Source organism: Ostrinia nubilalis, chromosome 20 (genome assembly GCF_963855985.1).
Source record: "Ostrinia nubilalis chromosome 20, ilOstNubi1.1, whole genome shotgun sequence".
Lineage (NCBI taxonomy): Eukaryota > Metazoa > Arthropoda > Insecta > Lepidoptera > Crambidae > Ostrinia > Ostrinia nubilalis.
In genome coordinates this window covers 1,566,113-2,067,860 of record NC_087107.1, presented here as the reverse complement: position 1 = coordinate 2,067,860, position 501,748 = coordinate 1,566,113, and the positions used below count along the sequence as shown (strand labels likewise).

Genomic DNA, 501,748 nt, shown 5'->3' with positions numbered 1-501,748 from the left:
TTAGTAAACTTAAAGCTTAGTTACAACAGGATATTGCAAAATTCCCACGGGAAAGGGAGTTAGCGGAAAAAAACATTTGTATGAAAAAATCTAAACCGCGTAAGATAGATGAAGGGGGTAAAACGGGATCCACGCGTAAGAAGTCGCGGGCGGCCGCTAGTTACTAATAATTTTATACAGGTAGGTACATTAACGTTATGATCAAGCTTTTAGTTCTTACATGTAGACCAAAGGAAATGTGATCCGGAGTTAATATTGATTAATAGTGTAGAAGTTCTAAATCTTAGAGCAACATCTTGTTACAGTTAATATCGCTTCCAGTTATCAAGATGCACGGGTATCTAGCTGGAGGCTGGAATACTAGACTAAACCTGAGTAAGCTTGCTTTCAGCTACCTAAATAAGGCATGAAACTGGTACGGTTTTCGCTGAAATCAAATGAAATTATTTAAAAAAAATTGTTATCATCACCGCCAATCATTTATTTACGCCCGTATTCACAAACATTACTATGAGGTCTCACAGTGCGCGTGCACGCTCAGGGTGACACACGAACCAATCACAGAGCTCTATTCAACGCTATGCGTTCGATTTGCTGCTTCACTTAAGCAAGCATCGTTTATGAGTACGGGCGTTAAGTAGTCTCTTCTGTACGAAGACGCTCTCTAACTAACCTGAGGCGAAATGAGGATTTAGTTTACACTGGTCTGGTTTTTACCAGGGATGTTATGGATATCCGTAACCGTAACCGAAACTTTCGGATATCCGAAATAAAACAAATATCCGTAATCGTAACCGAAACCAGTATAATATTTAATCCTATATCCGTATCCGTATCCATAACCGAAACTACATATCCATAACATGCCTAGTTTTTACTAGCTGGTAGGAAATAATGAGTCTTTGAACGCTCTAATACAGCTCACAAAATATCTACCTCACCGTTAAAAATTTCCCCAAACGATTTAAACTTTGTTTTGATGAATAAAGTTAATAATCGATTCTTGAAATTTCTCAGACAGACCGGAAATCATTTTCAGCATGTCTTTATAATTGGCGGAAATTTAAGAAGTTGGGAAAACCACATTTAAAGATGTGTTGCTTTGTGTTCGACCGAAGAGGCATAGTTACGTATCGTTAAAAAGGACTACTTAATCCCCTGAAGTCTCTTGGTCTGACTAAGCCTAAGGTTGGAGCCGCGAAAGAAAGATGTTTATCTAGGCCACAGGAATATCTAAATATACAGGGTGGAAACGTTAAGTGATCTCACTCGATTATTTCGAAACTATACAAGATATCGAAAAACTGATTACTGATTCTGAAAGTGCTTTACGAGCTCTTTCAAACGATATCAGTAATAGGTTACAGAATTAACTGGATCTATCCGAAAATTCAATGTTTTCAGCCTCCATACTAAATGTATGCCATTATGCCAGCCACACAATATTAGAAGTGTTAATTTTTTTTATTTTAAATAATAAACACTTAAAATTAATTCGTGAATAGCATTCTTATTTAAAATTATTCACGGAAAACATTGGTTTTAGGCTTTACTTGCTATAATATTATCAAGACATGAGTGCTATGATTGTGGCAGTATTAAATGTATGGAAGCTGAAAACATTGAATTTGCGAATAGATCCAGTTTATTTTATAACTTTTTATTGGTACCATTGGATAGAGCTCGTGAAGCAATTTCAGGATCAGTTACCAGTTTTTGGATATCTTGTATAGTTTTTAATATTATGAGGTTTTACTAAATGTATGGAGGCTGAAAACATTGAATTTTCAGATAGATCCAATTTATTATGTAACCTATTATTGGTACCGTTGGATAGAGCTCAAGAAGTTCTTTTAGGATCAGTAAGCAGTTTTTGGATATCTTGTATAGTTTAGAAATAATCGAGTGAGATCACTTATCGTTTCCACCCTGTATATAGCTCAAAGGTGACTGACTGACTGACATAGTGATCTATCAACGCACAGGCCAAACCACTGGACGGATCGGGCTGAAATTTGGCATGCAGGTAGATGTTATAACGTAGGCATCCGCTAAGAAAGGATTTTACGAAACTTCATCCCTAAAGGGGTAAAATGGGATCCACACGTACGAAGTCGCGGGCGGCCGCTAGTTAATAATAAATAGGAAGGCTAAGAAAATAACTCGCAATTCCATCCCAAAGAATTTAGTGGACACCGTCAGGTTTTTGTGGGTAGGCCTTACTCATCTGGCAGGGAAACCCCCCATACTTAACCCATTTGTCCCCGCGGATAAGTGTGTATGCAATTTAATGCATTTCCTGACGAAAAAAGGTAACAAAATAGGCCGTTTTTAAGATTGTCATGTTTATTGTCATGGAGTTACTGATTCTTCCTTGCATATGATAAGACACGTAATTTCCCACCAGTAGTCAAACATTGGTTTACCGCTTCAATCAATCAGTACCGCTGTATTCCGTGCATGCATATCTACTAAATTCAGACACATATTAATTGAGACACTGTGGGTGGATTCGACGAATGAAAACACTGTGAGTCGAATAGAATTTTAAGTAACGCTCATAAGTAACCTTTTATTTATTAGGTACTAGCTAAACCCGCGACATAATACGCGTAGAAATCAAATCGTAATTTTTCCCATGTTTTCTCACCGTTTAAACCTTCCTTGTCTACAATCATTATTTAAAAACCATATCAGCCAAATCGGTCCAGTCATTCTCTAGTTTTAGCGAGACTAATGAACAGCAATTCATTTTTATATAGATAATAATAAAATTCTTTATTTTTGCATCACAAACACTACAATGAGCACAAGTTATCTGGATACAACTCTGGCAAATTATTACGCTAATTACTGTAAAAGGTCTTTTCGCTCTATTAATACTTGTTTATTTTATTCCAAAGTAGCTGAGCTACCTACCTATTCAAGAGTAACAAAATTGTTGTAAGGATACCTTCTCGGAATAATCAATTGACCGAGACTAATTTAAAAGCGTCCGCATTTCGATTGCTCTTAGTTGGTTGGTTGCGATTTACTTCGAAAAATTGAGAAGATCTGTCGAACTACACGATCCCATGAGTGTACAAGTCGGAAGACCTCCTACTAGGTGGACCGACGATCTGGTGAAGGTCGCGGGAGGTGCCTGGATGCGGGCGGCGCGGGACCAGTCTTCGTGGAAAACCTTAGGGGAGGCCTTTGTCCAGCAGTGGACGTCTTTCGGCTGAAACGAACAAGTGTACTAAGTAAGCCCATAAGAAAGAAGCGGTTGGAACGATTGACAGCCAAATCGCGCGACGGGTGAAGTCTTGCATTAGTCCAGTAGAATTAGCTTTTAAATCGGAAATAATTCCTACAAAAGATTTTATTGCTCTAATGGCTTCATTGGTTGCCCATTAAGACTCTCCTAGGTTTTCGACTTAGACGGAGTTGTGCTTAAGTGGTGGGGGCCCCCGAAAGGGGCGCTTTTTAGGTTTTCCGGTTATACCGCGTAAAGGACTTACCCTATCGAAAAGTGGTCTTCCTGACGGTTGAAGGGCATTTAATTCTGCATTAAATAAGACCAAATTTATATGTTTTGGACAAACCGTTCTCGTGCAAATGTTCGGCAAAGTAGAAAATATGTGTATAATTAATGACCCTCTCCACGTCCAATAGCTCGTCACCCGTGGGGTCCCAAGCCTTGTAAAGGGTCGCCTTAACCAGCGTATCCCTGTCAAGGCTCACGAGTTGGATTCGCTTATCCTTGTCGTCCCAGCCGTTCCTTAACTGCGGTTGCTGCACCTCTTCCTGGCACTCTCCTGAACGACTCTGTGTTACCTAATGTGGCTGCCCCTCTTCCTCGTACCCTCCTGTACGATTGCATTGCTTAGCCATATGCCTGGTCCAAGGTTCGACGCCACAAAATCAACTTCGTACGCGTGAAAATAGTTTAAATACTATTTTCCGTGCTTGCAACATTTTTCTTTACTGCTTCGCCTATAGTAGTTGTAGAGTGATTGTATATATCCTAAGCCTTCCTCAATTTATGAGCTATTCAACACAAAAATAATTATTTAAATCAAACTAGTAGTTCTTGAGATTAGCGCGTTCAAACAAACAAACAAAAAACCTCTTCAGCGTTTTAATATAAACTTGTTGTTGTTGATTTTTGGCGTGGAACCTTAGACCAGGCGTACGGCTAGGCAACGTAGTCGTGCAGGAGGATACAAGGAAGAGGGGCAGCCACAGTAGGTAACACAGAGTCGTTCAGGTGAGTGCCAGGAAGAGGTGCAGCAACCGCAGTTAAGGAACGGCTGGGACGAACAAGGATAGGCGCATCCAGTTCGTAAGCCTTGATAGGGTTACACTGGTTGAGGCGCTCCTTTTCAAGACTTGGAAGCCTGCGGGTAACGAGCCATTGGACGTGGAGAGGGTCATTAATTATACACATATTTTCTACTTTGCCGAACATTTGCACGAGAACGGTTTGTTCAAAACATATGAATTTGGTCTTATTTAATGCAGGATTAAATGCCCTTCAACCGTCAGGAAGACCACTTTTCGATAGGGTAAGTCCTTTACGCGGTATAACCGGAAAACCGAAAAAACGCCCCTTTCGAGGGCCCCCACCACTTAAGCACAACTCTGTCGAAGTCGAAAACCTAGGAGAGTCTTTATGGGCAACTAATGAAGCCATTAAAGCACTAAAATCTTTAGTAGGAATTATTTCCGATTTAATTCATTTTTGTGTTTAATTCTACTGGCCTACATTAGGATTTAGTAAAAATAATTTATTAATCAATTAAAAAAATAAAATACAGGATGCCAATGGAGAAAAAATGCAAATCAACCTCTCTTCAATGGCATAAGTCTTGTTTTAGTTAAAAATTATAAAACTAACCTTATTTTTTATTATTGGTGGTCTGGATTAGCTGGCTGTAGGTAGGGTAGGTCTGACGGCCAATGGGGTAACAAGGTAGGTTCTGGAACGGAGGTGTACGTACCTACCGGCAAGCGCTGCGTAGGACGTCCACCCACAAGGTAGACGGATGACCTTTTATGATTGCAAGAAGGCGCTGGATGTGGGCCGCTTCCAACTGGCCAATCTGGAAATCATAGGAGGACGTGTTTCTAAACTAATTTTATATTCAACGTATCGTATTGTTTAAGGGTGGATCTGAAACTGTCAATGTGCCAGTTATACCAGGAGTTATTCTTGAATAAGAAATAAATATTTTTGATTATGATATTTTTTTTTTAATAAAAGTTTGGTCAAATCGGGCCTAAATCACAAAACATAGATGGAGGTTTAAATTCTACAAAGCAGGAAACACTACAGAAAACTATTCAGCAAATTGTAAGTAAGTACCAGATGATTCAGCCGGATTTCACCCAAATCCTAAAACTTTAGGCTGTATGAATGATCGAGTAGGTGTTTCATACACTAATCTTTTTAAGTACCATAGTAAAGTGCAGCTTTAGTGATACTGATAAACAAAAACTGCGCAAAGTGCGGTCTTTTTCATATCGCTTAAATTAGGATGAAATTATCGCCTCATTGCCGTGTAATGGCCACGGGCTATCCACTATTATCAGCTGTAAGAGCATTCGATAATTAAAACGATTACCGCAACATGAAAAACCTATTAAAGTTTTTGAGTGTTTCGCCTTTGCGGTGATTGGCTGGGTGATGTGAGCGGAGGCGTGCGAGCGCTGTGATTGGCCGGCGCGGTGCGTAAGTACGCGAGTTTTGGCGCGCTTTCCAGCAGTTTGGCAAAATTTCCCGCGCTGCGAATACGTAGCGAGCAGTACACGGTAAAAGTTGCGGAAAGTTATGCGGAGTTGTTAGTAGCTGCGTATTTTATCCCCGACCAGTTTTAAGGTAAGTGAATTTTATTTATTTGATATAATTTTGAAATGAATACGTACTAAATTATAATTAGGGTATCCTGAAAAAAAAAAGATAAATTCGAACATTCGAAACAGTTCGAGTATTCAGCAATAATTTCAGATGACAACATAATGCAGCTACCTAATTGAAATTTCAATTAAAATTTTAAAACAAGAAAACTTAAGTTTTCTAGGACACGTAATAAGTTTTGATACTTTAATTTATCATCAAATTAACACCAATAATATAATTTCACTTATAAATATTTCAGTGCGTAAAATCAGTAGCACTCAATTTCATTCTACGTCACATTAGCTACATAAAAATGGTATCGATATTCATTCAATTTGCCGCGAATATGAATAAGATATTGATAATCGATATTCATACGGGAGTGTTTTATCTAATTTTTTCCGGGGGAAATTGTCTAATGGCGCTTTGTAAGGAAATATCGCATGCTACTATTGCCGGCAATCTAATTGTAATCCTGTAATCATGGTGCCTCTTCGATTCTCGATCTAAAAATGTTTATGCAAATATCGCAAATATAAGCATAAGGATAACCGAAAGAATATGACCCAAATTCGATTTTAATAGAAAAAACAATTTTGCGGTTTTAATTTTTTTCGATCCTTTTTTTCCTACTAATAGACTACGGAGTGTACAATAGTTACACTGAAAAGTACATTCTCATATAACATTAATTAGTATAAAAGAAATTAAATCAAAAGGAAAACTAGACTTTCAATTTTCTATGAATAAACTGGCTTCTGAAAACGCTTAAAATTACCAATTTTTATAACATATTGTGACAAACATACAATTTCTAAGTGAAACTAACAATATCATAATTAAAAATTTTAAACTTTCGTGTTACATTTCAACTAATATAGAGAAACACGGGTCTCAAGCCGTGAGCATATAAAAAATATCGCGTTGAGACGAGACCCGTGTTTCTCTTTAATAACTTAAGATTTTTAAGCTAATTACTTAATTAAAAAACGGTGTGTTAAAAATCTCTACCAGTAGTAACTTGCAAAAGTACAGTTATACATGTAAATTATCAAAATGTTAGTGGCATCCCCGCGGTTGCTTGCCCATGTCCAATTTTTAAGCGCGTTATTAACTATTCATTGTTAGGGTTTCGTAATCTCTCGTAGTGTTTAGGCTTGGACTAGGAGTCCACAACCTTTTTCTTGATATATTTTGAAAGATTTGAAAAATCTTCATTTCATACTTCCAAATATTGTTTAAGATATAAATACCTAACATCGTCTTCTCGACTAGCTGTGAACCAGAAGATTACTCTAAATTGTAAGCACAACGCAGGCCGGACCGTGAGTTTAGAGGGCCCTGGCTACTACTGCTTAGAGGCCCACCTAATTATCCAAAGTATAGAAAAAAATGGGATAGTAAAATATTTGACTTACCTAACTGAGGGCCCTTGAATCCACGGGGCCCTCAGCTGAAGCCCAAAAAACCATATGGGGCACAACGCTCACGTGTGTTTACCCCATATTTTCCAAAAAGCTCAGAATTTTACATTTATAACAAAACACCTTATTACTACACAAAACCAGGAAAAATAAAATAGCCAATAAAGCGACATCTTCCAGACAATGAGGACAATAAAATTACAATTTTGGAAGAAGACGCCTTTTAAGAAAAACATACAAAGAATCCTGGTCAAAATAAAAGAAATCAAGGAAAAACTTATTTTTAAGGGACAATGATTCTGAGTGTTATTTTTATTTGTATTGTTAGATAACACAATATTTAACTGTTCTCACACCATCTATACCTACTACTAATATTATAAATGCGAAAGTAACTCTGTCTGTCTTGCTTTCACGCCTAAACCACTGAACTGATTTTGATGTAATTTGGCTGAAAAGAGATAGTTTGAGTCCCGGGAAAGGACATAGGATAGTTTTTATCCCGGTGTTTGAAATAGGGACGCGCGCGATAAAGTTTTTCTGTGACAGACAACATTTCACGCGGGCGAAACCGCGGGCGGAAAGCTAGTAGTAAATAACTTTCTCGCGAAGTCTGAAAGTTTCTCGGAAATAATCCAATAACAACTATTCCCTTCCTTATTCATGTCAATCAATATGCAAAAAGCTGGGTTATTCGTTCAATGTTCACATTACAACGATATTGATATTGTGGCTTGTTGGCTGACATGGCTATGGGAATCAGGAATGTTATAAATGCCATCCATCTATCCATTGCAAGAAGTGTCACAAGGGCTGTTATTTTGTTTTTTTTTATTACATTTAACATAAAAACGGTTCGCATAAGTTGTTTTGTAGCGAAAAGCACGTAAGTGCAGATAAAATGCAACGAGTTTGTATTTCTTTAACCAACTACTAATTATTTTTTTTTATGCATAACAAGGCAGGTATTTGACCACAATCGCACCTGATGTTAAGTGGGATGCAGTCTAGGATGGTACATATCTGCCCTGTAAGTGCTTAATGAGCAAAATACCAAATTGCTTCTTCTTCTTCTTAGTCGGGCACTCTTGTCAGAGTGGTCGTGGTTGCGCTGACGAGGTACACGGTGGGGTGTTCGATGTCATCTCCGAGGGTAGCTCTCCTGGCGATGTCCTTCTGTTTCTGACGGTTACACTGGACCAGTCCACCATGGGGACTCAGTAGCCTATTTGTGATGGTGTCAATTTTTTCCGGAGAACGAACCTTAACTTCGAACTCCTCCTATGTCCTTCTGATTAATTTCGTTGCGAGTCCAATGACAGTTTAGCTTTCCCCTGGGACAAACTTGCCCTTCACTGGTTGGGTTTTTGTTGGCGGTCAAGCTATAGACAGGAGTTGCAGCGGTGGGAACGAGAGGTGGGAATAGTCCCGTTTTTGGTGTCTATCCAGCGAGTTGGCGTGCTCTCTTGCCTTCCACCTGGCCCTGAACCACCAGTCTCTCCATCGAGTTCTCATTTCTAGAGACGTGACCAAAGAACTTCAGTATTCGTAGTTGCACATTTGACGATAGTCTGTCTTTCACACGAAGCTCTTTGTGGATGGATACATTCTGACATTAGTTACTTTGCTTTCTTATTATGAACTTGCATGGAATACAATTTATACAATAACATAATATTGTCGATCTAAATAAATGGTTTACCTTTTAATGGGTGACTCATTAGAAACAAAAACGCTTTTATCCTAATCTAAATAAAGGTTTATTCCTCACACTATAGTCCATTTCGTTTCATTCCTTTACATTATAATTGCATCTTAGGTAGATACTGAAATCGTTCTCAGTTTTCAAGATGCTTACAGGGTTGTTTGTATCTTATTTTAAAATTCCTAGGAAAAAGTATCATAAATTGACTTAGCGATCAATATTTATGTGAAACAAAACCACAGCTTTGCTATAACTTTCAGAAAGGGCTGAATGACAGGTCCTTTCATCTAAAAATAATAGTCTTTTGTTCCGGTGACATTAATACAAAGTTCTGTAGAAATGATGAAGTTCCCAACTGCTTAAAATGTTTACTTTTGATTATGATTTGAAGTTAACACTTACATAGACGTGTACTTATTGAACAACTCAAAACCCGAGTTAATCTCAGTCATTTAATGAGTCCTATGATTGGTACCTACAAATAATTAAAATTTAACCAAATACTTAAAGCTTCAAACTAAGCCTGATTTGAATCGACTTTTAAGCGTAGATCCATAAAACGCACCTTTTACTCCTCCACGGTATAGAGCAGTGCAATCTTGACTCTCAAAGATGCCGGGATCGATTCCTATGGGATTCAGTACAATACCTGAGTAAATCACTTTATGAATATGTTTCCAGTTTGGTTTTGATATTGTATTTGATTTGAATAAACGTGATTTTCCGAAAAATATGGAAGAAATTTGGAGGACACTGTGACGATTTGATAGAGTCACCAGTTTTCAGTGACAGTTAACAAAGACGTTTTAAAAAGAGAAATATTTTGCAAAAGGTTGCTCATTTCTGCACCGCTTACACTCATTTGCTGTGTAATGTTAACAGGGTAGTTGACACCGAAGGATAATAAACATAATCTTGTTAAAATTATGTCACCTACCTTTGAAACAACGGTACAAATAGTAATAACTAGCAGCCGCCCGCGACTTCGTACGCGTGGATCTCGTTTTATCTCCTTAGGGGTTGAATTTTGCAAAATACCGTCTTAGTGAGCACATACGTTCTAAAAGGAACCCCCATGCAACATTTTAGACTCTTTTTGTTTCTGAGATTTCGTTTTTATAAGTAGACTAGCTTTCCGCCCGCGGCTTCGCCCGCGTGGAATTTTGTCTGTCACAGAAAAACTTTATCGCGCGCGTCCCTGTTTCAAAAACCGGGATAAAAACTATCCTATGTTCTTTCCCGGGACTCAAACTATCTCTATGCCAAATTTCATCAAAATCGGTTGCGAGGTTTAAGCGGGAAAGCGTAACAGACAGACAGACAGACAGACAGACAGACAGACAGAGTTACTTTCGCATTTATAATATTAGTTGGGATTACATTAATTTAAAACAGTTTATTTTCGCATTTATTGCCTAAAATTGTGACAGACAGGTAAAAATCCCTGTCACAAAAAGCAAACCGTCATCACAGACAGAATAATATAACAAATGGATGGATTGATTTGACGTCATGACAAACGATAATGAAGAAGTACTTAGCGTAATACAAGCATATCAGATTACACATTGTCATTGCAAATTCGCCTGTATTACAGCTACATAAGAACCAACAGTGTAAAGCTCAACGTGCTGTCGTAAGCACTTTTCATTGCAAACGGAGTTCCCTCAGACGTGTGGATTAAGAGTGACAGGTACGACGTTGCGGCAAAAACAAAAAGTACGAATTAAATCTAAAATAAACTGTATTATGGACTACGCACATCAGTTACACTGAGTGGTATTTTATTCAGTGGGTAACATCATAGGTGGACCGACGATCTTGTGAAGGTCGCGGGATGTTCTGGATGCAGGTAGCGCAAGACCGGTCTTTGTGGAAAAGCTTGGGGAAGGCCTTTGTCCAGCAGTGGACGTCATTTGGCTAAAACAAAAGTTTGGTTTCGCAATAAACATGGTAATTCGTACGAGTGGAAGGCCTTTGCCCAGCAGTGGACATCGTTTGGCTGAAACAAAAGTATGGTTTCGCAATAAACATGGTAATTCGTACGAGTAATTAGATATTTTAATCACACAAACCTACCTAATGTGAAACAAGATTCACTTTTTAAAATAAACCGACTGGATCCAGTGCTTCTCATACCAACCCCTTTGCATGAATGTAGATTATACGATGATAGGGTACTACGATGTATTAAGTCACTTTTTTTTAAGGTTCTGAGATATTCACAAATTGCTAGTAATCAATTAAGAAAAGCTTATGTTTGGTCTACTGGAATAGCTCAGATTTATTTAAGACTCGACTGAAAATTTATACTATTTATTCTAATATATATATATACATCTGAAGAGTTTGTTTGTTTACTTGAACGCGCTAATCTCCGGAACTACTGGTCCGATTTGAAAAATTCTTTCAGTGTTAGATAGCACATTTATCGAGGAAGGCTATACTATACAACATCACGCTACGATCAATAGGAGCAGAACAACAATGAAAAATGTTACGAAAACGGGGTTTCACGCGTACGAAGTCGCGGGCACAGCTAGTAATACATAAAACATATTAAAATAATTAATAATTGAGCCCACAACTGGACTTACGCCTCGTGCAATGCGATGCACTCCTGACCTAGTTAAGTGGTCGCTGCCGATTCCGACTGTTCTACTACCCACAAGGTTAGGAATGCCGTTGCAGGCCTGTGGGTAACCTGATTCAATGGATATCGAGCTGGGGATACATTACACACGAGGAATTGTTTGTTAAGTCATAATTATTACTTAGTTAACATTTAAATTTCAAATGATATGGATATTTTGTAGAGGCAATATTTTTCTTATAAATGATTTTAGCTCTGTTAATTCCAGAAGTTAGTCCTATATCCCTTTGTAGGTACTATGACCAAAAACATCAGCTATGGTAAAACTTTATTTAAGTTTGATACACTTTCCTTATTCGCACAAAAGAATTCGGTGCTCTCTCAATATTTCGTAAGAACACTATGATCAATTTTTGCATCCAAGTAAGTACGTACCTACATACCTACGTTGAAAAATATGAACGAACGGGCTCTACCACAGAACACTTTTTTGTCCCAGTCTTTTTCATGCGTGATGACTAGTATATTTTCAATCGTAAATCGTCACCATTATAAGGAAATCTATTTTTGATACATTAGAAATCTATTTTTAAGGTTATTCATGTTTTTTTCTAATATGAGCTTTTGTTATGCCTTGCAAAAGGTGCTATTGGATTACTCCGGTTGCAAGACAGACTGTGTGCTATTTTTTGGGATGCGTTGGATTACGTTCTTTCTTCTTTCTTAAATTCTTTTAGTTGATTTACAATATAGGTGATGAATTTTTGAAAGCTTTTGACAGTTTCTTCTCTTTTAATCAAATCTGTAAGATGTAAGGTTCTACGTTGAGCATGGAGGAAGTAATTTCGTGATTTTGTCGTTGTATTACAAATCGGGGACATGCTTCCACGTTTGAGAAGTTTGGTCATCGCAAGGACCATTATTCTCATATGCGACTATGTGAAAGCGGTGCAAATATCGTCGTCGTCGTCGAACAACGACGAATCGAAAATCGGTTGATAAAAAAGAACACGTCTGTAAACTGCGTTAGAATTATCACATCCGTCGGTGTTTGATTCTGTAGCTTCGATATGTTTATGAATTTCGAAAAATAATAGTCATATAATGGAGCTACTTTCGAGTAGTTTAATGCTCAAAAATAGGTTATACGGATGAAGACATGCGACGCTGTTTGACGACGTCGACGATATTATGATTTGTGATAAGTATGATTGGTTTACCTAATGGTTTAACGTAGGCGCACACCGTTGATTTTTCGTCGGCCGATAGTTTAGTCGGGCAGTTGATTAGTATGGGCATGTATGTGTGCGCACACTACGCCGATTCGATTTGGCCGATTCTTCATACAATTTAAAATCGGGCACAACTATCGGCCAACTAAAAATCAACGGTGTGCGCCTACTCTTCAAAAGACGCTAGTTGCAAAGTTGCAATACATAACTGGTACTCAGCTAATCTGCACTTTATTACCAAGGAACTAGAGCAATTTGTTAAATGCTGGTTCTTACAAGGAACTAATCTATTCCGTGACAATACTAAGTTGTCGAAACGTGTTCTCGCTCTCCAGGGGGCGGTAGTGTGTTAAGTTTAACAATACGTGCGCATCCTAGTATTTCCGAGACAATACTAGACTAAAGTGTCTTTAGAACGTGGTTACTAACTAGCGTGCTAACTAACTAACAGACTCGTATGTTTTGTTTTCAAATATGATTAGGTACAGCATTATATGAATAGGTACAGCATAATATGAGTGTTCGAAATTGTCCAAAATAAAGTTTTTCTTGAGTCTTAAGACTTTCATAAAAACTAAATTGTAACTTTGGTCCAGAACCCCATTGAAAGTATAACTAACTTGTAGATTGTTTGTTGCCATGGTGTTACCCCATCGTTAAAACTTGAAGTTGTAACCAAAGACTTTTCAGTGAAGTAACTGGTAAAGTTGTTTACAATAAAAATTTCATCACAATTTGAAAAAATAACTTTTTATGACATAAATAAATGAATTATATAGGTACTAGCTTTCCGCCCGCGGCTTCGCCCGCGTGGAATTTTGTCTGTCACAGAAAAACTTTATCGCGCGCGTCCCTGTTTCAAAAACCGGGATAAAAACTATCCTATGTTCTTTCCCGGGACTCAAACTATCTCTATGCCAAATTTCATCAAAATCGGTTGCGAGGTTTAAGCGGGAAAGCGTAACAGACAGACAGACAGAGTTACTTTCGCATTTATAATATTAGTTGGGATTATCCGTTCTTTTAACCTATAAGAGTGTTGGTTTTATGGACCTAGCGCTTAATTCAGTCAGTGTCTGAGGTATGAGAGCGGCCATGATGATTTTGTGACGGTCAAACTTCAGCGATACTTCATATTTGTAAGCCCTGTCACGTCACAATATAAGGGCGCAAAGACGCGGACCATCTGTAAGAAACCTGCGACCGCTGAGAGAATGCATTCCAGACTGCTCGATACGACCAATAAATAATCCGCGGAATTTTTTGTATAATCGAAAGGGGGCGCGTCTCAAATAAGTTTGGGAACCAATGTTCTAGATAAAATTGTCCATTCAGTTAACAATACAAATAAGTTCTTATCTCTCTCACAACACTTGTCGAAGCGTACTCAGTTTGGTCTCCAGGGGCGGTAGTGTGTTCGCTTTCAACAATACTAAAGCATCCTAGTTTATTTCTGAGATAATGACACCTGCATTTAAAAGTGTAGATCTTTAGAATATGTAGTTTCTTACCTAACTAAGGAGCGTTTGCTCCCAAATGCATTGATTGTTTTGCCACAAAGTCGGTTTGTCACGGTTTAGTAAGTTTCACACGTTGCAAGTTGATGAATCGCTTTATCAAATTATTCATTCGAACAAAACACGTAGAGCATTTTTAATTTACATAAACTTTTATTAATAGTAACTTTTATAAATGAAATACCATTTTACTGTTCGGATGAGTCCATAAAATCAATTGAAATATTTATATCAATTAAATAAACGAAACATTAATTTATTTTATTACTCACATCAAAAAACAATTTTGTTTATTATGAAATACTTACTAGTGCCTGTGTAAATTCATGTTACTAATAAAATAATTATGTACTTTATATGTATCTATGTATTTTAATCTTGTCTTTTTTATATGCTTATGGATTTCATGACTTTTTTATTACTTAATAGGTAACATAACAATGAGAAAATATGAAACCTAAAGTGCAGAATATTCTCGCGATACAAAGTAGCTATAAATCTATTAAAAGTCATACACTTAACAAGTAAATATTTTCCCAGCTCGAAGGAAGAACTAACCAACGATGACGTCACAGACTCGCTATAAATCTAAATTATATTGTGACGTCACGTATGAACATTAGAAAAGAAAGAACGAAGTTTGCTCCTGATACACTTTTAAAGAAAATAGAAAAGTAACAGAACCTAACGTCCGTATCTACAAACCATGCTTACTTAAGTGAAGCGGCAAATCGAACGCACAGCGTTAATAGAGTTCTGTGATTGGTTCGTGTGTCACCCTGTGTGTCCACGTGCACTGTGACACCTCATAGTAATGTTTGTGAATACGGGCGTAAGACTCACTAGGTTCTGATGAACTTTTAGATAAATATTATTGTGACATTTACCAGTGACTATCTACCACATGGGCGACGGTAATCACTTACCATCAGGTGATCCATCTGCTCGTTTGCCTCCTGTCACATAAAAAACAAAAAAAAAACATATCAGAGGCACATGTGATACCAAGTCAATTCACTTATTTATCTGACAGATAAGTTTCTAATAGACTGTCAGAGACTCTACCAGTCTACCAGCAAGTGGTGAAAAGGGACCTAACTTTCTTCTTCTTTATTACTCGTAAATTATTACGAAATAAATCTAGGTTATTTAGGAAGGTGTACTAATGAATGGTAAAGTTATTTTCCCCAAAGCACAAAGATTATATTGAGTTAGGAAGATGATATTGATTAGCCTGTTTACCTAGAATCTGAACGAACCGAACTGGTTACATAATCAGTAATATTAATTATGGTTAAATAATACTGGTATAATCTATATTAAGTAACTAGCCGCCGCTCGCGACTTCGTTCGCGTTGATCCCGTTTTACCCCCTTAGGAGTTGAATTTTGCAAAATCCCGTCTTTGTGAGCACCTACGTTCTAAAAGGAACCCCCATGCAAAATTTGAGACTTTTAGCACTTGTAGCTTCTGAGATTGATGAGTGAGTGAGTCAATCAGTCAGTCAATCAGTGAGCTTCCGCTTTTATAGATATACATTATTTGTTTTTCTGAATTAAATAAAAATAAATCTGGGTCCTAAAGTAGATCATACATTTTTCGTGATGTTAGAAAACATATTGGAAGTATAAGATCCTTTTTCGAGTGGTTAGAGTTGGACCTTCTCGACCTAGGTCTATTCCGGTCTAGACTTATTGTATTCCCCGGTGGGAAAATGAAGAACTTTCTAAGATTCTAGGGATTGAATCGTTTTGATTGTGCGGAAAGGAAGGTGAGGGATCTAGATCTGGGTCTGATTGAGTCATATCAGATGGCTATAGTGGCTTATGAAATCTGGCAGTAGGGATGTGATTTGTTGTCACGACTCACACAATTGAAGAAGGTACGCAAACGCAAACTGATTGAAATGAAATTGTTCCTTTACTTATAGGCGCAAAGACTCGTGAAAGACGGTGTAGTAAAAAAATAGTATATATATCACGCTTTCTCTCGCACTCACACTGGTTATATGTGACGTCACACAGAGGCAGGCATAGCGTTGTTTGTAATACGTAATAATTAATAAAATATAGGCGAGTGTGCATCTCTGTTTAAAAAAAATACATAAATGGCCCGCCCTGCCACGAGTCTGCGTCGAGTTTATTTTTTCAAAATCACAGCTTTTCTTAATATGATAAAGAATATTTCTACAACGACACAGACAGTAACCTGCTGAAAAAAAATATATAAGGCTTAAATGTATCGAACTATTACTATGCAATTTTTTGAAATGCAACCTTGCTGCATCATGATTCAATATTGCAAATTTCCTGAAAGCAAACGGTTACATTTCCATTTAAAACAATAGTTTCAATTTGTTTTGTACCATGTCCGTTTATGTTTACATTTGCAAAACATACATATTTATTACCAAACATGAATAAATCGCTGGACTGTTAAAAATGTTTTATTTGTGAATATCAATTAGATTTCTGTCTGAAAGTGTTATCGATGAGTGAACCTAGATTTAATTATACCTATACAATAAATTAAGTAACTAACTTCATAAGTGCAGCGACGTCCACTCACAAGGTGGACTGACGAAAGGAAGCAGGAAGGCGCTGGATGCAGGCCGCTATCAACCGGTCAATATGGAATTGGTGGAGGCCATATTCAGCAGTGGACATCCTATGACTGAAATGATGATGAACTAACTACAAAAACAGCTTTGCCTTCGGACCCTCTTAAGTTTTCTGCTCAAAACATTAAAGTAGAGATGACCATTATTGACCATATCAACTTTACTGTGGAATCTTATGCCTTTTACTTCATACGATTTTGCATCAAAATCGTATAACCTAACACGTAGTTGTACGAATAAACAGTCCCAGCAATTGTCACAATAATACACAGCCCACTGGGTCGCCTCCGCCAACTTTCCCAGACAAAAAATGCCTCTCGTTTTTTATTTATTTTTTGTAAAACAGTCTCAAATCAGAAGGGCACTACATAATGGCCGGCAGTCCTTTGCGGATCGGATAGTTCGATAGATCCCTTCTCGAATATAGGGAAACACTTTTTCCCAATAGAGGTCGGAATGATATTTTTATTTTCCTTTTGTTCGGTAAATGTATTTGCTGGGACGATTTCTTACCATTTAAAACTTCTTATTTATTTCGTCGGAACAGATGTTTTTGGGGCTAAAATAAATCAAATAGTAGTTTAAAAGGGAATTTAAACGGAAAAAATGAAATGTCTATTTATTTATTTAGGTTTAACCCTTGTTTCATAACGTGTCCTGTAAAGTGTTATTGTTTCAACTATCATCAACTCAAAAACATTAATTAAAATAAATTGCGGTGAAATACATGCCTTTTTCTTTATGGCATAAAAATCCCTTTATATTACCTATCTAATACATCACTAGTTTGGTGACATAAATGTAGATAATCAGATTTAGTTTTAAGAGATTTAAAGCTTTTACATACTTAGTTTAATGTTTTGTAATTGTGGCCGTACCTACTTTGGACTTAGACCATTGCAATGTGTCTCAATGTGCAGTCAAGTCTTAGATGTAAGGCTAGTTTTAGATTAAGTCACGCGCCGCGGCTCGAGTTAGGAACTCTATTAGCCTTGCTTGCAATTTTGTCTGCACAGTGGTGCTGGCTTCATTGCGGTCTAAAATTAAGGCAATTGGTTCAAATACCTTGTAAACCAGCATTTCCCTTATAGGAGAGAGAGAGAAAGAGGGCGATAGGAGTACATTTCAAATTCCTTAATGGAGTAAAATCTGAAAGACTAGAGATATGGCGTCAAAAAAATTACATCTTAGAAAACTTCAACTACAATAAAATTTTAAAGTTAACTTTTTTTATAATGAACTAAATAAAATGTTTGATTGTTTTTCTCTTCTTTTTTGGTTTTTTTTCTTGTACCTACAACATCTAAAGACTATACCTATCATACTAGTACTTTTCGAGGGACTACGAAAGCCTGCTACGGTTTTCGTAGCAAGAGTGCATTTATAACTTGCTACAAGCAAATATGAGCAGCAAGCCTACAAACGTCAAGGCTAGAAACAATTTTATATAGGATATTTGTATCTCGTTTGTTGCATGTTTATTTTTTATCCACGAGGAAGCTCATGGCCTATATCTCACCTGATGGTAAGTTTTTCAGATAATTAAACAGTAAGTTTGTTCAAATGGATATTATGGTATGGGAGAGCCGTAAAATCATTTATGTATAGAGTCGACAGTTCTGAAGATTACTAATTTTAAAAGGGTTTTGTTAAGATAAGTAAAATTTTATAAAAAAAAATAAAACCAACTCCAAAAAACCTACACTAAAACGTAGAAAAATAATTACTAATTACCTACTTATTTATTAGGACGAATTATTAATATTTATGTAGGTATACCATGATTGATACTTCTGGAGTCGGTGCCAAGATTATGAAACATGTAAAGTTTGCCTGCACCGACTCCAAAAGTATCAAACATGGTATACCTACATAAATATTAATAATTCGTCCTAATAAATAAGTAGGTAATTAGTAATTATTTTTCTACGTTTTAGTGTAGGTTTTTTGGAGTCGGTTTTATTTTTTTTTATAAAATTTTACTTATTTCTTGCTTTTTAGTTAACTAATTATTACCTTGATGTTACCACTGAAGGTAGGCAGTACACTGAGACCAAAAAAAATTGGTTCATAATCGGCGGAGATATTGCGTATAAAAAAGTTCATCCCCAATTTTCCACCCTTGGGGGTGAAATATTTTCTTCAAATTCGCATGAAACCACCCTTTTGATAATACCTATTCAACAAAAAAATAATCGTTCAAATTGGTTTATAATCGGCGGAGATATTGCGTATAAAAAAGTTCATCCCCAATTTTCCACCCTTGGGGGTTGTTTTTTTTTATTATTAAATTTAAATGGGACCACCCTTGAGGTATTACCTATACGCCGAAAAAAGATTTGTTCAAATCGGTTCATAATTGGCGGAGTTATCGCGTAACAAACATAGAAAAAAAAAAAAAAAAAAAAAAAACATACGGGTCGAATTGAGAACCTCCTCCTTTTTTGAAGTCGGTTGAAAATAAGAATCTGATGACTACTCTATCGTGTCGCACTCGCTTTAAGCTCGTAAATCGCCAGTGTAATACAACCCTAAGAGACTTGGCGTTAATTGCATTACACCCTGTATAACAAGCCACCTACTCAACGCTGCCTCAAAGACTGACATAAGTGCCGGATTGAGCTTTCAGATCTTCCTTATTCGATTCAAATAACATGGAATATACTCTTACGTTAATAACTTTTACTTATCTCACTCGTCTTTCCAGGAAATTGATTAAGATCCGCAATGTTTTCGAGAAATGTATCAGTACTCAAGTCTTGTTTTAGGTAGGTATTAATTACATTATACTAAAATTCGGATGATATAATTATAGAGAGTATTCGCAATGTGCAAAGATTACACACAAAACCACACACTCAGAATTCACTCATCAATTTGTTTATTAATTACCTACCTCATAGAAGTCTCATTAGCATTTACCGGTTCTGGTACACTTGCACGAAAGAAATTAGCGCGAAAAGCCATTTGCGCGCATGGACACTAGCGACAAAAGACACTAGCGCGAATGGACTATAGCGCGAAAAGACATTAGCGCGAAAGACACTATGGCTTATCGCGCTAGTGTCTTCGCGCTAATGTCTTTCACGCTAGTGTCTTTCGCGCAAGTGTCCCGATACGGCATTTATACCTTGTCAAATACAGACTGAGTTCTTTAAAAACAAAATCAGAAATACCACTTAACAAAACTCTGGACTGAAATCGGTCAATAGAGCTTTTTCTCGTTTATGCAGCTTCCACATTCATTGAGCTTTGTTTTTGATTTTGTTATTGACAATGAAAAATGTGCTTACCCACGATTTCGTAATGGATGCACGTCATCAAACATATGAACTTTTGTCTCTCTCTCTCTATTAGAATAAAAAGAGCTACCATAGTGACCATAGCTTTGTATTCATTCAACGATAAGAGATAATAAAAGTAAAAGTTTTCACCACGCTTTGTTACACAAAAACGAAAAATTATGGCGCCCAACAAACTACTAGTTCTAGTAACTAGTACAGTATACATAGTTGCATCCGTTTAAAAACTCCAAACTGCGACCCATTGTGATACATCGGTGCAACTAGTTGAATGCACTTGTGGGGAACCGCTGGAATGGTGTGACAACTTTGTGCAATTTCGGTCACAATGAAAATATTTATTTTGTATTTGAAATTTAAGTTTTGATAATAACTACGCGTAATTTAGACGTCTTTTTTATACAATGGCTACATGAAACCTAAGTAATGAACTCTAGTGGTAGAGTTAGATAAAATGATTACCCAAAATGGGTATTTATTATTCTCGTCATTTTTTTTAAAAGGATTTAATAAATCAAAAATACGTAAGTCCTTTGGTAAAACTAAACAAAATACAAAATACATTGTAGGAGTTCGAACTAAAATTGATGGAGTACTTTTTATTTGCTTTGAAGTAATAGATGAGTAAGTATTAAATCGAAATAAGATTTTTATCCACCAAAATTTTGCTAGGCAGGCTCTGCCAATCACATTTATGTAAAAAAAAAAGTATATTACATGGATAGTACCTATCCATGTAATATACTTAATAGAGCATCTTGTAATACAATTAACAGCTGATATAGCATTCAGACTAACGTGTACTAATCCATTTGGGAATCAAGAATCAAGATCAATAAGCCTACGTCTAGCGGGGTAGTCCAATTAGCTAAAACTGGTTTATGTAGGGTAGGAATAGAAATGATTAGTGTAATTTGTGATGCCTTGCTCCAGTGGTCAGAGATTTGGACTCAATAGTCTTAGGTTTGATGGACAGGTGGGGTATAATATAATGTAGTAGGTGCATAGTGTAATTTCTATGTGTTATTTATATAATCAAGGGGATTTGAGCGATGTCAAATCTGCAGACTAACTATATCAGTCGAAATCTTTATGATCAGGTCATTTACTAGTTTCTACTGAAGGAAAAAGATCTTCTCTATTCTCTAATTTACCAGAGGCATTCCCCACGCTGGAAAGAATGCTGTTAGCATAGATTGTACTTTATCCTGTTAGGTAGGTACTCGTATTTACGTTTCCAGTTAGACAGTCTTAGCTTTGATTTGCATATTAAAATTTTAATAGCTTCCTTGTCACACGAGTAGAGTAAGTACACCCAAAGAAGCTCCTTTAACACCTTTGCTGCGGCAGTAACTTTCTAATACTTTCCATTCCTACGGTACAAGGTCAGTAAACCTGGTATTAAAACTTACATTGTGGCGGCACAAGGCTTAAAGACCTTGTAATATTTAAGATATATTAATTTTATTTTTGGCTTCATGTTAATAGATATTGTGTTTTTTTTCTTTGAATATTAATAATAATGCATTTATTGACATACACCTGAAGGCGTTCGTGAATAACTTGTTTAGTATAAAAATTATAGCTATATTCAAAATACAAGGCTTATGCACCCTGTGCCGCACTGAATTAGGGAAGTCTGGTGGGTATTCTAGGGATGTGAAATACAAATATCGATAGTTTAAATTAAGTTTTAACAAAAATTTAAAAAAGTAACAAACAAAGATGTTTTAATAATTTAGTCTAAATATTTTACAAATAAGACATACGTTCATAAATACTTAAATAAGCTATATTTAAAGAAAACATATTATTTAATAACATTTAGTTACAACTTCAAATGTTTGTCACGAAAAACATTATTTAAATTAGCAATAAATCGTGTAGCAAATTAAATTATAATCAATTTGCAGTTTTGATTTTGTTTGTTTCTCTTGACGCCATGTCGACATGTGCGTTTCTTACGAATGCGAGGCAACACTGGCTGCACGAAGCTAGCGTGGGGTGCGGTACCAGGTGCGCAGGGTACAAGGTGCTTCGACCTGGTTTCGCATTGTGAAGATATTTTATTACTTCCGTGCGGTACCAGGTCTAAAAACCTGGTATTAAGGTAGGTACATCATTGGATTCTATTTTATGAATACATCATAGATATATATTCATCACTTTCCTACACCGGACCCAATTGAAGTTATGCCTTTCGCACGACAAGGAAGACTATAATTTTCTTAGCCGCACGGTAAGCGAGACGTACACAAGGTCTATAGACCTGGTTTCGCACTCAACGTGTTAAAAAGCCAACATTTTGTATCCGAATACTACTCAAGCCCGCGGCGTCTCTCGTCACAAGAACCGATCCTCTGCAGTGGCTGAGTGGAGATAAGCCGGCAATCCTCAAACCTTAAGTGCCTGGATTGCAAACGAGAGCCCTCATATTGCTATTGCCATGATATATAATGCCAGATTGAAGTTTTCTTTGACAAAAAATAAATAACTTTTTTGTGACATCACTTACCTACTTACTTTTTGTCTATATAAAAGCGAAGGGTCACTGACTGACTTACTCACTCACTTATCACGAAATCTCAGAAACTACAAGTGCTAGGAGTCCCTTGCATGGGGGTTCCTTTTAGAACGTAGGTAGGCGCACTAAGAATGGATTTTACGAAACTAAGGGGGTAAAACGGGATCCAAGCGTACGAAGTCGCGGGTGGTCGCTAGTAATTGTACATTGTAATCTAGTTTTATTAAAGAGTTATGTACACAAACACATAATGAAATTATTTATATTTTTACACAACATTAATATTATTGAGCCTTCATTATCATTAATGTTAATTTCATGGAAAATCCACAAGTCCAAAGAGTAATTAAAATTCATACCCCATTAATAAAAGTTACACCCTTGTTGAAGTCTGGTTTAAATTGTCATTTATTACGAAATGCCATTTTAATCCAGTGTTCAATTTTATTATTGGATGGAGTAAAAATGTATCATTCCAACAATGATCTCGCCCAAGGATTCCATAATGACCGGCTTGCGCTGCCCGCATCCGGGTGCTTCCTGCGACTGCAGGTAAAAGTTTATGTTCGTTCGCGAACTTAACTTTGCGAATGGAATTGCGAATTGCTTGCAGACATTCGATTCTCGCTGCCAAATCAAGTAGGTACTTAGTAGAACAGTATTCAGATTTAGGTATCAGGAAGGCGCTACATACAGGCCGCTACCAACCGGGCGATGTGGAAGTCATTGGGGGAGGCCTGTCTTCAGCAGTGGACGTCCAGTGGCTGAAAAGGTGATGATGATGATCCAGAATTAGCACGTGCAGCGGACATAGCTTGTTTAATACACGAAGAGTACGTATATTGAAATTCTGCCAAGGCCATCAATACTGCAGTAAATATTGAATGTCATGGCTCGGTACGTTCCCCTGAGAGCTTGTTAATAGATGCTGCGACGCTGTCATATCCGTGCATTAGTGGTTAACAGTTGACAGGCTTGCTTCTACAGCCTATACATACTAACCTGATGTATTACATGTGCCATTATACTAATCTATCTATATAAATAAAAATGAATTGATGTTCGTTAGTCTGATTAAAACTCGAGAACGGCTGGGCCGATTGAGCTGAGTTTGTGTTTGTGTGGTTTGAAGTTATTATAGGTCAATAGTTAAATAATCGGTAGTATAAAATAACATTAAGTTTTATGCGAATGCGCCAACTTCACACCGGCTGGAAAAGTGAGGAATATAAAGTTTTACGACGATATAAAACATATTTTTTATGGAATCGTTTCGCATCAAAAATTATTGTTTACGTCGACACTTCTTGTTTAACGGTCATTCTCCGGATCTGGATTATTTTGTTGATTACCCCGACCTTTTTTATTTTTGAATTTAGAGTAAGTTTAGGTAAAACATTTCAAAATATACATTATTACGAGCATATTTTTTATATTGGCCCATCTGTAGCAAGCAGGAATAAAAAGTTATGCGACATCAAAATTTTCATGGTCGGGGTAATCAAAGTTGGGAGTCAGAGTAATCAAAAATAAAACAAAATATTTTATTTTCTAAGTTTTTTTTTATTTATGGTAAAATAAATGTTATTATAACTAGCCATTTATTATTTTGATGTATAAACGACAATATTGTAAAGTTTCAACAAAATCTGTTAAGTAGTTGTTGCGTAAAACAGTAAAAAACATACATGTACAATTGTACATTATACAGGGTGTTTCTTGTAAGGTGTCAAGCCGAAGGCAGGTGATAGGTGAGGAATAGACCTATCGATTTCACCCCCATGTATGTTCTACGATTTTTCGTAGTTTAGAAGTTATCGTTAATTTTGTGATTTTTTCAAATTTCATGACCTAGTGGCTTAATTTTTTTTTATCTTTTTTTTGGGTTGACTTTTCTCAGATTTCTTTTTTTTGACAGATTCCCTATTAGTTGCAGATATTTGAAAAAAATAATCACCTTCCTATCTTTGATGCAAGATACAAAATTTTTGCTAGAAACATAAACAATATGCTTTTAGCAGAACATTCTAAAATTTTCAATTGAAAAATATGAGAAAAAAAAAAGAATTTCCATAGGTCCAAAATAATTTTAAAAACTGCGCAGTTTTCTAAACTTTCATAATAACACAAAAAAAACATGTACTTAATAGGCCATTATTTTCTGTAATCGCTCCACTAAAGTGGTAAGTCGGAGATTCCGTTACATGTTTTTGACTATCTTAGGACTAACTAATGTTTGCAATCCCCTAAGTTTACGTTATGTAGAACACATTTAGAGACAATAACTGAAAGGATTTTTTTTATCCACAACGTGGAAGCTCTTGCTCTTCATGTGGTATACAAAAGGGAATATGAAAATTTTGATGATAAACCATATTAGAATGCAAGAAGCTTTTGTAAATTTACGAATAATTTATTGTTTTGCGTCGTTGTCGAATGTGCATTCAGGTCAGCGACGGACATTTTGAACATTTACTTTAAATTAAATCATTACACCCTTTTTTGCTCTCTCTCTCTCTCTCTCTCTCACACAGACACACACACACACGCACACACACACACACACACACACACACACACACACACACACACACACACACACACACACACACACACACACACACACACTCACACACACACACTCATACACAAACTCTTTCTCTTTCCTTTCACACTCTAATAGGTAGGTATATCAAATTTAATCGTAAAGTAACAATCACCACTGTGGGCTAATGGTAAGACTACCTATTTAGGACAGCCAATTCCTCTGTGGTTTAGGATTCCGGGTGAAGCTCGCTGATCATCCAGCAGTTTCCAACTTTCCATCAGGTCAGATGAAGGGCAAGAGCTTCCTCGTTGTGGATAAAAAATGTTCTGTTCAGTTATTGTCTCTAAACGTGTTCTACGTAACGTACACTTAGTGGATTGCAAACATTAGTTAGTCCTAAGAAAGTCAAAAACATGTAACGGAATCTCTGACTTACTACTTTAGTAGAGCGATTACAGAAAATAATGACCTGTTAAGTACATGTTTTTTTGTGTTGTTATGAAAGTTCAGAAAACTGCGCAGTTTTAAAAATTATTTTGGACCTATGGAAATTCTTTTTTTTTCTCATACATTTCAGTTGAAAATTTTAGAATGTTCTGCTAAAAGCATATTTTTTATGTTTCTAGCAAAAATTTTGTATCTTGCATCAAAGATAGGAAGGTGATTATTTTTTTCAAATATCTGCAACTAATAGGGAATCTGTCAAAAAAAAGAAATCTGAGAAGAGTCAACCCAAAAAAAAGATAAAAAAAAAATTAAGCCACTAGGTCATGAAATTTGAAAAAATCACAAAATTAACGATAACTTCTAAACTACGAAAAATCGTAGAACATACATGGGGGTGAAATCGATAGGTCTAGTCCTCACCTATCACCTGCCTTCGGCTTGACACCTTACAAGAAACACCCTGTATATTAGTGAGTCAATGTCCTATGTCTCCTATATGGGACAGAAGGCGTCCACAACGCGGCTGAAGAAGATCTGCAGCTGGTGCGAGATAACCTTAGTGACCTTCCACGTTTCACGCCCGCCCATAGAGCAGAACTGGTATTGACGTTGGACCCGAATATTTTGATCTTGCTTGGGTCAATTTCCGTGACTGCCGTACGGCTCGAAGTTGTGCGAAGGTAGCTCTGGCCTTGGCAATGCGCGAAGTGATGTCCTCTTCGGTACCTCCAGGCTCTGAAACGATGCTCCCGAGGTAAGTGAAATTGTGGACTCGTTGGACATCCTCTGCACCAACGGTGTGCAATTCCTCACTCCAGATCGCATCTCTTGGGTCTTCCGGTACTGATACCCTTGCTTTACCCTTTTTTCGGCACAATAATTAGAAGCCCCTTATGCCAGTCGTCTGGGACTTCCTCTTCCATCCAGATGTTTTCGAAGACAGGTATTAGGACGTAAACGATGGAGTTTACATCGGCTTACAGCATTTCAGCGGTGATAAGGTCGAGTCCAGGGGTCTTGCCAATTTTGAGGGATAATATGTATTAATAGGAAATAGGATTTAATTTTAGTAAAGGGTAATTTTGCTTATTAAACGTTATTTAGTTAATCATTCATTAGTAAAATTACAGTATTATTGATTACTCGGTGACAAAAGTCGGGGTAATCAAGGTCGGGGTAGTCAAAAAATTAAGGTTTATCCTGAGCCCTGCCTAATCTGTAAGTTGAATCCCATATGTTTTAATACACAAAAATGCGGTTACATGGACCATTATTCCTGTACATTCTCAAGAACTTTCCATGTAAAGAAACCTAAAAAAACAGGATAGAGTAAATCAATCGTGCACTGAACCAAGGTCGGGGTAATCATATTCTTATCTCGATAACTCCGAAATCCTGCGACGAGTTGCATTACCGATCACCTCGGCACGCAGGCCACCACTAAAGGTTCACGGGGGAGGATAGAGCTCGTTTCTAAATTGCGTAGCTAGGGACGTAGGCGCACATTAGCGACGTGTCGGGGTAATCACGGTTAACGCCAGGACACAACTTCAAATAGTTATTTTACAAAACCTTTTAGTGATATAGTTATATCGTATTTAATTTATCAATGTTTATTTAATCAGTAATCGATTACATAAGCATTGAAAGCGGTAATAATATCGGATTAATTTATACGAGCAAATTTGTTCTGAAATCGGGAGCGCGGACACGTCGTGGTAATCAATTTTTGACGTCTTACGATTTTTTTTAAATTACTTAATTAACTATTATTAACTATCTCTGTGGTTTAACAACAAGAACCAAAGTTATACTATTAGATAAAAATATTTGTTACTAAAATATTATGATATTCGGGTACTTTTTGGCCCCGGACACGTGATTTTCTTGGCCGGTGGAATGACCCTTAAATTAATGATATGTAAAACTTACAGTGACGCCGATCCACGGTATTATTATAATTAACTACTAGCGGCTGCCCGCGACTTCGTACGCGTGGATCCCGTTTTACCCCCTTCATCTATCTTACGCGGTTTAGATATTTTCATACAAATGTTTTTTCGCGCTAACTCCCGTTCCCGTGGGAATTTTGCAATATCCTGTTGTAACTAAGCTTTAAGTTTACTAAGGTACCTACATGCCAAATTTCAAGCGTCTAACTTAAGCGGTTTAGATTTTTCATACAAAAGGATTTTCCCGCGAATTCCCGTTCCCGTGGGAATTTCGGGAATTCCTTGTTGTAACTAAGCTTTAAGTTTATTATTATTATATTACCTACATGTCAAATTTCCAGCGTCTAACTTAAGCGGTTTAGATTTTTCATACAAAAGGATTTTCCCGCATATTCCCGTTCCCGTGGGAATTTTTAAGAATACTTTAACCTGCCCAGGAGTATGAAGAATAATTGTACCAAGTTTCGTTAAAATCCGTCCAGTAGTTTTTGTTTCTATAAGGAACATACAGACGGACAGACAGACAGACAGACAGACAAAAATTTTACTGATTGCATTTTTGGCATCAGTATCGATCACTAATCACCCCCTGATAGTTATTTTGAAAATATATTTCATGTACAGAATTGACCTCTCTACAGATTTATTATAAGTATAGATATAGATGTATGTAGTAAGTAGGTACCTACTACTCGTACCAATGTAGGTAGGTACACTTTCCTCATAGAAGAAGGACCCGTATTATACATAATATGTGTACTATTGTCTGTTTATTAATTTATGTTAACTTTTAGCGGCTAGAATCATGAAAATGTACTTGAATATATTAAAAATCCAATCGGTCAACTTTAATCTCTCTGCCTTTACAATCTATAAAGTTAAGAGACTTGAACCACAACTATAGAGTTTAACTGCTCACTCGAATAGAGATCACTACACGGTTTTGGTCCGCAGATCTGCCTGGAATGCAGACCGCACACGGAAGGTGGTTTTCTTGGGTGCCTGAACACTTGATTTAGCTTGAGAGGTCTGTTAAAAGTGCATTTTGCATCAGTCGTTTTGCCCAGAGCTGAAAGTTGAAGGGCTGTACGTACAAGGAGCTGTACAGGTATCATTTAAATCAATATGGTTTATAGAGTTTATTCCATAACCAATTTAACGTAATAATTATCTTCTTTACATAGTATAAAACAAAGATGCTTCCGTTGTCCGTAAGATCTTTTAAACTACGCAACGGATTTAATATTAACTTTTCAGCAATAGATAGTCTAATGAAATAAATGATGATAAAAACAAATGAATGACACAAAGTGGGAGCTTTTTTAAGCCCCGTTAGATATAAAGAGGCATAATGAAATAAACCGATAAACCTCTGTTTTAAAAGTTCCAATATGTTTTATCCCGTAAAAGGCCCTGAATAATTCATGTAACATTTAAAAAACGATTCCCAATTTCCTGTTATCCCAACCAAGAAAATGGCGGCGCATCTTTTGAAAGCTTCAAATACATTATAACGGACAAAATCATTTTGTATTATTTGTACCTAATTAAAAGCAAAAGCTTATTAAATAAATAAATAAATAAATAAATAAATAAAAGCTTTTTAAGCTCTACCTTCTGGTTTGAGTTTGGATTTCAAATAAGTATGCAAGAGTGACATTGGTTATTTGTGTTGGTAATAATGGCTCACATTTTTGTTCCGAGACAGTGAGATTGATGCAAAAAGTTATTCTACCTTAATATTACCATTTTTTTAAATAGATAAATACTGTATTACCTGATTTCATTATAAAATTCGGCACTGCAATAATATCGTCAGACAATAATAAGTTTATTTAAGACCGTCTAAGACAAGAACGTCCTTCCAAAAGGACGGAACAGCTGTAGTACGCTTAACTCTAATGGCGCAGCCCTTTCTCCACAAATGAGTGCGGTAATGGCGGACGTCCAATTTGCGCAAGATTCGTAATTTTTGCGACAATTTTCACCCACCGCCTATAAATAGGACAAAATTAAGTTACAACACTTCGCACAGGGTGAACAGGGTAATTGTACCAGAATTATTAAATGTCATTAAGAAATTATGCAAAATGTTAGCAAGTTAGGGTTTTAATAGTTTGAAACCTGTGCTCAGACTGCGATTAGCTTCATTTACGAGTTAAAATTGGGTTTCAGTGTGAGTAAAAGTTACTATTGAAACGTTTTCGGCTAATTAGAAGTTTCACAAGTTTCTACAACTAACAAAATATTTAATATTAACTTGCTACATGTCGGTGGCAACTTACGAGTAATTTTACTCGTGAATAATTTGGAGTTACGAAAAATGAATTTTAATGACTTGATGATGCGTTTCATATGTAAATAGATGTTTTCTGAGACACAATTTAAGGTGATCTTTCAAGGTGAAACTTTTATGAATTTTTTCATCGTGTTGCAGCATTGTGAGGGTTAAGCTGGAAATGAAAAAGCAAAGAAACCTGAAAAAGAGTCCAGATTAAAACTATGTAACTCTACCATATGATTACAAAATCTTCAGCCTCACTTAAAAAAAACCTAAGCAAAAGTTCAAGAGGAAATTTATGAGTGAGGTATAATAAATTATCGCCTAAAATCTCATTGTATAACATACACCCACCTCATTAAAACAGTAATCATTAAGAAACAAATCTAGTGTACTCCAATCTTGTGTACATAGGATAGCGAGTCCTAAATAAAGAACTAGTTTAAATAGATGAAAAATGTTGAGCGCACCTGGCGCGGTATCGATTGACTGAAGAAAGCTAATCCACGACTTGGCCGCAGCGAGTGTTGACAGAATACTTCAGCGACCCAATGTTTCCCGCCCCTGAAAGCGTTTTACCTGTACCAACAGTTGGTGAGCCATGCATTTGGCGCGAACTAGCGCCGATTGGAAACGATTTTGCTCCGCTTGACTGAAACTGAAATCGACAGCAAGTGATAGCGACTGGGTTTCAGCATAATAAAAAAGGGAAAGTAAAGGGCATTTCTACGGGGACGACCGATCGACCTACTGGGGCGAAAAAAGTACCTTTAAAATTGAAGTACGGACTTGAAAAAAATCACACGTATTTATAGGACTCTTGACTTGATGGAGAGCATATTTAGAAGACCGCCAGGTTTTACATCTCGCCTTGAAAAAATCCGAAAGTTCAAAAACGGGCGAAATTTGGCCTAAAATGGAGTGTCCGGTTTCCAGAATTTACTCGTTTTTGCTTCATAACTTTTGAAATAATAACTTCCCCATTATGAAACCCACATTCACAGAACAAGGGATAGTTAATAAAGCTATATAAATTAGTTTCTTTATTGCAAGTCCTTGGGTTTTAATACAGTAACACATTTAAATTTTGTCCGACGTGTGTGCCTCAATTCCGTGATTTTTACTTTTGTGCTCCTATATCACTAACAACGCACAATACGAACACCCACGCCTGATTCCCATAAACTAGCAGTTGCACTCGAGTGGTCGAGCAGTATAAAAGAGGGATCAATCGCTTTGAGGAGCATTTTTCAGAGGTTTGAAATCACTCAGAATTTTTGGTCACTGGTCATTTCTCAAACCGGTGTGCGATATTAATAATGTTCATGAAGTATTAACGAGATTACTGCTGAATTAATTAAGTATTTAACTGATATCTGCCATTACGTTTGGTAGAAATCGTTGTAATTTATAATATTTTCGAGTAATTTGATGAAATGTGATTTTTCCTCAATTCCGTGGATCTCAATTCCGCGGAATATGGGGCATCGAATTGAGAAAACACGTACACCGAATTGATATTAAATGAAAATAGATACTTTTATTGTGCTATATATTGTTTGTGTAACTTAAAATAATAATGAAATCAATAGAGCATAATAATAGGGTGAACTACCAATCATTGGACCGTACCAGTCATTGGATAGAAGACAATAAAACTAATTTTTTGAGGTTTTATTAAAAAAATACACTGCTATTGCTATCTTATTAAAATAATTCTTCCAGGTTCTTCCCTAATTAGGGAGCAAGTCTTGCGGTACTCTTTTTTTAAGTCTCCGGACACTCGGAGTTAAGTTGCTCTAATTATGAGGACATGTCACAGGATATGCATCCCAATTTCCACTGATAAATAATGGACAGAAATATTGCTGAATGTCCTCCAGAAGACAGATTGCAATAGAATAAGGGAAAAAAAAAAAAAAAAAAAAAAAAGGTTCTTCCCTCGACCTTCACCAGATCGTCGGTCTACCTAGTGGGGGCCTGCTCACTGGTCCGTGGTTTCCACTCGACAACTTTTCAGTCCCAACAGACATTATCTGTACGAGCTATGTGCCCCGCCCACTGTTACTTGATTTATGCAATTTTACGGGCTATGCCGGTCACTTTGGTTCTCTTGCCGATATTCACATTTCTGATTCTTATTAGGCTCATAGTAAGCGACCAAGTTTCACATCCATACACCATCACTGGCAACAAACACTGGTAGAAGACTTTTGTCTTAAGACGCTGCGGTATTTCAGACGTAATAGCGAAGCTTCCCGATCGATGCTTAGCTGAGTTGAATTCAGCGATAGACCTCTTTCTCAAAGTTGGACCTAACTATCTGGACTCTTGTCCCAGGTATACACAATTGTCAACAACTTCGAGTATAGTCTCCAACCTTCAGAGGAGTGGGTGCAACACGGACATTTGACATGTTTTTTGTCTTTTCCATGTTCATTTTGAGACCCACTTGTTGAAAGGCTCTACGAAGGCCATGACTCCGATATCATCCCCGATATCGCGACTCCTTGGTCTTCTGTATAATCTGCCGTAGCGTACCTGTGTGTGTACCATAATACTAAAGCCTTTTCGGAAACAAGCTTGTTCGGAAGACTGGAAGTCGTCGAGTCTGCGAGCAAGATGATTCGTAAGGACTCTCGAAAACAGCTTGTAAACACGCCTCATAAGTGAGATGAGTCTATAATGCTATCACCACACTTCTGTGCCATGCCGGAGGCGTTTTTTCTTCGAGAATGACGGAATTGAACTGCTTGTGTAGAGCCTTTAGTACCGGCAAAGCTCAGCTATAATGCCGTAACACCTGGTGCCTTGTTGTGTTTTAGCTATTTGAGTGCCATTTTAATCGTGTACTAACTGACGTCCGATATAATATCTTCGGTATAGTGTCAGGTCAATCTAGCTTTTGGGTTTTGCAATATTTGTTTTATGTTTAAGGTTAAGAATAAATAAACAAAGAGACCCTGTGTTATGTTTTTATTTGTTTTATTTAAATAAAATTAAAATAATATATAAAAATTAAGAATTTATTATAGTTTCTTATTAAAAAATTAAACATATTGATTAGGATTTTTGTTTTATTCCATTGGTATTTCAGACACATAAACCTAAAATGAACCATCTAACTAATAGACCAGCAATCAGATATCAAAACGTTTTAAGTATTTATTATATTAATTATTGAAATACATTAGGTATTTCTTCATAATGTCATCAATTCCAAGTTTGCGGAGCGATTTTCATATTTGGAGATTCATTTCTCAATTCTGTGATTCATTTTCTCAATTCGGTGCTCTCTCAATTCGATGCTTAACATTTCTCATAAACCACTTCACAATATTTAGTGACAATGCTATTTTTACATTCAGAATGGAATAACATTTATTTTTTTGTATTGAAACTACTTAAAAAACTAAATATAAATTTTAGCACCGAATTGAGAAAAAATACACCGTACAGTAGAAATGCCCTAAAACATTTAGGGGATTCTGGTATTACTAAAGCTACTGAAGCTGTCAGGGTTGTCCCAAATGCAACTTGCTCTATGGTTGTACTTTCGAAATCTAAGGTCAATAAATTATTTAGAGAGTCGATTTTTGAGCCAAATCGTAAGGAAGAAAACGGAAAACAGATCGTAAAGTGAACTCAGGGGAAAAATAATTTAAAATTATAAACAAACATAAAAACGTAACAAAACCGCCTTTCGCTAAATTAAAAAGAAAACAAGTTCTCAACTAAGTAGATTTTATGTAGTTTAAGCCTATAAAATCTAAGCTCTTCAAAGGAAGAATGAATGAACTTCACGAAAGCATTGCGTGGATTTGCTCTCAAGAACCCCTTCCGCGAAATTCAATTTTTAACCACATTCTTAGAAACAAAAAATATTCCATTGAATCGCATAACTGCCAATCTTACCTATTTAATTCAGTTTGCAAAAGGGGGCGCTGTTGAGGCGAATGACCGCGAATACAGTTACCTGGCATTCTTGGAAAAGGATGTTTTATGGAGATTGCATTTTTTTGATTTAACCAATGTGAAGGCTTTTTGGAAACATCATAAAAGTATTTAGTTAAGCTCCTCAGGGATTTTTATTTTTCATTTTAATTGCAGGCAGCGTTGATTAATTAAAAATTTTTAAATTAATCAACGCTCGTAGCCTTACTTACTGTTTATTCTAGTTGCAAACGTCATTTCGTCTATTTTTACACTTCCAATTGTGACGTCATAATTGTCTCTATCGTAACTTAGTTGACTCGCATCACTTCATAACTCACAGCTGACAATCGGAAAATCTTAATCACCTGAAGTTAAGTTCCAAGTTGAGACAAATGTGCTGGAGACGTGACACCCGCAAATTATCTAGTAATGTTGTAGCCGAAGTTTTTCAGGAATGATTTATTTTTGTAAGAGACACTGAAGGAAATATGAGACTATTCCCACCTCTCTTTCCCACCACTGCAACTCCTGTGTATCCAGGATCTACAGCTTGACGGCCAATAAAAACCCAACCAGTGAAGGTCAAGTTTTTTCCGGGGTAAAGTTAAACTGTAAGAAAGAAATAGTAAAACTGAGGAAGACGTCCATAAAAAAGATGTAGAAGGTACCTACGTCTCTACTTAAAATTGTTATTTAAAAGTGTTTGAAAGAAAACGAAACTCTACCACATATAATCTTTGAGTAATTTGATAGTGTAGGACCACCTACCAACCTACCTGGAGTTTTCCACTCACAGGGAGTGAATATGTAAGAGTATGTGCATTGTTATTGTTAACAATCATCTCTTCATTTGTTGAGCATTATGTTTGGTAGCCCGCAGAATCGCTAAAATCAAGTGGCAGTGGGCGGGGCACATAGCTCGTAGAGCTGATGGCCGCTGGGACAGAAAAGTTCTCGTTTGGCGACCACTAGCCGAAAAACGTAGTTTGGGCAGGCCTCCCACTAGGTGAACCAACCAACAATCTGGTGAAGGTCGTGGGAGGTGCCTAGATGCGAACGGAGCAGGACCGGTCTTTGTGGAAAACCTTGGGGGAGGCCTTTGTCCAGCAGTGGACGTCTTTCAGCTGAAACGAACGATGTTTGTTGAAAAATTGCACACTACCAATTAAATAAGTCACAGCTTGATGTGAAATGGCGTTATACACAAGGATATTGACGACTGTCAACATTTAATATCTTAGGTAGGTATCAATTCCAATCACAAACAAAGTCTTCCCGTGAATATACATAATTAAATGTAAAGTATAGCGCCAGTTACTTGGCGCTCTATCACGTTCTCAGCAGGGAACAATTTGGTTTGCGGCAAATCACCCCACAAGGTGAGATTATAGCAAGTAGACCCGTAGGCTAGTAATCGGGGGATTAAAATAAGTACGTGTTAATAAATGGATGCTTCTTCTATCGTGTGGGTTATAGCAATTAAGATCTGTGGTGGAATTGTGTAAAGCAATCGTAAACATTTGACAGTTCATAACGTACGATAAAGTCAGTTAAACAAAGCGTTTGACAGAATAATCGTACGTTATGAACTGTCAAATGATAACGATTGCTCTACACAATTCCACCTTTGGAATCGTGGTGTCAAAATGAAAGGACGGACTGAACGTGTCCTCCGAAACTCTAAATCTAAACAATCAGGTTTATTCAAAACTTGTAAACTCTTCTTTAAAGACACAAACAGACAAAATGATTCGTAATTGTCCCACGTGGAAATCGAATTCATTATATTCTTGCTCTCTTACTGAGGTGTTATCTATGAGAAATATAGGTAGGTACACGAGTCCATGAACTAGGTGCCTAATGTAGATTTACTTCATTACCTACTAAATAATCGGCAAGACCTGGAGTGAGATCAAGCGCGAAGCTCAAGACCGAACGCGATGGAGGACTGTTGTGGACGCCTTCTGCCCCATCTAGGGAACATAGGACCTTAAGTCAAGTTAGTCAAGTCTACTAAATAAAAAAATATAGGTAGTTAATGTAGATTTACTACATTACCTAGTTTACAATGGACATGCCGGGGCTTTGTCCTGCTTCTACAGATTGCATAAGTTGAGAACTACAAATTATGCATTGAAAAACAGTTTTACAACTTTGTTGATGATTGCTTTCCGGGATTGGGCCATTGACTTTTTAGTTTGTGGGACACGTGATTGACAATGCCATAGAGGATTGTTAATTCAAAAAGTATTTTGTACGACATAGGTAATTAGATTAATTATCGGCACATGTTGGATGGAAGCATTGCTCTATAAACTAGAATTAACTTAAAATGCTTAGGCAAACTTAATTTTGCAGTTGACATTTCTTAATACTCGCTAACAGGTGTGATATTATAACATAGCTTTCTAGCTATATATACAATATTTTCCATTTTTTTCCTCATTTCTGTCCAAAGTTAAGATTCCAGGTTAATACTAAGAATTGATTTATTGACTGACACCTTTACGCGTTCTAAAAAGAGGGTTTTGCTTGACAGACAGAGGGACAATGAAATGATCCTATAAGGGTTCCTTTCTCCGTTTGAGGTGGAATCCTTAGAACCTCTTTTGTATAAAATAATTTGTCAAAATGGGGTAAAACTTTTCCTTTAACAATTTTAACCCCCAAACGGACAATGTGAAAAAGGGAGCATAATATAATGTTCACGTGGGTAATATTTGATGACGTAACAGATACAATAAATCCAAAAAACGTGTTGATACATCGCACGGCTTGGAATGTGGGTAGATTGAATTTAGATTGAGGGTAATTGGACGCTGGGGTCACGAACCCGCCCGAATTAGAGACTCGTCGCATTATTGTCCTTTTATTTGTAGTCCACGAGCTTATTATTTTTTCAACGGCACGTAGGCTTCTCGTATTCGTTTTAAGAGACTATTGCACTCGAAAGATTGTTCCCATTTCAACTATTTAAGAGAATGACCTTGTTGTAGTAACTGAGGTCTCTACCACCGCGCATTAACGATGTCACTTTAAATATGTATACTAGTTTGTTTGTTTAGACTTCATCATCATCATCATCTCAGCCATTAGGACGTGCACTGCTGAACATAGGCCTCCCCCAATGCTTTCCATGTTGCCCGGTTGGTAGCGGCCGGCAAATAGCGCCTAGACTTAGCGTGTTAGAAAAGCAAGCTTTTAGTAGAAACTTTTTACTGCATTATTTGTCCTTCGTCGCACTTATGAAATGAAAATGACGCTCTATCACATTAAATACATAAAGTTACTGCAGTATTATCTTGGTTATAGATTATTCCTGAGATCTCTTGAAACATTTTGAATCATTTCATCGCAATGGCCGGTCGATTGCGTTTACTTTTGACTCTAAAAAAAAAAAGACAAAAAAGCTCTTTCTGACTCTCTCACTCAACACGTAACTCCGACTTGCGTAAAAGAGATGGATAGAGTCGATATGTCAACAGTGCTTTAAGGTTGACTGGCGAGCTGTACATTATTGATGACGTAGTGCTTTATATGAATGTAATGGATTGAATACTTCATAATCAGCATGCATTCTCTTGTCCATTATTGGACATTTGTGATTTCTTTTCAATCAGCGCTACTTATTCTGAGGTGAATTCTTTTGTAAATGAAAATGCTTGTGAAAAACGATAAATGGACATCAGCTAGTGGTGTATTATTAAAACTGATAATCTGTCCCAAAACGTAGGCGTAAATCTATATCTGTAAAAGTGAAAAGTCACTGATTGACTGACTGACTGACTCACTCACTCATCACGAAATCCCAGAAACTACAAGTGCTAAGAGTCTCAAATTTTGCATGGGGGTTCCTTTTAGAACGTAGGTGCTCACTAAGAACGGATTTTACTCCACCCTTAAAGGGGTAAAATGGGGTCCACGCGTACGAAGTCGCGAGCGGCCGCTAGTATAGCATACTAGCTTTCTGCCCGCGGCTTCGCCCGCGTGGAATTTTTCGGTTTTTTATATAACCTATGACACTTAGCAATAATGTGGCTTTCTATTGGTGAAATAATTTTTAAAATCGGTTCAGTAGATCCCGAGATTACCCCTTACAATTTAACAAATATATAAACACACAAACTTTACCTCTTTATAATATTAGTAGGTACTATAGATAGATAATCCATTTTCAAGCTAACAATTAAATAAATATTTCCTGAAGACCAATTTCACAATCGTTATTTTGGGATGAAAATGTTTCATTTATAGATTTGTAATCACTCAAAGTCCTAATGACTTTTTGAAAATGTGGACAGGTCAATATACGAATTCGTTTGAATTAATTATACCAGGATTTACATAATTATGACCCTTTCGTCAATGTGTTTCTGGTTATTGGTTCAATTCCGTGCGTCATGATCGTGGAAAGGAAAATTATATAGTTTATATTTTCAGATAAATTGGTTACATCATCATCATATCAGTCATAGGACGTCACTGCTGAACATAGGCCTCCCCCATGATTTCCATAATGATCATAATAACGGCCTGCATCCAGCGCCTTCCACCTTTGAGGTCGTCGATCCACCTTGTGGGCCTCCACTCTAGAACCTTGCTGCCTCATCGGCCGTCAGTTCTGCGTGCCTACTATGTGCCCTGCTATATTTGTCACACTATCATTAAATATCATTTTAGTTAAGTAGTTTATTTGTTAATATTTAGTTGTATAATATATAGAATACTGTCGCATCTAAACTGACTTCATAGAGACAAGAACTTGGCACCCGTTGCTTTTAGAGACATTATCGCCACTACGCTACAGGCCTATCTGTCCCTTGACCACGACCCGTGAACATGTAACTTGTAGAAAGTCGTAAAGCTCAACTTAAAGGCACTTTAAGCAAATTACCCGGATTTGTGAGTTCTGAAGTTTTTCTCCGGTCTAGTAAAGTTAAAGTTCTTGTCAGTTTTGGGACTTCATTTTTGTTTTTGTAATTTGTGATACTAGCCGACGACATACCTAGAGTCTGTCAGTAGAAACTAGCAATTTTGTAAGTACAGTAACTACCTAACTAGAACAGAAATGAAGGCAAACAGAGATTCAACTGTGTTATGCTACTCTTTTATATTGCGAACAAATAGAGACTGGAATTAAAAAATAAAAAAAAAAACAATAAAAATAATAATAAAAAAAAACATTTACTGGGATTCACATACATTACTATGAGGTCTCACAGTGCGCGTGGACGCACAGGGTGACACACGAATCAATCACAGAGCTTTATTCAACGCTGTACGTTCGATTTTCTTCACTTAGGCAAGCATTGTTTGTGATTAACGGGCGTTTGTCTTCTTCGAGCCGATCCAGGCCTTCTCAAGGCGAGAGTGAATAGGCACTTACAGGGCAGGCATGTCCCATCCTAGACTGAATCTCACATAACATCATCAGTGAAATAGCTACCTTGTTCTGCATATAAAACGTGCTGATAGTAAAGGTAGTAATCTTACCTACTTCATTGCTGAAACTTGGCTGAAACAACTTTACCTTTGAAATACCTGCCTTGTCTAGCATAAAAAAAAAACTACGATAGATATTTGCTTTAATTCTAATGCGTCTAATCAAAATACGTCTTCAATTGAAATAACATAAATTTCAAACAAAGTGAATTGATAATTTTAAGATCTTCCTTCCGACACGATGTTAATGAGCCCCACTTAAAGCTAAGAGCAAAGTTTATTGCGTAAATTAATTAGAGGGGTTTCCCGGGTTTTTTGAAAACGTAAGAATTATATTTCGAAATGTACATTTAAAAATATCACGGGTATTTTCATGACGTCCCCAATGACGTCAACAAAAGTTATATACCTATAAATTAAAATTATAAAAAAGTAGGTTACTCCAATTAGAAATGAACGGTAGCTGAAAGAATAAGTATAATGACACAACAATGGTTTTAAAAAGATTGTTTCCACACTGCTACAAGTGAAATAGTCCTTGTGATATTAAGGCTGAGTGCACTACCTAACTTTAACCCTACCTATAACGATAACGGGTGTTTTTGTATGGAGTTTGACAGATTTTTGACGTGTGTTATAATTATACTGAGCTAAAGTAAAAAAGTACTTAGGACTAGCTAACAGAAGCTATGGGTAGCAGACAACGACAACGGATTTGTAACTTACATACAATAACACGATAGAAGAAGAAAAGTTCCGTTTTATTTCAGTAACAGTTGCAGAATTTCCTATACTTTCTTCTAAAACACAAGAGTACCGAAATTATATCCTACAAGTATCTACAAGGTAATGCTACCAATCAAATGAAGTGATAGCGCTATTATACAGGGTGGTTGGTGCGCCTCGTAAATTTAATTGAGACGTAACATTCTAATTCTCTGAGTTAAATGGTCGAAAAAGGCTTCAAACTTTAGCTTCTACAAGATTGCTTACTTCTATTGTCTCAGACTGAACATTTCTTACAAGATATTTTTAAATTGAGCTAGAATTGCTAGTAATACAAGTAAAGGTGAACAATTACAGCCAATAAAACATTCGGCGGTGTTATACAGGGTGGTCGTAAATCTGATATTTGTCGAGTTCGCGGCGGAATATCGTAAAGTCCACCATAAACTCGCGCGCACTTACCAGCTGTACCTATTTTGTTTTATCGCCGCTATTGGGTGGCACAAGCGGTAAGATACAAGCTACGTAGCTAGAGTACCTAAGCGTTAGTTTAGAGTTACGTTTAAATCACTTTGAAGTGTCTAGATTTATTACGAAGACTAATAAAATATTCTGATGAGATAAAGTATATTTTCCACCACTTTATGCATTTAGAATCTTAAATTATGTGTTACAGTAAAAATATAATTTGGAGTTTTAAATGGCATTTCAGACTACCCTAAAGCTAAGCTAAAAATGCCCAGACGAATACCAATTGATTTTAGGTAGATAACCCGTAATGTTCAGCAGTGGACGTCCTATGGCTGAGATGATGACCATGAGATAACCCTGTATGGTTAAAGTTGACAGCACATCAGACATTATCTTTATTACAGAAACATATACCTTATTTGACATAAATTATGCAGCTTAAAATCTTACAACCACTCTTGTAGCGGAGTTTTGGGCTGAAACTGTGTAGGTTTGTTGTGGATTCGACAAGAAGAAAATCTTACATCTACCATTATGCCACAGTGATAGTTTAGTTAGGTATACCTAGGTTAATAGGTTGAAGAACTGCCAGTTGTACATATTTATTTATTAAATTTATGAATAGAACATAAATTATGCAGCTTAAAATCTTACAACCACTCTTGTAGCGGAGTTTTGGGCTGAAACTGTGTAGGTTTGTTGTGGATTCGACAAGAAGAAAATCTTACATCTACCATTATGCCACAGTGATAGTTTAGTTAGGTATACCTAGGTTAATAGGTTGAAGAACTGCCAGTTGTACATATTTATTTATTAAATTTATGAATAGAACATAAATTATGCAGCTTAAAATCTTACAACCACTCTTGTAGCGGAGTTTTGGGCTGAAACTGTGTAGGTTTGTTGTGGATTCGACAAGAAGAAAATCTTACATCTACCATTATGCCACAGTGATAGTTTAGTTAGGTATACCTAGGTTAATAGGTTGAAGAACTGCCAGTTGTACATATTTATTTATTAAATTAATTTGCCGCTGTCTCCTCTCGCTTGAGGCCAGCCAAAGGTGTGTCGGTGATTCTTATTTGATTTTATAACGCTTAAAGGGCATTGTTATTCGCCGAGGCCTCGTCATGGATAAAGTTATTTGTTTTGATGCAAATGGCCGGCAGTACACTCAGACTTGTAAAATAAAACGGAATTTTATTATATTACGTCTCATACTTTAGTAGGTACTTCGAACTTTAGAATACAATTTTCCTGATTAAATCATTGTTGAGCATGATTTATCATGAAAACAGGCTACTTCCAAGTAAGTTTGCTCTTTTTTCATGTCACTTAAAAGTTATTCATCATCATCATCATTTAGTCTCCATTATAGGAGAATAATGCCCGTTTTCACCATCAATCCCTAATTTTTAAGTGACCACTATGTAAACAAAATTCCTGTTATTTGTTACTATAGGGGTCACTTAAAAATTAGGGATTGAAGGTGAAAACGGGCATAACCCCCTCTAATTTACCAGAGTCAAATGGAGGATTTTCCATACTCTCCCCAGAGAAGTTATTCATAAAACTCTATAAAAGGTGTAAACGATATATTTTAATGTATATTAGGCACTATTGTTAAGCTCGGTTAAGTAACTAGGTACTTATTTCCGTACAGAGACAGATACATCATGAAAAGGTAGACTCATAAAATATTCAACCCCTAAAATCCAACAGTTTTTCTTCCCCAATTTAAAATATTATATTAAATACATCGTAATATTGCCTGATGCACAAAACGTTAATCTCATTTGAGGCTGCAAGGCAAAGAAGTAACTCAAAGTGCTGCAACGTTGGCTGAGCCTCAATTAATTTGTGCAGGTAAAATGCTAAACAATAACCATACAACATTGTAAATAATAGGTAGGTACTTGTATAAACCCCTTACTTTTATTAAACACGCGTTGAACACTATTTTGAGTATGGAAATGTCATCTTAAACTTATGTTCGACATGAGTGAAACTTTTTTCATTTAAGATTTTGCATTTTAGAGATGCCTTTTAAACTACGTAGGTACTTATTATTTTTCATGAACACGTCGTCCACTGTCTCAGGTGAAAATTGAACCCAAGACCTTTCGTTTTCCGAGCGAAAGCTTTGATTGTTGAGCTTTGGGGACGTTGGGTGAACTTTGATGTTATAAAAAATTAGTAATTTCAAAATTGTATATCACTTTTAAACAATTTGAACGTGATCAAAGTGGACATGAGTTTTCGTCATCTCATTGTTTAAAAAACCCTTTGATTTTTTTTAAAATATAGGCAAGCATGTAGGTTGTAGGTTTTTGAAATGTAGAATTGTAGACGTTTATGTTTCGGACAAATCATATTGTTTTATACAAATTAAATTATGTTAGAAAAAACACACAGTCAAACTTAACTCCGAATATTTTCGTAATCACAATAATTTGAACAATACTTCTTCAACAATGTTTAGCTTAAGACCGTTGATTATTTAACTAAATGTGAATTAAAATGAATTATTGTCAATCATAGGATCAATCATACTGATGAAAGTAAAGTTTAGAGTGCGTCTACAAAGTTTAACTCTCACAAAGGCTATTTCAGCTAAAACTTAAACAACAGCTTTTCATAACAGAAACAGAAGCTTTTTGAGGGCAAAGGCCGAAGCTTTTCATCGAGACTTATGACCTATTTTGTTGTTTCAGGTAAGAAAAGCTGGACTAGACTGACCTTAGTACAGAGGACAGCTCATCTAGGTAAACATTTTAACGTAGTTCTGATAGATGCTATTTTGGAACTAAATGAACTCTCGTGTGCTGTCAACCATACCTCATTTCGCGATTTTGAAGAAGGTAAAGAGTTGTATTGCGCTAGTTCCACAAAGCTAAAAAGGTAGCGTTACGTTACGTTTTCTTTTGCACGCGGGAGGTGCCGGGATGCGGGCGGGGCAGGACCCGTCGTTGTGACAAATCTTTGGGGGAATTCTTTGTCCAGCAGTGGACGTTATTTGACTGAAACGTACGAACGTTTTCTTTTCATCACAAAATGACAATGGATCATTAGTGTCTAAATACCTAAGGCCAACTTTATTTTTGAAAAGGATTTTAAAATCAAAAAATATTTCTTTCTAGATTTATTTAATTTGTTAAGTACTGAAAATAATCAGCTTTGCACGCACATCAAATATTCTGTGCTGTACAATTTTACTACCAAAAGGTCTTATTAAAGAAGTAACTATGTACGATTTTGTGCTTTAAATGTCATTCCAATTAAGCTGGCCAGACGGTTACCATGCGTTTATATGTAGTTGTATACGACACACTACCCTGTAGTTAATATAGACCCTGTGACATGACGGGGGTCGTATTGTCATTCAAATACGCTAAGCCTGAAAGATAGCGTAATGCATTTCGTCTACGACACGAAAAAACGATCATTATAAGCAAAGCTTGAAATATGTAGATACGATTATGACCACATATAAAAAGTGTAATCCTAATGTAAGGCAAAATCAAAAATCTCGTCATTTTTTTATGATATTATCCTAGTGTAGGTACTAGGTTAATATTGGAAAGAAATTAAAGAAAATCAATTCATAAAATGGAGCGACTGACGACCTCATAAAGGTAGCAGGAAGGCGCTGGATGCAGCCACCAAGGTACCAACCGACCATTGTAGAAATCATTGGGGGAGGCCTATATTGCGTCCTGTGGCAGAAATAATGATGATGATGAATTCATAAAAAGTTGGGGGACTTAAATAACTTAATTTTGATTGGAAAGGACTTTACCATGTATAACATCATCATGCTTCTATAAAGCTTTCAAATTAATATTAGCATGAATTGCAATGAGAGTAGGTAAGCCACAATTGTATAGAGTTATTTATTATATATCCCAAATCGCTCAATCTATAACACCGAATACTTGACCCACGAGAAAAACATTGGAAGCAAATATGAATAACAATAAGCACGCAGTATCGTGTAAACTTCCCTACATAACTACGCCATCACCCCCAAAAAACGTTTGCAATAAAATGGACCTGTAAAATCGGGAACCAGCTCTAATCCAGGAGAACCGCGGGTAAAATCTAAAACAAACACTGTCGGTTTCTGTACGAATTCTATTCCGATTTCGGAGTACAACGCGCTCTGGCAGCTGCAAAAAGGCCTTTAGAGTTTACAAAAACGCAAATAGATTCAGTTTGTAAGCGAGAAAACATGGATGTAGGACTTTTTATCCAACCATTGGTAGAAGCAAAAGCTCTTAGTGTACGTACTAGCTTTCGCCCGCGGCTTCGATCGCGTTAAACTTTTCACTCCCGTTTCATCTCCTTAGGGGGTGAATTTTTGATAATTTATTTCCTATAGGAATTATTATATTAGCTATAGCGGATACAGTCAGTTTCATTTTAGTGCCATGTTTTTTTTGCATTGTTTTCTTGGTAACTAACTAAAAAAAATATCTCTTTCTTCAAAACTTGGGCACGTATTATCCAAGTGACGTTGACCACATGAATGTCATTTACGCCTTTTTATGAGTTTACTCAGTCTAGCCGTACAAAGATGGTATTTTCTCAAAGGGAATTAGCCAAATGTTGACAATCTTTCAGAAGCCACTTAGTGACTGTATGGTGGTCCCATAATGTGTTGTTTTTGCTTAATTAATGTTTTCAGAGCACCCTTCTTGTTGGTCTGTGTCCTCACTGAAGATGTAGCGTTAAATGCGAGTAAATGTTGATAATAGGAATGCAGATGGATGTGGTCTCGTAATTATGTTTGCAACTTTTCTCTTTAGCCGTTTTTCTACCACGAAAACTAGTAAATAATTACGTTCATCTTTACCCCGCCTGGTAAGCGTGAAGGAGTGTAGACCAAATCCTTCAGTTGCCTTTGGTAAATTGTAGAGGGTCGTCTTCCTGCAGTAGAGACTTGATGACTAGTATAAAATCTTTTTTTCCATTTAATTGATTTTATTAGAATAAAGTTTTTTATTACCACCGGTACAGCCCTTTATGATTTTTAATATTAAAAACAGGAAGAACGTGAAAAATTAATTATGATACAATGTTTCATACAAACACAAGGAAAAAAAACAACCGCGTGGAAAGTGGATAGCGTAGAGATTGAATTGTGCATGGAACACTAATGCTATAAAGTTCTAATTTCTTACTGTTTGCTTTTTACTATTTGTTGTGTCCGACGAGTGTGTTAAGTTAGAAAATCTCGTTGTTACGTAGCGCAATGAAAGATAATGAGAAACGGGAATTATTATGCAAAATATCCACCACCTTTTATACATTATTTTGAAAATATTTCGTGTGCTACTATTGTCATCATCATCATCATCATCATGTCAGCCATAGGACGTCCACTGCTGAACATAGGCCTCCCCTAATGCTTTCCACGTTGATCGATTGGTAGCGGCCTGCGTCCAGCGCTTCCCTGCTACCTTTACGATGTCGTCGGTCCACCTTGTAGGTGGACGTCCTACGCTGCGCCTTCCGGTACGCGGCCTCCATTCCAGAACCTTGCTGCCCCATCGGCCGTCAGTTCTGCGCACTATGTGCCCTGCCCATACTATTGTATAGTCACTAAAAATTTTCAGTGTCTTCGTAGTTCAGTGGTCAGAACTTGAGAATATAGTCAAATCAAATTGTTTTATATGTGCAAATCTGGTAATATGAAAAAAAGGTTTTATGTTTACTGAGTCAGTCAATCTTTTCCAGTTTTTTTATGCAGAACAAAGCAGGTATTAGACCGCAATCGCACCTGATGTTATGTGAGATGCAGTCTAGTATGGTACATAAAATATCTGCCCTGTAAGTGCCTATTCACTCTCGCCTTGAAAAGGACCGGAAAGTTAAAATCACCATAGTCAAAACATAAATTACTACTTGTAATTTTCTTCATCAAAAATCTCATCCATCTCATCTAAAACTCCCGCCATTTCTATTCAAATCTAGTAGTTTACAAGTTGAACGAGCACAATGCGCAGCTCCCGACAAAGTGCCGGATGGATATATCTAATGAGACCTAAATACGCACGAGCGTAGGGAAAGGGCTGATTTGCATAAGTATAACAATCCACGTTTGTTTTGCATGAAAGGGTGTATGATGAGCAACGTCGCAATAACTCTTTTGCCCCCAGTTTTTGTTTAAACCTTAAATCGTTAGTCTCCAAACCTTTTCACCAATCGTTTTAGCTACTGATTGATCTAGATGTAAAACTCATAAAGCTCATTTTATTTTTGCAATTAGGCTTTTAAAAAGCACCTTTACACGTCCCAATATTAACCCTACCACTGCTTCGGGACAATAAATGGGCCAGTGCTGAGAAGAAGCAGCGTAAAAAATTCATTCACTACACTATTGTCAGCCACTATTAACTGTCAACACATAACTGAAACCTCTGAAAGGATTGCGTTCAAATTTACATACCCAGATAGCTAATGTGACGCAGGCATCACAAAGGGTATAGAACGGGGGTCCAAAGTTCATCAAGAGTGAAAATGCAGGCAAAAGTTGGTAGGTACCTACATAAAATAAAACAAAAAGAACATTTTAGTATAGTCGATGGCATCAAACTGTCATTAAAATATCACCCTTGCAATTCACAAGATGCTACCTGTGTGCTTACCATGAATTTTAGGTGTGCTCGCTAGCGACTGTATAAAAAAATTACATTAAAAAATGTATGACAGATTGTACCCTTAACGGCTGCTTTCAAGAACTAAAATCTTCATAGATTTTTGATGCACTCTCTAGCGAGCACACCTAACCTAACGTAAACTCATAGTTAGCACACTGTACCTTAATTTAAGGGCAGCCCACACTACCAAAAACACGTCCACCCCATTGCTTATCGGCCCCCGCTAATCTGTCTCAGCTTCCTCTAAGAATTCTCAACTATTCTTAACTTCAGCCATTTAGATAACTTCTTCGATTGTTTGAGTGTTTAATTGCCACCGAAATTTGTGATTTAGATTCCCTACGAGCTGGTTTTTTGGTCAACTTTCACTATTAAGGTTGTCTAACCATGCCTTAATTACCTGATTAGAATCGGAGGGTGCTTGCGAAATGAACTTTTCTTAAAACTATTTCAACTCTCAGGCTAAATTCGCAGTAAATTCATAGCTAACTAAAGCAGATCATTTTTTAGCTCATGTATAACCAGGCTCAAGTATAACCAGATTTTTTTAAGTAGGAGGTGTTATAGCTTTTTTCTCTATAATAATTTTAATCAATTCTGGGATTCGAAGATGCAAATCACAGAATTTGAAAAATTTATAAAACTTAGTATGCCTCGATTTAGGCCTAAAGACACAGAAAAACAATTCTGCAAGTTAAAATCGCCACAAACCTGGCCCTCCCATCCAATACTCGCACACCCATACAGGTACTTACATGTCGCCAACAATCGATTTCCAAAAATAATGTCCGCTCACTTCACTGATAATTAAATTACCTATGACTGTCGGCCCGAGGACCTCCGAAAATTGGATGAAATCTTACGAAAATGGCGGACAAACTTTGTAAGCTTGCGCTAAAAACCTCATTATACTCGTGTTTACTTAGCAAACTTCCCACAGGTATTTATGCACACAATAATTTATACTTCAATTGATATTCATGCCCACAACTTTTGGAATTATGAAAATATTGACGGAAAACAACTTATGGATAATATTTTGTTTCTTTTCAAAGGGTAATGTGGCATGTTTTTGTGTGTTTACGAATAAACTTGGGGTTTGTATTCGCGTTACTTTTTAACTTCGATGAAATGCTGCTTGTTCAAACAGCGCCCACTCAAAGTGGGGTAAATGAGGGGTACTTTGGGGTAAGAACTAAAGTTGAAACAAAAGAATACAGAAAGTTAATTAGTTGTGAAGTACTGAAAAAGGTGTTTTGTATGGAGAATTTAAAAAACGTTTTCATGAATGGAAGGTTTCAAAAATTTGTACAATAAAATTAAGAAAAGAGTCAGCTGTACATAATTACGAAAATAACATTCAGGAAGAAGTGTTTTAAAGGTTTCAAGAAGTTCTAAAGTGGATAATCTTGGCTGATAATGACTGTTGCAAACACTTTTCTAACTTTATTTTGTCAGAATGTCTGGAAAAGATAATCTGTCTTCAACTTTTGTATTTCTTAAATTAACCTTTGTAATGTGAAGTTACGAGTCTATCTACACAAGATCTAAAGCTACTCACGTGCCACGTCGATAAACGATCCAGTAACAAGCAGGCACCGTTTAACTCCTTTTAAATCTAACCTTATTACTCTAACTTGGAATCTTAACCGGCACTGGGTCCGGGCGACACTTAACATCATTAGAGTGAAATTGCAGCCGGGAATAAGGTAAAAAACACTCTGCAGTGATGAGGTTTAGTTAATAGTTAATAGCTATCGGAGTTTTGTTTTTAACTGGCCGTTGTGGAGATTGCCTTTCTTCGATAATGACCGCGTGTCCTCTAAATGTGAAGGACTTGTGAGATATTAGGATCTAAATAGAACGAAAAGTGATAATTTACTCTAAGATTATGAAAGAAAAGCAGAATATACTCCTTTTTTGATAATATTTAGTGTGTTATATCTCTAGAAGATTCAGATCCTTTATTTCAAATTCAAATTCTTTATTAGTGTGTAGTTAGGTAGGCTTTTTTCAGGACAATTACGACCCTAATACTTACTTACCTATTCATGCTTACAATTTTTAACACATTTGTAAAGACATAACTCATTGAAACTCATTTTAATTTTGCAAGTAGGCTTTTAAAAAGCACTTTTACACGTCCCATTATTCACTGTACCACTACTACGGGTCAATAAATGGGCCAGTGCTGAGAAGAAGCAGCGCAAGAAACTGGTCACTATACTACAAAAGCTCATGTTTTGGTCTACACTTTAGTTTGTTTTATTACTTGAATCTACTGCAATTGCATTTTATTTTCTAACAATCACTTGACATTACTAATTAATATCTGGACTCATTAGCGCCCTAAGAATAGCCTTTATCCGCATTTTGTAAGAATTTCTTTCAATAAACAAGAGAGACGTGAGCAATTCTTTAGAACTGTAACAATAGTTTACAGAGTAAATAGCAGAATAATATAGAAAGTTATTCTTTAGAAATAACGTTTATTTCACAGTTGCACTCGCAGTCCTCATTAACGAAAACTATTATAGTTGTAATTATTCACATTAATGTATGATACTCGTACTATAAAATTCAGAGGTTTTCTCGGAAGAAATAAAATAGGTAGATAGCTGTTTTCAAATTCAAATAACAAATGCCGGAAGTTTCTTTTTTTTATTTAGTTATTAGACGTTTATATTCGCATTATTTTAATAGGGTAACTTTTAAAACACGTTTTTATGAATCATGAAAATTTATTGTAGGTACTCGTACTTATCTCATTTGCTACTCGGAAATAATCCATTAATAGGCGAACAAATAAATAATAGTCGAGGCACCCCACACGTGTACAAAACACTTCAAACAGAGACAAATATTTGCTTTAGCTTTCGGCTCGTTTGTATCGAGATTAACTCGAGCGAGAAGCAAACGTTTTATAAGAAAAGGTGTGCTTTAATACACATTAAATCAACAACCTTTGTTTAGGAACAATTAAAAAACTTGTTGTAAAGACTTCTTCAACCGTTATAGGGATGTTCCTAAAGTTCATAAGAAGAGACCCGTGACGTCAATGCGCGCTTAAAAGTGTAGCACTTTGTGACGTAACGTAACGTAAAGAACTACTTGTTTGATTGACAAACAGAAATATACGTGTCAATGAAAAAATCTTCTTCTATCGCGTGAACATCAAAACATCAGGTTTTCTTTACCCTACGTCAGATTTTTTTGAGCCATTTAGTGTCTGCCCACCGAAGCTCGTCTGTCATATATTTTTTAGACGGAGGGTTACTAAAATCTGCATTGCCCTATTTAAACTGAAAACAATCTAATTATTTTATTAAAATTCATCTGATTAAACCATGACCTTTTTGCACTTGCGGGTGACTGTTTTTACCACTAGGTTAAGAAAGTCTTAAAGTGGAGCGTGAGCTTAATGAAAGGTCATAAATCAAAAATCCTACATAAATTAATTTGTGCTTAAGATTTTTCCAGCCTGTCCGTTATACCGTATGTTAAGAAAGCAATCGAATAACTCCTGCACAAGCAACTACTCAATCTGATTACGCACAAGATTGGATGCCGCTGGTCTCACATCTAGCCCAGGCAGGGCTGGTCAACTTTCAATTTAGAGGGGCCCTTTTAAATTTTCGACTGGTCAAACGTAGCTTTGTGTGAACTTCTATAGGCTTTAATGTCTTGGAATATAAATAACAAAACACAATAAATTATCTAGAAATTGAAACGATTTCAGTAAAGGTGCTTGGAAATAAGGACAGTTTGTAAAATGTATATTTTTTTTTCATTTCGTATCAATTACTTACCACGTAGGTAGGCTATATTATAATTAGTAGTTAATTATCTTGTGTTTTTACACCATAATGTTTTAGCTAAAACACAGTAGGTATTGTATTATCTTGTGCTTAAAATGTGTTTACTTGTGCTTAATAATTTTCACCATTATCCTTGTTAGACGGTGGTCTAACATAAAGCAAGATGTTGATGTAGTTCAAACTGAACTTGAAATCTATCAGCCGCCCGTAAGCTTTGCAGCCCTGAGCTTCAGCGTGGAGCTTTTAAAGCGCGCGGGATTAACAAGCAATGTGACATGACAACTGTCACAAGGCAGTCGTTTGGACGAGCTAAATGATTGGGAGGAACTTTTGTAATGTTTTCTATTGACTTTGTCTTACTCTTCCAGTTTCTTACTCATAATTTCATTCATTTATTAGACTTTCTATTAGTGTTTTCAGACCTGAAAAACTTCCAAAAAGTGAAAGAAGAAAAGTCCTCGTAGAGAACATGTTATTTTCAAGTGGCATTAAATTATTGCTTTAATAAATAATAAAATAAATAAATAATAAATAAAAATTCTTTATTTCAGACAATTTTTAAAAGTCCATATTAAACGGGTTCGAAAATAAACATACACACAAACAATTATAAATTCAAAAACTTGTACCCAGTGCAGAGACGGACCATCATGGGGGTGGATAAGGCCCCGTGATCAGTCTCTGCACAAGACACTTCCATAGCGGCGATGTGTATCTGTCCGCTAGGGTCCTCAGAATGCTGTTGTGACTGGCTCGCACCCTGGTAATAAGGGATACAGATTTCTTACGTATTATGGCGCTAAACCCGTCTGTATGATAATCCGCAAACATCCCTGATGCGCTACAAAAACGAGGCAGTCTCAACAGCATCCTGAATATATTATTATATTGGACGCGCAGGGCCTCAAGCGATCTTTTGGTATACCTGACCCACAGGTTTCCCGTGTACATGCTCTGGCAGTATGCTTTAAAAAGTGTAACCTTTACTTGGTCTGCACAACGGGAGAACCTGCAGATAAATTAGTTTTAATTTAAAATAGCAGAATTTTAGCAAGCTTAAGAAAATCAAAAGAAGTATGTAAGTACTACAAATGGAGTCACTCTTTCTGAAACTGTGTCCAATGTGGTAAACGCAACCAAGACTTTTAACCTACCAAAAGCTGACTCAAGCATCTAGCTTAACTATTAAAGTGCTAGATTCCGATTTTCACTTCACTTCAGGCTGAAAGCCTAGCCACCAGCGCTATCCTCACAGGTATTTCAATTCCCAACAGCGTTTAAACTTGCGATATGCCTAAATAAACGTGTACCACCGGATTCCGACATTGAAAAATGGCTACACGAATGAGTTTAAAAATTGAATGGAATATGGAAGTGCAGATACGATCTTTCACATGTGGGGCGAGCGAAAAATGCCATTTACCGCGTTATTGATTAGGGCCCACAGGTGTTGATTTGCAAAGGTCGCGTTATCAGACGGATTTCGTTTTGTTATTATTCATATTCGGTTAGAATTATTATCTATATATATCGCCGGCAGTCCATTTGGAGGTTTCATTTACTTTTATTTGCCAGTTTTCGAATACCTAACAAAATTTCTATTTGCTAAATTTTGTTTACATCAATATTATTAGAAAAAAGATTTTATTGTTTGTTTGTATTGAATAGGCTTCGATTTCTACGGAATTAAGCTCTACCCAACTGGGCATCTGGAGTAGACAAAGTTCGTAACTTCGTAAGTCACTTTTTTGTGTTTACATTATTCAAAAACTTAACACCGACTATTATTTAAGGATTTTATCAGCAATTCATCTAATGAAAAAGTATGTGATTAGTCGTAATAATGCATTGTGTAAAGAAAGAAATAATGACTCTACAAGTCTATTAGGTCATGTTATTGCATAAATAAAAAGCTTTGTTTAAGGTCGAAGTACAGTGGTGGACATGAAACTGATAATTTTATTCTCACTATTTTTTACTTTGGTGTATTTTAGTTTACTTCATCTTTTAAATTAAAATAATAGTTGACTAAATAAGGTACAAAACTTTAGACGGAGAGACGACATTCGATTTCATAATTGCTCTTTAAGATACTTATTATACACAACACATAAATATTAATGTGAAAAAGAATTGTGTTGTCTGCAGTTTGCTTTTGTGTTATATTTTTCCCTATCCGACTGTACTTTCGCATTAACCCAGTCGATTGTATGTTTTATTCACTAAATGGAATATATGAATGAATTATTACATGCCTGTTTTATTTCGAATATATTTGGGTGGTTTTAGAGCGTTATGTTGTGTTATAAAACATATTTTCCACGCTTTGTGCAATCAAACGGAAAACATTGGTTCGTTTAGAAAATGGATGCAATAGTTTTTAGTTTTTCTCGCTTTTGTATTTTATCGGTGCTTGGAATAACTATTCTTTGGCTTTGTTTTAGAGAAGAAATAACTATGGATACGATCCAGACCACATCTGGTTACAGTAAGATAAAACTACTTAATCATACGAACTGCAAAAGAATACAAAATTACTTACTTTTCCAGCGTCTTACGTTGTTTTTATTGTGAGTAAATAGTTATTATTCATTGAGTGGGTGTGATTAATTTCTTTCACCTTTTTTAGATCTTTGTGTCTTTTCAAGCTTCAACCACACCAATGCGTGCAGATCGCCATCGCCGGCGCGATCATATGCCAATGACAGGTCGCGGGACCCATGACAGTTCACGCGACCTGTCATTGGCCTATGACCGCGCTGGCGTGGTTGAAGCATCACAGTTTGATATTGAGGCAGATTCTGACACTTTTTGACCACTCTGGGTGTCAATAGCTCTTGACACCCAGAGTGGCCAAAAAGGTGACAACACAATCTTATTTCAATTGTAACAAAGACTTGTCACAAATTATTTGACGCTGACTGTACATAATTTCAGACAATAATAACCGTCACCGCTGGATGGTAAGCCTTCCTCAATAAGATTATAATGTACGATTCAGTTTTTATTTTATCCAGCTGTGCTATTTTATTGTGGTCGTCAGTGCTTCGAACAGGAAAGTCTTACATTTCACTTTAATAATATATGGGTCGTTCTTAACCGCATGTAAAATCAGTAGGCCTAAGATGCGCGCCGTGATAACTTTTGTCGACGTCAAAATGTATGGACAAAATCGATAAAATGGCGTGATAAACGCATGTCGTGGCGTGCATCTTAAGCCTACAGGATTTAAACTTGCAACTTCGGTGGAATGTCCAGGTGGGTATTAGGTCTTTCCTCACTAAGCAAGCATATAGAGCTTTATATCAAGTAATACACACCAAGAAAAATCTCTAATCCTAACATACTCAAATCCTACGAACATTCCAAACTGCTCTCTTAAACTCGCGTTGCTCCATCTTAGTTTAACTGCACTCGGCACACAACCTGTCCTGGAATTTTCCATTTTTATTCCAAACTACCAACTAGTTAATGCTGGAGTTGCTGATCCGAGCTGGAACAGCTGTTAGGGTTGCCGCATTAAAAATAGATTGAATAAAGAATCTTATTTCTGCGAGAAACATTTAAGTTTTGATTAAAACATATTCTTCGGGTGAATAAGTTATTTCAATTTGAAATATTTTATTATCTTGGATTTAAATAACATATTTACAGCAAAACCTCAGTCTCATTAAGAAAATATAGTAGAGTAAGAGCTGGTGAACGCCATTCTATAAAAGCTGAAAGTTTGTCAGCGTAAGCTCTCAATTTATGATAGAAGGTCTGGCGTTCACTAGCTCTTAGTCTATAGAGATACCTATGTATTGTTTTATTATTTATTAAAGAATGCTCTTGTATTGCAAACAAGATGTTATGTACGAATTTCAAATTGTGTGACGGATAGCATTTAATTTTGAAGTCAAAACAGAATGATTCCAGAACGGTGATGAGCGTAAATAAGTAAATTTTGGTACGAAGAGACAGAACCGGATGATGAATATGGCTGTTAATTTGGAATAACTTATTAGTAACCGAGTTAAATTTTGAATTTTCTTCATCAATAAAAGCCAAAAAATGTAAATGATTCAATGGTTAGGTTTCAAGGGGAGCCGAGAAGACGGAGTGAAGATTGGTTAACAATTTTGATATTTGGTGTCAAAAGATTAATTTTTTTAATAACGTCACGTTTTCAATAATGTTAAATGCTTATCACAATCTTGTTGGATAAAAAGTTCACATTTTGCATTTACATCCAAACCACACTTGAAAATTATCAATTAAAAAGACAGGATCTTCTAAAACTGTATTGAGGTCACCAAGTTCCATCGTCTAGGTACCAAACGTTAAGTAATGACTGTAATTTAGTTATGGTGGGATGAATAGCCAGGGCTGAAAATGGCGGGGCCGAGAGGGTCACCTTGTTGGCACCCAACAGCGGACGAAAGTAGGTTTTCTCTGTACATGAGTTTTGTCGGAGCACTATAGCACTGCCACAAAAAACTGTACAGAGAAGGCACCACCTTTTGAATTTGGGTCAACAATATGCCCCTATCGACCGGATTGAAGGCGTTTTTTACGTCAAATATTAATACAATATCTGTTGGCCGAAAATTTAAAAAGGAACGGATTTTTTTAATTGGTGGTCCAAATAACTATTCTTATTTGTCGGCTTTAATATTTAAATTAAAGCAAAGCACTTAATAATTTTAACAATAAGTATTCGATTTAACTGTTAGTAGACAACCCTATCTCCACATCTTGAAGAAATTGTAAAGTGAAGTTAACAAGGAGTACATAAATAGTTGTGCGATGCGATTGCGATATGATTGGCGCAGCGATCCGACGCGATGCGGCGTGCTGGACCGGAAGCGATGCAACTTAAGGATTCAGCGCGCACGAGGAGCGTGCAACCTTTGGAAAAAGGTTTTGAGTTCATATATTATTGGCTTGATTTCTCAGAAGTAATTACATAACATATTTATTGCTCCCCTAGATAGAAACTAATTTGCCGTGTGATATTACTAATATTCTGTTACTTAGAAAAAACTAAATTAGGTGATTTCGTCAATGCAAATTATGTCCCATTAGTTTTTATTAACAATTTTTACGAAAATACGAATATATCAGATTGAAAATAAATTTTGAAAAAGAGGTGAAAATTAAAACCTATTTTTATAAATTAATTGCAAACCGTTTGAAATATAATGAATGTGTTTAATCAAGCAGACGCGTAAATATAATGATGATAACAGTTTGAAGAAGCCTCCAAGAGTTACATCTTTTGTTAAAATACATATCAAAATCAAATTCTTTTCTACGTGTGAATGAGATTTTCTTGGAAAATCGACGAATAATTTGCGATTCTTCTTTCTTTAAAATTATTTAATATTTTTTTACTTCGCTGGCGATGAACGAAGAAAATTATACTGAAAATGTGTTCATTGTGTTTTTACTAACGAAATTTTAAATACATTGTTATCAATTCATGATTTTGAAAATACTACGAGCCCTTAATTTAGTTGATAATATAATAATTCAAGTACTAGTGCTGTATAACCACCTAAGTACCAACATTTGGTTAAAACTGTAAAACAACTTTTGCATAAATGCATTTTTATAAATAAAATGGAATTAAATACATACTTGCACTAGAAAACACGTGTAGATGACACGAGACTAGTAAATAAACCCAAGTAAGGATCTAATGTCTTAAGTGCAATAAAGTCCGAGCGCCACTTAAGTTGAAACTTGCCGGTTAACATCAGTTGCTCTGAGCACTGGTACTTCTCACTAAATTGACTATTGGCTGCTTTGTGGTAACGTCGGCAGCACATTTTGAGGCACACCTTTGATGTTGTTTACCTATAAGTCTTTAGGCTGGTTTTAGTGTCACGCAGACTGTCCTGTTCTGTCTGTGTTCCTCCGGACCGCATTATGTACTCTAAAACGCTCCCTAGAAGTTCATACAGATTGGCCATGCGGAGCGGGTCCGCACCGGACGGTCCGCGTGACACTAAAACCAGCCTTGGAAGTGAGATGATGATGTTAATTTGCTTTATGTTCGGTGGTTTACCACTAGATCAATTTCGTTATTTTTTGTGTAGACGTGTACGAGTAGGTACCTACACTGATTTGACCTAGAAACCTTTAGAAGGCGAAGCCATTCACATGAAAGCTTATTTAATAAATGAAGAGGTCAATTCTCCAATTTTAATGACAAAATAAATTATTTGTGCCTATGCTATTCTAAGAAGTAAATATTTTTGCTTGCGAGACATGAGATATGGACTTTTTGTGACGGCATTGCAGACTACAAGCAGGAGCTTGTAGTTACAAGCAGGAGCTAGTAGTTACATAGACTATAAATTGCCACAAATAGGTCCCCAGCGAGATTTAAATTCGCTGCAGTACAGCAGGTTGCGTTATAGGCGAGCACGTGAATTTGGAAGCCAGGCGATGATCACAAGAAAACGGAAAACTGATTCACAAATTCTCAGGTGTATTTTACTTTTTATGTTGACTGACTGTACTTTGCTGGCAACACCAACACACTCAATGAAAGCACAAAATACCTGAGTCTCAAGGTTATGTAGTGTTTATAAATGCATGTCCATTTTTCGTCAGTGGGGTCATACGATATTAAATTCAATGGTTATGGGAAGGTATTATGAAAAAGTTTAATTAGTTTTGTTCATCTACCGTGCCTAGGTAGGTACCTACTCTACATAATACGGAAATGTTTAAAAAATGTAAAGAGCTTCGACTAAAGTTTAAAATAGGAAAATATAATACTTAATTAACTTTTAAAAAAAATAAAACCGACTTCAAATGCGTGAACACAAAAAAAAACTAAAAATTGAAAATATTGGGTATAAAAAAGTTCATCCCCAATTTTCCACCCTTGGGGGTGAAATATTTTCTTCAAATTCGCATGAAACCACCCTTTTGATAATACCTATTCAACAAAAAAATAATCGTTCAAATTGATTTATAATCGGCGGAGATATTGCGTATAAAAAAGTTCATCCCCAATTTTCCACCCTTGGGGGTTGGTTTTTCTATTATTAAATTTAAATGGGACCACCCTTGAGGTATTACCTATACGCAGTGTACGCGCCAGCATTAAAACCTCATGCAATTCAAACTCATGTCACACTATTCTATCACTCATTCTGACAGTCCTTTTCCTATCCTCTCCCTCCCACCTTCAGTCTCGCTCTCGCATCGCAACGCGCCGCTTCGCCTACCTATCTGGGCGTTAATACTAAATAAGTATCCAAAATAAACCAATTCAAATAAACCCAAATCGCGCGCTAAACTCATCTCAATAAAAATTCAAGTGTTTGTGAAAGTGAAAGAAGAACCAAGCTTGGACCGTCCTGTGGAGTCTGCTCAATCGAAGGTATTCCATCCCGTTCCTATCCCAATCTCCTACAACTCCTTTCTGGTCCTACCGAGCCGCATGGTTCATTTCCTATCCTTTACACTTACAGAAAATCACAACTACACATTTTCACGCATCCGTCATTTTGACAACTCTCTAGAAAATTCTAGAAAATTCGCTCGTTTGACACATTCTTTCTGGAAAGTTCGATTCGTTTGACATTTGACACATTCTAGAAATTACTAATCGCTCAAACGTCAACTCGTTGTTTGTAAACACGTGTATTTTTTAAATTCAATCTTTTAAAATTTTATTTCAATTCAATTTCAAATTCGCTTACATACGCTACGCATTTTATTTTCCTACTGGATTATAAATAAATACGCACAACTCAACTCATTTTTAACGCTAGCTCTCGTGCGTGTGTTTGCTCACCTACCAATACAATGGAGGGAGTAAAACGCAAAATTAATTTGCTTGAAGCTAAAAAAGAAGCGCTTTTTCAGAGGGTTCAGGAACTATACGACCTCAGCCTAAAGGTCTCCGACCCTCAGATTGAACAAATTTTCATGTCTCGCATGCATTCGATTGAAAAAACAAGATCGGATTTTCTTGATACTATTGACGAACTTAATTTGTGTTATATGGGCATTTCTACGGGGACGACCGATCGACCTACTGGGGCGAAAAAAGTACCTTTAAAATTGAAGTACGGACTTGAAAAAAATCACACGTATTTATAGGACTCTTGACTTGATGGAGAGCATATTTAGAAGACCGCCAGGTTTTACATCTCGCCTTGAAAAAATCCGAAAGTTCAAAAACGGGCGAAATTTGGCCTAAAATGGAGTGTCCGGTTTCCAGAATTTACTCGTTTTTGCTTCATAACTTTTGAAATAATAACTTCCCCATTATGAAACCCACATTCACAGAACAAGGGATAGTTAATAAAGCTATATAAATTAGTTTCTTTATTGCAAGTCCTTGGGTTTTAATACAGTAACACATTTAAATTTTGTCCGACGTGTGTGCCTCAATTCCGTGATTTTTACTTTTGTGCTCCTATATCACTAACAACGCACAATACGAACACCCACGCCTGATTCCCATAAACTAGCAGTTGCACTCGAGTGGTCGAGCAGTATAAAAGAGGGATCAATCGCTTTGAGGAGCATTTTTCAGAGGTTTGAAATCACTCAGAATTTTTGGTCACTGGTCATTTCTCAAACCGGTGTGCGATATTAATAATGTTCATGAAGTATTAACGAGATTACTGCTGAATTAATTAAGTATTTAACTGATATCTGCCATTACGTTTGGTAGAAATCGTTGTAATTTATAATATTTTCGAGTAATTTGATGAAATGTGATTTTTCCTCAATTCCGTGGATCTCAATTCCGCGGAATATGGGGCATCGAATTGAGAAAACACGTACACCGAATTGATATTAAATGAAAATAGATACTTTTATTGTGCTATATATTGTTTGTGTAACTTAAAATAATAATGAAATCAATAGAGCATAATAATAGGGTGAACTACCAATCATTGGACCGTACCAGTCATTGGATAGAAGACAATAAAACTAATTTTTTGAGGTTTTATTAAAAAAATACACTGCTATTGCTATCTTATTAAAATAATTCTTCCAGGTTCTTCCCTAATTAGGGAGCAAGTCTTGCGGTACTCTTTTTTTAAGTCTCCGGACACTCGGAGTTAAGTTGCTCTAATTATGAGGACATGTCACAGGATATGCATCCCAATTTCCACTGATAAATAATGGACAGAAATATTGCTGAATGTCCTCCAGAAGACAGATTGCAATAGAATAAGGGAAAAAAAAAAAAAAAAAAAAAAAGGTTCTTCCCTCGACCTTCACCAGATCGTCGGTCTACCTAGTGGGGGCCTGCTCACTGGTCCGTGGTTTCCACTCGACAACTTTTCAGTCCCAACAGACATTATCTGTACGAGCTATGTGCCCCGCCCACTGTTACTTGATTTATGCAATTTTACGGGCTATGCCGGTCACTTTGGTTCTCTTGCCGATATTCACATTTCTGATTCTTATTAGGCTCATAGTAAGCGACCAAGTTTCACATCCATACACCATCACTGGCAACAAACACTGGTAGAAGACTTTTGTCTTAAGACGCTGCGGTATTTCAGACGTAATAGCGAAGCTTCCCGATCGATGCTTAGCTGAGTTGAATTCAGCGATAGACCTCTTTCTCAAAGTTGGACCTAACTATCTGGACTCTTGTCCCAGGTATACACAATTGTCAACAACTTCGAGTATAGTCTCCAACCTTCAGAGGAGTGGGTGCAACACGGACATTTGACATGTTTTTTGTCTTTTCCATGTTCATTTTGAGACCCACTTGTTGAAAGGCTCTACGAAGGCCATGACTCCGATATCATCCCCGATATCGCGACTCCTTGGTCTTCTGTATAATCTGCCGTAGCGTACCTGTGTGTGTACCATAATACTAAAGCCTTTTCGGAAACAAGCTTGTTCGGAAGACTGGAAGTCGTCGAGTCTGCGAGCAAGATGATTCGTAAGGACTCTCGAAAACAGCTTGTAAACACGCCTCATAAGTGAGATGAGTCTATAATGCTATCACCACACTTCTGTGCCATGCCGGAGGCGTTTTTTCTTCGAGAATGACGGAATTGAACTGCTTGTGTAGAGCCTTTAGTACCGGCAAAGCTCAGCTATAATGCCGTAACACCTGGTGCCTTGTTGTGTTTTAGCTATTTGAGTGCCATTTTAATCGTGTACTAACTGACGTCCGATATAATATCTTCGGTATAGTGTCAGGTCAATCTAGCTTTTGGGTTTTGCAATATTTGTTTTATGTTTAAGGTTAAGAATAAATAAACAAAGAGACCCTGTGTTATGTTTTTATTTGTTTTATTTAAATAAAATTAAAATAATATATAAAAATTAAGAATTTATTATAGTTTCTTATTAAAAAATTAAACATATTGATTAGGATTTTTGTTTTATTCCATTGGTATTTCAGACACATAAACCTAAAATGAACCATCTAACTAATAGACCAGCAATCAGATATCAAAACGTTTTAAGTATTTATTATATTAATTATTGAAATACATTAGGTATTTCTTCATAATGTCATCAATTCCAAGTTTGCGGAGCGATTTTCATATTTGGAGATTCATTTCTCAATTCTGTGATTCATTTTCTCAATTCGGTGCTCTCTCAATTCGATGCTTAACATTTCTCATAAACCACTTCACAATATTTAGTGACAATGCTATTTTTACATTCAGAATGGAATAACATTTATTTTTTTGTATTGAAACTACTTAAAAAACTAAATATAAATTTTAGCACCGAATTGAGAAAAAATACACCGTACAGTAGAAATGCCCATATGAAAAATGATGAGGAACTCAAACCTACATTTGCCGCACTCAACTCGTTTGACGATTTGTACTGTAACATCCTTTCGGTGCAAAGCTCCATCGCACAACTAAAGGCCAACACAGAGCGTCGCAAACAGGATTTCGTAAAAAAATTACCGCCTTTAGAACTAGTCTCTTTCGACGGAGCCCCTTCCAAGTGGCCCGTTTTCTACCAAAATTTTAAAACGCTTATTCATGAGAACACTGGTTTGTCTCCAGGTGAAAAGGCTCAATACCTTATAGGAAAACTTTCCGGAAAAGCACTTACAATTTGCTCGGGTATTCCACCTACTGGTGAGAACTATTACATAATTTGGAACAACCTATTAGAAAAATACCAAGACATAAGAGTACAAGCCTCTATGTATTTGGAACAATTAATAAACTTCAAATCGCAATCTTTAGATGAATTTTTGGAACAGTATTGCTCAGCTGAAGCTGCCTTACGACGTTTACAGATTGATGACCTTTCCGATTTCATTTTGACTCATATTGCTCTCAGTAAATTAGACAAAGACACTCTAAATTTATTTGAACAATCCATTAAGCACGTAAAAATGCCTACGTTTAATGATCTCAAGACTTTTATAAAAGAACAGAATAAAATCCATACTTTACGCTTATGTTTTACGCAGAATAAGCCGTACGTTAATAATAAAACGAATTTCGCATCGCAGTCTAAAAACTCGAAACCGACACAGTCGTTTGTTTCTAATACAGCTTTTGGAGTAAAACCCAATCAACATTACTTCCAATCTCAACCGAATTCGCAAGGCTCATACACTCCATCCGCTGTACGCAAGAATTGTCAACTTTGTAAGACGGAACCTGAACATGCCCTGTTCAAATGCAGTTATTTTCGCTCGAAAAATGCGCCAACTCGCTACTCTTTAGTGAAAAAATGTAACTTTTGCCTCAATTGTTTGGGCTTTCATAATGTTAAATATTGCAGATCTCAAAATCGTTGCTCAGTTTGCCAACGTAAACATCACACTCTTATTCATATAGATAACTTTAACGTGAATAGACCTATGACGTCACAACAGCTGACTTGCAGCGCGACGCTTTCGCCGACCGACGCATCCATGTCCGCGCACGGTCCGGTCACGCCGCCGTTGCAATCGATGCCAACCAACAATGTGTCTCTCTCTGCAGTCACACCGTCGATCGCTGATGAATCTAGTACCACGGTCTTATTACCCACCGCGTCAGTGTATACTTATGACAATAATAAGACGTGTCAAAAATTACGCGTGTTTCTAGACACAGGTTCGATGAGCAACTTTATCACAAATAAATGTTGTGCGCGACTGAACTTAAAAGTCAATCCGCTACCTACCACTATTAAGGGCATAGGTCAGTCTGAAAGTGTGTCGCTAGGATATGTATCTTTCACAATTGCCTCACGCTTTGATCCCAGGTGTAAATACACAATTAACGCACGCGTCATTGATACAATAACCGATTATTTACCTAATGTAAGGGTTGACAAAACCCAGTTATCGCATTTACAAGGTCTTCCTATGGCTGATGACAGCTTCGATATCCCTGCTGAAATCGATTGTTTGTTAGGCAATGAGATATTCCCGCTTCTTTTAGGTAGTAATAAAATAACTTCACCGCAATCCTCTGTCATCGCCATCGAAACCACGCTCGGATATCTCGCTATGGGACGCGCTCAGTGCTACTCAGCTCATTCACGCAATGATAATAAAGCATTCTTTTGCAATGTAGACTCGCACTCATTAGAAGCACTCACGCAACGCTTTTGGGAGCTTGAAAGTGTACCTACTAAGAGACACATCAGCCCTGACGACGAAATATGTGAAAACATTTTCCAGTCAACTCATTCTCGCGACGACTCTGGGACGTATACCGTTTCTTTGCCATTTAAACTCGACCCATCAGAACTCGGCGATTCTTACTTTACTGCTAGGCGTCGCTTCTATAACTTAGAGAAAAAGTTAGACTCAACTCCGGGCTTACGCACTAACTATAATGAAAATATTCAAGACTGTATCGATCGCGGTTTTCTGTCAAAAGTCGAAAACGCATCGAATTCAGAGGAAAATACTCCAAATTATTATATACCTCATCATGCAGTATACCGACCAGATAAACTCACTTCAAAAACTCGAGTCGTTTTAGATGCAAGTTGTAAAACAACCTCTGGAAAGTCGTTAAATGATGTTCTTTACACTGGCCCAAACTTACAAAGTAATATTTTTGATCTTTTAATTAACTTACGCATTTTCTCAGTCGCTTTATCTGCTGATATTGAAAAGATGTATTTCTGTGTAAAGCTTGATCAAAATCACCACCCGTTTCAACGCATATTATTTCGATTTGATCCTGAATCACCGATTGATACTTATCAATACAATAGGGTTTCTTTTGGCGTTTCTAGCTCGCCTTACCTCGCTATGCGTGTCGTTCGCCAACTCGCTGAGGACGAGCGCGCGAATTATCCTATCGCCGCGTCTGAAGCTCAATCCTGTATGTATATGGACGATTATGTCTCATCGATGGACGGGTTAGAAAAAGCTGAACAATCTTACCATCAAATGGTTAAGATGTTCATGGCCGGGGGGTTTAAAATGGTTAAGTGGATCTCGAACAACCCTGAGCTTATAAATAAGATTCCCGATTCGCATAAAAATCCACAGCTCGTCGATTTTGACACTGACTCAGAAATTACGACAAAAATCATAGGCATGCAGTGGAAACCTAATGATGACGTTTTTCTTTACAAAATTAACTCTACTAACTCTGACCAATGCACAAAACGCACGATTCTTTCCGCAACCGCTAGATTATTCGACCCTTTGGGTTTGCTAGGCCCTGTGACAGCGTTTCTCAAACTTTTAATTCAAGAATGCTGGCAGCGCGAACTTGAATGGGATCAGCCAGTTCCAGACTCAATAAAAAATAAATGGAATCGGTTTGATAGTGAGATTAACTATTTATCGCAATTAAAAATACCTCGTCACATAGGAATCACCGCGGGTTGTCACGTCACTATCATGGGCTTCGCGGACGCCAGCGAAGTATGCTACGGAGCTGTAGTTTATGTGCGCGTGAGCTCTGATGCAGATTCACCCGGTGAAGTCTTTCTTATCGCATCCAAATCGCGCGTCGCGCCTTTAAAGAAAATATCTCTTGCGCGGCTTGAACTGTGCGCAGCGCTGCTCTTGACAAATCTTTTATTATCGGTTCGCGATAGTATAGAGAATCGTTATCCTGTCCTGTAACTCAATTTACGCATTTTCAGACTCGACTGTCACTCTCACGTGGATACATTCTCCCGCGTACAAATTTCACACATTTGTTGCGAATAGAATTACTGAAATTAATTCGAAACTCAACGCCAAAATTTGGTATCATGTTAATGGAAATGAAAATCCTGCAGATGTAATATCGCGACCTGTAACTCCTAAAGCATTATTAAATCAATTAAATTGGTTTCACTCTCCTCAATGGACAGCTCAGCCAATCTCGCAATGGCCTATCGAGCCATTTCAAGTTTCATCTAACAGTGTTCGACTGGAAGAGAAAACTATCGCTCTTGTTTCAGAGACAAACTCTCAATCGAACTCTCACTTTTTCGATCGATTAATTGATCGCATTTCCACGTACCCAAAATTATTACGCGCTACTGTGTACGTGTTACGCTTCGCTAAAATACTACGTTCAAACGGAGTGGTTACATCCTCTGATTTAGAACTCGCTGAACTCTATTTAGTACGCCATGTACAGGCACTATTTTTTACTCAAGATATGCACGCAATTAAAAATAATAAACCCTTTAACAAATCGCTTCTCAAACTTAACCCTTTCATTGACTCTGATAATATACTTCGTGTCGGAGGTCGACTCACTCACTCTCAACTCAACTATGGACAAAAGCATCCAATCATTCTATCGCCTAAACATCGCTTCACTCAACTTTTAGTTGATTACTTTCATGTATGTAATTTACATACTGGTCCTTCACTTCTACTCAGTCTGCTTAGACAGAAATTTTGGATACTTTCCGCACGTAACTTAGTACGTCAAAGAGTGCATCAATGCAATATCTGTTTTCGTTTAAACCCTAAATCTACAAACCCTCTTATGGGCGACTTGCCATCATTTCGCGTTTCAGAAGCTAAAGCCTTTGTTTATACATCAGTCGATTATGCAGGTCCCTTCTTTATTACTCACATTCGCCGCAGAGGTGTTAAAAGCCAGAAGGCTTATATTTGTTTATTTTGCTGTCTTACAACTAAGGCTCTACACATAGAGTTAGTTTCAGACTTAAGCTCTGATCTATTTCTCGCCGCTTTTCGTCGATTCATTTGTAGAAGAGGCCCCGTTTCCATGATATATAGCGACGGAGGTACTAACTTCATTGGCGCTAAACGCAAGCTTGACGAAATTTACGCTCTTTTGGAATCTGACTCTCACAAAAATTATTTAAGTTCACATTTGGCTGAACAACGCATTAAGTTTCTTCATAGTCCACCATATGGTCCGCACTTTAACGGCATCACAGAGATAAATGTTCGTTATGTAAAAACGCATCTTTATAAAGTTATTGGTCTTCAAGTGTTAACATACGAAGAGTTCAACACTGTACTTGTACAAATAGAAGGCTTACTGAATAGTAGACCATTGTGTGTTCTTAGCTCTGACCCATCTGATATATCCGCTCTCACTCCCAATCACTTTCTCAATATAACTCCACTGAAATTCTTACCAGTAGAGAATGTCTCTGATATTTCTGACAATCGGTTAACGCGTTATCAGTTAGTCAATAAATTAGTGCAAAGCTTTTGGCGTCGCTGGAGTCAGGAGTATTTAACTTCTCTACAACGCCGTGAAAAGTGGAATACGGTGACCAAACCGATAGATGTGGGCTCTGTTGTTGTTATAAAAGATGACAATGCGCATCCTCTTTGTTGGCCATTGGGTGTGGTTGTGGAAGTATATCCCGGAAAGGACAAAATCATTCGCACCTTAAAGATTCGCACTGCAACCGGTATTTATGTTCGGCCTGTAGTTAGAGTTTGTCCTCTTCCTTTACAGTAACTCAAATAATGCTTTTAACTTTAATTTTTCTTTAACTTCAATTTAACTCAACTTTAACTTTAATTTAACTCAACTTTAACGCTCATTTAACTCAAATTTAACTCGTTTAGTTCTCTCTAACGCATGCTTTTTTGCGTTTTTAACTTTATTTTTTTTTACAAACGCTACTCAATCTAGAGGAAGACCTCTAGGCCGGGGGAGTTGTACGCGCCAGCATTAAAACCTCATGCAATTCAAACTCATGTCACACTATTCTATCACTCATTCTGACAGTCCTTTTCCTATCCTCTCCCTCCCACCTTCAGTCTCGCTCTCGCATCGCAACGCGCCGCTTCGCCTACCTATCTGGGCGTTAATACTAAATAAGTATCCAAAATAAACCAATTCAAATAAACCCAAATCGCGCGCTAAACTCATCTCAATAAAAATTCAAGTGTTTGTGAAAGTGAAAGAAGAACCAAGCTTGGACCGTCCTGTGGAGTCTGCTCAATCGAAGGTATTCCATCCCGTTCCTATCCCAATCTCCTACACGCAGAAAAAAGATTTGTTAAAATCGGTTCATAATTGGCGGAGTTATCGCGTAACAAACATAGGAAAAAAAAAAAACATACGGGTCGAATTGAGAACCTCCTCCTTTTTTGAAGTCGGTTGAAAAATTACAGATTTTGCGTCTTTACATAGTTTAACTGAAAAAGTATCTTATTTAATTTTTTGCGATTCAAAGTACCTAGTTACTACTTATTGCAAGTTACATTATTGTTATCATTTCAATAATTTTCTCAAAGTTATAAGTTTGTTTATCACTAATCTGTAGCGTATTTAGAAGCACCTTGAAAACTTCTGTCCAGAGAGTCGTGGTGTATTTCAGAACCATCTTGAGTTTCAGTCTAAAGTCGTTTGAATTACAATCTGCAAGATTTTAATGATGCCTATAATATCTTTGGTTACGCAAATTTCATTGATTAGTTTTAAACGATACGAATTGAGACTTGAAACGATACGAACGAACGGTAACTGGAGGACGTCTCATCATTTCAGCCATAGGACGTCCACTGCTGAACAAAGGCCTCCCCTAATGTTTTCCATGTTGATCGATTGTTAGCGGTCTGCGTCTAGCGCTTCCCTGCTACTTTTATGATGTCGTCGGTCCACCATGTGGGTGGACGTACCACGCTGCGTTTTTCGATGAAATCTCCCTAAATCTCCCTAATGAAAAACACAATTGGACGTATTGACAATGCGTATGCTACGATTGACGATGTTAAGTCATTCAAACAGCCTTGAAGAGTCAATGAAAGCGTTATAAAGTAACACTGAAAATAAAATCCAATAAACAACTATAAAATCGAAGTGCACCTCTACCGCTTGCTGTTTAACGTCTGAACAAATAAAGACCACAATTAGGTTTGGTCATGAAATAATATGTGAGTGCAGTAAATGCATTAATGGCGTTGTTAGGTTTTGGTTCTTATCTGAGCTTTAACAGACAATCATGTAGGTAGGATATGAAAATAAATCTGCTACACCGATTAAGTTAAAGAATTTATTGGTCAATGTCTCGTAAGATACTTATTTATATTTCTATCAAACATAAATGAGAGACAGACCAGGAGGGTAATAGGCATGTACTGGATTTTAGGAATACCCATCTAAATATATAAAAGGAGAAACTGACTGACTGACTGACATATCAACGAACAGCCTAAACGGCTAAACGTAGGCTCTTGAAATTTGGAAGGGACGTAGCTTAGGTACCGTAGAGGTGCACTAAGAAAGAAATTCCCGAAATTCCCACGGGAACGGGAGTTAGCGGAAAAATCCTTTTGTATGAAAAATGTAAACCGCTTAAGTTAGACGCTTGAAATTTGGCATGCAGGTACCTTAGTAAACTTAAAGCTTAGTTACAACAGGATATTGCAAAATTCCCACGGGAACGGGAGTTGGCGGGAAAAAATATTTGTATGAAAAAATCTAAACCGCGTAAGATAGATGAAGGGGGTGTAAAACGGGATCCACACGTACGAAGTCGCAGGCAGCCGCTAGTACATTATAACGCTGAAAACATAATATAGATTCAAGTCATACATAGATTAGGGATGTTTCCTATAAAAAGAAAGAGTTTGAATTAGTCCGTGAAAGGCGCCAAACTTCAAAAGGAGAGGCCCGTGACGTTAAGGAGTGCTTAAAAGTGTAGCACTTTGTGACGTCACGCGGAACTTCAACGCATCATAACTTCGTTATTACTTGTCTGATTGACAATTGAAAAAATGTGTCTAATATTTTTTTATATTAAAATTGACAGACCAGTTTTTTTAGGAAACTAGCTAACTAATCGAACTTATTAAAAGCCTCAATCTGTGCTTTAGATTGAAAAGAGTTTTGGGCTACGTTTCGTATATCCTTAAATCCTTACTAATATTATAAATGCGAAAGTAACTCTGTCTGTCTGTGTCGCTTTCACACCTAAACCACTGAACTGATTTTGATGAAATTGGCATAGAGATAGTTTGAGTCCCGGGAAAGGACATAGGATAGTTTTTATCCCGGTTTTTGAAACAGGGACGTGCGCGATAACGTTTTTCTGTGACAGATAAAATTTCACGCGGGCGAAGCCGCGGTCGAAAAACTAGTAGTTAATATGTGTGTGTGTAGTGCCCCTTAGATGATGGAACACGATCCGAAAGCTACATTCGGCCAGCCAAAAGTTAATCCTCACAATGGCCGGGCTAATGCAGCGTAATGTATTGCTATCTAAAATCAACAGTTTTATCGCGTATCGACACTCACAGAAATATTGAGCTATTTTCGTGTATTATTTTAGTTCTTTTTATAATGACACCAGCAATAAAGTGATTAATTATAAGTACAGCTTTCTAGACCCATTTATGCAAATGTCATCATTTTATTGACTGGGTTGAGGATGAGATTTCAAAGATAACCGCGATCACCGCGAAACTAGTCACGATAATAAACTATTTTGTTATGGACCACTGGTTCTCAATGTCTTTAAAATATTCTTTAAATTGTTCAGTAATTAGGTAGTTAGTTTTAGTGGCGATAATAGGTACTGCCCATAAAGAGGCTACTATCAGTTTGTACAGATTTCCTCAATTTTCGTTTTACCTTAATTTTTAAAGTGTTGTACGAAGGTCCTAGTCACTATCCTTAAATAATCCTTCAAGCTCCGCGAACCTAGACACAATAGATATCGCACACCTAGATCTAAACTGAGACAACTCAAAAATTGCCAATTTTGACTTATGCTTGTATTCAAATACTCGGTTATCATACGCATCTTTCCAACATAACAGGTTTAATAAAGCCTTGATCCATTTGCCGCTAGATGGCGATAACTTACTTTTGTTGAATCAACGCTTGTCAACCCCTTCCACCTAAACAAGCGTTTTGTCAGTTGACCTTCGCTAGTATCAGAGAGTGGACGTATTAAAATAAACGAAAACGCGGATATTTAGATTTGTTACAGTTAAGCAGAAAATATATAATGAGTTAATTTGAGTAGTCACAGTATTGATGAATTGTTCTGCAATAGTCAACCAGAACATTTTGACTTGTTCCAGTTTTGTTTGATAAAGTAACTTATATTTTGTTACTATTTCGAGTTGAGTTTGTTTTGATGAATCAACTTGTGAATTTCTAGTTGGCGTAGTTTTGTTGGAACAAATTTCATTTCAATGTTATTCTATACAGAACGTGTAATTTTGCATGTTTCACCTAAAATCAGGTACAGTATGATAATCCCTGTTTCTAAATAAAGTTAGTTTTATTCAATCTGTTCAATTGTTGTGTTTGAGAAGAGTGTTTTGAGTTAACTTACTTTTGTTGGATAAGTTAAATTTACAGTGGATGTTATTTTTATTTTCCGAAAAAATTATGCTGGGTCGTTTTCTTGTAAATATTTTAAGAAAACAGTGTAAAGATAATTAAAAAGGCAATGTACAGACGACGGCACTTCAAGTTAAACACTGTAGTAACTTATGTAGTTGTAATACAAGTGTATAGTCTGATATGCTGTTGTCTGTACAAGGGATAAAACCTTCTTTATAATGTAGAAACGTAAAATAATGTTGAAAAAAGGTCTATAATAAGTAAATAAATAATAAATAAATATATTGATCGGCTGATGCTAAGAAAAAGTGGCCAAAGAAACTCAAACACCTATCATGTCCACCATGTCATGAAATCTTCATTTATATCTCTTAAGCTGATCCAGATCAAACAATTCCTGTTTTCTCTGAACTGTTTTCTCAAACAATTCCTAAATTGATGATTTAGGATATCGAAACATTCAAAGAAAACCACTTTAATAGTGCAGGAAGAGGACTCAGCCACATTTTGGAATTTTGAAGTACAGAGGACCAAAGAACGTGGAAAAGATGACATTTGAAAAGTTTTATGACACTAAAATCTTGCAAAAAAGGTGGGGAACTAATTTGGTTTTAGACGAAAATCGGAATCAAGTTAAATGGCACGATATAAAAATTTTAAGAGTGTAAAAGGAGAACTCAAATCTCAAAATGTCCGAACAAAACTGATTCAAGTCTAAATGTAGTTTATTATTTATACATAGTCATTATCCTAAAATGTAACAACTAAAAAAACTGCGATTAAAGGTAAAAAGGATAGATTTTTTGACCCAATTTATATACAGGGTCATTTCACAGTCTATCAATAATCCAAAATAAAACTGAGTTTCATAACTTCCCTAACAAAAAATGTAGTAATACGTTTTTTTCGCCTCCTGAAAAATGCCCTTTTTTGAGTTGTCTCAGTTTAGATCTAGCTGTGCGATATAATCAATCTCAATCGGTTAAGGGTATAGTTCATTGTATTTCATGAATGTCTACGAAAGACTAAGTTAAGTACACCATTGCCTCAATATTTATGTCGATATTATCGCGAAAAACGGATCTCATCTCTACCAGGCAAGTTATGTATCTTACGTGGGTGTGTAATGTATGATATAACTACATATCATATAATACTTAGAGGATATAACATCAAATTATATAAAATCATTTAATATAATAATTATTTACTATAATAAACGAATAATATAATTTTAAAACGAATAATTTTAAGACAAATAACTAACAACTGATATAAAATGGTTTGATATAATGAATATTTTCTATAAAACTTACAATGTATACTATTTAAAACAAATAACATTCAAATCATATAAAAATTAAATGTCGAACAATCAAATGAGATAAAATTATTTTCCTATAAAACTTAAATCATATAATAATAATAATTTTATATAAAGTTCAATTGTTATAATAAGCATTGCATGCAGCAAGCAAGCAAGCAAACAAGCAAGCTAGCACACGAGCAAGCAAGCAAGCAAGCGAACAAGTAAGCAAGCTAGCAAGCAAGCTAGCATGCAGGCAAGCAAGCAGGCAAGCAAGCTAGCAAGCAAGCTAGCAAGCAAGCAAGCAAGTAGGGAAGCAAACAGGCAAGCAAGCAAGCAAGGAAGCAAGCAGGCAAGCAAGCAAGCAAGCAGGCAAGCAAGCAAGCAGGCATGCAGCATGCAAATTTGACTAAAAACTTGAGACTTCTGTCACGGCTCCGGCACTGCGGGGCTCTGGCGGTCCCTCGCGTGCTAATCGTCGCAGATGGCTTTCGCTCGACACCGCGTCTTCGGCTTGCTGGCCGGCTTCGCCGGCCAGCCTCAGCCGCAGCGCCTCGCTTCCAGCCACCTGCTCCTCAGCCCGCGGGCCGCCTCGCCCCTCCGTGCCTACGCGCTTCTAAATTACACTCTAGGGGTAGGGCAGACAAGACTACGTGGAGTCGGTTTTACGGCGATTCGTTTTTGTCACTAAAGTCATTTATAAGTCAAGCTAAAGAAGAACATACTAAAAGTTATATCTATCAGAAATCATATCAATTAAAGAGTACTTATACCAAATAGTCGTTATAACAAATAATATTTATTTTATGTAATGGTTATATGAAATATTATTTATATTAAACAAAATTACATCAAATGAGTCTTAGATTAAGTAAGGTTTATATCAAATGTCTTTATGCGTTTTGATTGGTATCTGAAATGACATTATTAGAAATGATTTATTATATGAAGTAAACATTATATGTTAAAAAATTATATCAAGTGTTATTATAACATACGTTTATTATACAATATGAACGTTATTGAAATGAATTTATATCATATAAACTTATATAAACTGTCACGCACCCATCTTACGCTTTATGTTATTTGTGATGTTTATGAATATTATTTACTTGAATTCTTTCATGTTAAGATACAAATTAGAACAAGTTTTGAAGTGGCAAGAAATTGAATAATTACCGCGCCTCAGTAAAAGCAGGCTTGTGATTAAGAGCTCTGTAATTTGGAAACATAATTATACCTTATAATATGTATATGACGTCACAGCTAAAAGCCTAACAGGAATGTGGGTTACAAATATGAAAGCTTCTTTAGTAGAAATTCAGATATGGATTCAGAATGAAAACCAAATTCAATATGATGTTAGACATCTTGATGTAAGGTTTTACTTTAGTGTGATACACAACATGTTTCACAATCATTCAATACAACTTAAAGCCTTCAGTGATGAATTTCCCAAGACATTTTTGTGATATTTAACATAGTATACTTATACCTAGGTATGTGCTATTGAAATAAATGAAGCCCATTATGGCGTGACTTTACTTGTAGCAGTTTTATCAATGAGCTCAGAAGAAAATAACAACTCTACTATTAAAAAAATTGTGGTTTAAGTAATACCATACGTCATGTCTTAAAAGCTTTTGATTAGGAAGTTAGACTTTTATTTAGGAAACAATATATTTACGTCGGTTTTTTATAAATGCGGCCTACCCTGCAAAATGCATTGTCTGTCCAAAAAATAAAAGCTTATAAAAATGTGAGCTGACCATCACTCTATAATATATTCATTTCTATTGGGGTGGACTATACACGTAACTTTTTATTTCTTCTATTATTTCACAAAAAACTTGTCTCTATTGTCCTAATAATGAAAAACCTATCAATAAATCAGATATTTGTCGACAAAGCGAAATCATTAAGTCAAACAGGGCAAATTATCGGGGGCAGACAGGCCGAGAGCTTTCAAGTTTTGTTGTAAGCCGATTGGAGCCATTTGCCCATCGCTTGGATGACACGTGATGCTGAAAGGGTTTGAAGGGTTTATTAAAGTTTAATATTAAGGACTACTTAAAAAGTTTTTTTTTATGCTTTATGAAGTCGCGAAGTGCAGGTAGGCTATTTAATACACAGGTCCAGGGATCAAATTACATATTATACTCGTAGTCATTAATTGACTCTTTTATCATATTAAAGACTCTAACGTTAGTCTTTAAAGCAAAGGTTGTCATCTTATCTCATATAAAAAGGCATTTATATCATTTAGCATTATAAGCATCTCGTAGCATAAAAATACTAACCCTTTATAATGGAATCACCTTATCACCTTACAATCTTTTAATCATTTAGCATAAACTTCACAATCATCATTCAAGAAGCAACGATAGGCATCTTTTTCCCCAGCATCCACTAAACATTCTTGTTGCTTATTTTATATTATTTTTCTGGTGGGAAAGATGTACGAGCTATCGTACAAACGTATTCACTTTTCATATAGCTAATAAGTTATTGCTAAGTAAGCGTTTGCGCGGTTGACCCAAATTAGCGTCGACGCATTGAATACTTTATAGCAATAAATCAGTGTATTTTTAACAGTCACTCAAACTGGTCGTTTTCATTCCACCTCTCTCCCGACCCTTCAGCATCACTCACATCCTCATAGCATAGCATCCTTACCCTAGCATTCTTTAATGTAGGAGTTACGCCCCACATCATCCTTTACTTTTTATTTCTCTAACTGGAATTAATTTAATTTTAGATTGACATAATTATATGAATAATTCGCTATTTTAATTTTATTTTTAAGTTTTTGCTGGGCTTCACATGTACAAAATTATGTTCTATCAACCCTTACCCAAGTGACATGCAATAAATAATTTTAATTTGAATTTGAATTACCTATCTATTGGTTAATATTTTATTCAAGTTAAATGTTGCATTATTGGGTTCTTAACAGACCATTTTGCTCACATTTAGCCTTGCTATCATACAAAGAACAGTAGTTTACTTTCAATCATTCTGGGAGTGGGTAGTCAATGCGAAAAAACGCTCAACGGTTGGAATGTGCAGGTGTCAAAATGTCCATACGGACCGGCTGTCAGTGTGGCAAAAAGTATGAATGTCAAAAAGTCCCAGTGTCAAAATGTACATTATTACCATGGTTACAATGGTTTAGTGACAAATGGTACACATCACAAAATACAAGTACAACAAAAGGTGTAGATAAAATGATCAACTGATATATTGTGCTCATGATTTAATTAATAAAATTAAATGTCAAAATGTTCAATGTTCTTGTAGTCCAGCCAATAAAGATTTTTTGGACATTTTTACCTTGATGCATTTAAACACGTGTTCATCATCATCATCATCATCATCATTTCAGCCACAGGACGTCCACTGCTGAACATAGGCCTCCCCCAATGACTTCCACATCGCACGGTTGGTAGCGGCCTGCATCCAGCGCCTTCCCGCTACCTTTATCAGGTCATCGGTCCACCTTGTGGGTGGACGTCCTACGCTGCGTTCACGTTAGCTATTATACAATAAGACGCTTGTTCGAATAAACCCGAAGACATTTTAACTTCAGATCATTTTAACCATTGCTCATTTCGACGTTCATACTTTTTGCCACACTAACAGCCGGTCCGTATGGACATTTTGACACCTGCACATTCCAACCGTTGAGCGTTTTTTCGTATTGACTACCTACCCACTCCCAGAATGCTTTCAATGGAATTCCGCAAGATGTTTATTTTGTCTATGATAAGTTACTTTATAGAGCTCTATTAAATACATAAGTCTATAAAACTACTTTTAAACAGAGTTTGATAGTCCATTCAAACATAATTTAGTTTATACGTGCATAATAACAGCTATTATCTCGAAGGTCCAGACTTTCATTAGCATTTTTCATAAACCCAGATGTGCATTCTGTAGCGGTACTTTGACGCAGGAAATATTGGCTCAGAGTAGAGAGAAAAACTAATGGTTTTGCCTGCCACGGGAACCCTGGACTTGATGCATTTTTGTACCAATGTACATAAAATAGCTACACAATTAATTAATTAATCGTACCTAATTAAATAGTCTTTGTAACGTAACAAAGCACACTGAAAATTACTTAGGTATTTTCTATTTATTTTACATTTATTAAAAACAAAAAGCCTGAATTAATTTAGTCTCTATTTCTTAAAGCTAGGTCAGGTACTTTTGAAGATGTTGAAGACTGCTAACCGATCCTTTTTCTTTGTGGTCCAGTGTAGCGTCGTAGTACCGTAGCACTCCCGCCTTTTATAAGCTGCTTGTCAGTATTAATCTGATCTATTCTGACTGACTAAGCTGACTGAGTTTCTTTGCGCTGCTTCTTCTCAGCACTGGCCCATTTATTGTCCCGAATCAGTGGTAGGGTTAATACAGGGACGTGTAAAAGTGCTTTTGAAAAGCCTATTTGCAAAAATAAATGAGTTTTATGAGTTTTTTTTTATGCATGTGTCATTTGTACTTGTAACTGGTCACATTATTGCATGTGGCCAGTTACAAGTATTTTGTATTTTGAATTTTATTGATAACTAGCGGCCGCCCGCGACGCGTGGACCCCGTTTTACCCCCTTAGGGGTGAAGTTTCGAGTTTTTTTACGGGTTTCCCGGAAATTATTCTCGCCGTAAAAACCATCATTGGACTTCAATGAACATTAAAAAAAAAGAATTGGTAAAATTGATCCAGGCGTTGTTGAGTTATGCCTTTACATTTTGCGATTCATTTTTATATTTGTAGATAATTTTTAACATGATTAATTTGATGGACATACTTACGTATTGATAGGACCGATATACCTAAGTACCCGATAAAATTAGTCACTTACAAAAATATTACATTTGCTATTCATAGATCGGGCGAATATTAGCATAATATCACAAAAATAAATGAATATTCAGTGTCGCTAACAGCGTCAGAATACATGTGAGCTTATGTACTACTGTACACAGATTTATTGTTTTTCCAGTTTGATTGGGCGGCTATTTGTTTTGTAAAAACTCGGTTCATTGCCGAAATGTTTTCGGAATCCTGGACTTTGTTGGATGAAAATTTATAATAGGAATTGGTTTTATAATTAAAGATTAGCTGTGACTATCTGTTGTTTGGAAAACACAAAGAAATATAGTTGTATTGGGAATAGTTTTATTTTGAGGTACTTAAGCCGTCTGGTCAGCGTGGGGAGCCAAAGGGGTCGGATTCCTGCAGTGGACATTATATCAACTGATAATGATGAAACTATTTAAAAGTAGATACTTATCTACCTTACCTTTCTAGTCCTGCGCCCTGGACATTAAGGCTGAGTTGCACCACCTAACTTTAACGGTAACTATGACGATAACCGGTGCATTTTGTATGGAATTTGACAGAGGTTTGACGTTTGTCAAAGTCAAAGTAAGATGGTGCAACCCAGCCTAAGTCGCGGGTTTGACAAATTAGTGGCTCTAAATTAACGTGAAACGTGGCCGATGGGGCAGCAAAGTTCTGGAGTGGAGGCTACGTACCTGAAAACGCAGCGTGGATCGTCCACCCACAAGGAGGACCGACGACCTGATAAAGGTAGCAAGAAGGCGCTGGATGCAGGCCGCTACCAACCGTGCGATGTGGAAGTCATTGGGTGACGTCCTGTTTTTTGGTGGATGTCCTGTGGCTGAAATGATGATGATGATGATGATGATTTTTTTTATGCAAGACACGGCAGGTATTCGACCGCAATCGGACCTGATGTTAAGTGAGATGCAGTCTAGGATGGTACATATCTACCCTGTAAGTGCCTATTCACTCTCGCCTTGAAAAGGCCCGGATTATAGTGTTCAGGAAAGACAGCAGCAGGCAGCGAGTTCCTTGATGAAATTAACGAGTTTCTAAATAACCTTTAATCATTTACCTACTCCTTTTCATTACACGTGTCGTGGGCAAAAAGAAAATTTGAACAAGACTTAGCTGTCTTGTAGCCACACGCTCCATTTGCAAGATAATGCACAAAAGAAACTTTTCCAACAAATTCTCCAAACACTCGGCACCTCTCAAAAGAGCGTGATGCGAGTTTTTACAATGTTCAAAATTAATGAACACAACTTTGGCAATAATGATATTGGGAGTGTTTTGTGAGTAATGAAACAGACTTTCAGGCCCCTCGCCCACGGTGACTTTTTGTAAATCCTGGTCTGTGAGCACGTAGAATTTTGTCCAATGACCCCAAGCTACCCATCCTTATCGCTCGCACGTAATTATATTGCTGTCGCGACTGTGCGACGGGCGGCCGCAGTGAGTGTGCGAGCGCGACAGCAACTTAATTACGCGCGAGCGATGTATGGGTAGCTTGGGGTCATTGGACAAAATTCTACATGCTCACGGACCAGGCTTTAGTGATACTGTCGCTCGTTAACGAAACACGCATCATCACTCAGCACCGCTAATAACGTGCCTTAGTCGCATTTACAACGCGCTACAGAAGTGATGCCAACGCGCTTCTAACGCGGTACAGCGCGACTCGACTCGCGAATCGATGCAAACGCGCGACCGATTTTGCTGACGACATCATCGGGGAGAGAATGATGGGAGGGGGGGCACGACAACTGTAGCAATCGTAGGTATTTTGTGCCGTTGAATTATGTTTTTATTGCGACAGAAGCGCGACAGTATCGCCAGTATCGCGTTTGCATCACGACTGAATCATGTTTAAGTATATGGGCGAGGGCACACAGCTAGCGACAGCGTTGCTTCTGTATCGATGCGAACGCGCGACAGAATCGTTACTGCATCGCTACAAAAAGTCGCCGTGGGCAAAGGGCCTTACTTAAGAGCAGAAAAGAGTAAACGGTTTCAAGGATGAACGTGGTCTCGTTACAGAAAACTAACTTGTAGTTCCCTCAATAGACTCAAGGAGACACCGTCAGGTTCTAGTGCGTAAACCCTGGCCTTCTAAGATCCTCAAATAGGAACATCATTATCATCAACAGCCCTTTACAGTCCACTGCTGGACTATGAGCCTCCTGGCCAGGTTTTGCCATAATCCCCACGCTTGGCAGGCGGGTTGGAGATCACAGTTTAAAAGATTGATGTTTTTCAGAGAGCGCTGCTGCCCGTGCAAACAGGAACGTATTTGTACTTCATTGGAAATGAACATTGTAGAGAGTAGGTACGTTATACAGTTTTCGTTACAAAAAACTGTGGTTTATTGTCAAGACTCACAAGTGACTGTTAGACATTATTTGGTTTATTATCGGAATACATTGTGTAGGTAAAATATTTCAAAAATGATGTTCTTGTGTTACGTACGAGTATTCATACTTAATAACATAATATCATACTTTCCGGCTTCGCACTGGTGTAGAATTTACACAATGAATAAGTATATCATATCAATTTTCTCTCAAAAAGTCCTATTACGTAATAAATACTTCCAGAAATGTCTATTATGCTTAAAATAGGCAATAAAAGAAGCAACATAATAACATTCCTAATGTTAATAGAAATATTGTAGTAAATGTATAAATGGGTCTTCTATAATGTTATTCCGACTGGGAAAATTGCTACATTTTAACAATAGAAACCGTTCCCGAAATGTGTTTCCAATCTAAATCTAAAAATATTGCGTAATAGTACCAAATAAATAGACGTTATATCATGTGTATAGCTATATCCTTCATTTCGTATCAACTTAGTGCCATCCACTGCTGGACAAAGGCCGCCCCTAAGGATTTTCACAATGACCGGTCCTGTGATGCCCGCATCTAGGTGTCTCTAGTAAATTAGAGAGGGTCATACGTGTTCCTGTACTGAAACGGATGATGGTGATGTTGTAAATGTTTTTTTGCGTTGTTAGTAATTTAAACTTTAAAATTCAAGGCAAAGCGCGGAAACGTGACGACAGAAGGGATAAGCTGAGCCGTACATAATAAAAGAGCCAGGTAATTTGGAATTAAGTTTTCATTAAGATTACAAACTGCGAAGGCAAGTGTAAAATAATTTTTAGGAAGCTTAGGAAATCTTGAAGAATATTGGCTTGATTAATGAATTTTCAAGTGTGCCGAAAATTAATTTCAATATTGATCAAAATGAATTAGGTAGATTTGTGACTTCTGCTGTCAGTGTTACTCATGCTATGGTCGAGAAGCAATTTTCCACCGAAGCATGTTGAATATTATGTTTAGGTATATAACAATGTTTATATTGTAAATCGTACTACAATGTAGTTGTTAGTGGTCAGAAAGTTACTCGTACTAGCCTAACATAAAATGTTTTGTGTCGTAAAAATAAAAGACAATAGAAATAATCGTGTAATCATTCAACGTAACACCTGAAGGGCGCGCGTTTTATGCTCGTTAGTGTAGCCTTTTGTTCTTTTATTGCCTTTGTTTACTCAATGTAGAAAAAAATTAGAAAAACCGTTTTTCCGTGAAAAGGAATTAACAGTTTCCTTTACTAAATATATCATATTAAATACCTGCCAACTCCAAACTAAATTGTCTAATCCAGCACATAAAAAAATGAAGTGTTTTTGTAAAAATAATCTGTTATCCCAATTGATGTTAAAGAACGTGAACCACATGCAGATAATTTGACAGACGGTAACTTTAATTTTCGTTCGTAGATATTGAAAATTTCATTAATTTTAACAATTTCAATTTAAACAAATAAAAAGAACTATTGAGGACCAATTACCTCATTTTAAAGATATTTTTGGAGATGAAAAAATTCAAATTATCCTTTGTTTTGATATTGAAGTGTGAGGCGTAAATAACGAACGCTGTCAATATCGTTAGACTCATGAATGATTTTTAAAATATATTGTTTACACAATTGATCCATTGTTATTTGCTTTCGCGGAATCGTCATGTGGAAAGATACAAGTCGTTATTTTGCCCCGACCAGTTTAATCGGAGTTTTAAATTACACAAGAAAAAGTACTGAGAATGACAGTGTTATTTGCCGAGGCCTTTGATTTTCTAGAGGTACGAGTGTAGGTACTTACTGGAGATGTATCTTGCGGTTAATATATTGTAAATTCTCTCTTTGAAATATTATTTTAATTCTTCAAATATTTTTTTTAATTTATTAATCAACTAAAAAGACAGTTACATTGGGACAATTACATTTAGGCACAGAACAGACGGTGAAACGCAACTGCAACGAAACTGCAACTTTGTGATGATTCTGATGAATGAAACTGAAACTGAAAGTTTCAAACTGGTCGCGTCAAGTGTCTCAACGGACGCTATGGCAGAAACTTAGATGCAACTCAAAAGTAACTAGCAGTTGCAGTTTCGTTGCAGTTGCGTTTCACCGTCTGTTCTGGGCCCTAGATAGCTTTAAAAACCAATAGGATTTGATATAAAACTAACGAGTTCACAGTATTACATTCATATACAATTACATAATACTAATAAATTATTTTAATATTGTTACCTTAGCTTAAGGAAATAGTCCTTAAGCTTATATTTAATATTTTTCAGTGATTTCTTTCACAAACTCGGATGGCATGCTATTTATAATCCGGGGCAGTAGGTAGGGTTGGTCGACCCGAGTTTTAAAAGACTCATTAAAAATGCTCTTTTAATAAGGTGCATTGTATTTGTGTATGGATCAGTAATATCTTACAGTACTTAAAGAGGCCAGAGGCGTTGCCTTGAAATTTAATTTTAATTTAAGTTGTTACACACAAGTTCACACATGGTATTTCTCGCTGAGGGTTAGTTAATATGAAATGGAATGAACCCACCAAATCTACTGAGTTACCGAGTATAGACATAAGTTACCATCCAACGGGCAACTTTTGCGGCAGTTTATCAATTAACCCTCGCCATATGAATTCGTATAAACCAAATGTGCTCGCCGAGAGTCGACACACTCAAAGTAAATGTAGTAGGTTCATTTGAAGACTTACGGTTCAGCCAAACCAACGCGATCACACGCGATCAGCCTGCGTGCAGCGATAGCGACCATTGCTGCACGCCGGCTGATCGCATGTGATCGCGTTGGTTTGACCGAACCTTTATTGAGGAATGCACGATAAAGTTTAGAAAAGTGCGCATGAGAGAGACATTTTTCAGTTTCTCAGTTAAGTTTTATTATTTTACTGTAAGCTTTTGTTTGCTTGGAGTGCTATGATTTTTTTGGTCAAATTTTGCAACTTAATTTTCAGTATGTTTCCGCTAGTTAGGTAGCTCAAATAGGCTAGAATTTGACTTTCATGCGTAAACCTGGATAACAATGCCATATTATTTTTAGTTTAAGAAATAGTCTAACCCTTGGTGTGCCCTTGGTTCAATTTCATAGTGGAGTACATTGTTGGTAACGTAATCACATAGATGGTTTTAATCCGAAATCGATCATAGTTTCGTTTGACTTAATTTACTTAAGGTCCTATGTCACCTAGATGGGGCAAAGGGCGTCCACAACAGCCCTCCATCGCGTTTGATCTCGCTCCAAGTCTTGCCCATTTTCTTCGCCTCGTCTGCTACTCGTTTAGTGTGGGTTTACTGATTACATCCCACTTGTGGGGACAACATATTCAGCACACGGTCTCTCGTAATGAAAAACGTAGGAATGTCCCCTAATATAATAACAATAACTATGTTAGTTTAATTTATGTGGCAGTCACAAAATAGTGTACAAACTTAGTCCCGGGGTCACGGCTTTTTTGGTGTTGGACGAGGCTCTTGAGCTCTGATATTAGATTAAAACATGTGAATGTTTATTGTAAGTATCTAGTCAAATGAAGATGTTATGCTGTTCTGTTTAAATTAAATTCTTGAAGTGTTGTATCATCATGAGATCATTTAGTTTCTAATGCAGGAGCACGACCATCTCTTTAAAATGTAAAGTTTAAAATGGAAGTTAATTTAACAATATAGTATAAAATCTTCACAGATATTCCTACATACCTACGAGTAGTCATAAATTAAGGTACGTACAAAGTCTAAATGCTTGACCTACTTTTAAAACAATATCTTTTGTTTACATACAAAAGAACCTTTCACAGAAAATAAAAAATAACACGTATGAAATGCCTTATAAAATCACTTTTTAACTTTCCCGTAAAATTTTCAGAAAAGAAACACGAGGGAATCCTCCAGAATGTAAAGAAACCAACAAATGTTATTCCATTGTCTAACATAATAGAACTGCTATCGCTCTCAAGGGTTTCTTAAGATAATTCCGAATGTTCAAATATCACACAAAGATAAAAATAACAATGTGAAGAAATGCTTTTATAACAACATTGTGGGGAATCACTACGTGGGTGAGTAAATCAATCGTATGGTGTGGAAATAATATTAAATACTTAATATTTTTATGTATAATAATTGTTTGTATTTGTACAATATTAAGGACAAAATCGTCAAATTCCAACTCTACACGACTATGTTTTTAAGTAATGATAGTTTTGTTTACCACTAAATATTTGTGTTTAGAACTTCTGATACTACAATAATATCGTCTTCTATTACCTATACATTACTTAGGTAATATTCTGAAAACAAACATAAAATTACTTCAGATATATTCGCTCAAAAGTTCTAAACTTCCATCAACTTATTTTTAAAATCCACTCAAATTTTCTAGAGAAAAAACATACGGGTCGAATTGAGAACCTCCTCCTTTTTTTTTTTGAAGTCGGTTGATAAATTGAAGATTTGGCTTTTAATTTTACCACACGTAAGTTCATATTCGCTGAAAATACACGAGCTATCACAGCAAATTCGATACAACTCGATGGCCCGACGTGCATCGGAATGCAATATATCGGCGCCCGCCCTAGTCGCCGCCCGCCCTAATGGATGCCGCTAAAACGCTCGCGCCCGCTTCTGGACATAACAGCCTAATTGGGGGTTATTAGTGCCGCTGTCACAGGTTATTACGTGGTGGTCGGGATGATCAGAATTGCTTTATCCTCGGTAAGAAGCTGGTTACGTAATTAAAACGCATTTCAGTTGATCACGTGGGTCCAGCAGAACAAAACTGGACCATCCCCACCTCTTCTCATGTGAATGTCAATCGAACATCAGGCCTCCTCAACGCTTCTGACCAGAGTTGCCAAATCCTCCATACATCTGGTAATTAGAGAGCCGTTCTCCTACAGTAGAAACTAACTAACCCGATGATAATTATGATGATACATACGTATATTTTACGTAAATCTACTGTAAACGTCCATGATTGTGAGCATGACTCTTTTTCATTTAATGAACAATTTTATTATAATCTTGACAGAGCCCTTGATAGAAGGATTTATGTCCTCTTTGTATGGAAGGTTTTTGTCCTCATGAAGTTTCTCAATTTGTAAGTTACTTATTACGTTGATAATAGCATTTTGAGAAATGACGATTCTCATAACCGGCGGAGATCAGCAAAAACCAGTTGAAACTAAAATTAATCGGCGGTCAATCGGAGGGTGTTCCACAATCGGCAGTTGTTAAAAGTTTTATCTATGTTTGATTAGTTTCGGCTGGATTACCATGACTTATGGGGTCGTTGGGTAGTCGTGTGCGACGAAATTAAAATATTTAGTTTTAAAACCAAATGATTATTGGTATAAAAGTAGATAAGTGGTGTCTCAAAATTTTATATTAGTCCTGATTTCATCTTCCTTAAATTGGAATGATTGGATTATTATTTATTTTCCTACCATTTAGATTCAGCTCACTTTTAATTAATAAAGATTCATGTGTGAAACTGAATGAAAATTTCTGAATGTGTTGTCAACCCCACCACCTTGTCGTCTTTATTCGTACATTAGTATGTACTATTAGTGTAGCACACACCATATACTTGTAGCTCCTAAATGCGTAGGCACACACTGCAAATACGTGAATCGCCGTAACTGCGTGGGCGAATATGAAGCAGGTGACAGCCTTTCATTTGGGCCCATTACATGCATTCTGAAAACCCGCGGTCGCACCGAAAACGGTCCGTAACCGCGTAATTACAACGCAACCCACTCGTTTGCGGACTGTTTGACAGCTTGGCAGCATTAGGATTTGACAGATGGATATTACACATTTTGATTAAGCCTGACTATCGATTTTTCGTCGGCCGGTAGTTTTGTCGGGTATTTGATCAGTATGGGCATGTATGGAAGTGCGCACATTACACCGATTTGATTTGGCCGATTCTTCATACAAATTAAAATCGGGCCCAACTATCGGTCAACTAATAATCACGTAGCCTACTTATTTATATTTTCTGCGAACTTCGTAGACCTTAACATACTGTAGGATAAAATAATAAACTTATTAAAGTTGGATGCGAATTACGATGAATAGCACGTACTAGTTTTCCGGAACTACTGTTTTTCTCTAATTATGTTATAATAAGATCGATAACCACACAGTCTTATTAGACTTCCCGATATTATTTCCTAAGGGAAACAATACTTACTTTGAAGCCTATCTTACTTGTTACTAAATTAGCCGATGGGGGATTCAAATCCGAAAGTATGGTATTTAATTAACAGTTTTACACGATTCAGGAAAACCTTGGGGGAGGCCTTTGTCCAGCAGTGGACAAACGAACGAACACGCTTCAGTAACTTAAATCTTTTTGCATTAACTCTACTACTGCTTAGGGATATTCAAGCTAAAAAAAAAAACAGCACAAACAGCAAGCTCTACTCTACATTTTGTATATAATTGTAGTAGAATCCGATTATAAGGACGCTCAAGGGACCGATGATATGACGTCGTAATAAAAAAGTCATTTTTTACGTTATTTCTCAACAAATCAACTAACCAAATAAAAAATATGCGTCGCTAAAAGAGGTCGGTCGTTATAAGCGACGTCGTACTAAACGGATTCTACTGTATTGTATTTTTTCACGTTGCTATTGCTATTGCGTCGATACACAAAAAGTTCTAAAGGTAAAACCTCGCGTCATAATTTTGACACAACCGCCAGTCGATTGTCAGAGCATCACAAAACTTCCGAGTTGAATGCCTAAGGCTTGCCATTAGCAAAGCCTCCACATCCTCCAGACTTCTTGTGACGAGCTCATTAGCAAATGCGCCGTCTCTTTCTCACCTAATAAAAGCTAGTATTTCCATCCTTCGCACACAACACCCGTGACGAAAGATAATAAGTGTCATAAGAAGTTTTAACTCTTTAATAAGCGTACGTATATTTTTGAGGAGAGTTCTACTACCACTGACAAAACTGACAAATGAAATAAATATAAAATTGAAGCAGCACATTATTAGGCGGTCTTACCACCAGGAAGCGATCTCTACTAGACAACCCGGGGACTGGCTAGTTAAACAAATAGAAGATTCATTGCTCACTCTAAGGCCCAGAACAGACGGTGAAACGCAACTGCAACGAAACTGCAACTTTCTGATGATTCTTATTTTTTTTTTTTTTTTTTTTTTATGTGATAGGCAAACGAGCAGACGGATCACCTGATGGTAAGTGATTACCGTCGCCCATAGACACCCGCAGACCCAGGGGCGTTACAGGTGCGTTGCCGGCCTTTAAGATAAAGATCTTATGAATGAAACTGAAACTGAAAGTTTCAAACTGTTCGCGTCATGTGTGGTCTCTCAACGGACGCTATGGCAGAAACTAGATGCAACTCAAAAGTAACTAGCAGTTGCAGTTTCATTGCAGTTGCGTTTCACCGTCTGTTCTGGGCCTAAGCGTTTTATGAGAAATTATGTTTACTTATGAATGATGCAGTCACATAGGAAATGTTACTAGCTATTAGGTAATCATCAAGCCACATCTACAATAAGTGTTGATGTAAATATTTATTATTAGTATAGGATGATGAAACAAACAGCTTCGTATCTTCAGTTCTTCCGACTAGTGTGAGCATTGTATTCGACTAAGGTGGAATCTTTTACTAATTTAGATTATACATAGTCAAAAAAGTATTAAAATCATCCGACGAAATTTGAAAATTGGGAAATCAGAAAAAGGATAAAACGTCAAGTCGTATTTACTCGTAAGTCTATAATTAGTGACCATTTAAATAAACAACATGCTATTAATCTGTCAGCATTCCATTTAGCTGTTAAATATAAGCACGATGGTAATTTTAGGTTTTCTATTCCCTTCCACAACCATTATTTACGACCTTGTTTTGAACAAAATTAAATTATAAGTTAAGTGTAGTATGGTATTGTGACAAATTAAAGTGAAATACTTATGAATTAACATTAGAAGTAACTGACTTCAAGCCACAGTGTTAAAACGGTGATTGTTCATTTATGAACATAGTTTAGAAAAACAAGTAGTTTTTAACCCTTCCTATTTCTGCAAGTAGAGCCATTGCTAAAGCAAAACTTTTCTTCTATTTCAGATCCCATCAAAATGGTCACACCAAGGACATGTTTCCTGTTCATCACCATCCAGCTGGTCTACGTGATCTCCGCACAAGAGATGGAGAAACGCGTGCCTCAAGGCTTCGTGGGCATGCGCGGCAAGAAGTATGACGAGCCCACAGAACAGTTCTACAAACGAAAACCACAGTTCTTCGTCGGAGTCAAAGGAAAAAAGAGCATATTCGACCTCCTTGAAGAACCAGAAGAGAAGAGAGCACCCATGGGCTTCGTCGGAATGAGAGGCAAGAAAGAACTCTACCTCCCCGAAACGTACTACGGAAATTACGACTATGTCCCCAAAAGAGGAGCCGGCTCTCTGATAGGGCAAATCGACTTCGCTTCGAACGAGGACGTGAAAAGCTTCAGTGGTGGAGATGAGTTCCCGATTCTGAACGAGATTTTAAACGAATATTTACAGAAAGTCGAACGCTCGAACTCCCTCGAATCGGCTACTGACGTCCCGGACATTAACGCGGAATTCTCCAACGAAAGGATTTCAAACGAAGTGGACAAGCGCGCTGCGAATATTCACCAGTTTTTCGGAGTCCGTGGAAAGAAGTCTATTCAGAATAAGCGTCCGTACGATTTGAGCTTCAGGGGTAAATTCATCGGCGTCCGCGGCAAAAAGGACCTGAAGAACAGTGGCCCCCAGGAGATCAGGTTTTTGCTCAGCCCCAACGGACCGTGGCCGAAGAGAAAGGCCCAAATGGGTTTCGTCGGCATGCGCGGCAAGAAATGGACTGACGGTAAGGAATTTGCTTTAATTACGTTGTTTTAGAGATATATTTAAGTTAATATTCGTATATAACTTAACCAGATTCTCTAGAAAAAGGAGATATAGTTTCAGCTGTAACATTGATTTTATAATTTATCAAACTGATGTCATTAAAGTAGACCCTTTGACAAACTTTTGCAAAAGAATCGCCGAAATTTGCGTAACAAAATCAAAACAAACTTTTTGGTCGTTTTTTGGGGAGCAGTTTGTTTCGACTATCTATTAGATATCGGCTCAAAAACAGGTGTTTTTTATACGCATTAACTTTTCGTTCCTGTGCAAACATTTACTCAAGTAAACTTTATCTTTTAAAGGATGTTTTGGGAGGGTAGTCAACTTCGTAACGTTTGAAAAGTTTGGGGTTCACTGAGTATCTCGTATCGGAAATTCGGGCATATTTTTTGCGTTTTTACGTCAGTTTTTTTTAACATCAAGAGTTTAGTAACTAAAGCTAAAAATGTCCGGACCTAGTTTTCAACCGACTTCAAAAAAGGAGGAGGTTCTCAATTCGACCCGTTTTTTTTTTTTCTATGTTTGTTACGCGATAACTCCGCCAATTATGAACCGATTTGAACAAATCTTTTTTCGGCGTATAGGTAATACCTCAAGGGTGGTCCCATTTAAATTTAATAATAGAAAAAACAACCCCCATGGGTGGAAAATTGGGGATGAACTTTTTTATACGCAATATCTCCGCCGATTATAATAAATCAATTTGAACGATTATTTTTTTGTTGAATAGGTATTATCAAAAGGGTGGTTTCATGCGAATTTGAAGAAAATATTTCACCCCCAAGGGTGGAAAATTGGGGATGAACTTTTTTATACGCAATATTTTTAATTTTTAGTTTTTTTTTGTGTTCACGCATTTGAAGTCGGTTTTATTTTTTTTAAAAGTTATGTTTAGACAGTTTTGATGTTTTGATCTGCTAATGAAGTTAAGTCATTAATTAATTAATAGACTTATTTTTTATGGTTAGGTACCTAACTAAATATTTTTTTGGATGTTTTAACGTAAACGACCACCCACTTACACGCCACAAGCAAAAGTATGTTAATATGCCTAATTCCTTTAGGTACGAAATTATTCCTTTTGCAATTAATCGACATGTTTTCCATGGAATAAAAGTATACCTAGCCTACCTACCTATTCGTAGGCATAGTTCACCGTTTTAGAATCAAGTACTAAATCGATTCCTCTTTTCTTTCAGAATCGAGCCTCGAGATGGAAATTCCAAACTAAGTGTCTTCGGCCACGCACCTTCAAGACTTCATTGTATAACATATCCTATGTAAGCAGCCCTCGCCGTTCTAAGAAAGGCTTATTCTAGCGTTCGGGAGAAGAAACATTCTAGTCAGTGTCCATGTTGTGATGACGTCACGGAGCGTTTTTCGTCAAACCTTTTCTAGATTTTTCAGTTTTTCTTTTCTTTTAAGTAGATGTTATGTTTAATTTAAATTAAGGTTGCTTTATGTTTATTTGTTTTTTTTTCGGTTTGATCTTTTGCTTTTAGTCAAATTACAAAATTACTTAAGTAGATATTTTTAAATATTCAGTTACGAGTAATTTATGTTGATTGTATGAGAGGTTATGAAAAACGCTAAGTGGTAGAGTCGATTAGTTAAAAATATAATCGAATAGTTAATCCATGTAAAGTAATTTATTTTCTATTGAATGATATAAAATTGTTTTAAATATAGACTATTTTATAGATTTTTCTAAATACAATCTCTAATTGGTGTTAATAAAGTTTTTCTCATTGTTGAAGGCTAGCATATAATTATGTAAATGTTAATGATCAGTAGATAGTTCGGAGCAAAATATTTCAATTGTAAGTAAACTTATTTTTAAATTTTGATCAATATAATAAGTCGCAAATCAACAAACTTTAACTATACCTAAACGTAATATCGATGTCTTACTTTTAATTTTAGAATAAATAAATAATATCTTATTGTATTTAACTTGGAAATCTTTGCATTTTGTTAAGGCTGGCAAAATGTAACAGTGTAACATAAAGTGGAAATAATAATAAACGCAGTTGCCAATATTAACTTGTTTTACTTAAGAATGTTGTAGTTAACAAATACACTGAATTATACACTTTGAAAAGTAACATTACCCATTCCCATAAGCCACGGTAGCCGAGCGGGAAAGGGGACGGACTACCCGATTCGAAATCCGAGGAACGCGGGTTCGAAACCCGCCGACGCTCTACTATTGTGGTGAGTCAACTCGTAATACAAACATACTTAGCTTAGTTAGTACCTAACTAAATAAAGTACAAAAATGTCTCCGAATTTTTTGCACGACTATTTCATTAATCGCACTCAGAAGGTACGAACCTTTATGGAAACTACACATCGAAGCTACCGAAGCTTACTACGAAGCTTTATAGGTACTACGAACTACTTCTACGAAATCTAAAGCTAGTAAAGCTAGTACAGAATTTTGTCATGAATTGAAGTCTTTCAAATAAAAAAGTCATTGATATAGTCATATAGTACCTACTATGTAGTATGTTGACTAGCATCTTGGTTAAATTCGTCGTGATAACAAATACAATTAATTGTGGCACAGAATATACTAATAAATATAATGTGTTTAAACTTTTGACAATTAACTAAACTAACTTGCCTGACAAGAACTCCGAACATCGTATACGCTTTCGGAGTCTTCCAGTGACTTGGCTAACTTTTAACTTGGTCCACAGGCCAAGTCACGTCACGAATTTTTAAATGTTTTTTATCTTTCGGCAACTGGGCCCATCTTAAAGCAGTTTTTTTGTTTTAGTGTTTAATTTTTTAATAAAAACATTGAAGGTGGGCCCAGTTGCCGGAAGAAAAAAATACAATCCGGCGACTTGGCACGTGGACTAGGCTGAAAGTGGGTCGTCACTGGAAGACCACTTTCGAAGAGTAGGTATCTAGAAACCAAAGCATGTCGATAGTGGAAATATCAATTACTGTAAGGGACAAAACACGACTTTTCAGGAGAGCCAAAAAACGATTTTTTTTTTCTTTATACCTCAATATCTTTTTATGTGATGTTACGATTTAAATAGTTTCTATGGCAAAGTTTCTTAGAATTTTCTGTTCTTTCATAATATAAACGCCAAATTTTCGAAAAATGGGTAGTTTAAAAGATAGCATGTCCCTTACATTAAAAAAACGAGCTTGACTGTACCTTACAATGTTGAAATTTCACAGTATGGAATGTCATGTATGTTGTAAGGTACATTTAAGAATAAACACGACAGTAATATTATTGTAACTTGACAATTTTAACATTGAAACCTGATGTAAGTAGAGGTTGCATTCGAGTATTCATTAACAAAACGAAGAGAAGAGATAGAAACAAGACAACTTAGTGTTCACAAATGCAGTTGGAGGCATCAAATACACATCACCAACAAAACATTTAGTCACTGATGATGCCTACGTCTGCATTTGTGAACAAGTTGTCTTGTTTCTATCTTTTTCTGTTCATTTTTACGCAGTTAGGTTTTTTTTTTCAATCATCGTTCGTTTTAGCCGAATGACGTCCACTGCTGGACAAAGGTCTTCCCCCAAGGATTTCCACAACAACCGGTCCTGCGCCGCCCGCATCCAGGCACCTCCTACAACCTTCACCAGATCGTCGGTCGACCTAGTGGGGGTCTGCAGCACATTACGTCTTCCAGCTCGTGGTCGCCACTCAAGAATTTTTCTGCCCCAGCGGCCATCAGCTTTGCAAGCTACGAGCTCCATCCACAGCCACTTGATTTTAGCGATTCTGCGGACTATGTCAGTCACTTTGGTTCTCCTGCGGATCACGTCATTTCTGGTTCAATCACTACGAGCATAGCACGCTCCATCGCCTTTGACCTTGAGTCTTCTTATGAGGCCCACAGTAAGCGACCACGTCTCAGATCCATAAGTTATCAAAGACTTTTGTCTTGAGACAGTGCGATATTTCAGACGTGAGAATATCACGAAGCTTCCTGAACGTTGCCAGCCGAGTTGGATTCGACGATTGACCTCTTCCTCGAAGTTAGACCTACCTAAGGCTGGTTTTAGTGTCACGCAGACCGTCAGTGCGGATCGCTCCGCACAGCCAATCTGTATGAACTGATAGGGAGCGAGCGATTCCTGCGGACCGCATTACTCTAAAACGCTTCCTCGAAGTTTACAAATCGGCTGTGTGAAGCGGATCCGCACTGGACGGTCCGCGTGACACGTTATAGTGTAGCCTAACTGGACTGTTTGTACTAGGTATATATAAGTGTCAACAACTGCCGAGTGTAGAGTATCCAACCTTTAGAGGAGTGGGTGCAACACGGACATTTGACATGATTTTGTCTTGTCCATGTTTCATTTTAAGACCCCCTTGTTGAGAGGCTCGACTCAGGCCATTGTGCATTGTGCCTAGATCTTCCACGGTCTCAGCCATGGCTATGATATCGTTTGCGAATCGAAGGTGGGTTATTTACTCACCGTTGATATTTATGCCGAATCCGTTCCAGTCCAGAAACAGTTTCGGAGTTTTCAGTTCCCCCTGTCTGCTGCTGCAACTGGTTTCGAGTCTTGATCCTGGAGACGGAACGACATTGTGGCGTTTTCGTACAAGCCTTTCAACATGTCGATGTATCGATATAGGTAGTCAATTTGACACCGTTGGAGAAACTGTAGTAGGTACTGCCCAGGTCTCGATCGAAGCTTTCTCATAGTCCACAAACGCCAGGCAAAGTGACTGACTATACTCCTCGGTCTTCTGTATAATCTGCCGTGGCGTATGTATGTGGTGTACTAAAGCGATTGAGAGATTGAGAGGCTGGAAGTCATCGAGCTTACGAGCGAGACGATTCGTAATGACTCTCGAAAACAGCTTGTAGACATGGCTCGGAAGTGAGATGGGTCTATAATTCTTCAACAAGGTTTTGTCGCCTTTTTTGAAGAAGAGTGTCACCACACTTCTGTGCCATACCGTAGGCGTTTTTCCTTCGAGGATGACGGAATTGAACAGCTTCTGAAGAGCCTTCAGCCCCTCGGTCAAAAACCCAACTGCGTAAAAATGAACAGAAAAAAGATAGAAACAAGACAACTTAGTGTTCATAAGTGTAGTAGGAGTGGGAGGCATTAAATGCATATCACCACCAAAAAAAGTAATTGATATCCTATATGCATATTAACGTAAGGGCCTAATTATAATAAATCAAAAAGTTTTAAATGAAGTAAGGTTCAATGAGTTCAAAAGTTAAAACCAACAGTTTAGGGTAAGGGCTGAATTGTATTATTAAAAGGAATTTACGTCCTTTAAATCATTTGTTTCCCCAAAAGTCGTATTCAGACGACTAAAAATGTTTAAGGTAAGGGACATTTTTTTAAAGATATCAACATTTCAAGTATACCAATCGATAGAGCCGAAAATTCTGAATGCGTTGGTATATATAACTCATTTTGGCCAAAATGTCCCTTACATTAATTGATACTTCCACTATCGATGTATACATCAAAACATTATTTTTACTACAAAACTTTTCCACAGTCGACCTTGGTAATAGGCCTGTTTCGTAAGTATGTAGGTACTCGTAGTAGCATGTCATTACAGTTGAAAGGGCGGCTCGAGGGACCAACTGCTTGCATTATTAAAGGAACGGCTTACACGGCTATGGAATACCTTCAATGATGGAGTTGTTTTTAACAGGCGTAATAGAACGCGTTTTATAACATTACGTTTCTTACAAACGAGTAAGAATTACGAAATTATAGCAACATTCATAACTAAGCTAAATATTACACATTTTTTTCTAAATTGACGCCCGTATTCACAAACATTACTATGAGGTCTCACAGTGCACATGGACGCATAGGGTCACACACGAACCAATCACAGAGCTCTATTCAACGCTATGCGTTCGATTTGCTGCAAACATCGTTTGTGAATACGGGTGTGACATTTCCAGCTTGAGCGTGCTCGTCTATTACCTAAGTATAAACTTGGTATTAAAATTTCATACTTCTGTAGAAAATAAGTATGCTCAAGCAAAAAAATGTTAGGGCATAAAGTTACGAGTTTTTCGAGAATAGATCTGGGTTCGAGTTCCAAGTGGAATTCCGACAAAGGCGAAGCCAGTGTGCTCCGAATACGCATTATTGAGACCAATAAAAAGAACAACATAGTCATTAACGTTGCTTTGTCTACAAACACAGACTTGACAAGGAAAGAACGGCGATTATCTAAAAGTACTATTGAACTGCTACATACCTTTCGTTTCTCGGGAAATACCGCAGTGTCTCAAGACAAAAGTATTCGAGCAGTGTGTGTTGCCAGTGTTGATATATGGATCCGAAACGTGGTCGCTTACTATGGGCCTCATAAGAAGGCTCAAGGTCACCCAAAGGGCGATGGAGCGGGCTATGCTCGGAGTTTCCCTGCGTGATCGAATCAGAAATGAGGAGATCCGTAGGAGAACCAAAGTAACCGACATAGCTCGCAGAATTGCTAAAATCAAGTGGCAGTGGGCGGGGCACATAGCTCGTAGAGACGATGGCCGTTGGGGCAGGAAAGTTCTCGAGTGGCGACCACGGGCTGGAAGACGTAGCGTGGGCAGGCCTCCTACTAGGTGGACCGACGATCTGGTAAAGGAGCTACCTATACCTACATAATAGGTTTAAGTAAGTCAGTGCCTGAGGTCATGAGAGGTGACACGGGAGGGGTGACATTGACATATTACGACGTGACAGGTCGTACAAATCTGACGTCTCCTGACGTTTGACCGTCACAAAATCACTCCCCTTGCCGCTCCCATACCTCAAGCACTGATTGAGTTAAGCGTGGTTAAGCGCTGGACCTATTGGAATGTCTATTTTATTACAAAAAATGAAACCAGTCGTGTAAATTTCATATTTTTTATTAAAACTTTTTCCTTATAAATCCATCGATTGCTAACATAATAATAGAATAGATAGAACGTACATAGAAGCCATGTCTTGAAGTGATATACATAAATACATTACATACATGTTTATAGTGACAGCTAACAACCTTCGTCCGCGCCCACGCACACACGCGAAGTGACAGGCCGCCATTTTGAATATTGGGGTTCCGTTATTCGTGTCAATTTATAAAATGTATCTACAACGCCTTTATAATAATTGCTAATAATATTGCAACAAGCTATGTTAACGATACAATTATACACCAATAATAATTATTATTGTGATTTTCGTAGCATGATCTCTGTCGAGTAAATATTAAGCATGGATATTTCGTAGATTATTTTAACAGTTTATTGATACATTATGGCTATCATAGTTTTATTAATATAGTATGTAATAGGGAGTCATTCTACGAAAACAACAGTTTATAAAGGTGGCCCATCACACTCGTGCAAATTATTCATACAATCAACCATACAAAATTCGCAAAAAATAATCAAAGTACATGATTATATCGTTTGAAAGTATATGGTATAGCAAAAGAAAAATAGTATACTAATGCTCAGTAAGCGACCCAAGTATCTTGGTATAATATATCTCAGTTATAACACTATACAAAATTATATTGTTCATTCACCTTCACTTCTAGGCATTCCGAATAATTTCAACATGAAAGTTGAAGTACACAAATTACGAACTGTATTTTGTTCTCAATAATTTGCAATGCCCAATGACGAAAAAGGCAAATTAAAATAAATATTTACATAAAAGTTCAAGTAACAAAGCTGATTTATTTTATTGAGGACTACATAGTACAAGATATGGTTTATTTATGTATAATGATAATGGCATCGATTTTTCACTATCTCTGAAACTTTGCAACTTGATTTTTTTGGTGAACATTTTTTATATCTACCGCCGTTAAAGCGAAAAAAAAAGGAATTTAATCATTTTCATTTAGTCAAAGAGAGAGTGAATATTCCGATATTCTACCTAATAATGTAAAAGATTAAGCCTGTGCAAGTACATTCTGAAACAAGTAATAAAAACAAGCTATACATGTAAAAATGAACGATCAGTCATATCATATCAAATAAATTGTCCACTTTACTGTCTGTTTTTGTAAAATTAACAATAAATTCATTACTCGTTCCAGCTAAAGATTATGCAAAAGCTAATAACTGCCGTTTGGGACAATTCCTGAGATAGTTGCGTAGGGTAGGAGAAAAATTTATACCACATAGGAATGTTAGTCATGTTTGGTCAGTAAGTAAACCTATGAGCTGTCAGACAGACAAATATTCTGTAAATATTATGACGTCATGAGACATCATTGATTTAAACACTTCAAAAAAGACTTCTCATGTACTTTTTTAATTAATCTTTTTTGGCCACGCCCTCACAATATCTCAGGTAAGTCAAACGGAGCCTACGACAGATAAAAATATTTAACAAAGACTTATTAGGCTATGAAATAGCTTGATACAATTGTTTATCTACCTACGCGTATCGCAGATCAATTACAAATATTCACCTATTTCCTATTGGCAAAATATGTGAATAAGGCCTCAGTTCTATAGTTTTCGAACAAGTTCTAATATAAATTTAACTGAAAACGACTTTATTTAGCAAGGTTTTTAGTTGTGTATTGCATAAACACAATAATAGTATTTTACATAAGTATTAGAGTAAACTTTTGTTTGAAATATAAAGTCGTACATATAAGAGGACCTTTGATGGATAAATATACTTTTTTGTTCACATTATATCATTCAGTAATACCACTTTTTGAAACGCAGAGTAACTGAGTGATGTATTTTATTGGAAGCAGCAGAACAGTAAATATATTAAGGTTATTTATGTATTATATTTTACCAAAAAAGTTTATTTGACCACGATATTGAATGAGCATCACAACGCATAATAATAAGAACCTAAAACTAGCAAAAAAATATTAGTGGAAAACAAAAATTAAATGACAAAAAAACTGCATGAATTAATGGAAATATAAGAATAAATTGTTATTAATAATTATTATTTTGTAACGCTAACTACTTATCATACAATTGTCGTATAAAGTGATTGTTAAATAACTTATTGATATTATTATTTATTGGATTCCATTTTAGGATATCTTGGCTTGCTTAACACAGCTTGGCCTTTTCAAACTATCTGTTATTTTAACTATTTCATAGATTTTTAGGAAGTTTATCATCATTATTTGTTTGTTTTATTTTTTGTACTAATATGACATTCATATTATCATCTGTAAAGTTTGAATCGTTCTATTGATTTTCATAAAATAGAAGATAGTTTCAAAAAGCTCTTATATTTTTATATTGGTGATACATTAACTTTCATCACAAGTAGTGCGTTTGTGAGAGCGACCAAGTAATCATTACAATATTTATTTACGCTCATGGCATCTGTTTTATTTCACAAGTTGATTGAGTTTAGAAAAAAATAATTAAGGAATTGTAAAAAAATTAGGAGGGGAGTTTGATCTGTATATTTTGAACAAGCATTCTGAGAATGATATGTTTTGAAAACGTAAATCAATATTGCAAATATTGCTTTTTAAGGTAGATCAGCCGACCAAATCAAGCTGTTCAAATTGACGTAAATCTAAAGACTATTTCCAAACAACATTATGTAACAAATCATTCAGAGCTCTCATTTATAAGGCATCTCGCAAACAAGTTTATACACGGTTATGGAAATATATTTGCGATGGAAACATCTTATTAAACAAACTTTTAAAACTCGACAAACTGATTTGGTAACCGTTTATAAACTTCAGCATACATTGTACACGTTCTTTTGCTTTCGAATTGTCTTCGTTGCTACATCATAGTCCAAGCGAATCAGTACTCAAGCTGAGCCGTAAGGTGCATTTTCCAACGCACGAAAAAATCGGACGCAATTCATTACATATTCTATCCCGCTCTCACACGCCTTCCTCTCCCTCCCACAGTACGACGAGGAAAGCAATTGATTTCTACCGGCATGGATTAAAAAACATCACAATAAATAGAAACTTATAATTTACACGAATTTAATACAAACCGCTGCTACACGGTATATTATACACAACCTATCGTGATAACATCAAACGCGAATTAATGATACTTTTAATGAAACGACTCATTAATGTTATATCCCCTGATCCTAATGATACACTCCCGGCTAACGCGATGTTAACTGTATGAAAATATTATTTATTTGTAAATGACTTGGAAGCGATGACGTTCGGTAATTCGCCTATACGCAAGGTAAGAAGCTACATCTCAATCTTAGTTGAATCAAGGAGTTGCAATATAAATGCATTATTAATTATAATAATTATTATAATTTAGTTCTTCCAACATTTCCCGTTCAATATCATACGCATTGACATTGCTAAAACTGCATTTCTTTAAAAGCCTTCAGTTAATGTAACAAGTGGGAAATTATTTCCCATTGAATTTTTTAATGAAATCCGTTCATTTTAGCTCAGTCAATGCTTCATCTATTTAATAAGAGCGTCATTCACCAACAACGCGTACATATTGGCTGTTTTCAAACCTTCTGGCATAAAATACCATACCTTTCTCTTTATTTTATCATTTCTTTGATTTAAATATTTTATTGAATCGTTCCTTCACTTCGTTAGCACCTTCATAAACTCTTCATCCAACATTCTTTTATCCTTTTCTAATAATTTCAATAGAGCGACGTTTGTTCTAAAAAGAGTCACTATTGCCCCAGATTATTTTGTACTAATTTTAACCCATTAAATCCGAGCGTGTGCAACCGTCGCCATTTTTTTCGCACTACCTACTCATTGATCCTATTCAAACCGTATAAATATCTATAACTATAACTGGCAATCCGCTAACCCAACTAACATTAACTATAAAGTCACTTTTTATTGAAAGTAAAACACTTGTGCAGCACCAAAATAAAATAAAAATTAGTACACAGATTACGATAATCGTCTGGTCAGGTAGCTGTAGTCTTGTCAGTCGTTGACCTAAACTTTGGTCTGTACTAAGAATAAATTCGTCTGTAATTGGTCTAAAATAAAAAATTCCAGCCTAAGGACTAAGTGCCATCCCTATTATTTAACTTGGGCCTACTCACGATCTGTATCTCGGCGCAGTAATGACTCCATAGAGCGTCTCGTAGTACAGGGAAAAGTTGAGGGCACCAGACCACGTGGTAGATCACCAATGAGATGGACGGACCAGATCAAGGCCGCAACTAAGTGCTCGGTTAGCGAAAGTACCCGGAAAGCTGCAGTCCGCGGGGAATGGCGCCGTATTACGAGGAACATCACTCTGAATAGTGATTCAAAATGATGACCACGACCACTCTGACAAGAGTGTACCGACTGAGAAAGAAGTACTCACGATCACTGGTTCATTCTTTGCATTTCATTTACGTATTAATATTTAATTTAACTCATTTTTTATTTTATTACGCTTTAGACTGTCCAGCTTCAAAAATGGTGAAACTTTTCTATCGTTCACCATTTTGTGCTAATAGGCTCTTCCAGTAAAGTTTTAAATAAAACTGCTACCTGACCAGTCAATACTACGCCTTCAAACTCCGTAGAAAGTAAAAACCCAAAAATGAAGTTTATGACCAGTATCTTAACTACGCCATGACCATGTATTTTTTTATTGAAATTCAACGCTATTGTTTTTAAATATCTTCATCGAACCAGCCAGTGTCTGAACAAAATCTGACCGCAATTCAAAAATAGAACAAGCTAGACTTTTTTTAAATATCAAACCAGCCAGTGCTTCTGAACAAAACTGACCGCAACTCAAAAATGGAACAAGCCAGACTTATTTTTAAATATCAAGCCAGCCAGTGTCTGAACAAAACCTGTCCGCAACTCAAAAATGGAACAAGCCAGACTTTTTTAATGAGGGCTATCGTTTTTATACTTAACAGTTGGCACCCCTGGCGATTGACAGGACCTAACTCTACAGTGGCGCCATCTTTATGAGTGCAAATGCGATAGTCCTCCTACCACTTTAGCACTCACCAGTTGGTGCCACTGTCTTCGCTACTAGCAAGTGACAGGACCTTACTCTACAGTGGCGCAAACTGGTGAGCGCTAAAACGATAGCCCTCATTAACAAACCAGCCGCAAATCTAACCTTTCACAAACCAGCCAATATCTACGCCTTGGGCCGACATGATCCTTGCTAGTGCCACCGCTGGCCGTTAGATGGCGTTCTGAAGCGTGAGCGGGTGCGCCGCGTTGTGCCCGTTGTGCGCGGCATAGTCCTCGGCCTTGGTTAGGGCTTCGCCCCGAAGTTCGGACTGGATGAAGGCGGCCGAGACGCGCGCCGGGTGGTTGCCGTTGCTTGCCTCCGGGACGGGCTTAACCGACTGCTCTTGGCTCGTGTCCTCAGTCTGGAATGGAGTTTGAGTTGTTGATAATGAGTGAAGAAGACTTGATGCTAATGAGAATTGAAACTTCCTCTCCAAATAATCTACTGAATATTAATCTGTCAGATTTAAAAGTCTACTGAAATTGCCAGGGCCACAGAAACTTCAAAGTCAATGTTATAGATGACCCACGCTGAACTGTCCCACCAAACTCAATGACAGGGGGGCGCTACCATCGTTCAACTATATGGTTTTCAACATGGCAAAAATCGGAACCAGCGATCTTGTATTGACGGTGGCGCCCCACTGTCAATGTCATGCATAGGACAGTTCAGTATTTTGGAACTATAGTCAGGTCAACGTTGTGAGGATGAGTTTTTTCATCAAATCGGAGATGAACGGAACGGGCAGGTTATTATCAAAAAAGGGAAGCGGAGCGGAGATGTGCAGACTTCTCTTTCTGAGAGGTCTTTCAGTTTCTTTTAGCATTCGTCCCGTGCGTCCCGCTCAATGCGATGCATTTTGTATGTAAACGTTACAGATATTAGCTCTGCTCAACAGTGTCCACTGAAGCTGAAAAGAGACGCGTATGGTCTAAATAAGGAAATTTTCTGAGTTGTTTACAACACATCTCGCATTCTTTCACATCGTCTCCGATTTGGTGCAAAACGAGCCTAAGAGTAGGCGCACACCGTTGATTTTTCGTCGGCCGATAGTTTAGTCGAGCAGTTGATCAGTATGGGCATGTATGGGAGTGCGCACACTACGCCGATTCGATTTGGCCGATTCTTCATACAATTAAAAATCGGGCACAACTATCGGCCAACTAAAAATCAACGGTGTGCGTCTACTCTAAGACTAAATAGAAAAGAGAGAAAATTCTGGTGCCTTCCCAACCCGTGTCTAGTATGGGTAGTGTTCCTGCAGGGCTACTTCGAAACGCTGTTTACGTAGTTTCAAGTCTATCTGTCACCGTCGCTGTTACTGGCATCTCGCTGTGCGTGAGAGGGATGGCAACATTCTAAGCTTCAGTACTCACGTCGTGTGGTCGGGACAGCCCCAGCGGGTCGGCGTGCGCGTTGCCGTTGTTGCGCGCCGGCTCCGCCGCCTGCGGAGCCTCCGCGGACTGAAGGGATTACAATAGGTTAGCTTGTTTGCTAAACAAAAGTTTGGTATACCGGTGCAGAGCATATTATGGCTATGAGGGGTTGAATTCGACGAGTTGATCCTGCGCACTTGCAATAATGAATGAGGGTTTTCGCGAATGAAAGATCCGCTAGATGGCGGGACGTGGATGTGGGGTCTGAATGCTGCGTGATTGGTGGATTTTGACATATCTGTCAATGTCATGTCAAAAATAACCAATCATGCAGCATTTGGACCTCGCGTCTACGTATTGCCATCTGGCGGATTTTTCATTCGCGAAACCCCTCATTGATAACGCACCACATACGCGTTTTTGTAGGCGGTGCAAGTGGTGCGTTATACAATTAATTTATAGCAAGTGCGACTATTCGTATGGCATGCGGTCAGGCATGCGACACCCTCGGTTGTCATTTTCTTTTTTTTTCTATTCCGTGTCTGTTTTGCATTACATGTGCTTTAGAAGATTTCAAAGAAGTTCTTCAGGACAAGAGACGGTTAACGCTTAACCCATTTAAATATAAAAAAAAGTTTTGTTCAATAATACCACTGTTTAAATGCGCTTTTTGTTAGATATTATTTTAAGCTGGTCCACTTGCAACTTTTATTGTGAACAGTTTTGTCAAGTAAGAAACAAAAGTCTTAAATTGCTGAGCAGGTACTTTTATATCGTGATCGATTATAGCCCGCAGAATTGCTAAAATCAAGTGGCAGTGGGCGGCGCACATAGCTCGTAGAGACGATGACCGTTGGGGGCAGAAAAGTTCTTGAGTAGCGAGCACTAGGTGGACCGACGATCTGGTGAAGGTCGCGGGAAGAACCTGGATGCGGGCAGCACTTGACCGGTCATTATGAAAATCTTTAGGGGAGGCCTTTGTCCAGCAGTGGACGTCATTTGGCTGAAACGAACGAACGAAGAAACACTCCTATTTCGTGAAAGCAATTCAATGATCATCCAATCGTACCTGACTAGTAGGCAGGCCGAGCAGATCGCCGGTGGCGACCGCATTCCCATTGTCAAGCGGCGCGGGCGCGGGCGCGGCCTTGCTCTCCTGTTGCTTCTTCTCTTCTTCTTGTTGCTGGAAGACAGAAGATCGTTAGCACATGGGGACGTTAAAGCAAGGGTAGGATCATTTATTAAGTATGTCTGTCACAGAAAAACTTTATCGCGCGCGTCCCTGTTTCAAAAACCGGGATAAAAACTATCCTATGTTCTTTCCCGGGACTCAAACTATCTCTATGCCAAATTTCATCAAAATCGGTTGCGAGGTTTAAGCGGGAAAGCGTAACAGACAGACAGACAGACAGACAGACAGAGTTACTTTCGCATTTATAATATTAGTTGGGATCATCTTTATACGTAACCACAGAATAAGTAATAGTACAGGTACAGAAGGATTACTCCGCAAGACGATTTAAATAAATGCGAGTCTTGCTACGACGCGATACAGTGGAATTCAGCTCGCACAGCACTACGTACCTACAATTTTATTCACCTACAAGTTTTGTCTCTTTCTATCGCGTGCCTCTGAACTCTTCTTACGTTGTTAGGGTTGCTGTCTAGTGAAAAATTAATTAATCTACTTATATGTAATGACAATGAGGTACGTATGTAGGTAAGTACGCATTCATTATGGAAAACCTTGGGAGAGGCCTTTGTCCAGCAGTGGACGTCATTTGGCTGAAACGAACGAACGCATTCTGAGCACTGAGCAGTAGTCATGGTAGGTTAGGTTCCTATACTATCCTAAGAATTATTGATTACCTACATGACCAACATACCTTTCAGCATCTTTGGGAAGCGAAAAAAAAGATAAATCCGGTGTAGATTTCTTTTCGAATTTAAACACCCGAACCCCGCACAATATTTATTTCTTTTTATGTCCATTTTTAAATAATACTTCGATCATAGAATTAGGTACATACTACAACGCACGCCAGCGTCCTGACGGGCGCGCGCGTGACACTCGACTGATATAATACCCGCCGGCGGGGCGCTTCGCTGTAGGTAATTATCGGATGTACCGCGCGGAGTGAGCCAGGCCTGACGTAACCTACATACTTGCATAGTTGGCTGAACTAGTCGAAGTAAGATAGTGTAGACACGCACTTCACTTCTTTCGAGCAAATTCGCCTCGCTCGACTTCTGAAAGTTGATGTCGTTGATTTCGCGACCGAGTTAAAGGGCCCGAAGCGTTCCAAAATTTGAACACGAAGTGCCTGCTTATACTCCTCTCTCTCTCTCTCTCTCTGAAGCTATCTCACTCTCCCGCTTGTTATTTTTTTATATACACAACGAGGAAGCTCTTCGCCTGTATCTCACCTGATGGTAAGTGACGATCAGGCCGAAGGTGGAAGCGAGCTTCACCCGGAATCCTCAACCACGGAGGAACTGCCTATCTTATTCTACCTCTAACTGCCGAAACACAACAATGCTGTTAACATTGTTGTTATGGCGACAGACTTAGGTAAGATGGTGGTAGCTAGCCAGGCGGACTTGAAACAAGCCCTACCACCAACCAAACCGAACAGAAAAATCTGCCCCCACTGGGAATCGAACCCGGGACCTCTGCGTCTGAAGCAGGTGGTCTTACCACTAGACCACAGAGGCGGTAAGATATTTATACCTCAGCTACCTGTTACACTTCTCGCAAAGTTGGTCCAAGCTAATAAAAGTAAGAGAGTGTATACACGCACTTCACTTCGAGCAAACTCGGGAAATGCTTTGTGCATACTGGTCGATGGGGACGGCCATTGGGTTATGTGGGACTCCCTCCGCTTACTCACTAAGGGCTATATTTCACCGGGACACCATGGCGGCGCAACTATTGATGTGCCGTTCCCGAGAACGCTCTCCTCACTGAGAATATTCTCGGGAGCGCTCCCGGGAGCGTTCTCCTAAGTGAGAAAGGTTGAGAATCATGTTTATCAAATGGAAATAAACAAACTTTCTTAAGTAAAATAGTTTTAAATGAAGTCGACAGATAAGTGTATATTAAACAATACACTCTATTTGCAGAGAAAGGCTATATTCTCAGTGTTCCCGAGAATATTCTCGGGAACTTTCTCGGCAATATTCTCGGCAACTGTTCCTTTATTATATTTTATTTATTTCGTCGTGAAATGTCGTTTTAATGATATGTTAGATGACAGAAATTTCTTTTTACATGCAACTAAATAATATAACTGTAAATTTTTTCGTTTTTAACACGCTTTTATTAGGTCGTCGTGTATGTAACTAACTATGTAATGGAATCTTAGAATCTGATTACATGCATTTCTAAGTCTTGTATCATCATGAAACTTTATGCAGATTAGATGACAATACAATATTGTGGTACCAGCTGGTCTGATGATGGGACTGGAAGGTGGCCAAAGGAACTCCTAAACGAAACGGTGGAATCACATCGAATTTGGGTTCATTGGATTTGTCTTTTCGATATCTTTAAGTACTAGATAATGTCCAGGCTCCTAATGATGGAGTCAGGAGGTGGCCATAGGAACTCCTAAACGAGACGGCGGAAACTCATCGAGTTTGGGTTCGTTGGATTTGTCTTTTCGAGCACTTTAATGCTAGATGATGTCCAGGGTCCTGATGATTCCTGTTAGTAATTAAAAGCGTGTTTTTAGTTTTTTAAACTATTCTTTACATTTGACATTAAGGGCATATTTCACAATCGCTTAGTAAGGGCCTGTTTCGCCACTTCTGGATAAGTTGTGGATAGCCTGTCTGACAGATCATTTGACACATTTTTATATAAAATACGTGCTAGCTAGATTGAACTTAGTCTGTACGAGATTAGAATGGTTCTTAAACAGTTGAAAAACAACAAGGCACTGTAATCACAGCTGAGCTTCTAAAATCAGGTGGAACGCCGGTACTAAAGGCTTTTCAGAAGCTGTTCGATTCCGTCATCCTCAAGGGAATTACGCCTACGGCATGGCAAAGAAGTATGGTGATACTCCTCGTTAAAAAAGGCGACAAAACCTTGTTGAAGAATTATAGACCCATTTCGCTTCTGAGCCATATTTATAAGCTGTTTTTGATAGTCATTACGAATTGTCACGCTAGCTGGCTTGACAACTTTCAGCCCCCCGAACAAGCCGGTTTCTGAAAAGGCTTTAGTACCATAGACCATAAAAATATACGCCACGGCAGATTATACGGAAGATCAAGGAGTATAATCAGCCACTTTGCGTTTGTGAACTATGAGAAAGCCTTCGATTCGATTGAGACATGGGCACTATGGGCAGTGCTGCAGTCTCTCCAACTGTGCCAAATTGACTATCGATACATTGAAGTGTTGAAAGGCTTGTACAAACACGCCATAGTAACAGTCCGAAACCTATCCAGTTGCAGCGAGGAGTGAGACAGGGATACGTCATCACTACCGCCCTAGAAGATGTTTTCAAGCTTCTGGGCTGGAGCGGATTTAGCAGGAAGATCTAGGCACAATGCTCGATGGCCTCAATAGAGTCTCTCAACAAGTGGGTCGCAAAATGACCATGGACAAGATTTAAAAATCATGTCTAAAAACCGTGTTGCACCCACTCCTCTAAAAGTTGGAGACTACACTCGAAGTTGTTGACAACAATGTATACCTGGGACAAACAGTCCAGTTAGGTAGGTCCAACTTCGAAAAAAAAAGCAATCATCGAATCCAGCTCGGTTGGACAGCCTTCGGGAAGCTTCACGATATTTTCACGCGGCGTCTCCGTCGCGTCGCCGCTCCACTTTAAATCCGCTTTGAATCCGCTTGAAATCCGCCAGAGTGGCAAGGGCCTTAAAACTCAGAGGCACACTCATGTTCAAATACCGTAGCCGAGTCCTAAAGCCGCGGTACGCGTTCGCCACGAAAAGAGTGAGCAAGACAGCAATATTTCACTCACACGTTTCATGCCTTGTTTATAACGACTAGTCTTAACGCCCAGTTAATAAAACATCGAAGCATTACAAATAATACCACATATAAACAACAAAATTAAAATTAAAACTAAATGTATTCTGTCGAGAACACTGAGAATATTCCCGGGAGCGTTCTCGGTTCTCGAGAATATTCTCACTGGGAATATTGCCGGGAACGAGAACTTTCTCAGCGGCACATCTCTAGGCGCAACCAGTCGCCGCTACCAACAAAATGTATGCAGCTTTGCGCAACCAAACGGACACCAGGTGAGTAACTCTCTATAGAGCTGTATACATTTTGTTGGTAGCGGCGACTGGTTGCGCCGCCATGGTGTCCCGGTGAAATACGCCCTAAGGGCGGGGCCTACCCACTAAAACCCGACGGTGTCCACCGGAGTCGCGTATTATTGTCCTAGTTCGGACATTCGTCCACAGCTCCGCCTCAAGCTAGCTCGTTAGCGAGGCCACAAAATATAACAGAAGACAAACTCCATACTAAACGCGCTCGAGGCACGCACACATAGACACCGCTCTAGCAAGACTGTCTTGGACGAATGCAAGCGCGACGTGGCGCGACAGACGTTCGCCACACGTTCGCTGTGGTTCGCTTGAGTCACGCGCCGGTCAACCGCCTGTGATATTATTTTGTTTTGCGAAATTGACGAAAATGAGTGAACAGAAAAAGTCGTATTATAATTGTTCGGTATTTGGTTGCTTAAATGAGTTTAAGCAACCAAATACCGAACAATTATAATGATGAGTCATTAAATACCGAATTTTCATTTTTTAAATTAGCAGTTGATTCGGGGAGGTAAGTAAGTTATTTATTTGAATTTCAATTGAAATTGAAAGCCAACTCAATTATTAGGAATATCGAATTGTTTTAGAGAGGTTTTAGGAATTATTGGATAACTAGCTTTTGCCCGCGGCTTCACCCGCGTGAAATTTAGTTTGTCACAGATCGTCATAAATTATAGCCTATATGTTATTCAGGGTTATAAACAATAATACTGTAAAGTTACATCAAAATCCGTTCAGTAGTTTTTGCGTGAAAGAGCAACAAACATCCAGACATCCAAACTTTCGCATTTATAATATTAGTTGGATAATAGTGTCAACCACTCAACTAAATACTACTTCCTTCTCGTGTATTTGTTTGCAAACTATTACTATAATAACGTACTAAATATAAATAAGACGTATACGTGGATATCTGTTATTGTCTTTCTTGCATAGTATTAAGAGTAACATTTTTCTATCATAACGAAATAAACGCAACACATGACAAGACAACCCTAGCGCGACGGCCGAGCGTGCGAGCGAGAGAGGTATACAAAGCGAGGTACATACATGAGTTTACCTTCTGTTATATTTTGTGGCGAGGCTCTCCGGCTTCGAGGGAACCCCCATTACGGTCTGCTCTATGCCGCTGCTCAGTCAGCTGAGATATACTGAGTTGTGCGCTAGACCTAGTACTCTCTGAACCTATCTCACTCTCGCCACTTGTTGTATGCGCATAATTATATTGCTGTCACGCTCGCACACTCACTGCGGGCGCCCGTCGCACAGTCGCGACAGCAATATAATTACGCGCGAGCGATAAGGATGGGTAGCTTGGGGTCATTGGACAAAATTCTACGTGCTCGGCGACCAGACTTTAGCCTCTATTATTTTCTGCCTGCTACGACGAGCAATTTTCGTTCCTTTTTAATACCTGAGTCCTCTCTCGGCCTTATCCGTTCACAGCGGCTCGGCTTCTGTTCACTTTTTGCTGCCCAGTCCGCTGTGCTACTGGCCTTCTTGAGTAAGCCTTTGGTTATTTTCTCAACCTGAACTTTCTTTCCCTTTCTCCCTCTGAAGCTATCTCACTCTCCCACTTGTTATAGTTACCTTCTTGAGCCTGGTGCGCGCCATGATGGCCTCGACGCGCTGCTTCTCCTCGGCTTGTCTTCTCCCGCCGCAGCCTCTCTCCTGAAGCTATCTCACTCTCCCCACTTGTATAGTCTGGTCTGTGAGCACGTAGAATTTTGTCCAATGACCCCAAGCTACCCATCCTTATCGCACACTCACTGCGGGTACGCGTCGCACAGTCGCGACAGCAATATAATTAAGCGCGAGCGACAAGGATGGGCAGCTTGGGGTCATTGGACGAAATTCTGCGTGCTCACAGACCGGGCTTTAGTGTAGTTACCTTCTTGAGCCTGGTGCGCGCCATGATGGTCTCAACGCTTGCCTCCTCCCGCCGAAGTCTCTCTCTCTCTCTCTCTCTCTCTCTGAAGCTATCTCACTCTCCCACTTGTTGTATAAAACCTGGTCCGTGAGCACGTAGAATCCCGTCCAATGACCCCAAGCTACCCATCCTTATCGCTCGCGCGTAATTATATTGCTGTCGCGACTGTGCGACGGGCGCCCGCAGTGAGTGTGCGAGCGCGACAGCAACATAATTACGCGCGAGCGATAAGGATGGGTAGCTTGGGGTCATTGGACAAAATTCTACGTGCTCACAGACCGGGCTTTAATATAGTTACCTTTTTGAGCCTGGTGCGCGCCATGATGCTCCTTCTCCTCGGCTTGCCTCCTCCCGCCGCAGCCTCTCTCTGAAGCTATCTCACTCCCCACTTGTTGTATAGTTACCTTCTTGAGCCTTTAAGCGATTCCGTGCTTTTAAGCGATTTTGTGAAAAACATTATTGGCAGGTAGTTGCTAATTGCTCATAAAAAGGCCCTCTTAAAGGTTTTAAACCTTTGTTTGTCACCTGTCATCCGCTTTGCAATGGAGGGAAGTCGAACCTTAATTTCGAACTCCTCCTATGTTCTTCTGATTAATTTCGTTGCGGGTCCAATGACACTTTAACTTTTCCCCGGGACAAACTTGACCTTCATTGGTTGGGTTTTTGTGGCGGTCAAGCTGTAGATCCTGGCTACACAGGAGTTGCAGTGGTGGGAACGAGAGGTGGGAATAGTCCCGTTACCTTCTTGAGCCTGGTGCGCGCCATGATGGCCTCGACGCTTGCCTCCTCCCGCCGCAGCCTCTCTCTCTCTCTCTGAAGCTATCTCACTCTCCCGCTTGTTGTATAAAGCCTGGTCCGTGAGCACGTAGAATCCCGTCCAATGACCCCAAGCTACCCATCCTTATCGCTCGCGCGTAATTATATTGCTGTCGCGACTGTGCGACGGGCGCCCGCAGTGAGTGTGCGAGCGCGACAGCAATATAATTACGCGCGAGCGACAAGGATGGGCAGCTTGGGGTCATTGGACAAAATTCTACGTGCTCACAGACCGGGCTTTAGTGTAGTTACCTTCTTGAGCCTGGTGCGGGTGAGCGCCATGATGGCTTCTCCTCGGCTTGCCTCCTCCCGCCGCAGCCTCTCCTGAAGCTATCTCACTCTCCCCACTTGTTGTATGTCTGGTCGCCGAGCACGTAGAATTTTGTCCAATGACCCCAAGCTACCCATCCTTATCGCACACTCACTGCGGGTACGCGTCGCACAGTCGCGACAGCAATATAATTATGCACGAGCGATAAGGATGGGCAGCTCCTTCTCCTCGCGCTCGGCCTCCTCCCGCCGCAGCCTCTCCCTCTGAAGCTATCTCACTATCCCACAGCGACGGACGTCAGCTGTACCAGTTCTTTCCCATCGTGGCGGTGAGGCTCTCACTCGGCTGGGTTGAACCTGATTACGTGGTTTCCCAATTGTTACCTGAGCACGGTTGCTTCAGGCAGCGCCTACACAGGATGACGCTGTGCGAGTCTGCACTATGCCCATGCGGCGAGGAAGTCGAGGAGAGCCGCGATCACGCACTTTGGGAATGAAACCTCTATGACGAAGCTCGACAGAAGATGCTGGATGCGATACGGAGAGCCGAGCAAGGACCTGGACCTCTAGCATGAACAATTTTCGTCTTCGAATCGTTTGCGTATTCGACAAAATTCGATACACAACCTTCGAATTATACGATAATGTGACAATTTTGATTGTCAAAATAAGTTTCGTGCAACTATTTCTCATATTAAGTTCACTTTACGACACGTTCACAAGGGCGCTGTTGTAGTTTTCGTACTAAATTTCGATGGCGATTCGAATACGCAAACGATTCGAACTCGAAAGTTTTTCGTGCTAGCCGTACTGTTTATCACCAGGACCTCACGAGTAGTCGCAGTAACTGGATCGCGCTGCGCGAGTTCGCTATAGATCTACAGTTACCTTCTTGAGCCTGGTGCGCGCCATGATGGCCTCGACGCGCTGCTTGCGCGCGAGGCGCTCCTTCTCCTCGCGCTCGGCCTCCTCCCGCCGAAGTCTCTGTCTCTCTCTCTCTCTCTGAAGCTATCTCACTCTCCCACTTGTTATAGTTACCTTCTTGAGCCTGGTGCGCGCCATGATGGCCTCGACGCGCTGCTTGCGCGCGAGGCGCTCCTTCTCCTCGCGCTCGGCCTCCTCCCGCCGCAGTCTCTCTCTCTCTCTCTCTCTCTGAAGCTATCTCACTCCCTCACTTGTTATAGTTACCTTCTTGAGCCTGGTGCGCGCCATGATGGCCTCGACGCGCTGCTTCTCCTCGGCTTGTCTTCTCCCGCCGCAGCCTCTCTCCTGAAGCTATCTCACTCTCCCACTTGTTATAGTTACCTTCTTGAGCCTGGTGCGCGCCATGATGGCCTCGACGCGCTGCTTGCGCGCGAGGCGCTCCTTCTCCTCGCGCTCGGCCTCCTCCCGCCGAAGTCTCTCTCTCTCTCTCTCTCTGAAGCTATCTCACTCTCCCACTTGTTATAGTTACCTTCTTGAGCCTGGTGCGCGCCATGATGGCCTCGACGCGCTGCTTGCGCGCGAGGCGCTCCTTCTCCTCGCGCTCGGCCTCCTCCCGCCGAAGTCTCTCTCTCTCTCTCTCTCTCTGAAGCTATCTCACTCTCCCACTTGTTATAGTTACCTTCTTGAGCCTGGTGCGCGCCATGATGGCCTCGACGCGCTGCTTGCGCGCGAGGCGCTCCTTCTCCTCGCGCTCGGCCTCCTCCCGCCGCAGTCTCTCTCTCTCTCTGAAGCTATCTCACTCTCCCACTTGTTATAGTTACCTTCTTGAGCCTGGTGCGCGCCATGATGGCCTCGACGCGCTGCTTGCGCGCGAGGCGCTCCTTCTCCTCGCGCTCGGCCTCCTCCCGCCGAAGTCTCTCTCTCTCTCTCTCTCTCCCTCTGAAGCTATCTCACTCTCCCACTTGTTATAGTTACCTTCTTGAGCCTGGTGCGCGCCATGATGGCCTCGACGCGCTGCTTGCGCGCGAGGCGCTCCTTCTCCTCGCGCTCGGCCTCCTCCCGCCGAAGTCTCTGTCTCTCTCTCTCCCTCTGAACCTATCTCACTCTCCCACTTGTTATAGTTACCTTCTTGAGCCTGGTGCGCGCCATGATGGCCTCGACGCGCTGCTTCTCCTCGGCTTGTCTTCTCCCGCCGCAGCCTCTCTTGAAGCTATCTCACTCTCCCCACTTGTATAGTCAGGTCTGTGTGTTATCGCTCACTCACTGCGGCCGCCCGTCGCACAGTCGCGACAGCAACATAATTACGCGCGAGCGATAAGGATGGGTAGCTTGGGGTCATTGGACGAAATTCTGCGTGCTCACAGACCGGGCTTTAGTGTTACCTTCTTGAGCCTGGTGCGCGCCATGATGGCCTCGACGCGCTGCTTGCGCGCGAGGCGCTCCTTCTCCTCGCGCTCGGCCTCCTCCCGCCGAAGCCTCTCTCTCTCTCTCTCTCTGAAGCTATCTCACTCTCCCGCTTGTTATTTTTTTTTATATACACAACGAGGAAGCTCTTCGCCTGTATCTCACCTGATGGTAAGTGATGATGAAGGTGGAAGCGAGCTTCACCCGGAATCCTCAACCACGGAGGAACTGGCTATCTTAACATTGTTGTTATGGCGACAGACTTAGGTAAGATGGTGGTAGCTACCAAACCGAACAGAAAAATCTGCCCCCACTGGGAATCGAACCCGGGACCTCTGCGTCTGTACCAGTAGACCACAGAGGCTGTTATAGTTACCTTCTTGAGCCTGGTAGGCGCCATGATGCCTTTCTTATTTTCTACCTGATACGAGCAATTTTCGTTCTTTTTTGTACCTGAGTCTTCCCTCTCCACAGCGGCATGGCTTCTCTTTTCTGTGTTGCCCAGTCCGCTGTGCTACTGACCTGCTTGAGGCTGCTGTGGCGCGTAAGCCTTTGGTTTTTTTCTCAACCTGAGTTTTCTTTCCCTTTCTCCCTCTGAAGCTATCTCACTCCCCCGCTTGTTGTGTAGTTACCTTCTTGAGTCTGGTGCGCGCCATGATGCTCCTTCTGCTCGGCTTGCCTCCTCCCGCCGAAGTCTCTCTCTCTCTCTCTCTGAAGCTATCTCACTCTCCCACTTGTTACAGTTACCTTCTTGAGCCTGGTGCGCGCCATGATGGTCTCGACGCTTGCCTCCTCCCGCCGCAGCTTGGAGTCATTGATGGGTAGCTTGGGGTCATTGGACAAAATTCTACGTGCTCACAGACCGGGCTTTAGTGTAGTTACCTTCTTGAGCCTGGTGCGCGCCATGATGGCTTCAACGCGCTGTTTGCGCGCGAGGCGCTCCTTCTCCTCGCGCTCGGCCTCCTCCCGCCGAAGTCTCTGTCTCTCTCTCTCTCTCTGAAGCTATCTCACTCTCCCACTTGTTATAGTTACCTTCTTGAGCCTGGTGCGCGCCATGATGGCCTCGACGCGCTGCTTGCGCGCGAGGCGCTCCTTCTCCTCGCGCTCGGCCTCCTCCCGCCGAAGTCTCTCTCTCTCTCTCCCTCTGAAGCTATCTCACTCTCCCACTTGTTATATTATAGTTACCTTCTTAAGCCTGGTGCGCGCCATGATGGCCTCGACGCGCTGCTTGCGCGCGAGGCGCTCCTTCTCCTCGCGCTCGGCCTCCTCCCGCCGAAGTCTCTCTCTCTCTCTCTCTCTCCCTCTGAAGCTATCTCACTCTCCCACTTGTTATAGTTACCTTCTTGAGCCTGGTGCGCGCCATGATGGCCTCGACGCGCTGCTTGCGCGCGAGGCGCTCCTTCTCCTCGCGCTCGGCCTCCTCCCGCCGAAGTCTTTCGGCCTCTTCCGCCGCTTTCCTCTTCTCTTCGTCCTCTTTGAGTCGCGCTTTCCTTTCGGCTTCTTCTTTGACGCGCCTCTCGGACTCTTCGCGCTCTAGTTGCTGTTGTGCCTATAAACGAAATGATTTGTTTTATGCAACGATGACGTCAGAAGCTAGCAAAGTTCGGTTATCGATTGCAGTTCGTTTGATTTACGACTTCGAAGTTTGTTAGCAACCACAAACATCACTAAAAGTGCCAACGTTTTATGTCAGTGAAGAGTTCTTCGACATTAAAGGTTATGTAAGATGAAGGCCATCCAAAATCTGTAAAACTAAAAGTTACAGTTTATCTGAAAGATAAATTTCATTTAAATTATTAGGGATTTTAGTCACAAGACGCGATCTAAGTCTTAGTTCTTAAAAGACTAGAAATCTTATCGTATAGTAGTTCACTGCTGGACGTAATTCTCCCCTAAGGAACGTCGATGTACCGCTTCTCATGCAATCCCTGCCAGCTATTTTCCGTAGGAAATGTTAGCTTATAATATGTGAGAACCTACCTCAATAGCTTTCCTAAGCTTCTCCTCTTCCATGCGGCGCTGTAACGCGGCGAGTTCTCTTGCCTCTTCCTCCTCGCGTCGTTGTCTTTCTTCCTCTTGCCGCTGTCTTTCCGCTTCTTCTTCTGCTTCGCGCTGCAACCTGGATAGAAGAAGAAGAAAGTTAAAAATCAATCTTGAACCTAATGCTAAAAGTTGTCGACTGCTGCCTCTCAAGTTTGATCTGACGTTCTAACTAATCGGAGGGTGTGGTCAGATTAGTTTGACCTGATCAATTTTGAGCTTTACATCAAAGACATAAAGCTCACATACCGTTGTCTCTCCAGCTCGGCCTGGCACTCCAGTTCTTCCCTCGCGCAGCCAAAGCGTGGTCCGGATAAGTTGACACGGTCAATTTTTAGCCCTATACTAATGACATACAGTTGACTGCTTTTCCAGCTCGACCTGGCGTGGTCAAGATAAGTTGATCCGATCAATTTTGAACCTTGCACCAAAGCCATAACTCTCACATACCGTTGCCTTTATAACTCGGTCTGGCGTTCCAACTCCCATCTTCCGCGGCGTCAGCGCTCGGGCGTAGTCAGAACAGGTTGACCCGATCAAATTCAAACCTTATGTTTAAGACATAAAGCTCACATACCGCTGCCTCTCCAGCTCGGCCTGGCATTTTAACTCCTCTCACGCCGCCAGCGCTAAGTGATTAACTTTCAACCTTATGTTAAAAACATAAAGCTCACATACCATTGTTTCTCCAGCTCGGCCTGCCGCTCCAGCTCCGCTCTCGCGCGGTGCCAATGTAGTAATTAATTCTGAACCTTATGCTAATGACATAAAGCCCACATACCGCTGCCTCTTTAGTTCGGCTTGGCAACCTAACTCTTCTCGTACACGCCATCAGACCTAAGTAATTAACTTTCAACCTTATGCTGTATAGTTATAAAGCTCACAAACCGTTGCCTCTCGAGCTCGGCCTGGCGCTCCAGCTCCGCTCTCGCGCGGCGCCAACGTAGTAATTAATTCTGAACCTTATGCTAATGACATAAAGCCCACATACCGCTGCCTCTTTAGCTCGGCTTGGCAACCTAACTCTTCTCGTACACGCCATCAGACCTAAGTAATTAACTTTGAACCTTATGGTGTATATTATAAAGCCCACATACCGTTGCCTCTCGAGCTCGGCCTGACGCTCGAGCTCTTTTCTCGCGCGGCGCCGGCGCTAAGTGATTAACTTTGAACTTTATACCAGTCATAAAGCCTACATACCGCTGCCTCTTCAGCTGTATCTGACGCTCAGTCACGATAGGTTTTGACCTGCTTAATTGTAAACTTTATGCTATTGTCATAAAGCTCACATACCGTTGCCTCTCCAGCTCGGCCTGGCGCTCAGTCACGATAGGTTGACCTGTTTAATTTTGAACCTTATGCTATAGCTTTAAAGCTCGGCGAGAACGTGTTGTTCAACTTTAAACCTTATTCTGGAGACACAAAGCTCACATTCCGTTGCCTCTCCAGCTCGGCCTGACATTTTAACTCCTCTCACGTTGCCAGCGCTAAGTGATTAACTTTCAACCTTATGCTAAAGACATAAAGCCCACATACCGCTGCCTCTCGAGCTCGGCCTGGCGCTCCAACTCCCATCTTCCGCGGCGTCGGCGAGGGCGTGGTTAGAACAGGTTGACCTGTTTAATTTTGAACCTTATGCTGTATAGTTATAAAGCTCACATACCGTTGTCTTTCCAGCTCGGCCTGGCGCTCCAGCTCCTCTCTCGCGCGGCGCCGGCGCTCGGCGAGCGCGGCTTTGGCTTCCTCCTCTGTCGTGATACGTCGCGCGGTCATTGACGCTGAAACAAACAAATATCGTGCCATCTTTATCATCAGATCATGTCAAATGCAGAAGAACAGCCCTCCAAGAGAGAAAAGGAAGAAAGCGTCATCATAATCAACCGGGCTAGGATGCGCGCCGTGATAAAATCTTATCGATGAATTTAGACGACAAATGTATGGGCTTATCGCGTAAAATCGATAAACGCTTATCGCGGCGGGCATCCTAGGCCTGCAGGTCATTCAAGGCTCTACTGCAGGAAGACGACCCCCTTTAATTTAAGAGAAGAAAAAAAAAGGAACATCAAGCCTACAAACCCTACGTTGCCAAGCGAGGTAGGGAGGCCTGAAGTTCGCATTATTTCTCTCTTAGTCGCCTCTTACCTACTTACATGGGGGTGGTCCTATTATATTCTGCCTAAACCACACGGCTACTGTTGTAATAGGGTCACTATTGCGACAAATTAAGTATACTCAAGATGTGTTCTGTTTATTACAGAATTCGGATCATATTGATATAAAATATTCATTCCTAACGAGATCTTTTGGTAGAAAATTATAGAAACTAACACACCAAATCTATAATAAGTTCCACTCACCAGTCATTTCAGAATCATCAGTCTTCTCCTGTGCGTTTTCTTTCTTCTCTTCCACCTTCACCTCGGGCTTCGGCACTTCCGCGGGCTTCTGTGCTTCGGCTTGCTTCTGTGCTTCGGCTTGCTTCTGTGCTTCGGCTGGCTTCGGCGTTTCGATCGGCGCTTCCGCCGGGTTGTCTTCTGTTAACATTTGTTCGGGCTTCGTTTCTTGCTTATCTTCTATGGTTTCTTTGTTTTCGTTTACCTGGATAAAAAAACAGTTGAAATCACGCACAATTCAACTCCTTCGCAATTCAGTCGCAATAGAGTTGTCATAGGGAATTCAATTCCAATGTGGGATACTTTTGAGTTTAGTTTTTAACCAATTTGTGTATTTGTCCCAGTCGAGTTCAATCTTGCTATGGAAGGCAAGTTAATTCGTCTGCCTAATGGAGCAGACTCAAAGTGAGACATCTGATTTCGTCAACTCTCAACAGACAATAATTTGTAAGAAACGTAAGAACATAAATTCACTTTTTGGCTGATTTACAATAAAGTGTTCTTTTAGAGTAGTTTTGCCTTGGAATTATTGGTTATAATTTCGAATACTCGATCCAATTTCTATTTTTGTTTGATATTTTCTATGTATCTATGTAGAGACGATGGCTGTTGGGGCAGAAAAGTTCTCGAGTGGCGACCACGGGCTGGAAGACGTAGCGTGGGCAGGCCTCCCACTAGGTGGACCGATCTGGTAAACGTCGCGGGAAGAGCCTGGATGCGGGCAGCGCAGGACCGTTCATTATGGAAAGCCTTGGGGGAGGCCTTTGTCCAGCAGTGGACGTCATTTGGCTGAAACGAAGAGGATGTGACGTGACACTGGTGGGCATGTACCTTATCCGCTAGATGCGCGGGCGCGTCGTCGGTGACCTGCAGCGCCTGCAGTTTTTGTGTCACCTCCCGCGGGTCCACCGGCTTGTCTGAGCCCTCCACCTTCTGAAAAAAAAAAGGAAAAACTTCAAATGTTGCCCTTATGGAACCTTTACACGTCACTTGTGGAGTCCACTTCATCATCAAATTCTACGTCAAGAAACGGCACCAAGTAAGATCTCGGGCATTTTTCACTCAGCCAAAAGGAGATATTTGAGACTCGCGTACTGAAGGTTTTTTGAGTGATCTTTAATAGTCGTCCGGAGAGATGTTCTTCTGTCACTGAACCCTCGTTTGAGTACTAGACAAAACCAAAACGTCATCTGCGGTTTTCCATATACGGTTGAAAACACAATACATGCTCCTTACAACCCAGAAAAAGTTACCGGAGGAGCCGAAGAGAAAATCACAATGAAATCTCAGCGCCGATTTGTATCAACCTAATAAACATAGTTATTAGATTTCTGATACAACATTGAAGAGTATCTTCACTATAGGAATCAAAAGCGGTAAGTCTAATGTGTATAGGCACAGAATAATAATAAGTACTACGTACAGAAGTTTTTCTTCGCGAAGGTATTTAAAAAAATGTATGCTCAATGTCATTTACAATATGGTGTAATTTAGCCTGTCTCAAGAGTCAAGCACCATTTTGTTGACAAACGTCAGTGATCGGCACTGCGCCGAAGCTATAGGGCTGACTTCGGTAAAATGATGTGACGTGAGGTGCCAAACTGCGGAAAATGGCGGAGGAAATACATGATTTAGCATGAATTATCATGAATAATATTAACTACTTATTTACCTCTCAGTATCTTGAGGCAACTTAAAAAAGTACATTCTGTGTTTTTATTATTATTTAGGCAGTTAAATACTGCACAGTATTTAGTACACCATTTTCTTTATTTTCTACCATCATACACAAGAATACGCGTGCGTGAGTCAATGTTCGCTCGTATGTGAGGCCTTGTCGAATAGTATCCTGTAGGTGGGCCATCGTGCGTGTTTTGTTTTCGATGTAAACTCGCGGAGATGAACAGGCCTGGTATAGGCGTATGTACGGTACCTTGTTGGCGATTTCTTTGTCGACGCTGGGCTCCTTGGAGGCGGCGGGCGACGGCGACAGCGTCCGCCCCGGCGACGCCGACACAGACTTGCCGCGCGGCGTCTGACGGAAACAAACATCACAATAAACATCACAATTATCATCAGATCACTTAGGCTGTGGTCTCCTAACGCCAGCTATAAACGCCGTAAGCCGCGTGACGCCACAAACCTTACTATAAAACTCATTTATTTTTGCAAATATGCTTTTAAAAAGCACTTTTACACGTCCCAGTATTAAACTTACCACAGTGCTGAAAAGAAGCAGCGAAAGACACTCAGTCACTATTACAGAAATGTACTGTTGTGGTTTTTTTCAAACGTTGACGTCGACGTATGGCGTTAATAGGGACGTCGTATGCTGCGTATAGTTTAATAGTAAACCGTAGGGATTACTAATGCTTGGCCAAAAAACGTTTCAAAAATTATCACATCGCAAACAACGCTTCGCAAATTTTCATTTGGCAAATTCTCATTTGGCCAAACAACTTATTGCAAACTTTTAATTCGCAAATATCGTTTTTGGCATATTATTGTTTAGCAAATTATTGTTTGGCAAAAAATGATTTGCCAAATGTTTCATTTGGCAAAAATATTTCACGATAAACTATTTACAAAATAATTTGATTGGTTCATAGAATGGAATACAAATTAGCTTGTGGTTATCATTTTGTTTAGTGGGTAGATGACATAAAATTTGTTCTAAATTAATTTTCATATTTCATTCTTTTTATCGAAATTTTCAAATGATTCATTAACAATAGAGGTGATTCTAGCGCTCGGCGGCTGCTGCCGCGGCACGCTCACTTCGCTCGCCTTCGCGCGTTAAGGGTCACTGTTCTAACCTAACCTAACCTACTATTTTCTGCAATACCTACTTTCTGCAACCATACTATTTTCTGCAATCTCTTTGTTTTACATAAAATTCTTGTGAAAACCATGAAAATCTGCCTTATGCTTTGATTTGTGGGCGTGGGTAACGGTGGGTAAGTATGTGAAGTGTCAATTTGACCAAACAAATTATTTGGGATATAATATTTGGCCAAATAAAACATTTGGCAAATGTTTATATACATTTGCCAAGTAAAATTTTGCCAAATGATAATTTGACCAAATGAAATAGTTGCGAAAAGTACAGTTGCTAAAAGTTCATTTGGGAAATGAAACTTTGGCGATAAGTTGTTTGCGAAGTGAAATTTGGCGAAAAGTAATTTGGCCAAACGGAAGGATACCAAACCGTAGCATTTAGTCTCCACTGCAGGAACAGAACTCTCTAATTTACACAAGCATCCGTTATCATCATCAGGATATTTAGTCACCACTGCAGGAGCACGACCCTGACTTATTATCAGGAGATGATTTAGCCAATACTCCTCACGTTTGCCAGACGGGTTGGCGAAGTTGAGATCTTTCCCTTAGGCCGGCAATACACGGACCGCTTGAATCAGTTAGGGTCGACAGCTGCAAGCTGCGACTGCACCGTGAACTGCAGAGTTCTATGGACGCACATACACGAACCGCTCGAGCAGTTGCAACTGATTCGGGCGGTCGACAGCACGGTGAATTTTCATCGTGCGGTCAAGCAGTCGCCAGCCATACACTGACTGCTCGAGCTGTCGACAGCTCTCGCGCAGTTACCTCCGCCCACTTTCTCCATTCCAGGGCGCGCGCGCTTGTGACTTGTTGAGCAGTTAATACCAACTGCTCGAGCAGTTATCACTGGCAGCTTCAAGCTGTTGACTCTTGACTACAAGAGTGGTCCGTGTATGTTGATCACTGACTAACTGCTCGAGCTGTGCGTGTATATGTCGGGCCTTAGTCATCATTTAAGAGGGGGATGCTACTCTGCTGGATCCACACGGCACACAACTTTTTCAGGGCAGCAGGGCAGTCGAGTCGAAAAAAGGTACGAACGTGTGATCTAAATTACTTCATCTACTTTAAGTTATTCATTAATTACTCACTTTATCGTGTTCTTTGGATGGCTTTGGCTTTCTGTGTACTGGCGGCTTGCCTTCTCCTGGAGCCAGTGATAATGCTGTAAGCAAACAGATACTTGTTATTTACTACATAAATAGGTGCATAAAAATAAATATCAATTTTTAAACTGCGACTGCGATTGATTGCGCCGGGAGAACTACCATGGAAGTAAATAGTCGGCCTAGTCAACGTTTTGCTAACGTAAAAAAGGCGAGACCAAAGGCCGAGCGATAACGAAAGTCCCAAAAGTCATCGTCGATTAATTTTTAATATATCAAAAAATTACTAAATCTCAACGACAAATATAAAGGCGAGGCCGAAGGCCGAGCGATGGCTCTAATATCAAGAATTAAAAAATGTATCAAAAAGCACTAGATTTCAGTGACAAACGTTAATCGCCTGTGTAATTTTTGTGAGGCCGAAGGACGGAGCGGCCAGTGTTGCAAGTTCTAAAGCCTGGTCTGTGAGCACGTAGAATTTTGTCCAATGACCCCAAGCTACCCATCCTTATCGCTTGCGCGTAATTATATTGCTGTCGCGACTGTGCGACGGGCGCCCGCAGTGAGTGTGCGAGCGCGACAGCAACATAATTACGCGCGAGCGATAAGGATGGGTAGCTTGGGGTCATTGGTCAAGTTTCTGCGGGCTTTACCGACCTGCGTGGCTGGGCGCGTGCAGCGAGGCGGGCCGCGGACGGCGCGGCGTGGAAGCGGGCCGGCGCGGCGCGCTCAGCACGCTGCCGTCGCGCGACACGCTCGGCGTCGTCGCCGCGCTCGCACCGCAGGTGTCGCCTGCGGGACCTGTGCGAATCACCAGTTTTCAACCGACTTCAAAAAAGGAGGAGGTTCTCAATTCGACCCGTATGTTTTGTTTTTTTTTCTATGTTTGTTACGCGATAACTCCGCCAATTATGAACCGATTTGAACAAATCTTTTTTCGGCGTATAAGTAATACCTCAAGGGTGGTCCCATTTAAATTTAATAATAGAAAAAACAACCCCCAAGGGTGGAAAATTGGGGATGAACTTTTTTATACGCAATATCTCCGCCGATTATAAATCAATTTGAACGATTATTTTTTTGTTGAATAGGTATTATCAAAAGGGTGGTTTCTTGCGAATTTGAAGAAAATATTTCACCCTCAAGGGTGGAAAATTGGGGATGAACTTTTTTATACGCAATATTTTTAATTTTTAGTTTTTTTTTGTGTTCACGCATTTGAAGTCGGTTTTATTTTTAAAAAAAGTTAATTATTACCGTGACCAGATACGTCATTTAACTCGCTCACTTAACAATGGTCCATTTCATTTGGCGCCTTTTTCCTGTGATGCGGATTTCGGCACGCGTGCGGATTTAATCCGCTGCCCGCATTTTATTATTTCATACATGTTTTTCCTTACGCGAATCGCGGATTGGGTGTGCACACAAAATTATTTGTTCTGTGTGCAATCAGCAGCATGAATTTGGCATAAAATGGGTATTCCATGCCGAAATCCACAGTACAGGAAAACGGCACTTATGGAAAATTGTATTTTGATCACACAAAAATATGAAATAATAAGAAAATATATGTCTTGTGGCTGTAAATGATATGCAAAAGCATATCAAACTATGGCTTGGAAACTATAGGCTATTAAATTATTGCAACAATTTTTTTTAAATAACTTGAAAAAATTCTGCATGAAATATTATTCTCTACCTTGAAATTTTAAGGAATAAATCTTAACTTATAACGAATAAAAACATTTAAAAGCACAATTTTAGTAAACATTAATTATAAATTTTAGTAAACATTAATATTAGTTTACAATATTCAAAGCTAAGTTATTTAAATATTGCACATAGAGCTCAGCAAAGGGCAACATAAAGGAAGCTGCGTTTAATGAAAGTTATGTTATTTGTTAAATAAAAGAAAGTAAACATCATGAAAAAGTTTATGTGATTAAAATGAAAAGATTAACTTGATTTACTAAGTGTTTTTTACTTTTTATACAATCTTACAAAACTGAAACAAGAATTAAGAAAATTATAGAATCAAATACAGGTATATGTAGAATCAGAATGTAAAAGCTTTGGATACAGAAGGGGACAACATGTCGTTTGAAAACTACTCGTTGCGCCGTTATGCGTGACGATGGGCAATAGGGATGATGACTGGGTAATGAAATCGAAATTCTATTTAGTCCGTCAGACAGATAATACAAAATTTTGGACACATATTTTTGAATTTTTTTCATAGTCGAATAATTATAGCCTGACCAGGAACATAAAAACCCTGGCATAGAGGCGCGTCAATTGCATTTGATAGTGCAACACTGAGTACAGTCGTACCTGTGTTAAATTAATAGGCTAACTTTATGTATCAGGATTCAGGATTACGGGCTAATTTGATATTTTCATAAATTAACGAAAAAAGATTATATTATAGGTAACCAGGTTTAAATAAATTAAATGAAAAAATCCATCGAGCTAGTAGGATTTATTTTATTATTCATCAATAATCAAATTCAGAACTTGAATATTCAACTACAATGTCTGCTCATGAACGCTTCAAACTAGGTACTTTTTTCCAATTCCATAAAATTCAACACTTACAAAGTGACAAAAAACTTTAAAATAGGTAGTTGAAACAAACAACAGCTAATTTTCATAGTGGACTGTACTATAAGATAAACATGTCAGTCAATTTGACAACCTTTGTCGGAAACATTATTCAATGAAAATATTATCCGAACCCTTAGTATTTCTCTTCGACAAATACTGTAACACATTGTGAACCACTTTTCTTTCACGACTATAAAAAAATTTAGCAATTTAATTCACAAAATCAATTGCGCACATTTAAAATAAAGTTTGTTTACACTTTGACAGCAATAGACTGACATGCAAGGTGACATGTCAATGAAGTTTTCAGTTACTGTTGCCATTAAAAGAAATTAGTACCATTAGTTTTCCGCAACATGGCGAGGGTTTTTATGTTCCTGGTCAGGCTATACAGTATTATATTGAGTTGAAATGTCGCGTGACGTCACTTTTGAGTAAAAAATCTACTCAAGCGTGACGTACGCGCCATTTCAACTCGATGTAGCACTGTTATTATTTAATTATGAAAGAAAATAAAAAATATGAGTCTAATATTTTCTAATTATCTGTCTGACGGACAAATAATTGAAATTTTGTCATCTAGCCTATTACAACGTCACGTGGCATTATTTGGGACACAATTTGGACAATTATTTATCTCCCGGGTATCCAAGTCTTATAACATTCATCGTCCACAAATGAACAATAGTAAATCATGCGTGCACATCTGTACACTGGACTATTAACCCGTTCTTACCTCGCGGCGTGTTAACCCCGGTACCGGCGATGGACGCGGGGCGTGGCTTTCGCGGCGCGCTGCTGGCCCGCCGGACCACGCCGGCCGCCGACAGCGCGCTGCCCGGCCGCGAGCCCGGCGTCGTCTCGCCGGAGCGGCACTCTGCACACCGACGGGACTGTACAGTGCCCGAGCTACGACGCGTGGGGGACGCGACATGTATGTGTAACAAGCGATAGGATTGAAAGAGGGTGGTAGAGGGTAAGGAACGCCTTTTTGGACGAATAAACAAAAGACTCGCGCTTTCGCGCGCGCAAGAGCTAACAAAGACGCTCATTTGTTTTAATATCGCATTTTGCGTGGGGAGCGCGATGTGTAGCTTAACAAGCAAAAACAAAACACTCGCGATCACCGAGACGCTCACTTGTTCCAATGCCGCATTTTACTGATTGAAAAATAAAGGACGATCACACTACCACGACTTTCGAGTGATTTTGACAAAACACGATCGCCTGAATGGAAACGAGATACCGTTCATTAGTGTGAAACGTTTGTTTTTCTTTTTCTGCGTAAATCTCTTAGTTTCGGATGACGCCGGCCGCCGACAGCGCGCTGCCCGGCCGCGAGCCCGGCGTCGTCTCGCCGGAGCGGCACTCTGTACACCGACGGGACTGTACAGTGCCCGAGCTACGACGCGTGGGGGGCGCGACATGTATGTGTAACAAGCGATAGGATTGAAAGAGGGTGGTAGAGGGTAAGGAACGCCTTTTTGAACGAATAAACAAAACACTCGCGCTTTCGCGCGCGCAAGAGATAACAAAGACGCTCATTTGTTTTAATATCACATTATGCGTGGGGAGCGCGATGTGTAGCTTAACAAGCGAAAACAAAACACTCGCGATCACTGAGACGCTCACTTGTTTAAATGCTGCATTTCACAGATTGTTAGATAAAAGACGATCGCACTACTACAACTGAGTAATTTTGACAAAACACGATCGCCTGAATGGAAACGAGATACCGTTCATAAGACAGTGTGTCTTAAGTTAGGAAACGTTTTTCTTTCTTTTTCTGCGTAACTCTTACTCCCGTATTCACAAACATTACTATGAGGTCTCACAGTGCGCATGGAGGCACAGGGTGACACACAAACCAATCAAAGAGCTCTATGCTATTCGATTTGCTACTTCACTTAAGCAAGCATCGTTTGTGAATACGGGTGTTACGTTTCGGAGCACGCCGGCCGCCGACAGCGCGCTGCCCGGCCGCGAGCCCGGCGTCGTCTCGCCGGAGCGGCACTCTGCACACCGACGGGACTGTACAGTGCCCGAGCTACGACGCGTGTGGGACGCGACATGTATGTGTAACAAGCGATGGGATCGACAAAGGAAAGGTGTTGGGACATGGGACGGAAAAGTAAACAAAACACTCGCGATCACAGAGACGCTCATTTGTTTCATTGCCGCATTTTACTGATTGAAAAATCTGCACTCGGCACACCGACGGGTCTTTATTACAGTGCCCGAGCTACGACGCGTGTGGGGCGCGACATGTATGTGTAACAAGCGAAGGGAACGGCCAGAGGAGGGGTTAAGGTAATGAAAAGAATAAACAAAAGACTCGAGCTCTTGCGCGCGCAAGAGCTAACAAAGACGCTCATTTGTGGAGCTTGTGTTGGGACATGGACGAGAAGAGTAAACAAAACACTCGCGATCACGGAGATGCTCATTTGTTTCCATGGCGCATTTTACTGATTGTAAAATAAAAGACAATTGTACTGCCACAATTTTGAGTAATTTCGACAAAACACGATCGCGTGAATGGAATGTAAAACAACTACCGTTTATTAGTGTTACACAACTTTGAGCATATTGGGTCTGTCAGTAGTTTTTCCTTTTCCAGGTAAAGAACCATTGAGGCGTCTGACGTCACCGATCAAAATGTCGGTCATCGGTCGGTCGGTGGTTGGAAGGAAGGAGGAGGGATAGAAGGAATGTGTAAAAGGGAAAAGCTCATATGATTACAGCATAGTTTTACAAGATTAACATAATGATTAAGAAAGTGATGTAAATGTATCTTAGTAATAAAATAAAAGAATAAAAGTTACGTTCTCAAAATTTTACATAACTTTTTTTTTACTTAAAAGAGATAAAAAAGTAATTCCATTCAATTTAAAATAAAGAAAAAATATGTTAATGAATTCTTAGATTATTCAAATTATCCAATTCCAAGTAAATGTATGTTTATTTACAAACAAAATACAAACAAAAAAGTGATATAAACGTGTTGTCAAAACTTAATGTGAATGGTGGATAAAAAAGCATCAAAAATTAAAAAGCACACTGTAAAAGATAATATTTTTCCAAAAGTTTAGAATAATATTATCTTTTACTCATAAAACACTCACCTTTATTAGTAGTTTACTTGCAACCAGAAACCAAGGAAGCACCAGACCAATAGGACCCAAACATATTAAAAATACAATACCTTTTCAAACCACGTCCAAATGGTGATGGATGATGATGATGACCTTTTTATGATGATCAGTTTTTTATGAGAATATAGGCACCGAAAAAGACAAAAATATTCCAGGATGGTTGTCCCAATGAATATTATATTTTTTCGTTGAAAGCTCACACGCAAAGCTCTTGCAAAGCTTTTTAACCCCTACACCGGAATCAATTCCAAAGATTTTCCTCCAAGGTTTATCAAAGAATATGGGATGGATTTTGATGATGATAAATATGAATTAAAATTAGGTTAGTTACAACTGTGCGTATTAACACCAGAGGCTCGATAAGTGCTGTTGTTATTGACTGAACTTCACCAAATTTCGCCAAAAGCAAAGCGCCATTATAAACCTAGACAAGACCAAGACTCGTGTGCCATTGACGTCAGAAGTACGTGATGTACTTTTTAGAAAAGGGTTTACAAGGGATCTTTTATGGACTTATGTGTTTTCAAAAAAATGCCATTCAGATATCTAGGAGTACATAAAATAGGCGGGTCGGAAAAGGGAATTTATGACTGATAAGAGAAACAAAAGACAACCGTACGCAAAATCTTTTCAAGTGAAAAAAAATTTCGCACGTTAAGTACTTATAGAAAAATGGAGTATTATGATGCTCGACCGATGCCATGAGTTAAGAAATGAAGTCGTCGCAACCAAGCTCCCAGGACGCTCAAATGGGGCATAAAATGCTATAACATGAACGGCATGAGTTAACACACCAAAAAGGCGCAAGACCAGTGAACAGATCGAAGCATTAAGCCCCCAGATGGCTCAAACGGTGTGAGTTAACAAATCGCGAGTTTCAGAATCAAGCTGCCAGGTGGCTCAAACAGAGAATTTTAACCAAGCGCCAAATGCGGTCACTCGCGGCAAGCAGGCTGGTCAATGCAGACGCTCTTAAGCAGCATGAGTTAACCACTTGAAGCCGTCGCCACCAAGCTCCCAGCTCGAATGGGGCATCTTACAAGTCTTGGAGGCGCGTCATGGAGTATGCTCTACCTGGCGCGAGCTCAAAAAGAGTAGTTTAACCATTGAAAATCCGTCGGAGCTAAGCTCCCATTGAACGGAGCATCAGAACTAGAAGCAGTTAACACACCGAATCTTTTGCAATGAAGCACCCAGGCGGCTTAAATAGGCCATTAAAGATGCGATGAGTTAACAATTGAAGCCGTCGCAACCAAGCTCCCAGCCTGAATGGGGCGTCTTACGGGTCCTCAAAGAGAGCATTTTAGATTATCAATAAACAGATCGCAGCGTCGAAACAATGCTCCTAGGCGGCTTAAATAGGCTGTTACACCAGCAGCATGAGTGAACACTTGAAGCCGTCCAAACCAAGCTCCCATTCCAGCGGCACCAAGCTTCTCAAGGGTCGTCTTACGGGTCCTGCTGAGGTGCAGCGTGGGCTCGGCTCGCGGCAGGCGGTCGAGGCGCGTCATGGAGTAGGCTCTACCTGGCACGCGCGGCGCGGGCGCGGTCGGGACCAGGTCGGTGCGGCGCCGCGCCACCGACGACCACATCACCGGCGCCGGTTGGCGGTCGGGTTCGTCTGGAAGTTAAATGGTTAACCTATTATAGCATATGTAAAAACATCAATGCTTTTCGACCTTATGATAAGATGATAAGGTTCAAATGAGGGCTATCATAAAAAAAAACTCATTTATTTTTGCAAATAGGCTTTTAAAAAGAACTTTTACCCGTCCCATTATTAAACCTTCCACTGCTTCGGGACAATAAATGTACCAGTGCTGAGAAGCAGCGCAAGAAACTCAGTCACTACTGTCTTGTAATAAAAAATCATTGCTTTTGACCTTATGATGAGGGCTATCGTTTTTATACTTAACAGTTGGCACCACTGGCGATTGACATGACCTTTACTCTGTACTAGCGCCATCCTGATGAGTGCAAATGCGATAATCTTTCTACCGCTTTAGCGCTCACCAGTTCGCCACCACTGCCTTCGCCACTCTAGTAAGTGACAGTAACCTTTCTATACAGTGGCGCTAACTGGTAGCGCCAAATCGATATAGCTTTCATTATGATCGTTTGTATGGGAGCAGTTAGCTAGAGACCTTTGGCTTAATTTTTTAATTGTGTGTAATACCACAGAATAATAATAAGTACTACGTACAGAAGTTTTACTTCGCGAAGGTATTAAAAAAAATGTATGCTCAATGTCATTAACAATATAGTGTAATTTAGCTTGTCTCAAGAGTCAAGCAAGTTTGTCAGAAGTTTTGTTGACAAACGTCAGTGATCGGTACTGCGCCGAAGCTATAGGGCTGACTTCGGTAAAATGATGTGACGTGAGGTGCCAATCTGCAGAAAATGGCGGAGGAAATACATGATTTAGCATGAATTATCATGAATAATATTAACTACTTATTTACCTCTCAGTGTCTTGAGGCAACTTAAAAAAGTACATTCTGTGTTTTTATTATTATTTAGGCAGTTAAATACTGCACAGTATTTAGTACACCATTTTCTTTATTTTTTTCCATCATACACAAGAATACGCGTGCGTGAGTCAATGTTCGCTCGTATGTGAGGCCTTGTCGAATAGTACTCTTGTAGGGGGCAATCGTGCGTGTTTTGTTTTCGATGTAAACTCGCGGAGATGAACAGGCCTGGTAATACTGTATCTCATGTTGATAGCCCAATAAAATAAATAAATAAATCATCATTTCATCCACTGGACACCCACTGTTGATCAGTAGGCCTCCCGCAATGATTTACAGATTAGCCGGATGAATAGACTAGAGTAGAAAAGTTTGATCAGCATGCTTTTTAATAATCATTTATTTTTCGCATTATAAAACTGTTGCAATCAGAAATTATGAAAAGTAAAGAGTCCACATTTTTTTATTTGCAACTAATTGCTGACTTTTACTGTTGCAGAGACTAAGTAGTGCTCTAATAAATCTATTTTTATCCAATTTACATCAACAATTGCTTTTAAAAGATCGTTCAACCAAGCAGATTTCTAACTCTGTAATGACGTCACACCACATGTACAATGTTTGGCTATGCCCAAAATAGATTTCATACCATCAGTGTTTACAAAATCATAGAGTGTATGAACTCTGATATTTTATTTACACACCATGCATTTAAACAGTTGCAAATAATGATTTCTAAAATATTCTAGAAGCAAGAAACAAACAACGAATAGAAAATACGTAGTGTTTTTAACAAGTAAAACACGATTATTGGATAGAAAACGTTACAATTATTTTGCTAAATATTGATGACTACATAATGCACTTGAATTAATCAACCAAAAGAGTTATCTTTTGTTTAACAACTTAATTAAAGGCAAGGTCGCTGTTGCGAGATTAATCATCTTCATGGACCTTGATAATCAGATTGAGACTTTATTCCACGAGCATTAGATGCATTTTTGTTTAACTGTGTATCAAGTGTATGAGGTATGTATGGGATATGTGCAGTGCAATGGCTTACAAGACGAATTAATGTGATCTTTTCTAATCCCTTGCAAGGTCGGATGATCTACGCGTGTAAACATTTAGCACGATAACCGTATTTGCTAGTAACAGCACAGCACAGTATCATTTGGTGCCAATAGATGGCGCTGTACGTGTTTAAATCGCGCAAGTGCATTTTTGTAGTTTATATTTAGATGTTTTTTAGTATCAGGTTGTGTAAAATAAACGTTTAAAGGTTCATACATTACGTAAGTCATATAAATCGTACTTTTTTATAAAGCCAAGACAAAACGAAAATCAAATCTATCTCACACAGTCATGCAATACAAATGAGTGAGTACTTACAGAAACTTGCAAACATTCTGAATCCTTTGGCAGCGTTGAAAATGAAATAGTGTTAGTTGTAGTATAGAAGAGCACAGTACATGATAAAATTGTTATTTTATAGTCAAGTATGCAATATGAACAGAGATTCATGCTTGACAGAATTCGAAATATCTTTTACAACTATTGACAAACGATAAATTAATTTAAGTATATTAAATTCATAAAAAGGTACACAGATAAATGAAATGGTATGAATGACATCATTATTCATTTATTTCGCAAGTGTGTTAATGATAAATGACACCATGAGAAAGGGCATGTAAAAATGAACGATAAACAAATGACAACAAGGTGAATTATCTCACCGAAAAATTATATTCTAAGAGACATTTTCCAAGTGTTAAGCGAACCAGACACTACCAGTAATAATGTAATTTTGGTTGGAATGAAGGAATGGCGTTTATAGTGCGACAAGGTTATTTGTATGTGGTGAGATTTAGAATGTCATTGCCGAAGGTAGGACCCAGTAAACTTTGTCAAAGCTGATTACGTGACATTGGCGAAATCATGGTTCTCAAAACCAAGTCGTGGCCAAAATAAAAGAAGAAGAAGGTAGGAATGACAGTAATATTGATGTCAATATGTTCCTGACAGTGTCTGGTCCGCCTAAGAGAAAGAATGACATAATTACTAAAGTCCGGTCGCCGAGCAGATAGAATTTCGTCCAATGACCCCAAGCTACCTTAATCCTTATCGCTCGCGTGTAATTATATTGGCGTTCGCACACTCACTGCGACCACCCGTCGTACAGTCGCGACAGCAATAGAATTACGTGCGAATGATAAGGATGGGTAGCTTGGGGTCATTGGACGAAATTCTATCTGCTCGGCGACCGGACTTTAAGTGTAATAATGACATATTTACCTTTATTGTCGGTGTCTGACGTGTCTAGTTGAAGTGCAGAGGCGCGTCTCGTTAGTGGCGCAGACGCGAACATCACGTTTGTAGTTGATGCCGCCCTGGAAACAGATAGATGGGAGATTAAATAATCATTTTGACATCTACAGGGTGGAAACGATAAGTGATTTCACGCGATTATTTCTAAACTACACAAGATATCGAAAAACTGGTTACTCATCCTGAAAGTGCTTCACGAGCTCTATCCAACGGTACCAATAATAAGTTACAAAATAAATTGGATCTATCCGAAAATTCAATGTTTCCAGCTTCCATACATTTAGTACTGCCATAGTCATGGCACTCATGTCTTGATAATAATTATTATAGCAAGTAAAGCCTAAAAACAATGTTTTTCATGAATAATTTTAAATAAGAATGCATTTTAAGAGTTCAATTTAAGTGTTTATTATTTAATAAAAAAAATTTACACTTCTAATGTTTCTAATATGCACTTTTAATGGCTGGCATACATTTAGTATGGAGGCTGAAAACATTGAATTTTCGGATAGATCCAGTTAATTCTGAAACCTATTACTTATACAGTTGGAAAGAGCTCGTGAAGCACTTTCAGGATCAGTAACCAGTTTTTCGATATCTTGTATAGTTTAGAAATAATCGCGTGAGATCACTTATCGTTTCCACCCTGTATGGTGAGGCTAAAGCTAGTCTACGAGATGAGTGCCAAAGGGAACTGCCATAGGCTTCTCTGACAATCGACATAGGAAGACTTGAAAAGAGTTTGGTCGTTTGGATCTTTGCTAGATTTATAGTATGATCTTTCTAGATGTCAACCTGTTAGCCTAGGCGCAGATCACCGACTTAATTGGACGATAGTTGGGCCCGATTCTAATTTGTATGAAGAATCGGCCGATCCAATGTGCGCACTTTCATACATCTTCATACTGATTAACAGCACGACTCAACTATCGGCCAACTAAAAGTCGGTGAAATAGTAAGACACGGGTCTTAACGCGACGTTTATTAATGAGTTACTACTAGTTACTAGTGTCTTACTATTTTAGTTGAAATGGAACGCGAAAGTTTAAAATCTTATAAAAGTCGGTGGTCTGCGCTTAGGTTTAGGCTCTTATACATACATGTCAAAAACAAAGACTTGTTCACTTTTTATCAAAATAACTTCAGACGAAGTTATTTTTATAAAAAGTGAATTGGGTCCTTTTGGCATCTCGTAGGCTCGTAGTGTAGAATAGCGTAGTAGTTAGTTATTTTGCAATACCATTTGCTAAGCGTTACGTTTGCATAGATTGAATTTTCACAGTTGCTTAACAACGTTTCATAATATTATAACGATGATGTTATACGTGACCATAGACAAACTTTGGGCATAGACAACAGACAACCTGTACTTATTTTTTTGGCAGTAGTTAAAGTTAAAGCCCAAAGGCTGCCTATGCGCACGTGTAGTGCGTACTCAAGTAATTACGATTAACAGATTACAATCGAAAGCAAAAAATACAATAACGCAAAAAATACAGTTTATGTTGTTACATTAGTTAATTAAGGTTCAATACAATTATGTGCAAATAAAGTTCTGCTGTTTGTTAATTATTTCACATGCACATACATTCTTGACGATAAAAACCAATTATTCTAATTAAAAAAAACACGATATCTAAATAAGACTACACAAAAAACTAAATTACCTATATCAATAGTACACAAATATATTTTAGTTGTTGTTAATGTGAATAAATATGAATGAAATAAGTATATTTAATTAAAAATAATCTTAATTTTTAGATGCCTATAATCAGTTAATAGATGTGTATTGTGTGTCACAATAACTGTTTCAATTAAACAGTCCCCCATAAAACCATTAATATGGCATATTTTAACGATCTGTCAAAACAAACGTGAACTTAAGAAATTGGTTCTCTTAGTTTGAAATTATTTTAATAAATTGCATATAAATTAAGTCAAATCCGTTTAGAAAATTAAGGATTTACCACACTGTCTGCGATCTGCGGTCAGCTCAAAATAATCATACAATAAGCTGGCATTCACTTTGACCTGACCGCAGAATGCAACAGTGTGACAAGTCCTTTTCGCAACTTTCCATGTCGCAAGCCAAAAGTTTATCAACCCGAAAAAAACCGTCAAAAAAAATTTCGCCATCGTCAAATCCGTTGAAATAAGGCCATTGTTTCAGAGACAATGGGCCCGGCATATAGGAAGGAAGGTGACGTCACCGGTCGCTGGACCGAGGAAGTCGGTACGGGGAATATGGATAATGGCGTCATAAAAACTCGATGGGATTAGCCAAGGTATTTATGTCGAGTTTGGCATTGTTTGAGTCTGTCCAATAAAACAAATTAAGCGAATTTGATACCGTGGTATTGGGAGTAATGCAAAGTAAAGCTTGGTTTTTGTACAAAATAGGACTACATTCAAAATCATTCTGATTTTTCAAATTAGATTTTGAATTTTGATCAGCAGGCAATTTTTGCCTTCCAAGTTTAAGTCCTATGGCTGAAATGATGATGATGATGATGAAGTTTAAACTTTAAATCTTCGAATGTAGAGTTCAAATATACATTTACTAGACCAGTTGACTAGAAATTTTGGAATTGGTATTGGGGAACGAATAATAAACCCGATTTCATGTTTAAATGTCTTCTAGATAATGTCATGTATGTATCACTCACTATCTACGCGTGTAATTAGCAATTTATACCTATAATAAACATTAATTAGCTACAGACTGCTGTCTACATCCGATTGTCAGTCGCACACGCATGTCTCGAAATTATTTCATTCAAATCCGTTCATCCATTCACAAGTGATATCAATCATCGAAAAATGAGAACAAGTTGTGTACGTAATATGCGTAGAAAACTACTACTACATACTACAGTGTAACCCCATCAATCGTCAAAAAAATGAGATCTTGTTCTCATATACCTACGTAATGTGCATAGAAAACTACTACAACATACTAAAGTGTAACGTCTTTATAACGTCACTCGATTTAACGACAAACTTCTTATAACGTCAAAATTTCTCGACTTTGTTGGTTTACCTTGTTTTCTATCTGCTTTACCATGTCACTCCATTTAACTATCTCTATAACGCAAAAATGCTCAAGTTTCTTGAGTTTCCTAAATTTAACCCTGTATTTTCCCTATACAAATATTTGATTAATGCCTATTTTAAGTAATTTGATAAAAGATGCAATATTGAAGTTACGTTTCGTTCTGATTAATGATTGTTTGATGATAACATCATTAACAAACGATTAATGAGTCATCCGCCGAAGCCGGAAGACAAAATGAGCGCAGCGCATACAAATCGGATAACGGAATATAAGCAACGAGCAAGCAAAGTCAAGGCTCTTCTGTGTACAGTCGGCCATAAAAATTATATTATTCTTTAGTCTGATTTAAGAACGAATTAAGAATGTCACTAAATTTTTGCTTAGTCATGTAAGTAAGACGTATTTATCATCATTTTCCTCGGCGCCTCAATTTCAAAGTAAATAAATCACTGAACGTTATTATAACAATTTACATATCGGCAATCGCTCTCCAAAACATAAAGACATAAATAAATTAAACAATCAAGTAACAGAGATCATAAATTAATGAGGGCTATCGTTTTTATACTTAACAGTTGGCACCCCCGGCGATTGACAGGACCTTACTCTACAGTGGCGCCATCTTGATGAGTGCAAATGCGATAGTCCTCCTATCACTTTAGCGCTCACCAGTTGGTGCCACTGTCTTCGCGACTAGCAAGTGACAGGACCTTACTCTACAGTGGCGCTAACTGGTGAGCGCTAAAACGATAGCCCTCATTAAAAGACACTAGTTAAAAACACATGACGGCCACATATTTTTTATGTCTTGCAAAATACCACCATAAAATTAAATGCATTAGCAATTTAGCATTTATGTGTCTCTTGAGGCTTTTTTGCTACAGCGTTTCAGAGAAATTGGACACGTAATGTAATGGAAAAGTCGATTTTTGGGTGAAAATGTTACTAACCTACGTAAAGGTCCCTAGTTTAAATTTTCGCTTTAAGTTTTGAATACATTAATGTAGTAATAAATACCAAATATTGCTTTAATGCAGCTGACTGTACTAAAAGGATTGATAAGCTGAATGAACGATTGAATGAATCAAATTGGAATTAATGTGATAATCAAATAATTTTACAACTCCTTTTTATCTAAAACTCTTGTCGTTTTTCAGAAATAAAATTTTTACAATAACTAACAACAGATTCAAATGCTTTTATAGATATTTCAGATAATTTCGTGCTCCCAAAAATAAGTTTGTTTTGTCTATTGAAATATTGTTTATGATGACTATGACCAACATATTATAGGTCGGCCGATTGAACTACGCTCCGATATCGGACCGATATCTACCTACTCGTGATATTTTGTCACATTAATATTGACCACTATAGCTAAATGCCAAGGAGTGATATTCCATAACTGAATAATTTACGATGATAATAAAAAATCTGACGAACTTAACACGAAAAACTTTTTCTTCATTGATCAGTTCTTTTTAAACTTAGCTAAGCAATCAATATTTTGGCCAACCGACTTCAATTAATTCGATAGCTTTTTTCTGGCATTGACTTGATTTTGAACAACGATTTCGCCAATGTCACGTGTGCAGCTTTTTCAAAACCCATAGATCATAAGTATGACAGTTGATTATTGGCAATCAATTTACTTATTGTTAAATGCATTGGTTGAAATACCTTGCACTAAATCACTTGATTATTTATGTTTGTGTACCATGATAAATTGTTTTCAAATTAGCCATTTAATAGTCAATATCTTATCAATCGCCAATGAATAATTTGTGACTAATTAACGTTAAAATGTGTGCCAGCTCATTAGTGGCCAGTGTAGTGTCAGTGACGTCACTAACTGTTATGCTGACGCTACCGGCATAATAATACGTAGCCATATCGCGCGGCTAGCGGCCTAAATATTTTAGTCTGGTAACCGGAATGTCAAAGTTGAGCTAGATAGTACAAAAATAAACACTAAGATGCCACATTCATGTTCGCAACCTGAACGAAAGTGGCCTAATACACCGTTTTTGAAACTACATAATATATTTCCGGACATAAATTGTACTTTTTTATGTATCCAATGTTACATTTATATTTTTTATAAAACGTACTTTTTATCACAAAAATATGCTGAACGTTTAATGCCTATAAGATTTTATTCATGGATGTTTATAACATGTTATTTTCAGTTATATTTGCACTTAACTGGGTTTTTCTAAATTTAGCGTTGAGTCACTTTTATTCTAGGGTGCGATATTAAGCTTATAACGCATTAGTCCTATCCATATAACATGTCCTTTGAAACACCTAAGGTCAATAAGTCTGACATAGCCATACGTGCCGACCAAAGCACAGAATCATATTATTTCTTTTCGGACAATCAGGTGCGATACTATATCGATATGGCATTGATATATCGGGTTATTCCGTATTCGACCCACGACAACTCAACCCACTCATTATTTTTTCCTTACTCAACCCAATTTTGTTCCTTACTCTACCCACAACAAATTTTTAATTTAATGTTCCTTATTCACCCCAAAAACATTCCTAGCTCAACCCATTTTAAAACCACTTAAAAAATATAAGATTTTTATGTACGGTCAGAATAAATATATATTTTTTAGAAATTTAAGCTCAGTTAACTTTTGTGTTAAGATCGTTCTATTAAATAAAACTGCAGGAGTTATGATACAATAAGATATTTGAAAAACGTTTTTCACAAAAGGACACAAATCAAATAATGACTATTTAGAATCTACTATAAATCCACTATAAATCTCCTATAAATCGAACGACTGTGATTTTTTAATATCAGTTTTCCCCAGACACCATTCATGAATGTACAAATATATCAAATAATACAATGTATTTAATCTTTTTTTTCAAGCGGTATGAGATGACATAAGAAAAATAATAAAAGTATTCATGTGGACAGCTAATCCCGATTCCCGCGGTATAAGTTTTGAGCCTCTTAATTTGTTTATGTATTTACCTTGAAATGAAATAAAATCTTTGATATATTTTAGTTAATCAACATACTCATATCTATCATTTTTTCATGTAGGTGATGTTTTTTATATTTTTTATTTCATTATAAATAAATGAACATACTATTAAATTTCTGAAAAAACAGTAAACGTTGTTTTGCTATCCATACTTATTTTTGGTATATTTACTTTGGGTTGAGTAAGGAATGCATTTGGGTAGAATAACGAAATTATGTAATGGGTTGAGCTAGGAATACTAATTTGGGATGAGTGAAGAAATGGGTTGAGTTGTCATGGGTCGAATACGGAATAACCCGATATATCGTATCTAATCGTTGGAAAGTCACTTTTCGATTATCGCAGCGGTGGATTAATTTGGATAACGACGGTTTATTAGATCATAGCTTAATTTGTAATTAAAATGTGCAATGTGACATTATTATGGTGTTTCGGAAGTGAAATCAATTTTTGTGTCGAGGTTATGTGATTTTAATTAAGTGAATGGTGTGTTTGGTTCGGTATTTTATACATTGTCTACAGGCACTAAAATTGAAGAACTTATTGGTTAAAGTACTCTACACAAATTCACTAACTCTAAGAAAAAATCCTAAATACATAATTGACATTATTTTACACTTTGATAATGAAATCAGACTCAAAATCAATCAACAATTCGTTTACCTATACTGGAAAAGAGGTTTTAATAAGCATGCCAACATAAAAATACAAATATCACAGTTTTGGACGTTCACAAGTTCACAGACCATGCACATCATCATATTAGCATGCAAAACAATAGTCTACTATCACACTACGTCACATCCGAAAATAGACGCACACATTGAAGATTCTGCGCGTTGATAACAACCATTAACATACAGCTAATTGTCAAACTACATAATTAGTTCACTTGCTACAACTAACTCAATGCAAATTAGTTGGGATACCAAAAAAATAAAAATTGCTTACAGCGACTCAAAAAAGTTCATCTGATCTATGGGGTTGGTACTGGTGGAAGGGGAAACAAAATAAAAACAAATTAATAATCGGAAAATAAAAATAACTTAGTTACACTGTTACGGAAAGGGGAACGGGGTGTAACTAAAACCCAACACCTTCAAAAAAATCCTGAAAATAAAAGCAAAGCTAAAAATAAATGGAAAATCATCTACTTAAAGAGCGCTAGAACAAAATCATTTTAGTCAATCTCATAATAGCCTTGATTTTGACTAAAACAGTTTCGTTTTCAACAATTCTTCAGCGTGCTAAATCAAATTGAACCCTGAGTTGGTGGTATTAGAGTTCAACAATATAGGGCACACATTATTAGGTCAAATGGCCCTCTCTATGAATCATAATAGGTCTTGCCTACTGAATTGGCTCAGATGTACAATCGCCAGCAGAGCAGAATAAACATTTCTATGGCAAAATCACTCCTGTTACGGTCACTTAAGGTGCCTTATTGTAGGTTGATGTGTCTAGACAGCATCTTGAGTGTAGCTAATATGAGAATTCCTTTTAGCGTTTATATACTTCATTATGTCATTTATTTGGACCGTCAATTAATTGTAAATATTAAAATATAAATCAGGATTTCTGTGTATTTGTGGACTTTCTTCCCAGCAGATGGTAGCGTTAGTAAATACAAATGCCCTTGAACTCGCGATAACAACTTTAATTGACGGATAAACAAGTCTTGAGATCAATTAGCTCTCTGGTCTTTACCTTGTCATTGAAGTAAGATAGTAACATACTGAGATTATTCAATTAGAATATTTTTAACTAGCTGGCCCGGCGAACTTTGTTCCGCCTTAATGGCAATAAATAAGCAGACTTTTTTTTTAATTTCGAACGGGATAAAAAGTATCCTATGTCCTTCTCCTGGCTCTAAACTACCTCCCTGACAATTTTCAGCTAAATCGGTTCAGCCGTTCTTGAGTTATAAGTGGTGTAACTAACACGACTTTCTTTTATATATATAGATAGCGGCCGCCCGCGACTTCGTACGCGTGGACCTCGTTTTACTCCATTAGGGGTGGAGTTTCGTAAAATCCGCTCTTAGCATCTATAGCGCATACATTTTAAATTTCAACTCTCTTACTTTAAACACATAGGACTTTCATAATATAAACTTCCAACCCTCCTTTTATCTCCTTAGCCCCCGTAGTTGATTTCTAATGATACATTTTCAGTATATGTACCACCACCACCACCACCATTTCAGCCATAGGACGTCCACTGCTGAACATAGGCCTCCCCCAATGCTTTCCATGTTGATCGATTGGAAGCGGCCTGCGTCCAGCGCTTCCCTGCTACCTTTACGATGTCGTCGGTCCACCTTGTAGGTGGAAGTCCCACGCTACGTTTTCCGGTACGCGGCCTCCATTCCAGAACCATTCTGCCCCATCGGCCATCAGTTCTGCGTACTATGTGAACTGCCCATTGCCACTTCAGCTTGCTAATCCGTCGGGCTATGTCAGCGACTTTGGTTCGTTTACGGATCTCCTCATTTCTGATTCGATCTCGCAAAGAAACACCAAGCATAGCCCTCTCCATAGCACGCTGTGCAACTGAGCTTCTGTATAAGGCCTATAGTGAGAGGCCACGTTTCCGAGCCATAAGTGTTATCACTGGTAACACACATTGGTTATACACTCTAGTCTTCAGGCATTGAGGTATTTTGGACGAAAAGATGTTGCGTAGTTTCCCGAACGCTGCCCAGCCGAGTTAGATTCGACGATTGACCTCCTTCTCGAAATTGGACCTACCTAGCTGGATCGTTTGTCCGAGGTAGACATACCTATTACCTACTTGTCGACAATCTCGAGAATTGAGCTCCCAACTGAAACTGGGTAGGGCGCAACATGGACATTCGGCATAAGCTTCGTTTTGTCCATGTTCATCCTCAGGCCTACCTGTTGGGAAAATCGATTAAGGTCTTCGAGCATTGTGCCAAGATCTTCCAACGATTCTGCCATGACCACAATATCGTCGGCAAACCGATGTGTACACAGTACCACAGTGTACCGAACAGTATATGTACACCTCCACAATATCTAGAGATCATAGTGAGCATACACTTTAACTTTCAAGTCTCTTACTTTAAAAACCGAGGACTGCAATACAAACTTCTAACCCCCTTTTTAACTCCCATAAGGGTTGAATTTTGCAAAATTTCGTCTTAGTGACTACCTACGTTCTAAAAGGAGGTGTATTCCACTTTTGAGCCAAGTGGACTCTAGTTAAATTATTATTTTAGTGTCCTTTGATCATCTACAAACAAATCACATCTCCTCTGAATAGTCACATGTTGAATTGTTGTACTACATATTTTGTTTTGTAACATTTTTGATATTTTCTAAAAACCGCAATAAACAAATTGGACATGTATGTGACAATTCAGAGGTATGATTTATTTATAGGTGATCAAAGAACACTAAAAAAATAATTTAACTGGAGTCCACTTTGATCATCTTGGTGATCAAAGCCAGGTGGAATAGACCATTAAACCCTGAGAACTCTTTTGAGACTTGTAGTTTCTGAGACTTCGTAATGAGTGAGTGAGTCACTTAGTCATTCAATGACCTTTCTTTCTACTAAAATTATACGTACCTATAGTAATTATCATTAAAATCAAATAAGTAAGTACCTACCAACCTAAGTAATTAAAATAAAGACCCTACCAAAAAATTAACAAATTACATACAGAAAATAAAAACGAAGTAATTCTTATCCTATTTAACTACAATCGCCCACGCGCCCATCCCATTTGTCCGCCGCTGAACCGTACCCTAATATTCATCTCGGTAGATGGCGGCACATAGTAAGAATTTGCAAGGAAGTTTGTAAAAAGTCACTAATTAACACTTTGATTTGCTCGTTTAAACATTCAAATAGGTACATACAGTGAATGCTCCAGTTACATAAAATATCTTTATTTATTAAATTTTCAATATTATTTACGAACAGCGCTATTCATAGTACATGTAATATTTAGTTACTAATTTACTAATGATGTCGATAGATGGCGTTTGACAGCTTTGCCTTCATGAATATTTACGTACCTCAAAACCGTTCTTGTCAGGCGCAAGAAGATTTTAACCAATGACGATAGATGGCGCTTTTCCACGTCTTATGAAAATCCCAAATATTTTACGGGACCCTATTTTTTTTCAAAATAAAATTTAGCCTATGTTACTCGTGAGTTATGTAGCTTTCGAATGGTGAAAGAATTTTTAAAATCGGTCCAGTAGTTTTTGAGCCTATCCATTACAACTAAACAAACAAACAAACAAACAAACAAACAAAGTTTTCCTCTTTATAATATTAGTGTAGATTTATCTGCTGTGCACTGGCAGCATTACATTACCTACACCGAACAATGGTTTTTGAAAGGGTGGATACTTAATTCAACATTGATCAGTGTGGTCGGTCTAGCACGAAAGTGAATAAGGTTCAAGAGATTCAAAAAATATACTATGATTCTACCATCTGCTAAGAAAAATCGTCATAAAACTTGTACGGTTCGACAAAAGATAAATCTATTTAAAAAAAAAATCAAATCTAGCCACCTATTCAGCATTACATTTAAAAAAGAAAGAGAATCGTTCGCGAAATGACCACTGAACACCGATAAAGGCGCATACACACCTGCGCGCAGCCCAGAAGAATCCCGCCGAATCTAGCGGCTCGAGCAAGCGGGGGGTGGACGAGCCGAACGCGAATGCAGGCCGGGGCGCGGAGCGGGCGGCGCGCGCTCGCTCCAAACGCTCGGTTCGGTCGCGCTCTCTCTGTAAGAGCGCTTCGCGTCTGGATATGGATGCCTCCCATATTGCCCGTTTTCTTTCTTCCACCTGGAACAAGTTGGTGATGTCGGTTAAAATGCTGTGCAGTTTGTTATATAGCCCAATTTTTATCTTTTAATCTTAAGGACAAAACACACTTATCAACCCAGAAACGGATCGTAACCGTATCAACTCCAGGTCAGTATTCTTTGTATGAAACTCGGTACTGCAACGCACACTTATCTGCACCTCGCGGTTGACAGCGCGGTGAAACGCGATACGGTGTTGATCCCTTTCCGGGTGTATAGGTGTGTTTTGACCTTTAACGTACTTTTCAACTTCTACTGCCAGTGGGACAACTACTATCAACTGTAAATGGAACTACTGAGATTAATTCTATGGTCAAAATGTATCTGGTCTTAAAGATGACTATGATTACACCTAGTATTTGAAAACATACTCTTTATTATCTAGCTAACGTTAGCACGTATGACGCTGAAACTTCAGTTATTGACCAATACAGATAAATATAATAATATGGTTTGGATATGTTGAAGAAATTGGATGTTGATTTTTTCGCAGATGTTGACAGGTAAATAGCTAAAACAATAACGTATGATCGGTCTAAAAAACTTATTTCAGGGTAAGACGAGTTATTCAGACTGATACGAAGATAGAAATCATTAGAAAATATTTTTTGTAACATTATAATTACTCCTGGGAAGTCACAAGTCATATTACGACCTTCTATACAATTCGTCAAAATAATGTTTTTTTAGAAACCAAGTAAAATTATGACGTATCTGATGTATCTGATCTGATTATAGCAGACGCGTTGTTTTTTTTTGCTGATTTGCACGAACATTTTCTTGAATATAGGAAACATTTTAAGAAAACGTTTTACCTTGAGAGAAAAACTAAGTAAATTAAAAAAACTGCTGCACATTTCATTACAAGTTGGTTTCAAAACTATGGAGAATTTAGGTTTCCGCTTTGATAAAATAACCGGTTTCTGTACAAATTATTTCTAGAATTTTCAGACTGAAACCTATCACGGAAACGACTTCATTACTTACTTGAATACACAAACATCGTAAATTGCATACATTATCAAAATAATATTGTTATTCTATTAGTAGCAATTCCTGATATCGTACTTGAAGATAACGAGGTTTATCTACATACATACTTGTTACAACAATACACAGTTTTTCACTAAATATATTAGAATAGACAATAGCACTAGGAGTTACATAAGAACCTAAGATGATGTCGAAAGACACTTACTGCAAAAGTAACATGTTTACTCATTTTATTCACATAAAAACAACAAAACGATCACTCCACATCACCATTTCGTATCAACTGAGGGATTTCACGAAATGATTAACGTGTTATCATCGAACAAAGCGGCTGAAACACTGAATAATGCATGATTCAAGGTAATGTAACATGTGTTTTTTGACATCACCAAATTCGTTAAGCTAACCAGTGGTTTCAGGCGAATAGTCTTTACAATTATTGTAACAGACTGAGTAAATATTGCGTATCTACTGAAATGTAAAGTCGAATTTTGCAATGGGAGCTACGACACAACTATCAGCTGACTATACGAATTGCACTTAGAATCGTCATCATGATAAAAATAAATGTTAATTCTTTCGTTTGCGAAATCTTAGGTCATCACGAAGGACTACCACGAAATAACGAGGCGCCAGAAGTATTAGCCTCACAAAGAAATATCCATTATTAGCCTTTTGTCTCCCACCTCCTTTCAACATAATGGACCTTCGAGCCGAGTATTAAGTTACTTTGGCGGTTAAGTGGAGATAGAATAATAGCGCTCTATAATAAAATTGGTGCAATTCGTGAATCGAGACGATTAATTAATGAAAGTAACAGTGACCGCTCGTTTCGGAGTTATTGAAGAGTAAAATGACGATGATTCGTGTTCACCCTCGAGCCGAATATTGCTCGTATTCGGTCACATAAGACCTCGCCCTCGTCTCGTGTACTTGACGTAGACCCGCTTGTCGTGCGACGTCTATGCGAGGAAATACTTTATCTAGAAAGGGTGTGGACTGCAAAACAACTGAATGCAATGCATGTAAAAAGAAAAGTTGATGGCGCCGATAAACTAGACACATTTCAAGCGAACGACGTATTATTAAGTAAGTAAATAAACTAATTATAAGCTAATTACGAATATTATAAAGATGTTGTTCGTATGAAATGTGTGTATCGATCGTAATTTACGAATGCTGGATTGGAGAGTGCATTTACATCGGAGGTAATTCACCTCGTCCGTCTAGACCGCTGGAGGCCTGACGTCATGGTTATACTATTTGATTTACTTTTTGTAGTTAATTGTCACCTTGTGCTGCGTGTGCTGTGAACTGCTGTGCTGATATTACCGTTACAAAGTTTTAATTTGTCTTTTATCTGTTAAGTCAAATCTGATTTGGTTAAAACAAAATTACTCGAAGGCATTGAATCATATTTTTCATCTTAGTACCAGTTTACGATATTGTTTATGACTCTACATAAATCTCAATTTAAAATAGATTCACTTTCATGTTTTTTCGAGAATTTATACACCACTAAATTTTTATCACCGAAAAAATTTTAACAGGTTATGTAGAAACGTGTGGAATATTGAAAGCAAAAGAAAAAGAAATGGTTTTCATGAAGTTAATTTTTTTATTAAATTTTCGTTAGTCCGTATTTTACGCGTCACAGCTGGGTCACTCCGCTGCTCGCTAGAGTAGTCGTACGCGCTCGCACGTTGCATCGATCTGTCTGTCTCGCTCACGCCTCGACCACGCTTCCAGTGTTATTATTACATACTTAGCTAACTTAGACCATTTTTAATTCTAATAAGTGTTACATAATCGTACTTAAATAGTGCTAGCGACGCGTGTGTCAATAAATTACCAATTTTAGGAGGATATTTTGAGTCACTTTATTTTACTCTTTTTTTGCACAAATGGGATCAGTATCAATAACTCATTACCCAGAATTTTTTTTTCGGTGATTAAAATTTTGTGGTGTATAGTCGCACCTCTGCAATGGAAAACGCATTAGCCAAGAATATAAAATTCCTGCATTTGACAGATCCAAGCAATTTCAATATCTCTTGAAATCCAACGTGATTTCACTGCGAATTCCGATAGAGGTTTCCGCCAAACATTTGCAACATGCTTTCCACCAAACCAAACCATTGCTAGAGTAAATAGCATACGTCTTATATTCAACGCACTAAGGTTAGAAATTGTCTAAATGTTTCAGGTTAGATGTACACAGATAACTGTCAGTCTAGATTTGATACGGCCTAGTCCAGACATTCCAGCGGTAGATTAATGTTCGATGACACATTCCTTAACAGTATGGTTTCTAAAAATAACCATCAGACTTTGATCTTAAAAGACAATACAAAATATTTTGCAAACGATCTCTTACTTCATCTCTGAGAATAAATTCAACTATTTCAACGACAAAAGTTTGGACAGAATTTTAGAAATGAAAATATGTGTTTGCTCTATGAATAATTTGCAATGTATTAGCAACGCGTGAGGAAATGACATCAATGTAAACGGAATGCATGAAGATGAGACAGAAAATGAAACAACTACAACAATAGTGGAAAAAACACTAGCCGCTTGAAATGAAGCAGACGTCGGATTCACGCCAGACGGATTAATCGCGCGGTGATGTCAAACGTAGGAAATGGACATTTTTGCGACACTCCAACACGTTACTGCTGAGCTATGCCAAGTGTGTCAATGGCAAATTTCTCTGTCATAAAGCAACATTATTACTCGTATTTTTTGAACTCATCATTCATACTCGACTTTAGATGAATGAGCGGAGATAAAATCAACTATTTATAGAATTTGTTTCATCCAATTAGATATTTGTGTTTTATTGAGGAAGAGCGGTTTAAACATCGGTTTTCAACTTGTTTGTAACATTGAATACAATATTTTCAACGTTTGCTAATGCTTCTAGTATTATCTAGTATTCGTCTAGTACCCATAGTACAAGCTTTGCTTAGTTTGGGACTAGAGGCGCAGTGTAAAATGTCCAAAGATATTTATTTATTTATTTATTTATTCTTTTAGGATATTGTTAGTAAATTCGTAAACTAATGCGTATGTTTAGATGATATTTTAACATAATCTGTATCCTTTCAATGTCATAATTATCTCTCAACGGTCTCAGTTTAAATGAAAGACACGTAGAATATGCATTTGAAGTTAATTTCACGAGAAATTATACGACATAATCATTTTCGTTCTCTAAACAATTACAGTGCGTCTCGTAGGTTTAAAGTATGAATGAAAATAACAATCTTGTTTGAAATCTTATCTCAGCTAGATCTCTATAATTAATAATGGACTTTTGCAATTTATACCGGATTAATTGTCAGTTTTGGAACTATAAATAGCGGTTCAAAAAAAACTACTTACACTGGACTGTTCGTTATATGGACGAAATTTCATATCTCCCGACTATCAACACTCAGTACCCAAACTAAACTTGCACAAGTTCTCACAAATGCACAAAATACAAATCCGACAGCCGTCACTAAGCCAGACCGTACCAAACCACCGTTCACTATAGACAAAGCCAAACTCAATGGGGCACAGAGCGTTAAGCGGAAAGCAGCATGGTTCGGCATGCATAGTCCTGAAGGAAGTGGTCGCTGTTATTTTTGTCGCAGCTCCTTAACGCACGGCTTGGGTTAATTTTAAATATTTTTGATCCACTACAACGGAGTGTGGTGCGCTTTAAGTCATCAATGCACGTATAAACGCTCGGGATGTTTAATCTTTTGACGCGGGTAAAAGAGCACGAACGGAATTTTCGGGTTTGATTTAAGCTTGTGATATCGTAAGCTTTTAAGTCCGAAGCTTGTTATTGTATTGATTATGGCCAAAGTTTACACAGCAAAAATTTCAGATCGTGAAAGCTTTTTGTATTGACTAAGTGCAAAACTCTGTAAGTCGTTAAGAGTTTGAGATATTAAAGTATATCTGGTGAATTTTAATCTCATCAAGCAGGTAGAGCTAAAATAAATTTGAATCAAAATCAGGAATAGCATTTTCACCAGTATGACTAAAATGAGAGCAAATATACCTACTTATAAAACGAGACTTAGTAGGTACTTTTAGAAGTATTGTATTGCTACATTTAGGTGATCTTGAAAAGACTAACTTGCACTAAATGCAGTCTCTTTGTTTGGAACAAGTGCCTTGACCTAAAAACCTCATAAGCGATACACCGACGGCACCAAAAGCAGTGACCTAAGGCAAATGCCTTTAGAGGAGCAAGTTAAAATTAGTTCTGCCGCTAATTACAGTTTTCGTAAATAGGATCACTTTTAATAGCAATACTTTAGCAATTGAGTACATTTTAATGTAATGAATATGAAATCATGATCAAAGGAAGGAAAATTAGTTAAGGAAATTGAGAACGTTCTCGTATTGGTATTGATTATGCATGTTTGCATAATAAACAGTATTGAACATAGCTATCCAATTAAAACTGAAGTCAAAATATTTACGATTGGCACACAAGCCGGGCCGTTGCCGAAAGAAAAAATCAAGAATCATTAAAAACACATGTTATTGGAATAATTACAGCAATTTAGAAAATCATAAACTTAGAAGAGAACAAAAAACATCCTGCGCACGCACATTCCTCATTCCAACGAGTGACCTCATAATTGACAAAGACGTTATGTAACACTGACCGGGTCACCTGGCACAATGTGTACTACGCTCGGTTCAAATTGAACATTGATTGGCCTAAAAATAGAATATAAATACGGATCCGGGGCGGCAAATGGTGGATTACCGCAACTATTTAAATACTCCTACGGCCATCTCTGCTCTGAGTAAAGTGTCAAGTACGCGCAGACGCATAATCACGACGAAATTAAGCACTGACAAGACTGACGCAGTAGAAATCGGGAAGTAACTACTTTGAACTTTACACGGAGATCGTGAAAGAGACGTAAACATTTAAAACTCGATCGTTGACGCTACATCCAAGTGTTCAGTCAATATTACAATTTTAGCAATCAGACTAGCACTCTATTTCTTATTCTTGATTTTGACTCGCATACAGTCAGCGTCAAATAGTTCGCAACGCTCAAAGTAATCAAACAGTTCCCAACACGTCTCTATTACAATTGTAATAAGATTGTGTTGTCAACTTTGTGGCTCCCTTGGGTGTCACGAACTATTTGAAGATGACTGTACAACATGCTTCATTAGCAATACGCGTAAGTGGCTAAGCCAATAGATCGATCCCATTACAATTACTCCAAAAAACTAGACCCAACGACGCCTCAAGCCCACTCTAGCGATGACTAATAAGATCATTATAAAAACCTGCAAATGAATCAATAATACAAATACAGGTTTGACTCTTGAATGAACGCGTGATGTTGAAACGCACATTGGAAGCTACGAAACTGGTATAAGAAACACGAATAATGATTTCAATAATAACTTTAGCACTATTAAAACCAATAATGATCACGTAAATCCTCAGCAGTAAACACCAATTTTAAAGGAGGCTCGACAAGCATCTAATGGTGTTAGGTATTATGTGTAAACGATTCATCATACATCTGCTAATTTTGTTTTATGGCAAGAATTTCATGATCTAGATAAAATATTACATTCATAATCTTTACTTTTAGAAACCGACGATCTGGTGAAGGTCGCGGGAAGTAGGTGTATGGATGCGGGCTACGCAGGACCGGTCGTTATGGAAAGGCCTTTGTTCAGCAAGGGACGTCATTTGGCTGAAACGATACTTTTAGAAAAGTCAGCAAATACATTGCTCTGTTTCTTTGTTGAAATCGTATTGACGTTGACCGCAAAAGGCCTTGCCAAGGTTGTTCGGACTACGTAGGTATGCTAAAGAATTCTGCTCTATCTTTCGGCATTGAAATGCATTTGAGTAAATGAGTACTTTTATAAATGTAGGTACCGAATCCAAGCGATTACATTTAAGGAAATCAATTAATTTTCTAAATATAAATAATTGCATCTAGGAAATAATTTGGGCAAAAGTTAAAAATACTTGCGGCACTTTTTTGAGTCATGCATGATTATAATTGCTTTGTAACAGTACATATATTTGGAATTCCAGAAACATTTAAAATATCTAACGATAGCAAAGGATGATGGGCATATTGGGCGTTAAACCAACAGAAACAAAAAGTATACTAAATTAAAGCTTAATACTAGTACTTCATTTCATAGTATGACAACAATCCTGAAATACGCGGGGATACGGAGATAGAGGTCGTTGAATATGCAAAGTTTCCATAGTATTTCACATCACATTAGGGTAATAAAAATAGTATTAGGTCAATTACATTGCTTTTATCGATCATATTGAAGTATTAAATTAGTATTTAAGTATTGAATCATGTCTTACTATCGATTCTGTCGATTTAGTAAGTATGTATACCGAATAAATCATAATCGATTATTCGATTGCAATAATCGATTATATTGCTGAAAATAAGGAATTGAATTAACAATCAAATGATAGTAATGATGGTAATCAATAAAATCGATTAATCGAATTGTTAATCGTTAAATCGTTATTTGGCAATATCGATTAATAATCGATCCATGATCGATTATGCGACAACACTACAACTTAACTGGTAGAAATCCCATTGAAACATGACTGTGTTCATGTCATTTCTCTAAATGGTACCTAGGTATGGTCCTACGCTTATAATGCAGAACATGGTTTAAATATACCATTTGTTGGCCCCACTCCTGAACTGCTGGACATAATAGTGGAAAAATAACTTAATATATTTAAAATGTAAGTAGATAAGTAAGTATATTAATTAGTAATATTTTTTATTTGCGCAATAAAGCACCTATTACTATTACACATTATGTCAATTTCCAAGCAAACCCGGGAGTTTTTGGTAGTTATTTATATGAAAATATTTTTCTGATATTAAGTCCTAACAAATAATAGTAGTTAAATTTCTGTTGGTTTTACGCCCAGATTCCATAGAAAAGTGCCCATCATCCTTTTGGCGTAATCTAGCAAACGACATTACAATAGGCAATGCGTGGTAGTGACATCATCTCGACGAGGACGAGTTATGTAACACCTACGTCATACACATTGAATTCGCAGGGAAATGGCGTTTACGAGGCAATCACGAATACTTTTGTGTACGGGAAAACTATTGGAGATTTCAAGGAAACTTCGCAATTGAACTGAGAAACGAAGTTTTATTTTCGCTTTAAACAAGAATCTTTAAGACTGCTGGTAACGATAAAGTTTTAGCTGTGTTCGCTGCTAAATTTTTGTTGAACTTAAAAATGTTAACACGACGTAAATTGTTTTAAGACCTCGAGTATTTTACAAATTAGCAAAAGATCTTTATCGTGGAAGTTAAAACATCGTTGTAATATCGACTGAGTCAGAATAATCAGCCAGATTGCCAGATACAAATTGGTCGGTGATTGCCAGCTTCAGACCACGGACTCCCAATTAAAATTATTCAAATTGCAGCAACAATAGGAAGAAAATTTAAATCTGCTATTCCAATTTTGGTGAATCTTGGAAATTTTGCTGAATTGGGGGTAAAAAACGTAAACAAAGATTAAAGTGCTGGCAAAAACTTACTATACATAGATGCACATAACGTGCTAATTGACGTGCGTAATCGAGAAGTTCTAATTAATCTCGGACGATAGCGCAACATGCGATTTCAACACGCCTCTAGATGTGGAGAAAGGAGTTTAGGGAATGAAATTTTTAACAAGATTTTTCTACTACTAATTGCCGCGATTGATCGTAAAAAATATCTTTTCTAATAGAACAATCTGTTCCAGTATGACTAAGTATTTATCCGAAATGAACCAGTTAGCTCCAAATATTTGTAAAATCGTTTCTAGTCAAATCAAATCTTTAAATCTAATTATTCTAAATACACGAAATTGCATCCAAAGGATTGTGGAAGTCAGCAATATTGTTACACAAGATATTCAATTACGTCAAGTAACTAGAGCTAGCTATGTGCTTCCTACGAATTATCTCGTTGCACAAATAAATGCACCGATTGTTGCTTGGCCTATAGAAAATTACGAACTGTCAGAGTCGGAACTATTATTGAACCTTCGGCTTGTGACACCTGTCCACCACTCTGCCTTCTTCTCGAAGTCCTTTACAGTGCAGGCTACTCGCCTTTGGAACTCGTTGCCACAAGATGTCAGAGAGTCGGAAACGAGGACATCATTTAAAATGAGAGTACGTAAACACCTTTCCACATGATTGCGTAATATTGTTTATTTATTTATCACATATTATATGGTATTATATGTTAATTATATTTATTTATATTATATGTTTGTATGTATCTGTATATATGTATGTATATGTATGTATGTATGTAGGTATATGTAGGTATCTTAAATATTATATGAATTAAAAATTTAACTTCAATTTTAACTTCTACCCTTCTACCTCTACCTTCGCACACACAGCTTTCTGCATAACCCAGGGGTCGACTGGCTGAGAATGCTTAAATAGCATTAAGTCCACCTTTTGTACTATTTTATTGTGCAATAAAGTTTTATAATAATAATAATAACCTTCAACTCCCAACACCCAACAGGTAGCACCTTGAGTCGGTGTTTATCATAATACCGAAACGGAACGTGTTATTATTTCCCATTCACGTAGATTTGTTTTCGCAATGGACTCTGGGTAATTTCTAATTTTCACCGCCATAACGTCTATTATTTAACTTGGAAGGTGAAAGTCATGGAGCTAGGCGTTAGGTGTCGTTGCTACTAAGATAGCTAGTACTCGTACTTCAATTATAATCGAGTTAGTAGTGACTTACAATAACATCACAGGGAAATTACAAGATTAGCCCGTATTACACAAGTATACTAACAACTCTACGTTTAAGAACATGTACGTTGAATAAAATTATTTGGGTCACCTGCGGGTCCATTTTGCCTTTGTAGATTCTTGAATAACTCTGCAGCAAAGAAGCAAAATCGGATGAGTAAATCAACTACAGTGATTATTTTAATAATGAATTGTCCCTATATTATCAGGTCTATCCAACTTCTCAAGACAGCGTAAGTGAGGAAGAATGGAACCATGATATTGCATGTTTTTGATATGAATTTACTACTTATTTATGATAAAAGGTGGTACCATTTTTTTATCTTCAGTTATAGGATTGCAAACTGCAATGAATCACGGGGTATTAGTTTTTTGTAAGTGCATACAGAAGATCCAGTGAAACATTATCTTGCAATATAGTTCATAATAGCTTCTACATAAGATAGCATCGACTGTACATAAAGTTTGGTATCTATTATTAGCAGCCTCAGTCTGCCTCAAGAAGAGGCTGCTCGGCTTGAGGCCACGTTGCGGTTCGAAAATCTGGCTGTGTTGCCTTTTAAAAAAAAATGGTTCTTCTCAAGGTTGAGGTGAGGCAGCGTCTCCACTTCGCGAGACCGAGGCGAGGCTGCCTCTAGTGAATTCTACTTAAGATGTTACACATTATGGACCCTGTTAGGCACACAGTACAGCTGCATTTACCTGGACTTTCCTATCGTCATGCGCGCTGCTCCGTCTGGCGAAAGCGCGCATGTCTCCTGAACCTGATACCTTTGAGATACATTTGTCAAAAGCGTTCCACTAATTATGGATCCTGTTATGCACACAATAGAGTACATTACCTGGAATCTCCTATCGTCATCCTTAGCGAGCTGCTTCAACTAGCGGCAGCGCGTAAGTGTCCAGATACTCCCTAACAGCGCTTTGAGACACAAATGGGAAATGCTGAGATACTATTTTTTTAACCACAACGAGGAAGCTCTTGACCTGTGTCTCACCTGATGGTAAGTGATGATCAGGCCGAAGTTGGAAGCAAGCTTCGCCCAGAATCCTCAACCACAGAGGAACTGGCTATCATATCTCTTCTATTACATCGAATGTGCGACTAATTATAGACCCTGCTGGATCGTAATACAGTTGCATTTACCTGGACTCTCCTATCGTCATCCTTAGCGCGCTGCTCCGCCTGGCGACAGCGCGCAAGTCTCCTAATAGGGAGGAGTATTAGGAGACTTCAAGATAAATACTTGGCAAAGGCAGTGAAGTTGCCTGCTTCATGTTTTTGTTACATCGAATGTGCGACTAATTATAGACCCTGCTAGACCCACAATAAAGTAGCATTTACCTGGACTCTCCTATCGTCATCCTTAGCGCGCTGCTCCGCCTGGCGACAGCGCGCAAGTCTCCTAATAGGTAGGAGTATTAGGAGACTTCAAGATAAATACTTGGCAAAGGCAGTGAAGTTGCCTGCTTCATGTTTTTGTTACATCGAATGTGCAACTAATTAAAGACCCTGCTGGACCCACAATAAAGTACATTTACCTGGACTCTCCTATCGTCATGCGCAAGTGTCCTAAATGTCCTGATACTCCCTAGTCCCTACCAGCGCTTCGAGACAAAGGCTGCGAATTTGCCTATTTTTCATGTGTCGTATGTGCGAGTGCGACTAATTATGTGGGTGCACACAATAGAGTAAATTTACGTCATTTACCTGGACTCTCCTATCGTCATCCTTAGCGCGCTGCTCAGCCTGGCGGCGGCGGCGCTCCTCGTCGCGCTTCTCGCGCTGCGCCTGCGCGGCGGCCGCGTGCGCGCGCAGCTCGTCCAGCCGCTTGCGCTGCTCGGCCTCGTGCCGCTCGCGGGCTAGTCTCCTATACTCCCTACCAGAGCGCTTCGAGACAAAAAATTCGCTGCTCCGCCTGGTGACAGCGCGCGAGTCTCCTGATACTCCCTATCAGCTCTTTGAGACAAAAATTTGGTAAACGCTGAGAATTGGCCTACTTCATCTCTTTGTTACATCGAATGTGCGACAAATTTTTCACCCTTTTATGCACACAATATTGTACATTACCTGGACTGTCCGATCGTGGAGTAGCGCGCATGTCTCCAGTTACTACCTATGTGCACTTCAAGATAATCATTTAGCAAGTGCAGCTGAGACTGCCTGCAAATGTGCGACTAATAATAGACCCTGCTAGACCCACAATACAGCTGCATTTACCTGGACTCTCTTATCGTCATTCTTTGCGCGCTTCTTCGTCTGGCGGCGGCGCACAAGTGTCTTAATACTCCCTATCAGTATCAGCGCTTCGAGAGAAACATTTGGCAAAGGCCGAGAAGTTTCCTGCTTCATGTCTTTGTTACATCGATTATGCGACTAATTGTAGTAGACCCTACTGGATCGTAATACAGTAGCATTTACCTGTACTCTCCTATCGTCATCCTTAGCGCGCTGCTCGGCCTGGCGGCGGCGGCGCTCCTCGTCGCGCTTCTCGCGCTGCGCCTGCGCGGCGGCCGCGTGCGCGCGCAGCTCGTCCAGCCGCTTGCGCTGCTCGGCCTCGCGCCGCTCGCGGGCTAGTCTCGCTCGGTCTATGGCATCTGCTGTCGCTGGAAGGAGAGCGAGAGTTAGGAAAAGGCACGCAACTATGACATAATTATATTATCATTTTCAGAAGTAACGAAATTCCAAAGTACCACTCTCACTACCATACCACAGAATAACAATTGGTTTGATAGACCGTTTTCACCATCAATCCCTAATTTTTAAGTGACCCCTACACATAACAGCAATTTTGTTTATCTAGGGATCAATTAAAAATTAGGGATTGATGATGAAAATGGGCATAAGATACTTATGAAGGGTTAGGAATTATTAAGCGATTTGCAAGATCTTTAATCTGTTCTTTTGAGAACTAAAATGAGAGAGGATCACAGGATTTTGTGTGTATTGATAAAAAAAAATGTCAGATGTACTAAGGAAATTTTAAATGACAACTTCAACAGCATTTAAAGTGTATTTAATAAACGGTCGTGGCACCCAAACTAATTTGTTTCACAAATCTAACGCTATGGACCATTAATCGGTTCAACCAATGTAAGGCAAGTTTGCACTCTCCACGGTCAAAAAAAGTATCAGCATAACATCAATAGCTTTCTTCTAATAATAGGCGTTAGGTATTTCAGCCTTAATGTTTTATACCAAACAATACACTGCCGATTATTCATTGCTCAACTGATGAATGATCAACGTCACGGAAGAAACGCACTTGAAATTCTGCGTTGAAGTAAACGAACTATAAATTCAGAACAAGATGAATTAATATACCATATTGATATCTAAATTGACAGGCTGCACACGTGAACAAGACAAATAAACGAACGTTGAAAATATCGGAGTAACAAACACGAATGACAAAACCGAACTTGTTAATCCCAACAACGGTTGATAAATCTCTGACAAGTAAACCCTAACTAGAGAAACGTGGTTTCAAAATGTAGGATTACTCCCAGGTCAAAAAGCTAGATTAGGGAATCAAATGAAGTATTATTCAGTATTCAATTTAGAGACACATTACAGCTACAATAAAATTATGTAGTATAGTATTGATTTCCCAATTGATCTTGCCAATGAGAGGTCAAACGTAATTTGAAACAAGAAAAAATCGACTACCTCTAGCTGATAGAGGTCATAAATCAGATATCGTGACTTCACCCATAAAGGTACCAAAATGTGTCTCATAAACGAGCTTTCTCTGCACATTTGTGTTTCGTGAGCGCCTCTCCACGGTCCATTTCCAGAAAGACGAATCATTAGCCATGGGATCATTGCAGCCACACATGTGAGTGAAAGTTTTGGTTGTTACGATTCGATCCAAGCTCTGACAAATAGATTTAATTGTTCAGGCTCAGATAATGGTGGCTAATCGCTTGTGCACTGAATCAGTTGGGCAGTTCATCATTTTCCTCGACGATATGATTAAAATACTGATTATTGTAAGTGCATCACTCGAGAGAGCCGGATCTTTTGGCTATTTTTTGGTGTTTGCAATGCATTAGGCATTATTTCATATTCGGAAAAGATAAAATGTCTTTTTTCTATGGGACTATATGGAATCGGAATTCTAACGTAAAATTGACAGGAAAAATCAACTTAGAAAGATTGGGGAAAATTCATTCCAGAGCTTCTCAGTTTAAAATATTGAAAGGATACTATATTTTCGGTTGGATCAATATAAACAATTTGGCGCGTCTATAGGTACTTTAAATTTTGATATTTTGAAAATACTTTTAAAGGAAATTGAGTCTTATATGAGGTTACGGAACATAAACACAGTAATAAAGGCGCACCGCAACTACTTCACATGCCAAGCTTTGACCTAATTATTGTTTAACACGTATCATTACACGATGCAGGGTTGTCAGTTTAAATATTCATGTTGAACTAACTATTCATGTTTGGATATTTAAACGAGACCTGTTAAGTACTACAAAGTCTACAAACAGTGGAGTGTGATAAATAAAAAACTATATTAAATAATGTGATATTTTAGCCTATTTCTAGTGAATATTTTCCAAAGATTCATTATAACTAGGTGTCCTTACTCAAGGCGATTACCTACGTCTCCCCAAAAGAATTTATTGGGTCTGAAACTACAGAGCTTGTAGGTGATGTGACAACCCTACCCTCCACGTGGGTTCAACACAGACAGGGGTCCCGATCGATTAATCGATGAATGTCCACAATCGACTCAGATCAATAGACGCGTGTTTAGTAAATAGTCATCGTCATCGCGCAGGAATGTGGCCACTTGTCGGCAATCGACATAGTGGGTCCGGCCTACACTAGGTGTTGCATAATCGTAATATAACCGAGTAAACTCGACGGAGGATTTTATAGGATCGACAACCTTGAAAACAAATTGTTTCGCAATAGAATGGTGTTAAGTGTTAAGCAGCTGTTTGGAGATTAATGACAAGGTTGCGCCTCTGAGATGTTTAATTGCCATTCACCGGTCTTTTTTTCCATCGGACATCTTTTACATATGAGGTAGAGTGAAAGGAGACGTCGCTTTTGACACCAGATGGCAAGAGGTGTGTAATGCTCCAGCTATTAGTAAAAAGCATCAGATGGCAAGAGGTGTGTAATGCTTCAGCTATTAGTAAAAACTAAAAAATACAAACTTAACTTTGATTAAAGTGGGGATTAAGTTCCAATCAAAACAGAATTTTATCTACAGAAACATTTGACGGCGATTGTTAGTTAGCGGAGCTCTATCTTCTGCCTGACCACACTTCAATACTACCTATTTGGATACCACGTCTGTACCTATATCAGCCCTAGGCCCTAGACAAAATAACAATAGTGACAGTGATCATTCCGAAATCTCTTCGCTCTTGCGTTTTTAAGTCCTTGTTATTTCGTTTCGTGAAACGGTTTCGAAATTAAAACCGTCACAAAATGCTTTACTTTGTCTAGGCTCCCTGTCTTTACACAGGCATGCGGAACATCTCATAGGACACGCGTGGCCAAGCCTTTGTAACATCGATTGGCATGTAGTATGGCTGTGGCAAACGATGATTAGTTCCAATGGCCTGTTTGATTTATTACTAAGTCCATGGCGTTAAGTGCGACTAGTGGTAGTTGATTGGTGCTTAGGAAATCCATTTTATTTCGCGAACGTCTTTGTCCTTTATTGGTATTGCTTCAACGAGGATTGGGAAGGTTGGCTTTGAATTGCTTTATGGCTTGGGAGCTTGTTTACTTGCAGATCACAATGTTTCCATTGCGCAGAAGTTCAGGCTAATGAATTTTAACACTTGCTGGTTTAGGAAGTTTTCACATTAATCAATTCCCAACTACGGACCTTTACCATCATGGGGCTTTAAACCAAAATAAACAAAAGACAAAGTAGGTTTGCTAATTATCTTGATGAATCTGTAATCAGTGATCGTAAAAAAGATAGTAAAACTTCACAACTATGTTAAGCTCCTCATTTAGGAGTTGTAATTTTGACAGCTGATCACTGCGCTTGCGTTCGTGCGTTCTATGAAAGTTGTCTAATTGCTAGTCCGTTCATAATTAGATCCAAACATAGATTGTGTCAAATCATTCAGCTTATGCGCAGCGTCTTTGTCTATGTGTCTATGTACGACAGCTCATTAGGCGATACATGTTTGTTGCAAAATCGCCCTTGTTACATCGGCATAAGATGCCATAGTGTACAGCTCGACTTGCTCTCTGTACATGAGAAAAAGCGCGTTGATATTTATAACGCACGTTCAAGTGAAATCAAGGTCACTTGTCTTTTGTATCTCATCATCATACTATCATCACTCATAAGTTTTTAGCTAAGCTTTCATAAATATTTGAAGGTGAAACAGATACTGAAAATTGTTACAAATGTCTTAGTTTTCAAGATATATAGTACGTAATGCGTCTACGCCGACTTATCCTGAGATTTATCTGTTCATAGTAAGTATGCATCATACAAAGTAAAGATCATGAATGATTGACTGCAGAGTATGTCTACGTTATCAGAAAATGAAGCAATATTTTAGGAAGTTTGAATATAGTTTGTTTTAATGCAAATTATTACAGTGGCACATGTAGTGCAGAATCATTATTTTTTACGAAATGAGGTTCATTAACATGTTTACCATTAAAAACGAAGCAAACATAAACAAAAGTCGCTACTTTAGCAGCAAATTCTCGGATTACGTGTATCTTGATCTTAATATCGGATAAAAGAAACACGTCAGGTGAAAGTGCGTAATTTTTAAATCCATTTGTATCTTTAGTAGTGTAAAAAACGAAAACACGACGCTGCGCTCTATAAAAATCGATCCAACATCATACACAGCACTCGATGATAAGATAAGGCAAGTATAGCTTCAACATGTGTAGATACATCATATTTTCTATTGATAGACTATGCTATTGCGTCTAATTTTTAACCATCTGTATAAAAGTTACAGAGCTATTTCCAATGAAACTTCCAAAGATGCCAAATTCAGGTTTGTATTCTGAATTTATTACTCAAGATATAATTTGTTGAATTTCAATATTCAACACCAATTTATCACACGGCTAGAATATATGATTGAATAAAAATTTTTTTGTGCTAGCTAAAGACTATGAATAATGGTATCTTATGAAGCTAGAAAAGGTGATATTTTCCAGCAAAAATGTGTTACTGATACTGACACATGTGTTGTCTGGACTTTCAACATGTGTCTTACAACGACCGAATTTACACATAAACCAAACAAACATGTCTCGAAATCGAATGCCACTGAAAAAGCGCACGAACCCGTCGCATTATCAAGTGGTTGATCGACAAAATCAATAGCTTTATCAGATCCAGAAACTGGCGTGGCACGCAAATCTGCGCCCGCATTAAAACAAGCAGAATTATGTGAAATACAACACCCAATACAGATATAATCAGTATTCTTAACACATGAGAAGTAACAATCTACCCGATTAGTACTAGAAGTTAGGAGATATGTAACTGCAGCCAGCACTCGATAATTCATAAATACACATAGAAAATGTATTTAGGAAAAACCTCTTAGCTTTAGTCAAACTCAGACACTTTGACTTTCCTCAAATGGGACTCAGTAATACAGCAATTAGTGTGCATAGCAAGTCCCGCCATCTGCATCTGAAAACGTTGGAGACAGTAAATACGTAGCTAGATGATCTTCACGCCACCAAATATGAACGAATAATGAATGAATGAATTCTACAGGCTAAGATGATTTTGAAGCAAGAAGTTACTGTATCTTCCCCTACTATGCACAAGGTTAGTTTCACCACAATTCGATCTACTTTTCCCGAGAGCGGTGATAATGCAGAGTTTTTACAGTCAAGTCTAGATCTACAATGACTGGACTTTTTATAGTAATGTAGACAAAAACTGCTGGCAATAAGTCTAATGCGGTAGGCGGTAGACGAAGCAAAATGTTCCACAGCAATTGCGAAAGAGATCGGTTGAATTTCGACAAAAACTTGTTCCTGCAACATTGTTAGGATTTAAGAGAAATTTAACGGTCAGAAAGTTCCAATTTTTAAACGAACTGTGCTAAAAATTCATTAATTTTGAGTTTTGTCTTCGATCTAAGTACACTCCCATGTGATATTCTTTACAGCCAGTTTGTCTAGCACCAATAACTTTGAATTGGTACTGCCTACAATACCTTTTTGCGGGCTATCTAAAAATAGCAGGCCCGCAAAAAGTATCGTCGGCTAGTGTCGGTCTGGCCACGCTTCTGTGGTTAGTCTCGCGTATACCCACCTTCCAATAATGATGATTAGTACCCTGCAGTTATTCATGATGATTAACGAGTCTATCTCGATGAATTGCTGGATATTATGAATCCTTTCAGCTAATTCAGCAAACATCAACAGAACTGGCATCTAAATTAACAAATCGAATGCGAGCAATTACCGCTGCTGGTATGGTAATAAGTGCTAAGAATTTTACATTTAAATAAGATGCAATGACGACAATAATGTAAACTGCTAACGACCTTCATTAGGACTTGAGTCACCAAGGTCGTGGAGGAATATTTGTCTGTAAGAAACAAATGTGTATCGCTTCAAAACAGTAACTCTATCCTACAATTTTATATGAAGGGCAATTTCTTGAATCGATAGCGTATGACTGGTTTATTCTATGTGGGTGGCAATGGCATAGTACACACGTTACACGACTACTCGTCATGAGTTACCCAACCTGACTCATTACTATGACTGTCATACCTCTAGATAGATAGCAATCAGTGATGAAGCCCACACACTATCGCATCGACCTGTGTGTCCAACTATGATTTCCACAATACAGGTTGTTTTGAAATATTACCTATGATTTATTGGTTTAGGACTTGAGAGATAATGATGGCATCTTAAAGCGATATTATAGCTTCGATTTTTGGAATTTGGACAATACAAATATTGATGTTAAAGCACTCGGCCTAATAAAAGGATTAGCAAACTAAAGTGGCTGCAACTGCAAATAAAAATATGTATTAGCAAATTAAAGTGGCTACGAGCTAATCACATTTGGCGTAGAATCTACGAAATCGATGGGGTCGACGTGTTGTATACTTGTATACGACTTGAACTAAAACCGCGTCTTGGCAAACGTAGAGTGGTTAGCAAGATATACCTACAAAAGGCTACAAGCTGTTGGGAAATACAAGAAGTGACTTAATACACCGGAGGACTGATGCACGTGTGACGTAGGTACTGATGATAAAGGACAGTATAAAATAATAAAACCCGTAACCGATTCATGTAAGATCATGTAGAAATGGGATACAATAACCTAGGAATGAATTAATTACTTTCCTGACCTTTAATGCAACAATCTAAACAATACCTAAACAAGCGCTACAAAATAAAGATTCTGTTCTACCCCATAAAATAGAATCTTCGATGTAAATACTATCAACACCAACGTACACTATCGCAATCCAATCCAATACATCAGATAAGGGAGATGGATGGAATGCTATTACTATTGGGTCAGCGTTGTTTACATACGTCTAGAGAACGAGTTCTTATCACTCAGCAGTAGTTAGTTATAAACACTGTTATTTTTATCATCTTGAAAACTTTTTATGGATAAAGGCCCCAAAAGTTTGTCCTCTATTGACAGACATAAGCAAAAGCAATAAAAACATAACCTAAATGATAAAACAACAGCTGCAAATGACAAAAATACAATAGAATCGCATGTTTTGCGGAACGCTGGAACATTCCATTCATAAAATGACGTCGGCATTAAAACTACAGCCGTCACACAAATGACGAACCCAGGTAAACGTGCAAATGCAACTGTACAGACGATAGCACATCGGGCTATTTGCAAAATCGCCTCTATTACTTAGTACATAGTTCTCGAGTGGCGACCACGGGCTGGAAGACGTAGCGTGGGCAGGCCTCCTACTAGGTGGACCGACGATCTGGTGAAGGTCGCGGGAAGAGCCTGGATGCGGGCAGCGCAGGACCGTTCATTGTGGAAAACCTTGGGGGAGGCCTTTGTCCAGCAGTGGACGTCATTTAGCTGAAAACGAACTTAGTCCATAAGAGGCCATGCTTGACGTGCCGTCATCTGTGCCTACTTACTCACTGATTTAGTTACTGAACTACTCGTATAGTAAGTATTTGTAGCGTAAGACAAGGATCAATAAATAAATAAATAAATCTTTGGACAATTTCACACAGCGCCAGCTAGCCCCAAAGTAAGCAACTTAATGGTTGTGTTATGGGTGCTAGCTTAACGGATATATATACTACTTATATACTTTTTTTTTTAAATACATAAATATTATACATAGTCACACCCAGACCCGTCACAGAAATCAATTAGTACTTAGTTCGCCCATCTCAGCAGCCTTTGCCAAAGTGTAGGCTGACGTTTATTCAATGAGTTTGAACAGAAAGTGTTTAGAACATGGGTTGGTTTTCTTTCTCGATTCAAAATTCTATTCCAATAAGTGTGTGGGTTGGATACATTAACTCCACGTAAGCTGATCTTGCTGAGTTGAATGTCATACAGACTTAAATTAAAAGTAACAATTTACGTAGACGATATTATGAGAAACTATTTACGTATACGATCTAATAGCTAATATGTTTACGTTACTATTACTTCTAATGGTGAGAAAACACTTCGAATGAAAACAATAAAAACCATTAACCATGAAGCAGTAAGGTCTGCTAATGTCTTTATTTCATCAACTACTTTCAAAACTGGAAAAGTCCTGAAGAAAATTTATGAACCTAATGTCTTCCAACGAGACTCCAGAAAATAATCCAGCTTTAAATCTGCTCAAGTACAAACAAGCCTTCTGTCGCCAAGCGACACAGTTTTATTAATACATTGTCTTGTTTATTACCTCGATGGTCAATGTACCGTGACGAATATGACTCGGAAACAGGTTACCCATCCTTGCGAGGGTTGAGCGACATCTGCCAGATGCTGGATGACAATGTGGAACGTGCAAAAACTTCTTTTTATGCTGCGAAGACAGATGTGTCAAAAGTTGGTATTCCGTTTCCAGCTGGATTGTTTTAAATGGAATGTTTATTGATAATTCAAGAGCTATCGTCAGTTTATACAATTTTTGATCGTTCAAACTTTTCGAAACTCTCATGATGACGATAGAAAACGAATCACGTCGAGATAATGCTCCAAACGGACATATGACTTGCTAGTGTTAATAAGCAAAAAGTATATTTAGCTACATTGAATGAATCCGACTCTGTAATATCGCACCTTTAAAGTTAAACCGTTACTAAACGAATTTTTCGCAAAAATGAGTTATCAACGCCATCTTACTAAAGGACACGTAAACTACAAGATAAAATAGACCACTTCTTCAAAATTGCCTTCTAACGCCATCTAGCGTTAAAGCATAACGTTACTAAGCCAAACTTTGAACGGCTCGCTAAATACAATAACGGGTCTATGCAAGTAAGAACGTGTTTGTTGCGGAGTGATGACGAAAGTTTAAATTCATAGTGTGATTATTTGGATAGTAACGGCCGTACGTCACAAAAAAGGTAAGTTGTTTAGTTTTTTTAATGAGTAAAGTGTGACTATAAGTTTAAACACAGTTTTCGTTTAAAAAAATTACACAATTCATTATAAAATTTCTTTGGTAAACGGTAACAGTTGGTATAGTCACAGTTTGCCTTTATTTTTTTAGGTACTTATCTAAAAATATTTATCACTAAAGGGTGCCTATTTCGTTAATTACAGTTTTTCAATAAGCAATGAGTAAATTTTATGATAGGTATGCCTAGTTACAATAGTGAAACATTTTTTTTAGTCTATAATAAAATATAGATTAAAAGCATTTATTTGCTCCAGGTGATGTCGTATTTCCGGAACCCACGTTTGGCTCGCATTATGGAAGCTGTGGACGCTGAAAAAGATTCCTCATGTTTCGAAGAACCCAAGCAAACATCTATGGACGAACTTAATATAATTTTAACTATAATTTTACACAAGATGCAAATCCGATACGTCATTCCGATCCGCGGCTTGCGCCAGTTCTCGTTCGCGAAGGAAAACGGCGTGAGGCTTTTGTCAACTGCCTCAACATCACGATGCATTCCGCACTCGTTGGTAAGGAAATAATCCCTGAGACTGCACACTTCACGGTTGTGGAGGTTCTTGGCATTTAAAAAGCTTCGACCTCCCCACTTCCGTGGAATATACAGTCTCATTACAGATGAGCGCGGATGTAACATGCGATGTTGTGTGAGCTGCTGACGTACCTTCCTATCCAGGGCGTTAAGCTCAGTCAGTCAGAGTCCATCTTAGTATGCCGAAGGAGTATATTAGTAGAGGCATCACCCAACCGTTGAAAGCTCTTGCTTTGTTGCCGCCAGACAAAAGGCTATTAAGAACTTTTGTCAGTCGGCTACAAAAGCGTTCTTTCACCGATTTTTTTATGTCTTCTACCGATATACCTAACGATTCTGACATACCAAGATACTTATAGGTCTCAGTTTCGGACAGAGATTTAAGTGTCATTGTCTCAGAAAGTTGTAAATTCGGAGAACTCACAACTTTTCCCGGTCTAAATGTAAGACCGCACACTTGTCTACACCAAACTCCATCCTGATGGCGTTGCTAAATACCTGTGTGGTTTTTAGCAACTTCACCAGGTCTTGTCGTTTTGTTGCGAACAACTTGAGATCATCCATGTAGAGCAGGTGACTAATGACCTCACCCCCTCTTCGTAGCTGATAACTAAGCCCTGAATCCTTTAACAGAGTGCGAAGAGGATTCAGTGCTAGGCAGAACCACAAGGGACTCAAACTGTCACCCTGGAAATGCCTCGCTCAATCCTTATGAAGTTCAATGGATCAGGAGACCTCTCACCACCACCTGGCTGCCGAAGGACTATAGTCCACTGCCCCATGCATGAGCATGAGCGTAAAAAGGATCTCATTGCATCTACCTTATACAACTCTAAGATCCTCTCCCGCCATGATTGAGGCACCGAATCATAGGCCTTCTTATAGTCAATCCAGGCAGCAGAGAGAGCTTTCCTGCTCCGCCGAACTTGTTGGCTAATGGTTATGTCTATGAGGAGGAGCTCTTTAGTACCACGAGACTCAACCTTACATCCATTCTGAGCAGTGGCCACAAAATATTGTTCATTATTTTTTATTATTAAGTGATTTAAGGTAGGTATGTGAACAACCTTTCGAGGGTAGGGAAATAATGCTGAGATTGTTACTTGAGTTTAATACATTTTTTATGTATTTTTTTGTAATTGCTAGGTGTGTTTTTTTCTTATTCGTTATCAGTTATACTTCCTATGATTTAAAGGTACAAAATGTCTTAAAACTGATTAATAAATAACTAGGCTAAATGCTTGTATGGATATCTTTAATTTGTAATAAAATATTGTTGGTTTCGTATGTTTGTTATTTTTTTAATATTGTAACATAATCACAAATACCTACTCTATGATATAAAATTTAAATGTATAATAATATCACCATTATCATTGAAATTTAAATAGTTTTCAATATAGTAACATTATTTGGACTGCAATTTGAATAGTAATTTATTAAAAAATGAAAAAATAGTAAATGGTAAAGTGTTACTATAATTATATAAATCAAAATAAATAATACTATACATAAAATATTTTATTTTTGTAAATCACATAACATAGCGTTAGCACATATCTATCATATAACTCATTAAGAAGCCTTAAAATACTATTTCCTTTGACTGTATTGAAAAAAAACATTGACTTTTTTCTTATTTTGGCTCTCCTGCAAAATTTCATAATTTCGTTTAGTAACGGTTTAAATTTAAAGGTGCGATATGATGACAAACTTTAATGGAGGATACTAAATCTAGCATGGAAAAAGCGAGGGTGAAAGAGTCGTATAGGAAAGACTAATTTACATGGTGATCGTTAAAACCAATGACAACATAACATGTCATGTCAACAACGCATTAGGATTAAGTTTTATATCAATCGGTAGACTAAATCAAATAAAATCAATTCACGGTACAATGCCTTTGGCAATAAAACCATAATATATGAACAAGACTGTATATTAGGAAAGGCGACCTTGCCGGTCCGTGTACAACTTGTCAAGTCTGTGTAAAATGAACTTATTGCAATTTGCAATAAAGACGTTATATCTAACAGAGTTGTGAGCAATATTAGATTCTAACATGTTATTAATAAGGGTAGGGTTAAAGTGTGGGTGTCTGAATTCTGTATGAAGCCATATGCTGAGGCTTTTGATATTATAAGTTGACACCTACGAATTAACTTTTGAAGAAATGACATGTTTGCTTGTGGAGCTAAAATGACTCAGGATGCCATTAATAAAATGATCGCAGACTTGGCTCTACTTAATTATGTTTCATCAACGTTTTTGGAATTCATAAAATTTTTGAACGATAGTTTCTTACCCCGAGATAATTGATTTGAGTATCTTTTAATATTTTGACATAATTTGATTCTAGAATTGTTTCAGGTACAAGTGATCTTTATTGTGAGCTTGGAGAGCAAGGTAACGTGTTCCAAAAAGGGGTATAAGTGGATGCAAAGATTATTTCTGCTTAAGAGCAAATAGCATTCATAAACCTGGCTAAAAATACACTCTTGAACTATTCGGTAAAGATCGGAATGTAGGCGCGTCTGTCAACATAAGCGATTGAACTCCAAATCGGTGTTTTCCTCTCTGCGAGAATATTAATTACCTAGCTAAGTACGCAGCAGGTGTCCTGAACTCTGACATTATGGCACGTGGTTTGAGAATGATTTTGATAGATCGATGTGTTTTTCCCAATCATCGCCCCACTTCTTCCTCGTTGGGGTATTTTGAGATTTCGACTGAGTGATGCATCCATTATGAATCTGCTTTTTCTCTACATGTGATATGATATTATAGTAGATTAGCTACTAGACCATCATTTTTGTTGACCACTTCTTAGTGTCTCCCCATGCTAATAACCAGAAGACTAAGAAGGAATGGCTTATATTAGTCGAATTCTTTGAATAGCCATCTTCGATGGTCGTGGTCACGGTTATCTGGGTGATTCGATCGTGACGGAATTTTTAGGGTCTTCAGCAATTTAAGACTGTATTGTATGACCATGGAAATGCACATTTCTTCACAATCGGAAAATGGGAGACAGGTCGAGAAATTCATAGCTGTGCAGCATAATGAATTCAGGATAAGTCAAGGGCATAGGCATTTCAGATATTTGCCAAGCTGTATATTTTGGCTTTACATGAAAGTGGTGACGGAGGTGGTCCCAATCCGGCAGGGGACTTTGATCCGATTGAATCGATTGGGGTTATTACATACATTGTGTTGAATACTGAATAAGGGCGTCAGATGAGTTTGAAGGTAGCTTTCCTTTTATATCGCAGATAAGCAACAGATGTGTCGATAATATTTGTCGATGAGAAATGTAAAGATTTTTCGAGGAACACTCGAGGAACAATTCGCGTTCGCGGTCTTAGAATTTTTCGCATATTTTTAAACATTGTGGAATTTGTTTTGGAATCATAATATTGTATTTTATTTTATTGAGGGATTGTTTTTTTCGGACTTTTAATTAAGCATGAGCCTACGCATATTATTGTACAGAACTCTAAGTTCTTCTATCAATATTCCTGTGATCAGAACTAATAAAAAATATATAAAAAAAATAAAAAACTTTAAAAAGATACAATGTTTTATAACTAGCCACATGGTACCTACAAAAAATCCTTGACCGATTGTTGCTCACCCTATATGTAAATTAAAGAGTTTCCTTGGGCAACAAGCATTAATATTAGGTGTTTTTATCAAATTCATACCCAATAATGCATAACAAAGACGCTAAAAACTGCAGCATGCAAATTAACACCAATCATGCATTTCGACGTAAATTGCTTAATTTACATTAAAGACTAATAATTTAGGGTTTTATCAGTATTGTAAAATACCTACACGCTATTTTAAAATTTATTTAACTATCTGGGGTTTGAAAATTTCCCAGTACCAGTTGAAGCAGTTTTTTTAAAGTGAAAATCATTACCTAGGTATTATTATTTAGGCCATTAATTGAATTACGCTCCACACGCATTTATTTTAAATTCATCCGTATTATAGGGGTAGGTATCAGCTCAGATTGATCGGATAGTCCGTTTGCGACTAAGTTTCTGACTTTCACAATAACTGGAATTGGACGCACGAGTAACACGTGTTCATATTATTATGAAAGGCGCCGCAAGAATGGCGACTGAAAAATCGTTATCTTTTTAAACATTTATACCCATCTTACAACCTAGTATGATTCTAGAATAGGTTCAAGCCTGTGATTGATTAAAATTCAAAATTTTAACCAATCACTTATTCAATAATGCATAATTGATCCAGTTTTAGGCGTCAGTTTTAGGAGTCAGAACATTTTATAGAATGAAGAAAGTAAAAGAAACTGAAATGTACATTTCCACATATTTCAAAATTCAAATATACCAAGCAGATAAACTTGGTAAAAAAATAGAAAAACTAGCTGATACAGCAGCAAATCATTGATGCATTTTAAATGAGAGTGTAGGAGTGATAGCATTAATAATGAATTTTAATATCAAAGATATCCAAACTTCGGCAATGGCGCCCACACGTTATTCGTTGATGTATTGAGTGGATATGACTATTGCATCATAATAAACGCAATGTCATTAGACCAAGGTGTTAATTAATAACTTTGTAGAGCCACAGCATAAAATATTTTTTTATGCATAACAAGGCTGGTATCTGATCAAGTAGTTAATTGAAGTTTCCTAGCAGTGAAAAATTGCAAATTAATGGAATTATTTGATGACCACCAATTATTAATCTATATTATAAAAGAAAGTCGTGTTAGTTACTCCACTTATAACTCAAGAACGGCTGAACCGATTTAGCTGAAAATTGTCAGGGAGGTAGTTTAGAGCCAGGAGAAGGACATAGGATACTTTTTATCCCGTTCGAAATTAAAAAAAAAAGTCTGCTTATTTATTGCCATTAAGGCGGAACAAAGTCACTGAAAAAAACTTAAAATACACAAGCCTGGTAAATATTTTTTTTTTCATAACCAGTAGGTACAACAGAAAGTAACTGCTTGGTATCCAATGGAACATCAGGATTGCAGAGGCACTAACAACTAAATCAGAATTGCAACCTCGATCTCAAGTGTCTTGAGAAATATTGATGGTAAGTGATAGAAGCATCAGAATAAATAACAGACGAAGGTCACAGGTTATGGATATTATTTGATTGACAGGTCTTATTGGAATTCTTAAACTCATTTGGTATTATTCAAGCACCCTTATTATAAATGGCAATGAAAAAAAGCCTGTAAAAGAGGGTCTCTATCCAGTACATTAAAACAGTGAATGAGTTAAAGATAATTTTAAGGAATTAAAAAGTAGGTAATATTTGCAACACTCAAAATGCTTTTTTAGATCAAACTCTCTTGTATTCTACTGAAAGGTTATTTTAGAATAAAAGATAATTACTTAATGATTATAATACATTAGTAACTAGAGCTAATTTTATTAGTTAACACAACAAATAAATTGGTTAATTAAAAACAATTTTGTTGAATTTCTTTTTGATTTCTTAAAGTGTCCTCAGTTCGGCAATCCAAGAATTTGACGTTGCAATATGTACTTCATGAATACCAGAGTATTCTATTTCATTACTCGTAGCGAATATTGCAGACTTTACTCTTTTAAGCTAAAAATGACATCAGATGGCGGTGACTCAAACAGTTACGAAACATTTATCTCGAAAAACAAGCATTTCAGTAATTGCATTAGAACAGCTGAAAACATTAACAAAAAATAAATACTATGCATGTTGATACAATTGCAATATAAACCTTATTGCCAATTAATTCAATTATTATTCGTGAAAGTGTACGCACATTCAAATAAAATGCTGCTGTTATTTTTATTTCAATTTTTATCTGTATTGTCATAAAAGCAATCTATGACACTGCAAGTAGGTATAATAATGATTGTATTTGCTGTAATCATGATTATGATGTTTCTTTCTATTAGTATGCAATTAACTTATCAAATGGGGAATTAAATACTTATCGGTAGCCCATATTATCCATAATACTGGAGCTTACATAGGTTATAAATTATTTTCTAACGATTAAAAGTGAATATAAACTCCATGCATTGGCATGCCGTGCAGACATTGCTTGCAATGCATTTCCAATGGTTTTTATTGATAAATACTAAAGTTTATAATATTTTTAGGTATCTCATACTGTCTACACTGCAATAAAACATCTACCATGGACTCCCTATCGTCTGTTAAGACCTGTACTTACTGAACGCTTTTTTAATCCTATCTTTTTACTTTATATTGTATCTTAACAGTTTTAGGGCAGGGTAAATCCCAATTTTTTAGACAATTACTATTCATTAACTACATACCCCAAAAAGACTTATGACTTTAAAGTGTAATTCTGCATATATTGTGATATAACCATGATAAGATAGCCGACTAGAAAGTGTACTGCAAATTCTACATGTAAGAAATATGTTGTGTACATAAAATACGTCAGTGCATAGGTAATCACGGAACTTGTGACTCAAGCCGTACATTATACGAATAACTAATGATTTCATCTACTTTCTTCAGAGAGAATTAAGCGTGAAATTGCAGTAGAAAGCCAAAAAATAGTCAGATATAACGGTAACTAAGCACGAAACACCCAAATTCAGAGAGACCAGAATGACATTAGCAACATCATCGGCCGCGCATTCCTGTTGTCTGGCAACTATTTTGCTAATTTTAGAACATACCACGACGGGAAAAAGGCGTCCAAATAAAGATGAAAAACAAAACATTGGATTGTGACGAGCACATCGCACCACGGACATTCTCGAACCGAACAAAACCACTACGTGGGGCCACGACACGATTTAGGGTTAGACAAATTTCAATCACATTTTACACCAAAATGACACATTTTAACTGTAATTGCACATATACCTTTACTTTCAGCGGTTTCGGTAATATTTTTCACGTCATCAACCATCTTGCTGGATGACAGTCACTCACTATTCACTTTTTATTCGAACATATTTCGAAAACTCATACTCGGTTCACTATTTTCAGACAGCCAGCCAGCGATCTATACGATAACACTTCGTTCCGTTCACTGCCAATGAGTCCAATGACGTACCGCAGCCGAGCGATGAGATGGCGGTGGCAAATGTAGGCGAACCACCTTCCAAATAAGCAGCAAAAAAATGTGTTTCAGATTTTTAAACTTTAATTATTTCTACTAGTTTTTGAAAAATTTATAACAAAGCATCACAAAAACTGATAAGATGGAAAATTTCAATGAATGTAGGCATAATAACGTTGTTACCGGGTCGTCCACCGAGTTCAAATAAAAATAATTAGCTAGTTTGACATAACTTTCTTATCCATTGCGTGCTTTGTGCCAATAATAATACTTTATTACAAAGAAAACACGCAATACAAATGAAAGTCATAAAGAAACTTTTGACTTGTAGCGCCATCTAGTATTGAGTAGCAGAGTTTATGAACTGGAGTTGCCATTATCATAACACATTTTTATTTTTTTACAAAATGTTTGTTCAGTTACGGTATGTGAAAATACACGTAATTTCAGATTAAAAAATGTATTTGTTTAGGAAAAAATAAGTTTCAACGTTGTAAAAGTAAAATCACAAAAGTAATGAATAACTCACTCTACCAGCGCCATCTATTATAACTTCTACTGAGCATTATAAACAGGGATAAGACTGCCATCTACAGTAGGTTCTTTATTTACACTTTGGTTTCAAAGATATTTTATCAATAGATGTCACTGTTTCAGAGATACATTGAGAAAATTTAAATTTAAATTTTTAGTGGAACTTGAAGCTTTTACGTTACGTTTTTAAATCAAACTGTTAAAAAAATGACAATCTTAATTTTGGTAACTTTTTTACTATTTTTCTGGATTAAAATTCAAAGTTTCAAACTTTCGGGCGTTGAATTTTTAAAATCAATACTTAATATTATTAAACATAAACAATACCTTGATCTAACCTTGTAGGTACCTAATTTTATTACGTTCGTAGGTAATAATAAGTAGGTAGGTCTTTAATTCGAACGGATGCAGACTCTGTCGGGAAGAGAACCGGCGGTCCTAGCCAAGGCTCTACGATCCGGTCCAGATTTCTCTTCGCTTGCCATTTTCCGCCCATTCAAATAACTAGCTGATTTATGTATGAATTAGAAAGCCATATTAATGTAAAATAAGTAGACAAGTACACTTATGTATTTAGCATTTAGCTAGTTGTCTCGTAGTAATTTCAAAATCCTTGAGATTAAAATTAATTTTATTTATATTTTCACGTCTTATTTTCATATGAGTAAATAAAATATAGAATCGGTGAGGGACAGGAGACACATCACATCATACATAAGTAGGTTTCGATAGATCATCATACATAATGCAGATATAAGAAGAGAAGGTACAACAGTCAGCGTCAATAATTAGTTGATGACACCCATAGTAAGTAGCCAAAAACTTTGCAAGACGTCTTTGTTACATTGCATTGGAAGAAGGATGTGTTATCAATTTTTTGCTGGTCACTTTGGATGTCATGAACTACTTATTTGACGCTGACTGCCTAACTTATAAATTACATGGGAATCAGCAGCTCTATTAGTACCTAGAACCTGCCTAGCAGTCTATGTCATGGAAGGTGATGTCGATTAATGATTCCTTGATCTTTGCTCTACGATATTTATTAATTTATTACGTAATCACTGCTTCATTATGTTGTACAGATCATGCACTCCATTTATTACGTTGTCGTTTGAAAGGCTATGTTTTGAAATAATGTGCAATACCTAGTCATTTTCGATATTGGCAGTTTGACGTGCATGATAGAGTATCATACATCTTACAGGATCTTTATCTGCAAAACTAGCGGCCGCCCGCGACTTCGTACATTTGGATCCCGTTTTACCCTCTTAGAGGTGGATTTTCGTAAAATCCTTACTTAGCGGATGCCTACGTCATAACATCTACCTGCATGCCAAATTTCAGCCAGATCCGTCCAATGGCTTGGGCTGTGCGTTGATAGATCACTATGTCAGTCAGTCAGTCACCTTTATGTTATAAATATTTAGAAGATACTATTACTTGTAGACAAGGCAGTTAACTATAATATTAGGATCAGGCTTAAATTATGTGTTAGGGATAGGCATTGCTCATGGAAACAATAATCACCTATTGTTACGGTAAAATGAATTACCCAACTAATATCAAGGTTGTAAAATAATGTAATTGTAATAATAATTGTTATCATGCTACAATATTACTCACTCTTAATGACGTCCGTTACATGTCATTAAATAGTATTAAAAAAATAATAAAATCTACCATTCATACAAAGGTTGCTTAACTTCGTTAATCATCACCAAAGTGCTGTGGGTATTTTAGTTGACTGATAGCAACTAGTCGCTATCGTAGATAGAGATCACGAAGAAGCAATGCAAACTCTATGGTCGATGAGTAGAAAATAGACCCTTAAAAGTTTTTTCTTTCTTTTTTTAGTTTCCAAGCAAAACCTCGGACGGACAGACAGACGGACAGACAGACGTTCCTTGTCAGGACCAGGGCCGTCTTTAACCTACCAGGGGCCCTGGGCACTTAAGGATCAAGGGGGGCCTATGTCATCTGGAGAAAGGTCTTTTGAGTAGACAGGGGCCCCTTCGGTCGCGGGGCCCTAGGCACGTGCCCAAAGTGGTGGAAAAGAGGGGGCCTGGTCAGGACTACTAAACCTTAAAAATGGTCTCTCTTGTCTTTCTCCTTCTTTTTTTCTTGTGGTATGTACCTGTCTTATGTACCTTATGTATGTTAAGTGTGTCCTCTATCTATCTATCTACTTAGGCTTTCCTAATTGCATCGAACGTCACTGAGTTAACTAACTAATTTCATCGTTAAAGATGTCGTCAGAAAAAGTGAATGAATGGAAAGACTAGTCAATTATTGAAAGCCTGACTCATAGGGTTCCCTAGTGTTACATAGACTCTACATAAGGCGTTGGTTAAAATAAATATACAGGGTGACTACGAAGTTATGTACTTGATCAAATAAAATATCATTTGTTTAGCACTACGTCCGATTCGAACCCAATTCGTATCCTTCAAAATATGGATCTAAAAAACTATAAAATTAATGAAATCTTAAAAACTAGGTACTTTAATGGAGACGGATCGGATCGGATTCAGTGAGAAACCGCTTTAAGCTCTCACAGTATCTCCGAAGTCCTGTGTGGATTTTAATCAATCTAATTCTTCGATGTCATGAAGTATCCAAATTAGTTTGACTTATGCGTAAATTCTATAACTTTAACTGTACTGTACAACCTACGATTATAGAATATAGATAAAGATAGAGGTTCTAACAAATAGTAAGTAGACTGGTGAGCTTCTAATATTTGATAGAGATTTTTCCGTAGATCTGATTCAGTCATATTATTATACCTGTTTATCAGTTTACAAGTAGTATTACATGCATCAATACACCTATCAGATCCCCCGTCAATGGTTTTATAGTAACCCTGTATAGGGTATAATTAAGTAACCCGAAGGAAATGCCTGGTGGTGTGGTCACCGGCAATTATGTTTGTTGAAACTTTTCTTGGACGATTCCTGCACAGTATAATCGTGTTAGGAAACGAAATTCAAAACGCGACGCAAACTTTTTAATAGTGAATTTATTTGCCTAAATATTATACTAGTTGTCTGGGTTATATGGACTGGGTAATGCATTACACCTGCACCTTGCACCGTCCACTAGTATCGGAAAGTATAATTTAGAGTGGTTTATTTTTAATTTAATGGTCATTGAATATTAAACAAAAATGACACATTTTGTCCACAATAAAATTAACTTGTCTCAATGACAAATATTTGCAAATTCGCGTACATTATCTTGCAACATAACGTGCGAAGGCCCGACCGCCCGACGCTCTCCATGCGGCACAACACTAACCGATTGATTTCAATCACCCGCCCAATCAGAAGCAACGAGTATCAATTAATTACCACTTAAACTCGCCGGTTTACACCAACCCGTTCCGTCGCGCACGCTGCACATTTGACAGACTGGCCAGTTTGCGTCTGACTTTCGAACGCGAACGCCCGATGCGCGCAAAAAAAATACACCTGTCAAAAATTGGCGGCAAACTTTCCGCCACAGAGTAAAAATAGTTTCGGATTTTTTCTTCTGTGTTTTTTCAAGTGCGTTTTAGTTATAAAATCATGTTTCTATTTTCATTGAAGAAAGTTGTTTTGATAAAGTAAAAACAGTGAGTGTTTACTTTTTGGTGAAAGTGGAAGGATACATTTAATTGAACATGAAGTCAATGAGTTGTTTGTTTGCCGGATTTTTCATATTGTTGGCAGTTTTAATAGGTAAGTTTGTTGTTAAATATTTACTAATGTAACTAAGTTACGTATTTCTTGACTCTATTAAAGTTATTTGAAGAATTCATAAAGTATTGAAGCATCCATACAAATATGGATTCCTGTATTAGTTACTAGCATCCATATAAATAAAGAAAATTTGGTTCCTGGATTAGACGTTACTATAAATCCTTAAAATAGCATTTGATAAAATAAAATATAACACGTTACATCATCTTATGCAATTTATAAATACGTGAGTACTTAACTTACACTTAAATTGCTTAACATTAACCTAGAAAATTTTGCAAATCCGGAAACCGCTGCAGTCATAGACGACAGAGAATGCATCAAATGCCGCTTAAAAACCATGCAGACCGTTTACTGCTGGTTTGACGTTTTCTGCTGTTCATTTCAGCTAAAGGACGTCCACTGCTGGACAAAGGCCTACCCAAAGGATTTCCATAATGACCGGTCCTTCCAGGTTTTTCCCGGGTTCCCGGTAATGCACCAAATGCCGCATAAAAACCATGCAGGCCGTTTATTGCTGGTTTGGCATTTCCAGATATAATTAATTATTATGAAACTGGTTTATTTATTTAATACCTCATTAGTTCATAAAAGCACTAGAAAAAACGGAAAAATATTACAGACGTTGTTATGTACCTAAGTAACGATACACGCACTTTTTTCTGAAATTGATTAGGAACAATAAATATAACACAAAAATTATTTATATGAGCTATTGCTAACCTGTTAAACGCAAATTTAATTCACTATCTACTCCCTTTTCTTAGGTATAAGTAGATTTGCATTAAAAGCCAGTTTAAAAATTTTATCGTCATAAACTATGAATTTTCACCTTGTGCCACGTAGAAAAAATGTATCATACAATATTTTATGCTCATGGTTAAATTACCCCAGCATAAAAGTAATGAACCAAACTCAAATTAGCATATTAATTAATACAAGTAAAACCACCATTCATAAAAAGACAGCGCAATAAAGAATAACATTATTATGACACCATATTAATGACGTTATTCAATTATGACTGTACCAAGACAAGAGATGCCAACTATTCTTTATAACAAATACAATATACAGTATAACGAATGACCATCTCATTTACGAATTCTATACATTAGTGAATGAATAAAATGAATACCTTTCGCTGGTGAAAGTGGTTACACATTAGGTGTTCGGTAATTAGTAAAATCCGGCGCCTTGAGTTCCTTTTACAGATCTCAATGTATGGCCAATCATTTGAGGTCTAATTGCAGGTGTCTAATCGCCGTACTTGCAGTGGGTCCCAGGTTCGGTTCCTGGTTGTGTCATTTTAGAAAATGAGCTGAATGTGTTGTGGTAACTCATAAAACTTTTCCTTAGTATTTCGAGTTTCGTCTTGTCTGGCATGGAAAAAACTTAAACTTTGTATTCAATTCACGTAATTAGCAAAATTTTCAAAAACTAACGAATGAAATTCCGCAATTTACCTACGAGTATTAATTTTAATTTACAATGTTTGACTACATTTTCACTAAAAAGTAGCACGCAGTACTGAAAAAAAATAATTAATTTGCGGCACACACTTTGAAGTCATTCATTGGTAATAAATAAAAATATACATAATTAATGGTTTAAATAATAATCGTAGTTCTTTCATATTACCGTCGTGAATAATTGCAATAACTGCAGGTTCACTTATCATCGTATTTTAACATAAAATGAGCTTTATTTTTCCGATCTTACGAGTGAAAATTATGTAATGGAAATCAAAACAACTTACGTACTTGAACTTATGGCCGTACAAAGATTAATCGTAAAATCATACCAAAAGAGGAAAATTATGTCACCATACATTCTCACGGTGCTCTACAATAGGGCGTGGATAAGTCACGGTCAGCGAGAAAATTCAAGTTTGTGCCTTAACATGACGTTTTCAGTATCACCACAGGTATCATCACCCAATTGATAATTTTACTAAGAAGTAGTCAGACTAAAAGATTTATTAATTAGTTAATTCAAAAGTCTATACTTATCTTTATTGAATGAACATAATTATATTTTTCTATCAGTCGAATCAATTAACAATCTGTTTGATTGATTACAAGTTACTCATAATTATTATTATATTGTTTTTTTTTAAGCCCCGACGTAAAAACGACGGGGGTTTTTAAATCAGGAAAATAAAGGGATGGGGTTTTCTCTCCTCTACTTATAAGATCAACAATTAAGTATTACAGTACTTATTATTATTCTGTGGTATTACTATTTATTTCGAGCAGAATAAAGATAATACGAATGCGAAGTTGAACACTACACGGCTTTAGCTTTGCATTCAATATTAAATTAATTTCAACCTTGAGTCCCCACTTATATCCAAACAATCCATCTGGCCACTTACAATGAATTAAAAAAGAAAAAAGAAGAAAGAGTGCGTATTTTGTTTTCTTTTCATTCTAAATGGCACGCACGGGTCACGGCTCGGGCAGTGGGCAACGGTACAATTGCATTTGCACTTGGCACACATCAAGTAGTGCGTTGTTTTCATTGTAAGGGGGACGATTGGCTCTACACTCGTCATATCTATCCGGGCTCTATACGGATCGTTATCGTTATCTTTTCTGTTAAGTACGGATTTAACAGAAAAGGAAAAGTTTACCTTCGTATTGATATTTTTTCTGATTTCTGATTCGATTTAAGTATCATTAAAATCTAAACGTCTATAATTATGGTCAGCTAAAAAGCACATAACTTCATATTTTTTACTACGAACTTCATCTTGATGGTTTTACAAAATAGGAGCTTCCAGATGGATTTTTAAAATCATATCACCAAATATACAGTATGGGTACCCAAGTAGCAATTGGTATTAATGGCAAAATCTTACTTGTCTTAACCCTATCTAAATTTACACTTAAGCTAAAACCAAATTAACTTAGAATAGAGATTTTTTTCTTTAAGACTTTATATTCTTCATCGAGCGCTACTTAAGCAAATTAAGAATACCCAAAACCAAGTTAAGTATTCTTTAGATAATTTGGTCTTAAGTTATTCTTAGCTTAAGTTAAAAAAAACTTATTTTACTAAATTAAGATTTTTTGTATGGTCACTTAATACTAAATAGTATAGATAAAGTATTATTTAAGTGTTGCAAAGTAAATAAAGTATTCGTAGATTTACTTAAGACTTTTTAAAGACTATTGTCTTAGAAATAGTTTTCTGAAGATTAAGTTAATTACTTTTTGACTAGAATTAGTACATTTTGAGAAAAAATACTCTTAACGGGACGATTTCGATAAAACAGGATCACGCCTATTAATTCAAGGTAATGCACCTGCGTGCGCAGCTTATTGTAGTAATTTTTGATACAAAATGCGTGCGGTCGCCCGTAAACTAAATTATGCTATTACTAGCGGCCGCCCGCGACTTCGTACGCGTGGATCCCGTTTTAACCCCTTCATCTATCTTACGCAGTTTAGATTTTTTCATACAAATGTTTTTCCCGCTCACTCCCGTTACCGTGAGAATTTTGCAATATCCTGTTGTAACTAAGCTTTAAGTTTACTAAGATACCTGCATGCCAAATTTCAAGCGTCTACCTTAAGCGGTTTAGATTTTTCATACAAAAGGATTTTCCCCCTAATTCCCGTTCTCGTGGGAATTTTGCAATTACCTGTTGTAAGTAAGCTTTAAGTTTACTAAGATACCTGCAAGCCAAATTTCAAGCGTCTAACTTAAGCGGTTTAGATTTTTCATACAAAAGGATTTTCCCGCTAATTGCCGTTCCCGTGGGAATTTTGCAATATCCTGTTGTAACTAAGCTTTAAGTTTACTATGATACTTGCATGCCAAATTTCAAGCGTCTAACTTAAGCGGTTTAGATTTTTCATATTTTTCATTTACATAGGTAAAATATATTCCATGTACAGAATTGACCTATACAGATTTATAGATAAGTAAATTCAAAATATGATTTACTAAAATATTGTCTAAAATATTTTCGAAATTGTATGGTAAAGTTGGGTACAACATGATATTATACAATTCAAAACAAAACCATGAAACTTATCGCCCATAACAATGTCGTATGTGAAAAACAGCAACTTTACAGGAGAGCGTTTCAAAGTTCAAATTGCTCATATTTTTGTTCTTATTTTAAGCAGGGTTATGAAAGTTTAGAGTATTACTATGAAAGTTATTTATGTTTAGGACGATATTATGAGTACCCGGTATTTAATGTATAAATATGAGAAAAGTCACTTGTGACCTTTTTAACGGAGTAATACTAATGCTGATTTGTCATATCTACCAGAACCGACATTGTTGCTTGAACGAAATTGGTAATTACTTGTCGGAAATGCCACTTACGTCTTTGTTTAGTTATTTATTTATGATTATACGTATGTCGTATGTAAAAATTACTGTAAAAAAAACACAAAAATCTATATAAATTATGTCCCAAAAAGTAGTGTCAAGCCTAAGCCCAGAGGTAGAGCATCACTAGGGCTACCCAAATTACCGTGACTTTTGATAGTTTTCGAGTTATGTTTTTTTTTACAACATACAGGATTTTAGTTTTTTATTCGTGTTATGGATGTAAATACTTCTGAATTAGCTAGGCCTAGTAATTCATCTAATAATAATTAAAAAATCAGCCATGTAACTTGACCAAAAAAGTGCGTAAGCACAGAAATTTAAAACAATCATAAGTCGAAGACTATCAAAAATCGCGGAACATACATGGGGGTGATTTGGATAGCCCTAGTGATGTTCTACTTCTGGGCTTCGGAGCTATTGAGTTAAACATTATGTCACGTATAATGTTTCCAAAGATCACACTCTGACTGTTGCAGACTGCTCATGACTGACTTCATCAGAAGAACACTCACAAAAAGGAGACGGAACTATTTTGAATTCGTGAAACTTAAGTTTAAAGTTGCCCTGCCTGTTGGAACTGCGACAAGTAATGGTCGATATCTAGTCATCACCTAGATATACATTCGGGAAGAATTTATATAATTGACGCCCTTTGACTGACGTATCCCATCTTTTTTGCCATTCAGTAACTAATTCCTCTTCAACGACTTGTCGGGAATCAAATAATCGGCTTATTTTAGAACGATCGCGTTATTAAAGAACTTGGAGGTTATATTTTCCCTTGATGCGAAGTACATAGCCTTTTGTACTCCTAAGTCGACCGGCAGTACACCAGCCAGGACTAGCAGGGCTTCCGTGCTCACAGTTCTGTAAGCTTTGCAAAGAAAAATCAGTGCAAGGCGTTGACTTTGGAGTAGTTTCCGTCGAGCTGCTCCTATAGCTGCTCTGTCAGCCCAAACTGGTGCACCGTAGCAAATGGAGCTTAGATTCGTAGCCGCGTATATTATTCTGAGCATTTCAAATGATAGACCCCACGTCGAGGTTGATATGTGACTTAGAGCATAAAAGTTTCTTTGGTGGTGGAAGTGGTGACGGAACCGATGCTTTAACGGCGCTAGTAGCATTAGCTTCCATTACTGATAATATCTCGTCATCTTCATTGAATACATCACCAAGTAATTCGTGCATTTAAATCAATTCATCTTGAAAACTCGCCGGTATAGGAGACTCTTGACGAACAAAAATAACTATAAAAAACGATTAGTAATTTAAATAATGTAAGGCCCGAATTAAAAAAGTATAGTTTATAAAAAAAGAAGGCATAAAAAGACATTTGCAAATTCATGCGTGCGAACAAACATGGTTATTTTATTTTACAGTCAGTCAATCATCGTCATACAAGATTCTAGCGACATTTTAGTATTTTACAAAACAACTAACAAGGTACTGCCGAAATTTTAACCCATTTGTTGAACGTTATAATAATGTCGGATGTGGAGCTACCGACATTTAAATTATTTAAGAAACATTCAATAACGTCAAATATGGTACTACCGACATTTATCCCATTCAAAGAAAAGCTTAACAACGTCGTATGTGGTACTACTGACATAAAGTGTTACAAAAATAAGATTAACAATGTCGGATATGGTACATCCTACAATTTTAAGTTACGTGTTAGGAAATGCTAATGCAAGTTGGTATTACATTCAAAATTATTTATATTTAATATAACTGCCGTAAAAAACAAATGATAATACGACGTCCGTTCATCCCGCTAACATAGCCAGAAGTGGGAGATCGCACGCGCTCACCCGCCTCCGCGCACCGTTAAATACGTCGGGAACAACTATCCGGCATTGTTAACGGTCTATCTAGGCAATATCCGACATTTTTAATGTAGTTATCTCAAAAACTAAGCATACAATCATGATTTTTGTTTCACCTAATGATAGCTTTGATTAATTACGCACAAATTATGAAATAAAATGAAAATGGCAATTTTGCAGTTCCGACTATGTTAATAGTCATGGGCGAATTTAACTAACTAGGTGACAGTAGGCCTACCTTTAAAAAAATCTTAACATAATAACTACCGAAAAATGTTTCTATTAATTGTAATCCACACTTATTTACGCTTCTCAATCTTCTCATTTAATAAATTAGAAACACTGTGTGATTAAATTTAACAAAATCACAAATTGTTAAAATTCCATAAAAACAATTAAATAAAAATTTTTCACAATAAAATACGTCATGTGTTCATTAATACGGCAAAAATCATATGGCCGATATTCAATAAATTTCATTGCTTATCTCTGAGTGTCGCAATTACAAAGTTCAAAGAATACTTTACGAAATATGCGGGCGGTGCAATTTACCCGCCCTATATGTTATAACAAAACTAAAAACGTAAAAACCAATTAAAATCCTATTAGAACCATTTTCGACTTCCACACGGACAATCCGAGGGAGAAATCATGTAATTAATAAATTAGTTAGTAAATGAATTGTTCTTTAATGTATAGCAGGACCAATAATTTAGCAAGACTGAGACAGAATGAAAACTATATAGTTTTAACTAAATAAAACTAAAGATCTACTTGATACCATATGCACTTAAGTAATACTTCATCAAGTGAATTTTAAGTGTAAGTTAAATCTAATGTTTCTAAACTAATACTATGTAAAGTATAACTTGACTCAACTCTTTCTTCACTAAACTTACAAATTAAAAATCTTCTATACTCTTGCTAGATTAAGACAAATTAGAATTACCGCCATTATGAGCTATGTGTAACAAAAAATAAATCAGAAATTAACCAATAATATCATAACAAGAGGACATTTAAATTGAAGTACGTCTTTGTTACACTTTTTCTAGTTGCATAAATGTCTAAGAACGTTTGCATAAAATAAAATCTTATTTTATAACCTCAATGTTTTCTTTATACAATACAATTTCGTAATATTTTATTTATCTTATTAGGTCTTTTTCAAGGCCCTCCTGTTTTATAACATTATCCATTGATTTTACACGAGAAACCACAATGCGTTTTATATTTCCTATGCAAAAATGACATTCACGGTCTATTCTAGACATTTATAAATTAGTTATTAAAATAATTTAATCGCCATTTTCATTAACCTTTATCTAAAGTTGATTTAGTGTTAAAGATCACAATGTTTACTAAATTAAAGTTCCTCTTTAATAAAAAGTGTCTTACATGGTTCTTCATGAAGTTAAATAAACCTTAGCTGTAAAAATAATTATTACTCTTAAATAAGTATTCAAGATATCTTCAACTCTATTTCCTTGTCTACAGTCATACTACAAGTTATATTATAGTACTTGTTTAGAAATTCTTAAAACTACACTCTTAATTAGGGTTTAAGTCTGCCTTAAGCGTTGTCTTAACTCTGTCTCAGTGATTTCCAAAGGATTGTGCCCTTTTTTGCTTACCATTGTCTTGGGGCATAACTTCAAGATTTCTTGAGTGCGACTATTGTCTTGGCCAAGACAACGGCTGGAATTAGGCTACTAGTCTTCAAGATATCTTCAATGCCTTATGAAGATAATCTGTTGCTACTTGGGTAAATGCATATAGGGTATGGGAAAATGCATTTTTTACATAAACATTGGTGTTTTTCAGCCTCCAACTTAAGCAACACCTACATTCATATTTAATAATGCCAAAACTAATTTCAGGATATTTTCACCAACAACATCGTCAATCATCGGACTCATTTTACTGCTTGAATGCACAACGATTGCTGCCAAACGCGCGAAGGTGCTAATCATTTTCGCAAAACATTAATATGGATTATTTCTAGTTTATAGCAACACATTACTAACCCATTTAGAGGGACCTTTTATTTACTGTTACGTTATTTGCCAGCTGTTAAATGTCACACAATTTATTTTTTAAAAGTAACCAACTCAATTGAAAGAAGAAAGTGTGTAAAGTCTAAAATAACGAGCAGTAATCAAACTTCGTTAAAATAAATTGCAGTAACAAATACAATTGCTATTTGACTCAATCATCTATAATAGTATCGTTGTATAATATCAAGCTGTTCTCACTTTGTTTATAATGAGCATGAGTTATCTATAAATTCTATTGTATTCTTTTTGTCCGACTGACTGACGACCTTTTGGTTATATTGAGGTAACTGAGAGCCACAAAAGGCATCAAAAAGTATTACAAGCATTAGAGACGCCCAATCATGTGCTGTAACGAAAACTTTAACGATCTGTTAAAAATACATCTTTAATCGGCCTGTCACAGTAATTCTTTATCGCACGTCTTTAATTTTGGTACTCGTAATATTACCTAAATGAATGCCTTTGAAAATTAAATGCCCATTCTGTGTGATTCCTTGTATAACTAATGCACGTCATTAAGCTTTGCTAATTTTGTTAATTAATAAAATCTATTAACATCGACACTACATTTTAGGCTAAGTTGCACCTTTAACTTTAACAAACGTCAAACATCTGTCAAACTCTATACAAAAAACCCCAGTTATTTGTCATAGTTACGGTAAAAGTAAGTTGGTTCCAGCATTAGATTGTGAATTGAATAACGGTTGAGTTTGAGACAATTCTGCTCTTCTTCATAATTTTTTTATCGTATCTCATTGCATTTCTGCAGAAAATTCAGTGGTCATCCAAATTGTCTACACCGTGTAAAAATATAATACTTTCAAACCGCCAAACGTTTGATAGTGTCATCTCATACGTCATGCGAATTCGAACACTTTCTCCTACGAAAGTAGTGACAGTCGTCTTCGCTAATTTACATAGTTTAATATTCTTTTGTTATGTAGTTATGGAAATTGAAATGTATTGGATGGCCGCAGTTCTTGAGAGGATAGATCTCGAAAATATTATTCTATTATGCACAGGATGATACTTTCAAGTTATATAGAAAGTTTTTATATGACTTATGAGAGAAGAAATTTTAGATCATTGAATAACAGACATTTGTGTGACTCATAGATAAAACTTTCTGATCACTCAAATCAAAATATTATTTAAAAAATCATATCAATTACTGGCCCTGCGCTCCTATTTAGGCAGTGATTGTAGGTTACATAGTCAATTAAATAGGTACCTACATAGCTTAATAATTGGTATATCACGTACATGTAGTTTGAAAATATTGGGTACTTTAATTATTTGTATTTTGTGATTTATTTCAAATTAGTGCGCTATGTTTTCCACCTTAGTAGCGATCTACGGAATTGATTTACATTCAGTGGCATTCTTGACTCTAATTGCATTATTTTAGGGATTAAAATGCAATGAACAGATTCTAATCCACCTGCAAAGTGGAATAATTAATCTACTTAAGCGACTTCACCTTGAGTGTTAAAACTGAAGTAACTAACACGATATGTGGTAATAGGAAGTCGTTTATTGTCATACGATTATCATCTTTAGGGGAACATGATAAGGTATAATGCGCTATTTAGTTTGGAATGTAAAGTGTGATCTAGATGCCTTCATAATTTTAGACTCTCAATGCCATAATTTTAATATTCAATCCACTTTAGGAAATCATACTTGAAAACAAGTTATAATTTTTCACACCGAAAAGAATTCAAAATCGAGACATACTAAGAAGTTACTGAAATATCTTAAAGATAGAGTCTCTAGATAATAGAGTATTATTTTGCTATTAATTTGACTTCATGATCGCTTCATCTGTTTCTATTATTAGGATCGAAAAATAAATCTTTAATCATACAATGAGAGGAAGAAGATCTCTACCTTAGTTTTGATTCACACCTTCTTACATTATTTACCTTTGATTTTGCCAACACAATAGGTCATGTTAATCTTCCAATGAAACATTTAAGTTAATAAAGATGTTACATTCGCGTGAGTCTTTCCTAACATTTTTTATTAAGAAGTAACACGAATAACCTTGCGTGCAAATATTGTTGGAATTTTTGTTCGATATCTTTATATTCTTCTCAATTAAAAACTAAATACAAGTTTCATTTGTTGTGAGCGACTTTTTAAAAGTTAATAGATCTCGGCGGTGTGATTCGACTTTTCTTGTTGATGCCTATAGAAAAATAAATAAAATTAATATAGATTCATTAATGATTCAATTCGCAATATTTAAACAATTGAAATCAACAATTAAGACATTACAAGTTCAGTGGACACCCAATATCTTTAATAGTTAAACCAAAGAATAATAATAAGTAGGTACTGTGAAACCCTATTGCATCCAAAGGGATAAAAAAAAAGTGTTAAAAAGTAGAAACTTTCCACCAGAATTATGTAAAATTGCATGCCATCTTTGTGTATAAGTTTCTAAAACATTTGCAAATAGATAATTACAGTAACATGTCATATCTGCCAAGGGTGAACCGATGGAAATGCAGCGCCATTGTAGAAGGCTCCCACGCTTCTATCGCGACGATGGGTATTCACTTGTCAGGTTTTTGTGTTGCCTGCTTCTGATTTTACTTTTCCGACTTTGAAATTGTCTAATTAGGCAAAGTAGCAAGCAAATAAGATTGGATAGTTTCTACTACAATGGGTAAATGTAAATAAATGGTAGGTAATTATTAGTTTTTTGTATCTTTGAATAATGAGGGCTATCGTTTTTATACTTAACAGTTGGCACCCCTGGCGATTGACAGGACCTTACTCTACAGTGGCGCCATCTTGATGAGTGCAAATGCGATAGTCCTCCTACCACTTTAGCGCTCACCAGTTGGTGCCACTGTCCTCGCTACTAGCAAGTGACAGGACCTTACTCTACAGTGGCGCTAACTGGTGAGCTCTAAAACGATAGCCCTCATTGTATCTGGCGTAATGGAAAATGTTTGTGGGATTACTTAAAGGTGTGCGTATGTGTATGCTTATGTTACTTTTGAATTAATAAATGTATAGATGTAACGTAATTTATTGACACAAAACATAGGTTATTCCAAAGGCCACTGACTAAATTACATGTTTTAAAATCTCAACAAGATTCAGCCCAATATTCGTTTCTTTCATTGCAATAAATGTTTCTTTCTTTCTTTCTATTTCACACGACCAAAGTAAGGTCTAAAATATTAGTGGAACCAATCAGATGTGGCGGCCGACGAAATTGTTGACTAGCGCTGAAGCATAGCGGCGCGTCCCACTTGGTCCGAAGGCCGCAATATACTGTGTGGCACTTTTGATAGGAAAATTAATAGAATACTTATAGTACGAGAGGGGACCGTAACAAACCCTTCGTCACTTGATACTAAGATAAGCTCCATGGCAAACGTTCAGAAAAGTTGTGCTAAGCTTGGAACAATCTAAATATTATATACCTAACTCAAAGGTGACTGACTGACATAGTGATCTATCAACGCACAGCCCAAACCACTGGACGGATCGGGCTGAAATTTGGCATGCAGGTAGATGTTATGACGTAGGCATCCGCTAAGAAAGGATTTTACGAAACTCCACCCCTAAGGGGGTAAAACGGGATCCAAATGTACGAAGTCGCGGGCGGCCGCTAGTTAATTAATAAACTCCGATTCAAATATCAGCTTAGTATCAAGTGACGTAGGGTTTCTTGCGGTCCCCTCTCGTACTATTAATATAAAGGTACAAGTGAATTTTAAACCTCCGGTTGCTGTAAATAATAGTTATGCAATTCATCACTTCACACCGGTTCCGCCAGTTGTAATCGCGCATTGTAACAATTTTAACTCAAATTTTGTAAGTGAACTAGTGCAAGGTGACGCGAAACATACTCGTTCACACAGTATTTATTTTTACAAGATTTTTCGCATCCTTTTTAAAGCTGTGTGAGATGAATGTTTAGAATAGGTAACTAGGTACTCTAGCAAGCCGTTTATATTTGGCGTTAATGAGAAATATGGAATTGTAAAAAAATTATACTAAATAATCCTTACACTTTTCAACAGTTCATGTCCTTTGTAATCTAACAATACCTATAGGTAGTGTTATTAGAAAACTAACCTAAGGACACGTGAAGGGTTATAAATCAATTCAAAAACAAATATAGCCAACGGTAAATGACGTTAACAACGTATAAATATTATAATAAAATAGCATTAATTTATTTGCGTTTTACTTGAACACCGAAGGACACATTGCTAATAATTTTACGTTTACTATAAGATTTAACGTCTTTTGTTACCTTCTAAACAAATAAGTTAGGAAACCGCTACTGATTGCTTTGTGAGTTTGTATGTACTTGGTGTGGAAATCAATTGACACCAACGTACAATTCACACACATTATGCAATATTTCTAACGAATAAGTGACATTTCATTAGCAAGTGCTAAATGTGCAAAAAGTCAACAAGGCATATAAATATAGACTTTGAAATAACAGAGAAATATTGATTTAATAAACACCAACCATGTGCGAGTCAGGCTATACATGGTGTTTTGTTCTGTAATTATTGTCGGGCACAGTGAAAGATTATTAAGATGAGATGGGACGATACTTAACAACCATAATGTTATAAATTTTTCCATCTGTAAGAAACGGTAGATATCTTTTAGTTAGACAACTCGCCGCCGCTATATTAATAGGCGTACCTATCTTAGTTGATGTATAGTAGGTAACTTATGAGATACGCCGTGATGTAACGTTAACGGTCAATAGTGAATCCCTTACAAAACGAAACTATTAAAAGAGTAATCTGTGATTTTTATTGGCTGTTAAGCTTTGGGATGTATGAGTTGTTGTAACTGTGACGACATTTTGATACATAAGACTTATGCAATGTCACAGCCTAGAATACAGTAAATCTTAACGACTTACCAGTGGCTTTAAACTAATTCCATCATAGTTTTTGGATAGAAGCTTTATTTAAGTATCCTCCATCAATGTTGTATAGTATTTTAAACTATTATGTTGCATGACTCGTGCAACCGAGTTGAAACGTCGGGAGGGTCTTATTTACCGTTTTAAAAAGATCTTGTTTGCCTCCCATCCCATAAAAAATGCAGGCTAAGCATATACTAAGCAGGCATGACCTGGGAAGAATGTGGAAAAGCGCAAGATAAACGATCTTTTCATAGCTTTGACATAGTAGCTGTTTTTTATTTATGTCCAAAACTTTTTTTATGGGACAGGAGGCGAACGAGTAGACGGATCACCTGTACCTCTAGCATGAAGAACTTTCGTCTTCGAATCGTTTGCGTATTCGACAAAATTCGAATAAAACCTTAGAATTAAACGATGACGTGACAATTTTGACTCTCAAAATAAGTTACGTGCGACTATTTCTCATTGTAAGTTCACTTTACGACACGTTCACAAGCGTGATGTTGTAGTTTTCGTACTAAATCTTTTGATGGCGATTCGAATACGCAAACGATTGGAACTCGAAAGTTTTTCGCGCTAGCCGTACTGATGATAAATGATTATTGTCGTCCATAGACACACGCAGGTGGAGGACTTACGAGTGCGTTACCGGCCTTAATTAAATACGCCCTCTACTGCTAAAAAATATAAAAGGTGTGGTTTTGACCCAACACCCATTCCCCACAATTGGAAATGCCAGTGATGGTATCTTGTGGGTTCAACAAGCACTTTCGAAACCTAAACAAATAGACTGGACATTCTGTTGACATTGACATTTAACATTGATGGCTCGCAAATACGTGTTAACTTTCAATTATACACATTACAATACGGTCCATTTACTTACGTAATTTTTAAACTTATAAGATATTTATGGGAAATTTTTGGTAATATATTTCCCGAAGATTATGAGTTGGGCCTCTTCAAGGCGAGAGGGTATAGGCAGTTACTGCACCACCCTAGACTTCATCCAAATACCTAAAAATCTTTTTACCTTTTTGCTGGCTTACTCATTGCAATGTTCTAATCCGATCTACTTTAGTATTTTAATTAAATTATTAATACATAAAATATGCTCACATTTATCAATATTGTATTGATAAATGTGAGCATAAATTGACATAATTTTAGCCAAAATTATATCAAAACTACTTTTGGTAATTTACCAAAAAATTTGTAGACAGTTAATTAATGTAAGAGTCACAGCTTCACGCCCAAAACTTTCTATTCAAACACCATGTTTTCATAAATGACAGTAATACGTTTGTTTCGTGTTCCACGGCAGAATGTGATTGTATTATTATGGTAAAAGCCGATTATTGGAGCGGGCAAGTGAAACTGCGTGTGAAGGCTCATCGATATTGTCGTTCAGTTAAATACCGTGAACGATGACTATTTGTCGGCTTTTTATATTGTTTATTCGATTTTGTGGTCTTGGGCGATGATTGCTGAACGGAACAGTGATCTGCTACTGTCATAGCATTGGAGTCATTATTTTATTTATTTAAAATTTATTTGCACATTGTACAGGGAAGAAAAGACGAATTTTATTTATAAAACTAGTTTTTACAATAAATGTTTTTGACGCAATGCTTTCTAATATTCACAACTAAATTATTAAATCGTTACACATTGAAGTTATTCACGTATTTACAGTACTAAAAACTAATTTAGTTTTAACAAAAAATAATAAAATAAAAATCAGCAGCGTACTCATACAAAAGACATCAACGCGCTGCGATATCTTGCTTGTACTTATTAAATTCTGTTGTCGTCTACTTACATAAATAGTTATTGAGAATTAGTTCAAAACCTATTGTCTTATTCAAAAATAAATACTGCAGAGTAGTTAATGAACAGAGAAAGCTAAATTCTAATTCTCACACTTGAGAGTTTTACATACATATTGTTTGAATTCAGGTTTAAATGGTCTTCGCTTGTGATCGTGTTTGTTTATTCAATTATTGTCTTTCTTAAATCTAATTAGTTATTAAGTTTTTGCAAGAAAATTATAACAGGAACATTTTAAAACTAACTTTACCTTGTTCCAAATAAATGATGTACCTACGCAATTACTTCTTTGGTGGTAAAAACTGGTGCATTTAAAAATGTTTTGTTTAGCATTCATATCTTTCACAGCCTAGGCCTATTTCTCAACACGCAAGGCTTTCAACAAGATTAAGATTGCCCACATTTTTATCACGTACAATGTCGGATATGCTAATTCGTCCTACATTTTCGCCAAATTGGTTAATCCCATGAGAACAACACTGACCCTGAGAAGAAGTATACCGATGGCACATCAACCGTTACAGTTGCACTTTGAAATTGCTCTTATTTCGTTAGCAATCAGTATGAACTCTGTATCTACAGTCTATACTAACATTTGATGTGCTTCTTTTGATACTTTTTATACTACGTTTTACTGGAAATATTTATTTCAGATTTATTTTAATTATTTCAATACGAAAATTCGTTGTTTATGCAAAACTACCAATTTCTTCATAAAGTTTTGAATTTTCGATGTTAACATAATGTATTTTACATAATTAATACATTTGATTGGCTCATTTTGATTAATCAAAGTCTTTCAAAATCAACGAGCCACTGTCACATTCGCATCTCTCAATCAGCGTTGATTAAAATGTACTTTACTATGTCTGACACCATGACTCTCCCTATCTTCGTAATCTTCTATTAATACGGTATTTATGTCTTTAGTAACAGTTTTAAAGGGCAGAAGGTCATACTCATAGTGGGGACGTTGAAAGGTCGCTAATTTTCAAAAGAAAGATGTCATAATCACGTATCTATTAATTATGATGAATTTACCTACTTAGGTAGGTACGTCAGTACGTCGACAGCACATCAAATTAAAATATTATGTTTGTAGTAATAGTATAAATATTTTTGCCAATTTTAGATACCTTGTACAATGATTAGAAGTACAGAAATGATACAGCATTTTTGAGTTTAACACTTCACCGAATGAGTCAGTGCTATGACAATTAGTAAGATTCGACTAAACAACATTTGATATCTCAAAATAAAAGTAAAAGACTCTACAGATGACCAGTGAATCAACACAAAAGTTTTATAAAGGCTTATTAATAATAATGAGTTCCCCAATCAAGCGGTCACCGATCTCTTTACACTCAACTTTTAAAATAAAAAAAAAGATTATTTTTATTCTAAAGATTAAGGCCGCGATTAATTCGGTTTTAAGTAACGGACGCCGAATACATCTCAATACACTTTCACGTCTGGTTTGGCCGAGTGAAAGGCTCATAATGGGTCATGCTGGACTTTCTGCATGCGGCCAGCAAAAACGGACTGACGTTCTTTTTGTTGGGTGGTGGTTTTGATATTGACCTTTGTATTATGTAAGATAGAGTTGGAACAATATCATAATACTGTAAACAAGCTTTTAGGTAGCTAAAAAATACGGAGAGAGGTAGAGCAAAACCTACACTACAGAATCCTCGTTGCTAATTTGATACAAGTAGATTTTATGTTCGTACAAAATTAATTTCATCAGTCCCAACGTTTTCCTAGCTATTGTAAAAGTCCTGTATTTTTTTGTGTTTTTGTTAAATAAATTATTTTATTTTTTTGTTACAGGTATGCACAATTTAGATCATCAATCATCATTAAGGTATTGTAATTGTAACTTGTACGTAAGATAATTTAATTTAGATTTTTGGTTATTAGAGCGTTTTAATGATTTGAGAATGTAAAGAATCTTTCAAGTTACCTTGAATTTATTTATTGATTTACTGCTTCCACATATCCGCCATTAACATATTATTGCCATTTTCGCATAGACCACTGTCACTTTGAAAGTTGGTTCATACCAGTTTCGTGTAAGATAAGCCTTGATTGGTCTTCGTCCTTGTTTTGCATTTAAATGATCTACTTATATTTCGATCATTATGTCCAAATATGTAGCAAATTCAAGTCGCATGGCATTGAAAATAACTACATTCTTACTGTGTTTTTTATTTTAAATTTGTCGGGAAAAATCCAACTGTATCACTAGATATTTTATGATAAAATATACAGTAACATACTAAGTACCTACGCATAATAAAAAAGCTGTCGTAGGTACATACTATTATTATTATTTGTCATACTTTAATGTTTTTTCTCCTAATCCTATAGAATTAAATTATTTAAAAGATACAGATCTCTAACATAGACCCGGCTTATCTCATTCCAGTTTAGTTTTTACTTAATTTGTATTTTTTGCTCCACTTAATTTAACGACGTTATCAGAAATAACGAGGAAGCAATGTTCTTTCCGTGAAACGTCCATCAGTCATAAGTAAGCGGCACAAATAGATTAGAGCGAGCCTAAATGGGTGGGTAATGTCACTGATACAGATCGTGCGCACGCGCCGCGAAGAATTCCTTCATTTGTCACGCTTAGTGAGGCAGAGACATAGCAAGATCATTATTTAATTGTAGCTAGTTATTTGTAATTTGAGGTACATATTGCTTCCATAAAGGCAGTGTACTGTATACTTTTTAATGAAACAAATATTCTTATTCTTTTTTTTTTATCTTTATTGCGTCCCGGTTATATAAAAAGGCCGGGCAAAAAATCTGGACACCGCGGGCTAATATTTTGCACATAAAATACAAGTGTCATCTATTGGTAAAACTATGTAAACAAACACAAACATTACAGGTGGTGCCATCTAGTAATAGAACAAAGAACGAACTTTAAACTAACTCTTAACATAATCGCCCACCAAGGACGAGCTAAGCTTCGTCCTTAACTACATCGCCCACCATGACAATTAGTCCAGTCATTATAGTAAGTTCACCTCGGAATTCGAGATACCCAGCTGTAAGTCTGTAAATACGTGTATATTGACACCCTAAAAGTTGTCTCAAAACCTACATATGGTAGGGTGTAAGCAACTATTAAATTTCAAGGTCAACGGTCACAAAAATCGGTTTTTTGCGCTTTTTTTAGAAATATCTCATTTCCTGTGGGTTTTTTGCTATTTGTATTTAATATCAATATTCTAGAATACTAAATTCTCTACAAATTTTGTTTAAAAACTTTTTTTATACGGTGAACCGTTTTCGAGATATAGGGCGGAGAGCGCGCGGTCACTGCATCACTTCAGGTCTACTTAAGCGGTTTAGATTTTTCATACAAAAGGATTTTCCCGCTAATTCCTGTGGGAATTTCGGGAATTCCTTGTTGTAACTAAGCTTTGAGTTTACTAAGGTACCTACATGCCAAATTTCAAGCGTCTAACTTCCGTTAAGCGTTTAGATTTTTCATACAAAAGGATTTTCCCGCTAATTCCTGTTCCCGTGGGAATTCCTAAGTATACTATAACCTGCCCAGGTGTATGAAGAATAATTGTACCAAGTTTCGTTAAAATCCGTCGAGTAGTTTTTTTTTCTATAAGGATCATACAGACGGACAGAATTCTATACATGAAATATATTTTCAAAATAACTATCAGGGGGTGATTAGTGATCGATACTGATGCCAAAAATGCAATCAGTAAAATTTTTGTCTGTCTGTCTGTCCGTCTGTATGTTCCTTAACACTAGAGTACACGCGTGGCCTACTATAGTAGACCAGGGTAACATTTTACGCTATAACTTTTTAAAAACTTGCGTCAGAGAGCTGGCATTCCAGGAAAGCCTCGTTTACTAAATTTGTCAATAAGCCAGTAAAGCTTGGGTCGCTAGCGTCTGCGCATTTTTCTAAAATTGGTCGTCAAAACTGCGGGTATACTCAAAAACCCGAAATCACTCGACAAAAAAAATATGGAAGACTTGCAAAAAATGGATTTACCCCATGTACCCGGTAGTAGAAAGTCTTGAATACTATGAAAGATAAAAAACAAATCATATTTTTTCAGTAAATAATTTTTTTGCTAACATGGATATCAGAGTGCAATTTTGGTCCAAAAAATTTACAAATTTTAAATCCGTTTATAATGTTTGATCCCAAATAAAGTATTATAAAGAAACTTTGATTATAAAAGAACTATAATAAACACTTTTATTATTTACATAGTAATTCTATTCATAAATTGCTTACAAACTGATTTACAGTGATTTTAAATTGGCTTACCAGAGTAGGCCGCGCGTGTATTGGTGTAAAAAAAAGGGCGCGTGTACTGTAGTGTTAAAGAAACAAAAACTACTCGACGGATTTTAACGAAACTTGGTACAATTATTCTTCATACACCTGGGCAGGTTATAGTATACTTAGGAATTCCCACGGGAACAGGAATTAGCGGGAAAATCCTTTTGTATGAAAAATCTAAACGCTTAACGGAAGTTAGACGCTTGAAATTTGGCATGTAGGTACCTTAGTAAACTTAAAGCTTATTTACAACAAGTAATTACCGAAATTCCCACGGGAATTAGCGGGAAAATCCTTTTGTATGAAAACCTAAACCGCTTAAGTTGACCTGAAGTGATGCAGTGACCGCGCGCTCTCCGCCCTCTATCTCGAAAACGGTTCACCGTATAAAAAAATTTTTTAAACAAAATTTGTAGAGAATTTAGTATTCTACAATATTGATAATAAATACAAATAGCAAAAAACCCATAGGAAATGAGATATTTCCAAAAAAAGCGCAAAAAACCGATTTTTGTGACTTTTGACCTTAAAATTTAATAGTTGCTTACACCCTACCATATGTAGGTTTTGAGACAACTTTTAGGGTGTCAATATACAAGTATTTACAGACTTACAGCTGGGTATCTCTAATTCCGAGATTCTTACCTAATTTAAGCTTAAATGACTGGACTAAATCGCCCATTATGAACACTTAAAATACTAAAGAAAGAAGGCATAATATTTTTGAATTATAACCCAATAATTATTTTATATTACTTCAATCAGTCTGCCTTCTAACCTTACTACTATCCTTATATCTAGCCCTAAAATCAGTTCTATTTGTTGACTTTGTACAATTTCCAGATAAAATCCACCCAAACAATGTCTGTGCAACAGGGGTACCGCTTGGATTTTGCCTAACTCCCTCTAGCAAAACTTGACTAAACACATCTACTCCCAATAACAAATCGATACGATTTGGCGTGTGATAGCCAGGATCTGCCAATGGAAAATTCATACTTTCAGCCCATTGCACAGGTTCTATTTTATGAGATGGTAATAGAGAAGTTATTTAAAGTATTCGCCAAACTGATACAAAAAGTTTCATAACTTTTAAGATTGTACTGCCCTCTCCCTAAGTTCATATTTAGTTTTCTAGAAAAGATCGTTTCATGGCGATAAGACCACCTAAATTGTTCTGTCTCTTTTGTGTATTTTTTTATGTGCTGTAACAATAACGCGTATTATCTCTATGTCCATCTAAAATTTAAATGGCAACTTACTGGTTTCAACTGATTACAGAGAAAAGATAGAAGCTAAAAATGTAAAGCCGTCAATTCTTTTTAGATTGCTTGCTACAAGATCATGAGCTATAAGGCGGGGGCTAGCCTTGGCCGAAAACTTGTGTGAGAATTACCCACTGCAAAACAGATACTTACGCTCGTATTCACAAACGATACTTGCTTAAGTGAAGCAGCAAATCGAACGCACAGCGCTGAATAGAGCTCTGTGATTGGTTCGTGTGGCACCCTGTGCGTTCACGCGCACTGTGAGACCTCATAGTAATGTTTGTGAATACGGGCGTTAGATCGCAAACCACAGCCGAATAGATTAGCTTACAGATAAAGCATCAAATTCATAAGAAAGTAGCCTTGGTTTTCCATATTTGACTCTAGTTTGAGGTCTGGATCTATAGCTGGAAATACATCTATACCAAACAGGTAGAATGACCTTATAGGCGGGCGATTGGTATCTTTAAATAATAAACTGAATATGGAATTCAGGGCTAAACATAATCTTTACTTATTATTTTAGTATGCCAATTTTGGTCTTGCAGTGTTCTATTATTATCTACTGAACGAATAATAACGGTGAGCTAAATGAAAACCTTGAAACAACGCATTATCTTTAAGCATATACGCAAGGCCGTTAAACTTTCTGGAAAAGCATACTTTCCAAGAAAACGAACAGGTTACACCTCGTTCTTCATATCAAGGACGAGTATAACAGCCTACAGGTTACATTAACAGCTGACATAAGTTCACCGTTGTTATAATGTAACTTGAAAACTGGTCTATGCGTGCGGTAACTCTAAACGTAATGTTGCAATGAATATAGTCATCTAGGTCGTAAAGCTAAGAATTTCCAGTGTAAGATAGTCTAGGAGGCACTCAAGTTTCAAAATGAATGGCTGAAACAATGGTTCGAGGGACTTCATTACTGAATAACTATGAAATTAGTAGAATAATTAGCAAAATTTTAGATAGAAATGTAGGTAAAGATTACGTGTGCCAAAATATTTTCGTTTTTGGTTTAAGGTTTAAAAATGGCATCAGACTTGATGTGTGACTTAGTTAGGTAAATTCTTATGATACAATATAAGTATCAATGTACATACATTTCCTTACATTATATCCATAAATAGGTAAATTACTCACTACTTGTATGTATCAGGCGTTTAGCCTTAAAATTATTATTTACAGATAAACAGGAATTTGACTGAATTCAATAACCTAAACTATGGAAAAACTCATTTTATCCACCTTATCACAAATACCTTACCATGTTTTCAGTGAGACTGTGATCAACAGTAAGCCGTATGTAAAACATTATAATATTATAATGTCGTCACACCAGCTGGCCGTTGGCTCGCCAACTGTTGTTTCTTATCCACCACACCGTTAACACCACATGCAAGCTTAATGCAGTTAATTGTTACAAAATAATTACCAGATTTTTCCTCTCATGCAATTGTTGCAGCCCAACAATTCTACGTAGAGACACATTGTGTGGTTTGCATCTAAAAATATCTAACATAGTTACTGTCTTTTAGATTATATATCTTTTAAAATGACTTGTTTAAAGATGAGCTGCCGATTACGAATTGTGTAACGGTTGCAACTACAACTAGCAAGTTACAAACACACAATTACGAAAACGACTGTTTAACTTGACTAAATGTAAAACACTTTCTCCCATTGTGTTTTGTTTTTTGTATTCTTGAGTAAGATTGTTTTGAGACACTCGTTTTACACCCAAAAAATTTTAATGAACCTTACAAAGGCAACGAAATGAATGGTATTTGGTATATCTTTGCTTTGATACCAAATACATATTTTTTCTTTATTTCTTATTTTGTCTCATCAGACGTGGATGGATAGACAGTATGCTATCGTATGTAAAAACCAAATTAAGGTTCCAAACTGTCTAACAAGTCCAAGATAGAGTCGATAACACCAGATTGAATGATAGCCCGGTACTTACCCCGTTTAGATTTTCTTTTCTTATCCAAAAATGTGATCAACATTAAAATTGTGCATGCCTAACATTACTAAAAAATAAAGATTTACGTGTACATACGCTAGGTACAAAATAACTACCTATCGTCATTATATTTTTATTAAAATCCTCAGCTTTAATAACAGTATTCTGAAAATGGCGTGCTAATCCCTGGTTACAAGTATAATTGATTTAATTCATCCTCCGCCATTGTGATAACCATCTGACACTCGCTGTGACACGGCGCGCGCGCATAATGACAAATAATGACGGTTGACAACTATAGTTAATTCGACTGCATAAACCACGCGATTCATTCAACTACCCACATTATAGTTTAACTGTGGAGTAATAGTTTTGTAGCAATTCATTAAGTTTATGCGCTATTGCACTGCTAATGTTATAATAAAGTGTTAGTAATATGTCAGTAATAATAATTATGATGATTTAAGTAACATATGTTGCGGTTTAGTATCAATTTGAGCTTAGTATAAAATGAGTCATATACCTAGTCAGGTTTAAAACTATCATAATATCCAAAATATAGAACTTATTTATATATTATAACAACACTGAAAACTATGGCAATTCTACATTAGAAAGAGATTGATTCAAAATGCATTCTAATTATCTGTCTCGGTTTAAGTTAGAAGGAATAATTTAAAGCTAATTCATCTTAACCAACTGACATGAATGTTAAGTAAGCACACAGTCGCATAAACTTGAAGTAATATATCGATAGTTACTTTAGAACTCTGTAACGTCTTAATGAAAGAGGTAATAAAACATCTTCGTTAAGAACATTTCCTAGCACTTTCACTAAATATGCTATCAAATGATTGCTGTTTCACAAGTGTTACAGTCAAAACGGCTAATCAATTAAGTGCTTTATTAATAGCAATATAACGTTCAGTTAATAATTCTTCTGTTTACTGGTTTTCTCAGTTTCACCGTTAACAATAGCCAATATTCGCTAGAGAGCGAAATGCTTTTACCCGCTGCATGGGAATCGGCGATGCACTTATTGAAGAGAGTTTGAGAAAACAAATAATGTTTGAAAAGTCTCTAAGTAAGGTGTTGGGGTCTGTTTTTTGTAGATAATTAGCAGCACAATTCGATTGTATACGCTTAGTTTAAGTTGGTTAATTGTATCTTCGCATAAATGAAAATTAGAGCACTGCACGCAGGAATTAATGAATGCTACTGACAACGCCACTCTTGTAGCGGAGTTTTGGGCTGACACTGTATAGGTTTGTTGTCGACACGACAAGAAGAAGTGACTTGTCATTCTTGCTGGATACTATTAGAACGCAATATGTCCGATCTGAATCCGAGAAAATATGGTTCAGAGTTGTCTTAGAACTATTTGTATAGTAGTTTGCGTATAAGTACCTAGCTTCGATTTCTCTAGTTAGTTTTCTAGATCCTTATTTTGATGACTTCGGATTGGACGTATGGTGCGAAAGCTATCATAAGCCTCGAGAAGAACGAAAATGTTTTTATTTTAAGCTTTCAAGGATGACTCATGCACGTAAAAATGATATTTACAACAGCAATTTTTATTACCTTTTGCAATTATTAAGATGGTTACATTGACCGCATTGTCACGCAGTAGAGTCAAAAGTTTAACGATTTTGGCCTATTGTTAAGTAACGGCAGTTCAGATTTATGCCTGTACTTAAGCTGTTGCAATCAATGGGTGCTTTCGTGAAGAGGAATTTGTTGTTTTGATGTTTGTGTGCCAGCACTAGCGAGATATTTTAGGCAGGACTTCTTGGTGTAATATCTACGTGGAGCTAGCATTAAGAATGCTTTTCATTTTACATTTTAAATGCAGCTATATACAGCTTTATTAATTTTAACTTGCTACTTCCATGCTTTCCTAAGACAGAGACGGACCAAAGTGGTCAAAAGTTCAGTTTTTTTCTACTTTTGAAGTACGGAATCCTAAAACACTGTCTCCTACCAGAAATAGGTATAGAAGAGTATAGTTAAGTATCTATTTTTTAATATGTAATAGCATTTCAATAGTTTTAAATTCTTCTTTTTACAACTTCCAATATCATACCTAAAATACCTATGCGTTGCGTTGATTTCTGTTTTCCCAACAACAACACACCAATTCCTTAATTATCATAATTAGTATCAGACCTTTGCACCGTCACTTTCCCTGCTATTTCGTCATGTTGCGGCCAAAACGCGTTCCGAATTCCGGAGCCTTACCGTTCGCGTCCGTTTCACTTTCATTCAGATATTTAGCATAAATTATGAACCTGTCTCTATGTCGAATGTTTACGCATTCAAAAATTGCTGAGATCGTCCGGCAACGATAGAAAATAATGCGTCACGTAGGCATCCATTATATTATATTTTGCTTGATATGTACTTGAATATTACAAAGTGATTTGTAGTTAAGCTACGTAACATGTAGTTATTGTTAATATATCAAGTTGTCATCGATTGAAGAAGCATTAAATTGATGATTTGTAATCTTTTCAACGCCAATTTGATCATAAGATAAATGCACCTTTATTGACCTTGCCTCTTCACCGGCATACGATGTGTGAGAGAAAATTCTGTAGTAGGTTACCTTACTTTGACATCGATAGAAAGTAGCAAAATACTTAATTGAAATTGAGAAGAACATGTATAGTACCTAATGTTATTTGTCTACTTGCTTAGAAGCTTTTAGGGTACTTTTTCTTCCTGTATGGTGTGGGTATAACAACACAGACAATCTTAATGAACCATCATCGCAACATCGCATCTCGCATGGCTCGATCAGTCCTACATAGCTACAGCAGCTCTCATGGAATCATGTTAATTTTCAGACAATTTACATACACACAAAGTAATATGTTAACAATAAGCTATCAACCCATACCAATATCAATCTAAAAACACTTGGCTAAGCTATTACAAAGCAATCAGACGGTGAGCGAGCTTTTTGTGGACGTTCTCTCCACTTGGACTACTGACTCCGATGTCTGGGAAGTGGGACTGTGACCAGGAAGAGCTTTTGCTGTGAAAAAAGCTTTAGCTTTTAGATTGATCACGATTTTTTCAATTGCTGAAGAAATAAAGTGATTATTCGTACATTCATTCATCAACCGTACTGCTTTAAATGGCATTTCCTTAACAATAACTACTACTGGATATTTTTGTACTGGAAAAAGTTATTATTTCGTAAAATTACATTAATTGTTACATTCAATAAACATTTCCATAAAAGCGTTTAAAAAAAACGTAAAATATCTCAATCTCTACAGAAGAGTATTGGTTTCAGTAATGATTAACTGTCTGTAGCTGTACCCTCATAGACTGAAGATCTGATGAAAGTTATGGGACATCGATGTATTTCGTCATGAGTGAAGATGGCAGAGTATCAGTATCGTAAGCTATTTTTAGTAAAATCCGTTAATTATGATTTCGTCAAATCATTTTTGTTGAACCTTTTTTTAAATTTAGCGCCTTTTACATGCGGCTCACGCTTGACCGTATTTTTATTTTTTATTTTGTCTATGACAGCTCTGTCACCTTTCTACTCTCTGATCTACGATCCGTACATGTAATTGTTTGGTGTTAATAAATTCACATTTATTTCCTCGATAAAGACTTTAATTTATCAGGTTATGGGCCCAGTAAGCCCTAAAAGTGAAGCAGTGTAAAAACTTTTGTGGAAATACATAAAGCGAACATTACAAAGTGAATGTGAACACAATCTACAACACGGCGGGTATCTTTTGTTTTTTTCAAATTTTCGTCTTCAAACTGAGCAAAATCTCGAAAATGGCAGGAAATAATTCACTGGCATTAATTGAAAAGTTAACTGGCCGTGAAAACTATGCAACCTGGCGGTTTGCAGTCCAAACTTACCTGCAACATGAAGAGCTATGGGACTGCATCGAAAATTTTGACTCAGCGGCAGTTGTGGACAGAAAACGTGATACAAAAGCTAAAACAAAGATCATTCTTCTGGTTGACCCCATTAACTACGTGCACATTCAAGAAGCGAGTACTGCAAAAGAAGTGTGGGACAAACTGTCTTCTGTCTTCGATGACTCTGGGCTAACACGTCGAGTCGGCTTACTGCGTGATCTGTGTAACACCTCACTCAGTGCATGTCAAAGCGTAGAAGAGTACGTGAGCAAAATAATATCAACAGCTCATAAGCTCCGGAACATAGGCTTCAAGGTGGATGATGAGTGGCTCGGAACACTGCTGCTCTCCGGTCTTCCTGAGTCTTATCAGCCTATGATCATAGCTATCGAAAGCTCCGGCATGAAGATAACTTCCGATGCTATAAAAGCAAAGTTATTACAAGATGTAAGGCAATCTGAAAATAATACTGAAGCATTTGCGGTGAACAGAAATTTTAAGAAGTTTCACAAGAAAGAATCTAAGGGACCTAGATGTTACACATGTAACAAATATGGACACAAGAGTCCCGAGTGCAAATCCAAACCAAATAATGCACAGAAGTCTACGAAGTCTTCATATGCTGCTGTGTTCATGGCATCATCCAGAGACTATGGTGATGCATGGTATGTGGATTCCGGTGCGTCCGCTCACATGACAAAACACAAGAACTTGTTTCTGACTCAAACAGTTCCCGGTGTTCAGAATATAAGAGCTGCAGATAATAAGTTGTTAACTGTAACATGTGCAGGACAAGTAAGCTTAGATGTCTACAATCATAAAGGACAAGAAAACAAAGTACTGTTTACCAATGTACTGTATGTCCCAGATCTGGCAACCAATTTGTTGTCCGTGAGCCAGATATTCAAAAGTGGTGGCCAAGTGAAATTCAATAGTACTGGCTGCACTATTTTAAACAGCAAGAACCAAATTGTTGCCACAGCAAGTCTCATCAACAACATGTACCGGCTGAATATGCCAAAAGGCTATGCATGCATGTCAGATGTTGAAGAACAAGATAATTACTTATGGCATCAACGGATGGGGCACTTAAACTTCTACAGTTTAAAGAAGATGACATCCAACACTGAAGATGTAGTTCTCTCAGCAAAACCAGAGAAGTTGACATGTTTAACTTGCAAAGAAGGTAAACAGACACGACTACCTTTTAAACATGAGAGCTCCAAAGCTACAAAGGTTCTTGAGCTGGTCCACTCTGATATTTGCGGACCTATGGAAACACAATCACTTGGTGGTGCCAAATACTTCATCACTTTCCTTGATGACTATTCGAAGAAAATCTTCGTTTACTTTCTCCGAAACAAGTCTGATGCCATTGAAAAGTTCAAAGAGTTCAAGAATGAAGTTGAGAACCAGTTAGATGCTCGTATAAAAACTCTTCGCACAGACAACGGCTTGGAATATGTAAATGGAAATTTCTCAGAGTTTCTGAAAAGTGCTGGCATCATTCACCAGACAACCACACCCTACACACCGGAACAAAACGGAACTGCAGAACGAATGAACCGGACACTTGTCGAAAGGGCAAGATGTATGCTGCTTAACGCTAATTTGCCAAAAATGTACTGGGCTGATGCCATACATACTGCAGCCTACGTCATAAATCGTTCTCCAACTAAGTCCCTATCGTTCAAAACTCCAGAAGAGATGTGGTCCGGTCTGAAGCCAACAGTCAATCACATGAGGATTTTCGGCTGTGAAGCTATGGTGCACTTACCCAAAGAAAAACGAAAGAAATTTGATCCAAAGGCACACAAGATGATTTTCATCGGATATTGTGAACACACAAAAGGTTACAGATTCATAATACCTAATACTAGAAGAGTAATTAAAAGCAGGGATGCTGTATTTATAGAATCCAGTGTGAAAAGAGACTTTGTTCCTGTAGAGCTGTCAACAGCGACACCTGAAACAGAAAAATGTGATACAGATGATACAGATTCAGAAAACTCATATGATACAGTAACAGAGAACAGGTCTACTTCAGAAAGTGAGTACTTACCAGACACAAGTATCAGTTCCCCGGAGACCAGAAATATAACATTGAGACCTAGAAACAGAAACATACGAAAGGTACAAAATCTCGAAGATGAAGAGGAAAATACTTACCTGTCTAGACACGAAGAGACTCCAGTCGATTCTACAGCATACATTCCTGAAACATACAAAGAAGCTATTAGTTCAACAGAAAAAGAAAATTGGATAAAAGCTATAAATGAAGAGATAGACGCACACCAGAAAAATGAAACATGGACATTGGTAGAGAAGGAACCAAATGCAAAAGTTGTTGGATGCAAATGGGTGTTCAGACTAAAAGATGAACCAACTGGTCCACGTTTCAAGGCAAGGCTTTGTGCAAAAGGATTTTCACAAACCCCTGGGATTGATTTCAAAGAAACTTTTGCTCCTACCGTGAGGTACGACTCAATCCGTTTATTGTTGTCAGTGGCTGCGCACGACAATCTTGAAATCATCCAGCTTGATGTGAAGACTGCTTTCCTTTATGGTGAGCTAGAAGAAACCATATTCATGAGTCCACCTGAAGGTCTGTCCTGTGATAAAAAGATGGTATGTAAACTTAACAAGTCATTGTATGGTCTTAAACAGTCTCCACGTTGCTGGAATAAGAAATTTGACTCTGTTTTAAAGAAATTTGGTTTTACTCAATGCACAGCTGATCAATGTGTATATGTTGCTAAAGTCAATAATAATAAGTGTTATCTTTGCCTGTATGTAGACGATGGATTATTGTTCTGTAAAGATAGGAATACATTGAAAACAATAACAAATGATTTGCAGACCATATTTGAAATGAAAATATTAGATAAACCTAGTAACTTTGTAGGAATGCAAATTGAGAAATCAGACAAAGGCATATTTATACATCAGACTAAATATGTAGACCAACTGCTGCACAGATTTAATATGTATAATGCCAACCCCAACAGCGTACCAGTCGATCCGCACGTGAAGTTGCAGAAGGAAGACGGTGAGCCTGAAAAGAACATACCCTTCAGAGAAGCGGTGGGCTCCCTCATGCACCTGGCTATAGTGAGTCGACCAGACATAATGTATGCTGTCAGTCTGGTAAGTCGATTTCTTAATTGCTACAATGAGAGTCACTGGAATGCTGTCAAGAAAATCTTAAAGTATCTGAAGGATACGAAACAGCATGGCTTGTTCTACAGCCGATCACCAGAGTGTTCAGAAGTCACCGGTTATAGTGATGCCGATTATGCTAATGACGTCGACACAAGACGCTCAGTGACCGGTTATGTCTTTTTGAAAAACGGAGCGGCTGTGACATGGTCCAGTCAAAAGCAACAAACGGTAGCTCTTTCAACGACCGAAGCCGAGTTCATGGCGGCTTGTGCTGCCACTAAAGAAGCTCTGTGGTTGAGACAATTAATGTGTGATCTAGATGTTTATACGCAGGACTCTATATGTATTCACTTAGTCAACCAAAGTGCTATTAGCGTAATTAAAAATATTAACTTTCATAAACGCTGTAAGCACATTGACATTAGATACCACTTTATCAAAGAGAAATATCATTTAGGAATTATAACTTTGAAGTATGTAAATACTGATAATCAGTTTGCAGATATATTTACAAAAGCATTGTCAAAGGATAAGTTTCAATTCTTAAGGCTTAAACTTGGTATGCTCTCCTTTGAATCTCTTTTCCAAAAGTAAAATAATATAATTTGGTTATGTACTTGTTTGTAAAATGTTTTAATTTGTAATTGTGGAGGTACATAACACTAATGCATAAGTAACTAACATAGATTTTTGTTATCTTTGTTTTGTGAAAGGCTTAAATGTAGAGGGAGTGTTGAACCTTTTTTTAAATTTAGCGCCTTTTACATGCGGCTCACGCTTGACCGTATTTTTATTTTTTATTTTGTCTATGACAGCTCTGTCACCTTTCTACTCTCTGATCTACGATCCGTACATGTAATTGTTTGGTGTTAATAAATTCACATTTATTTCCTCGATAAAGACTTTAATTTATCAATTTTAAAAGTCACTGTTACTTTGTACATTTAAGCTGGAAAGAAGTATGTTTAAGGAAGTCAATAAATCAGCATTAACTGTGCACTTAAATAAGGCCATGAAGCCAAATAATGCTCTCTTTGTTTTAATTTTACGTAAGCAATGTCTGATTGAGGACATAATTACTTGTAAAGTGTAGTGACGTATGACTTATTGCTAAATAATTATGACCTTAAACTATGACGTTAATAAAATAATAATTACATAAACAAAATGAACAAAGAAAGAAATTGGGAAACGTCATTTTTCCTTTTTTGATTTTGCTTAATTAATAGATGTAATGAAAGTGAAATATCAAATTGGGGCCCACGAGTTACAAGATAGATAATAGAGTTAAAATAAAGTAAGCTTTACTATTAAAATCAATAATAGCTATTACATATAATACACTAGGGTAAAGTTAGTTGTTAAAGTTTGTATGTTTCCAAATGCAAGTAAAGCACCGTTCCAAACATTTAATTAGCGTTAAAAAGTGTTAGAAATCTGACTTATCCTCATCGCCAGTTACTCACGAAAATTGGTTACAATGACACTCTTGAGGCCTGCGTACAAAGATGTCAATTTTCTTACGTTTTCTGCATTTGTGTCATACGCATTATGATTCTCCACGCGTTCGTCTCCTCCGTTGTTCGTTGAAAGAGTAGAACACGGTATCATTTGCAATTAGGCCCTAGATTTTTGGTAGATTGTATAAACACAGGAATGTAGCCCATGTATTTGACGACTTGAACTTATAACTTATATTTAGCTAGAGAGAGTTGTGTGAAGATTGAAGTCCTTTTTGGGCAGCGTTCGAGAGTGGACGTGCACAACACGTGCGCTCCAGACGGTCCGACCCGAAAAGACCCTTGCAACTTGCAAAGCCCTACCGCGTATAATACAAACGGTCGTAAACCCAAAGTGCATTTTAAGCCGTGGAACGTAAACCAACAAACAAAGTGATCAAAAATAACATAAGTACAAATCAAATTAATTAACATAATTAGTACAGTGCTGCAATCGTGATAATCAAGCGAAAACTAACCAAAATTAAATAACATGTAAAAATTAAATATAAAACAATACAGTGTTACAATAGTGAGAATCCCACGAAAACAAATCAAAATTCAATAATATAATAGGTAACAGTGTTACAAGAGTGATAACCCAAATATATGAAGCTCGATTCCTATTCTTAAAACTAAAATCGCAAATATTCTGATATACTTTTATCAGAACTAGCATCCAGTGTTAAATTTAGTATTAAAAAAAAAACGCAGCATATGTACTTATCATAATATAATTACATATTTTTACTGTATATTCAATCACCTTCTTCCAAAAAAAAAAAAAAAATATTTAACTAAATTAAATAAATTAATACATGATATACGAGAAAAAATAATCCGCCAACACAGTGAGTGGGAAAAGCCTCCAGGTACCAGAGCAACACCTAAGTCAAAGGAGTACAAAATCAGCTAAATCGGCGAAACCTGGTGAGATCTTTCCTTATTTTTCTATATTGACATATCCAATATCTACTGTGTTTACTCAAAAACTTAAAAAAAAAACAATATTTAGGTAAAAATTGCTTATACCAAAATTAACGCGCATACGAGCGCACAACTTACTGTCAATATAAATCCCAGTCGCAAAAAACAAAAGCAGTGTGTTTAAATCCTAGCTAAATCTGAGGCGCATCTCTTATAATAAATAGTACCTAGGTAGATTAAGTATTTACTTTGCTAACTAAAGATAACAACTAGTAGCCCTTATTTACTTCTCATTTTACATACCACTTTAATATCAAGGAAACGGACCTTTGTGCCGTAAAACAATAAATAGTCGGGGAAAAAATCACTGTATCCCTACAGATGTAAAGTCTTCAAATACATTCAAACAAAAAAAAAAACCCCATTGCACCAACTTTCCAAAGGCATATCCAGGAAAGGTCAACCAAAGAAACATCTTGTCACCATAAAAAGTTTCCAAAAAGCAATAACTTAATTCTAATATTGGACTAACAACAGAAGATACACATTTAAAACAAATTTCTCACGAAACGCACACAAATTATCCCACAGAAACAAAAGTGAAACCTTGCGTAATATAAACAAAAGAAACCCAAGGGTCAGCAACATCTGCACACAGCTGTAATCCATTCAAAAGTATAATTACAAAAAAGAGGCGTCCTCACATAAAACTTTTGCCAAGGAAAAAAAAAAACACAAAAGACCGAAATACAATAACAATTTAGTCATAATTCACTAACCCTCTAGTTATAAGCCCCTTTCTACAGCTAAAAAACGAAGGCATACACTTTCAAATTACCTGGCGATGGAAAATATCTACTTTGAGAAAAAGCTTACCATATCAACGACGAACCTATGTATCCCAGACTTTATCAAAAAGCGACCAGACAAGATCTTGTACATTTTAACGAGAGATATAAACCTAGCGGTGAATCAGCAATCAAAGAGCAGACTAGGTACCTGGAAAATCATCAAAGAAATCTTGAGCCTAAAAGAATCAGGATTACTGCCATATTTAACACATGCGTAGACAAATACTATCAACAGAACATCAGCTCACCGGAATCGAAAAATTGAAAGAGTAACCTATTTGATAGCAAGAAAACTCAAAACTGGAACCAAAACCTTGCCATTGACTATTTAATGAAGAAATTCTATAGAAACCACAAAATATTCAAATCGATTGCAGAAACTACGTATTCCAATAAGAAACTGCAGATTGCAAGCAATTTAAGGTGAACCTACAGTGTACACATACAGCTCAACAAACTCTGCTCTACAACCTCATCGGAAAACGGATTTCAACCAGAAAATTTGAATCTAATAAGATCTTTTCAATGAGAATACATTCTTACACCAAGAGCATAAAAACCTAATCCAACGAGGCAGTTAGCACTGTCTTTTGCCTCGAGAGGACAATTCATGGATATCTTGAAGACATAGGAAAATAACTTAAGTGCTAAAAGAAATTAAAAATATCCACGGAAAAAAAAATATCCACGAAACAGCGAAGAAATAAAAACCTGATGGAAAGGATGGAAGAAACTCAATGTAACAATCACCCTGCATAAAGATCATTGAACTAAAAAGAAATCATACTAGATTACACCAAGGCGAACCGTTTAATGTTAGGAAAATATGAACGCGCTCCTAAAATGCCGTTTTTAGTGGCCCGCCGTCCGCTTACCGCATCAAGCACTCTCTTTTGTTTCTTGGATAGTTCCAAGAAACAAAAGAGAGAAGACTAAATTAACCCACCATAAAAAGAAATAAGAAAAGCAGCACAAGAAACATTAGATATTGAAAAATTATGTCAAAAGACAGCGAAAAAGACGACAAAAACCCAGAACCGCATAATTATATCGATGGAATAGTCAAAAGTGCAAACAAATCAAATAATCAAAGAGAGAAGATTTATTTAGCCCAAGATAAAAAAAAATAGATATAAGAAATATTTCACCGAGGGAAAACAGACAACAAAGAAGACGACAAAAACCCAAAACCACAGTTATCGCCGTAGTAATTAGTTTTAAAAAAAAAGAGTCAAGTTTTTAAGAGGTTGTGGATAAATGGAACTAAAAATTAAACATCTACTATCCAAGAAATAGAAAAGAGTAAACAAACTCAATTATGACACAAAGAAATAAGAAATGAAGCATAACAAATATCTGACCCGGAACATGTGAACAAAGAAGAAGACTTCAAAAACTCAGTACCTACCTAACACAGACCTCAGGAGAAAAATGAAGATATTCTAGCAGCAGTACAAGAACCAATACATCTTACCAAAGGCCAGACCGCCCGTCTCATCACAGCAACGCTCAGTCCTACCAACGATATCAAGAAAAGTAGCATAAAATTGGAAAAAAATGAAGCCAGTCTTGTAGCAGTAGAACTAAGAAAAACCAAGCCGCCTCACCAAAAGCCAGACCGCCCATCCCATTGCTTCAACGCTCAGTCCCACCAACGATATGAAGAAAAGAAGCATCAAATCGGAAGAACAATGAAGCTAGTCTTGTAGCAGTACAAGAACTAAGAATAACTAAGCCGTCTCACTAAAAGCCAGATTAAGCTAAAGGAAAGAAATACAAGAAATATTTGACCTGGAGGAATATATAGGCAGAAAATAAGACGATACAATTAGGAGAACAATGAAGCTAGTCCAACAGTAGTACGAGAACCAAGAATAAACAAGCCACCTCCCTCACCAAAGGCTAGACCGCCCATCTCATCGCACCACGCGTTTAGTCCTTCCAACGACATTAAGAAAAGAAGTAGAAGAAATATATAATCTGGAAGATACAGAGACGACAAAAACGTAGTACCGCAGATATCAAGAGAACAACGAGGCTAGTCTAGCAGCAGTACATGAACCAAGAACAACCAAAGCCATCTCATCAAAGGCCAGACCGCCCATCTCATCGCATCAACGCTCAGTCCTATCAACGATAACCCGTCTTTACCTATTTTCCTAGACCAGGCTCAGGATGCATATCTACTTGGTTGTGGTCGACCGGTTGCGGTTTAAAGACGCAGCGGCTAGTCGGCCGTCCTCTCCCATCCCAGAGCGTGTCCCTCCTTAAAATTGTGCCTCCTGGTATGCCGGTTTGACCGGAGCAGGCCTCGTCCTGGCTGGGTGAGCACTATCGTATCGTATCGTATCGTATCGAGAGAGTTGTGTGAAGATTGTAAATTGGGATCCAGTAGTGAACATTCTATAGTATCTGTAGATACTGACACTTTAGAATAGCGTTTCACACTTCATCACCAATTCAACGAGCACCCATCGTGACCTTAGAGTAGGCGCACACCGTTGATTTTTCGTCGGCCGATAGTTTAGTCGGGCAGTTGATCAGTACGGGCATGTATGGGAGTGCGCACACTACGCCGATTCGATTTGGCCGATTCTTCATACAAATTAAAATCGGGCTCAACTATCGGCCAACTAAAAATCAACGGTGTGCGCCTACTCTTAACGATCATCTAAAATCGTAAATGCATTCAAACGTCCTTCAAATGCTCCATAATGACAGTCATTCACACATGCCATAGTGACCCACAATCACAAATAGTCGTAGATCCATCGGCACCTGTAAGAACCGGAGCCGTGCGCGTGCGCCGGTGAAAGTGGTCAGAGACATCCTAAGAGTGGACACGCCATTGTGAATTGAAAGGTAATTCAATCAGCTGGGAACACGATTTTTTAGTTCTTTGGATAACTAGTTTTGGTAGAATTGAGTGGCTGTATTGTAAGGAAATGAATTGTAGAGTTGAGTGATTCTTTGGAAATGACTCGTTTTGACAAAATTGAGTGGTTATATTGTAAAGAAATGAATTCTAGAATTGAATTTAATATAAAGGATTGTTTTGACCATTTCTTAGAAAAATAATAAGTTATTATAAAAAAAATATAAGAAGGATAGTGGACACGATAAGATCCAAACGTAGTTTGTTTCTTTGTTTGATAAATTATCTCCGTGGAATGCGTTTTCCTCAAGTTTAACTAAAAACTTACTTACTCATAGCTCATCCAAGATTTTTTAAGTATAAGTTTTTTTTAAGTCGGTATTCGCATCTCTTTAGCAACAGGCACAATGCTAGTAAATCAAAACTATGCCAAGTCCACAAGACGTTGCTTACTTTGGTTTCATTTCTATAAAAAATACCGTGTCCACAAATATTTAGACTTCGAAGTTCACTGCCTGGTATTGGAAAACTATTTGCATAGTACGATAGAAGCACATCAGACTATATATTTTTCGAACAAAATCACCCGTATTACAACTGCATAAGATTTAACAATGTAGGGCTTGACGTGCTATCGTCTCTACAATGGTATTCAGTTTACTTCACGGAACTATAGGAAATAAATTGCGATGGAACATTAACCTCTTTCAAAAGCAAACACTTTTTGTGGAAACGAGTAAAAACTATCTTTTCTTATATCTATAAAAGCGAAAGGTCACTGATTGACTAATTCACTCACTCATCACGAAATCTCAGAAACTACAAGTGCTAGGAATCTCAAATTTTGCATGGGGGTTCCTTTTTAGAACGAAGGTGCTCACTAAGACGGGATTTTGCAAAATTCAACTCCTAAGGGGATAAAAAGGTAGCAGAAAAGCGCTGGACGCTGCCAACCGGGAAACATGGAAAGCATTGGGGGAGGCCTATGTTCAGCAGTGAATGTCCTATGGCTGAGATGATGATGATGATGATGAAGGGGATAAAACGGAAACCACCCTTACGAAATCGCGGCCGCTAGTGGTACAATAACTTCTTTCAAACCTATATTCTTTTTGTAAAAACGAGTAAAATAAACAATAAAAGACTTGACAAGCAATTAGGTATAGCGTTTGGTTCAATGTCCGTGTAAATCGTTTCGATTTGGGGTCGAATCAATTCGATAGATCAAATTGGTTGTGTCGGTTGTTTGTGTTAACAATGAAGACTGCATTGAAAAAAAAAGTGTTTTCCATTTATCAGAATCAATTACAGCCAAAAGTTTAGTAGGTAAGGATAGCTGTATTGCATTGGAATAATAACTTACTCCAGCGCTACTCAATTTAAGAGTGTATAATTTATATAAATGTCTAAATCGTAAAGTCTGATATTATTTGATTCACATCGGTTGTTACAACTACCATGATAGAAGAAGAGAAGTTTTGTAAATACCTATGCATTATCATATCCAAAAATACCAAAACTTTTCTCACCAATCGATGTATAAATACATTATTTATACGAACAAGTAAAATATGTATAAGCGCGACTAAGAATTGTATTTATTACCCAACTATTAATATCTTAATAGCCTATAAATACACCTCAATTTAGTAACATGTGACAAATAGCAACGATAAAAATAGATCTTGTATTAGTTCATTTACATTTTTTATTAAAATGCATTGAATTTAGTCAATGCCAATCGATTGTAATACAAGAAAACGAGTTACAATTTAAAGTAATTTACCTTATCTAAATATATTATAACTCAAAGGTGACTGACTGACTGACTGACTGTGACTGACTGACTGTGACTGACTGACTGTGACTGACTGACTGAAATAGTGATCTATCAACACACAGCCCAAACCACTGGACGGATCGGGCTGAAATTTGGCATGCAGGTAGATGTTATGACGTAGGCATCCGCTAAGAAAGGATTTTACGAAACTCCACCCCTAAGGGGGTAAAACGGGATCCACACGTACGAAGTCGCGGGCGGCCGCTAGTTATTTAAATTTATAAAATTCTGATGCACTTAAGAAAATTATAGTAAAGCGACTATGTAGAAAGGTATTCAATGTTATGTGTTTTAATGTTCAATGCAATTTGGTTTATAATGTACAATATGTCATAGGCAATTACCATTAGTTATTTAACGGTTTCTTCATTACAGTGTGAGAAAAAGGTAGGCAATGTATTCGTTAATTATTTTCCTTATAATAAAGCAAAAAGTTATTTACAAGTATAGAAATAGAGTTCTCACAATAAAGTTCCTAACACATAACTGTCTACAGTTAACACCAATGAAAAAACCTAATTAAAAGAAAATGCTTTAAAAGGAGTTATATTGGTTGACTAGCAGCCGCCCGCGACTTCGTTCGCCTGGATCCCGTTTTACCCCTTAGGGGTGGAGTTTCGTAAAATCCTTTCTTAGCTAATGCCTACGTCATAACATCTACCTGCATGCCAAATTTCAGCCCGATCCGTCCAGTGTTTGGGCTGTGCGTTGATAGATCACTATGTCAGTCAGTTATATTTAGAGTTATACCTTTGAGTTATATTTAGATTTCCAACTACCAATAAAATAATTTGTTATAATGAAAAATAGGCAACTTTTCACTAAAATTGGCACAAACGAAATGTCTCTATTATGCATCAACAAAGTAAAGACACTTATCAATTCCGAAACATCTGAAGCGATCGTGTTGGCTACGAATTTCTCTGCGTACGCGCACGCAACTGTCGGCACGAATGTTGGCTCAAATATTGGCTTTGTGGCACGCAAATATCTGACAGTTATGTTTTATTTGTTTGCCAACGTTACCATTACTAAGGCTGGGTTGCACCATCTTACTTTAACTTTGGCAAACGTCAAAAATTGTCAAATTCCATACAAAAAACACCGGTTATCGTTAAAGTTACGGTCAAAGTTAGTTGGTGCAACTCAGCCTTAGCATGCCAGTCAATTATCGCTTTGTTTTATTTGTTTCTTGACTAAATCCACTTTGGGTTACGTTACGTGTAAGTAAATGCTATGCGTGATTGGACACGATGCAAACACGTTTGTTGCAAACTTGAAAATAAATCTATTCACTTAGTTCTTTTACATAGAGTCAATGAAGTATGAAGATATGTATTTTGTGTTATTATTGATTTATTAGACATACAGATTTAGTAAAAAAGCATTAACGCTCTATCAAGTTCCTGTTCAAAAATGTTATGTATACCAAAACGGTTACTACTGCTTTTAATTTGAGTTCCAATTTAACTATTTAAAGTGAGAGTAAAACGATTCGAGAAACCAGCTTATTTAGCATTTGTGCAGCTGCTCTAGATCACTGTTATTACCACGGCCTAGCCTTTGGGCTAAATTGGAAGTCCTTATTTATTTTCAAGTGTCTGGGTGAGTTAAGACTTAATAAAACTAGAAAATATAAAGTTCTAACATTGAATAACAAAACTGGCTTTATATCTTAGCGTTTTTTCTTAATCTGAGTTTGTGTAGGTAGTTAAGTGTTAGTTATAAGTGTCAACTAAAGAAGTTTTTGCGTAAGATTCGTAATAACTATCTTCTTATATTTTTCCTAAAATAGGCAACTCTTGACCTACAGGGCGTGTCTCCTAGATCCATAAGGTATTCATGTAGGAGGCGTAAACACATATTGTGAGTTATTGGCAAATATCACCATCACATACTTTTTATATGTACTGCTAGTAGGTACAATTCCTTTTACTTGTACAAATAAACAACATTTTCAAGCCAACTGACGTGCACTATAAAGTTTCTCTTCATTCAAATAGTGCTCAAGTGTTTGAAGAAATCCAAAGCTAACTTCGAAGATTTGAGTACAATAGGAGACAGTAATAGAAAATCGTGACTGGCGATTTTATTAATAAGTGAAGAGTAGGAAGTGTAAGATGTATAGAGATACAAATCAGCAAGAATAATAAGATAGGTCTAGAAATATTGGTCACAATAAAATGATCTGCATACAGAAACTTAAATGAATATAAGTTAGATTAATGTACAATATTACTTTATAGGAAGCTTTTTAACTAACGCACACTTTTCTTATATCACATCCCATATCAAAGCAACTTGCTAATAAATTATACTACCTTCAGTCACTATTATCGAAGACATGCAGTTGATATGCTGGATTCCTGGCTAGAATTAAATTCTTAAATTTTCCTTTTTTTAGACTTTAGTCGTTACTACGCTTCCACGCAATCTATGCACATGTCGTGGCAGCTTTTAATTAAGGCTACACTATAAACATGTATTGTTTTTAATGTTTCTTTCCAGTAAATTGTGTATGTCGTGTTAGCTGTCCTTAAATAAATAAATAAATTACAAACTTTGGATAACTCAAAGTACATTTACCTAGATAGGGCCTTCCACATATAATCTACAAAATATTAAAGTAAGTAAAGCTGTATTGATTTCTATAGAACAAGATCACGCGCACCATTAGTTCCGCATGCGCGATGATCGATTTGGCCGTCAATCGAGTGCGAGTGCGCAACTTTGTTTTAATGATAGAGACGCAGGTTAAGTATCAAGGATGGAGTACCTTTCGTTTGGTGTTCGTTATGGACTAAGAGCCAGTGAACACCAGACCTTTAAGCTGGTTTTTAATAATTAGATGATGTTTCCTCATCAGCTAGATAGTTTTGACCGTTCGAACACCTTGCCAGACAAGACAAAGCCACGATGAACCAAACTTCATGGTGGTTCAACGCTCTTACCTTTCAGCTTTTATAAAAATAACGAAGGTCTGGCGTGCACTGGTTCTTTTTTTTATTACTCATCAGTTGTATTCATAAGTGCCACCAGTGCAGCAGTGGTCAAAATTGAATAAAATATTTTTAATTTTATCACCAGCGTACTAAATATTTAACTTGACCCAATTTATTCATGGACATATCTTCTATCTATCGTGGGGGTTACTAAAGTTACAACGATTATAACCCTGGAGTCAGTTTTGCCATCATAAACTTTTGTTATGACTCCATGAGATAGACTTAAGAGCCTAGGTTTTTTTCTAGGTCATTAAAAATCAAATTCCCAAAAATTTTCTTCATAATATAACGGAAAAGATTTTTTGTTTTTTACAATCACATCAAAAATGCAGCCATAAAATGTAACGGATACGGCGTTCTCAAATAACTGGTTGAATGTGGTGGCAATGAGTAAGGACGAATTGCGGTCGAAGCGATCATGAACTGGTAACTCGAAATCATTTTAGTAAACTTTATGTGTCGTTTATTTTAATGAAGTGAACGATCAGTGAGGGGTTTGGGTTAAATAACAGAATCTTTATCTAACGCAATCGAAAAAAGCTCATAAGAATGTAGTTTAGGCCTTATTTTAAGCTTCACAGTTTAGATGACCACAGCAAAAGTGCATTTTTAGTAAGTGCTTCATTAAGTTACACCGACCGCGACATCATAATATTTGAACTTTTCCATCCTTAAATTCAATCAAGATATAATAGAGGATATCACTTTTACTTGCTTATTATACAGGCTGGTCAAAACTTTGTTACTTGATACTTGACTGTAGCACAGATTATTGGACTTATGTGCCACTGTGGTGATAACATTGACTTTGCATTATTGAGTCTAGCTGTTTTCAGTGTGCAAGAGACGACTCTCCATTCAAACCCCTTACAGATCTGTCAAGAACTTAATGAAGTATAACATCTCTCTGCTTTTTTGCATCGCTGCGGCACACACCTACACCTTAGCGCAGGATTTTTCTTTTTATTCCTTGTAATGTACTATGTCTTTCCTGCTCCTCCTGTGTTTATTAATCTTACTTTTTTGCTTATTGTGTGTCAATGTGTTTTGCAAATAAACCATATATCTATCTATCTTTCTAACATCACAAAACTTATGCAAGAACTTATTAGTAGGATAGTTATTAGTTATACAGCGATACTCTATCATACTTATATTATTGTCGTGCTACAGTGAGAGGCAATTCTTAGTTATTGACGCCTCCCAATGCCAGACAAATATTCGAATCTTACAAAAGATATACTTGAAAATATAATTTGAAAAGCTTGACGCAACTTTTATTTTACTTATTATATTTCAAAGGTTACTGGATGATTTTGCAATTAAAGGCATAATACCATAGCTGGGCACCGTTAATCAAATAGTTAACTTCGTTAATCGTTAAACCGTTAATAAAAAAATTAACTTCGTTAAACGTTAAAACGTTACATTTCGCAAGATTTAACGCAAGTTAACGTTAATCGTTAATCCGTTAACACATGATAATAAAACGAAAAAAATAATAATTTCGAAAGCTTGTATCGCACATGGAATTTATTCTTCTTTTATGTTTGCGCTACAAGCTTTCGAAATTATTTGAACCTTCATCATCATCATCATTTCAGCCACATGACTTCCACATCGCACGGTTGGTAGCGGCCTGCATCCAGCGCTTCCTGCTACCTTTATCAGGTCGTCGGTCCACCTTGTGGGTGGACGTCCCACGCTGCGTTTTCCGGTACGTGGCCTCCACTCCAGAACCTTGCTGCCCCATCGGCCGTCAGTTCTGCGTACTATGTGCCCTGCCCACTGCCACTTCAGCTTGCTGATCCGTCGGGCTATGTCAGCGACTTTAGTTCGTTTACGGATCTCCTCATTTCTGATTCGATCTCGTAAAGAAACACCGAGCATAGCCCTCTCCATAGCACGCTGTGCAACTTTGAGCTTCTGTATAAGGCCTACTTATAGTGAGGGACCACGTTTCCGAGCCATTTAAGTACAATTATTTTTTTCGTTTTAGTAAAAGCTTGTTTTTAAAAAGTTTTAATTATTAGAATTTTATTTTACACTTTTTAGTAGTATCTCAATCTTAGAGCCTTGGTTCAATTACAATACAATTTAGCACCAAAGTGCTCGAAAAGATTCAAATTCAAATTCAAAATATCTAAGACAAATTCAGCAAACCCAAACTCTAAGTTACCACCGTTTCGTTTAGGAATTCCTATGGCCACCTCCTGACTCCATCATCAGGACCCTGGACATCATCTAGTACTAAAGTGCTCGAAAAGACAAATCCAACGAACCTAAATTCCATGCAATGCCGCCGTTTCATTTAGGAGTTCCTATGGCCACCTCATGACTCCATCATCAGATCAGCTCAATGGTACCATAACATTACATAAGTATACCTCAACTCAATCGGTTGAGGAAAACTGGTCTTAAATTCAGTTGCAAGAGTTGTCCCACACATACTAACAAGTTTCGTTAGTGATCTGGTTACAAAAACTGTTGTTTTGGGTTCTGGAAGTTCTGGAAGCCCGAACGTACTTGTCAGAACGCGTTTTTCTAGCGTTTTTCAGCGTGCCTGCTGTATCTTTTTGGTAAATAGTAGGTACTGGATTAACGATTAACGGACTTAGGATAATTTAACGGAAGTTAACGAGTCCGTTAACATTTTTTAAAGTTAACTTAAAAGTTAATCCGTTAATAGAAATGTTAACTTCGTTAATTAACGATTAACGGATTAACGAGTTAATGCCCAGCTATGCATAATACTATTGGTTTTTTAGTATTAACTGAAGGTCACAACTGTCTCGAAGAGTCCATTTTTTAGAAGCTAAAAATTGTTGACACAATTCCCTATATTAGAAAAAGAAATGATGAAACAGTCTTTACACGAAAGTCAACGCACTGAAGAGATATTTAAGCTTTTTAGGCCTTCACTAAATACCCATAATAAATCATTAGTATGGCATGAATGCTGTCAATACTCTATTCTATTTAAAAACTTGCCAAACATTAGAATAATTTCATAACTTTACCCGAAGGCCCACAGAGCTTTAAGTCTGCGTATTGTTTGAATGGTTTGGTGTTGAAATGTTAGCGTTGTACTGTTACATACAAGCAAGAAGATTCATATTGCGACTTATTGCAATAAAAAACGATTGCTTTGGATGTAGATAATTGTGTATTATTGGAGCTAAAAATATAAATATGGTTTCATTCTCGTCAGATCAGAGCTAGAAATGGATGACCTATGTATTGAGATGGAGATGACATAAATGGTTTAACAACACACTATTCGACTGTTTTCTTCCAAATCCTGACACAACCTTGCCAGTTTACCTTAAAGCTTGCTTGAAATCGAACTTTTATGTAGAAATGATTTATTAAATTCAGTACCTACTTTAGAGAACGAGGACTTTTAATTTGTTACTTTTCATAGAAATCTAATTAAGAATAGAAATAAGTAAATACTTTTACTTACTGGTAAAAATTATTCCCTTGAAAGTTAAGAAAAATTTTTTAAAGACAATTGCTAACCATAAACAAGGCGGTAAAAGCCCCGATCGATGACACTGGTCCTTGACCCCTGCGTAAGCGCTTACACAAGAGCCATTATAAAGCTATTATCACCGCGCACTGTTGCCCCACTGATCTAATGACCGACGCTCACCGAAGAGCATGTGAGAGATTACAAATTGTTTTATAGATAACATTCACGATTGATGCATTGCCTTGATCGATGGATTTGAGATTCGGGTTTGATTCGCAACTTGAGAACTTGGATTGGATACTGCTAGTAGAATGTAGAAGTTATCTTGAAACTACGAACCACATGAAAGAAAGAAAAGAAAGAAAGAAAATATTTTTATTTAGTCCAAACATCCTTACATACAACATAGTTACTTAGGTACTTATGTAGTTAAATTTGAACTAAAATGGCAGCCACTCAGCATGTGTTATGCTCTAGGTCAGGCATAACGTTGAGCATAACGCTGGTATTCTGTGTCAGCCATAAGTGGATAGACACCAATACGAGTATTTAAGTTTTAAACAAAAAATAACAAAATGCTCTTCAAGTGTGCATGCTCCACAAGATGGGCCTAACTACGGACGACAGATCTCGAGTATGTGGAGAACATGTGGAGTCCATGAAACACCTTACTGTGCGAATGCGACGCGCTAGCGAGAACTAGGAGTCTCCTGGGGTCGCTATATCCGGCACCAGAAGATTATAGGTCCCTCTCACCCAAGAACTTGATGTAGATTTTTGCAGATGAGAGGGAGTAAAAGTAAGGAGAAGCACAAAAGATCCCAATGGGTCGACGTGCACTGCGCTCATGGGCGGCCCTAAACAAGAGAGAAAGATAACTAACGAAACTATGTAACGAAGTAAATATGAATCGACACTGCTCAATATCGAATATATTAAAAATAGCATTACCTAAGCTTTTGCAACTAAACGAGCTGTCAACTCAACTCTGGTTTTCTATTTCGACAAAAATAATGTCTAAAAAATACTATGAGTTTGCATCATGGTGAATATTTATTTTTTAACCGACTTTAACAAAAGGAGGATCGAGTTTCTCAATCGGCTGTTAAAGAAGTTGTACTTAGTAACAATTCTGCAGTCAAAATAGAACTGTGAAAAAGTATTTTTTGTGGAATAGTGCATATTATTTTAATACGGTTAAAGGTATTATGTTTGTTTGTTTTTCACTTTTGTAACTGTGCCAGATTTTTACTTATAGCTGAAATGAAAATAGTACTCTGTATTTTATTAATTTCTGTGATAATATGATTGTGAAAGACACTAATATACGTTTCATAATGTGTAAATTCTAATAAATCTACTGAAACTTAAGCCTGTCTGTAATTTAATATCAAATCAGTTTTGTAAGAATCAGCCTGATCACCCATAAGCTAAAGGTCTGCCTTTAGGCCAATAGTTAGCACATAGTATATGCGTTTTTTGCGACCACACTTGACGTGCTAACAGTGGCATTGTATGCAGATTTTGTCTTATTATGACATATTTGTACGGAAAACAGCTGTTTTCATCTATTTGTAAAACATTACAAATATGAAAACATAAATAACTTGTGACATAACGAAAATAAATGAATATTTATACTCTTAAAAACATGTTTCGTCAATTTCCAATAATTTATTCAACTTCACTGTTGTTGCAAGTGTAAAAATCTAATGAAAGTTTCTAAAAATAAGAGGTTATTAATAAAAATGACTATTGCTTTGATAAAATTACTAAGCCATGATTAATTTGGACCACACTGTATATTTTTCTTGCAAAATTGCAACTATTTCAACTAAATACGTCAGCAGCGACGTTGCTCTTAGCTTGATGTGTTAAATCCCACCCAAATATTATAATAGTTCAATAACCTACGTATTTGCATCTTTTTCTCCAACAACTTATCATTCTCTTCAACCGAAGGTTTCACTTTCATCTAAACAAGAGCCCTTCGTCAACGTTTGCCATACTTATAAATATTAATGCTCATAATAAGCAGAACTGGTCACTCTCACTTTCCCTGGAAAGCTACGCTGTGTCAAGTGTCGAGTCAAGAATTATTATTATTATAATAAACAATCCATCTTACATGCACCGTTTTGGGCAGTGAAATGAAGTGAAAGTGATAAGGCTTGTTTTACGGAATCGCAAAGGGCAATGGATTCGTTGAAGTTGATGGGGAATTTTTGTGGGTAATTTTCACGGTAAAAACGACCTCGAAGGTCGTTTTTCATCAATCAGTGGCTGCCCATAAAGCCCAATTCTACTCATAGTACCAGATGTATGTTGTACTTCTTCTTCTTTTCGTGTCGACAACAAACCTACACAGTGTCAGCCCAAAACTCCGCCACAAGAGTGGCGTTGTCAGTAGCACTCAAATCCTCCTGAGTGCAGTTGCTTGGGCACTCAGGGCACGACATTAGGTGCTTCATCGACTGGGGAACAAATCCGCACCTGCACTCCATGTTTAAGCCATCCAAGAATCCCCACCTGACCAGATTGTCCTTACTACGGCCAACCTGCGTCCAAAGTCTATTAAAAGACTTCCATGTTGTACTAAAATGACGATAGGGCTCGTAAAGCATTCGTTCTTTTTAGCGAAATGACTTCCACTGCTGGACATAGGCCTCCCCCAAGGATATCCGCAACGACCGGTCCTGCGCTGACCGCATCCAGGTTCCGCGACCTTTGCCAGATCGTTGGTCCACCTAGTGGGAGACCTGCCACACTGAAGTAAACTTTAGGATGTGTGTAGTTTAGTATTAACCTGCACTAATACCTACTAGTTGCAGTGACGATAGGGCAAGCTTAATTGGGACTTTGTATCAGTATTGTCTGCAATAATACGAGTGAAACCCCCATCTAAAATCACTGATGACACCGATTGCGTCATCTCTCTAAATAGATATCATCCATAACTCACAACAAAACCATAAAGACTGATGATACCATAACAATAACTCTAACAGCCGTGGTCAGCTTTTACTCAATACCAGAATGACGTTACAACAATGATGATATTTCACGGTGATTTAACAGTGATCAAGTCAAGTGATCAGGTTGTTACGCACGTTAGACGATATGTAACTGCGGCGTAATGGATGACATAGAGTTGTTGGAGCACAATGGTTACATTTGAAGCTCGTTTATGATCAAGGAACTGAATGGAAAACTTGTATTTTAACTTGAGACACATTATTACAATAATATAATACGTACAGTAGATAAAATTCCATATTATTCCCAATTTCATTTCAAATTCATTATCTAAGGCTGAGTTGCACCAACTAACTTTAACCGTAATATGTATACAATAACCGGTGCTTTTTGTATGGAGTTTGACAGATTTTAGACGTTTGATAAAGTTATAATAAGATGGCGCAACTCAGCCTTAGAAAGCTATGAGTAAAGTGACTATTTTTAAGCATCACCGTCGCTGTGACTGTAATTCAATTAAATAAATAAATGATAATTTAGTCAAAGAAAGAAGGACAACCATAAACTATGAGAAGCAATGAATCTTGGACCTTTAATATGTATTTCTATGCCTTTATAATTATTTCCTAAAAGAAAAACTGAACTTAATATTGTCTATTACCATTTTAATGGAACAATTTCCACTTCCACTGTTGATTAGACTATTAAACATACTATCATACTTAGATCGTAAATGATACTGCGCATTTCACAGACATGCTCAAGTGGTGGCGGCACGCTCCATCAGTGCTATATATATTTTCACTTTTCCTTCTTTGGATGTGAAGCGTACGAGTGCACTGTGTTTTATACTGTAGTTGTTGTTTAATCGAGTTTATCAATCGTTACATTATAGAAACATACTTTCAGTGCGATATTTTTAATTATACCTAATCGCCTTTGATACCAATGAGTGCAAAATAGAATATCTATTAATAATATGAAAGAATGTCTCTCGCTCGCTATGATAATTTGATGATGATTAATCACCAGCAAATATGTTCTTATTAGATTGATTCAATTGGCTACTGCGCGATGGAAGAGCAAGCATAAAAATACTTTTGTGTTATGTGTAGATCGAATTGATTTGACGTTCCATGAGAAGTAAATAATCCTAACTTCACGTAGATAACCATTGAAAATTGTGTTATCCAAGAGAAAATCCTATTTTTAGTGCACACGTAATTAAATAACTTTTATGTTAGATACATTATATTTATCAGTAGGTCATAGGTCCTCTTTATAGCGCTATGCACATAATGCTACAAAGGTCCGATGTGAAAAGGCGATAATGGTAGAGAGTAGATATATTACTTAACGATTATCAAAAGCAGTCCTAAGCTCGTACACAACGTAATAGATAAGTCCTTTTCATGATTCATTTGTTACATAGAGCATTAGCAAATCTGATTGTGAAAGCAACTGGTTAGCTCTTAAAATTAATTTGGTCAATACAAAAATAGAAGTGCAATAGTCTGACACCTACGTTTCTTTCAGATAATAATATCTGAGGGACATTTCACTCATTGAAGTAATTTTGTGTTGTAATTAATTGAATTTCTATAAGTATTTCAAGAACTTAGAGGCTTGATTCTTTTTCTTAGTGTAGATTGAGTGTCATTTTATAGTGTGAAATTAGTCTGAAGTTTTTAAGTCTCCTCCTAAGTGTACTCCATCAAAGTTCATCATCATCATCGTCATTTCAGCTACAGAACTTCCACTGCTGAACACAGGCCTCCCCCAATGATTTATCCAGATTTGCCGATTAGCAGCGGTCAGCATTCAGCGCCTTGCTACACCTATATGATTTCAGTTGTGAATAATTTTTTGTCGCGATCTCAAATGAACTGTTCTTTGGCTACTCTTCAAATTCTCGTTTGCTGGATTTTCTGTACGATATACCTTAATGGTTTCATAGCATATGGGGACATAGGTAATGACCAAATGATTGTGCAAATGGCTAAACCATTTATGCTTGAAGACAGAGAAATCGCTAATGACTTAACTTATTCGACCGCAAAGCTTTTCAAGCTTTTTAGTCGGTATAAACAAGTTAGCGTTTTTTTTTTGGTAGAATCCACTCTAATTACCGTTTGCAATTGCGATTATTTTATATTAAAAGCTAAATTTACTAAATATGATTTTAAATAAGGTTGATTCTATTATTCTATTAGTCAATAAACTTCTTGATATCTCATATCATTATCACTAGACCAAAGCATCACTATGTTAAAAATAACTCATCTATGAAAACTACCGCACCTTACAACTTTCTTAATAAACAACAATGCGCGAGTCTTCACAGTTCTGCTGACCATGCCACTAGTGAGGCAGCCTTTCTCCCAAACATCCGCCTCGACGGGCATCGAACCGGACTACCATTTCACCCACAAGTCACCGGCGATGACACATACCGTTATGTCATTGGAACTGATGCAGGATGTGATATGTCATTGATGGAATGTTACACACCCTGTATGAGTTAAATCTTTTTAGATTTTGATAAATGGCAGTGAGCTAGACATAGAGATGTACCTAATTATTATGTATGACATTCATTTAGTTAGCCTTAAGTGTTAGCAAATCATTGAGTTATAAAGTACTACCTAGTACGTAGTAATATTACTTCAATGTAGCAAATCAGTCAAGCATTTTTTTGTCAACGATTAATATCTTTGGTCATAGTATTATAATTACGGTTAAATTAGAGTGATTCATCAAAATATAAGTATAAAAATCTTATTTACATAACATTCCTGTACGATTTAGATGCAGTTACTTAGTTATTATAACCAATTTCAATAAGTACTTAGAAGAGCATGTGTAAATAAATGTGTCCATGTAAATGCATGTAATAGCTCAGTTAACTAATATAACACAAGCATGTATTTCAGATCTTTATTCGTCCAAATCTTTGATATTAGTGTAGTTGTCAAGTTATACAGAATCGCGTAGAGTTGCTTGTTGCATGTTCGCAGATAAAATCATCAATTTAATTTAATAAATTAAATAAAAACCTTGTGTAGATCAGAGTTTCTAAAATACTTCGTGCGAATAATTACCTATTTCTTATCTCACCTTTGCATTATAATCAGTATCCAATATTGAGCAACACACAAAAACTGAATCATCCATACGAAATGAGTGCAATAACGGAAGGAACTGAATTAAACAGTGTTGCACTATCTTATAATTAACCGATTGATTAATCAAGTAATTGGGTAACTACTACATCAGCTTAATTGATTTAATACCTATATAGATCTATTAATTTTCGTTTGTGTACCTAGTTGTGAAATGATGAGTCACAAATATTGATTTATTATCAGGAAAGACTTTACAGAAGAATTTAAAAGTAAATAAAAATTAACAGCAAAAATAGCATTCACGTGTCTTCAAGTGTTTTATTGAAGCCTTATTCAACCTGGCAAAAATACTTGTGTCTAAAATTATTGAGGAAAGCCATTGTTCGACAAAGTTGAAAACCAATGAACACCAATAATTTACCACAATATAAAGCTTGATATCCACTGATAGACAACAGTTCCCAAAATCAAAACTTACGAGTACATCAAGGACCGCCAAAGTCTAGAAAGCTCTAGAAAGTAAAATTTTAGACGTTTATTTTTTCCTCTTTTTAGATCTTTTGGAATCTGGAATCAAATTCTGCTTGGCAAAAGCTAAATTCTTAGGAAACCATTCCTATGTAGTTATGTGCCCGTCAGATCTTTCATACACCTAGTCTAGTCTAGTGGAGGCTTACCTTTACTGCATTCAGGTTGTGGTCACCCCATGGGCCATTCCCCCAACTTTGTCGTTCGTCAGCTGATTATTGTTTATGTAACTGCCTTCCTGGCTCTTGCACGCCACTGTTTATGTGTTACTAAACGCAGATTACTGTCGCAACGTTACTACTGGAATTATTATTTAAATTACGTGCTAACGGAGAGTCGGAACATTAATTTTAATAACTAAATAATGGTTGAAACATTGTTGATGGGGTTGCTGCAAAAGGTTGGATTAAAGCGGTTGGTTTGTTGTTAAAGTTGCAACAGCTTCTGGATTAGTCTGTCAACAAACTTTTTTTAACATCTTAGGCATCAGGAAATGCAAATATCTAAATTTAATGTCAGTAGCTCTTTTCGCATTATTTTTTTACATAGTTTTTTAAACAGAGCATTTTTATGAAAGTAGATATACAGACTGTTACAACCTTAATAATAAAAGGCATGATATACATTCTAAAGGAGACAAGAAGTCTTACTCAAATATCGAAAATATGGGTAATATACAAAACACAGAATAAAAATTTAAGTAGGTTAGGTACCACTAATGAACTTGAGCGGTAAGAATATCAAAAAAGATTTCCACATTTATCCAAAGCCTTGGCTTAAGTAGTACTTAATGACGAGTAATACCTAAATGAAACAAACCTTCAGGTTTTATTTGCTCAGTTAGATGATCATTAGCACTAACTACTTCAGATGTGTCTTGAGACAGCCTTGGGCTTAGCACTTAACTGTCTGATGCTTATAAAGTTCGGTTAGTTATGGGTATAATAATAAGACCAAGGAAAGAGATTGTCTAGTTAGAAGATGATTACTCGAGTGTCATCATAACTGTAGTTTGCGACTGTGCAATTGATTATAATGCTAATCACAAAGGGTAATTTTATTGAAATTAAAATGGAACTGTCTTAATTCGTGGTGCTGAATTTCGTTATATTCTGTTTGTAAGTCGGCATAATATCTAGGGCATTTTTGTTATTTTCTTAACAAGATATTTGACTAATAAGATATTAGACACGTTTAGCAGAGTAAGCTTAATCTTTTACACTACTATTTAGCTGCCTGGAAAATTTCGTACAGCCTGTGTTCATTAGAAATAATGTAGAATTTTAATCGGTACAGTAGTTTCGGGGCCTATAAAATAGAAACAATCGAATTTATCCTCTCTATAATATTAGTGTAGAAGGACAATTTAAAAGATCAAAACAAAGCAACTAGTGATAACAAAGCCACAGTAAGGTAAACACAGCATTGACTGCGTAGGCCGATATAGTCAGACTATACTCTATAGTCGAGCTCAAGTGAAATCTGGGTCAAATCGCCTTATATCCTGGCTGGTCACGCCCGCTCGGCATCACAAGGAAAACCCCGCACTTATGCAAAACTTTATATTAATATGACCAAGAATGAACTGTTAATGAGTTGTTTCTCGTTTTATTATGCTATTTTACTGTGGGAAATAAACAAATGCCAAAGGATCAAGTCCCTTTTACTTTGTTTGTTTAGTTCTTCAAGGTGTTAGGGGTTTGAAGTACCAAGCCTAATTTCAGTAAAGCGGCCGCCCGCGACTTCGTACGCATGGATCCCGTTTAACCTCGTTAGGGATTGATTTGCAAAATCCCGTCTTAGTGAGTATCTACGATCTAAAAGGAACCCCCATGCATTTGAAACTCCTAGCACCTGTAGTTTCTAAGATTTCGTGATGAACGTGAGTCAGTCAATGAGTGACCTTTCGCTTTTATAGATAACTATAGGTAACTCGTAGTAGTAGATTTAATAACATCTTTAAATTAAATTAATGTTTTTTTTTTTCAGATCTCGCGCAGCCAACATGCGTGCTAGAATCAGACTTCGGGTTCAAAATCAACTGTGCCTTCAAAAAGTCTGGCCTCTTCAGGGTACGGAACCTTGGAGGACTCAAAGCACATGCCAGCTTAGGTAAGTTCTAAGTCGATACCTTTTTTATTTGCGGTTATTCCCAGTCGCCCCCACCGGCATCGGCCCGGTAACTGGGAATTCGTAAAAAATAATGTCCCAGTTGCCCCCAGTATCATGACTCGGTATTATTATAGTCCATAATGTGGTAAGTGCGTCTTAAGCTTCAGTATGATCTCATTCTTAAAAAGTTCACGTATTTTTGGAGCACTACAAAATAAAATGAGATCTCATTTAAATTACTTACAACTTTCTATTGCTCCTTATAACCAAAAATAATACCAGGAATAATTAATAATGCATATAACTAGTTGCTACTAACTATCGCTACTTTCTCTATAGATTTACATTCACCAAATTATAAATTGCATTGGAAAGTTCAGTATAGAGGTTACTTAGCAAAATAAGTAGTCAGTTTCGATAGTATCAGGGTCGGACTGGTCATCAATCATCAATCGTTGGAAAGGCGACTGCCGGTCACATTTGCTGGTCAAGTAGGGCCAAAGTCACGATGCATGTCGTGGTCACTAACGTGTTACTAATATGACATAGCGTGGTAACGATTGTCTTTAAAGATGGTGCTATTTTTTTAACACAACGGGAAAGTTTTTGAGGTTCATCTCATCTAATAGTTAAACCTATCATTATTATGTCCTTTAGTCTCTACAGCAGGAGCACAAAAGACAAAATGGAGGATTGACCTACACTCTTCTCAACTCTGCTCTGGTCTGACATTTTGGCGAGGCCTGAATTTGGAATATTTGTATCTTAGTCGCCTTTCATGAAATCCGCAGAAAAAATTGGTTCCTATTATACATTAGCAGAACCATACGGCTTGGGCAGTCGAAATCAGCTTCGTTTCAGCCGAATGACGTCCACTGATGGACAAAGGTCTCCCCCAAGGACTTCCACAATAACCATCCTGCGCTGCTGAAATCAGCTTAAATTGTTAAAAGCCAGTGCCTAAGTATGTCTTTAAAACCTTCTTGTATGTTACTTCCAGGGTTCAGCCTCGGTGATGAGCTGGGCTTCGAGCAGTCCCTCACAAATTTGGACCCCAGCAGACGGAGATCTGTCAGCGTCAGGAATGGAGCTCCACCAAATATCATCGACTCGTCACCGAGACCGGCGGCTAAGCAAGAGGTAGGAATCTGAAGTAACCCTTGGTCACCCCACAGACTGCATTTTGTCAGCCGATAGATTTGATCAGTAGCCTTATTCGCGTAACAATACTTCAACAACAACAAAATACTGAATTGCGATCCTATCGAGTGATTGACCCTTGTGAATACGGATTTAGAACTGTTTTTCAATGGGATGACTTCTAAATGTCAGCGAGATTTTGACTGTCAAAATACGTGAAGCAGGCCACAGGCTGTTATTGGAAATACGTACATTACAGCTCTCTTTCATCTGGTATCAGCCAATTCCGTCTATTTAGACCTAGTTAGCTGACCAAACTATCGGCCGATTAAATCCGTAGTCTTCGGGGACTCGTAGTTTATTTAGGGAATGCACTTCACCTCATTTTTGTAAATGCACATCGAAACTTATGACGAAATTACGACAGTCAATCCAAAAATTTGCATAAAATAAGATGCAGATTAGGTATAATGATAAATTACGCTCATTGTAGAGATCCTTTTCTGTTAAATACTAAGATTCGTTGTAAGTTACTATTTAACCCGTTTGTGTGCGAGGTCAGCAATCAATGGCTGTTATGTAGGTAGTTTACGATAGATTTTTATTTATCTGAATGTGGGTGCAGTGAGATCACTGATTGGTAGATAATATCAGTGGTAATTTTGACCACTTGTTCAGCGACTTGTGAAAGATACTGCGATTCGTTATAAGCTGTCAAATTTCATTACAGCTTAACTACGATATTGTGGTCTAACTGAAACTCAAGGACCACAAAACTATGTAAATCATAGTAATTTTCCCTAAATCTCGCAAATCTTCGATATTAAGTATAGCCCTAACTTGTTCAAAACTTGAAATGTCCGGACTGGAAATCGTATATTAAATATTTATTGCAAGTCACACACGCAATAAAAACCATTTTCTAATCTACCTACGAGGCTGTCTCAAAGTCGTAAACTGATTGAAAACGCAATTTTATTGCAATCCCTTATGCAGCAAAAACTTAATGATTTAAATTAATAAAATCACAGCAGATGAGTTTGTGTAAGAAATAAATTGCATATTAGTTCAGCCATATTTTGTTTCTTGTTTTACCATTAGAAAAACAAGATTCCATTCTGTATAAGGCTTGAAGCGAGAAACAGCAAACAGCATATTGAATTTTCTTTAATATTCAATAACCTAGACTAGGTGAGATGAAATACCGTTATTTCTAGAAAGGGATGTGTGCTACCGTTATTCGGTTAAGCGTTTAATCGGACCAACTGGAGATTGTCCAATTAAACTGCAAATTGTTTATAGAAACACAACCGGATCCGATTCGAGACCAAACATATTTGGTTCAGTGGAACGGATCCATAACGGCAAAAAAGTTCGAACAAGCTTTGTGAACTACTAACATTCATCGTGCATTGAAATAATGAAGGAAATTGCTAACGATATACCTATCCTGTTACAGAAACGCGGCAAGCAGAACAGAATAATGATGCGACCGATGGCGCCGGTAGCGGCGCGACCCAACCAAGCCGCGATGGATAAGCTCAGCTCTCTACACCAAAGGGTTTCCACCACCATGCAGCCCATCGTCGTCCAAAGCACAGCTGACACTTCAAACCACCCACGAGCTAGTCCAACTGTGACCATGGCCAAACCCATGCCCATGGGAGTACCACCTTTCAAGCCCCTCCCGCCAAAAGAAGAAACTCTGAAGGTGGTCCCAATATCATCGACGAAGACCACCTACACGCCGCTTCAGGTCCCGCAGGCCAAAGGCCCCGGCCTCGCGTACCAAAGTGAGAATTACCCTCAATCATCACACAACCACGTCTCAAAAATGGTTTCACAAATGACTGCAGTACAATACGCGCCACTAATCAGAATAACACCGAGCCCCGTCATAGTGAACACGCCCAAGCTCTACCAAATGCCCACTACAATTAACCCATTCATTCCCATGCCTATTGCCGCTCCGCCCACACAAGCTATATCGATCATACCCGCACCAACGTTCAAAGACCCCATACACGTTCCGTCACAGTTCGTTCCGCCTCAAAACTCTTTCCAAAAGCCCAATCCTGTTTCTAACTTTCTAGATCCAGTTCCTCAGCAAGTGCATCAGTTGGCGAACATGTATCCGGCTTACAACACAAAGAAGATTGACGATTATAATTCTATCACTGGTTACGGTGATGACACGACGTTGAAATTTAATAAAGATGATATAAATGCGAAGATAGTTGAGATAGCGAAAGCAGGGAATATTTCGATGGAAGCAGTGGAGGCAGCGATAGCACTAAGGCAGCAGCAGCTGTTGAACAAGTACGCGAACCTGCCGATGCCTACGACGACCACGACGACTACCACGACGACGACCACGACGGAGGAGCCGCTCATCTTCCAGCCGCAGCCGGAGCCAGAGATCCTCGTGGCTACTCCGCAGAAACCAAAGAGGTATTTTTAAAAGTTTCAATTATAGCATCAAGATTCAAGAATTACAACAAGCTAAATACTTGTAGATCTACGATGTGCAGTTTTGCAAAGGTTTTATTTACCTTAAAATGTATAGTTGTGCTGGTAATATTACTGCCGTCAAGCGCTAGTTTCCCTTGTCTTTGATAATTTAATACAACCATTAATTGCATAATCGTTCTATGTCACTAAATGAATAATAGGCACTTACAGGGCAGATATGTACCATCTTAGACTGCATCTCACTTAACACCAGGTGCGATTGCGGTCAAATACCTGCCTTGTCTAGCATAAAAAAAAAATATCTGATGACGACATGAGTATGGGACAAGTAATTTGGATGTAAGATTTTGTGTAAATCAGTTCTGTTGCTGATGATTTTAATTCATAAATAGGTTTAGATTTTTTGAAAAGGAAAAGGTTTAAAAACAAATCAGTATTTCTTGACAGACAATATAATGAAAATTTCACTACACTAATCCCAATTTACATTCTAGAAACCCAACAGTGGGCAAAGTGATGAACGCGCCAAGGGAATACTACCCGGTAGGGTATGAGAAGAATTTCGAAGACCATTTCCAGTCCAAGGTGGACCTGCCTGATACTGACTTCCACTGTGGGGACCAGAAGTACTTCCCCGGACTGTATGGAGACGAGACCTTGGGTTGTATGGTAAGTTAAAGAGTGTTTAAAATGTTAATTCATTTAGGTAATTGTTTGGTTTAGTACCTTTGCTTAAAAAGTATAGGCTATGATTATAGTTTAATTTATTTTTTGATTTTTTTAAAATACACTCAACATCAAATTAACCGCACCTTCCGCGACGCGAACTTTAAAGATTTTCTTCTGACACAATCATGGTACCCCAACAATATTGGTGTTATTTGAAAGCCCAATAAATATCCTTAAAGAAAAATACATTTTATTTCTAAATAAATGATTAACATATACCATAAATGTGACTTGAAAATAGACCTCACTTTGGGCTCACCTCTGGGATCAATTAGACCAATTTTTATGGTTATAAAACCAAATAAAGATCTCACGTGTCCTCTTTAACAGATGGATAGCGATTAATCCCAACTTAACAGTTTTATAGTAATAAAAAATGGCTATAGCGTAACTACCTATTTTTTGAAGAAGTGTCTCTGGATCCTTGTAAAGACACATTTTTGGGGTAAAAACCTTTCCTTTAATGAAATGAAGTTTAATTGAAAGATTACCTACTGAAACATTACCTACGTGGTTATCGTGGTGCTTTCAGCCGCAATGTTTCCAAAAAATTTAAATACCCTGTTTTGTGCATCTGTATTTATTTAAATTAGCTCTAATTATGCATTAATTATTTTCCAGGTGTTCCACGTCTGCGCACTAACCGACGACGGCCTAGTCATGAAGTCTTTCCTATGCCCTGAATCGACACTCTTCGACCAGACCATCCTAAAGTGCAACTGGTGGTTCTACGTGGACTGCAAGAATACCCGCAAGCTTTATGACACCAACATACCTGTGTCCAAGAGCTACCAGCTCATGAAGGCGTTGACTTTCTTCTCGTCGTACAAGAAGGAGATGGAAGATGGTGAGCTATTGTTCATTTGCTTCTGATAAAATTAGAGAGAACTGACGGCCGATGGGGCAACAAGGTTCTGGAATGGAGGCCGCGTACCGGAAAACGCAGCGTGGGACGTCCATCTACAAGGTGGACCGACGACATCGTAGCAGGGAAGCGCTGGATGCAGGCCGCTACCAATCGATCAACGTGGAAAGCATTAGGGGAGGCCTATGTTCAGCAGTGGACGTCCTATGGCTGAAATGATGATGATGATGATGATGATGGTACTGCAGAGAGACTTTAGGACTTTAGGCCCTGATGATGATGTAATGAAATCGTCTTTAAACTTTTTTGCCTTAGTAATAAAACGTCTTCTAAAATCATGATATTACCTAATAGAAAAAGTGTTAAAAACCTATCCTCACAAAAAGTCAGTGTAGACTAGTTTGTCATACATACATTATTCAAAACTTTATCACACACAAATACCAAGTAGGCAAAACTTAATAACATTGTTAAACAAATAAAATAAAATGATATCTCTCCTAGCCAATAACAACTGTCTACAGCATTTTTGCGCACGGGTTATGCATAGCTTATTTTTATTGCTTTATGACCTAGAAATAAGAATAACAACAAAAAATTGTTCTGAATTTGCTTTTATGTGTAAAAAATAGAAAAATTCATATCAATGAATGTATGAAACGTGAACATAGAGATAATTCAATTGGTTGCCAAATATATTTTTTTCTTTCTTTCTTTCATTCTTTCTAATTATTAAAACATACCAAACATCCATTTAAGATTAATTCTCACAAGAGAAAATTTAAAATAGAGTCCAAATATTTATTAAAAATGAAAAGTTATAATTTCCTGTCATGTTCCATAGAAGATTTTTCGCATTAAAATCTAACCCTATCATGCTTTCAGTATACTGGCCTTGGTAACGTCGTCTCTCAAATCTCACTATATTTTGATGAAAGCGTGCCCCTTGTTCTTGCGAATAAGCCCCCATAATTATTTATAAATATATCCCAATGAGAATGGGACGTGCATCTTTAGAGACATTCTACTATGAAGATGGAAAATTCAAATCGCTATAACTTCTTAAAAAGCAAATATTTTCGATTTGTAATCGCACTTTTTTTATATAAATTTGCTTATATAATCAGAATATAATAAGTAAAATCCATGCGCAAAAAAAAATTTTTTTTTTGTTGACCGGTGTAATTGAGCCAATGGGAACTCCATTGGCTCTGATGATGTTATTAATTAAAAATTTGTTTCTAACATTGCAGGTCAGCCAACCAACCCTGAAGACGTTGTAGGCATCAAGGAAGCTATCACTATTTTAGAAAACCAAGACAAACTGGCAGAGCAATATGCAGGATCAGATGGTGTTCAAGTAGTCACTCCTCTACCCACCATTGATGAAAGGAATAACCATAAAGCAGACTCTTCAGAAAATCATCCAGTTTATAGAGCAACAAGGAACTACAATGGTTCCAATAATACCAGAAATAATCCCACGAAACCCAAGTCAAGTCAAGAAGATACAAGCTCAGAATTTAAACTTATTACAGTCAACGCTGATATCAATTTCGCTAAAAATCAAAGCAGTTCCGGACAAAGACGAAAAACGACTTCATCCGACTCATCAGAGAGAAAACATCGAAGACGAATGGTGCTAAAGAATACACCTACTTCTACTACTCCTATCCCTAGTACATCCACCACTACCACTACCACCACCACCACCACAACTACTACAACTAGTAAACCAATAGAACCAAGCAAATCCACAATAGTTGAAATTATAAAGCAAGAGATACAGCCAATAGAAGCTTTCACTGCTGCTGAAGCAAGACCACACCAACTAACAGATGAACTTGAAACCCCATTTCAAGTTGATTCAGCATTCCTCAGAGAAGCCGTAAAGGCTCCACCAGTCAGAAGATTTTACAGATCAAGTGCTGAGAAAGAAAGCAAGGAAGTCGCTTACCTAAACAATGAAAAAGTCCAAATTGTGAGGCCAACGTCCACAGCCAGACTTGTCGGCGACTTCCAAACTCCAACAGCAGTCATAGCTAAGCTAGATGAAGCTATTCTAGGAAAACCTTACAGTAATAGATACAAAAAAGAACTCGTCACTATAGTGACTCCTCAAAATCACGAGAGCTATCAAATCCCCAAAGACCAAACATAGCCTAAAACTTCTTCTTAGTCAATAACTAAATTTAAGTGTCATAACCTCTTGTTAACTTATTTATTTCGTACGTAATAGGATACGTATGCGCTCAATGTTATTATTGTTAGACTAGCGGAATCAGTCAAGTGATATTACGGTGTATGTCTTAGTGTAGAAATAAAAATTGTTTCCTAATTTTGAGCAATTTCATTTATTACATCACACGAAATTTTACATAAATCACTATTGACCTCAGATAACGAAACTAGACGGTCACTTCTTGGACTTCATGAAACAGTGGAGGAATTTCTCGCAGAGTAGTGGACCGATGACGATGAAGCCGGCGGCTGTAATGGCAGTTGCAAAGCTCATGCAAATCATCTTCTAGAATATTCTTTGACTTGTCCCAAAGAATCTACTGCCGTATTTATTGGCAGTGGTCGTTAAAGGTTCCTTATCATTTTCCGCACGTACGTTGGACGCAGCAACCCTCGTCGTCCTCTTTGCCGGAGAGGTACTGCCTGCCCAAGCTCAGGCAGATGAACACAGCCGCCGCTCCCAATATCCCGATGAAAGATATGTAAACCATACGTTCATCATCAATTTACTGCTCCTGAAACAATAAAAATTATCACTGATAAACTACTTAATTAACTTTTAATTACTGAAATAAATTGGAATGAAATAAAAGTTAAGTTTACCCTAACCAGTAAATTGGGAAAACCAACGAAGTCTTGTGGGTTTGAGTTTAAGCTAGGTGTAAAATAAAAGCACTTTAATAGTTGTAATGATTCGATATTTATTAAATTTTAAACGACTGGTAAAGTGTTTATATTACCTACTTCTTGCTTTTCATCAAACATTTTAACCATTTTTCACAAATCAAAGGGCCTAAAGCAATGAAACCTACAGCGGCGACAGCGGTGGCACAAGTCATGCAAATCATTTTGAAATACAAAATGCGATGCAAATGGTGATATAAAAACTTTAGAATGCTTGATTTTTGGTGTAGCCAAGAAACTTGGGTTACAAAATAAAAATACGTCTCAAAAATGTGTTAGAACTTAAAAAAAAGATGTGAATTTGTAAATTCTTAATGATTTTAGTAAGGGATTCCACAGTCTGGACAAATAGGTACAGGAGGGCAGGAACACTTGCGCTGGAGCAGAGTTTGAGCACAAAATGGCACACAAATCACCAACGCGGCGGCGCTGAATAGACTCAGCAGTGATATACAAATCATAAGATACCAACTCCCACCTGCAACAACAGAAACTTCTGGTAAAATGAAAATATTTCAAAATTAACAAATTAGTAATTGGGATAACTTAACGTTTTAGGAATCATCCTTATCTCTATCGACACTTTAAATGAAAGAAAACGGACCCCGAATGTAAAGTTTGACAAAAATGAAACTCTCAATGCTAGTATCTAATAAATCTTGTATTAAAAGAATTCCAAAAACAAATCTTACAATTTGTCAACGCTTCTTTTTCTTTCCTTGATTAATACAGCATATCATTCTCTCACATAACACGGGTCCGCAAATGATCACACAAAATAAAGCTACTGCAGAGCAACAACTCATGCAAATCATTCTGGATACGTCATTTAGATTGTTTTGGAAAATGTATCACTCACAGTTAAATGTAACATTTCACATGAGTGTTCCGAGAATCTTACAGTTCAATAAGTAAGCCCGCAATCTGGACAAATCGGTGTAGATGGGCATAAACACTTAGACTTCAACAATCTAGAAGTGCAAATAGGCACGCAGATAAACAACGCTGCACCAGTGACTATGCCCAGTAGCAAATTGCAGAACATAGGCTCTGAAACAAAAACCGAAGTAGAATTGGAAAACAATAACTGATCGAATAATCATAATAAAGACATAATAACAGAAAGGGCTTATCTGCACACAGTTGAAAATGCCACTGACTCAATGTTTTGCACTAATAATTTCTTAACCAATATTAAAAATTTGTATTGAGGTTCGTATGTTGTGGAGAAAATCAACAATTTTACGTCTAAAGAATTCTTGATCTACAAGCAAGATGACATTTGGTACATACATTTACTTTCAACTCCTATTTGTCCAGATTTCGTGCTTCGCGCAATCTCTAATCTATACGCCGAAAGACAATCCCGAGATCAAGATTATCCTAGCGCAATTCCACAATAATTTTACAGTCATATTGTTTTTGCGAGAAATTAATTTGAGAAACGTATCCACACACACCAAAATTTTTATCTTTCTTCTAAATTTGAAATTATGTCATCGTTCATGTCAGTGAGTTGACAGATCTCTATGGAATAAAAAAGAGGTTTGGCTTCGTCATATCCTCGAAGTAAAAAGTTTACACACGAAAAAACTTTTATGAACAGAAAGTAGAAGCACGGTAGAAAAGAGTTTATACAGCCTCTAAAATTGTAGTTTAATTTTCAAGATGTGTTTTACACTATACTTTAATTCTTAGAAGGTTGAGCCTACGAATATTAAAAGTAAGGGGCTAAGTACAAACAGTATAGGTAGGCCTCACACTAAAGTAGACAATAACTGAAAGTGGCAAGAAGGTACCAACAGATCCTTAATTAGTGGCAAAAAGTACAGAAAGAAATTCTTAGAAGTGTCTTAATTTATTTTGATTATTACTAAATTAGTTCCTTACTCATCTTCAAATAGATCTACCTAGATGGGACATTGTTCTTATCAAAGTGAAAGAACCAAGAACTGAGAAATAAAACATTTATTAAAACCTCTTAGACATACACGACGACAACAATTTATTCAGTTGATTTTTTCGGACAGCATGGACTCTTGCAGGTTGATAAGGTGTTTTCTGGCTTGCTCGTATCGCAGCACTTTTTGAAAGGCCAGTACGTGTCTAGGAGTATGGGGGCACAGGAAACACATCCTGCTGCTATGAGGGCCGTCATGCATGTCATGCAGATTATCATAGCTGGGTTACTTCTTGAGGCACTTGACGAATTTGTGCATTTCAAATTGCCTGTAGCAGACGGGCACGCACGCCAAGATCGTAGCTGAGGCGATCAGGGCGTACAGTGAGAGGCAAATCATCTTTTACAAAGTTCGAGGGCGGTGAGCCACCTTGATATCGTGTCTTGACTGGTAATGACAGCAGCAGAGCTGCCTCTGGGTGTATCTGGAAACAACAAGTAGACGCTTAGACCTGAGGTGACCGATGAACTTGTCGAAAGTCAACCTATTTTCTATGTCCAAAAAAGATTTAGAAGATGCACTAATAAGGTAAACTAAACGGTGAGCTACTGCTCTGCGCTGAAAGGAGTTTAAATTATACTTGAAGTTTAGCGCTAAAAATTAATATCATGATTCTAACCTATTTTACACTGGGGAGAGTTATGTAGTCTGAGACACTGGAATTAGTACTAGGAAGTATGATTTTATAAGTAAATAATTACTAAGCTTTAATAATCCAAACCAGACTGGAATACTGACCTGTGTTACAGACTCTGTACAATGACAGCCACCAATCCTATGTGCTTTCCTTACGAGGCGTGCCCCGATACCTCACCAAGAAAGAAAGTTACACAGGGAGTATAAAGGCATGCATAATTTCGGTAATTTGTCCTCAGTTTCCTAAACTCATGTTTTTTTGCATAAAACACACAACTTGGCAAGATTTTACAAATGACACTGTCATTATTTGAATGAATTATTCTTTTTGAAATCTGAAAAAAATCTCGGCCAGCATCAAGTCAAGCTCACAATTTTCTAGAAAGGAAATATTTATATGGTGTCAATTTATGCTTATCGTTTTACAGTTCAAATTATAATATTAGATTAATTAATCAATAAAAAAATATTTGATAACATTCTTCTATGATCACAACCTGACACGAGAGTTTTTCTAATTTAGAACTATCAACGATGATCCCTGTCAATCTGACAAACCATCTGATCGTGATTTGTTTGTGTCGATCCTGAGCAAAATTTTTTATCCACCATTCTTTAAAAGTGAAAATCTATGTAGTCTTTTAGTTTTTAGTGGGCAATTTCGCATTGCCGTGTTAGTTGCAGTTGTATTTTAGGTAGTATAAAGTGCGTATAAATGAGACTTTTGGTTTTGGTGTTGCTGACGTTTTGGGGGGTGACAGTTTGGGGTTTTCCGGAGAGGAGGGCGGCGGAGAAGTTACAGCTGCCTCAATTGCAGCAGTTACAGTTGGAGAAGAAGGAGAATAAAGTGCGGGAGACGCCGCGAGACTGCAAAGGGAAGTGTGCAACGAGTATAGCGCAGAAAGCTGCTGCAGAAGCTAAGGCAGCTCAGGCTGCTCAGAACGCTGCTGGTGCCCAGGCAGCGCATATGGTTAGCAAGCTATTGTTTATGTCTTGTCTTGAACGGCAAAATTCAGCACAGTATTTTACTATTTACTTCTGTCAGTGTTGAATAATAGGTACAAGAGATTTTTATACTTTTATCAACAAAGAAAAGAGGATGAAATAAGTTCATCAAAATCATAAATACTATGCGTTATGTATAGTGTAAAAGGCTTCCTTGTACTGATAGCATGAAGGCTTGTTTTATAAACTCAAAAGAGATGTGGAAGTTATGATTTGTGATGGGTCCTTAATTCGTTCTTGCTGTAATCGTGCTCCTACTAAAATATAAAATCACAATTTACTATTTCATTGACAGTTAAGTTAAAGTTATTTAAATTCAACAGGTAAAAACTCAACTAGCCGAGAAAGCGCTTCAAGCAGCAAAAGCAGCTGAAGCAGCACTTGCTGGAAAACAAGCCGTGGTAGAACAACTTCAGCAAGAAGTGAAGGAGGCTGAAGCTGTGGTCGCTGAGAATACAGCGGCAGTGCATCAACAACAAAGCACTGTCAATGCGGCTGTAGCAGCTGCACAGCAAGCCACAGCACAGGTAAAAATAAAAGTTATTATTGTAATCATAGTAGATTTTCATTCTTGAGACTTTAGTATTCAGTTTTCTCATTTTGAGCTTAATAAATTCAATGCTCTGTCACTTTGTGAACCTTGATTTAATTGTAGTCTTATAAAAATACGCTTCAGAAACTATCTAACTTTAGTTTACGCTGTAGTAGTTTCAAACTTAAAGAACGTGTATTCTTTTATTCATGCTAACCGTCCTAAGGCCCGATTCGACCAAACTTTTATCCGAAAATAACTCCTGGTTTATCTGGCACATTGACAGTTCCAGTATGGGAAATATGTCAAAACTGACGATTTATTTTGAGATTAATATTTACTCTTGTTTGGTCGAATCCAGCTCGAAGCAATAAGATATTTTATTATCGTTTCATTCTCTTTAGTTCTTACGTATTGTCATAATAATAATTGTCTTGATACGAATATCTTGTTATAATGTGGTTACGAAGATAATTCATATAAAGACTTAGACTGTATTGTTCAAACTAACATTATTAAGTACGATAACAAAACATGATGAATGCACTCTGTCAGGAAATTAAGTACGCAGCAATTTTTATATTACAGTTTTAATCTGTCTATTGTGACCTAACTGAAAGCGGGCTTAACACCTACGTCCTTTTGATTATAAAAGACTACATTAATATAATTCAAATGGATTCCATTCATCGTGTTTGTCTTCAAGTAATTAATCTTCAACAATTTCTACCGGGCTGCACAGAAACAAGAAATCAAAGTTTTACGAAGTTTTGCAATGGCCATATCGATGCGGTTACTACCACAAGTTGTTTTGATTAGATGCACTTGTCAAAATTGTTGTCAATGGTAGTAATTGTTGAAGAGCCTCTTCTTCCATCGGGAACACTTCGTAAAGCTTTGTTTTTTCTTTGTTTCAAGGACTTCGATCCACAAGAATTGATGATTGAAGCAATCTAAGAAAAAAGGGAGAATGATTTGCATGACACTATACACGTTCATACTAGCCGCAGGACTGCTGTCCTGTGCTCCAGTTTGTATGAAGGCAATATCAGGAAAATTATCATGTTTCTGTTCTGGCAAAAGAAAATAAATAGTGTTAATTTATTTTTTTGAATGGTGGATAAATACAGTGTAACGTCAAAAATGTTGTGATTTAATAAAGTCATTAATTAATTGCCACTTTTGATGTTTATTTTTGCTTCCAAAAGTAAGATACTTAGGTGTACACATACTTGCAATAAGTAACGATGTGATTGATATTGTTATTCCAGCATAAACTGATGATGCAAGCGACCCAGCTGGCGGCACAGTTGGAGAAATCTGCACATTGCGTTCTGGAGAAGACGAAGTTTGGTCTGCAGGAGAAGTGTCACAACTTATCGGAGGCTAGAGCTCGGCTGGCGCATCTACAGCACAAGCTACAATGCGCCTGCGCCGAATGTTCTGCCACGAAGCAAGCTGCGCATTGTGCCTGCGAAGCCGCCAGGGCAGCCTGCGGTAATGCCCGGCGAAAGAAACACATCTCTGACCAAAAAGAACTCGCTCCCAAAGAATCTAAGAATGGACGATGATGATCTAGACTAACATAAGTGATTGAGATCACAACTACGTTTCTGTGTCAAGTTCTCTGGTAAGATTTGCGATTTATTTTATGTACAACCAACAAACCCATATCCCAGGACGATTTAGATGTCACGTGTAACAGAATGAGTGGATAGGACGTCAGGAATTTTAGATTAACTTGATTTACTTAGTTTTGTAATTACATGTGTTAAGATGTGTCATTTAAGCTTTTTGATAGAACTTTGATAAGCTTCTGATAATATAGTTTGAATCATGTATGACGAATGTTTTATTTGTTTACATCCGCTTAAAACCAAATGAAATAGTATGCACTATATTTCTTACACAATTTATTAAATTAACTTAAATAAACATTCAGTCAATCGTCATTTACAAATTTCAACAATATTGCACAATTTCATACCTAGAATAATTGATAATCGATAGAGAAAGTTGTATGAACTGGTCGGCTGCTTTGTACGTATTGAAAGTGTAAATTCGGAAAAATTACAAGTTTAAACAACAATTTTATTAGACGCAGATCAACAAGTCTGCTTTCTAAAATAATTTACTATTTATCTACTATACTAAACGCGTCGTTAAGGTTCTGTGGGCTGAAGGCCATGTTACTGTGCTTATAATTAACGTATGGTGAGATGGTGGCTGATGCAGCTACTTCAGAGTCCAGAAAACTTTGTGGCGGGGCAAAATCATCTTCCCCATTGAACATAGGGGCACTAGGCTGAAATTTTGGCACGTATCTAGGCGGGGGCTCTGCGTACTGCCCTCCAACTAGTATCTCATCGTCAGGCTCTGGCTTATTCTCTTGTCTAAGCCTAGGCGCTTTCCAATGCTTATTTACTTGTTTGTTTGTATCTGTGAAATATTGGGGCTTCTTTCTCTTGTTGTGCAAGTACTGGGGCTCTTTGAAGTTCTGGCTATAAGTAAACGCGTCTGAATATGAATTCAAGTTAAAATCTTCCTCTTGATTTTGTGGGCTGTCGAACATTTCGTCAGGTTTGACAAACAGTGGTCGTTTCTTCGAGTAGGCGTAAGAGTTGTCTTGGTTTGGTTCACGGCCATAGTTCTGCCAGGATTGATATTCTTGACCAAAGTCTTGATTTTCGAAATGATTGGGGTTTTCGTAAGCTTGTGCGGTGGGGTAGACGTCGCTCACCGTGGTTTTCAAGGGAGCTCCATAGGAGTCGACAGGTGGCTCGGCATAATTTTGATGAGGCTGTGGATGAGGTTCATAATCCGCTGGCGGTTCTGCGAAACCTGCTGGTTCAGGCGTATAGTAATGTGATGGAACCTTCTTGGGTGGACCATAGATTGGTTTGTTAGTTGGACGCTTTGGTGGGCCATATCTAGGCTTTGAAGTCCTCTTTTTGTGACTCGGTGGTCCGTATTTGGTACTGATTTGCTTTCTGTACTTCTTCGCAGGTTTCCGTAACTTTGGCGGGGGTCCATATTTAGGTCTGGGAGGTCCATACTTTGGTTTGGGTTTCGGTGGGCCGTACCTTTGTCGGGACACTCTTCGGTAGATCACTTTTGGTTTGTGGGTGTACACTGGTTCTACTGGGAAATTGTCAATGAGTATCGCTGCGTCTCTTTTGAGGAGTCTCTTTGATTTGCCTATTGAAAGCTCTCTTTTTTGTCTGTCGTCCTCTGCTTTTGCGCATGTTGCCGTGACTGTTATCTGGAAAGAAAGAAAAAAATGTGGTTAGTGGAATTTATTATTCAGTTAGCTATCTATTTGAAAACTGTAATTATAATTACATAGGTTTGTTTTGGGAAAAAATGCATCATGTTTTTTTGTTGAATGCTTCAGTAACCTTAATTGGTGATTATGTGGCTCTACAAATGTTATTATTAAGAATTTAATCTTGTAATCTAGAATTCAAATACATACATTTATTTATTTAATGATATTGAAGAATTGGCTAGAAAGTTTTTTTGATTAACATTTACAAAGAATTCACAAACATTAAAAATAAAAAGTGCGACGCCAATTAGACGTTCGTCTCTGCTACAATTTATAACATTTTGGTTTACAATTTGTCATTTCACTTATTTTGTGTTTATCTTCTAGAGTTTTATTAATAAACCGCGTTACAAGTTGAGTGTGCGTGCGCAGTTAATTGCAGATGAAAGTAGTGTGCGCTTCAGCCGAGATGGATGGCTTGGCTTGGCTTGAGATTTCTTCGGATCAGATATTTGTCTGGGACATGGTTTGGTTTGGTATTTGCTGTGAAAACTACCCATTTACGCGTCTTTGTCAAAGAATACGGCAATGTTATGATTTCCATCGTTATCATGAACAACTAACACAACTCTGGAGATTTAAAATCCGGTGTGAATGACAGTATTTTCATTGAAATCATTGTTGGTTTGTATCTCTGTCGAATTGAAATAACTATCAGTTACTTAGCACAGCTAACCTGTAACTGTTGGTGTGTTATATCAGTTGTAGTTGTTGTTTTAGTTTTTCCTTGTTTTTATTCATATTTCCTCTTAACAATTGGTAAGCATACTCATCTTATTACAATCATAGGTAAAAGTGTATCAACGGAAACAATCACCACTACGTAATGATGATTACACAAAATAGGCATCAAATATCTCATTATAACTGACTAGTTACTCATCATTACAAAGCATTACAATGATTTGTTAGGTACTTGAATGAATTGTAGGTAACTATGTTAATAAGATGTATGAAAGTACTTCGATATTCATATTTCGTAGCTATCATTTATATTTTTTACCATTTTTTACCTTCATTTCTCTAAAATATATTCAGCAAAACCTTTTTTCGTTGTTATTTTTTATTTTTGTCAGAATGGGCTGGTTTTATTTCTTCAAAGAAAAAGTATTCCACATTTTTTAATAGGTAAGTTGATTTTTATCTCTTCGCTTTTTGTTTAACTTTTTGGCTTCAAAAGTTAAAAATTGTGTCTCGTAAAGGAGCGTTCGCAAATCATTGCAAGTGTCTTACTAAAAATCCGATTATTCCCAATATTTATGTGATTTATTTCGTTGTGGCGTTTTTGCTGACCATCCTCCTCATTCATTGGACCATACTTTCCCTATTATGCTAATCGGTGTCCCCAGGGGTCATCGCCGGTTCGAATACAAACAGCCAGGTTGTGAAACGCCTTATGTCAACGGTTAGTTTTCTCTATGGCTCTATTGAATTTAATGAACTTAATGATGTCGTATTCATATTTTTAAATTGTTTCATTACACAAAATAAGTTAAAAATAATGTATGCTACTAATTTAAAGTCTCAAGAAGTGAGCTTGGGAATATAAATAAAGTATAAAACATGAACTACTGCAGTAGATGTAGTAGGTATTATTAATTCGTTTATTGCTGCCAAAAATAAAAACCGGAATATCTGAGACTCATTTCCGGGAAAACAAAACTTATTTATTGTATGTGCTCTTACTAAAAACAATAAGACTAGGTGCAGACCATCGATAGTTGTGCCTGTTGTCTGCGCATAGGCGAATATTTTAACGAAAATTTTGTAAAAATCTATCGAAATTGGGTTACCTATCTATTTGGAACCATGATGTCACTGAGAGACACCAAATACATACATCAATCAGATTTCGTTTGAATCGTGGGTAAATAAAATTTCATCGATTTATCACCGTGTCTCTAGTCTAGACTAATGACCACGAAGCGGAAGGAAGGAAATCTCACGGTGGAAGTTCAACGACTCTACGTAACCGCAGTCGCTTACCGTTTGTCGGTAAACAGTAACCTTTAGTGCTTAGATCCCACACTCTTCCGACTGTACCTGCACATATTATGCATCAACAAAATTTTATTTAATGTAGGCATGTGTTACTTCAGCTCATATGATACCTAGATCTCTAAATTCTCTATCCTTTTGCTTATGTGAGAGAGAGAAAGAGAGATGATCACATGTCAGCCAGTCCGACACCTTCACCGTACGGCTATTTGTTGCTTCTTAGGCTGAGTTGCACCACCTTACTTTGACTTTAACAAACGTCAAAAATCTGTCAAACTCCATACAAAATACACCAGTTATTGTTAAAGTCACGGTTAAAGTTAGGTGGTGCAACTCAGCCTTAGACTTATCATAATAATTATTATTATATTGATCTAAATTGTAACCTAGGCGTCATTCATACTCATTTATTTCGAATTTGACTCGTGTCAATGTCCCATAGATTTTCAAAAAGCCGTTGTCTGAAATCTTGTTATTATTGATCAATTATATACATTTTTAAATCAAAGCAACCAAGCCATAAACATCATTTGGTTTACTGTCCCTACAGTAACAAGACATTATAACATGAGAAACAATGCAGTTCAATAGATAAAGGTTCCCATAGTTATTGCATAAAGTGCAGTTAGGAACTGCATTATGGACAGAAAAAAAGGATTTATTGTGTGCAGTACACATACAGTTTCATTTTTAATGATTACCGTTATGTTACATGTTGAAACCATGATAACTTAAATTCGAAGTTTCGTTCGTTCGTTCGACCTACTCTAACAATGGCCTACAAAGTTTAATTTCCACAATTTTATTCAAACTACAACATTTCAAAAACGATCTTTGGTCGGCGCCCGCGCAATTTATTTTCCCGATCCACCCATCCCGGATTGACATCTGTCATACTTAATTTGAATGTTGACGGCACTGAGCGGCCCGGCCCATCGGCCACAGATTTATAAAAGAGCGTTATTAGTTCGTCTTTAAAGGAAACAATAAATTCATTTAGTTTTATTTACATTTTTCTAAAGTCTCTAGTCGAAGGTCTAGGTTCCAGACTGATATTGTAATTTTAATATTGACATATCGTCTATGAAGTATGAAACAAAACATGAGCACACCACATTATAAAATATCTAAATATGTATTACCGTTTTGAGCAAATAAAATAGTTGATTTGATTTGATTTGCTTTGAAGGAAAACATACTTCATACCGAACATTATGGTGTTGATCGCACATGCAGACGTAATATGCGCTTGCGTTCATACACTAGTACTTATATCATTTGCCGGTTTTACACTTTCTCTGCTACTTAAAGTGATTTCATTTAGTCAAATGAAATAGATTTTAGACCATATTTAGAAGTGAAAATTTCATATTAATGCTGGAATATTACTTTGCAATTGAGATTAATCAAATCAAATCATAAGTACTGTTAATTAATTAACGAAATTGACTGCCCGTACTGATCTATTGCACAGCTGTTTCTATAACCCTAAAACTGCTAAAACTATCATAGAATATGTTAAAGAAGTTCTGTTGTTAATTAATTTTACATACCTATGTATTTGTAAAATCAATCAACTATTCTTCTTAAGGGCAGTTAATTATTTTTTTATTGTAAGGAATGTGCAATCAATTTAATCAAAGAAATTATAAAATTCCGCGTTGTAATGTTAGGTACTTCCTAAAATACTGTTACCACCCAAATGTCAAATCAAATCGTCCCCCACAGTTAAACGGTGATTAGTGTTAATCAATGACTAATTAACCGTAAGTTAACAACGGGTTAGCCTGACGGCGGTACGTATCAATTTTCATTGGAAAGTGAGAAGTTTGGCGTAATTGTTAAATCACTTTCGTTATTTGAGTAAGGTTTCGCAATTATAAGCCTTTGAAATGATTACATGACCTAAAAATGGCTAAAATAACTTTCAACTATGAAAAATCTCTTTGTTTTTATTAATTGACTTTGAATTTGATTGAGCGCCTCTTCTTTTTACATTATCTAACCCGTCAAACGGAAGTAGGTTTACGAAAAACATTACAAACTGCTTGCATTCGCAAGTAAAAAAGAACTACATCTTTTAAACTTTAATATTACGAGAGCATAGCTTCTGTTTCATTTTACGATTTGCTTGCGATGGCCAGTCATTTCTTATTTCTGGGTCTTCAATTAAAAAAAAGCTACGTTCTAAATTCAAATTGGACATACAATTTATGGTCGCCGGAGACCTGGCTGTATGTTTCATTATTCCTTTGCTTTTAAAAAAAACGGCGCGTGCGGCGATGTTTGGTCACGATTAATTTGACGTTCCAAATTCAAATTATAAAAAAAGAATGCACTCGAATTTCAGTGCGTTGGTCTACGTTGAGTTTGCATGACATTTTAAAGTGGTGTGATAGAAAATAAATCAAACGGAATCCATAATGGTTTTTTCTTTGGGTAGGTAGGTTTAGATTATTATGGGTGTACGTACATTAGGATTTAAAAACTATGGAACTATAATATTGATTAACTTTTTGTGGAATTTCAGTGAAGTGCATTGTGTTTGTTGTTAGTTTATTGGTGCCAGTGATAAATGTGAGAGATATTGAAGAGTAGCGGTGGCGAGTCTCGTAAGTACTTTTTGTATTTTACGTTGCAGAAGTAAGCAGTTACCGTTCAAATCGTAGTTAAACATAATTATTTTCTTTGTATGATCAGAATGATCAAACAAATACTTTTGTTGTTGATTTATGTACTTACAATTTTAACTCAATAGCTCAATTTTTTAGTCGTATGTGTCATCACATAGATTTAATTTTTGTTTGGTGCGCGTTAGCGTGAGCATGAGTGTATCTATAAGTACTTGATTGTGTTTATTAGCTTAGTTAATAATAAGTACTGAAGCTTATTTTCTCTATCAAGGTTATTGTTTACATATGCGGTTGATCATGTAGGTCATAGGTGTCAGAACGGAATATGCGTCGTATCATTTCTCAATGTAATGTGATGCTACATGACACTGTGGAAGAAATTATCCCTCGGTAGGTGTAGGTAGGTACGTCTGGTTCCTCTATGATATCGACTTTCTTCTAACCATAATATAACTTAGTAGGTAGGTCACGTTTAATTAGTACTATCTACTTATTGCAATATTCTTTTACATTTGTCATTAAGCACTTACTCATATTAACTTTTCTCCTGTAGGCTAAATTCTAAAAAAAAACATTCTTTAATTAATTAATTTTCAATATAATAAACAATTAAATTTCTAACAATTTCTAAGCATTTACACGATTTCTTTTTAGTTTCAATAAAAATCACATCTTGAATTATGTTTGTATTCTTAAATTATCTTTCCACTAGGTATGTTAAAAAAGCCAACAAATAAAACACCATTTTTATTGCTTTTTTTGTAACTTTTACGCGAACCAAGTGCCAGTTCACTTGCCATTTTCAAAAGCAATTAAGTGACAGTGAACTGCGTAAAGTGCGTAAGTGCTTGGCGCAGAAAATTAGCGTCATAACATGCGCATGATTCGCAACGAGGCCTCGACGTAAAACCGTCTAACGCCGTTACACGTGATAACTGTTTTTAAAGAAGTATGTGGCTGTCACCATGACTAGGGTTTTTCCAATGGTATTTGGTACTATAACGTGGGGAAGTATGCCGTCGTGTCACTGTCAAGTTTTTGATGTGTGAAAGCAAATAAAGGTCTCTTGAAGGCATCATTCTAAGAATATAATGGATATAATTTTTCAACCGACTTCAAAAAAAGGAGGAGGTTCTCAATTCGACCCGTATGTTTTTTTTTTTCTATGTTTGTTACGCGATAACTCCGCCAATTATGAACCGATTTGAACAAATCTTTTTTCGGCGTATAGGTAATACCTCAAGGGTGGTCCCATTTAAATTATATATTATTATTATTCCCATTTAATAATAAAAAAAACAACCCCCAAGGGTGGAAAATTGGGGATGAACTTTTTTATACGCAATATCTCCGCCGATTAAAATCAATTTGAACGATTATTTTTTTGTTGAATAGGTATTATCAAAAGGGTGGTTTCATGCGAATTTGAAGAAAATATTTCACCCCCAAGGGTGGAAAATTGGGGATGAACTTTTTTATACGCAATATTTTTAATTTTTTTTTTTTTGTGTTCACGCATTTGAAGTCGGTTTTATTTTTTTTTAAAGTTATTGAGCATATCAACACTGTTGTCAAGTCAGTAACTTGATACGATACTTTTTGTATTGTTTTTTGGGCTTAGTCTATAGGTCAGTTTCCTAAACTGTTTTTTACTGCGATGCTCTTGGAACTTTGTAATTTTTTTGGGACGTATATCTTAATAAAACACCAGTTATAGGTTATAGCTATACATATAAAATTTAAAATAAAAAGTTAATACATTTATTATACTTTTTGAATGGGCACTAATGATAATGAGAATGTACGTCGCGAATTCGCGATTGCTTAAAGTTTGGGGACCCCTGCTTTATGTTAAGTAAATTATTTTCTTTATTATTCTTATAAAAACTTTATTCTTGGTTAGATGGTAAAATATTGCCAAATGTTTTTGCAAACTAGATTATGTCAAATAGTATGCATAAATTATTATTAATTGTCTGGCAACGGTAAGTATACATAAAATAAAATTGGTTTAAACATTTTGGACCACACAAACAAATAGACGTAGGAGCAATTACTTTCACATATTTTAATTTTAATACAGAGAAAACCCCAACAAAAACGGCAGCGTTAAAATTTTAATATCCTCATTTTATACTCAATTCTAATGATAGGCGAAACGAGTCATTAGATACTTCATTGCTTACCAATTTAGGTATTTACAGTCGTGGTACCTATCTGTGATCACTGGTTCCGAGCAAGTTTCACTGGGTGGCACCTAAACCGGCTTGGACTTTTCTTTTCATTTATTGAATTAATCATGTAGGAAGTGAGGAAGTCTAGAAGCTGTGGGCTAGGTTAATAACAGACGTAGAGGGTCTGGTTTATAAGCTGTGTGTGGTTAGCTGTGACGTGATTTGCTTAAGAATGCTGTTAAAAAAATTACAGGGTTTTTAATGAGGAAAGTTAGGTATTGGATGTTATTTAGTTACGGTTAGGTAGTGAAACTTAATTGGCTTTGGTATATTTAAATTCACATTTAAGAATAAGGCTATGAATGAATATTACTAATACGTATAACTACATGCAACTTTCGGTGAGATGCGCGTACTTTTTACTGTAAAACTTGTCCCTAGAGGGCTTCGAACCTGCTACAACTGCTCAAGTTAGTTACATCGACATCATCTCATCATCAGATACATCGACCAAATAATACGGTTATTAATGATCACGATGACAAAATATGGGATCAAACTCCGGATATTTAGTGTGCTTAGCCCTTCAAGTATCAGCCAGATAATTTTGGTCGTTCCAACCCTTTGCCAGACATTTTAGGGTAACTGCTAAAGCCACGATGACCCAAGCTTCATGATGCACCAATGTTCTTACCTATGTACGACATACACAGTATGTACATAGTATGTAGGGAGCATGCTCTGACACAAACTCAGCTTTTATGAAATAACGTAGGTCTGGCGTTCACTGGCTCTTAGTCCATTAGTCGAATTTCAAACAGTTACGCTAAATCAAATGTTAATCAATTTAAAGTAAAATTAACGAAATCATTATTGGAATAGAGACAAGACTCATTCTAAAGCATTTGGATTGGGTGTTAATAAACTAAAGTAAATAATTTTCCTTCAAACGAACTGGCTTTTTGCACGCATGTCGATGTATTAATTGCTTTTGTTATTTATCGAGAACAAGAATAAAATTTAAGTGCAAATTGGTGATCGGAACACAACTATACTTATTATTTCTATTTTCTTTGAAATTAAAAATATTTAAAATCTGTTTGATAGTGGTCTCTAATTTAGAGAAGTGAATTTAAACGTTCAATTTTATGTTTAAGGCTGGGTTGCACCGTCATATTTTAACTTTAATAAACGTCAAAATCTGTCACACTCCATACAAAAAGGGTTATTGTTATAGTTACGGTTAAGCCCACCCGCCAGTTCCTCACTTACTCCGTGATCATGTCACAGGTGCCGAAATATCGGAGACTCGAAATTATGGTACATGGTAGCAATCCCGTCAATAATAATTATTCAGTTACTGTTAAAGTGCTAGCAAACTAAGTTGCACCACCTTATTTTAACCGTAAAAATAACAAAAACCGGTGCTTTGTGTATGGAGTTTGACAGATTTTTGACGTTTGTCAAAGTTAAAATAAGATGGTGTAACTCAGCCTTAGTCTAACAAGTATACATCGAATACCATGTGGGTTATAATAACTGAGTTCTCTAACCTAGTGTCATATTTTGAGAATACAAACTGACTAGTCAGCTACTAGTTAAACCGGTTGTTAACTACGTGTGCTCTATATTTATGCGAAATATGTAGATTAAGGCTAAGTTGCACCACCCAACTTTGACCGTAACTATAACGATAACCGGTGCTTTTTGTATGGAGTTTGACAGATTTTTGACGTTTGTCAAAGTTAAAGTAAGATGGTGCAACGCAGCCTAACAGTTTTCACTATAGGCCTAACATAAATATTGTTTGCGTGACCATGTTTTAGTATGTGTTTTTACTGTCATGTAAAATATAAAATGTTATACAGTGGTACAGATCTGTACTACAGACAACGCACATAAATATTGGTTTATCTATACTTACTATAAAAAATAAAAAATCAATCAAATACCTACTTAAAGAAAAACAGTGTACTTAGTTATTGAGCAGATTGATGTTATTAACTAAAAATAAATTAATAAATTATTTATTTTTTTTACATTTGCACAAAAGTAAAGTACAGTGGTGGACTTAATACCGAGTGGCATTCTCTACCAGTAATTACAGTTTGAATATCTTAGGTCAACCCTATGCCGTCGTAAACGTTTAGGCTGGGTTCCACCATCTTACTTGACTAAGTATAACAAACGTGAAAAGTCTGTCAGACTCCAAAAAAAAGCACCGGTTATCTTTATAGTTACGGTTAAAGTCATGTGGTGCAACTCAGCCTTATAATCTCGTTTAGTTATTCATAAGAGAGAGTTAAATCTTTTCTTTTCTACAATAAATAATAGAACCGTTATGTAACTTGACGATGAAGATGGCATAATAAGATTGGGATTAGTATAATTATGTGACATCAATTATATCAGTAGATTCTTAACTATGTGTAAATGAACGTAGGGAACTTTTTTATTTCAAAGTACAAAAAATATCTTAAAAATATACCATTCAATACGTTTATTGTTTCCTTAATTAGTACATTTAGGTGTTACATAGTTATATTTGGAGATCATTAAGGACCCTATTGGGCGCTGCAAACTAAAAGTTTATAAGAGAGGAGGCTTCTTTTTATCATAGATAGAAAATTATAGTTTAGGTACATCGCTAATGAATTATATCGTCTAAATATTCTTTTATGGTATTCTAACCTAACCTAATGTAAGGCAATTTAATTAATTATTATAACAAATACAAATGTAATCAAATAAACTTTAATCGAACAAGCTAAATACTAAATATGTGATAAATAAAGTTAATTTATAGTTTAATAATAAACAATTAATTGGATGTTAATTAATATTATGTTCCGTTACATTGTTGTTTAACAATAATCAAACAAATAAATACGTTTGCACAAACAATGTCATGTTCACGCTTTTTATTTCAATAATTAAGTTTCATTAGGTAAGTAAACAGTTTAAATTATTAGGTACTAGCTTTCCGCCCGCGTGGAATTTTGTCTGTCACAGAAAATATTTATCGCGCGCGTCCATGTTTCAAAAACCGGGATAAAAACTATCCTATGTCCTTTCCCGGGACTCAAACTATCTCTATGCCAAATTTCATCAAAATCTTTTCAGTGGTTTAGGCGTGAAAGCAAGACAAACGGACAGAGTTACTTTCGCATTTATAATATTAGTATAGTATAGACTAGCGATCCGCCCCGGCTTCGCACGAATGCTAAGTAGACAAATAAACCTTCCTCTTGAAACACTATCTATTTAAAGCCGCATCAAAATCCGTTGCGTAGTTTTAGAGATCTAAGCATACATAGGGATAGACAGCGGAATGCGACTTTGTTTTAAACTATGTAGTGATTGATGAAGAATACATGTACGACCAAATACAACAGAGAACAGAAGATGTATAAAACGTTATAAAATCGAGTTCTTCTTATACCGTAAGTTACATTGTCTAAAGACAAGGTTAGATTCTAATTGACTTGACATATAATTCAGAGTAGAAAACTTATTTTCATCGTCATTTCAGCCATTGGACGCGCCGCGTTAACTGCGGAACATAGGCCTCCCCCAATAATTTTCATATGATTTGAATTATTAATTCTTTCACATTTGTGACAAGATTGATGGGGAATTTAAGACTAAGTACTTCAAAATTTAAACAGTTTTTTTATGCATAACAAGGAAGGTATTTCACCACAATCGCACCTGATGTTAAGTGGGATGCAGTCTAGGATGGTAGGTACATATCTGCCCTGTTGGCGTTGGAGTTCTTAGGACAGAGAAAATCATTTTGTCTGATCTGATATAATTATTGATTAATTCATTCCTAAACGGTGCAACTGGATGTATTAACAAAAACTGCACGCTGTTTTTTCATCTCCATCAATGGATCTTTGCAATGTGTTTTCAAACATCGTAAGTTGTTTATTCTTGGCACGCGACGAAGAAACTCTTAAGACAATGTCCTCCGATGTAAAACGGTTTACAGTCATCGAATAAGGCGAGTTATCGATTCAGTGTAATCGAGAATGATTGATGATATTATGTAAATCCATTCAATGATGCCCGATTGATGATTTATTCGTGGTAGAGTGATTTGTGAGGTATATTTTAGTAAAAGATTTTACCTGTAGTTATGACAAGAATTCTCTTCTCTATTTTTTTCTGTTGATTAATCCCAAAGTTCCTACACAATTTTGTTTTTTTATTTTTATTTTGAGTTTCTGTAAAACTAAGTACAAGAAGCTAAAAGTTTAAACGTGATTAAACGTTTTAAGTAAATACAAAACAAAATATTATTATCACTGGGCTTAAGCTATGTGGAATGGTTAGGATGCAAAACTGTAGTTGCATTGTTATTAAAAATGCATAATTTAAACGTTTTAAAAACTTAATATCAAGTTATTTGAGCAGATCTTGGCAGATCTATTGAAGATGTAAATTGTCATACACTTGGTTTCATTACGTTTGATTCAAAATCACACACAGTGCGTTGCGCCGGCGCATCTTAATTATGCAAAACAAGTCAATTATTCGCGTAAACAACACTATTTGGATGTTTGGAAAACAACAGTAAGAATTTTTATCTTTGCGATAACAGTTGACTACAATTTAGCTCAGAATTTTTAACTTTTTTGCATCTTTTGGGCTGTGTTTAGTATGGTGAATGAATGAATGAAGCTTTTTAATGAAAATATTTTCACTTTGAGATTCACATTTTGATTATTTTGATTACTATGTTAATTTATAAGATAAAATAGACTTAGGAAAAAACTTAACGATATTGTAATCGCTTGAAAATAGAATTAAGGAGCTTTCACTGCGTACTTTGAGCTTTCGTAGAGTAGGTAATTGAGGTTTTTTGTTTGTGGTACTTTAATTCAATAGCAATTTTAATTTTTTGATATACACTCGACATCAAATAAATCGCACCTCCCGCAACAAGCACTTTCAAAGGTATGCATCCCCACTTCCCACCAATATTGGCACCATTTGAAAGCCTAGTTCTAAGCTTCATTTCATTAAAGGAAAGGTTTTTACCCCAAAAATGTGTCTTTAGAAGGATCCAGAGTCACTTCTTCAAAAAATAGGTAGTTACGCTTGAACCAACTTTTATGGCTATAAAACTGTTAAGTTGGGATTAATCGCTATCAATCTGTTAAAGAGGACACGTGAGATCATTATTTGGTTTCATAACCATAAAAATTGGTCTAATTGATCCCAGGGGTGAGCCCAAAGTGAGGTCTTTTTTCAAGTCACAGTTATGGTATATGTAAATCATTTATTAAGAAATTTAATGTGTTTTTCTTTAAGGATATTTATTGGGCTTTCAAATAACACCAATATTGTTGGGGTACCATGATTGTGTGAGAAGAAAATCTTTAAAGTTCGCGTCGCGGAAGGTGCGGTTTATTTGATGTTGAGTATATTTCGATTTAGTATTAGATAAGTTAATTTTATTACTTTTTTGTGGATTTCAATAAAACCTGAAGTAATGGGCTTTTTTATTCTAGAATTATTATTGTACGTTATTAGTAAAAAAACCTAAGCAAATCAAATTCCCCAAAAATATAAAAATGAAAAAAATATTTTTGATATAATAAGGTAAAAAAAACTGAAAAAATATCGCTTTTTAAAATGTGGTAAAAATATGACTCGAAAAAATAATAAAATAAAAACAAAAACTTACCATCAACAAAAAATAACACAGGCAGTCTCCGATCTGCATGGTGACGTCAGGCGAGCGGCGCGCGCGGCGGTCGGGCGGGCTGTGCGATGCGTCTGCGCATGCCGGCTGCTCGCGCCCGTGACAGAACTGTGTAGAGCGGATAATACTGCTTTCTCCCATTTTGGTCGGTCGTCTAGGTGTTCGTTCGTTCGTTCGTTTTAGCCAAATGACGTCCACTGCTGGACAAAGGCCTCCTCAAAGGTTTTCCACTAGGTGCTCCTACTAGGTCGACCGACGATCTGGTAAAGGTCGCGGGAAGAGCCTGGATGCGGGCAGCGCTGGATCGTCTAGGTGTAAGAAGGACTTTTGGTTAAGTTTTGTTTGGTTTACCTTATCTTGTTATGGGGCCGCGCACTAGTCGACCCTTGGGGATCTTTTGTGCTTCCCCTAACCCTTATTCCCTCTATCCCCAAAAATCCTATCTATTAAGTGGATCAAGTTTTTCGGTGAGAGGGACCTGTAATGTTCTGGTGCAAGCCGACCCCAGGAGACCCATCCTAGTTCTTGCTAGCGCGGTTGGTTTACCTTACATAATCATCATCATTTCAGCCACAGGACGCCCACTGCTGAACATAGGCCTCCCTGTCCCTATGCAATGATTTACAGATTGGCGTTTCTGCAACTTCAATAAGGTCATCTGTCCACCTTATGGCTGGACGTCCCATGCTGCGTTTCCAAATTGGAAATTCCAATACGTGGTCTATTCCAGAAACTTGCTGCCCTATTGGTCATCACTTAGTACCCAAGTTTAAGTGATAAACTTGCTAATCTTTCGGGTTATATCAGCCACTTTACTAAATAACAACAGTTTTAACGAGACTAATGCCCACTTTCACCATCAATCCCTAATTTTTAAGTTACCCCTATGGTGACAAATAACCGGCATTTTGTTTTCATAGGAGTCACTTAAAAATTAAGGATTTATTGTGAAAACAGGCATAAGCCCATCTCTTTTCCACAATTGCAAGTCAACTCCTTTATAGCCAGGGCCTACAGTTGTGTCTTCAATGAAACCCAACCAGTAAGGATTGAATAGTTCTCGGGATAGTTTTAGGCTAGTTAAGTTTTTCAAATTCCACTTCCGGTCTGAACATCACTTGTAGGCCATGAGGTTCTCCGTTGTGGTGAAAAAACCGTTACTTAACCGTTTTCAAAACGCAGACTTGCTCCACCTAGTTTTATACATACCTATTGTGGTATTCTTGGTAACACATCACAGTCATTCTGCTCATTCTTAAAGTTTTAACTGAACTGGATTTTTTTTTGCTACATCACACACAGGTCCTTAATGGTTTATTTATGTTAGTAAAATCTTTTCCAGTTTAATCATAACTTATATTATATGAGTTTTACTAATGAACTGCTTACCTACAACTTCAACTGTTTTCCCACCTAATTTCATTACAGGTGGCATGAGTTTGTGAAGAGAAATGTTTTTAATTAATTTATTTTTTGTTCGTAATATTTCACTCCTCCGAACTTATTTTATGGTATCCACTTAGATAATACTTTTAGAGTAATAGCTAGTGAACGCCAGACCTATGTCATTTTATAAAAGCTGAAAGTTTTCAGCGAATGCTGCCAATATAGGTTAAAATGTTGGTGCATCATGAAGCTTGGGTAATCATGGCTTTGGCAGCAACCTTCAAAACATTGTCTGGCAAGGAGTTGGATCTGTCGAAACTGTCTGGCTGATGAGGAAACAACTTATAATCATAAAATGAAATAGGTCTGGCGTTCACCAGCTCTTTGTCTATTTTATTTGGGTGTATTAACAGCTCTATATCGTTCTGTTACCCCGCCTGCGCGCCGTCAGCCACTCTCACATCTTTGTTTATTTATTTATTTCTATAAACAATAGCTTTGCACTAATCTATCGCATTGTAACTTTTCTCAATGGACACCTACGATTGATTGACCTACTTTTTAAATAACTAACATTTTTTATGATATTAGGAAACATTTTATTGGCTCATTAAATTTTACATGAATTATTTATTGGCTTTGTTATTTACGTTCACTTGGATCGTGCAACTAAGACAATAGATTGTTAATTTAAAATTTTGCTTCAATGTTTCAATTGATTTGGAAAATGGCTTTAAATATTTTTTAGAAAATATTTGACTAATTAATAGAGTTTGAAACGGGCTTATTAATTAATTATTTAATTTATTACATAGAACTAGGGAAAATTTACATATTTCGGTAGGTTGATTTTTGACAACTAATAGATTAAAAAATATAATAATAATGTCGTGTACAAAAATATACTTGAATCAAAGGTTGAGTTCAATCTCTGGCTTGCACAAAATGCATAGAAGTTATTAAGGATGCCAAATACCTATTTAATTTTTTATACTGTCTGATAGAAAATTAAGTAAACACAAACCAAATTAAAATAATTTAAGTAGAGTTGCTGTAGTCAGTCTCTATTTCTGTCAAATTTTAAACAATTTACCAAACGACAGGAAAAAAAGAAAAATTACTCAACTATTAAAATGTAGATCGTAGCATCAAGTTTTAACGTAAGCTTGGTTAGATATTGGTAGAGTAACGCCATCTATTCACAAGAGTGGAACTATCAATGTTAGATCAAAAACAATGCAACCTGCTTGATCCATGCTAGCTGTTAAATGTCTCGATAACCTTACGCTAGATGGTGCTACTACGTTTAATAGATTCTATCCTAATAATATTTTTATTTACTGTGAAACTTTGAAATTAAATGCCTGGAAATGGCTGAATTTCTCACATTATTTAGCATTTAGTATTTCTCGTTAATATTTTATTTTGGAAGACAACATGGTAGAGCTTTGTTCATTTACTGTATTGATTTATTAGACTTAAATAATAGAGGGATAGTGTTGATTCAAAATGCTTTATTCAGTGGCATGAAAAATTTATTTGATTTTCTTTTAATTACATTATTATGCTATGCTAAAATAAATACAGAAATTGTTCGGATATCTTCTTCTTATTTATATGTTCATTTAAATAATAGTGGGTAATTAATAATAATACATAAAAGCGTCTAACCTATTTATTTATTTACAATCCAATGAATAATTTACTGTTAAAAATAACGTTAAGTGACTTATTTGTTTTATGTCTTACAAGACCAGATTAAATAAAAATTGCAAGGATCAATGTTAATATTTATAGATGCATATGACAATAGAAATTTTAAGATATTCACATGAAAATTGTGTCACTCGATTATCGTGAAAACTTAAAAACTTACATGTGTTAACTATAATTCGGCATTGATAAAATGAATGCTCTCCTTAAACGATACTTGAATAAATCACACAAGTTACATTAAAACTTGAAAATGTCTAAATTGGAAGATAAAATTCGTTTGATGACTCGATACAATACAAAACCTAAGTGTCGCGGGACCCGTATCGACAAAAGTTTTTATAAGGAATATTCATTAAGAAGACGGAAATTTAATTTCTTGTTACCTTAACTTATGACACCAATTTATTCTTTATTTTTAACACGAATATTATATTTTCAATCTTCCGTATTAAAGATTTTTTCAGTCTGTAAAATATTATTTTAATAAGTAGGTATTGCATTAAAATATGTATAGTATTTGGATAACAAATTTCTCTTTAAAATGTTAGCAAAGTCCAAAGATAGAGCACATCAAAGTTTTTATAATAAACAACTAGTATTACGGTTAATTCAAACAAATAGTTTTTATTTATTTTTAGGATTCCGCACCCAAAGGGTGATCACGGGACCCTTTTACTAAGACTTCGCTGTCTGTCTATCACCACACCAGGCTGTATCTCATGAGCCGTGATAGCTGGACAGTTTGACCGGTTTAATTCTTCTTTCTCGGTGTTTTTTCTTGAAAATTTTGCAGTGTCTGTGTCACTGCTTCCACTAAATTCTTAGTTTGTAAATTGTTAATGATTCACTGGTGTCATAAATAACGTAACGACATTATATACTATAACTTATATCTAATCGATGCCGGAAGATACATAACATCCCCCACGCCTTGCCAACGGCGGTCACTGCAGCAATGAAATCGTAACGTTACTATACAGGGTGGTGCGTCAGTGCAGAATCGAAACTTCAGGAGATTATAGCAGAATAAATTAAATTTCGCTTATATAAATGTAAGATAAACTTCGCTGTATGTTACTTGAAACTAATCCAAAAATATTAAAGTCTCTTTCTTTACTCTTTTCTCTTTTAATCAGTTTTGATTTAGATTATGGTGCTAAAAGATGGTACCTAAGGAAATATAACTGCTTGCATGTTGATGTATTAATTAATTAAAGGCATTCATGTTGTCCCTTTAGTTGTTTGTTTTATTGAAAGCAGCCCAGAAAATTATGATCTCAAAATTAAGTAGGTAAAATTTTGGTAACATTAAGTTATATTGTCAGTAATATCTCCAAAAGTTTCATCCACCACTGACGGGTCACCCTGTATAATCAATAATGGAAGGATAGAAGTTGAAGTGAAGGCACGCAAAGTGTATTTACATTGGTGCTGCATGATAAACGTTGGCTTGGCTGTGCAGGACTTCTTAAGGCGATCCCAATAATGCAGTAATAAAGAGTGAAAAAGCAAAATATAAAAAAAAAAACAAACAAAAAACAAGAGTAAAGATGTCAGAACTGAAAAAAAAATGAACTGAAAGAAACAAAAGACAGGGTATTCAACAAAAAAAACTAAACAATATTGATTTGATCAAATAGAAAACAAAATGAAAACTGATACTTAGAGACTTTCATGAAATAAAAAAGAAAAAATATGTGAATGCATTATAAAATGGGAGCGTCTATATTGTGTATATTTTTACTAAATTATCTTTAACCTATGTGACATGCTTACTCCGATATGTTTTGTTCCATTTAGATAATTATTGTTTGTTTTGGTAAAATGAAGCTAAGCGAAGGAAACCGTTTTCAATTTAATGTTTTGTTCCTTGAGTTATTTTTGAAATCTTTTGGCAGTGTAATACTTTTTTCCAATATCAATACAAACTATGTGTCGCTTTGCCTCATTTTTTTACTATGAAGTTTAAAAAAAGCGAACACTCACTAAGCTTAAACCTCAACACAAGCCAAAGCTTCAAAACTATCAAATAATAAATATTTATTTACAAATTCTAAATTACTATTGTGTGTAACATTGCATCGCGTGATAAAATTAACCATGATTAACTACAAATCGACTATCAATTTAATATATTTGGATAGAATTTTTCGATTAATATAATTTACAAATCGACATTATCTACAATGGAGATAGTGGAAAGACCCTGTTTTAACAAGACCAATATATCCTATGAAGGTCCGTTGAGCTTAACTACAAACCACTGAGCGAGGTATCAATTAGGATTTTAGAAAATAAATCTGGTAACAAGTACTTTTGAATGCTTAGATTCAACAAGTATAAAAGAAATAAACGATATGTATAAAGATAAAAAAATATAAAAATTAAAAATCACTGCTAAAATCACGAGTCTCGACTCTCGTGGACCAGAAACTTAGCATACTCGATTGCACGAAAGAAAAAAGCTAAAGCTTTCATTGGGTTGCCTCAGCGGTGTGATAGTGCGAGGGGGGGTGGTAGCGCCAAACCTGTGGTGGGGAGTACTCCACGGGGACTTCTTGCGCGGCCCCGCCGGCGCCCCACATGAGCACCGTCTGCCGGGGCATCTCGGCCTGGGGCTGCTGCATTCGCTCCTGTTCTGTAGACCCGCTCGACCCACCAGGGCTGGGCCCTGGGACCACACTGGGTGACCTCCTTTCCTGCCCCGTCACAGGACTCATATACCTCCCGCTACTATCCACGTATGCATACTCTCTTGACGGCGGCCTGTGATACGTCGGTGCTACTTCGTATCCAGGCGGCGGCGCTGGCTCTAGGAAACCATTAGGCGCGTACGGGGTATAATGGTAAGACAGAGGCTTGTATTGGTGGAAGAGGTTGTCCGCTGTTAGGAACCGATCGTCCAAGGGCGGCGGGGCGTAGTGTAATGCTGGGGCTGGCGGGTATTCCCCGTACGGCGCTGTGTACGCCCCGTTTAGGTTCGTATAAGCAGCTGCGACTGCATCAGCCGCTAGGTAGTCTACTGGAGGAGGCGCTGGTGTGGTTGGAACTCGTCTTTTATTTCGACACGTCGATAAGAAATCCCTCAGCTGTGTTTTGTATCGTCTGGCTGCTCTTGGTGGCGTGGTCACACTGGTCTCGCAGCCTGAGAGCTGTTCAGTCTCGGAGAAGTATAGGCTGGTGAGCCCCGTATCTAGGTAACTGACTTTGAAGTCCATCGTTCTTTTGCCAAGCAAATCTCTGCCTTCTTCCTCCCTGGAAACAAACAAAAGTTTCAATTTTAGCTCCATGGTATACCAATATCTTTCCTTATCCTAAAATTATATAGTCAGAACAGGCGTTTACTCCTCATGAGGTTGGGGAGGTTTCTAGTAAATTAGAGAGGATTTTGTCCTGTGTATTAGTAGAATGCAAATGAGCTGCTGATAATCATGATGACGATGATTACTTACATCAGCGGCCGATGCGTGCTGATGACGAAGTCTGGCTTGGAGTTCTTGTAGACGAGCCGTGACGAGGTCTGCAGCCACTGCCACTGCCCGTCCTTCGTCTGGAAGCGATACGCGATCATCCCGGAAGCACCTGTTTTTAATACTGGAACAGAAAAGGGGACGAATTATGTTAAAAGTTAATGGAATGCAAAATAAGAATCAGTTGAAAATAGAAATCAATTAAAAATAGAGACGGTTGGAAATAAAAATCAGTTAAAAAAAGAGAAGGTCTATTGATCAACAGAATTACAGCAAAAATCAGAATCTTATTTTAATAAATTACTTACATTCTTGGTGAGCACTGGCCACATAGGCCAAGTCATCGTAATGAACTAGATCGTAGCCACCCATATTCGCCAATTCAGCGTCTGTATATCCTAATAGCATTTTACCCCTGAAAAGAAAGAAAATATAACATTAAAAACACATAATATCAAAATAGCTTATTTAAAATGATTGCTTGATTTTGATTTTTTTCTGACTCACTACATTGATTCTGGTAAAACCATGTCTTTACTTAGGCCCGGTTTCTGAATTGGGATATTCCAACTTGAGCGTGCTCATCTGTTACTCAAGAATGTATTATTATTTAATAATAATAAATCCATAATTAGAAGATGCTCAAACTACAAAATGCTCAAGGCAAAAACCTCAATTGTAAAACCGGGCCTATGTTTTAACATGTAGATGAAACAGGATTCATGGTACAATTTGAAATGCATTTAGTTCATTCCAATAAACTGGTCCAATTGTAGGTTTAACAGTCCGCCATTAGGTTATTTGACTTCTAATAAATGGATTAGTCACACCACGCTCGGGTTAGCGGCCATCATTACCGATTATACACGGATTGAAATAAGCTTTTGCGGTTCTATTGTTGTGCTTTTGGGGAAAATACATTGCCTATTTATTTATATTAAAGTCCAATGTATTATTCGTTTACAAAATCTCTCCGATAGTGAGAAAAAGCTCTTGGATTAAGGATTTTCAAAGCACCATAGTTTGTGAAAGATATATTGAAGTTAAAAAACCCAGGATCGTTAGTAGATCATCAATCCAATGTTATAGTGTCAATTTATTATTAGAGAAAAATAACAAAGCCGTAAGAAATGCAGTAAAAAGATACCCTATTACTCAGTAATGCGTAACTGTGATCTACATTCATTCACCTTACCAGATATACAGTTTTAGTTCTTCTATCATGTTTTCCTAAGTGTTTTGCTGATAGTTATTAATAGTACCTACTATAATTCCCAGTTTTAAAAGTTAGTAAGGTACGTAACCTATATTTTCTGGTGGTGGTTCATCAACATTTTCAAATCATATTTTGATTAGGTATTTATAATCATCTTCATCATTGAATTTCAGCCATAGGACGTCCACTGATGAACATAGGCCTCCCCCAATGATTTCCACAATGACCGGTTGGTGGCGACCTGCATAATTTATAGTAACTAATTACATAATATTAAATAGTATTCCCGCGACCTTTACCAGATCGTCGGTCCACCTAGTAGGAGGCCTGCCCACGCTACGTCTTCCAGCCCGTGGTCGCCACTCGAGAACTTTCCTGCCCCAACGGCCATCGTCTCTACGAGCTATGTGCGGGAAGAGCCTGGATGCGGGCAGCGCAGGACCGTTCATTGTGGAAAACCTTGGGGGAGGCCTTTGTCCAGCAGTGGACGTCATTTGGCTGAAACGAACGAACGAAATAGTATTCATCATACTCACCTTTGATCCATAGAGACTAGAGACAGATCAAGCTTGTGCTTGCTCTTGAACATGACTTCCTTCTGAGGGATCTCCAGCAGACTGGGAGGGCCGAAGGGCGCGCATATTGCGAAGAGGGCCAGAGGAGGCTCTTCTGTTTTCTTGTTTTGCCCGTGGAGGACTTTGATGCGGCCCCGTATGTCTAACCTCTGGAATTAATTGAATTTTTAATTAGTTATGGTAAATAATGAGCATTAAAGTTAAAAGTAGGTAGGTTTACCTAAATATGTAGATTAGGGCTCCGTGATTTTTAGAAAAGCAGTAGGTATTAGAACATCTTTATTAGGAGCCTTACTTTCTTGTGTGAATTTTCCTCCTTACACGAATATGTTGAACAAGAAGCTGATAAATAGGGACTTTTAATTTTTGCGGTGCCTTTTTCTTAACATTACCAAAGCAGTATTAGAGTAAACTCTAGATACGAGTATATGTATATAGAGTGTATAAAACACTACAAATTAAAGACCGCGCAGTAAACCCATAAAAGAAAGCTCATAATGTACTAACCAAAAAGCCCGAAGTGTTGTCCAGTAAGCACCGGAAGCGCACAGTAAAGCTCCTCTCGAGTAGATGCGTCCTGTCCGGCCTGAGCGCGTCCTGTAGCGTCAGGCTGCTCACTTCCGGCGGAAGAAACGAGTTCCAAAGCAGCTGCCTCTGGAGCTCTTCCCGGTCTTCTGAGTGGACCAGCTCGTATACTGATTGGTGGACTATGTCCGACTGTAAAAAGAAAATTATTTATGGTCATATTTTAGCTAAAATCTGCAAAATGCATAAAGTAAATGTTTCTTTTTTAATATTTTAAAAGTAATGACTCAATATTATTTATGTCTAGGTCACAAATAAATGTAAAACAATAGTGGACATGGAAAATATCCGGACAAATCTGTCAATAAGCTGAAAATAACGCATCTTTCAAATTTATTCTCAAAGAAAACGTATCAGTTTCTGCATTAACATGAAAAAAAATCTTAAATCTTCCATCAACTTCAAAGATTGCCTCATTACTGTAAGAAACTATCACAATGACCAGTTAATCAGACCACAAAGAGAATCATTTATCAGCGTGAAAAGAGCAAGTCATAATACCGACCATAAATCAATACGCATCGATAACCCTAAAAATCGATTCAAATGCCATCATTAAAACATCATCTGTAACGAAGATGGACAAGTTAATTTTGCTACAGCAAACGACCAACAATATCCATTAACACGTCATATTAAAGCGCATATCGTCAGTTGCAGGTTCACTTGGGGTAACTGACAAAATACAGTTTTTCAGTAGAGCCGTTTAAAGTTTTTTTTCGTCTTAAATCGGACATAATTTTTTTCCTATTTAACCTTTTTTGAATCTGTTTTTTACAGAAATGCTTAGAATTCTACGCGGTTTTAGATTAAATAAAAAGAATTATCTAATATGTCTTAGTTAAGGAAATAAATTGCAGTTACACCAATGTATTTTTGTACTTTTGACAGTTACACTAATTTTACACCAAACTTTTGGAAAAAACATATGTCAAATTGGTGTAAGTACTGCCCAAAGTTAAAATAATTTGATGTATTTGCTGATTTTGCTGGGTTTTGTTTACTTAGTTGCTGTATAATTTATGTAAAAGTATTAAAAAATAAGAGAATTCATGAAAAAAATATCATTTAGTCGTTTTCTTTATTTTTTTTTTAAATTTTATTAGAAGTAACTTTTATTTTATTCATTAAAAAATGTTAAAAAAGCCACGAAAATCAAGAAAATATGTGTATTTAATTTTTTTAAGACAGAAATATTGAAATAACTAAAGTATTACTGTGAAACTAAGTAATTTGAATATTTTTTTAAGCTTTGACTTACCAATACCGTATTTAGCTCTACGGGGCAACTTAAACTGAAAACAAAAATGGATTTAATTTCCCACCTCTTTATAACAATGTTGAATTAAGGTCTAAGTACTACAACAGTAAAAGTAACAGAGTAACAACAGGTTAATGTTAGCAACGCGCAGTGACGCCTAGTTGGCTGGATAGTTTGCTCAATTTAAATTTTTCATTTGTTGAGCTAACTTTAACTTCTTTAACTGATACTGCTGGTATAATAATAATGTAACATGCCTTAAAACTTTCTAAATTCCTATTTTATTTCATATTATAAACCTTAGCAAATCAGTGTAATTGCAAAGTTTTGTAGCAAAATTTTTACATTATTACAGTTACACCAATTCAACCTCGTAAAATTATTACAATGTCAGTTACACCAAAATTGTGAAGGAAATCTGAAAAGTTCACACCTGAAAATGTCCGTGTAATTGTAATTTTTTTAAAGCTAGAATTTTTTTACGTGTACCATTCGAAAGAGCAGAAAAAACTAAGAAAAACTGTATATTTAACTCAAAAACTGTATTTTGTCAGTTACCCCAAGTGAACCTGCAACTGACGATATTGCAACGCAAACTATACCCGTTCGATTCTAACACGTCAGGTTATAAAGAACCGTGTAAACACTGTGGACAACGCGCCAACAATACATGATGCATGCACAAAACTAATTGATAATCAATGGGGTCCCGCGGGGTAGTAACTTGGGCCCCCTTTTCTAAAACGTTGACATGTAAATGAATCATGAGTATACAGAAATATATGGCAAAGGTGGTTATGGAATAGGGGCCGTAGGAACACAGCTATGTGAGTTGGAACATATTGCGATGGCATTAAACGTCAGAGGATGATTTGTGAGGTAATTGGTTTTTGTTCTCTATTTGGGAGGGTACGGTTGCTACGATACACGCCGATGTTTTGTTGATATGCTATTGTTTTGGCAAACGTTTTTATCCTCGGAGTTTTGTGGAGTTGATAAATGATGATTGCGTTCCGTGTTGTATTATTTTGTTCGATTCGTAACAGAATATTACTTTAATATAGACGTTTGCGTATTGGTAGAATTTGCAGTGATTGTTTACTGTCAGAGGTTTTGATTATAATAATAATATTATTATCATTGCTATAATTTTAAGCGAAAACCCTACTTAATCACTTTGTGTAGCAAAACAGTAAATCACAAATTACAATTAAAAACTTTATCAATATAAATTGTAATCACAGGTGGTTCCCCATTTTATTCTTTGGGCCCATAAATTCAAAAGCTCCTCACGGTCATTACCCAGATTTGGGTAAATGCATTCGTAATTTCCACCGCACCCCAAAATTACTGGTCCATTTGGTAACCCCAAGCAAAACAGTGGTGCCACCTGGTGTTGAAGCCAATCTGCGTACGATTCAATCGACCCCGCTAATGGTTGGGGCTGACGCGCTTTGCCTTACGGTGATTAATTATACCAGTTGTAAGGAATAAAAGGCTATAAAGATGGTAAACTTCTTATCGTTTGTCCATAATGTCTTGGTTGATAACAGTATTGTAAATCTAAAGGTGGATAAAATGTTTTTTAGATATTAAAATATCAAAGGTTTGTTAGGAGTGATCTTTAAGCGATTTCAACATAATAATGGTCAGAAGCTTTCGTGCATATTCGAATATTTCATCAGCCATGATCGTCTGTAACTCTGTCCGTGAATACTTGTTAATTTTATTTATATTATTATATTAGTTAAACGTAGAGTTAACATCTTAGAGAATTTTATTTTTTATTTTCATACCTTATTTCATATATCGAGAAAGAAACGTGCTTTAATACGCACTTACGAGTAAATCTACAAAAACACCGAAACAACGCAAATTACTAACAAAACAACAAAGGCAAGTCCTGTCAAAGCCAACACAAAACTTTTGTTTTTCTTGGCCAATTTTAAAATCGCTCAGTCCCTTCAAAGTTGGCCCCATGCTGTCGGTGTGTCGATCACCCCATGCCACGTGCCCGACGTCGGAAGTACCGAGTGCCTGGCTCGATTTAATGATCCCAAATCGATTTGTTTTAATCGCAACCCACCCCCCGATTGTTGCTATAGTTGAGCTCAGATGAAGCAGAAATGGCTTTTTAAAAGTTTAGGTTTTATGCCTACATTATTTTTATTAAGTCAAGGAGGTACCAATTTTATTTATCTAACCTTTAAGAAGGCTGAATCCTTCTTAGTGATTGAAAACCAATACAATAAAATGTTATAGACGCTTTGAAAATACGAGAGCAATAATCTCAAAAAACTTATGTATCGAGTATTTATTTGGCCAAATATATTTTGTTTTACTAGTTATAAAAACAATATTTTTAAATGTCTTCTTTTAATTGCCTCTAACAATATTTGCACCAGCTGCACGAAAATAACCGATTTGTACTTTCTAATTGTTACAAGTCTAAACATTTTTAGTTTCTGCTCTAGTAAAAAGTATTCTTAAAATATTTTAATAGGCAATAAAGTTTTGAAAGGTCATAGGTACATTGGCCTCTGTACAAGCTTAATCTACATCAAGTTGCTCAGGTAACCGAATTACTCGCTCGTTCTGGCCATGAACGAAACAAAAGCGATGGGGGGTTGAAATAAAGTTTATATATGATCGCAACTGAAAGTTTTATGGGCTGGGGTACGATTTGGGCCGAATTCGGCCCTTTTTACTTCTGATAGCGATATTTCACGGGGACTTTATTAACAGTAATGCGGTGCGCTTATTAACGAGCATTTTAGTGTTAGATTAGTTTTGTGTGGCGCTTTATAAAGATTAAAAGGGTAAGTAGGAAAGTAAGGTTTATGTAAATGCTCATTATGAAGGTAGATTTGACTTAAAATATGGAGTTCCTGGTTTGGTGAAAGTTCCCCGAAAGTCTAAATGTAAATTTTTGCTATAAACTTCATTAACTTAATAGGAAAGCTCTGTCTTGGCTAGAATTATAGTTAATTAGGTACTTCTCGTATATATGCTAATATTGTTATGAAAAATAAGTCATTGTGAGAAGACAATTTTTAAATAAAATAATCGTTTTAAATTGATTATTTCATTTTAGCCAAGAAGCTGTACACTATGTAAGGCTTTGATAAAAAAAAATCTATTATTTTCAAAATGAATAGCAGAAACTCAATATTCGGCTTCTTGAATCGGTCGAAACAATTTCCGTAAAATAACCAAATATTCCAACCAAAAAAACATTTTTTTGTGCGCATAAATTACAAAATTTGATTGTATTTCCTGTCTTTGTCACATCAAATAATCCAGCCACTCCATAGGTCTAATCCCTGTCCTCCTTCGTTACGTTCGCTGGACGAGTTTGATAAAACGCCCGCCGATAAGGGCTTTAATACAGGTAAAGCCTTTTTGCGTTCAGTTATCGTGATAATTAATATTTTCATACAGTTACTGAGTGAGGGTAAACGAGAAACGTAGAAGGTCACCTCACCCCTTGGCGCTTATAATTGTGTTCATATTATAGTCCTATTAAAATAAAGAGGTTGATAGTGTCATTAGTTTTGTTTTTGTCCCGATTGTTTGCTTTAAGGTTGTAATGTCCTTAAAAGTTAGAAAACACATGAATCTATATCCTAGATTCCGTCTCAAAAATCATCATTGGCTTGTAGGTGTTCCATTAATAAAACTTACTTACAGTAATATAATAACAAACATGTAAACAGAGAGACCGGTCTTTATGGAAATCCTTGGGGTAGGCCTTTGTCCAGCAGTGAACGTCATTCGGCTGAAACGAACGAACGAAAGAGTGAGCTCTACATAGGGTTTTGTTGTTCTATAAACTAAAGCGAATGAAATGAGTGAAAAGTTGACACATTTAATAAGCTAAAACAGTAAGACACGGGTCTTAACGCGACGTTTATTAATGAGTTACATTATGTACTCACGGCTTGATAACTTACTATTTTAGTTGAAATGGAACGCGAAAGTTTAAAATCATACATTTAATAAGTTGTCAAGCAGCAGCCATGATTAGTAGTAGGGTACACGTCAAAAGAGGAAATTATCGGCAATTTCTGTGCTTATGTCGTTTGCTTGACTGGGGTAAATTAAAATTCGTAGGTAGCTTATCTAATTTTTTTTCTGATTAATAACTCCCTTTTGCCATTTATTCCCAAATAGGGTTATAATTTTGAAATTAATCGTCATTTAACGGCGTCTTTTTGTCGTAAACGTAATTTAATAATGCCTTGACGGGTAGGTTCGCTAAGTTTTATAATGGTTCTAATGTAATTAAGTTATTCTGAAAATTTTATTTTCAACATTAAGTACTTTATGTTAATAATACTTTATACGTGATACTTGTATACAATAAATAGTAATGCTGCTACACTAATTTGATCGCTTTCTTATACGGACTTGTAAAATGGCCTTTTTACAAGTCCTGGACAATAATCCAGCAAGCTCAAGTTTACATCTGTTCTCTCTATTTGATTAAAATATCGTTACTTAGTTCGGGTTGAGGTTAGACTAAGGAAAGAATTTGCCAATTCACTGTAAAATAATGTTCTTTTTTTAACCACAACGAGGAAGCTGGCAGTGTCAGCCCAAAACTCCGCTACAAGGGTGGCGTTGCATAATAAAATATTGTTGATAAATCTAATCTTCTTCAAGTCCTGACTTAAAAGAAGAAACATCCTAGGTAAGTAAACTTTGATTGACCTTGATAAAATTACATTTGTGACAATAGTTTAGTGAAGAGCGTAACAACCTTTGCGTATAAAGTTTAGTGGTTCATACGTATAATACTGACCTGATGGAAGCCTAAGTAACTCTCGATGCTGTGCGTCGCGAAGAACACCTCACCCTCGCACGTTAAGATCATCAGGAACCCGTTGAGTGCCTGAAATTACACAAATCATCATTAAGTACTTCAATATCAAATAGCATAATCACAATGAGACAATACCAGTCAATTGAGATATTTTATATGAGCTATCGAGACGCTTTTTCATTTTAGAGCATTGGTTCCCAAACTTATTTGAGACGCGCCCCCTTTCGTCCATACAAAAAATTCCGCGCCCCCCTCCTCCAGTCAAGATTTATTATTGGTCGTATCGAGCAGTCTGGAATGCATTCTCTCAGCGGTCGCAGGTTTTTTATACTTAAATACACAGATGGCCCGCGCCCCCCTTTAAAGGTCTTTCCCCACTTTGGGAACCAATGTTGTAAAGTATATTATAGAAGTATCCACGCCTTTAATCTGTTGGGAGGGAGTTGTAGGTAGATGCCTTTGTGTTTATAAAAAAAAACATCTATGTTTACTGCGCCGTTTTCTGGCTTAGTTAATCTACTGTAAAAGCTTTCAAAATTGACATCACATTTTAAGTAGCTTTGACGTATTATCGTTGAGTATTAGGAGGATTAAAAATTATTTCAACCTGGCCTAGCCTAGTAAATACTAGTTTTTAAACTAATATTTACGCCCGGTGGAATTCTACACTGAGTAATTGGAAAAGGCTTTCTAGTCATTACGTGAATCGCCAGTTTTTTAAACCTACTTTTGACTAAAAAATAACACAGGTGCTTCAAGGGCTAAACGTGGAATCCCAAAGAAAAAGCTTTTATATTAAAAAAAAACTAAATACTAATTTGGGCTTAAAACGATAATACCTATTAAGCCTAAAATATCTATCTATATACCAGCCATAATGGCGCTTAATACAAAGCACTTAAAACTACAATTCCATGAAACGTATTATTAGTAGTTCGATGGAAACACACCCACGCTAAGTCGAAAACGTAAATATGAAATACGTTTTCAAAATGGCAGATATTTATAGCTGTGTGTTTCCATTGATATATTATCGGGTACACAATTTACGTATTTATTACCGCCATGGACAGTTTATTTTTGCACATAACCAGTTTTAATGAGACTTTTATAAAATGATTACTGTTGCCTACATTTTATTTGTCACTTGATATCTTTATGCTTGTATAAGTTGAAAAGATAGCCTACGTACGAGTATGTTATGCGAAATAATAATAGTAACTAAAAAGTTTGACTGTTAATAAATAATTAAATTATTTATTATAAGGCCCGATTCGACCAAACTTTTATCCGAGAATAACTCCTGGTATAAATGACACATTGACAGTTTCAGTATGCGAAATATGTCAAAATGTCGAATAACTGATGATTTATTCTGAGATTACTATGTACTCTTGTTTGGTCGAATCCACCTTAAGTAGAAAATAGCACGCTAAAGTTAAAAATATCAGTTCAGAAAATTTGGTAAATCAACTTGATTGTCCAAAAATAGAAATGATTACGAGCTTCAAAAGTTAATAATCCATCCATTTCTTTGTACTAATGTTAGACGCCAACAATAATAGTGTATAATAGCAGTTCATGAACTCTGACACCAGGGTGTCACCATGTTGTTTGACACTGGTGCCCGTATTCACATTAATACTATGAGGTGTCACAGTGCACGTGGACGCACAGGGTGACACACGAACTAATCACAGAGCTCTATTCAACGCTGTGCGTTCGATTTGCTGCTTCACTTAAGCAAGCATCGTTTGTGAATACGGGCGTCAGTGATTACATCCCACACGATAGAAGAAAATCAGCGATTTTAAAGCCATACAAAGGTTACATTTAAACTATTTCAGACTTCCACGTCTCTTTCTTTTCGCAAGCCTTAATACCAACTTTACACCTTTTTAACATTATAGAAGAATGGACTTTATTATTCTTACCTGAAGGAACATTTCCCCGTCGGGCATGGCGTGGTCGTACGGCGAGTGCTCCCTCCGGTGCCCGTGGATATCCTCCTTGTCTTTGTGCATGACCACTGCAACAAAAAGAAGCTTTTGTAAATTTATGGTTCCTTAATAAATTACGTCCTTATTCACAAGCATTACTATAAAGTCTCACAGTGCGCGCGGACGCACAGGGTGACATAAAAACTCTTAAAACTCATAAAACTCATTTATTTCTGCAAATAGGCTTTAAAAAGCACTTTTACACGTCCCAGTATTAACCCTACCACTGCTTCAGGACAATAAACGAGCCAGTGCTGAGAAGAAGCAGCGCAAGAAACTCAGTCACTATTGTCAGCCTCTTTAGACACACGAACGAATCACAAAGCTCTATTCAATGCTGTGCGTTCGATTTGCTGCTTCACATAAGCAAGCATCGTTTGTGAATAAGGGCGTTAAAATCAATGTTAGAACTTGGTCAAATTAACTGCACACCTGGCAGCCGTGACGTCACAACGCTCTGGTACGGACGGGGCGAACGAGGGGAGGTGTGTGGGTGAGTGCGAGGGAGGGTCGCATTCTAGCGAGGTGCGCAGTTAGCTCGATGAGTTAGTATAATGGTAATCATGTTACTCAAAAACAATGGTTTTCTCTACACTGCAGAAAGACTTTTTCTAATTTCATCATCATCATCATCATCTCAGCCATAGGACATCCACTGCTGAACATAGGCCTCCCCCAATGCTTTCCATGTTGCCCGGTTGGTAGCGGTCTGCGTCCAGCGCCTTCCTGCTACCTTAATGATGTCGTCGGTCCACATTGTTGGGACGTCCACCAACAATGTGGACCGACGCTGCGTTTTCCGGTACGTTTTCTAATTATCAGAGGCAAATGGGGAGAAAAAATTTCATCACTTATTATAGTGCATTCGCGTCTAGAAAATAGTGATTTTCTAAGTTAAGCAACACAGTTTGACCAATTAGGTCGAAGTAAAATTAAAAACAGTGTACACATTGACCATTTAAGTAAGTTTACAATTTCGCATTAATGTTAACGGTTTAATATTTACCAAAGTTTTATCACTCTTTTAATATTTTCATAATGCGTATGAACCACAAATCACAGATCAGTTAAAGGGATGTAGCAATATGCCCAAAAACAGAACACTTGCTCGTGAAAGCAATGATGACAGCAGCGACGTCGTAGTTGGCATCTCTCTATATCTCTATGGTATGAACTATACCTAGTTTGTGGTAGTTTGAACTGCTCTAGGATAAGGTTAGCATATGCTGTGAGAGACAGGCTTCTCCTCAAAAGGAAGGCACTGCATAGTTTATGAAAAGTGTTTCCAAAACAATTTAGATGTAATTTCAAGATAGCCTTAACAAATGCTTGAATTGAGTGTACTCACACGCTAACACTACTTTAAAGAGACGTTTAGAATATTAATATCATTTTAAACGGGCTTTTAAATACGCGTGTTACTTTTTACTAGTATTTTAAGGGATAGGTACCGACATGAATGGTTCTAAAATGATAAAAGTTAAACTTGAAAACGGAGATTTATTGAGAATTTGATAAGATATGTATATGTATGTATGTATGTATGTAGGTATATGTTTCATAAATATTATATCAATTAAAATTTAACTTCAATTTTAACTTCTACCCTTCTACCTCTACCTTCGCACTCACAGCTTTCTGCATAACCCAGGGGTCGACTGGCTGAGAATGCTTAAATAGCATTAAGTCCACCTTTTGTACGATTCTATTGTGCAATAAAGTTTTTATAATATTTAAGAATGTGCTCTACAAATTCAGAGATACAGCTAAATGAATGTGATGTATCGTTTTGGTCTGTTCATTTAGGATAAAGCTATTTAGAATCACCACAGATAACTAATATAAATTACTGTCACTGTCAAATAATGCGGACTTTTATGTCATTAAGGCCCGATTCAACCAAACTTTTATCCGAGAATAACTCCTGGTATAACTGATATTTTGACAGTTTCAGTATGGGAAATGTGTCAAAACTGACGATTTATTCTGAGATTAATATTTACTCTTGTTTGGTCCAATCCACTCTCAGAGTTTTAACCTGTAAATAGGATTTTAGCATTATGTAACAATATAAAAAATCATAAAACGTATACAAGCAAATAAAAAATTGTGCTAACATGACAGTGAAATAAATATAATGTTTCCATTTCAACTGTCATTACCTACAAAGGTCAACGCAATGTTAACTGTAAATTAAAACAACATTAATAATTACTTTGTAGGGAACATAAAAATAAACTCTTTCAAGTGAACCGACTTTTGCTAATTGTGAAATACGATAACTCGTTGTGACTGGTTGAGATACCGTAACTTTATAGTTACAAGTTCAAATGCGTTTATAGTTACATAAATATGGCCACCTGCGGTTTATGAGTGCAAACTTAATGTTTGCAACGGTCAGTTTGTACTTCGATATAAAAAAAACTGTAATATGTTCACAGGAAATGAAATAACAGTCGTCTTGTTTAAGTCCAATAAACATAATTACATTTTTAAATCTTTGTGTTTTATTCTGTTGCTTAACTTAAGTACTAACAAAACAATAAAACTGGACTCTACTGTGATTGTTGTTATTTAAATTCAACTGATCAAAAACCTCAATCAACGCTTTACCAAATCCCTAACTAAATACAGGGTGGAAACGATAAGTGATCTCACTATTGATTATTTCTTAACTATAAAAGATATAAAAAAAGCTAGTTACAGATTATGAAAGTGCTTCATTAGCTTTATCTAACGGTATCATTAATAGGTTACAGAATAAACTGGATCTATTCGAAAATTCAATGTTTTCAGCATCATTGGAGGCTTAGATAGACTAGATTATGTCAAATTATTTTGCATGTGTTTACTTAGAATAATAAAGAACATCTAATAATGTCTAGCCCTCAACTAAATAACTAAATTTTTCAACTATGTACAATTTATGATGATAAATGGGCGGGGCGCCTATCAAGGGACAAATCACAGCTTGCCAATTTGATGGGGATGCTGGTTCTCCCCTGTCCCCAAATTGCATCCCCTTTTACTGATCGAATATGAACCTTAAAGATTACGACCTATTAAAATAATAAATTTATTGTTTGTCTATCAAAACTAATTATTTAGCTGCGTGATAGAGCATGAAAAATAAGTATTTATTTAGTTCTTAACAAATAGATTTTATTTCGATTCGATTTTGGTTTTGATCACTTAAAAAGTATTTTTTCTACCTTTTCTATTTATTTCTAAAAAACTTTGCATTCTAATCACTAATTGCCAATTTCGTTAATTTTTTGCAGTTAATGACATTACGATTATTTACGGTTATTATTCTTAGTCATAGGTACAGTCGACCGCCGATTAGACTATGTTTTTTATTGCAAACTAGACCATAATACAACTAGATAAGATGCCTTTTATAACCTAACTAGCGGCCGTCCGCGACTTCGTACGCGTGGATCCCGTTTTACCCCCTTAGGGGTGGAGTTTCGTAAAATCCTTTCTTAGTAGATGCCTACGTCATAACATCTACCTACATGCCAAATTTCAGCCCGATCCGTTCAGTGGTTTGGGCTGTGCGTTAATAGATCACTATGTCAGTCAGTCAGTCACCTTTGAGTTATATAGTATATTTTGATTACTAGGTTTTCTTATTTAATTTTAAGAATGCGCCTGAGTTCAATACAGTTATGGTGGTCCTCAAACGTACAGTAATAATCTATTGCACCGCATTATTTTTCTAACATTACCATTTCACAGCGAAAGGTTAATGACTAATAATTATAGAAACGTTAAATCATAATTAGGTGGGTTCAGTAGGCTCAGTAGTGACCGTCTAATTAAAAGAAGAAACACACATTTTAGGCATTCTAGATGAGATAATTATTTGCAGTTCCTAATGTTTAGGTAAGGATTTCCTACATTTTTTTTATTTACTCTGGCAATTTTAAAAGTCTACTTTGACATTGCTTTTTCAATATTACTAGTCAAAAATCGACCAGTTAGATTATGGTAAAATTAAACCAACTGAACTGAACTTCTGAACTTTTTGGCAACTGACCTTTTAATATAGGGTGTTTTTTTAGAGGTATACAACTTCAGAAAACTGAACCATGTTTTTTAAAATACATTTTTGCACAATTTTCAAGCGTTGTTGAAGTAATTCTATTTAATTATGAAATGCCAAAACATACTGTCCACAAATGTACCACTAACTATCAAATTAACTATCACTAGAAACAGTGTGTAACCAATTTAAAGTAGTATACCTCTAAAAACACCCGTTATAAACAGGGAATCAAATGCACAATTTCCCAGAAATGACAGCTTCATTTATGACTAAACTGACCAACCTTTTTTTATCAATGTTCAGGAAGACTTGTCAGTTCCAATTTTAAAAACCTCGTAAATGTAGAAATTTAATGCAGATTATAAAGTGTTAATACGCCCTCGATGAACAGAAAGTAAACTTTCTGTCTTTACCTTAATTGTGTGTAAACCAACGTTTAGGCGAACAAAAAGATCATAAAATATTTAATTACACATCACTGCCAATAACTAGTCATTATTTTGAACTCATTCGGTCAAGGGAAACAGTACTTTAGGGTTTCATGAATAAAATTGGATTTGCATTGGTTATGACTGTAAAATAATAGTTAGGAGTAGAAATAATCATTTCATATTTTATGTAATTGGAGAGTGTGAAAAGCGAAGTGATTAGTGCTTTTTAACAGCTAAGTTTTAAATAACTAATGAAATTAACAGAACAATTATATTGAAAGTACTTACAAGAAATTGACAAGAGCAGCCATGACAAGATATTATATTAGCACCTACGTCTAAATAGCCAATATAACATTCAATTTATCTAATACTAGTTGGGCCCGCGACTTCGTATGCGTGAAAACCCGTTTTCGTAACATTTTTTATTTTTGCTCTGCACCCATTACTCGTAGCGTGATACCTTCATCAATAAATGGGCTATCTTTTTTTTTTTTTTTTTTTTTTATTCGTTTATTTCTTTAACTTAGCCTAGTTCAGTTACAAGTTGTTGGAGCTTCCTGTTAAGCAACAGATGTTACTTGTGCTAGGAAGCACCGCTCTTCCATAACAATATTACAGTAGGTAGGCAAATTTAATTTTTAATGCGTTTAGTGTGGATAGAACAAAATAAATAAATAAGAACACTTTATAATATTATACAAATGAAAATTTTATAAGTGAAAATTTTTAAAATTAAAGTTAAATTAATTCGAAAATACTAATTAATACTAGAACCCAGGTAAAAGATATAATGTGCGAGTGTGTAATGTGTGTGTATGTGTAATGTAAGTGTATGTGTAATGTGTGTGTATGTGTAATGTGTGTGTATGTGTAATATATGTATATGTGAATGTATGTATGATTTTGTTTTAACTCACTATCAGAGATTCAATTTCTTCGTAATTTTTAGTTTGTAGCCATTCGGTGACTGCTGATTTGCACTTTGCATACGTTAATGGATAGATGTTTATTTCTTTGTTAATTTTGTTATACATGGTAGCAGATCTGTTTCCATGTTGACGTTTAGCAAAGATTGATTTAATTTTTGGTATTTTGGCAACGTTAAATTTGCGTCTCGAGTTGCTGGTGTCAGGCGTATAGGGGAGCGTTTTATGTGTTCTTAGGACAATGTTCAGGATGTACAGCTTCCTTACTGATAGAGTTCCTGTAGCAGTGAAGAGAAGCTCTGTTGAAAACATGCGAGGTAAGAAATACATCATTTTTAGTAGTGCCCTCAGAGCTCGCTCTAAGTCAAGAAATCTTGTTTTATTTGCTCCACCCCATACAGCTATGCAATACGTTATAACTGATTGCGCTAAAGCAAGATATGTTTGATGTAGCAGATGTTCTGAAGCTACATGACGCAGTTTCTTAAAAGTCCACATGAGTTTTCTAGTTCTACTTATAATCAATTCTATATGGTTATGCCATGATAGCCGTTGGTCAACGAGAACGCCTAGGTATTTTATATGGGAAACCTTTTGTAATTTAGCACATGAGCAGTGTCCATCGGAATCGGAATGACATTGGTGAATAATTAAGTTAAAGTCCGAAGACGGTTGACTGTTTTCATATTTAGTGAAACAAATGTAGTTGCTTTTCTGAACATTCAGTGTGAGTAGGTGACTATTTAGCCAACCCGCAATTTGAGTTAGTCCTTGTTCTGCCAGTATTTTTAGTCGCTCCCAACCCTTGGCTGCAAAAACTATTGCAGTATCGTCAGCGTAGGAGAAGATATATGGCCACTGCTTATTTTCATATCACATAATTCGTTGATATACTAAAAACAACGTTGGACCCAGCACACTGCCTTGGGGCACTCCATAGTTTACAGTGTGTTCGGAGCTCATTTCCGACCCCACCCCGACTCGAGACCTCCGATTACTGAGATAATTTTCAAGCAGTTTAAGCGGTGTACCTCGAATACCTACTTTATTAAGACTGCGTATCAGAATAGGTATTGAGACCGTATCGAACGCTTTCTTTAAGTCTAGGTAGACAGCCAAACACTTATTCCCAGAATCAACGCTATCAACTATAGTGGAAGTCAGCGCTATTACTGCGTCTTCAGTAGATAAGTTTTTACGGAAACCGTATTGTGAAGCAGAAAGGATATTGAATTTAGAAAAGAACTTCACTAGTCTAGTGTTTATCAGTTTTTCGATAATTTTTGCAACCACAGATATCACAGAGATGGGTCTAAAATTTGATGGATCATCCTTAGCACCACTTTTATGTATGGGTGTAATTATAGTTTGTTTTAAAACCGTTGGAAACACACCAAGTTCAAAACACCGATTTACAAGGTGTACTAATACAGGCACAATATCATTGCTTGCTAGTTTTAGAAATCGTGTCGGGATTTTATCCCACCCTGGGGCGCTATTGGACTTCATAGACAGGATAGTCGAGAGCATTTCATCAGAGTCCGTTTGAATGAGGGCAAATGACGAAGTCAACGACATGTTTGAACTTTCATTTTCCTGTGTTAAGCAGATGTTAGCGTTGATATTTTCTGCCAATTTTTGACCGACGGTAGCAAAATAAGCGTTGACTGTATCCAGTGATTCTTTTGGAGAGCTGGCTTAAAAGCTCTGAGTTTTGGGATTTTGGAGGTTTACGCTGGGTAATATTATTTATGGTAGTCCATAATTTTCTAGGATTTTTTATAGCCTTTTCAAGTTGGTACTTGTCGTAATTACGCTTTAGTTTCTTTATTATATTGGTACAGAAGTTTCGATAACGCCTATACGTAATTTTTAAAATTTGGTTTCCTGGGTCCAATCTCAATTTGTTTTGCATAGCATTTCTGTTCCTAATACAGCGAAGAACACCCGCAGTCATCCAAGGCTTAATAGTTCGTTCTTGTCTAGGTATTGGGGTGGTGATAGTATTTGACCTAAGGCATCTCTGTATGGTACCTATAAATAGCTCTGCAATAAGGTTGGGATCGGCTAAGGTCAACAGATCATTAAGTTTATGTGTTTTAAGAGATTCCAAAGCTTTGTTAAAATTAATTGACGTTTTAACTGTATTTAATTCATTAATATTTAGTTTTCTAAGGTTGGACAATTTTAGGAATGTCATGGAGTGGTCTGTTATTGTAGCATCAAGAACAGCAACGGTTGCCGTTTTATTTTGTTCTAAATTAATTATAATATGATCAAGACAACTTTCGCCTCTTGTTGGTAGGACATGTCCCGGGAGCATACCATAAACAGCTAGCATATTTAAATAGTGAATGCGATTTGAGCGAGTTTGCGATGGCTCATCAGACTTAAATAGTAAATTTATATTTATGTCCCCCGTTAATATAACGCTTTTATGTTTTTCAATAGATTCTAAATGTAGGCCCAAGGAGTGTATAAATTCATCTGCATTTTTGATGGATGGTGAGCGATAAATGCCTATAATAATAACATCGTTTATACAAATTTGTAAGCCAGATGCATGGGTCAGGCTTAACTCGTTTACAGTAGCATTGTGCGTGTTTTTAATAAAAGCAACTACACCATCCGCTTTGTTTAGGTGTTTGGTTGTATGAAATGATGCATAATTCGCAATTTGTGGGATGTTTTTGTTAAGATCTACTCTACATTCACTTAATATAATTACATCAGGCAGAAAATTAAAATTACACAAATTTAGTTGAAAGTCATCCAAGTTAGCGTAAATACTGCGTATATTTTGAGATATTACTGTGAGGTCCGATGCATCTACTGTTAGAAAAAGTGAGAAATTGTTTATTGGACACTTGAAAGAGACCGCTACTTCTGTGCTGTCTATTTCATTAATATTAGATAGAGAGCTATCCATAATAAAACATTATAAAATTAGAAGTCGTAGCTAGTGAAATCATTTTAGTTACTATATTATTATGTAGTTTGGTTAGATATGGTAAAAAAGTATGTAAGTGAGTGCGTGCACAGAAATCAAGTTTAGGTGTGTAATTTAGATTTTGGGTTAAATTATATATGTATGAGTTCTCAGAGTGGTGTGTAAAAGTATAAACGAGTGAGTGTGTGTTCGGAATATGTGTGAATCTTGTTGGCATATTTAAATATCTAGTTAACATTTTACTATAGAACAAATTATTTAAAAGTGTTTTAAGATACAAACAGTAAGAGTTGCCTAGTCAGCTTGACTGCATTAAATTATGTACCTGGGTTTCGTTTTTAATTAAAATTATGGCTGAGTTTTCTTCTTTCCGTAGGTACACACGTCCGTAAGAAGTCCAACAGAAGCGATAATTTTTTGTCTTTGCTACGTCCCTGGCGAGAAAGTATAGTCGTGCTCCTCTTGCTGTCAGCTGTTCGGAGACAAAGACAGGGGTTTCCTCGTTGGAGGTGGCCCCTAGGTGTTTCGCACGTAGTTTTTCTTTATGTTTTATGTTAAAAACTTTAATCATCTTCAAAATATCAGTTTTTAACGTGGTCGATGATATTTCCATAATAATTGGGGTATTCTGATTTTTGTCGTTTTTCTTTAATGGAATTCTGTATATATCTCGTATATCTTCTTTGTTAATCTCGCAATTTATAGCTTTTCCCAATTTATTTACCATGTTTAATAAATTTTCTTTAGTCTCCTTGGGTGTCCTAGGCATATTTTTTATTTCAATGTTCGTTTTACGGTTTGACCGTTGTAAGTCTTCCACTTTCTCTTCTAACAATGTTATATATTCTTTGTCCTTATTCGACTGCGATTCTAATTTATCTATTTTTTTATTTAGCTCGTCGTTCTGTGATGCCAGAAATGCCATAGAGTTTTCAATATTTTTATTTGTTGTTTGGATTTCTGCTAAAGTAGCTGAGATTTTGCTTAGTTGGGCATTCTGTACTTTAATCATTGCCAACATTTCTTCCCTGAATGAGTCCATTTCCTCATGGCCGTCACCACATCTTTTCCTTTTAATGAGTCGCTGTGAGACGAAGTTAGTTGGCGTCGTGTCTGGAGGAGTACTACCAGCGAGATTCACGTTGGAGTCGGATAGGGATTTGTCCATCGTGCCCTCCATAGTTCACAGTACGGGTAAGCAGTAATGTATAAGTAATAAGTCGTAGATGGTGTGGAGTGTATACTAAGGCGCCGATCGCAGTGGTAATGTCCGTAGCGTTCGCCGTAGCATTCACCGTAGCAAGCTCTGTGAGGCCGAGTGTCGTAGTATGGCACGCTCGTAGCGACAGTGGATATTCGTAGCACGCAGGCCGATAGTTACTGGTAAATTCGCCGCGGCGGATCACTGCTCCATAGCACAGTTGGTTCAGTCAGAGACCGCGCAGCCGGCATTCCCCGGGTTCGAATCCAGCGGCCGCACTCACCGATTTGTTGTTCTTCGCGACGTGAGGGTGCTCCGGAGACTCGAGGCGCAGCTCCGGCCCAACACTCGAGACAGGGGCGAAGCACCAGGGCACCGCGTCACCGATTTGAAATTATTAATCGCACAGTTCGACACGTCCGTTCGTTACCAAAGCCGAGAGGGAAGAGGACATATCTAACACTGAATTTTTCAAATAGGACTGGTAGTTCCTGAGATTAGCGCGTTCAAGTAAACAAACAAACAAACTCTTCAGCTTTATAATATTAGTATAGACTAGCGGCCGCCCGCGACTTCGTACGCGTGGATCCCGTTTTACCCCCTTCATCTAAACCGCGTAAGATTACGCGGTTTAGATTTTTTCATACAAATGTTTTTTCCCGCTAACTCCCGTTCCCGTGGGAATTTTGCAATATCCTGTTGTAACTAAGCTTTAAGTTTACTAAGGTACCTGCATGCCAAATTTCAAGCGTCTAACTTAAGCGGTTTAGATTTATCATACAAAAGGATTTTCCCGCTAATTCCCGTTCCCGTGGTAATTCCTTAGTTTACTATAACCTGCCCAGGAGTATGAAAAATAATTGTACCAAGTTTCGTTAAAATCCGTCAAGTAGTTTTTGTTTCTATAAGGAACATACAGACAGACAGACAGACAGACAAAATTTTTACTGATTGCATTTTTGGCATCAGTATCGATCACTAATCACCCCCTGATAGTTATTTTGAAAATATATTTCATGTACAGAATTGACCTCTCTACAGATTTATTATAAGTAGGTATAGATTGTAAATGTGAAAGTACCTTTAAGTCCTACGCCACTCAACTAATTTTAATGAATTTTGTCATAGAGTTAGACTGGATCTGGGAGAATGACACTGATGAAATATTATTTTTCTTGCGAAAATAATCTAATCTCATTTGCTATCTATTCTAGAGATCTGATAGACACAATGGATTATTAGACCTAATTCTATTAAGGGTGGATTCGACCAAACAAGAGTAAATATTAATCTCAGAATAAAGCATCAGTTATTCGACATTTTGACATATTTCCCATACTAAAACATTACTGTCAACGTGCCTGTTATATCAGGACTTATTTTCGGATAAAAGTTAAGTTGAATCGGGCCTAAGTGTATATTTTGGGTTTTTTAATGCATAACAAGGCAGGTATTTGACCGCAATCGCACCTGGTGTTAAGTGAGATGCAGTCTAGGATGGTACATAATCTGCCCTGTAAGTGCCTATTCACTCTCGCCTTAAAAAGGCCCGGAAGTACTAAATTTTTCTAACCATTAAACTGACAGAAAATAACGATTAGTTTTTGTATAGAAATAAAAGTGCCGTTAAAAAAGTGGATTTCATTCCATTTTATGTGAACTATGGAATAAGTATGGAACTAGCCACTCGATTCACTTTCGCCAGTGACAAACAAACGCGGGGTCGTTGCCGGCCCAATTATGGCACGTGAGCAACGCCATGTGGCGCGCTAGTGTTGCACTTGTGTCGATTGTGGTGATATCGATGGTGAGAATTTATGTTTTTAGGGGTAAGGTTAGTTGCTGTTGTTTAGTTGGTTTACTTTGGTTTTAGATTTAAAGAGGAAATATTGATTGAAATTTGTATAATACGACTAGAGGAATTATGATTAGAGGTTCCTTCTGTCGCAGTCGGGTAAAAAGAAAAAAGTTTTCCTTTACAAGTGTTTGTGTTTTCAAACAGCTAGCTAAATCCACAAACCTCTCTCTTTCATTCTACCTCAGTTATGATATTATTGTCTATAGAAATTTGTACGATGTCTAAGATCGATCGCGCGCTGAGGTTTCCTGATTAATTAATTATTTTATTATTGTGAAAATTATAAGATAGGGATTGGTAGAGCTCTGTTAATATTAAAATATTAGTAGAACTTGTATCAAGTGTTTTATTAGTATATCATTAGTAAGTATGTATATCATATAGAAAAAAAAATAGTTAACTTTTGTGTTGTAAATTTTTTAGAGCAAACCCAACACTATAATATTATACTGGCACATACTATCCTAATTCACAGCAAGATAGCACCGAACCTCAGCGCCAATTAAACCACAGAACAATTTAGATAAACAGTGTGCTAACCATAAATTCGTTCACGATTTCGATCTTTGTCCAGTCGATACCTCATGAAATTGGAGTTATTGTTTCCCGATCGAGATTATCGATAGTCGATAGTGTCCGGCGGCCGTCACTAATAATCGAACGTGTGGTTTTATCACCCTTTATGATCGTCATTAAGCTGGAGGGCTAAATTTTTTGTTGTGTTTTAATTTTTCGTTCATTTTTTCAACGTAGAAGTGTGTAATTGTTTTTAGTTATAATATAGATAAAAAAACAAACCGATTTTTTTGAGTTTAAATATTATACCTAATTCTAGATTACCTATCTAGTTTATTGAAGTGTATTTATTTCAGTACCTTAACACGAGTTAGTGAGTAGACACTCACGCAAAGAATTTTAAAATGTATTTATAAGATATTTCTATCAAGGATAGTGTACAATTTTTCAGAATGAAAATTGCTAACAGTAGTTAATTTTTAACAGATTCATGAATTGCGATTAAACTATCATTTTAAGATAATCTTAATTTCAAACGCTACTGATTCACTTTGATTTACACAAAAACTTATTACACCGAGTCTAAAAGGTGTAAACTAATTATAATTGCAATGACATTAAATTTAATTAAACAGCTGATAAAAATCTAGTGCTAACTAATTTGCCTACGTTTACTGCTAGACATCTGGTTCGTTAGGATATGACACCTAATTATGTTAAGTAAAAGATAATTGGTTTATTAATAACTTTCATTATCGCTGCATATAATCTAAGCACAAGGATACAGGGTGACCAATAGATGACAGAATAAAAAGTGGAAGAATTTGCATTTCTTGTTCATATTGTTAGGTTACAATTTATTTGGCCCTTATGTTTCATGTGATAAACATTCCAATCTGTAAAATCTCAATTGTAATCATATGTTTTATGTCTTGAATAAATAAATAAATTAACTTGAGGAAGGCTAAAAGTCTGCCGTTAGAATTTTGTTTCGTTTATATTGGTCAGTTTTGTGTGGTGTACAATTATATAGAGTAGATAAATTTATCTTTGTATTTTTCTCTTGATTTGCAACAATAATTATGTCAGCCTAGTCGTTTGAGACTGATTTACATTGACAAATTGACGTTGATTCACAGTTTAATATAATTAATCCCTTGAAAATTTCGACAGTTCAATCATCGTTGACTGCGATGTCTTGCTTCGAGCAGTTGTCTGATTAGCAAAGGGTGGTGTTGATGTTTCACCTCAGGCAGTTGTTTTCAAGTGAAAAAATCATGTTCCAATTAACAAGGTGCAGCAAAAAGCCGCCATACACAGTCCCTGACATTATACTAATCACTTGACACCCTGTATTATGAAAAGCCCGAGGCATTAGGTTATCTTTTAATGTTGAAAACTCCTATATTTTCACCCCAGTTACTTTTTGCGCTAAAGTAGTCGTTAATTACCTAGAGTAGTAATTATAGGAATGAAAACATAAACATTGATTTTATTATCAATCTTGAGTTGAACACGCCTGGTTATGAGGCATATCCGCAAGATGGCGTCGTTTAATTGAGATAACTGCGAAGAAAAATACAGGGAAAGTGTGGGTTGAACTTTGGTGCTTAGGTTCCGTACGTTTAAACCTTAACTTTGCCCTCAAGATTACACGTACTGATATCGTTTACAAGTCCGACGTCCTGTCAATCAAGACTTAGGGAATTCTTCCAACCTTCATTTAAGTATTTTATAAGGAAAATAATAGTAAATACAGATTCATAGCACAGTAATTTTTGAATCTACAGAATATTTACAAAACCACAAAATTTTCGAACTCCACATTTCCAGAGCAAAAACTTACTTAACGGAGGCTATTTTTGGAATTTAAATTGCTACAGTTCTACGTTTACATGTAAATTACAGGTTTTTGCTTCCACCTTCAGCCTGATCATCACTTTTCGTCAAGTGATAGGCCAAGAGCATCATCATTGTGGTTCAAAAAAATTATATTTGCACCGTTTTAGCGTCACGACCGCGGAACTCTCATCGCAGAGAAAGCAATAAGTAACAATTATACAGATTCCTAGCGATTTCTAACTGTTCACCGCCATGTAAATGTCGGCGATTAAGATGCAAATACTATTAGCAGTTATTAATAACAAATCGCTAAATTAACGTTATTATTAACGTTTCTCGATAATGGGCACGGTTGCGTGACAATGCTATGCAGTTTAGGGTTGTTGATTGACAGTTTTGAATCGGTAAATTTTGATCGATGATTTATTGAGACACTTCGTCTAATGCAATCAAGGTATTAATAAAAAAAATATCAAGATTGCAGTTAATTTTTTAAATTAAATGTCTAATATGGTTTTCTGGAGTACATTAGATATTCATGCATTAAAAAATTGCTTCTGTCAAAATAGATGTGTGGCGTTTAAATTTTAAATGATGTTGCCGTCGAATATGATTTATATTCAATTGAACTTGTAATAAAACAAAATGCTACTGACTTATAAATGCTTAATAAATTCAGTAGTTTTGAAAACTTATTTTTTACCTGTCACAATATGATATAAAATCGAATTATTATAAGCTGTCAATCCGATTAGAGTTAGGTTAGACACCACAGTGGTGGCTCTTGAACATGAATTACTACGTTTAGCCCACACTAAGAAAGTCGTTATTTTTTAATATTTTTACTTCACTTATTTATGTACTGTCCACTAAATTGACTGATGAGCGTAGGCCTATATCCTTGATTAGTCCGTTTTACTTTTAATTGTAATTGTTCTTTTAATTGACATTAATTTGATAAGTGATTGACATTGAATTAGCGCATTTATTTTTGTTATTATAAAAATGCATAAATTTTCATCGTCATTGACTTCATCAATTCGCAAAGAGATGATAGATAATTCAGTATAATTATGCACATCACTAAAACAAAAGGCGAGTCCGTGTTGTGAATGGCTTAGTTCGCAACACTGTTGCATTCTGTATGCCAACTTATATTAACTTCTATTGACTTAAATTATCGACATAATATGGGTACTTTATCGATATTACGCAACACTATCGTGTTAGTGGCCAATGAAAATGTTAATAGTGAATTATGCGACTGCGTGTGGTTTTTTCATGCGATTCCTTATATGGTCATCAACCATAGTTGTCATGAAATGAGTGATTAAGTTAATTATAGATTGATGCATAATAACTTCAGATATGTTTGTTGATAACAATGACAACTTAAGCGAAGAAAGTGCAGCTATGTGAAACTAGTTTTTATTGTTATTATGATTTACTATTTGAAGTGCATTCATTTTATGTGATGGTGAAAATGAACATCAACAGATTCTACAGTAATCTAAGATTAAAATACAACAGTTACGGTCAAAGTTTGGTGCAATTCAGCCTTAGTAATTAATCTAGATGTAATTAAGTAGGTACCTAATTTTCACGTTTAGTATTTTTACTAGTGTAGGTACGCTAGGCATGTAGAAATGAAAATATTACAATATTAAAAATAAAATGGTATGTCGTACTAAAGATATTAATTTCAATCTACCCAGCTATTATTCACTTCCTTATTCTGTGCACGTAAGTAAACAAAATGTAGACCATAAATTGACACCTTTTATAAAATCCACTAACATTTTCTTCAAACCCATAACATTAGGTGTATCATCGCCTAAACCCGTGGATACAACAACGTATAAGGTTATATTACCATAAACTGGCCATTCGTCGAATAATTTGCATGTACGATATATTTCTTACTTCATCAACATTCGTTTAGCCAAGGTGCAAGTAATAGGACAGGTTTACATCCCATTAGGGTTTTTTGTGCACATAAAATTATGAAAATACGCCTTTTATATTGTAAATGCAAATTTTAATATAAGCATTGCCCAAAGACCACCGTGCAGTCATTTGTAACTGTCGTCACTGTGCATTAAGTTGACTGGCGGATATCTAGTTAAAATATCAGTTAAATGGGTTACTGATAAACTTTTAAGTTACGGATATTGGGTACTTAATGTAGGCGTCTTAATATAATGTTAACAGGTGCTGTTTTACAACAAGATGTATAATCAGATGTGCTGTTGACTGTGTAGTATAACTTCTAGACGTTGCGTGTGTGGGGCGTACGACATAGTACTATGAGACTGCTGCTTCCCCACGCAAGACCTTTAACCGCTAGACCACAGAGAAAACTGGATAGGTACATCGTTTGTTATGGTCTATGCGAAATACTAAAAAGACCTATTAAACATCACATTTGCCAAAATAGTTTTCACAAATGGTTATGGTTATGGCAAGGTTATAATATTTTTCTGCGTACTATGTGCCTGCCCATTGCCACTTCAGCTTATTAATCCGTCGAGCTATGTCAGCGACTTTACTTCGTTTACGAATCTCCTAATTTCTGATTCGACCACGTAAAGAAACACCGAGCATGCTCTTTTCATAGCACGCTGTGCAACTAATTGAATTTGGTAGTATTTGTCAATTACTAGTGTCCAGTTCGCTGGGATACAGTTTATAAAGAAATTAAATGAAAAATTATGCAAAATACATACAAACAAGACGTATGAAATTAAAATAAAAAATAATCAGGAAAAATGCGGCGACCTTTCTCGCATATTTAACTTATCGTTTTTCTAAGGCTAACCACATCTGATTAGCGTTTGGTTAACTATAACTCTTAGATTAACACCGGTTTACTTTATGGTGGGGTGACACGACACAGCTCATGTTGCCAGCTGAGCTTAAAAGTTAAGTAGTGATGTGACATTCAGCGCTGAAAATGATTTAATCGATTATTTCAGTCTACACAAGATCGCAAAAAATTTCTTAAAATTAACAAATTTTGCTATTTTTATGGTGGACCGAGAATGGATGCAAATAAAATGATGATATAAATAAAAAATAAAATGAAACCTACGACTACTTAAAGATTACAAAATGGTTCGAAGGCGATAAATATTTTTTTTATTTATTTATAAAATGTGTTACAAACAATCCAAAAAAAATATGTATCGACAGTAAGAATAATTCTCAAAAAAGATAGTATCTAGTGTAATGATAAGCATGAATATTGATTGAGTCCCATAAAAAAGGATGATGATTATTTTCAATAGTTTTCAAGTCATAATACTAAGAGCTCTGTTGAGTTCAGGGCTTCGTTAATGCGTGCAATTGTTTTTTTCGCATTATGTAAAAAATATCGATACTTTCTAATTAAGTTACTTATTCCCATCCCTTAGCTTAAGCAGTCGTAATTGCGTTTATAGCTCGAAAACTATTCAAGCATTCGGAAATTATTTCAATTAGGCGTTTTTGTTATAAAATAACTACAATATAGTGTTGAAAGTAAACTGTTTGTTTTTGTGAAACAATTTGGACTTAGCTTTGAGAAATAAACGCGAGCTTTTTGCCTCTCGTTAACACGATATAGTTTTTACAATATTATTAGTACTAAAATGTGGTGTGTAATATGACGTATTTCCTTAACTCTTTGACTTTATATTTCGCTATAAAAGAACTTATGACCAAATATTGATTTTATTATTCGCATGAACGAAAGAACTACTCAGATTTTTTTTACTTACAATAAATAGGTAAGTATAAGATATTTGAAAAACTCTACATTTTGATTATGCAAACAGCAAATTTGAACATAACGTCTGCTGTAAAAAATGTGACGAATATTATAATGATTTGAAATGGCGAACTAGTTTTGATTATAATTTTAAAATAAAAGCAAAGACTGAAATATGTAATATATTTTGTTCGAATAATCATTGAACATAAAATATTTTAAGTAGTTATTTTTAGTTCTAAGCATGGTAACACTATAAGAAATAGAAAATGTATTTTTTTATGCTGGCAACGCTCTCTTCTGCCATTTTCTCTGTGCCTATGCACATTCTTGTAAAACCAATTTTACAAAATAAACTCTATAAGTTTAATTAAATTCCAGTCTGTTTCATTTATTGAACAGACTGAGTGGTCCTTCGAGCAATTGAGCTATCGTCAAAAGTGTTACACATCGAAAAAGTGTCAGACAGGCTGAGTGCTGTGGTGCACGTTTTCAGCCGTGTGAGCGTCGGTGCGTGGGCCATTTTCGTGAGCCCCCCTTGGAACATCCGAATCAATAAGTCGGAAAGAGTGGTGCAGATTTGGGTTTACAATGCCGGACGACGATTTGAGACGCTTGCGGAACAAACGAGGTAACCTCAAAGGAACAATCACACGTATCGAGAACTTCGTCAATGATCCAATTCTATTGGCTGCGGCGGGTGAGGACATGCTTCAAGCACGTAAAAACAAGCTAGTGACTACACTCAAAGACTACGAGGAGGTAAACTTGGATATTTTATCGCTCGACCCAGCAGACTCTGAAAATGTTGCCGCCGTGGAGAACCAGTATTACAATGTGCTTTCAAAGTTGAGCCAGTGCTTAAAGAACTTGAAGATGGATGAAGTCTCTTCAGGTACAAATGTTTCCACCTCCAAGTTGCCCAACATCGACATCCCTTCCTTCGATGGGAAGGACTTCACCAAGTTTAAACCCTTTATGGACCTGTTTGATGCAGCTGTAATTAATAATAATAAGTCTTTGTCCAATGTACAAAAACTATTCTATTTACGAAAATATTTAACTGATGATGCTTTGGCAGTTATTGTTAATTTACCTATAGTAAATGAATCCTATTCCGAGGCTATTGCGTTACTCAGGAAGCGGTTTGATAATAAGGCACGACTAATATCTAATCACATTAACATTTTATTAGATCTGCCATCAATGCAGAGAGGCACTGCGGCTTCCATAAGGTCGCTAATTTCTGATGTTCAACAGCAGTTATACGCTCTCAAAAATTTGGGTCAATCTATAGACAGCTGGGATATGCTATTGATATCCATTATATCGAAAAAACTTGATTCTTACACCAATAGGGCTTACCACCTCGATAGAGTGGACATTGATAAGATTCCTACATTCAAAGAATTTTTAAATTTCTTAGAAAGAAGGGCTATAGCCTTAGAAGATAGTACTCCAACTAAAAGTAATTACCATGATAGTGCCCAAAAACATTATTCAAAACCATGTACAAACTTTAAGGCAAGCAATTTTGTTTCTAACGGTAATGAAAAAGGTTTATGTGCGTTTTGTGAAAAACAAAATCATGCTATATTTATGTGTCCTAATTTTAAGTTGGCACCTGTGGAAGGCCGCATAAAGTTCATACAAGATACAAACCGATGTAAGATCTGTTTAAATTCTCACACTAATAAATGCAAATTTAATTTCAAATGCAAAACATGTAAACAAGGTCATAACTCACTTTTGCATGAAGACAAAAATTCAAAAAAGGAAGTAATTATGTGTTCTAATCAGTGTAGCCGTGCTGAGGTCCTTCTTCCTACAGTACAAGTAAAGGTAATTGACAGGTATGGCCGTGAAGTCTATGTAAGAGCCCTTTTAGACAGTGGTAGCCAAGGTTCCTTTATAAAGCAAAGTTTGGTTGACAAGTTAAAACTGAATGTTCATACAGACAAGCAAACCACAATAATTGGGATAGGCAATAAACAATCTCATTTAAACAAGTCTGTTGACATTTCAATTTATTCATGTACTCATGATCTAAAATTCAATGTAAATTGTCATGTTGTAGAAAATATTACATCACAGCTGCCACAAAAATACATTAATATTTCTGGTTTAAATATCCCACAAAATATTAAACTTTCTGATGTGAACTTTAACATTCCTTCAGAGATATCACTTTTGCTTGGTGCAGATTTGTATTTCAAAAGTCTATTAGATGGGTGCATTAGATTGAATAGTGGTCCAATCCTACAAAACACACTTTTTGGTTACATTGTAGCTGGAACAATGAGTTGTAATGAAACTGGTGATAACAGTAATAATAACATAGTTTCTTCAAATTTTGTGATGTGTGAGAACGAAAATAAGTTAGATAAAATTATGAATCAGTTTTGGTTAGCTGAGAAAATGCCTGAAGAGCAACCCAAGGTTATTCCTGAATTTACTAAGGCTGAACAATCATTTGTGAACTCTGTGTCTTTAAAAAATAATAGCTTTTCTGTTGACATGCCATTGGTTAAACCCATTGAAGAATTAGACATAGGTGATAGTTTCTCAGCAGCTCTTCAGCGGTTTCTCGCATTAGAAAATAAATTTAAACATGATCATGAGTACTACAAAAAATATAAAAATTTTATAAGTGAATATTTACAATTGGGACACGCCAAAATAATAGACATAAACAGCTATGATGTTTACACTTCACCTGTCTACTTTCTGTCACACCATGCTGTGCTCAATGAAGACAGCCTAACGACCAAACTTCGTGTTGTTTTTAATGGTAGCATGAAATCCAAATTGGGTATTTCTTTAAATGACGTCCTTTTAAATGGACCTGTCATACAAAATGATTTGTTCAACATTCTTCTTTTATTTAGAACTTATTTTTATGTTCTAATTAGTGACATTAAAATGATGTTCAGACAAATCTTCATCAATGAAAAGCACAGGCAGCTCCAAAATATTTTATGGAGAGACAATTCATCAATGCCTATACTTTGCTTACAACTCCAAACTGTGACCTATGGGTTAAAATGCTCAACTTTTTTAAGTGCACGTTGCCTCTTGGAATTAGCAACTAAGTTTCAAGACGAGTATCCCTTAGCTGCAGAAGCAATTAAATCAAATACATATGTGGACGATGTGCTCTGTGGAGCAGACAATATAGATTTGTTAAATGAGCTCAAAAGTCAGTTAATTGAATTATTCAAAAAAGGAGGATTCACTTTGCACAAATGGTGCTCCAATTCTGATGAGGTACTAAGTGATATACCGTCAACTCAGAAATATTTTGATCAAATAAACTTAAATAAAGATAATGTCATCAAAACATTAGGCTTAAAATATGATATTGCTTCAGATAAATTTACTTTCACATGCCCACCCTTTGATGAGGCGAACTTATACACAAAAAGAAATATTTTAAGCTTCATTGGACAAATGTTCGATCCACTAGGGCTTATTGCTCCCATTATAATGAGTTTTAAAATATATATGCAAATGCTATATTCATTAAAAATAGGTTGGGACTCCACCTTAACATCTAATCAAATATTTGAGTTTAAAAATCTTTTAGAAAAACTAAAACTTATGAAATTTATTGAAGTTCCTCGATATGTTACTATGACTCAAGTGTCTTCAGTTGAAGTTGTGGGATATGCAGATGCCTCTCTTAAAGGTTTTGGTTGCTGTTTGTACCTTAGAACAATTGGGAAGGATGGCACTGTGAAAATGCAACTACTATGTGCAAAATCCAGGGTCTCGCCCTTAAGAAAATCCCACACAATCCCACAACTTGAACTGAATAGTGCTTTACTTCTCGCACAATTGGCGAGCACTGTAAGAAAAACTTTAATAGGTCTATATCCTAATCTTAAAGTATTCTTATATGCTGATTCTCAGATAGTTTTGTACTGGATATACGGTAACTCTCACAAAGGAAATTCCTATGTTTCTAATAGGGTAAAACAAATTCAAAAACTTACCACTGACTGCATGTGGTCGTATGTTAAAACTTCAGAAAACCCCGCTGATCTATTATCGCGTGGTGTTAACCCTGATAAATTGCAAAATTGCTCTCTTTGGTGGCATGGCCCACAAAACTTATCAAGCCTACCTCTGTATCATCATGAAGCTTTTCAAGCTACTAATCCAACTTTTCAAACAGAGCCAAAGGAGAACAGTCTAAACTCGGTCCCAAGTTGTAATAATTTTTGTACAATAAATGAGGATAATAATATATATTTTAGATACTCTGACTTCAATAAGTTACAGACACAAATTGCATATATTATTCGCTTCCAACATAATTGCAGAAACCGCAGTGATAAAAAGATTGGACCCCTGTCTCCTCAAGAATACTCTAAAGCTCTGAAAGTAATTATTCGATACATTCAGTCAACCTCTTTCTCAGCAGAAATATCTTTACTTATGAATAATAAACAATGCAAGTCGTTATGTAGTTTACATCCATTTATCGATAATGAAGGCATTCTTAGGGTAGGAGGAAGGTTATGCAATGCACCAAACATACCTTATGAAAAGATGCACCCCATCATCTTACCAAAGTCATCCAATTTGGTTAAATTGCTAATTTTACAGGAGCACAAGCGGCTTTTACATGCTGGTGCAAAGCTAGTATTGTCATCCTTGTCACAGAAATACTGGATAATTAGTGGTTTAAGGGAAGTGAAAAAAGTCTTACACTCTTGCATCAAGTGTTTCCGTATTAAAGCTGAAGGAGCTAAACAGCTGATGGGGTCTCTACCTTCAGATAGAGTGACTGCTAACAGGCCTTTCCAAGTAGTGGGTGTAGATTTCTGTGGTCCATTTAATCTAAAAGTTGCGAGAATTAGGAAACCTATTGTGACTAAAGCATACATAGCTGTTTATGTCTGTTTCTCTACAAAGGCTGTCCATGTAGAATTAGTGAGTAGTCTCACTACGGATGCATTTTTAGCATGTCTAAAACGGTTCATATCCAGACGCGGCCTGCCTAATTACATTTACTGCGATAACGCTAAAACATTTAAAGGTGCAGACAATCACCTTAGAGAGTTGTATAACTTGCAAGCCTCTCCCAGTCACAGAGACTCTGTTTTTAAATTTTGTTTAACAAATTACATACAATTTAAATACATTCCAAGTTATTCTCCAGAGTTTGGTGGCCTGTGGGAGGCGGGAGTGAAAAGTTTAAAGTATCATTTTAAAAGAATTGAGGTGATATACCACTTACATATGAAGAACTTTATACTGTCATTACACAGATAGAGGCTGTACTAAACTCTAGACCATTGTGTGCATTATCATCTGATGTTTCAGACCTAAATTATTTAACTCCTGGACACTTCTTAATTGGTACACAACCGACTTGTTATCCTGAAGTAAATTTTACTGATATTCATATAAATAGACTTAAGTTTTGGAATTTGTGTTCTAAATTGAAACAAGATTTTTGGAATGTTTGGTATAATGATTATTTAACAGAATTACAAAACCGTGGTAAATGGAAACAAGAAAATGTAAACTTAAAATTAGGAGATCTAGTTATTGTCAAAATGAATAATGTTGCACCAATGAAGTGGCCTATGGGGCGTATTGTAAAAATAGTACCTGGACCAGATGGTAAAATAAGAGTAGCTCATGTCAAAATGGCTGATAAAGTTTATATTCGTTCCTATAGAACATTATGTCCTCTACCTATATCTGAATAGGATAAGCAATTTAGATAGTCACGTACTTACCATAACATTATAATCGTAAAAACAATTAACTCAATGTTAGTTATATGTATTTATTAACAAAATTTAAATTTGTTAAATCACTGTCATGGTCCCTGTATGTGGTGCACGCACATATACCGATCCCAAGGAGCAATCCGTAGGGCATACAGGGGCCCATGTTCATGACATAAACGAGTATTTTTAGCTTTATCTTTAAGCGTCTAACTTTAATTGAAAAGTGAGACTCAAACCTTGTATAATTAATAAATTACTGTTGTATTCATTCAACATTAATTACTCAGGTTACTTTATAAGTTTCCAATATAATTATATTACTTATTTTATGTATGTTAACTACATAGATTCTTATCACAGCATAATAGTTTTGATGTGTATTGCATCAAGTTCTAACTTGAAAAAAGAAATAAAATTGTACTTTAGTTAGCTGTATTGATATAAAATAACTAATAATTACTTAAAGACTTTAGCTGAAGTAAATAATAAAATTCAAAACTCTATAATTTGCTTGAAAGTTTAATATTGTATAAAAATTGTTTGACAATTAATACTAAATTAAATTTAAGACTGACTTGGCATTACCATTAGTATACTTACTTGTTTTCAATTTAAAGTATAAAGTTCAAGTAGAATCTTGTTTGGAATTGTTTAAAAATAGCTTATTAGTTTGCTCGTTAACTATGTATCTCACCTTAACTCTGTATCTGTTGCCGCTGGCCAACTATGTTCGAATAATCATTGAACATAAAATATTTTAAGTAGTTATTTTTAGTTCTAAGCATGGTAACACTATAAGAAATAGAAAATGTATTTTTTTATGCTGGCAACGCTCTCTTCTGCCATTTTCTCTGTGCCTATGCACATTCTTGTAAAACCAATTTTACAAAATAAACTCTATAAGTTTAATTAAATTCCAGTCTGTTTCATTTATTGAACATATTTATTTAAAAAGTAATTACAGAAACACATCTAAACAATGTAAAAGTTCATGAGTTCTTTACAATACGTCAGCTATTAATTCTGACCTACATTATAACTAAAGTCCATAACGCACCAATGCATTTTTTCACCTCATCACCATGACCATATGACCCTAAACAACGCAGCTAATAATTCAGTAATTAGCCCGTGCCATGTGGCCGCAACCGTCTCCCAATATGGCACGGAACATGGCGGAGTATGGCACCCCAGACCAGTGGCTAGCCATCCATGGCGGCGGATAACGGCGTTTTTACAACCATTAAAAGAAACGGGGTTTTAAATGGGAAGTATAAGTCTGATGCGATATGGAACTGCATCGAGATTGTTTGTTTTTTTCCTAATTTATGGTGGAATGGATTCAGGTCTACCTTGCATTTGTTCTTTTAAAAATAGGTGTTCAAATTAAATTAAATATCCATTAAAAAGTAGAGCATGGAAATAATAAGATGTTAGTTGGGTAGGTCCTTTATTGTAATCAAATCATCATCATCATTTCAGCCACAAGACTTAAGTCCAATGCTGATCAAAGGTCTCCCCCAATGATTTCCTTATCACCCGGCTGGTAGCGGCCTGCATCCAGCCCCTTCCCTGCTACCTTTATAATGTCGTCGGTCCACCTTGTGGGTGGACGTCCCACGCTGCGTTTTCTGGTACGCGGCCTCCATTCCAGAACTTTGCTGCCCCATCGGCCGTCAGTGCTGCGTACTATGTGCCCTGCCCACTCTTATATGCCACTCTATATGTGATGTGACATCATAATAAGTTTACTGTAGTTTTATTAATCTTGCAGTTAGAACAGTGTATTTAGTTACAATGTCTCACTTCCCCGCCAATACCTTTATACAGATAGAGTAGCGCTTCACCTTTAACAATGTCATGGTTTGGCACCTTATCCAAAGACAAAACCATAAAATTTTACTGACACTAACCCGTAACCCTCGCTATTTTAAAAGCAACACGTATGCAAGTCGCAGCTATTTTTCTTGAGCACATCTCGGTCGGTCCGTCCCGAGTTAACCGGTGTCGTGCGATATTATAATCAAGGGTTAAAACACGCGATCGCTAAGCTCGAGCAGGTTAACACTGTACGCTTTGGGGCAGTGGTTGTCAACATTTTGTGGAATATGCACGGAATGATAAAAGTTCAAGTAAATAAAATGTTTATTTCTCGCTCTCTTTTTATGTGTGATGTTTATATTTTTGTATACAGACTGCAGATAACTTCACTGGTTAGAGTTTAAATTTAACTACTGGGTTAATTTTTTAATTCTTTCACCATTGGAGTCCTAATTTTTTTTTGATTAACATAGGCATTTTTTGTTTAATTTGTCAATTTTAAAATTATTGTTTTCTACAACGTGCTCCTTTTGTTTTCCGGAAATTTTAGGGGTATATTCTATAAATAAAAACTAGTTAAAGAGTCTTAGAAATATGTGTTTCTAAAAGCATATTTTTGAAGAAATTGTGGATTCTAGATTTAGAAGGTACCTAGTTGATTTAGATTATAGTATCATCAATCTAGTTTTTTTTAAATTGTCACCTAGTCTTTTTGTGTAGACTTTTTATTGATAAGTGTATGTAAATTATGAATTATTTCAGTGAAAAATAACGTTTTTAAATAATTTCGTATAAAAAAATAAGCCGAAAAAAATTGTTGAATTTAACAAAAAATGTAATGCCATTCCATTCTTTGAAGTGGTCTTATTAATTACCCTAGAGTTCCAGGAAATCAAAAAGAGCACGTTGTATATCCACCCGTGCGAAGCCGGGGCGGACCGCTAGTTCTAAATACATTATGGGTGTCTCTATTCAAGTGTGTGTACTCGTATTTATATGATCTGTCACCTAGTCTAGTCACTTTATTACACTTAATAATTTGAGGCTAGAAGCTAGATAGCTGTAAAAGAGTCTGATTTGAAATTACTTATCGTCGTCAAGTTGCTTATTCTCTACTGCAGGAGCATAACCCTCTCTTACCGTAGGATTGTCTACACTCCGTAGGATTGTCTACACTCTGTAGGATTGTCTACACTCCGATAACCAGACGGGTTACGAAGGCCTGATGTTCTAATGCAAATTTTAAATAACCTAATGAATTTTCCTACAGTTGAGAACCACTGCCTCAAGAGCAAACACAAAGGATTTCTGTAATACGACGATTTAACTAGCTTTTTATGTTGGTGATAGGTCATCCCGGTGTAGTTGGTTTCTTTTGTAATGTATGTAATGGAATGCAACGCTGTATGTGCAGAACGGTAGCAAGTTTTAAATGAGCTTTGTGAATTACACACATTATTTTATGTAATTTGACTTTGCATTCAAAATATCTACCTATTTATTTGATTTTAGCAGCCTCAAGCACTAAAAGTATGGCTGTATTTTTTTCACAATAAACGAATCACTCTTTTCATATTGTCTTACGTACTAAAATATACTAAAATTACGTAAATAAAACATTAAAGTATTAAAATTTGGTTACAAATTATTATTAGTAACTGAACTCTATAATACTGGCAATCTAAGCCATATTATAATATTTTTATGCCCAGACCAGCACATTAAACTGTGGCAGTCATTGCATATACAGTAGTACAATGATACCTTGGTGCAATTTAGTCGGTGACTAATCTAATTTATTGATGACATGACGGTACCAGTCAAGCGGCAATGGAATCGGTGTTAAACGGCATTCAAATATTATCTCAGTAAACCTTCACAAATTATCGTTTTGATAGGTGAGAGTGCCATTACGACTTAACCGGCATAGTTAAGGTAGCCGACATTTTTAACCGGCAAGTTATGGCCATAAGTGATACCAAATTAACATCTGAACATAAATCGCTAAGCGCTCCTTAAGTCACTAATTTCTAAAGTAAACAAATCGATAAAATTTCTACCCGACAACGCATAAATCACTTGTAAAGGAAGATGTCTCAATATTCTTCAAAGTAATTTTACGCTCGATGAGAGAGACGGAATGCGTTTGAAACGCAAATAGTATGGGATAGAGCGGGATGACACGATTTCCTCGAGGTGTATTAATTAAGGAGCAAGTAGGTTCTAAATCATTGCCTGTCGACGCGCCCTGTGGGAAACCAAAGAGTTATAGGGACCTTTATTCTAAATTTAAAATTACAATTTTGTAAACGCCGTGAATAACTCTGTGGTATTGCTCTCTTGTGTGAACGAGTATTTTGGGGCAATCGTAATGTAATTTCGTTTTACAAATATTTTGTAAGATCTAACAAATAAAGCAATACGACTGGGCTTGTAGTTGCAATATGTGTAAACTTAATAGCTAAGTGTTACTCAAAAATATGTAACTTACATTATGTTTGCTAATATTTATTCTTAGTAGTAAATGAAACAAGACAATTCCCTACTTAAATTACTGAACCTACTTATAAGAAGGATACAAAAAAGTTCCGAAAAATACTCGTATGTTAATAATATGCCTACTAACTACCTATCTCTCGTACTATCGTAGAGGATAAATAAATAGATAAATTGTCCTTAAACTAATTCCTAGGAACTCTAATTTTAATTTTCTAGAGATTTTAAATGCTTAATCCATTGAGCAAACAAATAACTTTTAGATACTCATCAACGCAATTCATCAAACAACAAACCCGCCCCTTAATTACATTTACTTACGGCTTAATTAAAAATACCAATATTTATAAAAACCAATTACGTTTCACACCGACCGCAGATTATCTATGCCAACTGTCACTAGCGACAGTTGCATGAAACGGAACGTCAGAGCGCTAATCGTGAGATTGGCTCGTTTGATAGTTGTGTGTTGGTGGCTAACTGTGGGTAAGGACGTAGGGGAGTGTTTAAGCTACTTTAAAATTGTTATATGAGGAGTTTGAAGAATTATGAAATTAATGAATATTCATTAACGTTAATGCAAGTGAAATTCATAATACAATTTACAATTACCCTCCACTAAAAATATGATTCCGACACTTTCACATATTACAAACTGCAGGACATTATCTTAAATTAATAAACGTAAAACTTGTCTTCTGCGATGCTTTAAAAAAATGATAGATTTAAGCTGATTGTCTTCAATTCAATGGATAGATTCAAGCCAAAGAAATGGTGTTAAAAACTAGATTTAAACTAAAGCAAACATTCATGTCATTGATTGGTCGATTTTCCATATTTTTAAACCTCAGTTTTTGAGCGTCATAAAACGGGCCCTCAGGTCTTATTTTTAAACTTTCAGAGCACAGACGTAAATCTCGAGTCTTATAAAGTTTAGAAATCTTGTTTAATTACCGAATGCAGTCGGTGATTAATTAAAAACGCCACAAACATTCGCCGTTCAATTTAAGTGAGGAGATGGTGTCGCCGGCTTAATTGATACGCCCGTGTAAGGAATCCCAGTAAAGGGACGGTCGTTAGTTTATCACAATACTGATTTCACACCAGGCGTGGTTAGGGATGGTTTACATGGAGATGATGGTTAAAATAAATTCAAGAAGAATCGCGATTTGTTCTGGGATTTAGCTTCAACGATATTACTGTTCATTTCTAGATAACGTTCTTTAAAGCATCGAGGTTACATTCGACAGCATTTCAGATTCCATTTTTTTATTGTACCTATTATACATGATGCAGTTGTATTTAGCTTGACGTGCTACTGTTTGTACATAAAATAGAAAGTAACTCTGTGTATCGCTTGTATCAAATAAACGAGGTCCTATTAGAACTACAAAAGATGCAGTGTTTTTAACTTGATACTCTACATAAAATAGGAAGTAAATTCGAGTGTCACTTGTGTCGAACAAGTGAGATCCTTCGTAGCTAAGAATTATTGAAAATTATGATTTCTCTCCATCTATCGTTTTCATCGCAAAATTCACAGTGATAATCATTGACACTCCAACAATAACGGGACTATTCCCACTTTTCGTTCCCGACGCTGCTAGGATCTACAGCTTATGCACCAATAAAATACTTTTTCGCCCTTTTATTCACAAACGATGCTTGCTTGTGAAGCAGCAAATCGAACGCACAGCGTTGAATAGAGCACTGTGGTTGGTTCGTGTGTCATCTTTGCGTCCACGCGCACTGTGAAACCTCATAGTAATGTTTGTGAATACGGTAGTCTGTGTATCTTTTATTTCTGAAAACTTGAAAATTATCTTCAAACCTGTAGATTTAATAACACATTGTTGTTAATTTGTACCCGGCATGTAAGCCGGCCCTTCGTACAGAAGTCTCGGACGGGTCACGCGGCCTCCAGGCGCAAATAAAAGACAAAACCACACGTTGAAGCAATGTCTGAGACACTACTGTTTTATGACTTATTCCGTTCTGCACCGCGCCCTCCGGCGGAACTTGAGTTAGGAGCATTTGTAACGAGAGAGTATGAAATAGATATTTAAATATATAAATAAAATAAGTGGTTTGTTTTTAAGATCTGAATGTTTACGACAAGCTGATTATTTATTTCTCAAATCATTATACTATTTACCTAACCTTAACATAAAATTACAAAATATAGAGGCTTAAAGACTGCTTGCTTGGTATTCTCTACAAGTCGTGTACTGGATGTATGTCTTCTTCCAACAGCTTGATGATGGCTTGAATCTTGCGTTTAGCCCCAATAAGATTAAAAAAAACTTGGTTAGCTATTTATAAAAATAAATTTGAGTTGACATATGGACGAAATTGACAGACATAATTATTTCTGAAGTCATATTCATGAACCATTTCTAATTAAAAAAATATGCAGGCTTTCATTTGCCATTTTATTTCAATTTCATTTCAATACCAAGCTTACACTTTTCCTTTAACAGGATATTGTTAATAATTGCACTGTCTTTTCACCACTATCTTAATAGCCATAGATCAAAACACTTTTATATCGAACCTATTTTCATTTTTACCAATCAAAAATCCGATAAAGTAATAGCACAAGATCGTATTAACAAACTTAATTAAGATGGTGTAGCCACCGCATTTGTAATTATGAATCCGGTGGCTACACCATCACGCCTTGAGGTGATGAAAATTCAATCGAGATGGAATGAATTTCATTCCGACATCAAAATGAATAATAAAACAAACTGTAAAAGAGGCTGGAGTACGAGGATTGTATCAGCTGTGAGGATCTTTGCTGGAAACACGAGCGGGTAGGATGGCCAATGTTATTATGATGTGCTTTTTAGATGAAAAAAATTCAGTGACAAAAGTATCGACTTTTTTGAATAAACCTGGATCTGAGTTCATTCAATCTCATTTCCATTTCATGTAAAAGTACCAAGGCATTTTTCTTTTCGGGAAAAATGCATTGAATTGCATACCTGCCCTACGGGGACAGGGTAGGTTATGTGGGGCTCACCAAGTCAGAAGGACAAGGCATACCCACTAAAAGACCCCGGTGCTCCGTCATTCGCCTTAAGTGGGAAGGAACTGTGGGATTCCGGACAAAGCCTTCACTACCACTGTCCCACCCGGCGATTGCACAGTCCCCCCAGGACGGGGGGCGACGGGAGCAGCTAGGAGCACACAGCTGTTCCCGTCCGATGGTAAAGTACCAAGTCCTACTCTAACTTTACACTACGCATATAATCGAACTCAATTTGCTCTTACATGCACTATTAGTTGGGTAGGTAGGCATCTTTCACTTACTTAATATTATACCCATTTACTAATTTTCATCAATAAAACACCAATAATCAGGAGAACTGTAGCTACACATACGTACGTATATTTGACACAGGGACATGAATTTATACAGTGTGGGGCATTGATGCAGGTCTCTACCAACCGGTCAATATGGTATCATTGGAGGAGTTCAGCAGTGTATGATGACGATGATGATGACGGTAGCATCATCAGGGTAATCCATTTTAGGACATTTTTATATTGCTCTGAAAAGGGCCTCTCACTGCTTTAGAATTTCAATCTGTTCTTAATTTCGCTCGCTATCCCCCAAAACCGTATGTTCACGCAACAAGGCGCGAAATGAGAATAACTTTTGGCGGGACCATCTTATAAATCAGAAGGCCGCGGCTCAATTAAACCTACCCCTATCTGATCCACTCCCGTGCGTTGTGACCCTTTATTTTTGAAGATATATCTCTTTAAACGCTTTTGTCACAGTTTATTTCGACCCGGTCTCATTATATGTTTTATTGGTAAAGCTTTGAAGTATTTTTAGTAGTGCATTTTTAAGACACTGTAAGAGCAAGGAGTTAAATTAAAAGTGCAGTTGACTGACAGCATATCAGACTATAGTACATTGTGTCGAACACTAAGGCTGAGTTGCACCGCCTTAACTTTAACCGTAACTATAACCGGTGTTTTTGTATGGAGTTTGACAGACTTTTGACGTTTATTATGATAAGATGGTGCAACTCGGGTTAAGAGTGGTGCAATACATTTGAACTAAATCCGTGAACAGTAGTAGATGTAGGGACTATTATTTTGTATGGTAGTTTACGCACTAAATCCGTTTTTTGTCATCCAATTTCTTTAGATTTTCTTGATCCACATTTTGACGGATTTGGATGTCATGTAGATCTTTGCATTTAAGTCTGCTGGATTACTAAGTTTGCATGAAAAACTGTAGGTACTTACCTACTGTATTTTGAAATTAATATGCACCTAATTACAAAACTGACTTTTAAGCAAAGACATTATCTTTCGTATTCACAAACAATGCTTGCTTATGTGAAGCAGCAAATCGAACGCACAGCGTTGAATAGTGCTCTGTGACTGGTTCGTGTGTCACCCTGTGCGTCCACGCGCACTGTGAGATCTCATAGTAATGTTTTTGAATATGGGCGTATAACACTACGGTCTATCTATAACAATAACATTTTAACTCTTTTCTGCTCGTAGTCATAAAAATTGAGTGCCGAATTCTAAACTAGGCACGTGTAAAGTAGATACCAATGCCAAATTGGAGATAGCAGATTTGGTTCTAATGTGTCTACGGCAACTTTCTTATAACGCCACTTTTTATGTGATAGTCCGATTTAAAACGGTTTAGGGATCCGCAGGCTCCAATTCCATTATCAGGTTCCTTCTGAATAGATAATATTTATGTATTTTTGTTTAGCAAATAAAGCCGTTTAGTAAATAATTAAAACATGACAAATATTTTTATAAGGCCTATAGTAAGAGGCCACGACCTCATAAAGGTCGCAGGAAGGCGCTGGATGCAGGCCGCTACCAACCGGGCGATGTAGAAATCATTGGGGGAGTCCTTTGTTCGTCAGTGGACGTCTTGAGGCTGAAATGATGATGATGATGATGAAATATTTTTAATACAATTTTAGAACTTGACCAGTAGAAAAGTTTATTACAATAAAATGACAGTTAATTAATTCAGAAGATGCCCATTAAAATTATTAATTAATATTGATTTATTTGACTATCATTAATTAATCAAATAAATCAAAACAAAGTTATTAAACAATAAAAGACAATCATGATTAATTTATTCAATCATTAATCATCCACAATCCGTGGTTTAATGTTTTCTTTGTTTTGGATGTCCTAGGTGCGATTGCTAATTAATGAGAAAATGATAATTTATCTGTCTGTAAAGGATATTTTTATTTTATCCTGTAAGTATGTAAACTTTTGAAATTCACTATCATACGGAACCCACGGCATTCATCACACGTCCCACCAATTTTTTCCGATCGACTCGTGCGCCCAATCAATTACGTACGAAATCGATTTAATCGATCACAATCGATAATGGCGCGAGACCAGCTGCGATTTTACACTCGGATATCGAGATTTTTTTTGTAAATTTATGCAATATTCGTGAGAAAGACTGAACGGTCTTGTATTGTTTAAGAGGCGTTTAATTTGTTCTTTTACAAGTCAATTTTGGTCAGCACTTATTCAAATTTCAATGCTTTCTCTGATAAATTTAAAATTTAGAGTAATTTATTGATGTGAAAAGAAATACAATGTTTCATATAAACGTTAATACTCGTATTACCTATATGAACTTTATTTCGTGCATTGCATGATTATTTAATGTTAATACATTTCTACGCATAAGGATCCGTCGGTAGTATGTTACTTTTCATAAATACTTATTCAACAGCCTTAAATTTCCACTTGTTGAAGAGTATAAATTAATATGAAATTGATTTGTTTCACAATGTCTATTATTTTAATAATCCTGATGGCTGACGTTTTAGCCACTGTAGGAATTTGATGTCTCAATCGGACGAATCGACTCTGCATGTCCTTCAAAACACAGTATTACAAGTACCCTTCATTTATGTACGGTTAGTTGATTCACTCAATAACATTTATTGTCTCTTCTGGCAATATAATCTAGGACCACTAAGAAGAGTCCAACCCATTAACCACTAGACTATAGACGCTACTATGTCGTAAACAACAGTAACTGAGATCTGCCTGCATTTATATGTATAGAGCTAAATCACCCAAGTAAAAGTATAACCAGGCCTGTTCATCTCCGCGAGTTTACATCGAAAACAAAACACGCGCGATGGCCCACCTACAGGATACTATTCGACAAGGCCTCACATCCGAGCGAACATTGACTCACGCACACGTATTCTTGTGTATGATGGAAGAAAATAAAGAAAATGGTGTACTAAATACTGTGCAGTATTAACCTGCCTAAATAATAATAGAAACACAGAATGTACTTTTTTAAGTTGCCTCAAGACACTGAGAGGTAAATAAGTAGTTAATATTATTCATGATAATTCATGCTAAATCATGTATTCCCTCCGCCATTTTCCGCAGTTTGGCACCTCACGTCACATCATTTTACCGAAGTCAGCCCTATAGCTTCGGCGCATTGCCGATCACTGACGTTTGTCAACAAAATGGTGCTTGACTCTTGAGACAGGCTAAATTACACCATATTGTTAATGACATTGAGCATACATTTTTTTAAATACCTTCGCGAAGTAAAACTCCTGTACGTAGTACTTATTATTATTCTGTGATATAACTACAAAACTATTACTTTATCCTGCCTCAGTTTTATATGTGACAGTTCCCTAAAGGCACAATTCTAAAAACGCTTGCTATTAACCTTCAAGCTCATATCTCTACTTCCTAGCAAACTGTTCGCCCGCGGGTGCGCTCGCTTAAATATCCCGCGGGTAAGTATGAAGATGTCGGCTGGTATAATGAAACGTCAAAATATCGCACTCATTGATTGCTGCTCTCTGTAGGGACACCATCATTCTGAATGTATCTCGCCAAATGTAAACATTTTCTACAAAACATAAACCTTATAAAAATATTCATATTTTAACAGCACCTGTCATGTATTGGTTATCTCCCAAGATGGAAAAATCTGAGATTAAAAGTTTCAAAAGCTCTTAAAAGGATCGATTTTATGAATGTAAAATTAATTTACAATAGTAAAACTAGTCAACAATACGGCTAATCGATATCCTAAGTAAAGAAAACGTAGAATCTGAATAGATATGGCTAATGGAATCCGAATAGATATGAAATAGAAGCCACGATGGCCGAACGGTGAAGGGGTCGGACTGGCCGACTCGTGATCCGGGGAACGCGGGTTCGGTCCCCGCCGCCGCTCGACTATTGTGGTGAGCTCACTCGTAATACAAGCATATTTAGCTTAGTACGAGGGGCTAACGGGAGTATTGGTCATTTTTGTAATAACAAATTACTAATAATCTTAAAAAAAAAAAAAATTGAATAAGAAGACTTCCTTCAAACATCCTGAAAATTATTATCAGATGATCCAGTTACTTTTACAGGGAACATTCAAAATTGATAATTTTACGGTTTATCCAACAAATCCTCGTTTCATGGTGTCCCCAATCAGCTTCGGTCGTAAATACAAGCCCTGCGCTGATTGTGCTCGTTTGCCCTGATGGAAACGATCGCTCGAGATGTTTACGGTTCGCGGGCGATGCCCAAATAGCCCCCTCGCAATTATGACACAATCTCTTCACAATTGAATCTGAAAGTGGGAGCATTTTTAAAGTTGGAATTAAAGGCTTTTATTCACCTGTTCAGTGTGTTTAGGTGAGTGGAAACTCAAGTTTAAAGGTTGATTCTGGGTCTGTTTTTATTCGATTAAGTTGACTTTTGCAAATTAAAGCAAGGCAGAATGAAAATTACACCATTATATTATGGTGCTTTATATTAAGTCGGTATACAAGCAGGTGGATGTCGTAAGATGTGTCTTGAAGAGAATTATGCGAACGTAAGACTTCTGTATTCCGTCAGACCAACGTAGCTCATAAATATCCTCCATTTGCCTTGGGTAAATTAGAGACTGCTAAAACAATTCCTAATATTATTGCTGTCAATTAGTACTACTGTCCAGCATACTCGATCAATGGTAATTACATAAGTGTCGCCCACCTCTACCATTACTCACCCCAATTATTTCCTTAGGTATATACCTCTCAATGTCACTGTTTTAACGCAGTCACTAATCGGTACAATGTATTCTATAGTTACGTCTTCCCCGAGTTTAGCAAATGCACTGTTTTAACGCACTTGTTCATCGCAATACCTACTTTCCAGACTTCTACGTACATGAGTGACCGCGCATCATTTCCATAATAAACATACATTTCTTCAACCCAATTGCTCCAGTTATTTCCTGTTCGAACCGGTTCGGACCGGTACATAATTGGCAAGGTGTAAGCTAAATCCTAATTGCTAATTATGAAATTCATAACATACTCGACTACTGTTTTTGGTGTTTTATAATTAAGGATGTTAAATAGCAGCTGCATAAGCAAAGGTTTTGTTTAAGGGCTGTTATAAGGTTGACGATTTTATAAGATAAGGTACAAATTATGGTTAAAATTCGGTTGATTGATAGGTTCCTGACCTGAATACGAATAATTGAAGCCTAATCATTAGTTTGTAAAGTTACACTTTTCTGAAGAAAGTGGAACTCATAAAGTGGTTCTTAAAATTAGCTCAGGGTTGGTAAAGTTAATAAAATACAATACCGTCCTTATTATTTCAAAAACAATTTATTGGTTTCTACAAAAGTTTTCAAGACCACAGTTTCAATATAACGTGACATTTTCAGCCATATGAAATTCTTTTACTGACTCTTGGAGTTTGACATCAAGGTTGTACCTCAGTGAATTTATTGCAGACACCACACAAAGAAAAAAAATACCACAGACATGACTTATTTATATGATTTGTCTCTAAATAAGTAGGTAATCAAATTGGAAATGGAGTAGAAATAATGGTTGTATTTCCCATAAATGTTAAGTACGTTAACCCTCTAATAACTTCATTGGAAGTAACAAACATATAAGTTAATGTCTGACTTACACCTTTTTGATTTGAAACTATAATTAGCCCATAAGTACCTATTAAGTATAATTTCTTCGATACAATTTCAGTTGTGGCTTTATATGGAACTAGTGACAGGGCATGCATTTGTAATTTTATCGATAAAAGATGATAAAAACAAATGACGTCACTATTTCACTTGTGGGTTCATGCGGTTGACACAACAGAATAATTTAAGTTGTTAAGAATTCTTGCGGTAATGTTTAAAAAACAATTTCTTTTAGAACTTGCTCAATAAACTGAAATTACAGATAAAGAAAAGGTAGCTCCTTTAAAACAAAAAAAAAATACAAACAAAAGTATTTTGAATCGAATCTTAACTTTATCATGTTTACCTACCATTTGTAGAATTTTCCTTTTCTGTTGTGTCTGTGCTTTTCAAAGCACATAATCGTTAAAAAGTTTGATTATCTAGTAACAAGAAACAGTATAATTATCAATTATTATGTAATTTTAACATAAAAGTACAATCAATTTATTTCCTTGTACTTATTAACTCATTACAATTAAAGGAGTAATTTTAACTGACTGTAAAATACCATTAAAAAGTTCTACGTTAAATTTTCGATTGCTTTCAAAGTAATCATTTTAATATCTAAATAATTACATATCTGCTGCTCTTCATTATTTCAAATAGGTACTTAATGTTGGGTTACTTAGTCTTTATCGTTATATGCATTGTAATAAAGATCTTTGTTAGTTTTTTATACATTTACCTCCGCAATATTATTTGAAGTACTCGTACAATTTTTATAGTGCAAAATAAATGAACGCTAACTGCTCTAATTTGATACCGTTTATGGTATAATTTGTTAATAATTTCGACATTACAGTAAAAAATGACGACCGTGTGGTCTTGTACTTGGCAAACCTAATGGACTTCTTCATTTATTTACTTTTCGTCAAAAAACTCCATCATAAACTTAAAACGACCTAAAGTTAAAAACACCCATCTAACTCCACAGACTAATAATCCCAATCAAAACCTCATTAAGCATACAACAACTCCCATTAAAATAGTTTTAATTAACATAAGTCAACAAACCAAAATCGGGCTGTCACCGCCACAACAATATATTACAAGATGGATTCGAAAATGCGTTCAATTAAAAAAACGGGAGCCGGTGGAAAAAAGGCATAAGTTAATTAAATCTTAAAAAAGAACAAAGACACAAGTCGGTGTAAGGGCGTAAAAACGTTTTGTCACAACGCCACCTCGCGGCGTCGTGAGGTGTTCTACTCGTTTTTTGTGGAGATAGCAGCCGGGTTATTTTGCTTTTCGAACTGGTGGGTTTGATGGTCAGTTGCAAAGATGCAATTACGAAAAAGGACAATGTTAGTTCTCCATACATTGTTCGCCGTTAGATCAACAGTGCCGAAAAAATACTTTCTAGGTTCTAAATGACACAAATCTTTATGTAAGAACAATTATTCCTGGCGGACCAATTCTATAAACTTATTAATAGCAATATTGTTATCATAACCTCTTACTTACTAGTATTGTATTATATTATTTTATGCACATCGATTTGGGAGATGTTCTGTATTGTAGTTGTCGCAGCCAAATTGTATTATAATATTGGACGGGTTTTGGAAATAGCTCGGCGTTCCACTTTTATGATTTACTTACTTACATTTTGCACGTAAATAAATAACATGAATCCTATGTTTACTTTCCACTCTTGACATTTAACACGTGACTTACCAAACTAACTATCTCCATGGTTACCGTCTTAGTCTATGCATGACTAGGGATTGAACAACTTTTAATTGAATATTATTAATAATTCTCGATAATTATTATCGATTGAAAAATATTCGGAATTTGAATCGAAAGATATATTCAATTTTATCAATATCAAAATATTCAATTTTAATAATAAAATAAATATTATTTACTACTACCTATGAAATGTTCTGAAAATTGCCTGGAGCGCTCCCCCAATCCTGGGTTTTCCCCTTCCAAGCTGAGAGGACATCATTTTGGTTCTATCGATATGTTATAGTCAAACCTCGAAGTTCCGGCAGTCCTAGGTTTGACTAGTCAATCCTCAGGTCTGACTAGAAGTCTTAGTCAAAGCCCAAATATTTCGGCCTTTGACTAAATAATGTTAGTCAAACCTAGGAGTAACTAATTTGGTCAGGCAAAGGTCGAAACTCAATTTAATGAAATCGGGGTTTGACTAGTCAAACCTCAATTAAGACTTTAAACTAAACTATACTACATTCTGATCTCAAACTTATTGCATAGGCGTTACGGTCGGTTTTCACGCGCACGCGCAGCTATCTCTTTAGGTGAAGGTACGAGTAACTAAACTTATTTACTGAGGTTGTTTGTCAGTGTTTCTAGATTGATCTTGAATTTACTAATTTTTAGGGTTCTGTTACCTTAAATTAAAGGATAAAGAGTTAAAACGGGACCCTATTACTATGACTTCGCTAAAGGTTGTCTGTCACCAGACTCGTATCTCATGAATCATTCTCAAAATATTTAGTTTTTTATTCAGTTTAAAAATAAATAATTCAATAAAATGCTATATGTATAATAAATATTCACATAATATTAAGTTGCATATCTATTTTTTTAAAATAAATCATAAAATTATGGATATAAAAAAACAACTTCCAACTCCCATACAAAAACAGAGTCTCACGGAACCCTTCGTGAGCGAATCCGACTCGCACTTGGCCGGTTTTCTATTTGCCGTCTACTTTTGACCGAGTCTGCTAGTCATTTCTAGGATTGACTAGGCAAAGCCCGAAACAGATTATTTTAGTTTCGACGTTTGACTGAACAGTTTTGGCACTTCTAGGTTTGACTTAGTCAAAGACCGAAATAAGAATTCACTTCGGGGTTTGCCTGATGGCCTTGGTCAAACCCAGGATAGACCAGTCATTCCGCGAAGAGACTGCATATCTACCTTTGACTATGACAGATACATTATAAAGGTACCTAATATTTGAAATGTATTACCAATTATTGTTATAAGCATTTTGAGCGAATAAAACTTTCAATTCTATTAGAACTTTAGACATTTCTCTTACTTTAAGCGGCATTGGATTTTTCATCGGATTTTGAAACTGTTACAGATATATTAAAGATGATCCCATATTGTTGTCATTGTCTATATCAGTGTTATGATCACAATTCTTTTTATTTTATTCATGACCTTCGACCAGTTGGACACATTAGATAGCTTCTTGTAGTATCGTGCAATATATTTTTAACTTTTAATTAAAATCTAGTTATACTGTAGCAATTTGGACGATTTATTTTATTTACAAGATCGGTATCTTATTGTCTATGATGACCGCAGTCAACATCACTATTACATGGATTCCTAACAATGAAGTACGGCATTGCCTTGTGCCGATTTTACATAGATTTTATCGACACAAATTATGGAACTTCATAGGATATGGAGCAGGCCACGCCCTAAAATGTCCGGATGTCGTCATAGTATTATGGAATACATATAAAAGACTTTTATTATTTCATTTTCTAATCCTCAAGTGTCCGTTACAATCTAATTAATATTTAAGTATTCAAAAAGTAAGAGATTAATTTTGATACTTTACTGCTGTGCCCAGGAATCTAAGGCGGTTTCTGACAATGTCCTTTGTATTATTCGTTTAGTTTCTGTGCGAGTGCGGTCAAGGGTGTTTTGGATATTTATTTACCAACATAATAAGGACTTTCAGCCATAGGACGTCCACTGCTAAACAAAGGCCTCCTCCAATGATTTCCACAATGTCCTATGGCTGAAATGATGATGATGGTAGGTATAAGGACTTTTAAAATAATCCTGATATTATATTCTGAATGTTATCAATGTCTTGAAGAACTACGAGTATGTAGAGTGTATGTAATGTAGGTATGTAAAGTGGTATAAAAATAAATTTAAATAAGTTTATTTTATACTTACGCCCGTATTCTTAAACGATGCTTCATGTGAAGCAGAAAATCGAACGCTCAGCGTTGAATAGAGCTCTGTGATTGGTTCGTGTGTCATCCTATGCGTCCACGCGCACTGTGAGACATCATAGTAAGGTTTGTGAATACGGGCGTTAGACCTTTTTTAGACCAAATCAAACTAGACAATATTATTATGGCCAAATGTCTATTTTTGGCTTGCGCTGATTTCACATCCAGCATTGTTTGTGTGATTTATAGTCAGATAATTACCGACTAATTACATTTGCACCAGTAAAGTGTACATTCTTTTATTTACTACTACGACAATAATTGACAGTGTGCTAAGTGCAAGTTTGAATTACTAGCAAGTGCGTAAAAAATCTATAAAGATCCTAGTTGTTGAAAGTGTACTATCTGTCATAGATTTCATTAAACAATTTTTAAGTCGCTCTAGATATTTTTAACTCCATTACAACTAGGTGTCGGCGTTGGACGCAGGCCGCTACCAACCGGGAAACATGGAAAACATTGGGGGAGGCCTATGCTCAGCAATGGACGTTCGATGGCTGAGACGATGATGATGATGATGATGAAAAACTCGCACCAATCACACAGTACTTAGTTAATAATCATAATTTCCAATCTGTTGATTTTGGAACGCGTTTCCCAATAAACGGGCGTTAAATATTTTTGAGTCATGCGCAGTGCTGCGCGCGCGCCGATCACAATCGCATTCAAATGAGCCACCGATTTATGACTGTGTTGGCCGTGAGTAAGACATTCGGGGGTAGACTGACGGATTTGTAGATATGTCAAAAAATTGTTTAAAAAAATACCAAAAAATCTTGTAAAAAGGCGTTGTATCAATATGGAATTCAAACTCTACAGAATATTGTCCACGTGAAAAATATTAATTTTGCAATTTATAAACCACGACTAAAATGATGAAAAATAGTGTCATTTAGGGTGTTTTTCAGATTGTAAAGTTTTGTAAAAATAAATTTTTTGGATAAAAAAAAAAGATTTTTTAATAATGTGTTGGTGTATTTTATGTCCTTAACTGTTAAGAAATTTCATTATTTGTTTTCTATAAATGTAACTTACAAATCAAACTTTATTATGATGGAGACTTCTCTCAATCTTTTCAAATACTTAAATTTAAACTTCTTGTGTTTTGGCTCGTCCAAAGTCATGAGGTTTTGATGTCCCATCTATCATTTCACAACTCTACACCTCCGAATCCCATATTTAACAAGTAGCCACTCGGACACGCTCTCCGATAGCAGGCATTAAACTGCCGAACATCGGTGGACAATGTCCCTAATGACGGTAGGTAATGAATAGGTTGGTACTTAGCCACTATACATATTAGGGTTGACACATCAGAATCTGTCTACTACAAAAAATATTGTTTGCCAATGATTTTTAAAACTCTAATGCCCGGTTTTCACCATCAATCCCTAATTTTTAATTGTACCCTATGGTAAAACATAACAGGAATTTTGTTTTCGTATGGGTCACTTAAAATTAGGGATTGATGGGGAAAACGGGCACTACTCTCCCATAATAGAAAGAAACATTATTAACAAGTGATAAAAGATAAGGAAATCACAGGGGGAGGTCTACGATCAGCAGTAGACGTCTTGTGGCTGAAATAATGACGATAATGAAAAGATTTCACCTTGTTAATACGAGTATAAACCTAAAAAAGACTGCTTGTATAAGTTTATGTTCACACCTATCTTTAGCCGTAAAATCCCAACTAATATTATAAATGCGAAAGTAACTCTGTCTGTCTGTCTGTCTGTCTGTCTGTCTGTCTGTCTGTCTGTCTGTCTGTCTGTTACGCTTTCCCGCTTAAACCTCGCAACCGATTTTGATGAAATTTGGCATAGAGATAGTTTGAGTCCCGGGAAAGAACATAGGATAGTTTTTATCCCGGTTTTTGAAACAGGGACGCGCGCGATAAAGTTTTTCTGTGACAGACAAAATTCCACGCGGGCGAAGCCGCGGGCGGAAAGCTAGTATACAAATAATTTGTCCTAACTAATCCATCAACACACAGTCAAAACTCAGGATAAAGCTGAAAATTTATATAAATTATAACTTTCTAGTATTTTTTAACTTTTTAGTATTTTTTATGACAGTTGAACTTTCCCCCGGGACAAACTTTCACTGGTTGGGTGTTTATTGGCGGTCAAGCTGTAGATCCTGGCTACACAGGAGTTGCAGTGGTGGGAACGAGAGGTGGGAATAGTCCCGACCCTCAACCTCATCATCATTTTCAGGTGTGAATGAACATTGACCAAATTCCAATGTTAATTTAATATCAAAGCGTTATAATTGGTATTCTACCTCTAATAACAAACAAAGTAAACTGTTTACAGGCACATAAAGAGAGACTGGTAATGTTTGGTATCTCTATAAAGAGATTTCTTCCAACCAACTATAGTGACAGATATTAGAATGTACTGTCATTGACATGCCTTAGAATGTACTGTCGCGTATTGATATCGATACGTGCATACATAATGTCTGTCTGTATGCATATTAATGCGAAGCTAATTGTTTGAAAGCGAGCTGTTTTGCATACACTCATTATTATAATTAGTATTTGATTATTAAGCAGCTGACGTAGTGGTTTGACTTGGATGGGTGGGCAATTTTCTTGCCAATGGCGATGATAATAATATGCACTTTCCATGAGATGGCTTAAGTACACAAAACAGCATATCAAGCGATACATTGTGGACTCTTATGTACTTGTACACACATTTTTGTTACAATATCACCCTTATGATATTGTAACAAAAATGTGTGTACAGTTTGATTTTCTGTCATCTGTCATCATAGCATTTTTTCTGACACTTGTTTAAGCTTACGTTCGACTACCGGACTAAGGCTCGACTAACACCATCTTATTTACCACCACTTTTACTTTAACAAACGTCAAAAATTATATCAAATCCCATTTAAAAGCACCGGTTATCGTTATGGTTACCGTTAAAGTTAGGTGGTGCAACTCAGCCTTAATACAAAACCTTACTTATTTGTGTGCTTGAAAATATTTCTTTAAAAAGTTAGAACTGTTTTTTAATTATCAAATCAAATCATAAACATAGGGATAAAAAGGTGAAATTATAAATTCATATTAGATGGTAAATTTTCAGAAATTTTCACACATTCAGATACGCCTAAAGCTTTTATACTTAGTTACAATTTGACCCAGAATTAAAAACGGCCATTTCACATAACAATTACTAAATTAAACTCAAGTAGAACGAACGACGAAATTACTTGAAACAATTCTGAACGACATTAATTTATAGTTCGTTCGTTCTGATATACATCAAATTGCAACGTACTTACGAATCGTATAAACTCGTAAATAAAGAACACTTTAATTTCTTTATTTGTCTTCGATTACCGACTTAAATGAAAAGCATAAAGATGTAACTGCAGATAGCATACATGAATGCTACTATCGTTGTGTTAAGATGCCTACACATTCATTTTATCGCAAAAAATCGAGTTTTTTTATTTACAATGAGGAAGCTCTTGGCCTGTATCTCACCTGATGGTAAGTGACGATCAGACTGAAGGTAGAAGCGAGCTTCACCCGGAATCCTCAACCACGGAGGAACTGGCTATCTTACCTCTAACTGCCGGAACACAACAATGCTGTTAACGTTGTTGTTATGGCGACAGACTTAGGTAATTTTCCTACTTAAAATTTACTTTGAGTTCACTATTGAGTATATTTGTCAACAGATTTAAAATCATATTTTTTGCCGATCGCCACTTAAGTTCATAATTTAGTTTTGCTGATCAATAAATCGGTTCTAAATTAGAAGTGCTGACAAATTTTATTGATCTAATTCAACAGTATCGAGTAAAATAATACAGTAATAATGAATCTTCTAGCTGACAGATTTTGTCTATAATAATATCTTATATCTTGTGGTGATAAATCTGTAAACGAACTGATAAATAAATAAAAATCATTGATGCACAAAAGTAACTAACTTAGTCTACTCTTAACAGGTGAATAGCGTAACCCAAAAAACCGATAAATGTGTAGGCACCTTAACAACCTTACACACTTATTAATAATTTATATTATACACTTAAGGAAATGCAATAAAAAAACAACATGAATATTACAATTGTTTATTCTATTCTGGATGGACTTGTATGGAAATGTAAATGTATTGAATTAAAAGAATATACTGTGCGGAAGTTTGTGACAGGATCTATTGTTGCATTCTTGGGGATAGTACTTTTTGTTGTCCTTGTTTAAATAAGACTTTCTTTTAAAATCTAGGAAAATAAACTATTTATGTTACTGTAAAGTTGTTGAAAAACTTAATTTTAGTTTGAAATTAAATATCACAATATCAGCAAAAAATATTACCTACTGAATCATAAATAAAAAAAATATAATACTCCATAGTATTGAGTCTACTATCTACAATGGTTTCAGGTCCAATAATAATTTAATCGAAAAATATTAGAAGATAGAGCCAATGTATGCTGCCGTGGTTAGTGGTTCACCAAGGGAGGTCTACGTCCTAAGTTAGCTAAAATTATGGTGATATTAAAAGCCTTGATATCATTTTAAAATACGATTCTGTTAATCTGAAATTAGCACTAATCTAATACGAGTATACCCTACTGGACGCATCCATTGCCTCATTATTCAGTCTTTATAATAACCGCAATATAGTTAACGAAACTGTGCAGGCTATAGTCAGCCAATATTATCAGATATTCACGACTTTGCGTTTGATCAGAATATTAAAAGAACAGACCCGTAACCATCATTATAGCAGCCGCAATATACCACAAAAACCAATCCTCCATATATCATTACTACAAACCATACATTTCGCCAATACTAATGAGGCGCATAGTTGCATAATTGTTACTATACTATACATTTTCTCTTGGCTTTCTAGCTAATTGCAAACAGCAATTCTGGACTCGCTCTCAATGAAAAACAAACGAAAGTAGTCGCCAGTGAAAAAATAGCGAATCGCACGATAATATAGCGCAATCACAGCAATAAGCGATGCATACAGACCAAGATCCAAAGTTAATGGATCGGCAACTGGATCGTACAATGTACGGTTTTAGAAAACCATTTTAAATGCCAGTTCAATTGGTTTGAAAGCGGGCAATCTTAACACTTTGACAGTCCAGTGCGCTGCGTTGTTTTACAGTGGTTTGTTGACTGTAAGGCTTAGTTGCACCACCTTATTTTAACCGTAATAATAACCGGTGTTTTTTATCTGGAGTTTGACAAAGTTTGTCAAAGTTAAAGTAAGATGGTGCAACTCAGCCTAAGAATAAACGTTTGAACAAAATACAATCATGAAATTGATATGGTTATTCGAAAGCAGATTGTATAAATGTTTAAATTAATATAAGTAAGTTACCTAGATAGGAAGTTTGAATATTGTAATAATTTTATTGATAAACCTGTGTTTCCTTTATATTGTTTTAAACTTTCATGGTCACTATCAGAAAGCAATCGTAATAAAAGACTGCGAAAGAGGGTAGACCGATATTTCTGCCCATTATCATCCCACCCGCAAGTTTCTTCAGTTATTTCGTGACCATGGCGCTTGCAACAGTGCCGAAATATCGGAAACTCAAAATTAAGGTACATGGTAGCAATCCCGTCAGTAATAATAATAATAATTATGTATTTCCTTTAGTTTCACATACTTAACTTATTAATGCCTATTTTATAGATAAGTCAACCAAGCTGTAATAATAACAGAACACTTCTTACATGGCTAATGTTACAAGATACAAAATTAAATAAATGACAGAAAATAAATTTCTTAAAAGTAAATCACACACGCAATGTGTTTTTTCTATGGATTTTCTCATTTCTGATTCGATCAGTACTCAGTATGCGGAGACTTAACTTGAAAGACTTGTTTTCTCTCAAAACTCAGTTGATAAATTACTTACTGATTGATTTATTATTTTCTTTTCCAAGTATACAATCATATACGCGTAATATAAGTACCTACCTACTGTTAATTGTGAGAAATCTAAAACGTTAAAATAACGGTATCGTTGTGGCCAATGAGCTCTTGTCATAGTGACATTGACGTAATGTCAATGTCACACTAGAATCAAACGTGAGAAGGGACGCGCGGTGACGACACCCCGCGCATTTGTGCTAAGTGATGAATATAATTAAGGCAATAATAATATTATGTGAATGATAAGTATCCAGTGTTTTATTTATGATAATAGATATACCGGCCTCTAATACTAATATAGAGATCTTTACAGAATAGTTTTATTAAGTCCACATTTTTTACCTTTAGCAATTTAATGCGGCTAATTTCCTGAAAAAATACAATTAAAAAATGCCAACCGGTGTATATTTTATCTCATTTCCTTATTATATTTTGTCTTGATGATTGTTTTAATGAAGAAAATTGGTATCAATATTTTTAATCAAATGCGTTATTAGCTCAAATAATTTGCAGTTAATTAACGTCAATTTACGTTTTAAAATTCGTGGGAAAAAGCAAAATACAATATTATAATTGACAACCCAAATCCAAGTCATTAAAAGTATTCAGTAACCGCGAATCTTAAAAATAACAAACTAGGATTTAAGTAAATAGATATAATATTGGAAACTATGATTAATAAAGTTAGGTCTAGTTAAAAGTAATAAGAAAAACGCCTGTGTCGTAAATAACGCGGCCATGGTCCGTGAAAAGCAATGAAAACTATTATTATATTATTTAATTTCACCGTTTCCACCCAACAGCTATGTGGGTAGAGTCGGGGGAGTTAGGAAGGATTAGACGCGTCAAATAATATAAATAACAACTCAACTATAATCAATCACTGTAACTTGTGAAACTATAACCGTAATTTAAGTATGCCTAACATTGATAATTTCTACAACTTTCTTTTATTTATCCCATCAATCCCCAAGCTGTCGCGTAACATTTGATTATCCTATTGTGTCTCGATTCGCGAGGCTCTAAAGGCTGTTAAGTAGTTAATTAAATTTTGACACGTTTTGATAAGCAGTTTCAGGACCGTTCATTGTAGAAAACATTGGGGGGTGGCCCTTTGTCCAGCAGAAGACGTCATTTGGCTAAAACGAACGAAAGTTTAGAAGCCTGCAGTTAGTTAAATCAGAATTTAAGAGGCGTTTGAAGTTTCCCTTCCCTCCGTTGCAAGGAAAGAGACAGGCTGAATTGGTAATAATCTCAAGTCGCCTCTACACGTTACGCAGCTCTACATCCAGTGTTTATGTCTAAGTGAAAACTAAGTTATCTCAGTACATCTCATCTAACTGAGCCAGTAGGGCAAGTAGTGTTCTGCTCTTTAAGTTTAACTGCCTTTACTCGTTAAGGTGTTCCTTGACTTTTAACAAGTTATTTGAAATGAGTCTTTGATTTGATTTGATTTTAGACTTTTAAGTTTAGCTCGTTTCTCGAGTAGCGCATTTACCTAATACAAGAGTTGTATATTACAAACTACTGATTTTTATTATTTAAACACATAGGCACTGCCAAATTGCGTGTATAATTTTGACTATTTTTTGTTATAGGTATCATCATGGGGTTTAGCAGTTCACTTTTTAGTGTAAGTACGTGCTTTTTCAGTATTGAGACTAGACTTGGCTAAAATATTTCTCTGAAAGTGTAATTTATCTTAAAAACAGAATCCATTTAATATTAAACGGATTTGGCTTAAAAACACAAACATAAGGCTTGCTTTCGCATTGGTGGTAGAAAGCTACTAGCAAGATTTTGACCACCAATGCCAACCAATATTAATAGATATGTCTGTAATACAGGATCTAATAAATAAATGAAAAACCACAGAAATAGTTAATTATTGCAAATGTCGATATAGGTAATTTGAAACTTGAAGACCGTCATTCTACAAAATATATCTTGTCCGTTATGCCTTGAGGGCCACCCATATAGGTTTAAAGTGTAACCACGATTGACAGGCAAATAAAAATACTATAACTAAGTACTTATTGTTATTAGTATTCAAGATATCGCTTCGTACAATAATATTAATGGCGGCAAATTGCCGTAATTCAAATACACCTGTCACAACATACGCTAACGCCCGTATTCACAAACGATGCTTGCTTAAGTGAAGCAGCAAATCGAACGCACAGCGTTGAATAGAGCTCTGTCATTGGTTGGTGTGTCACCCTGTCCGCGCGCACTGTGCGATTTCATAGTAATTTTTGTGAATCATCATCATCATTTCAGCCAAAGGACGTCCACTGCTGAAAATAGGCCTCCCCCAATGACTTCCACATCGCACGGTTGGTAGCGGCCTGCATCCAGCGCCTTCCTGCTACCTTTATCAGGTCGTCCGTCCACCTTGTGAGTGGACGTCACACGCTGCGTTTTCCTCGGCCTCCACTCCAGAACCTTGCTGCCCCATCGGCCGTCAGTTCTGCGTACTATGTGCCCTGCCCATTAGATAAAGATAAAGATAAAGATTTATCCATTGCCACTCAGCTTGCTAATCCGTCGGGCTATGTCAGTGCCTTTAGTTCGTTTATGTTTGTGAATACGGGCGTAAAACAAACTGGGCAAAAATAACAATTTTCCTAGTTTATAATTATTTTAAGTCTATTTGCTATGGTGGTGTCATTCCGTGCTGATTAACATAAACTCATTATACTCCGCCGTTTGGACATAAATTACGTTAATATGTCGTAAAATATATTACTATTATCTGTAGTGCCCTTAGGGGTTGGTGTTATGCCTAGTAATATGGGATGGGTGGGACTGTTGAATCGCTCGCAATTTTTAATAGAAAATATTTGAAAAACTAGACTGTAAGGATTTTGCCTTCCGCGTAGTTACTTAGAACAGGAAAATAGGTACAGTGAATATTGTTATTAAATTGATTAAAATTGCCTATGATTAGATTGTGTAGTAGCTGCCTGTTCTAATGTTTCTGATTTCCTTGAACTGACGTTTTAAAAGTTTTTGAAAAATGAAATATCGTGGTAGGTACCTACTATTCTATTATATTCTAAACTAGCGGCGGCCCGCGACTTCGTACGCGTGGATCCCGTTTTACCCCCTTCATCTATCTTACGCGGTTTAGTTTTTTTCATACAAATGTTTTTTTCCACTAACTCTCGTTCCCGTGAGAATTTTGCAATATCCCGTTGTAACTAAGCTTTAAGTTTACTAAGGTGCATGCCAAACCTGCATGCCAAATTTCAAGCATCTAACTTAAGCGGTTTAGATTTTTCATACAAAAGAATTTTCCCACTAATTCCCATTCCCGTGGGAATTCCTAAGTATACTATAACCTGCCCAGGAGTATGAATAATAATTGTACCAAGTTTCGTTAAAATCCGTCGAGTAGTTTTTGTTTCTATAAGGAACATACAGACAGACAGACAGACAAAAATTTTACTGATTGCATTTTTGGCATCAGTATCGATCACTAATCACCCCCTGATAGGCCAATTCTGTACATGAAATATATTTTCAAAATAACTCTCTACAGATTTATTATAAGTATAGATATCGTGGTAATTTGTCACACATTCAATGTGTAAATATTCAGCCGAATAACACATTTTAAGTAAGGTATTACTTAATACTTGCATGCATACATGCTATGGCCTAATTTGATATCCAAACTCTACCGGTTCCAGAATATCTCCCTACATTTGCCATTTTTAATTCAGTGTATTTTTTGCAGCCGTAATGAAATGATAAATTATATCAACTAAACCATAAAGTATAACTTGACATATATTTTACAGTATGACATCGGAATACACGTTTTTGTTAGAATATTGTATGTATTATAAATACATAAAACAGTTTAGCTTGATATAATGTTATCCACACCTCACGTGTCTCTAAATAAATAGAACAAATCATCTTATTAAATAAATAAATTTTAATACTTTAAAATTATTAAGACAATAATGATAGATAGAGATCGATAGTCGAAGAGATTTTTTAAATTGCTACTTTATCTTTTAGAATATCCAAGAAATTATTCTGCTATTTCAATAAAAATATACAATTTTGTATGATAAATTAGTTCCAAACTCGGAATATACACACAAATCACTTTAATTTCGCATATTCGCTAATTAAAATCTCATTTAGTTACTTTCTTCAATTAATCAATTCCGAGCGGGCATTGGACGATCAATCTTACTTTTGTTTGGATATTATTACAGTATTATAGTTTCGTTAGAACTAGTCAACTAAAGTGGTCTATTCTAAAACATTTTTTGCTTTTATCTAGAGGCAGGCATTCGTTTCATTGCGATAGGTTTTTACAATTTCATGTACCGCAAGTTGTCTATCTCTCTCGCTCAGCCAGGAATGGTAGCAGGAATATGAGAGATGGAAACGTAGCTGTGATGCGTTTTCAGGTGCGACAGAATCTAATGTTAGTTGAAGTCTTTTGGGACTTGAAAGAAATCGGTGTAAATAACATAAATGTACTTACTATATAGTTGTTCATTTAACTGCGATCAAACCATCGGCTGATAAGAGGTCTGTACTTTATTCTAAGGGGACTCTTAGAAAGATCAAAATCTAAGCCCGAAGTAGTAAATGAAATAAAAATCTCTAACAAACCACTTATAAGTGAAGATATAAGTCATAATAAGCCATCACTGGTCAGTTGAAGTCTCCTATAAGAAATTCATGATAAAAGTAGTAAGAAGGCGCTGGATGCAGGCCGCTACCAACCGTGCTATGTGGAAGTCATTGGGGGAGGCCTATGTTCAGCAGTGGACGTCCTGTGGCTGAAATAATGATGATGATGTCTTTTCCAAGATCTGAAAAATCGTGAGTAATTTTCAGCTAGACCGTAGTCCGTACATAGTATTCGGCCCCAAGCCTAATGTCTACAAAGCGGTCGCTGTTTCTGTCTGTTTGTGAAGCGTGCCCGCACAAACAGGTTCCATTCCAAAATATTTACGAAAATATTGCTCACAATTTGGTTATAATAAAATTTTCCGAGGCGGGGTGGAATGTGGTGGAATGCACGGAGCGGTTGACACCACCCTTTTAGTTTAAATTGTTTTGTTGGTCTTTAATAATTGTATTATTTTTTAAGTTGTGTTTTATGGAGTTCACATTTTTATTTAATAAAAATGTTTTTATTGCTTTAAAAATGTAAAAACCCAACTACGACAAAAAACGACGCTGAAAAAGTATAAAACAAGATTTTCAGAATACTGAACTGAACAAAGTTGCTAATATATTATGTAGTTGCATAGTAATTTTCATGTTTGGAAAACCGCAGTCACACGTTGTCAAAGTGCTACGGTAGGTAGGTACTCGTATATGTAACGTGTGACTACGCCTTTCCAAACATGAAAATTACTATGCAACTACATAATATATTAGCAACTTTGTTCAGTTTAGTATTCTGAAAATCTTGTTTTATACTTTTTCAGCGTCGTTTTTTGTCGTAGTTGGGTTTTAGTTTTTTTTACTTTTTATTATTTGTACTATTTTGGTGATAAAGTGTATTTGTGACGCATAATATTATTACCAAAAGTTAAATTGATGAACTAATAAGTAGTAAAGAAGCTATGAACGCATAGATGTGAATTATATGCAATCAGCCCATGAATACAGGTAAAGTCACAAGCAAATGCTAATAATATATATATATTCAAAATGTACAAGTAAAGCGCTTTCAAATGATACCAAACACGGCATATTTATCTTAACTTTATTTTTTAACTCTGTATGTTTTGTCCGCTAGAGGGCGCCACATTAGATTTTGTGAAACCCCATGTAGCCTATAACCAGCGGACAATTAAGACGCTTCTAATGATATGTCATTTGTCGAATTCTGATAAGTAGTTTAGAAGTTACGAGGGTACACATGAACATACATACATACATACATACATAGCCTGTCAAAATCATAACCCTCCTTTTGCTTTGCCGTAGTCGGGTAAAAATGGTGTATTGAACACGTGCATAAATACAGTCATGACCTAGGTAGCAGTAGAAATAGCAGTTCACGGTGGATTGAATGAACCATAATAAATGAGACTTACTAGTGGTTTTCCTGTCACTAAAAACGTCAGTCAGCAGTCTTGTCAACTAAAAATAATATTACTTCTTTATCCATTTTTAAAAACACAAAATTAGCTGAAAATGGAACGGGTACGAATGATTTATAGGAAGACGACCTGTATTTACGTAAAAAGCCATTTACATACCTACCTATCAATTCTACAGAACATTAAAATTATTACGATGATGGTTCCATTCAAGTATCGTTTCATCGGTTGTTATTGAAAGCGTGTAATATATTCATTAAAAAAATGATCAGAATTGAAAAGAAACGATCGTGTCGTAATCACATAAATACGCTCAATATTATATTGTTTAATTTAGCTGTTAGCACTTACTTTCTAGTCATTTAAAATTAAGACAGTATTTTTTCCGGTCGATTTGAGTTTACCTAACTAGAACCAGTATTAATCAAGTAACTTCTGATGTAGACTTGAGTTTTTGTTCTTTTTCTGATGTAAGAGAACTTACATTGTGTATAAAAATCTTAAAAGTATAGTCGGCATGAATACACGATGACAGTCTTGGAGAATATCCCTATTTTTATGATTGGAAAGTGAAATAATTTTGAGATAATCGATGACACTTTTTAAAGTTCAAATTTATTTATTATAGGCGCGAACTTCATGTGTAACGCATTAGAAACTCTTATGGTGTTGCCTGTATGGGTAGTGATCGCCTCTTATCAACTAACCCACAAGCTCGTTTGCCCCTTAGATTGTAACATCAGATACGATTGCGGTTAAACCTGCCTTAATCTGCATAAAAAATAATCCATTTTAAAAATGATCAATTTTTAAAATTATCACAAATTATCTGCAATGAAAAATGGTTTTATCAGCTCTACACAAATATTTTCACTTTCACAGGCCAAGTCGGGTCAGTACCGAAACTTGGTCACGCAATCGTGCCATTAAGGGTTGTTCCCCCCTCCCCCCTCGCCATCCCCCTCCTAGGAGACGGCGAAATTCACAAACTACCCTAAGTAATTTCAGTATATACGAGGGGTGCGTTCTACCCTATTGGTCGGATGACTTTGGAAAGATTTTTTATTGTGCCAATGCGCAGTTTCACCACTGATTTTTTTCGATAACGGGATATAAAAAGGGAATTATCATAATTTGTGAATGTCATTTTAGAAGTTTTATTGGATGGGGTGAAGAATGGGGTATGGTTTTGTTGTCGTGTGCACTTTGCTGTGTGGAAGGCGAACTTTTATTGTCAGGGCCAAACATAGCAGTAGTCATTCAAAATGTTTGCTGGTATGTATGTACGAATACTACAAACAAGTAGTGTTTTTTTTAAGTTCTGAAAAAATCTTACAGATCATTACATAACATTTAATAAGTATTGTCTGATCATAAGATCGTTCAAAACAATATATTAAATACAGTATTTCAAGTGGTCGTGATCTGGCTCATTTTATAGGCTACCTACTTGCATTGTTTAACTACTCGTATGTTTAGCCATCAAGTTAGCAAATGTAATTTAGATTAACCTCAGATTATCTGATACAGAAAACACAATAAATAATTATTAGACCACAGATTTTCTTCAGCAATTATTCGCCGATAATTATGCATTGCATTGTCTATACCCACCCCATACGTCTTAGTAAAAACTTAAATAAATAATCACTATAATAAGCATTTTATACGTAAAATAAAATGAAAAAGGCTTCAACCCAACTCGACTAAAGCTCACAACAATGTAGAAAGCCTATGACGCGTTAACAAAGACCTATTTATATTTCATAAGTGGCTAGGGCGGGCGGCCGCGTAGGGCGGCGCGCTATACCCACTGTGTATAGCTTCATTCAAGCTTTTTATACGAAAAATATTTTTATTCGCACCATTAGGGACACTTAGATAGCAAAAAGTGTAAAGAATTTTACTTTGTATTATGTAAAAACTATATTAAACTACAAGAAGGATTTATAGGAAACATTATTTTCTGAATGTTATTGAAACGCTGTTGGTCTGTAAATACTATTATTTTTATATACTGTTATACATTGTAAATCAACGTCATTGTTATAAAATTTAAGCAGCACTTATAATTAATTAATTACACAACTTGTTAACCACACTATGCGTGGCGTTATTTTGTGTGACATCATACCAAAGACTATGGTTTCTTCATCATCATTTCAGCCACAGGACGTCCACTGCTGAACATAGGCCTCCCCCAATGATTTCCACATTGAACAGTTCGTAGCGGCCTGCATCCAGCGCCTTTCTGCTACCTTTATGAGGTCGTTCGCATCTTTCAAGTAGTTATAATGTACGTGATTTTTCAACAACAATGTAGAGTCTGGTGTGTTAGTGACTGTACAGTAACATGCAAAATTTTTTGCTGTAAAAAAACCTTTTTATCACTACTAAAGATGCTACAGTATTTAGCTTGATAAGCAATCTTTAATTCGATATTTTATGAGAGATCGCTCGTTCGATCGTACCCACACCTCACGTACTTAAGTGACCAAATTGCTTTTATTAATTCACTCTATCAGCTCTCGGTCATGATTTTAAAAACAATTACCGCCGATAAGGCGCTGTTCGATTTGACAAATTAGTGGTTTTTACCCACGGAGTTTCATGAAAAACAATATTCTCTGATAAGGACTGTAATCCATCAATGTTCCCATAACTTAGGTGTAGTGATGTGTGGGTATCGAGAAATCATTAGTCTTTTGTCGATAGTCGATGTTAAAGTTAAAATGTGTCATAAAGCGTTCACTATGGTAGTGATATAGTACTCGTAACTACCTAAAATATTTTTGTCTAAAATCTATCTTATTTTTATGTTTTGTAATATTTCCTTTTTGATATTTCATATTTTTTAATATTAAGAAAATAATCTTTCCATCGACCTCGTTTAAAAGTAAATGCTAGATAGCGTCTAAATGTCCAGTAAGTATTTCCTAGCCAGAAAAAACTTTGTCACTTTTGTTTACTAACCATTACATTATACATTGAAATATGTAACTTAGGTAAAGAACAAGAATTAAAAAATACCTGAGCTTTAAATTTTTGTAGGTTAGAAATATCGACTTATTTCATCGAGACGCAAAACCGTCACTTTTGTGCATCACTAGTTGCAAGGGAAAATGGGTTTTACATGTGGCTTAATTTGATGTTGATGGTGCGCACGCGGCCTTAAATAGAATTTTACTGGCGCCATTTTTTAATTACAGGATTGATTAAAAATTAATCGCGCGGGAATTCTTGGCCGTTGCAAGTTGCATCATTGATCCATTTGTTCTTAATTAATTGATAAAATATTTTGTAGCTTTTAAACAAGAAAGTTTATAGTAGTTAGTGTTGATTGTAACATCGAAGGTTGGTAGCCAGATGTCAGATTTTGATTTGTTTGAAATGTCACTCAAAAGTAAAACCTCACTGTATTAGATAAGTAGGCTTAGATAGGTATTACGAGTATTTAGGTTATTTAACCGTCAATCAATTCTTGAAAATAAATTCATTGCTATTATTATGTGCCATAGTCGTGTCTCATAGCAACCGGACCTCTGAAATAGAAACTTATATCCAACAAATAGACCCAAACAGGAATCGAAACTAGAACTTTAGCGGTAAGTGATCCGCGATTCTACCAATAAGCCATCGGGCATCAAGCCTAAAGATTCTTACTGTTACTCTTAGGTTTTCAGACATCGCATATTAATTTTCATTAGAAAACTATTCAACAAATCTAATATAAAAGCTTTTTGACTCCCCCTTATCAAATCAATTATGTATTAGTGGCAGCCTTACGCTGACTCACCAAGGCAGATTAGCTTTTAATGCCTTTTTTATAAAGTATAATTTTGTTTATTACTTACTTACCAAGCTCATTAATTATTTAGACCCTTATCGCATAGCTAATAAGGTCAATGTTGCTTTGACAAAAGCGCAGTTCGGTTAATAAATATTGCTAAGCCAGCATAATTAGTGGTTCTGAAATGTTTTCTATTATTTTAACCTTCGTTAAAATGAATATTGTATGGTATTAAATTGATGGAGATACAGATTTTTTTAAAAAATTGCAAAATACAGGTTGTCTAATAACAAACTTTTATTCAACTTCTGTATGTTAGGTTAGCTAATGCTTAAAAATACTAATTTCATCGCTTTCCACCTCAGACCTGTTGTAAAACTTAGCCTCAGTTGTACCACCATAACTTTTACCGTAACTATAACTGTAACAGGTGCTTTTGTATGGAGTTTGAACTTTTGATACCTAAAGTTTAGCCTTATTGTTTTGGTTTATCTATCAGATATATTCCTATCAGTGCTATCAATGATTAAAAATATGTTGTACTAAAATTATGCAATTTTCTTTTTAGGTGTTTGTCCAGAGTCAAGAGAGGTGACAACGCCTCTACTTCTGCTGATTAAAAGTAAGCTCCAAATATTGTACAGAATTACTAACTTTTGCCCGGGGGAAGCCCCTGTGGAAATAACTCTATACAAATGAACGTTCTTTCAAACCAGTAAACGAATTATTTGTTTTTCTCTGGGATTAAATAATCTTTATAGGTACCAAGAGAGAAATAGAATGAGCTACTTTCGCACATGTAACATCAATTTTCTTTTTATATTTAGTATCTAAGAAGTATATGTATAATAGTACAGTATACAGGGTGTCCCGTAATGTAACGTCAAGCCGGAACTGGGTGTTGAGGCAAGTTGTGCTGGTTATCAGAAAAATATTAAAAAAAATCTATGTGGCATATTTTAAAAATAATAGGCATTTAAAAAAAATCTAAAAATTCTACTCCAGGTGACGGTCCTTTTGCTCGTGTTGCCACAAATCTTCACTTTTTCCAAATTTTTTTTGTTATGTAACCCTGAATAATGCTTCTCTAAATTGTTATCAAAATTACAAAACCAGCTGCTCCAGCTTGGATGAAAAAAATACATTATTCCCAAAAAAAATTTCAAAATAAAAATTTTGCCTAGTTTAAACTGACTGTACTGAAAAAAAAATGTACTACGCGAGTGTGGCAAGTGACGTCATATTTTGGCGCATTTAGTAAGGATTTCAAAATGGTATAACACTTGGTAAATTTTTGCTGTAATTGTCGACAATTTTTGTTTTTTTGGAAATAGTCCCGTTTTTAACTTTATCTACCTTGGTTAAAAATTATTATTCTAATGTGCCCAAAATTCAAGTTTCTGTGACTGACTACCGTACAGTCAGTCACAGATACTTTTGTCACCATGACAGTAATTAGTAGTTGACATACTGTGACAAAAGTCACCCGTGCGCGCGCGCCTTTACTACCTGCTCTGCCTGCACTTGTACTTGGTAACAGGGATAATAAGGATATGAAGTTTCGGTTATGGATACGGTTACGGATATTAGAATAATATTACACCGGTTTCGGTTACGGTCACGGATATGAAATCATTTCAGATTATCCGAAAGTCTCGGATAATTTCGGTTACGGAATTATTAGAATTTCAAAAATGTAGGTATAATTCAAATAGCAAGATGCTGCGTGAGCGTGACCCACATAGCTACTTTATGTACCAACTAAGACGACACCTATGTATGATAAAGGTAAAACAGGCTGGCATATTAGATGGTGCCAGCGAATGCCAGACAAGTTGGTAACAAATATTAATATTTAAGGTACAATTCCAAGACGGGTCGCAGACCGCAAACTGCAACCGCAAACTGCAAAACTATGAAATCGGCAGCGCGGCATTGCAGCTGCGGCGTGTATACTGCAGATTTCATAGAGTTTTGCAGTTTGGCCTTTATCTGAAACTATCCGTAACTTTTGAATCAGTTTCGGTTACGGTTATGGACATTTTTTTATTTCGGATATCCGATAGTTTCGGTTACGGTAACGGATATCCATAACATCCCTGCTTGGTAAGATGGCCCTCTCCGTCCCGCTCATACCTTTTAAAATGTCTTCTCCACCTCACTTAAGCCAGAAACTTGCATTTTGGGTACATTAGAATAATATTTTTAACCAAGGTAGATAAAGTTAAAAACGGGATTATTTCCAATAAACAAAAATTGTCGACAATTACAGCAAGATTTTACAAAGTGTTATACCATTTTGGAATCCTTACTAAATGCGCCAAATTATGACGTCACTTGCCACACTCGCGTAGTACATTTTTTTTTCAGTACAGTCAGTTTAAACTAGGCAAAATTTTTATTTTGAAATTTTTTTTGGGAATAATGTATTTTTTTCATCCAAGCTGGAGCAGCTGGTTTTGTAATTTTGATAACAATTTAGAGAAGCATTATTCAGGGTTACATAACAAAAAAAAAATTTGGAAAAAGTGAAGATTTGTGGCAACACGACTAAAAGGACCGTCTCCTGGAGTAGAATTTTTTGATTTTTTTTAAATGCCTATTATTTTTAAAATATGCCACATAGATTTTTTTTTATATTTTTCTGATAACCAGCACAACTTGCCTCAACACCCAGTTCCGGCTTGACGTTACATTACGGGACACCCTGTATTTACATAATATTACCTACTATCATGTTGCGTCGAAGAAAACAAACAAAAGTACATACTACTTTATATACGGAAGTGATTCAAACCCCACAGCTATTAATAAAACTGGTATACAGGGTGTACCGATTTCCCATCAATAAGGCCAGCTCGGAATTAGCATAGGATCGATATGCTTTCTTCCGGACCGTACCACGCCGCGATGGCTGTTTACTTTATACAGGGTTACTACGGAAAAACTTTTATTAAAATAAAAAACTTGGTGCAAGTTTTAATTTATGGGTAAGTCAAAGAAATAAAGAAATGTTGGTTTTGAAGATTTGTAAGAAACTTGTAAGTTTAATTAGGGATGTATTGCTTATTTTAATGAACAATAAAGTGAATGCATATTTTTTAACGGATCGACTAAAAAAATACAAGCAATAGGAAAAAATATGTAAATAACGTTGGTAATATTTTAATTAACCTAACTGTTTAACCAGTGCCCCCACCAAGTCGAGCAAAAAAGCGGCACGGTCGTACCATCCTTTTCTCGAAGCAATTCAGGCCATTTTCGACTGCCTGTAACTTCGTTGTGGATAAAACTAGAAGGCTGAATTTTCATTAGCTATGCAGGCATTGTAAAGACACGGTATATTTAAAATTTCATTCAATTTGAACCAGTAGTTTAAGAATTATAACGGGTCAAAGTTACTTAATTTTGTCACTCACTGACTCACTGACTCACCGATCATCAAAACTCTAAGGCACTTCTAGCAGACCTAGAAGCTTCAAATTTGGAATATAAGTAGTGTTTGGTGTATGAATCAAGGAAAAACTGAAATATTTGGGGGCACGGTAGTGCAACCGCCAAGTCGAGTAAAATTTTTCAATTTCGGTCCAGTTTTCTAGATACATAACTGCTGTCTACAAAATACAAAAAGAAATGAGATCCCATCAAAAACAATACTTGTCAAAAAAACCAAGTCTCGCAACTCAGTTGTTCTACGGTAAAAAGTTGTGAGATCCATGTAATACCAAGTCCAGGCCAGGAAATCTTTAACGTTTTACATAAATATATTGACTTGGCCATCGCGTGAAAACACGTGTAAATTAAATTATTTAGTGCGATGGCCAAGTCAATATATTTATGTAAAACGTTAAAGATTTCCTGCCCTGGTCTTGGTATTACATGGATCTCTCAACTTTTTACCGTAGAACAACTGAGTTGCGAGACTTGGTTTTTTTGACAAGTATTGTTTTTGATGGGATTTTAATTAACCTAACTGTTTAACTATTAGATTCAGAAATACAGAAGGCCTGTATCAATTCCCCACCGAGCAGTTATTTTCAAATTGTCTTTAATCACCATTATAACCAACATTTTGAATCTTTACAATGAGGATCATTTCGATTTTTAGCTGTGAATGCAGATTTATAGGGCTAAGAAATCCTTAATACACAGTGCAAAAATTTTTGTTCTACGACAAAAATTTACGAAGTTATGGCCAAATTACTAAAAAAGTTCACTGACCGCCCGGCGCGGGGACGATGACGTCATTATATCCGATCCGAACGCTGCCGGCGTACTGCGTGGATAGAAAATATTTTTTTCTAGCCAAATTATCAGTTTTAGAGAAAAACTTGTAATGACATTTATTCATCAGAATAAAGTAAGCTATCGATAGGTAATTTTTAAAAATGGAAATTGTGAAAAATAACGCAAAAAATCCATACGCTCATACGATTCAATGGCACGCAGAGACGCGATTGGGGTCTCCGCGGTGGTATATTTGGCGATTTATTCAAATAAAGTGTACATAAGTGTTGTTAGAGTCATATCTTCTTCCAAATAAAGTATAAAAATGTATAAGTATTAATTTATTTACTTCTAACAATAAGGTATAACTTCTAACAATAAGACATTGCTATGAAAATCATTTCGATGTACACTTAATAGTTAATACCTACCTGTTATTTAGTTTTTCTGAGTTAAACCTACGCACCTACCTATCTATTCGCCGTTCCCATGGGCGGGCCAGCTGCTGCAGGAAAGGACAGCCGCTCTGTGCTGGAAATCTATTTAATCTTAGCCTAGAAGCTGGGTATGACTACCCCGCCCCTCTCCTCTCCCCAGGTCATAAGCTGGGCATGACTTCCCCCTCGGCCAGAAGTTGGGTATGATTTTACCCCCAGGCCATAAGCATAAGCTGGATATGACTCCCCTTCGGCCAGAAGCTGGGTATGACACCCCCCCCCCCATGCCAGAAATGCCAGAAACTGGGTATGACTTGACCCCCCCCCCCTCCCCCAGGCCATAAGCTGGGTAAGGCTGGCCCCTCCCCCCAGCCCTAGAAACTGGTTATGACTTGACCCCTCCCCCCCCCCCTCTCCCCAAGCCAGAAGCTGGGTAAGGCTAGCCCCTTCCCCCAGTCCATGAGCATAAGCTAGGTATGACTCCCCCTCGGCCGGAAGCTGGGTATTACTTACCCCCCCCCCCCCAGGCCAGAAACTGGGTATGACTTGCCTCTCCCCCCTCCCACCAAGGCCAGAAGCTGGGTAAGGCTTGCCCCTCCCCCCAGGCTATAAGCTGGGTATGACTTATCCCCCCCCCCAGGCCAGAAACTGGGTATTAGCATCATATTATGTATTATGTTCAATACAAACAATCATTAAGTTACACTCACCCCAACCGCGTCTCCGCATTGCATCGAATCCTATGAAAATGTGGTTTTTGGACATAGCAATACTTATTTTTCACAATTTTTATTTTTAAAAATTACTGGTCGATAGGTTACTTTATTTTGAAGAATAAATGTTATTAAAAGTTTTTTTCTAAAACTGATAGTTTAGCCGGAAAAAAATATTTTCCATCCCAATAGTACGGCGGCTGCGCTCGATTCGGATATAATGACGTCACGCGGCCTTGCGTACGTTGACTATTAGCGGCAAAAACGGCCTATATTTATTACTTAATATCTTCGTAAGTAATGGTCCGATTTGGATAATTCAAAAAGATATATCTTTCTTATGTCTTAAAGATTAACGTAGATACTAGTTTTATTGAATTTTCTACAACAGTACTGATCCTCATTACCCTGTATGAAATTCTAAAAAAAGAAAGCGTTTTTGACAGCCCTGGGCGTAAGGTAAGCGCACACCGCTATGTGCCTTACGATCGCTTGTATTTCAGGGGAACTTACTCGTATTATACTGTCATCAATCAAAACTTTTCCTTGCTTGTGTTTGTAGTTTAATTAATTTGATTTGTGAACATTTGTTTTGAAAGTAAGATACGGGCTTGTAAAAATACCTATAATGTTGATTGTCATTTGTTTTTGTTGCCTTTATTAACTGGCTTTTACCACTGACTTTGTCTGCGTTGAAGCGATAAAAAGTGTTACATACATTGTAAAGTTTCCAGAAAATCCGTTTGGAAGATCTGAGATTATGTGACGGAGTAACAAACATTCATCTTTCGACTTATAAAAATGCAAGATAAAATTGTGTTCCTGACACTTAAAGACGTTTTTTTTTAACCAAAAAGGAACAGCTGTGTCTGGGACAGGTGTTCTTCTCTCTGTCCAGAAAGAAGAATATTAAAAACAGATTTTTTTATCAAAAACTCGGACAAAATCGCGGGTAAAACTTAAGCAAATACAACATCATCTCCCGCCCCAGTAACCAAATTTACCTTAAATCAACTCGCAGAACAAATCAACATATAATTGGGCGCGTAAATCGAAGGCATTTTGCATACGTCGGCTACTAAGTGCATATATCACTAAATGAGTTATTAATGTAGCATATAATTTTATGCCGCGAAGGCAGAGGAATAAAAATCGGTGGGGGGCGATGGTTTATAGTGCAGGGACTGGAGTCGGCAGGTTCGGGTACTGTCGGTGACAAAATATATTGGGATGAGTGTTTTATACAGTAAACTTTTACTTGATTTGATCACAGATTTAAAAGCCTAGCTAGTTTATATTCCAGACTTTGTGAGATGATTGTATTTTCTCTAGTAAAAGGTTCAAAGTTAATTGAGTTCCACTATTTTCTCAGCATCAGCAACAGATAATACTCGTATGTTATCCCAAAATCAAATTACAACTGTTTTTAACCGACTTCAAAAAAGGGGGAGGTTTTTTGAGTAGTTGATTTTAAATTAATATCTTGGGTGAAGAAAGTAACTAGTTCTAGTTGTAGATGTTTTTAAATGATTTAAAAATTACAAAGGAATCAAATCGATATCATAGGAAACAATTAATAAAAATATATATTGTAAATCACGTACCTACATTACTTCAGAAAAGTTTTAGCTATACATTTATCTTTGGAAAATAATTTCCCAAAAAGCTTTTTCAACTTAACACTTCTCTCCCTACCAGTACATTAAAAAAGTCGATATTTCTAATTAAATCGATTGTTGAAGCATCGATTACAGGTCGCCGGATCGGTGCCGAATCGGGCGGCGCCGCGGGGCTCCGGAACCGGCGCGGTTAAAATGCGCAGTACCGGTAGCCGTGAGTTATTGAGTTTCATAGAACCGTGAGTTATCGGTCGGTTGAGAGTTGTCGGTTTGTCGCTGAATATTGATTTATTGATGATGGTGATGCAAGGTGTTGGGAGGAGCTTCTGGTCAGCAGCGGACATTTTGTAGTTTTGGTACAGTTGACAGGCATATCAACTAAGTACCATTTTTTTCAATTTCTTCAAATTGATTTGGTATGAAGCACACAAAGTTCAAATTTATTAGTCCTCATCAACATCATCATCATTTCAGCCATAGGACGTCCACTGTTGAATATAGGCCTCCTCCAATGATTTCCATACTGATCGGTTTGTAGCGGCATGCGTCCACCAGTCTAATCTTACATTATTTCAAATACAAAATTTCTATCATTTCACTAATCGTTTACCATTCAATGTGTGTTGTTTTATGGTGGCATTATTCTAGAAATTAGCAGTTTTGAGAATATGTAGTTCTCAATTTTTTCATCAAAATTATTTTCTCTTTTATTCACAGGTCTCGTTTCACTCTACGAAAATGCGATAAATTATTTAATCATTAATTTCTTCCCTTTCTAATTCTGACAGATAAATGACAGCATATCAAGCTGAAGACTGACATCTATGTACTTGTAATACGTGTAATTTTACAACAATCGTACTAATATTATAAATGCGAAAGTTTGTATGAATGTCTGGATGTTTGGATGTTAACATGTTTGTTACTCTTTCACGCAAAAACTACTGAACGGATTTTGATGAAACTTTACAGTATTATTGTTTATAACCCAAAATAACATAAAGGCAATTTATGACGATATGAGACAAACTAAATTACACGCGGGTGAAGCCGCGGGCTAAAGCTAGTCTTGTATATTATCTTGCTTCAGACTCTACCAAACCAACCTTCCTACTCCATGTAATAGTATTATTAACGCCGTTTTTGTTTGCATACAAAGCTCGATACAATCTAAGCATTCGGTTGCAACTCGTGACCGCGCGCCGGTCTAATTCACGTCACTACAGCTATGGCGTCGTAAGTTGCGCGCGCGCAGATTTGTTTTGCAGCTTCCGATTCAATGGTTTACAAGTGATAGTAAAGGGTGTTGGATTGTTGATAAAAGGCACCCATTGAAAATCAGTGTCTTTTGGCAGTTACACTGTCAAGGTGACCTTTTTGGCAACTTTAACGTTTCATTTTTTTAAATTAATTACGTAATGTATGTTGTTGCCAAATAAAATTATTTTCTGTCTTTCTTTCTTTATAAGACAAGAGTGAGGCACTGGTCTGTAAAGGAGATGAGCACTTATTAAGTTAAATTAAAAAGTCATCAAGTTCACTGCTAATAATACAAATTGCTAATAATCTTTAAAAAAAATATGTTCTACCATGTTCTACTGCTGGATGTAGGTAAAGCTCCCAAAGAGAGCCCAATCTAAATCATGTCATGTGAGCTTAAATAGAACACTTATACAAACAAAAAACCTTAAAATCATTGTCTTAATTCTCGAGCCGGACACCAAATTAATTAATTTGCCTAAAGTTAAAAAGCTATGAAAAAATACATTGTTAATAAAAAAAATATTACATCTCGTTCTTTCACTATTTTGTAATTTATATCGATTTACACGCTTTAAACCGATTATTACTGATAGAGTATCTCATGAATAAAATTAGTTATCCGGCCCAACCAACCTTTGCGGTTAATTGAAAATTCTAAATTAACTTTGAATAACTATGTCCTTCTCTCGCCAATCATACGATCACTCGATAACCCTAACCGAACACTCACATCAACCAACATATCGATTACAACTCGCCAGAATCGAGCCTGCGCGCACGCATTTATTAATACACGTTGTACTACGTAATAAAATTGGCTGACAGCATTAAATACTTGTCCCTGGACTCATTCGTAAGTAATCGAATACATCGGTATGCATCGCATCGATTCTTAGACCGATTTTAATCGTTTTGTATTCGATGCGAGATTAAAGTTGTAAACTAAGAATTCCTTGGCCACTATCACAGCTAAGAGAGAACGGTTATCATCTTAGGATACAGATCAAACTTGCAAATAAATGAAGTAAGCTTTTAATGAATTTTTGTACATAGATATTATTAATTAGACAATATTTTTATAGAGTTTCACCTATTTTCTTTCTAAATTAAATTAAAAAAAATGTTTTTACGGTTCTTGATTGACAAGAAATTGACGTCAATATGTTTATCAATGGCTGTAACTTAAATGTAAAAAATTACTATTTGAATAATGACTGTATTTTTTTTCACATTAGTATCCAGACATACTACAAATACAAATATCATCAATTCTTGAAATATGACAGGATGATTATTTTATCTAAATTAAATAACACTAAAGGCTCTAAAGGCCCAATTTTCTCCTCATCAGCACTTTTATGTATGCTCTTTACTTCAAGAGAGTTCAACAATGACATCTCAAACCGACTGTACTGTAAACATAATATGCAGAAGCACCTACCTTATCACGGATAGCAACAAGAAAAATAGGCGTAGTTTGAAGTTAAAAATGATGTGACTGTTCAATCGTGTGCTGTGGTCCACACCCCGCCAGTCCGAGACGATTTGTTTAGAGAATGCGTTCAGTTGCTAATTCCTTATAATGTTTATTGCCCTCCTTTTGTTTGCGGAAGATAATTAGATTTGCTCAACAAACGCGTTCATAAGCAAGACAATAAAAACTTGCTCGAGGATAAATGAGGAATAAACTGTGGTTTTAACGTTCAGGGAGATGATAAATGAATTATTAATGGTCATTAATAGTTATTAATAGTATGCGAAGTAGTTTGTTATCGTTGACCGTAATAGGGCATTGGTAGGAAAAGAATAATGAATATTTTTCATTATCTATTATTTTCCGTAAATACAATGTTTGAACTGGTAGCAAAGTCTGAGTGTGATAGTAAATCTAAATAAAAAATAGGATAAACGCGCTACTTGTTTTTTATCCCGCTTATTGTTTCTTATGTACTGATTACTGTATAGTTAATATCAACATAACTCGATTTGCGCTAAAGAAATAACAGATACGAGTTTTCTAATAAATTATTAGCCAATTAAATACAATTTTTCAAAGATTTCATAAAAGTTTGCGAGATCCTAATGGTAAAGGAATTACTTTAAATTTTTTCTTTGCATATTTGTTTACTTAATTAAAAAAAAACTAATTTATTTTCAAACAGAAAAAAAATAATCAGTTAAAAATATGGGACAACCAAAAACATGGCTGAAAATCACCAAATATTAAAAAAAAAGTCGCTGAAAACAACTGAAGACCTATAAAAATTCATCACTATATCAGCTATGGACCTAACTTTGTCAATGTTATGACCGTTTTCACCATCAATTCCTATGAAAACAAAATTCCTGTTAAGTGTTACCATAGGGGTCACTTAAAAATTAGGGATTGATGGTGAAAACGGGCATTAGGCATCGAATATCACTTACCTTGAAAATAGCTCTTCGTCCTAAGGTAGCTGACGGATAGCCGCAGTATGGAGAGCCTGTCGAGCTTGCTGAGGATGTTCTGCTCGAAGGGTAGTAGGGAAGCCAAGGTGTCCAGTTCTGCGTTAAGGCGCTCTCGATGCCGCTTGCTGGGGTTGCTCTTGGTGACGCCGTCTTTGGATGGGGGCTTGATGCTGGAACAAGGGATATTAAATTTTAATATGCAAGAATTTTTATTCTTCAGGCATACAATAAGAATACCATCCATACCATCTTCGTTTCATTGTCATCATAATCTACAGGTCAGTCTCCACTGCAGGAGCACTCTTCACTCTTGTCAGACAGATTGGGGTGGCACAAGAAATAAGCTAGAGCGCAAGTTTAGCCCGTGGCAAATGTATCGTAGATTACAAACATATCTGTTGTCCATTTACAACCAGAATTTTAATAGTATCGATTTTTCCCAGAGTCCCTCAAAATTTAAAAAGCATATTTTAGACACTCTGCAAAGTGACCAAATTAAAATTAAGATAAATTAAATGAAAAAAAAAAACAGAACAAAATTAAAAATTAAAAGTCTGAACATAATATTAATTACTTCTTGGTGTTGAGCTACACCGCGTTTATAAGGTACCTACCTTAATTGTAATTGCCTCGCTCTATATTACATGGTTTCATATATCAATATGTGGATTACGTAGTGGGATGTGTTACCACATAAATAATACATAAGTCTAGTAGATAAGTTAATTTCTGTAACACATTTGTTTGTAATTCCTAAAATAAATAAATAAAATAAAATAAACATCTGACTACATTTTTGTTATGAAGTAGCTCCTGTCATTGTGTTTCACTTAATGATTGTCATTGTCCGTCCGTAACGAGATGATACAACTTTAATATTTAAGAACACCAAAAACTCTTGCCGAATTTCCAATAAGTAAGTTTGTTACTACCTTCAGGACTTCCTTTCCTAAATGTATTGAAATAGGATACATTAGGTAATCAATTGTTATAACAGATAGAGCTAAAGTCATATTTATCTCATAGTACCTATAGGCTCCAGTCTTTCTCTGAACTCCAACATTTCTGCTCTCATGAGTCAGAAGAGGTAATTCTAGACAAAACAGTCTGGCGCCGCTAGACAGTTTCGCAATACTACTTTATTTTAGATCACTCATTTATAAGAGCTATTTAGAATGACACATTACATAAGTTGACGGTAGCTGTTGAAGAATAAAGGCGGTTGCATACGGGTGATGAAATAGATATGATTTTGAACTAAAATCATACGAAAAACCAAGTTTTTTAATCGATTTCAACAGAAGGAGGAAGTTCTCAATTCGTTTAGTATATTTTTTATTTAATTGTTTTCAAATATCAAAAACCTGACTATTGAAGTCTTAGAATTTACAAAAAGCCACAAAATCTTACAAGAACCTCTCTAAGTAAAAGATAAGGATAAAACACATGGTCGTATTTTGTTAACATTTGAAATTAGTTACGCATTTTGTAACTAAAAACAGGTTTTCATAAAAGTTTATACGTGTATTGATTGAATTATTAGCTTTTTAAGTGATGAATGAGCTTGCTCTTGATAAGAATCTTGGTTGAAGGGTGCAGATGCGATCTAGGGCAGAGTGAGCTTGCCCAAAATATGGTTATCCATTCATACTAAAATTTAGGGTTGTATTCAGGACGATAGCGACGTAAACACACTTTTAGAAGAAAATAAAAGAAGTTTAAAATCTTAAACTGCCATGTTCCATTATAATACAGTCGTTTTGTCACTATGGCTATTGGCTATAGTAACACAGACGAAATGTCAACTTAATGCCGTCCACTGCTGAAAAAAGGCCTTCCCCTCGGATTTCCAAAACAATCGGTCCTGCGCTGCCTGCATCCAGGGTCTACCCGCAATATTAAGTCAAATCAAATCAAATCAAAATTATCTTTATTTGTTTAGACTAATTAAATTAGTACTTACAAATCGTCAAATGCTCTTAAGGAGCCTATAAATGTCTCATTATTTTTTTGCCCTACCTACCAGCAGCGCTTCGTGACAAACATTTGGCAAGTGCTGACTGAGAAGAAGCGCCCCAACAAACTCAGTCACCACTGTCTGCCGGTTTAAAAGTATAAAAAAGTAGGAAGTTACAATACATTCAGAAGCAAGTTACATATCACAGTAGATCATCGATTCACCTAGAGAGAGGCATGCTACGGTTTCCAGTCCGTAACTCCGTAAATAATGTGTTCGTGAACATTAATTTGTTCTCAGTTACAGAACAAAAGTAGTTATGTCATTTTATCTACTAAGGAAAACATACAAATCATTTTCGTAAGTCACTAACACTAGCGTTTGGTCAAACGTGCTGGTATATCAGGTCGGGTCACGTAACCCACTAGATCACGTCCCAAGACATGCAACGTACGTCATCAACTCCATTCACATGCCACCGAAATCGGTCATGCGTCTAGTCGCAGGGTCGCGCGATTAGTCGGTCGTCCGCGGCCGGCCTAACGTCTAACGAGTCCCAAGTCACGCGAGGAGACTTGTTAGCATAACGGATAAGGCTTGAGCTTGTTGCATTATTGTGCTTAGTTTTTTAACGAATTGTGCTTAGATTTTTTTTCGGGCGGCATAAATTTGGGGAGGCATTTGTGGTATGGAGTGGTTAGTTTTTAATGGGCGGTTTTTTTATGGTACAACGTTTTGTAGAGCGCTTTAGGGCTTTTAGTTAATTTTAAAATAATGCCCATGGTATTTTCTGAACGTTAAATTTTTCATATCGTCTTAAAGACCACACAACGTTTGATCACCGTTCTTTGCACTGCAGTGTAATGTCTTAACTTCAGTGCAAGTTCCTATTATTTCTTTCGCGTTTTATTTTAATGAATGTGCCCCAGGATAGTAAATTGCACCATTTATTAAAGACACCATTTCGCTTTCTCCTCATTTTAATTACTGTACAATGAATAAAATTATACGCTCTCCTCTACGAACAAGGGTATCTTGTACACATTGCAATTAAAACGAATGTTCGTGTCAACATATACGCGAATTTAAAGGTGCTCCATCACCTAAAGCATTCGCATGTAACGTAACATTTCGGATTCGAAACAATACTGTCTCCCTAACTTGGCAAGCCGATTTTTATTTAGAACGAGGAGCTATTGGCCTGCATATCATCTGATGAAAAGTGATGATCAGGCTGAAGGTGGAAGCGAGCTTCACCCGGAATCCTCAACCACAGAGGAGCGAGTTCCTCTTACCTCTAACTTCAGGAACATAACAATAATGTTAATGTTACATTTTAGATTCGTTGTTACAAGTGTCTTAAAAAAGTACACATTGTATATCGAGTTGCGTACTGTAATGCTCGTTCACCAATGTAATGCTCGACTCTATAACGCTACATTACACGCAAACACTCCAAGTGAAGGAGCACCTTTATGCGTGAATATAAATAAAAATATCGAAATAAACATAATGCTTATCACTCATTAACCTTTAGATTAAATTTCGAGATAGTTGTTACACGCTGTTTTAATCATTGGAACGAATTACTGGATATGTACTGGAGTCGTAGATAATGTAGTTTCTCGTATTGCAACATAAATATCGACGTGTTCCTTAAATTGGAACAAAAGAGTTCAAAAGTAATTGCTACACTTGTATGTTGAGTTTCTTTATTTATAAAATTGTTAATCATTTATAGGTTCTGCATTTAAATGAAATATTTAAATTACCTTTTTACTAGATACCAAAAGTCTAACTAAATATTACTATACATATAATAATTCATCCAACTAATGCAAATGTTACAACTATTTGATGATATAACTATGTATCTTTATTTGTTTGTATAACTACACTCGGCATCAAATAAATCGCACCTCCCGCAACAAGCACTTCTCAAACGTATGCATCCCCACTTCCCACCAACATTGGTTCCATTTGAAAGCCTAGTTCTAAACTTGATTTCATTAAAGGAAAGGTTTTTACCCCAAAAATGTGTATTTAGAAGGATCCAGAGTCACTTCTTCAAAAAATAGGTAATTACGCTTGAGCCAACTTTTATGGCTATAAAACTGTTAAGTTGGGATTAATCGCTATCCATCTGTTAAAGAGGACACGTGTGATCACTATTTGGTTTCTATAAAATTTGGTCTAATTGATCCCAGAGGTGAGCCCAAAGTGAGGTCTTTTTTCAGGTCATATATTTTATGGTATATGTTAATCATTTATTAAGAAATTAAATGTGTTTTTCTTTAAGGATATTTATTGGGCTTTCAAATAACACCAATATTGTTGGGGCACCATGATTGTGTCAGAAGAAAATCTTTAAAGTTCACGTCGCGGAAGGTGCGGTTTATTTGATGTTGAGTGTAGTTCACAACATACAGACAGTTTTTTATGTCGTTTTTGGACCTTTAGTAAGTACAAGTCTTTCTACAAATAAATAATAATTAAGACTAATTTAATTATGTAAAATAGTCACAAATATATTAAATCAATTATTTCTAAATTATGAAAATATTTTTACATAACGATACCTTCAGGTTCAATTGTCGTATAAACCAAAACCCTACTTTTCAGGAGAGCCAAAAAACGTTTTTTTTTAAATAAAAAAATCGTAACTTTTTTATTTGAGAAGTTATAAAAAAATGTCCAAGAGACAACATTTTTCAATTTTTGCGATGAAATAGTCTAAATATTTTAAAAATGGGCATCTTCAGTAGTTTTAAAGTTAGCTTGGAGTTACGTCGTTGAAAAAGGCACTCGGTGGTTTATACGACCCATTATATTTGACCTAAAAATAACTCTTTACGTCGTATTTGAATTTTTTGTAAAGACGAGACTGAAATTGATGGCTTAAAAACCATTAGATGTATTTTTTTTGGTTTATATACCCATTGATAAAGTGATTTATTCAAATGTATTATTAAAACTATGTATGTAAATAATGTATTGTTTACTATTTCTAGGCTTTTGTTGTTTAGAGAATTTGCACAAAGATATTTAACAGTATAAAAACTATATTTGGTTGAGGTAGAAATAATAAATTTGCTTGCATACGAAAAATAACATTTTTTTTTTACAATTTTGCAGGAAAATTATGGCAAAACAAATAATATTTCTAATAATTGTAAACAAAACTAATCACCATAAATTTTGAACAAAAAAATACCTTTACAGCAAAACATTAAGACAGCTTTCCTGGTTCTCTGCTGACGCATATTGATTTCGTTTGGTTATGATAAATTTTGCATAAAGAGAAGAGCCCCAGTATGCTCAGGCGAAGGATTTGTAATTTTTTGATAATTTCTCTAAGGAATTTATATCTTTACAAGAAACCCAAATTTAAATTACAGCTAAAAGTAACCACTACTGGCAACAATTAAAAGTTGGAGTACTGGTAAAGTAATAAACTATTACAGAGCATCTCAAAAGGGTATAAATAGCCTTCATCAGCACACTATGGCTTGTTTTCTTTGTTTAAAAGTCTTGAATTCATCACATTTAGTCAAGATCAATAGGCTAGATGACAAAATTTCAATTATTTGTCCTTCAAACAGATAATTGGAAAATATGAGACTCATATTTTTTTATTTTCTTTCATAATTTAATGATAACAGTGCTACATCGAGTTGAAATGGCGCGATACGTCACGCTTGAGTAGAATTTTTACTCAAAAGTGACGTCACGCGACATTTCAACTCAATATAATACTGTAATTCTTCGATTATGGGAAATATGGGGTCTAAATTTTCTAATTCTCTGTCTGACGGACTAAATAGAATTTCGATTTCATGACCCAGTCATCATCCCTATTCACGGATGTACTGGACCTGGAAAGCAACCTTATATATCGAGTTATTATCTTTAAAAGTAGAAACAATCAACTTTCTTTAACTTTATAATAAGGAAAACTTACTTACTGTACATACATACATATGTGATGCAATAAATAAATGAATATGAATATGAAACAGATAATTACCATATTTAATACGTGGACTTACGACGTTGAATCTGGACATAAAACGCCATGTCTTTAGGCGTAAAAGCCATTTTCAATTACGAAAGTATTTTACGCCCTGGCTTAAAAAAATGTATGGTTGATACATCTTAGCAAAAATACCAAAAACAAGCGTTCGGTTTGTACACTGTTTATAAGGTATTTATTTATATTTTTGGCTATAGTTTTTTGGGGCGTATAAACATTTTTTTAGCGAATTTCAATATTTCGAATATACAGCTCGATAGAGAAAAAAATTCTGATTAAAATGGTATAAATATAACTCGATTTGGCCAAAATGGTTTATACGACAATTGAACCTGAAGGTGTCGATAACTTTTAGTAATGATCTTAAGTTATTATATTCAATACACCGCACGTATATTGAAGTACGAATCATTATTTCATCTTATGTCATCCGGTAATGATTTAATGTGACATACAGAATTGGTACAAAACAAAGGCGATCTATTTTCATTAACATTATCATTATTAAGTTTGAGTTATGCTCAGTGTAGTAGATCTTATTTGTTTTTCTGAGGCGCCCGACTTACATTAGTTTAGTAAATTAGTCACAGAACAAAGTGTTATGGAGTTGATTACCTACTTAATTATTTATTCTAGCATTTGTATTAAATTTAATTATTTTATGTGACTTTATTACACCTAGCTTTTGCCCGTGGATTCGCCTGCGTGAAATTTTGTCTGTCACAAAAACTTTTAATTAAATAAGTAGGTAGTAAGTAGGATTTATAAATACTCTCAGTACATCATAAATATTATGAATCTCTTATACATACAAATAAAATTAACTCATCAAATTAACATGTCATTAAAAACATGTTTTTCATTGATACATTTTAAAGGAAACTGATGGTTTCGCGTTATCACTTTAAATCACTTTGGTAACGCATTGAACGAAATAGCCAGTGTTTTAGTAAAATACAACATTTTAAAGAGACAAAAAATAGATATTCAGAGGTCGTCGTTTCAGCCAAATGACGTCCACTGCTGGACAAAGGCCTCCTCCAAGGTTTTCTTCTTCTTCTTCAGAGGTACTCTACAAATATAAACATAGGCACAATACAGCTCTATGCATTTCTTTATTCCACCTGAACTACACACGTTCCGATATTACCCACCACCGCCTGCCGTTTTCGTTGATTTATTCAAAGGTAGGCACCAAACCGCGCATGCGTGCCTTTGATATAACTCTCATACAATTTGTTACCATACATACACACACCTTCACGTAAAAACCTGCCCTAGCCCTCACCTAATAAGGTGTAAGTTCGAACGCGTGTGTTAAAGTAAGGTATAAATCAATGACTGATTATTTCTATAAATTGTAACTCGATTAAGTTATAATCGATGGGCAATTGTGGTTGCGGGTAACTGTTAACGCTTGCAGTACAACGACGGCATATTAAACTTAACAGTACCATCTTATGTGGTTACCATAAGAGCAGTTTTCCTACACAAATGAATAGGTTGAAATGCTGTCGATTTTTTTTGATGCGGCTCCTTAGTTGTCACGTTCTTATTTATGATGCTATTTTAAGTAACGGTACAAATAAAAGATGGCGACAAATGTAAAGGTTATATTATTATGTTGGCACCCTTGTAACAGAGAGTACAGTTGTTCTCGTTAACAGGAATTCTGTCTTAAAAGGGAAATTTGTGAGGGTCCAATTTGATGGATGGTGATAAAGCCATTATGAATGATTGGTAGCTATGAATACATTAATATGTAAATTCATACTTTACAATACAACAATGTATGGGTCGTTGTTTATTTAGTAGAGAATCTTTTGTCGATCACTTAATTTGTAGATTCACGGCTTATCCTGGTTGTGTAGCTTAAAAGTTCGAATCTTGGGTATAATTATGGTATAGCCTGACCAGGAACATAAAAACCCTGGCATAGAGGCGCGTCAATTGCATTTGATAGTGCAACACTGAGTACAGTCGTACCTGTGTTAAATTAATAGGCTAACTTTATGTATCAGGATTCAGGATTATGGGCTAATTTGATATTTTCATAAATTAACGAAAAAATATTATTATAGGTAACCTGGTTTAAATACATTAAATGAAACCATCAATCGAGCTAGTAGGATTTATTTTATTATTCATCAATAATCAAATTCAGAACTTGAATATTCAACTGCAATGTCTGCTCATGAACGCTTCAAACTCGGTTTTTCTTTCCCAATTCCATAAAATTCAACACTTAGAAAGTGACAAACAATTTTAAAATTGGTAGTTGAAACAAACCACAGCTAATTTTCATAGTGGACTGTACTATACGATAAACATGTCAGTCAATTTGACAACCTTTGTCGGAAACATTATTCAATGAAAATATTGTCCGAACCCTTAGTATTTCTCTTCGACAAATACTTTAACACATTGTGAACCACTTTTCTTTCACGACTATAAAAAGATTTTAGCAATTTATTCACAAAATCAATTGCGCACATTTAAAATAAAGTTTGTTTACACTTTGACAGCAATAGACTGACATGCAAGGTGACATGTCAATGAAGTTTTCAGTTACTGTTGCCATTAAAAGAAATTAGTACCATTAGTTTTCCGCAACATGGCGAGGGTTTTTATGTTCCTAGTCGGGCTATACTAAAATTTGACTCACGATTTAATGACACAACAAACGCTAGCTCCCCAGGACGTTCACTGCTGAACATACGCCTCTCCCAATGATTTCCATGGTGATCAATTGGTAGCGGCCTGCGTCCAGCGCCTTCCTGCTACCTTTATGATGTCTTCAGTCCACCTTTTTTATACACAACAAGATAATACCTATTCTGTTAGTAAATTTTAGAGACAATGTAACAGAAATTGTGAATATTGTAAAAACTCCAACAATACCGTAACGTACAGCGAAAATTTTATCGTATCGAATATTTAATTGGGTTCGGCAATGGTTGTAATTAAAAATAGTAGAACTAAAACATTTTCATTACTTTTATTACCGGATACTGTTATTATAGATTTCATTGCGAAACCGTAGACAATGGATTAAATAAATTGTTTATGGTCTGGCCGTATTAACAGCTTTCCGGTGATTTGGAGCTGGTTACAGGTTAGGTTCGTTCCTGATAAAATTAACGGTGTGGAATATGTTTAAAAATTGTATTATGATTTATGTGTGTATGGAAATATTTGCATTTTCAAAGGCAGAAAGAATAAGTTTAGCATGTAAAGGATGGGTTGGCAAAAACTCAAAAAGTTGATTAATTCAAAATTACGGGTTTTTTTTCCCAAAATTTCTTTTTTGTTCTTTCATCATTTATAAGTTTGTTGAACCTCATAATGAGGGAATAGTTCATATTGAATCTAGTGAAAGTTAAGGACGTTTCAAAGCTCAAACGATAACCGTCAATGCCAAAATAAGGCACTTAGCTAGGTACTTAGAACATCTTGTACAATTAAAAGAAATGTCAGCAAGATCAAATTTAAAACACCATTCTATTTTTACCTTCTTTAAGCAAATAACAAGACACTATGATACATATTAATATTTCATCTAAATATTTATAACTCAAAGGACTGACTGGCTGACATAGTGAGTGATTTAACAACGCACAGCCCAAACCACTGGACGGATTGGGCTGAAGATAGATGTTGTGACGTAGGCATCCGCTAAGAAAGGATTTTACGAAACTCCACCCCTAAGGACGTAAAACGGTATCCACATGTACGAAGTCGCGGGCGGCCGCAAGTTAAAACATTAAAGTGATAGGCCTTAAAGATTTCAAATTAAGACTGATAATCTTAATTCGTTGACACATCAATAACACTTATTTCACTCGTCATAGACCTTGAGACCAATTTATTCGTCCGATTCACTATTTTTATCTTCTCTGAACAATATAACTCCTAAATAACTCCGTTACTTTCACAAAACGCTTTAGCTCTGTGGCCTTTCCAAAAAGTTAAATCGTCCAAATTATCTACAAGTGCAAGGAGTTCCCATATTTATGTGTAATTTCGACCTAACGAACATTTAATCGCTTTAGTTTATCGCTACAGTTCTGTAAATGGACGAAAATAGCAATTTAAATATCATTTGTAAAGATTATTGATCGAGAAATCAGTGTTTTGCCAAATTGTTTTCTGTTGCAGTTAATTTTTGACTACTGTTCCTTTTCATGAAATGACCTTGTTCTGATAGCTCGTGTATGTATATTAATACTGTGGTTGTAGGTTCAAATCCTATTAGTAGCATATTTATTTTATTAAGTTCTTTCATAGCATAGCTCCTTTTTAAAGGTTATGTAACGAAAATAATGCGTATGATTGGACAATTCATTTATTTAATTATAACCCTTTTTATTTGCGTGTCCTTTTTCTGCTACTTAGTGCCAATATAATAAAATGTTTGGGACTATCTTTCATTGAAACACGTCTTGCTTTGAGTAAGAGGTATAAAATAAGTAATAATAACTACAAGAATAACATAAAAGAAAACTCTATGCATGGATATTATGCTATAATGTAAAATAGCAGGATATCATTAAAGACTACAAAAACTATACAAAGAATGAAAATAAGTTTACAGAATAGGTTCAGTAATATTGAAATTAATATGAGCATGTACACAAAAACTTATTGAACCTGTATTATGAGAATGAATATGACAAAGTAGATGATAATGAGCACAAATTAATTGTTGTTACGACGAACAATGTTGCACCCAGCTGGCGCATTTATGTAGAGGAACACAGCTGATCTTGTACAGTAGACCATATCAGACTCTACATTCCATAATAGTTCTTATTAAAAGTATTTAAATACCACATTTCTATGTGCATTTGGTTCCTGTATGTATCAACCAGTTTTGTGTAACCTGTGATTCATAATATCCTTTTATCTTAGTTTCTTTAACATACTACATTATAGCCCTGCCTGTATACTATACCTAAAACATCCTAAGTCGTTCGTTCGTTTCAGCCAAATGACGTCCACTGGACAAATGACATAAGTCCGCCACAGTGCATTGTATGTATGTGCAGAAGTTTAAATAAATAAATAAACTATTTCCAGGTAATTTCCGCTTGACCTTGAAAACATCCTTAACCCTGACTTAACTAGGACTTGACTGAAGATTCTTGACTTCATAATACCTATCTAATAACGCAAAACGTTGTCGCAAAACGCATTTTTTATATCTCACTGCCAATGAGAAGAGATAAAAGATTGCCCATAAACTCTTGTCAAAACCCGCTGTCGCAAAACGCAAATTTTCGTTACTTCTTAAAAAAGAGGTAAAGAAAGATTACCCCACAAAATCTTATCACAAACCACTATTTACAAAATGCAACCGTCTCAAAACCTTGAACGATGACGTGCGGCAAGTCTTTACGAAGATTCAGTTTCGTTGGATGCGTGACAACCATTCGCATGCCAACACGAACTGGCTCGTATGGTGTTTGTTTTGGCCATTGACTCTGGTAATTAATGACCTGATGATGCTATGGGGTTACCGTCACGGAAGGCAGTGAGAGTGGCCTAGTTGTACACGCTCCGAGAGTTATGAACTTGAAAAGATAGACATAGGTTTTAGTGACGTTTTTTTGTCAAATGTATACTAGATTTTTGCGCCCGGCTTTGCCAACGTGAATTTCATTCTGTCACAGAAATTCTATCGCGTATTGGTTTCGTAATTAGCGACCCAATACACCATAAAATACTCATGTTGATTTTCAGATTTTGTCACTCCATTATAGAGGATCTTTTTATTCAGCACAAAACACTTATTTGGATTGCAATTGAACCTGATGTGAATTCTGAAAAATCTGTAACATCTATATAACCAGTTAATCTACTTTTCCCAATTGAAAAATGGGAATTCGTTTCTGAGATTAGCGCGCTCAAATAAACAAATTCTTCTGCTAAGTCATTGGAATAGATTCCTAATTTACTAACGGCACTAAAATACATAAAACACGAAAGAAATTATGTTTAGTACTGATTTTATTTGTCCTCGATATAGACAGAATTTGAGACAGTTTGAAATTAAATTGAGTCACACAAGAGCAAAAAAACAAACGCTTCTATCACCAAAAGGCACCGGTCCCGAAACCTTCACTCGGGCTTACCTTTCTAATACGTTTATAATTACACAGTAAACATAGGGTCATGATGTAACGTTGGTTTTTATTGAATACGCCTTTTGTTTTTGAGAGCCTAGAGCGGTGCTTTGATGGCGTCCAGATGATTTGGATGTACACAGAATCTTGTGTGACTCTGACTGGAGATTTATTTTATTTTATTATTCTTTAGAATACCAAAGAATAATATTACAAAAACACACAATCTTAACCTAATTTGCTGATACTGTTAAAACACAAACTGGTATGTTCTCTATTATTTCGACTCTATCAGTTACTATTTTTATATCATTTTGGTCTTGTTAAGCCTTCAGCAAGTTATTTTTTACTGAAAATTTGTAATTTTCTTCTACTGCACATGGTCAACATGGCATTGACTTTGTATAAGCTGTCAAAATGCGGCTGACATCACTCACTAGTCCACAAACTTAATTGACTTCAAAACCACTAAAAATAGAATTTAAAATTAAAATTGAGTGGGTTTTCGAGTAGAAAAATTGTTCAAAGAAGTTGTGTTTTGGAATTATTGGTTAGTGGTTTCAATTAGTACTAGGTACCTACCCAATTTAATAATTAAATATAAAAATGTGTAGCTGTAGGCGTCAGCACTTACGCAGAGGTTGAATCTTAAGGACTCTACACACCAAGCCCGCCGACAGCCTGGCGGCTTGGTGTCGGCGGCTTTAGTTCAAACGTCTCTGGTCGACAATTTAATACTCTATGACTTTTGACAACATGTCAAAAGTCGACGACTTTTGTCGGCGGTCCGGTGGACTTGGTGTGTACCTGAGATGTGTACCTATACTGCATTATGTATCTTATTATTAACTAGCGGCCGCCCGCGACTTCGTTCGTACGCGTGCATCCCGTTTAACCCCCTTAGGGGCGGAGTTTTGTAAAATCCTTTCTTAGCGGATGCCTACGTCATAACATCTACCTGCATGCCAAATTTCAGCCCGATCCGTCCAGTGGTTTGGGCTGTACCTTTGTGGGCCTTTGTATATTTAGATTCAAATCCAATAAATAGAAACCATTACAATCCAACATAGTGCGGTAATGGAGGTCGCAATTATTTCATGAATGAAGTCGTTAGCTTTAGAACAAAGAAGCTAAATTAATCATCGACAATTAACTGTAATTATACCAGTAAAAAGATATGACCTGTAACGTTACTGGGAATTTTTACGCTGTAATAAATAGTTGGAAGGGAATGAAAGAATACAGATTACCATGCCCGCAAATGTAAGTTAAACATGATAACTGTAAGGGTGAATTAATATGCAGTTTTATGTTATTTAACGGACTGTGGAAACTCTTAAGTTCAATACCCAGGTAGGACACGCAAAATGTAAAAAGTCTTCCTAGTTTCAATTAAAATCCTCGAATAGACTTTACGAACAGTAAAAAACTTCTTGTTTATTGGAGAGTTACTTACAAATTTCAAAACGTTGGCTTTCATAGTTATTAATACAATCATGCGTTAAAAGACACATCTCAATCAAATTAAATAAGTTGAAAATCTCCGAATTGCCTAAGGTCGAACCTACGACCTTTCGCTTGCCGGGTGACTGCTCTTAACCATCTGAGCTACTTAGACATTGGGGAATCGGGAGACCCCGTCGAAATTTTCAAGTGTGCTGTTACGGCCAGCATTTATTTTTGTTTAATCAATGTTGGGCCTTAAAATAACTGATTTTCCAATTTGGCTATTCATGGGTTTTTGGTAGGTACTGCGTTATTGCCTATGTTTACCTGTGCATCGTTTATCTGATTGCCAGGTGCATTATTGAATCTTTTAACAGTATCTTCTAACAGTTACTCATTAAAATCATCTTGCATGTACAGAAATATTACAAAAAATATTACAATAAGTATGCAGTCATTATAACCTTCTAAGCATAATCAAATACTAGGATTTAGGACACCCCGGCCATAAACAACTCATCTGCATTCTTACATAATTGATTGTAAACCTTAACTAGCTGTAAATTAAATACAAAGTAGCTCAACCGTGACTAATACATACGACAGTATAGACTTAAGATTGTTAGGAAAAAAGGCCACAGTGAATTAACCACGAAAAAATTACTACCTTCAGTAGATGATAATAAAACTGATTTTCGATTGGTTTTTGAAGACAGATGCTTTGATGAGCAGTAGTGATGTGCCAGACGGTAGCAGATTTTTTAATATTTATATTTTGTGCTACTAAATACAGTTTTTGGGTCAAGAAGAACCCAGGGCATGTATTTAAAACGCATTCAAGTCCTAATCACACACGCATTAGCATTAATCGAATAGATAGTTATTATGGTGTTTGGTTTTAAATGCATCTTCTGGTAAACATATTTTCAGGACTTGGGAGACTTCCCAAAATGTACTTTCTTTTGTGATCCACAGGCTTTTGATTGCGTAAAACATCAAACGCTTATTCACAAAATACACTAAAAGGGCTCAGCTTTGAATTTGATCAAATCTTATTTGAGCTTAGAGTTCAAAAAGTTGATATAAATGGTGCTGTGTCATCTGGGTCACCTGTGGAAATGGGAGTACCGCAAGGGTCTATACTGGGTGCATCTAAAAAAACCTCCCTTAAAGATTTCCATAACGGCTGGTTTGCACTGCCCAAGTCTGAGCGCATCCCGTGACCTTTACTAAATTGTTAATCTATTGAGACCTGCTTACACTATGTCTTAACTAATAAACTTAAAGAAAGAAATTCCAAGCATACTTCTTGCAGTCGCATCACTGTCTTCATACTCGACTGCTCATATGTGCCAGGCAAAATTAAGTATGCCAATATCATACATAAGGCACGCATGATCGCGCACAGCCTTCGTACGAATAGCCGTTTTCCGTAGATTTTTCTTTATCGGCGTACTTTTCTAATTCTGTCAAGGTCCGCTGTGGGAAGTTATACAACGATTCTGCGTAATAAGATGGCTGTTTTGTTTTTGAAGAGTGTAGGTAAGATTGGATGTCATCATAAAAGTGGTCCAATGACAGTTTAACTTTCCCCCGGGAAAAACTTGACCTTCACTGGCTGGATTTGGCAGTCAAGCTGTAGATCCTGGCTGCACAGGAGCTGCAGTGGTAGGAACGAGAGGTGGGAATAGTCCCGTTATACTAATAATTAAAAATTGTACCAAAAGTCAAGCTGTCCAAAGTTCATAAAACCTGTTTTGCTGATATTTAACCACGTAATAAAGTTTGACAAATTGATCAATTTAAGAACGGATAAAAAAGCCAACAGTTAGGGTTGGCTTGAATCTGCAAACAAGGATTTGGTCTATTTCCAGCAGTCTAATGATGAAAAAACTATGACCTACGCTAACCGTAGATACTGTTAACCTAACAATCCTCATTAACCCTACAATAGTCAACGGGTCACTAATGCCCGTCATACCCACATTTGATTGCCACAAATCGCTGCAATTGTGCACAAATTGACCAGTTTCGCCGACGTCCGGAGACTAGTAATAGATATATGCTATTACGGTGCATTAGCTTCAATGTAAAGAATATGATTGCTCATAGGTTATGTGACTTCAGTATTCTGTATTGACCGTTTCTCTGACTTCAATAAACGATTTATTCCAATCCAATATCATCATCTAATGCCAATGGTATTTGTTTTTATACTTTTTTATTTTCTATTCCGATCGGATACCACTCTTTAAATTAATTTTAATAAATGTACGATCTATTCCGAACTAATACTAAAACATTAATCAACCTACTCCTATGGCATTGCCATTGGTGTTTTTAAAACTATAGGTATCAGAGTGCTAAAGGCGAATTTTCTGCCATAAGGTATTCAATCATGCTAAGTGTTAAAACGTGTACCATTATTGAACTGCATTGCTCTATTATAGGATAGTAATTGAACCAAACCTATAGGGTAAGGTCTAACAAAAATACCAATTTGTGTACACAACCCAATGAAAATCGATTTACAGTTAATAGATTCCGCATTACCGCAACAAATAAAATACGTCACGGTAATTCCCGGATCATCTGTCCCCCAAAACGTTCCTTTCAAAGCTTGATAAATTAAAAACATTACTCTGACAAGTGCCGTTAACCCTGCGAATGCAATACGGCGCACGTCACGTCCCCCGGGTCTATTGAGCCCAATGGAACAGGTAGAGACGTCAGACCCCCACGGTACGACATTAACTCCTGTCAAAACATAATGCGGGGCCCTTTGTACCCGACATCGATAGGAGGGGCGGAATTGCCAGCGTTTTTGGGTTAGTTCCTACTCAGGATGATTGCAGATTAATGTCGATGTGATTAGGGAATGGCATTTTGGTGGTGTATTTAATGTTGTTTAATTTAGAATATTATTAATTGAGACTGACCAGTCTAATACGCCGTTCAAACCTCTTGATGAAAACATTTATTCAATAGATTTTACTGTTTATAAAGGTAACCGTTACTGACTGAATTATTAACACATCGTTAAACCACTGTACACATTTCGCACTGAACTTGCGCTGAAATTTAACACGCAGATAATTGTTATGACGAAGGTTATACGAATCAAATCATTTATTTGCATTACATATCAAAATCAAAATCAAAAATATTTTATTCAATTTAGACCACCAGTGGCACTTAAGAACGTCAAAATATAGTAAATGAAAAAAGGTAGCCCTTAGGAGCACTTTACATGTGTCCTGTACGAAAAACAAAATAGCGATACAATCTACTTATTTTAAATTAATTAATTAGATGTAGTAAGATCAACTATGTCTTTAATTTCATTACTTCCCTTGTTATTTATATTTTTTCCTATCATATTTAATGATGTATATCAGCAGACAGTGACAACATTTAATAACAGTGTCGTACGGAGACATCCCAAAGCACAGACTATACAAATGACAGGTCCATTGCTCCACATTTCTGATTTGGACAATGTTTGATGCGTGTCATTAGAGCCCATAGCCCGGGGCGCACTTAATATTGTTTTAATAGCGACGATCCTCTTACGTAAGCATCACGCTTTGATGTATCTAAGAGATGTTTTGGTACTTTTGGTGAGTTTATAAAAATTATAAAATATCTTCCGTATCTTTATTTTTTTTTAATAATTTTGATATTTATCAAAATATCTAGCGTTAAGGTTCGCATCTTGTCATGTCATGGGTTCAATCCCCAACTTAGGGGGTCCGTGGCCGAGTCCCCCAGTATTCGACGCACCCGTGGTTGAAGCCCCCGATTTAAATAAATTTAATATTATATTTTTTTCGGCTTTTGCACTAAGTACAGTCAACGAAAACCATGCATGTTTGACGCTATTTAAAATGATGTATTTAATTTTTTGTTAATAACACTTAAAACTTTTATAATTAAAACTTTTATTTGTAGTTAGTTAAATGTAGAGAGAGTAGAGTTATTTTAAAGACTGATTGTTACAATTATTTTGATTAAGTAAAACGATTTACATGTTATTATAGGTAAATAAAACCTATGATAAAATATGATAGGTTAAAATAAAACCTATTATATTTTTAGGTATCACACTATGGTAAAATAATATTAAACATTTATTTGTACGATCAGTATAAATATTTATTCGTTTATAACTATTTTTGTGACTGACTGTACATTTGATTAAAAATTGCTTCTATCTGACCGGGGGCGTCGACCACGGGTGCGTCGAACACAGGGGGACTCGGCCACGGACCCAACTTAGGCAGTTCGATTATTTCAAGTTATTTCTATTTTTTATATTTTGTTTACACCACTGGACAACGTGAAATTTTCCTAATTGAAAACGTTGCGTTAAAGTCATCAATCATGATAATCAATTAGTTGTCAATCGTTCTCTACAATCACTAAATGACATTTGAAAACCTGCAGGTTACTATCTATAAAAAACATCTCTCCATTCTAACTTAAATAAAAATTAACAATTTTGTAGCCAAACCGAAAACTGCACAAAATGACAATCTTGCACACAGAAAACCCTAAAAGTACCCGCCATTTAACAAAGGCTATCGCTGTCCAGGTAACCCGCTCTATTGTGGCCTCACAATGGTCCGTCAGGCCACACGCGCGGAACTAATGCGGTGTAAGTGCCGCGGCGTTTGGGGGTTAATCGACGGGCTCGTGGATATCGGATGCCGATTGGGATTTTATTGGATGAATGGTGATTAGAAATGTGGTGCTATTAAAGTGTTTTTGCATTAGAATGGATTTAGAATCTGTAAAACTTCTGTCACATGACTCGCAGAACTGACGGCCGATGGGGCAGCAAGGTTCTGGAGTGGAGGCCGCGTACCGGAAAGCAAGGTGAACCGACGACCTCATGAAGGTAGCAGGAAGGCGCTGGATGCAGGCCGCTACCAATCGGTGACTATGGAAATCATTAGGGGAGGCCTATATTGGACTCCTATTAACAGTGGACTCTTGAATGATGATGATGAAATGATGATGATGGTAATTATGACCACGGGCCGGAAGATAGAGTATGGGAAGGCTTGCCACTTGGTGCCGACAATCTGTTGAAGGTCACGGAAAATACATCGATACGAGCAGATTAGAGTTCATATCCTTGGTGGAGGCTTGTGTCCAGCTATGGACCCCTGGACCACATTCGGCTGATTGTGAGACGAAAGCCTCTGTCATACAGTTGGAATGAGTGGGATGACATAAGATGGGATAATATTATGTTTTACAAACAATCTGACGGCTGGCCACGGCTTTCATGTAGGGAGTTAAAGTTGAGTGTATTCTTGTAAAAATATCAGTTATTAATCAGGTAAACATAAATATTTTCAAAGGAAATGTTTAATTTGTGATGTAAGTAAAGTATAATAACAATATTTCGTTCCGCTAACCTGATATTGAATGGAATTTACCTTCTAAACTCAACTACGTCATTGCAGATATTCGCATTATAAGAAGTTTAATTATTTTACTTCCATATTTTTTCTCTGTTCCAATTTCATCGCGTAAACAACGAAGAACGATTTTTTTCAGCCATTAAACTTATCTTGGTTGAAAAAGTTTACATTTGTTTTTAATCTCGAACTGTACTTGGCTTTTTAACTTTGCAATTACGGGCAGCAATGAGTTTGGTTATAGAAATATAGTTCCGTGAAAATAAGCATTAGTAGGTATTTTAATGTACAAAAAGGTGCATCACCAAAAGAAAAATAATTGAAAATAGGTCACTTAGTTTCTCACAGAACTGTGTACCTAATGATGATAAATGAATGAGTTTATCATCAAAATAATTTTAACACTTCTTATAACATACAATCTACCATTTTTACAAGTGCTGAGCGAGTGAGTTAACACCTTTCTAGAAAAATGGAGCTATCGTATTAATTGGTTGATTAATGCTTTGGCACCGATTGATTCACATATTTGAGGAACACAGTCAAATATTGATACCTTTAGTACCTTTAAATGTAAGATGTCAAAAATTTGCAATATGCCAATATGTTGAGTTTAGCATTTCAAACCACCAACCGTTACTTCCAACTCGGTCTGGCCTGAGGAACCCTAAAAATTAAAATTGCTTTCTACCGTTTTTTCATACTTTTACCTGCACTATCTCGCTTATGAATTTGAAATCACTATGTTTTACTAATAGCAAACAAAAACTTGATAGTTAAATCTTTATACTTAACATCCTTGGGTCGGTGGGAAAAGATTGTCATACTTCGTTCAAAGATAATTGTTCATTGGTTAATTTACTAATTATCTTATAATGTGGCGATGTTTTGTCTTTAATTATCGCTAGTTTTAATCGTTTAGGAGATCTTTGTTTGAGAATATGATTAGCCTAGGATTTGTTTAACTTAACCTTTTGAACGCCATCTATAATGTACTGGACTCGTACAACATACCTGTAACAAAAGAAGATGAAGATTAGACAGTGAATTAGGTTAAATATTATAAAAAAACAGACAATAGCACATCAAGCTTGCCACTGTGGCGTCTCATTTATTCAAGACAAAGGTGACACTGAGTTTCTTCCGCCACTTCTTCTCAAAACTAACCCATATGTTGTCCCAAAGTGGTAGTAGGGCATGTTATGTATATTTGGGACGTGTACAATGTACATAAGTGCCGTGGGAAGGGCCAATGTACTGAATAAAATGTTTGAATTTTAATTAGGCGCTATTTTCATAAATTTTTAGCCGAATTAAAAAGAAGGAGGTTCTCAATTTTAATGTATGTTTTTCTTTGCAAAATGTGAATTAAGATAATGTGCAATCGACTGTATTATCTATGTATTGATTTCTTTTGTAGCCTTTTGATCTTCAACTTTGTAGTAATGGATAAAAGTTGTAGCTATATTGCTCTGATAGTTATGATATCAGATGCTAATATCTAAAGTCAGACACCAGGGTTATGACCTCAGTAGGTATTATAAGAGATAGGCTTGAATGAAAATGTTTTCTCTCCATCCATCGCCGTTACGCCAGCGGCGCTTCTTATTTTAAAACAAAACTGTTATCTATGGACAAATTCATATTCATTATTCGCTTCACCTAAATGGCAACCAATGAGTTAAGTTGTGACTCTTTGAATTATAAGTCGAAATACATTAATAAATTAGTACCAGTTTCATTGTCTCCATTCTCACAGCTTAAGCAACGTTTTAATTATTCTTTCACAGTATGAAATGTTTTTTTACTTGAGTGTAAAAAGTATGTCTTTAGGTCTCTTGCAGGCTTCAGCTGCTTTTTTTAACAAAAAACTATCTAAAGGTAAAATGCAGTTAATAAGTCAATAAGTAGACGCATGTGTTAGTAAAAACAATAGAAAATCAATTAGATCAAGTTATCATCTTGAAAAACATAACAACTTGAAAAGAGGGTCAGATAACTGGTATTTTATTAGTAAAAGCAACTGACATAAATAAATGACTGCAAAATTGTCATCATGTTTAACGACCAGGGGCTAATTTAGCACATAACAAGAAAGAATGTCCCCATTTTTGTAGAAGAGTATCACCACACTTCTGGAAGTACCTGGATGCGGGTAGTACCTACATGACTGCTCGTTGTGGAAAGCCTTGGGGGATGCCTTTGACGTATTCCACTTTGAGCACCCGGTGCTCTAAGTGGAAAACGCCAGGTGCTATTCGTGCAGGTGCTATTTAGGCTGAAACGCACGAAGAAATAATGATTCTAAACGAACACCAACAAATCCTAACCAGATCGATCGCCGTCACCGGAATCGAACCGCAACCCGACCGCATCTCCTTAATTAATCCCTCTCAATTTTGTTAAAAAAACAAACAACGCATTCCGTAACGCTCGATTTGCGATACGTACCACAGAAAACGAGTAAAAACAAAAAAAAAGCAAGTAAAAAAGGCGAGCGAACCCGGGCGCTACGGTAGTTCGGATGGAACTCGATATGTAGATCGTTTGAGGAGATTGCACACTGCACGGTTGGTTTTACCTTTTTTGTTTCGTGTTTGGATTCTTTAATCAAATGTTAGTTAAATAAATCAGGTGTTTCAAATGTAAAGCTAAAGGGTTTTGATTGGCAATCAGATTTAAAAGTGATGATATTTTTCTTAAACTTACGTCTGCGACGTTGTTTGTTTGAATTTCGCTCTATTACAAAATGTCTTCGAGGACATAGGTCTCGATAAAGACACAAGTAGAACTATATCCAAAAGTAAACCTATGAATTCATTATTGAGAAATGATCGATTCTTTACGCCAAAGTATGTCCGTTTCCAAGGACTAAACTATCTCTATCCCAAAATGCACCCATTTTATTCACGGCAAAAAAAACAGATCGGTTCAAGAGCGTCTAGCTCTATGATGTCTAATGTCTATGGTGGCTTATAAAGTCACTCCACAGTTCTGGTCAAAACTAATCATACTAAAATGCATCTGACATCCCAAGACATAGCAGTTAATATGAGATCAGTAGTAAATTTCCGATTGGAGAAAAGAAAAAGTTTTTTTTAATAAAAAATATAGTTCAAATACTCGGATTGTTTTGCCTGTATTGTATTTTGTTCCCAAGTTAGTTAGTAATAAAAAATAACTTAAGATTGGAGGTAACGATTAATATTCCTTGCTGCTTTTTATGAAATCGAAAATTATAATTCAACGTTATTAAAACAAAACAAATTACGCACAACAATCTGAAAGCAAATATTCATAATTAGCTCACATTAACATTTTCCCAGCAAATGATCGCTGCAAAAAGACGGATTGTACACGAACCAGTAATATTCTAATAAGCTGAGTTACTTACCAATCGATCATCTAAGCAAAATAACTTCGGATCGCAAAAACAATGTGACTAACTGATCACGCAACGGCAATTATTGCTCATTGTCGGCTGGAGTCATAGATTTATTGATAATTTCAATCATTTGTGTCATTCTAACATTGGTAGAGTTTTTTATCATCAGTCCATTGGTGACTTGGGCCCCTTCTAGTGCATTCTATCTTGCTGCATCTTGGTTCTGCAGCGTTCTGTTTACGTAGTTTGAAATCTATCTGACACTGTCGCTCATGTTAGCATCTCATTTTACGTGAGACGGGTGGAAACATTCATAACTTCAGATTGGAGACTTTAGAGTAACTCTCCTGGCATAGTAGTTTTAAAAATATAGCTATACCATAGCTTCTTCAGCGAATTCTAAGCATTTCGATGACTAGAATTTGACCTAGCTACATAATTTGGATATAAGTACTCGTTATAGAATGTTAAATATGAAGGTAAGGAAAAATTGCCTTAAAACATTTCATTAGGGAAAAATTACACGTTTTTTCCATGGAATATGTATGAATAATAATATTATTTAATGACAGGAAAAAATACATAAGCTTAGTGGTATTTTAATTTTTTACTAGCCATTGTAAAAGGTACTTTAGCGGACACTGTTGCAACGGTACGAATATTTTGCACGGATGAACATTTCAACTCGAATAAAACACCTTTGACTGCAGTCGGCTATTATTGGTTCTTGTTTTATAATTTTGAACGTTAAGTTGTCGATTGTCTTAAGAAAAGATTTCTACGTAACTAAGTAAGTATCTAGAATTACTCATATATGTAGAGAACATTTAGTAAAATACCTCTAGGTTTGAAATAAAAATTATGGACACTTTATGTATAACATAAACTCTTACCGCGTCTTCTTCGCAGGATTTTCGACCTTTTAAGTTGAGTATTTCTATATTTCTGAAGGTCACGTTTATTTCATAGGTAGTACAAACTTTGTCTTGAAAATTAGGAACAAAAAGAACTTAGCCAAATCGGTCGAGCGGTTGCCATTGCCAAGTGATGCTCTATCATAATGTTTATGTTAAAAGGCTCATGCTAACATAAAGAAAGGTAAATAGAGTTATTTAAACCTAAACATAAAAATAAACTTCATTTTGTCTTGGTTCCCTCAGTCAATTCTGTAAGTCAGCGGCGAACCGCGCCCCGATTCGCGCACAAGGCGACCGGACTCTATCATTTACATAGCATCTGGCTATCCCCACTTGCTTTCTGTGCAAATGGCCATCGAAATTATCGACGTTTCCTTGGTGCAAGCCTTCGGGGCGTTCCGAATCGTTGCCATGACAACACCAATAACCAATATTTCCATAAGCCGTTTTCCACCGACCAACAAAGAACTTGTAGGTGTGGCTGTTAACAGGCTTTTCCGCTAATCCTGTTTATTTACACACAATTATTTGATATAGGCGTGACTTTGGATTTGTAATGAATTGTATGGATAATGTGCGGAACCACGCCTTTCAATATGGCAGTTTCCATGAGCCCGTTGAGGTCTTTTAGCAGCGAATTCGAATGCCGAAGTTGCTCTAAATTTGATGTAATATCATAAAAATACACCTTCAAAGCAAACCTCTCTATTGAAGACGAAGAAACTGGCTTCGAACATGTTGGTATCTTCAAATCTGATACTATATTTGGGCCAAAACAACACATTATTAGTTAGTAATCATCGCTGTACATTTAGATCAATCACGAATCACAATAGCAGTACTAGAACCCCATTGAACTGCGATCGGAGACCGTTTATTTTCAGCATTTTGTGTTAAAATACACATGGGCTACAATGAATGAAACTTGAACTCTACTACACCGGAATATTTTAAGTTTATGAGTATTTAAATTCATATAAGTCAAGACTGTTTAGTTATAGGCTACTTTAGCAAAACGTTTATCGACAGAGCCTAACCACTGACCAAAATAATACAAAAGATAATTTCAAACTTGATCAAACAATACCAAGGGCTTAAAGACAAAGGCATTCGCACAGTGGTCATATAAAACGCTAAGCAGTACCTGTATAAAGCCAACTAAATCCGAGTTAAACCAATAAAAGGATTTTATTAAATGAAAACCTATTGGATTTGCGGACGGCGCGACGGCATTGCATTTTGTATTAAGCTCAACGCACAGTGAGAGGAACAGGCGGTTATTTACACGCTGGTTTAAATTGTCAATTTGAATAACTTTTTTACGATAAATAGAAGTTTTTTTGAAAAACACGTACCACTAATATAATAAAATTAACAATCTCAATTGAGTTTCAATTGAAGATGATGTCATACATTTGATTGATAGTATCTAACCCATAATGATAACTTTTGAAACACATTGTTATAAAAGTGAAATAGACTTACTACCTTAGTATGATTGTTTAAATCATTTATAATTTTTTTTTATATGCTTATTTCATTCACAACACTGAAACTCGGCAAAAACTTGTATCTGAAATTAATATTCCGTACAAATCGCAAACCTTGAACGCAGTAACACAACTAATACATCTATTACTTTTATGACACAATATTATGTGAATGCACGTAATATTTCTATATAGTGACAGTAAACAATAACTTACACTGATAAGTAAAAAATGCGCACCTCGTGTTAAGTTTGCCGAGCCGCACACGCAAAAGCCGTGTTCATATTTAGCACAAGTATGTAATGTATCTTAATATTGTTATTATAAACCACATGCATTGTTATAAAAACGCAATATATTATACTTTTTGCGTAACATTTACATTGTTGAAGCTGTTTATAGCATTGTAAGTTGTGTTAGAGAGCGGTATTTATCTTTTGTAGATGCAATTATCTATTGTCTTAAAGTATTTTTATTAAAGTTTTAGACTTACTAATATTGATTTTCTTAAACATTGTATCTTACACATACAACAGTATTTACCTACTTAGTTTTTGTCACATGATCTTACGATTAGTGCTATTTAGTAGTTAGCAATATGTTGTAATCAGTTTGCAATGCTTTAGAGCCGAATTAGATATGAAAGACATTTTTATTGAAGCGTATATTAAGACAGTAGACAATTGGAGCGTTTTTTCGCTGTCAGACAATCCAAGCGTGTTTCCGTCCCAGTGTGCGTCGCCCTAACCCTTTCCCCCAGTGTTAGATGCGGCTTATTCGATTAGCGGCTGCCCCTGATTGAATTAAGGTGAGCCGCCGGCTGGATTTAGTTACAATGTTTGTTGTGGCTCAAAAATTAATCGCTCTATATTGATAGTCTGGATATTTAAGTCATTTGATTTGGGCACGTCATTAATCAAAGGTGTAGTTTGATTAAACTCAGATTTATTGGATTTGATTCGGTAAATTGTTGCGGTGTATTGCTCGGAAATGAATATTCAGTGACTGAGACTGAGAATATTTTATAGAGTTGGTTGGTTTAAAGATTTTCATATTCAATCTTATGAAAAACAAGTAAGTAAGTATCATTAATTAAATATTTGTTCCACCATGTCAGACCACCACAACCCTCCCCGTGGATGTCGTAAAAAGGACAGAGGACATATAGACAATAAATATGCAAACATCAGGCCTTTTTCCAACCTATCTGGCCAACATGGTGGGTGTAGGTCAAATCCTACATTGCCTTTGGTAAGCCTAACAGGGTCCTGCTCTTGAAATGGAGACTGAGCAAACTAAAGCTCGTATTCTAAAGCAAGATTTAAATTGAAAAATAGAGTCAAGTTTCTGACTGTTTTAAATATTGAAATTAAACTTCATACCTACTTATACATAGCTTAATGATAATAATATGTATCTTTGAATCAGAATGAGCCAAGTACATAATTTGTAATAGGATGTAAAGCTGATAGTCTAAGCGCAGTATTTTTTTTCAATAAAAACCCGTTAATAAAAAAAACTTTTATCGACGAAAATCATTGAAAATTTTAATACGCTCATTTGTATGCATGAAGTTAGTAGTTAGTGCTTAACCGTCAAATAATATGACTTACCGATAGAATCAGATATCAAGGCATTACAACGGGTAGACTACACCAGAGAGAGCGGCGCAAAAAATAATTATTATAATGAATGCCAGCCGAAGCATGGAGGATTTTTTCCAAAAGACCCACTGCATCTCTTTGATTGTTTACGTTTATGATTTACATAATTCATAATCATCTGTAGATGAGGTGGAGTGGCTGTGTTAGCGTTTTTGAGGAGCCAAGTTTTGTAGTACTCACATTGGAAAGATCTGTTTTCTATTATATTAATAAGTATTATGTAGTGTGTGTTAGCTATGATGTTATATGCCGAGCGAAAACTGTACGTAATGTCCTAGATTTCAGGAAAACTCGTTTCCCATTACTAGACCTTCAATATCAAATCATAAAGTATGAAACTGGGGTTGCCGGTAGTTTTTTACAAAAAGAATGATAGAGTAAGGCTGAGTAGCACCACCTAACTTTAACCGTAACTATAACGATAACGGGTGCTTTTTGTATGGATTTTGATAGATTTTTGACGTTTGTCAAAGTTAAAGTAAGATGGTGCAACCCAGCCTAAGTATACGGAATCCTATACTAGAAATGGCAATGCCAGATTTTGTATGGAAGGTGGCGTCTTTTTTTTTTTCGCGCGGCCATCGACCAAACCTTATTTTTTGATTACAAAATAGTGTAATAAACCAAACTTACTATGACATGTATACTTCTAAACTCAGTCTGAACTGAGTTACGAGCATTAGAAGTTTGATGATTTTACATACTAGATTTGCTTTCTGCGTGCAAGCTTTGTAAGAAATTGCAACAAAATAGTGACATTGTATGTGTAAACAAACAATAACATCAATTATAGGCTCCAGTCATCAGTATGGAGCAGAATTAGCGCAATAAAATAAGACATCACTATTTTGTTGCAATTTCTTACAAAACTTGCGCGCAAAAAGCAAATCTTAGTATGTAAAACATCAAACTTCTAATGCTCGTAACTCAGTTCAGACTGAGTTTAGAGGTATACATGTCGTAGTAAGTTTGGTTTATTACTCTATTTTGTAACCAAAAAACATGGTTTGGTCGATGGCCGCGCGAAAAAAAAAAAGACGCCAATTTCCGGCATTGTCTTTTAATATCTTGAGGTATGATTAAGTTTTGAGGTTTTAAATTAAATGTAAGTATCGAAATCTCAGACTTAATTAGTGTTGATTTAAAAATCAATGAACCCAAGCTTTCTTCTACTCACATCGCTGATGTCAAGGCCCCATCCCACCTAATCAATTTAATTGCCGGCACAGTTGCCGTAAGCTGTGCACAATAAACAGAATAATACCTTTGTTTAACTCATAAAAAGTTCGGCCTAGAATCAAAACAATGTTCGTAATTAGGTATCAATAAGCGTCGTGCCACAGTGTAGTCAGAGTAAAGTAAACTGGCGTTTTTAAGTCATAGAAAACGTTTTAAATATTTTCTTAAACCTTTGTTTGTCACCTGTCATCCGCTTTGCAATGGAGGGAAGTCGAACCTTAATTTCGAACTCCTCCTATGTTCTTCTGATTAATTTCGTTGCGGGTCCAATGACAGTTTAACTTTTACCCCGGGACAAACTTGACCTTCATTGGTTGGGTTTTTGTGGCGGTCAAGCTGTAGATCCTGGCTACGCAGGAGTTGCAGTGGTGGGAACGAGAGGTGGGAAACGTCCCGCCATAGAAAACGTGAATAAGTGACATGCTAAGGTCTAATTAAAAATCGTCTTTTGCTGGTCAAAGACAAGGATTATGTTTGCCTATTTCTACTTGGTACTTATTTATTGAAAAATCGTATCTATTAGGTAGGTTTCAACTGAAATATAACTATCATGTCATAGCATTTCGCTTGACGTGCTGTCGTTCATGTAATTTGGGAGCAAATAATGCGGTTAAGATATGAAATGGCCAGGCCACGGCCTGCACATTGTTAGATAATCATGATACCCAGTATGTTATCAGGCGAAATTGCTCATTTCCTCGTACTACCTAGTCATTATAACAGAGTAAACTTACTATGACTCTCTACGTTATGGTCTGAGAGGCATCCGATAATACTACTGTATTCTGTATTAATATCGTATATCATACTTATGAGTATCGGTTACTGTTTGAAGTGTTTCTAATCGAAAACGTTTCTATTTCTTTAGCTAGTAGGATTTTTAAGATTTTTTTTGCAAGCTATACTCGTTGGGGAACGCCTTTGTCCAGCAGTGGACGTCATTTGGCTGAAACGAACGAACGATACTCTCGTACTGTGAAGGTGTGAAATAAAAAAAACATTATCTTGCCCATAAACATGTTAATTATTAATGACCTGGGGCTCCTGCTTAAGAAGAAAAATAATTAAAATGCTTTAAAATTAATAAATATTGTGACGTAATAAAGTCGTGTGCCAACAGGCGGTGATCGCAAACCACATCCCCTGAAAACCCGGAACCAAACTGGAGCTTAAAGCTCATGTAACTGATACTACGACCACAAACCTGACCGGATGTCAGGTTGGTTAGTGAAGTCACTTTTTCAATAAAGGTGCGGTCAGATGATGGTAGAGATTCGATGCCGTATAGTGTCATTTTGCACAAAAAATATTAGGCATTTTCTCAGCACATTTTCATTAAGTGGGTATAGATTAGATATTTATATGTATGTATATGACGTTCTTACGATTGGTACAGTACAGGTAAAGATGCACGACGTTTGGTTCGTGATAGGGTAAACACTAGAACATTATATCATAGAGCGGCTCATTGTTCTATTACAAGTGAATGCTCTAGTATATTATACTCATCTTCATGCACTGTGTGGTTGCTACTTTACTTATTGAAAGGTCTTTTGAACCGTTTTTTTTTTCTTGAAAGATTTTTACAGTGGAATACGGGACGATTACGTCCACCCACAAGGTGGGCCGACGACCTCATAAAGGTAGGTGGAAGGCGCTGGACGCAGGCCACTATCAACCGGGCAACATGGAAAGCATTGGGGGAGGCCTATGTTTAGCAGTGGACGTCCTATGGCTGAGATGATGATGGGACGATTTATTATGTGATTACCACTATTTATTTTTATAGTTAATCTTCCTTAAAACTCACTATACTATGACAGCATTTGGACATTACCTAGAAAGTGTATCTCTTGTTCGTTCGTTCGTTTCAGCCGAAAGACGTCCACTGCTGGACAAAGGCCTCCCCCAAGGATTTCCACAAAGACCGGTCCTGCGCCGCTCGCATCCAGGCACCTCCCGCGACCATCACCAGATCGTCGGTCCACCTAGTGGGAGGCCTGCCCACGCTACCTTATCTATCTTGTAGGGTGATAATATTATGTTATCATTTATGATCTGGGCCTTGAATGTTTTATACTGTAAAAACTATCTAGACTAATGCCCGTTTTCACAATCAATCCCTAATTTTTAAGTGACCCCTATGCAAACAAAATTCCTGTTATTTGTCACCATAGGGGTCACTTAAAAATTAGGGATTGATGGTGGAAACGGGCATTAGTCTAGATAGTTTTTACACTCGTACTCGACTCGACTTAGGTATTTATTCACAAAGAAAAATTATACAAATCCTCTATCGTATGCTACTATGTAAGTTTATTAAAGACAGTGACGTCTTAACTCCAAATAAGGTCAAATAAGTGTAAAAAGAAAGCAAGCCAGTAACTTCATTAATAATTTTGCACACTAATTGGCAAAAACTATTATCAGACGTATAAAATGTTCTTTAATCAGAACAACTGCTGTTGCTTAAGTCCTATCTAAATTTTAAACTGAAATTAGTAATTCAGTAAGGCTTGGAGCACACCAGAACTTTTCTATTGGGTGTACTTCCTTGAGTAACTTTTTGACAGTAAATTAAAATTTTAAAAAATCTATAAAAACTAATAACAACAGACGTATCTTATGCTTAAAAATGTGAACCCTAAATTCATTTGTCGTTTATTTTTGCTATTGATTTTGTTATTGTAGGTAAGAATCGCGAAGGTGTAATAGCTTTTATATTTTTATTTTTTTTAAGATTATTAGCAATTTGTATTGCACAAATTACTAATAGTCCCGTTAGCCCCTCGTGTTAAGTTAAATAAGCTTGTGTTATGAGTGAGCTCACCACAATAGTCGAGCGGCGGTTCAGCTATCTTCGGCTTTTAGATTTAAATTTAAATCAAAACAAAATTTCTTTGACAAAGTGTAGATCCTTTTCAGGGCATTTATACACGTCCTAAGTTTAGCATGCCCTACTACCACTTCGGTACAATATTATCCGTTGATGCTGAGAAGTGGCGGAAGAAACTCATGATGCTCAGTTGTAGGTAGGGACTTCAATTTGAGCTGTTACATTCATAGTTCATAACTATAGCACATAGCTCGAAGAGCTGATGGCCGCTGGGGCAGGAAAGTTCATGAGTGGCGAAGACGTAGCAGGCCTCCCACTAGGTGGACCGACGATCTGGTGAAGGTCGCGGGAGGTGCCTGGATGCGAGCGGCGCAGGACCGGTCTTTGTGGAAATCCTTGGGAGAGGCCTTTGTCCAGCAGTGGACGTCTTTCGGCTGAAACGATTCATAGTGTGTCCTATGCCTACCCACAGTGGGTAGAGCGAGACAAATTTATTGACTGTTAATCGATCGTTTATAGGCACCGTTATGGTATAAGTCTAGTGAGTCTATAAAACTATACATTATTTATTAGTAAGCTGTCAAATATAGGTGAGATTGAGCTCCAGCAAAAAATTCGACAAGCATTAAGTTAATTCAGTTATAATAAATAAAGTATGATCGTTTTCAGCACACTTAGAGAAATGGTATATTTTAGCCATCTCAATCTTCAGAGATAGCTATGAAGAGTCTTACTGTAAGTATTTTTATACTAGTAAAAGGAGCAACTGAAAACGTAGCGTAGGACATCCACCCACAAAGTGGCCCAACGACCTCAAGGCGCTGGATGCAGGCCACTACCAACCGGGCGATATGGAAATCATTGGGGGAGGCCTATGTGCAGCAGTGGACGTCCTGTGGCTGGAATGATGATAATTTTTCATCCACCCACTGCCACATTCTTATTGATGAAATTGTCGGTTCATCGAGTAGGAATGAAAACTACTCTGGCAGAGATGTGGTCTTTTCATAAACGTAGGTATAATAAGCGCTCGATTTTTTTGTGTCCCATCTGGATATCGAACTCAGAACTTCAGGGCTGAACTTCAATTTTCTAACCACTGGACCATGGACGCGTTATTTGTATACCCAACTGTTACACATAATCCAATGTGTCTATTAGTTATTGTTATCTAATTTTTTGTAAGCATTGGTGTAACAATTATTGGTAAACCAAATAAATAAAATAAAAAATAAAATAAAATGTGTCACAGAAAAAACTGCCCCACTTGAAAATCGGACAAATTGTATGTAAACTAGGGCGCATATTGCTAATCACCATTACAAGCCAACGGCGCAAAAGTGCAAAATAAATGCAAACATTGTACACACAATATACACCCTTAGCAATAAAGCAATAACTAGTTGTAGAGGCAAACAACAATGTGGGAGGTGGTATAGTGCATAAACTTTAGCGGGGCAGACACGAATGAGAGCGATTGGCGTTTTTTGGGATCTTTCTGTCACTAATTTACTGATTGTAGAAGCATTAAAGAACTTTATTTTATTATGTTACGCTCTTTTCAGCCATTTTGTCGTTGATCATAAGATCATCGTTGAACCATCGTTACTTCATTAAGCTATTAGTGAAAGAAAGATGAATAAAATATGTAAACGACAGTCAGTGGACAAGTAAGTAGTAGTAAGTTTTCAAGGCGAGAGTGAATAGGCACTTACAGGGCAGATATGTACCATCCTAGACTGCATCCCACTTAACATCAGGTGCAATTGTGGTCAAATACCTGCCTTGTTATACATAAAAAAAAATGTTTTGGCTGAAAACGCTCGCGTACATAACTAAATACAAACCTAGTTTAATTTTACTTTTACTAATACTTATATTACAATGTTTATAATATTGCAATACTTACCTAAATTATAATTAAGTTGCCATTATTACTATTATTTGAAACAAAATGCTATCGCTCACGCCTAGCCCGCTACCTCCAACCACTCAGCCCGATCCTTATCACACACACAATCTCTATCCGATTAATCGCAATAAAGCATCGCACTCGCATACAAATTTGCATAATTAATAAACTAATTAACTCGAAAAAAGCGCCGCAGTAATAACCGTGTGGGACAGAGCCGCTCGATGGCAATGTTTAGGGTTCGATGGGGCAATAAATACGCCATTTGTGAATACAATGACACTTCTAGACAGTAGAAAGTACGATATAGATTTGATTTCATAGTCGTCTCGCTGCGTCTCTTATTACGAGTTTATAACAGAGCCTAGACAAAGTGACAGTTGTTATTCTAAAATCGCTTGCTCTGGCGTTTTTTAAGTACTCGCACTTACTTTGCTTCGTAAAACGATTTAGAAATTAAAAATGTTACGTCTGTAACTTTTTTTATTGGATTGTAGATGTACGAGTACCTATGCGACTTAAATAGATCGAAAGCTATACGTAAAATTAATATGTCTAGCTAAACAGAAGCAGCAGAAGAAAGAATTCGGGAATCTTTTTAAATCTTTAATGGCATATTTGCTTGTATTACCTATATTTTATACGGAACCATGAAAACCATTCATCCAAATCGTACTTGCCAGTTTTTTTCACTGACATGTGGAAAGCGGAATTCTTACGTCGAGAAATGTTTGATTTCATTGTAATTATAAGGTAGGTGGTTCTATTTGACCAATGAGGTGGTATTTATTAGCACTTGTCATGCCATGGCCATGTAATTTTAACTATTGGTGATGACAGGTTAAGGAACGAGAATGAAGTAGGATATTAATATTCTAACTGATTAACTGACAAAGGAGGGTAAAAAAGAAGGCAAGGAAGGAAAATAGCTCTACCAATGAGATTATGATGAATTTTTTGAGGATTTTAAATTTTAATAGCGTATAAATCCCTAAGCCTAGCCACAGACTACACAGGCCAACTAAAAGTCTGTAGTCTGCGGTGAGCCTAAAATATTGATGTTGAAATGTAAGAATAAAGTAAGGCTAACTAAAAGTTTATTAGGTCTTTTATATTTAGTGTTAAGGATGCGTAGTTAATTTAGTTAATTTGCTGATTTTATACCTAATCTAATCTTCTTCTTTAGGTAATCGTCGATCAAACTAAGACTATAAGTTTTTTGTGGTGCTCTATTTTAGAAATTGCCAAATGTTTGTTATGTAGAGAATAGCTTCATACGCTATTACAATCTTCTTTCTTCTTCAAAATATATTTTTCAATTATTTCAGTGGCAAAGACGTGAAAACCTAACAGATACAGACTTTTTCATTGAAACATAAATAGGTACATTATTCATTTTAATATAATATTCATTATGGATTTCTCTAAGATGCAGTGATGATAATAAAAAACCAACACCGCCTAAATTTGTATTAGGTATTATTATAAAGATCATAATCTGTTTGTATTATTATTATAAATAGCTGTGGTTTTCTGAATAAAGAAAAATACACATTTCAATGCACTATACATTTTAATGCACTAGTTCGTCAGTACACTCGTATTATTCCTACAATCCCCAACGCAGTCGAACTTAAGCACGTGCTAGCCAATTTACTATAACGACTGGTTCGTTCACCCTGTATACCTAAACATAGCCAAATTACCCTCAGAAGAAACTGGGCGGGGCCTGAGGGTGGAATCTTGCATCCCGTTCTCTCGCGCACAGATTGTAATCTATCTTGCTCAGTGAATTCGATTTTGTGCGGCGAGCTTGAAATGAATATTGTTTGGGTTCTTTCAGGTTTGTTGGATTTGTAATGGCGAAGGTAGGTTTAGTTTGGAATTTGTGACTTTCTGGAACTATAGTGAGAGACGACAGTGGATTGATTAAACCTTATTTGACTGAAGCCTGATTTAGTATCTAGAAGAAAGAATAGAGCCCGTGTTCTTACTTACATGAAGTTGGTGTGTTATGTATAACCATTGAAAGACATGGCAAGCAATGTGAGGTGACAATGGATTGATTTAACTATGGTCTGGATGGATGGTTTAGTATTAGCCAAGAGAATAGAGCCTGTGTTGAGTATCTAGGGGCTCTGACGTTGGTACGCGTTATGTATTTTCCATCTAAAGACATGGCAAGGTCACCTACAATTTTAATATAATTGGCTATTATGACAAACCTCGCAATTAAAAAGGCTTAACTGAAAAGAAAATGCATTTATTTGTCTAGACACTTTCATAGGACAAAGTCGTATTACAATCAAAGTTGTCTAGTTAGTTTAGCTTTGCTTAGTTTGGGACATAGAGGTAATAATTAATTATGTATTTGTCTAAATGAAGTTAAGATTGCGGTCAAATACCTGACTTATCTAGCATAAAAAAATATTTATTTGGAGATTTTTTTACTCTAAACCTTTTGCTATTTCCAGTAAAATGAAGGAATTGCTTTTAGAATGAAGTCTGTCTTCATTCTAAAAAGCAATTCCTGCCAGCATTTCCATGGGAAGTTTTCTCACTATGAACGATTGAAATTAAAATCCACGCCTTACCTACCAACCAAGCATTTTCTAGTTTTTTTAAAGCGAGCTGTCTGCTCGCGTTAAATATTCCGAATGCATCAGCCGTCTGCCCTTTGCGGGATAATGAAGTCACGCGACGGCAGTACACTATTATGACGTCACGGGAAGGATTTAAATAAATAATAATATTATTGCGTGCATGACTGTATGGCAAATCACGGCTTTGTGTTATTTTGTAACAAAGACATAGGTAATAATCTTATGTGACACTAGCGGCCGCCCGCGACTTTGTACGCGTGGATACCGTGTTAACCCTTAGGGGGTGGAGTTTCGTAAGATCCTTTCTTAGCGGATGCCTACGTCATAACATCCACCTGCATGCCAAATTTCAGCCCGATCCGACCAGTGGTTTGGGCTGTGCGTTGATAGATCACTATGTCAGTCAGTCACCTTTATAGAGAGTAATATACATATATTTAGAAGATTGACTGATTAAATATTTTGTAGAGTCTGCCAAACGGAAGAAGTTGAAGGGTCATAATCTATCCTGTAAGACCACTACACTAGCAAAGAAAGGCTTTTATGAACAAGACAATTTAATGGATCACAAAGACGACGTATAAAATCAATCATTTGCTCGGTTTTTGAATAAAATTTAGATTTTTTAATTGTAATTTAATTGATGTACTTCAATCCGAAAGGAAACCTTTAGTGATTGCGTAGCGTTTTTCTACGAGAATGGGTGTTATTCCAGACAAGCTTGTTCCCGTGGTTTCGTCCGCGTTATTTCCGCTTTTTCACTAAAACGTTCATTGCGTTATAAAAACTAAACTTAAAAAAAAAAACTCAAATAAAATCTAAAACGGCCGGTTGGTGGTTGGTAGCGGTCTGCATCCAGCGCCTTCCTGTGGAAATCATTGGGGGAGGCCTATGTTCAGCAGTGGACGTCCTATGGCTGAAATGATGATGATGAAAACCTTCTAAGTAAATAAAATAGTTTCAAGTCGCTGCCTTGGGGGAAGGTGCCCAAGGACAGCTACATTACCATTACCACTCTGACAGGCTAAGAAAAGCTATCTTATATTACTATCTTATCCTAACTATATCTTTACCTTTCATCTTATTTATCTGGTTTGGTGGTTTAAGTGAAATGAAAAAGTAACACAATATACAGACATACTTTCGTATTTAGGATGGATTTCAAGTTGATCTATGACTCATAGTTAAGATAAACCTAATAAAGACTGACCAACCGTGTCAGGAACACAATTATAGTTAATGATCAAGAAAACATAGCCAATTTAGAGCTAGATATTTAATCGGCCTTCGGAAACTTGAGAGAAGATCTGAACAAAATGCGGATTGAGAAAAAAGTAATGAATCATAACTTTTCTTTAAAGTGAAAGTCTGTACAAGGACGTTCGTTTTTTCATTTACTTAAATATCTACTCATCATCATCATCATTTCAGTCACAGGACGTCCACTGCTGAATAAAGGCCTTTCCCAATAACATCCATATCGCCCGGTTGGTAGCGGCCTGCATCCAGCGCCTTCCTGCTACCTTTATAAGGTCGCCTGGCCCGCCGGTCCCTCGCTGCACTTTCCGACGGATTAGCAAGCTGAATAGCAATGGTCACTGACCATTGTTCAGGGCACATCACTATGTCACAGAACTGACGGCCAATGTGGTAGCAAGATTCTGGGGTAGCGACTTACTGGAAATACCTAATGATCACTATGAAATCGGTAGAGCGAACTGAATTGATTTATAAATCATTTGATCTCTACAAATTTCTTAATTTAGTACGATTGGATCAATCCAAACATAATGTGATGGAAGTTAGTAACAAAAATTTTCTAAAAAAAAGGAAATGTTTCCTGGAAAATACTGTAAATTCCAGAAAATCTTTTTATAAATCTGGACGTGGACGGACCTGATAAACTAAAAGTGGATCAAAAATAAGAAGTAACTGTATGTCGTAAAGGCTTCCATTACAAAATCACCAACTAATCTTTCACTGTATAACGTTAGCCCGTACTTTCTCTTCCAAGCCCGCAAATGGCCCTAAAAACTAATTATTCCCAGCTATCTACCCCGATCGGGTTCAACACCCCGGCCTCGAACCTGGGACCAGCTGCGCGCACCGTCCGTGACGCTTTCGTGACCCGAGCGCATTTGGTCTAGGGTCGCGCTGCGCCTGCGCACCCTTTTTGCGCTTAATCGTCTTTGAAAAGGCTACTTATTTATGTTGTTAGTTTTGATGAGTGTTTTTAATGTAATGCTTTATTTGCTTTTACAAACGGCCGGACTCATACTTTAATAAGGATATTAAAAACTTTAGAATATAATTGAGCACAATTATACGGTCCTATAGCTTGAAGAACATGTACGAATATTAATAAATTTCACGCGGTTTTGTTTTTATAAATATTTTTAAGTGAATCTATTTGGATTGAGTAATTGGCTCCGTATCAACCATTAAGCGTACCATTAAACGTTTTATTTAGTTTATAAATGTCAAATAATAGGACTAACGATACACCGATCGATTTATAAGTGTTTTTATTTGCTCTGATTACACGTACACGTGTTTGTAATTGACTGTCGTTCTTTTATTTGCTCTCATTAGCTCTATTGTTCCGGTAGAGTAAAATAGGACCCACTCTTCCTGTGGATATCGCAAAAGGCGACTATGGGACAAATATGCGAACATCTGGCCTCCCCAACCCGTCTGGCCAGCATAGCGATAGGCCAAATCCATCTTTTTTTATCCACAATGAGGAAGCTCTTGGCCTGTATCTCACCTGATGGTAAGTGATGATCAGGCCGAAGGTAGAAGCGAGCTTCACCCGGAATCCTCAACCACGGAGGAACTGGCTATCTTACCTCTAACTGCCGGAACACAACAATGCTGTTAACATTGTTGTTATGGCGACAGACTTAGGTAAGATGGTGGTAGCTAGCCAGGCGGACTTAGAACAAGCCCTACCATCAACCAAACCGAACAGAAAAATCTGCCCCCACTGGGAATAAAACCCGGGGCCTCAGCGTCTGAAGCAGGTGGTCTTACCACTAGACCACAGAGGCGGTTAAGGCCATCTATCCATTTGCCTCTGTTAAATAAGAGAGGATCGAGCTCCTGCAGTGGAGACTGAATGACCTGATGATTATTATTATAAAGTCTTTTTATTGGTTTATTTGTTACTAGCTTTCAGCCCGCGGCTTCGCGCGCGTGGACTACATTATCTACATATTTTACGAAACCCTATTTTTTTCCAAAATGAAATTTAGCCTATGTTACTCGTGGATAATGTAGCTTTCGAATGGTGAAAGAATTTTTAAAAACGGTCCAATAGTTTTTGAGCCTATTCATTACAACCAAATAAACAATTTCAGTTTTCCTCTTTATAATATTATATTATAGTGTAGATTATCTGCTATTCAGCCGCTTTAGTACAAATATTGATTATTCTGGGGTTAGTAGTAGAAATAATAAAACTTTACTTCGCAATATTGATTATATTTATTTATGAAACATAATTGGTTTTAAAAATGTGTTTTTTTTTTGTTTTGATACTTTATGAGCATAATAAATTCATAAAATATAACGTTGAAATCGGATGCAAGAGGTTTTAAGTACCTTAATATAAATAATTCATACTTAAAATTTCATGGTTGAACTATTTGTATTATCAGCATGACTATTTTTTATCGAGAGCGTAATTATTTTTAAATAAACTTAATATAAATTAAATTCTTGCGCCGTTTTGGAAGAATTATTTGATCATCATTATAACTATAATACAAATTATAACTTCCTTTTTAAATGCTTATACGTAAAAATATTTTAAAAGACAATGAAAAAATGTGTGAATTGCTGAGCTAAAAATTTACTCACCGTGACGAGGAAATTGGTGTAAAATACTTTTCTTAGTGAACTCAATACTGTTACGTTCATCTATATTACAAAAATAACTACTTCGGATTGTTTAGGAAATATGATGAACACTGAATTCCTCTTGACACTATTTCTCCTCCCACTAGGTGGACTGACGATCTGTTGAAGGTCGCGGGAAGCGCCTAGATGCGGGCACCCCAGAATCAGTTGAAAATGTTTGATGGGAGACCCTTGTCCAGCAGTGTACTTCTTTTGGTTGAACTAAATGAACTATTCTCGAAGACAGAAGGTTTTGTCCAGTAGTGGACGTTTTTTTGTTGAAAAAGACGAATGAATTCTCAGACACTGTATGTCTGACGTCGATTTGCAGTCAAGACTGCCAAAAGTACATACCCTTAGCAACACGTCGCGTGAACGCCTCTCACTGTGACATATGGAACCCAGCCTCAACCTAACCCAACACGCGATGATCCCATCGCTCCATGATTAAACATCAGCAGCCATCACGCTATCCATTGACAGGAGCGTATCAAGGCAACGTCACTTCGCGTGTTTGAACCACGTGGTCCGCTCACGCAATACGTGCGTGCAAGCCGAGACCCGCACTCATGTAGCGGTCTTAACTGTGGTAACATGCAATGTTACGAGTTCTCTAATTGATAAATATACAATGCTCTTTGGGTTTGTGAGCTGCGCTGGTGGAGCCACGCGAGAAGCTAGCTTCGACTGAGAATACGAGTATGTTTGCGAAAGCGAACGCCTTGAGGGATATTTTAGTCGACAATCTTTAATACTGAGGTTTAGTTGCACCAACTAACCGTGACTAAAACGATCTGGTATTTTTGTACGGATTTTGATAGATTTTTGACGTTTGATGACCCAGCATTACTTATATTACTTTTATGCGATTTTTAGAGTCATTTACAGACTTTGGAATAATTTCAGCATCCTTAATGATAAGCCTTCTTACTTTTACTTATGTTAGACTTCATTATTAAATAGTAGTACAATAATGTGTTTAATCAATTATTTTCAATAATATTAATTGTTGTACAGTTTCTTTATTGATTTTAATATAAAATATGATTAAATATGTAATTATAAAATGTTTTAAAATCATAATATGAGATATAAATGCAAAAGTATTATTACAGTAATTATTAAACTATTTTTAAAACATTTTATAAGATACTTCCGGTGGTCATGAAACCAACAGTAAAATGATTACTACTGTTGTGATATTGAGTGGGGAGAGTTTATAAAAATGGTTGTCGGCTCATTCGGGGGCAGTCTTGCGGTAACCATCAACGTGTACACTAGTCTAGCTTAAGCTCTGCCAGTTTGAAGTGAAATTAATGTATTGTGTTATTATGAGTGTAAAATAAAAATATCGGAAAGTGCAAGATCTTTTCTTCAAACACATCTCTCTGCCCTGATATTTATTATCAGAAGTGGGATAGAGTTTACGCCACAAGGTACGTATTTTTTTTTTTCTCCTTTTTAAATTATTTAAATAATGAAGTGTGCCAAGGTCGCGGGTTCGATTCCCGCATAGTAAAAAAAAAAACCATTTGTGTGCATGAACATATTACTTTGTATTAGTTTGGCTGTTTTCTACCTTAAATGTATGTCTATACAAAAAAAAGAGTAATGTTTCTATCCGTTTTTTTTTATTTTTTTTCAAGTACCCATAAGTACATACAAGCTCTGCTTAGTTTGGGACTAGTAGAGTTACAGTGAAAAATGTCCACGGATACTTATTTATTTTTATTTAATTAGTAAATGTACTCTATAATGCTATTTTTGGCATTGAGATTAATACATTTGGATAATAAGTATAGCGTTTATTTCTCTCCTTGTTCTGCTTTTTCATGTATAAAAAAAAAAAAAAAAAAAAAAGAGGATGGGTTACTTACCTACACAAAATAATATACTTAATGATACCACTCTGGATTATTTTAGATCTAGCGGGATACAGTGTCTTTATTTTTATTATTAATTTATGAGTAATAATTGAGTCCATCAATGAAAAATGAAAGTGCTAAGAGTCAGAATCAGTAAGAATTTGCCTTTTTAATAATTTATCTTTCTCTATATACATTTACATATACTAACAGTAATACATTTACATATAGCTATTTAAAACATTTACTGTCCAAAAAAATGTGTTTTCAGTGAACAAATAATGGAAACCGAAGAGCAAGATGGTGACAATGAGCGCCGTCGCAGCCGGGTTGTAAGAACTCCATCGCCGACAGGTGATGAAGAAGTCGGCCCCCGCAGATCACGTGAGCGCGACCGAGGCAGCGGACGCAGGACCCGGGAGAAGCGGAGCAGATCGCGGTGCAGTCGCGGCCGTCGCAGCCGGCTGAGCACCAGGAGCCGCAGCCCTATCCTGAATGCGCGCCGTCCAGAAACCTCAAGGTACGATAATGATAGTCGTAGAAAAAATAGTCGATCACCACCAAGGTTATCGGCACACAGGCGTACATCATGCAATAGATTTCCTGATTATCGTCGTAACAAATCTGTAAATCGTTTTGAGCCATATGAGGTAGCCGGTGTTTCTCATCGAAACCACCCATTGCCACAGCATATTAACATTGAACACTCAAAATCACACCAATCTAATTCAAATGATTATAATGTAAATATAAATGATTTTATGAACTTGATGAGTAATTTTATGAAGTCGGATCGTAGTCAAACTTTACATTATGACAAAAATATGATCCCTGAATTTGACCCGACAGTAAGAAACCATAGGATTGAGACCTGGATATCTAAGGTTAATGAGTGCTCTCAAATATATAAGTGGACTGATCAACAAACCGCACACTTTGCTTTACCTCGTTTAGTAGGACATGCTAAAAAATGGTACGAGGGTTTACATTCTATTAATAGAACTTGGTCAGAATGGCAACAATGCCTCAAAAGAGCTTTTCCATCTGAATCAAATTATGGAGTTTTGTTGTCCGACATGTTAGAAAGACGCTATAAGTCCGGTGAATCATTAGATGAATATTATTACGATAAAATGGTACTTCTTAGCGCGTGCGACATATCAGATAAAAAAGCTGTAGATTGCATTATTCATGGCTTAGATGACAAAACTATTAGGGCCAGTGCATCCTCGGCAAGGTTCTCTCATCCTGAAGATTTACTAGGATTCCTCAAGGATATGTGTAGGGAAAAGAATGATTTCAATAAAAACTTTAGTAAGCCAAAACAACATTCTCAGTTTAATAGTACAATTACGTGTAACCTGTGTAAAAAACCTGGTCACTTTTCTAAGCAATGCAGAGCTCTTATATGCTATAATTGCAAACAACCTGGTCACAGGATTTCTGCGTGTCAACAACCTCTTCTAAAATGTGAAACGTGTCAAAAAATTGGCCATAAGACGGAAGAATGTTTTCTGAAAAATAAACCAAAAGATAAAATAACTGAAAAAAGAGTAATGGCTGTTGACACACAGGAATATACTAAGTCTGCTCATAGTAAATATTATAAAAATTGCACTATAAATGGAAAAGGTTTTGAGGTGTCGTGCTTTATTGATTTTGGCAGTGACTGTTCACTTATCAGGAGTGATTTAGTTGATGACTACGGGCTAGTTTATGAGGATAGCGAAGTACCGGTCATAAAAGGTGTCGGTGAATCGAAACTTACCCCATTGGGTAAAGTTACTTTTACTTTAGGCATAGACGAAGTAGAATCGGTAATAGATGCTTACGTCGTCCGACCTGAACATTTGCATGTACCTGTTCTCGTAGGGCAAAATTTTACGGAGAAATCAAATGTCCTAGTTATCAAAACAAATAAAACTCTCCACATATTGAATCGTGAAATTAATTCTGAATTGCCTGGTATCGCGGAAGAGTCTAGTTGTTCAGTAAAATTATTCATCAATGATGATACTGTAGTGAACAAATCAGGGGCTGTAACATGTTATACTACTGACATTATAAATGGTACCCTATTTGTTTCTGGTAGTTATCGCTTTTATCCTGGATGTGAATTCTGGATTCAGGAAGGCATATATAGCGTCAAAGATAGGAAGACTTCAATATTAATAGTTTCACCAATGAATGACCTGAAACTTACAAAACATTCTCTTTTGACACGCGCCGATATTGTGCACGAATATCTAAATGAGGTAAAAAGTAATCCAGAACTTTCTTGTTACAAACTACAAAGTCATTATGAACCAATTGCCCGATCAGATGTCAACATCAATCCTGAACTGTCAATTGCTGATCAAAATAAAGTTTTTAAGCTTGTATCAGATTATCGGCCAACTTTCGCACTAAATCTTTCGGAACTTGGTTGCACTAATATAACTGAGATGGAAATACATCTAAATGATAAAAATCCAGTTGTTTATAAACCGTATAGATTGAGTTATTCAGAGCGTCGGGATGTTCAATCTATGGTCAGTGAACTTATTGAAAATGATATTGTAGAGGAATCTGTTTCTTCTTATGCAAGTCCAATCTTACTAGTAGCTAAAAAAACGGGGGGTAAAAGATTGTGTGTGGATTATAGAGCGCTCAATAGTCGTACAGTTAAAGATCATTTTCCTTTACCCCGAATTGAAGATCAAATTGATCAATTAAGTGGTTGTAAATATTTTACTAGCCTTGACTTAACTAGTGGATATTATCAAATTCCGATAAAGCCTGATTTTCGACATTTAACTGCTTTTGTAACGCCCGATGGATTGTACCAATTTAAACGAATGCCTTTTGGTTTGGTCAATGCACCGTCCATATTCCAAAGAACAATAACGAAAGCTTTATCTGCCAAAATATTGGACGATGGCAACGTCCAACAGCCAGCTAGGCAAGCACTTGCTTATATGGATGATTTAATAATAACATCTAAAACTATTCAGGAAGGCCTTGATAAATTGGAAAACACTTTCAAATTACTAAATAATGCTGATCTAACGTTAAATATACAGAAATGTTATTTTTTTCAAACGTCCATAGATTATTTGGGATATGAAATTAGTCATGAAGGTATTAGACCAGGAAAAGTCAAAATAGAAGCTGTGGAAAGCTTTCCTGAACCAAAAAACGTACATGAAGTGCGACAATTTATTGGCTTGGCCAGCTACTTTCGTAAATTTATTAAAGATTTTTCTCTTATAGCTCGTCCTTTGACAGATCTTACAAAGAAATCAATAGATTGGAAATGGGGTGATGACCAACAACAGGCATTCGATTCTTTAAAGCATAAATTAACGCAGCGACCAGTCCTCGCTTTATACAATCCAGAGTTTATAACTGAGTTGCATACAGACGATAGTAAGATAGGATTAGCAGGCATATTGCTCCAAAAAGAAAATGATAATGCACCTCTAAAGCCAATTGCTTTCTACAGTAGAAAAACTACTCCTGACGAGCAAAAGTTCCACGCATATGATCTTGAGACATTAGCTGTTGTTACTTCACTGAATAGATTCCGAGTCTACCTTTTAGGAATAGAATTTACTATTGTAACTGACTGCAATGCTCTTAGAGCTACTTTTTCGAAAAAGGATATTTTGCCTAGGATTGCTCGCTGGTGGCTGACGCTACAAGAATATGATTGTAATATTACTTATCGTCCCAATTATAGAATGACGCATGTTGACGCTCTTAGCCGCAACCCAGTAGAGTCGAATCAATTATTAATAGAACCAGAATTACCTAGGGTACTTAGCATCACTCAAGAAGATTGGCTTATGAGCTTACAGCAAACTGATCCTAAAGTTATACATATTAGAAAAGTTTTAGACGATTCCGAATACAAAGACGTTGTAGACATCAAAGAAAATTTTGTCGTGAAAGATAATAAATTATTCCGTAAGGTGGGAGACGAGCTAAAATGGGTAGTGCCAAAGGGGGCTAGATGGCAGATATGTCAGCAAAACCATGACGAAATCGGACATTTTTCTTTAGAGAAAACGCTTTCAAAAATTAAAAAAGACTTTTGGTTTCCGAAAATGAAGAAATTTGTATCTAAGTATGTAAAATCATGTGTACACTGTGCTTATGGGAAAGATACATCTGGCAAAAAGGAAGGCTACCTTCATCCCATACCCAAAGTTGAAATTCCTTTTCATACATGTCATATAGACCATCTAGGCCCTTTTGTTCGAAGTAGTAGAGGTAATATGTATATACTCCTAATTGTGGATGGTTTCACGAAATTCTGCATATTAAAACCCTTACGTAATTTAAAATCTACTCCTACTATTCGAGCGCTGAGTGATGTGTTCTGTACATTCGGTTATCCAACTAGGCTAATTTCTGATAGAGGCTCGTGTTTTACATCTAAAGATTTTGAAAAGTTTTGTGACAATTCCAAAATTAAACATATTCTAAATGCAGTGGCGTCACCTAGAGCCAACGGCCAAGTTGAGCGGTATAACCGTACTGTTTTGGGATCTTTGTGTTCTTATGCAGACAAAGTTGGTGAAACAAAATGGGATCAAGAGCTAGGTAGAATCCAATGGGGTCTTAACAATACCCTGAATAAAGGCACGGGAAAATCTCCTTCTGAAGCTTTATTTGGTCGTAACTTAAATTATGCTGGCGAAAACGCATTCAGTGATATATTCATGGAAACACGGTCACAACATGATTTAGGGGAAATCAGAACGGAAATAGGCAAACATATAGAGAAAGATCAAGTAAAACAAAAAGAACGTTTTGATAAGCTACGTAAAAATCCAAAGAAATATAATTTAGGAGATTTAGTGAAAGTGAAAAAGCAAAATAATTCGAACGATGGACGGAGTAAAAAATTACTACCTGTATTTTCAGGTCCTTATAAAATAACAAAAGTCCTTGACAACGATAGGTATGAGGTTTCTTCAATTCCCGGGTCTAATCTAGGAAAACGGAAATATAGCAATGTGTGGGCTGTCGATCAGATCCAACCGTGGATAAGCTTAAGCGGTAATGATGTTACAAGTAGTTCCGAAAGTGAAATGGAATATGTAGAGAATTAGAGTGGCTTAATTATTGTTATATTTTTTTTATATGCATTGTATTATGAAATGATTTAAATATTAGTTTTCCAATTATTTACCAAATATTAATAATGAAACAAGAGTTATGTCTGACGTTGTTCCAGACTTTTAGTAATTTATAGTTCATAATTTACGTTAAAATTGCATCCTGCAGTAGTTCTTAGGTGGGACTTTCATGCATAGTGAATAATAGAGTTGGTAACCTGACGTAGTACCAGGTATACTTTAGAGATTTTTAAGAGGAAATTACCTGACTTAGTTCCAGGTATTTCATATAGATTTTAAAGAGGAAATTACCTGACGTAGTTCCAGGTATTTTATATAGATTTTAAAGAGGAAATTACCTGACGTAGTTCCAGGTATTTCATATAGATTTTAAAGAGGAAATTACCTGACGTAGTTCCAGGTATTTCATATAGATTTTAAAGAGGAAATTACCTGACGTAGTTCCAGGTATTTCATATAGATTTTAAAGAGGAAATTACCTGACGTAGTTCCAGGTATTTCATATAGATTTTAAAGAGGAAATTACCTGACGTAGTTCCAGGTATTTTATATAGATTTTAAAGAGGAAATTACCTGACGTAGTTCCAGGTATTTCATATAGATTTTAAAGAGGAAATTACCTGACGTAGTTCCAGGTATTTCATATAGATTTTAAAGAGGAAATTACCTGACGTAGTTCCAGGTATTTCACACAGATTTTAAAGAGGAGGATACACCTGACGTAGTACCGGGTGTACCTCGTATATATGTGAATGAATAGGTACATAGAGAAGTATATAATGTAAGTTACCCGATGTAGTACCAGGTGTGTGTATCATCGTTTCGTTTTATACTTGTTTTTTGTGTAGTATAAAGCATTATATAACAATATAATTTATAATAGATATTTTTATTTGTCTATGCGCCGTTTTGGCATTCTAGTTAAAAAATAAATCAATGAAGTGTGAATTCATTATAATTTATTGAATTATTTGATTAAAATCAAGCTTTAAAATCAATTTAATTTAACATCATTATGAATGTATCTCATGTCAATGTATAATGGTTGTATTTTTCTTAATTGAAATGTATAGTTATATTTTGTAGAGTAATTGAATTTACGTTTGAGGACAAACGTGTTGCCAGAATGGCCGATTGTTAGACTTCATTATTAAATAGTAGTACAATAATGTGTTTAATCAATTATTTTCAATAATATTAATTGTTGTACAGTTTCTTTATTGATTTTAATATAAAATATGATTAAATATGTAATTATAAAATGTTTTAAAATCATAATATGAGATATAAATGCAAAAGTATTATTACAGTAATTATTAAACTATTTTTAAAACATTTTATAAGATACTTCCGGTGGTCATGAAACCAACAGTAAAATGATTACTACTGTTGTGATATTGAGTGGGGAGAGTTTATAAAAATGGTTGTCGGCTCATTCGGGGGCAGTCTTGCGGTAACCATCAACGTGTACACTAGTCTAGCTTAAGCTCTGCCAGTTTGAAGTGAAATTAATGTATTGTGTTATTATGAGTGTAAAATAAAAATATCGGAAAGTGCAAGATCTTTTCTTCAAACACATCTCTCTGCCCTGATATTTATTACTTACCAAATAGTGTTAATCAGGAAGTAACTAGATATTCACAATAATTTTAATCAGAGATCGTGAAAGCGGCCCTTAGTGTTTTAACCAAAAGAACAACAACTGGTAAGATTTACTGAGACCAGAATTTACCAAAAACTCATAAGCCTTGTTAATAGCGCATCCAACTTACCTTAGAGTTGGCAAGAAAAAATAACAACAACTGCTAAGATTTAGCACTGAGACTAGAATTGAATAAAAACTCAAAAACCTTGATAATAACGCATCCAATTTGTCATAAATTTGACATTATAAAAATATAAAACTTGTCTCTTTTTCATTAATTCATCGGTTATTTGTTCCCAATCATTCAAAACTCACATGCATTCAACCCATTCATCATTTCTATACTTTCCTTTATTCAAATTCCTTCATAATTAAACCAGTAGCACCTACAACAGCGGCCGGCTCAACAATACGGGTCCATGGTGTGAGCGCTAGCTGTCGTTTGGTAGCTCGTCCTAGCATGCGAGTGTGCGGTTAGAACGGTAGCGTGCTGTGACGTCACTCAGGAACAAAGCCTCTGATTGTAATGGCAAGAAGTCTAGGCATGATGCGATTCGTGCTAGTACTATTTCTTTTGAAATAGGGTAAGGTACGTTGACACAACTGTTGCTTATTTTGGTCAGCATATTATTTTATACCAGAGCACATTACGGTTACCGTTTAACCCCCTTATTAATAAAAAGTTACATCTAGGATGAACACTGGATTAAAATGACATTTCCATACTAAATGACAATTTAAGCTAGAGTTAGATAGATAGCTAGAGTAGGGTGTAACTAGTTAGCTAGAGTAGGGTGTAACTTTTATAAATAAGGGAGTTAGAATTTACCATAGGTTATCTACAAAATATTTATTACTTTTCTTGGGTTCGATTCCAAGGTGGAAGAAACATAATGTTTAATTACAATGTGTGTACGAACTTAAACATAGTTTCATGATTCAGAAGGCAATTAATTTGATTTGATTGAGTTTCATGGCAAATACTTATGACGGCTCGCTCATTATATCTAACACCAGCATTTATTCAGCACAGAGTTTGTTACGACTCACAGTATACGAGCACAAGAAGAAGAATTGAAACGGTTAGTACCAAAATAACCTCAAAATAATACAGTACACAACTTTTAAAATAAAACAAAACAGCATCAAGCTCCACTTCACCGCATCCAGAAACTAAAGCGTACAATAACCCCCAAAATCGGCTAAATCCTATAATAAAGTAATGCTTAGACGCAGATAGCTACTAATGGTAGCCCGTTCGATTCCCGGCGGGATTTGCATATCTCATTGTTAGGTCTGTATGGTAATTTTTAAGTTTCGGCTCGGTAATGGTTGGTTACGAATTAAAGGTTGCTCGCGCTTTCTAGCGCTTTTTAAGACTGTAAATCGATGTGCAGTCTGGATTAAATTTTGATTTTAAGGATAATAAGGTAGCTGCCATGTCAAATGACACTATTACTTTTATGAGCTGTCAAAAAGCGACTCTCCTATAGATTTTGTATGGTAAAGAGAAGCTGTTGCGTTACTTGTTCCACTCGATTGACCTAATATTAATTGATTTTAAAGTAATTTAAAACCTATCACAGTCAATTTAATAGGTAATTGTTTGATTTCAAGGCAATGGGTTACGTATATTTATCATTACTGTACGGAGAAATTATCGGTAACTATAGACATTTCAGAAGCAAGTTACTATGCTTTTACATTCTTGTTACTAAAAAAGTAACCTTTATAGCTTATCTGCTACGAGAGTGCGTTTTATTTTCAGTAACTAAAAATTGTTTTTCACAGTATCCAAACCTAAAGCTACCTACAGAGTTTAGACTCGTTTCGCGAATCTCCAAGCTAGGATAGGTCAAAGGTTCTATAAAACTGATATTAAAATTTACTATAGAAGGCTCTACCATCCACGTCACTCCTGAATATACAGCCGTAGAAATAATTAGACACACCACGAGCCATTATTTATTTATTTGTTTCTGACGTTGTTTATGCTCGCTGCTCTTAATATAACGATGACATGTTTATAAGGCCAACGCCGGGAGGGAAAAGTGCATAAGTAAGATTTAATGAAGAATATGCTCAGGGCTTCCATGTCGCCCGGAAGTATGTTCAGCAGTAGACTTCCTGCGGCTGAAATAATGATGATGATGTTCAGGGCTAATAATGGCACACCTATTTTCTTATCAGTAATGTAGAAAACATTTGATAAATTTTGCATCACTCTTTGCTAAGACTGCTTGCTTAATTTGTCATAATTTTTTGCAAATCTGGCTCTTATTGAAATATGAGATTGATATTTTTTCTTAAAAACGTTGTCAAATTATGAAGGGGATGATTCCCAAGTAGCAATTGGTATTAATGGCAAAATCTTACTTGTCTTAACCCTATCTAAATTTACACTTAAGCTAAAACCAAATTAACTTAGAATAGAGATTTTTTTCTTTAAGACTTTACATTCTTCATCGAGCGCTACTTAAGCAAATTAAGAATACCCAAAACCAAGTTAAGTATTCTTTATATAATTTGGTCTTAAGTTATTCTTAGCTTAAGTTAAAAAAAACTTATTTTACTAAATTAAGATTTTTTGTATGCTCACTTAATACTAAATAGTATAGATAAAGTATTATTTAAGTGTTGCAAAGTAAATAAAGTATTCGTAGATTTACTTAGGACTTTTTAAAGACCATTGTCTTAGAAATAGTTTTCTGAAGATTAAGTTAATTACTTTTTGACTAGAATTAGTACATTTTGAGAAAAAATACTCTTAACGGGACGATTTCGATAAAACAGGATCACGCCTATTAATTCAAGGTAATGCACCTGCGTACTTATACGAGTATGAGATGTGCGCAGCTTATTGTAGTAATTTTTGATACAAAATGCGTGCGGTCGCCCGCAAACTAAATTATGCTATTACTAGCGGCCGCCCGCGACTTCGTACGCGTGGATCCCGTTTTACCCCCTTCATCTATCTTACGCAGTTTAGATTTTTTCATACAAATGTTTTTCCCGCTCACTCCCGTTACCGTGAGAATTTTGCAATTACCTGTTGTAAGCTTTAAGTTTACTAAGATACCTGCAAGCCAAATTTCAAGCGTCTAACTTAAGCGGTTTAGATTTTTCATACAAAAGGATTTTCCCGCTAATTCCCGTTCCCGTGGGAATTCCTAAGTATACTGTAACCTGCCCAGGAGTACGAAAAATAATTGTACCAAGTTTCGTTAAAATCCGTCTAGTAGTTTTTGTTTCTATAAGGAACATACAGACGGACAGACAGACAGACAGACAAAAATTTTACTGATTGCATTTTTGGCATCAGTATCGATCACTAATCACCCCCTGATAGTTATTTTGAAAATATATTCCATGTACAGAATTGACCTCTACAGATTTATTATAAGTACCTATAGATAATAAACGCAAAATAATTATATGATTTACTAAAATATTGTCTAAAATATTTTCGAAATTGTATGGTAAAGTTGGGTACAACATGATATTATACAATTTAACTAACTAGGTGACAGTAGGCCTACCTTTAAAAAAATCTTAACATAATAACTACCGAAAATGTTTCTATTAATTGTAATCCACACTTATTTAGCTTCTCAATCTTCTCATTTAATAAATTAGAAACACTGTGTGATTAAATTTAACAAAATCACAAATTGTTAAAATTCCATAAAAACAATTAAATAAAAATTTTCACAATAAAATACGTCATGTGTTCATTAATACGGCAAAAATCATATGGCCGATATTCAATAAATTTAATTGCTTATCTCTGAGTGTCGCAATTACAAAGTTCAAAGAATACTTTACGAAATATGCGGGTGGTGCAATTTACCCGCCCTATATGTTATAACAAAACTAAAAACGTAAAAACCAATTAAAATCCTATTAGAACCATTTTCGACTTCCACACGGACAATCCGAGGGAGAAATAATGTAATTAATAAGTTAGTTAGTAAATGAATTGTTCTTTAATGTATAGCAGGACCAATAATTTAGCAAGACAAAGGCAGAATGAAAACTATATAGTTTTAACTAAATAAAACTAAAGATCTACTTGATACCATATGCACTTAAGTAATACTTCGTCAAATGAATTTTAAGTGTAAGTTAAATCTAATGTTTCTAAACTAATACTATGTAAAGTATAACTTGACTCAACTCTTTCTTCACTAAACTTACAAATTAAAAATCTTCTATACTCTTGCTACATTAAGACAAATTAGAATTACCGCCATTATGAGCTATGTGTAACAAAAAATAAATCAGAAATTAACCAATAATATCATAACAAGAGGACATTTAAATTGAAGTACGTCTTTGTTACACTTTTCCTAGTTGCATAAATGTCTAAGAACGTTTGCATAAAATAAAATCTTATTTTATAACCTCAAAGTTTTCTTTATACAATACAATTTCGTAATATTTTATTTATCTTATTAGGTTTTTTTCAAGGCCCTCCTGTTTTATAACATTATCCATTGAATTTACACGAGTAACCACAATGCGTTTTATATTTCCTATGCAAAAATGACATTCACGGTCTATTCTAGACATAATATAAATTAGTTATTAAAATAATTTAATCGCCATTTTCATTAACCTTTATCTAAAGTTAATTTAGTGTTAAAGATCACAATGTTTACTAAATTAAAGTTCCTCTTTAATAAAAAGTGTCTTACATAGTTCTTCATGAAGTTAAATAAACCTTAGCTGTAAAAATAATTATTACTCTTAAATAAGTATTCAAGATATCTTCAACTCTATTTCCTTGTCTACAGTCATACTACAAGTTATATTATAGTACTTGTTTAGAAATTCTTAAAACTACACTCTTAATTAGGGTTTAAGTCTGCCTTAAGCGTTGTCTTAACTCTGTCTCAGTAATTTCCAAAGGATTGTGCCCTTTTTTGCTTACCATTGTCTTGGGGCATAACTTCAAGATTTCTTGAGTGCGACTATTGTCTTGGCCAAGAAAACGGCTGGAATTAGGCTACTAGTCTTCAAGATATCTTCAATGCCTTATGAAGATAATCTGTTGCTACTTGGGTTATGAACTCCGAGACTTAAAACTGTTGCTCGTTTTCACTATAAAATCCTCATACCTAATTAGAACTCTCGATTGTACGCGTCTCTATAATTAGAACTATAAAAGCCTTGTAGGCATCGAATTAAAACCTCGAAAACCTTACATACACGGTTCTCCTACCAGCCCTTCCCTGATATATGTCTCAATTATTAGCAGCGAGTATGCGCCCGCGCAGCGGGGCCCCGCATTCAATATAGCGCTTAGATTTTATACCAGCGTGAGATATTTATATTAATTTTTGGAAATAATCGAATAAATAACGCATTATTTATTAGTTTGGGTCGTTTATTTATTATTTTAATAAGAACATCGATACTTAAATCAACTTACTTGATTTAAGGGTTGTATCGGGACTGGTTTTATGGTTTGCAAACGTTTAACCCTCAGTAAGGCACTGACTGAAAAAACTCAATTTTTTTATTGTTTTTGGACTATAAGGCTCGGGAATAACGTTCAAAAGATGGTGGTCTCTCTGCCATATCGAGGGATGCGTTGACTGTTCACCACGGAGGCTTTACCGTTTGGCAATTATTTTTTCTTGTTCTATTATGACCGCGGCTTGTAGCAACAGAGGTATTGGTTAAATCGGAACTATTCCCACCGTTGCAACTCCTGTGTAGCCAGGATCTACAGCTTGACCGCCAATAAAAACCCAACCAGTGAAGGTCACGTTTGTCCGGGGTTAAACTGTCATTGGACCCGTAACGAAATTAATCAGATGAATATAGGAGGAGTTCGAAGACTTTGGTTACAGTCTTGATAAGATGCCATAAATGTCTGATATGGTTTGATCGGAACGGTAAATAAAAGATGAAATGGTTAATCATTTGATGTCTGTCTCCTGTGGAAATCGAACTTGAACCAAAGAGTCCAACTTTAAGGCATAGAGGTCGTTCAATAGAATCAAATGGCGGTGCTTGATTGGGAAAGCCAACCCCGTGTAACGGGATAAGGCGAGGCAGAAGAAGAAGAAACGAAGTCATTGGTGATGCCATCACTTTTTTGGAACTTCTTTCAGTTATAAATTAAGCACTCCCTAGAATGCACATCAAATACGGGTACCAAAGAATCTACGGTAGAGGTACAAGCAAGAGAAAAAAATCATCATTTATTATAGCCATGATATTTACAGGATTTTTTTCGTTAAAACTATGTCATTAAACATCAAAATCGTCTGCATCAGGAACATCGTTCTAAAAATACTCAAACCTGACTAAAAGTGCGTTATTAATTTCAGAAGAACGTTAATGAGTAACGCATCAAATCAATCAATCACGATTCTCAGTTCCTAATTAGTTTAGACAATAAATAATAGATTTCATTTTTATACAAACTCAATAAACCATTTTCAGGTACGGGTCCAAAGAAATGCCGGTTCGTTTTATTCCAAATATATTTAATTTTATTAACACATCAAACTTTTTTGTTCCCGTCGTATCAACGGACTTAGTGGTGTTCCCCGAATAAGACAACCTGTTTAATTGACCAAGAATCGAGTTTTGGACATCAAAACTCAACGTACAAGTAAACTGACACTAAACAGTAGCTTATTTACACTACTTTAACATCGTTTTACTGTCAAAATACTATCAACCTTAACATTTAAAGAACAAAGCCTAAAATGGACCTTTGCTTCTTTTGTGGGGTCATCAAGGGAAATTTAATTCAACAGCTTAGGGCTTAAGGTTAAAATTAGCCAGTTGGCAGTTAAGTCGAGGTGTAGAGGGTGTAGGGTTACAAAGACGTGGTTTCCATACCATTTAACAGTTAACATCTTAACGTCAAATCGTGTTAAGCCTTTTGGCTGACGGACGATGTATGTGATTTCGCATATGTCAGGTTCTGATGAGTTTTTGACCTTTCCTGACCATTGAGGTTCTTTGTCTTGGGCTTGATTTACACAACTGACTCAGTGGTGCGTTTAAGGGTATAGTCTTCAGCCTTATCATCAAAACTTCCTTTGATGATTAGATATTAGACCCTACATGGTGTCCAACTCCTTAAAATCTAAAATATTTAAAGATGGGTATAAAACAAAAGACACTAGCCCAATATAGTCCATCAAACCTCTTACGCTTATGGAAAAGACCATGACTTTTAGCTACTAAAAATATTATTTCTTTAGTAATTTTTCCACTTGTGAGACTTTACCTAGTTTACTCATAGGACAAGGCATAAGGGAAGTAAATAATTATAAAGAGTTATATTACCATGCTAATTAATTGTTGGTGTCAGATCCCATAATTAGCGAAAAAGTAAGAGAATGGTAAGGATAGTAATATTATAGATACTATTGTGACTGAGTTTCATGCGCTGGGCCATTTATTGTCCCGGAGCATTGGTAGTGCGAAGTAAGTAATAATGGGATGTGTAAAAGCGCTTTTTATAAGTCTCTTGCAGAAAATAAATGACTAATTCCTCATGCCCGCATTCTGCAGAAGCCTAACCTCTTTCCTTATTAAAACAAATCCAAGCCTCGTAACTGATAATCACATAATTCGTGCTAAAACATTACCGCTCATTTAGATCATGACTGACTGCCCAATCATTTTATTGGTCAAACGAGCCGCCGTTCGTGGAACAAACGGTATCGTTTCAGTCGTCAGTGAATAAAAATTGTTTTTCATGTAATATGGATTGTATATTTACTTGTGAAATACAGTGATTGATAAATTAAAGTCGCTGGAATGAGGGAAGTGTGTCAGCAATGCATTTTAGGAACTACTTTTAAATTTCACAATTATTTATTTAAGTAATAATCCATTTAATAAAATACTTACTTAATAGACTAGAAGCGTAGTGTAAAATGTCCAACGATATTTATTTATTTCATTTATTTTTATTAGATAATGTTCTAACACAGACCGTTGTTTCTCCGATACCAACCAGTCTTTAAGGAAATCATTGAGGGAGACCTATGCTCTGCAGTGGACGTCCTATGGCTGAAATCATGATGATGATGATTCTAACACATAACAACAAGTTATTTTTAGCGGAGAGCTATACAACTCTCCGATTATTATTAAATATCTCTTAATTTTATTGTTTAATAACCCTTAGTAGATTATAAGTAATGTATTAACTGTAACTTATACTAACACAAATATGGATTATTCGGGTCAGAAATAAATAAATTTATTATTATTTGTACGCTTTGGAGCTCAAGTGTCAAATGTGGCCCGGTCCTTTATAAGGCTTGCGTGGGGATACAGATCCAACACGTAGAGGCCGTTTTATCGATAATATTATAACAGTTATTATACCTCCAATATTACGATCAATCAAACAACACACAAATTACCATAAAAAGGCGTAATTAATATAGGTAGATGCGCTGCTATGAAGTGTTAGATGTTAGCTAGTCAAATTATAACAAGCTCTATGTAATTTTTACTTATTGCATGTAACGCAAGAAACCTAAATAATTAAACTCATTTTAAACTCAAACTAAAACTAATAAACAAAGTCTGTCGTCAATTTACTTCAGTAATAAAATCATTCAACATTATTTACTATGAAGTTTTGACACACTATCTATTTCAATTCCATGATTTTGATTTATCCTCAGTTCCAGTGAAATACTAATATTCCATTAACTAAGACAATGGAGTCGATATTAAACGTCAAACTTGCCAGAAAGATTTTGAGTGGGTTCGTAAATAAGTGGCAAAGTCATTACTGTCAGTTTCTGCAGTGGGTAAGTTAATTGGATAAATAAGTACTGTACTACGATATCTCCCGACGCCTTCTTATCTTGAGATTTTAGAACAGGAAATGAATGGAGAGGACATTTCATCCTTATTTGTTAATTAATAAGATCTTCTAAAACAAAGACTTATTGCTTTATGAATAAATTTCGATTATTTTTAATAAAGTATACTTATTACAAAGTTACTACCGGAAAACGCAGCGTGGGACGTCCACCTACAAGGTGGACTGACGACATCGTAAAGGTAAGCAGGGAAGCGCTGGATACAGGATGCTACCAATCGATCAACGTGGAAAGCATTAAGGGAGGCCTATGTTCAGCAGTGGACGTCTTATGGCTGATATGATGATGATGATGATGATGATTACAAAGTTACAGGAAACCTTTAAAACATTCCTAATCCTGACTTTGGAAGCTAGAGTTTACGGAAATTGTTAAAAAGTGAGGAAAATAATAATGTTTACTAATATTTTTATTAGAGGTTGCTTAGACCCCGTTTAATCTTGAGTGAAAATAAACATTCCAGCTAAGTATTGTAACTACCCATTGCCGCTTTTTTCTTTCGCTCTCATTAAATAGTAATTGTTTGCGATAGAACGAGCCAGATATGACCGTATGTAGCTACTTAGCTGGCGTAACATCTGCCCCCATCAGGATTCGAATCCACAACGCTCACTGGTCATCTCCACTCATGCTGCTGTTCCGCGTTCTCTCTGCGCGTACGCAGCGGCCCGCGGTTTGACGTACGGCGGCGCACCCGAGATAAACGAGCTACCTGCTTTGTTTTAGCCCCCGGTTTCAACTTAAAACCTTTTTAGATGTATGTTTGGGATGTATTTGAAGTCAATTGAAAGTAGCTTTAAATGAAACTTATGATAGAAAAATAATTTTAATTCACTGCACAAAACTGGAATCGATACAAACATTCGTTCGCTCGTTTCAGGCGAAAGATGTCTACTGCTGACCAAAGGTTTCCCCCAAGGATTTCCACAAAGACCGGTCCTGCGCCGCTAGCATCCAGACACCTCCCGCGACCTTCACCAGATCGTCGGTCCACCTACTGGGAGGCCTGCCCACAAACATTAAAAAGAGGAAATTATATTATTTCATTGTTTGTTTGTTTCTATTGAATATTTTCTGACGCTACTGGAGCGATCTGATAATTTCCTGCATTATTTCTGATAATTGAAAAAGGTATCACAATAATTAGCTCTAGGAGATACTAACGTCAAGGGTCGAATTATCTTAAAATCAACGGAAAGCCCAAGGCGTTGAATCAAATGAACCCATTACGCTAATAAAATTATTAACAATCCACGAACAGCTTTAAAAAACTGACAACAAAAGCCCGCAAGCGTTTAAAATTAAAACGTGTCTATTAATAAATGACGACATACTGCAAATCTATCTATCTATCTCTGTCTATCGTAGTTGACACATAATTAGTACTTAAAATGCACTTAGCCCTGGGATATCAATTTGTCAGCCCTAAGCAGGCATCGCAAGACTTGTCACTTTTGAACCATGACGGCATTTATTAGGGTCAAATAGGGGACTGCATTAAATCATGCTAATTTTTTTATTACATATTACAGATGAAAATAAAACTATTTTTTTAAACTTCTTACATAACTTACTATACTAAAATCCATTTCGCAGTTTTTAGGAAAATTAATAATTTTCAATAACTGAAAAGTCATGGTTGAAGCATTCTTTTTTCCATTCTGCCTAGCTTTGCATGCGAAGATTTTTAAAGTAGAGTATCAAAATTTATCGATATTAGTTCAGCTATTTGGAGTGCGAAACAACGGATAACCTACTCTTACATTTTAGATTATTAAGACTAGGAAGAATTTTAAGTAACAACAAAATACGCAAACTACAATATCTTAACAGTCAGCGTCAAATTAGTTCTTCTTTTTTGATGATGTTGGCAATACACGTCGAGGTCGACTTGATTTGTGCCATTTTCAAGTATAAACCTAAGTGATCAAGAAATGATATAATGAAGGATGATAGATTGTACCCCTTCCCACCCTTTGAGTCTCAGTAAAGTTGTGGTGCGTTACTGAGACCTCATATGGACAACTTGAGAGAACCAGAAGAATCACGATGCACTGTTTTGCTTCACTCGCCCACACCCATGCACGTTCACGAACACTCAATGGTTAATAATCCACCATTATTACACATTAATAGTCGCCTAAACACGAATTTGAGGAAATAAATCAAAACCGCTAACATGACTCTTCAGATTCCCGCCAAGAAGTGCGTCAAAATAGTTCTTGACACCCAAAGTAGCCAAAAAGTTCACAAGGCGTTTTTGTTACAATTGGAATAAGGTGGGTTTAAAATTTTTGGCCACTTTGGATGTCACGAACTATATGACGCTGACTGTACATCTTTGTCTATTATACAAAATTCTAATGCCCGTATTCACAAACGATGCTTGCTTAAGAGAAGGAGCAAATCGAACACACAGCGTTGAATAGAGCTCTGTGATTGGTTCGTTCGTTCGTGCATCCACGCGCACTGTGAGACCTCATAGTAATGTTTGTGAATACGGGCGTAAATCTAAGTAGGTTAGTACTATTCACCACATAATGTGCGTCTCGTAGCTTCGTACGTCTGTCTGCACATACAAGTTTTATGTAGACAATGATAGTAATTACATAATGATAAGCCATTTAAACGTGGCCCGAGGATCTGTGGGCTTAATACGTATCTACCGTCAGCAGACAAATTAGGAAAAAACTTTTATTCTTTTTCGTTGACTGTACTTGAGTACCTATTTGGTTATAAGTACATTTGTTTTTCTTTAGTTATTAATAAGCTAGTATATCATTTTAGTCAAATTTCTTACGAGTACCTAAAAAACTTAAAAAAAATATTTTTTAAAAGGATGCGCCTACTACTACTCTCTGTAATTGATTTAACGTTAAAAATCAGATTTTATTTCAGATAAACCAGCTATAATGTAAATTTTAATATATTTTATATTCAACATAAAGTAAACTCAACATAAGAAACTAATTAGACCGCGGAGGGCAGTGATGTAGAAATATTCATATTTTTTACAGCAAATATCAGAGTGTGCAGGCTAAAAATAAATAAAGCTAAGATAATTTTACGCGAGACGCAAGCTGAGAATTTTCTGTAACTTTTACTTCAATTTTAACCGTTCCAAGTCCACTTCTCATGGTTACACAAATTACACGGTAAAAAACCTAACAATGAAAATCTGGAACTGCTTTCAAAGCAATCACACAACTCGATATAATTCCCCAAAATATTAACGCTTAGATAATAATATTTAGAAGTGGCGTAATAGCTTTTGTGCTTCGAAAAAACATTTGGAAATAATTGTGTGTAATTGACAAGATTACAATAATTTAATGTAATTTCGCTGCTGACCGTACCCGTATTTTTCGTGGAACAAATTCCGTGGCATTTGTTTGATGTGGTATAATAAGGATCAATTATGAAAAAGTTACGTTTCAACAATAAAACTGTACGTATTTTTCTGTTCAGAATTGATGAGTTTGAAGTATTGAATTGTACCGAAAAAAATATTATTGATCTTTCTGAATTATGTCTAATTTAATATTTTTTCAACTTTCTCGGCTATAAAATATTATAAATATATTTAAGCGGTGAACAACGTTGTAACATAAATATTTTTAGTGTTCATAAAATAATTATTTAATTCTATTTTATTTATTTAACTTTTCATAAACTAACAAGTTTTGTTCGAGAAAAACCAATGTTTTGTTTGCGAAAAATAACTATTTTAAAGTAATAAAACAGTTTAAGATTAATAAATACAGGTATAATGTCTTTAAATGAAATAGGTAGGTAATATTTCTATTTTAAAAGTCGTAAGTATTTTAAAACCACTCGCAAAAAAATTGCGAATGCATTCTGTTTTATTTGAGTCATCACTGGCATGATTTATTCGATCTTGAGAGATACTTGAGTTTTAATCGAATCTTAGTCTTGGTTTCAAGGACTATGGTTACAAGGAAGAGGGGCAGCCACATTAGGTAACACAGAGTCGTTCAGGAGAGTGCCAGGAAGAGGTGCAGCAACCGCAGTTAAGGAACGGCTGTGACGAACAAGGATAAGCGAATCAAACTCGTGAGCCTTGTTAGGGTTACACTGGTTAAGGCGACCCTTTACAAGGCTTGGAAGCATGTGGGTAACAAGCCATTGGACGTGGAGAGGGTCATTAATTATACGTATATTTTCTACTTTGCCGAACTTTAGCGCGAGAACGGTTTGTCCAAAACATATGAATTTGGTCTTATTCAATGCAGGATTAAGTGCCCTTTAACCGTCATGAAGACCACTTTTCGATAGGGTAAGTCCTTTACGCGGTATAACCGGAAAACCGAAAAAATGCCCCTTTCGGGGGCCCCCACCACTTAAGCACAACTCCGTCGAAGTCGAAAACTTAGGAGAGTCTTAATGGGCAACCAATGAAGCCATTAAAGCAAAAAAATCTTTTGTAGGAATTATTTCCGATTTAATCAATTTTTGTGTTTAATTCTACTGGCCTACTAATCGGATTTTCAGCATTATTTAAAAAAAATACAAGTTTTCTTTCTCTGTCACAACACTTTCTAAAAATATACATTATTGTCTGCGTAGTCAAAATTGTTAATCTTGCAAAAACCGAACTCCAGTAATTTCACTGGAGATAAAAAACTTTATCTCCAAAATACATTGGAATTGACACTTACGATAATTTAATACGATCTTAGGTAGCAATAAGATTTAAACCTACAAGTTCAGTTCATCCACCTCACACCGTGACACGAGCTCAAACATCTGCCGACTGTCGGCAAAAATAATACGATTTCGTTGAAAATAACTACAAACACTACTTCGAAAAATTAGCAAAACATCTTTAAGAGCCCTTTGACATTTGCAAAAACAGCTGCACGTAATCAGTTGGATTAAAAATTATTCGCAGTCGGACCGTGTGTGGTCCGCTTTAGCCGGGCCGTCAGTGGTGTGCATTAATGATGAAATTAGTGTCCGAACTAGTGATGTGCGGTGGTCTATTAAGCCGATCACGAACGCGAATGTGCGACCACAAAAATGTTGATTTTTACGCGATATTATTACACAATAATAAAAGTTGATTGTCTTGTTACTGTTCGTTGTTTGTATGCTATTTTTAGGCACGTTTAAAAATATTGTATTCGTTTTTTTTTGCTTAAATGACCGTCTTTAAATATACGTTGGTATACTTGGCAAAATTATTGATTTTCTCTATCTTATTCTTTTCTTCTTAGAGCTTCGAAATTCTCTGGATCTACACTGGATCTCTGACACCCTGAAACCCACTAAATAAATAACAAATTCCTCAAATCTTGCTGTTGTCTCGTTAAATCAAGGACTGCTATTTTTAGTTGGGTTTATTTAAAAATCATTTAAACCATTAAATGACTAAATTAAAAATCACGAACATCACTAAGACGTGCGCCTGCGCACAGCGCCGCCTCTGAATAACATAGAAGTTGACATTTGGAGGGACGTTGACGACAGCATTTAAATGATTCCGTCATTTCGAGGACCGTGTACGTTAATAATTGTGTATTTAACGCATTTAATTAATGAAAACGACGTTTTTGTGTTAAAATTGTTATTTAAGTATCATAATACACCTGTACTTTATGTGTTTTTAACGTTGTCAAAAATGTAAATCTTTGCATGAGTGAACATTAATATTTTGGTAAATATCTTTTTTTATTATTATCATCTGCCAGACTTTAACTACACCATAGTCTAACTTTTTAAACTGACATGGATATAGACAGATTAACCGTTTATAGTAAGCCACACTAAACAGACAAATAAATATGTTGTTTAATGGGTTTCCATTGCTGAATCTAGGCATCCCCCAATGGTTACCAGGTTGACCGGTTGATAGCTGCCTGCATCCAGCGCCTTCCTGCTCTCTTTATGAGGCCTTTCCACCTTGTGGGTGGACGTCCTACGCTTAATTCCACACTCAATTCACAAATATTTTAATTTATTTTTCAATCTTTTCTTTTACAATCTTTATCCTCCATTTTACCCTCCAAACGTATACATAAAGCAACAGTTTGCATTCAGTTAAAAAACAGTCTTACTCAAGCATCATTACTAGACCGTTCACAACCAAAACATCTTGATCCCTGATATCTGTGTTTTCCTCAACCAATTCTTCAAACTGCAAGATGCATGGGGCTCAAGTTACATTAGTCGGCGTACGGCTATTTTTAAAATGGACACAGCTATGTAAGTTATTAAGTCTACTTACTACTAATTTATGGGGTGAAACTGGTAAATAAGTATTGCCAGCTTAAACTTGCCCGCTTCTGCGGGTTGAATTTCAATTTAAATGAGTGGAAAAGCATTTAAATATATCGAATGTTGAAATAAATAGCAAAAGACGTATCTCTGCATTGAAATACTTATCACGGACTGATTTTTCAGACTATACCTATTACGTACTCGTAGCCGCCCGCGACTTCGTACGCGTGGATCCTGTTTTACCCCCTTAGGGGTTGAATTTTGCAAAATCCGTTCTAAAAGGAACCCCATGCAAAATTTGAGTTGTCCTAGCATTTGTATAGTTTATGAGATTTCGTGATGTGTGAGTCAGTCGCTTACGCTTACGCTATTATGTGTACTTAAATAATATATCCTTGGACATTTACACTGGGCCTCTAGTCCTAAACTAAACAAAGCTTGTACTATGGGACAGTGGATGCGGTGACAATATTTCATGTCACATTTATGTCACTATGCCTTTTCAACTTTCATAAAAATAAATAACCCTAAAAGGGCAAGGAAGGGACATACGTCATTATTAAGATCACAAATGGAACAGTTTCTGAAAATATTATTTTTGCCAGTTACCATGATTTTTTTTTTTTAATAAAAAGTGAAAAAAAAAATCAAACTATCAACTAAATATTGCAGAAACACCATAATATTTACTAATACTAAATTGATTAACTTCCTATCCATTTCATTTCCACTCGCCACCAAAATTAGCTATGATATTAGTGCGATTGCTATCACACCACCAAAAAACCGGACGTAACCGGTTGGACAGCAACCGGACCGCGACTAAACGACTAAAACCAAAAAACGAGCCATTATGTGAACTTCAAACTCGTGGGAGACACAATTATTTTCCAATTTTAATCAAAAATATCTCTCCTTTCACTTCCACTTAAGTATTTAAATGTCAATCTTTTTCTTCTAAATCCGGCCCTGGCCTTAAGTTTTGCCCACAACCAACCAAATCTCAACCTTATTATTTTTACACAAGATACAAAATCCTTTGAGCAGAGATTTGATCTGTAATTTCAAATCGTATGATTAATGTTGTTACACTATTCCGTACTTTTAACTTTGAACAATTTGCGCAATTGAAATGTCATCTTAAAACAATAGCAGTAAAGTTTAATCTTCTTGTGTGAGATGAGAAAAATCTTAGGCGGAAATTAGAAAGCACAAAGGAATTGATAAAAATAACATTAGATTGCAATAATGATATTTATTACGGACGCGTGATAATGAAGCTGGCAGATAAGTTTTCATGGTTCTGTATAAATATTTTTTACTACTGTGTAAGTACTCTGTAAGAGAGACGTCAAAAATTCTCATACATTTTTACACCTTACCGTAAAAAAGCAAATGAACTTTTTTTAACCAACGATATTTCTCCTAGTTGATTAACACTGCTTGGTAATAGTATTTCTGTGATTCTGTGGGTACATTAATTATGTAGTTCACCTGTAAATGTGTACTAAACTGTCTCTACAGTGTACTCGGTAAATAATTTTCTTTATATTTAGGTTGGTAGTACACAATTTTTAGGTCACTGGGAAGTGAAAGAATCACAAATCGGTCAAATGAAGACTGCTAAGAATATTGCTTGCATAAAAAGCTCAGGCCCGTACGAACATACAATAAAATTTTCATGTTTATTCAGATAGCACTAGCCAAATGCTCATCCCAAAATTGTTGTAGGAATAAAATCAAACATGACATAGGCTTCCAAGATCTAAAATTGAAGATTTGTTAGCACTTTACGTTAGTTTAGCTCACACAAAAAAATGATTTCTTTGATTTTGACTTTTTGATTCGCGTGGGGAATGAACCTACGAACTCTGTCGCAGTATACCGGTGTACAAACCACTAGGCCATATATCTACTCAAAAAATAAATATCGTGACCATCGTACTCTACCGTTAATATTATGGGGTTTATCAAACCATATTAAGAACCCATCAGTCACTGTCAGACAGTGTGAGATAGTCACAATAATCCATTTGTTTTCAATCAGTTGTTTGTGGGATATTATTAGCGAAACGTTAGGCTATTACAAATACATTTTGTATGATTCGTTTTTCACTGTAATGATAAATGAATCAATATTAAAAATATGAGAGAACCTACGATTTAGGCATTTAAAAAAACATGACTTCTGAAAATTATAATCTAGAAGATATTTTTAACAGACACTAAAAAGAGCCAACTCTTAATCTTTAACATCCTCACCGAGGGAAGTCGAACCTTAACTTCGACCTCCTCCCTAAGTTCTTCTGATTAATTTCGTTGTGGGTCCAATAATGATAGTTAAATTTTCCCCCGGTACAAACTTGACCTTCACTGGTTGGGTCAAACTGTAAATCCTGGCTACACAGGAGTTGCAATGGTGGGAAAGAGAGGTGGGAATAGTCCGTTACCATCATCATCATTTCAGACACAGGACGTCCACTGCCGACAAACTGTTAAGCAGTTTGGCAGATTAGTATTAAGTAAAATCGATGTAACTTTTATGAGACAATAAATAAATAAAAAATTTAAAAAAAAGGCCTTTCCCAATATTTTCCACATCACCCGTTTGGTAGCAGACTGCATCCAGCGCCTTCTACCTCCATGAGGTCGTAGTAAACACCGTTGGTGGCTTTGATATTCAAGTTGTAATTTTTCAAATTGCATGTGAATACACTAGCCATTGACTACAGACCATAGAGTTTGTGTACAACAGTGATAACGGACGGACCGGTAGAGTCAGCGCAAAAACAACGTGCATCTCCCGGCCAGCGGAAGAAATCCGCGGCGGACACTGGGCAAGTCAAAAGATAAATAAATAAAAAACATACTGAATAAGAGAGCTTCATTTGGCTATTTAACTAAAAGTTTTTTTTATAGAATACTTTATTAGAATTTTAGTAGGTACATGAAACTTTCGTTTATGTACTCCAGTATTTTTTATTGATCGTTGGTCTATCCCAAATCATAATAGTCCATCGGACAGCGATATTTGAACCACCAACCCTCGAATTTTTAGTCTGACACGGACACCATTGGGCTATTTTCACTTATACCTACTTTAGTGTATCATAAAAATAAGAAACTATTTACTGTGAAGTTACATCTGCCAAATAATAGGTATTATAATTTACTAGCTATATCGTGCAAGTTCTTTAAAAGTTAAAAACTTCATGGCTATATCACCTAATAACAAACAGTATGTGTGTTCGTACAGTATCGTGAACAAACTATAAAACCACAGCATCAATAAAAGTCAATTGGTTCTACACAGTAATAACACGAAATGCTACTGTTTGATGATTATACGTTAAAAAGCCTTGATTTACTACTAATATTTTGTACGTACTAGCCATTACATTCTTGCATTGTCACAAACAAAGCGTAAACCATTAGTTGGTTCTTGTAAATACGACGTTTATGATTTACATACGACACGACGTATCTTACGATGCGTGAATTAAAAAAAGATGGAACAGGGAAAACTAGATAGTTCGTGTTTTAAAACTGTACATCATAAACGTCAAAGTTATGAAATGGTATGATTTATGCAGGAAGTTTTGCGCTCCTGTCAAATTTTGGATACAGTTATTTCTTTCTTTTATTGTTAGGATTGAATTGTAATGTACTGAATTTATTATTGCTGAAGCTAGGAAGTTTTATTTTATTGAATGATAAAAGACATTTATCTTTGATAATGTATGTAAATGTATTACTAATTTCGGTAATAAATGTTTCATAAAATTTATTACGATTTCAGTCGATCTAATAAAATTAATCATAAAATCATTTGGAGTTTGTGTTTTGCAAATAATATTTTGCTTACTTAAAATGCAAAATATGACACGCTATTGAATAATTGATTTAACTAAGTACTATTAATTTGAGGTGACATCGTAGTATCACCCTTTGACCTCTGGTAAGCAAATAAGCTTGAATTGGGAGTGGACACACAAATAAATATGTACTTAACTTTTTGAATGTTGCGAACCAACTAAATGTTTTTCTTTCTTTCGATGAGTAATACCATAGATAGCATGAAACATACTAGTAGTAGTACAATGCCTAGAATGTTCTAAATTAAAAACATATTTTTTGAAAATCCAACTTAAATTCTTATCACTGCTCAGTGTCCGCCGCGCCGATTGATCAGAAGCGTGACGCGTGCGCATCCATACCTACGGTGAAAATTGCAGAAAATTAATTCATTTATACAACTGTTAGACGATACGCGCCGTGAGCAGTGTGCGGTGGCCTTTACTTTGGGCTTCTGTTTTGTTCTGCAGATTTCCTTGTTTTTTGCTATAGCAGTTTTTTAGTTTTCTGTTATCAGTTTTGTTGATTCTGTAGTCTATTGCACTAAAAACTGTAGTTACTAATTAAGTAGTTGTGTTCATCTTAAGTCTATTAGCAAACAAGTAATGTACAGTACATAGACCTCATAAAGTTATCAGGAAGGCGCTGGATGCAGGCCGCTACCAACCGGGCGGTGTGGAAATCATTGGGGGAGGCCTATGTTCAGCAGTGGACGTTCTGTGGCTGAAATGATGAGGCATGTGTGTAGCCTCCATAACTGCTGCGATATTAATACTAAAATAAAGTGACACATCATAGCTGACATAACAAGCGATTTGACAATAGATAACGTCACAACATGTCACAGCATCACCATAATTGAAGTTTGCAGTGCGTAACAATATCTAATAGCTGTATTTGATGGGAAGTGTGTTTGTGTGTCATGCCGAGGTAATCTGTATTGGAATAAAAAACTTTTGCGGTAACTATTTATTTATAAATAGTGTCAATGACACAATAGAGCATGCCAGTGGCGAGTGCTAGTGTTTATAAAGTATATAACTACATAAATGCAGCCAAGATGAGATAGGTACCATCCTAATCGTTTTTACCTACTGATATTTGTATCAAGCATCTTGCGTTTTGGTGGGCACTTTAAAAGCTAATTCGGGCTACTTGCTATTGAAGTCAAACTTAGGTATTTTAGGACGTCGTAATATTATCTGACAGAAAGGTTTGCTTCTTGTCTTACAACATTAGCTCTCTACCAATATGTAAAGACTGTGTAGTAGTAAGTATAGCTTGATCAACCCTAGTTCTTTTTTTAAGCAGCATAAATCATTTGACTGCAATCACACCTTATGTTAGGTGAGATGAAGTCTAGGATGTTAGGTGGAGTTAGACATGAGATATACTTCTGTCAAATTGAAACAGTTGCAACAGTTTGTCGGCAGTATTTCTTGTAGAGCTAGTATTTCTATACAGCAGACCATAATGTAAGGGCAGAGATATTTTCAATTTTGACCCATAGATATTAGAGGTCAGGGTTGTTTGGATAAAATGTTTTCTTGCAATAGCAACTTTCTACTTTGATACAGAATAACCGTAGACAAAACCTAGAAAATGGGTAAAAACTTCACCATGACACGCTTACCTTATTAGGGTCGTGTCATAATGTCAATATCACTGCACATCGATTGTCTAATCAATTGTGTATGAAGTGAATAGGTTGTATGAATAGGACTCCCACGCTCGTCGAAGGTTCAATGTTATGATGCATGTCCTTCATAGAGAACATGGGCAACCTTGCTAAATAAATGTTTAAGGGCTCTTAAAAGGTTCTATACATCATATCCTAACATAAACTCTAGGTTAGGTAGGTACTGTTAACATCTGGACCAGTGATAAGAAGAAAAAATCTGTCACAATTTCAGCCACTATTTCATTAATTTTGTGATTATTTGTCGTGTAGACCTAATCTTTTTGAAATCCTTTCGACATTTTAACCAAACTCTGAACCAAACACCATCCAAAAGTTCCAAAAAGTAAATCGAAAAATAATGGTAATCGAAACTTTGTTATTTTCTTTTATTGCTTACCTTAACCTATATTTTTCTACTTCACTGACTGTGTCTTCTGTTACAGACTCAGGTTGCAGACCTTATGCCAAGATGAATGTTCATTTATTATCACCCAAGAGTTACTTACTGTGCCATTAATGGAGGCAAAACTAGCAGAGTGTTTTTAATATTATGTCGGTGTTTACGCTCAAAGCAGATCGAACAGCCGAACCAAGAATCGGTGAAATTGATTGAATTGAATTGAAAAATACCCTACTCTTCCTCCTAATCTTTGATTATTCCAAAACATAGTTAAATTTACTTTTCGCCACATTTTTACCTCATACCAAGTAAACAAACCATTCCCCGCCAACTCAAGGCATCGCGATTGTCTTCATCAGTTCGCGTCATACAGTCAATCTGCGTAAAGAGGCGACGTAAAAACTCTAACACCGTGGGAGAGTAGCACAATGCTTAATAACCTCTATCGGCTGATAGCGACTATTGATAGCGATTAATTTGACGTTTTTATCGGGGTTCCGTGGCGGATGCAAAAACCTGAGGTGGCGGAGAAGTGGGTAAAGTTAAAGACGCGTTGCGAAGATGCATAGCTCTTGAGAGACGCGAAGATGTATTGCGGGTCATAATTTTTGTCGGCCGTTTGGTGTAATGGTTCGAAACGGACAACTATTCCGGAGGTAGTGGGTTTGATTCCCGCACAGTACAAACATTTGTGTGCATGAACATATTTGTTTGTATTGGACTGGGTTTACAAAAAAAAAAGGATTTAAGTATGTTTATATCCGTTGTCTAGTATCCATAGTAGTTTGGGACTAGAAGCGCAGTGTAAAATGTCCAAAAAAAACTATGGCTTACGTTTAGTATACAGGTTTTAGTTATAGTTGATTTAGGAGCGCATTTGCTATGGAAAACTTTGTTTTCTAAAGTAAATCAAGAAAAAGACGCTTATATTTAGTTTCAGGCGCATTTTTTTTAAACTCATATTACTGTGCTGAAGTAATAGTTTTAATGTAAAATTGTATTTATTTATATTAAATGGAAATAAACAATTCTGATACACAGACAAATAAAATATAAAATTTGATATTCATAAATTTTTGACGTTCGGCAGTGAACTTTATTTGTCTAAAACAAACTACAATATTTGATCCTGAAAGTCCCTGAAAATAAATTAATTGTATGTTTTTTAATATGACACACAAAAATTGGAAATAGGTAGACACCTACACAATTCAGACGATCTCATATTGCTATGATATTTTCCTTACAATCCTGAAAAAATACGGAATCTGCAACGTTGAAACTTCACACACCTAAGTAAATTATATTGGTGCTTCCGTTACGCCATCTTTTCCGTAGAGATGAAGGTTTATTATGAAGCCGATAAACGATGTCAGAGATAAGTTACTCTTATCGCTTATTAGACTTTTAGCTTTTAAATAAGGTAATGGCGAAAAGTGACGAAGAAAGCTGAACTGGCAATGGGCAGGGCACATAGTACGGAGAACTGACGGCCGATGGGGCAGCAAGGTTCTGGAATGGAGGCTGCATACCGGAAAACGCAGCGTGAGACGTCTACCTACAAGGTGGACCGACGACATCGCAAAGGAAGCAGGGAAGCGCTGGACGCAGGCCGCTACCAATCGATCAACGTGGAAAGCATTGGGGGAGGCCTATGTTCAGCAGTGGACGTCCTATGGCTGAAATGATGAATGGCGAAAAAAAGACAATAACCAAGCAGTCTTAAAAGTATGGTACAAATGTTCATAAAAACTTTGTAAAAAAAGTCAAAGTCCAAGCTTTTATTCAGTACTTAGGGCCATTCCAGGCCGCGTTATACACGTCCTAAATATACGAGCTTGCCCTACCACCACTTCGGGACAACATAATATGGGCTGATGCTGAGAAGAAGTGGCGGAAGAAACTCAGTCACCTTTGTCAGCCTCTTTTTCAATTAGATACCTTCAGCAAAAACTACATTAAAACAAGGCACTGTTTGTTCAAAACTGTTTGTAAAAAAAAGGTAATTTATTAAAAAGCAGACATAAGTTGCAATTATAAAAAACAGCAATGTTTTAATAAATCGCATGCAGCAAAATATCCGGAAAAAACCATTTGCATATACTTTTTCTGGATATTCGACGTTCACAGGAAATGCTAGTGAACTTCCCTATAAACAACTTGCATTCTACTAATTCTTTCACAGTTATGTTTCTTACTAATTGCCGTACGCCATACAATATACGACATATGATTACAGTATTATGTAACATAGTGGTTAGTTCGATAGCAGCTGCAGACTTGTTGGGTATAATAACTTCATAGAAGTTGCTGTTTATGGTACTTATGTATTATGGGGTTTTAGACCAATAGGGTACGAAGATGTGTCATTATTAGCCGACTGCACTAGAAGGGTTATTGAGATGTTATCTTTATTTAACGGGGGTTTTGAGTTAACTATGCTAGTACACTTACACCCGTATTCACAAACGATGCTTGCTTAAGTGAAGCAGCAAATCGAACGCACGTTGAATAGAGCTCTGTGATTGGTTCGTATATCACCCTGTGAATCCACGCGCGCTGTGAGACCTCATAGTAATGTTTGTGATTAGGGGCTTTACGGTCAAAGAAGAACTTATTAATTAACTTATTATCCATCTCATTTAGTAGAGACTATTAATTTTAGACCTGAAACTTAATAAGTTTCAATCATAATATGATTGAGTCATCATATTGACTTCTTAATGTGTTTCTTTACAATAACTTCATCAAGCAATCCTATTCTAATAATAAATATTATTATGTTGAGCTGAGATTGGCTACAAATAAATGATTAGGTATAATTAAAACATGCATTTTTGTTACCATACAAACGGCAGTAAAAAAATTACTAGCCATTTAAAAAACTTCATGTATGATAGCATAGTTCTAATTTTACGCCAATGTTAGTTATAAAAACTTAAAAAATATTCAAAACTCATACCAATGTTTTCAAAATTAATGATAAAGCCAATACATTTGAAACTAATGCTATAGCCAGCCATGTTGTAATTGCCTTGTTAACTAAACGACACCTTAATACCGTACTTAGGAATAAAATGTAAAATTGATCAGACTTTAGATATAAGAACAAGCTATTAGTTTTATTCTTAGGCTGAGTTTCACCATCTTACTTTAACTTTTACAAACGTCAAAAATCTGTCAAACTTCATATAAAAAATACCGGTTAGTGTTAAAGTTACGGTTAAAATAAGTTGGTGCAACTCAGCCTTAGTCTTCACAGTTTCAATTAAAAGTTGACAGACAGCTTGAGGGATATAAAGTGTTGAGGGTTAAATTAGTTTTAACATGTTCACATATCCATTTATGAAAGTGTGAAAATAAAGATGGATTTGAATAATAATAGAGAAATCGGCTTGTTAATAAAAAGATATGCTTACACAGTGATTAATTGCCATCAAAGTAAAATGTCTTCATTGTTAAGCCATTTTGAGAAACATTGTAACTTTAAAAATAACTTTTTCTGTAATAAGAATACTGAAATTATATAATTGTATGTAGGTATGGAGGAATTATGAGAAAAACAACAGTGTCTCATTTAAGCAATAATAATTTACGAAAATTAGTACTGCGTACTATAAAATAATTATTCTTACAAAGCTAGACTGTTTCGTGTTTCATAGGTTAGTTTTAATGACATGTTTTTGACTAAAAACTTTCTATGACAGAAAAATCCTTGCGGATAGCCATATCCGTAAAGTTACCTACAAGAAAACATCTCATAAATGAAAAACATGTCTTTCATCTTAAGTGACAGTGATAGTTACAATGAATCATAACATAAACATTGATACAGAATGCAATTGTAAGCTTCCAACAATTATAAGTGTAGGTGCGGCATACTCATACTCATCTAGGCTTTTTCCAACAATAATAAATGAAATGAAACTTGAATGCGAAGGTATAACACCATTGTGTTTGTGTGTTAGGTGCGGTTCACATACAAGCCATGCATCGTGCTCTCTTAGACTAGGCGCAGACCATCGATTTTTCGTCGGCCGATAGTTTAGTCGGGCAGTTGATTAGTATGGGCAATGGGCATGTATGGAAGTGCGCACATTACATCGATTTGATTTGGCCGATTCTTCATACAAATTAAAATCGGACCCAACTATCGGCCAACTAAAAATCGGTGGTCTGCGCCTAGTCTTAATCGTACATCCGTATTCGCAAACATTACTATGAACATTTCTTTGGCTGTTATAAAAATTAGCATTTTGTTAAAAGCTCTATTTACTTTTTTAATTTCATGCAAGCATTTCCTCGGGCGCTAGATGTACTTTATTGTAATCCTTCACTTTTCATTGTCCACATAATAGAGAAGTGTATTTTTATAATATTTTTTTAAATTGTATTTTCCATTTTTTTCTAGGTAAGTCCGCCGAAGTACCAGAGCGCAGAGCTGAATTCTGTAAGTTTGTTCTTATTTATACATACACTCGACAGCAAATAAATCGCACCACCCGCGACATGCACTTTCAAACGTATGCATCCCCACTTCACACCAATATTAGTACCATTCAAAAGCCTAGTTCTAAACTTCATTTCATTATAGGAAAGGTTTTTACCCCAAAAATGTTTCTTTAGAAGGATCCAGAGTCACTTCTTCAAAAAATAGATAGTTACGCTTGAGCCAACTTTTATGGCTATAAAATTATTAAGTTGGGATTAATCGCTATCCATCTGTTAAAGAGGACACGTGTGATCATTATTTGGTTTTATAACCATAAAATTTGGTCTAATTGATCCCAGGGGTGAGCCCAAAGTGAGGTCTTTTTTCAAGTCACATTTATGGTATATGTTAATCATTTATTAAGAAATTAAATGTGTTTTTCTTTAAGGATATTTATTGGGCTTTCAAATAACACCAATATTGTTGGGGCACCATTATTGTGTCAAAAGAAAATCTTTAAAGTTCGCGTCACGGGTGGTTCGATTTATTTGCTGTCGAGTGTATGTAACAATTGTATGATAATTTTCAAATTACTTCTAACCTTTTTACAGAGCATTTGCTCGTGATGCTACATCGCAACATGTGAATACACCTTTACCACTTGAATTTAGAACTGTTAAGAGCGAATAAGAATGCTATTGTGTGTTTTTTCTCGATTCTAGTTATATTGCCATAAATACTCATTACGGAGTGTAAAATCGATTGATACACACGTATAAAGTGTTATTGTCTTCCGTTATTGTAGTGGGATCATTGCTTTTTAGTTCACGATAAGGTATGCAATGATGTGATAATTTAAACGAAGTTAGAGTTGTATGTAGGTACATTTGTACATACAAAACGATTTAATAAGTAAATCCGGTATTGTGGTAAAGATTTCTGAATTAAGAAGCTCAATGTAGAGTTTTTGTCTCTAAAAACAATATTTTGGTGTGTTGGGTTAGTAGTAGTTTCGTACGAAATTCGTTCGCACGAACGTGCGAAACGTCCCCATAATAATATTTTTTTAGTAGGCGTTCCGCCCGGATGTATTAAAAGTATTAAAATCGCGTGCGAATTGACTCCTTCGAGAATTTGTAATCTCATACTATACTAGTTCTCAAAAGAGTCGATTCGCACTCGATATTAATACATCCTGGCGGAACGCCTACTACAAAAATAATATGCGAACGAATTTCGTGCGAAACTACTAACTACTAACCCGGTGTGTTAAACCCCCAAAATATCTTTATCAAATAAATAATAATTTATTATGTCCTAGGCTTTTGATTCTGTGCACCAATATAATGTACACCCACGGAATTTGTTAAATGTTAAAACAAAACAATTTGATTAAAAATCATTGCTTCTTATTATTTTTATGTATTAAATTAATAACGTAACTTCTTTTCACCATTATAAAATGAACACATTTTAAGCCGTCTTCACATAAGTGACATCTTAAAACACAATTTTAAAGCCACTATTTTCTGCCTTGACTTAATACCTCTTAATACCTCTAAATACAGACCATAAAATATTACTAGCAAATAATAAAGATGTATGACTTAATCTTTAATCCAACGCACCTTTGGGAAGCGATAACATCTGTCTTCATCACTCTTTGTGATGATGGAAAGAGAGAACAAGACAAAGTAAAAGATGTTTATTATAATAGACATAATGTAGCTTCAAATTGTTTTTCTTTACACACTGGCTGGTCACACATTGGCCAACCAAAACAAAAGTTTAAAAAATAAAAAAATGCGTCTGATTTCTCATTTGAAAATTAACAGCTGATCTCATATAAAATTAAAATGTACAAAATAATAATTATTAAGTAGATTTATAGAATTAAGCCACCCCAATTTTATTTAGGTATTTTGATGCAATTTAAGATCTTTATTACAGCCAGCGCAGTGTCAAATAATTCGTGACACCTAAAGTAGCCAAAAAGTTCGCAACACGTCTTTGTTATAATGAGGGTTTTCGCGTATGAAAAATCCGCCAGATGGCAATACGTAAACGCGAGGTCCAAATGCTGCATGATTGGTTATTTTTGACATGACATTGACAGATATGTCAAAATCCACCAATCACGCAGCAGACAGACCCCACATCCACGTCCCGCCATCTAGCGGATCTTTCATACGCGAAAACCCTCATTGGAATAAGGTGGCGTCTTAAAGGCCACCTTCTATCAACGGGAGCGCGTGGTAAGTAACTTGCTTCTGAATGTATTGTAACTTCCTACTTTTTTATATTTTTAAACCGGCAGACAGTGGTGACTGAGTTTGTTGCGGCGCTTCTTCTCAGCACTTGCCAAATGTTTGTCTCGAAGCGCTGGTAGGGCAAAAAAAGAATGAGACATGTATAGGCTCCTTAAGAGCATTTGACGATTTGCAAGAACTAATTTAATTAGTCTAAACAAATAAAGAAAATTTTGATTTTGATTTTGTGTTGTCACCTTTTTGGCCACTTTGGGTGTCACGAACTATTTGACAGTGACTGCACTAACACGTCTCTATAAAAATATTATTGACTATCTAAATCGAGTTTTGAGTTTCGACAATAAGGTGCTTAGCACCAAACAATTCTTGTACCTCAGGCACATTGTACACATTGTCACCTTTTACAAATTACCATCTCGCCTATGCCTTCTCCATTATTCATTATACCTTATCGACATTGTTGTGTAAGTGTTAAGTTATAATTTAAGCCATAATACGCTTTTTGCGGCGGCTCACCTTTGATCTAATTGGGTCAATCAACATGGCGCTCACGTTTTGTTCAACGGTTCAGAAAAACTCGTGCTGCGTTTGGAAGAGCTAGGAATTAGGAATTTTAGAGCTAGACTCAACCTGTCTGGACTAGCCAGAGAGGGGAGTGTAGGCCTAGGTAATCCTTAGGCCCAGAACAGACGGTGAAACGCAACTGCAACGAAACTGCAACTGCTAGTTACTTTTGAGTTGCATCTAAGTTTCTGCCATAGCGTCCGTTGACAGACCACACATGACGCGACCAGTACGAAACTTTCAGTTTCAGTTTCATTCATCAGAATCATCAGAAAGTTGCAGTTTCGTTGCAGTTGCGTTTCACCGTCTGTTCTGGGCCTTAATGTCTTTAGTAAGTTAGAAAGGGTCATGTTCCTGCAGTGGATACTAAAAGACCTGCTGATGATGATGATCCACTCCCATGGTAGCTAATAGTGTGACATCAGAATTTCCCCTCACTCGACAGAAGGAGAACGTAAAATCATTATTAGAACTAGGACTGACTGCTTTTTAGGTGGTGTGTGCCGCGTGTGCCACCTAAAAAGCAGTCAGTGTTATGCCGTTTTCACCATCAATCCCTAATGTTTAAGTGACCCCTAAGGTAACACATAACAGGGATTTTGTTTACACAGGGGTCACTTAAAAATTAAGGTTTGAATAGTCTATCACTTTCGTTGAGCGACTGCTCAGTGCTAATACCACTGACTGACCCAGAGAGACATTATAGTCTGACACTAGAGCTATGTTTAACTTAGCTGAGTAAGTCTGTCCTAGGGTTTTATGTGAAGATGTGATATGTATGGACTCGTTACCCCATAAGAGCTACCTTTTTGTAACGTTCCTAAGAACAAAACTTGATCAAAATTAAAAAAAATACATTATTATTATTTATTTCATCACTAGTGTATAATCCTCAGATCATAGAAGGGAATAGATGTGAAACGGGGGCGTGGCGCGTGTCTCCGCGATATGCCCAGAAACGAACATCGGCCGCGTAGCTAGGTTAGTCGCGATTCAGTCGTACTAAGGAAATGTTCTCCGATATTTTGGATAATGCGTCGTTACGTGCAATAAAACAAGTGAAACGAAGAACTACAGGAACAATGGAGTCATTTACTACATGTAAGTATTGCAAATCCATTGGTATTTTGCTTATAAATAAAAAAAACTAAACATTTTTACGAACGAATTCAGTGCCGTAACAGTTACTGCGATATCGAAATCAGTGGTGATAAAAATTCTAACACACTTGTACATTGACGATTTAGTTAGCAACCACTTTATGTCATGCTCAACTACTGCGCAATGTATTTAATTTCTTCCGATATCCACTGTCGTGTGAAAATACACAGTACGGCCGCATGTGCCGGTCGTAACATAGTGCCGTGCTCGTGTTCTAATGCGGTTTCCTATTATCGATAAATAGAAGTAAATTATAATTTTCTATTTTGTTATTTTAAATAAAAAAATGATGTGTTACTTGCGATTATAAGATTTTACAAAAAAAATAACAACAGTAGAAGTAATTAGTAACTGTCAACTATGTAATTACTATAAGAGCTAGTTGAAAGACTAATATAGGCATTATTTTTGGTAAACATATGCGGTACGCAGATCGCCATAATTAAAAAGTAAATGCGTGATAGTAGTTATTAATAACGTATAATAATAAAAAGGTTTTCATACATAAGCATTTTGTGAAACCAGTTTCGAGCCTTGCCCCTAGCGATTTAAAGTATCGATATCTTGTCGACTCCATTTTATCTTTGTTCTCTCACTAGCGTTTTCTATGTGTGCGTCACGTCACGCGGCCATTGATTGGCCATAAGGCACGCCTTCTGGCCAATCACAGCACTTTTAAGCCGGTTGCACATGTTGTCGTAGACTCTCAGTCGCTTTGTTTTTACACAGTTGAATGTGTGTGTGGGAGCTGTGGTGGGGGAAATGTGGGGACACTGGTTCTCGTTGTAGTTACGCGCGACTTCATATCTATTCTCTTTCTATGATCTGAGGTATAATCTATTACTAGAGAACAATATTTTAAACTTTCATGCTGCATTTTTACTAAAAACGTGTGTTGCCAAATCCCGTAGTAGTGAGATACATCAAGACAGAATCAAAAGTAACTAAATAATTCTAACCAGGCATTTCCACTTAGTCTCTTCATTCAAGGTCCTTCCCCAGACGTCATCTGTCAACTTAAAACAACTCGCGCAAGTAACTCGCCAACTTGAACGCTCCCCCAAGTGCATCTGCCTCGAATTAAAGCGAGCGTTACGCTCGGTTTAAAATCTTTAATACGCCATTTTTCGTTAAAAACGCAACGGAACCAGTGTTTAATTGCGAAGTTAAATGTTTGCGATTATCATGCAGTTGTCTGCATAAGCGTCGTATAGTACTTGTAGAAGGCCTGCATAGTGGAGTTAGGGCGGACATCATAAAGTGAGCTTGGGATTTTTTGCAAGGAACCTATTTAAAAATAAAAGCGTTGAGTTAGTCAAGATTCATTCTTATCCCCTTACGTTCAAGGTTTGGTGTTAATGAGTTCAAAGTTCAAATTCAGATAGTTTATTCAGTACATAAGCTCTTTCCAGGGCACTTATACACGTCTCAAATAAAGCTTGCCCTACCACCACTTCGGGACAACATATTTTATGGGCTGGTGCTGAGATTTATCCTACATAATTTTCTAGAGTAATTTTTCTGTGAGCAAGTGCAAGTGCAGTTGCAGATTCGACGCTCACTAGGAACAGTATTTGTTAGAGTGAATGAAACACGAATAAAATGAACTCATTTGAGTTCAATAGATCATTGTTGTCTGCCAACTTATCAAAGTGCCAATTATTTGGTGTTGACAAAACAATTAAATATCCCAAATAAGGTGTCATGACATTTCGTTTAAAATGTAATGTCATCGGATAGGTGTAACAGGTGTTTGTCATGTTCTTTTAACACTTTTATAAAAGCTGGAGAGGTTTTTAACCAACCAAATAAAAATCGAACAACTAAAATAGAGAACCCGTGTTTCTCTATTTTAATTGAAATGGAACGTGAAAGTTTAAATCGTATATGAAAAATCGAACATTGCTCAAAGTAGGTAACCAGTAAATACATGAAATTTTAACTTAGTAAGGCTGAGTTGCACCACCTTACTTTAACGTTAACTATAACGATAACCGGTGCTTTTTGTATGGAGTTTGACAGATTTTTGACGTTTGTCAAAGTTAAAGTAAGATGGTGCAACCCAGCCTAAATTGTTCCAACTTTCTGTATTTTTGTGGGCCAGTGCTTTGATTTCAAACGACTCCTTGGATTATAGTGAACATAACACTTCATAAAGAAATTTAAATTATCGTGTAATATGATTATTTTTAAACGTCTAAACAGAGTACATATTATTATCAAAAACGGATAATTCCTTCCCATAGCAATAAATGCTTTTGAAGTTTATTAGAGCAGAAGTCCAATTTGCAGTCCCTTCCTACATTGCACTATCGCACCTCCTCTGCGTGGCTAGAATACTAATTGCGCGAGAGCATGGTTGCCGCGCTAAAGGGAACCTTATGGATTTAACAGCAATAGTGGGCACTAAGGTATAGTTAAATATAGATAGAGTCTGGAGTAATAGGTTTGCTTAATTTATTTTTAATTTGGCCGTGGTGTATATCTCGTACTGAAAAAGTATAATACCTCTTTACTTCTCCCACTTTGTAACTACAAGAAATTGAAATTATTATTTTCGAAATGCAGGTCTAATAATTCAGGAATTATAGCAGAAATAAGTGAAATCCTAACAGTAAGATAAATGCCACACAATAGGATAAATAGTATCCTATTCAAAATTGACTGAATAGTCTAATGACTCTACATAAAATAAAACAATATGTGCCATATAAGAACTCATATTTTGGGGTGATTTTTCGAAAAAGTTTAAAAGATAGTCCCATTGCCTAATTCATAAGGTAGCTTAGGCTATTATTTATATGGTCAGAAGTGAAGCGGTTACCATTCTGATAAAAACAATCAAATTATAATTTTATAAATAATACTATTATTTTTGTCACTATTCTTTGCTATCGATTTTCAGTCTTATTAAGCTGCATTGATTTGAATTTTGTGCAATTAATTATCCATAAAATAAGGTACTACAAGGTACAAAATCCCAAAAGTGCCAACCCTTGCGCCGGCGCAGGGCATTCGAAACTCGGCGGAACAATTATAATTATTGCTCTTTTAACGTCGGAACTATTGAACGTTTAGCAGAAAAATTCTAGTTGATAGCATTAACTATAATTTGATGGGAAGTATTAAGTTCCTCAATGGTTTTTCTGGGCAGAATTACTTTCAAGGTGGCATCGTTTGGTGTTTAAAATTGTTCACTAAACTGTTATTGTATCTATTTCTTTTCGTAAAAAATAAACCGTTTAGTTATCAAAGGACAATGGTAGCAATTTAGCTGTATGGATAACGGCACCTCAAGTTATACACTGCTGCATCTTGTATAATTGTAATAGGTGCAGGGGAAATTAAGAATAATACAAATAATTAACCTACATAGACTAAATATTTACAAATATTTACAAATAAAATTAGTCAACAGCCTGGTAAAATTGTCTACTGTACAAACCATTTTTTTTTTGCTTTTAATAACTGTTTCATTTTGCACAGATTTTAAAGCTTAAATAACATTATAAATAATGTTTAAAGTCTAAAAGCAAAATGTAAAAGACGGTCGTAAAAGCAAACATAAAAATAAACAATTATTAGAAACCGATTGGCATTTATTTGACAATTTACTCTTTTTTACTTTGCTAAAAATAAATTGTAGGTAGTAGACAATCTTTGAATTTTTAGATACAATAGTCGTATCTATGTTCCCTTTATCACCCATTAAGAACATGTACGGTCATGTTATGCACATTAGCTATTGATACTCTAAATGTCACTACTTTCTCTACCATCATTTTGATTACATTGTCGTTTGTCTGTTTATGGAAAGAATTCTTAGAATTTAATTGTGTTTTTAAGCATTATACATAGCTATGCTAATCAACCTATAACGCTTATTCTAATTAGTATACTGGAAAAATATTTCTCTCTTTTGGTCGTTAGACATGGTAGTTGGGGTATTTGTAAACAAAAACAATTAGCCAGCCAGCCAGTCAATCGACTTTGTAGCCATCTATTCGATATTACTAATCAGTAATCAGAACTGAAACCTAAAGTGCTATAAAGATGAATTTCTAATTCTATAAGCACTTCTCAGAGTACATCAAAACCTCTTCCACTAAATCAAATTCAAATTATTTACTAGTATGTACGTTAGGGTGGAGCACGGTTGTATGGGAAAAAATTTTTTTTTAGTTTCGAAGTTCTAATAGGGGGGGATTTGTGCCTTATATGAAAGTATAAATAACTGTAAATTTTTTATCCCATTTAATGAATATCTTCTGCCTCCGCAGTGACTTCAAAATTTTAAAATTTTATTTAAAGTTGAAAGTCTTCTAAGGTGAAATATTGCGCTCTATTTATTACTAAGAAGGTATTAAATGACAGATAATTTATAGATTAGATATTTACTAAGGTAATATAACAAGAAATACATACAAGAATTAGATAAATTACTTTAATAATTATGCTTGAAAATCCTTTTTTGATCAAAATTTAGGCATCACGTTTCGCGATCCCAACTTGACTTTTATTGCACCATAATAGTGACTTTCTGGATGCAGTGAGAAATAGATCTCTTTGATCGTAATCTTCACAGGTCCCTCAACAGCTTGAGTGAGGTAGAGAAGCCTTAAAACAAAGGTTTGCTCTCACCACCAGATTTGACAATGTGCTGAATTTCTTAGTCAAATAAATATCTCAAAAGCGGCTGTTTGGTTAAGTAAATTAAATCAATATATAAAATAGCATTAAAGTGTATCACTGGTACTTAAAAAAATCTAGGTATTGAAGGGTGACTCGTACTGTGTGACTTTAGTATGCGACGAGCGGCCAGCTCTCTGACATCGTAAGAAGACTGCTATCAGGATACTCGTAATAGCTTTTTCTCCGGGTAACTAGTTCTTTAATCTTTCTTATGGTATCTGGCAGGCCTCTCGAGGCCATAATAATTTTAAACAGATGACTGGTGCCATCTTTGCATGATGGTTTTGTCTTAATTCAAAACCAGGAAGAAGCATAGACTTTAACCACAATAGTAGCCAGAGGTATCAAAATTTCTATTGGATTTTAAGTTTCTACAATACAAACATAGTATTCGGTACGCTCGTGTGATCTAACGGGCATGTTACAATTCACCAGGAGAAATTATTGCGAGATTTTGTGAGAATACGCCTAATTACCGCCGAAGCAATTTTATGCAAGTTCTGCTGATCAGTACTCAGATAATTGGCCATTTCTGATCACATTTGTCCTTCAATTTGTTTAAATTTATAGATAGGCAGTTTCTCACATGTTTCCAGAGCTTTTCCAGTAGACTATCTGACAAAGACGCGAGTCGCGAAAAGGGCCAGAAAAATTCTCTTCTCGCGCTCTCTCACTGCCCTTATTAAAATTATAAACCCAAAGCCTGGCTTTTTTGTGTATTTTACATTGAAAATATAGCATATCAGTAAACGATTTGTGATAAAAAAATAGTATTTTTATTTAAATACTAGCTGACCCGGCGAACTTTGTTCCGCCTTAATGGCAATAAATAAGCAGACTTTTTTTTAATTTCGAACGGGATAAAAAGGATCCTATGTCCTTCTCCTGGCTCTAAACTACCTCCCTGACAATTTTCAGCTAAATCGGTTCAGCCGTTCTTGAGTTATAAGTGGAGTAACTAACACGACTTTCTTTTATATATATAGATTGCACAGATATGTGGCGCCTAAGTGAGGTCTAAAACCAACTTTTTTATAAATTCAGTGCCGATGCGGAGGCAGTTACTCTAAACCGAATTGATTAATATTTTGCATGACTTCATTTAAGCCCTAAAGGCACAAAATTTTGACTATTACATTACAGTTATCTGAAAAAAAAATTTTCGCTCCACCCGTTACGTACGCCTTTTTAGGGCGCTTATACCCCAATGGTAGTGCTAAGAAGAAATGGCGGAAGAAAGTCATCTTCCTTCACATAAATTAAGCAGCGTAAAATTTATTTTACTTTTTATTCACAGCTCAATTTATTATTTTTATCAGCATTTTATTTATTATAAAACAAATTGGAATGTTATTTAACTGCCTAGCCAGCATCAAAAATGATAATTATAAGGCTAGGAATAAAATTGTAAACTAAAAGGTGACTAAGATTTTTGCACTGCTATTCTCAGCACAGGCCCGTTTATTGTCCCGAAGCAGTGGTAGGGTCAAAATACTGGGGCATGTAAAGGCGCTTTTTAGAAGACTCTGTGGTATGACTTTTAATGTCTTTTACAAAATCCTATCATAGAAACATCCCTATCGAGTCACGATGCTAATTTCCGTGCCAATATTCCGTTTGCTATGCGATTCGTGTACGGAACCCTAACATGCAGTGAGGCCACCTGCGCACGCAGCTGTCCGCCTGCTAATAAGGGACCCTGAATATACATATCGATAAACAACGAGGTGTCACTTTAGATTGTGCTTTAAAATCTGTAATTAATAAAATTACACGCTCATAATGGCTGTATAAAATGATGATGGCGATTTTAAATACCCATATTATATTAAGGGGCATAAAGATCAAACAATATTCTTCAAAAAACATATCTTTACAAAGCTCATTATATGTTTTTCCATTTACAAAGATCACACAACCAGAAAGAATGGTCTACCTTCCTAACGAATTATTTATCAATCACTCTATATTTTTTAACATAAGCATACTTACATCTGACAATTAACTCTCGAATGTTGCGTTCAGTAAAATATAATCTCTTTATAGTTTTTTCTTACAATAAAGTTGGGCATCTTAAGCTGGTAGGTCTGATTAAGCTATGACCTAGGGTTATGAAAGACTCCTATGGCGGCTCATTAACGAATGTCTTCAGTAATTGCAAACTAGACGGTAGTAGAAGAAAAATTAACCTTGCAGTCGGTGATTCCTTATTAAATGAAGATTTCAGTTTAAAATAATGGACAGTATTTGCATTATGCCTTCTTCCATCCAAGTGACTAGCGATTTGTGGAAAAAAATATTTTTTGTTGATTATTTAGCGTAATATGACATGTAAGTATACTAACATAAAACAACAAATAATAATAATAATTAACGAGCGCCCCGTACTGCATGTGACGCACGCGAATTGGTACGCGACAATATTTGCTGATCGTAATGACAATAATAAAAATATCACAATGAGTTATTGTCTGGAAAACTGGTTCAGTTTAAGTTATATGAGCCATTTTCATGATAGTACTTGTTGACGTGACTGCTCGGTTTTGTCATTATTTTCAGTCAGTTTTATTCGCTGGAGATTCTTACGCCCGTATTCACAAACGATGCTTGCATCATGAAAACACGTGTAAATTAAATTATTTAGTGCGATGGCCAAGTCAATATATTTATGTAAAACGTTAAAGATTTCCTGGCCTGGACTTGGTATTACATGGATCTCACAACTTTTTACCGTAGAACAACTGAGTTGCGAGACTTGGTTTTTTTGACAAGTATTGTTTTTGATGGGATTTTATGATTTAACTGAAGTGTTTATTTTAAGTATACATAATTTAATAACTTTTAAAATCGATGCATATTCCCTAATTTTGATAATAATTCAGTAGTTAAAATACAAGATCGAATCAAAGTCTGTCATGAAAAAAACAGTTACCTAATGATTTTAAATTTTGATATTGATATAGTGGCACTTTGTGTGTTACGTTTTATTTTTCTTTATTCAATTGATATAATAATACGTAGTATTGTATAAATAAGTCCGATTGTAATAGTTCTTGTATTGATGAAAAGTTCTGCTGTTGCCGCCTTCAAGGTCTAGTGATTAGAGAAATTCAATTCAAATTGTTTATTATTGTATAGTTTCTTTTGTACTTATGTAGAGTTGAATTCTTTCGGTTCAGTTTGAGTTCTATTCCTTGATAGAACACGGAAGAAATGAAGCATTGATTTTAAATAGAAAAAAGCTGGTGTTGCATCAGTGTCAGATGCCAAGGGCGGTTTACTATGAGGTCTCTCAGTGCGCGTGGACGTACACGGTGACACATGAACCAATCACAGAGCTCTATTCAACGCTGTGCGTTCGATTTGCTGCTTCATTTAAGTACTAAGCAAACATCGTTTGTGAATGCGAGTGTAAATTGTGAACTATGAAGTAGAATCAAAATAGTTACGCGACAAACCCGAGTTAGTCAAACGTCAGAAAAATTTAACCGACCAACCTTAACCAGCTGATTATTTTAAATTCAATTTCAAATCAATGTCATTCTGACATATAAACTTTTACTTTATAATGGACGTAATTTAGCATCACACAGGGAATGCAGTGAAACTAATTCGTACGAACAACAAAGAATCGATCACTTAACTTGTTAATTAACGTAGTCGGACGATAATTGTTACGTTTCTCGTTTGCTAGATATACATCAAATCGGACCGTCTGTTGGTAGATCTAGTGAAGTCATGGCATTTATGAAATGCCATCTACAAGTGCGTGATTTCATTTGTTTTAGAACTGGCATAAGAGAAAATTCAATTAAAAAGAACAATCATAAGCAATTTTAATGTCGAATCACTTTTTAATCCACAATTTCATTTATTTTAGAACTAGAATAAAAGAAATTTCAAATTAAAAGAACGCTTAAAAACAAATGACGAAACATATTTTAATCTACAAGTGCGTGGATTTCATTTGTTTTAGAACAGGCACAAATTAAAATTTAAATAAAAATAAATGACAAGGTAAAAAATCTCACTTTTAAGAAGTTCTAATTTTCAAAATGATGTAGCTGTATGAAAACATCCAACTTTTTAGTCATAACTGAATCAAAAATGTGGCATGCCTACTGTAAGGCCCGTATTATACTCGTACTCGTAAAGCAACACTTAAAACTGCATTAAAAGTTTAAATACTATCTTTTCATTTCACCACAAATCATAGGCTATTCTAGAGTTTGAGTATTGAACAGGGGTTTTTATTACAAGTATAATATCGATATAAATCTTACCTATTTAGAAATAATCCAATATGCAAACATATAATAAGGACTCCTCATGAATTTGCATCTAAACTTTATCAAATAATGAGAATCAACAGAGAAATTTTAAATGAAAAAGTACGTATTCAAATAATTTCAAGATAGAATCTAGCTCATGCTAGCTCATTTCTTTATCCAAATATAAACATATTAATAGAAAAACTTAATTAAAAGTGTTCGTTTATTGGAAGTTAAGGCTGGTACCACACTACAAACAGTTTGTGCAGTGTTGTGTATTTCTCTAAAACTGTGCCTTTGTAAAAAAATTCAGTTTACATTCTGTAACAGTTATTTATTAGTTATGAATTTGTAAAGGAATAATTTACTAAGTAATAATGTTAGTCCGCCAAACTATAATTCAAATCAATTCATTGGTATTTTATCATACTTTAAAATCATTCACATTATAACCATACTAAAACAAGTGACTTGACTTGCAAGAGTTACAACTATGTCAACTCACTACAGCGCTTATAAACTTAGTAGAAAACTATAATCATTCAGCAGTCCACTATCATCAGATGAGGTACAGAACTATCAGAATGACGCAATAAATAAAGGCATAAACACACAAATTAATGCCCCCGTGTCGTTGGGCTTAAACGACACGCATTCGCTTTCATGGCTTTTACACATGACGACTCTATAGTTTGGTTAATAAATTACCATTTAGTGTAATAGTCGGTTATTACATCAGTGTCACGGCCGAGGAGCGTATGCGCATCCATTACCTTGGCCTTCGGTTTGACTATGATTTCGATAAGGAATTGTCGCTGGAAATGAGTTTATTACTTTGAAGGCAGATGTGCGGTTTTTGTTTTAATATTCATGAATAAAAGCTACGGTAATGTACCTATTGATAGTATAGTATTAATACTTAACGAAGAGGCCTCTGTTCAAAAATGGATGCAATACAATTTGATACTGTAATATTTAATGCAATAGTACTGACGTTTTGTGTAAAATATTAGGAAATATAGATAATATAAGCAACTTTCTGATTTTTAGACTTAGTTAAAAAACACATCTTAGATGAACCACATTCAGTTTAGTAGATACTCTCATAACCAATTTTGGCATGCATGCAATTGCAACGTTAGCAACGAAACAAACGAATAATTCGCTTTCGAAATTTATTAGAAAATGGTCATTATTTTCGATTGTTTCTGTAGACCAATATCAGTCATGAAAGTTCATAATCACTTGCCTCTGATGGTTTCAATAAGTGGGACGTCAACCAACAAATAAAATTTTGACGTAAAGAGTAAGAAAATAAAATTCAAAATCTTTATTACACACTTTTTAGTTAACTTATACACGTCCCAAATAAAGCTTACTCTATCACCAACCACTGTGGGACAACAAAACAGTTGGTGATGTGTATGTCATTAGGGATATTAAATAACTACTTGATTATTTATCTGGGTTTTTATAATGTAGAGAAACAACACACGCAAAAGAGTTGCACAGACAGCAACACATAAAGCTAAATACTTCAGTATCTTATGCACCAGTAATATGTGTGATTTTGCAACAAAACTATATACTCAGATTAGCGGCCGCCCGCGACTTCGTACGCGTGGATCCCGTTTTATCCCCTTAGGGGTGGAGTTTCCTAAAATCCTTTCTTAGCGTTTTAATTTATATTTAGATTGAGTTATATGTATATATTTAGATGTATGTACTGTATCTCTACAAAGAATTTGTAATTAAGATTTCCAACTCTAGGAAAACTATAGCCTTGTGTAACCATTTAGATGTGTCTCCATTTGACATACCTGAAATGACAACCAGGGAATTAGCTATTAAGTCTTTCGTGGAATATTGTAAATACATTGTAAATAGTCTGAAGGAATATAATGGTACTTAGTTAATAATAAGTTAATATTGAAGGGGAAAAGGAAAAAAAATAAAAATAAAAAAAATATGTAAAATGAAAAAAAAAATATAACATTAAAAACAAAAAAAATAAATATAAAACAAAAATGTATAAAAAAAAACATTGTATATAACTATCATCATCATCATTATCATTTTTGTAAATATTATTGACTCACGTACTTTTACAGTTTGCTCGTACAAAATAGCGAGAAACTATTCCACTCTCTCTCAAAAAAAAAAAAAACTTTTTTTTTTAAGAAAGTCAACATCTACATTTATCTCTAATTATCTGGTAATACACTACCAGACTAAAAAAAAAAAAAAAAACCCCAAAGATTATTACTAATCCAATTTTCGCTGAGTCATATTGCTGGAAAAAGCCAGTGCCCTTAGGGCTGACCTTTATAGACATAGCATCTATAAGCTGACGCTGATCGGTATTACTTTGGTAATACCCGAAATTACTACCTGTACCTTTATTTATTTAAGGACCATTAATGAAGAAGCGATAGAGGTAAAAGTTACATGAAACGGCGTAACTTCCAAGTTTGAGGACTTAAACAAGATCTAAGCAGATTTGGTACAATTTTAAAAAACACAACATGAGTAGACATAGTGTTGATTAATGTCAGTACTTCTTTAATGTATTTGTGGTCTTTTTAATATAAATAAACAAAAAGATACTCTATGTCTAATATTATAGAGACAGTGTGATAGAAAATATGGATAGAAGTCGAAAATGTTATGAATTAAAAAAAATTGTTAATTGAGTAGACTTTGAAATAAGTATATAGTGGCCATAAGTAGCAGCGAATCAAGACACAAAAACAAATCAACTATTACATACCACGGTCTCATGCGTCCCCTTAGGGTTCCACGAGCTAAAATAACTTAAATTTGCAACGGCAAATAAGAAAAGTTTTACTATTTTAATTACAAATTAATATCTATCTTCATCTTTTATCTCAAAACCACATTTCCATTTTAACTCTCCCAAAAAAGGTGCATTTACAACAAACGGCACGTCAAAACCAGACCCGTTACCGATTATCAATCAACGCGCAATCGATATGGATACGGTCGTTCCCACCTCGTAAATTAGTAATCGAATCGGTATAATAGGCCGGCACTAATTCGGACTCGATTTGAGACGGTTCGGGATGTGTGAATCGATGGATACGACATTTGTATGGTGTTTAAAACAAAGCGAATCCGTTGTTGGTGTCTTTAGGAAGAAAGAAAACATTTTAAAGACATGATTTAGGTATAGCTACATTAGATTGAAGAATTAACAAGAAGAAAAATTAATGATAAAATAATGGATAGAGAGATAGATAGCAAACTTCATTGTACACCATAAAAACAGACACATTAAATAAACACCAAATTAAAAAGGTACAATTTGGCGGTTTTATCGCTAAGAAGCGATCTCTTCCAGGCAATCCAGGGAGAGGACAATTGAATATTTAAAAAAAACATTACCCTCCTTCTGGCTCAGTCGGGTAAATATAGTTTGTCTTTTAGTTATTATCATAATGATAAAATACACTTTTGCGTGTAATACAAAACTTTACATGGTCAAAGTTTATCTTAATAATACACTCATTTATTACCTCAAATAATTTAGTAGAGTTCAGTTACTAAATTTTGCTTAGGTCTAATGTATATTATACAAGCTAATAAGCATTTTAAACAGAATTCATTCATTTATTTCATCATAATCAAGCTAATTCTAACCTAAGCGTACTAGTTAAACTTAATTGAAAACTATTTCCACTACATTCCATTTGGTACAAGGCCAGCTTAAATATGAATTTATTGGTTCATTTAATACTTTTTACGACAATCACACGTTTCTATTATATAAAAAAAGTATTCATGAATTTATTCGTTCATTTACATACATCGATAATAAGACAGATGTCTCATTGCAATTTGAATATTCAAAACGTGAAATGCCATTTTTTCAATTAAGTTATTTATCAATAAAACCAAGTGTTTATTGTAATTTTGAGGGCATTATCATTTTAACAGCTATTTTGAGTGAAACAGGTGACTATCGGTATGCAATACTGTGCCAAAAATATGTATTATTGATATTATTTTGCTTGTAGTTTTATACATTCGTAGATGAATTATGTTTGACCAGTAATAAGATGAAAAAAATATTGTAATTATAAAAATAAATGTTTTTTTTAAATGATGAAGATGTTCAGACGTTAATTGAAGAAAGTTTTGTTTTTCCAACTGACATTTTGGTTTAAAAAGTTTAGTAGCGATTTTGCCAAAATATTTTAAACTTCATGAACTTCTTGAGGTTTTAAAAATCCTATATTATGTCTTATTCCCAGACAGGACATAGTACAATAGTAAAATTATTTGTTTATTTTTATTTTAATGTTTCATAAGACATTAAGGCATAACATTAAATGTTTAAGGTTTTAATTCTGCCACATCCAAATATCTTTTGATTCACAACTCAACGCATCACAACTTTTAATAGTACAAAAATCAATCCAAATGCAACCTTAACCCTTTAAATTTCAATTCAAAATACATTAAAAATGCTTTTATGAATCTAAGTACTCGAGTGTGAAATTTTTATGTTTCCATAATTACTTTGTTTTAATCAATTTGATACGATTATTGACTTTTTGTATCATGTTCAGGTGAGACTGCTTTAGAAGAAATAAAATAATTTTAGCCTTATTTTAGCATTGTTAAAATAATAGATACTCTTTCTTGCATACCGCACAAAAACCAACGAATAAAAAAACACAAAAATTTGAAAACCCATATTATGTAATAATTGCAATTTTGTAAAAAAAAATGTTGAGTCTGAAGTGATGTCGACTCTACCTCAATAAAATTATTTTATAATTTTAATTTCCATCAGTGCGTATTATATTTAAGTCCAATTTAAAAATAAACTACCAACAATTTTATTTACATAAGATATTCAGCAAAATTAATATTAACCTTTGACATTAAGCATTTGTTTCTTAATTTTACTTACTTTAGCGAATTGAAAAGATGTTTTATTTTAGGTTACCTACTGAATAAATAAAAAATAAATACAGAAATATAAATAATAGGTTTGTTTAAGTAATACATTAACTACTCCACAGATGTCCACAAAACGTAAGATTGTTTGTATTTTATTTCACCAAGAGAAAGGACAGGATCAAAATATCAAATATTGCACCGCCTGTATGCAAAAAACTGATTGATTTGTTTAAAAAAAAGCTTTTAACTTAATTACATATGGAATTTAATCGTGGAGGTTACAATCCGTGATTTATACTTCAAATGGATCATTTTTGATACATCAATCACTTTTAATACACAAAGTGAGTTTTTCGCTAGTGAAAAATTAGCAGACTGTGATCTCGTGGCGCCAAATTGACGCTTCTTGACTTATTTATTAGATTTGTTAAAAATAACAAGAACAAATTAACTGTTACCGCATTTGTTATATAAAATATATGTTATGTCCAGTAAAATAGAAATATTATACGACTATAATCAAGTTACCTAATTTTTTTAAGACAAAAATAGTACTTGAATTGTATTTTCAGGTCATAATAACTGCTCATTAAAAATATTGTTCAATTTTAAAGCCTTATTGTTTTTATCTTTAGAATTTATAAGAAGACAATCCGACTGTAAATGTCAATGAGAAATACAGCTCGGACGATGCGTACAATTGCAGTTTTATACTTAAAAACAAAAAAAAGCTATAAAAATTAGCACGCTCTCCTTTCTGTTTTTATGTGTTTTAGTGCCCAATTATTTGTAGAAAGTTTGTTGATTTCTATGAAAGTATTTATCGGTAATAAATATAAATCTTTTTAATGGCATGTAGGTAAAGCTAAACATAAACTAATAAAAATTGCTAGAATTATGAGTAATGATATTTCACGAATTCAAAATCAATAAATTTAAAGCAATAATTATTGCCGTTTTTAAAAGTGCAATGTCATTTGCACAAATTGTTTTTTGTTTCACAAAATGAAACAAGAAATTGTATGTCATAAAAAGTATTCGTTTTTATATTTTTCATCATTGGGGTACAATCTTAGGTTGCCTTCAAACTTTATCACACAGACATACGTATATTCATTAATTATTAATTAACCTTTAAGCACCATTATCACCCTGCCTCAGGGTTTTTCGTAACGTCTTCTTAAAGTTTCATTTACAACAACCGTATTCAAAAAGTTTATAATTATATTTTTATACAAGGGATATTTTTACTGATAACATAAAATACGCCCTTAGGTGATCCGGTATAGTGGTGACTCTACAATCTACATGCGTTTTCTAGAAATTATCTAGAATACCTGAACCATACAGATTGTTGGTAACAGATAAATGAAAATAAAAATACGATTGCTTATAAAATAAAATGCAATTTGACTCTTATACGCACGTTTTTGACTAGTATTCAAGTCCGGTCAAGCTTTGTATTATAAGATTCTTAAGAGTAGTCATAAGATACAGTAATCAACAAAAAACAAACGCACGAAGCCTTCGCTTTACTTTAGAGCAGCGCAGCCGGCACTACTCTTTATCAATATCGCTCAAACCGTTACCTCAGTATAAAGTACAGCAGAACCAAAAAACAAGTGAAGCATAAAACAAATCACTTACCTCTTCCCATTTCTCCTTCTCCTCTTCGTCGCATACACGGTCCCAAGCTGGCTAGAGTGAGGCTGCGGCGGCGGTCGGAGCAGGCCAGTTTCCACGCACCCATCGAGCGTGTACGTCGACTGCCCCCCCCACCCGCCGCACAGCAACTTCGGCTCAGCGGCTATCTTGACGGCCGTCGGACACACCGAATCTAGAGCACTCTCATCGAGCCCGAACTGGAGCAGCGATGACTTGTCTACCTCATCGAACTTCTTCTCTCTCTCATCTAGATTAAACGGTAGAAAACCCAGCGGTTTTGACTCTAACACGTCATAAGTTTTCTCGATCACGTTGCTCTTTATTTTTGCTGTTTTGATCGTAGAGGATTCTAGAGCGTTTTCATCAAGGCCGAACTGGAGGAACCCCGTTGTTAAGGATTTTGGCTCCAGAACGCTGTCATTGATCACGCTTGCCTTTATAGGTTCTATAGTTTTAAGACCCGTTGTCAAAACTGGGGCAGATCCGGTTAATCCGAATTGGAGGAAGCTCGACGTCAAGGGCTTAGGCTCCAGTGCGACGTCATTTAGATAAGGTTTGTCAATGTTATTCGTTGGCTCGATGGGTCTCGTCTTGACCGCCGTATTTGCTTCTGTGACAGGCTCAAAAGCAGATTTGACGAGGCCGAAGTGAAGCAGATTGGCCGAAACGGGTTTGGGCTCCAGTATAATTCTTTCATGTACGAATGTTCGGTCAACACTGGACGCACTGTTTGTCTCTAGAACCGTTATGGCCGTTGTGTCTCCAGTTGAAGCTGGTTCTGGAGCTGCTTCATCGAGGATATACACTTTAGGCTCCAGAATAACACTTTTAGAAAACCGAAAGAAAATAAAGTACTTTTGTTTTTACACTATCTACTTTATTTTATAATGGTTGATTGCCACTGAATTTTTAGAAACAACTTTATAATTGAAGTGCACTTTATAAATTTAAATGAGCAATTAAGAAAATATCCGTTCCTTAAAAATCACACTCAGTATTGCACTAGCACGTGGGTTTGGTTAAAAAGTCAAGAACTGTTATAATAATCACTGGGTTTGAGCACTTGTTATTAGTAGATACAATTAATTTACTATGTTTTTTTCTAATTAAACGATGTGATTTATGATGCACTCCAATTTGATCTTTGGCTAGCTGTATCTTAGAACTTTATTTTAATATTATAAATATTTATCTACAATTATGCAAATAACACAACGCGATATGAAATCAACAGTGATATCTAATTGATTTAATTAAATACCCTTGTTCTTGATTGATTGGTCTGATGAAAGTGATTATTTATAATCAATTAATGTTGATTGCACTCTTTAATTAAACTATCATCGAATCCGTTACTGGACGAACGGAGAGAATGAAATATTTTTGACAAAATTTCTATTATTTTAAAAATAACCTTGTCAGGGAATCCAATGTTTTGTTATCCGTTGCTATTTTTATAAATTTGGAAGAAGTTTGAGCGAAAACACACACGAGGAATCCTAATTGGAAGAATCTAGTTTTTTTTAATTACGAATTTGAGTTTAGATCTTAACTACTAATCACTTCATATTTGTTTTTTCTCGTCTTTATATAACGCGGTCTCGTTATGATATCGTTTTGTATCACCACTAGAGGTCACTGTATTCATGCAATCGATACTTCACAACACAACATTTATTTCAGTCACTACTTCAAAAATCCTATAAGAATCTTCATCATCTAACACGTTCACTTCGATCACTGTTCGGCGGTGTCATGTCACTTATCAGTTATCACATAGATGCGCGGTCGTCTATTGTTTTTTTTAAGTGTTCACGTGCTTTTGAGGTTATGTACCGGGAGTCGACAACGCGTGGCGCTTACGGCAAGCGCCCAGTGAGGTTTAAAGCAACTATCCCCAAGACCCCTAACAGAGGTGGGAGGCGCCACATCTGACCACGCCCCCCACTTCCAAACCGCCAATCAGAGCCCCCCGGCATCATCAAAGCGCACACTGGGACGTATTGAGTGACGTACATTTTTATTTTTCCGAACAATTGCAGTTTCTTTTGCACCTTTTTTCGTCTGCGTCGTTTTGTTTTAAATCGCATAGTAACTGTTTACCGAATAGCACCCGAAATGCCAGTTTCGGAGCTGACTGTTACGAGAAAGGACAGCTTGGCATTTCCAATGTTTCAAGTGGCTATAAATATTTTAATATCTGGAAATCTGAAGGCCCTAAAGATTTATGTGGCTTAAAAATAAAGTTCTGTGCTATTGGCTACAGTAAAATGTACAATGAGTTTGCTCACCTGGTCTTAATTCATGTTTAAATGGTGAAAAATATAAAATAAAACTACAGTATCGACGAAAATCACAATAAGTACATTCAAAGGACCTTTTTATATTATTTTGTGTATTAATTTATTTTCAAATTATAAATAAAAATAGCATTTTAATAATATTATGAAATCTTTACAATCCGCAGAAATTATTCGCACTGTACTTGATACAATATCCTTAATGCCTGAATACGTCCCCTGTCCCTCGCGATGACGTCACAAGATGGCCGCTTGGGGCGAGTTTCCACATTTTCCCCTCGACCGTGGACGGGGACGGACAAAGAAACGATTTTAGTTTATGTGTTTAATTGGCAATTTGTTGGAATAACACTGTCAACAAAAAGGGGTCGATTTCAATGTAAACAAAAAATAAACTGTACAGTTTTGACTGAAGCTGTTGTTTTTTTAACCGAGCTTGTTTGAAATATTTTTTTGTGTTTATGGAAAGATTTGATCTTTAGTATTTAAATTATCATATTAACCCTATTAGTCTATGAAACAAACAAATATATGAATCAATTAGGTTTGCTTTGTCATACCTAAGTATTCTAAATTAAAACAGAATACAAAATAAATAATATTAGAACCATTCTTTAACTCCCAGCTAACAATAGTATAAATTGATATAATCTATGCAAGATCTAACCTCAAAAGTACAATCTGATCTTTGTAATTTTAACGACATTTTAATTAATGTGTTTGATTTAAAAAAAGCAGTGAATTACTATTTTATGGACTTAGTACAAAATGAGACTTTATTACATTACCATTTATTGATTTTTTATGATAGAGTGCCATGAAAGTCAACTTCATGTTCCATGAAATCATTAACAGGTATCAATGGACCCAGATTTGATGCCCTGTTATCACATAAGTACCATAATAAGATAATTTTATTATCTCAAGTAAACATTGGTGAAATACATAGATATCTGGAAATAAAATACAAGCGTAACTAAGTAATTTGTCTCTGGTAAATTAAAAAAGATGACTAGAATGCCCTAATGATGATGATGATGATGATGATGAATATGTAAGTGTAATGCAGATGAACTATTTCACTTAATTAAGATGGTATGTTACTAACAGAAAAACTGCAATTTAATGTAGTTCTGATAAATTTAGTACATTGGACTGGCATTGTAATAAAAAATATCAAAGCTTACAAACGTATTTTATTGTAACTTTCACCTACCACTTAGTTCAACTTCAACAGTCAAGGTTTTTACGGAAAATTCGGCTTTATCCTTACCCCCATAAATAAAAACACTTTTACCCATAAATCACCACAAACTACATTAATAGGTCCCATAAGATTAAAGCTGTAAAAGTTATAGTAGAATAAAAAATCTGGGCAAACTATGCTTTTATGATGGCATATAAAACTATTTGATAAAGCCAAAATACTATTCAGGATTTAATTGCTACTGTAAAGTATTAAGAACGAGTCAGGTCTTAAGGCGATTAGAGTCCTCAATGACCTTGAGCGTTTGACCTTCACGCTTCGCACAACACCCGCGCACCCCGCACGGAAACTCCGATTTGACACCGATCAAAAATACACGGGCATAGGTAGGTACAGAATAGAAGCTCTTTCTTCATACATTACTGCCTATTATTTTAAACTTGAATTGATGAACCTTGATGTCGATGTCATTCAACCCAGGCGCAAGTGATCGCCCGAAATGTTCTAAACTAGCGCACCGTATAGTAAGGTATTTATATTTAACAAAAATTACAAATCCATGAACATTTTGTATGGGATAATATTTTTCAATTTATTTTATTTAGCTTACAATGTATGTTGTGTGTAAACTATGTTTGTTCGGGTGGAATTTTGCAAGCTGAATTAGTTACGGCCGAATACTGAAACACTACTCAAATCTTTCACTCAGCTGACGGGCTGCTAAATTTAAGTTTCCTTCAATTTTAAATGGTATTCTCAAACGCTACTCAACGGATTTGAAGCCGTGATCAGCTAAACAGCTCTCAAATGTTTACATAATGGCAACATTTACCAAAGAAAGTATGTTTTCATTTACACAAATGATGACTTTACGTTTTTTATACATTACACGCAGCATCATTTGGTTATGTATTGTCTTTTATGGAAATATACTCAATCAACTTAACATAGAACAGTTTATTTTTAGTTTGTATTATATAAAAAATTAATGCTTGCATTTTTATTTAATTTAAAAAAAAATTAAAGGTGATACTTTTTACTGTTGAAATCTATTAAGTGGCGATCGTGGACCGAAACGTAACCACAATTGACATTTATCATTGTTGACAGAGAGCATCGTTAAACTAAATGGTTTCCAACATGGCAAAAATCGGAACCAGCGATCCGGTATTGACGGCGGCGCCCCACTGTCAATGTCATTGATAGGACAGTTCAGTATTTTGGAACTATACACCACTAAATTTTAATCACCGAAAAAAAAAATTCTGGGTAATGAGTTATTGATACTGATCCCATTTGTGCAAAAAAAAAGAGTAAAATAAAGTGACTCAAAATATCCTCCTAAAATTGGTAATTTATTGACACACGCGTCGCTAGCACTATTTAAGTACGATAATGTAACACTTATTAAAACTAAAAATAGTCTAAGTTAGCTAAGTATGTAATAATAACACTGAAAGCGTGGTCGAGGCGTGAGCGAGACAGACAGATCGATGCAACGTGCGAGCGTGTACTACTACTCTAGCGAGCAGCGAAGTGACCCAGCTGTGACGCGTAAAATACGGACTAACGAAAATTTAATAAAAAAATTAACTTCATGAAAACCATTTCTTTTTCTTTTGCTTTCAATATTCCACACGTTTCTACATAACCTGTTAAAATTTTTTCGGTGATAAAAATTTAGTGGTGTATAGCTTAAACCCATTTGCGATGTCCCCATATTCCTCAGAAATAGGCCTGTTTATGTAAAGCGATTTCATAGCAGCTATTTTGGTTGTTACTTTGTGCACTATACGATGCACAGTTGGCTGTTCGATGTGGAAGAATCACCTAGTACACGTTCATAACTTCCCGTTGCGTAGAACCGTAAGGTTATAATAAGTATTTGGTCCACTGGTTGTATGGCGTTTGGTGAGGTGTTTCAAAGAGCTTCCAAATTATGAATCCAGAAACAACACCGTTTCTTTTGAGACGCGGAACCTCGCTCGGAATTGCATGTCATTATAATAATATTTTTCAATAGCGTTCAGCCTTATTGCGTTCCGTTATGTCGACTTTCAGTAGCAACAACAGGGTCAACAACAACAAAAGCATGAAATAAATTAATGTTCACTAAAAATTAAAACCAACTCCAAAACAAATTACCAAACCGTAGGCTGCCAGTGCTGCCACCGACTCCGAAAATATCAATCATGGTATAAATTTGACCTAGTAAATAAATAACGGAATATATTTTCTACTTTTACTTATCTAGTGCAGTTTGTTTTGGATTTGATTTTTTTACACTAATAGATTCTATTTAGGTAGATAATAGCGTCCAAGCATGCCTTAATTCAATCGTATCGTCTGACTGAACGTACTCTATGAACAACTCTGACATAAAATATATTGTCAAACAAAGCCTAGGTTGCACCATCTTATTTTAAATTTGACAAAAGTCAAATATCTGACAAACTCCATACAAAAAAACACCGGTTATCGCCAAAGCTACGGTCAAAGTTAGGTCACGTCAGGTGGTGCAACTCAGCCAAAGAAAAAAATCATTTTGATCGCTAATGTCAGTTTGCAGCGAGTGACACAACCTCCCCGTCTGAAGGCCAGCGGCCGACTGCCGCCCGCACCCCGCGAAGGCCCCCTCAACAGCAAAACGTTCGGAATTTATCAAAAGTAAAATTTATGAATGAAAGTAATGTTCGATTGAAAAACGCAACGTGTCATTTAAAGATTAAAGAATTCTTAATCTATTCGTGCAAAAATCTTTAAAATTAACATAGCCGTTTGGGAGGAGTAGGGAATTGAAGTAAAAAATCGATGTCCCGTATTTATTTTTTTAATCCACAACAAAAAGACATAGGAAAAATTCAAACGTGTCAAATGTAGTCCTTGAACTGTTGTATAACATATATTTTTTTCAACTATTTCTGTCCAGCAGTAAAAGAGGAGTAGGCTTTACAAAATGACCATTTCACGCGGATTGAGGACACTAATCGCCTTAATAAAGATACGATCTAAGCTTGACTTGTGACAAGAAAGTTTTTAGAATTTTTATTTTAGTTAAAAAAATTAGTTTAATATTTACAGGACGAGAACTTAATAAAATTTAATTTATTTATCGTGATATTATTCTAATGAATCTGACATTTTATTGAGATAATACATTCTATCAAACTTTGTATTATGATTATACTGTCACAACGGTCTCTGTCCCTTAAAATACATGCAGTCGAACATAGAACCTCTTCCTTTTTTGAAGTCGGTTAAAAAGTACGTCTAATATTGGCCTTGACTAATATTATAGTAGCTTGAAGACTATTATTCTTTATTTTATCACTTCGCTTGTAAACACGTTAATAATCTACACCGAGAACATAATTTATAGAACAACACGACCATTTATTTAAAAAAATTGAAAATTAATTCTTAAATACACAGAAATGTGTTAATTCGAGTAAAATAACATGTTAAAAAGTGATTACACGTAGTCATTTGATTTTCACGCACGTTGATCGTGATTTCGTGCACTGTTGTCGCACACGTTAACGCGATGCAAGCTTTCGTGTTCGCACTTGTATTAAATATTATTATAAAGAATTGTGGTTTCTTAATAATGTAGAGGTAATAAGATACAATTTGAAATAACTATATTATATATATCACCACCATCACGAACTATATTATATATATAGTTCGTGACACCCAAAGTAACCGAAAAGTTCACAACACGTCCTTGTTGCAATGAGGGCTATCGTTTTTATACTTAACAATTGGCACCCCTGGCGATTGACAGGACCTTACTCTACAGTGGCGCCATCTTGATGAGTGCAAATGCGATAGTCCTCCTACCACTTTAGCGCTCACCAGTTGGCGCCACTGTCTTCGCTACTAGCAAGTGACAGGACCTTACTCTACAGTGGCGCTAACTGGTGAGCGCTAAAACGATAGCACTCATTGGAATAAGGTTGTGTTCTCAACTTTTTGGCCAATTTGGGTGTCACGAACTACATATTTGAGGCTATGTGTGCTAAATGAAAATTTGAACTCGGATATTTCATATGAAGATAATACAGATTGAGGAGATTGGTAAACATAACAGATTTAAACTGCATAATTGAAATTAAATCAATTACGGTGCATAGTGGACAATAATGCTTCTCAGAGAAACAGTTTCCGATGGTGAAAAATCTGTGATTTTAAAATTACTTTAAACCTCCTAATTACTGCCTACCGTAACAACATATTGATGCCTGCCAGTACAATTTATCCTTCTGTTTGAAAAAAATAATAACGAAGTAACAAAATTACAAATCAGGTTAGATTGAAGATGTTATCTATCGTAGACTGAAATTGGTAAACCAATAGCATTTATTCATAGCTTATACAATCTTAATCTTGATTAACTACTTATTCAAAATAGATACTTTATTGCGATGCAATAAAATGTAAACTGGTATTTATTCAGACTTCGCTTGCAGTGTATTGTTTACGAATTCTCGGCAAACAAGCGTCGTCGGACTGAAATGTTAAACATAATATGATTTATGTTGCCCCTCCTGCCTGCGGTAAATCACGGCGGAATTGCCGAAACTCACGCATTTTACGAATGTCTACTTCGGGGGGTGGTGGGGTGAGTCATAAGCTGAAGCGAGAGCGGACATGAAAACGGAATCAAGCCGTAATTTATAGCCAAAAAAATAATATTCTTCCATTAAAAATAGTTATCGAATCGAACACACAGTCGCATTATTTGTTTACTTATCAACGTCGTGTTAAATATTATTAGGCTGGGTTGCACCATCTTATTTTAACTTTGACAAACGTCAAAAAACTGTCAAAATCCATACAAAAAGCACCAGTTACGGTCAAAGTTGGGTGGTGCAACCCAGCCTAAGACTTGTCACTATCTCCTTAAATCATAATATTGTTAATGTAGATTTTTTTCACCATATTCGTTTTCATGGTAAACAGCTTAGGGCACCATGCTCTAATAATAGCTCTTATTGTGCCAGTTTACTGTACAACATTTAGGCTGGATTGCACCATCTTACTTTAACTTTGACAAAAGTCAAAAATCTGTCAAATTCCATACGAAAAACGCCGGTTATCGTTATAGTTACGGTCAATGTAAGGTGGGTGCAACTCAGCCTTAGTACTTTTTTATTGAAACGAATTTTTTCTTCTGCATAATTTATGTATAGTCATCATCATCATCATTTCAGCCATAGGACGTCCACTGCTGAACACAGGCCTCCCCCAAAGCTTTGCACGTTGATCGATTGGTAGCGGCCTGCGTCCAGTGCTTCCCTGCTACCTTTACGATGTCGTCGGTTATGTATAGTAATCCAATAAAATTATGGAATGTCATCATCAGGTCAATTACTCTTCAAACACAGCTCTCTCCAATTTAAGGCAAATGTAGGATTTGGCCTACACTTCCCACTCTGGCCAAGCGGGTTGGAGAGGCCTCATCAAATCTTTAGAGCTTGTTAGCTCTACATCTCTACGTAGTTTTCAAAGAAAAACTAACAATAATTTAACTTGGACCAAACGCCAAATAGTAAAATTTTAGGGACAAGTGAGCAGGTAAAAGCTGTATAATTTTTTTATTATTCGAGTGTCGTATAGAAGTAATAACTCCTGGTTAGTATGATGTCACTTTCATGAAATTAAAAAGGCCTATATTAACATAATTTATGCATAGTTAAAAATAGGTCGCAATAAAATTGCTAAATTATGTTCGGAGGTCCATGTTAATAGTTTAATTAATTTAATTAATTATCGTGTGCCTAGTAACGAATTAATTTGAAGTAATTATAAGTGGAAAAGAACTTACTTAAGTGTTTATTAAATTGGAATGGTAAAGTCCAGAATCGACCTTTAAAGAGTTGACTAGTGCACTTGATTTTTTCAGAAATACAAAAATATGTAAAATTATGAAGATGACCTTATATGGGCCGCTGCCAATCTGTCAATCTGAAAATCATTGGAGGTGGCATAATACGAATATACACAGACATGATACTCGTATGTTCAGCAGTGGAAGTCCTGTGGCTGAAATAATAATGATGAAAATTTGAATAATATCGAACTAGAAAAGGTTTTTATTAAAATTACAATAGTTTGGCTACATGATATCAATATTCCAGACTGGATTCGATTTTTTAGGAGACACAAATTGAAAAGTTATTTGTCACTGTGTTCTTTAGTAAGTTCAATAGATATAAAATTTGTATTATAACTTTTTTTGTTTCGGAATATAAGCTAGGTATAATTTAAATAATCTCTATTTAACAAAAGGGAAACGAAATTTTGATACAACTAGCGACATCTGAGGGTGCCACTCGGTTCTACGAACAGGTAGAGTATTGCTTGGGGTGGTTCGTGCTTTCACCCCTAGCTTAAGCAAAGTTGAATCGATAATAACCAAGCAGCTTTGAGTGAAAATCGGACTTTTGTCAAGCTTTTGTCAAGCTTTTGTCGGACTTTGTTTTTAATTTAGGAAAGTAGGAAAATTATGTAAAAAAATAATTTTCATTTCTAAATAAAAACATAAATCTAGAGCCGTTTTATTCAATCAACATGTTTGAATCTAAGCTTGAGTTTGAATTCAATTCTGTGCCTCGTTTGTATGTATAATGAGTCATATAATAGGCTGGTTGGTAAGTTCTTCTATTGTAAAGTACCTCTATGGTTTATTATTAATAGTTTAACTTTCCTTATCTTACGTTAAATAAATAACAACAGTTATTTTTAAGTATGAACGAACAAAGGAACGGGTATGATATTGTTATTTTGGGGCTAAATTATTATAATTCAAAATGACTATCGCTTTAAAATAAAAGATTTGAAAATTATATCGAATCATTTATATTTGGATCACAATCAAGTAGTTATAATAATGAGGTCTGCATAATCCCCCAAAATACTTTGTGGCGATCAAAAATTCAAGAAATCGCCGAGCAATTCTTTAATTCGATCAATTTCAGTCGTCCTTCGGGCAATCGGAATACCGAACATATGCCACAAGAAATTTCACCGATAATCGGCCCTAATTCGAATCGATTTAAATGGATAAGTCCGAATTTTTTTGTGCACCGGCGCCGCTGAGCTGTCAATCAAACTGCGCTGCATATTATTATAAAAGGTATTGTATTCGGAAAAAAACGCCGAATTTCGGCATCGACAGGCATTTTTTACCATATCTAATTGCGTATGGTGAAAGAAAAAGGAGGACAGCCAGAACAGAGAATTGTGAGGTTGTGTTTGCGAATTAATTGATAAAATAGATTCAGGAACTAAGTTAGTAGGTATACTTAGAAACTTAATTAAAAAATAATGCTTTTCAGTTCTTTTTAATAATTAAGAAGTTTTATTTTGTATTTTTCAATTAATCTCTATTTTCTAAATGATTTCAAGATTGTTATAAATAAGCCAGCCAGTCAAATTAGGGAGTGTGGGCTAAATCGTTCCTTTTGCTTGTGAAACTAGAGAGTGTCCTCGTCCTTTAATTTAAATTGACAAGAATTTAAAGAGGACCAGACTCTACTTATCAGTAATAATGACACCAATATTACTGAAATTCTTAATTTCCCCACAAATAGCCTAGTCTATAACCGTCCTTCCTTTATTACAACCACTACACTTTCTAATTCTGTCTGGTATGTATAGCAATGATGATGATGAGCTGTCTGTTCTCCCTTTGCTGTGGTATGTCCTGCGGCCCCGTAATTGTTCGGCTAGGCGGGCGACGTAAAACCACGTTCATTATTACAGTCCTTTTTTATAAATTAGACTTATCCCTAATCTCATATTGACACGGTAATGAGACCGAAATATTGTACGAAACTTCTCGAGAACTGTGGAGTCGTCTGTTGTTGTGGTGCCGGTAGTTTTTTTGGGTCTTCATGTGTGGTAAATGGAGTAATAATTCTATTTTTTCAAACTTAGTGGACGGATAACTGGTGAAGTACGTGGAAAGCACCTAGAAAGAAAGTGTGGCGCTGAACTACGTAGTTAAAAATCCTGGGGGAGGAGACCTTTGGTCGTCAGTGGACGTCTTACGACTAAAAGTTGTTTGTATAATAATTTCGCGAATTGAGACTAGGGTACCTACTGACAACCATTTCAATAAGTATCATAAAATACATAAACAAATGCAGATAATATTGCTTTATCCTTTACTGAAGAAGTGAATTTCACTTGTAGGAAAGCGTTGTTTAATAATCTATTTCAAATACATCCTTATTTCATCCCACAAACAGTTGTGTTATCGAGAGTTATTTTCTTTGCCGATCCTTGCAGATAACAGATAACCCATTACCCGTTTAAATTTGAACATAACTAATAATATCATCTCCCCACATTTGTTGTTCTCATCCCGCCACCGGACGGATTTGGTTCCGTGAAACTAATCAGTATAAATAGGTAAATTGACACGCTCACGCGATGCCCCGACAAACGCCGATCTGGCTCCGGTTATGATATGTAAGGCAAGAACTAATTTCGTATTTGGATATGTATTTTGGTTCAGGCTGTTGTACAGAAGGATGGAAATTGAAAATCTGTTACCTGATTTCAATAATCGATGGTTGCTGTGGGATAAACGGCCAGTCAGATTTGGTTTACTTCTTGGCGATTTTGAAAGCACATGCTTTCAAATTCATATTCTTTATTGCTCCATGTTGATATTACAAAGGTTCTCAGATAGACATAGACCCATAACATGAGTCTATGTTTTTCCATAGGGTTATAATATGTAGTATAACCCTGGAGTAGTTTAGCAGTCATGAAAAATTTATTGCTAGTCCATTTTTTTACATAGGTGTTTTGTATTTCTTGTAATTTTTAGTTTGGTTTTTATTGTAGAGTATCTATTAATCTAATATACTAATCGCCAAATTATAATCCCTTTTTCCGTTTTGGCTTAATCGAAATCCTAGAAACATGAAAAAAAGATACTCGTAATTGGACGATCTATAAGACTGTGGTAAGCTTTTGGATGATTGGATAAAGTGATTGCACCTACCTATGTATTTGTAAAGTTTTTTTGTAAAAATATCTCTACAATAACAAAAGTTTGTCACATCTGACAAATAAGAAAAGGGTTCACGAAGACAAAAAAGTTATATGACAAAAACTTCAATAGCATTTTCTTCTAAAAATATTAACATTGGCACTATTAATTTCACTCCCATCAATATTACAAAAACTTATAATGAAAAATATTCACCATCAGTACATATTTTTTCCTAAACGCTCAAAAGGCAACATTTAATCAAAAGTAATTCAATAACACAAGAGAAAATAATTTAAAGTGACGGCACACAGTTGTGACTATAAATGATTTTCATTAACGTCTGACAGAATAAAATATTCGACTGTGAATCTTATTGTTAAAAGAATAAGGGAGGTTATAAGTAGGTAATTTTTCTGTATACTCATTTTACACAGTTGCAAACATTAAGTCCGTTTTGTACACTAATGTCTTGGGCAACCTTTAAGTATACAAAAAATAGCATGTAACAGTTTTGTCTTTGTTTAAACAGACGTTGAAAAGTTTGATAGTTTAAGGCGGCAGAGTTTTTCATTTTGACTTTGACTACTTATTTCCTCTAGGTTTTGTAAAACGCTTGCAAAGTTGCTTTAGAATATAGATGCACTGAGAAACATAGTTTGGTAAAAACCTACTTAGTTTTTGACTGGTTAATAAATATCACAAGGAAATAATTTGCAAAGTCCTACATTTAAAAGAGATTTACATATTTTATAGTAGAAACTGAGTTTAATAGTGCATTATTTTTAAAGGTGAATACACTGACGGACATATGAACCGAAGCAGTTGTGCTTTTCATTCATATTTTCATGTAGTCGACAACCTGACCACGGACACAACCACGGACCTGAAACTCATATTGCTAAAACGTTGTTTTTACGTATCTGTTTTTTCACATAACTTGAAGATGTTTTAGGTAACTTCGACATATTTTTCAGCTTCATATTTACTTCGAAGACTGCTGAGTCCAAACAAATAGAGAATTGACTACTAAAAATCTTATCTTTTTCCGCACCTCTTGGGTGTAAATTTTGTTTTTTGTTATATGTATAGGATATAACAAAAAACAAACTTTACAGAAAATAATTATTAAAATAAGACCACCCAACTTCCGCGGTCTATTCTTGTAGTTGGTATTTCACGTCTTCAATAAACTAGCAAATTGTAATAGCAATCAAAACCGCATTAGGAACCACCGTCGCAATGCTAACCACCAACTAATTAACGTACCAGCGAAATGATACGGACATAATGGAGGTAGATGGAGAGAAGCTAAGAAAAACTTGGAGCTTGAGAAATTTAAGCTGTGTTCAAAGTTATTTTATCTAGTTCTCTATTAGTTTGTTATTTTACTAGCTATAACTTAACAGCTTACATTATTTTCCATTGTAAACACACACTAGTGGCAAAAAATATATTTTTCTGGGATTGGAAAATTGAATGTAAGATCCTTCTTTCACAAGCACACTACTAATCAATATTTTTTTAGTAAGTGCTCCAATGGAAATTGATAGTCATAATTTTGGGTTGCTGACATGATTTTGACTGCTTTGCTGAAGTTGTAGTCTAAAAGATGACATTTATGTCCCATAAAAGAGCTTTTAAAAACTCAGATGCAGGAAATGAATGTTTTTTATAACTTGCCAAGTGTTTTTCTCTTTCGATCAATAGATTAGATAGATATGTTTGTGTCTGAAAATCGTTTGTAACAACTTTTCAGAACTATTGTAACAAGGAAAATATACTATACTCAAGTTATATTTAGCAGTAGCTAGACTTCACTGGACTTCACTGAAACTTAGGCTTAGTTGCAACACCTTATTTTAACCGTGACTGTAACGATAAACGGTGCTTTTTTATAGAGTTTGACAAATTTTTGACGTTTGTTAAAATCAAAGTAAGATGGTGCAACCCGGCCTTACTGTTTGCAACTATACTGTGGTGATACGGAGAAAGAAATATCAATGTAACCGACGATATACAATTAAGTGCAGTAATGCGTTTAATTACACACAGCGTTTACTTTCATGAAAGTTGGTGGTTGGTGCCGGGATGAGCTGTGTTGCAGTCGTGGTTACGAATATGACTTTTAAGGACTTTTCTGAATTAGCATTTTTGGATAAGGTGCTCAACTTACTCAAGTTATTATTTCACTATGAAAACTTATTTTTCTGTTACAATTTTCTTAAATTTGTACCCTATATTTTTATCACAGAAAGTCTTTATTATAAATGGCACCATACAAATATTGTATGCTCGACTTGGTTGGACCAGAAATTTTATTGAAACATTGAAGATGTTTTATTTCGAGTGCAAGTTAATCCATACCTAATTTGATGAAGACCATTTTAATCACATCAAATTATATCTAAAAGTACCTATTCACTATAGGTAGGAACACAAGCCAAGGAGATTTGAGTTAATCAAGGTTTGATCAGCTAAATTCCTTTAGAAAAATCGACGAAATGAAAGCAAAAAAATCAGCAAAATACATCAATATTAAATTATCCCAAATCGACTAACTATTCAACGTAACAACATCGCACATGCACTACAACATCGGCAGTAACACACATGCGATTAATAATTTCATACTCGGAGCCATCGCGACATTTACATTGGCTACTATTGATTTATCGTGCGTACGCGCAGCTCAAGCTTTATGAAGACGCGGGTTTTTTGCAAACAAAAGTGGACAGTAATAACAATGTTGCGGTACTATTTTTAGGTATTTCAACTGTGGTTACACATACTTGGGTTACGCAGTCGACGGCATATCAAGCTCTATATTTTCGTTGCAAAATATAACCTATGACTGCTACATAAGGTGCCACAGTGTTTAACTTCATGTGCTTTCAGCTGAAATGTTACCTCTTACGTACAAAGAGTAGGTGGTACTCAATAATGCACTTTACATCAATATAGAAGGCTGTCTAGTAGTTCGATAGACAGCCTGATTTATTCTAAAGGTTGCAAAAATAGATGATAATTATTAATTATTGTATTTTGTACCATCAGTCACGATGCAAGTAAGTGTTTTATCTATTCGCTTGGACAAGGTTATTTTTCACCTATTTTCAGTTTTCGATCTCATTATAGGGATTTAGCTAACTATAGCTGCTATAGCTACCTGTAGATCTCACATCCTTGGTGTCACCTTCTTCTGACATCAACTTGTTATCTCTATGTTGGTATCTTATTATCTACGTTTGATTTACAATTACAACTCTAAACTAATATTTCTTTTTTTCTGCCCGACTGCGCCAGTTATTTTGATGAATCTCTTTCTACTTGTTGGTTATATTGGAGGTAGCTCTAGTGGTGTTAGAGTCAGACTCCCTCAATATAGACGTTGTTGGTTTGATTCCCAAAAAGGGATTGTTTAATCAACTCAACTTTGTTTAAGATACTGTCTTAAAATACCGTGCTCCGAAGAGAAGAAGCCGTGTATTAATGCATAAGTAATTATGTAAAAATACCTTATACAAAAACAATTAGTTATTACCCTACTTATGCGTGCGACATTGATGAAGACCCTACTAAAACTCCACTTGGCGATAAATGAAGCAATAAAAATTAACTTATAAGCCCATTGCACTAATTATTTTGCCCGCGGCTGTGATCCGAGTGCAGGTTTGTTTGCAAGCACTTTATATTACAGCTTGCTAAGTACCTACAATCAATTAATGTTTTATCAATATTTATGATATTAATTAATCAAACATGGTTTAGCGAGGATTCAACGGCAGTCGTTCGTCTAAGTATTACTATTGAATTTTAAAACTAAATCCAAACTAATTTATAAATGCGATTTTTTACTGCTGATCCGATTTACATAAAATTTTGGAATAGAAATAGTTTGAAACCCGAGTACATAGGATAGTTTTTATTTCGGTTTTTGATGCAAGAATGTGCGCAAATGCTTTTCTGTCACAGACCGACTCAACCGATTCACGCGGAAGGTGCCGCGGACAATTACTAGTAAATATTTTACTCTACATAAAATTATAGAGAAAAAAAAATCAAGAATATCACAATATGGGAAATAAGTAAAAATATTTGGACATTTTACATTGCGCCTCTAGTCCCAAACCAAGCAAAGCATGTACTATGGGTGCTAGACCTACCTTCTTTATTTTATTTCTCGATTGTGCGAGTCAATTTCTCTATTTTACAATTTACAACATAGGTTTTACAGACTTTACGTAGACAGCGTATCATCTTATTCAATCCACAGCTTAATTTCAAAGTAGGTTTAAGCTACAACATGAAAACATATTTTTTAATACCGACATCATCTAAACGATTTTCTATTGCACCGCACCAAGCATCTGATGTACAAGAATAGAAATATCTACAAAGAATGTGTTCTAGAATCATTTTCACTTTAAATTAGAAATACATCTTTAAATAGGCAGTATAAATGGAGGAAGGTACACTCGCGCTAGTAAAGTACCTAATTTAATTTCTTTTTTATCGTTATTCATGTTTCAAAAACAGGAAATGGAAAACTGTATCACGACATGTCCCATCAGCATTCTATCGACGTGTGCTATAACCTAACCGCCTCATTACTAGAGATGTGACATTGTACCTATCGATAAGTCGATGTTATACTTAATTTTACCTAACTATCCCAAAACCGTTTGTATCTTAATTATTCTAAAGGTGAACATTTTGTACGGTGGAAAGTTATTTTCAACTGAAACTTTTGAAAATTTCAAATTATAATTTGAAAAAATCATCTAATCAGATCAACGCGTCATGTATTCCTACGACGAACCACAGGTATTTCCCATCCATAATCGCAATATTTGTGTATAATAATTACTGATATTAATATGAGAAATACATAGGTACCTTATTAGATCATCAGTTCTTCCTAACCTGTTGAACGAGCCTCCACCTTGGGAAAACTCTCTATTTACCGGAGATAAGTCTAATTGTTTTCATCCAGCAAGAAATATTTAGGTATTTAACCTGATAATGAACAATGAAAAAGCGTAAAGTTACGAATTTAATGTTAGACCTTGTAACCAACATTTTTCATTTACCTAAGCTAGAAATTAAATTCTTAGTAGCGTCTCGATATCGACCACATCTCTATCAACGGAGTTTCTTTAATAAAAATTCGCTGCGCGTACGACTCACCTGCGCGGCGCAATTATGCACAATCAATATCTTAATTATATCCATTTTTATTGGCCAACGCGTTAGTTTCTTGCAAAAACAAAATATAAATTAAAATAAACAGTCAACGCTTGCTGCGTTAGGTTCAAAGTGAGCTTGTTATTAGAGATAATGTGTAACGATGTTTTGTTAGCGATTTAACTATTAGTAAAACAGCACTACATTTTGTTACCTCGTATAAATCTATTGTGCAACGACCATTGGGGGTATACTAGGTAGTTACATAGGGACCCCAATGGCGCGTTAGAAACGGCGTATGAATCTCGATTCTTCCTGAAAGATGTGCAAGGCATCGGCCATTCATAGTGTCAGTATACCAGCCACATCAGAAGCTTGCTTACTAAAACAGGACGAAATATATATTTTTTTCTTTTCTCAACTCAATGGCGAACTATTCAAATATTTTTATTGAACCAAAACTCCCCTTTAATAGATTTTTGAAAACAAAAAATTCGAAAATGCAGGCAATTATTTTATATCATAGTTTGTGTAGCAGTATATGAAGGAATGATCCCGGAGATCATCATATGATTAGATTTTGAATCTCGTACCTTTGCTACATCTATTTCTCGATGTTTTAAAGGAAAGGTGTTTCTGGAGGAAAAACCAAATAGCCTCAGGGCTATAGTACAAGAGGTATAGGTAAGTGAATTTTTATTACAATCCTATTTTGCATATACGACTATGTAATAAAAATGCAGAACACTCCACCACATATTTTTGCTAAAGCTTGATTAATGTCACCACACAATGGCGGCAAAATAAATTAATACCCTTCAAATGGATGATTTATCAGCTAAAATTGATTTAGTAATTGCATTGTGTAAACCCGTTTCGCAATTAGCTATTAATAACTCTGTCATATTATACATTAGACGGCTACTTAGTGCGTGGTTGTCAGAATGATAATAAATACAATGCTTGAGGAAAAGATGGATTCGTTTTTTACTGGAAAGGTTATACGAGGTAAAGAAGTGCGTGACATTGCAAGGCGTAAGTATACTAGAATCTGACCCCAGCTTTGCCTGCGTGTATTTTAATTTCTGCCATGGATAGACTTCATCGCGCTTAACCCTTTCAGGCTAGGGGAGAAAAAATTAAATTTCTGAAAAATGCTCCAAAAATTACTATTTCTTTATACTCAAAATATGAGAATTTCAGGCTCTTCACTGTGTTTATCTGAGGGCAAAACGAAACGCAGATGGTGAATTTTCGTGAATGTCTCAGAATCCCAAAGGTTTGTGGAAATGAGAAGCACGAGAATTCGTGGACGCCTTTTATTTGTAACGCCTTTAATGAATGTTACCAAGTTAAAAATAGGTATCGTTATAGCAGATACTGGTTAGTTTTGGGCCAAAAAATTGGCGTGGCAGATGGAAAAATTTAATTAATAGCCGTAACTTTTCGCTGGAATAATGAAGTGTCATATGACTTATAAACTACGCAAGTAGGCAATAAAATAAGAAGAAAGACGATACATTTCAATAAAAATGTTGTCGCCCGATACTTTTAAAGAAAGTGCATGTATTATGATAAACAAAATGGATTTTTTGTCACACACCGACACGACAAGGTTAATTCCACTATTTTATATGATAACGACACATTTAACACTATTTATTACAATTTTATACATAGTTGGTCACGGTTAAAATATTCGCATTGAACAGTTGGTTGTTTTTATATAAGTGCCTGAATTTATTGAACTTTGAAATAACAAAGAGGTTTAAAACTAAATAATTTTATATTTAATGAAAAAAGAAAAAAAGATTTCGAGTATTTAATATTTTATTAAATTATGATGATAAACAAAAACTTTATTGAACGTTCACTTTTTATAAAAGGCCATAAGGTGTTTTCCTTTTTTAAGACTTCAGAAATATCACTTTATTTCTGTCATGGAAAAATAAGATATATTTCATCTAATTATAAAGCAATGCATTAAATCATTATTTTCTATACTAGTATAGATTTCCTATGTCGTAATATCGTAAATTAAAGTTTTATTTCCAGCAGCTGTAATATTTAATTGAAGTTCTTATAAAGTGCAAAGATCACTCGATTTTATTCGTCTGACTATATTTACGACATCGTTCGCTTAATCGCCAACGTTTTGTACAGTTGGACACGGTAATATTTATTGTGGAAAATAAGCAAAAAACGCAATAAAACAGCAATGGTGTGTTGTTGCTTGTCAAATCGATGATATTATAATAATGGGGTTAGTTTAAATAAGTAAGTTATGAAAAAGTGGTAGCAAAAATTATGTTTTTTTTATTAAAATATAAAGGTTTTACTAATGTTTATAATACTTTAACCGTTGGAAAAAACATATTTATTAGCTTTTGCCAGCGGCTTCGCCCGCCTTAATTTAGGTTTGTCACAGAATGTCTTTATCCATCCCAATTCTATAGTTTATATTCATCATAGACCAGTGTCTATGTCTAATTTGAAAATTTTCAAATTGGTCCAGTACTTTCGAAGCTTATTAAAGACAATCAAATCTTTCATCTTTATAATAGGTAATAGTGTAGATCAGCAGGTGATTCTTGTCACCAGCCATATTAATCGTGGTAAGTCATATTCAGCCATATTAATCAGGCTGTTTACGTGTCAAAGTTACACATTCAAAAAGAAACATACAGAACAGCATAGGATAGTTTTTATCCCAGTTTTTGCAAGGACATGCGCGAGATTGTGTCAACGTAATTTTTTAAACTCCGTCAGTTTATAATATAACGCGTGAGATTGTAAACTAACAGTAAGTTATGTAAGGTTAGATTGTAATTTAACTACGACATATTATAATCTGACGGAAATCACAATTTCACCGTGACATACCAAAATTCACCCAGACGAAGCCACGGGCAAAACTTACTAAGGTAAGTTAATAATATACACCATAGTTGTATGCTAACAACAACACCTTTATTTCAATTACTACACAGTCTTTATAATATTCCGCCTGATCGTTAGTAGCCGACAAAAGGACATTCAAGGAATAAGAAACGAATGTTCCTTCAAACATGTTTTTTGACTTATCTGACACGTGGTATCTTCGTTGAGCAAATGGTCAAAAATGAATTATTCAGGTGAAATAATACTTGGTTAAAGCTTTTGCACAGTGAAAGATAAAGCTCATCAAAAAAAAAACATGTAAAGCGTTGCTATGATCATTATGGTCACTTTTTGACTCGTATTGTGAAAAATACGGGACTATTCCCACCTCTCTTTCTTACCGCTGCAATCCTGTGTAGCCACAATCTACTTACAGCTTGACCGCCAATAAAAACTCAACCAGTGAAGGTCAAGTTTTCCCCGGAGGAAAGTGAGACTGTTATTGGACCCGAAACGAAATTAATCAGAAGAACTTATGAGAAGTTTGAAGTTAAGGTTCGACTTCTCCAGTCCACTTTCGCATTGTGAAAAAGTTATCAATCGTGTAGCCAGCTTCTGTAGGCGTACACTTTCTAACTCTACAAACCTTAGTTAGATAAACTCTACACCTTTGTCAAAATGTGTGGCATAGTATATCTACTCCCGTGGCAAAAACAAATGTCATAATTTTTTGGACAACGTAAAAAATATTAGGCCAAATCCTCCATTTGCCGCTGGTAAATTACTAAGGGTTTTGCTCCAGTCCAAAAATTGCAGAAAAAAATTTATCTCGATATAAAAAACCAACCACTCTGTATGCAGGGAATTTTAACAAGTCTCTTTTTCGTATATCAACGCTTTCACTGGATGCAGGACTCGCAAAAACGACAATGCTCCTGAGCATTTAGTATTGAAGTGTCAAAATGACAGGCGAGCGACTCGTGCGCAGATGTGCGCGCCACGCGCGAAACCAGTTCCATATTTAAATTGTGACGCTAACGACCTCTGTGCGGTTTGCTGATAGTGTATAGTGTTTGTTTGTGATAATGTTGAGTGATGGTGCATTTCGCAATAGTTGTAAATTATACATATAAAGTCATCGAGTGCATGTTCTTTTGTAAAGAAGATGAGAAAAGTTGATGTTCATATTTAAAAAAAAATGAAGGCAGAAAGGTACCTATCTCGAAAGTGATATAATCATTGAAGTGTCAATGATTATATCAGATTAACCTATGATATTACCATGTGGTACTTTTTGAAGATGAAAAAGTGATAGAAAAAAAGAAAAGTTAACAAATAATTCAGAAGTGTTGAAATCAATTGTAAATAAGGCCATGTACAGCGAAAAGGCAGGATTTTTCCGCAAAAATATTAACCAGCACACTAAGGATCCCAAGTTGCTTTGGAATAATATTAAAAGAAATATTGTGGACTTTAAAAGTAAACAATCTGTAATACCTTCTCACATTAGCGACCCAGATATTATCAATAGGCATTTTCTCCTGGTACCTGGTAATGATAACGCCACCATTTCGGATCTTACATATTTTGAATACCATCGGTTTGGTTCCTCTTCATTCAGCCTTCACACAGTTGATGAATCATACATATTAAAAATAGTCACTAGTATATCAACTAATGCAATGGGTGTCGACGGGATCTCCCGCGATATGATCATCTTAACGATGCCAAGGACACTCAAAGTAATCACTACAATGATCAATATGTCTATTCGAACTGGCATTTTTCCTGATATCTGGAAGGAGGCTCTTGTCAAGCCTATACCAAAAACCACCACCCCAAGCGAACTAAAAGACCTTAGACCGATCAGTATCCTCCCTTTTTTGTCCAAAATAATTGAGAAAGTAGTCTGTCAGCAGTTAACTGATTATTTGAATGCAAACAACATCTTGCCCTCTAAACAGTCTGGATTTCGTGCCGGTCGAAGCACAGCCACGGCCTTATTGGATGTAGTAGATGATATTTTAGCAGGACAGGATATAGGACACGGATCTATACTAACCCTTCTTGATTTTTCGCGGGCGTTTGACACTATAAACCACAATCTTTTACTGTCTAAATTGTCATTTTATGGGTTTGACAGTTGGTCACTTAGATGGTTTGCCAGCTATCTTGATGGACGATCGCAGAGGGTGGAGGTGGTTGGTGTGGATGGTACTAGCTCTTGTTCGAAGCCATCCCCAATAAGTCGTGGAGTACCGCAGGGATCCATATTGGGCCCAATTTTATTTATTTTATATAGCACTGATTTGATTGGTTCTATCAAAGACTGTAATTATCATTTGTATGCAGATGATTTGCAAATTTATCTCCAATTCAAGCCTAGTGAAACCTTAACTGCTGTCAATAAAATCAATGAAGATTTAGAGCGGATTGACAAATGGGCAAATAGAAATGGTTTAGTTCTGAACCCGCTTAAATCTAAGTTTCTCGTGCTGGGTTCTGCGACTCAGATTAGCAGCATAGAAAAGTTAAATCCTGCAATTAAGATAGGAGACACAGATGTCGAGAAAGTAACTGAAGCCCGCAACTTAGGAGTTCTCATGGATAATAGGCTACGGTTTCATAACCATGTCTTGGAAATAGTAAGAAATTGTTACTACAGGCTTAGCGTGTTATATAAGATTAGAATGTTCTTGGATGTTAATATAAGAATTAAGCTTTGTGAAGCGCTTATATTATCAAAACTAAATTATGCTGATACTGTTATGGGCGAGTGCCTCTGGTTATACCAAAAAGTTAATACAGAGAGTTCAAAATTCGTGTGCACGATTTTGTTTTACCATTCCTCCCAGGTCTCATATTACTCCGTTTCTAAATCACAATAATTTAATTAATATGCAATCTCGACGTTCACTGCATTATGCATGTCTTTTATTTGGTGTAATTCAAAATAAATCGCCCTCATATTTATATGACAAATTGTTATTTTCTAATCGTATCAGAACTGCTTCTCTTCTATGTTGTCCTAGCCACAGTACAGCTGCATTTCGTGGAAGTTTTCGATACTCAGCCACGAAATGTTGGAACAACATCCCTCCACCCCTTAAAAAATGTTTCTCATTGTTTTCTTTTAAATATAAATACAAAGGTTTCCTTTTAAATTTGCAAAAAGACTCATTATAGGACAGCAAACTGAAATTAATGTAAATTAAAATACACTCACTTCAAGTTCCACGTTTCATCAGTAACATGTATTGCTATGGTTGTTATGGTAACTGTGTGCCAACTTTCTTATAATTATGTAAAGAGTTATATATAAGGTGTACAATATGTAACGTATTTATGAGGTATTTATATTATTATGTATCATGATTCATAAGCAATTGTTGTGCTCAGTAGTGCTCTCCCTGTTTGGGTGTCCACGGAAGACCAGCGTCGTGGCATTATCTACTGAGATGCTACGACACCATGCTGAGTGGATACCTTTTCAGTATCATTGTAATTACCTTCTCATTAAATAATGTTAAGTATTGCAAGTGTATTGTCGATGATACTGAATAAACATTTTTTCTTTCTTTCTTTCTTTCTAGAAGTTTTCCAATTTATTTTTCAAATTTTTTCAGTCGCATAATATGCTAATATTATAAGCTTCTTCAACCATACACCTCGTGTGAAATAAGATTGTAACTTTAATCAAAAGTATTGATAATGTAAACACAGCCATTGGTGTAATAACTTATAGGCAAACTAAAATATAATTCCAGAAGGAATTTAAAAGGCGATCGTCATACATCTCATAAACACTTCACGGCGGTTTAATCGAAATACTTACGGCATTTAATAATTACAAAGTTGCTTCTACACGCTCGTAAATTTATCAATATTGAAATAAATAACGTATTTATGTCACATTTTTCAATTTAAGGCCTTCCATACATCTGCCCGGCATTTCTTATTTTTGTACGGGATTCGGACATTAAATATCAGCTGTATGTGACGATAAGTAGTGTAATGAACACGCAACTATGAATTAAAAGTCATTTTACTTTTACTATAATTCGTGAGTAGCGACGGTTCAGTGTTAATACGATCTATTCACGAGCCTTTAAATTTTAATTTAGCAATATCTACACCTACTTATTACAATTATTCACATAATTTAGGTAACTCTACACCAACATCGTATCCTAAAATTACGCTAAAATAAGAGACATTCAACCATTTATTAATTACGAAAAGCTTAATTAAAATTCCAACTTTGATCTTATTTTTTGAGAAATTTCCAACCTTCAAAAACAAGCATAATTATGCAACGACTCAGTCAAAACGTTCTCTATACGACTAGAGAATCCATTTTTAGCATGAAGTTAAAAGTAGTAACATAAAAAACAGATCTACAGCTAGACCAAAATATGAAGTAATGTCCCAATCATACGATCAAGTTCGTTCGTTTCAGCCGAATGACGTCCACTGCTGGACAAAGGCCTCTTCCAAGATTTTCCACAATGAACGGTCCTGCGCTGCCCGCATCCAGGCTCTTCCCGCGACCTACACCAGATCGTCGGTCCACCTAGTAGGAGGCCTGCTCACGCTACGTCTTCCAGCCCGTGGTCGCCACTCGAGAACTTTTCTGCCCCAACGGCCATCGTCTCTACGAGCTATGTGCCCCGCCCACCTCAATCTTTTGATCAAGTGAAATGAAAAACCTACCTACCTACTTACATAGAGATTTTTAATTTTCTATGTTTCTGGGACGTCCCGTTTAAAAAAAGCGAACTGTCTAACACGTCATGTCAAAGTATAGTCAACATAACAACTTTAGTTTCTTTGATAAGTACCCTTTAATAACCGCTATTAATGATCGTATTCGACCTAATTGTCACTTCGCATTACTTCGGCACTCATTAATGCTAGATATTATCTCCGTCGGACTCTACACCTCTTTGTGGAGTAATTTTTTGCGTTTGCACCTTTTGTCAGGTATTAACTATTGATTGTAAGTACCGTGAAAAAGCTGTGATGAAAAAAGATATGATATTTTAGTGGTTTGTGGTTAATCCTTTAATAACTGAAATTTTGCGCAGATTTATTTTGTTGTGATTCAGTTGAGATAATGTGTCCGAAAAATAATAAATTATTATGTTTGTTTTTTAATAAATGACAAGGCAGGTATTTGACCTGGTGTTAAGTGAGGTGCAATCTAGGATGGTACATATCTGCCCTGTAAGTGCCTATTTACTCTCACTTGGAAATGTTTGTTTTCGACAATCACATCTTACACTCGGCATCAAATAAATCGCACCTCCCGCGACAAGCACTTATCAAACGTATGCATCCCCACTTCCCACCACATTGGTACCATTTGAAAGCCTAGTTCTAAACTTAATTTCATTAAAGGAAAGGTTTTTACCCCAAAAATGTGTCTTTACAAGGACCCAGAGTCACTTCTTCAAAAAATAGGTAGTTACGCTATAGCCATTTTTTATGACTATAAAACTGTTAAGTTGGGATTAATCGCTATCCATCTGTTAAAGAGGACACGTGAGATCTTTATTTGGTTTTATAACCATAAAAATTGGTCTAATTCATCCCAGAGGTGAGCCCAAAGTGAGGTCTATTTTCAAGTCACATTTATGGTATATGTTAATCATTTATTTAGAATTGAAATGTATTTTTCTTTAAGGATATTTATTGTGCTTTCAAATAACACCAATATTGTTGGGATACCATGATTGTGTCAGAAGAAAATCTTTAAAGTTCGCGTCGCGGAAGGTGCGGTTTATTTGATGTTGAGTGTATTACGCTTAATCGCAATGGAAGCTGAGCTTGAACCACACACAATTAACTAAGGTATACCTACTTGTATTAAAAGGACGAGTAATATGTTATAAACTTCCATAAAGCTGGGTATAAATTCTTGTGCTTATCACATTTCATATAATATAGCTTCCAGCAAGAATCAATCCCGCAAATGCAGCTGCAGTCGTCACCTGTATTAATTTCACATACACAGTCATACCTAAGCTCACCCCGTTGATTGATTTGTATGGGACATAAAACGACACATACTTACCATAAATAAACCATAATAAAGACTTACACAAATGTATTAGAACAATAGTCTATTCATTTCACTTTTAAAACTAAAACATCCTGTACATCAGGTGCAAAATTTCAACAGAAAAAAGCATTCAATAGAAATATTTAATGTAGCGCATACAAAATAACGTTTTTAAAATGCTTTTTCCTAGAAATAGGAAACACTGTTAGGTAATGACGGTTACTTAGTACAGTTAGTTGCAAAGTTATTTATTAAATTACATGCGATACAGTGAGTTCCATGGAAATTGTGGTGGCGCCTAAAATTGAAAAAGAATTGCATTTTTTCGCTTCAACTAAGTAACAAATGCTTGCCAGTTCCACTTCGTAGAAAGCTGTCACTTTTTGAATGACAGTACCAGGATGTATTTACGTGTAACTGTCAAACTAACACCACTTAACAGTGGCAGGTTATAAGTACTAGTTTTTCGAGGAAATCCATAGGTTCTAATTTATGATGGACTCTACGTTGCAGCAAATTCAATTCAATTCAATTTATTCATTTAGAGATAACAGTGATCCACATGGTTAGTAAATGAGTGCCTTATACAACTATGTTAGTAATTTATTTATTATAACATACCACTAATTATGTTGGTAGTTGACCTTTAGAAGATGGATGGTTGATGGTATGGAGCGGGTTATGCTCGGAGTTTCCCTGCGTGATCGAATCAGAAATGAGGAGATCCGCAAGAGAACCAAAGTGACCGACACAGCTCGCAGAATTGCTAAAATCAAGTGGCAGTGGGCAGGGCACATAGCCCATAGAAACGGTAGCCGTTGGGACAAATCAGGTATTTAAATGCAATCGCACCTGATGTTAAATTAGATGCAGTCTAAGATGGTACATACCTGCCTATTCACTCTCGCCTTGAAGAAGCCCGGATTATAAGTCTCGGGAAAGTTTTACCTCTTACCTCTCCATCTCATATTCATACGCGGTTCTCAACTGTCCATTTCGACTAGAAATTACACAATAATTTACCTATAAAGGCTCAGCCCCAAATTCAGCCGAAATTACAAGTTAAGTTCAACCAACTTGCGCAATTTTTTACTCACTTTATAATTGTACCGATACATCTTTGTAGTTAACGTCACGAAATTACGTAACAGAGACCTCAATACGCCAAAATTAACTGTAACCGGAGCGGGCAGTTGATAATGGTCCTAAATTCGTCGAAGGTGTGTCCAAAATGATCCGAAACCGTCCGAAACAGGTGAAACTAAACTTGCGTCAAAGACATTAAAAAATTATAGCGTCCGCAAAAAACGGAAGCTTATCGCGGCGAGGAATTAGTGCTTAAACATTGCGAACTTGTGAAATAATACCGCCTAACTTAATAACGGGTAGGGCCAGCAAATAAATTCCAGGAAAAATATTAAAAGGTAATAAGTCCCCAATTTTCAACTTTTAACATGGTCTGTTGATTAAAAAGAGATGAAAAAACTGTATGATGCAAAGCCAGCTGACTAAATAAAATACTTTTTTAATGAAACTAACATCAAAATCTCAAGAAACGAATTCTTTGACGAAACGAAAACGGAAACATCCTCATAAGTAGCTGATTGGTCAAACTTCCAGAATCAAATCTATTGGCACTAAATAGGTTTTATTTTATTTTGTAGCCTCTGACATTGATATAATTTGTCATGGTTTATAATTTCTAAAGATTAACTTTTAACGAAATCTATAGGTACATCGCTTGCTTCGTGTTTTCTTAGTTATAAGTTGCTGTATTTTGCAACACAACTGTAAATTTCAACTCTACTTTTTATTGTTTCATAATATAATTCGGCCATAAATCCTCATATTCTGCAGACCGTACAATAATACAGCAAACCGGACCGATTTCCTGCCTCGGTGTACAGACGGTTCATGCAGTAAGTGCCCAGTGTTGGACGATCGCACGCGCGTTGTTATTTTTGATAAGTAACAATTCAACATACAATGTATTCGAACTGAATCAACGTTTTTCTTTGTCTGGAATTAATAAACTTTTTTTGGTTTGCCAGAATTTGAGAATGTAGGAAAAACAATTTAAGGTTTTACACACCTGTGTGAAGTGTAAACGTCAAACCATGCAAAGATAACATTCTAATGCGTTAGTTTTTGTCACTTGTAAGTATGTAAAGTCAATAAAGATAATTATCTTATCAAGAAGAAAAATTAAGACTTGAAGTAAGAGGTTACTTCAAGTATTTTTGTAGAACTTCTTCAATAGATACGAGTATTTTGTAGAACTTTTTTTCAGAATCTTAAATAGGTTATTTTAATATTATTATTAGTAGATTATGTAGCCATTTAACCGTCCCCATAACACGAACAGATAACATGGCTTAAATATTATAAAGATAGTTTTATGACATAGTATTTCATCATTAGATCATCGCTACACCATCAGACTATTTCTTGCATGATAAGTACCCTAATTATCCATATTTCAATTACACACAACTTAAACTAAACTACTAAACTGCCCATAAAAACGCCTCGACGCAAAAGTGACTAAGTAAAAAAACGCAATTTTTACTCGCTCTACTTTGCATAAACCGATCGAATTAAACACAATATAGTATTAAATACGTTTGGTTACATTTAATATCGCGATATACATCTCAAGAACGTTTCGCAGAAGCGCAGCACGCGAGTGGTTACAGTTTTGCACCTTTGGCTTAATGACCAGTGGCGTATGATGAAGAATTAATAAAAGAATACAAGTTTTATGTCGTTATAAATTAGGTTGATGACTGCAACTTAAGTTTAGTATCAGATTGGTCTCGTTATTTCGCTCTAGCTTGGGTTACATTGGTTTGAATTAAAAAGTAAGACAAACATTGAGACTCCTTCGTTTTTGAATGGTTTTTTTATGCAGCCTCTGGGACTGCGGGTGTCGATGGGCGACGGTAATCGCTTACCTTCAGGTGATCCGTCTGCCCGTTTGCCTCGTGTCACATAAAAAAAATGCTGAAAAATGTAGGTATTTGATTTTTGGGGCCTGATGTTGAGTGAGATGCAGTCTAGGATGTTTGCCCTATTTAATATTATTATCTATACTAATATTCTAAATGCGAAAGTAACTCTGTCTGTCTGTCTGTCTGTCTGACTTTCTGTCTGTTTATCTGACTGTCTGTCTTGCTTTCACGCCTAAACCACTGTACTGATTTTGATGAAATTTGGCATAGAGATAGTTTGAGTCACGGGAAAGGACACAAAATAGTTTTTATCCCGGTTTTTGAAACAGGGACGCGCGCGATAGGGTTTTTCTGTGACAGACAAAATATCAAATCATAGTATTAATATAAATCCACTGGCAACAACACATTGAGCTCAGCATTGTGGCACTTTTAACATTTGTAATAGTTGCTATTTTGAAACAAAAATATAATACCTTTTCCAAAAATCACAAATTAAAATAATCATCCCCTAACAGGCAATCATTGGTGAGACAGATATTTATGGAAAGTTTAGAGAGTTACGCTATTTTGATAGGGAAGTTTTGCTCTTGTACCTACCAAAATGAAAATATCTTTTACCTACCAAAATATGTAATATTATGAGCTTTAAGCTCACAAGTTCCGATTTTACATTCAACTTCCTTCTAATAAAAGTTCAACTGCTAATTCAAACTCATCCAATAAGTGTGTAAACACATTAATTGCGCCACGTTGCGCCCGCGCACGTTGGCTTCTACGCACTAATCATTGGGTTATCTGTGGCATGTAATTTCTGGATTAATAAGCCCAGTGTATTGTCCATCCTTATTAGATGCACCTTGCGAATGGCGGGTAACGCTCGTTTTAATTGTAAATTGTTTTAATAATACGTAATTGGTGCGAGTTCAATAAGTCAAATAATGAAACTATAAGTGGGTATAACTTAATGTAATTATCGATCAGTAATATCTTTCGTTCTTCTTAGGTATCTTTCGTTTTCTAGAAAAACAACGTTTTTTGTGTAAGCAAACTTTCTCTATTTTACACTTTGAGACCTGTCGTTTTCAATTTCGTTCGAATCACCTTTATTTGTAAATTAGGTAACTATTTTTAATGCAATGCACGCCCCTGCTTAATAAACCATTTCGGAAAAAGAAATGTGTAATCAAAATGAAATGATACAAGAAAAGGAAATTATATCAGTCTTTGAAATTGTAACGAGCCTAATGGCGTACAATTTCTATTTTTTATCGCAACATTTTATTGCCGTCTTTAAACATCGGAAAAAACCCGCCTCTTCCTTGTAAGCGATGCAACAACAACGATACAACATATTGAATTCAAATAACTGGCAATTTCGTCGCATTGTCAGCTTGCCGCGAAATGTTTGATTTGGAAGATAGCAGGTTTTTTACTCCGGCCGCCGCAATCGAAAGCTCACGCGAGTTTTCGATGAATCGATAAAATTAAATGGTTTCGCAAAAAATATGTAAGGATTATTGACATAATGAGGTATGATATTTTTATCAATAACAGAATGAATAAAAGTGACAAAATGTAAAAGTAAAATGAAGTTGTACTCGTATCGTTCATCAAAAAACTCAATTGTATACGAAAATGTAGAGTTTAATCTAAAGTGTCAATGGGTATAAGGGCCCTTTAAATTCCCATTGCAATCCAGTTTTTGCGTTACTGTATCCCGTAAAACTGTATTACTTACTTACGTTCTCACTCGGCAGTATTACGTTTTTGCAGGTAAGTAAGAGTGTTTGCAAAAAAATTGCAGGAAGCTTCTAGTGGGAACACTAAGACTTCTGTTAAACAATACTTTTAATTAAACGGGATCCTGTTTTTTACTGGTCCAGGTTACTGCTTAAACCGAATTACAAATTCACACGGATTGGTTTTTTTTTAAATAGAATGTTCTGTCCTGCTACTAAACCGGATCCTGCAAAAAACAGGATGTTTCCGAAGGAAAGAGCCCCTAATGGAACCCAGACGGTACCTACAACATTCACTTAGTTAGCGTAAAATCTCCACGAGACATTGCAATTTCAAATTGATATTAAAAAACAACTCTATAGCCCCATTTAGTACAATATTTCTCATTAAAACAACTTTCAACACTGTATTACGATTAGTTCATTCGAAGAATGTACAGAACCTTCTAATCATTTCATTTGAACTTGACTCTGTACCCCAAAAAGTTTACTTCTAATTACAAAGTCTTTAAACCGCGGCCGCCACATCAAAGGAACCGCCCTGAACGATTCGTCGCGCTCGTTTAGTAATATTAAACCACTATAATAAAGCCCAGTTTAACTTGATCCCTCAAACTCTATACAAAAGTTGTAAAGTCAAGGTAAAATGTAAGGAGGAAGGGTCTTCATAAGTGGAAGGCTAACCCAACAGTGGAAGTCAAATAGACAAAGCCACACCGGCTTATTATTTCATTAATAAGAATAAGTGCAGTTGATGCATGAATTGTGGTAATTATGGATGTGGTATTGGAAACCTAAATTACTCGAATGAGAATGGCACATCAAGTGTAACTTTGTAGAGTTTTAAAAGAAATTTAGGCTGAGTTGCACCACCTAACTTTTTTAAAGAGTTTGGCAGATTTTCGACGTTTGTCAAAGTTAAAGTAAGTATGTAGTATGTATTATAATAGGACGTTCAAAACAGTTTCCTCTTAAGTACCTAGCCTTGAAAAATATCCCTTTTATGGGCTCTTTTATAAACAGAATCTGCCTACGTAGGCAGTTTACTTTATGCTAAATATCTAAGGTGTAAAACTTGAAAACTGTTTATTTCATGCATTTTTTTTATTTACCTACTTCTTTGGCAAAAGCAGATAATTACTACAATCCAGAAGATGTGAGGTAGGACCTATAGTTAAGTATGGTACATGCCTGCCTAAATGATGTTTGCCTTTTCTTTCATTCTCATCTTAAAGATACCCAGGTCTTAATTATTGTTTTTAATTGAGTACGAATTATGATGGATAATAATATAAAACAATACGTTAATTAACACCTTGTCGATCCATTCCCAAGGCATTATTCAGCTTAAACGAGAATGTCAAAAAGCTTGCTCCATGTTATTTTATATACTAAATTAAATTTTCATTTGTTAACATTAAAATTTTGCATAGATAATTTAATAAGCAACCGTCGCGTCTCTCATTATTAATACAGTCATTGTTAGACCTGTCAAATGTCAAACTTGACGTTTATACTATTTATAGCTCTATTGGTCGCAAGACTATGACAAATTGAGTGTCAGTTTTAGCATCCGTCTACTTTGAAAGGATTGGGTGAGTATATTTTAGAATTATTACGTATAAATTAATTTCTTTCTTGTTCTTACAAGATACTTTTGACAATATTGCTGTACAATTGTCATGCTTATTTTGCATTTATCCCATAATGTCTTTCGTAAACCAGTTGACAGCTTAAAGTGGCTTTTAGTTATGTAAATCTCAAAATACTAATAAAGTGGGAAATTAAAATTAAAATTCAAAACTTTTTTCAGTAAGGCCTTTCCACTTGTACAGGTACACGTTCCCAATATAGCTTGCCTCACCACCTTTAATTTGAAAATAACCCTATTCTTTATAACTTAAATCATTCACACTATTAGTCTATGGTCTGTCCAAATCAGGTTGTAAGCGTCTCGGAACTAATGATAATGATTTTAAGATTTTTTATTCATACAAGTAAAGGGTTTTTAAAACACGACCTCATATTTCACTTTATTCATACAGCTAAAGCTTCTAATTCTTAAAATTGTCGGTCTATTTTCAGTCAGTTTTTCGTAAAGTCTAATTAATTTGGTCTAATTAAAATAAAATCCATAAGTTCTACTATTCCCTAGTCACCCTACACATATGATCCAATTACTATTCATCAAATACCGACTTGAAAGCTCGCATTAAGCTCTAATTATTTGTCACCTGCCCTAGCATTGCTCGATTTAGAAGCCATAATTTAGCTTTTAGATAAACTAGAATACAATTAGTAATAATGTAAAAATGTGTGTCGTAAATACGGAACAATTTATAGCAGAGATAGGACTAATTAAAGAAATGTGTAATTAATGCAGTCACAATAAAGCTTGTCGTTTAATAGAAAAATGGTGATTGCTTTCTGCGTTATTTTAAATTAAACGTTGCAGTTTTGGATTAAAGTGGGGCTAATAGATGGTCGGCTGGTCTAGTAAATAGTTCATGTACCTACCGTAGTTAATGCCCAGCTGCGTTTGCTGGTTTACATCTTTAGGATGAGTTACATCAGCTAACTTTCACCGTAACTGTGACGATAACCGATGCTTTTTGTATGGAGTTTGACAGATTTTCATTCACGTTTGTTAGAAGTAAGATGATGCAACCCAGTCTTAGTGGTATAAATTTTTATTGAAGTGTTGTAAGCACCGCAATAGACTTTGGAAAATGGAGTTTGAGAGATTTTTGACGTTTTTTTTTATGTGACAGGAGGCAAACGTTTGTCAAAGTTAAAGTAAGATGGTCCAATCCAGCCTTAGAGTTAATAAAAAACGAGACTGAACTATCTCAGCGATCCCAATTTTTTTCACTTTTCTAAATAAAATAAAAGCTTGTAATAATAATCTATTGACACTGTAACATGCGAGCATCTATGGTTTATTTTCTTCTATACCAAAATTATACATTTGCAATCATACTTACAATTGTAAACAACAACTTTTTGCAAGATCAATTTTGACATAAAGGTGATCATGTAAATAATGTTTCACCATGTAAGTTTAATGAAGCTTACAATTGAAAAAAAAAACAATCAGACGTAAACAAATTAAACTCGCTCTTTATCTAATATCAGTAGAGGAAATAATTCATAACTCTATGAAATTCAATGCTAAGTCAATAAAAACGACAAAATTAATTTGCATTATTTATTTCATTGTCTATGCAAGGGTCTGACTAAACGACATCAATTAAGTAGTTAGAGTCGATATTGATGATAGAGGTTTTATAATTTCATAAAACAAGCATAAAACATAACATAACTTTGTATAAATTAAGTAATGTGGAAAGAGTTTTATTGAGATGAACTTATTCTTCAAACAAACTGTAGGTAGGTACTCGTAGGTATGTGACCGAGTTTAAACATCTAAATCATAAATTTTTCCTCTTATTTTTGCTATGAGTCCACAGTCTCTAATAGACCATAAACTATGTTCCAATTTCGAAACTGGCGCCACAGAAAAAACAAGATGGCCACGCAAAAAGTATCCACAGACCATTACTTGCCGTTACGTTAGATGCGATCACAAGAATCTAAATGGTACACGATTTTAATTATAAATTAACCTGAATTGCGAATAATTATTGACGTAGCGTATGCAAATGGTAAAATACAGTTTTTTGACGATAAGGAGAAATTCCTCGGTCGTTTTTTGCGTCAGTGGACTGGCAACACTGCTTTGGGGTTCAGTGGGTCTGATAATTACTTCAAATAAAGTTGTATACATTTTTCTTTGTGTATTTTTCGAAAAGGCGCAACATTTTTCACTTTGTTTTGTAAGAATTAAATGTAACTACTGTAATTGACTTTCTCATTCATGGATCTGTTATTGTCTGTTATTATGAAAGTAATTACTGGTTTAGTAGTTAGGGACTTATGCCTATATTCAAAAACGATGCTTGCTTAAGTGAAGCAGCAAATTGAACGCACAGCGTTGAATAGGTAAATCTCTGTGATTGGTTCGTGTGTCATCTTGTGCGTCCACGCGCACTGTGAGACCTCATAGTAATGTTTGTGAATACGGGCGTTTTAAACGCCTGTATTGACAAACGATACTTGCTTAAATGAAACAGCAAATCGAACGCACAGCGTTGAATAAAGCTCTGTGATTGGTTCATGTGTCACCCTGTGCGTCCACGCGCACTGTGAAACCTCATAGTAATGTTTGTGAATACGGGCGTTACTTTGTCTCTACCTGGTTCTGAGCTTAGTAAGAATAAAGTGAAATTTAAGTTCCTCTTTCTTTATTTTTATCTATGAGACCGTTCTTCATAAAGAAATAATATTCATCAAGCTTTGTCAGATACCTGAAGTTTACGATAGCGTTTTTTGATATTCTAATATATTATTTGGTAGTGTAATAACATTTTAATTCATGTCAAAGTCAGGCCCAATTATGAATTAGGCGCTCACGAAAGTGCGACATGACTCGAACGCAACGGTACGTTTTCATAATTTGACAGTCTTCACACCATTCCAGACTACGCTACACACGCACGCATCTTGGCATGTCAAAATAAAGTACTACAATGTCAAGTTGCATCAAAATAACACTCATATAGCTTCACGCGTTTGTGAGTCAAAGCCAATTTTTTTTAGTTTTATTCCTATTAAGTATAAAGACCCAAGACACAAAATGGACCGGCGACATCATAAAGGTAGCGGGAAGGCGTTGGATGCAGGCCGCCACCAGCGATTGTGGAAATCATTGGGGGAGGCCTATGTTCAGCAGTGAAAATGATGATGATGATGATAAAGTATAAAGAAAACGTTTTTTGTACGGAACCGTTTTCTATTTAACCAACACACTTCTCTGTATTTTCCATATACATCACGTCCATAGCTGATGAAGCATGGGTAACAACAGTTATAGTATGTTTTTTTCGCGATACTGCGTACATCAATTTGCTATAACTCAATACTGACAGTTATATGCGTTTACTTAAGTGTTAGCTTGTTTGTAATGAGTATAGTTGTAAACAATAGTTTTTGTGCGTAACAATTAAGTTTAATTGGCATTGTTCTTAAATCTAACTTGGTTTCTTTACTTTCAAATTAATGGTATGAAAAAAAAACAAAACAGTGCTGCTTCTTCTCAGCACCGGTTCATAGTAATGAAGCATTTGGCCCGAAAAGAAAAGAAAAGAAGGCTTATTTCCAATAATCCCACTAATGTTTCGGGACAATAATACCTATGGACACTGTGCTGAAAACAATAAGCATTAATCAATTCTTACAATCATTAGACAGAAGTTTATTTTTTGAGCAATACTTACTGCTGAGAGCTGTGGGTACCTAAGTAAAATTTCAAATTCATACATTTTCATCTCGTAAATAAGATCTTTTGCCTTATGGTAGGTAAATTTCTCGTTTCTATTAAAGCACTTTAAGCCAATCATTAAATTTTCTGAATCTTTCTAAGGAGAAAGACTACCTTGAAATATTTCCATACATCTTGTATGTAGATTCGCTTTATTCTATTAAAATTAATTGCTTGCTATACCAATTATAATACATTCACGGCATTAGATACACACACAATGCATACAAAATACACCATAACAACGTCGCATCAAACATTTATACGCGAAATTGTAGCAATTTCAATATCTACCGGCGGAAGGACATCCAACATACTATGTAAAAACCTTTATCTAAAATCAAGATAAACCATAATTATGAACAACAGCACACGCTCAAAGGTTTTAACGTATGTAAAAAAACCACCCGCCATCATAACGACTTGCTATAACCATAATGGTATTTAGCAAAAAAACTCCGTGTAAAAATTATACCCAACACTTTTTATTTCACACGGACCAAACTACCTTAACGATTCCACTCCAATTCCAACTCAAACACGCTCCAATAAGTCTCAAAGTTGAAAAGTAGAGTCAAATATTAGAATGTCCTAAAATTACAATTCAAATACAAGTAGGAAAAGAGTATTAACTGTTTAACAGTTTGTAATCTGTAATAAGCGTGTGCGAGCGAGACTTCCGAGTTGTTGCCGCTGAAATTCAATACGCGTGACAAGGACAAGTATAGGTCTCTGTGTGTATTTCTAACATTGTTGCGGGTAGCCAATGGCTATCGAGCCATGGGCGTTTCCGCCGCTTCTGTATTTAAATTGGAATAGGTTTGAAGTTTGAAATCGGTTTACTGTGGCCGTTTGTTGCGTAGTTTGCGTTCGTTGGGATAAGTTTTAAAATAAGAACAATTCACACGTTTTTTAAATATTCAAAGAACGTCTTTTGTTTTTGCGAAGGAATTTAAGTTCTACTAGCTGACTCGGCGAACTTTGTACAACTAATGAAAGTTCTAAAGCCTATGTTCATCAAGGGTAGGTAGGACTCTAATGGTGAAAGAATTTTTTAAATCGGTCCAATAGTTTTGGAGCCAATTCAATTCAAACAAACAACTAGACTATAAAATCCATAAGATGCAGGATGCATTTGACAGTAGCCAATCCTGTAATTTCGAATCCCGTTAGGGGCAAATGCTAGTAGGGTTAGCACGAGCCTAAACTAAACCTAGAGTCATGGCTCTTTACATTGTACTGTATTTGTACGGTTTTTAAAATGTCTACAAACTGACCTTAGTTAATACCATGGTGTAATCAGTTTAAAAAGTATTTTGTGATAAAACTTAACTAATGGTTGGAAGTACTCGCAAAATAACCCAAATTAAAGTAGTTGCCATAGTAGGTAAATTCAAACCCCTTAAACTCTACATTTACCAATCTTACTCTATTAGGTTTACCACTCCAATACTGTATGTACCTGACAAACTAAACTACTCCTCAAATACCTAAATCTTCAAACAAGTACCTACAGGTAATGTTTAATATATAGATTCGTCTTATTTTAGAGTCTAGTTTTCAATTAGTTTCAAATACTTAAAAACTTTAAATTAAATAAATATGGTCTTCATAAGGTGAAAAAGATGCAAATAAAAAACATATAAAAAAGGTATAAAGCAGTGAATAAGAAAGATGAGACTTAAATCATTAAAGTTATGAATGTACCTAATGCTCAATCACTAAATCATTTTAAGATAAAGTTACTAAAATCGTTCTTATTTGTTTAATTTAAAATAAGATGCCTACGAGTAAACAGAAGCACGTAAAAACTGTATACGGATATGGTAGGTACCTATATTTTTAATATAAGTTACTGTTAAATTATGAAATAATAAAAGGCGGCAGCAATAGAAGCTTAAAATTAAACCCAATAACCATAATTAACTAAGTCGCCTAATAGCCTTCAGTAAAAACCAACTGTCATAAATCCAAAGATAAAATGATAAGTTTAACTTTATATCCTAGATGTATTAGCAGTTTTTATCAACGACATCATATAGGCGTGCTCACGCGACTGTTGTATACTATGTATGTACTAACACAATAAACATGTCAAATAGGTACATAGATTGTGGCTTAGATAGCGATACATAATTGTTCCAACGCAGAATACCACAGGTTTTTTTATGCAGATGTGTATTAGCTTTTTAAATTAACTTGAGTAAAAGTAATCCGCTTTTATAATATTTATGCACAGTCACGAGGGATGTTTACCCACAAGGTGGACGGATGACCTCATAAAGGTTGCAGGAAGGTGCTGGATGCAGGCCGCTGCCAACCGGCCAATCTGGAAATAATTTCAAATCATTGGGGGAATGGGGAATGTTGTTGCACAATCGACGTCCTGTGGCTGAAATATGCGTGGTATAGATAGATGATGATGATAATCACCTTACTTTTATTTCGAGGTGATTTAGAAGAAATAAATGGCAAAATGGGGTACTACATGAGTTTATTCCATTTTATTCATGATTGTTCTTCTTTAGAGTTTCCGAGTCTCTCAAATCAGAAATTCTGTGTTAGTTTCCAAGGTAAATCTTCCAGTCTTTAGGCGTAGGTATTCTCATCATTTTTGAGATATTACAAACCCGATTCGAAGGACAGGTAAAGTCGTTGGTTCGATTGAACCATATCAGACAACTACGGTTGGTCATAAGTCCATTGCAGGGTTGTGACTTACTTACCTATTATATTATTCCGTGCTTTATTGTGTCTCACTTTACGCTTTATTGATGCTTTCCGAAGCACGGTGTTCTGAAGCACAAAATCGTAGTCGGAATATCCAGGTCACGAAGGCGAAGGGCCGAAGGCGTCAGTTGTTTGACTTTGGTGATCGTCAGTAAACTCTACTGCATTAAACTACAAACGCCTAATTAATTATTACTTTACTGTATTTTTTTAAACAGAGATGCACAGTATGCACAGTGTGCACAATTGCCAATATTTTATTGATTATTAAATTAAGTAATATAGGCAACGCTTTGCCTGCCTCTGTGTAACCTCACTCATAACCAGTGTGAGTGCGAGAGAAAACGTGATATGCACTGTTTTACTATTACACCGCTTGCCACGAGTCTTTGAGCCGAGTATAGGAAGGAAGGAACGTTAACTATGAAATATCTATTCAACTTTACCTTTTAACCTGAGAAATCCACTTTCCTCACAAACAACGTACAAACCGATTACGCTTATATTATAATCGGTCTTCTTTGAATCACTATAATCGCTTTAAATTCTCAAATTCTCGGAAGTCTTGACATTCCAAATAAACAAAACATACCTTAACATCTTCAGTGTTAAGTTCAATTTACAATTAGCTTAATTTCCATTGTTAGGTTTACAGTGTTACAGTTTTTGCTTATCGGCACTATAATTACAGGAGGTGTTCAAGAATCGGCCATAAAGTTGATTGAAACTGCTTTTTAGGTGCATTGTCTAAATGTCTATGTTTTTCAGAATTCCTACAAGTAAGATGGGTAATTGAATGAAATTATACGCAATTATGGCAACACACACGCTGTCTCCATCTCGGATTAAGGGATGTTCATAAAGGCTATTTTTAAGTGACCCATATGAAAACAAAATTCCTTTAAAAATTAGGGATTGATGGTGAAAACGGGCATAAGACTGGTCAAAACTAGATTCAAACTTATGCTATTGATGTCTCTCTAAAATATTTAAATTCTACAGTTCAAAGTAAAATACTCTTGGGATTAAATTGAATACTGATAGAGCTACGAGTACGTGGGGTACTTATACAATAGATACACTACACTTATAGAATAGATAATACTGTAAGATAAGACAAAACCTACTGCCCAAAAAACATTGATTGAAAAAAAAAGTAAATGAAATGCCGTTTCATGTTTATTATTTTATTTAAAAAGATCACCAAGAAGATTATACCAAAAACTAGATATTGAAAATATTTTTATCTTTAGTGAGATAAATAAATATCTGAAGATAGTTTTGTGAAATAATACAGTTGCAATCATTTTTCAGGCGTGGTCATTAATAGCAATTTATAAAATAAAATAATTTTAATCTTTTCTTTTGGTTATTTATTTATATCATAAGCCAGAAATAGCTCAGTGTGAACAATTCTTTACTATGCCATGCGCTATTCGCGCTCTATCTATCATTATTTGCAATCATTTTTCATGATAAAACTACGTGTGTGGGTTTCTGATAGCATTGTGAGCGCAATTTTTGTAATGTTACCCAATTTGCATTATTTAGAATTTTTAAATTAAAGGTTTAATTAACGATAGGTAGTTACAAATTAGAAGAAAAAAAACAAATTTAGTTCATAAATTTTATTGAGAAATTAGTTGTAAGTATCAATAATATAATTATTTAAAATTACATAATAAATATGTAGAACAATACTGATTTGTATGATGCAGCTCTACCATCATAAAATTCCGAATTTGCGCCATCTATCACATTTCGTTTGTACTACTTCTCGACAAGTTACACAACAACAACCGAGAACACAACAAAACATATTAATGACAGCGAGTTTGAAGCAGTTCGGATTAAACGCAACAGATGGCGCTTATTCCACATTAATAAAAATTTTAGGCATAAAAGTATTAAATTCAACTTTTATTAGTAAGAAGATATTTTTAGTAATTATTTTAGTAAAAAATGTTGAGGTAATGCAATCTTTTGTCCTTGTTTTTAGGTTTTTTGGCCATAGTGTGGTAGCACTTAGTGTAGTCCCAAGCGATCTCGTAGGGGGCGCTGGCTTTCTTCGGCAAGCACTCGTCTATGAAGTCTTCGATCATTTCCTTGTCTGAAATAAAAAACGTGCAGATTTATAGTAACTCGTGTAATTCAAAGAAATAATGGAATAGGTAATATTTATTTGTAACATTGAGGTTTTTGTCTATAGTGCTTCAGACTCTACCATTTGTTGCAAATAAGATAAACACTAAACAGTAATATCATTCGTGTCCAAGATAAAATGTTATTATTCGTGTCCAAGATTTAGAATTTTATGTCTTATTTTAGCTATTAAATATCTTTAAAGATGACGAATTTAATCGCACTGCAGAAAATTTTAAACAATATTTAATTTTACTTTATATAAAAGTAACTATCCAATAAATTATTTTATACCAATAAATTATTTAATACCTATTCGAAACTGGCCATCTTTTGTTACAAAATATGTTGTGTAATTTTATAGGAGTAACAACCGCAACAGTAAAAATTTTAGCCATTTCTTCCTTTTTTCACTTAAACTCATCATTTCTCTCTTGTATTTATTTTCAAAGCTTGAATTCGTCACTGAAATTTAAGGGACGAGACAAAATAAAAAAGTCATTGTCTTAGACTGTAAAAAGTAATAATTTAGCCAATAAAATAAATAAGTTTAGCAGTAAATTATTATTACTCGTTAACTCATTAAATCACAGTTTTCAACTTTATACACTTTAGTAATTTACAATACTATTTTACTTAGTAAGTATGAGTACAAGTGTGAAAATATTGTAACAATACATAAATAATTTACATAATAATAATATAGCGATTATTTAAATTTATAAGTAAAATTATATTACAGAAACAAGTAACAAGACAAATAAAATAGAAATAGAAACACAAAATTTCTAAAAAATATTATTATAGTCGAAAAATTATTAGTAAACTGTGGTAGAGGTTGCAATAAAAAGATGATTATAAGTAGTATTAAATAAGACTACAACAGAACTTTTAAAAGTGTAAAACAAACATCACAATGGCATTAAAGTAGATGTGAATAAATTTTCATGGATTCATCAAAATATGTCGTGAAGAAAAACAGTTCCAAATTAATACTGTAACAATTAAATCCCTTATTACTTTAATTATGATAGTTTTTTGTCATTTGCATGGAGTTAATTATAAAAAATGGCAAAAGACAATAAAAAAATTGCCATGCCAAGTTCATCGTTTTCTTCATAATTCTTCAGTTCTTCGTCATCTACAATTCCTCTCTTGATACCCACATTTGGAGATTCAGATGCTGAAATAGAAGTGCTTGAAGTGGATAGGCTCTAAAGAAATGTCTTCTACATACTTAATTTAACACTTGACCTAAGAAGTATTAAACTTAGATTGATAACATCTAGATGGAGATGGATAGTTTTCATACAACAAGAGGTTTACCTAAAGTATGGCAAAAAATATTATGTCACCTTACACACGTTTTCAAGCCTAGATGCATATCCAAAGCAAGCCGATCCATGGATAGTAAGCGCAAGAAAAGTGAGTTCCTCCGTGGTTGAGGATTCCGAGTGAAACTCGCTTCCATCTTCGGCCTGATCATCACTTACCATCAGGTGAGATACAGGCCAAGAGCTTCCTCGTTGTGGATAAAAAAACTTCAAAATAAGCCCGTGGTTTAAAGTGAAAACGTACGTAAAATGACATTGGATAACATTAATGATTTTGGTCTCACTTTAGACGAGGTACTTGTATGAAGAATGAAGACATTTTGGTGTTATTATCTAAGAATTCAATGGTGTTCGACTTTGTCAACTGTTGAAATGTATGCGAAAACTATCCAGTGCTCTAGTTTGTAGTGCTTCACTTTTTAGAGCTTACTATCCATTTTAGGGTGGATTCGACCAAACAAGAGTCATTTTAATCTAAGAATAAACTTGTCATTTTGACATAATTCCCAAACTGAAACTGTCAATGTGCCAGTTATACCAGTGGGTCTAGACAAAGTGCAAATTATAATCGCAAACCAGTCGAAAAGTGGTCGAAAAGCCCCTTTTTTGTATGGAGTTTTGACGGATTCGATTTTCGATTCGATCAAAAAGTGCGTTTTGTCTAGGGGGGCAGGACTTATTCTCGGATACAAGTTTGGTCGAATCGGGCCTTAAAATATTAAATCAAAACGAAAAAGGAAGCTATGAACAACACAATCCAAATCGTTTCATCTTTGTCCTTATCGTCGTCGTCGCCCTTCTTGCCCTTCTTGCCTTTCTTGTTTTTATTCTTATTTCTCTTCACTCTCACGTGCGAGTTTAGAGGTTTAGTAACTGAAATTGAAGTGCTTGTGCTAATTTACAGGAAAATGAAGAAAATGAAAATTGTAAGTAGCCATTCCCAGCTTTTTGGCACAAGTTATACAAGGTTATTTTTAGTATAAATATACGAAACCTTAAAACTATTTGTTCAGAATCAGTAATAGAATGCATCGCAATATTTTTTATATCATGTTACATTTTGACTAAATAATATATACAAATCCATAATTTACGGACAACTTACTAAAATGTTCTGCGCGTATGGAAAATGTTGTCAAAGCTTAACAAACATTGCGTTGTCAACAACGAAAGTGCCGCGCGCTGTACGATGTCTACACTTGCGTGCGGATAATGGGACAACAAATAAAGCTTGGAACTTCGTGAGTTTTTAAGGTATCATTTTTTTATACTGATTCTAAAGATTAAAATACGTGACACGTTTTTCGGCTTTCGTATATACAAAAAATAACCTTGTATATGATTGTGTTTAGTGAGGAAGAGAGTATTCTAGTGATAGTAAAGCTTCAACCACACCAATGCGTTCAGATCGCCATAGCCGGCGCGATCACGGCGCGATCATATGGAAATGAGAGGTCACGACTTGTCATAGGCCTTTGATCGCGCCGGCGAGGGCGATCTGCACGCGTTGGTGTGGTTGAAGCTTAAAAGAATTTTACTAACATAGTCTGTTTTGTTTTGAAGCAAATCTAGAATTAATAGATAAAGAAACTAGCTGAAGTTTCTGAGAGCAAAATAGAAAGCGAAGATCTTGTGTAATGTAGAGATTTTAGTCACAAAATTCAATACTTTTAGGATAGATTTATGGAGGGCAGTAAGGGCAAGTAAACCAATGCTATACATAAATTATTACGTAGTACAGTTCAAGAAAATTTGAAACTTTTCTTAAAATATAATCCCGAACTTTTAGATTATTTCCGTCTTTTCAAAATCTGAGAGCTGTTCAAAACTTTTAATGAAACCCCATGAACATGGTTCAAAAACGACACCAGTTAAGCCTGCCCTAAATGCCCTTCCATAAACCCATCAAAGACGTTTATATTCACAAACCTCTATCAGGCACCATTGCAAGAGCGTTGTCGAGACGGAACACCCCTTCATCGCTCATCAGGTCGTATTTCCTCAAGATACACAGCGTCCATTTTTTCAGAAGTTTGTTATCAAGCTGGAAATTAATAAGATTTAAAATTATCGCTAAGCAGAAAGAATTGATGGACTATTTGGAAAAGGTTTTTAGTGGACATCGTGCAGTGTAACGTATAGCACTGAACACAGATCACAAAAACTAAAGGGAGATATGAAAAGGGGGCTTAGCCAGTGTTTTTTTTTTTTTTTTTTTTTTTTTTTTTTTATGTGATAGGAGGCAGTGTCGCAGCAATTTGCCCAAAACAGAACACATTGCTCGCGACAGCAATGTGCCAAGTTGAGGTTTTAAGTATAAACAGTTTACATTGCTTGCGTATATTAAAGATTATTCGCACGTTGAGTACTGATACTTCTCATCTCTCTAGAAGTCTAGATCTCTATGGCACTGAATTATAACTTTTACCAAGGATGAACCTTATTCTTGAACGTTTTCGCCGCTCAAACAAAACAAAATTGTCTTCCATCACTAATTTCTCTATGGACACTGGACAGTGCTATGGAGGTGAAACTCTTGGATTGAAGGAGGATTTTTAGGAGTGACACACCCAATGATGCCTCCAGTCTACATTACGACTTGAACTTAAATCAACCAAGCATCATATTGAGGTGCCTAAATCAAACCCATGTCTTCTTCTTTTATTTTGGCAACGACTTGGTTTTGAGAACCCAAGCCCATGTCAGATGCCTTTGCATTGTCCCAGTTCCACTGTCATCGCTTTTCAGATTGTAAAATTCATTGATTTTATCTAGTGAACGGTTTATCAATATTTTAAGCCGTCATTTGTTTTGTTAATGAAAGAGGATTTTATTAAACTTGTGTTCAACTTACTCGCCAATCCCCAGTCTTCAGCTTCAACACCAGGTCAGGGCTCACTTTCGTTTCTTCAAAACACTCCATGTGCCATTTCTTCAGCAGTTCCTTTTGTTCATCACTCAGACACTAGAAATTAATTAATTTCTTTGAAATCGAATTCAAAATACAAAACAATCTGATCTGAAACCTGTCAAGGTGTTTTGGAAGTAATGCATTAACCAAATGTGATGCATTCCCTATAATATAACACTTGGCACGTAATAAATCAATTCGCGAGTAACGACCACACCATCGGAAAACGTAGTGTGGTCAGGCCCCCCACTAAGTGGACCGATGATCTGGTAAAGGTCGCGAGAGGTGCCTGGATACGGGTGGCGCAGGACCGGTCGTTGTCGAAATCCTTGGGGGAGGCCTTTGTCCAGCAGTGGAAGTCATTTGGCTGAAACGAGCGATACTAGATCTGTTGGATTTATGGACGCATAAGAGAAACTCCTTACTAATATTGTCTATGGGCACTCTCGTCCTTGTCGCGTTGACAGAATGTTCTCATATATTTTACTATAAAATATAAAGTCTTCATATTAAGCTTTTTTTGCTGTTTACATAGTCCTCTACTGAAGAACTGTTTTCCAAATTGGTATTAATCAGTTCTCGTAATAGGCCAACTTTACGACTTAGGCCACTGTCTTCAAAAGCCTTTGCTAAATTCTAAAACGTCTTACCTGAGTATGAGTAAACACAGTAAATAAAACTACCGCAGCAAGCTTCATATTAAAGACCGTGAACTTTTGTCAACACACAATTACTTTATTAAATTCTTGTTCTAACCCACTTTCTCCCCTGATTAAGGTTTTATGACCGTAAATCCTCAACCTTTCCTATTTATACTGTTAGTTCAATCCGATGTTATTATTTTGATCTGAAGAAGAATATTCCATGCAAAAAGAGGATAAGGGCATTCACACACTGAACTTTTTGTCGTCTTTTCACTGGCAGTAATAGCAGTTTTTTGCTCTCAAATTCTTACACTGTTTGAAAAAGATAGTAGTTGATTAGTTCATATCCAGTAATATCTCAGGTACTTGTATTTTATGCGTATTTTTTTAACTCTATTTATTTTAATGTCGTTATCAACCTACTCATTTGAAAAAAGCTTATGTCCTGTTTATAACTAATATTTTGTTGATGTTATTGTATTTTGTGACTCTACCAAAATTCACTTTTAAGGGACGCTGAAATCAAGCAGAAAAACTTCTTTTTGCTTATTTCATTGAGTTTTCTTTAGAATTATAATGCTTGACGATTTGTCGTTCACTGTGCGAGAAGCCTATTATTGTGTGTTTATCTAATAATTACGTCAGGATCATTGTTTTAATTCAAAAGGTTAGAGCAAAGAGCGTTTGTTTACCAAATCTTAAATTCTCCTCACAATAGTGTTTTCATATGAAATATAGATAAATAGAAAAATCGCTGGGTTTAGCCGGCATTTGAAGAATGTACCTAAAGGGTGACTGACGTTCATTAAAGTATTATTTTAACGTTCTTTAAAATTACGATTTTACTTTAAACGCAGTGATTAAATGTGAGTCTATAGGTAGCAGGAGTTGTTATAGACTTACTATGATTAGATGAAATAATTTATGTTCTTTCGTTCTCAATGAAATACACGAGTTTAACTTTCCGTAACGTTTCCGCTGCATTCTAGTCTAGCTGCGTAAGTTCTACGAGTAGAAGCAATCCAGTATTTAGACTAGGCGCAGACCAAGGATTTTTAGTTGACCGATAGTAACAGTTGGGCCCGATTCTAATTTATATGAAGAATTGGCCGATAATAAATCGGTATAGTGTGCGCACTTTCATACATTTCCATAGTGATTAACAGCCCGACCCAACTATCGGCCAACTAAAAGTTGGTGGTCTACGCTAAGGCTTAGGGCTATATTTCACCGGGACACCATGGCGGCGCAACCAGTCGCCGGCTACCAACAAAATGTATACAGCTTTGCGCAACCAAACGGACACCAGGTGAGTAACTCTCTATAGAGCTGTATACATTTTGTTGGTAACCGGCGACTGGTTGCGCCGCCAATGCCGCCATGGTGTCCCAGTGAAATATAGCCCTTAATGTGTAGGTATGGCCTAATAGTGACTTCAAATAATAATTTATTGTCGATGTGACGTGTATCGTGTATTTAGGTAGTATCTTCATTTAAGAATTAGTTAATCAAAACTCGGTCTTTTTCTATAAATGGGGGAAATAAAAACCAATATTCTTCTTCTTATTAATTTTGTCATAAATGGGGAAATAAAAACCAATATTTTAATTCCACTGTTTATTTCTTTAATTAATAAATTCGCTTGGGCAGTCACCGTATTGTTAAATATTTTACAACCAAATTGTTCCCTGTATTTAATTTCACTTGGATGAATTTAGTAGTAATAGAACATGTAATTATTATGACATGGTTTTTGAAAATAACGGTTACAAATTGATGTTTTTAGATGATGTTGATACTTCGATAACTAAAGCCAATGATGATGAACTAAAGTATTTGCCTTTCAATAAACAGGTTATCTCAATTGCTCAAGCTAAGTGTCAGTTTGGGGTCATAACTGACTTGACCGATTCGTAGGTCACTGTTGATCTCACTATCAACTGACTAGTATAGGAACAAATGACATTGGCCATGGATCACCAATCTTAAAGGCAGCTTGAGCAAAAAGATACTCTATTTGGAGCTCTTATTGGGTCAAAATGGCGTGTTTGGGGTCCTTTTCGTAGTAGCACTTGACGTAGTTCCAGGCTGTCTGGTGGGGGGTGTTCCCTTTGTTGGCTAGGCAGGCGTCGATCACCTTCTCTACCGCTGGCTTGTCAGCTGTGGACAATTTTGTACGTGAGTTATTGACATTCAATAATATTAATGTTGAACGACGAACCCGTTGTTGTTGTCCTACTCCAGGGAACTACGCCAGAGGCATGGAACAGAAGCGTGGTGGTGCTCTTCTTCAAGAAAGGTGATAAGACCTTGCTGAAGAATTACAGACCCATCTCGCTTCTGAGTCATGTCTACAAACTGTTTTCGAGAGTCATCACGAACCGTCTCGCGCGTAGGTTCGATGACTTCCAGCCTCCCGAACAAGCCGGATTCCGAAAAGGCTATAGTACCATAGACCACATCCATACGCTGCGGCAGGTTATACAGAAGACTGAGGAGTATAACTTGCCACTATGCTTGGCGTTCGTGGACTATGAGAAGGCCTTCGATTCGATTGAGACTTGGGCAGTGTTACAATCTCTCCAGCGGTGCCGTATTGACTATCGGTATATCGAGGTACTGAAGTGCTTGTACAAAAACGCCACCATGTCGGTCCGAGTACAGGAGCAGAGCACGAGGGCGATTCCACTGCAGCGAGGCGTTAGGCAGGGAGATGTTATATCTCCGAAACTGTTCACCGCTGCATTGGAAGACGCTTTCAAACTCCTGGAATGGAAAGGATTCGGCATAAACATTAATGGCGAGTACATCACTCACCTTCGGTTTGCCGACGATATTGTGGTCATGGCAGAATCGTTGGAAGATCTTGGCACAATGCTCGAAGACCTTAATCGAGTTTCCCAACAGGTAGGCCTGAGGATGAACATGGACAAAACGAAGCTTATGTCGAATGTCCATGTTACGCCCTACCCAGTTTCAGTTGGGAGCTCAATTCTCGAGATTGTCGACAAGTATGTCTACCTCGGACAAACGATCCAGCTAGGTAGGTCCAATTTCGAGAAGGAGGTCAATCGTCGAATCCAACTCGGCTGGGCAGCGTTCGGGAAACTACGCAACATCTCTTCGTCCAAATTACCTCAATGCCTGAAGACTAGAGTGTATAACCAATGTGTGTTACCAGTGATAACTTATGGCTCGGAAACGTGGCCTCTCACTATAGGCCTTATACAGAAGCTCAAAGTTGCACAGCGTGCTATGGAGAGGGCTATGCTTGGTGTTTCTTTGCGAGATCGAATCAGAAATGAGGAGATCCGTAAACGAACCAAAGTCGCTGACATAGCCCGACGGATTAGCAAACTGAAGTGGCAATGGGCAGGGCACATAGTACGCAGAACTGATGGCCGATGGGGCAGAAAGGTTCTGGAATGGAGGCCGCGTACCGGAAAACGCAGCGTGGGACGTCCACCTACAAGGTGGACCGACGACATCGTAAAGGTAGCAGGGAAGCGCTGGACGCAGGCCGCTACCAATCGATCAACATGGAAAGCATTGGGGGAGGCCTATGTTCAGCAGTGGACGTCCTATGGCTGAAATGATGATGATGATGATGAATAATATTAAATTCAATTTTTCAATGATTCTCTTAGTTAATACGTTGGACGCCGTGCGCCTTACTAGTGAACTTCGAACAATGTGTCTAGTGTCTTGGCAGTCAATGACTTAAGATACCAGTTGCAAAATAAAAAATAAGTGTTACCAAACATTTTTGGGTTCATAATAATTTACTTTAAAATAGGTACCTATTTTGCTTGTTTTTTCCTTGATAACGAAGTGAAAAAAAGATCATGTCTGCAACATTCAACTGTTAAATTGTTTATCTAACAGGATAAAAATGGCGATTGTGCTTTGCATCGATTACGAGCCACAATATGACAATCATTATCGTATCATGATCATATTCAAAGTATGTTCAAAGATATTGAGCCTTATGCTACTAAGATTTAGAGTTGTATCATCATCAAGCTCTGATGTCGAATCGTATTCGTATCGAATGTAGTGGACCAAATGCTTTACAGGGTAGTGAAATTACATTAATACAAAGCTATTGGCACTTTGGAACAAGCTATTTTCTAATTCCACACATTGGACGAGTGCCGTGTGACCAACGTTGAGGCCAACGTATGGAGACGTCCCGATCCCTTCGAACTTGTAATTCGAATTTCAAACACACATAATGTGTTTTCACACAACAGTCAAGTTTTGCGAGATCCTGCTTTAATGCATCATGCAAAACTGGATTGCCGTAGGAACGAGCCCTTAAAGTATTAGATAAATACATACCTGGGTTAGGAACTTTAGCCAGAGCGACGTCCTTCTTGAACTTGCCCTCCTTGGTCATCAGCTCCGACTTGATCATCATGCAGAGGGCGTACTTCTTCAGGGCATCGTTTTCGGTCTGCAACAAACAGTGTTCATCATCATCATATCAGCCACAGGCATCCCCCAGTAATCTCCAAATTGGCCGATTGGCAGTGGCCTGAATCCAACCACCATTAAAGAGTTACTTACCTAAATGTATTTTCTTACGTTTCAATTTCTATCGTTATAGAAGGAATTAAAGCAGTACCTATACGAAAACTGTGTAAGCCGCAAGCATAAGTACACTCTATCATACGCGAACAGAGACTAATATTATAGAAACAGGTTTTTAGCCTATGCGCAGACCATCAATTCGTCGGCCCATAGTTTAGTCGGGCAGTTGATCAGTATGGGCATGTATGGAAGTGCGCACATTACACCGATTTGATTTGGGTGATTCTTCATACAAATTAAAATCGGGCCCAACTATCGGCCAACAAAAAAACGATGGTCTTTTTTTTATGCACAACGAGGAAGCTCTTGGCCTGTATCTCACCTAATGGTAAGTAATGATCAGGCCTAAGGTGGAAGCGAGCTTCACCCGGAATCCTCAACCACGGAGGAACTGGCTATCTTACCTCTAACTGCCGGAACACAATAATGCTGTTAACATTGTTGTTATTGCGACAGACTTAGGTAAGATGGTGGTAGCTTGCCAGGCGGACTTAGAACAAGCCCTATCACCTACCAAACCGAACAGAAAAATCTGCCCCCACTGGGAATCGAACCCGGGACCTCTGCGTCTGAAGCAGGTGGTCTTACTACTAGACCACAGCGCCTAGACTTACAGTTACAGAAAATGTGCGCGTCTGTAATATTGTCGTACCTTGTAATCACCAGTCTTCACCTTGTTCACCAACGCCTCTTCCACCTTCGTCTCCGACAGACATTCTGACTTGTGCTTCTTCAGCTTCTCCTTTTGCTCATCGGTGAAGGACTGAATAAAATAATAATGTCAAGTTACATTTAAATTCAATTTATTTTATTTCAAGTTTAGGTTAAAATGAGCTCCGGACATTTAAGTTCTGGTGGTATTAATCCGCAATTACAATCAATGAAATTAATAATCGAGCTAGCGACAGTAATTTTGTGTTAGTTCTGTAATTAATTACTTTATTTTGTAAAAGTAGAGTGGCTGATTAGGTAGTAGTAGTAAGTAGGTTAGCCCTAGAGTGCGCGCGCTATGAGCATTTTGCCGCCCTTTGCAAAAAAGTGTTAATAATTCGTAAAGCAATAAATTGCCCTCTAAGTGTGAGCTTTTGGTAGCTGCCCCTGCGTTCGTTCCTAACTCATTCTGAAAAGCTTAACGTCATTAAATTCAAATTATTTATTGCATCTCACATGGGTAAGGGTTGGTAGAGCATAATTTTGCACATGAGACACCCAGTGAAGGCGTTGCAAAAACATAAAAAATAACATTTACATTTATCATTAAACAATTGCATCAACAATCAGTGCATGAATGGCCTTTTGAGGATGAGTTTCTTACCGTCAGGTTACGCCACGCGGCAATTTTCTCACCGTACGCCCACTCATGTAAGTAAAAATTTGTCTCATAAATTAGACCTTACTTTGTAGTGTATTTATTTTTTTATTTATTGTAAAGGCTAAAAAAATATTTAAATCAAAGAATTTAAAAGTATCACGTGATTATATGGAAAAATAAAAAAATAACAGATCTTGTGACATTATTTAAGATTTTATTTACTTCATCATCATCATCATTTCAGACATAGGAAGTCTATTTCTGAACATAAAATATGAACATTGCACTGCACACACCTATGTGAAGTCTATATTGCCGAAACATAATTGCTGTACAAAGGAGCGGCAAAATGCTCCCCACAAGCCCACTGGCGTTACGAAAAAAGACGAGCTCACTCTAGGGTTAATTGCTTTTCAGTGAGTTCTAAGGTTCAAAAATTTAAATTCTAGGTATGAGTATTATAGCAAATTAAAATACAAACAAAACACCTGGCAAGGGACACTATTAATGTGAATATTCTTTACAATGAACCTGTTTAAATGCCCACAGAACCGATGCTCAGCAAAATTTTTAATTATAACTTTATTGCAAACATAAAGATTAACCCAAAAGGCTGTAAAGGGAAGACCTATCCCTTATCCTATCTTGATAAACACCAATGATTTTTACGAGTAACTCTATAGCAGACAAAAAACCAACGCAAAAGTCTATAAAGGGCAGAACAGATGGCTATATTGATAGTGATAAAACTCACCTGGGCCACAACGAAGCAGACAACGAGCACGACTAAGGTCTTCATGGTGGAATGATGCGTACCCGTGGGCAGACGCAGCTTTATATAGCCCGGGGCGTGCGCAGGAGTCGATCCGTTTACGCAGGACGTTCAGGGGTGGTGAATTGTTTATTCAAAATTAAAATGGAATATTTTTTAATTTTTAATTAAAAAAAACGGGTGATCGCATTTCTTGTCAGTACCAGTCGATATATTGTCTCAAAGTGGTAGAGCAAGATATTTGTGACGTGTATGCGTCCTGAAAAGAGCCAACATACTATAATTATTATGAATATTCTTATGTGTAGTTGAATAATAATACGGTATTTAGAGTTAGAAGTTTGAATAATTACTAATTAGTATAATTTAGCATAAAACTATTGTTATTATAACTTCACGGTAATATTCATATTTCCTTGAGCGATATTCATATTAATTATTTATACGAGCTCTGTCTGTGACCTTTTCATAAATAATTGGATGTCTAGACAATTTGACCTATATTAAAGATTTTTTGTTTAAAGACAGACTGTATCTTGAAGTTTTGCAGACGAACAAAAAGTAGTAACGGGACTATTTCCACCTCTCTTTCCCACCGCTGCAACTCCTGTGTAGCTAGGATCTACAGCTTGACCGCCAATAAAGACCCAATCAGAGAAGATTAAATTTGTCCCGGGGGAAAGTTAAACTGTCATTGGACCCGCAACGAAATTAATCAGACGAAAAAGGGGATGTAGTAAGTTGTTGAATCAATATTTTTCTAAGAGATATAGGTACATGTTTTATACTACTCATAAGATTACGTTATAGTAGAAAACAATATTTTTGAGACCATGAATATCTCGCGAGTGTCGAGGCGAGAAGTAGGTAACGTTAGATTTATAGGTCATGGCTAAGAAATGGCTACACAAAATTCTACTTTTATTCTTAAGGGTTCACTCAATTTCCTAACTAATCCATAGGAACTGGTTGGCTACTAGAAAAATTGTACGAGTAGGTATGTGATGTAGATTATTTTTCTCTAAATCCATTTGACCAGCACGAGGAGTTTAGACCAAATCTTCCACTTGCCTCTGGTAAACGCTACGGGCGTTACACAAACTATGAGGTCTCACATTGCGCGTGACACACGAACCAATCACAGAACTCTATTCAAAAATTATCGTATGTAAATACCGGCGTAAATAAGTCAATGATGATATGATGAATAGTTAAGACCTTAAATAAAGTTCTGTATAGAATATTATTATCTGACAAAATGTTGCGCACCCCTGCCCAATACAGGCCGGTCTGGAATGATCTGGGATTAGCCTGTGTCACATCTCAACTGATGTCTTCGGCGCACACTACTCGATATTTACTATAATTGTTGTAATTGTATTTTTATTATTAATGATGCGAAACCAGTCCCAGTCCTGGACTCGTTTATTGAGTATTAATACTGAGTATCTAGTTTTGCTATTTTATTAGGGCAGTAAAACTGGAGATGGGTTATTTTGCATTCATACCTAAGTAAACGAACAAAAATCAAAAGTGAATAAATATTAAAAAATTGTTCACATGTTTCTGTATTTGTATACGTTAATTTTTTCTCAAACACATCTTATTGAATAGGTCATAAGATGAAGTACCTAGGTCAAATAAAACTTAAAGGTATTTCGTCATAAAGATAGTAGTAAAAAATAGCCATGTTTTCACTGAATGCCTACTTACAAATTTTAGTATCTCACTAAACCTAACTTTATATTCCCAAACGTGAATATAAGTCCAATGGCTTCATCCAGTGCCTTCCTGCAACCTTTACCTAACTTATAGATCGTTTGTCCACCTTATGGGCAATGATGTTGACAAAATAATTTATGTATAGAGACGATCTTTCTAAAAATTCAACCGACTATTCAAAGAAGTCCACCTTCTTTGACATTATGACATCCTTGTCATAATGACCAAAATGTAATGATAAAAATTTGACCTCATATACGCGGGATCAGGTCATATACATTTTAGACACGAAATGTAAAATAGACGTCTATTCGAATTGAGAACCTATTTGTTTTAAATCGGTTAAAAATAAGCCCCCGTGTGCGCGCGCGCAGGTCTAATAGCTAAATTGCAGAGCACAATGAGCGGGCAGCTCCGATCATTGATTTATTGTTGTCCGTTGACCCGGACGGCCTCTGCGATTTTTATATGTATATACCTACCAATTCAATGGAAAGATACAGCAGTTTATGAAAAAAAAACGACCAAGTTTAGGTACATCCTATTTATAATGTGTGCACATTATATTTTTACTAGAGGGGTAAGACACTCCAAATAAATAATTACACACGTAAAAAATACTGATACAAAATGTTTTTATATTGATAGACAATAACGATTTTTAAGTTATTTTTAGACTTACTTTTCTGATCTGTGTTTACAAATCTTCATGTGACGATCTTATTTACTTTTCGTCTTTCTCACCAAAACAATGTAAGTTTGAGCAAGACAATAAATACCAAAATCTTAAACTAACGTAATTTATTCAGAGATGTTAGATAGAGAGAAATATAGGAAATAAAATGGTCGACATAAATGGAAAGATCTGATCTTCTCTTGTGTTGTTTTGATAAGTTACATGTATTTTTTTTTATTCTTGATGCGTACTGTAACCGAATTATACACACAACCCTGCGTTGCGTGCCCCTTGGAGAGACATCGAACTTTCACTAATTATAATTTACGGTTACATTATTTTTAGACGGTGTCTTCTCCAAGGGTTGCGCAATAAGCAAGGGCGTCCGCGGAAGACCAGCTTCGTGACTTGCCCTTTTGAGCATGTCACGATAAATGCTGAGCGGGTGCCTATTGGCACAGTTTTTTCTCACCACTTGTTTTAATAGCCTACATATTTTGTGTTTTTGTTGTTCTTTTGTATTGTGTCTTTTTTTACTGTGTCAATAAACCTTTTCTATTCTATTCTATTCTATCTAGATTTGCTGCTTAATGACTCATGCAATACCTACACAAGAATTACACTGTACAAAGAGTCACGTAGGTACCTATGACAATCTTCCCACGTAATTGAATTCACTACATTAAATCCCTCTCAATAAAACTCTAGTTTGTGTCCCTTCAAACCAGTTCCCGACCTTGGCGTTCCGGTGCCGTGCGCCTCATCACGATTGATCAAGCCATAAAGATGCAAGGAAGATGGCACTTTAGTAACGATTGGATGCGCGTGGGTCGATGTTACTGGGCAAAAGGGGTGATGTTGGAACAGTCATCTGTCATTGTCCACGAGTAAACCCTTTTTTATGATACTTTTTAGTGTAGTTTTTACTCCTTTTTGACTATTTTTATGTTAGTTTTTTAATAATATTATGTTCGAAAGTAAAAAATGGGTATTATGTACCTACGTTTGCCGTACTTAACTTACTTAATAACCGTATTATGTACCTACCTAAATTACAACAAGAAAATGGAGATTTTAGAGTATACAGTGTGAGTCACGTTAAAGTGTACATATGAAAATATATGAAACTAGACCTATTTTTATCGATAAAAAAGAAGTCAAAAAATTTTTTGAGATTTTTTTTTTAATTTTTATTGATTTTTTTTTCTTCCAATTACTTGTTGTAAAGAAAACGTAATAACTTTTAAACTAAGCGGTATATCCTGATAAAAGAAAAACAGTAATAATGCTAAATCACAGGCGATACTAAAAAAATACATGAAATACCCAGAAAATGCCAACAAATAATAAAAAATGATACTTTTTGAAAAAAATCTGCTTAAAAATTCATATTTTTTTGGTTATTTGATAAATGGCAATGCCAGATTTTGTATGGAAAGTGGCGTCTTTTTTTTTTCGCGCGGCCATCGACCAAACTTTGTTTTTTGATTACAAAATAGTGTAATAAACCAAACTTACTATGGCATGTATACCTCTAAACTCAGTCTGAACTGAGTTACGAGTATTAGAAGTTTGATGATTTTCATACTAGATTTGCTTTTTGTGCGCAAGTTTTGTAAGAAAATGCAACAAAATATTGCGCTATTTTTTTATTGCGCTGATTCTGCTCCATACTGATGTCTGGAGCCTTTAATGGATGGTATTGTTTGTTTACACATACAATCTCACTATTTTGTTGCAATTTCTTACAAAACTTTGCGCGAAAAAAGCAAATCTAGTATGAAAATCATCAAACTTCTAATGCTCGTAACTCAGTTCAGACTGAGTTTAGAGGTATACATGTCATAGTAAGTTTGGTTTATTACACTATTTTGTAATCAAAAAACAAAGTTTGGTCGATGGCCGCGCGAAAAAAAAAAGACGCCAATTTCCGGCATTGTCTTTTCTCCAAAAAATGCCCCTATAACATGTGGTTTTTATTACTTTTTATTATTCTCTATCGTATTACTTTTGTAAAACGAAAAATCGTATGTCTCTATCCCTATCACAACGTTTGCAATGATCGTTTGAACTAAGCATCTACGGGCGCGCCATTCAACGCTTCGTTAACAACGAAACTGAAAGTGACTCTAGATTTGTAATTTTGATAAAGACAAGTTAGATTTCAAATAAAAACAAAAGATTTCGAAGTATAATAAACATTTTAGTTAAAATTAAAATTGTCTCTACCTGTAGCGGAGAAAAATGTGGTGGCAGGCCTTTGTTCAAACGATCATAGCAAATGTTGTGATAGGGATAGAGACATGCGATTTTTAGTTTTACAAAAGTAATACGATAGAGAATAATAAAAAGTAATAAAAACCATTTGTTATAGGGGCATTTTTTGGAGAAATTTATCAAATAACCAAAAAAATACGAATTTTTAAGCAGATTTTTTTCAAAAAGTATAATTTTTTATTATTTGTTGGCATTTTTTGTGTATTTGATGTATTGTTTTATTGCCTGTTATTTAGCATTATTACTGTTTTTATTTTATCAGGATATACCGCTTAGTTTAAAAGTTATTACGTTTTCTTTACAATAAGTAATTGGAAGAAAAAAAATCTATAAAAATTTTTAAAAAAATCTCAAAAATTTTTTGACCTATTTTTTGTCGATAAAAATAGGTCTTGTTTCATCTATTTTCATATGTACACTTTAACGTGACTCACACTGTATTTATTGATACTAATATGTTACCTGATGATTATATTACAAATTCTGCATAAATACCCACTGTTTATTAATTTAGTAGTGTGATTTAAAAAAATATCGTTATAAAAAACAGTTAATTTGTAAATCAAAGCCGTAGGTATACGACTCTGCCATTGCGGAGAGTCCAGAAATTCTCATGAGATTCTTAATTATTCACCATTTTTTCATTCGTTTTATTTCTTTACAATTCATAAACCACTGCAATACATCTGCAAACGTCGATGAAAACGCTGCAAACATAGTAAATATGACATAAACTGGCACCAAACCGCGCATGCGCTGTCACGGGGTTAACCTGGCACCGTTTAAACGAGTCTGCACTGAACGTAGGCTCGAACGTGTTAATGTAAACATAAACAAAGTGAGCAAACTTGAAAGAGCAGAAGAAATGTGAAGTAAAATGGACGAAAGACCGAGGAGACTTAAAGGTAAGCAGTTTTGATATTTTAAAGTAGAAATTATCTGTTAATTTAAATTAGTAATTTAATCGCATTGAAGACTGTCATAAATCAAAATTGTACTTTTCCACGAAAAAAGTTTTAACTTGCCCAGCGCACGCTGTCGTTATTAAAAATAAAACATATTTTGCGTAAAGTAGCGGTCTTCTTATCAATGTCCAAAGTTTAAAATAATAAATTGCGTTTTACAAAAACATAATAATGTAAAAAAAATGGTACAGTCCACGACACATTTATTGTTGCAAAATAAGTAGAAGCTATAATATCTGCATAATACGTAGAACAATGTTGAGTTTGATGTGCCATTGTCAGAAAACTTTCAGGTGCTAAGAATTTTCAAGTTGTGACTGTCTCATACTTTCAGTAGATATCATTATTTAATAAATTACATTCAATTTTAACAACTTGTTATCGGACTGTATAACATACTCGTAAATAAGTAGTTAGAATAAGTTCATAGTAAGCTTCATGACAATATTTTTTTTGCTCGGGAGAGTCCATAAACCCTAATAATTTCAAATTGCCACAATAACTCTCTCTTTCCCTCTAATGAGAAATACTTAGGCGTTCTGTAAGATTCATAGTTTGTCCATAATGTTGCGGTAAACTAAACCTATCCAAGACAACTTCACAGTGGCACAGACAACTGCATATCAAGCTTGACACCTTGTTATCTTATGCAGTTGTAATAAAGGCGATTTTAAAACAAAAAAAATATAGTTTGATGGACTCTCGTCTGCACAAGTCCGCATTGCGCATGCCCAATCGTTGCCAACTTCAGAATAGTTGTCCAAAACCCACAAAACGCATACACGACAGATAAATCAACAAAAACTGTGAAAATACACCAAATATTGGACCAAAAATTTGGTACAGTTCACGGAATATACATTGGTTTTATTATTGAGGATTGGATTATTAATAATTGTGAGAATTGGGAAGTTACACAAACATCTGTTTCGGTAAGTCACTAGTCCTTATACGTCACTGTACGGCATAAATTAAAATGTATGGTCTAATTGTATCGTGTCTAGAATAGGTAGGTATTTTCATAAACGTATTTTTTGCGGAGATAGGGAAAATACTGAATTTTTTTACTTATGTGTTTTGGCATGTCAAAATTTTATTTGTATGAAATAATCGGTTGCATTGTCCTTTATTTTTTATTATAATAACATAATGAGAGACATGCACAAAATACATAATAAAAAAAGTAAAAACAAGTATGTACTAGCTTACTAAACTCCTTGAAAAAAATTTTGACATTTAAAATATAAATAAAGGTAATAAAATCTAGTCTAAAATGCTTAAACGAAATAGATTTTCTTTTGTTTAGGGTTTGTGGTTCCCCATATTTTTTTATATTATAATCATTGTTGTAAGCAAATATGATTTGACGTTAATGTTGACTGTACAGTAGGTGTAATTTATAGTTCTCGTCCAGCTCAATGTTTGTTATCAATTACATACACTGAGATAATTTTTGTGTATACTGCATTAGTAACCGAATTATTTATCGCTTGTTTCACACGACAAAGGTCGTGTTCATATCAATTCTAGCAAGAATTTAAAATTATTCTAGTGTCTAAAGTGATTAATATTGTCAACTGCATTATCGTTTAAACAAACTCATACAATTAATTTCTAATGTCATTCCATACGGTCCGTTATTATTGTTCGACGTCAGGACGTTGACATCGGGGTGTATTAAAAAAATAGCACAAGCGGGGTTGCCCGCACTGCGCCGTATCGATTGCAGCGCCACGCAGGCGCACGCCGCTACACCCGAGCCAGTGGCTACGCGACCGGGGTACCGAGGGTACAACATGCCGAAACCGACGCCCGTGGAGGACCTGATAATACCACCACAAGACCAAAAGATATGCGGGACAATATGCGTCTGCCAAATGACAGCAGTGCTCAGCGCTGTCGCGATCGTCTATCTAACAGTAGCTATTTACATGCCTTACACAAGAGCCATCGCTTCCGGGATTGACCCCACACCGATCATGTGCACCACAACAAGGGCCGTCAACAAAGACAACTGCGACTGGGGATCGTGTGGAGAATGGTGCCTCAGCAAGACATCGGGAGCCTGCATCCAAATCTATGTCAACGTCAGAAAGAACGGCACGTCTTTACTCCTGTCAGAATGCGGCAGTGCAGCCAACAAAACTTGCTACGGCATCGACCAAGAAAACGCCAGGAAGTATCACTGCATTCGAGATGAATGCAAAAATTTGACAGGAACGTTCAACTGTACAGAAGGAAAGTGCATCAACATAACAGACGCTTTTGAATGCGCATTCAGAGAAACAGATCCGCCCTTGAAATGTTCTGGGAGAAGAGGGAAGATAACTTGTATAGACGTTCATGGATTGTTCTCGTGTAACAGAGGAACTTGTAGAAAAATACGAACGCCGTACAACTGCGATCGCCGCTGCGTCGACATCCCGACCCGCAACAAAAACGTCATAGTGCTCAGTGGTGACAGGGTTTTTCTCGCAAAATGTGCAAAACTAGCTCAAGAAGAAGGCGGTGTGATAGTGTGGAACGATTCTGGTGAAGAAGTGCTAATGATTTCCTGTCATGCTGTGCATAATGGCACGTCGGGTGTTGTGGCTGTTGATTGCATAAACGCTGCTTTGTTGCCAAGAACTGAGCTGACAGATTTGACCAATTTCACGTACCTACAGTATTTGTATACCGTACGAGCAGCACCGAATCGAATGATCGCTCCATCAGAAGTAGAATTGACATTGGCTAATGACAGCCGCTTAATGATCAATCTGGAAGGCTGCGTCAATACTCTAGCTGATGAATGCAAAGAGTTCCTCAAAGATTACGGTCGAGATGGCGCTGACCATAATGCCAAAGCAAGATTCCCTTGCTTCTACATGGAAAACAGTCCAGATACTGTTGTAGCCAGATTTGATCTGGAAACCACGTATCGCCAGTTTCTGGTAGCTCTAGTACTACCCACAGTGTTGGTGGTTGTGTCGTGTATAACTTTGATGTTGTGTCAAAAGACTGTGGAAGTAGGTGATGACGCAAAGATGCGTTTCAAGGGCTGCACCAGCGGTCAAGCTGAAATGCAGCTATCTCCAAATGATCCTGTTTCTCCACTCTGAGATCAGTCACGTAAGATTTTTTTCAAACAAACAATAATTTATTGCCCATAAAATATATTAAAAATACAAACAAAATACAGGTAATTATTACCCTTATTTGAAATCCAAACAGTGGTATTTCAATTCAAGCCAGTTAACATGTTTGTCCTTGATATAAATGTGTCGTGACTGGAAGGAGTTTGCGTACATTGAATATTTTATTTTAAGGCCTCTCCTACACACGAAAGGAACTCTACTTAGGATTCAGTTTAACCTAGTTACTAATGCATACCCTATTAACAGAGTAAGTGGAGTAATTACAGCAGTTTGTAGTAATTGAATTTGATTACATGATTGTCTCTAGGTGCTTAGCCAATTTGATAAAGTCATAATTTTACGAGTAGATTGCCAACAGGATTATTTACTTGGCTATTTTTAACTGATGACATAATGTACAATTGTAGAAACAATCGCAAGTTACTTGTTACTATTTATTTACAAATACACAATCATAATTTTAAATATTATATTTACCTATAATTTACATGTTGTGAACTGTACCTAAACCATTTCTTTATGTGTATGAAAGTAAAAATAATAAGAAAGCAAGCGTCAGTAAGATGACGTCATAGGGGTATTTAAATGAGCTGTTGTCACGCAAACAAGCTGTATTAAGTTAAGTTTTATGTGACCAACTTTGTTGGTAATGTCGTTTACTATTTCTCATTCCAGGCGTTCCCCTCCTCTGCGAGGGTCCGGCTGGTTCACTAAGAGACGACTAAACGCTTGCAATGCTTTCTACTGGCTGAACTCCTCATGTCTTCGATGAGCAGATCCCGGGGGAGCCTCTCCCCAGCCGCCTCCGAGAGATCCACGCTCCCCATGGGAGCTTCAGCCGAACCAGGCAGCCCGGAGTTCAAGCCACTAGAACCGACCAGAGAGCAGTTGCTAACGCACTTTTTCGAGCGATTCAAATTCTACACATCACTTTGCCTCGGCACGTCAGCTATACTCGCAGTCTTCGCCTTCCTATTCTTAATACCCTTTGTCGTGGAGCCCGCGATCCAAACCATCCTAGCAGAATTCGTCCCAGAAGCTGGCATCTGTGCGGTTTCCGAACACGTCCAAGCGAATACTTTAACCAACTGCACATGGGCATCATGTCGGGAGGGCTGCACAACTGCCCACACAAAATGCCACAAGATCCGCGTCAATCTAGCAAGAAGACCTTATGAGGAAGGCGCAAAAGTACCAAAGGAATGGGACGAAACTGACTTGAAATTCCTAATCAACCCTGAGGGTTGCGGATATCCACCGAGAGTGAACTGTTCTATATTCGCAAGCGAGTATGCAGGGCCTAAAGCCCCGAAGATATTTCCATGTTACTATAGCCTGACGAGGCCAGATCTGGTGGTCGCGAGGTATTCATGGGAGTCAACAGTTAGGGGCTTAATATTGGCCCTGGTGCTACCCACGACTGTTTTCGTGTTCAGTCTAAGTGTGCTCGCTTATTGGCACTGCCGCTGCTGCGACAGAGCATGCAATAGGCGAGTTCACGCCGAATCGTATGCGAGTAAAGAGGAGTAAGTATCTATTTTATCTTTTAATTTCTGTAGTGATTGTTTTTGACAGCCTTCACGAGCACTGATGACTGAAAATCTTCCTCTTCATCTCAATGCAGTTTTAATTTTTTGGGAGTTATATCGGTGTCAGTGCTTGCGAAAGGAGAACTTTTTAGTTTATTGATGATTCTAAATACTGGACTTTCAGGTCCGATAGCGATTTCAAGTTTGGCGATGGAACATCGTAGTGGATATTATTATTGTTGGAATAATTTACTTCACAAGTACGTTTCATGTTGATGCACTGTAAAGAGTGAAGTACTCAATCTTTTGACTCAAAAAACTTCAGTAAAATCACTGTATCCGTCAGTCAAACTATAATTTCCTTTTCTACTTTATGTTCGCAACAACTTTATACACAATTTTATCTAAATTTTAAATTGGCTTCAACGCTTAAAAATTCTAAATTACAATTTAATAGTAGTTGTAGATGCTATAATTCACAATTTTGAAATAAAAATAACTATTCAAATTGGCTTTTGGAATTAACCTTTAATATATTTTTTAAGTCTTACTTATTTCATTGATCTTTAATTGCGAAAGTAAAGTAGAAAAATAGTCTTCAAAAACACTACATTAAGACCTAGATTAGACTGCACGGATTTATTTCTAAAATGTCAACTGCTGAACTATCTAGTCATCATTAGAACAAGCACTTTTCTTGAACAAAGTACTAAACCTTAGTGTAGTTTATTAAATAAGCTTAATTTTTTCAATTGGTATATTTTTCTCTAAATTTCTATCTATCGGTCTTCTTAACTAACCAGACCACCAATTCTAATTTGAATAATAATACCGCTTATGTTTGCAACAGTTCAAAAATATTAACTATCAGAATCTGTTGAGTGACATTTCTAATAAATAAGTAACATAAGTGCTAACGAGAACGGCACATCAAGTGAAACAGTTGCAACGCAAAAGCGCTCTTATTATATCAATAATAAGCGCAGTTTTAAGTTCAACTTGTTACGGTTGATGTGCTATTGTTTTTATTACAAAATATCTTTGTATCATGCCCAAATATTTGTATTTAAATTAAGTTTTTCTCTATTTACAGCAGCAAACTCCTCTGCGAGTTGGATGACGATCCGAGTGACGAAGTGTTCTGACGCCGCGCTTCCGCCGCCCGCCGCCGCACCTCCCCCCGCAACTATACGCAGCTTTAAAGACGCCGATTGGCTAATCTTGCGATGACGTCATTTGTGTGATGTGGTGACTGGTAGCCACTGCTAAAGTTCGTATCACTGACTATTACGTAGCCACTTTTAAAGCCTGTAACGCTACGTATATTACATACGTAATAGCCATTTCTGAAGTCTGTAGCACTTACTACGTTTGTAGCTACCGTTAAAGTCTGTAGCATTGACTACGTATGTAGCCATTTCTGAAGTCTGTAGCACTTACTACGTCTGTAGCTACTGTTAAAGCTGTAGCTTTGACTACGTATGTAGCCATCTGAAGTCTGTGGCACTTACTACGCCTATTATAGCTACTATCAAAGTCTGTAGCATTGCCTACGTATGTAGCCATTTCTGAAATTCGTAGCACTTACTACGTATGTGGCTACTGTTAAAGTTGTAGCATTGACTACGTTATGTAGCCATTTCTGAAATCCGTAGCACTTACTACGTATGTAGCTACTGTTAAAATCTGTAGCATTGACTACGTATGTAGCCATCTGAAGTCTGTAACACTTACTACGTATGTGGCTACTGTTTTGTACGTAACATTGACTTCGAGTGATCACTTCTAAGGTTCGTAGCACTAATTGAGGCGTAGCTAACCCTAAAGTTCCGTAGCACTGACTACGTCGTGTCCACTGTAGCCGTATTTATTCTAACCAAGAAATACGTCTTGTATAACACTTCGAATTTTCATAGCCTCGTGACATATGGAATCACTGAAGAACTTTCTCTACTACGTCGTAGCCTTTGTTTTTCGTAGACGGCCAGTGTTACGCCTCGTAGCTACTACGAGTAAAGTGACTACAGAAATACGGGCGACATGTTTGTATGGTACCACCTTAAATTTGTCGTGTTAAACGGTACATAACTTTAAGATAATTTACTAAAGAACTTTGGTTCGAGGTCACTTTACGGTGCTATTATGAACTACGACGTCACACACGTTACTTCATCGCAAAGCTAGTTAAAAGCGTTACATCAATATTGCGAATGCGTATTATGAAAACTGAGGTACATTTTACAATAACGATTAATGGCAATAATGAAATGAAATAAAGAATTTTACTATTCGAAGCTTAAGTAGTGACAACACAAATATTTCCAATACTGTGGTTTTTCACACATAAAATAGTGTTTGTTTCTATGACATATTTTGACGCAAACGCAAACTTTTGGGGTGGTATATGAAAATGAGCAGTATTATAACGATTTTGGCGGGCAGCAGGGCTTTTGCTTGATATTTGTATAAATAATGTTTTGAGAAAAATGATAACATAAAAAATTGAGCGTCTCTTTGTTATAAAATTGAGCTATGCCGGATATTATAGTTGTATAAGTTTTCTTTGATCTTTTTTGCTTCCGGAAACGCGTGACTTTAATATTGTGTTCTGTATAAACTAGCTAATAAGTATACCTAGATAGAATAATTCCTATTGAATAGTGCAAAAATATTAAGGCAAATGATAATAATTATTGAAATACAAAAATAGTTAAGTGGATTTATTTGTGAAAATCATAATTTCAGTTTCAATAACGGTTTGAATTTTTGAGATATCGTAAATAATTCAGTTTTTATCAGAAAAATATAAATATGAGAAACAAAAGTGAAATAAAGTTTTTCGCTTTATAAAATTATTGTAAATGCAACTTAGTTTTTGTACTAAAATCTTAAAATTAATTATAATTAAAATATTATGCAACGTTTTAGTTGTAGATTCAAACAAAATGTAGATGAATTATATTCACTTATAGATATAATTTAAGTAAATCTTCAAAATAATATTTTGTGTAATAATTGTTACATGAAATTATTTACGTTATAAGTTTGTCATTTATCTTAAAAATGCTATTTTAGTATAAAATAAAAAAAATATTATTATTTATATTTCAAAGTACAACTAAATAATATAAAATTATAATATACTGCCTTCAATAATTTTAATGTATCTGCCATGTTTTTGTGATATTAGTGCTTATCGTGTAATGTACATTGCACACATAGAAAAATAATTAAAACATGCTAAAATAAACTTAATAAAAATATAACAAATTGTACCAATCATATCACCAAAACATAAAATATAATTATTCGATCGTACAAAAAATTAAGTGGGAGCAAAATCACAAAAGACTATTTTGTAATTTTGTTTCTCTTATAACAAAATAGAATGCAACTCATTACAAATAAACAAATAATATTTTAAAGTAAAAAATAATGATTTAAAAATTGCAAAAATTAATTTTAATTAATATTATTATTGGAGGATACGTTATAATTTTGTGAAAGTTAAATATTGGTTTTGTTTGATTTTGAAAAAGGTTATATTGCGTAACTTTCATTTAATTTTGCACCGGAGGAGAGCATTTTTTTATAAACGTAAGAAAATCACTACTACATTTTGAAAGTAATTGGGTATGATGTAGATAGTCAATTATTTTCTATTTTAATTCTTTTGAAGATCAAAATTTAGTATGTGAGCCTTTCTCTATTTGTACGTAGTTTTATTGTCTGTACGTAGAATGTGTTTTGCTTTTTCACTTAATTTGTATAAATTAATATGTAACCAATATATTTTGTACATAATGAAAATTGTACTTTAAATATGCTGTGAAACAAATGTAAATAATATAATTTTCAAAGTTATATAAATTATTTACATAAGGATAGTTTTATTTGTAAGTTTACGCAACAGCATCTGAAGCGCAAGACGACACAAATTGTTATGACAAATAAAGCTTATTTTGTAAAATTGTTTTATTTTTAAATAATTTGCAAATAAATAAAACCTCGTTCCCACAACAATCCAGTAATACAAGATTCCGTTAAACTGGACTGTCGTGCGAATGTGTGTTTGCTTTGAATAACGGATCGGTTTTTGTCCACCCACAAGGTGGACCGACGACATCATAAAGCAGTGAAGCGCTGGACGCAGGCCGCTACCAATCGATCAACATGGAAAGCATTGGGGGAGGTCTATGTTCAGCAGTGGACGTCCTATGGCTGAAATGATGATGATGATGATGATCGGTTTTTTATGGGACACTGCAAACGGGATATCCGTGTGAATGTTATTATCAAAACCGTATACTAATGAATAAGATCCTGCAAAATACAGTTTCTGCAAAAAACGGAATGTTCCCGTGCAAACAAGCCCTAAGAAACTGAAGCCTTGGCATTTATTGTATTTCCACTACAACGAACTGTCCCACCTGCGACACTGACAGGGGGGCGCCACCGTCAATACCGGATCGCTGGTTCCGATTTTTGACACGTTGGAATCTAAATAGTTGAACGATGGTGGCGCCCCCCTGTCAATGTGTTTGGTTGGACAGTTCAGTGTAATGGGTCTTTAACTAAAGCTCAGACAATCAAACCATAGATTTGAGCCTTTTTTTTGTCGCGGAGGAATTGCTTTGCGCACCTTCACCACTGCCGAGGGACAGGGTGGTGTGTGGGACTCCCGGCGCCCTGGAAAGGGCGCTGCTCCGTTCTGAAAAGAACTTGGTATACCCAGTAAAACCTCTGCGGCGTGCCGTCATCGCCCGAGTGCACCGTCTGCGCGTAGGCTAACGAGAGCTCTCGTATTAGAACTTATCAGATGGCGCCACTCTAGAGTAAGGTCACTGTTGCTTACTAGTGGCGAAGACAGTGGCGCCAAGTAGTTATCACTGAAGCTTTGAAATTTGAAACTTGTAGTTTCTGAGATTTCGCGATGAATGAGTCAGTAGCTTTTATAGCTATATAGCATTTTAGTTCGTTAATAAAATAATGACAGTCATGTTTTCAGTCGTTATTTGGCCCCCGTAGACCAACTAAATTACTTATTACTGTTATTAGTATAAAGTTTCAGTTCCTGGTAGCTAGCACTAGGCATAAAACTACTAGGCGATCAATACTAGCTAATAATTTAACATTGATGTTCGGTAGCACGCAGACCATAAACG

General features: G+C 36.1%; 11 protein-coding genes and 2 long non-coding RNA genes across 18 annotated transcripts; 5 read left to right on the top strand and 8 right to left on the bottom strand.

Moving 5' to 3' along the window:
• The first annotated feature begins 5,748 nt into the window (after positions 1-5,748).
• On the top strand, positions 5,749-90,285 carry LOC135081447 (tachykinins-like). Its single transcript, XM_063976138.1, has 3 exons — positions 5,749-5,860; positions 87,438-88,205; positions 89,446-90,285. Exons 2-3 carry the CDS (start codon positions 87,449-87,451, stop codon positions 89,475-89,477), a joined length of 789 nt encoding a protein of 262 aa, XP_063832208.1. The 5' UTR covers positions 5,749-5,860; positions 87,438-87,448; the 3' UTR covers positions 89,478-90,285.
• A 4,826-nt stretch (positions 90,286-95,111) lies between these two features.
• On the bottom strand, positions 95,112-111,828 carry LOC135081843 (ensconsin-like). Its single transcript, XM_063976623.1, has 8 exons — positions 111,805-111,828; positions 111,651-111,758; positions 111,359-111,478; positions 110,944-111,063; positions 110,794-110,913; positions 102,649-102,762; positions 101,580-101,666; positions 95,112-100,564 (listed from the first exon to the last, which is right to left on the bottom strand). The coding sequence occupies exons 1-8, from the start codon at positions 111,826-111,828 to the stop codon at positions 100,373-100,375; spliced, it is 885 nt and encodes a 294-aa protein (XP_063832693.1). The 3' UTR covers positions 95,112-100,372.
• Positions 111,829-113,541: 1,713 nt separating this feature from the next.
• Positions 113,542-171,301, bottom strand: LOC135081842 (ensconsin-like). Its single transcript, XM_063976622.1, has 15 exons — positions 170,967-171,301; positions 154,344-154,528; positions 153,633-153,872; positions 141,873-142,075; positions 138,192-138,230; positions 131,142-131,236; positions 127,826-127,993; positions 121,274-121,417; positions 120,602-120,675; positions 118,600-118,701; positions 117,498-117,599; positions 116,631-116,871; positions 115,937-116,051; positions 114,214-114,352; positions 113,542-113,782 (listed from the first exon to the last, which is right to left on the bottom strand). The coding sequence occupies exons 1-15, from the start codon at positions 171,010-171,012 to the stop codon at positions 113,543-113,545; spliced, it is 2,133 nt and encodes a 710-aa protein (XP_063832692.1). The 5' UTR covers positions 171,013-171,301; the 3' UTR covers position 113,542.
• Positions 171,302-175,111: 3,810 nt separating this feature from the next.
• LOC135081440 (uncharacterized) lies at positions 175,112-235,819 on the top strand. Of its 2 annotated transcripts, XM_063976126.1 has the most exons (8): positions 175,112-175,421; positions 228,152-228,274; positions 229,275-229,414; positions 230,874-231,207; positions 231,508-231,865; positions 232,381-232,555; positions 233,237-233,462; positions 234,734-235,819. In XM_063976126.1, exons 1-8 carry the CDS (start codon positions 175,364-175,366, stop codon positions 235,639-235,641), a joined length of 2,322 nt encoding a protein of 773 aa, XP_063832196.1. In that variant the 5' UTR covers positions 175,112-175,363; the 3' UTR covers positions 235,642-235,819. The 2 variants fall into 2 exon arrangements, with proteins under 2 accessions (XP_063832196.1, XP_063832195.1); XM_063976125.1 differs by having other exon boundaries at positions 230,874-231,865.
• LOC135081441 (uncharacterized) lies at positions 235,819-237,901 on the bottom strand. 2 transcript variants are annotated; one of them, XR_010259194.1, is made up of 4 exons: positions 237,699-237,901; positions 237,098-237,455; positions 236,462-236,883; positions 235,819-236,236 (listed from the first exon to the last, which is right to left on the bottom strand). It is a non-coding gene; the product is annotated as an uncharacterized LOC135081441 (long non-coding RNA). The 2 variants fall into 2 exon arrangements; XR_010259195.1 differs by having other exon boundaries at positions 237,265-237,455.
• Positions 237,902-238,355: 454 nt separating this feature from the next.
• On the bottom strand, positions 238,356-239,309 carry LOC135081709 (uncharacterized). The gene is made up of 2 exons (XR_010259247.1): positions 239,105-239,309; positions 238,356-238,790 (listed from the first exon to the last, which is right to left on the bottom strand). It is a non-coding gene; the product is annotated as an uncharacterized LOC135081709 (long non-coding RNA).
• Positions 239,310-239,559: 250 nt separating this feature from the next.
• Positions 239,560-242,380, top strand: LOC135081448 (tol-Pal system protein TolA-like). Its single transcript, XM_063976139.1, has 3 exons — positions 239,560-239,972; positions 240,331-240,534; positions 241,811-242,380. Exons 1-3 carry the CDS (start codon positions 239,718-239,720, stop codon positions 242,108-242,110), a joined length of 759 nt encoding a protein of 252 aa, XP_063832209.1. The 5' UTR covers positions 239,560-239,717; the 3' UTR covers positions 242,111-242,380.
• Positions 242,381-242,435: 55 nt separating this feature from the next.
• LOC135081841 (uncharacterized) lies at positions 242,436-256,526 on the bottom strand. Its single transcript, XM_063976621.1, has 2 exons — positions 256,368-256,526; positions 242,436-243,801 (listed from the first exon to the last, which is right to left on the bottom strand). The coding sequence occupies exons 1-2, from the start codon at positions 256,524-256,526 to the stop codon at positions 242,674-242,676; spliced, it is 1,287 nt and encodes a 428-aa protein (XP_063832691.1). The 3' UTR covers positions 242,436-242,673.
• Positions 256,527-260,753: 4,227 nt separating this feature from the next.
• On the bottom strand, positions 260,754-433,969 carry LOC135081439 (aryl hydrocarbon receptor). The gene is made up of 9 exons (XM_063976123.1): positions 433,101-433,969; positions 340,490-340,680; positions 273,354-273,448; positions 271,399-271,488; positions 265,256-265,465; positions 264,710-264,897; positions 263,266-263,372; positions 262,940-263,081; positions 260,754-262,742 (listed from the first exon to the last, which is right to left on the bottom strand). Exons 3-9 carry the CDS (start codon positions 273,441-273,443, stop codon positions 261,962-261,964), a joined length of 1,608 nt encoding a protein of 535 aa, XP_063832193.1. The 5' UTR covers positions 273,444-273,448; positions 340,490-340,680; positions 433,101-433,969; the 3' UTR covers positions 260,754-261,961.
• Positions 291,537-299,827, top strand: LOC135081840 (uncharacterized). The gene is made up of 2 exons (XM_063976620.1): positions 291,537-292,413; positions 299,784-299,827. The coding sequence occupies exons 1-2, from the start codon at positions 291,537-291,539 to the stop codon at positions 299,825-299,827; spliced, it is 921 nt and encodes a 306-aa protein (XP_063832690.1).
• A 40,547-nt stretch (positions 433,970-474,516) lies between the features above and the next one.
• LOC135081813 (uncharacterized) lies at positions 474,517-479,654 on the bottom strand. The gene is made up of 4 exons (XM_063976593.1): positions 479,607-479,654; positions 478,900-479,010; positions 477,975-478,089; positions 474,517-474,679 (listed from the first exon to the last, which is right to left on the bottom strand). Exons 1-4 carry the CDS (start codon positions 479,652-479,654, stop codon positions 474,522-474,524), a joined length of 432 nt encoding a protein of 143 aa, XP_063832663.1. The 3' UTR covers positions 474,517-474,521.
• Positions 479,655-481,202: 1,548 nt separating this feature from the next.
• On the bottom strand, positions 481,203-486,363 carry LOC135081438 (general odorant-binding protein 56d-like). Of its 2 annotated transcripts, XM_063976121.1 has the most exons (5): positions 486,260-486,319; positions 485,509-485,550; positions 484,846-484,956; positions 483,942-484,056; positions 481,203-481,760 (listed from the first exon to the last, which is right to left on the bottom strand). In XM_063976121.1, the coding sequence occupies exons 1-5, from the start codon at positions 486,302-486,304 to the stop codon at positions 481,627-481,629; spliced, it is 447 nt and encodes a 148-aa protein (XP_063832191.1). In that variant the 5' UTR covers positions 486,305-486,319; the 3' UTR covers positions 481,203-481,626. The 2 variants fall into 2 exon arrangements, with proteins under 2 accessions (XP_063832191.1, XP_063832192.1); XM_063976122.1 differs by lacking the exon at positions 485,509-485,550 and having other exon boundaries at positions 486,260-486,363.
• Positions 486,364-491,756: 5,393 nt separating this feature from the next.
• LOC135081436 (protein tipE) lies at positions 491,757-500,529 on the top strand. 3 transcript variants are annotated; one of them, XM_063976120.1, is made up of 3 exons: positions 491,757-491,857; positions 495,730-496,580; positions 497,677-500,529. In XM_063976120.1, the coding sequence occupies exons 2-3, from the start codon at positions 495,814-495,816 to the stop codon at positions 497,726-497,728; spliced, it is 819 nt and encodes a 272-aa protein (XP_063832190.1). In that variant the 5' UTR covers positions 491,757-491,857; positions 495,730-495,813; the 3' UTR covers positions 497,729-500,529. The 3 variants fall into 3 exon arrangements, with proteins under 3 accessions (XP_063832190.1, XP_063832189.1, XP_063832188.1); XM_063976119.1 differs by lacking the exon at positions 491,757-491,857 and adding an exon at positions 492,684-492,849; XM_063976118.1 differs by lacking the exons at positions 491,757-491,857; positions 497,677-500,529 and adding an exon at positions 493,422-495,028 and having other exon boundaries at positions 495,730-495,819.
• The last annotated feature ends 1,219 nt before the right edge of the window (positions 500,530-501,748 follow it).

Bases quoted from the DNA above. Each gene is read 5' to 3' on its own strand.
- LOC135081448 (XM_063976139.1), top strand. From the start codon at position 239,718: ATGAGACTTTTGGTTTTGGTGTTGCTGACGTTTTGGGGGGTGACAGTT. The intron at 239,973-240,330 runs GTTAGCAAGCTA...TAAATTCAACAG, and splicing joins GTGCCCAGGCAGCGCATATG to GTAAAAACTCAACTAGCCGA. The intron at 240,535-241,810 runs GTAAAAATAAAA...TTGTTATTCCAG, and splicing joins CACAGCAAGCCACAGCACAG to CATAAACTGATGATGCAAGC.
- LOC135081813 (XM_063976593.1), bottom strand. From the start codon at position 479,654: ATGAAGCTTGCTGCGGTAGTTTTATTTACTGTGTTTACTCATACTCAG. The intron at 479,011-479,606 runs GTAAGACGTTTT...ATTAATTTCTAG, and splicing joins CTGTGTTTACTCATACTCAG to TGTCTGAGTGATGAACAAAA. The intron at 474,680-477,974 runs GTTTGTGAATAT...TTTTTATTTCAG, and splicing joins TGCAATGGTGCCTGATAGAG to ACAAGGAAATGATCGAAGAC.
- LOC135081438 (XM_063976121.1), bottom strand. From the start codon at position 486,304: ATGAAGACCTTAGTCGTGCTCGTTGTCTGCTTCGTTGTGGCCCAG. The intron at 484,957-485,508 runs GTAAGAAACTCA...TATTTTATTCAG, and splicing joins CCGCGTGGCGTAACCTGACG to TCCTTCACCGATGAGCAAAA. The intron at 481,761-483,941 runs GTATGTATTTAT...AATTGTCCACAG, and splicing joins GGCTAAAGTTCCTAACCCAG to CTGACAAGCCAGCGGTAGAG.
- LOC135081843 (XM_063976623.1), bottom strand. From the start codon at position 111,828: ATGGCGCGCACCAGGCTCAAGAAG. The intron at 111,759-111,804 runs GTAACTATAACA...AGAGGGAGAGAG, and splicing joins CGCGCACCAGGCTCAAGAAG to AGAGAGAGAGAGAGACTTCG. The intron at 111,479-111,650 runs GTAACTATAACA...AGAGTGAGATAG, and splicing joins CGCGCACCAGGCTCAAGAAG to CTTCAGAGAGAGAGAGAGAG.
- LOC135081840 (XM_063976620.1), top strand. From the start codon at position 291,537: ATGCCGGACGACGATTTGAGACGCTTGCGGAACAAACGAGGTAACCTC. The intron at 292,414-299,783 runs GTAATTACCATG...ATTTTCCTACAG, and splicing joins AGATAGTACTCCAACTAAAA to TTGAGAACCACTGCCTCAAG.
- LOC135081842 (XM_063976622.1), bottom strand. From the start codon at position 171,012: ATGGTTGATGACGTGAAAAATATTACCGAAACCGCTGAAAGTAAAG. The intron at 154,529-170,966 runs GTATATGTGCAA...CTCTCCTTCCAG, and splicing joins CGAAACCGCTGAAAGTAAAG to CGACAGCAGATGCCATAGAC. The intron at 131,237-138,191 runs GTAAGCAATTTT...ATCTGTTTCCAG, and splicing joins ATGAACTTTTTTGAGTCGCT to GGCGGCATCAACTACAAACG.
- LOC135081841 (XM_063976621.1), bottom strand. From the start codon at position 256,526: ATGGGAGAAAGCAGTATTATCCGCTCTACACAGTTCTGTCACGGGCGC. The intron at 243,802-256,367 runs GTAAGTTTTTGT...CTTTCTTTCCAG, and splicing joins TGTGTTATTTTTTGTTGATG to ATAACAGTCACGGCAACATG.
- LOC135081440 (XM_063976125.1), top strand. From the start codon at position 175,364: ATGAAGTCAATGAGTTGTTTGTTTGCCGGATTTTTCATATTGTTGGCA. The intron at 175,422-228,151 runs GTAAGTTTGTTG...TTTTTTTTTCAG, and splicing joins ATTGTTGGCAGTTTTAATAG to ATCTCGCGCAGCCAACATGC. The intron at 229,415-230,873 runs GTAGGAATCTGA...ATCCTGTTACAG, and splicing joins GACCGGCGGCTAAGCAAGAG to AAACGCGGCAAGCAGAACAG.
- LOC135081436 (XM_063976118.1), top strand. From the start codon at position 493,714: ATGCCGAAACCGACGCCCGTGGAGGACCTGATAATACCACCACAAGAC.
- LOC135081439 (XM_063976123.1), bottom strand. From the start codon at position 273,443: ATGCACAAAGACAAGGAGGATATCCACGGGCACCGGAGGGAGCACTCG. The intron at 264,898-265,255 runs GTTAGTACATTA...AATTAATTCCAG, and splicing joins ACAACACTTCGGGCTTTTTG to AGGTTAGACATACGGGGCCG. The intron at 262,743-262,939 runs GTAAGTAATCAT...GTTTGTTTCCAG, and splicing joins AGCACGCATCGGCCGCTGAT to GGAGGAAGAAGGCAGAGATT.
- LOC135081447 (XM_063976138.1), top strand. From the start codon at position 87,449: ATGGTCACACCAAGGACATGTTTCCTGTTCATCACCATCCAGCTGGTC. The intron at 88,206-89,445 runs GTAAGGAATTTG...CTTTTCTTTCAG, and splicing joins CGGCAAGAAATGGACTGACG to AATCGAGCCTCGAGATGGAA.